This window comes from Ambystoma mexicanum, chromosome 5p, assembly GCF_040938575.1.
Source record: "Ambystoma mexicanum isolate Mex_15411 chromosome 5p, UKY_AmexF1_1, whole genome shotgun sequence".
Lineage (NCBI taxonomy): Eukaryota > Metazoa > Chordata > Amphibia > Caudata > Ambystomatidae > Ambystoma > Ambystoma mexicanum.
The window spans coordinates 794,100,104-794,676,819 of record NC_090930.1 but is presented as its reverse complement, the minus strand read 5'-3'; the positions used below and the strand labels follow the sequence as shown (position 1 = coordinate 794,676,819).

The following is a 576,716-nucleotide window of genomic DNA, read 5'->3' as shown; positions in this document are numbered from 1 at the left end:
CTAAATGGTGGGGTGTTCCGAGGATGGAGTATGTGTCTGTTTTGTTTGTAAGTAAGCTAAAATTGAGCTAAGAACACTCGCGGTGTCCTTAAATGTTGGTACATAAACAAAATGGGGGTGTCCTAAGGACGCTGTCCGTATTGTATTCTGGCAAGTTGAATGTGTTCTAAGAACACTTGCGGTGCTGAAATGTTTGCAATTAAACAAAATGGGGGTGTTCTGAGAACGCTGTTCGTATTGTTCGTTGTCAGGTTGAAAGTGTTCTAAGAACCCTCTTTATGTCCGCTGACATTACAATTTCCTATGGGCCTTACCAGACTTTTTGTCCACTAAACAAACGATAAATCAGGCTGCTGTGCGCCGACATTATGTGATAATCCTATCACTTGCCCCATCGACCTGGCTGACCTGTTTTTGCGACACTAAATCATATCTCACGCCCCTAAGCCTGACATTATCAAAGCATTCATATTCCCCGTCTCTCTCCGTGACGATACAGGGTGCGTAGTCAAATGTGCCCAGTCGTCTCCAGTCCTACGCGACTTTACACAGAACCCGGAAAACAACACACATCATCTCACAACACAGCGTGCCACAATTCTGAATATGAAACTGTGATTTAAAAGCAAACAGCAAGATTGTACATTTCGTAAAGTACATTTATTTAACATCAAATGTTTAGAGAATATTCAGCGATTTGCATTTGTCTTTGCTGTCGATCCGCAAAAGTTAATCTTGACTCACGCGCTGTTCCTTTGCGCTACACAGGGTGTTGGTTTATGATAAAAGAAGCACTATGGTCACACTGATAATCGGAAGGCTGTTCCAACAAAGAGGCATTATGGATTATAAAATACTAGCATATTAAAAATGGCAGTACACGTTTAAGAAGTGACAACAGAACAACCTAATCATTGTGAAGTTTATTTAAATACTAGTGCATTTGCATGTGAATGTATGCATATGGATGTAATGAGTTTGCATCTGTGCATTCGTGACTTTCATTACAAAAAAGTGGTGAGCTCAGTGAGAGGCTATAACAACCATGCCCTCGGCAATCACCTATCATGCACCTGGTGAATTATGCAAATTAGGTTATGATGTCATTTAGCTACTTCTAGCTACTTTTATGACGGCCAATAGCTACTTTTCTTACTAAGGAGTTGCCAACACTGCTCCTACGCGACTTCATACAGAATCCGGAAAACAACACAGATCATCTCACAACACAGCGCGCCACAATTCGGAATATGAAACTGTCATTTAAAAGCAATCAGCAAGATTGTACATTTCGTAAAGTACATTTATTTGACATCAAATGTTTAGAGAATATTCAGCGATTTGCATTTGTCTTTGCTGTCGATCTGCAAAAGTTCATCTTGAGTCACGCGCTGTTCCTTTGCGTTACACAATGTGTTGGTTTATGATAAAAGAAGGACTGTGGTCGCACTGATAATCGGAAGGCTGTTCCAACAACGAGGCATTAGACCACCATAACGGTTGGTATGTTGCTTCTAGCCGCTAGTACCGCGTAAGGGCATATTGGTTCCTGGCAATTGTCCCATAAAATGGTGAGGGTTATGAAGTTGTTTACTCGGAGCTGCACCTTGCAGTTAAAGAATGCGTCGGCCGGGTTCTGAAAATCATGGCATTGACAGTAGGGATGGATGTATCTGTATTAAAAACATAAATTAGTCTCACGAGCCGATCTTCATTAAAAATATTAATTTTATTTATTAGGGCGTGAAACTATTTGCTAGCGAGGATAGTGCAACGGAGTATGTTAACTTATTCCCACTAACCCACCCTCTCTCCTCTGCGATTTTCAGTGCCGTCTGAGCGCCAGCAGACCACTTCGGCGGTGATAGTGCGCGGTACAAAACAATATGGCACATTGAACGAACAAGTACAACTTAACCAGGCTTTAACGCCACGCTATTGTTATTATATTCCGGTATAAAATAATTTAAAGGTTACTTACATTATATTGGCATTTTCCATTGTCTACGCGTAATGCAGTCCCTAAATACGACTCCGTCTGTGCCAACGATCTTTCTCATAGTGATATAATATATAAAACCGGTTTTGTTTCAGAAATTTCATCCTTATCGTCTCTTACATTTTTGCACCCCTCCTTCAAAAGAAGTCTTTTGGCACGATCCCTGTCTGTCAAGGTCAAATAACAATAGAACCTTATAGTGCGAGTTGTGGGCCACTCCGGCCCGTGATGGAAGCAGCTGACCTTCACTGTGAACAAGCATAAATTCTTACTTTGCAACATTCTGTGTAAAGCCATCCCTGAGAAATTGCATTTTACACTCCATCTTTGTATATTGTCTGCGTGCTAATGAAAAAAGTTTGTTAAAGGGAGTTTATGATTAACTAGCGCTACTAAAAACCTATGAAATTCAATGAAAAACCTTTGTTAAAAGGGACGTTATGGTTAAATTGCGCTACTAAAAACCTATCAAATTCAGTACAAAAACTTTGTTAAAGGGATGTTATGGTTCAAAGTAAAACCGAAAAATCCCTGAAATTCGGCAATTATGGTAAAATAAGCAACCATAACTTGTGCCACCGTGCACTGCTAACACTAACACCCAGGACATCAAAGATGACATCACAAATGTCATTGATGACATCACTGATGACATCACATGTGCATTTACTTTTCATGAAAACTCTGTAGGAGGATTCTTATAATGTTGACCAAAAAGTGTCAAGGATCAGTTGAATAAATATAATGAGCTAATTAGTGCATTAAGCAATGCATTGATATAAATAGCATTCTATTATGAAGTTCTATCCAGTATACTAAGAAACTCATGCAGAAACGTAGGCAGTGTGTGCAGTGTACATGATGAAGGTGCAATATTCATAATCTAACATGTAATAAGTAGCTAATAAAACCCACTTAATACATAATTACACTTAATACAGACAAAACACAAAGAGACAACAACACATACAGATATGAGTATATACAGGGACAGAGAAGTAAGCAAAAAAGCAAAGGTAGTAGCAGAAAGAGTTCATAACCTAACTGATTATCTTTATGCAGAGAAACTCTGTTTCAAAGCTGCTACTTACTGTATGTATGTGTATCAAATGATGTCAGTGAACCCTAAGGAAAGGAGTGTGAGTACAATGTATACAAATATGAGCATATACAGGGAAGGTATAGTAATAAAAATAAAACTATGAGAAAGTGCTGATAACTCTAATGATTATCTTCATGCAAAGAAAGGATTGCTCTCTTTCAAGCCTGTGTCTTCCGCTATATATATGTTTCATATGATATGACTTGACCCTAAGTCTACAAATATAGTACCTTTTCAATTGTTACTTCCTGACTGTTACTGAAGAAAACTATGTGGCTTAGATATGTCAGTAAAGGAAAAAAAGGGAGAGCCAGCCATGTGATGTCATCAGTGATGTCATCAATGACATTTGTGATGTCATCTTTGATGTCCTGGGTGTGAGTGTTAGCAGTGCACGGTGGCGCGAGTTATGGTTGCTTATCTTACCATAACTGCCGAATGTCAGGGGTTTTTCGGTTTTACTTTGAACCATAATGTCCCTTTTAACAAAGTTTTTTTATTGAATATTTATATAGAGATATATATATATATCAACATGTTCTATTGATGTGCTTTTGTGAAAGCGTTATATACATATCAAACTATTAATTTTGATTCATGTTGATCCAACAGAGGTTGAAACAGAGAATGGGGAATGAGTAGTGTGGGCTTTCCTCTGTGATAGTTTTGTACTAATAGAAGTAGTGTGTGGTTATGTGATGGACTAGAGGTCAGTCAAGCACTCCCTTGACGCGCAGGGGCTCTTTTGTTTGGCTTGCTGTAACTGACAAAAAACAATGCCCTGAAAATGTAATTCAGGCACTTCACCACATGGCTGCCAGGTGTATCGTTGCCAAGCGCATACTGTGTAAAAGATGAATGTGGGAAGAAAGATTAAGGATAAGACGGGATAGCATAAGATCCTTTCCATTTGCGTGCCATGAGTGCGCTGCAATATATTGTACGAGCAAGTGATCTGTAAAGGCGCAGAAGTTTCCAACCCAGAGCTACTGAATTACAATGTTTAGGGAGCAGAAAATGGCCAAAAAGTAAATGTACTGGGCTAGCTGACAACATGCCGAAATGCTTTCATGAAGCCTGAATTTCAATACATGTAGGCTTCTACTAGTATATTTACCCATATTAGTATTCAATCTGAACTATTCCTTAATTACTAGATAATAATAAGATAAATGAGTAAAGATGTTTTTCAGGAACAAAAATGAATCCGAAAGTTGCAAATCAAAGAAGAAATCAAACATGAGCAGAAATTGTGTTGAGTGAATGCTGCGAGCAAAAACACAGTAAATAAAGCGTTAAACGACCCGGCAGTAGACCCAGCATGGCACAACCTAAAGGGCAAGACCTCAATGGTCTCCCGACAGTAGCAAGGTTACAGTGTGCACAATACAGGAGCAAGACCCCACAGGGGCCCAGACACGAGACAAGATCATAGCGGTGTGAGAATGCAGAAGGGCGAGCATAGGATTGTGGTTACCGCAGATCATGACCCAAGAGCACATGCTATGCTGCGTTATGTCAACAAAAATGACCTAAGCACGCATGTGAAACAGGTGAGCAAGAGTTAAATGCTCGTTAAACCAAACAGAGGTCTTAAGGAGCTTTCTGAAGGAAGTGAGAAGTGGCACGGATATGGGGTGGCAGGAGATTCCATTCAGTGGAGCCAGAACTAGGGTTGTTCTGCACCCCTTGTGGAACTCATAGAATTGGCCATCCTTCAGTAAGAACTAGTTTGAGGATGAAAGGATACGGTTTGAGTGATATCTGACAAGCGGATTTCAGGTTAATCAGCGGCCAATGGAGTCAAAGTCATGGTAGGTAATGTGGAGCCCTTTAAAAAGATTCCTGTGACAGACTGATAACCTGAGGAGGACTAACAAGACTCGGTTGTGTGATATCATTTTTAGTTTGGGCTACTAGGTGTCGCTTGCGATTCCTATACACTGAAACTATTGCATTTAAGTACAGATAGGGAGGAATAGCATATGAGGAGGGACACAAAGCTTGCAGGAGCTTTTTGGTTATTTGCTCACCCATTGATGGTCATGTCCATGCTATTCCCTATGGCCATGGCCACCCAGTTCCTGCCCCTCCCACCCAAACCACATGCAAAGTTTTTGAGCACGCTTTCATCAAGACTTACCAAAAGTTGTAAACCCGCTACTAGTGTAATAACATTGTCTTAATGAGGTCTTCCTTCAGCCACTCAATTTATAAGCACTCTGCTTGTCCTTCAATGAAGTTCTGAAAAAACAAGCATTGGCAAAGCTAACAGTTTGGCTTGTTTATAAGTATTAAGCATTTGCCAGGCCCTGCTATTAGATGCCCAGCTACTTTCACCATTTTGCACCTGCTACCATCCATGGCCAGTTAATTCCACTACGGGTGCACCTGGTAAGTACCTTTCCCATGCCTACACAATAGCCCAAACTGTTGGTATTGCCAATCATTGATGGTGCCTATAATAAGCCTGACTACCGAATTGTGTATGAGTTGAAAGCAATAGAGTTGTGATTTGGTTAACAAGAAGTAGACAGTATTGTAGTAGTGAAGGCAAGATGAACTAGAATGGTGATAGCAGACATGATAGCAAGCATGTAAAGACACAGAACCATTTTTCTTAATAGAGATGAAAACAGCAGGAAGAAGAGCTCCCATTGAAAACTGAAGGCCTTTGTGCGGGCATTAAGAAAGGAAAGGGGACCAAAGGGCAAAGGACCAGCTATTGAGAAGGATTTGCCAATTGCCATAACCTCTGTTTTATCAAAATTAAGTTTAGGAGAATTTAGGTTCAGGACACTTGCAATGTCATCATTGATGTCCTGATTGTTAGTCGTAGCAAAGCATGGTGGTGGTGCAAGTTATGGTTGCTTATTTTACCATAACTGGTGAATTTATGGGGGTATTCGTTTTACTTGTAACTATAACGTCCCTTTAACAACTTTTTTTACTGAATTTCATGGGTTTTTACTAGTGCAACTTAACAATAACGCCCCTTTAACAAAGTTTGTTTGAACTGAATTGCATAGGTGTTTGTTAGTGCAACTTAACCATAACGTCCCTTTAACAACGTTTCTTCTGTGATTTTGATAGGTTTTTGAGTGAAAATGTTTCATGATGTTATATCACTGTATATGAGTTATTAATAGTTCCTCTTTTAACATATATGAAACAACTGTAAACCTCCTTTAACAAATATATTTTTAGCAATGCATACTGATGTATGTTGTTATCAGCAGCACATTATGAGGATGCAAGTCATGGTTAAATTGCCTAGGGCATGAGACTCGACTATGACACCGGGAGTACCAAACCACCCCCGCTATCCACTGTACTTACCCTGCATCCTAGTTCAGTGTCAAGTCTACCCTCCTAATGTGACCAATGGCCAGTGCACATGGCTTACAGCCATGGCCAGTCTCCACAATCCATGGGGAAAGGGCTTCAGCCATGCCACATTCCCCAATAGGCAAATCAAAGTAGACATTTGTCCTTGCCAAGGGCAAAGTAAAACACAGTACAGATTTGCAAAAGCATGCTTTCAGGTCCTAGCTGATGCTCCTCACGCAAGTTTGCTGCAATGCCGTTCAGCGCTGCATGCTGCAGCCGCAAGCAGAATTTGTTTTCCCATTTAAACCGAGGGCTTCAGCGATGCCCCATGCCCCAATAAGTATATCAGACATCGGAACAGGCATTTGTCCTTGCCGAGAGCCAGGCCCACTGTCCATGCACCAAAGTTAAATCACTAATTTTTGTACTTACATTTTGACACGTTGGTGAAAAAAAAAACAACACAGATTTGAAAAAGCATGCTTTCAGGTCTTTGCTGGTGCTTCTCGTACAGGTTTGTTGTAATCTAGTCCAACACTTCAGGTTGTAGCGGCATGCAGAATATTTTTTCCAATTTCATCCTAGGGCTTCGGCCATGCCACATGCCCCAATAAGCAAATCAGAGTACACATTTGTCCTTGCTCAGGACCAAGCCCATTGTTGAGGCACCAAAGTTATATCACTTTTTTTGTACTTACATTTTGACACAAAAATAAAACACAAGAAAATTAGCAAACCATGCTTTGAGGTACTTGCTGATGCTCGTCGTGAAGGTTTGCTGCACTCCTGTCCAGCACTTTGGGCCATATCCACCAGCAGAATTCTTTTTCCCATTCAAATCTATCCGGATTTTGAAAAATATTACCTCATAGCCAGTCCCTGGTGGCCATGCCCACTTTAACCCTTTGCCCGTCCCTCGTGGTCATGGCCAGTAGCCAGATTGTCTGGCCACTGCCCATGGCCACAGGCTATACCTCAGTCACCAAAGGTGTATCACTATTTTTTGTACCTACATTATGACTTTTTTCAAAAAATATAACACAGACAAATTTGCAAAACCATGCTTTCGGGTCCATGCCAGAGCTCCTTGCATGAGTTTGGTGCAAATCCATCCATGTTTTATTTCAAAATGTATATACAAATAATAGTCATTTAACTTAGTCCCCATTTAACTAAATCCATTCAGACTTTGCACAAACATGGGTTAGGTCTATAATCTTTCTGAAAACATTTGTGCAGATTTGTCCAACAGCAAAAAAGTTATAATCCATCTAAACATGTTCAGACCTCCCATAATGGTGTCCCTTTTGAGAAAATTACACCAACTTTTGCAAAAACATTCAACTCTCGGTCTAAAGTTTTTTTGCAAACTTTTGTTCAGATTCGTCAAATGGCACTAAACGTATAAGCCTTTCAAATATTTGGGACCCCCAACTCTAATTTTGCCCCCTCTTTGTGAAACAGCACCAAACATTGCAGAACCATTCAGGGTCAGGTCTAAAATGATATTGCAAAATAATTTCATGCAGTATCATTGAGTGGCGCCAAAGTTATAAGTCTTCCAAAAACAGTTTTTCACCAACCCTGTAATGCTGACATAAGCATGGATGTCCCCGAACATTTGAGATGTTCATGGACTTCATAGAAGAAAAACACACAATTTTTTGCTTTTTATGGCCATATCCCATCCCATCATCATCTCCCCTCACCTCCCCACAGATAATTTCATTTGTTTGACTAGTGCAATTTTATGTTTTTTAATATGTGTTTACCACTATGTCAACGGGCTACGGGCACTGTTCGCGAATCCAACATGTCGTCCGTTTCAAGTTTTGACGCACCTCACATTTTTAATTGACCAAATCAGCGAGCACGTAAAATGTCCACAAATATCACGCTGCTCTCTAATTAGTCCAGAGGAGTCTGTGGACTCTGAATCAGGAAATGAGTACATGGATCGGAACCAGACCCAGATATCACTAATTGTTTTGTACCTACTTTTTGGGCATTTTCTTTTAAATAACTGCATGGCTTTACACCAAATGTATATGGAGTTATAAGCCATTCTTTAAATTGCTCTGTGAGTTGAGATACTTAACATTGACTACACGGCTGTCACCGCAGGCCCTGTAATGTGATATATACATTACAGGGTCTGTTGTAGCAGCCCTGTAGTCATGATTAAGTTGCTCAACCCATAGGAAGAGCACTGTTTGGATGACTTATAACGTCGCCCTCCCTGGACGAATTATCACAAAACTTTGCAGGAAAAAGAATATGTCCCCGTCAAATTGATCATGCACAGTTTGGTAAGGTTTTGTGAACGTGGGTCCCAAAATGTGAGTATTTTCCCATAGACGTAATCGGAACAAATATTGCTCACGCATACAGTCCAAACCGATAGACCGAATTTCATGAAATATGCAGCAGGAACAACAGCTTGGTCCTGAAATTGTGCTTTTGTAAATTTGGTGTAAATCAGTCCAGTAGTTTTATTTAAAACGCCCAAAAAGCAGGTCAAGCATAATTTGTGATATCTAGGTTCGGTCTGTGGACTCACTTCCCTATTTGGTCCATAAACAGGCATCCGATTGGCCGAGAGGTTGGAGTTATGTCCGCAGACATTGGACACTCCCGCTGATTGGATAGTGAAGAGCGTGAGGTGCGTTGTATTTTTGGAAACGCCTACCATGTTGGATCTGCAGAAACCAGCGGCTGTCCGCACACAGAGCACTGGGGGAAAAAGCCTGAAAAAAAACATTTTGGGGCATTTGGTGAGGGAAAGAGGGGCTGGGAAGGGTGGGGGAGTGGAAAAAAATTATATGGGGCTGTTTTTGTAGGTTGAAAAAGGCTGGGCAGTTGTCATAGCTGTTCACACACTGTGGGGCTGATTTTATAAGTGCAAAAAGGATTTGGAAATGCTGCTGAGTCTACAGCCAATTTTGATTTCCGCTGACATCATTTTGATTGCAGGGGGTCAGGGTGAGTTTTATTAGTTGCTGGTGTATGGTACATATTTCTTATATAGATACATGCATTGTGCTGGTTGAGGTCAGTGGCCAGATTCTGTGGGACATGGCCACAGGCCATGGCCCCAATAATATGTGCAGTGGGCACAACCACGACAGCAATAATATGTGTATAGTAATTTTAGGCAATGTAGTAGGAGTATGGTCAGAATGATATTAGTTGCAATATGTGTATAGTAATTGTAGGTAATGTAGAGGGAGTAGAAAGAATTTGTAATATGGAGGAATGATGTATTTGAACTATATATTGTACTTATAATTGTAGTACAATTGAGGATAGTGCTTATAGAATATGTATTTGATTATAATTGCTGTGGTTACTTATTGTTGTAACATTATGAAGTTGCAATCTCTGGTTTATTTGATGTGGCAAGAAAACATTACATTTGGTTAAGCAGGAAAAAAAAACCTGATTATAGTTACGTGAGTGTAAGGTTGATAGTATGTTTGTTTGAAGTATGTTGTGATTTAGGGAATGCCTGAAGTAGTTTGATACCTGTTGGCGTATTCTAACTACATTAGAGGTTAGAAGATGTTTTGTTTTGCAGTATAAGAATTGAGATGGCGTATTGCAACTGCTTTGCAATGAGGGGTGTTTTTCAAGTAGTTACATACCTGCTGGCATATTCTAACTATTAATTGTGCTATAGTTTAGTGATGTGCTGGTAACTTATATTTTGGACATATGCAGTGTAATGCCCTGTAGTGGTTGTGGCACCAGTGTGGTATACTATACCTACTGTTGTGAAGGTTTTCTTTCCAAGAGATACTTGGCCGTGTGTGAAGCTTATAAGCTTACAGTTATTTTTGGTACCGTCTGAATTGTACCTTAGAAGCATTAATATGACATATTGGCTATGTGAGTTTATTTGTATGGTGGAACGATTGTCTGAATTGCAATAAAGGGCATACTATGCTATGTTTTGCATTCTGCAGGAGCTGGTGAAATGGAATGGATTCAGAATTTGGTATGGATACATATACAAATACATATACAAATCATTCATTAAGAATGCAGTCTTGAGAAACATGGTTCCAGAGAGTGCACGTATGTTTCCACGTGTATGAAATCTGGAACATTTCATTTATAGGGATATTTTTGGTTTCTAGTACTTGTAGTAAATACATTAGGAATTCTTGTGGTTCTTCCTGTGTGTTTATGGTAAATTTTACCATTACTGCACAGTCGTCCAATTCTTGCCTTATACCTGAGACACTTTGAGGCCGATTCATGGAACAAATGTGCGGCGAAAAATGTAGCGCAAGCTGGCGCAACCGTGAAAAAGCAAGCGCACGCGCACACGTGCGATTCATGGTAGGCCCTGCGCATATTTACCCAGGGATGTGTGCCAAATCTGCGAGTGGCGCACATGGGCGCATACGTCATTGCAACATCCCGAACACCGTGCATGGACGCGCACAGCTAAAGCACACAAATTGTAGCGTATACACCAAAATGGGGTGGAACACGGGGCAGAACACACGGAATGCGGAACAACGCATGAAAATGAGGACGTAACTAGGGAAGTACTGCTATGAAATACACGGAATGCCCACACGCAAGCAAACAACACGCATTCATGGAATCGAAAACAGGAAACCCACGCACGCCGAAAGACACGCACAGGGGTCAACATGTCCGCCACAGGAAGGCAGGCAGAAGCGTCCCCGCACAGTATAAAAGTCCGCACAAACAACAAAGACGTATATACAGCTACGATGAATGCCCGATTTGTCGCAGCACTGATCGTGGGACACCGCAGGAGGAGGAGAATAGCCAGGCCCTGCATTTTTTTGCAAAGGACCAGCCTTTTTGGGATGCCTGTCGATCAGGTCTATGGCAGGTATAGGTTTCCACCTTGTATCATCCTAGACCTGGTCAGGGAGTGGGAAGATGACCTTGCATCACCCACCCTGTGCTCCCAGGCTTTGAGCCCCTTGGAGAAGGTGCTCAATGGTCCTGCATTTTTTGGCCACTGGGTCATTTCAGTGGACAACTGCCATAGTTGGGGGTGTCTCACAGGCCACATAGTCACGGTGCCTACACCAGGTGTTGGCAATCATGATTGCGCGCCCCTCAGTCCGCAGGCACATATACATGCCCAGAACACCTGCAGAAAGGCAGGCCGTGGTCCAGGACTTTTACAGGGTGGCACACCTCCCCAAAGTGCTCAGTGCCATAGATTGCACCCATGTAGCCCTATGTCCACCTAGGGCCACTGAGCACATCTATCAAAACCGCAAGCACTGGCATTCCATCAACGTGCAGGTTGTATGCAATGCCAAGGGAATCGTCTCCTCTGTCTATGCAAACTACCCTGGGTCTACCCATGACAGTTTGATATACAGAATGTCTGCCCTGAGCCGGGCCCTGGAAGCTGGGAAGCATGGCAACACATGGCTCCTAGGTGAGTACAAATGCCTGTGCACATGCATGCATGTCACACACAGGCAAATACACAAACCCAACTAATCACAACCATTATCACCTCCTCAGGGGACAGTGCCTGCCCTCTGAGCAATCGCATGATGACGCCAATACGGAACCCCACCACACCACCCCAGGTAAGATGTAACGCTGCCCATATTGCAACCAGGGGCATAGTGGAGCGCACATTCGGAGTGCTCAGGTCACGCTTCCGCTCTCTTGACCGCTCTGGCGGCCAGCTACTATATGCACCCCCAGAAGTGTGCAGGATCATTGTGGTAGCATGTGTCCTAGACAGTGTTGCAACACGTACGGTGGACATGGTGGTGCCCCCACATCCCCAACCACAGGCACAGGTGCTGCCCATGGGAGGGGAAAAGGCACGTGGCGAGGCAGCCCAGACCCAGCTTGTGGCCACATTTTTCACCTAAACTCCCACCCCTGCGGAGTGCACACAGGCCTGGCACATACCACGTGACAATCGATGATGAGAAAGAGACAGACAACTGTCACAACCTTACCACCCTTAGAATGTTCCCACGGAAGTGCTACATTGTGTGCATCTCTAGCTACTTAAACATAACCAATCCTGTATGACCAAAAGTATCACATGCAAGGTGTGTATCACACCACCCCCCTGCAAAACATGCCATGACAATCACTGGTATGTCACTCAAACCCTCCCAACCCACATCACCCTTGTCAGCCACACCATGACATGGCATGCAACAGCCAAAGCCCAACACATGACCAATTAGATACAATTTGACATGTGATAAATGGAAAGAGGCCCGAGACAATCACACCTAACATGGAATCAGATGAAATGACTGACCAACAACCCCCCACACATACAAAGTCATACACAAATTCATGCCACCAGTGGTACCATCAACAAAAAAACTGAATGCCTGTTCTCATGCACATTGGCCAAGCCAAATTTGCTAATCCCTAACCCGTGTGCTGTGTGTGTCTCCTGCAACACACTGCTCACCACACAGCACAGTTAGCAGCCATTGTGTTGGAGATACACCTTGAGCATCATATAAAAAGGACAAGCAAAAAAATAACCTACTGACGCATGTACACGATCCCCAAACGGTAAGTGATCATGCGCTGGAGGGACACAGCATGCCAGAGAAGGCAATCTGTGTGCACATGTGGGCATGGAAGGGTGGTTATAAGTGTGGTGGAGCATTGTGTAAGTGTGTGTGTCAGTAGGGACATGGACTCAATACATGCATGTGAAATCAAGTGACCCTCAGTGTCCTATTCACATCACATGTGAACATTGCCCATGTATACACCCCAGCATCTCAAACCACAACAATCCCCTGACACCTGAAATGTAAACACAACACAGGAAAAGCCATTGACCAGCAGAACACATCATGCACATAGCACCCCACAAATTGAATGTCAGAGAGTGCCCAAACAATGTAGCCCAAGCGTACTGTCCCGCAACAAAAGGCCCTCCATCATTGACAAATCACCATAACCTTCTGAAGAACTGTGTCTGGGGTCCATTGCCTTCTTCCTTCTAGTCTTACCTGGCCTTATGATCCCCCTACCCCTTGGTTTCCATGTTCTATCTTGCTTGTAAATAGGGTCCAGCCCCCTCAGAGGCCACCTTGACTGGTAAAAATACCAAATCGCAGAGAACTCCAAGGAGCCAAACCCCCAAACCAGGGAAGAAGCCTGTAGCCACAAAGAAAACCCTGGAAGAGTCTCCAGTAGATAAATAGAAGTCGCTGAAAATTGCCAAGTACAAGTCCAAGCAGAATGATAGAAGTACAACCCAGGTAGCACAGTTCAACAATGGTTCAACAGGATGGGTAGCATTTTCAGTACACAATAATCAATGAGGATGCAACAACTGATGGGTAGTGTCACAGCTCCGTTCTCTAGGCGCAGGAGTGGCACGAACCAACCATCCCCACCGCAGTCTGGGCGCTTGCAAGGTATAACTTGCACAGGCCTCTGAGACCCTGGCAGGGAAAGAGGGTTAGGGATCCGTTGTTTGGATTGTCATCGGTATTCAGGATAAACTGAAAGAGGGTCAGGAGAGGGGAGGTAGATGGGCAAGGGAAAGTAGGCCAAAGACAAAATACAACTATTGGCAATAACACATACTCAATCAGTGAAACCATGTCCTTCATGCACATTGTACAAAATGGGTCAAATGCAAGTCAAAGAGAGACTTATCTCTGGGGTGAGTGCTGGCCTCCTGCCTGCGCACTCTCAGGTCCGGTAACAGGAGCAATTCAATGCTCCAAAGAGAGTGTGAGTTACTATTCTGTGTGTGTTTTCACCACACACACAACACCATTCAAGCCTCAAACTTAGTGAATCCTCCCCAAAGAAACACTCTTGTCTGCTGCTTTGTACTTTTACTTTTGCTTGCCCCCATGATGGGTCATACACTGTCAATGCGGTAAGGCAGCCGCATGTGGCCCCGCGATAAATTGAAGAGCAATGTGTCAAGAATCACACATGATACAATGGTCCTTGGGTGAGCTGCTAGACGCATTTGGCGAGGTGCGACTTCAGTACAAGTCGTGTTCTGGCAGCCGAGAATTTCCATAGGTAGTGCATGTGGCAATTTGCATATGCAAATGATATGCACTGCACTCGAGTCTGTGCGTTGCTCGGTGCCCCCCATGCGCTGCATTAGTTTTTGGCTAGGAACAGTACTGCACTAATAACTTAACTCATATGGAGCAGGGGGGACTCAAGGATATGTGCGACGCCCCCTGTGTGTGCCCCTGACAACTTTGAAAGCTACTTGACATCTGGTCCTCAATGCAGCTTAGCTGTACTGTGCACATCTTCCCCAATGCCTGGCCAAGCCTCCCAGCACTGCCGCTACTTAGCATGCATGTGTGAGGGGCCTGGAGGAAGGTCGTCTGGGGTGTGGCCCCTCATGCTGCTCACCTTGCTTGGAGCTCCTGGAAACATGTCTGCTTCTGTCAGACATCTGAGCACAAGTCCCGTGCTTCTGCATGCATGCGCACGTGTGCATCACCCAACGTGCCCAGGGTTTTGTAGTTCATGGCCTCGTGTCTGCTGGGAAAGGCAGTCAGGAGGCTCAAATTCCTGCAGAAAGGGTATAAAAGCTTTTAATAAGGCTGGAAATGTTCCTGTGTGTGTGTTAATGCTGGTTGTCACTGGGCCATGTCTGAGACCTACATCCGACCTTCTCCCACCATCAGTGTGACTTTGACAGCCAAAGGGTGCAGGCTACTGTCAACAGCATGAAGTGCATCAAGCACATATACAGGCAACAAAAGAACATACATCAACATCAATAAATGGACATATCAATAATCTACTCAACAAAATTGATTGCATACATGCTGTGGAGAAAGTATACACAATCCCCACTAGGGGTGTTAACACAAGTAGTACAGCAGCAGACAGCCCACAGATATGACGAAAGTCCAATGCTCTTGTGTAAATGGTTGTAACACCGAATCATCCTTGCTAGCCCATTGATAGGGGAAGCATGAGTTGCATATGTGAGTCAGGACCCCAAGCTGCAAACACATAAATGAGACGAGCTTGAAGGGCCCAGCTGCAACAGACAGTGGATGCTTTCAAAAGCCACAAAGCACCACACTGTCACATGAATGAACAATAGACAAGCAATGTTAAACTATATTAACTCATTAAGCTAACTATAAAAATCAAAAATGACCATATACGACCCGGGGGGCACCCCAGGAGAGGGGAGGTACAGGGTGCACCTCAACACCCACATGCGATGATGTTGAGATCAAAAAAACAACCTCCATGGGCTCAACGCCTGCACGGCCCAACCTGTGTGGGAGATAAGTCGTCGTCCTCCTCTGACTCAAAAGGTGGATGTAACACAGTACCCTGATCACGCCTATGTTCAGCTTGGCCCTCGTCGACAGCAAGTCTGTGGGACTGGTGAGCCTGGTTCTGTGCCTCAATGACATGTAGGTCAGCATGCAGAACCTTGCGTGATACGCGTGCTTCCTCTTGCAAGGTAGTACGTGTAACATGGAGTTCTTCCTGCATGGCCTGGCATGACATCTGGAACACCTCCCAGCAAGCACGTAGCTCAGCCGAGATGGTATTCTCAAACTGTTCCAACCTCTCCTATGTCCGCTGCCTCTGGGACATCAAGAGCACACCCAGAGTAGATTGGAGGGATTTATGGTCATCCCTCCCTCAGGGCCTCCCTGGGTGCCTATGCCTGAGCAGCAATTGCTTGACGCAGAGACACCATTTTAACCCAGCGTGCCCTGTCTGAGGCCGCCATGCCCAGCTTGAGCGAGCGGGCCGTGACTGTGCCACCCGCTGCTGGAGATCCACCTGTCTGGCAGGGGGGAGCACAGATTGGGCCACACGTTCCAGGCTCTGAGCGATATTATCAATAGCTGCCCCCTGGTGTTCGGAATTGGCAACCATGGCTTACCCGCACTCAGAATACCTCGGTGGCGCACGGCCACAGCATTGCTCGGTTTGACACCCGCTGGGCCCAAGGAGCCGCAGTCCTTGTTGGGTTGGCACCACCTGCAGCTGCAGGACTACATTCCTCCGTTGATGTGATGCCCTTGGCACATCAGCAACTGGTGTGGAGTGTGACCATGCGTCCCGATCCACCACAGGCGGAGATCCCACCACTGTCTGGCCCCTCAGTGCAGGTGTCACGGACAGAGGATCGTCCACATCAGAATCACTCACCACTGACGAATGGACATGACGGGGCATCCAAATCGACATTGTTGTCAGAATGATCATCTGGGCTAGACTCATTGCCAGCCCTAGACACGATGGTCTGGAGCACAAGTGGGTTCGTGTGGCCTACCACCCAACCCCCGACTTGTGCTGGGTTGCTGGTGTGATAGCAACCCTGTGTTTGGTATGACATCACCATCCTCTGCCTCCATTGCGTCATCATCTGAAAAGTGGCAAAAACAAAAAACAAACATGAGTACATGTCAGAAGCACATAACCCACAAACATATAGACATAACATTGACAGCCAACACATGAAGCAGACATGACACATACAAATGAGAACCTGGCATGCATCCAGTGGCCTTGATATGCAAACACATCCAAAAAGCAGAAATCGATGTGTCTAAATAGCAAAGCCTACACAAGTACAAAATGTAGTATATCACCTCCATCAGACACCACCTCGGTCTGACACATGTCACAGGCAGAAAAGACAGATGGCAACAAAGAGATGGGACATACCATAAGCATGTCTGAACTGCAAATCGACCACAGCTGCAAGTGGATCCAAACACACAATGACACACGTAATATGCATGTACACATGCATCACTAAACCATCATCACTAATATAGCTTCATCCATCTTCAGCTCAGCCCGTACCGGGTGTCATGGGCCATGTAGATATAGTGAATGTCCTGAGCAAAGGAAGGGCCTGCAACCAGGCATGAGGGACCATAACGGCCAGTACGGTCCGAGTTGCAGGCCATGAAGCCTCCTGAACACCCCTCACGGCCTGATTAAGCACATTGTGCCATGAAAGTGCCCTATTGCATTATTCTGTGTGTAAATTCTGCACGGCCAGGCCCCACCATATCAGCTAAGTGGGCCTGGGCATACACATACTGCACAACAGTGCACCTTAAGGATTATACCAGTTGAAGATAATGTGCGCAATGCTGAAATCTCACCAGCATTAAGGTCAATCAACTACATAACTACATATCAGTCAGTCAACCAAAAAGCAGCGGAAGACACATGTGTAAATGAACACTTTTACACACACATAAGTGAGTAGCCGCAATGTTGCACTACACAACATTGAAGCTGCTCTCATATGTACATGTGAAAGTCTTCCAAAACATCCCTTTCCCTGTACACCTGTATTGTGAACATGAACAGCATCCAATACAGCAAAGCAAGCAGCAACAACGCTGCTTGCTTTGATTTATATGAAAGTGTACACATACACACGTGAAGGCAGCTCCACAGTCATTACAAACCGATTTGCAGGCTACATTCAATCTGCGCCCCATACCAGTTGGTATAAACTGCACATTGACCCATCAACTTAGCTAAACCCCCACTAGGGAGTTCCAATACTGAGTACATGTGTCACAGGATGCACCTGTGCCCGTGGCATACATGACAGAGAAGGGATGAAAATCTGACCATACCTGCCAGGTCACTTTGACATTGCAGCAGTGAGTAGGCAAGTAGAACGGTATAACACAGCTCAGAAGTGGGTTGATGCAGTGCAGAACATGTGTACCTTACCCACTATCTACATGAACAAGTACATTATGATGTCAATAAATAAACATGAAGGCAGTGTAAGGGCAAGTTCAGGTATCACGTGCAATGTGCATGCAATGAGTTGCATGCCTACAAGCAACCCCCCCCCCGCCCCAAGTGAAAATGCAGGGAGTCATTGCATGGCAGTGAAAGTGTGATCAGAGAACTGTGTATTGGCAGACAGTGTTGACTAGCGTCAATTGCATCATCTGAGTCAACTGACAACACAGGAGATGAGAATGGGACAGTAAGCAGGACACATGATGAAACCTCAGTAGTACACCCATGTGTGCAGACGCACTACACCAGTTGAACAGAGTCAGGTGGCCTGAAACAGGGGGAGGCCTGTGCCCCACAGAGACTGTGACACCCTAAACATGTGCGTGATGCAGGACTGAGCCAGAGTGGGCATGGAATGGATGATCAAATGCCATTCAATGTATGTCATCCTGGACACGTAATACAATGATCATCCGGGCAAGGACACATAGGGGCATGCATGGAATGCACATGGAGCATGAATGGGCACTCATGTCCCAGCGGAGAATCTGCCATCTGCACAGTCTCAGTGAGACACCCTGCATCAAGGACAAAGTATGTAGGCCTCTGTATGCGTCTGTCAGGTTGGCAGGGAGAAGTGTGCATGTACACAGGAGCGTTGAACAGGCCATAGCAGTACTCCAACATGACACCCACCAGTGCCATGGTGAAATTGGGCTGCAGTGGGGTGGAGGGGCAAGGGAGCATGCCTACGTGGAGTACCCGCATGCAGGCAGAAAACACATGCACATCAGTCATGCGATGACATAGTCCCAGTGCTGAGTGGAAAGATACCCCAGGCTACATGCAGAAGGGCCAGTGAGCTGGAACATGGACTGGAGGGGTAGCTGGGTGACTAGCATATGAGCAGTGTGCCGGTGTAGTGATGAGGACAGCCCCTGTCTGCTCTACATGTCCAGCATCCTGCACAACAGGAATGCATCAGTGAAGCATTGCATGACTTGCACATGAGAACCATGTACACATTGCATGTAGGGGCAGTCAAGCACAACACTCACACAAGCAAACCACACATGGTATTGACAAACATGCAACAGCACTCACTGGACAGGGCATCAAAGTCCAGCTTCTCTCCCACTCCTTCGTACAATTCTGTCGGCATGAACTGCGCAGGGACTGACTCGTGCAAAGTGAGCTCTTCCTCCTCAGGTGGTGGCCCACTGCCAGTCACCAGAGTCATGTTGTAATTAGAAGCACGTTTTTGCTTAGCAGAGCGTCGGAGGTCATCCCAATGCTTTTTGCACTCCTGAGCAGTGCGCACCTCATGTCCAATTGCACTGACACCCTCTGCAACATGCTTCCAGTGGGTCAAACGCTGGGCAGCCGTAGTGTGACAATTCGGGCCCACTAGCATATCATGGTCGTGTCCCGACACGTAGTCCTCAAGGAAGTCCAGTTCCTGCTTGCAGAAAGGCTTCTTCCTTGATGTGCCGGGGGCCAGAGCCGTGTATGGGGTCCCAGCCTCTGCTGCAGATGCAACCTTCCTCCTCTTGAGCAGTGCCCCAGACCTTGGCTGGCAAATGCCGCCCTGATCAGTATGGGCAGTGGCGCTGGTGTATTGAACAGAAGGAGTGGCAGGTGGAACAAGGAAGGAAGCCCTGACTTGCATCAGTGGCTGCTGGGTGCCCTGGAAGGGACCCTGTCAAACTAGAAATTATATTGTGCCTCCTATTGCTATGAATATATGTATATTGGCCTACGCCAAGCTGCTAACAAGCTGCTTATAAACTACATGTGAATAAACTCGCATTGCAAGGTCCTGACCTTAGAAACCATGCAAACTGTCATTTTGGGTCAAGCTGCCATTTTAGGTTTTCTTGCTCTATAAAGTCACCATGTCAGCTAAAATGGTAGCCTATGTTATTCAGAACAGAACTCGATTGTCATGACCTCTGTACAGCTAATGTATAACTTGCCTGCAGGCCACTTGTTAGGGTCATGAGCTGAAACCTTGTCCTTCTGCTGACCTGTGTGCAATGGATTACCTGTATCACCGAAACTGATCTATAATTGAATGAGAACACCTGCTTAACTACATTGTATAAACTAAGTCCCGCATTGTAATGTTAGGCCTAGAGCATACATTATTACCATTTCTTCTTGTTAATGTATAAACCTAAGATGAACTAGATTTGACCTGGCAAGGGACCCTAGAGCAGTAACTTATTTATGGAATGGTTAACCTGCAGAAAAGCTGGACAACAGGCTGGAGAAATGTATAAAAGCCTGACTGTTTCAATGAATATTTGTACTCACTGAGCACACCGAACCACGCCGGAGTTTGCTGTGTTGTACTGAGGGTCGATAGCTATCTGAATTTTGTTCTGTTCTTTTGTAACTAGATTCAGTATAAAATAAAGTACTTTGTATGTTCCTTTGTAACCTGTGTTTGGTGTGTTTCCTTTTTGGTTACCCTGCCTCATATTATTTCCGTGTTTTCACAGTTGGCGCCCTGAATAGGGACCCTCAAGATTGTACCGGGATCGGACGGTGTGACATAACGGGCCCGACTGAACGAGACGCAACACCTCAACAGCGCTGCACAATCCGTTCCCTGGACGATAGCCGTGTGGTCTGAGACGGTATCTTGACGAGGGTCCATTTTTTGAGGCGGGCAGATTTGCCGAAATCACCATACACAAGGTAAAATTCGTTAGGTAAGTCCTTTGTAAACCGATCGGTCTTCCTTAGGTTTGGTCAGGTGAGTCGTTACCCGACTCTTAATTCAACCCTGACAATTTGAATTTGGCGCATTGTATCTGCACAATTATTGACCAGGTAACACCCAGTATTTGAGAAATGCCTGGGAAATTGTCTAGCTGCTTTAGGGCATTATTCCGCAGCGATAGATAATCTTTGGAATTTAGCCATCCGGCACCACAGGAGGGGTCACCGGCATGTACTATGTACTGTAAGCATGGCATTGGAAGTGTAGTATTTAATAAAATTTGGCACAGACAAACCAGACATGCCTCCGAACTTCAGTCGCCAGTCAATGGTAGTTTTGAGATCCCTCGTATTGAATATTTAGAGTCAGTCTTGTTAAAAAAGAAGGCCAGACCTGCAGCATTTGATGTTTTGCAAAATTGGAAAAGAGAAGCGTTGCAGCAGCTTAAAAATAGGGAAAAACATGTGCGCCGTCATAAAACAAATGCTGAAAAGGCGTTGTTATATGATCAGGACAAACAGTCTGAGTCGGTTAGGAATATGGACAGGGCTTTCTCACTCGGTATTCAGAAAATCTATCCTTCTAAAGATCTTCATGTTTCTGATGAGTTCATCGACAAAGTGTTGGTGCCTCTGCACCACCTCCGTATGTTCCTCTTCCTCCTGCTGTACCTCTTCCTGCTGTTATTCCTGCTCTTCCTGCTCAACCTGTTGCTCCTATTCCTCCGGTTGTTGTTCCTCCACCTGCTCCTCTGCCTCTTCCCATTGCACCAGTAATAGTACTTCCATTGAATTTGCCTGCACCCTCACTCCCAAGTAGTTCTGTACCGCTTGTAGTTGATCAGGGTGCGAGGTCGAGGATTGTTACTCGTAATACTGTTCCTACAGAAAAGAAACAGGATTTGTTTGCATGGGCTCAGCATTGTATGGAGAGAGATGATCGAGCTAATGTTCTTGCCACACTTTCTAATATGGATAATTTTCCTGAGAAAAATGTTTTCATTGAAGGTTTAGGGATTCATTTATGTGTAATTTGGGGTAAATTAAATAATGCAGACCTCCCACAAGGGTTGAGGGACCTGAATACTTTAGCGTTTTCAAGAGACACTGTGGAGAAGGTACATGAGCATGTTGAGAGGATATTTGAGTATAGAAAGGAGTTGGAAAGGTTACGGAATGAGGATGACGAAGAAGAAAGTATGTATGTACAGAAACGATTTCTTCCGTGTCGTAAATCGACATCTGAGGAGGCGCAAATTTGTACAAAAGATGCGATTAGATGGATTTCAGACATATCGATAACTCCAGTTGAGGTATATGACACATACAATCAATATACGCTAGAAATGCAGAGGAAAGTGATACAGGTAATGGTAGAGTACCTGCAGGATGAATGTTTAAAGAGAATGGTTAGTTGTCCCACAGAGTTATTGAGCATTTATAAGAGAGCTTTTTCACTTGACACTTCTTCAACTGCTTTAGCGCTCGACTTAGCTCTGTTGCTTAGTAAGCGTTCGGAGTTGCCTACATCTCAGTTGCCTATGAGAGAGGTTCCTCCGACATTTGTCCCAAAGGTTGAGATTCCTGCTAATGCTGCAGCAGGTACACCTGCTGTGGACATTCCTGCACATTATGTAACGCAGTTTGTTCACGTCCCGTTTTCACGACAGGAAGTGAATACTATTAGACAAACTATTCCTGACATTAGGAAAAATCCGACAGGGTTCTATAAAGAGATAGAGTAAGTTTTGCAGTCCTCAGTGTTTACCCTAGGCGACATTGATTTGTTATTCCCTGTACTCCTGCCTGTAGATTTGTGGAAACAAGTTAGAACTATAGACGATGTACCAGGGTTGGGAGATACATGGGCTAACATAGTTAGGCTTGATGGGGAAAGGCCATCTGGTGAGAGACCACCTCAGGTGATACTAACTTTGCCTGACAGAATCATTGCAAAACTGAAAACTATAATCCCCGAAAAGAGAATTATTTGGGACAAGCTTACGGCCTGTGTCCAAGGAAAATCTGAGGGTGCTACCGAGTTCTTTAATCTGTTCGAACAGGTATTCTCGGATTTCAGTGGACAAGACTTAGGCACAGAGTCTGGGAAAAGATTATTTGTGGACAAATTTGTACGTGGATTGCTGCCTGACATCCAGTCACAAATTATGTCTTTTGAGAGCGCTTGGCAGGCGAAATCCCAATCAGAAGTACTGCACATGGCTCAGTACTACGAGAACCGTGTCAATAATGAAAAAGATAGAGTCGAGAAGAGAAAAGGTGATTTGAAGACTAAAGTATTGTTACAGCAAATTGTTAGCGGCCCCAGAGGGGGTAGTTCTCAAATTAGAGGTCAGTATGTTCCACAAGGGAATGTGCCCTTGGGTCCTGTGAATATTAACCAGTGTGCCTATTGTCGCCAGGAGGGTCATTGGCGTGCACAATGCCCCGTCCTTCGTCAGAGGTCGAATAACACATTTGGAAATATGGGTAGACGATCCAGAGGTCGCCCGGGTGTAGGGGGCCCTGGTAGAGGCCAGTTTTCGCAGGATCCCCAACAACCTTTTTCACAGGATACTCAGACTTCGAGTGTGGATACTAGAAACATATTTGATCCTCCTTCTGCTGCATATCTATCTGAAGAGCTTCCTTTTGATGATATTTTGTTTCATTAGGATTGCCCGAAGCAGGGTTTGGAACCTACACCTATTCCCGTTAAACAGAAAGGTCCCTACGTTGAAATGGTAGTGGGAAATAGGAAACATCAATTTTTGATAGACACTCATTCTCGGGTTCCAAACATTCCACTGTCAGGGCAAACCAATGTTTCTGTAGGGTTTTCTGGCACACCAGTTGTTTGTCCGGTTTCTTCACCGGTACCTATTTCTTTGGGTCCCTTTACGGACCACTGTCCATGTTGACTTCGAATTGTGGAGAGAATTTGCTGGGGTTGAATCTGTTGAAGGAATTAAATGCGGTAATTCATTGTTCTTCTGATGGAGTGCGTTTGACGATTTCACCACAGCAATGTTCTGTTTCGCAATTCTTGACTAGACCTTTGCCGCCAGAATTCAGTAATGTACCAGAGTGTTTGTGGGCAGTTGATGACAATGATGTCGGTGTTTTGCAGATTGAGCCTGTTAAAATAGTTTTGAAACATGGAATTAAGCTGCCCCGTATTCCACAGTATAAGATCTCAGTTGAAGGCGAGCGAGCTTTGAAGAGCATTGTTTCCGATTTTGTGCATCGTGGGGTGATTGAGGAGATTGCAGGAAGTTTGTGCAATAGTCCGATTTTACCCGTGTACAAAAAAGTGATAATGCAATTCCATTTCGTTTTATAATTGATTTACGTGCCATTAATAAAGTCGTCGCTCCGCAATTTCCAATTGTGCCTGATGTGATGACAATATTAACCATGATTCCAGCTACGGCTACTCACTTCAGTGTTGTGGACCTAAAGAACGCTTTCTTCAGTATTCCTATACATGAGGATAGTAGATACTTGTTCGCGTTCACCTTAGGGAGACGCTCATTCACATTTACTCGTGCACCTCAAGGTTATACTGAGAGTCCTAGTATTTATAGTAGGGCTTTGAAAGAGCAGCTTGATACCCTTGGATTGTCCTCTACTTGTACGTTGCTTCAATATGTTGATGATTTGCTTTTAGCCGCTGACTCTGAGAGCTCTTGTAAAGAGGGCACTGTGTTGTTGCTCATCCATGTAGCTAAGCATGGTCACAAAGCTTCGCTCAAAAAGTTTCAATATTGTTGCCAGGAGGTCGCCTATTTAGGCTATCTCCTGTCAAAGAAGGGAAGAAGATTGACACCTGAAAGAATAAAACACATTTCTGGCAAGTCTGTCCCAAATACACAAAAGGAAGTTAGAGCCTTGATAGGTATGGCTTCTTACTGTAGGTTATGGATCCCAAACTTCTCACTATTGATACAACCAATGTTGGCCTTGACGAAGAAGGGTATTTCTTCGCCATTGCCATGGAATACAGAGCATCAACATTCATTCGAGTTGCTCAAGACTGCATCATGTTTGGCGCCAGTTTTGGGCACACCGAACTATGAGAAGGCCTTTGTGTTGTTTGTGCATGAATGTGATGGATGTGCTTTGGCTGTATTAACGCAGGAACATGGAGGGAAGAATAGGCCATGCGGTTACTACTCTTCCGCCCTTGATCCTGTTGCATGCTCTTTGCCAAGATGTTTGCGCGCTGTCGCTGCTGCTGCTGCGTCTGTAAAAGCGGTGACGAAGAGTCACATGACTGCCTGTACACTACTGAACAAGATACAAAAGGCAGAGTTGATTTGAGGGACACTCCTTTGGATAACCCACAAGGGGAGCTGTTTTGTGATGGCTCCTGCTTCAAACTACTGGATGGTACATCCACAGCTGCTTATGCAGTCACTACTTTAAGCACGGTTGTGGAGACCAAGAGAATTACGCATAACTCTGCGCAGGCCGCAGAGATTATAGCATTGACTGGAGCTTGTGAGCTTTCCGAAGGGCTAACAGTAAACATATATACTGATAGCCAGTATGCCTTTGGGGTGGCTCACAACTTTGGGAGACTTTGGTCATAGAGAGGGTTTTTAACTTCGCATGGCACCAAGATCCAACATGGCTCCCTGATAGTACATTTGCTTTAAGCGCATGCGCTCCCTAGTCAGTTAGCAATCATTAAGTGCGCAGCACATCGCAAGATTATAGATGATGTAGGGAAAGGGAATGCTTTCGCTGATCAAATAGCTAGACAAACTGCCTCTGATCTCTTCACGGAGATGTATGTTTCAAGGGAGACTGTAGATGCCTATGCAATGGATGAGGGTGATGGGTCTGTACGGGATATCCAAGCCGATGCCACATTAGAAGAATCCAAGAGGTGGGCTGAGGGCTTGGGGAAACTCGATGACGATGGGTTTCGGGTGGACATGGTTGAACGGAAATGGTTTCTTCCTAATGCCTATATAGTAATGATGGTTACCATGGCACACAGTCCCACACATGTGTGTGCTCAACAGATCACGAGAATGTTAGAGAAAGTCTGGGTAAATGATAAGATTTCAAAAATTGCCCAGCATTATGTCCAAAATTGCATGATTTGCCTACAACACAATGTGGGAAAGGGGACAGCAACTCCAAGAGGTAGCTTTGGGCCTCCTTCTGTCCTGTTTGAAGTGATCCACTTTGACTTTATTGAAATGGAGCGATGTAACAATCTAAAATATGTCCTTGTGGTCATTTGCGCCTTTAGTAAGTGGGTCGAGGCTTTTTCTGTTAAAGACGCTACAGCAATGACCACTGCAAAGACCATGTTAAAGGAATTCTTCCCACGGTTCAGTTTGCCGAGAGTTATCTGGTCGGATAATGGTCTGCATTTTATCGCTGCTGTAATTCTGCAGATTTGTACGGCATTGCAAATTGACAAACGATTCCATTCGGCCAGACATGCTCAGAACGCCAGATTAGTGGAAAGACACAATGGTATCATAGAAAAACAAGCTCGCTAAGACGTGTGCCGGCACCAAACTAAAATGGCCGGACGACTTACCGATCGTGTTACTTTCAATGCGGACAACCCCTCAAACTAAGACTGGACTCTCTCCCTTTGGGGTGGTAATGGGGAGACCTGCTAATATTTGGGGTTTGCCTAAAAGCTGCGCATTGCGCAATGTAGAAAATGTACTTCTCTCCGACTACTGTAACCGGTTACCTAAAAACCTGTATTTCATTTATCACCAGGTGTTTTCAGCTTTACCTGTACGGTTCACGGGCCCAGGACACGATATACAGCCTGGAAGTTGGGTCCTAGTGAAGGCCTATGAAAGGTCTTCCTGTCTCGCTCCTCGTTGGAAGGGACCCTACCAGGTGCTGTTGGTCCTTCGGACAGCAGTGCGGGTGGCTGGAAAGAAACACTGGATCCACGCAACGCATGTCAAGAAACGTCCTCACCCGACGCCACACATTACAGAAGAAGCAGAACCCCTTGCTGATGCTACAGTCCATGATCTTGGAGTAGCAAACAGCGATGTGAGTGCGTCAGAGAATTTCTCTGAGCCCGTGGAGCTTGGGGAACAGTCCATTTCGTCTCCGCACTCTTTTTAAAAATCACTTCCGGAAAATACTGTTTCAAGCTCTGCGATTTACGTCGCCTCTGATACGTCGCTTCCCTCAGGAAGTGGCGACACCTTATTTTCGGACCAAACAATCTTGGGTACCACCAGGTACAACCTTCGACGAAGAAAATAGAACTACAGCACAGGTTTTTCCGTGCATTTGAGAAAGAGAAGTGATCGAAAGTTTTCCTTTGTATAAGAAAGTTTCTGGTGAACAAAAGGGAAAAAAGGGATTCTGCTGGCTTGGGTTGGGAAGGACTAAGAAATCGCGTGACCGTAGCGTCGCCAGCAACGAACATTGGGGTCGTCGATTGAGGAACTACAATGCCTGCCACCTCCACTGCTGCTCCCCGCACTGGACTTGTGAATAAGGGGGTGACCAACTTGGACAATGAACAATGTGCCTGGGCCCCGAAAACGTACTGCTGTGTTTTGATAACGATAATTGTTATTTTTACAATTACTGCTGTAGGACTTTGGTACTTTGAAGAAATCTATCCTCTAAAACCTTTACTACCGACCAAGATTGTACCGACTGCTTTGACTCCCTCTGTACACCTTCACACTCTCTCCCCTAGAGACTCCCAACATAGACAAAAGTATCATAATAACACTCTAATGATAGTAATGAATGCAACGCATGCCATTTTTAATAAGAGTAATTGTTGGATTTGCACTCATTTACCGCAACATGGGAACAAGGGACTGGGATGGTATATTCACCCTTTACCTTTAACGACTGCTTGCTATGCCTCTCTTAGAGCACTATTCTTTGGCCGTTGGAATGATAGCATCTCAGGGAACTTTGAATGAACTAATTTGAATGATTTCGAGAAACGTGAATTAACTCCCCTGGGATGCTCGCTTTTTGCAAATAGAAGTAAACCTAATGTCGCTTCTATTAGGCCGTCTGATAAACTGTCTCTTCCTTTTCAAACTTTAATTTCCATTAAAATGGCTCCGATAGGCAATAAGGACGCCGTGCCTCCTTCTTACTCTATAAATCATAGCCCTGACTCGGTCCCCTTTTGTGTACAAAGAAATGGCACTCAGCCAATGGGAGATTTTGAAGGTTGTATGAACATTGTAAATTTGACTGGAGAAAACAGGCCTCTGTATGTAGGGGGGCCTGTTTATTTTGTTTGTGGTAGTTTAGCATTTCCCTGGTTGCCCAAGGATTGGCAGGGAACCTGTTATTTAGGAATCCTGTTACCCGGGGTATTTGTAGCTAGTACATTGGAGGTTTCTAAGGCTCGCCCACGGCGGGACAAGAATGGAGATACCCCTGGGCAAGTATTGGGAGACATAGCAAAATCAGTTGTGCCCTTTTGGGGACAAATAACAAACTCTGAGAACATTAGGGGATTAGCAAGGGTACTGGAGAGAACGATCAACCGGACCACGGACATACTCTACAATATGACACTAGAACAAAAAGCAATAAGATTGGTAGCACTCCAAAATCGGATGGCATTAGATGTCATTCTGGCAGAACGAGGTGGAGTATGCAAATTAGTGGGGTCCGCTTGCTGTGTTTTCGTACCAGATTCCTCGCCAACTATTTTTAAGGCAATACAGAATCTGCACATTCTTAGTTCAGAAGTGCATGTTCCCGAGGGAAATTGGGATCTTAGCGCTTGGTTCTGGGACTTTTTGCGGTCTTGGGGTTGGAAAGTGCTTTCAGTCTTGCTGATTATTTTGGGAATTCTGCTATTTCTTTGTTGTTGTATCCAATGTCTACCAAGTATATGTTCAATGCTATGTTGCGCTCAGGCGATAGGTACAATAGGACATAAAGTGTATGCCCCGGATAAAACCTCTAAGGAGTATGTACTGAAAGAGATCTTAGTAAAAGATCTAATGGCGATAGATATTTCTGACAGCTATTCAGGGTGTATGGACGATGACACATGGAGTTATTTGCAGGGAGATCAGAAGTAGTTTAGCACTTGGCATAGGCCAAAAGGAGGGTTTGTCAAACTAGAAATTATTTTGTGCCTCCTATTGCTATGAATATATGTATATTGGCCTACGCCAAGCTGCTAACAAGCTGCTTATAAACTACATGTGAATAAACTCGCATTGCAAGGTCCTGACCTTAGAAACCATGTAAACTGTCATTTTGGGTCAAGCCGCCATTTTAGGTTTTCTTGCTCTATAAAGTCACCATGTGAGCTAAAATGGTAGCCTATGTTATTCAGAACAGAACTCGATTGTCATGATCTCTGTACAGCTAATGTATAACTTGCCTGCAGGCCACTTGTTAGGGTCATGAGCTGAGAGCTTGTCCTTCTGCTGACCTGTGTGCAATGGATTACCTGTATCACCGAAACTGATCTATAATTGAATGAGAACACCTGCTTAACTACATTGTATAAACTAAGTCCCGCATTGTAATGTTAGGCCTAGAGCATACATTATTACCATTTCTTCTTGTTAATGTATAAACCTAAGATGAACTAGATTTGACCTGGCAAGGGACCCTAGAGCAGTAACTTATTTATGGAATGGTTAACCTGCAGAAAGGCTGGACAACAGGCTGGAGAAATGTATAAAAGCCTGACTGTTTCAATGAATATTTGCACTCACTGAGCACACCGAACCACGCCAGAGTTCGCTGTGTTGTACTGAGGGTCGATAGCTATCTGAATTTTGTTCTGTTCTTTTGTTACTGGATTCAGTATAAAATAAAGTACTTTGTATGTTCCTTTGTAACCTGTGTTTGGTGTGTTTCCTTTTTGGTTACCCTGCCTCATATTATTTCCTTGTTTTCACAACCCTGCACAGCTACATCCGCTGTGCCCGGGTCATTGACCGGACTGTCCTGGATGGTAGACTCACTTCCGGGGTGGTGTCGGCAGCATCTGCCCATGTACTTGCCAACACCCAGCTGCTCGGGGCAGCAGATGACAATACTGCCCCAGGGACACGTGCCTCGGTCAGGGCAGCCCTGCGTGTGCTTACGGTGTGCCTCCTGACCTACTGGAAATCAACCTGGGATGCTTCAGGTGCCTACGCAGCATGCCCTGGCTGACCCTGAGCCTGGGTGGTGGTGTCCACAGCTACACCTACAGCTACCACTACCCTTGGGCCCGTTGCAGTCGATGAAATGGACTGCCGGGTCACATGGGTGCCACAGCCAGTGCCAGATGCAAGAGCTGCATCTCCCGAAGCCACAGGGAGTGGTGGCATGACTGCACCAACACGTGGCACAACATTGTGCCGAAGCGGCGCACCCCTGCTTCTTCCCCCTCTGCAGCCACCCTGGACACTCTGGAGTCCTCCTACTCCCTGACCGCGCCCCTCACCTTTCGTGGCCTCCGAACCATGGCACAGATGTAGTAGTGCCGGCACAGATGTAGTATTGCCAATGGGAGGTGTACACGACAATTGTTCTGGGCAATTAGGGTGAAGAGGGTGGGATACTAGATGTTAACAGCACCCCTGCACCTGCAAGGGTGTATGTGACCCCGGTGATAAAGTGACGGGTCGTGAAACGCTCAGGCACCCCAAAACTGCAGTAAAACCGTGCACGCAACCCCTGGTAGCCTACGTGTGTGGAATTAAACTTCCGCAATACGCGGTGGAACCCAGGGACACAAAAAACACATATGCGTGGGACACGCAGGCTACTAAGAGCTTGAAAACAGGTACGCAATACACAGGAGCACCCGCAAAGGGAAAAATAGCATGTGCGACTCACCATTTGACTAGCATGATAATGAAAAACACGCACAGCCAATACCCCCGCCAAAAGAAGAGATATGTCCTTGATCCACTGTGAAGTTGTGATGGCGCGCGAAACAACCAGAAGTAGCAACACAAATGCCGGTCTCCACGAAAGGCACGTACAGTAAACTGCTGGCCCCACTCACCTTTAACCCGTGCTGAGGGAAACGCCTGCATGCATCACGTCACTCACACGCTTAGGCCCTTTCCTCGAATTACACGCATTAACACACGGACGTGCTGTTTTTTCATGTGCTGAATCACCATGCACCCGTGATGAGGGGAACGCCCGTGCGTGTTATGTCACAGACGCGCTTACGCCCTAAGGGCCTTTCCTCCAATTACACGCTGACGTGCTGTTTTTTCACGTGCCAAATCACTCCATATCAAGCTAGCCACACGACAACACTCGGAAGACCACCCGATTGTCAGATATGACATAGTTGCCGATGATTGCACTTTGACGGGTGGTGGAGATGTACAGATATGCATGTATGTCTGGTGACGTGTGTGCGTGTGTTCGGCACTCACCATGTTGCATGTGACGTCAGGCTAACCTTCGGATTTTCATGCTGTTGTATGTGTATGGATGCTGCTGCCTGCTGCAACTTTCCTGTGAATATGCACATGTGTGCGGGTTCATATGATATGTGTGTTACAGAGTGTGATGCCAACTGTGAAGTTTGAGACTGCCCTCATGTGCAACTGTCATGTGTGTATCAGACCATTGTAGAGTGCCCTGATGCCTGTGTTCTGTCTCTCCCTGACTGCAGTGTCAACTGATGAAGAGGGCGAAGACGGTGCTGTGGGGCACAGCGGCACGGATCCCACTGCCAGCCAGAGATGCAAGGCCCAGCTCCCCTCCCAGGTTTACATCACTTCGGGGAGTGAGGAGTCTGGTGCCACATCTGCGGCCGCAGCTGCTGAGGGAAGGTCCAAGAGTCGAAGGTTGGAGGTGGACTCCTCAGCAGCAGAAGGGGCAGCTGAGCCGCACAGGGGCAAATGGAGGAAGATGGCACAGAGTCATCCAGGTTGGTGGGGGGTTCGGTTGAGGAAGTGTCCGTGGAAGGCCCACGCACATGGCCTGGATAGGGGGATTCCACTGGTGCTAGTGGTGCAGTCCAGGGGCAGGGACAGGAGGCAGCACAGGCCACCGCAGCGATGCCTCCGTCCAGACCCATTTTCAGGGAGGTGATGCTTACACAACAACTGACCTTCCTCTCCCTGCGGACATGGCAATCCGGGACCGTATTGAGCCTGTACTAGCTGGGGTGGTGTTGGGTCAACGTGGTTTTCGGGATGAAGTGCAGGGTTCTCGTGAGGACAATACACTTCATTTTGAATACCTCATTGATCATGTCGACCTACTAGGACAGGTCAACTAGGCTGGGTTCCTCCGTGTGCTGGATCTTCTAGCGACCCCCTCCTCAACTGAACCCCCTATGCGCCAGTCATCCTCCGTGCCATCTTCCTGCCCAAAAATCACCTGGCCACCCTGTAGAGCTGCCACTGACCCAGTGGCCAGGGTAGTGGAGGACAAATCCCTGCCACAGTCGGGAGTCGGAGGTCCAGCAGGGGTGGCCACCCGAACAACTGGACCCCAGCAGGAAGAGGACGTGCAGGCATTGACAGGCAGGGCACATGAATGGCAGCAGCAGGCTCAAGGTGGGAGCGAAGATGGCTCTGGGCCATCTACACCAAAGGGGCAGGCATCGGCCGGAGGGCAAGAGGACCCTGGATTGGGAGTGTCTTCCGTGTGGCAGCAGATGGGCCAGAGGATAGATGCGGAGCAGCGGCGGGCGGAGGATGCACGGGTCACCATGGTCAGGGCGGAGAACTCCAACCGCAGGGCATTGAGGTGGGCTGAGTGCCTCGAGGCAACTCACAGGGAGTTTGAGGACACCATGGCTGTAATGTAATTCTACAGATATGTACGGCATTGCAAATTGACAAACGATTGCATTCGGCCAGACATGCTCAGAGCGCCGGATTAGTGGAAAGACACAATGGTATCATAAAAAAACAAGCTCGCTAAGACGTGTGCCGGCACCAAACTAAAATGGCCGGACGCCTTACCGATCGTGTTACTTTCAATGCGGACAACCCCTCAAACTAAGACTGGGCTCTCTCCCTTTGAGGTGGTAATGGGGAGACCTGCTAATATTTGGGGTTTGCCTAAAAGCTGCGCATTGCGTGATGTAGAAAATATACTTCTCTCCGACTACTGTAACCAGTTAACTAAAAACCTGTATTTCATTTATCACCAGGTGTTTTCACTTTACCTGTACGGTTCATGGGCCCAGGACATGATATACAGCTTGGAAGTTGGGTCCTAGTGAAGGCCTACGAAAGGTCTTCCTGTCTCACTCCTCGTTGGAAGGGACCCTACCAGGGGTTGTTGGTCCTTCGGACAGCAGTGCGGGTGGCTGGAAAGAAACACTGGATCCACGCGACGTTTGTCAAGAAACTTCCTCACCCGATGCCACACGTTACAGAAGAAGCAGAACCCCTCGCTGATGCTACAGTCCCTGATCTTGGAGTAGCAAACAGCGCTGTGAGTGCGTCGGAGAATTTCTCTGAGCCCGTGGAGCTTGGGGAGCAGTCCATTTCGTCTCCGCACTCTTTTGAAAAATCACTTCCGGAAAATACTGTTTCAAGCTCTGCGACTTCCGTCGCCTCCGATACGTCGCTTCCCTCAGGAAGTGGTGACACCTTATTTTCGGACCAAACAATATTGGGTACCACCAGGTACAAACTTCGACAAAGAAAATAGAACTACGGCAAGGGTTTTTCCGTGCATTTGAGAAAGAGAAGTGATCGAAAGTTTTCCTTTGTATAAGAAAGTTTCTGTTGAACAAAAGGGAAAAAAGGGATTCTGCTGGCTAGGGTTGGAAAGGACTAAGAAATCGCGCGACCATAGCATCGCCATCATCGAACATTGGGGTCGTCGATTGAGGAACTACAATGCCTGCCACCTCCACTGCTGCTCCCCGCACTGGACTTGTGAATAAGGGGGTGACCAACTTGGACAATGAACAATGTGCCTGGGCCCCGAAAACGTACTGCTGTGTTTTGATAACGATAATTGTTATTTTTGCAATTACTGCTGTAGGACTTTGGTACTTTGAAGAAATCTATCCTCTAAAACCTTTACTACCGACCGAGATTGTACCGACTGCTTTGACTCTCTCTGTACACCTTCACACTCTGTCCCCTAGAGACTCCCAACATAGACAAAAGTATCATAATAACACTCTAATGATAGTAATGAATGCAACGCATGCCATTTTTAATAAGTGTAATTGTTGGATTTGCACTCATTTACCGCAACATGGGAACAAGGGACTGGGATGGTATATACACCCTTTACCTTTAACGACTGCTTGCTATGCCTCTCTTAGAGCACTATTCTTTGGCCGTTGGAATGATAGCATCTCAGGGAACTTTGATGGAACTAATTTGAATGATTTCGAGAAACGTGAATTAACTCCCCTGGGATGCTCGCTTTTTGCAAATAGAAGTAAACCTAATGTCGCGTCTATTAGGCCATCTGATAAACTGTCTCTTCCTTTTCAAACTTTAATTTCCTTTAAAATGGCTCCGATAGGCAATAAGGACGCTGTGCCTCCTTCTTACTCTATAAATCACAGCCCTGACTCGGTCCCCTTTTGTGTACAAAGAAATGGCACTCGGTCAATGGGAGATTTGGAAGGTTGTATGAACATTGTAAATTTGACTGGAGAAAACAGGCCTCTGTATGTAGGGGGGCCTGTTTACTTTGTTTGTGGTAGTTTAGCATTTCCCTGGTTGCCCAAGGATTGGCAGGGAACCTGTTATTTAGGAATCCTGTTACCCGGGGTATTTGTAGCTTGTACATTGGAGGGTTCTAAGGCTCGCCCACGGCGGGACAAGAATGGAGATACCCCTGGGCAAGTATTGGGAGATATAGCAAAATCAGTTGTGCCCTTTTGGGGACAAATAACAAACTCTGAGAACATTAGGGGATTAGCAAGGGTACTGGAGAGAACGATCAACCAGACCACGGACATACTCTATAATATGACACTAGAACAAAAAGCAATAAGATTGGTAGCACTCCAAAATCGGTTGGCATTAGATGTCATTCTGGCAGAACGAGGTGGAGTATGCAAATTAGTGGGGTCCGCTTGCTGTGTTTTCGCACCAGATTCCTCGCCAACTATTTTTAAGGCAATACAGAATCTGCACATTCTTAGTTCAGAAGTGCATGTTCCCGAGGGAAATTGGGATCTTAGCGCTTGGTTCTGGGACTTCTTGCGGTCTTGGGGTTGGAAAGTGCTTTCAGTCTTGCTGATTATTTTGGGAATTCTGCTATTTCTTTGTTGTTGTATCCAATGTCTACCAAGTATATGTTCAATGCTATGTTGCGCTCAGGCGATAGGTACAATAGGACATAAAGTGTATGCCCCGGATAAAACCTCTAAGGAGTATGTACTGAAAGAGATCTTAGTAAAAGATCTAATGGCGATAGATATTTCTTACAGCTATTCAGGGTGTATGGACGATGACACATGGAGTTATTTGCAGGGAGATCAGAAGTAGTTTAGCACTTGGCATAGGCCAAAAGGAGGATTTGTCAAACTAGAAATGATATCGTGCCTCCTATTGCTATGAATATATGTATATTGGCCTACGCCAAGCTGCTAACAAGCTGCTTATAAACTACATGTGAATAAACTCGCATTGCAAGGTCCTGACCTTAGAAACCATGTAAACTGTCATTTTGGGTCAAGCCGCCATTTTAGGTTTTCTTGCTCTATAAAGTCACCATGTGAGCTAAAATGGTAGCCTATGTTATTCAGAACAGAACTCATTTGTCATGAAATTTGTACAGCTAATGTATAACTTGCCTGCAGGCCACTTGTTAGGGTCATGAGCTGAGACCTTGTCATTCTGCTGACCTGTGTGCAATGGATTACCTGTATCACCGAAACTGATCTATAATTGAATGAGAACACCTGCTTAACTACATTGTATAAACTAAGTCCCGAATTGTAATGTTAGGCCTAGAGCATACATTATTACCATTTCTTCTTGTTAATGTATAAACCTAAGATGAACTAGATTTGACCCGGCAAGGGACCCTAGAGCAGTAACTTATTTATGGAATGGTTAACCTGCAGAAAGGCTGGACAACAGGCTGGAGAAATGTATAAAAGCCTGACTGTTTCATTGACTATTTGTACTCACTGAGCACACCGAACCACGCCGGAGTTCGCTGTGTTGTACTGAGGGTAGATAGCTATCTGAATTTTGTTCTGTTCTTTTGTAACTGGATTCAGTATAAAATAAAGTACTTTGTATGTTCCTTTGTAACCTGTGTTTGGTGTGTTTCCTTTTTGGTTACCCTGCCTCATATTATTTCCTTGTTTTCACAACCATGCACAGCTACATCCGCTGTGCCAGGGTCATTGACCGGGACTGTCCTGGATGGTAGACTCACATCCGGGGTGGTGTCGGCTGCATCTGCCCATGTACTTTCCAACACCCAGCTGCTCGGGGCAGCAGATGACAATACTGCCCGAGGGACACGTGCCTCGGTCAGGGCAGCCCTGCGTGTGCTTACGGTGTGCCTCCTGACCTACTGGAAATCAACCTGGGACGCTTCAGGTGCCAACGCAGCATGCACTGGCTGACCCTGAGCCTGGGTGGTGGTGTCCACAACTGCACCTGCAGCTATCACTACCCTTGGGCCTGTGGCAGTCGATGAAATGGACTGCCGGGTCACATGGGTGCCAGAGCCAGTGCCAGATGCAAGAGCTGCATCTCCCGAAGCCACAGGGAGTGGTGGCATGACCGCACCAACACATGGCACAACATTGTGCCGAAGTGGCGCACCCCTGCCTCTTCCCCCTCTGCAGCCACCCTGGACACTCTGGAGTCCTCCTACTCCCTGACCACACCCCTCACCTTTCGTGGCCTCCCAACCATGGCACAGATGTAGTAGTGCCTGCACAGATGTAGTATTGCCAATGGGAGGTGTACACGACAATTGTTCTGGGCAATTGGGGTGAACAGGGTGGGGTACTAGATGTTAACAGCACCCCTGCACCTGCAAGGCTGTATGTGACCCCGGTGATAAAGTGACGGGTCGCGAAACGCTCAGGCACCGCAAAACTGCAGTAAAACCGTGCACGCAACCCCTGGTAGCCTACGTGTGTGGAATTAAACTTCCGCAGTACGCGGTGGCCCCCAGGGACACAAAAAACACATATGCGTGGGACACGCAGGCTACTAAGAGCTTGAAAACAGGTACGCAATACACAGGGGCACCCGCAGTGGGAAAATAGCATGTGCGACTCACCGTTTGACTAGCATGATAATGAAAAACACGCACAGCCAATACCCCCGCCAAAAGAAGAGATATGTCCTTGATCCACTGTGAAGTTGTGATGGCGCGCGAAACAACCAGAAGTAGCAACTTCTGTCGGTCTCCACGAAAGGCACGTACAGTAAACTGCTGGCCCCACTCACCTTTAACCCGTGCTGAGGGAAACGCCTGCATGCATCATGTCACTAACACGCTTAGGCCCTTTCCTCGAATTACACACATTAACACACGGATGTGCTGTTTTTTCATGTGCTGAATCACCATGCACCCGTGATGAGGGGAAAGGCCGTGCGTGTTATGTCACAGACGCACTTAAGCGCTAAGGGCTTTTCCTCCAATTACACGCTGACGTGCTGTTTTTTCACATGCCAAATCACTCCATATCAAGCTGGCCACACGACAACACTCGGAAGACCACCCGATTGTCAGATGTGACATAGTTGCCGATGATTGCACTGTGACGGGTGGTGGAGATGTACAGATATGCATGTATGTCTGGTGACGTGTGTGCGTGTGTTCGGCACTCCCCATGTTGCATGTGACGTCAGGCTAACCTTCGGATTTTCATGCTGTTGTATGTGTATGGATGCTGCTGCCTGCTGCAACTTTCCTGTGAATATGCACATGTGTGTGGGTTCATATGATATGTGTGTTACAGAGTGTGATGCCAACTGTGAAGTTTGAGACTGCTACTCATGTGCAACTGTCATGTGTGTATCAGACCATTGTAGAGTGCCCTGATGCCTGTGTTCTGTTTCTCCCTGACTGCAGTGTCAACTGATGAAGAGGGCGGAGACGGTGCTGTGGGGCACAGCGGCACGGATCCGACAGCCAGCCAGAGATGAAGGCCCAGCTCCCCTCCCAGGTTTACATCTCTTCGAGGAGTGAGGAGTCTGGTGCCACATCTGCGGCCGCAGCTGCTGAGGGAATGTCCAAGAGGCGAAGGTTGGAGGTGGACTCCTCAGCAGCAGAAGGGGCAGCTGAGCCGCACAGGGGCCAATGGAGGAAGATGGCACAGAGTCATCCAGGTTGGTGGGGGGTTCGGTTGAGGAAGTGGCCGTGGAAGGCCCACGCACATGGCCTGGATGGGGGGATTCCACTGGTGCTAGTGGTGCAGTCCAGGGGCAGGGACAGGAGGCAGCACAGGCCACCGCAGAGGTGCCTCCGTCCAGACCCATTTTCAGGGAGGGGATGCTTACACAACAACTGACCTTCCCCTCCCTGCGGACATGGCAATCCGGGACCGTGTTGAGCCTGTCCTAGCTGGGGTAGTGTTGGGTCAACGTGGTTTTCGGGATGACGTGCAGGGTTCTCGTGAGGACAATACACTTCATTTTGAATATCACATTGACCGCGTGGACCTACTAGGACAGGTCAACTAGGCTGGGTTCCTCCGTGTGCTGGATCTTCTAGCGACCCCCTCCTCAACTGAACCCCCTATGCGCCAGTCATCCTCCGTGCCATCTTCCTGCCCAAAAATCACCTGGCCACCCTGTAGAGCTGCCCCTGACCCAGTGGCCAGGGTAGTGGAGGACAAATCCCTGCCACAGTCGGGAGTCGGAGGTCCAGCAGGGGTGGCCACCCGAACAACTGGACCCCAGCAGGAAGAGGACGTGCAGGCATTGACAGGCAGGGCACATGAATGGCAGCAGCAGGCTCAAGGTGGGAGCGAAGATGGCTCTGGGCCATCTACACCAAAGGGGCAGGCATCGGCCGGAGGGCAAGAGGACCATGGATTGGGAGTGTCTTCCCGTGTGGCAGCAGATGGGCCAGCGGATAGATGCGGAGCAGTGGCGGGCGGAGGATGCACGGCTCACCATGGTCAGGGTGGAGAACTCCAACCGCAGGGCATTGAGGTGGGCTGAGTGCCTCGAGGCAACTCACAGGGAGTTTGAGGACACCATGGCTGTAATGTAATTCTACAGATATGTACGGCATTGCAAATTGACAAACGATTACATTCGGCCAGACATTCTCAGAGCGCCGGATTAGTGGAAAGACACAATGGTATCATAAAAAAACAAGCTCGCTAAGACGTGTGCCGGCACCAAACTAAAATGGCCGGATGCCTTACCGATCGTGTTACTTTCAATGCGGACAACCCCTCAAACTAAGACTGGGCTCTCTCCCTTTGAGGTGGTAATGGGGAGACCTGCTAATATTTGAGGTTTGCCTAAAAGCTGCGCATTGCGCGATGTAGAAAATATACTTCTCTCCGACTACTGTAACCAGTTAACTAAAAACCTGTATTTCATTTATCACCAGATGTTTTCAGCTTTACCTGTACGGTTCACGGGCCCAGACACGATATACAGCTTGGAAGTTCGGTCCTAGTGAAGGCCTACGAAAGGTCTTCCTGTCTCACTCCTCGTTGGAAGGGACCCTACCAGGTGTTGTTGGTCACTCGGACAGCAGTGCGGGTGGCTGGAAAGAAACACTGGATCCACGCAACGTATGTCAAGAAACTTCCTCACCAGACGCCACACATTACAGAAGAAGCAGAACCCCTCGCTGATGTTACAGTCCCTGATCTTGGAGTAGCAAACAGCGCTGTGAGTGCGTCGGAGAATTTCTCTGAGCCCGTGGAGCTTGGGGAACAGTCCATTTCGTCTCTGCACTCTTTTGAAAAATCACTTCCGGGAAATACTGTTTCAAGCTCTGCGACTTCCGTCGCCTCCGATACGTCGCTTCCCTCAGGAAGAGGCGACACCTTATTTTCGGACCAAACAATCTTGGGTACCACCAGGTACAACCTTCGACGAAGAAAATAGAACTACGGCACAGGTTTTTCCGTGCATTTGAGAAAGAGAAGTGATCGAAAGTTTTCCTTTGTATAAGAAAGTTTCTGTTGAAGAAAAGGGAAAAAAGGGATTCTGCTGGCTAGGGTTGGGAAGGACTAAGAAATTGCGCGACCGTAGCGTCGCCAGCAACGAACATTGAGGTCATCGATTGAGGAACTTCAATGCCTGCCACCTCCACTGCTGCTCCCCGCACTGGACTTGTGAATAAGGGGGTGACCAACTTGGACAATGAACAATGTGCCTGGGCCCCGAAAATGTACCGCTGTGTTTTGATAATGATAATTGTTATTTTTGCAATTACTGCTGTAGGACTTTGGTACTTTGAAGAAATCCATCCTCTAAAACCTTTACTACCGACCGAGATTGTACCGACTGCTTTGACTCCCTCTGTACACCTTCACACTCTGTCCCCTAGAGACTCCCAACATAGACAAAAGTATCATAATAACACTCTAATGATAGTAATGAATGCAACGCATGCCATTTTTAATAAGAGTAATTGTTGGATTTGCACTCATTTACCGCAACATGGGAACAAGGGACTGGGATGGTATATTCACCCTTTACCTTTAACGACTGCTTGCTATGCCTCTGTTAGAGCACTATTCTTTTTCCGTTGGAATGATAGCATCTCAGGGAACTTTGATGGAACTAATTTGAATGATTTCGAGAAACGTGAATTAACTCCCCTGGGATGCTCGCTTTTTGCAAATAGAAGTAAACCTAATGTCGCTTCCATTAGGCCATCTGATAAACTGTCTCTTCCTTTTCAAATTTTAATTTCCTTTAAAATGGCTCAGATAGGCAATAAGGACGCCGTGCCTCCTTCTTACTCTATAAATCATAGCCCTGACTCGGTCCCCTTTTGTGTACAAAGAAATGGCACTCGGCCAATGGGAGATTTTGAAGGTTGTATGATCATTGTAAATTTGACTGGAGAAAACAGGCCTCTGTATGTATGAGGGCCTGTTTATTTTGTTTGTGGTAGTTTAGCATTTCCCTGGTTGCCCAAGGATTGGCAGGGAACCTGTTATTTAGGAATCCTGTTACCCGGGGTATTTGTAGCTAGTACATTGGAGGTTTCTAAGGCTCGCCCACGGCGGGACAAGAATGGAGATACCCCTGGGCAAGTATTGGGAGATATAGCAAAATCTGTTGTGCCCTTTTGGGGACAAATAACAAACTCTGAGAACATTAGGGGATTAGCAAGGGTACTGGAGAGAACGATCAGCCGGATCACGGACATACTCTACAATATGACACTAGAAAAAAAAACAATAACATTGGTAGCACTCCAAAATCGGATGGCATTAGATGTCATTCTGGCAGAACAAGGTGGAGTATGCAAATTAGTGGGGTCCGCTTGCTGTTTTTTCGTACCAGATTCCTCGCCAACTATTTTTAAGGCAATACAGAATCTGCACATTCTTAGTTCAGAAGTGCATGTTCCCGAGGGAAATTGGGATCTTAGCGCTTGGTTCTGGGACTTCTTGCGGTCTTGGGATTGGAAAGTGCTTTCAGTCTTGCTGATTATTTTGGGAATTCTGCTATTTCTTTGTTTTTGTATCCAATGTCTACTAAGTATATGTTCAATGCTATGTTGCGCTCAGGTGATAGGTACAATAGGACATAAAGTGTATGCCCCGGATAAAACCTCTAAAGAGTATGTACTGAAAGAGATCTTAGTAAAAGATCTAATGGCGATAGAAATTTCTGACAGCTATTCAGGGTGTATGGACGATGACACATGGAGTTATTTGCAGGGAGATCAGACGTAGTTTAGCACTTGGCATAGGCCAAAAGGAGGGTTTGTCAAACTAGAAATTATATCGTGCCTCCTATTGCTATGAATATATGTATATTGGCCTACGCCAAGCTGCTAACAAGCTGCTTATAAACTACATGTGAATAAACTCGCATTGCAAGGTCCTGACCTTAGAAACCATGTAAACTGTCATTTTGGGTCAAGCCGCCATTTTAGGTTTTCTTGCTCTATAAAGTCACCATGTGAGCTAAAATGGTAGCCTATGTTATTCAGAACAGAACTCATTTGTCATGACCTTTGTACAGCTAATGTATAACTTGCCTGCAGGCCACTTGTTAGGGTCATGAGCTGAGACCTTGTCCTTCTGCTGACCTGTGTGCAATGGATTACCTGTATCACCGAAACTGATCTATAATTGAATGAGAACACCTGCTTAACTACATTGTATAAACTAAGTCCCGCATTGTAATGTTAGGCCTAGAGCATACATTATTACCATTTCTTCTTGTTAATGTATAAACCTAAGATGAACTAGATTTGACCTGGCAAGGGACCCTAGAGCAGTAACTTATTTATGGAATGGTTAACCTGCAGAAAGGCTGGACAGCAGGCTGGAGAAATGTATAAAAGCCTGACTGTTTCAATGAATATTTGCACTCACTGAGCACATCGAACCACGCGGGAGTTCGCTGTGTTGTACTGAGGGTCGATAGCTATCTGAATTTTGTTCTGTTCTTTTGTTACTTGATTCAGTATAAAATAACGTACTTTGTATGTTCCTTTATAACCTGTGTTTGGTGTGTTTCCTTTTTGGTTACCCTGCCTCATATTATTTCCTTGTTTTCACAACCCTGCACAGCTACATCCGTTGTGCAAGGGTCATTGACCGGGACTGTCCTGGATGGTAGACTCACATCCGGGGTGGTGTCGGCTGCATCTGCCCATGTACTTGCCAACACCCAGCTGCTCGGGGCAGCAGATGACAATACTGCCCCAGGGACACGTGCCTCGGTCAGGGCAGCCCTGCGTGTGCTTAGGTGTGCCTCCTGACCTACTGGCAATAAACCTGGGGCACTTCAGGTGCCAACGCAGCATGCACTGGCTGACCCTGAGCCTGGGTGGTGGTGTCCACAGCTGCACCTGCAGCTACCACTACCCTTGGGCCCGTGGCAGTCGATGAAATGGACTGCCGGGTCACATGGGTGCCAGAGCCAGTGCCAGATGCAAGAGCTGCATCTCCCGAAGCCACAGGGAGTGGTGGCATGACTGCACCAACACGTGGCACAACATTGTGCCAAAGTGGCGCACCCCTGCCTCTTCCCCCTCTGCAGCCACCCTGGACACTCTGGAGTCCCCCTACTCCCTGACCATGCCCCTCACTTTTCGTGGCCTCCCAACCATGGCACAGATGTAGTAGTGCCGGCACAGATGTAGTATTGCCATTGGGAGGTGTACATGACAATTGTTCTGGGCAATTGGGGTGAAGAGGGTGGGGTACTAGATGTTAACAGCACCCCTGCACCTGCAAGGCTGTATGTGACACCGGTGATAAAGTGACGGGTCGCGAAACGCTCAGGCACCCCAAAACTGCATTAAAACCATGCACGCAACCCCTGGTAGCCTACGTGTGTGGAATTAAACTTCCGCAGTACGCGGTGGCCCCCAGGGACACAAAAAACACATATGCGTGGGACACGCAGGCTACTAAGAGCTTGAAAACAGGTACGCAATACACAGGGGCACCCGAAGTGGGAAAAATAGCATGTGCGACTCACCGTTTGACTAGCATGATAATGAAAAACACGCACAGCCAATACCCCCGCCAAAAGAAGAGATATGTCCTTGATCCACTGTGAAGTTGTGATGGCGCGCGAAACAACCAGAAGTAGCAACACACGTCGGTCTCTACGAAAGGCACGTACAGTAAACTGCTGGCCCCACTCACCTTTAACCCGTGCTGAGGGAAACGCCTGCATGCATCAAGTCACTCACACGCTTAGGCCCTTTCCTCGAATTACACGCATTAACACACGGACGTGCTGTTTTTTCATGTGCTGAATCACCATGCACCCGTGATGAGGGGAACGCCCGTGCGTGTTATGTCACAGACGCGCTTACGCCCTAAGGGCCTTTCCTCCAATTACACGCTGACGTGCTGTTTTTTCACGTGCCAAATCACTCCATATCAAGCTGGCCACACGACAACACTCGGAAGACCACCCGATTGTCAGATGTGACATAGTTGCCGATGATTGCACTGTGACGGGTGGTGGGGATGTACAGATATGCATGTATGTCTGGTGACATGTGTGCGTGTGTTCGGCACTCCCCATGTTGCATGTGACGTCAGGCTAACCTTCGGATTTTCATGCTGTTGTATGTGTATGGATGCTGCTGCCTGCTGCAACTTTCCTGTGAATATGCACATGTGTGCGGGTTCATATGATATGTGTGTTACGGAGTGTGATGCCAACTGTGAAGTTTGAGACTGCCACTCATGTGCAACTGTCATGTGTGTATCAGACCATTGTAGAGTGCCTTGATGCCTGTGTTCTGTCTCTCCCTGACTGCAGTGTCAACTGATGAAGAGGGCGGAGACGGTGCTGTGGGGCACAGCGGCACGGATCCCACTGCCAGCCAGAGATGCAAGGCCCAGCTCCCCTCCCAGGTTTACATTTCTTTGGGGAGTGAGGAGTCTGGTGCCACATCTGCGGCCGCAGCTGCTGAGGGAAGGTCCAAGAGGCGAAGGTTGGAGGTGGACTCCTCAGCAGCAGAAGGGGCAGCTGAGCCGCACTGGGGCCAATGGAGGAAGATGGCACAGAGTCATCCAGGTTGGTGGGGGGTTCGGTTGAGGAAGTGGCCGTGGAAGGCCCACACACATGGCCTGGATGGGGGGATTCCACTGGTGCTAGTGGTGCAGTCCAGGGGCAGGGACAGGAGGCAGCACAGGCCACCGCAGAGGTGCCTCCGTACGGACCCATTTTCAGGGAGGGGATGCTTACACAACAACTGACCTTCCTCTCCCTGCAGACATGGCAATCCGGGACCGTGTTGAGCCTGTCCTAGCTGGGGTGGTGTTGGGTCAATGTGGTTTTCGGGATGACGTGCAGGGTTCTCGTGAGGACAATACACTTCATTTTGAATAACTCATTGACCGCGTCGACCTACTAGGACAGGTCAACTAGGCTGGGTTCCTCCGTGTGCTGGATCTTCTAGCGACCCCCTCCTCAACTGAACCCCCTATGCGCCAGTCATCCTCCGTGCCATTTTCCTGCCCAAGAATCACCTGGCCACCCTGTAGAGCTGCCCCTGACCCATTGGCCAGGGTAGTGGAAGACAAATCCCTGCCACAGTCGGGAGTTGGAGGTCCAGCAAGGGTGGCCACCCGAACAACTGGACCCCAGCAGGAAGAGGACGTGCAGGCATTGACAGGCAGGGCACATGAATGGCAGCAGCAGGCTCAAGGTGGGAGCGAAGATGGCTCTGGGCCATCTACACCAAAGGGGCAGGCATCGGCCAGAGGGCAAGAGGACCCTGGATTGGGAGTGTCTTCCGTGTGGCAGCAGATGGGCCAGCGGATAGATGTGGAGCAGCGGCGGGCAGAGGATGCACGGCTCACCATGGTCAGGGCGGAGAACTCCAACCGCAGGGCATTGAGGTGGGCTGAGTGCCTCGAGGCAACTCACAGGGAGTTTGAGGACACCATGGCTGTAATGTAATTCTACAGATATGTACGGCATTGCAAACTGACAAACGATTACATTCGGTCAGACATGCTCAGAGCGCCGGATTAATGGAAAGACACAATGGTATCATAAAAAAACAAGCTTGCTAAGACGTGTGCCGGCACCAAACTAAAATGGCCAGACGCCTTACCGATCGTGTTACTTTCAATGCGGACAACCCCTCAAACTATGACTGGGCTCTCTCCCTTTGAGGTGGTAATGGGGAGACCTGCTAATATTTGGGGTTTGCCTAAAAGCTGCGCATTGCGTGATGTAGAAAATATACTTCTCTCCGACTACTGTAACCAGTTAACTAAAAACCTGTATTTCATTTATCACCAGGTGTTTTCAGCTTTACCTGTACGGTTCACGGGCCAAGGAAACGATATACAGCTTGGAAGTTGGGTCCTAGTGAAGGCCTACGAAAGGTCTTCCTGTCTCACTCTTCGTTGGAAGGGACCCTACCAGGTGTTGTTGGTCACTCGGACAGCAGTGCGGGTGGCTGGAAAGAAACACTGGATCCACGCGACGCATGTCAAGAAACTTCCTCACCAGACGCCACACGTTACAGAAGAAGCAGAACCCCTCGCTGATGCTACAGTCCCTGATCTTGGAGTAGCAAACAGCGCTGTGAGTGCGTCGGAGAATTTCTCTGAGCCCGTGGAGCTTGGGGAACAGTCCATTTCGTCTCCAAACACTTTTGAAAAATCACTTCTGGGAAATACTGTTTCAAGCTCTGCGACTTCCGTCGCCTCCGATACGTCGCTTCCCTCAGGAAGTGGCGACATCTTATTTTCGGACCAAACAATCTTGAGTACCACCAGGTACAACCTTCGACGAAGAAAATAGAACTACGGCACAGGTTTTTCCGTGCATTTGATAAAGAGAAGTGATCGAAAGTTTTGCTTTGTATAAGAAAGTTTCTGTTGAACAAAAGGGAAAAAAGGGATTCTGCTGGCTAGGGTTGGGAAGGACTAAGAAATCGCGCGACCGTAGCGTCGCCAGCAACGAACATTGGGTTTGTCGATTGAGGAACTACAATGCCTGCCACCTCCACTGCTGCTCCCCGCACTGGACTTGTGAATAAGGGGGTGACCAACTTGGACAATGAACAATGTGCCTGGGCCCCGAAAACGTACTGCTGTGTTTTGATAACGATAATTGTTATTTTTGCAATTACTGCTGTAGGACTTTGGTACTTTGAAGAAATCTATCCTCTAAAACCTAAACTACCGACCGAGATTGTACCGACTGCTTTGACTCCCTCTGTACACCTTCACACTCTGTCCCCTAGAGACTCCCAACATAGACAAAAGTATCATAATAACACTCTAATGATAGTAATGAATGCAACGCATGCCATTTTTAATAAGAGTAATTGTTGGATTTGCACTCATTTACCGCAACATGGGAACAAGGGACTGGGATGGTATATTCACCCTTTACCTTTAACGACTGCTTGCTATGCCTCTCTTAGAGCACTATTCTTTGGCCGTTGGAATGATAGCATCTCAGGGAACTTTGATGGAACTAATTTGAATGATTTCGAGAAACGTGAATTAACTCCCCTGGGATGCTCGCTTTTTGCAAATAGAAGTAAACCTAATGTCGCTTCTATTAGGCCATCTGATAAACTGTCTCTTCCTTTTCAAACTTTAATTTCCTTTAAAATGGCTCCGATAGGCAATAAGGACGCTGTGCCTCCTTCTTACTCTATAAATCATAGCCCTGACTCGGTCCCCTTTTGTGTACAAAGAAATGGCACTCGGCCAATGGGAGATTTTGAAGGTTGTATGAACATTGTAAATTTGACTGGAGAAAACAGGCATCTGTATGTAGGGGGGTCTGTTTATTTTGTTTGTGGTAGTTTAGCATTTCCCTGGTTGCCCAAGGATTGGCAGGGAACCTGTTATTTAGGAATCCTGTTACCGGGGGTATTTGTAGCTAGTACATTGGAGGTTTCTAAGGCTCGCCCACGGCGGGACAAGAATGGAGATACCCCTGGGCAAGTATTGGGAGATATAGCAAAATCAGTTGTGCCCTTTTGGGGACAAATAACAAACTCTGAGAACATTAGGGGATTAGCAAGGGTACTGGAGAGAACGATCAACCGGACCACGGACATACTCTACAATATGACACTAGAACAAAAAGCAATAAGATTGGTAGCACTCCAAAATCGGATGGCATTAGACGTCATTCTGGCAGAATGAGGTGGAGAATGCAAATTAGTGGGGTCCGCTTGCTGTGTTTTCGTACCAGATTCCTCACCAACTATTTTTAAGGCAATACAGAATCTGCACATTCTTAGTTCAGAAGTGAATGTTCCCGAGGGAAATTGGGATCTTAGCGCTTGGTTCTGGGACTTCTTGCGGTCTTGGGGTTGGAAAGTGCTTTCAGTCTTGCTGATTATTTTGGGAATTCTGCTATTTCTTTTTTGTTGTATCCAATGTCTACCAAGTATATGTTCAATGCTATGTTGCGCTCAGGCGATAGGTACAATAGGACATAAAGTGTATGCCCCGGATAAAACCTCTAAGGAGTATGTACTGAAAGAGATCTTAGTAAAAGATCTAATGGCGATAGATATTTCTGACAGCTATTCAGGGTGTATGGACGATGACACCTGGAGTTATTTGCAGGGAGATCAGAAGTAGTTTAGCACTTGGCATAGGCCAAAAGGAGGGTTTGTCAAACTAGAAATTATATTGTGCCTCCTATTGCTATGAATATATGTATATTGGCCTACGCCAAGCTGCTAACAAGCTGCTTATAAACTACATGTGAATAAACTCGCATTGCAAGGTCCTGACCTTAGAAACCATGTAAACTGTCATTTTGGGTCAAGCCGCCATTTTAGGTTTTCTTGCTCTATAAAGTCACCATGTGAGCTAAAATGGTAGCCTATGTTATTCAGAACATAACTCGATTGTCATGACCTCTGTACAGCTAATGTATAACTTGCCTGCAGGCCACTTGTTAGGGTCATGAGCTGAGACCTTGTCCTTCTGCTGACCTGTGTGCAATGGATTACCTGTATCACCGAAACTGATCTATAATTGAATGAGAACACCTGCTTAACTACATTGTATAAACTAAGTCCTGCATTGTAATGTTAGGCCTAGAGCATACATTATTACCATTTCTTCTTGTTAATGTATAAACCTAAGATGAACTAGATTTGACCTGGCAAGGGGCCCTATAGCAGTAACTTATTTATGGAATGGTTAACCTGCAAAAAGGCTGGACAACAGGCTGGAGAAATGTATAAAAGCCTGACTGTTTCAATGAATATTTGCACTCACTGAGCACACCGAACCACGCCGGAGTTCGCTGTGTTGTACTGAGGGTCGATAGCTATCTGAATTTTGTTCTGTTCTTTTGTAACTGGATTCAGTATAAAATAAAGTACTTTGTATGTTCCTTTGTAACCTGTGTTTGGTGTGTTTCCTTTTTGGTTACCCTGCCTCATATTATTGCCTTGTTTTCACAACCCTGCACAGCTACATCCGCTGTGCCGGGGTCATTGACCGGGACTGTCCTGGATGGTAGACTCACATCCGGGGTGGTGTCGGCTGCATCTGCCCATGTACTTGCCAACACCCAGCTGCTCGGGGCAGCAGATGACAATACTGCCCCAGGGACACGTGCCTCGGTCAGGGCAGCCCTACGTGTGCTTACGGTGTGCCTCCTGACCTACTGGAAATCAACCTGGGACGCTTCAGGTGCCAACGCAGTATGCACTGGCTGACTCTGAGCCTGGCTGGTGGTGTCCACAGGTGCACCTGCAGCTACCACTACCCTTGGGCCCGTGGCAGTCGATGAAATGGACTGCCGGGTCACATGGGTGCCAGAGCCAGTGCTAGATGCAAAAGCTGCATCTCCCGAAGCCACAGGGAGTGGTGGCATGACTGCACCAACACGTGGCACAACATTGTGCCGAAGTGGCGCACCCCTGCCTCTTCCCCCTCTGCAGCCACCCTGGACACTCTGGAGTCCCCCTACTCCCTGACCACGCCCCTCACCTTTCGTGGCCTCCCAACCATGGCACAGATGTAGTCGTGCCGGCACAGATGTAGTATTGCCAATGGGAGGTGTACACGACAATTGTTCTGGGCAATTGGGGTGAAGAGGGTGGGGTACTAGATGTTAACAGCACCCCTGCACCTGCAAGGCTGTATGTGACCCCGGTGATAAAGTGATGGGTCGCGAAACGCTCAGGCACCCCAAAACTGCAGCAAAACCGTGCACGCAACCCCTGGTAGCCTACGTGTGTGGAATTAAACTTCCGCAGTACGCGGTGGCCCCCAGGGACAAAAAAAACACATATGCGTGGGACACGCAGGCTACTAAGAGCTTGAAAACAGGTACGCAATACACAGGGGCACCCGCAGTGGGAAAAATAGCATGTGCGACTCACCGTTTGACTAGCATGATAATGAAAAACACGCACAGCCAATACCCCCGCCAAAAGAAGAGATATGTCCTTGATCCACTGTGAAGTTGTGATGGCGCGCGAAACAACCAGAAGTAGCAACACACGTCGGTCTCCACGAAAGGCACCTACAGTAAACTGCTGGCCCCACTCACCTTTAACCCGTGCTGAGGGAAACGCCTGCATGCATCACGTCACTCACACGCTTAGGCCCTTTCCTCGAATTACACGCATTAACACACGGACGTGCTGTTTTTTCAGGTGCTGAATCACCATGCACCCGTGATGAGGGGAATGCCCGTGCGTGTTATGTCACAGACGCGCTTACGCGCTAAGGACCTTTCCTCCAATTACACGCTGACGTGATGTTTTTTCACGTGCCAAATCACTCCATATCAAGCTGGCCACACAACAACACTCAGAAGACCACCCGATTGTCAGATGTGAAATAATTGCCGATGATTGCACTGTGATGGGTGGTGGAGATGTACAGATATGCATGTATGTCTGGTGACGTGTGTGCGTGTGTTCGGCACTCGCCATGTTGCATGTGACATCCGGCTAACCTTCGGATTTTCATGCTGTTGTATGTGTATTTTTGCTGCTGCCTGCTGCAACTTTCCTGTGAATATGCACATGTGTGCGGGTTCATATGATATGTGTGTTACGGAGTGTGATGCCAACTGTGAAGTTTGAGACTGCCACTCATGTGCAACTGTCATGTGTGTATCAGACCATTGTAGAGTGCCCTGATGCCTGTGTTCTGTCTCTCCCTGACTGCAGTGTCAACTGATGAAGAGGGCGGAGATGGTGCTGTGGGGCACAGCGGCACGGATCCCACTGCCAGCCAGAGATGCAAGGCCCAGCTCCTCTCCCAGGTTTACATCTCTTCAGGGAGTGAGGAGTCTGGTGCCACATCTGCGGCCGCAGCTGCTGAGGGAAGGTCCAAGAGGCGAAGGTTGGAGGTGGACTCCTCAGCAGCAGAAGGGGCAGCTGAGCCGCACGGGGGCCAATGGAGGAAGATGGCACAGAGTCATCCAGGTTGGTGGGGGGTTCGGTTGAGGAAGTGGCCGAGGAAGGCCCACACACATGGCCTGGATGGGGGGATTCCACTGGTGCTAGTGGTGCAGTCCAGGGGCAAGGACAGGAGGCAGCACAGGCCACCGCAGAGGTGCCTCCGTCCAGACCCATTTTCAGGGAGGGGATGCTTACACAACAACTGACCTTCCTCTCCCTGCGGACATGGCAATCCGGGACCGTGTTGAGCCTGTCCTAGCTGGGGTGGTGTTGGGTCAACGTGGTTTTCGGGATGACCTGCAGGGTTCTCGTGAGGACAATACACTTCATTTTGAATACCTCATTGACCGCGTCGACCTAGTAGGACAGGTCAACTAGGCTGGGTTCCTCCGTGTGCTGGATCTTCTAGCGACCCCCTCCTCAACTGAACCCCCTATGTGCCAGTCATCCTCCGTGCCATCTTCCTGCCCAAGAATCACCTGGCCACCCTGTAGAGCTGCCCCTGACCCAGTGGCCAGGGTAGTGGAAGACAAATCCCTGCCACAGTCGGGAGTCGGAGGTCCAGCAGGGGTGGCCACCCGAACAACTGGACCCCAGCAGGAAGAGGACGTGCAGGCATTGACAGGCAGGGCACATGAAGATGGCTCTGGGCCATCTACACCAAAGGGGCAGGCATCGGCCGGAGGGCAAGAGGACCCTGGATTGGGAGTGTCTTCCGTGTGGCAGCAGATGGGCCAGCGGATAGATGCGGAGCAGCGGCGGGCGGAGGATGCACGGCTCACCATGGTCAGGGCGGAGAACTCCAACCGCAGGGCATTGAGGTGGGCTGAGTGCCTCGAGGCAACTCATAGGGAGTTTGAGGACAACATGGCTGCATCCCTGCAAGACCTCAAGGCCAGGGAAGAGGCCCGCCTCTGTGACTTTGAACAGGAGTTCGATGATGCCCTGGACCGGAACATCAAAGAGTGAGCGGTAAGACTTGCCCGCCGCCATTGTACATAGTTCATTAGTGTTAGGTTTCCTTTCTTTGCCGTTGCCATTGCCAATGCCAATGCCAATGTTGGACAAAGAAATTCCATTGTCATGGAAGAAAACCAAATTTTTAGAACCAATGATGTCATTGTTGCAGAACAACATTCCAGAACTGCACAAAGAGTTGCCATTTTTCCATTGATGATACACATTTTGCCCTGGTGGTGTGAAGAAAATGCCTTAGAACAGTCCCATTTTCTTCTTTGCGGTATAGATGAGAATAGAATTTTCTCAGTGGAAAAAACTGCTCCACTGCTTTCACCAATCTCTTGAGTTGATGCAACACATATGAACAAGGGGTGTAACCCAAATGCTGAGCTCCATACTGCACCACGACAACATGAAAAGGCGCAAAAGTGACCACTTATTTGCAAAGGTCAATGACAACGCCGAAATTGCAGACATCGACAGCGCACCACAATGCCTCCACTCCATCCAACCCAAAGTTGTCATGCAAGTCCCTTTCCTGGGCATACCTGTGCAAATGTACCACAAATGCATCACCCATTACCAACACTCTCCGTCTCTCCATTTCTACCAGTCTGAGTACACGAAGTACAGTAAGAATTTGTTACCGCCCATTCCTGTGAGGCAGAACCTAAGCAGTTAATTGGATAATCCAAACAGGCACATTCCCATTGGCCAGCATGCTTAGAAGGGCAGAATGTGGCACGTGCGCTTTATGAACTAGCACAAGGTCGGTGCCCCAGTGAAGCAGGAGGAGTACTTCTTCCTATTGGTGCGCTTTCCTGTGACGCACACCTTGAGTACCTGATAGGACAATCCCTACAGTCCCATTTCCATAGGCCAGCCTGGCGAGAAGCGCAAAATGTGGCACGTGTGGTTCCCAAGTATAGCGAGGGCCGGGTCGAGTGAAGAAGGGGTACTTATTCCTATTGCCGCACACCCTATTCACCTGATTGGACAATCCCCACAGTCCCATGTCAATTGGGCAACATGGTAGGAAGGGAAGATTCTAGCATGTTCGCCCTCCCGAAGTTCTGCGAAGGCTGCACCCTTGTAAAACTGGAACAGTCCTTCTTCCCTTTCCACTATATTCTATAGAGCACTTCCTCATCGGGTTCCGCGTAAATAGGGACACACGCATCCACCAATCGCATTGAAGACGTCATCATGCAACACTGTCACTCCTGTACAACACTTCAAATGTACCGTTACACAATTACAGTACAAGTGTCATGCCATTCCAAAGCACGTCCTCTACAAACTTCAGTAAAAGTATGCACGATTTCTCCAGCCGCATACATCCACATGGCCACCCAGGATGTGGCATGTATAATCATCAAAGTACCGTGGAATCTGCTACATTTTTGTGATACTGAAGGGGGTGGGGGTGGCGGGGGAAGCAATGTTAAGCTGGGTAGGGGATTGAGCCTTCGTCCGTAGATTTTATTTTTACATGCAAGCAACTTTTTTTTTATTTTTCTCTTTGTATGCATTTCTGTTTGCCTCTCCTCACATTTTTATCACATTCTGGTCAATGCTTCTGGCACAGTGTAAAAGAAAACAGCATTGCCAATGGCGCTCAAATAAATGCCATTTCTACGGAACCACTGCATATTTTGCCACCTCACAATCTCTTAATGGATGGAGAACATGCCATCTGCATAAATTCCCACATGCTCCTGTTTATAACACCTCTCCCGACCTCTGGCTGGGGACAAATTGCACCGGCATGGGCACACACTCCTCTTGGTGTTATGTATGAGAAAACAACCTTGGCAGTAGGAGAAATCAACAGCACTGTGTTCAGCAACCTCTTCAGGTGATCAATTAAACGTCCACACAACATGTAACCCAAATGTAGACTTCCATAGTGCACCACGTCATGATGGAGGCCACATATCTGCAAAGCCAAACCATCCCGCCAAAACACCAGTCACCCTGATAGCCTCAGAAAGCATCCACTCCTTCCAACCTGAAATAACCAGCAACGCCTCTTTGCACACAACACCTGTGCAGATGGCGCACAAAGTTACCACCGATGATAAGCACTGTGCATGTCTCCACCTCCACCAACCTCATGACATACCTAATGACCTATTTCCCACAATTCCATTTCCATGGCCAGCATGCTCATAGTGGCAGAATGTGCCACGTGTGCTTTCCCATCTGCTGTGAGGTCCATGGCCCAGTAAAGCAGACACATTACTTCTTCCCTTTGCATTGGCATTTTAGCAGCATTCCCTCATTGAATGCTATCAAAGTATCAAACACAAATGCAGCTATCACATACAAAACCTCTGCATTGCACACTATCATTTCTGTACACCACTCCATATTTACCGTTGCGGACTGTCAGTGCACATTCTGTTTCATTCCAAAATCCCTCCACCAGAAACTTCTGCTAAAGAATGCACAGTTGCAGCATCCACAAAGATCCTGAGGTGCACCCAGCACACCTTTTATCATGCACACAACAGTGCAGCCCTTGCCCAAACCCACTACAACACTATGGATACATCCATACGACCATGTGGACAGCTAACAATATGCACAAATGTAACATACGTACTGCCACTTCTGCCCAACTCCCCCATACCATAGAACATCCATTCACTAAACTGTGTCACAATTAGCAGAATCCACAAACATACAACAGCCTGCACCACCCCTACCCACTGCCATTCACAAAGACATGTGTCACTGGCAACCTGACCACAACAGCTTTACAACATTGCCCCTACTCCAAGCAATTTCCACACAGCACACTATCCTAGCACATACAAGCTACACTTCAACCATACCCTCTTCCATAATGACAGTATACAAATACTGCACCCAGTACCCACACTGTGTGACTTTACACTGCACCACCTCCAACCACACATGAAAAACTTTACCATGTTCTAACAGTGACCTCACCTGCGAAACCAAACGCACACGCATGCCAGCTCACTTCTGCTGCTCCATTGCATCTGAAATGTGCACCACACACATTCTGTGCAAGTCACCACCCTCTACCTCATGCAGAGTAGTATTGTGTCACTGGCAACCTAACCACAACAGCTTCACAACAGTGGGGCAACTACAATAAATCTGCATGCAGCACATTACCCAAGCACATATTAGCTGCACTTCAACCATACCTTCTTCCATACTCTCTTTACATAAACACTGCGCCCTGTGTCCACACTGCACAACTTCTCACTGCACCATCTCCTGCCACACACCAACTACTGTAGCATGTTGCAACGATCACCACAACCATGGAACGCACAATAAACGGTTTTCAACTCACTTGCACTGCTGCAGCATGTCTGCAATGTGCTCCACACCCATTCTCCAAAGCTCACTATCCTGTGCCTAATGCAGCGTTAAATGCAACAGTTACCATAATCTACAAATATTACACTGTCTACGGCACACCTGCACCCTTTCATTCACATAGTATGGTCTTATGCACTTCCGCTCACAAAGTATTGTGTCACTGCCACCCACCTCCCTCAAGCCACCGGAGCCCGTTGCCTACACATGGCAAGATTCGCTTTTATTTGAATTGCCCGCAGCACACTGCTGTGCCTTAACCATCTTAATGCCCTGATGCTGATGAGGATCGACCACTCCAAGATGGCCGACCTCTAGGGCCTCCTACCTCGCTCCACCAAGCAAACGCCTGATTGGCTGTAAATCATTCTATCCCTAACACTGACACACCGGCAGGCACAAGCCGGCATCCACACTAAGGCGGAGAATGAAGGCTCCTGTCTTGAGCCTGTCCTGCAAACTGCCTGAGGCCGAGACCATGACCCCTGCTCGACTCTCCATCTGCTAATCTACAGACCTAACCTGAACAATTATGCCTTTGCTCATATATGCATGTTCACGGACTGCTGGTAAGCCCTACTGAAACACTTACCCCTTTCTGTCTCCACACTGCTTATATGCGAGTCGTTTACGCCCCAGTGCAAGTCTTTGCATACCAAAACCTAGCATCACTATTGTTAGCCATGTCTAAGAAGCCTGCCCCATCTGATTACAATGTGTGCGCATTCCCACATTTCACATGCCCTCATACCTGTTCTTTTGCTCACTGATTGCCATGCTGTGAGCCTCCTCTCCTCATGCTACATGTCCTCGCCTCGCTTGTGCTAACGTCACTAGTTACCTAAGTGTCCCACATGCATTGCCTATTGTTGTTGCATTAACTCTGACTACGCCCAGGTGCCCCCATGCATTGCCTATTGCTGCTGCATTAACTGTGATCTATGCCCAGGTGCCCCCTATGCATTGCCTATTGTTGTTGCATTAACTCTGGCTACGCCCAGGTGCCCCCAGGCATTGCCTATTGCTGCTGCATTAACTGTGATCTATGCCCAGGTTCCCCCTATGCATTGCCTATTGTTGTTGCATTAACTCTCTCTACGCCCAGGTGCCGACATGCATTGCCTATTGCTGCTGCATTAACTGTGATCTATGCCCAGGTGCCCCATATGCATTGCCTATTGTTGTTGCATTAACTCTGACTACGCTCAGGTGCCCCCATGCATTGCCTATTGCTGCTGCATTAACTGTGATCTATGCCGAGGTGCCTCCTATGTATTGCCTATTGTTGTTGCATTAACTCTGACTACGCCCAGGTACCCCAATTCATTGCCTATTGCTGCTGCATTAACTGTGATCTATGCCCAGGTGCCCCCTATGCATTGCCTAATGTTGTTGCATTAACTCTCTCTACACCCAGGTGCCCCATGCATTGCCTATTACTGCTGCATTAACTGTGATATATGCACAGGTGCCCCCTATGAACTGCCTATTGCTGCGCATTAACTGTGATTTATGCCAGGGCCACCCCATGCATTGCCTATTGTTGTTGCATTAACTCTGAATACGCCCAGGTGCCTCCTATGCATTGCCTATTGCTGCCGTTTTAACTGTGATTTATGCCAGGGCCTCCACTTGCATTGCCTATTGTTGCTGCATTAACTCTAGATACTAGACATAGCCACGACATCTCCTACTGCCAGGCGCACCCATCAACAGTGCCTGGCACACGTTCATGCCCCATTTGCTTATAGAATCACTGGCTTAGCTGCTTAGTTGCAACCCAACTGGCCCGTACCCCGACCTATCGTCACAGTGATTTTCCTTAGCCCTACTCAAACCTAGGTACCTACTGTATGACATTCTTACCTGTTCTAGTGCTGACTTGGTCTCACGCACCTACGTGCCCATATCTTGAATTGTTAGAAGATGCCAAATTTATTGTTATACTACAGCATCAGGAATGCCACACTGAGCCTTCCGTTTCTGTGTCAAACCCTATCTCACACACCTTGCCTAACATAGTGTTCAATAATCCCACCACCTCTCAATCCAAACACTTTGGTGCCACAGGTACTGAAATCACCTCAATCCCATGTACCTTATCAGATAGAAATCTTAAACTTCGTGCTGGACTCACCAAATTATACGATCCACTGAGAAGAACCATACCGCCAACTAACCTGAAAAATAACTACCCACACAATCGAAACAGATTGATATTACAAACTCAACACAAACTAAAAGATACAAGTACAAGTCTACGGACACTAACTTATCCAGTCATGGCCAGGGCATCACGCCAACTGAGGCCCCGCCACTTAAAGGAGCGCTTCTCAACGTGAAATCTCTTGTTGCCCATGCCCTTGACATAGCCGACTTAATCACAGAAAATAACCTAGATTTCCTGGTGGTAACCGAGACTTGGTTACATAACGCAGCAGGCCCATCACTCATGCTAGCCATCCCAGAAGGGTACACCATAGCAAGACAAGACTGAGATGGCTCTTGAGGTGGCGGAATTGCCATCATCTCAAAATTGAGCATTTCCCTCAGAACAGCCCCCTCTCAAACCTTGCAATCCTGTGAAAACCTCTCTGCTAAATTCCAGATAAATAACACACAATCCCTCACCATCCCTTTGATATACACACCCCCAGGTCCTCTTGGAACCTTCGAGGAGGATCTACACATTATAAATACTAACAACCTCAAACCAACCTCTCAGCTTCTCTTACTAGGAGATTTCAATTTATGCTTTAATGATCCCATGGATAAACAAGCTCTAGACAGGCCTGTCTCAGAAAGTCAATAAACCCACTCACTCAAAAGGGAGAACACTGGGCTGGATAGCGGACTAAAACTGCACAGTCTCCATTTCCTCCATCTCTCCTCAACCATGGACAGATCCCTCACTTATAGCCTTTAACTTATCAACACTCAGACCCTCTCCTCTGGTCTCACTGCCAGCGCCACCCTGCCTAACCAGAAATAAAATAAGTATCACAGTGGATAAAGTTATCCCTGCCATCCTACCCACTCTTAACGCCCTGCCGGACAATCTAGACCCCAGCACTTTAGTCCAGGAATATAATAACATCATGCTCAACACATTGGACAAAATTGCCCCTCCCAAGCTTAGAAAAAGTAAACCCAAGGCTCACCTTAAGAAATGGTTTACGCCTCAATTAAGAGACCTAAGACTTTTAAAAAGAAAAAGTAAAAACTCCTGGAGACTATGCCCTTCAGCTGAAAAAAAGCAAACTAACCTCCATTTCCTCACACTTTAAAAACAAAGTATTCCAACTCTAGTATGAGGGAACTCTTCTCCATACTGAAAGAATTAGAGTCGCCAATAGCCACACCCGATTTAGTTACTAAGGACAAGTCTTGGGGCGCAGATATCCAACATGCGCTGGCAAACAAAATGAATATGCTCCAGGGGGCGTGGCTTGAGCAGCCATGGAGTAGGACGTGCTTCCGATGTAGCTCCGGAGGATCGACAGATGATCCGAAAAAACTACCTTTGAAAATGCGCCATTGGTTCCAGAATTGATCATACACGCACGGGAATTTATGCTCTGCTCATTGTCTAAAGATCGAGAGATTCGTAAGCGGGAGTCTGGAGGAATTGCTCAACGAACGATGGCGGCAGTTCGGTCCATTGTCACACAAGATGGCCGGCAACAAAGGAAATGACACTGGGGTACCTGAAGAGGACGACTAGAGGCGGTGGCCATGGGGAAAGAACGGCAATGGTAAGGTGAAGACGGAACAAAACCCCTGGGGGCTGTGGGTCTTGGGTCGTTGAGGCTTGGGGGCTGGCCCAGACGGCAGGGGCCCGAGGGCAACAGAGGTGTGAAAATGTAGGCCGCACCACGACAAGCACGAGCGGCGCTCGCTCGGCATTGATCAGCAACTAGCAGCGGCGAGAGGATGTCGCGACTGCCTGGAGATCACCACGACAGTCGGTAAAGAGCGGAAATTACGGTTGGGAAGACACTCGGATGCTAGGGAGACCCAACGGAGACCGGAATATGGCGGCGCTAGGGGCCGTGGGTAAGAATAAGAACAAACAACCCACAATGGATATTTTTGCAAAAACACAGCAGTCTCCTGCGACCAGCGCAACCAAAGGCCCGGTGGCACAGGATGAGGGCACTACAGCGGCTGATAATCATCAGATTTTAGAAGCCATCACGGAGCTGAAGGAATCTTGGGGGGTTGCTATGATGGACCTACGCACTTCCCTGGAAGCTAAAATCAAATCAGTGGGCATCGAAGTCTCCCTGCTTAGACAAGATGTCAGGTGACTGGTGGAACGCACAAGCTGCCTGGAGGGTGCAGTGAAATCTAACACGGACAACAGCACCAATAATGCAAAGAAGATCCATGTCCTTAAACAACAAGTGGCCAACTTGGAGTCTCGAGCAGAAGAAGCAGAAGGGAGAGCGAGGAGAAACAATATTTGCGCGGTGGGCTTGCCGGAAGGTGAAGAAGGCCAGGACCCGACTGATTACATTGCGAACGTACTCCTACAAGCAATCAGGGCCGGTACACTCTCGCAGGGTTTTACGGTGGAGCGAGCACATAGGGCCCTTATGAGGAAGCCGAGACCAGGGGCCCCTGCACGAGCGATATTTGCTAAAATACTGAACTATAAAGACCGCGAGAAAATATTGGAATATTTTCAGAAAGGCGGAACAATTGAGAGGGCCTCGAGCACTATCACGGCATACCCGGAATATATTATGCTGGTCCAAAGGCAGCGGTACAGCTATGTAACTATCAAAAGGAGGCTGCGGGCAGCTGGGATAAAATATATGCTGCTGTACCCTGCGAAACTGAAGGTCGTGCATAAGAGCAAATTGCATTTTTTTAACACTCCGGAAGAAGCAACAACATGGCTGGATCTGCAGGGCTGCCAGGATCAAGACATGGAAGAGACACAAAGTGGATGCGAAAAGTGACTCAGATACGGTATGCATATTGCTATGGCGGCGAGCAAACATCCCGAGGGCGCCTAGGCGAAGGCTGAGAACGATGGGCCTGGCTGTAGGAGGCTGATGTTCGATTACATATTGCTGATTGTGAGAGACTTGATGGACTGGAATATAGTGGCAGTTACATATATTTAAATTGTTTGGCAATGTGTAGTTAATTGATGTGCTATTGGAGCGCAGGGCGGAAATACCCTACCCCCCGAATTATAGTTGTAGTTGTAGTAGGTTGGCCACTAGGGCGGCCTCACCCTGCGGAGCTTCGAGTACAGGCAAAAGCCGGAAAGAGCTAGATGCGGGGGAGCCTGAGAGCCAGGGATGGAGCTTGGCAACAGTTGGCGGGGAGAGTGTTGGGGAAGGGATGGGAAGCTGGGGGGAGAGGGAACGGGAAGTTTGGTGTGTTTGTGGTTAAAGGGGTTTTAGAGTGGGATGCAAGCCTATATGGATTGGATTGGAACTTGAAGCTAAACGACACCTGGGGGGAGGGAACGGGACCATACCAGGCCATGGGGAACTTAAAATACTCACATGGAATGTGCGGGGGCTTAATAGATATTTAAAAAGGAACAAGGTTATGCTGTATCTGCGCAGGCAGAAAATAGATATTGCATTGCTACAGGAAACCCACCTCACACGTGAGAGGATGGACATGATTGCGGGAAAATGGAAAGGGGTGTTGGTGGGCACATCTTACTCAGCCTACGCAAGAGGAGTACTTATATCGGTAGCGCCACATGGCCCGTTTCAGCGGTTGCAATTGGTGGCTGAGACAGACGGGAGGATGGTTATACTGAGGGGATTGGTAGAGAACAGGGAGATAAGTATTGTTAACACGTACACCCCGAACCAGAACACAGCGGCGTACATTAGGACACTGAGTGCGAATCTGAGCATGTGTGTGGGTAGCGCGGTGATCTGGGGAGGGGACTTCAACTGCGTATTGAACCCGAGGGTGGATAGATCGGATGGTAAATTAGATAGACAGGCCCCTGCAGCCAGGGCGCTACAGACACTGCTGGATGACTTTGGGCTGGAAGATGCATGGAGAGTTTGGCACCCTGGGGAAAGGCAATATTCGCATTACTCGGCCCCACAGCAGTTATCAACAAGGCTGGACTATGTCTTTGCATCACCTGAAATGATAGCAGAGATGGCACACATAGAGTACAGGGCCAGGGTCCTCTCGGACCACTCACCCCTGATTCTTGCATGGCAATACTGCCCCCCGAGGGTGAGGATCCCGACATGGCGCCTATGAGCGGAGGTATTGAGAGACCCCTTCTTTAGGGAGGACTTGCGAGAGGAGATAGTAAATTATTTTGAAACCAACACTGGGAGTGTGGACTCGACGGGGACATTATGGGAGGCCTTTAAAGTTGTCATGAGGGGGGCGGCCATGGCGAAATCCAAGGGCCTAAAGGGGGGGGTTTCGGCTGAACTGAGGGAGACGGAAGTAAAATTGGAAGAGGCCTTAAAAGCCGGTGACGATACAGCGGAGAAACTGGATTTGATACTTAAGCTACAGCAAAAATGTGCGGAATACTGGAGAGGTTGTGTAACCTTTATTATAAAAGGTACATAGAGAGACAGCATGCGGGAGGCGATAAACCGGGGAGACTTTTGGCGTGGTTATATAAGAGCGAGACCCCCAGAGCCACAATTAGAACTATAGAGAGGGAAGATGGTAGCGTTGAGGATACTCAGGAGGGAGTTAATCAAGCGTTTGTGGATTATTATAAAGGGTAATACGGGGAAGATGGGGAAAGCAGCCATGTAATGATAGAGGAAACGCTGGAGGATATGGGGCTGCCCAAGATAAGCGAGGAGGAAAGAGAGGAACTGGACTCCCCGATTACCCTGGAAGAGCTGGGGGAGGTGGTGAGGCAGTTGCCTACTAGTAAGACCCCAGGGACAGATGGGCTCCCGAGCGAATTTTATAAGGTATATATAGATGAATGCTACTAGAAATGATAAATGAAGCATTCGAGATGGGCCGCTTACCGGAGTCACTGAGAGAGTCTGTCATAGTACCTCTCCCTAAGCCAAATAAACCTGGGCGTAGCTGTGGTTCCTTTAGACCTGTGTCAATGCTGAACCAAGACAGCAAGATACTAACTGCAGTCTTGGCGAATAGACTGAAGAAGGTCATTAGAAAGTTAATACATCCGGATCAAACGGGCTATGTCCCCCATAGAAACATCACCAATAATCATAGGTGACTCCAGAGGATCATTGAGTTTGGCAGTGGAAGTGATGAGGAAATGGCAATCGTGTCCTTGGATGCGATCAAGGCCTTTGACTCCGTCAAGTGGCCGTGGCTGCTGGCGGCCCTGAAACACTATGGGTTAGGGCCTGGCTATGTGAGGTGGGTGAAGATTTTGTAAAGTGAACTGCTGGCTAGAGTTAAGACAGGATCTTTGGTATCAGAGAGGTGGCAGCTTAGCAGGGGTACTAGACAGGGATGCCCGTGATCTCCTATGCTCTACATACTGGCCCTGGAACCTCTTGCGATCTATCTGAGGCAACAATATGACACTATAGGCATTGAGGTGAAAGGGGAGCGGCACCTGATTTCCCTATACGCAGATGACATGCTACTGTACCTATGATTCCCAGAAAAAAATCTCCAGTACATCCTAGAAGTGATGGAGAGATACGCTGTGTTGTCTGGTATAGCAGTGAATCCCCAGAAGTCAAGCATGTTCTCATTGGGGGGGTACAAGGGGATTCCATCGGAGCGATTACCTGTATTGCAAGTACCATGGGCGGTTCGCACGTTTCGGTACTTGGGGATAAATATATACCATACTGTAGAAGAGGAGCAAAAGTGTAACACAGAAGTAGCCATTAGGAACATTGAGAAGTGCATGCGGTTTTGGGCGAAGCTGCCTCTGGGGGTGATGGGGCGGGGAGCGATGCTAAAGATGGTGGTCCTGCCGAGGCTCCTACATTACTTCGGGAATATACCGTACTTGAGTCCTAGTTTTTTTTTTACCAAACTAAATAGCATGTGTAGGGACTTTCTGTGGCACGGTACGCGAAACAGAGTGGCGTTATGGAAGCTTCAGAACTTCCATGACAAGGGGGGAATTAAGCTGCCCAAGTACGAGGCATACTATGTGGCGAGCCAGTTGCAGTATGACGCCAAATGGCTATCTGATGAAGAGACCTCCGAACACAGGTTGTTTGGGCGGGATTGTGCACCTTTTTTATTTGAAAGAAGTCATGTGGGCACCCAGAGGGGAAATGGTGGGTCGCCCTAAAATGATGCTACTAGGGTGGAAGGTGTGGCACAGGACATGCCAAATGATTGGGGACCAGTCCCCATGCTCACCGCAGATGCCATTGGTAGCATTGACAGGGGCGGATGCTCAGGTGCGACTGATACTCCGGACCCACTGGGAACCAGCTGGGGTGGCAACTATGGGGGACATCTGGCAGGAGGGTTCTAGTGTTACTTTTGAGGGGCTGCGGGAAATAGCTGAGTTGCATGAAGGCCAGTACATTACGTACCACAGAATGGTACAGAGGATTAAGAGAACATGGCCTGAAACTGTGCTGAAGGAAGAATTGGATGCCACCATAGACGTGATATATGATATAGCTGAGGGGGGTCATGAGACTTCCAGACTGTATGAGATGTTGATGTCTAAAGTGGGGAAGGAGGTCACGCAGCTGAGAATGGACTGGGAAACGGAGGTTGGGGCCCAAATGGGAGATGGGATGTGGGAAAGGGCGCAGGGGTATCATAAGAAGGTGTCTAGAAACGCGAGGCTGAAACAGATACAGTTGTACATAACACACAGGGCTTACATGACGCCTTGGAGGATATCGAGGTTTGAGAATGCAGGTCGGCAAGCATGCCCCAAGTGTGACGAAGAGAACGCGGGCATGGTGCATATGTTCTGGTCATGCCCGATCATAGAGAGGTTCTGGAGGGGTGTAAAAGAGAAACTAGAAGGAAGAGGGGTCAAGATAGTAGTGGATACGGTGAGGGCCTGTCTGCTGGGGGGGTTCCCGAGACCATGGAAACTCAGGCACGTAAGCAAACTAAGGGACCTGGCTTATGTGCTAGCAAAAAGGAGGATTGCCATGAGATGGAAGTCATGCCATGTGCCGAGGATAGAGTTGTGGTGGAAAGACTTGCAAAAATGGGCAGAAGCCGAAACCACGGCATGGCAAGAAGCGTGTAGCAATGGGGGGGAGGAGGAGAATGAGTCCCTGATGGCCTGGAAATCACTGATAGCCGGACTGTTTGGGTCAGTAGACGACCCAACTGAGCCTGTGGAGGAAGTGACCGAACCACAGGGTGTGGAAACTGAAGATGCAATGCAAAAGACTCGCAAGGGGGGTGGGGTAGTGGGAGTAGTGGTTAGGAAGTTAAAAAAGTGTATTGAAACTGTTGGAACATGCACTGTTTGTTTGGTTTATTGTTTGTTTGTTTGTAAAATTTAATACAAACCTTTTTAAAAAAAAAAGAAAAATGAATATCCTCCAAAACAAAATACCGCAAAAAAAGATATGCTGAACCTACAGCACATCCCCAATATCTCGTCACCTAGTGACTCTTTCGAGGCGCACAATAACAAGTTTCATTTTTCCAAAACTTCTCCTTTAGAAGTAGAAAAAATCATACTCTCGGTCAAACTGTCTAATTGTAAAGGCAACATCTGCCCAGCACAGTTAATAAAGGATGCGGCCAAAGACCTCTCACCATACATTTCAAAATTGATGAATGCCTCCTTTGCATCAGGCACTATCCCAGCTAACCTAAAACACTGCTGGGTGCTCCAACACCTCAAAAAACAGACCTTAGATCCACTCATCCCGACCAACTACCGCCCTATTACCACTCCTCCTCAAAATATTGGACAAAGCCGTCTACATCCAGATACAAAAACACCTTGATCTGTATAACCTCCTAGGAGCTAGACAATCTGGCTCCGCCCACTAAACGGAACGGAAACCACCCTAATCAATTTAAAGACCCAAATTGATGAGCTGAGAGATAGTGGAAGCACAGCACTCTTGCTTTTACTTGACCTCTCAGCTGCATTTGACTTGGTCGACCACAAGGTCCTCTGCAGACACCTGGACTCTGCTGCTCACTTCTCTCCTGAGGCCATCAGATGGTGGAATCATTCCTGAGTGAGATAACAATGAGAGTATTCTCCCCATCGGCTGCAGCTGACCCCACCCCCATCCTGTGTGGTGTTCCCCACGGCTCTTGCGTCTCGCCAACTTTATACAACATCTTCACCAAACCTTTGTTCGACGATCTGGACCTTCTGGGTATCACCCATACTAACTATGCAGATGATACACAGATTCTCCTCCCACTTTCTGGGGATCATACTAAGGAAACAGAGTTGGTGAATAGAGTATATCTTATAGTTCAAGCATGGATGGACACCCATGGCTTGTGCTTGAACGACGACAAGACAGAGCTAATAATCTTGGGATCACATGTAAATATTAACAAATTAGGCCAGGAATTCTCCTCCTTCAACATTGATGGAAACATTATCAGGGTCTCCAAGGTAGTAAAAACCCTTGGCTTCTACTTAGACTTCACTCTGTCATTTGACAAGCAGGTAATATCTCTGACCTCCACCACTGCCTATACTTGCAAACTGATAATAGCTGGTAAACCATTCCTTTCCAACGACAGTTGCATGATCCTGGCCAGAGCATTAATTCTCTCCAATGCCTTCTACAGTGGTGCTAATAAAACTACCATCCAGAAACTACAAACACTACAAAACAATGCCTTGCGAGCAGCGCTTGACATGAATAAAAGAGTACACATCTCCGCCATCAGACGCCAACATAAATGGCTTTCTACAGAGAACAAAATGCAGTTCACAATTATCTCCTTGACACACAAAACTGTAAACAATGCCACCCCTAGCTACCTCATGAACAAACTACACAAAAAAAACTATATCAGACCAACCAGAACTGCCAACGCCAACCGCTTAGTAGTACCCAGATTCAAGTTAACCACTATTGTTGGCAATAGCTTCCCAGTGAAGGCTGCTAAAACTTGGAACTCACTACCAAACAACCTGCGAGCAGATCAACCATACCCACTATTCAGAAGGAACGCCACCCAACACATCATTTCCAATAACCACTAGTCACCCGATTTCCCTAGCTGCACTTGCCCACCTTATCTCCAGGTCCTGACACCTGATACTGCTCCTATTCTGCTTGTTGAACTATGACATGTTATCTATACCATTTATGTGTAATTTAACTTGTTATTCTGTGATTCCTGTATATTACTGTAACTTGTATATTGCTGACTGTTACTGAAGAAAACCATGTGGCCTAGATATGTCAGTAAAGGAAAAAAGAGGGAGCCAGACATGTGATGTCATCAGTGATGTCATCAATGACATTTGTGATGTCATATTTGATGTCCTGGGTGTTAGTCTTAGCAGTGTACGGTGGTGGTGCGAGTTATGGTTGCTTAGCTTACCAAAACTGGCGAATTTCAGGGGTTTTTTGGTTTTACTTGGAACCATAACATCCCTTTTACAAAGATTTTTTTACTGAATTTCATAGGTTTTTAGTAGCGGAACTTAACCATAACGTCCCTTTAACAAAGTTTTTTTACTGAATTTCATAGGTTTTAGTAGCGCAACTTAACCATAATGTCCCTGACTTTATATACATGTAACATAGAACATACTGAACCCCAGATAGTGACTTTGATGTCCGCGGACTGCGCGAATGTCCGCAGACGGACGCGGACAACAGCAATACTACCCAAAAACTCAGGGGGTATCTTAAATTGTTATGTCATGCCATATCAACACTTCATAAGTTCAAAACCCAGCACACAAACACATTATATGTACTGATTAATAAGAAGTGGAACCTATATTTATATAACACATCAACCATTCAGTTAAATGCTATATGTTCTAAGATGGAATATACCAAAAGAAGAAAAATAGCCTTCCAACATGATTACCTCACAGAAACTCCACAACTAAGAGCAACAGCAGATGTACAGACCAGTAAGAACACACATTTATTTCTAAAATGTCTGTATTAGATACAAAAATGTGATATTTTTTTTTTCTCAGAGAAATGTCTAGTACTCTGGAGTGGCTAGAGGAGCATTTCCCTCTTGAGGAAATGTCTGAAGATAGTGAACCTAATGGTAGACGCTTTTCTGTATAAACCAATTAATAAATATTATTTTATATATATTTAACATATACATTGTTTTTTGTACAGACCATACAAACATTGAAATTAGTAAATGAAAAGAATTATTAGATAAGACTCTCCAGCACATGGAAGAAAGAATGGACATACTCATGGAAAATTTCAACAATTTAAAAAACTTTGTGGAGGATCACTTGAAAGAAAAAACTGGATACCATTGTCCCACGTGTACGTGTCCCCCCTCACCATATACCACTCAATTATCCCCAAATACTCTCCATGAACAAAAACGTTTTGATGAGATTTCCATTCCTTCTTCACCTCATATGAATCCTCTTGAAACCCCAAATTCTCCTGTTTTTGTTTCAGTTTCTGCCTCACCTTCTCTGTCATAAATTTAACATCCATATAAAATAAAGTAAAATTATTATATCGTGTCCTAATTCATTTCTTGCCTTTTGTTAAAAAGCAGTTTAGGTGTCCGCAGACAGCGCAAGTGTCCGGAATGTCCGTAAAGAAACGAAAATGGGGCGTCCTAAGGACACTATATCTCTCCGTACTGTTCGCATGCAAGTTGAAACTGTTCTAATAACACACCTGGTGTTCGGGATGTCCGCAATCAAACTACCCCATGCGGTGTCCTGAAATGTTCGTAAATAAACAAAATGGGGGTGTCCTGAGGACGCTAGACCTGTCCGTATTGTTCAGAGGCAAACTGAAACTGACCTAAGAACAAACTCTGTGTCCTGAAATGTTCGTAAATAAACGAAATGGGGGTGTCCTGAGGACGCTAGACCTGTCCGTATTCTTCGCAGGTGAGTTGAAACTGTTCTAAGAACACAGGCAGTATCCTGAAATGTTTGTAAATAAACAAAATGGGGGTGTTATGAGGACGCTATATCTGACCATATTGTTCGGAGGAAAGCAGAAACTGTCCTAAGAACACAGGGATGTTCGCAAATAAACAAAATGGGGGTGTCCTGAGGATTCTATGCCTGTCCGTATTGTTCGCAAGCGAGTTGAAACTGTTCTAAGAACAAACGCCTGTTCGTAACTATTCGTTTCACTTGTGACGCACTTTTAATTAGTTTCAGGACTCACCAACAGGCATGCGCAAAACAGTTTCAGTGCATTTGATGTCCGGCAGACACCAGCTCCCTTCGCGGACATGTTCGCGAAGCTATCATATGACAGCGCCCAGCCTGAGCGTTTGCTCTGACTGCGAACACTGTTCGTGTCCCTGAACAATTTAAAACTACCTTTTCAAGCAATCCACAATATTTTTCAATAATACATCACCATAGCATAAGTCCCAGACAGTAATCCTGAGTTTCTACATACTTTTTGGGACTTTTTTAACCTTTTTTTGGTGTTCGATCTGTCTGCGGACAGCGCGTGTGTCCGCGAACCGCGCACAAGCACCCCTATAAAAGGCCACACCCTAGAGCTCATTCTCATTGTGTTTCTGGCTATCTTACAGAACACAGTGCATTTTGCTGCCAACTTTCCAGATTTTCATCTGAAACCTGATGGCATCCATGGCTGCAGTACTGCCACCTGGTGCTACATCTGCCTCAGCACCACCCCCACCCCCTCCAACACCACCACCTCCCCAAGGGCCTGAAGAGGGGAACAGGAGTGAGGATGCAGAGGAGGATGAAGAGGATGATGAGAATGACGTAGTGGAAGTCACTACTACCAGCACTCGGCGTGAGTCTTGGATGTGGCAGTTATTTACCATTCATGGTAATGTACCTAAGGCGCTTGTGAACCAAGTCACCAGCAACGAGTGCAAAATGGTACTCAGTCGTGGGAGGCTTGGTTCATACAGCTTTGGGACAACTACTATGAAGCGACACCTAAGGTCAATCCACACTGGGGCCATTCGCAAGGTTGTACCTTGCGAGGAGCATAGTAGGTTGACTTCCTCTACTACATCCTCCGTTTCCGATCCTGTCAGCACAAGGAACACTCCTGTGGGACAGCATATTCCTCAAGCTGCCTCACAGGCCATATGCAATGCTGATGACCCTTACCTTTTGAGGGTCACAGTTGTGTGTATATACGGCGACGTAGTACTCTGCAGGGGGGAGAGACTTCGAAGTGCTTTTGAGACTCTGGTCTCAGAGCATGAGAAGATCTGCTTACTACCCAAGTAAGACCCACCCTACATCTTCCTCTCTCAACCTGCCCCTACTGGTGTGTCGTGTGTAAAAAAAATAAAGAAAATAAAACAACACAAATAAAAAAAGGCTCTTTTCAGAGCCGCCTTTCACAGTTTAAAAATAGAAGTGTAAAATAAATGGAGCAGGGCCTTGTGTATTTTTTAGAAGTCCGCGGACAGTCCGCGAACATCTAAAATTTTGGGGTGCTGCCCTATCATAACCATTGCACTTTTGTCTGGGAGGAAGTGGTGTCTCTGAAAAGAGCCTTTTGGTGGTGTTTGTGTTTGTAAAACCTGAAATGGTCAACACCTACTACAAAATGGATGCTGTAATTCCAAAAAAGGTTGCAATGCATTTTGTACATTTCTCAGAAAAATCTGATTGCCGGCATAAGTAAGATGGACTCCATCTCTGCGAAAAATGTATGTGCTACGAAACATAATATTTTCATTGTGAAAAGAGGACATGCCAACATCTCTTAGAAAGGCACAAACAGCCTTATTGACATTGCGCCTTGCTTTCTCCATTTGTGGACCAAACGAACAAGAACGCAGCCACATTTGTCTCTGCGCAATCCGAGAAAAAATTACTTGAGAATTTGGAAACATGTCCATGACCTTCCCAAGTCCATCTTTCATTGCAAATTGCAAGGAAATTCCAGACACATGTCCTAAACTGTTCCCTCCACAATGAATTACAATTATCTCTAGATGATGCTCTGTCTTCAAAGTAGCGCAGACAGGTAGCAGGTCCAACCACTTCATTCCACGTACTCCATGCCAGTGCACTTCCACTTGTGGGAATCCAAGATCTGCAGCTACTTCACAGCTTTCTGCATGCACCTTCAACCAATGTATCCACGAGTCTCCCAAAATCCAAACAATCTGTTTTCTGAAATACACAGCCATAGCTATCTGTCCTTCTCTCACGAAAAAGAGTATCTGACAAACTCTCTCCTTGCAGTTTAGAATGCAATAGACTTCATTCACTATACACCCCCATCTAAAAACATTTCCTGTTCCACAAAAAGTAAAATGTTGAAAAAGAAAACTAAACCAAACCAAACAGAAATGCAACAGGATGTCACTGCAAATCCTCCAAAGAGAGAAAAAGAAACTAATACTTCATCAAGTACCATAAGCAAAAAAGAGCCAATTAGGGAAAGTAAACCAGGTACTTCGTCGAAGAAGGAAGACAAACTAAAAAAAAAACACTCAGATACAGAACTACCTGGTCCATTTAAACTCTGAAATATAATTGGTGTAAGTTGCTACGCAAATGTAGCAATGAATATTCTATTTCAATTACCAACAATTGTTGACAACATTTACTTACACAGTTCAGACCAATTGTGTTTGCAAATGTTAGTACTTCATAGAAATGCAACAAACAATCCGGACAACACGTATAGTGTTTATGAAATACGACAAGAATTGGACTACTGTGCTGGAATGATGAAATTCACTATAAACTCACAGGAAGATCCACAAGAATTTCTAATGTACTTACTACAAGTACTGGAAAACAAAAACATACCTATAAATGAAATCTTCCAGATTTCATACATGTGGAAACATACATGCACTCTCTGCAACAATGTGACACAAGAACAAATCCCCAATGAACGCTTTGTATATATATCAATACCTAATTGTGAATCCGTGCCATTTCAGCAACTTGTACAAAATGCAAGAAATGGTAGATTTTGTTCTACCTGCAATTCGGATAATCGCTCCACCTTACTAATACAAACACATAGTAAATACGTAATAACAATGCTTCTACGTTACAATGCAGATGGTACCAAAAACAACTGCAAGCTGACTGGATTCACACATGGTCAAGTATCACTTGGTAAGAAAACCTTCAAAACAATAGGTATAATCTACCACGCAGGAGCCACAACCAATTCAGGTCACCACACTGCATATATAAAAAAGAAATGTGGATGGTTCGAATGTAATGATAGTATCATAACTCTAAAGCAGAGATTACCAGCAAATCTTACAAACGCTTATTTAATCTTCTCAAAACAAAAATTTATTAACTAAACTGTACTTAAACATTAACTAAACTTCTATTAAAAAACTATAAACTGTTACAATATGCCAACAGCTATATAACTGCCGAAGATTCTACAACAACTAAACAGATAAATGAATACTACTAAATTTTATCAAAAAATAGATAGTTAGAATACACCAACTGGTATCTAACTACCCCAAGATTTTACAATAACCAAACAGATAAATCAATACCACTTCATTATAAAAAATTATAAACAGATAGAATATGCCAACAAGTATCCAACTGCCCCAAGATTCTACAACAACTAAACAGATAAATGAATACCACTAAATTATATAAAAAAAATAGACAGTTAGAATACGCCAGCTGGTATCTAACTGCCCCAAAACTTTACAATATCCAAGCAGATAAATCAATACCACTTCATTATAACAAAAAATAGACAGTTACAATATGTAAACAGGTATCTAATTGCTCCAAAAATCTGCAACAAGCCAATATACAGAGCATTAGCCAGAAACAACAAGTGAACACTGAAAACAAACAAACAAATAGACTGTAGCATAACAAAAAAAGGGTTTTTTTTTAATCCAACATGGATTTTTTTTTCTCCCACAGACCCAATGATTTTAGCAACAAACACAGAAACTGACCAAATTGCACAGTAAACTGGTTTGTAATCTACTAAATATGAGGGTAAAAGAAAAAATGTTGATTATTCAATGTTATAAGTCGTTACAAAATACCAATACTAACATGATCTTTTCTTTTATCACAGAAATGAACAAGAAATACATGTACTCCAGTTACTAAACCAAACAGTAAGTATATTATAAGTACTACCATCGCAGCAAATCACACCCATAATGATTTATAACTTCGGTGCTTATAAATTTGGTCTTGTCCATGCACCCAAGACTATAGGCCCTGCCCACAACCACCACAGCATATCACACTCATAGTGGATAATAACTTTGTTGCTTATAAATTTGTTCTTGGATCCCAATGTTATAAGCCACTATGGGTGTGATATGCTGCAGTGGTTGTGGCCAGGGCATAGAGTCTTGGGTGCATGGCCATCAATGCCATCAATGACATTTGTGATGTCATCTTTGGTGTCCTGGGTGTTAGTCTTAGCAGTGCACGGTGGTGGCGTGAGTTATGGTTGCTTAGCTTACCATAACTGGCGAATTTCAAGGATTTGTTGGTTTTACTTGGAACCATAACGTCCCTTTAACAATGTTTTTTCACTGAATTTCATAGGTTTTTAGTAGCGCAACTTAACCATAACGTCCCTTTAACAACGTTTTTTTCACTGAATTTCATAGGTTTTTAGTAGCGCAACTTAACCATAACGTCCCCTTAACAAAGTTTTTTCACTGAATTTCATAGTTTTTTTAGTAGCCCAACTTAACAATAATGACTTTGACTTTATATACATGTCATATGGAACTGACTAGATCTCTTCTTATGAACTTGATGTCCGCGAACTTATTTAATGTTCGCGGACATGTTCGGAGAACAGTACCACTACCTAAAAACTGTGGGGGGGGGGGTGGTGGGGTATGTTTGATTGTTATATCATAATATAGGAACATTTAACAAATTCAAAAAGCAGCACACAAACACATTATATATAGTAATACATAAGAAATGTAACCCATATATGTAACACACTAACCATTCATTTAAATACAATATGTTCTGAAATGGAATATACCACAAGAAGATAAATTGGCTTCCAACATAATTACCTCACAAACACATAGTAAATACGCAATATTAATGCTTCTACGTTACAATGCAGATGGTACCAAAAACAACTGCAAGCTGACTGGATTCACACATAGTCAAATATCACTTGGTAAGAAAACCTTCAGAACAATAGGTATAATCTACCACGCAGGATCCACAACCAATTCAGGGCACTACACGGCATATATAAAAAAGAAATGTGGATGGTTTGAATGTAATGATAGTACCATTACTCTAAAGCAGAGATTAACAGCAAATCTTACAAACGCTTATTTGATGTTCTTAAAACCAAAATTTGATAAATAAACTGTATTTAAACCTTTAAGTAAATTTGTGTTAAAAAAATATAAACTGTTAGAATACTCCAAAAGCTATCTAACTGCTCAAAGATTCTACAACAACTAATCAGATAAATGAATACCACTAAATTAGACCAAAAAATACACGGTTAGAATACGCCAATCGGTATCTAACTGTCCCAAAATTATAAATTGGTGTTAAAATAATATAAACTGTTAGAACACCCCAAAAGCTATCTAACAGCTCAAAGATTCTACAACAACTAATCAGATAAATGAATACCACTAAATTAGGCCAAAAAATACACAGTTGAATACGCCAATTGGTATCTAACTGTCCCAAAATTTAACAATATCCAAATAGATAAATCAAAACCACTAAAATATATTAAAAAAATAGACAGTTAGAATACGCCAATGGGTATCTAACTGCTCCAAAATTTTATAATATCAAAACAAATGAAGAATCTGTTACTGCTCCAAAAAAAATACAACAAAGCAAAGTATAAAGCATTAGCCAGAAACAACAAGTGAACACTGAAAACAAACAAACAAATAAACTGTAGCATAACAGAAAAAGGGTTTTTTTTTATCCAACATGGATTTTTTTTTCTCCCACAGACCCAATGATTTTAGCAACAAATACAGAAACTGAGCAAATTGCACAGTACTCTGATTTGTACTCTACTAAATATGAGGGTCGAAAAAAAATAAAAGTATATTGCTTATACAATGTAATAAGTCATTACAAAATACTAATACTAACATGCTATTTTCTTTTATCACAGAAATGAAGAAGAAAAACATGGACTCCCATTACTAAACCAAACAGTAAGTATACAATAATAAGGACAACCATAGCAGCATATGACATCCATTGTATCTAATACCTTTGTTCCTTATACATTTGTTTTTCACCCAAAGTTATAAGCAAATATGAATGTGATATGCTGCGGTGGTTGTTGCCAGGGCATAGAGTCTTGGGTGCATGGCCAAGTGGCCATGCACCCAAGACTCTATGCCCTGGCAACAACCACCGCAGCATATCACATCCATAGAGTCAAACATTTCAACTATGATCTATGGGAAACTTTTAATGTCCGCGAACAATGTGAGTGTTCTTAGAACACTTTGAACTTGCCAGCGAACAATATGGACACCGTTTTCAGGACACCCCCTACGAACATTTCAGAACAACGCGATAGTTCTTAGAACAGTTTCAACTTAACAACGAACAATACGGACAGCGTCCTAAGGACACCCCCTACGAACATTCTAGGACACCGGGAGTGTTCTCAAAAACGTCTTCAGAACACCCCCATTTTGTTTATTTGTGAACATTTCCGGCACCGCGGGTGTTCTCAGGACACCGCGGGTGTTCTTAGAACACATTCAACTTGACAGAGAACAATACGGACAGCATCCTCAGGACACCCCCAACGAACACTCCCCGGACACCGCGAGTTTTCTTAGAAGCGTCTTCAGAACACCACCATCTTGTTTATTTGCAAACATTTCAGGACACCGCGAGTGTTCTTAGGACACATTCAACTTGACAGAGAACAATACGGACAGCGTCCTCAGGACACCCCCTACGAACATTCCAGGACACCGGGAGTGTTCTTAGAAGCGTCTTCAGAACACCACCATCTTGTTTATTTGCGAACATTTCAGGACACCGTGGGTGTTCGTAGAACACATTCAATTTCACATAGAACAATACGGACAGCGTCCTCAGGACACCCCCTACGAACATTCCAGGACACCGGGAGTGTTCTTAGAAGCGTCTTCAGAACACCACCATCTTGTTTATTTGCGAACATTTCAGGACACCGCGAGTGTTCTTAGGACACATTCAACTTGACAGAGAACAATACGGACAGCATCCTCAGGACACCCCCTACGAACACTCCCCGGACACCGCAAGTGTTCTTAGAAGCGTCTTCAGAACACCCCCATTTTGTTTATTTGCGAACATTTCAGGACACCGCGGGTGTTCTTAGAACACATTCAACTTGACAGAGAACAATACAGACAGCGTCCTCAGGACACCCCCTACGAACATTTCAGGACACCGGGAGTGTTCTCAAAAACGTCTTAAGAACACCCCCATTTTGTTTATTTGCGAACATTTCAGGACACCGCGGGTGTTCTTAGAACACATTCAACTTGACAGAGAACAATACGGACAGCGTCCTCAGGATACCCCCCTACAAACACTCCCCGGACACCGCGAGTGTTCTTAGAACAGTTTCACTTTGCTTGCGAACAAAACGGACACATATTGAGTCCATAGAACACCCCCCAGTCAGTTTATTTAGAACATTTCAGAACACCCGTGATGTCCGCAAATAAATTGAACACAATAAGAACGTCTAACACATAAAAAACACAACTTTCATCCTATCTCATACACTCCCACCCTCCCCAAACACTCCTACACACCAACACACTCTATTAAATACACATTTTGAACAAAGTTTCACCGCGCTGTCCGTGGACGTCCGCGAATCCAAAATGGCGGGCGCTACCGAAAAATCTGACGCGCTTCACGTACCACGCCGCCCAATCAGCGAACACGTAGCATGTCCGCGAACATCACGCAAGACGATTGGCCAATCAGGACACTGTCCGCGGAGCAAACAGGGAAGTGTGTCCGCGAACCGAACACAGATATCACAATTTTTTTTTTACCTACTTTTTGGTCATTTTAAAAAAAACTACTGGATGGATTTTCACCAAATTTGCAAAAGCACGCTTTTGGGACCAAGCCGCTGCTCCTGGTCCAAATTTGGTGGAAATCCGTCCAGCGGTTTGGGCTGTAGGCGCGAGCAAATTTTTTTTCCCATTCAGTCTATGGGAAAAAAAAAGTTTTGGGACTCCCCCTATAACTTTGCCCCCCCTTGACGAATCCTCACCAAACTTTGGAAAAAAAATTCAGAGTGTCCCAAATACTATTTTTGCAAAGTTTGGTGAGGATCCGTCCAGGGAGAGCGAAATTATAAGCCACCCAAAAAGTGCTCTTCCTATGGAAACAGCAACTTAAGTTGCTGTTTCCATAGGAAGAGCACTTTTTGGGTGGCTTATAACTTCGCTCCCCCTAGACGAATCCTCACCAAACTTTGCAAATAAATTCAGAGTGGGCCATATACTTTTTTTTGCAAAGTTTGGTGAGGATTCGTCAAGGGGGGGCAAAGTTATAGGGGGTCCCAAAACTTTTTTTTCTCCTTAGACTGAATGGGGAAAGGACTTTGCTCGCGCCTACAGCCCAAACTGCTGGACGGATTTTCACCAAATTTGCACCAGGAATAGCGGCTTTGTCCTGAAAGCATGCTTTTGCAGATTTGGTGAAAATCCGTCCAGTAGTTTTTTTTTTAAATGACCAAAAAGTAGGTAATAAAAAATTAGTGATATCTGTGTTTGCAAGGCTCTAACGTGGAGGGAGAAGCTCTAAGGGGGGGGGGGGGACCCGGCCTGAGCTCCGGGGCGGCCGGGGCTGCTTAACCCTCCCACCCCCCTTCCCCCTGTCTCGAAGGTCCCCGGGCCCAGCACTGGTCGCGGAGAGCCCCGGCGGCGTCCCCGTCCCTCGCCGGAGGGAGAAGCTCTAATGCGGAGTGGGGGAGGCTCCAAGGCGGCCCGGGCCGGGGCCCCAGGCTGCTGCAACCACCCCTGCCCTGGGTGCCGCATCGGTCCCGTCCCCCCGGGCCCGGCGGCAGTTCCCGGGGAGCCCCGGTGGCGTCCCCGGAGGGAGAAGCCCTAATGCGGAGTGGGGGGAGGCTCTAAGGCGGCCCGGGCCTGGGCCCCAGGCTGCTGCAACCACCCCGGCCTTGGGCGCCACGTCGGTCCCGTCCCCCCGGGCCCGGCGGCAGTTCCCGGGGAGCCCCGGCGGCGTCCCCGGAGGGAGAAGCTCTAATGCGGAGTGGGGGGAGGCTTTAAGGCGGCCCGGGCTGGGTCCCCAGGCTGCTGCAACCACCCCGGCCCTGGGCGCCGCGTCGGTCCCGTCCCCCGGGCCCGGTGGCGGTTCCCGGGGAGCCCCGGCGGCGTCCCCGGAGGGAGAAGCTCTAATGCGGAGTGGGGGAGGCTCTAAGGCGGCCCGGGCCAGGGCCGCAGGCTGCTGCGACCACCCCGGCCCTGGGCGCCGCGTCGGTCCCATCCCCCAGGCCCGGCGGCGGTTCCCGGGGAGCCCCGGCGGCCTCCCCGGAGGGAGAAGCTCTAATGCGGAGTGGGGAGTGGGGGAGGCTCTAAGGCGGCCCGGGCCGGGGCCCCAGGCTGCTGCGACCACCCCGGCCCTGGGCGTCGCGTCGGTCCCGTCCCCCCGGGCCCGGCGGCGGTTCCCGGGGAGCCCCGGCGGCGTCCCCGTCCCTCCCCGGAGGGAGAAGCTCTAATGCGGAGTGGGGGGAGGCTCTAAGGCGGCCCGGGCCGGGGCCCCAGGCTGCTGCAACCACCCCGGCCCTGGGCACCGTGTCGGTCCCGCCCCCCCCCGGGCCCGGCGGCGGTTCCCGGGGAGCCCCGGCGGCCTCCCCGGAGGGAGAAGCTCTAATGCGGAGTGGGGGAGGCTCTGAGGCGGCCTAACACTATCTAACTATTTACAAGGGCAGCGGGCTAGTCCAACGGCTCACTTTGGATGTCCGGGCCAGGGCATCATCGAACTCCTGCTCAATGTCCCGGAGGTGGTCCTATTCCATGGCCCGAGGGTTCGCAGGGATTGTCCCGGGAGGATAGCGGATAGCTCAGCGGCAGCGTGCATGTCTTGGAAGCAAGACGACATGAAGCAACAACAGGTTCGATCCCCGGGTCCGCGCTTAGAAACCTCTGGGTGGTTAAGCGCGTTATAAATACGTAACTAAGACAAAAAAAAAAAAAGAACACAATAACGCAACTAAGAAAAACAAACAATTCCTGTAACAGCGCCTCGATGCCTGCGGGCTGTGTGAGCGCTTTATAAATGTAAAAATGAATAAATAATATAAAATAAATGTTCTCCTCCAACTCCCTGCGAATTGCCTTGAGGCACTCGGCCCGCCTCAGGGCCCTCCGCATGGAGTTCTCCGCCCTGACCATCGTGAGCCGTGCCTCTTCTGCCCGCTGCCACTCCGCATCTATGGCATGGCCTAACCGCTGCCACACAGAAGACACTTCCCATCCTGGGTCCTCCTGCCCTCTGGCCGATGCCTGCCCCTCCGATGACGAAGGCCCCGAGCCATCATGGCTCCCACCTTGTTGCTGCTGCTGCTGTGCCTCTGCCCATGCCCTGGCTCTTGCTGCTTGCACATCCACCTCTGGCTGGGGTGCAGTTGTTGAGGTGGCCACCCCTGCTGGACGTCCGACTCCCGACTGTGGCAGGGATGTGTCCTCCACCAGCCTGGCCGCAGGGTCAGAGGCAGCTCCACAGGGCACCCAGATGACACATGGGTGGGAAGATGTCCCGTTGCACCCCCACCCCCCAGCAGTGCAGGGCACCTGCCAGCAGGCCCCCAGCCCCAGCACTGAGGGCACCTGCCAGCAGGCCCCCACTCATGTCCCCCAGCATCCCCACACCCCAGCACTGAATGGCACCTGCCAGCAGGCCCCCACTCATGTCCCCCAGCACCTCCACCCCCCAGCAGTGCAGGGCACCTGCCAGCAGGCCCCCACTCATGTCCCACAAATGACCCCCAGCACTCCCACCCCCCAAGAGTGCAGGGTACCTGCCAGCAGGCCCCCACTCATGTCCCCTTGCACCCCCACCCCCCAGCAGTGCAGGGCACCTGCCAGCAGACCCCCACTCATGGCCCACTCATGTACCCCAGCACCCCACCCCCCAGCACTGAGGGGCACCTGCCAGCAGGCCCCCACTCATGTCCCCCAGCACCCCCACCCCCCCAGCAGTGCAGTGCACCTGCCAGCAGGCCCCCACTCATGTCCCCTAGCACCCCCACCCCCCAGCACTCAGGAACACCTGCCAGCAGGCCCCCACGCATGTCCCCCAGCACCCCCACCCCCCAGCAGTCAGGGGCTCCTGCCAGCAGGCCCCCACTCATGTCCCACTCATGTCACATTACACCCCCACCCCCCAGCAGTGCAGGGCACCTGCCAGCAGGCCCCCAATCATGTCCCCCAGCACCCCCACACCCAGCAGTCAGGGGCACCTGCCAGCAGGCCCCCACACATGTCCCCCAGCACCCCCACCCCCAGCAGTCAGGGGCACCTGCCAGCAGGCCCCCACTCATGTCCCACACATGTCCCCTTGCACCCCCACCCCCCAGCAGTACAGGGCACCTGCCAGCAGGCCCCCACTCATGTCCCCCAGCACCCCCACCCCCAGCAGTGCAGGGCACCTGCCAGCAGGGCCCCACTCATGTCCCCCAGCACCCCCAGCACTGAGGGGCACCTGCTAGCAGGCCCCCACCCATGTCCCACTCATGTCCCCTTGCACCCCCACCCCCCAGCAGTGCAGGGCACCTGCCAGCAGGCCCCTACTCATGTCCCCCAGCACCCCCACCCCCAGCAGTGCAGGGCACCTGCCAGCAGGCCCCCACTCATGTCCCCCAGCACCCCCACCCCCAGCACTGAGGGGCACCTGCCAGCAGACCCCCACTCATGTCCCACTCATGTCCCCTTGCACCCCCACCCCCCAGCAGTGCAGGGCACCTGCCAGCAGGCCCGCACTCATGTCCCCCAGCACCCCCACCCCCCAGCAGTGCAGGGCACCTGCCAGCAGGCCCCTACTCATGTCCCCCAGCACCCCCAGCCCCAGCACTGAGGGCACCTGCCAGCAGGCCCCCACTCATGTCCCCCAGCATCCCCACACCGCAGCACTGAATGGCACCTGCCAGCAGGCCCCCACTCATGTCCCACTCAGGTCCCCTTGCACCCCCACCCCCACCCCACAGTAGTGCAGGGCACCTGCCAGCAGGCCCCCACTCATGTCCCCCAGCACCTCCACCCCCCAGCAGTGCAGGGCACCTGCCAGCAGGCCCCCACTCATGTCCCACAAATGTCCCCCAGCACTCCCACCCCCCAAGAGTGCAGGGTACCTGCCAGCAGGCCCCCACTCATGTCCCACTCATGTCCCCTTGCACCCCCACCCCCCAGCAGTGCAGGGCAGCTGCCAGCAGACCCCCACTCATGGCCCACTCATGTACTCCAGCACCCCACCCCCAGCACTGAGGGCCACCTGCCAGCAGGCCCCCACTCATGTCCCCCAGCACCCCCACCCCCAGCAGTGCAGTGCACCTGCCAGCAGGCCCCCACTCATGTCCCCTAGCACCCCCACCCCCAGCACTCAGGGGCACCTGCCAGTAGGCCCCCACGCATGTCCCCCAGCACCCCCACCCCCCAGCAGTCAGGGGCTCCTGCCAGCAGGCTCCCACTCATGTCCCACTCATGTCACATTACACCCCCACCCCCAGCAGTGCAGGGCACCTGCCAGCAGGCCCCCAGTCATGTCCCCCAGCACCCCCACACCCCAGCAGTCAGGGGCACCTGCCAGCAGGCCCCCACACATGTCCCCCAGCACCCCCACCCCCAGCAGTCAGGGGCACCTGCCAGCAGGCCCCCACTCATGTCCCACACATGTCCCCTTGCACCCCCACCCCCCAGCAGTACAGGGCACCTGCCGGCAGGCCCCCACTCATGTCCCCCAGCACCCCCACCCCAAGCAGGGCCCCACTCATGTCCCCCAGCACCCCCACCCCCCAGCAGTGAGGGGCACCTGCTAGCAGGCCCCCACCCATGTCCCACTCATATCCCCTTGCACCCCCACCCCCCAGCAGTGCAGGGCACCTGCCAGCAGGCCCCCACTCATGTCCCCCAGAACCCCCACCCCCAGCAGTGCAGGGCACCAGCCAGCAGACCCCCACTCATGTCCCCCAGCACCCCCACCCCCAGCACTGAGGGTCACCTGCCAGCAGGCCCCCACTCATGTCCCACTCATGTCCCCTTGCACCCCCACCCCCCAGCAGTGCAGGGCACCTGCCAGCAGGCCCCCACTCATGTCCCCCAGCACCCCCACCCCCCAGCAGTGCAGGGCACCTGCCAGCAGGCCCCTACTCATGTCCCCCAGCACCCCCAGCCACAGCACTGAGGGCACCTGCCAGCAGGCCCCCACTCATGTCCCCCAGCATCCCCACACCCCAGCACTGAATGGCACCTGCCAGCAGGCCCCCACTCATGTCCCACTCATGTCCCCTTGCACCCCCACCCCCCAGTAGTGCAGGGCACCTGCCAGCAGGCCCCCACTCATGTCCCCCAGCACCTCCACCCCCCAACAGTGCAGGGCACCTGCCAGCAGGCCCCCACTCATATCCCACACATGTCCCCCAGCACTCCCACCCCCCAAGAGTGCAGGGTACCTGCCAGCAGGCCCCCACTCATGTCCCACTCATGTCCCCTTGCACCCCCACCCCCCAGCAGTGCAGGGCACCTGCCAGCAGACCCCCACTCATGGCCCACTCTTGTACCCCAGCACCCCACCCCCCAGCACTGAGGGGCACCTGCCAGCAGGCCCCCACTCATGTCCCCCAGCACCCCCACCCCCCAGCAGTGCAGTGCACCTGCCAGCAGGCCCCCACTCATGTCCCCTAGCACCCCACCACCCAGCACTGAGGGGCACCTGCCAGCAGGCCCCCACGCATGTCCCACTCATGTCCCTTTGCACCCCCACCCCCACCCCCCAGTAGTGCAGGGCACCTGCCAGCAGGCCCCCACTCATGTCCCCCAGCACCCCCACCACCCCCAGCAGTGCAGGGTACCTGCCAGCAGGCCCCCACTCATGTCCCCTTATACCCCCACCCCCCAGCAGTGCGGCCCCCACTCATGTCCCACTCATGTCCCCTTGCACCCCCACCCCCAGCAGTGCAGGGCACCTGCCAGCAGCCCCCCACTCATGTCCTACTCATGTCCCCTTGCACCCCGACCCCCCAGCAGTGCAGGGCACCTGCCAGCAGGCCCCCACTCATGTCCCACTCATGTACCCTTGCACCCCCACCCCCCAGCAGTGCAGGACACCTGCCAGCAGGCCCCCACTCATGTCCCACACATGTCCCCCAGTACCCCCACCCCCCAGCAGTGCAGGGCACCTGCCAGCAGGCCCCCACTCATGTCCCACTCATGTACCCTTGCACCGCATCCCCCAGCAGTGCAGGGCACCTGCCAGCAGGCCCCCACTCATGTCCCCCAGCACCCCCACCCCCCAGCAGTCAGGGGCACCTGCCAGCACGCCCCACTCATGTCCCACTCATGTCCCCTTGCACCCACACCCCCCAGCAGTTCAGGGCACCTGCCAGCAGGCCCCCACTCATGTCCCCCAGCACACCCACCCCCCAACAGTGCAGAGCACCTGCCAGCAGGCCCCCACTCATGTCCCCCAGCACCCCCACCCCCAGCACTGAGGGGCACCTGCCAGCAGGCCCCCACTCATGTCCCACTCATGTCCCCTTGCACCCCCACCCCCCAGCAGTGCAGGGCACCTGCCAGCAGGCCCCCACTCATGTCCCCCAGCACCCCCACCCCCCAGCAGTGCAGGGCACCTGCCAGCAGGCCCCTACTCATGTCCCCCAGCACCCCCAGCCCCAGCACTGAGGGCACATGCCAGCAGGCCCCCACTCATGTCCCCCAGCATCCCCACACCCCAGCACTGAATGGCACCTGCCAGCAGGCCCCCACTCATGTCCCCTTGCACCCCCACCCCCACCCCCCAGTAGTGCAGGGCACCTGCCAGCAGGCCCCCACTCATGTCCCCCAGCACCTCCACCCCCCAGCAGTGCAGGCCGACCAGCTGGCCTCGCCCTCCCCCCGGCGTGGCGGGGGAAGAGAGAGAGAGAGAGAGAGAGAGAAAGAGAGAGAGAGAGAGGCTGCAAGCCGGCCCCAGGGCGCGCGGAGCGGGGGCCTTGGAACCTTCCTTAAGCCCCGTTCCCCCGGACGGTGGGCTGGGGCCGGGGCAGGCGTGGCCGGCCGGGCCGCCGGGCCAAACGTCCCGGGCAGCGGGACCAGATGGCCCGAGTCGCGGCCGGCCCGGCTGGCTCCTGCACTTGCCCCCTCCGGTCGGGTTCCGTAACACTGCGTGGGGGCTTAATAGCCGGCGTGGAAGTGTCTCCTGGGCCCGAGCGTGCAGGAGGCCGGTGCCTTAAGCCCCCGGACAGGGCGGGGAAGAGAGGCGACGGATTAAGCCCCCCCACCCCGGAGCGCAGCCTGGGTGGCGGGGGGGTGGACCCTTAAGCCCGTGCCCCACGGACGGTGGGGTCGGGGCAGGCGCGTCCGGCTGGCCGGCGGGCCATCTGGCCACGGGGGTAGGACCAGATGGCCCGAGTGGCGGCCGGCGGACCAGATGGCCCACGTCGCGGCCGGGGCGGCTGGCTCCTACATTTGTCTCCGGTCGGGTTCCGTAAGCCCCCACTGCGTGGGGGCTTAATAGTCGGCGTGGAAGTGCCACCCTGCGGCCCCCGGGGCAGCCGTTGCGCACCAGCGGAGAACACTGACTCACTTAACTTTACGCCCAGGTATGAACATGCAGACTTTGGGTCCCTGGATTATATGATTCCAAGGAGATGACACTACAGGATGTTTTGACTGCAGAAACAAGGATTTCAGCAGTGGCTTAGAATGTGAGAAGCATACGTAGTAAGGGGAAGACATCTGCAGTTGATATAGCTATGGTCTGATTCAAGGATTGAAGACTTGACAGACCAACTACGTTAGGAGTTTGGAAGCGAACTAGTGGCTGAGATGGCTTGTGTAATTGTAACATATATCTTGTACAAAACATTTTATCCCCTGATGAATTTCCTATGATTGACACATAGAAACCGTTAGGAAAGAAACATGTTGGGCCTTTTTTGTTCATATAGATTTGTATGTATTGAGTATGTATATTGGAAGATGAGAATGATAATGGTATGATTGGGATGCAAGTGGAAGAGTGTTGAATGAGGTATGTCCAGTGCGATTTTGTACAGCACAAGTCACTTAAGGAGCAAGATACTGTTGGAAATTGAGTTAGAATTGAATGTGTTTTGTACAAATCCACCTTGCACCTAGCACGTTAACCGGCTTGATGAGATGCCGGATGAAACAGCATTATATGTCTTTTTTATTGTAACTGTGAAGAGTAACTATTAAAATATGTATTTTTGTATCATGTTGACTTACTCACTGTTTATTGATGTCTAAAATAAGACTGGATTTGTGAATGTCTTCCTTTTAAAACCGAACAGCTTAAATCACAAGCTTGTTTTGTTTGATGTTTAAAGGGTATCCCTCTTTTTCTCGAGGGTTTGCTTGTTGGTTTGAAATCACCCTCCACCTCTTAGTGTGGTTGTTATGCTCTGTAGCCAGAACATGCAAGGAGGACAATCAGAAACAGAGGAAATATAAAAACGGTAAGGCAACTCCTTCTTCTGGTGTGTGTTATATTGAAAAGTAATAAAGCAAATAAAATAGGAGGAGAATAACACTCATTAGTGGCAATGAAAAAATGCAATGTGCATAGTCATTGTGCTGCATAGGTGAGTGTATTCTCTAAAGAGTGAAGCTGCATCACAACAGTGAGCATAAGCACAGTCAAGCACAACCATGAAGTGAAACACACAGGGTCACTGCACAGGAGCTAGACCACGATGGAGCAAACCTTAAGAGCAAAGCCTCAGCTGAATAACACAGGAGCAAAGGCCCAGGGAGTATAGCAAATATGATGTTAGTAGTCATTCCACATGTGCAAACTGAGCCCACCATCGTGGGCCGAGTCCGGTATTAAGGGCCTGCGTAGTCAAGGCCCTGTCTCTTCATCAACAACCTGCCCAGTAGAAGGATGTGCCCCTCACCATCGTGGGCTCAGTCTGCAGCTTTTACTTTACTCAGCAGACTCTGTGACCTCTCTTAACAATAGCTGCCACCTTTATGCAGCTGACTTCTCTCCCGTGATGCCCGGGAAGAAGAGGCATGTCACCCCAGGAAGCCGCCTGATTGGGTGAGCTAAACATCAAATACTGTGACCCGGCTGAGCCGTGAGGCAAAGCCGGGCCCGGTATTAAAGGCCCTGTCTCTTCTCTGTCTACTCCATGGCTACTTGGCACACTACTATTGTCTTCCCCATGCAAGATAGGAGTGTTCCAGATATCTACTCTCCTGTCCGAATGTGTGAACTCTCAAGGTAAGAGAAACACCTTGCCACACATGTGTCGCTCCTTGCACCCAAGCTCTACACACCCTTCGTCTAGCCCCTTTCTCTTTCACCTTGCCTATCACTACTGTTGCTGCCTCGAGCCTAATCCTGCTACTTATTGTAACAATCTCACTACACTAAGCTCTGTCCGGACTTCTACTCAACATATATCTTCGCCAACACTCTATAGCTCTGACCAGAGCTCATGCGCCACGCAAGACTTTCTTAACATTGACTAGCTACAAACTCTTGTGCTGACCCATAGTGTATTCCGGAATGCCGTATTCTTCAGCAGTTCATCATTATAAGGTTTACAGCATTATCTTGTGGTAAATGCCACAAAGTAGTCTAAATGGACTGATCAACTAATCTGCTTCTATCTTCAATGTCGTGACCGAAATTTGATTCTGTAGCCGTTCTCCTATGTTCCATTAAGTGTGCCTGCCTCAGCCCAGTACTTTATCCTTTTGTTTCTGCTCGCCTGCCACCTATTATAGCACTATTTTACAACCATAGTCACCTGCCACCACCCATTCTGCTCTAGCTATGCATTCCAGATGCAACACCCTGCGACTAGTGTCGAACTTCCCCATGTTGTATATGCCTTCATTTATCAGGATTTATGTATACATTATAGATTTAGCTCCCTGTAACAAGAGGCAAGCTTTTCCTACTGTGTATATGCTCTTTTCATTCATGACTTATCTATGCATTATAGGTGTAGCTCCTGTAACAAGAGGCAAGCTTTTCCTACTGTGTATATGCTCTTTTCATTCATGACTTATGTATGCATTATAGGTGTAGCTCCTGTAACAAGAGGCAAGCTTTTCCTACTGTGTATATGCCTGCTTCATTTATGGCTTACCTATGCATTCTCGATGTAGCTCCCCGTAACAAGAGACAAGCCTTTCCTACTGTGTATATGCCCTCTTCACTCACGACTTCTGTATACATTCTAGATGTAGCTCCCCGCGACAAGAGGCAAGCTTTTCCTACTACTGTGTACATGCCCTCTTAACTAATGACTTATCTATGCATTCTAGATGTAGCTCCCTGTAACAAGAGGTGAGCTTTTCCCACTGTGTATATGCTTTATTCATTCATAACTTATCTATGCATTCTAGATGTAGCTACCCATAACAAGAGGCAAGCTTTTCCTACTGTGAATATGCCCTCTTCACTCATGACTTACATATGCATTCTAAATGTAGCTCCCCGCAACAAAAGGCAAGCTTTTCCTACTACTGTGTACATGCCCTCTTCACACATGACTTATCTATGCATTCTAGATGTAGCTCCACGCAACAAGAGGCAGGTTTTTCCTACTCTGCATATGTCTCAACCTATCATGTTTTATGTATGATTCTAGAAGTATCTCCCCACAACAAGAGGCGAGGAGTGTTTCCTATATTGTATATTTTTCCATTTTCAAATGTCCTTTGCTTACCAATCAGGTGTAGTTCACATAAGGTTAGCTTCTTCTAGCTGTATGCACTTTGCAAGTATGCCAGACCGGTAATTTCTGTAAATTCTTCTATCAAGCACTTACCTGTAACCGAATTCTTACGCACCTTGATATCTCTGGGTTGTGTCCACTATATAAATGTTAAATAAAGAAATAAAATAAAGAAAAATATGTGAAAATCAGACATGACATAAGAGAGGTAAGTGAGCAAGTCTAAACTTTTATGCTCAATAAATGAAAGTTCCCCATTGCTGGGTCTTACAGGAAGATGAGGGCAGAGGCAGTAGTGTGCCAGTTGTGTCAACAAAGGTCAACCTGACATGGAGGGCATCAGGTAGGGAAATCGAGCATGCACTTAGCTCCAATGAAACACCTTCTTTCTCCAACTGGTGGCCCTCTCATACTTGAGAAAGCTATCCCAGACTCTAAACTTTGAGAAACTGATAGGTAACAACTGCAGCTCTGCATATATAGATGGGCACTGTATTTTTCTGGGGGTGGCGCTTGTGAATTGTGCGCTCCCAGAAAAAAATGACAAATCTTTCCTTTAGTGTATTACGACTCCAGTTTGTTGTATACTGGTGTACTAATTTTATTTTCCATACAGTCTGAGCATATTACATTCAGTAGATTACTCATCTCTCTTTTATCATTTGATGTATTCATTTCATGCAATCTTTGCTCATGGATGTACCCCTGGATGAGTTATTTGTCTCTCATTGTCTCCCATGTATTCATTTCATACAGACAAAGTTGATAGGTGTATCATTCGATGCATTCATTGTCTCTCATTGTCTCCCAACACGTTTTTCCCCAGTGTTGTCTGTGGTCCATCAGGAGAGATACCTATATTCCAAGTAATCCTCTTTTTAGCTATGGAGGATATTTATCCTAATATTTCTCAATCATAGTTTTGTGATGATTCAAAGTAGGGTTTCCTATTGCGGCAAATCTCTTTCAATCTGTCCAACTGCATCTGTCCAACTGCTGCAAGGTACGATTGCCTTGTAATCCACGGCACGATACAAGGCAATTGTCTTTTTTTTCTGGGAGCGCACAATTCACAAGCACCACCCCAAGAAAAATACAGTGGTTCAGTATTGTTACAGTCGCAATACAAGTACTCGTGGTGCAGATCTCAGTGCAAATTGAATACATTGGCACAAAGTAATCGCCTAAGGTGAGGAGGAACTATAAGCCGGCAAGGACTGGAACTTTGTAAACAAAATATATAGATGGGCAACCTGCCAGCTGCATTATTTGGGTTTATGATTGCATTTAAGCTTGGGACCCGGGCCAGCCCAATGAGTCCTAATGGGAAAGGACAGCAGCATATTGCCATGTAAAAAAAATCTCCTTAACTCTCAGAAGAGCACGAGTACCTTTAATTCTTGTACCTTATTCAGTTTTGGTGGTGGAGGAAAGAATGACCTCCCAGCTGATGCACCCAATAACCACTTAAGGGACTGATAATGAGTTTGGCAGCAGTGGTAAATCATCTGGTAATTACCACTATCGGATGTTTTACCAATTGTTGTCACATTACGGGGCAAAAACCACATGTGGACCTAACCGATGGACAAGGCCAAAGTAAACATGTGGTATCGGCGCACGTCTAGATTCAACAAATACTGGATGTGGAGACATGTCGTTAGTGGATGCAGAAAACACTGCATGATTACTACTACCAAGACCACATGAAATAACAAATGTGAAAGGCCCTGGAAAGCAGGCATAAATCAGCACCAGGTGAACGAAAATCTGTCCTAGGTCCCTGCAATCACTTCACATGACACAATTCCCACTGCCCAAATACTCCCAACACACACACATCACACACAGGCTGGAATAGAACTACCAATGCACCTGTGTGAGCTGTACACACTGATTGAGGTTAAGAGAAATGCGGGCATCGTGTGGTAGAGGGCACACAATTGTGAGGATAATCCACCGGATGCCAATACACAGGCCCAGGCTGTTAGGGGATAATGGATTTGAAGATCATGCAAACATATTGCCTTGACAGAACCACCATCATACCCCTCGTGCAACTCATTCGGGCTGAAATTTAGAGCAACATTAACATGAGCACATCCATTCTGGTAGCTGAATCCCATTTCTTGCCACTGGCTGCTTCCAAAACACAATACGCATTTAGAATGGCACAGCACACATTTTGGGAAAAGTCCACAAACAGGCCTGACAATCTTATTATGCCAAGCTTTAGTGTATATAGCCCTGCCAACAAGCCTCCTAGATATCAATGTCATTAAAGGGTGTTTCGATGACCTTGCTCAATTCCACAAAATCATTGCCACACATCTCCTAAAAACAATTGTCCTGTAACAATAAACAGCAGCACACACTGAACGTGCAACTGGTCCGTGATTCGGACATGGCCGTCTCACGGTTTCCAGTACTGACACATGACTCAATTCCCTTGTGCAACAGTACCCTACTAGCCGGCATGGACAAGCACAGGTGTGAATGACCTCTCTGTTAGGTAAGAAAACAGCTGGGAGCTGTGGGGAGAAAGGGATGATACATGAGGTATGGTGAACAGAGAGATTACCAGCAAACATGTCTAGGCATGATGCAGGAATCACCTGCCATATCACAACCCTGCATCTGCATGGCAACAATGGCATTTCACCCCATTCCAACAATACAGGTGATGCAGGCTACCCACTCCTGCCATGGTTTTATGATTCAATGCCATCACCTCTGGAGGAGATACAATGCTGCACACGTATGTGCATGGGGCGTCATTGAGAGGGCCTTGGGAATGTTGAGAGCCAGGTTCAGAGCCCTACAGAGGGGCCCTGGTGTTAGTTGGACATATCATCATTGCCCGATGCATGCTGCACAACGTGTGCATACACTGCAATGTACCCCTGTCCTAAAATGTAGTCATGCTACCTGTCAACTTTGTGTGCTCCCCAAATCGCCATCTCTTTCTTCCCAATTCGCCCATTCCCTCTTACCCCTGTAACCCACCAACTCACTTGCACATTCTTCCCCCACCCCTTCCCTGTTCTCCAACACACCCTCTACCATCTTCCCTAACTACCATTCAACCCCACAGAATTTGTGTCACATGACAGAGTGCGATATTAGCATATGTACCTCTTGCCATTGCCTGGAGGATTGGCAGGTTGACACAGTGACCGTCTTCATGAGTGCAGTGGTGGGCTTCCCAGAGGGACTTGTTGGGACAGAGGTTGATCGAATCATATGGTCAGGGGCTAATGTGTGCAAGGGTAAAAGGCACCTCTCCATCCTTTCCTGGATTCCTTACGGAAGGGTGGATACCTGTGTGGATACCTACGTGTTCGCTCGCATTCATTGTCTCTATATGGTGATCACATCCATTAGACTCTCTATCCTACATCCCAACCGGTGAGGCGCTTGTCTGTTTTCTTTTGGCTTTGTGCTGCAATAGCCATACAGATCTCCCTGAAAACCGGTAGGTGCTCTGTGAGCAAGTCCTTCTTTCACTGGAAGTGTGGTTCTATGACCGATAAGCAGAGAAGGAGGATGGGGGTGGAGGGGACAGAGGAGAAAATAACAACCATAAATGGTCCTTCTAGACCTTGTAACCATTGGTTCATGCAAGAGCACAGCCAACAAGTGCAGGGGGAGGGAGCAGGTCAGGGGGGAAGGACTGTGTTAAAGGGAAGGGGAGGGGAGAAGTGCAGGAAGGCTGGAGCCCCAGGGGCTGGGCAAGAGCTGAGGGGAGCCCACGAGAGACGAGTGCCAGTGGAAGCAGGGGTAAGGGTCAGCTAGTGCAAGGATGGGGTGGACTAGATCCAGACTCGTCAGGGAAGTAGTTATGGGGTGCTGGGGTAGACTGGACGTGGAAGGCCTGGCCCCTGTAAGGCACATAAGGGATCAGGCACCAGTCGCATCGGTAAGGGGACCTTAGCAAGGGAAAGGGGAGCGGGAAGGAGGCGGAGAAAAGGAAGGTCTTGAGAGGTTTTCTGAACTTGAGGAGATCCAGATCAAGTCTGAGAGGAGCAGGAAGGCCGTTCCAGAGTGAGGCTCCTGCCAAAGAAAGAGATCTAACCCCCACTTTCTGCTTGGAGAAATGTTGATCTGCAGATAGTTGGAGCTAGAGGACCGAAGGACTCTAGCAGGGAGGTATTTAGGAAGAATGAGTTGAGATGCGGTTCCTGGGCTTGAGGCCAAGGATAGGTCTTGGAGGACTATTTTTTTTTCATTTTTTTATTTATTGTGTTTCAGCCACATTTTATGACTTTTCACAAAAAAAGACAATAAATGACAATGTTACAAAACATAGGTAATAAATAAAACATTACTTCAGTACAATAAAACCTAATATTTCAAGAGTCTTCAATACTGCAGTGGTTAAACATCTCTCATAACCAGCTATTAACGTTTCCCAGAAGGAATTCGTAGGGATTCAATTCTTATCATGAACAAAACCACCCACATTTTAAAAATATGTTATGTTATAGTATTGAAATTTGTACAGTGCATGGTCACCCAAAGGTATCTTGGTGCTAGAGAGGGAGGAAACAGAACCCACCATTCAGCAGCCGCTAGCAACTAGTACAGAAAGGTTTTTAGAGTCTATCTGAATGCCAAATGATTTTGCAGAGTTTTTACTCTCAGTGGCAAGTCATTCCAGAGTTGAACAACGGCAACTGAAAAAGCCCGACCACCGATGCATGAATGGTGGAAAGTAGGCACACACAGCAAACTAGCTGAAGCTGAACGCAGAGAGCAGGCAGGAAGGTACTGGGTGAATTTAGTCTGGATATATTCTGTCCCCAGTCCATGCAGCGCCCGATGAACAATGCAAAGTACCTTAAACTTAATACGCTGTGACACTGGAACCCAGTGCAGTGAGCACAGCACTGGGGAGATGTGAGCCCCATAAGGTGACCCTGTTGTTACCCGGGCGGCCGGATTTGGAAGACTCTGAAGCCGTTGGACCATACCCTTGGGTTGAGCAAGGTATAAGGAGTTACAATAATCCAATTGGCTAAGCACCATGGCCGCAACCACTGGACGACGAAGGGTGGCTGGAAGCATGCTGTACACTTTTTTTTGTGTTTTAAGATGGAAATGACATGCTTTGCACAGTGCAGATACTTGATTATTCATGAATTGAGAAGCCAAAAGGATCACTCCCAAGTTCTTCACCTTAGTGACCGGAACAGGAAGAGAACCGAGAGAAGAAGGCCAGAAAGAAGACACCCAAAGTGCAGGATCAGGGGGCTGTCAACCACCATCACCTCTGTCTTGTCTCCATTTAACTTCAGCCAATTCTCGCTCATCCACTCACCCATGGCCATCAGGCACTGATGAAGGCACAACGACATCTCAGCCCGATCGAGATCTAAACGGATCAGGATCTGAGTGTCGTATGTCGAGTGAATGATTTTCCCGGAAATCCCTTGTACCCTCACAAATTGTAAATAGATGGTGCAGGGTCTGTACAACTATTTCCTTACAAAGGGAACAGATTGCTGGTTTAGATATGGCATTTTTGTAAATCGACTGGATCTCCCCTGTTCCAACCAAATTCAATCTTACTCTTAGGAATTCAGTTCTTAGTTTGGCATTGGTAAATATCCATTTTGTATATCAAAACGTGACAGTGAGGAGAATGTCATTTGATCTCGCATCTGCCCAATAGTGTGGATCCAATCCATTCATAACAGAGCTCACTTAAGACCAATAGGATTTTCAACAAGATCTACGATGGAGTGGTCACACTTCTCCATAGTGGTTCTTGCATAGCTGAATAAGTCAAGTAGAAACTGATTATTTCCCCTTTAAAGCTCAGCTTCTATATCTGTGTAGGGATAGTCTTCACCTGGTGTCCATATTGATCTGCAAAGTGTTCATATCTTCCAATCAAAGTATACTTTCAGGGAATGCAGCCCTAGTTTGTACCTCAAGGATGCCATGGGATAACTAGATGGAAGGTGGAAGATTTGTTTCCCAATTCTACCCTCAATATGCATCCAACTAAGTTTATGAGAGAAGGCTACTGTATCTAAAACCATACAACAAGGATGTAATAACCTTTGCTTTATAGAATTTAATCAGTGGGCATATGGAGAATTTGTAGAAAATGCCATAGATCTTTTTAATTTGTGCTAAAAGCGGGATTACCTTAAGATCTAAGCCTTTTTCTAATAGCTTTTTCTTTTATGCTTTTATGGATGGGGCGTACTTTGATGCCCAAATAAGTGAGTTACTTAACCAAAGGCACAATCTGGTCTTGGGGGGACCACTTGCAGCCCTATTCTGGATTAGTTGAAGAGGGAGAAGGGAGGAAAGAGGAAGATTGAAGAAAAGGCTGTTGCAGTAGTCCAGGAGAGAACCAGAGCTCTGGAGACATTGAGCTTTTCTGGAAATGTGAGGAAAGGGAGAATGCTTCTGAGGAGGCGGAGCTGAAAATGTGATTTCTTGGCAAGTTCTGTGATGTGATGGGAGAAGGAGAGAGGGAAGTCAAGGATGACCCAAAGGCTTTTTGCCCCAAAGGAGGATGAGGGGAGGGGACCCCAGGAGGGCCGCCAGAGAGTGGGAGGGAAGCAGGGAGCAGGTGTTCCAATGACAGGGATCTCATTCTTACTGGCATTAAGTCACAGATCATTAGCAGAGCACCATGCCTGGATAGCAGTCAGGCAGTCAGGAATGAGAGAGGAAGAAGAGGAGGTAAAGGAGGGAAGCTTAAAGGATAGCTGTGTGTCATTAGCATAACACTGGAAGTGAGGAGAGAAGGTGGAGATGAAGGGGGCCAGAAGGGCAAGGTAGATATTGAAAAGCCACGGTGATAGAATACATCCCGGAGGGACGCTGCAGGCAGAGAGTTATATGGCGGAAAGGAAAGGGCCCAGTTGCACTTGGGAAGGTTAGTTAGAAAGGAAGGTCGTCGGCCAGGCCAATGTCCATTCTGAGATGCCAAGGGTATCACAGAGCTGATTTATGAGGATGGAATGATTGGCTGTGTCAAAGGCAGAGGAAAGATTGAAAAGGATCAGAATCAGAGGGAGAGTTGGATTCAGGATTTGAGAGCAGGTCTTCACAGTTGTTCGCGAGAGCAGCTTTGTGCCTCTGCATGCTCTGAAGCCAGACTGGTGGTCATGGAGACAGCCAGCTGATTCAGTCTGGTGGGTCAGTTGAGAGATGACCAAATTCTCCAGGAGTTTGCCCAGGAAAAGGATGATGCAGATAGTGTGATAGTTAGCTGGTGCAGGAGGGGTCAGCAGATGGCTTATTTAGGAGAGGGTGCACAAGGGGTTGTGGAAAAGAGCCAGTGGTAAAGGAATGGTTACTGAAGTCAGCCAAGGCAGGGGCAAGAGAGGAGACATCCTTGATAGTTCAGGAAGAGCAGGGAAACACCTGTTTGGAGGAGACTTTCATAGAGTGTACTACTCTAGAGACCTTATCCATTGCAATGGGAGAGAAGGAGGAGAGTACGGTGGAGGGCGAGAGGGGGCCAAGCGAAGCAAGTGCGGAAGGGGGTAGGGAGGGGAGTAGAAGAGAGTGAGGACAGGATGTCCTGATTTTTGATGGAGAAGTGGGAGGCCAGTGTAGTTCAGAGGGCCTGGAAGTGAAGAATAGGAGAGGAGACTGCAGTAAGATTGGCAAGTTCCTTTCAGATTTTGAAACGTTCAGCCATGTTATTGGTGGCTCCAGAAACGCTGGCTTGGACATGAGCACTCTTCTTAGAGAGGATGGAGAGTCTATATTGCGAATGGAACAGGCGGCAGGTGGTCTGTCATAAGATGTGCTTGAGGCCTGCCACTTCTGCTCAGCAACTCTGCACTTCTGTTTCAAAGCGAACAAGTCGGAGTCATACCAAGAGTTGCACTTGGAGGCAGGTTTCATGCAGATCCTCAAGACAGGGGCAAGAATGTCCAGAGTGTTGGAGATGGAGAGATGGAGGTTAGCAAGTGTTGAGTCGTAAGAGAGCAGGTGTGGGAGGAGAATTGAAGGTGGTGGCAAATGCAGCAACTGACATACGCTTCATCGGTCGAATGATGGATAAGTAGACCAGCCTTGCTGGGAGTGGCATCGCCAGGGAGCTCCAGACGGGAGTATAGGAGAGAGTGGTCAGAGGGATGGGGAGAGTGATGTCTGTTGAGATGAGCGCATTCAAGGTGTGTCCTGCAGAGTGGGTCAGGCCAGAGGGAAGAATTGTGACGTAAAGAGAGTCACAGAGGTCATGGAAAAGTACAGTGGCTGCATCCGGAGCATCTAGATTAATGTTAAAAGCACCAAGGAAGGTATGTTTGTGGGAGGAGGTGAGGAGAGAGGAGGAGAGGTCAGCCCATTCAGAGAGGAAGAGGGGAAGGTCCAGGGAGGCTATAGATAGTGGCAAGAGTGAGGGAGAGGGTAGGAGAGACACCCAGCCAACAGGTGAGGCATTCAAAGGAAGAATAGGATTGAGTGGGAATTATAGTTGCAGGGACCCATTCAGCGAGGACACGGGACACTCCACCTCCAGACCTGTTAGCCCTGGGCTTGAAGAGGATCTTATAGCCCTCAAGAAGGAGAGTGTCAAAAGCATTGACAGATTTGGAATTTAACCATTTCTCAGTGAGAGCGAGGACTTGGAGTTCAAAGTCTTCAAGGAGGTGACAGATGTTAGAGGAGTGTTTAACATCAGAGCAAGAATTGAGGGTAGCTAAGTGAAATAATGTAGGATCCTCAGGCTCACAGGTAGGTTCCAGTAAAGTTCCTTATTATGCTTCAGTCAGTTTCCTCAAGATGAAACAAAGATAACCACTGGCTTCCATCACCCACGCAGGGGCTCTCCAACTGCCTGTCTCCAGAACCTTATCAGCACACATTCTCTCAGTCACAGATAAACATTCTCTCAGTCACAGCCAACCTTCTCCCTTACATCACCAGGCTTCTACATTCATCCCAAGCATGTACAACACATCTCCCTTCCTTTCAGAACTCACCACATCACAGTGAAGCACATCACAACAGATCTCCCTTCTTCACACAAAGCAAACATCCATCAAACACACACATCACACCTTCACCACTAATGATATCAGCTGCACACTGAGTGCACAAAGAACTCGTCAAAAGAGATGGTGGAGCACCAATTTCTATGCAAGACAACAAAGGCAAGAAGGAGCCATATGTCTTTATCCTAATACAAAGCAAGAAAGTAGCTTCCACCAACTGACACTCTTCCCTAGAGAAATACAACATGTATAGCCCGACTTTAAGATCCTCAAAATCCACACCGCCGCACACCTCTCATCTTTCACCTTTTTTACAAGAGGTGCAACTCTTAACAATGCTGAGGACGCACCCGCTTTCTCTACTTGGGTTAAGAAAGAATACTTCAACCTATCTTCTGTGTCTACCTCAACTGCTACTGAGCAGGCGGAGGATGCACCCCCTTTCTCAACTTCATCTGCACACACACAGCACTTCTCATCACGGATCCGCACTAACGTTGGGGTCTAAACACACTGCCACACCCAGATCCCTGGTGCAGACATATCCCCTCACTTCCCAAAACATGTCAATACTAGAACACCTTTGAATATCAACAAACAAAACATCACTTTCCAGAACTCTCAGCTCCACAGTAGGTTAAACTATAGCATATGCAACTCTAAACATTTCAAAACATTTTGCTAAGAGTCCATGGCTGGCTCGAAGTCCTACACCTGAAATTCCTCAATTGGGTTATGCTAGCTGCATTCTCTCTTTGTTCAACCATACCACATTCTATCCTCTGCATGCCAGCTCATAACACCATTCTAGCCAAATGGCAAATTCCTCCCACATGACACTAGAAGCTCTGCGTATTCTAGCTTCTGAGACCATACGATACCTTTAGAATGATGGATTTCTACCATACTCTAAAAGTCCAACGCAATCTTGATCTATCATCAAACACATTTTAACTTAACCACTCAAAATCCATTGCTCTCACTAGCATTAAACCTAAAGTCCATAGCTTTTCACTGCTCTGACGTGACAAGTATAAGGCCACTACTAATGCTTTGCCTTCCTGCCATGCACTATAACCATACCATGGCACGACGGTACTATTTACACACCTAGTCACGCAATGTTATTTGATATAATGATATAAACAATGTATTCAACCTGCCAAGTTGAAAGATCATAATTAACAAGCAATGGATGGCTCTTCTAAAAAGCGTTGGCGTTTCACCATCACATCAATTCATGTTACACAGGAACAAACAAAATAAAACTCCTTTATTCCTGTGCTGCCATTAGTATACTGCAATAGTCCAATTCATCCTGCGCTGCTGTTAGCCCAAAGTCACATTACCTTGAACTTCCACGACGTTGCCCTTCTGGCAAGGTCGGCATGTCGCATACTAATTCACATAAACTCCTCTTTCATAATGTACATTTCACACACATGGAACACTGCAGTTCTAGCACACTAGAAGTGTGCGTCCACCTTTATTCAGCAGGTCAGAGCAGGGTCATGGAGCATAACACTATCCAAAACTACTCTTCAGCCTTTCCATACTTACACACGGCATGAACTCGTCATACTCCATAAGGTGCCTTACTTTCACACTGTCTGCTTCCCAAGAAACACCTCTGCAGGCCGACGCTCACCTAAAAGACACGCATGGAAATATCCTCAGCATTCTATTTGTTCGCCGTCCCTCAGCGCAGTACTTTTGGTATCATCATTGCTATCGTGACTACAGAGCCCAGCGGAGTTCATTCTCTCCAACAGCCACTCTCGCAGATCGCACCTATGCTCTGCTACACTCATTGCCCTTGCCATTCGCATCCATGGAGCGCAATGCACAGCGTGTTCAGAAGGATCACCATCGCCCTATGCGAGTAACATGATGTTAACAGTTCTTCGATGGCAGCTCTGGCTGCCCAGCTGTCACTGCAATCACCACTCGCATGGCACAGTGTGCGGCGCTTGTGTCTACATGGCATAATTCAGTTCCTGTCTTCTGGGCTTAACTCCTTGGATCTGATGTCTGCCCCCTCCTTCTCCAGTCCAGCTAACTAGGTCTTATGCAGTCCTTACTTTGCATTTCTCGTCCTGGCACCAGATGGGATGTAACTCCTTCTCCTTTATGGCCCTGGGTCATCTACTGGGACACAGCACCTCTTCCTTCTTGGGCACAACTTCCCCTCTTCTTCTGGTGCTTCGCTCACCTGGGGTACAGCTCCCCCTCTTCTACTGGGTCTCTGCTCCCCTATCTTTCACCCTGGCTCTTTTCCTGGGCACTGCACCCGCTTACTTCGCCCTGGGTATTATGCTTTTACCCTTTGAACCTCCTCCAACCCCTCCTCTTTCTTTGCCCTTGGTGATGGGACTTACTTGTGGGGGCAGTGGTTTCTCTCTCCTATTCTCTGCATCCCCTGCAGCCGCCTGGTCACCTTAAGCTTCTCTTCTTTGCACATGGGTCAGTTTCCAATCTTCCAGGAAGGCCAACTCATCACCAGTGAAATAATGTAAGATCCTCAGGCTCACATATAGGTTCCAGCAAAGTTCCTTTATTACAGCTTCAGTCAGATAACCACTGGATCCCATCACCCAGTCTCCAACTGCCTGTCTCCAGAACCTTATCAGCACACATTCTCTCACTCACACATAAACATCCTCTCAGTCACAGCCAGCATTCTCTCCTACATCACCAGGCTTCTACATCCATCCCAAGTACTATACAACACATCTCCCTTCCTTCCAGATCTCAGCACATCACAGCGAAGCACATCGCAACACTAAGTGAAACTGGTAGCCACCTTTCAAGGTCCTCCGAGGTGGGCTACAGAGACGTGGTACCCATCAGTGGGGGCGGAGAGGCCAGAGGGTTGGCAGTCGGAGGACTTGCAGCAGAGATTATGAAGTTGAGTGTTAAGTGATGTGGTGACCAACTTCCAGTATTATCAAAGGCATTATCATAACACATTTGGTACATACCATTATCGTAAGCTTAGTGGCAATGGAATAATTATTGATACGATCCACTTTTCCCACATATGGCAATGGCACTTTTTGGAATCAAGTTTACTAGGTGACATGCCAGAAAGCTCATAGTGAAGTCCAGAGTGTCCAGGTATAAATGAATATGTTCATGATTCGGACAGCTTAAATCTACCACTCACAATACCACACAGAGCACCTAGGCCAGTCTCATCGGAGATTAGAGGTGTGGGAGTCAACGCAGGGGAGCGGTGATGCACCAGATGTGTCAAGGCGGACGTGAATTGAAAAGTTGCTGATGTATATGTAGGAGTGAGCGGGAAAGTGAGCAGGGCGTAGTAGGGAAGCAAATAACACTGATTCTGAAAAATAAAGCACACAGCCTGAAGATCTCTGAGACCCATCCCCATTCTCCCATGTCTAGCAATAATCCTGGACATCATGGTCACAACAGAAATGTCTACCTGCATTGATTACAAGATAGTGCCTAACCACTGACAATCTGGCATGCAGCCACATTGTGGCACACAGACCACGACGATAAACATCAGGGATGAATAGACCACAACAACCGAGACAAAAACGTGTGCCTGCGCTCTCATGCTCACCAAAGATTCTGCAGCCTTTGACACGAGGAACCATAATAGACAGCTGAATACAGATCGTGTTCCACCCCAAACCGAACCCACGCCTGTGCAAAGAGAACGTGATTGTTGCGCTGCTGGATCCCTCACTGCACACCTCAAATAACCAGAAGCATAATGTCATCCTCGAAAAACAGATGTGCATGTCTCCCTGACAAAGAAACCAGTTTTTCGGAAGAAGAAGAATGCCTAAAGCACCAGGCTCAACATTTTACAATGGCCTGCCTCTCCCTGTTGAGAATTACAGCATAACGCTCTGCAAATGACCAAACCTCGTCTTCCTTAAGGTGAATAGCCTCTGTCAACATAAGCCCTTTCTGGGTTGCCCTCTCTGGATTGCCTTCCTCTCGCCTTCTTCCCTCTCTTTCTCTTTCCTATTCTACAAAGCACACCGACGAAGCCACACGATGCCTGTGCAGGAAAAAACCTACATAAAATACAATACATTCAATAAAATGTCACTTTGCACAAGGGAAACAAAAGTGCCTGAACTATCCCTGACTACCCTTTATACTAAGGACCTGAGCAAGATTCGAAAGTGCAGTTTAAATTGTACATGAATTAAAGATAAATCATTACTTAAAGGTCTACAATCTCGCCGTGATTAGTATATGGTTGTGTATTCCCCTGCTATTCGTCACCTGCTCACTCCTCACTGACAGGAACCGCATGGCTATAGACAAGAATTACAAATAAATCAATTAGAACTCCTGAATGTTACATGTCAATAGAAGACTTCTATGCCAATAGCGTCCCCAATATCCTTAATTTCAAGACAATGTGCCCAGTATTAGCCCGGTGTCACCTGGGAACTGAAACCGCAGTATACAAACAAGGAACATCTCCATAGCTTTGTGCATGATAGCTGTGTAAACCAAGAGGGCATTACAACTACTTTGTATGAAGAGCAAACACACACACACACACACACATCTTAGTATTGCGGGATTTGGGAATGAATCTGCAATGCATTTCAGTCTATTTACCCAGAGCTGGAACCGAATAACTCCTTCACAAATTTCACCAGGAGCTTGGGGATTTTTGATGTAATGAGGTTTACAGTTTCAAAGGAGAATGCTTTACTAATAATTATGTAACAGTAATTAAAACTGAAAAAGACTGTACTCTAACCACGCTGATTTATCGCAGCTCCAACCGAGTGCTGCTCGTGCCTGCTTTTCAGAGTCCGCAGCTCCCTCCATTTTCCTGCAAATTCTCACCGAGTGCTGGGTCACAGATGGCCTGAGATGTGATATTTTCCCTATTAAATTCCTAATAATCCTTTCCGAGGCTGAGCCCCGCCAGCCTGGGGATTTGGCATTTTAATTAGAAGCTTTGAGGAGCTAGCTGTGTTTGAAATGTCTTCCTCGGAGGGATGGGTGCAGGTGATTCCATTCACAGGAATGACACAATATCGGGGCCAGCACCTCATTTGCATATTAGATTGGAGTTCTTTTGGCACCGCTCCCGCGTCTAATGATGATGCTGCGCCGGAGCTGTAGGCATAAACTTTTGCCATCTGAAAACAAGATTATGTTAGAATTACATTCCGAGGCGTGCCTGGCATTATGTTTGTACTGACTTCTACCTCCCTAGCATGGGGTGTGCGTTCTTACTTCCAAATGGCCGAATGAAACCCTGGAGAGGCAATAACCTGCACGCGGCGTGTCAGCGGCGCTCGTGAGGTGCGTGCGTGCCCGCTGGAATCTGCTCTAAAAATACGTTTTAATCGAATCCGTGCATCGCAAACACGCTGTTAGGCGCATCGGACGTTCAAGGCCCGCATCCAGCCAAGAAACAGGTGCAGCAAAGACAGCCCAGTCTGGACAGTGTGTCTTATTCAACATTGCAGCCGAGGGCAAGGGATACGGTGGGCAATAGTGTGAGGGAATAATGGGAAGGAGAAGAGGTTAGTGGGAAGGGGAGTATCCAGCATTGCAAGAGCCAGGGAAAAAAGTCCTGCTACTGCAGTGCCGGCGATTCCTTACGTCTCATTGGCACCCCCAACCCGTGGCCCCCACTTGACTTTTTAGGTAACAGAGGGCATTACACATACGCGTAACAAAAAAATCTTCAGGACCATTACAGATGCAGGAAACTCATCTATTAGAGTTCTGTCCAGGCTCAGTGGGACAAAATGCATGCACACCTCTAAATTTGCAAATGATTTACTCTACATATATCACAATGGATATATGTTGAGCAATAAGAGTATGGCTTTTGTTTTACTCTCCCCACCCTGCATGCAAAGTCACAATAACATCACGCAGATTAATGTGGGACTAACAAACCCCCTTGTGTTTTTAAGTCGTAGTCGTTATTTCCTAAAGCATGCAGCATTTTACACCCTTCTCATTTCTGATCACCCCCATTCACATTTCTTAAGGGACAAAAGCCCCTGCTAATAGTGTCCTCTCCCTGCCATCAGTGGCTAATGGCTCACATTGTACTGCTCTGTTGACACAGAGCAACGTCTTAGGCTCTCAGGAGAGCCGCGCTGCTGTCCAGAGCTCCATGGGATATTTTCCTGGCAGAGGGACACCACTCCCGTTCGGCACCCTAATTGACAATGAAGGTGCTGAACGGGAAAAGTGTCCTGCTGCCATGACAATGAGAGTGCTGAGCAGAAACACTGTGCTGCGCGGCACCCTCATCGTCCTGCCAGCGGGACACCTTTCCCATTTGGCACCCTGAGGATGTTGAACAGGAGAGGTGTCCCACTGCCAAATGTACCGGTCTGGTTATTGAAAGAGCCATTGGCAAGCTGCTCCCCTTGCCCCCCTGCTGGGTACGCCACTGGAGTGGTGGAAGAATGAAGTGCAGACAGGGAGGGTGTGGCATGAAGGGCAGCAGTGTGTTAATGGATAGGATAGAAGTATAGAAGGAGGGGGACCATCATGCAATCAGTGGCATAGAGATGTGTACAGTCAGTAGATGAACACGAACATTTTCAAAGTGGAACATCCCGAAGCCACTGTTCCTGGTACCTAGACATACAGCACGTGTTTACTGAGGAAAGATATTAGTGGAACACGTCACAGTAGAAAAGGTGTATCCTATTGAAGGCAGCATTGGACCCCCCCAGTAAGCTGCCAGTGGTCCACCCATGAAACATGTTGCATGAAAATACTCCTATCACTTCACCCAGACTGAGATGGAATGTTCAATCCCAAGCTTGAACACCAGAAAGAATAAGACTGCAGACATGTGTCCACTTTAAATAGATATGTTTTCATTCAAATACAGTAAAACTCCCAGTCATATTAGCCGTAATACAGAAACTGAGACCCCTGTGCAAACCGTATTTCATGCCATTTTGCAGTGAAAAAGGGTCCTTCACTCATTTGAAGGCGGTTGTGCCCATATTCAAATGCAGGGATGTCAATTAGCCCTTCTCATGCTCCATATTAGCAAAGCAAATGAACATACATTAAGGCCCACTGGGGCACACTCTGCATGTTCCCTATGCAGGAGGTTGTGAACTTAGACGCTGACAGGGCAGCAGGAGAATACTATCAGTATAAGTATGGCAACACCAGAAACAGAATTTGACTTGTCATGCTCTGATGTTCTTGAGCACATCGGTTGGTCTCAGACACAGCTATTTATCTGTAATGAGGGCATCACCCCGGTGAGCACCTGAAAGCATCTGTGTGCACTGTGCCTGCAGAATACAGGATCCTAGAGTGATCTGGCTCCCAGTAGATTGACCCAGAGTGATTCTAAAACTTCACAAGAGCTGATGAGATAAGCAAGGTACAGAGTAATGTCATATTGCACAACTGAAGCGAACATAATGCTTTTCCTGCAAAATATATTCATTAAAAAACTCTGTTTATTAATCAAACTCCACCACTAACTTACACATGGTCAGGAATAGGCAACCAGGCAACCAGGATAGAACTTCTAAAGGCATTGATTCAAGGAAGTAACAAACAATTAGGGCACGCCTTGAAATACACAAAGCGGAATAAAACTCACATGATCAATTCATCTAAAAAGGTCCCAGATAGTTTGAGAGTTCTTAGTTGATTGTCACTGTTGGGATTCATGTACAACATCCCAGCCAGGCACGGCAGAAGGCACATGTATCACTTGTAGTTCGTTTTGACACATAATGGATACACCGTATAGCAACACAGAATGTATTCATGTTTTGCTTGCAGATGCTATAGCTAGGGCAGTGTGGTATAGGCCTTCTTTTTAAAACAAAGTACACAAAGTTACGTTTTAAGTGAGGTGCGAGAAGGGAGCTAAAGTAGGTGGAAGATGGAGTCAGAAAAGGTATTGTGGAAAAAGTGAGGTCAGCGGGCCGGCATTGGCAAGAGTTCCGCCATATGAAGACCCTGATGTGGAGATGCGGCTGTGTTTAGCTCAGTCTCAAGACAAATCGGCTTACCATTCCCCAAGAGAGAAGCCGAGGTCAGAGACACCTGCGCTGAGTCACTTAATTCTAATTGCAACCAGCTGCAGAGCTTGCAGGTAGTGGCAATGGAATTTTAGATGCAGGGCAGGTAGGCAGGGATGCGTCCTTTGAAGGACAAATTCATTAGAACAGGGTACAAAGTTTTGAAATGCCAACAGGCAAGGTGAAGATTTAGAGCCTTACTGCCTAACCCAAGAAGCAGTCATCCCGTTTGAACTACAAGCAGATGCATAACCAAAGCAAATAAATCCCTGAAATTGAAGCCCAAGAGTGGTGCCCTGGTCACATCATTACTAGGCACCTCGGGTTTGACGTAGATAATGGGGGAACTGTTTCTGGAACGTGCCATGATTTGTAATAGGATGAATAGAGATGAGGCCAGTAATTATAGTCCAAGGACAGAGGTGCAACTTGTGTGTGTGTTTCAGCATTGGGTATAATGAGAAGGCCTATTGTTTTATCAAAGCAGAGTTGTCCTTGTTAGTTTTACTTTTATTTTGTCTGGGCCGGAGGGATGCACAGAATGTGATGGTTGAGATTTATATTTGTGTTAATATAATTCTTAGCCAATCATGTTCTAAAATCCAATAGTGACAATGTAGTTGGCCACGTGCATAGGGGAATGGGATTAGAGAAGAATAGGGGATATTAGCATGTCAAATAGGTGGTAACCAATGAGTGTGGTGGGATGACTTTGTAACCTATGTATGATAATATACGGTTTCCCGCTATATAACCTGTAACATCTTGGGGCGTGATGAGTTCGCTTCTATGGGACCATCTAAGAATTGTGCATGTAATTAATCTTGTCCTTTACAAAGCGGTGCAGTGGTTATTTGGCCTTCTTAGATTATTTATATAGTATGGATTTTGGGCCATGTCTCTCTACAAAATTGGTGACCCCGACGTGATTCCAGACTCTCCATGAAGTCGAGGGTGCCAAGCTGCATATCCTGGGTTGCTGCACACGTCTACAGTGACCAAACACCAGTGGGGGTTAATGATAGCCGAGCACACGAAAGGATGATACAATGAACAGTGTATCCTGAAAAGATGTGTCTTGCTGAAGATTACACAAGGAACGGTGTATTAAGGAAAGTGTGTGTCTTTCTGCAGCTGAAACTAGCAGTATCTTGAAAAGTATAATCAGAATGCGTATTGTAAAGGCACATTGATGGCTCAGGGATAAAGCTGCTTTTTCATTGAAACTATCACACATCAGACCCACCTTTCGGTACAAAAACTGACATCATAAAAATAAAAATGCATTTGCGAGTGATCAAAATTAACAGAGGCCTTTACTTTCAGTTCGCCACATCAATGAAAAGGCTGCAAGAAAGAACAAATGAACATATAACCAAAACGGAATTGAACCATAACAGAAAGATGCAAACTGCTTAAATAAGCAAAATGCGGCACCAAGAACACAACAAAATAATTGAAAAGTGTATTTTGTTTCAGATGCAACATGTGAATCTCCTTAAACACAGACAATTGCTTCTTCTTGTTAGGCAGATTCTCAAGTACCCTCCCTCAGGGGGGAAAGGCCTGCCTGGCTCCTTATGTGGAAGGCAGATCTCTGTAAAGCTGAGGCACACCAAGTATTTACAATGGACCAGCTCAACACAGACACAGCCCTGGGTGGGTGAAAATGCTTAAAAACACAAAGTATTAGATCAAAATTGTGGTCAACTTAAGCTTACAAGGACAAATTGCCAGAGGCTAGCGGGACCTCATGATGGCAGAGGGCCCAGGTGGACTGGCTGCTGCAAGACAAGAATTTCCTTTGCCCATCCACTCTCAAGAAACAAAAGGTTAATGTACCCAGCCTTAAACCAACGTTCATCCCAAGAGACTCCAGCTGTTCTGAACCATGTGTTTTCAAAGAAATGAAATCTATAGGGAGAAATGAGAGTGTGGATTTGCATATATGTTTGAACATTTCCATTGGTTTAAATGGGCTATCAATTGTGCATTTTCTCAGCAACAATATGTCACACCAAGTGCATTACAGTGTCGTTTTAAAGCTAATTTCAAGGCGATTGTGGTGCCCCAAATGCCATTCACATGTGATATTTGGGACTAAAGTTATAATCGAAAAAAAAGTGTTTCCAGCTTCCCTGATAATGTTATGAATTTGAAATTTGGGGAGCTTAAGAATTAGAGATCTGATTAGGAAGTTTCATATTCTAAACTATGTTAGTTTTTGAATAAAGGGAGAAAAACCATAGCCCCTCCCCGTGCTTTAGCGTGCCGAAATAAAAATAACCTTTGCAGATCAGTCATGAGCATGGGAATATTAATATATATATATATTATGGCAATTAACAGTAGGTTACTAAAATGTGCCATGTAGGGACTTTTTGAGGAAAAGCTGTCATGTATAAAAAAAATGCAATTTCACCTCACTTCAATCAAAGACCTCCCCTAGCCTATCCACAGACAGTGGTTGGCTCTTGGGAGGAGGAAGAGAGAATCATCCTCCAATGGAAAAGTTAGCACCAATAAACTGGCACCTTCTAATTTAATAATTGGAGGAGTGGCTTATACATTGAAAATCACTTGCTGTATACAGATCAGGAGAAATGTGCCCAAAACATCATCTTTGAGGGAGCTGCCAAACATCTTCCAGGGCTTGCCCTTAATCCACCTAGGGTATCCTGATACAGATTTATGACATCATTGGTGGAGAAGCCTGAACACTGAGAAGCCTGAAACTTTACCTGGGAGAGAGAGAAATTGGGGGATGGTTAGCCTCCTGTCTGAGTGGAACTTTTGCCACTCACTCATGAGTTTTTCTCTTACTGGGTGTTCTTACTGTTTAATGAAGTCTGGTAAGCTCCATAGGCATATGCTTTTTGCACAGTGACAGACAGCTTGCTGCGATTTTCCTGGGCTGCAGAATCCCAATGCCTGGGGAGCCCTAACCATCATCAACCATACATCCCTCTGGGAGAAACTACCTATTGAACCAGTTGCTACAGTGTGTTCTACTTTGACTCTACCCCGTTTCCCTCCCCATCTCATTGTAAGGGTGAACAAAAATAAGTTCTCATACTGACCTTTCTTGACATCACTCAGTGTGCTGGAAAATGTTTAGCATAGAAATAAACTACTCACCTGCACTATTGGTTCTTGTATACATTAATTCTATCTTCCATTAAAGTTACTACTAGTTGCTACCTTTTTAAAGTTTGCTTAATTTGCCTTGTGTATATATAAATACATAATTTAATATAACTCTAACTGTGTAAGGGTTTACTTGGAGCCTTGTGTTTACTGATTGTATTGTGGTACTCTACAGCTCACATTACCCCTCCTAAAATAAGCCTGGCTGCTCAGCCACTCTACCGACTTGTGTAGTGCAGGCCTATATTAAGAGTTGGGTCCCTAATACCAAGAGATAAGTCTTGTGAAGTTCTATACCAGTTGGACTTTGCAAAATCTTAGCTAACACTGACGAGGACCTGTTCCTCAAGGAGAGCCCGATCAGGGAAGAAAGCTGGGGACGATCTCTGACTGAAGGGACCAGACCCTGAGCTCTCCAAAGAGGAGCCTGGCTGAGTTCCCGAACACCCCAAAACAGAGGTCCCATGTAAGTAGAACTGATCCATTTGAAACCAAGTGTGTGGGGAATCTGCCTGCCTTGATATCTTCCCTTCATAGTGGGTGTGGGTGCAAATTGTGTAGATCCTTAGCATATTTGACTGCATATTAATTTAATTAACTCCCAAATAGATTGATGCGGGGGGAGGTTGGAAGAGTTTGAAACTTCCACCCTCTCTCCTAGCGGGAATAATGTTATGGTTGCATAATCTAATTGAGGTATCCTGGCCACAAAAGTACATTTGTAATGGTCACCATTTCCAAACCTAGACTTTAAAACAAAATAAAGGGTATACGTATCCAAAAATGAAAATCCCAATTGTCACCAATCCTTAAACATTGTATTTCAACAAAAGGGGTGCCTTTCGCCCAAAACTAAATTCCTAAACTGTCCCCATTCCCTAGACCTGACCTTTCAACAGAGGGGTGCTGCATGTCACTGATGTCTGGATTTTTGGTGTTGGGGGAAGAGGTGCTTTGCAAAGTGTAACTAGTGTAATTTCCATTGAACAATATACACTCTCTCCTGAGAGTGAGTAAGTGACCCTGTTAGCATAACGATTTTAGATTGTTTTTTATCTGTGAACAGTACCCAGGGTGTGATTTGCCACATGCATTTGTCCAAATATATGTTTCCAAAACTGCAAACGTTTTCAAGCGTGCAGGGAAAGTAACCTAAGAAATGCTGTTGTAAGATTGCCAGGAAAATCGAAATGTTTATGTGAGTGAATGTAAACCCTTATCAAGAAGTGCTGATGTTTATGCTCTAGTCAGGTTACAAAGTATGGTGTTGAACAAGTTATCGAGACAAAAGTAAAATAAAAAAACAGTGCGTTTAAAAGTAACATCCTAAAAAAAGTGTGTTTTATAATTGAAGCTTTGTTTTCTGCCACACAGAAGGTGGTGTGTGTAATCAGTTAAAATCATTATTTATTCAAATAAATGTATATTCTTTCTATACCCGGCCTGGTTCTTGGCTCACTGTTGGCATTGGGGGAGAGTTATGTGGCTCTATATGAGTCATCAATAGGGCTAGCACTAAAAACGTAAAGTATTGTGGGGCACCTTCATTGGGGGAAAAGAACTCCCCAAGTTAAGAGTGGTCTCTTTATGTATCATTACACCCTGGTGCAACACTTGAAGAGGTTTGCAGGTTCCATGCTGCCAGAAGACCTGCCTGCTCCTTGGAGTGGGGCACCGCACCCAGTTGTGAAGTCAAATTTACATGGACCCTGTATCGGAGGTGCTCTTCAGAACGTACAGAGGTAAGGGCTCCTTTGCGGGAGAAAACAACAAAGGGAGAGTGCATGTAGAGTGAGTTGGTTTTGAGCATGTGGATTGTAAAAGATCATGTGGCAATATATATTTTTTTATCATATACTGGTGATCAGAGGGATCTCCTCTGTCAGGAGGAAAGGTGACGTCATGAAAGTATAGTATGAGTAAAAGAGAAGAGAGAGGAAACAGGATCTCCTCCACTACTGGGTAAAGGCATTGCTGCAATTAGGGTAAAGGTCCATTATATGGCAGACCTTGTATTCCTTTGCCCGGCTCAAGGGGGCATACAGAGCTAAATTCCCTAGGCCTGAGGCAAGGGGACAGGGGAAGGATACTAACCATGGTGTAAATCATTGTGATTTTATTGTGTAGGTCCATTTTATGGAGGACCTGCTATCCCTTCACCCGGCACAAGGGGGCGTGATGAGGTAAATTCCCTTGTATCAAAGAGGAGGCTGAGGAAGGGTCTAAACCATTATGTGTATAATTGTGTTTTTGTGAATTGTGGTTTAAGGTATTTATGGAATTGTTTTAGTGTGGAGTGGTGGTTGTTGAGTTGTATAAAGAGAGGTGTCGTGTGAGGTGTGTGTGGTGAGAATAAAGGGGAGGGTCAATGGAGAGCATGTGTAGTGGGGAGGGTAGGATAGAACAGCTGAACCAATGTTTGGGGGAACAAAAAGTTGTAACACACGGATAACCAGAGGGAAATATGAGTATATCAATACTCCACTCAAATATATTTGTTCCACAATTTCATGGTACTGGGGAAAGATAGTTAAATACCATTGTAAGAGAGGAGAGATGTATAAACTTTGGCCTGTAGAAAGAACAGAAAATAAGGACGTGTTAGATCATATGTACACATATTTAGCTTTGAAGTATAAAGGGGAGAGTTGAAGAATAGGCAAGGCATCCTCAAGCTTTGGAGAACGTTTGAGGATTTAAAAGATATCCCTGATCACCTTAAGGGACCTTAAGGGATGAGAGACAGTAACCCCAGCCCCAGTGTTATCCCTGTCATAACAGCCTGTTACCCTACGTAGCAGTTGCAGGTTACACTAATCCTTAGTATGTGCCACCTGCAGCCCCACGGCAGATAATCCCCACCACCTAAGAAAATGTCCCACTGCCCTCAGCAGCATATGGAATGCACAACCCATTAATTATGGAGACAGAGAACAGGGCACGGAGAGAGTTACAAAAAGAGCTTCGATGGGCAGAGGCAGAGTTTGCACGAGTAACACTTTAACAGGGAGAAGGGCCGAAAGTGCCAATAGGTACAGATGAATGGAGAGCATGTGAAATTTTATTTTGAACTGATAGTACAGCAATTAGGGGCATACACATCAAAACAAAGGACGATGGCCCAACAATTAGAGGTATTGAGCAAGGCTTCATCGTGCTGCCAGTTTAGATTATGAATTAATTTGAGTGGATGCAGGCATAGCAGAGGAGAAGGAATGGACAACAGGGGAGCAGGGGGAGGAGATTCCATCCAGGGTGACACCAAGAGTGGAAACTTTATGGGGTCCTAGACTCAGAGCACGACCAGGCTGCATGACAGTGGCAAAAGGGAAACATGGGGGGAGAGCATTATCAGCCAATCAGATGGAAAACCCAGCTTGCATTGCTACACAAAGATCCTAGAAGGGCACAATATGTTCTCTGGTCACGCATGGACAGAAACAATTTGATGAAAGCACTACCATCACTCACAGCAGTAGCAGGTAAGTGGATAAATGCACTTGAAAAACAGATGGCAGGCATTACACTAGCGGTAGAGGATATTAAAAGTGTGTTCACTGCATGATAAGGAGACCAAGCAGATGATATTTGGAGGAAAGCAGGATACACAGGGGTACAAATAGGAGATGCTATTCATGACAGAGCACATTCCAATGATTGTCGGAAAAAGTATAGGCTTCCTTAAAGGTAGTGTATCTCTACACACTGGATGTAACTTTTATTATGGCGTGTACTATGAAACCAGATTACAATCCACCATAATATATAAACTAAATGCAGGCAATGTGGAGGGCAGAGACAGGGGAGGTATCAGACAAAACCATAGCAATATGTTATCACATGTTAAAGAAAGAATTCCCAAAGGATTTAGAGAAAGGTTTGGAAAAAGTGGTGGGGATTGAGGCTAGGGGGTGCCCAGAGATTCATGAAATTATAGTACACCATTGTAGGTGAAGGCAAAAGAAGGAGAAGGAAGATGAAGTTAATGCACTGAAGGCTGAAGCTAAGTTAGTACAGAATAATTTGGCAAAGTTGTGTTTAGAAGGAGCACTGATGGCACCAGAGTGGACATGAGGGTATCAAGGTTATCCAGACTACAGAGGTAATCAGGAAGGTTATCAGCAAGGGAGAGGGAGGTTTCAAGGAGGACAAGGAGGTAGAGGAAGAGGATATGGAGAGACAGCAGTGACCAGGCCCTGCCACTCAGTTGCTCCACCCACCTCCAGTTTTTGCACCTTCCAAGCCTCTACTTAAGGACTGTAGGCCAGCTGCAGGCAGGCAGCATTGAGTAGACTGCTGATCACGTGACCAGGCCCTCCCACTGCGTTGCTCTGCCCACCACCTATTTAATCAGTCCTCCTTAGGCGTCCTCAACAAAGGACGTGCAAAGACAAGGCCCTCACCTGTTTGCTCCTGTTTGGGCCTGATAGGGCCAAGGGCCTGACCTGCTATCCTGCATTTCAACTACAAACTAATTGCTAATACTGCTACTCACCAAAAGACAACATCATGTGGCTCTTCCCTCCACATCCCATCCCCACTCTCACTGGGGTTTGAATGGCCAAGTACCTTGGGCAGCCCTGACAAGCTACCCTAGCGAACCTCATCAATATTGCCCTCGCCTCCATTCAATACCCACGGACCACATGCACACGCCCTCTCAGGTTGATCAATGCACGCTCAGCAGTCATTCCCACTGCAGAGATTGCTGACCTCATCTCATACAACAACCTTGATGCCCTGTTCATCACCATAACATGATTTACCCCATCCTTCCGACATGTTTTTGATGTCCTCCTAACCCAATGCTACTGCATCCAACGTGCTGACCGACCAGGAAGGGCAGGTGGTGTAGTGGCAATCATCCACAGGATTGACTGGCCATGCTCCATCATCCCCTCTCCAAGAACAAGCTCATTTGACTCTATTACCTGCCGGTTCCCTCTATCACACAAGTAATTCATCACCCTCCACCTAATCTACAGACTACGTCAGGGGAGCGGCTCTTTCATTGCAACAGAATCAACACAGTTTTACTGAAAAAATGGACAAAATCAGAGAGACCCTCGAATCAACCTCTCACAGCATTTACATCGCCTGCACCTCCACACGCACACTGCCCCTGTGGACCGAATTCTCTCCATTTCCACCAGATCTCCTAAAAATGATTGAATCCCTCAAACCTACTTCTTACTCTGTTGATTCCGGCCTCCATCATTAAACAATTGATGGGCCTGACTCTCATCGCACTCCTTAGCATCATCAATGCATACCTCACAGAAGGATCATTCCCAGACACCCTCAAGACCGGACTCATGCAACCTCTTTTGAAAAAAACAACCCTAGTTCCAGACGAACTTGCCACTACTGGCCTATTACGGTCCACACGTTTATTGCAAAATCTTGGAAAAAGTAGTTGCTAATCAAGTACTCACCAGAATCTAACAACTCCAGCTCATAAGTGACTATCAGTCAGGGTTCTGCCCAAAGTGTAGCATGAAGATAGCCACCATCCAGGTGGTGGATGATGCTCTCCAAATCCTGGATAAGGGCGACACATGCTTCCTTGTCTTCCTTGACCTCTCGGCTGATTTCAACACCATCGACCACTGCATCCTTCTTTCGCTCCTTGCTGACAGGGTGGGATTCTCTGGCACTGTCCAGAATTGATTTAACTCCTACCTCTCTGGCCTCTTAGGAAGACACCAGGCTATCCAGATGAACTTGTTGTGTTCTAATCGATGCTAGGTCTCCTGCAGAGTCCTCCAAGGCTCCATCCTCTCACCAATCTCTGGGCACTCTCCTTAAAGATCCGAATACAGCCATGCACCATTACGCAGGCAATACTCAGTTGTACATTAGCGCAAATAGCGCGCAAGACATCATTTGTCTCAATGATTACCAAGACATCATCCAGTCCTAGATGCTGACTGCCTACCTCAAACTAAACTCATCCAAGACGGAATTCGTCCTCATCGATCCGGCCGCTAAAAAACAACTTGTCCAAAAAATGGCTCAATGATATGCACTTAGAAGGATGTGATCCACAACTCTCAGATTCAGCAAAAATCTTTGTTTCACAATTCACAGCAATCTGTCCTTCTAGAAACACATAGCCAAGAAAGCCCAAATAGCCTGACTCAGAATCTCTACCCTTTGAAAAATCAAACCCTTCATCCTACCGCCGGACTTCCAGACCATAGTGCAGGCCCTTGTGGTTTCACACATCAATGGGGAAAATGCTCTGTTGACAGGGCTCCCAGCTGCTCAATTGTTTGCCCTAAAGTAGTTCACCACGCTGCAGCACGTCTTATTATGGAAGCATGAACATTTGGCTGAATTACCCCCATCCTATGCCAACTACAGTGGCTTCGAATCCGAGTCAGGATACTGTTGAAGACTGCATATATCATCTACAAAGCAAACACGCGTAGCACACCAGCGTACCTGGTGGCTAAGCTCCACATATCTGGCGGCACACACTCCTCACACAGATATTCTACCAATCAGCTTGAATCACAACTCATCTGCAAAGAAAGGACAATATTTCTCTTGTCATGCACCCACCCTCTGGAACTCGATCATGTTGTCAGCTCTGAATTCCCCTACAATTCTCCCATTTCACAAATCTCTCAAAACATGGCTCTTTTAACAACATCTGACCAAGTACTAATTGCACTGCTTGCACATACCGCCAAACAGGCCTCACAGTACTGTGCTAGTGTTAACATATTTTGTCTATTCCGCTGCTCTGGAGCTAGGTCCCCACTTTGAACAATAACATTTAAAATATTTAAATAATAACCAAAGCAAATAAATCCCTGAATTTGAAGCCCAAGAATGTTACCCTGGTCACATCATTACTGGGCATCTTGGAGATAAGCGAGGAGCCGTGTCTGGAATGTGCCATGATTTGGGATAGGAGGAGCAGAGTTGATTCCAGTAAATTGAGTCAAATGTAGGAGGTGCTGCTTGTGTGTGTCGCTGTGTCTAATATAATGAGAAGACCTATTGCTTTATCAAAGCAAAGTTGGCCTCGCTAGTCTAACTTTGATTGTGTCTGGGCTGAATGGGTGCACAGCATGTGACGGTTGAGATTTATTAATGTATCAATATACATGTTGACCAATTATGTAGTAGGATCCAATAGTGATGATGTACTGGACCATGTGCATAGGAGAATGGATTTCGATAAAGTGTGGACAATCGGTCAAGGGAGTATAGAGAGATATTAGCATGTCATACAGGTGGTAGTCATTGAGGGTGGTAGGATGACTTTGTAAATTATTTATGACAATGTGCGGTTTTCTGCTTTATAACCTGCAACTTCTTGGCACGTGACAAACTCAGTGTCAGTTCAGTTCTACAGGACCATCTGAGATGTTTGCATGTAATGAACCTTGTTTTCGCTTGCAGAGTGGTGCAGTGGTTATTTGGCCTTCTTGCATAATTTTACTGTGACGTCTCTCTACATCACTCAGAATGGGAGCATGTGAGTCTGCAGGTACCTTTAAACAGCATGAGGTGTGGCAGGTGCAATGCGTATGTTTGCAGATGAAATTCTTTGTTCACTTAATAGTCAATTGCTGTTTTTGTCTGATGGTCCATGTCACTAGGTCATTGCGCCACATTGTTTTCTAACACTTGAGTATACAATGGTATGTGCATCTCAAAAACACTACATGTGATGAGTGGGAATGAGTAGATATAGGATTGCCTACAAAACACATGATGACTTTTGTTCAGCTGTAGAAGTGTTGATTCAAGGTAGAATCACCTTCATGTATGACTTCTAGCCCTCTAGGGAGCCACATTAACCCATAGACATCTTAACATTCACTCCAATGTTACATCCAATAGTGCTTTCCTTGCCCATTGCTCTGTTGCTTACCCATTGGGATCAGCCTCTGTGGTGTATGATGTAAAGAGCCTGTTAAGGTGATTTGGTTTTGTGAGGGGCAGAGATAGTCATGGTCCGGGAGGAGGGGAATTTGCTATGATGAATTTAGTTTTTATGATGGATGTTGTGTGGTGATTAGTCTGCTATGTCTGTGGTTGATGGGCTACTTTTACCCAGCAGGGCTTCACTCAGAGGATAGGTGAAAAGAAGAACGTTCTGGATTGTTGGCATTAATTAGAGTGTCTCGAGTGTTAGGGAATCTGTGGGTTTTAATCTGGGCCTCCATTGGCATTTATCAGGGAATCCTCTATCCGTGATTGTTGCCCTGGACCAACCAGCTAAGGCTTTAGTCTATGGACAGGTGAAAAGGGGCATGTCCTGGATTGGTGGTATTGATCAGGGCATCTGTTGCTGTTGCTCAGTACGCCTATTAGTGTTAGAATTGATGGCATAGGCAGACCCAGTGGGATGTTGCTAAGCACGTGTGAAAAGGGTGATAGGGCCATGGAGAAGTAGGCGTCACTTCCTGTGTCTGATGAGGAGTGCATAGCGCTGAGAATGAGCCGTTGCAGTGTTGTCTGTGGTTAGCGTCTTCTTGGGACATAGTGCACATGGGGGTGTAGATGGCCCTCATTCCGAGCTAGGAGGTAAGTAGCGGTACTTTCCGGCATGGCGGAAAGTACGACACTGCCCTGGCGTTAGACCGCTAATTGCGGCCCATTCCGACCTCGCAGACACGCGCTTTTCGCCATGCCGGAAAAGTACCAAGTGGCATGCCGCTAAACGACCCGCAAAACCCCCTACCGGCATGCTGCGACACGTACATAACAACACCGCCTTGGAAGCAGCAGCATCTGTAAATCAAGGTGACTGTAATTTACGGATCCCGTAAATTACGGTCACCGCAAAACAACGGAACCAGAAATTTCGTCATCGCACAGGAACGGGAAGGAGCGTGGCGGCCATCTTTAAAAACACAATCCATTGCCATCCTCATCAGCCTGCACCCTTGGGAGCAAACAGAAGTCGAGGAAAGGACCACACAACAAGGAACTATGCCAAAAGCCCCAAAGAAGACTGTGGACCGACTCTGCAAGAAGAAATTCAGCCCTGAAGAACTGCAGGCCATGGTGGACTACCTGGCAGAGCATGCTGACATTGTGTTCAGCCCCGACATGCGGAGAGAGTCCATCATCTGCAAAAAAAACCTCTGGGCACAAATCGGCCAGAGGGTGAGCACTGTAGGCACCACCCCCGCACCACCAGGGACTGCCGCAAGTGGTGGGATGACTTGCGGGTGCGGGGCCTCCTCTCCGCCAACCGGAGTCAGGCAATGCAGACCGGAGGGGGCCCAAGATCCCCTGTGAGACTTCAGCCATGGGAGGAGACATGTGCCGCATTGATTGGTATGGAATCAATTGAGGGTGTCGGCAAGATGGAGTGTGGGGCAACGTCATCTGCCGAAGGAGGTGAGTGTCCAAAGTCTACACTGCCAATGGCCATTGCATGATTTAAACTCCCCCAAGGGCCATCAAAGGCACATTCTCATGTTGCCTTCCCCCCATCCAACTAATTCAGAGCCAACTGCCATGCAATCAAGGGCCAAGTGCAAGTACATAACACACATCAACCATAGTGCATTAACTTGCACATCCCATCATGCACACTGTGCAGCCGGTTCGGCAGTGTGCCAGCCAGACTGCACATTACCAGGCCAGGATGAGTCAGTCCAAAACCTGCGTACATGGCATACTCATGCATATGTACCACTGCTGTTGCTACACCCAAAAGGCCACAAACCCCAATTGACTGAAATGTGAATGCAGCCATTATGCTATTAGGACATCATACAATCACTCATGTTGGCCCTCTCTTCTACCCCCACAGGCACTGATCATGACAGCGGTGAGCCACAGCCAATCCGGCCAACCACCTCCATGGGCAGTGGCAGGGTCCGGCGCATTCCAGCACCGAAAAGAACACCCACCCCGGCTCCTGAAAGGTCAGTGGAGGCTGCCCCACCCCAATCCCTCCCAGCATCGGTGTCTGCCACAATGCCCACCCCAATGTGGGCACAGTCCAGCATTTCTGGGGAGGTTGCAGCTACAGGCCCCCAGGGGAATATGGACAGCCCTTCATCCATCTGTGGGGCGTCCGAGGAGGAGTTCCATCGCACAGTCCACACCCCGGAGCCCAGCAATGTCCCCCTGGCCTCATGCAGTGACTCTGGAAATCCACAAACACCTGGGGGAGGAGGTGGAGGGTGAGGGTTTGTTGTGGAGTTGGGGGGGAGGGAGGTGGGGAGTGAGGGTTTGTTGTGGAGTTGGGGGGTGGGTGGAGGGAATGTTCACACTCATCCCTTTTTTTCAATACACTATTGGTGTTGCAAAGTTAACCGTTGTGGACATTCATCATTGAGCATGTGTATTATGACGTCTTACAGTGCATGGTCTACAAGTATACACACACCCAGTGCCCTGTGTGCCCATGTAATGCCACCCTCTGCTGACTTGTGTTCTGGTTATTATGTCCAATCATTGTTTGGCACACGACATGTCCCTCAAGTGCACCGCCTCCATGATGCTTTCTTGCCACTTCCTCCTCCTCCTTCACTCCATCTTCATGTGCTGCTAGCAGTCCCATGTCAGGGGACAGAGACGCAATCCAAGGGATGCACATTTTGTTCAGCTTTACACATGACATGGGGATCTTGGACACCACATAGCAGTAGATGGGTCCCCCACCAGTCCAGCTTCGCCAACTCATATGTGCCTTACGCAAGCCAGGTGACTGCTTCATCTCCACGCATGCACGGGTATGGCCAGTGTTTTAGTGCTCCCTGGGCCTGTTCTGTGGGCTACTGACAGGGGTCATGTACCATGGTGTCAAGGGACAGCCATCAACACCTGCATGTCTAGCCAATTAAGGTAAGTGTTTGAACTGTCACGGTGGAGAACTGAACTTGGCTGACATGGCAGCGTGTTACTGATGGCCATACGCACATGTCCATGGATGCATTTCACCCATTCATGGCCACAATATGTGTCCACTTCAATAGAATGCTGTAGGGGGGTGCGTCTACAAGATGGTCCATGAACAATGGCACGGACATCTCGTGGTACATGCTTCATTGATGCATGCAGCAGTCCTGATGTTATATCTATGTAGTGCTGTGTACTGTGTAAATCCGTAGTTGGGTGGGTTGGATGTAGTCAGTGGCTCATAATCATCATACTGCTGTGATCCATACTATGGTGAATTCCAACACTCCTATGGGTTTGCCAAACCGGTGACGTGGTGTGGTATCCCTGCTGCCCTCAGTTCAATCCACTCCCAGGGATGAGTCTCCGTTGTGGTGCCATGCTGGGGGCAGCCACATTGTGCATATGCAGTGTGTCTTCCTATATGCCCTTACGGTTGTAGTGGCCGCCAATGAGTGGTGCATGTGTTGTGGGATTTGGACTTGTCAGATGTTGGGAATGTTGTGTTTTGTGTGTGCCTTACTCCATCGATGTGGGAATCTGTACTCATGTGCCGTTGCACTGGTTCAGTGGCAGGGTGGTTGGTGGGATGAACATCGTGCACTGGGTTCATCATTTCGACCCAGTTTGTTCATGCAAGCACCCACCTCATGGCACCAATGCACTGGCATGACACAGTCGGACGACTCACCAGGCAGCCAGGCACGTCATCCTTCATGTCGCCCCATGCGGCACAGTAGCGTGGAGATCAGCTGGCCCATTGAGTCATGAGTTGTTCCTTGATGCCGGGCCCACCCATGTGTGATGTTCTTGGTTGCGTTGCATTCCATCTGCACGTAGGGGGAGTGGAATTGCTTGCAGTTGCTATCCGCCACCTGCATGCCATGCTGGTCCACGTAGGACACGTGGGTGCTGTCAGGGGCACCCATGTCATTTGGCATGCCTGCCAATGCATGGGGGCCAAATTTAATCTTGTATATCTCCTGGGTAGTCCATGTTAGGGATTTGTAAGCCCTTGTGTGCTTGGGGAGATGAACCAGCACTTGTTTATGTGTCCGTGTAATGGACGGTTGTGACATGCCATGCATGGGCCCCACTGTGTGCTGGTAGGTGCCTGTGGCATGGGTGTGGGGACCAGGCAACCCCTTCAGTTGTGCCAGGATAGCAGTGTGTATTTGTATGCTGCTCGCTTGTCTCGTTATTTCTTGGGCCAAATATGGTGGTGATGGTGTCACAGTCACGCTGGTAGGGGGTGTGTATCTGCTCAGGGGTTTCCTTGAGGGACCGGACATGCTGCGTGGGAATGGGGGCTGATGGGGTGGTGACTGAGGCTGCACTGGTGCTGCATGCTGGGCCTGTCTCCCCCTCCTTCTCCCCCTGTGTCTCCTCAATGGGGGGGGGGGGCTGGTGTTGTTGGTGTAGTTATTGTGGTTGTGCCCTTGCTGGCACTATTGCTCTCATCTTGGTTTGGGAGGGGGTGTGGTGTATGGGTGTGTTCCTTTTCTGCTGTGGCAGACTCCATTGCCTCCACCTGTGCTGATTGTGTGCACCTGTGGCTCTGGGAACCACTGCTCAGGGTTCTTTACTCCTTCTCTGAGATGCCTGTATGTACTCCATGCCGGTAAGGTACTTTATGGCCTTAAGGAGGCAGTTATTTACGTGTGCTCCTTACTTGTGATCAGCTCCGGTTTACGCCATGCCGCTAATTTCGGCATGGTGGGGTGCGAGCGCAACCCAAGACCGGTATTTACAGCATCGTAGATTAAGTTGCCGTAAATAGCGGTCTGACCGGTCGGAATGGCCCGTAGCGGTAAGCAATGCCGGTAATCCTTTACCGCCATCGTTTTTCCCTTTACTCCAACCTCAGAATGACCCCCATTGTGTCTGTGTTCTGATCTTGATGGTCGTGAAGATTAATGATGACCTCCGTCCCCAAGTCCCACACAGGCAGATAGCCAATAACTGCCTGTGCAATCTTTGAGGCCACAGGATTTGTGAGCCGTCAATCAGGAACCAGGAACACCGGAAGGACCCCCTGACCACTGTACAGCAATGAGTGGTTATTGACAAGGTGTAATAAAGACAACGTGCAATGTAACAAGGAATAGGAGTAAGGCTTACCCGAATGCCGTAACACTAGCCTTAGTGTGGTGAGAACAAAGGGAGGGTAGCAAGGCAGATGTCCTGTGTGGCTTGGGGAATGGAACAACACCTGGGTCGGAAGAGCACCAACAGCAATGTACTGTAGTCCAGAAGACGAAATGTGATCAAGAACGGTGGATTCAGAGTTCAAAGATTCAACGTTCCAAAGCAAAGTTCCTGAGCAAAGGATTATCCAATGTGCAGTCCAGCAAAACAGTTCCAGGGGCAAGAGCCGATGATAAGCGTGTGCAAAGTCCAAGGTAAACCAGCAAATGAAGGGAATCAGCAGAATCAATCCATTAAGCAATCCGTGGTCGTCGTAGTATTCAATAATTCGAAAGAAAACACAAAATGCCAAACAGTCCTCGCGAGGTCAGCTGTGAAGCACCTCTTCCGTATCGTTTGTTGCATTTAACTGCTTGAGGCAGTCACGTGATTCGGATCACGGAAGCATGAGGCGAGAGGAATGTCACGTGATGATGGATGACAGAGGCCGGCGTGACAGCCTCCTTACGTGACGCGTGGATGTCCTTGGATACCGAAGGCAGCGCCTGCCACGCGGGAGTTTCCATGGCAATTGCCATCGAATGGAAGGTCGGAACACTCCCGGACTGCCAGCCGGTACTTTCCATTGTTTGGTAGGATGTTGCCGCCTCTGTGTGTGGGCGATGGCTGCTCTGCCAGGTGAGTGTAGGTTAGACAGCGTGAAAGTAGGACGCCCAGGAGGGTGTGTATGTGGAGACGTGACAGTCTTGTTATGAAGATGATGCGGAAGCAGGTAAGTCATACATGTAGATTTATTAGGTTAATAAGTCAGAAAAGAAGACCCCACATCTCAAGGGCTCCCTTCCCTTCAGCTCTCTCCTCCAACTGTCCAATTTAGAACCAAGCAAGAAACCTGCATCAACATTCCATTACATCATAATGTATTCTCTCCTCACTAGAGAGATCTCCTCTCCAAAGAAGATCCACTACAACACATCTCCCTTCATTATTTTATTATTTTTTTTTTTAATATATCTCTGAACCCCTTTTTGTTTCCGGCATGTTACACTAACTACATCTCATTTCATACAATAGATTTAACTCAAACAAGTCACACTAACTAATTCACAATAAAAACGATTTAGAACAAAACGCCATGAGCGGCTCAGTTGCCATTTCCTTCCTCCTTTTCCTGGGCACATCCCCGCTTATGCTTTCACATATTTCCTCTCCTCACAGAGGCAACCCTATTTTTATTCCATACTTGCCCTCCAGCAACTCGCACAGCCCCTTTCATGACTGCCACCACTCTGACAGGATCCGAATAAAGAGACTCCCCCTTCCTCCTTATCACTGCTCTCTTTATCCTAATCCAGTCACATTCCACACGCAACTCCTTCTTTCCTCTCTTCAAGTTTTCACGCTTGACCCAATTTGATTTTTGTTCCACTAACGATCTTCTCACTTCATCCACAACAAGATCGGTCTCCCTACATCTTCCCAGCCATGGCGGACAAGCCATGGAATATGGCTTCCTTCCCCTCATGAGCTCAAATGGGCACAGACCGGTCGTAGAATGCAGCGCCATCCTCAGGGCCCACATTCTATTTTGTATTAGAGCTAGCTTGTCTAAACCACACTCCTCTCCCATACGTACACTTTCCATCACACACCTATTCATTCTCTCAACCACACCATTTGACTCGGGATGGTACAATGAAGTTCTTTTGTGATCAACCCCACACTTCCTCAAATAGTTAGCAAATTTTTCTCCAATAAACTGGGGACCATTGTCGGTCAATACGGTCTCAGGTAAACCTTCACTTGCAAAGATTTCCTGCAGAACCTTTATCATACTTTCACTCGTGATCTCCCTCACGACCTTACAATCCACCCATCTGGAAAACAAATCCACCACCAAAACAATATACTTTCCCCGGGCATAACCCAGTTCCACGGGACCCAGTATGTCCATGGCTATATCACTCCATATTCTGAACGGAAGACCGACATCCACTAAAGGTTGCTTTCTGGCCGCTATTCCCTTTCCACTCTTAACACAAAACTGACAATTTGCCAAACGATCTTCCACCTCCTTATCAAAACCCGGCCACCAATAATCTTCTCTTAATACTCCTTTGGTCTTGGTAACCCCAATATGACCGCTATGTGCTAAATCTACCACTTTCTTCCTTAAACCTATCGGGACCACTGCTCTACCCCATCTGAACAAAATATTGTCATTTACGGACAACTCATCTTTCACCTCCCAAAACGGCTTCATTTCTCCCGCCAATTCTACCTTATTTGGCCATACCGTAGATTCTACATATGTGATTACCCTTCTTATGATGTTATCTCTTTCCATTTCGTCCAACCACTCCTGCTTGGATACAATGCCTTCAGTGTTGACAAACACTAATTCCATTTCTTCACTTCCCATACTCTCAGGTGCTGCCACCTTTATCCTTGATAGACTGTCGGCTAAAACATTTTCCTTCCCGGGAATGACCTCCATCCTAAAACAATGTGTCTGCATCCTGGTAACCCACCCTGCCACTCTCCGAGATACTTTGTCAAGGCCCTTATTCTCAAAAATGGCTTTTAAGGGTTTATGATCCGTTCGCAACACAAACTCTACTCCCCACACAAAATTTCTGAAACGTTCCACAGCCCAAAAACATGCCAATGCCTCCTTCTCAAGTACCGAATATCTTAACTCTGCTCCCTTGAGACCCCTCGAAGCATGGGCGATTACCTCTTCAGAACCATCTTCCTGCTTTTGAGATAGCACAGCTCCCAGTCCACTCTCACTAGCGTCAACTGTGATCATGGTTAGCTTCCTCGTGTCAAAACACCCTAATGGACCAGCCATATTTATTTCTTCCTTTATCCTGTTAAACTCCCTGTCACACTGGCTATTCCACACAAAATCGGCACCCTTCCTAAGAATCTTTCTCATCTCCTGTACTTTATCAGCATAACTTATTACAAATTTGTGATAAAATTCTGTCATTCCTAGAAAAGAGCGCAGCTCATTCTTGCTTTTAGGTTTCTCAACACTCTTAATGGTATTAATCATATCTTCCTTGGGTTTAACTCCATCCCCTGACACTTTGTGTCCTAGGTAGTCCACTTTCGTCACTGCAAACCTACATTTCTCACCTCTCAAGGTAATACCTCTTTCCTCAAATATCCTCAAAACCTTGCGTAAATTCCTGTCATGTTCTTCCATCGTTAAACCACTCACCAACACATCATCCTGAAAACAGAACACCCCCTTAAGTCCCTTCAACAACCGATCCATAATCTTCTGAAATACTGACAAAGCGGACGCCAGCCCAAATGGCATTCTCCTAAATTGAAAAACACCTTCATGCGTTACAAAAGCCGTAACTTTCCTACACGCCTCCACCAATTCGACCTGATGATAAGCTGATGTCATATCTAACTTAGAGAAAAATCTTCCCCCACCCACCATGGTCAACAGTTCACCCATGTTGGGCAGGGGATGTCTGTCCACCAAACCGCACTTATTTAACTCTTGCATGTCAACACATAGCCTTATGTCACCTGAACTTTTCTTCACGATCACCACTGGGGATACCCATTCAACCCCCCCAGCTCTCTCAATCACACCTGACTCCAACAGCTTCTGTAATTCCCTTTGCACTTTTTCCCTCAAAGCTAGAGGCACCGGCCTGAGTTTCGCCACCGTAGGCATACTATTCTTTTTCAATGTTATCTGGTGCTGAAACCCTCTCACCTTTCCCAACTTCTCACTGAACACTTTCCTAAACTCCGACACGTACCTATCATGACTTGCGGATACTTCGGAAATTTGCAGCACTTGTTCTGGGTGATTGGGATCAAGTCTGATCCCCAAATTCTTTTGTTCTATCCACCCTAATAAAGATTGTCCCTTCTTGGTGACATACACTTTGCCATCACAACTGCGTCCCTTGAATTCGAATCTCCTCCATACATAACCCAGTAAATCAATACGATCTTGGTTGTATCCTCCTGGACTTATGTCAGGCTCTGATAACTCAGATACTACCCCTTTCATCTCGCACTCAAAGGCATCCCTGGATATTAAAGTTATTTTCGACCCAGAGTCAGCCATCATTGACACCTTACGCCCATTTACCGTTACCACAGCATAAGGTCTTTCACAATCCTCAAGATCCCCACCATTTGCAACAACATTTACTGTATTCACGATAACATTTTGTAATGGCACCACAACTTCGTCCTCTGATGACCTTCCATCTTCTTCTTCATTTACATACAAGACTCTCAGTTGGCCTGTCTGACCAAATTGGTAGTTTTTGCAGCACGATGCTAAATGTCCTCTCCTTTTGCATTTTGAGCACGTACTTTTCCGCCCTGGGCACACCACGGAGGATGCAAAGTGTGTGGCACTAGCACACCGATAACACAACCTTTCGTCCTTCCTATCCTCTTTCTTCTCACATCTCTGCATATAATCTTGACCCTTCCTTTCTTCCGGATTGTTCCTCCCTGACTGTCTGTTTCTTCCTTTCCTTTTGTTCTTTCCCTCGGCCACGACTAACAACTCTGGTTTATTTTCTTTGAGCTCCCCTCCTTCAGTTTTGGAAAGTTTGGCAACACATGCCAGGGAATGCTCCACACGTTTCGCCAAGTCCAATACCTCGTCTAAACTTGGCTCATCCTTTAGCCACAACTCCTCTTGTATCTTGTTCGATCGACAATGTGTCATGAATTGATCACGAATATGTTCGTCGAAACTTCCTTGAAATTTGCATGCAAGAGCCAGATGTCGCAATGCAGTCACATAATCCTCAACAGATTCATTTTGGGCTTGTGTGCGCATCCGGAAATTGTACCTTTCCAAAATTGTACTCCTTTTTGGGTTAAAATGTTTATCTAGCTTCACTAATGCGGATTCGAATTCATTTAATTCATCCCCGCTTCCGTCACTCACCAGTTGAGGTAGAGTTTCAAAGATTCTTTGGCCCTCAAAACCCAAAAAATGTAACAATAATGCCAACTTCCTCTCGCTGGAATAAGCTGTTCCGCCGGCTGCTTTCATGTAATACAGAAAGCCCTTGCGCCATTGGGGCCACGCAATTCTTGCCGCACCCGGTGCAGGCATAAAAATGGGAGGACAAGATATTCCTGGCAAAGCTGCCATCTCGCCTGAATGCAAAATGTCACTTGGAGAGCACCTTTTACGTTCTTCCTGCGCTGGGAATTACTATATCTCAGTTGCTTTTCTGCGCTTTAGGTGTTTTTTTTTTTTTCAACTAGTCCCGGCAATCAGGACCAACACTGCAAAACCACACTGTACATCTTGATCCTGGTTAGTGTCTACCTGCCTGAAGATTATGCAAGTGTGTCCCGTCTTTTCTCCGAAATGTTACTTAATATGCTTTTCCCAGACACCTTCAGTTATTTACTAGCTGCCTCGAATCCTCAAATGGCTTATGGGGAATCAAACGCCACACTTGAATAAGGAATGCCCCTCTATTCTATTGTCCTCGGCAGTTCACTCTCACATGTCTCTCCGTTAGGAGGAATACGGTATTCTGGTTCGGAGTCCGTTCCCCACGCCTTCCATCATCCGTCATACGCCCGGCAGCACGGGGGCGCTGCGCCGGGTTGTAAACCCTTAAACACATACTTTTACGTTGGGGAGGTGCGATGGGGAGGCACGGACACGCAGGCCGGCGCGCGATGGCCACTCGACGCTACCGGGAAGTGGAGCAGCCAACACGCAGACCTCCACACATTGGCCGCTCAACGCTACGGATAGCGGAGCGGCCCTCCCAGAAATGTTCCTCTGGTGCCGAGCGAATGACGAGCCTCTTTTCAGCGACAGCCCCTTGTCCGGCTGAATCGCTCGCGTAGACAGCTGATCTCCGCAGCCTTTCCACGTCGGCCGGTCACACGGGACAGAGCGGGCAGCCACGGATAACACGTGCAGTCCTATCAGCGACCGTCGTGTGGGCAGCGTTCCACGTCAGGGGGCCGCATACGGGAGACAGAACGGGTTGGCCTTCTCGCACACAGGAGCAGGGACCTTCACCGGATGTCTCTCTCAACACGGGGCTCGTCGAAGCGGCGTATCACAGCTGGGATCTTCTTCTCCTCCTGCGTTCCATCTAATCTCATCCCATCCTCGTCGCCATTGTTATGAAGATGATGCGGAAGCAGGTAAGTCATACATGTAGATTTATTATGTTAATAAGTCAGAAAAGACGACCCCACATCTCAAGGGCTCCCTTCCCTTCAGCTCTCTCCTCCAACTGTCCAATTTAGAACCAAGCAAGAAACCTGCATCAACATTCCATTACATCATAATGTATTCTCTCCTCACTAGAGAGATCTCCTCTCCAAAGAAGATCCACTACAACAGTGACAGTCTGTCAGGAAGAATGCGTTGGGGAGACAGACCGATCGTGCCTCAGTAGTGCTCTTGTTTGCAAGGTTGAGCTGTTCTGGTTCTTGGATGCCTGGATGCGCCTGGAGTGCCTATATAGCAGAACCCCCATCAGTCCCAGGGTGGAAAGAAGCATTATAAATTATATAAGCTGGTCGGATAGCACAGCGAGTAGAACACTTGCTTTGACATCTGTGCAGAACCTACTGAGCAGTTTCAAATCCGTGAAGTGCCAAACTCAGCCTTTCATCCTTCCAAGGTCGACAAATGACACACCGTGGGTAATAATAAGCAGCGCTCAGATACCTGAGGGTTTGTAGCACTATATAAATGCTAAATTATTATTATAATCTGAACATGCCTTTTTCTTTTTGGGAATTGCAAGTTATGAAACTGTCCCTCCACAAAGAAGAAGAGAATCGAGCCAAAGATCTCTCTGGGCTACAGAAAACCTCTGCTAGCCAAAGGCAGTGGTGCACAAGCCCTTGATTTGAACGTGCAGGACGGCGCTTGCTTTTCATGACTGCACGTGAATTACTTTTATGTAAATGTCCGCTGATGACCAGCCCAACAGGCCCGTGTCGAGAAACATCCCTTCCTGGCGCCCTCTAGTGGACACTCAAAAGTGTCCAGACTCTTTAATGAACAATTCTGTTACTGGTTTTCCTTTCATCCTATTAAGCACACTCGTTTTAATGACCCCAGATATTTATTTAAAAAATCGTTCTTTTCCTTTTTCTCCGTGTTTTGCTTTAATGAAGTATCGTAGTTGTGTTTCTATCTCCGCCGAAGACCCGCATAAGCTGTTCTCGTTATTTTGGCCCCAAGGCAGATCAAACAAAGTTTTAGCCAGCCTACAGTGGCATAATGGTAAATTAGTGGAGAGGGCTACTGAGCTCTTCTAGAGATCTTTTCTATGAGCTACAGGAAATGATGTAACCATGACCTGGATTGGTCAAAGTCTCTATTTCTCTCGTAGGAGTCTGCAGCCTTCTTCTCACTGCCTCGAGGTCAAACACCTTCGGGGAATAGTCTCAGATTCATATCACTTAAAGAACAGAGGTGGGTATCAAGCTAATGGAAAGACTCTGTTGTCAGGCACTGTTCTTGATTGACACAGCAATGAACACTGTTTTAGGATGACAGCCCGCCTGACCGCCATCCTGAGTCTGAAAGGCCCAGGCAGTGTGAGGGGTTCGCGAGAGCTCTGAGCCATTACAGTCCCTGTTCGCCCCATAATGCTGTGTTGAGCACTATCAACAACATTCCATTTGGGGTTCTCAAAAGATGTTTTCTTAAGGTAATCTGGTCACTTGCAAGCCCATTTTCCTTTAAAAATAACTTTCAAACTAAAATGGCTGGAATTAGGAATAATAAAGTATCCTAATATGGCGATGCTATTGGTCACTTCTTTGAAGTCCAAGGGTCATCTGCAGAATGTTAAGGTCAGGGTAAGGATGGCTGCTGCACATGCTTATTTTCCAAATGACAAACATCTTAACATAATTAGATATGTATAATGCTCATAGTCATCATTGTATTTAAAAGAGGACTATGTCAGAATAAGCATGTCAGCAAACAACACCCTGAGGCATGAATCAACTTTCAACATCAACATCAACATTTCGACAGATTGTCGAAATTGTAATAAGCTTGACTTGGATCAACATTAATAATAATAATAATAATAATTAGGCTTTTATATAGCGCTACAAAACCTCAGGTATCTGAGCGCTGCTTATTATTACCCACGGTGTGTGGTGCTCATTTATCGACCTCGGAAGGATGAAAGGCTGAGTTTGGCCCTGCCGGGATTCGAACCTGCGTTAACAGGCTCTGCACGGGTGTCAAAGCGGGCGCTCTACTCGCTGTGCCACTTGACCGGCTTAAGTCGAAGTAATCTACCTTAGAGTATATTGTTTTAAGTCTTATCCCTGATACTTGGGACTTGGGTATGTAGTGGCTTCATGTCCTGTCTGTTCAGCTTAATAGGTCATTTGACTTCCCAGAAGCACCAGAAGAGAAAGTGCACGTAGTTTGCTCACCGAGTAGCCTCTCCATGGATGAACCCGTATTATACAAGGAGAATCTTGGGGTGCACATTTGATACCAAAGAACAATGTGTACCACACTCTTGACCGCACTTCGCAAGAAGAGCGAAACACTAAACCCATTTGAACAGCAGAATGAAGAGCCAAGTATGAGACTGTCAAGTCAACACGTTCTCCTACTGTTTGTTAACCTGCAGAGCCAGGCAGTGCAGCCACCAAGGATAGACATATGGTGAGAAAGCTGCACATGCCGCGTGTCAGACATTCCGACGGGGCACTGGCCTGTAACCAAATAATCACACTCTATCGCCTCCACTGTGACACCATTGCCCATCTGCTGACCCTGATTCAGGCCAGTCTCCAAAGCCGGATGAGCATCACTTCAGCAACCCCACCACTGCTGAAGGTCCTGGTGGTCCTGCACTTCTGTGACAGAGGCACAGTGTGGCAGACTGTTGGTAGGCTACATTGCGTGTCCTCTACGACCCTCCCAAAGGTGCTGAATGCTTTCATGAGACATGCACCAAAATACATTTACCTGCCGCCAGCCAGAGTAAGGGCCATGCCACAAATACACGTTTTTATGTAACAGCCCACTTTCGCAACATGATTGCACAGTGGGACTGTATGCATGAGGGATTGCTGTCCACCATATAGCGTGGAATAGGTCTACCCAAAAAGAAAATAGCACTGTTCCATAAAGATATACATGACATGTGATGCCAATCGGACTATGAACAATTCCATTTCCCGAATCCTAGGTTCTTCTGCCCATGAAACCATGCTGCTTTGAACCATCACTCTGGCATTATGCGTGAACACCCAGTACTGCCACTCATACCCGGTTCAAGAGGGGATAAGAGCAGGAGGAAGGCGTGGCGTCGCTGCCCCGTGCATTTTGCACATACCCAAAACCATACCACTTCACATGGTCTACACTTTGCTACAATCCCAATTGTTGCCATGTAGGGTGTGCCATTTAGGGTCATCCACACATGTAGCAAGAATGAACTGCAGGTTGCAGGATACCTAGAGCAAGATGTTGTAAATAACTCATAGCCTATGGGGTCGATTCATGGAATTAATGTGCGCCGAAAATTCCCGCGCAGAGGTGCCAAAACGTGCGATTCGCAGTAAAAGTGCGAAAATCGCAGTGCAAGTGCAAAAATCGCAGGGTAACCAGCGCACAGCGATTCATGGAAGTCCGTGCGCGAGAAAAACATTGGATGTGCCACAGGTGATTGGCCTGGGTACGTATACTTCGGGATGCACGGGAAGTTCCACACGCGATTGGCCTGGGTACGTGTACTTCGGGGTGCGCGGAAAGTCCCACACAAGATTAGCCTGGGTACGTGTACTACGGGGTGCGCAGGAAGTTCCACACGCGATTAGCCTGGGTACGTGTGTTTCGGGGTGCACGGTAAGTTCCACACGCGATTGGCCTGGGTACGTGTACTTCGGGATGCGCAGGAAGTACCACATGCAATTGGCCTGGGTACGTGTACTTCGGGTGCGCTGGAAGTTCCACACGTGATTGGCCTGGGTACGTGTATTCCGAGGTGCGCGGGAAGATTCACACGCGATTTCAGCAGGGTACGTGTATTTCGGTGGTGCCGGGGAATGCTACACGTGATTTGGCCGTGTGGGTCCTCCCAGGTGTTCCCTCTACACCCTCCACGGCCCCTGCAGGCAGCCCACACCACAGGGGACTACCCTGCACCCCTGCTCATGTCCCACAGGCAACCCATCCACCATGGCCATGCCCCCCAGCCAACCCACATGTCACCTTGCACTACTGATCACAAACACATGTCTCCCAGCACCCCCACCCCCCAGCATCCAGGGGCACCCTCCACCAGGCCCCCACTCATGTCTCCCACCACCCCCACCCCCCAGCATCCAGGGGCACCCTCCACCAGGCCCCCACTCATGTCTCCCACCACCCCCACCCCCTAGCATCCAGGGGCACCCTCCACCAGGCCCCCACTCATGTCTCCCACCACCCCCAGCCCCCAGCATCCAGGGGCACCCTCCACCAGGCCCCCACTCATGTCTACCATCACCCCCACCCCCCAGCAGTGCAGGGGCACCCTCCACCAGGCCCCCACTCATGTCTCCCACCACCGCCACCCCCCAGCGTCCAGGGGCACCCTCCACCAGGCCCCCACTCATGTCGCCCACCACCCCCACCCCCCAGCATCCAAGGGCACCCTGCACCAGGCCCCCCACTCATGTCTACCATCACCCCCACCCCCCAGCAGTGCAGGGGCAGCCTCCACCAGGCCCCCACTCATGTCTACCATCACCCCCACCCCCCAGCAGTGCAGGGGCAGCCTCCACCAGGCCCCCACTCATGTCTACCACCACCCCCACCCCCCAGCATCCAGGGGCACCCTCCACCAGGCCCCCACTCAGGTCCCCTATCACCCCCACCCCCCAGCATCCAGGGGCAGCCTCCACTAGGCCCCCACTCATGTCTACCATCACCCCCACCCCCCAGCAGTGCAGGGGCAGCCTCCACCAGGCCCCCCACTCATGTCTACTACCACCCCCACCCCCCAGCAGTGCAGGGGCAGCCTCCACCAGGCCCCCACTCATGTCTACCACCCCCTCCACCCCCCAGCATCCAGGGGCACCCTCCACCAGGCCCCCATTCATGTCCCCTATACCCCCACCCCCTAGCATCCAGGGGCACCCTCCACCAGGCCCCCACTCATGTCTCCCAACACCCCCACCCCCAGCATCCAGAGGCACCCTCCACCAGGCCCCCACTCATGTCTCCCACCACCCCCAGCCCCCAGCATCCAGGGGTACCCTCCACCAGGCCCCCACTCATGTTTACCATCACCCCCACCCTGGTGGCTGGGGGTGGGGGTGCAGGGAGACATGAGTTGGACATGAGTGGGGGCCTGGTGGAGGCTGCCCCTGCACTGCTGGGGTGGTGGGGGTGATGGTAGACATGAGTGCAGGCCTGGTGGAGGCTGCCCCTGCACTGCTGGGGGGTGGGGGTGATGGTAGACATGAGTGGGGGCCTGGTGGAGGCTGCCCCTGCACTGCTGGGGGGTGGGGGTGATGGTATACATGAGTGGGGGCCTGGTGGAGGGTGCCCCTGGATGCTGGGGGGGTGTGGGTGGTGGGAGACATGAGTGGGGGCCTGGTGGAGGGTGCCCCTGGACGCTGGGGGGTGAGGGTGGTGGGAGACATGAGTGGGGGCCTGGTGGAGGCTGCCCCTGCACTGCTGGGGGGTGGGGGTGATAGGGGACATGAGTGGGGGCCTGGTGGAGGCAACCCCTGCACTGCTGGGGGGTGGGGGTGATAGGGGACATGAGTGGGGGCCTGGTGGAGGCTGCCCCTGCACTGCTGTGGGGTGCGGGTGCCGGGAGACATGAGTTGGACATGATTGGGGGCCTGGTGGAGGGTGCCCCTGCACTGCTGGGGGGTGGGGGTGATAGGGGACATGAGCGGGGGCCTGGTGGAGGCTGCCCCTGGTGGCTGGGGGGTGGGGGTGGTGGGAGACATGAGTGGGAGCCTGGTGGAGGCTTTCCCTGGTGGCTGGGGGCGCAGGGGGACATGCATTGGTGGGCAGTAGTGCAAGGTGACATGTGGGTTGGCTGGGGGGCATGGCCATGGTGGATGAGGTGCCTGCGGGACATGTTCAGGGTAGGCCCCTGTGGTGTGGGCCACCTGCAGGGGCCATGCAGGGTGTAGAGGGAACACCTGGGAGGACCCACACGTGCAATACATGTACCCTGATGGAATCGCGTGTGATACTTCCCGCGCACCCCTGAAATACACGTACCCTGCTGCTTTTGCGTGTGATACTTCCCGCGCACCCCTGAAATACACATACCCTGCTGCTTTTGCGTGTGATACTTCCCGCGCACCCCTGGAATACATGTACCCTGCTGTTTTTGCGTGTGATACTTCCCGCGCACCCCTGGAATACACGTGCCCTGATGGAATCGCGTGTGTTACTTCCCACGCACCCCTGATGTACACGTACCCAGGACAATCGCGTGTGGGACTTCACGCGAACCACTTAAATACACGTTCCCCACTTGGCGTTTGCTGTTTGCCAGCCCTGTGAACTGGTCCAGGGTTAGCGCAGCCCTTTGCGATGATTTGGGGATTTTGAAGGCTTTTCCTTGCGCAAGGGCGTTCTTGGGGGCGTAACTGGCACTGCTGCAGGGTCGCTGCGCCACTCTGCGCCACGGCTGGTTTCGGAGGCTAAAATCCATGAATACGCTGTGCGATGAAAAGGATTTTTTCGCACGCGGCTGGCGCAGTGTATCGCACGGGGACACTGTGCACCAGCCGCGTGCGCCATTTTTGTGCGAATTTCTATGAATTACCCTGTATATCTCCCCCAATGATGGACACATGTTGAAATAAATCAACACGCCATATTTTGCCTCACAGGTATACAGTGAAATGTTCACCCTATTTCATTTAGCAAAGTGCATGTTACATCCTGAAAGGCTTTCCACTACAAGGCAACAAAATAATGCAGGCCACACATAGCTTAGAATGCATGGAACAGGGAAGGAAATGCTCTATGAACGCTGGCAGATCCCAAGGTGGGTCTGTGATGTGAAGAATGGGTGCTAACACTTGCATGGAGCAGGAGCTGTACCCCTCTCCTTCTTCAATCTTTATTAAGGGAATTGTTTTATTAATGTGTAATACAAAGGCACTTAACAATTTACATTCCATGTCATAAAATGCAACAATAATAAACATGTGTACTTAAAATTCAATAGTATAACCTTTTAGACCGAGGGAAGGGTCATTATCGTCGGATAACTCCTTGCATGTCATAAGTTGGGCAAGGGATATTACCTCAATCGAGCAGTGTCTACTTCCTTGGCTGCTTGCCACATCCCAGCACCTGAGTTTCCCCGTCTGTGAGTTGTACTGTTACCCATCATGGCCTCAACCTGATCGATATGTATGCAACAGTCACAGGGTAGGTTGCTGATGCCTGGTGGCACCCGCTCTGTGCGTGTTTGAGAGACAGAGGTCTTGCTTGGGGTGATGACATGTGTGCAGCATATGGCTATTTGGGCTATGGCATTCTCTGACGGGTTGTTCAGGGTACATATGACAGCATGTACCTAACAGGAAAGCTTTTTCTTATGTTGTATTGTGATTTATTAAGCAATATGCCCCAAGCCACGGTGGCATTACCGAGTCAGGTAATGCCCAGGGCATTACCTGCTTCTGTAATGCCCCCGATGCGAGGGCCATATTGTTATTAGTATCCCGGCCCGCAAGACCGTGGTACTAATAGCAAAAAGAAAAAAAAAATATCCAAGGAAATGGCCGCCGGGAAAGGGAAATTGGAGTCTGTTTTCCCTTTCCAAGGCGGCCATCGGGAGCGGACACGCTTGGAACAGAAGTGTTCCCAGTGCGTTTGCTCTCGAAAAAAGGAGAAATCAGAAGGTAAGTGGGGTTCGGAGGGGGGGAAGAAATAAAAGACATACCTGAATCCCCGGTGGGGGATATGGCGGCCTCCAGCCGTGTGGAGGCTCGGAATGGGGATGGCTCCACTTCCAGCCTCCTCATTGGCTGAGGGGCTGCCACGCCCCCCAGCCGGGGACAAAGGAGTGGTATCCCGGCCAAGGTATTCCCGGCCGGGTAATGCCCCGGCGAGAGCCAATGAGAATGTGTTTTACATTTTGGTTGACCCTCGCCGGGGTACTAAGTTTAAATAAAACTTTACACAAAAAAACTTTAAAAGAGGAAAGAAAGAAGTTTTAGTTCATCCAAATGAAAAAAGAACCAAGTAAAAACACAGTATAATACAATGATGCAAAATCAAAATGGGTTACTACCTCTTGAATACTAAGTATTTCTGTAAATGTATGTACAATTACTAGCAGTTAAAAATTGAACAAGTGCCAGAATTAGAGACAGATTCTCTTCCCACGTAAATCTTGACCACAGCATCTCCTTTGAGCTGTCCATGGAGAAAAAATAGCTTTCTTTGGAGAAAGATAACATTCTGATCGGTGATAGAAAATGGCAGTCCAGAGCCCAGTGCTTATGCGATTCCGTACTACCACTCAAGTTGCAGAAACGACAGGACATTGATTGCTGTTCATTGCCCCAGTGTTTGGTCCATTCATTGGTTTTGAATTGATTTATCCTGAATCGCATGTATATCGTACAGACCTTAGCACATGGAAAGCGTTTGAGGTATAAACAAAGATTGCCCAGCCTGCGCAGAAACCTTGCATATTCCTGGTAAGATGAGTAAGAACCCAAAGCCTCCAAGGTCAGTCACCAATCATCCCTAAGCATTTGTTTCTACATGGCTTCTGGATTTTCAATCAATTCCAACTCAGAAGATCCAATACGGTCCAAAAGTACATCCATTGAGCCTCTGAAATGATTAACAGATTTAACAGAGGATGTAGTGAGGATTTTTTGGAAGTCCTCAAAGATGGAATTGTGAGGGGAGAGAGAGAAATGTATGAAAAATCAACACCTGTTTCCATTGGAATTGGGCGTTCACGGAGATCAGATTTAGCTTGTGTCTCAAAATTGCCCCGAGAATGGCGCTCGAAAGTCCCAGCACATTTTTCCATATCATGGCCTGCAGGAAATCTAAGGTGGGTCCCAGATTTACTGATACACTATCTAGGCCATATAATAGGATGGGCTCAATGTTGCCTCAATGGTACTTTAAGACAGGGAGACAAGAATATCTGCATAGGTTCCTGTAAACGATCTTCATGTGGAACAACAAGGGTACAATTTCTTCTTTTAGCATAGTCGTCCACATGTTAATAGATGATACATTGGTTAAGTAGTAGCCTAGATAGCGCAAAGAAGCCACCTGTTTAACCCTTTCTGTACCCAAGGACCACCATATTGTTTTAGGCTTCTTCTTGTTCGAAAACGCCACCACCTTGGATTTGTGTCCATTAACCTTTAAGTTGTTTATGAGTGTGTACTGGAAACGGATGTGCAGCTTCTTTTGGAGGCCCTGCAGAGTCCAATCAAAAATGATAATGTCATCCACGAAGGCCAATCAATGTTTATGTTTATGTTTGTATGCTTGTATCACGCCAGAAGCCCGTGGGCATCAGGGCTTGGAAACACAAAGAAAAGAAAAGAAACAAAGCAACAGACTAACGGACGACACACAATTAATGAAGGTACTAGTGGACTGTTTTATCGGGTAAGTAACTCATTGGAACAAGTGAGTTTTCAGTAGTTTCCTGAAAGTCTGGTAATTTTCCTCTAGCCAATGGGTGGAGGGCAGCTTGTTCCAGTATTGTGCTGCCTGCACGGCCAGCAGCATTGTTAAAACACAGCTCATTAATCTGGCCCTGACCTGCTGACCTTAGTAACTGCTGGGGGGGTGTATCTTGAAAATTGGTTCCTAAAGTAAATGGGTGCATCACCAAATAGACACCTGTGGACTATTGTCATTGACTTAAATTTAATTCTATCCTCTATTCTCAGCCAATGTAAGGATATCCTCCCTCCCGTCATATGCTCTCTGATCTTAATCCCCTTAACAATACGAACCGCGTCATTCTCCATTACTTGGCATCTCTCAATTTCTTTCTTTGTAGCTCCGAGCAGCAGGGCATTATCCAGTCATGACAGGATAATAGCTCTGGTGATGGTAGCTGTATTTTCCTCATTCAAGAATGGTCTGATAGGTCTCAGTAGGCGCAGGTAATAGGCTTTGTTCTTGTGAAGATTCTTAACCTGTACCTCTGACCCCACTCAGGCTTCAACCATCATCCCGAGCGTTTTGACTTGGGTCTATACTGGGATGTTTGCATCTTTAATGACAAATACTTTGTATTCATCGCCTAGCTTGGCTCTAGCGTGGCGTGTTCCGAAAAAATCATTAGCTCCATTTTAGTATCGTTCATACACATCCAGTGTTGTTTCATCCAGTGGTCGATAATGTTGTAGACTTCTGCTATGTTTGCACTATCCATGATATAGTCAACTTCTAGTTCAAAGACTAGCTGTGTATCGTCGGCGTAATTCATAAAGAATACGCCAACGCTTTCCAATCGATCGCAGAGACTTCTCATGTAAAGGTTGAATAGCAGTGGGGTAAGCTCGCTCCCTGAGGGACTCCAAAAATAATGGATGCAGCCTCTGAGAATGTGTCCCCCCAGTGTACTCTGGCTCTCCGATCCTTGAGGAATGATGAAAGCCATGCCAAGGCGGCCTTGAGAACAGCCTGCTATTTTATCCAGAGCATTTTGCAGTAGCTGGTGATTCACCAAGTCGAACGCTGCACTGAGATTGAGTAACATCAAGATCCCTGCTTTGCCTCTATCCACTATTTCGAGCATATGATTCTGTAAATCTAACATAGCGGTTTCAGTGCTATGAGCCACCTGGAAAAGTAATTGCTGTTCCCTGGGCTTCAATATGCTTCTGAAATTGATTGGTTGCTATCTTGTCGAGAATTTTCAAAATGAAGTTAGAATTTGTGATTGGGAGTAGATTACCTGGGTCTTTTGGATCCAGGCCGGCCTTTTTGACCAAAGGTGTAATGGTCACCTCTTTAATTTCCCTAGGCGCTATGCCCTCTTTAAATGAGGTGTCTACTATCCTGGTGAGAACTGGAGAGAACAGCTCCTTATTGTCTAGGATGACTTTTGTCAGCAAGATGTTCTCTGCGCACGATGTTGGTTTCATTTTGGCCAGTACTGAGGACATCTCTTCCTCTGAAACTGGTGAAAAACTGAAACAGGCTATGTCTCCTAATTTGGGAGGATCCACTGGTAGCACTACCTTCCCTGGATCCTCTCTAGAGGCAATAATGTTGTCTCTAGCCTTCTGTATCTTGGTGGCAAATGCCTCTTGTACTACCTTGCAATCTTCCTTAGTGGGAGCAAAAGGAGGTGTGAGCGCCTTGGTTTTTTCTATACCCTTAAGGATCTGAAAAATGTTGCTTGTGTCATTAGGCGCTGCTGCTATTTCCTTATTGTAATAGTTCGCCTTCGCTTCTCTTATGCCTTTCCTATATTTATAATTTGAGCATTTCCAGTTGTCTTTATTTTCAGATGTGGGATTTTGTCGCCATTTCCTTTGCATCGCTCGTTTGTCCAATTTTAATTTATTAATCTCTTCGTTATCCCATTTATGATGGTTATTGATTTTACTCACCAATTTGGGCAACCTGTTCCACCAGATCATGCATGTGTGTGGTGTATTTAAGTAACATGTTTTCACAGAGAACTTTGTCTTGAAATGTATCTATATTCCTTGATAAGCAAGGTTTTAATTGATCTGGGCCCAGTTTTTTGAAATTTCTGCTTAACACCTTAATGTGGGGGTTGTTTGTTTGTTTAGCTGGATTATTTAACAGTACCTCAAAGGTGACCGAAAAATGGTCTGTCCAAAAACAGGGCTCAGTAATTAATTACCTTCTGGGTCTTCAGATTCTGTGTTATGACCCCATCTAGCTGTTTACCTTGTGGAGTTGTGGGTTCGTTATTTATCACTGTGAAGTCGAGATGTTTCATAATTTTCTCCAGCCGGATGGCTTCCTTATCTGCTGAGTTCCGTCTTCATCTGTTGAAATCTCCCACCAGCAAAGTGGCTGTGTTTGTGGATTTGAGATTGTTTAACTGGGGGGTTAACTCATTACAAAACTCCGATACAAGAGATGGAGGTCTGTAAATGACTATAATGTTAAGGCAGTCGTTGGGTGTGTGTGTGAATTTCAGATGTAAAGTTTCACAACCACTGCATGGTAGGTTGACTTTGAGTAGCTTAATAGATTCTCTTGCTATAACAGCCACTCCTCCACCTTCACCGCACTCTCTGTTTTTATTATATAATGTATATCCCTCTGGTACTGCATTATTGCAAACAGGGCCAATGGGGTCTTTTAGCCATGTTTCGGTAATACACATCAGATCCAATTTTTTCTCTAGGATCAAATCATGAATACTGTGGGCATGTTTACTCATGTAACCCGTGTTCAACAGGCATACTTTAATGGTTTTTGGTGGTGTGATGGGGATGAAGCTGTAAATGGCCCAATTTAATCAGAACTACTTGTTGGGAAGCCCACAGTTCTTCAATGTCTCTCAGATATAGATTAGAAAGGGTTGGTACCAGGGTATACCCCTGTCTGAGGCATAGGTTAGTGAAAATAGGCCTAGATGCCGACCCTTCCTTAGTGAGGCAACCCCTCAGCCTGGAGTTGTTGTGCAATAGTGCAATTAGCTACACCAGTTTCCTCGTCACCCTGATTTCCAGTAACTTGTCCCAGAGCAACTGCTGGTAAGGAAAGCTATGTTGATGGTATTTACCTTTCGCTGCATGGCCTAATTTCAGGGTATCACCTGCTTTAGGCAATCCTTGCTTATCTCACTGTGTTGCATGTGTGCATTGTGCATATGCATTTCCTGCCCCAGGTTATACAGAGCGACAGACACTGTATTCCTTGGTACCTGAATCAATGTTTGACATGGCAAGAAGACATTCTTCTACTCACTGGAGTCTCCTTGGCGGCTAACTCCGGCCTCTACCATTCAAACACCCTTCATGCACACCATGTCAAGGATGCTACTGGCTACTCCCTCCCATGGTTTCAGTTTCACAAACTTCTTAAACAAGGATTATATCTCCTTGCTGAGGCTCCTGACCCTGAACCTGAGGTGGAATACCTTTTATATCATCTATGCGAGCAACAAACAAGAAATAGAAACAAACAATAACAACATTTGCTTACAAATGAAGGAGAGACAAGATGTTCAGAAAAAATAATATTTAAAGCAATATGTGGTTTCTATGCCAACAACAATCAAAGATGATGAAGACAAGATACCCAGAGATTCAAGGACCTGTCAATCACTGATCAGCATCCACCAACCGGCAGCAGGTGACTGAACACTAAACCAGAACAATCAAGGTACCATAACAATTGAATGAAGAAAGGGGTGCACAGATGATAACAGAAAGTTGCAACAAGAAGAGTACTGTAAAACTCTTGATGAGGAAAACCATGTCACCCTCCTGAGCCAAAACCGGACACAACCTCAAGAGGAGGCAAGGAACAGAAAGCGTGAATCATAAAATGGGCACTCAGGGGATAGAATGCAGAGGAAAACACAGCAGAGCACTACTTTCCTCACCTGTAGAGAAATGTATGTATAGAGCAAGATTTTCAATTATAGAACAAGTAATCAAGTACCTGGTTGTTTTTCTCAAATTTGCTCTCTCCTGGATGAACTCCTCTCCTGGAACTGGCAAGCCTCTTACCCCACGCCTCGTCCTGTCGGTGCCCTCCAAGGATCAGTAATTGGACCTTCACCCTCTATACCTCTGCCCTAGGAAGATTTATCACGTCTTTTTGGTTTCACTGTCACCTTTTTTATGACAATAAAATGCTGCTCTCCTTTCCATTCTTCACTCCAGCCACCTCAGTATGGATTACAAACTGTCTCACTGCAGTTCGTCACTGGATGGCTCTCTACTGCCTCATGCTGAAATCTTCAAATACAGAATGCATCCTTCTCCCGACTTGCAATGCCGTCCCTACTCTCCCCTATCCTTTCTCCTTCACCTGACCTTCTTGCTCCCTTGACGAAGGCCTGCAATCTTGGGGTCCTCTTTGATAGCGACCTCAGACTGCAACAATTCATCATTACCAATGCCTCTGTTGGATGTATTAACCTCCTCAGCATTCTGACCATTTCTCCTTTTCTTACAAACTACTCGATGAAAAATCTAATCACCCGCATGCTTGGCAATTGTGACTACTGCTCAAGCCTACTCTCTGGCCTACCTTTCTACTCCTTACTCCCCCTAGACAAAGTCCTCAACTTTGATACCCACATTCTCTACAACCTACCCATATCCTACTCCACTTCTTCTTAACATGCTGATTGCCTTTCCATGCACAACCACTGCCTTTTCAAGTTCCTTCTCCTAGTCTAAGAAACTATAAATGGTCCTGCCACTCATTGGCTACCTGATTGTATACGTATCTCTGTTTATGCACCATCTCATTCCCTCCAATCATCCTCTGTATTCAACCTCAATGTCCCATGCCCTCCTTATGCATCCTCTCACTTCTGTTCTTTCTCGCTACTCACTGTGTTGCACTGGAACCCGAGTAGCATTACAAGCAAAGCAAGCCCAACGTTGGATCTCTTCAAAACTCAGCTGAAACTCCATTTACTTGCTAAAGAGGTAGTTCTCCCTCCCCCTCTCCCTTCCTCACTATCTGATCCCACCATTCCCTCCTTTTAGCCTCATCACGAGTTGGGCGGTAGCCCTTAAATGCAGTTGTAACGGGGTTATCGCCGCATTTAAGGGTCCGCCCAATCATGACTATCCTGCTCATAGCTGGGGGTAAACATGCCGGAAAAATGCAGATTTACGGCGCAATTACTGCCGGCGATAATTGCTCTGTAAATTCACCATTGGGTCCAATGGACCAATGGGGAATGGGGAATAACGTTTACTGCCCAACCCGTGATCCAATGGTAATACTGCCGGACGGATGGTAACGCAAATCCTGCCCAACTTGTGATGAGGCCCATTGACACTTAATAATATAATTTTCTGTATGTATACAGTACTCCTCCCTAGTTTTAAACTTTTGTCCCTTTAGGTTAATGTTGCCTTTGTAAGTCACCTGCTTTCGGATAACCCTTTTTTTTCTTTTGTTGGTGTTGTCTCTGGTATATGTCCCACTTTTTTACACCTTCATACATTGGCTCTCCACTCGTTCTCACCTTTGTGCTGTTGTAAAGGCACCCTTTTTGGGACTGTCTCTGCCATCTGGGAATATGTTATTGTAGGTCAATTGAAATCGAAATTGCCTTCCAAGTTCTGCAAAAAAAATACAAATTCACAAATTCAAATACAGTGGTTCTGTGCCTTGGTGAAACTTCACAAACTGTCTACAGTGAAAGATTACATTGAATCCGTAAATTATTGTAAGAAATAATTTAAATGTTTAACCTCAAAACCTGCATTTTGTAAGCTCACATTGGGCCCTTAGCTCCACCAGGACCGCCTGCAAGCTTTTTCAGGCAGCCTACGGGTCAGGTGAAGTTACAGATTAGGGAACTTCCAACTTACTGTCTGCTGCCACATTTTAGGACACATTTATCTCAAGTTTGGTCAGCAACATGTGTAAAAATATGAAACGGTAACATACATGTTGATGCTCTTTCTACATGTCATAGATTATTAGTGAGGCTTACAGCAGAGCATAGCTCTCAACTCACACGCTTTTGGCGGGTGTCACCCACCTTGTAAACAGCTGTATCACCCGCCAAGCCTCCTGCACACCCATTCGTTTCAATGGGCTTCTCACCCGCCAAAAATAAAATCGGGTGTTTTCACCCGCCTTTGCAACACACATGGTTGAGAGCTATGGCAGAGGATTATAACTGGTAAGGGGATATGTGATTTTACTTTGTCCAGGGTCTCCTAGAGCCTGAGGAAAGCAGAAGTAGTAGGCAGGGCAAACCGTGGCTCCCCTGTCATAATTGGAGACGAGCTGCTGACAGCCAAATGCTTCCATGCTGACATGGGGTGCTCTTACGCTGTCAATGCGGGAGCCACAATTCTGACAAACTGCCAGACTCATGGCTCCCACTATCATGGGGATCACTGGTGTGAGAGACAGGGGTGGTAGACGGTGTGGGAGGCGGGGTGGCTGGTAGGACACCATGTTTTTTTTATTTATTTATTTATTTATTTTTTATTTACAAGTATATACAAAAACAACATCAAAGTACAGAAGAATAATAAGCAAAAACCGGATCAAACAAAGTCATTGAACATATTCCAAATCTTTTCATATGAAGACAATTTACATTTCAATTTGTAGATCAATTTTTCTGTTCTAGACAGACCATGCATTTCCAGAACCCATTCCTCAAATGACGGAGGAATCCGACTTTTCCATCCTCGAAGGATCAACCTTTTCGCAACAATGGTTGCTCTAAAAAGCCATTACTTGAGGGCAGAGCTGACATCAGCCAGCCCAGAATCATCCCCCAGGATCATTGTCTTAAAGCCCAGGACACACCCTTCACCCAAAATTCTGACACACACATCACAAATGTCAATCCAGAAATCCCTGACCCGCACACAGCTCCATAGCATGTGTTCCAATGATCCAACTTCCTGAGCACAACCCCAACAATCAGCATTGTCAGCCATGCCCCTATTATGTGATGTTTCCAGACACCAATACACACGGTTCAGAATCTTAATTTGTCTAGACCTTTCGCACAGATTCAGTGAACATAAGGAGACATTTCCGCATATATTCAGCCAGGCCTCAAGATCAATATCAGACCCAATTCTCTCGCTCCACACTTCCCTCAAATTGTCATTGCTCTGAAAATACGATACAAAAGTTTGTATAACCTACTGGCTAAACCACCTCCCTGTCCATTAGAATCCGTCAGAAAAATATTTATGTCAAAAGAGTCAGACCAGTCCACCTCACCGACAGACCTCTTGAGTCGTCTATAAGCCGAGTCCGACAAATCCTCAAAACTCCATCTCTCTCTCAGCTCAGCAGCAGTCAGCCCCCGAACATCATTCCCTAAATCAGAAACCTTTTTAACATTCATTAGGAACCATTCGGGCCAAAAAAACGTCCTGGAATTATCTCTAATCCTAGGATTCAGCCAGATAGAGGCATTCTTACACTTAAACGCGTCCCTACCTAGCAATGTCAAGACCCCAATCCAAGAGTTGCGCAAAAAGGACGTGGTTAACAAACTACCTCCCGGAATCTTTGTGTTAGTGGTCAACAGTGCTTCCGGGCCCAGTGGCCCATATGCATTCGACTCCGCTACAGCCCATCTGTCCAGTTTACCATGTAATCTATGGGTTTTGTAAATGTGAGCCGGGTTGGCCTCTTACACAATGAAGGAGAGGTGCGCAAGTGGCAGACGGCTACTATTTCTTGGGTGGCAAGTGACCATTTTTCGTTTTGGCCTGAAACAGGGCCAAGGTCATACCGGGACATTGAATCTGCCCAGGCACCAATGAAACAGTGGCCCACATTCACACATTGCAATTCATTACTATCCAGAATAGACTGAGTTCTATCCAAGGGTCAAAATATGTTGCAAAAAATGCATCTGAAACATATCTGCTTAGTAACATGTGTTACAACTAGTGAAGTGACTTATGAAACTGACACACTCTGGCCAATAAAGAGGTCCATTCTGTCAACAAATGGGCCCATCCCAGAATCACTGGCTGACGCTTTGGCATTGTCCTATTGCCCTATATGCCAGTCCAAGCCTGGAGGGAGCTGGAGGAGGGTAGCAGGACAGTAGTCATGTCTTGTTCTTGTTTGGTGCTTGGGGTGAGGAGGGGTGCAGACAAGGGAGGTAGGATTGAGGGCAGGGTGCCAGATGTATTGTCTTAATTGGAGTGTGAAGGGGAATTTCTTACGTTGTACATTGTTGTCTTCTGGTTCCTCTCCACACTCTCGGAAAGGCAGTAGTTAGAACATCAATGAGGGTGGTAGTCTATCTCTGTAGTTCATAGCTACTATCTGTAATTCTATGAAGGTACACATGCCATAGTGGGCTTGCATTTCATAATGGGCCCATTATTGTCAGTGCGAAAAAGCGTCCACCTTTCTGTTTCTAGGAAGTATTATGTCCTCAAGAGAAGAATTATAATTTGGTTTATTTGCAACAATGGAAAGAGGGGCCCTGTTGACAAAGACTATATGTGCATTTCAGAATAAAGTGAGCCATTTCCCCCATCATCTTATTCTAAAAACTGAGATCTTAACTTTCTTTCAGTTCCTAGACTTGCCAGAGAGCAGGCCTGTCACACGCGGCGTATCTCATTTCACAGGTGCGTTGAGAAAACCACATATCATGCACACGAGTTTGGGCGCAATGGACATTGCGAACGATTGAAACAATTTCAAATGCGTATGTTAATGTGGGTAGATATGCCGTGTGTATGAAGCACACGTGTCTGCCCATCAGAACTACATCAATGTCGATTCGCACTAAAACGAAATCTAACATAACTCAAAATGTTTTTGAGAGATTTATGCAAATGCTTATTTTGTACTGTCCTAGAATAGGAGCTTTCAGAGTTCATTAGTGTAAAGTCTTTTTATTTTCACGTATTGCATTTAGTTTAGGTGCATACCATATGTCCCACTTTGCTTAACAGCCTCGGGCATATTTCTCATTCTGGCTTCCTAAAAATAAGACCAACATGAGTGATCTCTCAGAGCCTTGGGCCGGAGCACTCTCGAGGACTCCTTCCCCGTTCCATCTTCCCCTGGGGTCTGCAACTGGCGTGGTGTCACTTTTACTGTGACTAGACTAAAGGAAACATAAAGAAGCGTGCAGGAAGTACTGTGCACAGGAGTCTCAGCAGATGCACATTTTTGGAGGAATGTCAAAACAAAGTACTACAATGTTAAAAAAGAGAGCTTTGGAAAGTGGATGAGTTGTCAGCAAATACCAAGTTTGTTCTTGGCACTAATACATACAATGTAAGATTGGCTAACTCCTCACGTCCATACTAGGAAGTCCTTGATTAGAAAAAAAACTTTAGTTGCAGCGATGTTAAGGTGAGAACTTAATGCAACAAAACCCTGGAAATTCAGCTAAAGCCACCTTAGCTTCGCGACCCCTATTGCGCAGACTATGACCACAATGATGACATCACAGTTCACATCACTGATGGCATCACTGGTGACAACAGTAATTGCATTGTATATAACTGATTAAATCAATGATAGAATTAGACATAACATCATTTATCAGTTAGCTCATGAAAACTTTGATTACTGTAGTAACAATTTAGGCCGTGGACTTGGCCATGACAAAGGCTGGGGTCACTGACCAGCACCAAAGGCCATAACTAGTGGTCGGTTAGTGTTAAAAAATACCAATGTGCATTGTTAACTGCATTGCCTAGTATCCTGTCACTGTTTTAAAATATACAGTGGGCAACGCTGAAAGCTGCAGTCAGTGGCCATGGCTAAAGGCCATAGCTAGCACCCATTAAATCTCAAAATAGGCAGTCAGCACAGCCAAAGGCCGTGGCCACTGTCTAGTATTGTGTTGAAGACCATGGTTAGTGTATATAATATACAGGGGGCACGGTCAAAGGCCATAGCTATTGGCTGGTTAATGTGATGTAATAGACAGTGTGCACGTCCGAAGTCCATCACCTATGCCATGTTGGTATTTTAAAATATACAGTAGACATGGCCAAAAGATGCACAAACTGCTCATGGTCAAACACCATGGCTAATGGCTCATTTATATGTTAGAATATATAGTGGACGTAGGCAAACAATGTGGCCACTGGCCACTATTGTGCTAAAGTCCATGGCTAGTGCCTGTTCAGTGTAAATAATATCCAGTGGACACTGTTGAAAGCTGCATCCACTGGTAAAGGCAAACATCTATCAGTTATTGTTGTAATCTAATTAGTGATATCACCAGTGATGTGATCTGTGATGTCATCATTGTGGTCATAGTCTGCATAACAGGGGGTGCGAAGTTAAGGTGGTTTTAGCTGAATTTCCAACAGTTTTGTTGCATTAAGTTCTCACCTTGAGGTTACTGCAACTAAAGTTGTTTGCTTGAATTTCAAATGTTTTGTTACAATGTATTGCTCACCTTAACATCCCTGCAACTAAAGTTTTTTTCCTTGAATTTCAAGGGTTTTGTTATTCCAAACATAATTGACATTAAAAATACAGACAACTCAGCTAATCAAAACACTATATTATGTCTAGAAATTAAAATAAAAAGCAAAAATTGTACAATCACATTCCTCCAAATAAACCTGTTGTTATAAAACATCAGTTTGCACATGTGCTTAACTTTTTAAAGTATTTACATGCAGATGTACTTTTCATGAATAGTTAGTACAGTGTTACAATAACTGTCAATATATTTTAAAACAGAGGTCAAGTCCTACAAGAAAAAGTGAGGGGACTCATTAACATACCAATTGAATCTGGTGTCACCAGAAGTAGGTATAACCAGGAGACCTCTGAAAAAGACAGGGGGGGGCTCCGTCCACCTGCGTGTACCCTCGACTTGAGCCCTGTTTTAAATTAGGTGTGTTTTCTCCGGTGCTTAAACTGCATTATGAATGTATTTGAATTGCATTGTGAAAGTATTTAAATTGCATTGTGAAAGTATTTAAACTGCATTGTGAAACTTCAAACTTTCGCCCACTTTACAGGACTCTCAGACCTAGGTGTGTTTTTTACCGTATCAAAACTGCATTGTGAAAGTAGTGCTGTCTTCGGTTCAACCTTCTTAGCAAAGCGTTCATTTAGCATACTATTCTACTATTGTCTGACCTCTTGTCATTTTGTCCAATTGTTTACTATTGTCTTGTCTCTCTCTGTCTCGTCTGCTTGCACTCCTCCCTGTATCCTTCCCTAATGTTCCCCTCTTAGACCCCCTTTTCCTCCTCCCCCCCACCACCTTTTCCTCCTCTCTCCCCACCTATTTTATGGTGCTCTCTTATCTCCTTACTAAATCTGGTGGCAAGAAGTTTAACAAGGACATCCTGGTCTCCAACCCAGGCCTCACTATCGCTGACACCTATACCAGTGCTTCCTCCAGGTAAACCCTCACCAACATCCTCTTTGTCGTTCCCTTGCCAGAGCTATGGATTCTCCATATGGTCTCTGTGCTTTCTCCATTCTCTTCTTCTCCCATTAATGGTGGCACCCGGTGGAAGGCTCTCCTGGCCTCCTTCCAATCCTCTAAGGTCATCATTAATGTTTAACTGAATGGCACTGTCTTGGTCCAAGGCCCTCTGGCCAACCTTATCCTCTTTGATAGACGCTTCCTGTGCCTCATCAATTTCCTTTCTTCTCCTACTGTCCCCTGTCTTCCCTCCACAGCTTCTTGCCACCCCCTGCTGTCTCCTCCTTGGCCACCTTGCCCTGTCCCCCTTCTTCTTCTGCCCCCCTCGGGCTTCTACACCTCTGCAGGGCATATCTCTGATCTGTACCCCTCCCCGGAAGTCTTTCAAGGATGGCAACCTTTTCCATATTCCCACTCTCAACTCTCGCTCAGCTTTCAAATGCTACTCTGCCATCTGCCGCCTCCTTGAAGAACTTGACCTTGATGTCCTCTGTCTCACCGAGACATGGTTCACTGCCAGCTCTGTCACAAGCTTTGACACTCTCCTCCCTGATGGCTACAAGATCCTCTCCGCGCCCAGGTACAGTCGTTCAGGAGGGGGTGTAGCCCTTATCGTCCCACAGTGGATTCCTGCCTCTGTCATTCCTAAGCAGGCCTACTCCTCTTTCGAATGCCTCATATAAGGCTCTCTCTCACTCTCTCTCTACAAGCCACTCCCTTAGTGTGGCTACCATCTATTGGCCACCTGGTCAGATCTCCTCCTTCCTCTCTGAGTGGGCGGACCTCTCCTCTTCCTTCCTGATCTTGACCAATCAACTCCTCCTTCTTGGTGACTTTAACATCCACCTAGATGCTTCCTATCCTTCCTCTGGACTCTTTTGCGACCTCTGCAACTCTCTCTCACTCTCTATCCTCCCATCTGCCCCGACACACTCTGCAGGGCACACTCTTGATGCCCTGATCTCTACAGACCTTCCCCTTTCTATCCCTCTCACCACTCCTCTCTCCTGGAGTGATCACTTTCTCCTTTCCTCCCAGCTCTCTCTCTCCACCCCTCAGGCCAAGCCAACTCCAGCACAACCACCTTCCTTCTCGGTCATCCGACCCATGAAGCGCATGTCAGTTGAGGCTTTTGCCACCATTTTCTCACCCACCTCCCCCTTCGGCTGATTCACACCTTGACACAGCCCTTTCCATGCTCAACTCTACTGTATCTGATACTCATGATGTTCTTGCCCCTGTCATAAGGATCCGCTTGAATACCCAAAGCCAAGTGCAACTCCTGGTATGACTCAGACCTCGTCACCCTTCAACGCAAGTTCTGGGTGGTTGAGAGGAAATGGCGTACTTCCTGTACATCCTCAGACAAACTGGCCTGCCGCCTGCACCAAAGGCAATACTGTCTCTCTGTTCGCTCCAAGAAGAGAGCCCCCATCCATTCCCATGTCTCTGCAGTATCCAACAACTCGGCCAAACTCTTTAAAATCTGCCAGGAGCTGGCCAATACTGCTGCAGTCTCTACCTCTCCTGTCCCCTCCCAGGCCCACTGCATGGCCCTGGCTTCTCATTTCATCTCAAAAACTCAGGACAGCCTGTCCTCTCTCTCTCTTCCTCTACTCCTCTTCTCTCTACTCCCGCTCTTCTTCTGGCCCTTCCGTTGGCACCCCTCCTCCCTCCTTCTCTGCCTTTCCCCTGTTCTCCCCAGACAAGTTTACTAGACAAGTCTGATCTATGAAAGTCTTGTCAAAACAGGTTCTCACCTGTTCCTCTGAAACCATCAAGGACCACATTGGCACCCTGCTTCCTGCTCCGGCTGACTTTTGCAAACACGCCTTTGCCACTGGAATCTTCCCTTCCCACTTGAAGCACTCCCTTGTGCACCCTCTTCTTAAGAAACCCTCAGCTAAACCCTCATACCTGGCTAACTATCGCCCAATCTCCATAACTCCTTTCCTGGGCAAACTCCTGAAAAAGCTAACTATCTCCCAGCTTAATCTTCACACTGAATCTGTTGGTTGGCTCCATGAGCATCAGTCTCGCTTCAGAGCTGCCAGAAGCACAGAAACTGCTCTCCTGAACATCCGTGAAGACCTGCTCCCAACCTTGATTCCAATACCCCCTGTGTCCTCTTCTTACTTGATCTCTCTTCTGCCTTTGACACGGTCAACCATGCCATCCTGCTCAACTGTCTCTGTCATAACCTGGGTATTACCAATCAGGCCCTGGCCTGGCTGCCCTATTTCCTCTCTGATTGACCTGCCCAGGTCCAACTTGGGTCCTTCCTCTCCTCTCTATCTATCTCTACCTGTTGTGTTCCCCAGGGGTCTAACCTCTCTCCCTGGATGTTCAACCAATACCTGGCACTCCTTGCCAACCACATTGCAGCTCTCCGCCCCAAATTTCAGTGCTATGCGTATGACACTCAGCTCGTTTCCAGGCTCCCTTCTGCCACCTCATTTCCTTCTCTCATCTCTGACCGTCTGTCCGCTATCTAGGAGTGATGTGCCGCCAATGATCTCTGCCTTAATGCCTGTAAAACTGAAATTCTCCTAATTTGCACACCTGCTCCCTTCTTTCCTGTTGCTATGTCGCCAGCCTCTCTTGGCTCCCACCTGTGAGGCTAGAAATCTCAGGGTCATCTTCAACTCCACACTCTCCTTCTCTCCTCACATCTCTGAGGCCTCTAAGAAGTCACACTATCAGCTGCACCTCCTCTTAGGTATTCTTCCTTTCCTCTCCTTCCCCCAGAAGCTCACTGTATCAAGAGCTCTTGTTCTCTCTAGGCTAGACTACTGCAACAGCCTCTTTCTAAGTCTACCTGCTTCTACTATCTGCCCTCTGCAACTCATCCAGAACATGACTGTGAGACGTGTCCTTGGTCTCAAGCCCAGGGAACATATCTCTCCAGGACTGAAATCTCTGCACTGGCTCCCAGTGGCTAGGAGGATTAAGTTAAAAACCCTCTGCATTGTCCACAAGACCTTCTGGCCCTGAGGCCGCAATACCTTCAACTCTCACTTCCTAAATATCTTCCATCTCAAGCTCTTCATTCATCTGCCTCCAAATCCCTCCGGGTCAGTCACTTCACAAAGCAATGAGTTGGTGGTAGATCTCTATCTTTGGCTGGGGCCTCCCTCTGGAACACCCTCCATGCCTCCCTGAAACTTTAGGAGCACCTCAAGACCTTCCTCTTTGCTTCTACTTTCTCTCCTCCTCTCCCCTGCTGAAACCCTGACGTAAACTGCACTAGTCACCAGGCTACCCTCCCCCACCAGTTGCACACCTGCACTGTCTCCCGGGCAACCCCTGCACTTGGGGGCTGTTTCTGTATCCCTACAGTCCCCTACCAGCTCTTGACACTTGATGTCTGCACTTATCCCTGCACCTGCCACCAGCTGTTCGCACTTTTTTACCTATTGTTTTATTTATATTATTTATATTTTTTATTCTCGATCCTATGTATTGCACTGCCCCCTCTCCGCTACCCCCTCACACGTTTCCCTTCCCCCCACCCCTGCACTTGCTTGATCTCAATGTCACCTGGCGTAGTAAGATCGTTGTCTTTGTCTTCCCTCTGTTCCCCCTCCATTGCCTAGTCACGCTTGAAACACTTGTGTATTGACACATTATAAATGACATATCATATCATATATATGTAGATAAATACATATATATAGTGAAAAAACTTTGTTAAAGGGACGTTATAGTTAAGTTGCGCTACTAAAAACCTTTGAAATTCAGTGAAAAAACTTTGTCAAAGGAATGTTATGGTTCCAAGTAAAACCGAAAAACCCTTGAAATTCGCCAGTTATGGTAAGCTAAGCAACCATAACTCGCGCCACCACCAAGACTAACACCCAGGACATCAAAGATGACATCACAAATGTCATTGATGACATCACTGATGACATCACATGTCTGGCTCACTCTTTTTTCTTTTGCTGACATATCTAGGCCACATGGTTTTCTTCAGTAACAGTCAGAAACTAAACATTTTATTTTATTTGTAGACGTATCCTTCAAGTATCCTTCAAGTAGGTAATTAGTAGTAATCCTTTTAGAGTCCAGTCACATCATATGAAACATATACATATGGGAAAACACAAGCTTGAAAGACAGCAATCCTTGTTGTGCATAAAGATAATCAATAGACTTATGAGCACTTTCTGATAGTTCTGTTGTTTTTTTTTATGGCTGTACTTTCCCTGTGGGTCCAATCACATCAAGTGATACATATACATAGGGTGAATAGCACCTTTGAAACAGAGCAATCATTTATTTGCATGAAAATAATCAGTTAAGTTATGAATTGTTTCTGCTACTACTTGTGCTTTTTTGCTAACTTCACTTTCCCTGTATATACCCATATTGGTATGTGTTCTTGTGTCTTTGTGTTTTGTCTATAGTAATGTTTTATTAGCTACGTATTACATATTTCACAGTACACAAAAATCTATTAAGAAAATAATTATCATTTAATTATTCAACATATTAACATTACGAATATTATACCTTCATCTTGTACACTGCACACCATGTTATGTTTCTGTATCAGTAGCTTAGTATACTAGATAGAACCCCATAATAGAATGCTATTTATATCAATGCATCGTTCAATGCACTAATTAGGGTATTATATTTGTTGCAATGATCCTTGACACTTGTTTCGCAACATAATAATATAATTGTACACATATTTCATGAAAAGTACATACACATGTGATGTCATCAGTGATGTCATCAATTACATTTGTGATGTCATCTTTGATGTCCTGGGTGTTAGTCTTAGCAGTGCACGGTGGTGGCGCGAGTTATGGTTGCTTAGCTTACCATAACTGGCGAATTTCAAGGGTTTTTCGGTTTTACTTGGAACCATAACGTTCCTTTGACAAAGTTTTTTCACTGAATTTCATAGGTTTTTAGTAGCGCAACTTAACCATAACGTCCCTTTAACTAAGTTTTTCACTGAATTTCATAGGTTTTTAGTAGCACAACTTAACCATAATATCCCTGACTTCATATACATGTAACATAGAACATACTAACCCCCTCGTAGTGATTTTCATGTCCGCGGACTACCGCCATGTCCACGGACACATCGAAAATCTGAGCGTGGTGAATGTAAATTTAAATAGTGTGCCCCATTTCCCCTTTGAAGTTGGCTGTGAAAAGAGCCGTTTTTTTTTTTTTACAGATGCTTGACAGACACCTGTTATTTTGTATTTTTTTTCTTGTTTTTTTTTCTTACTTTACTCTTAAAATCTTCACATAACCTTCTCCAAACCCTTACATTCCAAAATAGAAAGGCATTTCCCGTAAAAGATAAAGAAATGCCATCTTCTTTAAAATTAACAGCATTACTGGGATCAATATTCTCATTGTTACAGAAGAACATACCATCTCTAAGCATGAAGGCACACATGCCTCGGTTGATGACACACCTAGCAATATTTTGCTGAGGACAAAAAACTGAACTATTGTCCCATATTGCCCTAGGTAGTAATCCAGAAAAAAATACTTTTGCATTTGGAAGGATCTTCATTACTGCTTGAACCAAGCGTTCCAAATCAGCCAACAAAGTAGGGGCACTGACGTTGCCCAAATGGAAAGCACCATAGTGCAAAACTACCACATGCGGACTGTTCACCGTGGCCATATCCTCACAAACTTGTATAATTCCCTGTACATTGCAATCAGACACACTGCTCCACACCACCTCCACTCCTTTCACATCAAAGTTCTTTGCAACATGCCTGCATTCAGCGTACTGCTGTAAACCATGCACAAACATATCTCCGAGCACCAACACCCTGACTTTCTCCACTTCTGCCATCTTCACCACACACAGTCTCTTTCAACACAAATCCACAACCTCGACATCTGATTGGCTGATCCGTACAGTCTTCTTTCCATGTTGGATTTCCTGGAAAAACCCGCATGTAGCACGCCCTGTCCACGAACAGCCGCGGTGTCCGCGGACGGCGTCCACTTTACTCTCTGTGCCATTCCCTCATTGCATACAGCTAAGCAATCACACAATACGAATAACGTCCTCAGAACAACCCCATTTTGTGAATTTTCGAACATTTCAGGACGATTATTATTTCATTATTCAACATATTAACATTACAAATATTATACTTTCATCTTGTACTCTGCACACAATGCTATGTTTCTCCATTAGTAGCTCAGTATACTAGATAGAATCCCATAATACAATGCTATTTATATCAATGCATCGTTCAAAGCACTAATAACGGTATGATATTTATTGCAATATCCTTGACACTTTTTTGCAACATTATAATAAAATCCCTAGTACACTAATTCCATGAAAAGTGCATACACACGTGATGTCATCAGTGATTTCATCAATGACATTTGCAATGTCATCTTTGATGTCCTGGGTGTTAGTCTTAGCAGTGCACGGTGGTGGCGCCAGTTATTTTTCAAAGCCTACCATAACTTGCGATTTTCAGGGGTCTTTCGGCTGTACTTAGAACCATAACGTCCTTTAAACAAACTTTTTTTAATATCACGCAAACAATATACAAACATGGCGTGCAAAAACCAACTTCTACAGATGGCTTTACACAGAATATTGCAAAGTAAGAATGTATGCTTGTTCACAGTGAAGGTCAGCTGCTTCCACAACTTCTACAGATGGCTTTACACAGAATGTTGCAAAGTAAGAATTTATGCTCGTTCACAGTGAAGGTCAGTTTGCTTCCATTTTTTTCTCGGGCCCCGGAGAGGGTCACTAGGCGGACTATAAAGTTGTATTGTGTTTTGACCTTGACAGACAGAGATTGTGATGAAAGACTTCTCTTGAAGGAGTGTTGCTAAAACGTAAGAGAAGATAAAGATGACATTTCTGAAACGAAACCACTTTTATATATTATATCACTATGCGAAAGATCGTTGGCATACGCAGAGTCGTATTTTGGGACTACACCACTCGTAGACAATGGAAATTGCAATTGTACTGTAAGTAACCCTTTAGATTATTGTATACCAAATATAATTACAATAGCGTAGCATTAAAGACCGCTCAAGTTGAACTTGTTAGTTGAAAGTGGCATAATGTTTTCTACCGCGCACTATCACCGCCAAATTGATCCCCTGTCGTTTAGAGGGCTCTGAAAAAGGCAGACGTCACAGGGTGGGTTAATAGAAATAATTTAACTGGTCTATAGGCGGTCAAGCATTCTACTCGCTGTGACACTTCACTGTAGCCTGTCAAGTGGCACAGCGAGTACAGCGCTCGCATTGACATCCGTGCATAGCTTGCTAACACAAGTTTGAATCCCGGCAAGGCCAAACTCAGACTTTCATCATTCCGTGGTCGATAAATGAGCACCACACACGGTGGTTAATAATAAGCACCGCTTAGATACCTCACGGTTCTTAGCGCTATATGAATGGGAAAATATTATTATTTTATTATTAACATACTCTGTTGCACTATCTTTGATAGCAAATAGTTTCACGCCCTAATAAATAAAATGATGATTTTTAATGAAGATCGGCTGGTGAGACTAATTTATGTTTTTTAAAACAGGTATGTGGCTCCATTTTGCCTATGTCACGATTTACAGACTCCAGCGGATGGGGTCTTCAACTGCCAGGTGCAGGTCCAAATATGCAACTTCATGACCCTCACCATTTTATGGGACAATCGCCAAGGACCAATATGCCCTTACGCAGTACTAGCGGCTACAAACAACATACCAACCAATAGGGTGGTCTAATGGCTCTTTGTTGGAGCAACCTTCCGATTATCAGAGCGACCATTTACTGCTTTTATCATAAACCAACAGCCTATCTACCGCAAAGGAACAACGCGTGGCTCCAAATAAACTTTTGCTGATCGACAGCAGAGACAATAGCAAATCGCTGAATATTCACTAAACATTTCATGTGAAATAAATGTACTTTACCAAATGTACAATCCTGCTGTTTACTTTTAAACCACAGTTTCATATTCCGAATTGTGGCGCACTGAGTTGTAAGCTGATCTAACACCCTCTGTACCGCACAGGAACATTGCGTGCCTCAACATGAACTTTTGCAGATCGACAACAAAGACAAATGCAAATTGCTGAATATTCTCTAAACATTTGATGTCAAATAAATGTAATTTACAACATTTACAATCTTGCTGTTTGCTTTTAAATCACTGTTTCATATTCTGAATTGTGGCGCGCTGTGTTGTGACATAATGTGTGTTGTCTTCCGGGTTCTGTGTAAAGTCGCGTAGGACTGGAGACTACTGGGTGCGTTTGATTACGCACCCTGTAACGTCACGGAGAGAGGCGGGGAATATGAATGCTTTGATAATATCAGGCTAAGGGGCGGGAGATATGATTTAGTGTCGCAAAAGCAAGTCAGCCAGGTCAATAGCGCCAGTCATAGGATTATCACATAATGTCGGTGCACACCAGCCGGATTTATTGTTTCTTTAGTGGACAAAAAGTCGGTTGACGCCCCTAGGAAATTGTACTATTAGCGGACAAAAGGAGTGGTCTTAAAACACTTTCACCCTAACAACGAACAATACAAACAACATTCTCAGAACACCCCCATTTTGTGTAATTGCAACCATTTCGGGACACTGCGAGTGTTCTTAGAACACATTCAACTAGACAGATTACAATACGGACAGCGTCCTGAGGACACCCCCAGTTTGTGTATTTACGAACAATTAAGTACACCGCGAGTGTTCATAGCTCATTTTTACCTTCCTTGCGAACAAAAATGACACATACTCCGTCCTCTAAACACCCCACCATTTAGTTTATTTACAAAATGTCAGAAGAGCCGTGTTCTCCGCGGACAAATCGAACGCAACAAAAACGTCTAGCACATAAAAAAAAAAAACATTGAACCTATCTCATACTCCCCCACCCTCCCCAAACACTCTTACACACCAACACACGGCACTAAATACAATTTTTTATCCACGTTTCACTGTGCTGTACGCGGTCGACTGCGAATACAAGATGGCGGGCGCCACAGAAAATCTGACGCGCTCCACGCCCCTCGCTGTCCAATCAGCGAACACGTCGCATGTCCGCGGACATGACGCAAAGCCATGGGCCAATCGGGGTGCTGTCCGCGGAGCGAACAGGGAAGTCAGTCCGCGAAGCGAACACAGATATCACTAATTTTTTTGCCTTACATTTTGGTCATTTTTAAAAAAACTACTGGACAGATTTACACCAAATTTACAAAAACACGCTTTTGGGACCAGGCCGCCACTCCTGCCGCAAATTTGGTGTAAATCCGTCCAGCGGTTCGGGCTGTAGCCGTGCGCAAAGTTTTTTCCCATTCAGTCTGTGGGAAAAAAAAAAGTTTTGGGACCTCCCTATAACTTTTCCCCCCCTGGACGAATCCTCACCAAACTTTGCAAAAAAAAATTCAGAGTGACCCGACTACTTTTTTTGCAAAGTTTGGTGAGGATCCGTCCAGGGAGAGCGAAGTTATAAGCTGCCCAAAAAGTGCTCTTCCTATGGAAACAGCAACTTAACCATAACTACATGGCCACTACCGTGGCCATGTAATATATGTATATATATTTTTTTAAAAGGTTTTATAGCCGCGTCTACCAAGGATACATGCACGGCTACATACAGCAGCGACTGGGGGAGGGAGTACACCCTGTGTGCAGAATGAGCCAATAGAACATCGACATCTTTCAACGCGGCTACGCATCTTCACGTCTAACAGGCCAGCCAATGGTATTTCGTGCTGCAGTTCCGCTCTCCCATACATTATACGCATCAACAAACGATCCAATCACACATTGTGAAGTATTGACATGAGTACACCCATGTCATTTGACATAACACGTGCGTGCGAAATAAGCCAATGGGACGTCCAACTCCTATAACGCGGCTACGTCTCTTCACGCATAATGCATCAGGCAACCATAACACGCACTGCGGATCCGCGCATACACGTGACTTTTACACACATCATCGAACTATCTAATCACAGCTTGCGCTGCATCAATGCGTCTACTGCATGAGACTGTTCAGTCAGATGGCGTGGCGGTCTGTATCCACAAATAATCAGCACACCCACAAACAATAACTTTAAATTGATCATTGCTTTCTGTACTTGCCAGTGAAAGGGTTACTGAGTAACTGCAAGCACTTTGCCACTTTACCCCTTAAACTCTTCATCCATTTTACCCAGTTTTCCCAAAATTCAATTTTCCTTTGTCTTGTGATTTGTTTAGTTAATGTGTTTTTTGTTCAACCTTTATTTTTTTTTTTAAACGTGTTCATTTTTTGCAGCATTGTCTTTTTCGTGTTGTCATTTTTATTCTTTTATATTTTCCTCCCCAGTTGGACATTCCAACATGTCAGACCACGAAGGTAGGAGCAGTAAGGATGATGTCATCATTTGGGTCGACAATCCTTCACCACCCAGGAAGAATCACACAGGAATGGAAAAAACTGCAGACATTTGGCACTTCTTTAAAGTGAAGGAACACTGCTCTAGAAAAGAGGCAGAGGAGGTACTCTGGGCCTTCTGATATCCCATTTCAAAGTCTAGGAACATTGATAATAATCAACCATCTGGTGTCCACTGGGAAGATGTCGATGATGAATATCGTAAAGTCCATGAACATCACAAAAGAAAAATGCATGGCTCCTGTTGCTTACATAGACGAAGATCAGCACCACCTGCAGAACCTCCATCCACCAGTGTATCAACAACGCTGACTGGAAATTAAGCCTCTACATCAGCAGTGGTATCCACTATACTGACTCCTGTGTTACCGACACCCGACCTTTCCAGGATGCAAATCATGTGTAAAGGATGCTGCGAAAGGGTAGTCAAGGGAGATGCCACAATTGAGCAATTACTGAAGTAAATCGCTGAACATCAGATTACCTGTCATGCTTAGTATGTTTTTATAAGTGGCAATTTCCCCCCCATTTTTTTTCAAAACAAAAACAAAAAAATAAAAAAATATATGTTGGATTTTATTTTAATTCCCTTTGTTACATGTTTCATCCTTATGTATTTTCCTCCCCTATTCCACCCCCCTCTTTCCATCCCCCAAAACCGCCCTTTTAATGTGGCAGCACCACAACTTCGGAAAACCTTACCACCCAATCTGAGGGGTTGTGGCTCACTGGCTTTGTTCAAGCAATCCCTGAAAACCCACTTATTTGCTTGAGCAACCTTAGCATGTCCTTAACTGCCAATACCGCTTCACGATTAAACTGGTGTTTGTTATCTTTGTGAGCAACCTGATGCCTCTGGGCTTGCAGTGTGTGGTGCTATATAAGTAAGAGACTGTGACACTTACAGGCTAAATCCTGTTAAATCAAAGATTAATCATACCACAATTTCATCAGTTAGAAAAACATATTCATTTATTTATATGCATTTTATGCAAAATGTAAAAAAGGGCTATGACAGAGTCCTGTACATGACAAACTAAAACTACCAAATCTGTGCTAACCACTTGCAATCTAAATGGTGTGGTAACACCAAACCCTTCATAATGAATTGGAACAAAAACAGGGTGAACAGAAAATAATTCATAAAAACGGGAAAGAAGTAAAAGACTAATAACAAAAGTATGGCTGTTAGGCTGCTGTGGCTCTGGCGTGTGTTCGGGAGCCTTTTGCTACAAGCTGCACTCAGCATACTGCATTTTGGACAACAAGCTACATTGAGAGCCTAGTCTGCTCTTTGGACTGTCGGATTAGCATTCAGACGAACACCCTGCAATACCCTGCAATATGCTGATCAAATCAGCTGTGTGTTCCATCAATGCTCTCGAAGAGCGAATCCACGCCCCCGGAGCAACCAGGAAGTACAAACCACGACACCCAGCCCTTGTGGCGTGAAGCCCGGCTCCGGTGTCAAGGGTGGTGCGTTGGTGAAAACAGAGCTGTTAGGCTGCTGTTTGGCTCTGGTGGCAAAGCCTTTGGTGTGCGTTCCTGCTGGTCTGAAAAGGTGCAGATAATCCATCATTATACTAATCACTGTGGAGGAAGCTGGATGAGTACGAGGTTGTGCTCTGGTGTGGCAGTCAGGGCGATTTCCAGGAGTGCGAATCCGGACTAAAATAGAAGGTGAGATGTACCTGGCCAGTTCGCCCCATCAAATTACTCGGCAAATTCCATTTTGCTTTTAGTGCAATAATACAGTAAATCTACAAGGGCTCCAGTAGCCCCAATTTGTGATTTGCGCGACTGGTTTGATTGGCTTGACTGTGACTGCGGGGTTTTCCTCTTTGAGCAGTTGAGCCAATTGGTGTGCCTTGGTAACTTAAGACGGCATATCTGTGGGTTCTTTGCCAGAGCCTTCATTGACTTCATTGACTTCAAAACCTTTCAAAAACTTTGAAAAATTTGCCGATTTTGTTATTCACCTGCAATCGATTGTTAACCTTCGTATGCATATCTTGGAGAAGGTCATTTGGTGAACTTTTAGAAGAAACGAAGCCCAAAGAACCATAGTGGATTGGCCCAGGAACCTGATTTGTCCTTTGACTTTGTGAAGTGAGTGCATTATGGCATATAAACTAACGACAAGTATGCCGTTGAATATATCGCATTTAGCATCAGTCAGAAAACCATTAAATACAGGTGATTCGGAAGCCATTCAGTAGAACTTTTACTCTGCCACTTCAATCACACCAACGCGAGCATCGTCCATTTCAAAACCAAAATTTACTTTGGAAAATCAAATGAATGAATCTATTCTTTCCATTTCTACTATGTCAACTTCTCATTTAGTCGGTAATAACAAATCTGGTGGGCATGAGACAAATAGTTTGCCATTTCCTGTGAGCACACCATGCGTGAAGGCTAACCCCCAACCACTTTCTGATCATACAATGCTAGTGTCCACGAAACACATTCCGAGACACTCTTCCTCCCGAATTGTCACCTCACCCATAAAGTTTCCCTCCTTGTGTAACGATCACACTTGCTTGTACATTCATGCAAGTCAATGTGAAGCTCCAGTATTATGGAGTGATAAGAATTGCTATGGTGAGGTTGTCCATACGGGAGAGGAGGATTCCATTCAAGTAGACTCACGAGAGCAGACTCGTAACCCGATGTTACAATCTTTTGCCTTTCCCACACCTAGAGCAACCAAAATAGTTCCAGCTGATTTATTCCTTCAGCATGCAACCATGATTCAACCAGCTCTCATTTCCATTAATACTACCATCATGAGTCTATGTAAATTATTTTAGTCATTGGATACAAAAGTCTCTCATCAGTCGAAACAATTTGATGATTTAACAAAGTGGCTATCGACATATTTCTCTACTGTTCAGTCCAAGAGTATGCTTGCGCACAATGATCTATGTGCAGTGAACAAATCAATAGAATGTGTTGATGTTAATGTTGATGGTATTGAGCACAATCAGATCAAGAATAGTGAACAGATACATATTGCTCATCAAGAGGTGGCGACTGAGGTTTGTGCTTTGCCCCTAATCCCTGGCATAATACGTTCTAATATAAGCTCATGTTCTGGTCCAAGTAAGGAGACAAAGTCTACACTTATGGTTCATATACCTCAAAAATGTGCCACTGGCGAAAACCAGGCAAATATGGTGTTACCACCTGAACGGCCAGTAGGCCAAGGTTTAAGCCACTTAGATGCTCTAAAAGTGAGAAATCCCAAAGTTGTTCAAAAGAAACCGCTCTCTGTGCTAAAAAGAAACCAAAGAATATGGGAAATGTTAAACATACCAAAAAAAACACTTAACTCCTTTTTCAAAGCCTTGAACAAAACATCTGTTCCTCAAAAAAAGGTACAAGTACTAAGTGAAACAGCTCCTATTGTAACATCAGTACCAGTCGTGCCTCCGCTCTCATCTTTGGTGCCTTTAATTACAAAGGGACTAGGCAATAAAGATGAGTGGAGTGGCCCTTTGTCTCCTCTCTCACAACTTGTACTATCCATAGCCCGTAATAATGAGGCTGACAAACAACTCGCTGCATTAAAAAAACACAATAACGAGTTGTTTGGTCTAACCCAGGTTAAGTCCACTGAAGTGTTGTCAAAGCACATAGCATGTGACCTACCAACCATGCCAACTAAACTTTTGGGTGAACAAGTATGTGAACCAACTGCTTTGCCTATTGTAACCAATGCTAATGCTTCTCTTTCCAAAATGCATGTACCGATAACAGATGTTTTGGTTACCCAACATGTGTTTGAAAATTTTAAACAGAAGGTAGATGAATACTTGGCCACGCATATTGCTAGGATGCAAAACACCATCCCTGCGGTGGTGACGACTGCAAGTGGACATAGTCCACAAATTTCCTGTCGCAAAGAACAACATATGCAGGATGAAATGTATAGTGATCATCGTAATACAAACACTGACAATTCAAAACTAACATGGAAACCATCAAATTCCAACCTGCAATCAGTTTCAAGCCATGTACATCCACACAGGGCACATTTGCAAACTTTCATTTTAAAATGTAGAGATGGAAATTTCCCATCATATGACTTGAATCGTCAAAAAGTGCTGAACATCTTTGGAGATATCCCTGATTTATGTAATGTATCAACACAGGATATTGATCAAATCAAATTTATTTCGGACGTGTCACAAACAATTGTGAGGTTATGGCTCCCTTCTGGAGTAGTGCGGGGCTCCATTTGGAGGTGTAGGATGCAATTGTTCGACATGGGTTTCCTCCTAGCTGAAGATCCTTAAGATGTACGCCCTAAAATCCAAAATGTCTATGTGAAACCAAATATCTATCGTGGAGTAAATCAAGATAATGTAGTTGTTCAAAGTGGTGCGACTCAAAATTGTTAACCATCAATAAGTGCTGCCCCTTTTAAAATAGCATGTTGGAACACAAGGGGCAATTCTCATTTACAGTCCTCCATTACTAAATTGGCCAATCGTTGCCCGGTGTTAGCTCTACAGGAAACTTGGCTCATCGACTTCCCATTGTGGAATGGGTATGAGATCGCCCTTCTTCCTGCCCTTCCAAATGGGGGTAGACCGTCTTCAGGTCTCCTTATCACAGTGCACATTGCGAGTGGGCAGCATGTCAAGCCCTGGTCTTCTGTTGGGGCGCAAATACAACGAGTGCAAGTTGTTAGTCACACGCAGATGATAGCATTTGTTAATATCTATAGGAACATTGCCTGTCATGTCTGATGACATCTTCTATGATGGCCTATCCGGAATATTAGATATAATATAATAACAATGAGCAATATAATTTCCAAAACTATCATTGCGGGTGATCTCAACTTGGGCTGTTTGAAAACCACAGGCAGCACCCAGAATGCCCAAAGATGGAATAACTTCATGCAAGACCGTAACTTTTATATGCTCAATGGCGCTGTAGAAGGAGATATAGCCTCTCAACATATGTGGCAGCGTCGGTCTAGCAGAAGCACCATTGATTATATTTACATGAGTGTTCGCTTATTTAAAAATGTAATCAAACTTGACATCTGTGACCATGCACATAGTCATCACAGACTGTTGATTGTGCATTCCACCTGGAATGCGGTGCCAATCAGAGACAAGCAAACCTTATATGCAGAGGTAACAATTAATTCCGCCAGAAATCGTCTTCGGTGGAACCCTGATACTCTATCTAGTTTTCAAAATAGTGTGGAACAAAATGCATTGCAAGCTGACACCAAGGAATACTCTGACCTGCTAAACCCATTTAGGAAGACCATCACAATCCCTCGGTCCAACCAAATACGACACCGACATATTTTTAATGCAGAGATACACTGCATTAAAGCAGACTATAAAAATCTCAAAAGAAAATTAGCAGCATCTCTATATCCATTACGGTGGCAGTACCTAAAAACAGCCAAATGCCGCTACAAAAATTGGTTGAAAGGTAGAAAGTCAGCTCAATTCCAACAGGAAAGTGAGACCATGCTAAATGCCATGTCTAATAAAAATTCTGCCAATATGTGGCAGTTACTGAATGACCGCAGATGTCATCTACAAGGAGACACACACATTAATGGACTGGATTTCCCACTTTTCTGCGTTATATGCTGACTCTGCTTTTTCACAAATGTTCTATTCACTTTGCTTTGCTTCTATGTGGCAGTTACAGATTTCCATAGAAAGAATATGTGCCATCATTATGCAGGCAAGTTCCTCTAGGGTGATGGGTCCTGATGGACTTTCGAACTTTATGTTCAAAACCCATCCTGACGAATGGGCGAATATTCTCTATTCCATCTTTAAGGAAATTTTGACCTCTCGGGCCATCCCCCTTTCTTGGAAAACATCTATTATTGTTCCTATTTTCAAAAAAGGGGATCGAAATGTTCCTGCCAACTATCGGCCGATCGCTTTATTAGATGCCCCAGGAAAAATATTTACTAAATTGATTATCTGCAAATTTAATGCCTGGACTCTACAATGCCAGCTACGAGACCCACATCAAACAGGTTTCGTTGTGGGCTTGGGAACCACTATAAACCTGTTTGCCCTTAATTCAATTAAATCACAATGCCAGATGCTTAAACAACAAGTTTGTTTTGCTTTTGTGGATCTCAATGCCACTTTTGACTCAGTGAGCCGGGTTCTTCTGCTTACTAAATTGTGTAGAGACAATTATCCGGTGACATTATATGATGTCATACATTCATTGCATTCTCAAACCTCCAGAGTCCGGCTAACTTTAGACGGTTTATTATCTGAACAGATTAGTACCTTTCGGGGTTTGAAGCAAGGATGTCTCCTGGCATCAGCAATATTCAACTGTTTTATTCATGACGTTCGATCTGTCTTGATAAATGTAATGTCAGATTCTCCAAAGCTTAATAACCAACCCATTCAATCACTTATGTATGCAGATGCCCTAGTTCTCATATCAAAAACTCAACTAGGTCTGCAGCGCCTACTGGAAGCGTTTTACATCTATACTCAAGTAATGAGCTGAAAATCAACTTAAGTAAAACTCAAATTGTTGCTTATTCACCTAAGCGTCAAGGCCCACTATCTTATGTTTGGACATTTGATCAATCTCCCATACAAATGGTACACCAGTATACTTATCTGGGAATAGTTTTTGAGGGCCAGTACAATGCAAAAGCCCACATAGCACAATTAGAGGCAAAACTTACATCATTTATCTCACAAGCTAAAATAATAATGTTTAAATATGGTAAATTTTCCATAAAGCCCGCATTGTTGCTATGGAATATGAACAAAATTCCAGCTCTTTTGTACGGCCTCGAAACACTAAATACCAACTTAAACTTTCCGTTTGACAAATGGGAGGCAAAATATTGGCAGCGTATTCTACATCTACCAAATTGCGTACCAGCCGCCGGATAAGATATGAACTGGGCTTGATATCTATCCATGTCATATATCAGTGGCGTTTGTGTGCATTTTTTAGAAAATGCTTGATTTCAACTACCTTAAATGTTCTACTGAAAACCCTGACAAATTATATATTTACCAGCAACCAACCACTTATTAAACAATGGCTTACAAAGGTCTTTCATATACTAAATGCGGCAGATGTGTCATTAGACCTACTAATTCAGAATCCCGACAAAGCTAAATCAAAATTGTTTGACCTTGACTGGATAACTAAGAGAACTCTATGTCTCTCATATCGTAATATAGAAATATCCCAATTTCCACACAAAAAATCATGAACCCTGCAAACCTATCTGATTCGGTGTCCCCCTCATAGAATTCGAAATGGTATTCTAAGATTACGTTTTAATTTATGGAACACCAGGGATGTGCAAGCGAAGCGGAAACAAATAGCCACAAATGAGAACTACTGCCGCTTTTGTTTGATGAGAGACGCTTGTGAAACTTTAGAACACATCATATCAGAATGTTGAGCTCTACGAGCTTTGCATGAAATGCATTATACAAGGCATTGTAAATATTTGTGCCTTACAGGACAGGATCTGGGGTGGTCATTAATCTTGGGTGCTTATAATCTACCTTTACAAATTGCAACTGTCAACTTTTTAACTTGTTTAAAGTTGGAGACTACCGAAAACTAAAATTGACAGTGCACAGGGAACAAAAAGAAAAATATGATTACTTACGTGATTCCTTATGTGGTGAATTAACTTTGGTGTTTTTTAAGCAATAATAGTCCTCTATGTGGATTTTATTATACATTGGTTGTATGATTATGTACTCCTTTGTCCTTCTATGGTTTTAGTGGTTTTGCAGAATGTAAGATAATTGTAATGTAAAGGGTAATAATATGTGTATGGTTCTGCAATTACTATGTATAAATGTATTCTTTTGTATCTGGTATGTGAAAGGTTGATTTAATTCAGCTGACACAAATAAAAAATAAAAAAAAAATCTAAATTCAGCCCTACCATAAGGAACTTAAGCAATATGGATGCCTACCACAGGAGTGCAGAATCTGATCTGAAACATGGGAAATAAATCCAGAAAAATCACTCATAATCCTACTCCAGCCCAGATTCAGGCTATAACGTTTCTCATGTCATATGGCACAATTGAATGATAGCAGACAGTTAACGCAGGTGGGTACTGATTCATTTTGTATTTCACTATGAGCAGGAAGTAAAGCAAGAACTTGGATGAGAGAGTAGTTGTTTGACATGACCCCTCTGCGCAAGGACAACTACAAAGAAGAGGCCTTGGTTTAGGGCATGACCGTTGGGAGATGGGTAGTAGTCTGACGTAGCTCTCTGCACCTGTGTTTTGTTTTGCTTACGTGCTGCTAACAAGACGAAAGTCCAATTTTGGGAGAGAATGCTAACTAATCATATGCAGCAGTGTGATATACATTGTTGCAGAAAATAATCTGCTGCTGTTATTCTGCTATTAGTCTGTATCATACATATTTAGAGGTAGTTAAAGGTGTGCCTACTAGATAAGGGGCATCCAATAATGATTCTAACACTTATAAGTGCTATAGGTGCATATGTTCCTGTAGCTAATCCCTCCCGTGGATTGGTTTTTGAAATTTACCATGCAGGATGACATCATAGCTGATGTATATTGAGATATACGCCTATTTTTATAATACTATTTTTATAGTCAGTTTGTGAACTATGATTTGTTATTTTGTTTGGCAGGTTGCCCCTATTTTATTTAGTTGATAGAAAAGTACTTGTTTGCCATATTCTTTGAGTCTGTCTGGTTATTTGGGTCTGAGATCATTATTGGTAATTCCATCTGGCACTTTGAATGCTCCAGGTGCTACTGCACAAACATCCATCCACATAAACTGTGAATATCCCCTGACAGGTGTCTTCTTCATAGACCCTGTGCGGGGAAGTTACGTACACCTCCTAATTGTTATTGGTCATTAGGCTTTTGTCCTTGAGACAGTTTTCTTGAGCACAATCATGCAAATCTGCCAAACCTTGCACTAGGACACTCTTTATGTTTTAGCCATATCTGACCCCCACAAGAAAGCCTTGCATGGACAGAATCCAGGAAGTAATTCTGGAATTGCTGACATTCCGCACAATAATTTTGTCACTTTGTAAATATTGCAAGTTTTGGGGAGAAATCTCGACAATGATTTGCTCCCCATGGAAGAATGGGCAGGAATTTTTCAACACCCACACCGTTATCAGGAGTGCCTTCTCTCAGTCATTGAATTTTTCTTCCATAGAGGACAAGATTTTGCTTGTGTACAAGTTTACTTTGTTGACCTTTTCGTGCTTTGGTACAACACTGATGTTAGGCAAGTCTCTGAAAACCACGTCTCCAAGAAGAACTCCTTGTTCTTTATGTGGTAAGCCAAACAAGGAGCCTGGGAAAGGCTTCTTTTCAGTTGTTTAACCGCCTCAGGTTGTTCCGCACACCACTCCCAATTGACTCCAGCCTTTCATAAATGGACCAAAGGTCGAGTGACCTCTGCGTAGTCTTCAATGAACTTCTGACTATAATTAGCAAATCCAAGAAGGATTCTTAATTCTCAGAGAGTAGTCAGCTCTGTTAATTTCTAAAAGGCTTCCACCGTCTTCGTCTGGGGATTAAGACCCTCAGGGGTGATCTTGTGCCCTAAGAAGTTCACTCGGGTCTTACACCACTGTGCCTTCTGAAAGGAAAGTTTTGCTCTGGCTTTCTGCAACTAGGTTAGAACATAGTGGATTTCTACTATATGTTCCTCCTCAGTTGAGCTTTTGATCGGAACATCATCTACATAGGCCAGGTTTCCTCTTTCGCCCAATTTGGCATGGCCTTATGTAGAAAGATGTTGAACTCATTGCCAGAGTTTATGTATCCAAAGGGTTTTCAGGTCCATGTATATTGCTGTCCCCTGAAGGTAAAGGCATGTTTGTATGGGTCTTCCCTACTCACGGGTACTTTCCAGTAGCCATTGGCCAGGTCAATGGCGGTGTCCACCTTTGAACCCTGGATCTGTGTCAGCCCCTGATCGATGTCGGGAAGTTGCAATCTTGACATGCGGACCCATTTATTCAACTCCCTCAGGTCTGCACATAGTCTCCATTTGCCGTTTGGCTTAAGTATCCCCAGTACCGGGTTGTTGAAGGTACTGTGGATCGGACCAATTATCCACTGGATTCTAAGTTTTTATGAATCTCTATGAGTGACTCCATGGAAGTGAGAGGATAACCGGTATTGCTTCACAAATACTGGTGCCATCTTGGGGTCCATGGGTATGGTGGTTGAATGAATAGAGGTTCATCCACAGTCGCATGAGTCCGCTTAAAGGATATCTTGGAATTCCAAGAAGACCTGTTTCAGATTTTGTATTTGCTCCACAGTCTCAAGGGCATCAGCAAGATTGATCCTTTCCTCGACCATCTGCTTGAATCCTGGAAAGACCTCGGGCTTGGAAATTTCAGCGGTATCCTCCAGTTGGGTGGAGAGATCTCTTTTGATGGTGTTGACCTGAACAGGAGGTTCCAGGGATTTGAGGTGCTGGTCCTTATCTCTGAACAATACCTCCTCCCTTCTGATGTCACAGGTCACCTCTTCCACCCCATAGGTGCAGGAAGAATACACCAAGAAATCCCCCCCCATGCCTAGTAAAAAATCTTTTCTGGGGGAATACTGTCGCTGATGTCAAAACAGTCATTTGGGATTGGTCCCAGGATTTCATTACCTAAATCAGTAAAATAATGTCAGGCATCAACCGCCATTCCAATTAGGGTATCTGCGCCCAAAGTGATACTTCGAGGGTCGCTGTTATCCACCAATATTTGAATGGTGTCATGTTCTAGGTGTACTAGAGGTGTCCGATTTAAATACAAACTGTGTTGTTAGAGGTCGGAATTTAAATGAATATAGACGTCCTGATGTTTGAGGTTCTGTCCTTGCTTAGTTTTGAGAGGAATAGTGAATTGTCACACTTACCTGGGATGGTAACCTCTTCCCGCACTTGAACTTCAACCGCATAAGGCAGCGATTGAGCTAACCGGAATGTTTTTTAGTGTTGTCAAAGCCCATGGGGTTGCCACCCAGTTGCGACCAGGCTTGATTATTAATTAGGTCCAAATTGATTGCGAATCGGTTGAGAATGTCACTGCTTAAATAAAAGGCGGAAGTGGCATTTCTCATGAACCAACAATTATGCTCTATGCTTTTGTTTGCGAGTGGACATTTTTAACATACACCTGCTAGGCAGGAGATGTTTGGAGTTTGGAGTTTCCAGGCTTACTTCCCGTTTGTTAATCAATTTAAACGTGGGTCTGATTGTTTCGGGTTTCCTTAATAATCCTTCGCTGATGAAGCTCATTCCATTATTCAGGCATATGCTAGTGAGCAAAGGCTCCTCCCCCTCATTTATCTCAATGGGGAAAAACAACTGTTTGCTTTTTTTTAAGTCCATCAGACTTTGAGCAGGTTCTTCATCGTCTGGTTTCACAGGACTCAATGTTTATTCTGATTTTGAACTTGTGTTACATTTTAATGTGTCCCCTTCCAGTGTGGAATGCCACTTAAAAATGGGTGGAAGATTTATTTTCAAGAATGGAGAAGGGTTCTGAATACCAGTTTGTTCTCCTACAGAGATGACAGTGATGTCTGGAACTTGGTTATTCTTTCTCGGACTGTCAATCAATTAAATGGCAGGTGCCATTCATGCTTACATAATTAGTACTCATTTTCAATTTTATAGGAAAGTTAGTCTGGGTCCAGAGGACCTTTTTTTAGACAGTCGTTCAGAGATGATAACCTCCTCAGGAGATCGTTCCCCAGTAAACAAGGTGTGCCCTCTGGAGTCACGACTATCACCGGATGTTTTAATCGATGTTGCCCATTTTTATTTTCAGATCCGCAGTCACTTTGATGGAACTTTCATTTCCATCCAAAATTTTGGAATTGCCTGGGAAGTGGTGTGAGGGGAATTTGGTGGCCCTGCCCCCATCCTGAGTTAAGTTGGTCAAGGGCCTTTTTGGAGAGGAGGATTGCTTGGGATCCAGTAAGAGCTGATAATTCACACTTATCCTGCACCCTGACTGGTGCATAGAATCAGCCCTCTTTCTCCTCCAGGGTGCAAAGAAAATGTGAGTTATTTGCCAGACCTGTGGTAATTGTCTTAATATTTAACTCTGGCACTGTGTGATCTTGGGCAATTTTTTGTGTTAGAGTTTGGGAATCTGTAAGGAAAATGTTACAACTAAGAATGGGTGGATTTGGGGAATCCTCTTTCCCTCTTATTCTTTGCTGTCCCCCTTTAACTGGAGGCAGTTCCCCAAACCTGTTTGGGGGACGGACACCTCTGTTTCTATTCTGTCTGGCTCACATTTTTGGGTTTGAAGAATTTCTTGATCTAGGACGGTCTCTATACTTACCTTGTCCCACTCAGGGTCTTTTGGGACCCATTTTTCTGTGGGAGGGGTCCCCCGTTTCTGGAAGAGAAAGTCTGCTTAGCTGAATCCCCCAGGGACTCCTCTCTCAAAGGGGATAGTCCTGAGTTCCTCCACAGCGTGGCTTCTTCTTTGGCATCTCCTACATACCCGTTGCTCTTTGGGTTCTAACTTCCCAGGGGTTGAAGACTCACTTTCAGACTAAGAGGTTTCTTGGGGATTTGTCTGGGTGAGAAAGGAAGCTTCCTCTAGGGGTTGGCATCTCCCGTCCTCAGGAACCTGTGGCTTATTGGATGCTTCTTCCCAATCATTTCCCCCTAGATGCATCAGCCCTGGATGTTGGGGAATTCTGGGAAGCAGGGTTAGGTTGAGGGTTGGACTGAGCCCTTACCGTGTGTCCCAGGTCACTGGTCAGTTGCTAGTCCTGTCACTCCAGCTGCAAGACCTTTTCTGGTTTGGAGGCAGAGTAGTACCTCTGCTGCTCCCAAAAAGGGTAACTGTCCCTTCTCCCAGAGTAGCATGGGTAATGGACATTTCTCCAATAGTTTTCCACCCTGAATTTCCCTTATCCCAGGTTCAGGGATCTATTGTCCTGGAATCAGGGAGAGAGAGGAGGATTATTTTGGAAGTTCTGGTTCTGGGGAGATCTGGGGAAAAGTTCAGATTCGGAGGTGGAGTGATAAGTCTCTCCTGAGGGAAGTTCATAGGGAAGTTTCCTGGGGCAGTACGTACCTGATTGGTCCCCTGCTTGAGTGTATACACATCCCAGAATTGGCTTGGTACCCTTGTATCTAGAGCTTACATATGAGGCAGGGTCAGAGGGATAATTGCTCTGGGCCCCTGCCTTACTACCATTAGATTGGGCTGGGTTGGGGGGTCCCTTCTGCCTTCCATTTTGCTTGTTAGCAGGAGGCTTACTTTTAGGCCCCCTGTCACCAGGTACAGAGTTGGGGTAGTTCTCACCTCTGCCACCATAGCAGCAGCAGGTGTGTTAGATGGCTTAGGGTGGGGGTCATTCTCAGTGGGCTTCTTTACCACATAGATCCAAGTGGCTTGTTCAGTTCCCCAATCCAGGGTCCTGTGCTCATGAAAAACATGCTCCAACTGAGTTATTATGTATTTGGGGAGAGCATGGAAATAGGTGGTCACAAACTCCCTACTATGTGCTTTCACTCTCCAGGAGGTCTGACCAAATGTGCACTTTAGCTCTTGCAAAAACTCCATATTCACCTGATTCTCCCCACATTGCAAATTATAAGTAGCACTATGGGCATCCTGTGCGTTGCTGTGTAAGGAGAAATGTTTTTGGGTGCCTTATAGGTGGACCATTTATAATGATCCTGGTCCTCAAGTCCTGCAAAGAAACTGGAGTACTCAGGGGAGAAAGTCAATTTAGCAAATGCACATAATTTATGATCTGGAATGATGTCATCATCTGCTGATAGAGATCCAGGCGCTCCCATACTGAATACTTGGCATTCTTGTGGTATGGGCGCAGGAAGCTCTTTCTGGCCTTGATTTGTCTTATGGGGTCTTTCACAAAAGCCTTGCTCTGTTTCACAGTTTTTGTCATCCTCTGTACCTGAGTCCATGCAATTTCTGACTCAGAGCTACTCTGTGTACTCCATTACCTGTCCTCTAGTACTCCACATCTGTGTGAGATTGGGAATATCTCCAAGAGTCATAATTACTTTTAGGCCCAGGATTACACTCAATCTCTTCTTCCCTCCTTTCAGGTAGGCTGGGGAATTCCCCCCATTTCCCTGAATGTATGGAGGTTTTTTAATAAGCTATTCCTGGGTTGAGTCTCTGGTTTTTCTCTTCCAGTGATGTAGGCCAGGTTGTCTCCTTGTAGCCCCATCTTCTGCAAGCTATCTTCCTGACCTTTTCATCATTGGAGTTTCCATGGTCAGAGGTACTCCACAGATTCCTTGTGGCTGCACAGGACAAACAGGTCCAGCCACCTTCCCTTCTCAGTGATAGAGTTGAATACTCATCAATATCAGACAGGGGCTGTCCTTCTGGAACAGTTGGGCTAGACCTGGGTAAGTCTAAGTGCCTAATGTCACCCTGTTCTTGATAGGTGTCATGCATTAAGTTGTTTCCCATTCGGACATGAGAGGTTGTAAATGACTGCCCCTGCTGGGAGGGGCATCTTACCTTGATCAGTGAGCCTTGTCCCATATTTTGATTCATCTGGGTGCCTCAGGGCCTGATTATAATTTTCAATTTCCTTTGTAAGACTCTCACACCTGTACCTCTGTGTTGTTATTTCCTGTTGGTAGTCAGAGAGCTGGCTTTTTAATTCTGACACTAAGGTCTGATTAGTGTCATGCACCCTGCTTAGAGTTACCAACCAATCTTTTGTTTGCTGCACCTCCTGCTGAAGTGATTCATTCTCCCTCTGTGAGACTTGTATGCTGCATGCATATTCAAGGTGTTTTTCCTTCAGTTGACTAATATCTTTCTTTTGCTCATCCCTACAATTTGCTGCCTCTAATAGTTCACCTTCTGTTTGGCTCACACAATCTACCAGCTCATTCCTTTCTCCTCTAACTCTGATCAGTTCCTGAGGAACTAACTGTTCCTTTTCTGCATCCACTTTCAACCTGAATGTATCTTAAGCCCTCATTCCGAGGTTGGTGCTAGTCATGGCGTTGTTAGCGCCATGACTAGCACCAATACCGGTACGGCCACCAACATGGTGGTATGGGGAGTTACCGGTCCATTCCGCCCTTTTTGGGACCGGTAACTCCCCATTTGAAATGCCATTCCCCATTCCCATTTGAGCCCTCATAGGGCTCAATGGGAAGGGGGAAGGCGGCAATAACGGTACCGCAAATTGCGGTACCGTTATTGACCCCGGTATCCCTTTGCGGGTCCTGTCCTTAACGCCTGCTAAAACCAGGCGTTATGGAAGGACCCGCAAAGGGACCTTGGAATAGGGCGCCAAGGGATTACCGGCCCCGGTGTCATTACCGGTGCCCGGTATCCCTTTGCGGCTGGGTCGTAATGACCCCCTTAGTCATTGACCAGTTGTACATTCTGTCATTTCAGAATATTTACATTCTGCCACATTTGTTATTGTTATATTTATTGTTATCTGGCATTTATGTAGGGCTCTATATATCATTGGTATGACTTCAAAGCGCTTGTGGGTTGAATACCGATGGGGACCGTAGTCCAGGTCAGTTGAGAGATTAGGGTAGTATAGAGTGCTTGGGTGCACTCAGTATGTGTGCAGCTATTGTGAATTGTCTGATGGAAGCTGCATCCTAACATTAGTTGCAGTGGTAGTGAGAGATCAGTTGAATGCGTGCAGTCAGGTGATTGGTTTCCAAGACAGCATTCTGGCGGCTTTAGGCCTGTGTAGGACATGTATGTGTGCAGCTAGGCTGATTTTTTCATGGGTATAGCTGCATTCTAGCAGCATGCTGAGGTATTTATGGAGTAATGTTCATATGTAAGCAACTAGGCCGAAAATGATCAAGGGTTATAGTTGCGCTCCATTGTGTGCTGGTGAAAAGTAGAGAGTGAGCATAGTGGTAGGAGAGGTGAGTTTCTGGAGAGGTGGTATATTCTTACGAGCCCGCTTGGTTGCCATTTCATCAAACTCCTTTTGTGAGTCCATCTCTTTAATAATGGACTGACTATTTTCCCTTTCCAATTTCCTAATGTGTTGTTTGAGGGCCATAGTGTCATCTAACAACCTTCTGTTAAGACCAATGCGGTCATTCAATTGGGAATGCAGTTGATATACAGGGTCTGCACCCTCAGGACATACATTATGCAGCACAGTGAACTCTATCTCCCTCTCTGCACTGGCTTGCTGTTGTGTTTTCAGCTCGTCCTGTAGTTACTCAATGAGCCTTTCTTGTTCTAACTTAAAACATTTGCTCTGCTGTCCTTCTTCTCCAAGCTGTGTGAGTTCTTTCTGAGACTGTTTCCAGGCCTCAGTCTCCTTTATCGCATCAGTCTCACTCTTTTGCACTCACTTTTCCACTGACTTCTGGTGGAAGTATAAATAAGCTGTGAGCTGGGCCATTTGACTCAGTTCTTCACAAGCATTTTGTGTCATATAAAATCCCTATAATCCTTTGTGCAATATCCCACCTTCACACCAAATGCACCATTCTAGTTCGTCAGCTCCTGGCTTCACCCTCACCCCATTCTCCTCAAATTAACAGCTTGGCCAGGAGATGCTTCCTGGCATCACATACCTTTATGGTAGTCATTTTAAAATGGATTATATGCCACTTTTTTAAACTTTCTTTGAGCAGGGGCAAAAATCACCCTGTTCCTGCTTGATTTCCACACACAATGCCAATTCAAAAATCAATTCTTACTCAATCTCCTTTTTGCCTTAGCACACTACACAGTCTTATCTTTCTACACCTATACATCTCCCTGGAACTCAGGGGTCAAATGTTACAGTGGTCTTTTAACAATGCACAGCAACCATATGTCTACCTCAATGCAGTTACACCAAAATGAATATTCTGTCACCAATGCACTTGTCATTAATCAACAATAAAAGATCATATCCCGGCACACGAGCCCCCAATTTGTAGTGTTATATTGAGACCATCCTTAACCTGGGGATTTCCTTCCCACCCTCAATCAAGGAGCCCTGCAGTACTCACTTAGATTTTTTAGCGCTGGCCTTACTGAAGACTAGGGCTGCCTAAATCTCCCACCTTTGCCCACAGTGAGCCAAGAGCCAGGCCGGGGTATATAAAGAATATATATTTATGTTTTATTATAAATTCAATGAATAATAACATTGTTCAATCATAGCCACCACCTTCTTTGTGGCAAAAATCATCATTTACTTGTGTCTCACAAACATGGAACACAGGCTAAAATCAAAACAAGACATATATCACATGTTCCAAAGCACTTCTCCCCCAGTCCCCCAACTCTCAAAACCCAAGCATTAATGACATGCAATATCCTATTTTTCAGTGACCATGTATAGGGAGTGGGAAAAATATAGGAATTGTGTTTTGCAGACCCCCCGCCTTCACTTAAAAGCCTGTGATGGGAAAGTAGGACAGTAAAATGGGCATGATTATGAATGTTGGTGTTTCAGGCCCCCCACTGCTTAAAGGCCTGTGTTGGGGAAGTTGAGCAGTTTAGAATTTTGCTTTTTGGGAGGGTCCAAGGGCAACCCTTGGTTAAATACAATGTTGAAAGAGTGGTGACAATTGAGAATTTTGTTTTTAAAATAAGAATACCTTTTATTTAAAAGTGAGTTTGGGGAATGGGTTTCAGTGGGGAATTTTCATTTTAGGAACAAGGATCTTTAGGTTTGGGAGGCAAGGTTTAGGGATGGTGACATGTGTCAATTTCATCTTGGTACACGCATATCTTTTGTTTAAAAACATTTTTTTCGGCAGTGGTTTAGTTGGGAATTTTTGTTTTAGGAAGGGACCCCCCTTCTCATTAGAGAAGTCAGGGGTGAACAGGAAAATCAAGGCACCCCAATTACTTCAAATGACTATCTGCATGTTCCCGTTAGGAGGGAGGGCTGAAGTTTGGAATTTGCCAAGCTTCCCCATGTCAATCTATTTGGGAGTTAATTAGATTAATATACAGTTAAATATACTAAGGGTCTACACAATTTTCATCCCACCCACTAATGGAAGCGAACCCACTATGAAAGGGAATGTGTGGATTAAATAAACCTCCACGCTGATATTGTGTTGGACTATCTATTTACTTTTGGAAATCGCTGGGCTGGCACTCATGGACTAAGCAAGGCTTTGCTCTAAGGAAAAAACAGGGTTCTGGCCAGCACTTCAGTCTTTGGTCCATAGCAATCCTCCCTCTATGGTTCCATGGAAGTCTCACAGCCTCTGTTTTCTAGTCTCCCTAGCAATATTTCCACCCAGATGAAATGTTAGCAGATCCCCTTTGGACATTTTTGGCAGCTCTCCCCTGGTAATATTTTTGCAGCACTTTCCGTTCAGAATATTTAGCAGTTCTTTCCCTTTATCCTGGTGCAAGACCTTTTTACCATCTACGCCCCTCCCAACACCAAGAGATTCTAACTTATTATTTTGCAATCAGGATTAGACATTCACATTTCTCTCCAACCCCCAAGCCCAGCCCCTGTCTAAGGAATGGTTCAAAAGTCTAGAACAGAAATATTGCAACTCCCATTTAGAATTCTAATTTTTGTTCAATGTTCATTTTAGCCAGAAAGTAGCTACGTGGCAAAACCTGGCCATCTAATAATAACTGCCATGATATACACATATTAATATTCCTCTCCTCATGGCAGATCTGTGAAGCTTACTTTCATTTCGGCACCTTATTGCATGGGCACTCTATAAATATTTGCCCCTTTCACAAAAAGTACAATAGTTATTAACATGCAATTTAATCTCCATATCTAAAGTTATGATCCATCAGCCTGCCAATTCTTAAATTCAGCACATTTTCGGGGTAGCCAGAAACAGAATTCAGGTGATAATATGATTTCCAAAAGTCTCATGTAGATCAAATTTACATCACAATAGCAAGCTCATTACTAAATTTCTGATGACATATGAATGGACTCTGTGCGGCCTTAGGTTTGGGATTATGGAGGAAAATGATGTACCCAATATAACACTATAGGCACTTCATTAATATATATGATTTTTAGTTTAATTTATTCAAAAGCAGTTCAGCTCAGCCCTACTGGTTTCTATTTCCTTGAAGCCATGTGACAGAGTATTTTAGGCAGTGAAGGCATGCCCCTGAACGCTCAGACCAGAGAGAATACAACCTGCTAGGGAACAAAGGCCCAAGTTGATCTTGTAAAGATAAAAAGTTTTAATCTCACACGCAGTTGACAGCAACAGCAAATAACTCTACAGCTAAAAACTTTCTGGCAAAAAGTAGTGCAAGCAGAATCTTGTAAAGGAAAACATTGTTATAGATGATGCAATAGATACATAAAAACCTGCACAGCTGGTTGGTGTGTGCCTATACATTATCCGCCTGCTCCATAAAATATGCCAGGTCATTGGTTACAGCCCAGTCAGTCCATCTTTCATCACGCAGTGATCATCTTCTTTTCACGTCAAAGGTCAAAGAAGAAATTAGCTGCACTTCTGACATACTGCTACTTTATCACTATACTGTGCACCTGGCAGGCCTTAAGACAGGCACAAAGGAGGTTCTGGGACGGTCTAACCTTCACACACACATTTCACTCACTCCCTTTCACGCCATCCAGCTCCAAGGTCTCCACCCTTGTTTTGAACTGTAATTTATCCCTCCCAGCACCGCGCAATACAAATCATACGAATGGTGCTCAACGATGTGCCCTGTCCATCCTCTTTGAACATTTCAGTACTTGTTACTTTGGGGTTGGTGGTCAAAGGGCACCTGGTGCCATGAAATTCAGGGATCTTAAGGTTTACCGGCTCATCGCAAGTTTGGCGGTAACCCTTAAATTCGACACTAACACTATTACTGCTGCATTTAAGGGTTCTCTAAATCATGGGAGTGGCGGATTTACTGCCACAATTTTGCTGATTTTCAGTGCTATTACCACCGGCAGTACTACCGCCGGCGGTAATAGCATTGAACATTCCCCATTGAGCCCCATGGGGAATGGGAAATTCCTGAATGGGCGCAATGGGGAATGGGGATTTACCGTTCCACCAGACCCGTGATCCAGCGCTAATAGCACCAGGGGGTTTGGCAGTAGGGCTAATAGCCCCAGCAGTAATACCGCAGGGGTTAGTGCCCAACTCGTGATGATGGCCTTAGTCAGTTATATGGGCTATAACTCGTGGTCGCCTGGGGATGGATTGGGCATTGCAACTTAGCCTTGTCAACCTTGTACCCATTTTAGGCCAGCACTTGTAAGAGTGCAATAGAATCCCTTCGGCAGCGCTGTTCACTATCACTGCACACTAACAGGCCATCTACGTACTGAATAATCATGCTAGGCATCTGAATATTCCCTAAATTTGCTGGCAGTATTCTGTTGAATATGCTCGGGCTCTAAAAGTACCCCTGAGGTAACCTAGTATGTTCAAACCACATCTGGCCCTATGTAAATGGTGTGAGGTACTTCGACTCAGGATGGAGTGGAATCGAGAAGAATGCATTTTTCAAGTTCACTACAGTGAAGCATGTGGCTTCTTTGGGGATGCGGCATAACATTTTTGCAGGGTTCTGGTCGACTGAAAACTCTTTCTGTACCACATCATTGATGGGGCATAAGTCATGGATCATTCTCCAATTGCCCTTGTTGATTTCTTGACAGGGTATATCGCCATTTTAAACAGAGACGTTGATGGCACAATGATCCCCTGGTCCAGAAGAGCCTGTATTATCTTTCTAATATCCTCCTCTGCCTCCCTCGAAAATGGATATTGTCTTATCCAGGGCAGCACCGCACCTGGCTTCAATGTTATACACACAGGAGTCATGTCTTTGAGTAATCCTACATCATGTGGATTTGTAGTCCACAACTGTGAAGGCACGTGTTATAAGTCTTCGTCAAGAAATAGGGATGGGGTTAATGCTGCCATCAGGGGGGCACGGCACCCTTTGGTACTGTATCATTGTATCACAGGGGATACACATCTCTAATATTATCTCCCCGTCTTTGTCATTGTTCTCAAACAACTCATCATCCGTCATTTCCTGTAGCTGTACTGTTGGATCTATACACAGCATGGCGCACCACTCACACCCCTCCCTGTCAATTCCTAAAATGATAACCCTCTTGTCAGAGACCAACAATCCTTGAAAATCCAGCAACAATATCCTTCCCGCCACCACCTCAGGTGACACAGCTGGAGCGATAGATGAAATCTGTAGGCACTCCCCAACACTGTTTAGCAATCTGCACCACCACCTCCAAGAGCACAGTAATACCATAAATGAACATGTCAGGGTCCATGGGACTCCCCCGGACTACCACCTCCCTTGTCATTATGTGCATTATCTACATCACTCTTATAGCGCACATCCCAGTCGTGGAGCAAACTATACCACGATCTGTAAATGAAATTGCCATGTTTATTTTCCTAAGCAGGTTCCTGCCGAGTAAATTAACAGGGGAACTTTTGTAATATAGTAAGGGTGCCCATACTACCTTCCCTCCCACCTTTACATCCAGCACCTCAGTGTATGGAACTTTGGAAATAGCCCCAGAGAATCCCTGCACGTCTTGATATGTTCCTGATAAGGAAAAATCTCCCTCCATGATACATGAATTAGTTGCACCTGAGTCTACCATAAATATGAACTTTTTGCTTCCTTTTTCCACCCCACCAAAGGTTCCTCTTCAGGGTGGATGGTCATTGACAAGACCGGATACACAAGTGCTCGCTGTGGGCTGTACTAATAAGGATATGTGTTTGTTCCAGGGAACGAGAAGGGGTTAACCCCCATAACTGCTGCTCCTTCAAAGGGATCAGTAGCCCCACTTGGTACCCTGTTCACTAGGGCAGCACCACCCTGCTGTTGCTGTGGCGGATGCTGTACTTGCATGTCAGCTGCTTGAGGCTGCTGATTATATGTTTGATGTTGCCCCTGAGGATACCCTTGGTTCTGATATACTTGACCCTGTTGTGGATACCGCAGTCCTTGGGGCCCTTGGAGGTCTTTGCCATGCATATGTAACCCGTAATTATACCTCATTGCAGACCTGCTCCTGCATTCCATTGCAAAATGCCCCCACCTTAAACAATTCCAACATTGGGATGGTCCAGACCTACCATGTGTGGGTCCAAAACCTCCCCCTCTCGCTCTTCGAAAGGTCGAAAACCTCCCCCTCTCGCTCCTCGAAATCCCCCTCTTCCTTGCTGCGATCCTCCTTGTTGCCACTGTGGCCGGGATATTGTTGTGCCCCGCCCCATTGTCCTTGTCCTCCGTTAGCCCAGAGCGCAGCAATAGTGGCACTCACAAATTGTTGAGTACTCTCTGTCCCCTGAACAACAACCTTTGCCTATTTCCTTTCAACCAATTTTGCTTTCTACGGCACTCACCGGTTAGCTGTTTCCCTCTCCCATTCCTTAATCTTTTTGTAATGATGCACTATTATTCTCTGTATCTCCGGCCACCCCTTTTCCTCAATATCCACAAACATATCTAAAGCCATCTGCACTTCCTTTGGCAATCCTCTCTTTACAATAAAATAGAAAAATGATATTGAATGATCCCACTGTCCTCCCGTTTCAGCTCTCCACATCGATTGAAATTTAAGAAAAAATGTAGCTGGATTCTCATCATCACCCATTGTACACTGTATCAGGAACTGTAAATCGGGGGTATCTGGGAAATCCCTTTTGTAGGGCATCCCATACCTGTGTTCTAATTCTATTAAATGATGTGCCATCATGTGCATCGTCCACCATGGTTATTCCCGGACGTGCAGCTCTAACCCACATATCCCCAGCCTGGTCCCCAATTATAGCAACCATCAAACTCTTGATGTCCCCTATTGCCAGGGGCACCCCTGCTGTTTGCTTTTCAAACTCATATATTCAATTGCTCATCCCTGCTGTGAGCTGTGGGAGGGCCTTAATTAAATTATTCTTATCCCTCTGGGGCCAGGGAACATACTGTGTTCTCCACACCCCCTTTTGATCAGGGGCATCTGCATCTTAACCCCACTTCCCATATTCTTCTTCACACTTCCCCTTTTTCTCACTAACACAATCTGGCCGGTCCTACTCCTCAACCTGCCCCTCCCCCACATACCTACCTTCAACCCTTTCTTATTCTTCACCCCGGCTCCAAGGTCTCCACCCTCATTTTGAACTATAATGTATCCCTCCCAGCACCTTGCAATACAAATCATACACATGTCACTCAACAATGTGCCCTGTCTGTCCTTTTTGAACATTTCAAGACTTGTTACTCATGGTCGGTGGTCAAAGGGCACCTGGTGTTATGGATTTCAGGGATCTTAAAGTTTAGTCAGATATATGGATTATAACTTGTGGTTGCCTGGGGATGGGCTGGGTCAAGCTTTGGCCAGTGTGTGATAAAATGCACACCAGACACCAGTCTGTGATAATGGCATTGTAGGCCACGTTCCTCTTGAATAAAAACACATCTTTGCAACACTGTTAGAACAGTGAATAGGCGTTGTGGTGGTTGGTGGTGGGGGCTAGTCTCATGGGAACTCGAGAATGGCTGGAGATTTCCCACATCTCGCAAATTTGGGCCTAGCGCATACAATGCCACATTCGCCACAAATGTCTTCCCTTCTAACCTATGTTTAATAATATCAACGCAAAATAGCAATGCTGATGGCCCCCTGCACTACACTCTGTGCGATGACTATATTTGATTATATTAAAGTGGTGAGGGGTGCATTTAAGGCCCTAAACAGAAATGTCCTCCACTTGAAACATCACATATAAACCCTGCATCCACAAAAGGCCCTGGGTCGTTTTATTTCATCTGAATGATACAAAGTATGAACTGCATCCAAAAACAGCCCTGCATTTCTTGTGTTTGACCTGAATGGCATGAAGTTATGCGCTGCATTCAAAAATAGCCCTATGTTGTTTTGTTTGACATAAATGACATGAAGTTACGCACTGCATCCCAAAAACAGCCCTGCGTTGATTGTGTTTCATCTGAATGACTAGAAGTATGCACTATATCCAAAAATGCCCATTGTTTTACTTTTAATTCACATGAGAGGCAAGGATTTCAACATTACAACCTGACATGGCTTTAGCTTTCCATTTTATTTGAACAGCAGCCCTTGAAATACAGCAAACGGAAAAAATGGCTTAAACACATGTAAAAAGAAAAAATGACTTTTAAAAAGCCACTAAGAAAGGATAGCTCTGCTTGCACAGAAATAGCAGGAAAAAAATGTGGTGATGAGGGGGTTGACTAAGCAATGTACATTATGTTTTCACCCACAAGACTTCTATCACCTTGGAAGAGGCTCAGAACACCGGAAAAAAACTGTTTTTGGGCTCAGACAGTAAACTTCTCAATGAAAATCCCCGCTCTCCTCTGAAAGTAACACCTACTAGGGAATCAGCCTGAAATGACATGGGAGGTACTGAGGGCGTTATCATTTCATGCTCTACCAGACTTGAAGGCAGGGGCTCGGAGGTTCAAGGAAAGCAAGTGTGGCTAAAAACTTGACTGGGAGGTGTGTGTTCCTCCTGCACCGACTCCCAAGGACAAACTGACAACTTCAATTCTGGCTGCTCGAAAGATGCTCGAAAGATGTGACGATTATGAAATTTGGTGGAAAGATGTAAGGTGTAATTAAGAATATGCTTGATCATTTGCAAAGTCATATCTGTTATAAATCTTAAGAAAATGACCAAAATGTGCCAAAGGACCATGCTACCCCGTACAGAGTTGGCTATCGGCTTATTTAATTCCCTATGACCCCCTCAAACTGCACATATAATGTATTTGTCAAAAAGTGGCAAAGAGAACAAATAATAGTAATAAAATACCAATAGACAGATGGTGCTCTCTTACATTGGACCAATCATGCCAGGGGGCGGCAAGAGGAATGGTAAACTGTCCTATCTGAGGGGTAGGCATCCTTATAGAGTACTCACCCTAGATTGTAAAGTGAGTGATGTCATTTGGGCTATATAAGGGGGACTGTACTAAGTCAGGGGACACACAACAAAATCTAGGGAGACTTGAGAGAAGGGAAAGAGGCCACTAATCCATACCATCCTTGAGGGTGCAGTGACCAGACCCCGGCCTAGCTGTCCAGAGTGTCCTGAGATCCATCAGGCTTTCCAGAATCCCAATCTGATTCTGCCGTTTTGCCCCAAAAATGGGTTTTCACTTTCTTTGCTAACTTCCCATATTGGGGTGGTGGGCTTTACTCAAAATCCGATTTTGTTTTTCTATCATTACTCTTTGCCACTGCCTTCCATTCAAACAATCACTTTAGCTAATGTTTGGAGGGGAGTGTTGCAGGGGAGAGTGCTAAACCATTGATGTTATCTATTTCTAAAATTGCTTTTTCTTTTTCTGTGTTGCCATTAAAGATTGTGAGAATTGTAACAGTATTTCTACATTGAATAGTTTTGTAGAGATTAGTGCAATTGTTTACCACAACAGTAGTGGCTTTAAAATTGTTTTGATTTTACTTTTTCAGGAAATAATAAATTAATAAATATCTTATTGATGCACACCGGCCTGATTCCTGGTCCATTGTGACATAGGGTGTTTGTGGAGGTCAGGTGAGAGATGGGTGGAGGCCTACTCAAACAGAAAAGAACCTGTGGTTTATTAAAAATAAAATATGCTTTATTGTACGCCACAGAGTGTGCCGTGTAATAAAACATGACAAAGTGGGGGCTCATGCCGGGATTGAGATAACAGCTTTCACCTGTGTCAGTAAAGCACAGCAGACTAGTCCATTGAAGTAGTGTTATATTTGGTTGATGGTAAGCTGTGCTACACTGTGAAGGTGCCAGCGAAACTTGTACCCTAGGTATCAGAGCTGTGTAGCCAAATAAAATATTGTAAACATAAACTAGGCAAGAGCAGGGTTGTGATTTTGTCCTTCCATAGAAGCCCATCAGCAGTAGTACACTCTTCATAATGTAAATTGTGTAAATTAAAATTGATAGACAGCACCTTCTGTCCAAATTATTCATTAGAGGGGAATGGGTAGAACAAGAACATGAGGCCTGGCTACCTAGTATGATGCAACAGGTGACCTCTATAAGTATGGATATGTGGCAGGACAGTGGCCTGTTAAATCAAGCCCTGACTAACTTCTGTATGACGCATAACATTAAAGATTAGCAAAACTAAAATGGTCCTACTCACTGCAAACATGTACTTCCACATAATAATCATTAAAGAAGGGTACCAAGGGAGTGTAACTTCTGGGCACAATCAATCTGAGCTATTGGAGCAAGTAAAAAGGGAGTTAAAGCAGATAGAGGAGAAAATGCGAGAGAGCCAAAACTCAGAGTTAGAATTAGGAACTACCATTCAGCAGCTAAAGGATGAGTTGTCAATACAGCAACAAACCAATTCAGAGCGAGATCCCAACTCTCTGCAATGAAAGAGGAGTGTCAAGAAGGGGTTCAGAACCTGAAAGAGAGTCAACTAAAATTGGACCAAAAAGTGACGTACAATAGAGACTGCTTAGAGGACATGTGTACATATCGAAAGCAGATTAAGCAATTGGAGGAGGAGAATAATCAGTGGGTTATAAAGGAAGTTTATTTCCAAGTGGATTTTGACCAAGAGCTCCAGAAGTTAAGTGCTATGAAACAGAAGAGAGATGACCTGACTGAACAGATTGGGACACCGTATCAGAAAAAATTCATGTGTTATATAAGACGAATAGAATCCAGACCATAAATGCACAGTGAGGAGCTGTATCTCTTGCAACAGAAATGGTATGAGTACTCCCAGACAATACAAGAAGCACAGAAAGAAAATGAGGCCCTTTGAGATGAGAACAGGGGACTCCAGAGCCAAGTAGTAGCACAAAGAAAGGTCATAGAAATCAGGCAAGCCCTGAATTCAGAGCACAAGGCTTAGGCCTTTGCATACTATCAAGAAATAGGGGCTGAGCAAGAGAAATTTGAGAGGTTAGAAAAATAGTGTGCTAGATTTAATAAGGACTTGATGAACCCTGTACAGTTAGAAAGTGGCGGTGCAACCACTAATCACAATGTGATGCCCTCTGTACCAAGGGTCTCAAGCCAACTCACCACCCTATATGCACAAGGCACTGCTAAATTCATGTGCACCGATTCACAAGAACCGGGATCTATGAGGCAGCCGGACACAATTAGGCCCAGCATGATTGAGCCAGCAGGCCAACGTCTGTCAGAGATTGATGGGCATGCTTCCCTGTTTAGGTTCAGAAATATTGTGGCCAATGTATCTGACCAGGAGAACTCCTATAAAGATAAAATCAGGGAGTTAGAATGGCAGAAACATCACCTACAAAAGAACCACCTGGTCCACTTTGCAGATAAAAAGGAGTCTGGGTTTAGGCCCCAAAAGAGCATCTTGAAAACCTCCACCCAATCAGGGAGGTGGGAGGAGTTCTCCACCAACCCTGGAAGAAGAGAGGAGTCAGATCAGTACCCCACTGTGCGAAAGAGGGAGTCCAAGGGAAGTGACCCAGAGATCCCACAATACAACTGGGGGGTAGAGACTAGGCCCCGCCATTCTGGGAGAGACTCCCAGGCTCAAAGTCTTAGAGCACCTGGAGCAGTATCACCAGATGATGATGTCATTTGGCATTAAAAATTATCAGAATTCGATGGGGTTTGCCAAATGGGCATTCTCTCCAGAATACGCCAGCCAAAATAAAGAGATTAACTGCCCAGCTGGCCCAAATTGCCTGTTCCCTTTGCCCCCTGGAGGAGAAAGAAGGTAGGTTTTATGCCCCCATCCGGGTGCAGGAGCAGTGTGCATTTTCAGCACTGGTGTATACAGGGTCCCAAGCCAACCTCCTGTCTAAAAAGGGATTTGAACAGCTCAATTTAGGAAGGGGGAGAGTCACCAAATTCCCCTCACACCTCTTCCTGGACAACTCCACAACTTCGACGGGAATGACATCACTGTAATTTCTGTTGGACAACAAAGTGGTAATGGGAATCCTTCTCCATTCCTGAAAATCAACCTTCTTCCAGTTCCAGGTGGCATTCCACACTGGAAGGAAATACCCTGAAATGTTATATTGATCCACAATTTGTGAACCCACATCCCATGATAAAAAGTGATGAAAAACCAGCTAAAAGCTTGGCTGAAATGCAGAAAAAGGGTGAACAACTGTTTCATCCCATTCAGGTAAAAGAGGGAGGGGCGTTCTCGCCACAGTATGCCTGAATAATGAAAAGAGGTGAGTCAGCGAAACATTATTCAGGAGACTCCCAAAAGATCAGACCATTCCCAAATTGAAATTGATTGATAAGTGAGAAATGGGGGTGGAAACTTCCAATTCCAGACATCTGTTGCCTATCAGGTGCATGCTAAAAATGTCCATTGATGATAAAAGTATAGAGTATAATTGTTGGGTTGTGCGAGATATATCCTCTGCCTTCTCCTTAGGCAGTGACATTCTCAATCGGTTGCCAATTAATTTGGACCTCATCAATTACAAAGCCTGGTCCCAACTGGGGGGTAACCCCATGGACTTTGACAATCCTGAAAAGGCATTTCGGTCAGCTCAATTGCTACCGTATGCAGTTGAAATTCAAAGCGGAGAGGAAGTCACCATCCCAGGATGGACCCGACACTTCCCGAAATCCCTAAAAATTAAGAGAGGACATAAACTCCAAAACCCGGACACTTACATACATTTAAATCATCATCTCCAACAGCAGGGGCTGGGTTTGAACCTGACACCATTAGTTGACTTAGAACACAACACCATTCCAATATGGGTGGATAACAGCAACCCTAGGAGTATCACTCTGGGCACAGACACCGCGATTGGAATGGCGGTTGAGGACCAACATTTCGCCATTGACTTAGGGAATGAAATCATGGGACCAATCCCAAATGACTGCTACGAATGGGACGGTGACATACCGTGAGAAAAAATCTTTACCCGGCAAGAGGGGAATTTATTGGTGTACTCTTCCTGTCCTTACTGGGGGAAGAGGTGATCTGTGACATTAAGAAGGATGAGGTGATATTCCAGGTCCACAGTGACTGCCTCTCCTACCTGAAACCTCCTAGCCAGGTCAACACCATGACCAGAGATATCTCCACGCAGCTGGAGGATACCACAGAGATTGCAAAACCTGAGGTCTTCCCAGACTTCAGACAGATGGTTGAGGAACGGGTCAACCTCGTTGATGCCTGTGAGACAGAGGAGCAAAAGCAAAAGCTGAAGCAGGTGTTTTTAGATTTTCAAGAAATCTTTGCTGAGGACTCGTACGACTGTGGTCGCACTGAAATACATGCTACATCCATTGTAACAGACCCTGGGATGACTCCCGTATTAGTGAAGCAATATCGGTTCCCTCTTGCATCAATGGAGTCACTCACGGAAATCATAAAGAACCTAGAGTCCCGTGGGATAATTTGTCTAGTCCACACTGCCTTTAACAATCCAGTACTGGGATACTAAAACCTAATGGCCAATGGAGACTATGCACATACCTTAGGGAGTTGAACAAATGGGTCCACGTGTCCCAATGGCCTTTTCCCTACATTGACCAGGGACTGGCCCAGATCCAGGGGTCGAATGTGTACACTGCCATTGACCTGACCAATAGACACTGGAGAGTCCCCGTAAGTAGAGAAGACCAGTACAAGCTGGCCTTTACCTTTGGGGGACAGCAATACACATGGACTTGAACTCCCTTTGGATATATCAACACCGGCAATGAATTTAACATCTTTCTGCACAAGGCCATGCCGACTTGGGTGAAAGGGGTAACCTGGCCTATGTGGATGATGTCCTAATTAAAAGCTCAACTGTGGAGGAACACACAGCAGAAACCCACTATGTCCTGACCCAGTTGAAGAAAGCCGGAGTGAAACTGTCCTTCCAGAAGGCGCAGTGGTGTAGAACCCGCATGAACTTCTTAGGGCATGAAATCCCTACTAAAACTGAAAGACCCCACCACTCTGTGTGAACTAAGGAGCCTTCTTGGACTAACTAATTACAGTAGAAGGTTCATAGAGGATTACACAGAGGTCATGAGCCCCTTGCTTCTTTTATTAAAGCCTGGGGTCAAGTGGGAGTGGGGTCCAGAGAAAGCCGAGGCAGTGATACAACTGAAGAGAAGGCTCTCACAAGCGCCTTGCCTAGCTTACCCCATCAAAAACAAGGAGTTCTTCTTGGAGACAGGGTTCTGAAATATGTGTTTAATAGCAGTATTATACCAGAAGCATGACAAAGTCAATAAAGTAATCTCCTATGCGAGTAAGATTTTATCCTCTGTGGAGCAAAAATTCTACGATTGTGAGGAGGCACTCATGGCAATCGTGTGAGCATTGAAAAATGACCGGCCGTTCATCCAGGGGGAGCACATCATCGTTGAGACTCCTCATTGGCCTTTGCAATACCTCCAGAGTGACAGAATCCCGGCATGGAATGTGAGTAATTCCAGAATTACTTCTCAGATTCTGTCCATGCAAGGCTTTCCTGTGGAGGTCAGATATGGCCAAAATAAGAAGAGTCCCTCGCGCAAGGTGTGACTGACTTGCATGATTGTCTTGAAGACGAAAGTGTCAAAACACAAGACAACATGGAGGAGTACCTGAATTCCTGTCATGATGCCTACCTCCAAGGAGCCAGGTCCGACCCAGCAACCCCAGAGGCAGGCATCCTTTCCCCCAGGGGAGTGCCAGCGGGCCAAACCTGGGGCTCTTTGGACGCAGTCCTGGCGCCTTAGGCGCCAGGCTCATGTTGGACCTCTGTCCTGGCGCCTTAGGCGCCAGGCTCATAAAGCTAGACATGTGTTCAAGTGTTTTAATGTGCACTTACCTGATGCAGACCATGCTGCCACATCCAGGCCCTCTTGAGGCCTGAATAGGAACTACTTACCCTGTGGGACTACTTTCCACCCGGGTGTGGTCGGGGAAGGATACATACCTGATCGGAGGAAGGATACACACTTGGAACTTCTTCCAAAGCTATTTAAACCACACCCGATCAGCAACTCACGCTTCGCGTTGTTCTGCTCCTCGCAGCTGGACGCTCACCGTGTCAGCTCCTGCATCTGGACTTCAGCCACCCCTGTCAGCATCCTGGGTCACCTGCAAAGGGAGACAAGAGACCTACCAGCTAATCTGCACCACGGAGACATCACCGACGATCCTGAAAGGGAAGACATCATTTTTAAAAGCATTTCGTTACGATCGCTGCAGCGCTGCATTTCACTCATTTTTCCTGGGTTCCTCCATCTTCAGCAGCGATCATCCGGATACACAGCCACTTCCCAGAGCCTAGAGAAAAAGACAAGAATAAGATGTGAGAGAAGGAAGGGAATAGGAAAAGCTCAGTTTCCTTCTAAGACTTACCTGTTGGGTCATTCCCATTTCATTTCAGGTCTTGCTGCTTCCAAGCAGGACCCCGGCCCCTATGGGGAAAAAAGTCAAAGACATTAGATGAGCGAATGCAAAAACATTACCTGAGCGCTAGGACTTACCAGATCTTTACTGGAACTGCACATTTCACTTCGGGTCGGCGCCATATCTCCGGCATTCCGAACCCCGGCACCTATGGGGAAAAGACATCAACGTCAGCGCTTTGTTGTAAGAAGTCTCCAAAATAATCTTCATTCATCACCTGAAAAAAGACAATGAACATTATTATTTAAAGCTTGAACTTTTGAACTTGCAACAAAACTTTTACAGCGCCTTACCAGTATAATCAAGCTTACCTGAACTCCCATCCAACCTCAATCCAGTGAAGTAACTGGGTTCAACGCGCCCCTGCGTCAGAAGCAGGATGGAGAGCTCGTCCTTTCAGACCCTAAGGTGAGACTTCACAGAGAATCGTGGAAGGGTATCCTGGAGGGTTGGAAGAGAGTGGGAAGCTTGAGAATAACTCAGTCAGTAGGTAATGCTCCCTTTTCACGCACAGGGGAATATTCCTGTGAGCCGGAGAAGCCAGAGTAGAGGGCCCTTCCTATCCAACTTCAGAGTCCTGCGCTTCACCATTGAAGAAGCATCAGCACTCGAAGCCAGACCTGCGCCTCCGTGAGAATCAGGTGAGCGTTACAATTCCCTGCACAAAGTCTATGAAGAAGACAGGTGCCAGGGGATGCCCACAGTTTATGTGGATGGGTGCTCGTACCATGTTGATAACAACGGGGAAAACAAACTGGTGCCGGTGTTGGGAATGCCTGGGTGAATGATGCCCCAGAACCCTCCACCGGGTACAAAATCGGTCCCCAAAGTATTCAGGTGGCAGAGTTGATGGCGGTTCATCAGGCCATCCTCACTGCCATGCAACACCGACTCCATAAACTGGTCAAAATCACTGGTTCAGATTATGTCCGCAACGGGTACGTGGAGCATCAGATAAATTGGAAAACCAGAGGCATGCTGTGTACAAACAATAAACCACTCAAGCATGGCAAACTAATAAAATCCATTGATGATCTGGTCACCTCTAATGAGATGACCATCTACTGGAAGAAGATCAAGGGTCATTCCAGAATAGAGGGACCAGACAAAACTGGGAATAACCTGGCTGACCTGTTGGTTAAAACCAGAGCCATCCATGGGGATCTCCTTGAGATCGAGTGCCTGATGCGGGAAATACAGGTCGCTGCTGTCAACAGGTCCCAAACACCCAAAATGAACTCTCAACTGCCTAGTGGAGTAAGGAGACCCCTGATGCTGATCGGATTAATGCACAAAAAGGGGATCCTATTATTGGGAAATTTTATCAACACATTGAAGACCCTGCGAATTTTCCTCTGATGGAAACCGATTACATCGGGAAAGATTATCTCAGGGTGTTGATGAAGTTTCCCAAAATGTTCCAAATCCAAGACGGTTTGTTGGTATGGAGATACATCTCTGAATGTTACCAGTGGGTAGTTCCTACCTCATTCCGGAGCCTGATGCTAAGTCAAACCCATGACACGGCCACAGCCGGTCACCAGGGGTTTCATACTACTTTGGAAATCTTGCGAGAAGTTGCATACTGGCGACACATGGGTCAGGACCTCAACCAATATTTGAAGGGGTGTCTTGTGTGTGCGCAATTTCAGCCAAGTTCACTCATACATCGAGCTCCCCTCCAGAAAAGGGAATGACATTGCCTTGGTCAGATTTACAACTAGATTTCATCAGGCCTGTGATTCGCTCCTTTAGAGGAAACAAGTACATGTTAAAAGCACATGCTTGGCAGAAACAGCAGCTGCCCTGATGATCAAACACATCAACCACATCTTCTCGCATTTCAGTCTTCCCCAAAGGATTGAGTCAGACCGAGGAAGTCACTTCACCAGCGAAGTGATGACAAAGATGGAGGAGATACTTGGGGTAAAGAGAAAACTCCATATTGCCTAGAGTCAGCTTCGAGAGGGGGAGTTGAGAGGTACAATGAAACAATTGTGAGCATCCTGAAGAAATTTGTGGCAGGCTCAGGGCTGGTTCGAACATCCGAATACCTGGGTAGGCCATCAAGTCTACCCCATCTTCTGCAACCAAAATGTCTCAATTCGAGATAATGACTGGACGAAAAATGGTGCTTCGCCAGGATCTGCTCTACAAAACACAAGAGCAACTGATTAATGTGTCCATGACACATGACTATAATGAGAATCTGAGAAAACGCCTAGAACATGCTTTTGCGTACGGTCAGCGGAATCTGGAAAAATCGGCAGACGGAATGAAAACCCACTATGATTTAAAGACTACTAAAAAGGAATATCAAGTAGGAGACAGGGTCTACTTGTTCAATTTTCAAAGGAACCAGACCAAGGAGCGGAAATTCCTCCCTTCCTGGTGCAGACCCTTTGGAATTGTAAACAAAATCTCACCTGTCGCCTATAAGATCCGCATGGAGAACAGACAGAAAAAAAATGGGTAATGGGTCCACATCAATCAGTTCAGTGGTCATCCCAGAAATGCTTTCCGACTGATTGATGAGCCAGTTGAAAGGCGAGCAGAGGAACCATCCGAGGAATGAAAAGCAAAGGAAGAAAGATTTGCTCCCCCTGGACGAATCCTCACCAAACTTTGCAAAAAAAGTATATGGCCCACTCTGAATATATTTGCAAAGTTTGGTGAGGTTTGGTCCAGGGGGGCAAAGTTATAGGGCGGGTTAATATTTCTTTTTTTCCCATAGACATAATGGGAAAAAACTTTGCTCAATCCTACAGCTCAAACCACTGGATGGATTTCCACCAAATTTGCAGCAGGAGCGGCGGCTTAGTCCCAAAAGAGTGCTTTTGTTAATTTGGTGGAAATCTGTCCAGTAGTTTTTTTTTAAATGACCAAAACCTAAGGCAACAAAATTAGTGATATCTGTGTCCGCTCCGCGGACACACTTCCCAGTTCGCTCCGCAGACAGGACACTGATTGGCTAGCCAACTTGCGTCATGTCCGCAGACATGCAACGTGTTTGCTGATTGGCTGGAGTGCGGCGTGAGGTGCATCACATTATTTCGATGCGCCCGCCCTCTCAGGCAGTGCGGCGGTGAACAAAGGCAAAATGCAATTTTGGGGAGTGTGTTGGTGTGCAGGAGTGCTTGGGGAGGGTTGGGGAGTAAGAGATGGGTCAAATACTGTATTTGTTTAGGTGGCAGGTGCCCCTGATGTGTTCGCCATGTTTGCAGTCTTCGCGGCTGTCCATGGACATAATAAATACACTACGAGCTATTTTACATTAGTATGATGTTGGTTTTGGGTTGTTAGTAGAGCATTGATTGTAATTAATATTCCCTATAAGCAGCCCACATACCACAGTCAAAATGTTTGGTTGCATAGGTGTGTTATGCTGCAGTGGTTGTGGCCAGGGCATAGAATCTTGGGTGCATGGTCAAAGGCCATCCTTTGGCCATGCACCCAAGACTTTAGGCACCGGCCACAACCACAGCAGCATAACACACCCATAGAATCAAACACCCATCAAATATCCACAACCCAAACGTTTGTGTACTGTTTCATGTGTAGAGTTTGAATGTGAACTTTTGGCTAGGCGATGCAGTTAAGATTGTAGAGTTTGTAATAAGGACTGCGTCATAAACTACCCATGGAAGTAAACATTTTGGATTGTGGTGTATGGTTAGATGTTTGCTTGAATGGGTGTGTTATGCAGCATTGTTTGTGAGTCCATTTATTTTATACCTACTGGTTGAGTTTTTTGTGGTTGTATGCTGTTTTTTCATGACATGGGTAATTGGACCAGACATACTTTTTCGATTTCTGTGATAAAAGAAAAGATCATATGTTAGAGTAGGTAGTTCATAATGAGTTATTGCATTACGTAATAGACATGCCTGTATTTTTTCCCTCATATTTAGTACTCTACAAGTACTATCGTTCAAACCAGTGTACAGTGCAATTTGCTCAGTTTCTGTGTCTGTTTTCTAAATCATTGGGTCCATCGGAAAAAAAATCCATGCTGGATTAAAAAAAAAAAAACTTCTATGTTGTGGTACAATATATTTCTTTCATTGTTTTACTGTTTATTTCTTGTTTCCTGCAAATTTTCTATCTGTTGGCTTGTTGCAGATATTTGGGGCAATTAGATACCTGTTGGCGTATTCTAACTGTATATTTCATGTTTGATTTTATTTCTCATTTTTTTTTTAACCTTTTATTTATACAGCTTGACAACACCAAAAGAAGCAAGCGACATTAACGGGCAGTACTATCAGATACAGCGAATACAGTACAGGTATAAAGCATGGTCCTACTTCATGTTCATAGACTTGGAGTCAAACAGTCCTGCAGGTGGGAGATGGGGGGGGCACGGACCATGAGGTGGTTACTGGGGGGGGGGGATTGGGAGATTCAGTGTCAGAGTCGGTATATGTGGAACACATGTAGGTGCGGAACCTCAGCCAGATGTCTCTGGGTCTCGAGTGTGCTGGTTGCAGAGTAGCCCAGGATTCCTCAGTCTCCGAAGCCCATGTGGCCGCTTTGAGCCACTGTGCATATGTGGGTGCTCTGGGCTGGAGCCAGAGCATTAAGATGCAGTGCACAGCGAGAAGCATGCAGAGGCCAGCTAGTTTTTTGGAGTCGCGACCCAGTTCAGGGAAGTCGTGGAAGAGGCATCGTGTTGGAGACGGGTCGATGGTATGATCCATTATAGTAGACAAAGTAGAGCAGATTTCGGCCCAAAATAGTGACAAATGAGGGCAGGACCAGATCATATGAATATATGTAGCCCTATCGGAGCCACATCTAGGGCATCTAGGGGAGAGTTCCTGAACATCTGGTGCAGCCTGCTTGGAGTGTGGTGGTATATGTGCAATACTTTGAACTGTATCAACTTGAATCTGGAGTTGAAGGATACGTTATGGATGCAGGTCTTCTTCCCATTTGTGTTTCAATGTGGGAAACAAGGGGGCTTCTTGTTTGATTTTTTTGCTTGCTGCAGAATCTTGGGGCAGTTAGATACCTGTTGGCATATTCTAACTGTGTATTTCCTGTTACATTTTAGTGGTATTTAATTATCTGTTTGCTTGTTGCAGAATATTGGGGCAGTTAGATGCATGTTGGCGTATTCTAATTGTGCACACTTTTGAAGTTGAAGTTTTGCTTATGTTCATACACAGATCACGTATTAAATTTTGGTTTTAAGAATATTAAGTAAGTGTTTTCAAGATTTGCTGGTAATCTCTGCTTTAGAGTAATGGCACTATCATTACACTCAAACCATCCACAATTCTTTTTTATATATGCAGTGTAGTGACCTGCATTGGTTGTGGCTCCTGCGTGGTAGATTATACCTATTGTTTTTTAAGGTTTTCTTACCAAGTGATATTTGTGTGTGAATCCAGTCAGCTTACAGTTGTTTTTTGTACCATCTGCATTGTAACATAAAAGCATTACAATTACGTATTTACTATGTGTCTGTATTTGTAAGGTGGAGCGATTATCTGAATTGCAGGTAGTACATAATCTGCCATGGTTTGCATTTGTACAAGTTGCTGACATGGAATGGATTCACAGTTAGGTATGGATTCTTACATGAAGCGTTCATTAGGGACTTGTTCCTGTGCCACATGGCTGCAGAGAGTGCATGTATGTTTCCACATGTATGAAATCTGGAAGATTTCATTTATAGGTATGTTTTTGTTTTCCAGTACTTGTAGTAAGTACATTAGAAATTCTTGTGGATCTTCTTGTGAGTTTATAGCGAATTTGACCATTCCAGCACAGTAGTCCAATTCTTGTCTTATTCCATGAACACTATAAAGGTTGCCAGGATTGTTGGTTGCATTTCTATGAAGGACTTACAATTGCAAACACGATTGGTCTGTACTGTGTAAGTAAGGGGTCGATTCATGGAAATAAAGTGCGCCGAAAATTCCCGCGCAGAGGTGCCAAAACGTGCGAATCGCAGTAAAAGTGCGAAAATCGCAGTGCAAGTGCGAAAATCGCAGGGAAACCAGCGCACAGCGATTCATGGAAGTCCGTGCGCGAGAAAAACATTGGATGTGCGCTAAAAATGTGTGCCGCGCACGCCGGCGCACAGGTCATCCAACAGCGTGCGCCACGGCCACTGCGAAATCGCACATAGCGCGGCGCACATCACAAAAGTAGGCGTAACATGGGGCGTAAAACTCGGAATGGGGAACAACGCATGAAAATATGGGCGTCACGGGGGAAGTGCAGGAGGCAAGTGCGCGGAACGCCCACACGCTCACCTACAACCCGTATTCATGGAATCGAATAAGGCAAACCAGCGCACGGTCAAAGACGCGCACAGGGACAAACAAGTACGCCACAAGAAAGCAGGCGGTAGCCACCCTGCGACTTAAAAAATGTGCGCCAAAATATGCGCTAACAAAAAGCACCCATATACAGCCATGATGAATGGGCCATACAGTGGCCCTCTAGGACAAATGAGGTTCAAAGGGGCACCGACAAACAAGGACACCTGCTGTGTGAAAAATAGCGAGTGCGCGTGTTCTTGGGTGCGCGGGAAGTTCCACACGCGATTGGCCTGGGTACGTGTACTTCGGGGTGCGCGGGAAGTTCCACACGCGATTAGCCTGGGTACGTGTACTACGGGGTGCGCGGGAAGTTCCACACGCGATTGGCCTGGGTAGGTGTACTTCAGGGTACGCGGGAAGTTCCACACGCGATTGGCCTGGGTAGGTGGGGGTGCGCGGGAAGTCCCACACGCGATTGGCCTGGGTATGTGTACTTCGGGGTGCGTGGGAAGTTCCACACGCGATTGGCCTGGGTAGGTGGGGGTGCGCGGGAAGTTCCACACGCGATTGGCCTGGGTACGTGTATTCCGAGGTGCGCGGGAAGATACACACGCGATTTCAACAGGGTACGTGTATTTCGGTGGTGCCGGGGAATGCTGCACATGATTTGGCCATGTGGGTCATCCCAGGTGTTCCCTCTACACCCTCCACGGCCCCTGCAGGCAGCCCACACCACAGAGTACCACCCTGCACCCCTGCTCATGTCCCACAGGCAACCCATCCACCATGGCCATGCCCACCAGCCAACCCACATGTCACCTTGCACTACTGATCAACTTCCCATGTTTCAAGGGTTTGTTGTTAGCACATAGCATGCCTCTGGTTTTCCAATTAACCAGGTGCTCCACGAACCCGTTCCGTACATAATCCGAATCTGTGATTATGACCAGTACGTGGAGTTGATGCTGGACAGCAGTGAGGATGGCCTGATGCACAGCCATCAATTCTGCCACCTGACTACTTCGGGGACCAATTTTGTATCCAGCGGAGGGTTCTGGGGACTCATTCACCCATGCATTCCCTACGCCAGCCACCAGTTCTTTCTCCCCGTTGTTGTCAACATGGTAAGAGCATCCATCCACATAGACAGTGGGCATTCCCTCACACTTGTCCTCTTCAAAGACTTTGTGTGGGGAATTAAGGTATGCCTCCGTGTTGTCCTTGATTTTTAGACTTTCGTTCCTCGAGACAGTTTTCTCTGGCACAATCATGCAAGTCAGCCAGACCTTGCGCGAGGGGACTCTTCTTGTTTTGGCCATATCTGACCTCCACAGGAAAGCGTTGCATTGACAGAATCCAGGAAGTAATTCGGGAATTACTCACATTTCCGGCCCGGATTCTGTCACTTTGGAGATATTGCAGAGGCTGGTGTGGAGTCTCCACTATGATGTGTTCCCCCTGGATAAACGGGCGGTAATTCTTCAATGCCCACACCGTTGCCAGGAGTGCCTTCTCACAATCGTTGAATTTTTCCTCCACAGAGGATAAAGTTTTGCTCGCATAGGAGATTACTTTATTGACCTTGTCATGCTTTTGGTATAATACTGCCGTCAAGCACGTATTAGAGAACCCCGTCTCCAGGAAGAACTCCTTGTTTCATACAGGGTAAGCTAGGCAAGGCGCTTGTGAGAGGCTTCTTTTGAGTTGTCTTACTGCCTCGGATTGTTCTGGACCCCATTCCCACTTGACCCCCCCCTTCAGGAGATGAATCAGGGGTCTGGTAATCTCTGCGTAGCCCTCAATGAACTTTCTGCTGTAATTGGTCAGCCCAAGGAGGCTCCTTAGACTCGCAGAGTTGTGGGGTCTTTCAGTTTCTGAAGTGCTTCCACTTTCTTTTCCTGGGGACAGAGACCCTGAGGAGTAATCTCATGCCCCAAGAAATTAACACGGGTTCTACACCACTGTGCTTTCTGAAAGGAAAGTTTTGCTCCGGCGGCTCTCAACTGGGTCAGAACATAACGGATCTCCGCTATGTGTTCCTCCACAGATGAACTTTTGATGAGGACATCATCTACATAAGCCAGGTTACCCCTTGCACCCAGGTCGGGCATGGCCTTATGTAGGAAAATATTGAACTCATTACCGGAGTTAAGGTATCCAAAGGGCGTCCGGGTCCATGTATACTGTTGGCCCCCAAAGGTAAAAGCCAGTTTGTATTGGTCCTCCCTACTGACAGGCACGGTCCAGTATCCATTGGTCAGGTCTATTGCAGTGAATACCTGTGACCCCTGGATCTGGGCCAGCCCTTGGTCAATTTAGGGCAGAGGCCATCGGGAAGTATGGACCCGTTTGTTGAGTTCCCTGAGGTCGGCGCAGAGTCTCCACTGGCCGTTTGGCTTTAATATTCCCAGCACCGGATTATTGAAGGTGCTGTGGACTGGACGGATTATTCCCCTGGACTCAAGGTTCTTAATTATTTCAGTAAGGGACTCCATTGATGCGAGAGGCAAGCGATATTGCTTCACAAACACAGGAGTCATGCCAGGGTCCGTGGGGATTGTGGTTGTGTGGATGTCGGTGCGACCACAGTCATATGAGTCTACCGCAAAGAGATCTTGGAAATCCAAGAAAACTTGTTTCAACTTTTGATTTTGTTCCAGAGTCACACAGGCATCAGCTAGGTTGACTCTCTCTTCCACCATCTGCCTGAAGCCTGGAAAGACTTCTGGTTTGGCTATTTCAGCGGCCTCCTCCAGCTGGGTGGAGAAGTCCCTGGTCAGAGTGCTGATTTGGACTGGAGGCTTCAGGTGGGAAAGGCAGCCCTCATGGACCTGGAAAATCACCTCATCCCTCCTGAAGTCACAAGTCACATCTTCCTTACCATAGGGGCAGGAAGTGTACACCAGGAAGTTCCCCCCATGCCGGGTAAAAATCCTGTCTGGTGTTGTATTGTCCTCACTGTCACTGTCAAAACAGTCCTTGGGGATTGGTCCTAACAGTTCATTTAATAAGTCGATGGAAAAATGTCGGTCATCAACCGCCATTCCAATAATGGTGCCTGCGGCTAGAGTAATACTCTTTAAGTCGCTGTTATCCACCTCTATTGGAATGGTGTCATGTTCTATGTTGACTAATGGAGTTGGGTTTACCCCCAACCCTTGCTGTTGGAGAGAAGCATTTAGATGTATGTAAGCATCAGGGTTTTTCAACTCTTGTCCCCTTTTGACTTTCACTTCCAGGGAGAATTGTCGGGTCCTTTCTGGGATGGTGACTTCCTCTTTAACCTGAATTTCAACTGCATAAGGTAGCAATTGGGCTGACCTAAATGCTTTTTCTGGATCATCAAAGCCCATGGGATTATCCGCTAATCGGGACCAAGCTTTGAAGTTTATTAGGTCCAAACTAATGGCAAAGCGATTGAGAATGTCACTGCCTAAGTAAAAGTCGGCAGGGACGTCTCGCACGACCCAACAATTGTGGACTATGCTCTTGTTGCCAATGGAGATTTTGAGCATACACCTGCTTGGCAGGAGATGTTTGGAATTAGGTGCTTCCAGGTCCATTTCCCATTTGTCTATCAGTTTGAAGGTGGGAATGGCTGGATCTTTTGGGAGTTGGCGGAACATGGCTTCGCTGATGAAGCTCTTACCGTTGTTTACACACACTCGAGCGAGAACAGAGTCCTTCCCATCATTTAACTGAACAGGGATGAACAACTGCTCCCCAATTTGCTGAATATCAGCCAGGCTTTGAGCTGATTTCACATCTTTCTGGACTATAGGAGTGGGAGTTTCTGATTGTGGATTAGTATAGAATTTCAGAGTGTTTCCTTCCAGCGTGGAATACCACCTTAAACTGGAAGGAAGGTTGATTTTCAGAAATAGAGAGGACCCCCCATCACCAGTCTGTTGTCCTACTGCTATTACTGTCACGTCTGGAATTTGGCTATTCTGGAAGTGAAATTCTACTTGGTCAGATTTTTGTTCAACCATGTGGCAGGTGCCGTTTAAACTAACATGGTTGACACTCTGTTTTAATTTTATTGGTCGGCTAGTCTGGGTCCAGAGGACCTTGTTTACGCAATCTATTAGGGGTGACAACCTTCTCAGGAGGTCATTCCCTAGTAAACAAGGGGTGCCCTCTGGGGTCACTACTATGACCGGGTGTTTCAACTTATGTCGCCCAATTTTTATGTCCAAATCTGCCGTCCCCTCAACGGGAATTTCCTTCCCGTCGAAGTTCTGGAGTTGTCCAGGAAGAGAGGTGAGAGGAATTCGGTAATTCTCTCCCCTTCCTGCATTCAGTTCGTCAAAGGCCCTTCTGGACAGAAGGGTAGCTTGAGATCCAGTGTCCACCAGTGCCAAAATTGTACCCTGCCCCTGTACTTGTACTGGGGCATAATATCTTCCCTCCTTCTCCTCAAGGGGGCACAGATAATGTACATTTTTGGACAACTGGTGGGCTAATTTTCTGGTTGTGGACATCGCTAGCGAAGAGATTTGGGCAGAATTCTGTGGAGAGCCTTGGGAATCTGAAAGAAAAATTTGGCAACTGGAGATCTGGGCCGCCCCCCCCTTTTTGGAGGCAGTCACCAGGATGGGTTTGAACCAGGGGATTTTCTTGCTGTTGGTTCTGGGATGAGATGGTGGGCGGCGGTAGCTCAGTCTCCACATCTCCCCAGTCTGGATTTGCATCCCTAGGGACCCATTTTTCTTTGGGAGGAGTTCCCCCCTCTCTGAAGGAGAAGATCCTTTTCCCAGGATCCTCTGAGGATCCCTCTCCCTCAAATTGGAAGATATGTACCTCCTCCTCAAACTGAGTCTGTTTGGGTCTTTTGTTTCTCCTACCCCCCCTCTGCTCCTTAGGAGGCAGACTTTCAGGGGCAAGAGATTTTGTTTCCGGTTCCTGGGTTTCCAGGGGCTGTTTACAAGTGAGGAAGGAAGCTTCCTCCAAGGCTTTACACCCCCCTTCCCCTTGTGCCTCCTCCCTGGGAACCGGTGAGTTATCGGGGTGCTGCCCCCGTCATTGTTCTGGGGCACCAGGTCCAGAGTTGGGTGCGTTCTGCGCCGGCATGCCGATCTGAGGGTTCTGCTGAGCCCTCAGTATGTGACCCAGATCCCGCGCCATGTTTTGAACCTGGCGCTCTAACTGGGAAACCCGCTCAGGCTGATACGGGGCCCTGTTTTCTCCCCTGGGCTGATCCCGGGAAGGGTAGCTGTCCCTCCTCTGGTAATACCCCGGGTTGGGAAGATTTGGGTACCCCTCCACCCTTGGCCTCCCCTCTCCCGGATTAGGTTGTCTGGGCTCAGGGAATTGGGGAAAGAAGGGTGGAGGATTTTGGGGTTGGAAATTGGGTGGATACCTGGGGAAAAAGTTCTGCCCAGGATTTGGAGAATTTCTGCCCTCCTGTGGGAAGTTGGGAGGGAAGTTCCCTGGGTTAGGTGCTTGGCTGGATCCCCCCCCATGGGCTTGAGGAGTCCACACATAACCCAGGATGGGTCGATTTCCCTTGTAACGGGGACTTACATAATCAGGAGAGCGAGGGACCCCATTTGTGGGGCTGCCTCCCTGGCTCCCTGTCTGTGACTGGCCCGAGGACCTTCTGGGCCTAGCATTATTAGGTGCAGGTAGGTTTTTAGGCCCCCCCATCTCCAACTCTAAAACGGGGGTGACCTTTACCTCTGCCACCTTGGCAGCAGCAGGGGTGCTGTTGGCTTTGGGGTTTTTCTGAGCATTATTTTTGCTATCTACCGGTTTCTGCACCTCATAGATCCGGGTAGCCTGTTCAAGGACCCAGTCTAAAGATCTTTTCTCGTGAAAATCCCTCACGAGCTGGGTCATGATATATTTGGGCAAGGCATGGAAAAACGTATTAATAAATTCTCTGCTATCCGTGCGCACCCTTCTTGTGGTCTGTGCAAAAGCACGCTTTAACTCCTGCACAAATTCTTGTAGGGCCTGATCCTCCCCACATTGCAAATTGTAGGCTGCCTTGCGAGCCTCTTGAGGATTTCTGTGAACAGAAAAATGTTTCAAGATGGCCGCCTTATAGGTGGACCATCTTAAATGATTTTGGTCCTCCAGCCCCGCAAAGAAACTGGAGTATTCCGGGGAGAAGGTCCACTTTACATATTGAATACAGCTTTGGCTGTCCTTCAAATGGAAAGTCTCCATCATTTGCTCAAACAGCTCTAAGTGCTCCCAAACAGAATACTTAGCGTTCTTATGGTAAGGCGTGATGACGCTCCTGATTGCCTTAATCTGTTTTAAGGGGTCCTTAAGCAAGGCCCTTTTTGCCTTATTGGCCTTTTTGGTTCGGGTAACCCTTGTCCATTCGTCCTCGGACTCAGAGGCACTGCTCCCTGAGGTTCCTGTCTGATCTTCCAGGTTTTCCCAGATTCTGCGAGCCTGGGAATGGCTGGCAGAATGTGGGGACCTGGTCTCCTGTGTCCTGCGCAGTTCAGAGGAGTCTTCAGATTCCTCCTTGCTGCCAGGATTTGCTGGGTACCCCCCCCACTGACCTAACTGGGCAGAGGTTTTCAGGATGCCCTTCATGGGCCTATTCTCCCGGGGTTCCCCACTGAATTGCACCATGCTTGGGTGCCCATGCCCAGATGCCCGCCCATCCATTCCTGGGAGGTACTGGCCTATGAGCCCCATGCTTCTGGCTGGATAGTAATCTGCCATCCCTGTGGCCCTGTGCTCATGTGTGCCAGGGGACATGGGGGTGGCAGAGTCCAGGGACTGAGAGGTATGAGGGCCTCTGGTACTAGGGCTCCTGAGGTTATGCTCCGGAGTTTCCATTTCCCAGCGAACCTCATCTCTATCCGCCCCTGCTCCCTGTTGCAATGCAAGAGCCTGCATTTGTGCCTTCAGTTCCTCAGTCAAGGCCTTACTAGACTCTATCAGTCTCTCCTGCATCGCTACCTGTTGTTGGAGCCTATCATTGTGTTGACAGAGGGCCTCATTTTCCCTCTGTGCTTCCTGGTTGGTCCTGGAGAACTGGGCCAGTCTTTGCTGCAGGAGGTTTACCTCCTGAGTCCCATCCCTACTGGCCTGCTCCTTTCTTGCCAGAGCATCTTCCACCCTTCTGGTGTGCTCTACCAAGTTCTGGTTTTCTTTTTGGAAGTCACCCAGCCCCTGGAGGGCTAGGTGATTTTCTTCAATTTCCTTTTTTAAGTGGCAGACTTTCTGGCCTAAAGTGTCTCTTTCCTGACTGAGAGCCTGCATCTGTGCTGCCAGGTCGTCCCTCTGCCTTTGAAGGGCACCAGCTTTCCGGCGCTCTTCATCAAACTCTGCCTGGGTATCCAGGTCTTTCAGAATCAGTTTATTGCTTTCTGCCTTTTCCCTATCTAGGTGGCCTTGCAGGGTGACTACCTGCTCAGCACATACCCTGTTGAAGTCCAGTTGTTGCTCCAGCTTTTTCTGGCTTTGCAGTAGGGAGTCCAAACCTTCTTGGTGTTCCTTCTGCAAGGCCCGAAATCTGGTATCCTGTTCTGACTTTTCCTTTTGCAGCACATCCATATCCTCCTTTATTTTAGTGATGTACTGTCTGGTCTCATTTTCTGACTCCTGGCTTCTGTGCAGCCTTTGCTCAGAAGAGTCCAGATCAGATTGGGCCTTCTCTAACGCCATCTGTTGCCTTTTTGCCAGATCATGGCCTTCAGCACATTTATTCTGTATGGCTCCCATATATAAATATAAATATGCCGCTATCCTAACAATCTTGTTGTGTTCATCTTTGGCCTTATGAGCCATATATAGTTCACTCAGGGCCACATGTAATGGACCCTGATCTCTCCATAGGTCTGACCCTGTTTCAGTGACCTGTCGCGTGATGGCCTGCAACCAGGCATCCTGGCCCTGTTCAGTCCATTCACCTCTCACAAATAGTTTATGTAAGAGGTGCTCTCTGGCTATTTTCATGTCTACTAAGGTCGTCATTCTAGAGATTGGTCTCTGTCCTGACTTACAGAAGTTTGTATTTTATTTTTGCAGAACATAACTTTTCTTGGAGTGTCCCTTTTGAGGAATGCTTCACAGCGTAATGCAGCGTGGTGATCCGACTGGATATGTGTATCTGGTCAGCTGGCACGCTGTATTAAGCTGCACAAGTGGTATTCTAACCCAAACGTCCGGCCCAAGCCCCCAATTTGTAAGAGGATTCAATTCAGCACTACAGCCAAGTCAACGTCTAGTCTAGAATACTGAATGAAAACCCTTATTGATATATCTTTATGTCCAGTTCATGCGTTCTGGATGACTACCCCTATATAACACCCCTCTCTTGGAATCCTCCTGACCCCACTGAGCCAAGAAGTAGTTCTGTTTTGCAAATTAAAAGGTTTATTTGAGAAGTAAAGCAATATATATCTATCACACTTTATAATAAATTAATAATTGAATATCACACTTAATCTGATATGATAAAGATTAACAACGGAGAATCTGGCACTAGCACACTTCTTTATAATCACTAAGGAGTTGACATGAAATGGATAAGATAGCACACTGGTAAATAGGGACAGAAGAATAATGTGGAAGAGAATGTTTTATAGGGTTCAAGGAAATGCAAGGTTGAATGAATGAAATGCTGTATAGAAAATACTCAATATGATTTCAACAAAACAATGTAATCACTTTTCTCTGGCAATTCACCCCCCCTTTTATGCAATGCAAGGAAATGGAAGGAAGCACACAGTTCTCAGAAATGCAATTCAAATGTAATTCAGTTCACCCAGCAACTTAGACTACAGAAGTTTAAAACACAGGCAAAATGCTTCGATATGTGCTGGCAATTAAGTGAAAAATATGCTAAATTGCTTTTAATTCCCTCTAGGAGGTTCAGGGTGAGTGAAATCAAGTTAATATTAGTCCAGGCTCACTTTAGCAAGGATCTAGGGTGTAACTAGCAGGTTAAACGAATTTTTAGCAACTGAAAGCAAGAAGCTTCTGTTTTCACACGTGGAGAAATTTGCAAATCGCGGCAAAATTCGCGAGTGCGTTTTTCATGATTACGGCAAAACTATAGGGGGTAGGAATGCGGTTCTAGGTTCGTAGGAAAGCCACGATTCTCAGCTTTCAGGGGAAAGTTACTGCAACGGTTGCGGAGATATGAGCGATTAAATAAAGGTCGTTTTTCAGATTTGAAATTTTAAAGTTCAAAAAGACAAGTGCAGCTTGCAACTAGAAAATGACAAGTGACAGCTTTACAAATGACAGGTGACAGTTAGGAGATTGGTTCTGCACAGTTTTCTAGGTACTCACAATATATTAGAAATATGCCTTGCCACGGATCTGGTCAGGTTTAGGACTGGACTCTGGTCTCTGCACTTCACAGTGATCTGGGTCAGCTCTCTCTGGTTCTCTGGATTCTGGAGATTTGATAGATTTGAAGTCTCTATGTCTGCTCTCTGAAGGTTGATGGAGGTAAATATGGATTTTTCCGGCAGAGCTTCCAGCGGCAGATGGAAATGAAGGTCCCTATCTGTCCTGACTGTCTGCTTTTATGTGTTTAGAATGTGGGTGTGTTCTAGCATCACTGACCCTACCTCTCTCTCAGCTTCTAATTGGTCAAACTTCCATTTCTCATTTGATTGGGGGAGCTAAGTTGTGTCAGAGTGATGTCATTTTACAGCCTGCAGAGAGTCCACTCCTCCTGTCAACTTGCACACATTCTATATTTAATAACAAAAGACATATTTGCACAGGTAAACATTGGTTTAAAATTACATGCACACATCACATATCACAGGAGACATACCCTGTCCCAAATCTGCTGTTTCTAAGAGCTTGCATTGAGAAATGGCACATATTTCACTTTTTAACGGATTTTGCAATTTCTGACATTGACCCAAATTTACACACATGTGCGCAAGGAGTATGGACATTAGTTGATGAAGTGTCAGATTTTTCACATGCACACATTTTGAGTAATATCCTCTTTTCCGCTAAAACCCCCCTGAACATGCCACCGGTTCTAAAAACCTCTTAAAATGTGGGCAGAAAAATCACAAGAATGATGGTGTCATGTATACAATTTTCACATGTCCGCTCTATGAGTTATTCATCTTTTTCTAAAACCATATTCTGGCTATAGAGGTGTGTCTTTTCATGTCACATGGTACAGAAACCAGTCTTTCCAGTTTCTGGCAAGCTCAGAGACCCTGCCCCTCCCAGCTTCTGCCAAGAGGAAGCTCCATTTACGACTCCCGCCAATAAAACATTTGCCTGAGTCAGGACAGGGCTTTCAATTTCCTGCAGAGCCCAGGTAATTCAATCAGGGAAGTGTCATATCCCTTTTGGTGTGAGCAGCAAAAGGGCAGCTAGGCCTGGGAACACAGCTGTGACTCAAGTTTCACTCCTGATGGGGGTAGTTGCCAGGCAGAATTCAGTTCCTTAAGCCAGGTTTCAGATAAAATGTCACTTTTTGTTTCCCAGTTTAAGTCAAGACAATTTTTTTACATATGCAGCTAGAATGCTGATTCTAAGTTTAAAACTATGACATTTAAACAATTTCAACCTATGTGACACTCAAAAGTAGGTCACTCAGTCATTTTGAACATTTAGATTTGTAGTGTCTTTCAGTCCAAATTTACTTAAACTGCTGAAATCCACAGGTCAGCCAGTCTTGTTATAAACCTTCAAGTCACTTCAGAATATAACTTTAAATTGTATCCACCTCTCAGTAAGTCTTTCTTTGGCCTGTTTTGGGTTCATCTATTCAGTTTTGCAAAAAGTAAAATCTGGTGTTGTTTTAAAATGCCGGCTTTTGGATAGTGGTGAGTACTGGTACTGCACCCCTTTTTGGGATTTAAGAAAATGAATTCTCCACAGTTATGGGTTTGCTTTTGGCAATCAGCATTGCCATTCCCAATGGTTTCAGACTACTGTGTGGGTAGTCCAATGGTGGTTTTAGGCAGTGTCCTTCTGTGCCCATAACATCGGCAAAAATGAGTGGCAGCCTATTCTTCATGCATTTCCCTGTGCATTTTCTGGGAAGCTCTGGCCATCATGATGTTTTCCATGTCAGTACTGCACAGTTTTGAGGTATGGCTCGGATGCATGGGTAAATACATCCCACAGCACACAGCATTGGATTTTAAATCTGACAGCTGAAAGTACAGGGCTGTTCATTTTAGTCATTCATACAATATATTTTTAATTATCTGCTGTCTGTTTTTATGCTGAAAAGTGGGCCTTAGTTGTCATAGTGCAGTGCCTTTTGATGGGTGGCAGTTTCACTGAAAAATGCTGCTTTTCAGTTCAACCTTTTGTAATGAAAGATAATCCTTTTGATTTCCAATGCTTGCCCATTCACATAACTCTTCCTTGTGTTACATGCAAAAACCCACACGGTCTGCCTTAATAGGCCCATTCTCATTGTGAAGGTTTTTTGAAGGCTGGCAGGTCATTCTTCCAGTAGTCCTTTCAGCTATGTTTGTTTGGGCCTTTGATTACACCCCAGAGAGTTAAAGTGGAGGATAAAACTCCAGCATCATGCTGGAGCTAAATGCTCCACCTCAAGGCCAAACTTGTAGTTTGGCGGTGTGGTTAAAACTGTGGTCATTCTGTTACCACCACACAAAGTGGTGGTAAAGGAAATACCACCACTTTTTACCACACCACAAACCTTGTAATGATGCCCACAGCTAGGTGCTAACACAAATTATTTGTATACCAATATATCTCTTGGTATCATAATGGAAGTTGGTATCAGTTGCTCCTAGATTGATCTCTCTTGCAGATCTATGCCTCCAGCATATGGGTTCAAAACAAACATCAAAAGCGTTTTTTTTTTTAAATCCAATGATGATACCATAAGCAGATAATGCTACAACAAAGGGCAATGATAGAAGCAAGTACATAGTCGCATTATCAGCCTGGCAGATGTGGTAAATATGCAGGTGTGGACCCCGGGTGGCATGGCTTTTTCAAGACATTTAAGGTGGCCATGCATGCTACCATTGTGAAGTGCTCTGAGACTGCATTCATGCCAGGGCATGCCCCGATGCTACACATTCTGACATGCAAAGGAATGTGCCAAATTAATTACAAAGTGCCTACTTTTGCCATGTCTGCAGAAATCAGCTGCCAACCTTAAACGTGCATGGAAGAAGTGCTGTCAGAGCAGTTGCAATAGCACTTAACTAGACAAAGGGTGTCCACCATGTCAGCACACCACTGTGCGCACTTGCATGTGGTGAAGGCCCAGTTAGCCAGGATGAAGTCACATTAAGAGCCCGAACATATTTCTGAGGATGCACTTTGCCCTCCGTAACGTTTTACATGTGGTTTTGTTTCCAAACTTGCATTGCATAATTTGTCCAACAACAGGTGTCTTTTTGGGCACAAGGTGACTTTCATTGCAAATCGAGTTGATTTGTTTGATAGCATCATGCCACCTTTGAGTTATCGGGATTTCATTGCACATTAGACACCAGCGTGAAATTGTAATGTTTAATTTTCGTCTTAACAATATGCGGCTATGCGGAGTCTTACAATGACAGTCCTGCCAGCATCTGAGTCTAACACGAGCCTCACGATTCAGGGGTGAACTGCTGCGTAAACCTCGTATCGAGTCATAACGACTTAATTTAGGGACCAACGGCCCACTATCAATTTCCGGGCACCTTGACAAGGAACTAAAGGCATCCAGGGTTGCACATTTACTGTATGCAAACCTTCAAATAGTAATACTTCTCTGTTTACTTACCCAAAAGTCTACACATCCTACCATTTTGCTTTCAGATTTTCTTAAAAATCTGTTTCGTCAGTAATGTTTTGATTGTCTTTTTGCTACAATGTATCTTAAAAGTGTATGCTCGGCATTTTATGATGTACCATTTTCAGCTCCCCCCCCCTTTTATTGGCCTTCTCCCTCTGCTTCTCACCCGTCGCCCTTTCTCGTGTCCCTTATCTAGCTCGCGTGCCCTCTCTTTCTCTATTTGCATTTCTGTTTTTCGCTGTCATTATGTATTTTTCTTACAATACCATCCCTCCTCTCTTTTTCTCTTTCATATCTCTCTCGCTCTCTCTCGCTGACTAGTCTTCCACCTTCTCTTTTGCTCTGTCACCCGCTCTCTTTAAAGATACAGAAAGACAGGGCTCTCCTTTTCTCTGTCTCTGTGTATCTCTCTCTTACTCGTTCACTTTCTTTCTGACTACCGCAATCTCTCTCTCAAACACATTCCCTGTCTCTTCTTTCTCCTCCCTCACACTCTTTCTCTATGCACATGTCTCTCTCATGTTTCCCTGGGCATGCCTTTCTCTTACTCTCTCCCCCTTGCTCTCTCACGCTCTTCCTCTGATGTTTGCTTTCTATACCTGTCAGTCCATTGGGCAGCCAGCCAGATTTCTGCATGGTGACAAGAGTGCTCCTAATGACTGCTGTTGGGTGTTTTTTTTATTGGTGGGCGTGTTGGTTGTTAGGGTGCCTGTGCTCGGCAGCTAGACACATGGTTGATTGTCCCGATCCATCTGCTTACACTGTGGAGTTTATCAAAATATGGGAGCACCTTATTCACTGTGCCATTCACTGGTTTGAACGCATCTCTGGACCATCTGTCTCTCCGATCTGTCCTTAGTTCCTAGCTTGCACGACTGTCAATCCTTCCTCTCAGTTGTCGGGGATGCCATATTCACAGCTGCCTTGTCATTATTTGACTGTGTACACATTTAATGCATTCTGTGATAAGGCCCTAGTCAAGATCTACACGTGCTACTGTTATTTCCTCTCACTGATGCAATCAAAGGTTGACGTGTAATGTAAATCATTGGTACCACCAGTTCATTTTTTAGTTTGGGCTGTTAGGTGGTGCTTGCGCCAACTATAAGCAAAACTATTGCATTGCAGAACAGATAGGGAGAAATGGCATATGAGGAGGGACACACAGCTTGTAGGTGTTATTTGGTTATTTGCTCACCCATTAACTGCCCACAGCTGTGCTAATCCCTGTCGCCATTCCCACCCAGTTCATGCCACATCCCGCCCAAAACACCTCCTCATGAGGGCTCTTTGAGTTTCTTGAAACAAGCCGTACCATCAAACTTTGCACTCAAAGTGCCTGCCAGTGTTTTTTAAAAGTAGAAATATAAGAGTTAATTACTTAGTTGGAGATGTAAGCCTGCACTGAAGTAATACACATTTCTTAAACATGCCTACATTCAGCCACTCGATTTATAAGCACTCTCTGTGTCCTTCACTGAACTCCTGTTAACAAAAAAGCATTGGCAAAGCCAACAGTTTTATAGAGTGTTTAAGGCATTTGCCAGGCACTGCTGTTAGATGCGCAGTTGCTTGCATCATTGTGCACCTGTTACAAGCAATGGGCAGTTGATATCACAATGGCTGTGCCTGGCACGCGCCTTTCTCATGCCAACACAAAATCCCAAACTGTTTGCATTGCCAAAGTGCATTTGATGGCATACAGAAAGTGTACTACATACAGCATCTGCTAGACTTGAATGATAAATGCGATGCCCAATTTAGAGCGTCTCGGGTTGTGTAGCCAGCACCTTTACACCTCACAAACACATTTCTTTTCTTGTCAGCAGAGACTTTCTTATGTGTGATGGGAGACGCACAATTCCAATTGCATTACACATCTGTGTCACCTTCAAACACAGATATTGGGCCTCGTTACGAGTTCGGCGGTAGCCATGGCGGAAAAAACGGCAGACTGCCGCCAGACTCGGAATGAATTACCGCCTCCGTGATTGCCGGAATCACCGGGCCATTACAACCCTGGTGACCCGGTAATTCCGGAGGCGTAATTCTGTTAATCCCCATTCCTATGGAGTCCCATGGGACTCAATGGGGATGGGGACAATGGTGTTTCCATTTCGTCTGCAGGCAGGTGGCGTTACTCCTGCCAGATCAGACTTGGCAGGAGTGACACCACCCGCCTGCAGAACTCGTAGTCTGCCTGTCCGGAGACAACGGCGGCAGCGGTTTTACTGCCACCATTGTTTTCGGACCGGCAGGTTTGTAATGAGGCCCATTGGGAGTAATACAATATAGATTCTTTTAAAGGGCTCGTTTCTATCCATGACGTCTGCCAGCTTGACATGAAAAGAAACGTTTGCTTTCATGTCGACAGTCATTTGTTCTCAACATTATGCAAAACAATGAGCTAGAAGTTTGAGACAAAAATATCTATATCCAAGTGACGCTTTATACCCAAATAAATATATTGCACAACTTGTTTCAGTGTGTGTGTTTAAATGCTGAAATACAGTGGTGTTAACCATTCCATTTTCCAGGCTCGCATAATTTTTCTTTCTGGGACTTCTATAATGATGTACATTATGTCAGATTGATCTACTCTGCAATGTGTGTATTCTGCAGGTAAACTACAAGACAGTATTATTGTAGGACTTGAAATCCAAAACCAAAATATTTGTACCCCGAAAAGCTTGGAAGGTATGTTGTCAAGTGCCTACATTGAAGGATGGGTTAAATGCTCTGTTTCATGGTTACCCAACATTTCTAGGCAAATAATCTAATCTCACTGTGATTTAACTGTAAAAACTGAAATCCTTAGAAGTGATTGAGTTCATAATAGTTGAAAAAAGTTTGGAGTACTATGGCACAGGTTTAAAGAAGTTAGGGACTAAATTGTGTCCCGCAGGTGTCTCTGTTAATGGTCCAGAGACTGCCACCTGGAATTGGATCACAGTTTCACTTTGCCGCCCTCAGGCCATTATCACTTGATTTGATAGGCAAACATGTTGTTTCACCGTAGAGAACTGACTCTGGCAGAACCAAAATTAATTTCCTCCCCTCTTGCTGCCATTCATTAAAGCTGCTTGGACCATGCAGGGTACTGTCCCACGGTAGAATAAGTGAAACACATTACCATGCCCTTTAATGCTATGTGATTGAGCTGTGTATAGCACCCAGTGGCGGCTGGTGAATTATTAAACTGGAGGGGCGTACATATATCTATCACATATGCCGTAGCAACCCAACATAGGTATGAGCCCGAACCACTCAAGGGGGGTTTGGGGCGGAGCTCCCCCCAAGAAAAGTTTGAAAAAAAGGATTAAAATGATGCATTTACAGTGCCGTTTTCAAACAAAAAGACTAAAAATATATTTTTTTTGCAGCCAGTTCTTAAGAAAAATACTTAAGTATTCTAATACCTTAAGTTCTGGTACAATTCACCCAATTTTCACATCCCAACAGAATCTTATCACCTTGTTGCCTTTTCACACTGTTTCCTCCACAGTAGTCACTTGTTGACATGGAAGGCTTTATAGCTTTTCGGTGGGTATTTCCTGTTTCATCTCCCTGCTGCCTGGCCATCTCGTGATAATCTGCCGCTATTAACCCCCAGATGTATTTCTTTGTGATTTCATTGGGTAAAGTCGATGTTTCGGAATTTCCCGTGATGCCATTATTATGCTACTCACCATTTTTGAAATGTTAATATTCCTATGGAGTTTTGGTCACAGAATGTTGGCATTTATATAGTCACATGTAGTCAGACACATAATGAAACATTTCCAACTCAAAGCACCAGTTACCTTGCAAAGCTGTGATAGTTAAAGTGAGCAACACAAAGCACCCATTTAAAGATGTGTTTGTATCCGTGATGCCTAATATCTTGATCTGCAAAAAAATAAAGTTGCTTTAAGTCACTAATCAAATGTTTTAAACATCGTGAGTAACAATGAGCTGGAAGATTATGACAAAGAATCTGCATGTCTATCTTTGTTTATTACAAAACATTATTTAATACATGTCTTATCACTTAATCTAAGGTCTAAATTACTGGCATTTTCAATGCTCATTTACATATTAACTAACCCTTTCAGAAAGACATTTTAATCTGCAACTGACAAAAAAAGACAAAACCTTTGCGAATCCTGCTTTTACCTTTGATACGGGGTCCACTCCCCACACCTCTAACATCATTTAAAATAGCCACAACACTTTGCAACATCCACATTAAATAGTGTCTGGAACTTCTGTAATAGCCCACCGCTTCACCAAGTCATGACATCATGCCGGTTATGTAATATTTGGCATCCCATAATACACAATATATTATTACATAACACCAACAATGGAACCATTTCACAGCTCCACTACTGCCCCATCAGCAAATCTGCATAGGTTCATTACGAAAGTCAAACATTTCATTAATCGCAATAGCACCCCCAAACCAGCTTTGAACTCCTCACTTACCCCACCACACAAATCCTGCATTCTTTGAAAAATTGTATTTTGTGGACCGTTTCAATGTCTGTCATTTAACAAAATACCACAACATTCACAATACTGCCCCCCCTCCAAATCTGCATCACAACATTCACAATACTGTCCCCCCTCCAAATCTGCATCATGCGCTCTCTACCACAACCATCCCGAGAGGCCCCCAAATCACTGAAAGTACAGTGGGGTTCACTAGATTTTCCAGATTGGCATTATCTTGCATTCTTGGACTTAAAGTTTACCATTCAGGATGTGAGAATTAAAGCCACAATGATATTCTTTTGGTTCTACATGTTGCCATGTGACTTTATTATGCAATTTGGATTTTTTGAAAGTAAACTCTATAAAACATTATTACTGCAAGATGTAGTCTGTGGCCAATGGCGTGTCCTAAACAAAACTTATGCTGACTGTGATGGCAAGTCCGGTTCCAGTGGGACCACAGTGGGAGAACAGCCTGAAACTTAAAACGAAAATCAGGGCAATTATGAATATTCTGCAATGGAGTATCCATAATTGGCATGATTCTGGTTTTTAGTTTCGTGGACAAATGACAATCATGGCAATTATTATGAATACTCCACAGCGCAGAGTATTCATAATTGGCATGATGCTATTTTTTTTAAAGTTTCCTGTGCCCCCCCCAAGTCTTAGGGCAAATGTTCAGGTTAGTCTTTAGGCAAGGGTGACTGACAGCTAGGCTGGAATGAATGGGAGAAACCTGCATAAAAGGAGAGGCTTTTTGGCTTGCAAGGCAGAGTCGACCACTGGACAAAGGAATCCGAAGAAGAACTTGAAGAGGATGCCTGCTGAATCTCCGGGACCTTTGGTTTGCCCGGTGAAGCCCTGCTGCTGTTCTGAAACTCCAATTTCGTTTTGACTAGAAAAGCCCTGCAAGGACGTCTTCTCCTCTTGAGTTGGTGGGACCAATCAACTCCAAATTAAGCCACCTGCACATCCTCTCGGAGCTGGTTGAAATTCCAGTGCAGTTGCTGCTCGAACCGAATAGCCAGGGAGAGGAACACCAGATCGTGTGCGTTTCTTTTAAGCTGGCCAAGAGCTCGAGGAAGATCCTCTGGACTCCCAGGAAGCAGGACTGACCGAGCCTGAGTCACCTCAACAGAGTGCTGAACCCCAGCTGCAAGGAAAGCCCATCCCGACAGCCAGGAACCGCAGTGTTGCTATTTGTGGTAGACGCGAGGAGCTGAAACACCGAAGTGCCACTTGTTTGAAGATTGCCGGTTGCGGTCGGTGACCGTCCCATTCCAGTGCAGGAGTCCCCAGAAGTTCTCCCCCTTGTCCCCATGACTGAGGCCCAGGAACAACAGGATCTGCAGAGCTGCACAGGAGGAGAACTATCTGCTGCACATTTCTTCAACCTAAAGGTACTGTACAGTCTAAGAGAACTTACCTCTGGTTGTGTAACTACACTTGTTCTCTGTTGGTGAGACTTGCTGTGGTTGTTCTGTAGAGTTGCTGCCAGCTTCTTTTCTTCACAATCCTAAACACATTGTGGCCCTGCTTTGATTTCTTCTCTTCTACAAAGACTTCTAAAACATGTCGCAAGACCTTTTACTTACCTGCTAGAAGTGTTTCAGCTCACGTAGACTTTTGCCCAATTGGCTTTGGCCTGGCCTGGCTTTCGTGAATGACTCTTCTTCCCTCTGACATTGTGTTTTGTCTTCCTTCAAGGAAGGGGTTATCTAACTTTGCATTGGGGGTTACCAAAAGTACTTACCTGCTTCAAAATATTTGTGTGATCTCTTGTTCTGTTCTAATAACCTTTTCCTTCGACAAACTCTTAAGTCTGATTCTAAATGCAAACAGTGGTATATTAATGTTCACAGTGTCCTAGTTACTAAAGTCACCTGAGGGTGTAGGAAATGTCTGGGTGCTATCCCAAAAGGGTATTTACTGATTTAGAAATATTAAGAGTGTGCATTGTGGAGTGTATTTGTGTGTTGCTATTATATTGCCCCCTTCTGACGAAGGCTTACTCTAACTGACTCTTAAATAAATTAATAATTGTTTAATCAACACATCTTGTGTTTAAGAGTTTATTTGAATACTTGTCACGGTGAATCTCTGTGTAACTCCCCTACAGCTCACATTGACCCCTCTTGAGATAAGCCTGGCTGCTCAACACACTACCAACCTGTGTAGTACAGACTTATACCAAAGGTTGGGTTCCTATTGCCAGGAGGTCAAGGTTGTTGTAGTGCACCCAAAGGGTACTGCATATACGATCTTGCCTAACTCCCAGCCTGAATTTAAAATGAAAATCAATCATGCCAAATATGAATACTCCGCAATGGAGTATTCATAATTGCGGTGATTTTCGCTGTAAGTGCTTCCTGAGCTCAGGAGCCCATATTTGAGATAGATGGAGAGGAGGACAGGGACATACTTACCTCAGCAGCACCTATCAGTCTGCCAGGGCCCGTGTGCAACTTTGCAGCCACTGCCTTGCAGGTTAATGAACAAAGACACACCTCTGTTCATTAGCCTGCAAGGCTGAGTGTGCCTGATAAAGTTATTAAAAAACTAGAGGCATTAGTAAACAAAAACAAATATATATATATATATATATATATATATATATATATATATATATTAAAAAAAACAAGAACTAACTTACCGTGTCTGGTCCAGCAGTGGCTGCTCCTTGGTTCAGCCTGCAGGTGCTCTTCATGTCTTCTCGTCCGTCTGGTAGTAGTGTGTTGTTTTCAACAGACACAGTGATGTTACTGGAGTCCCACACATGTTCAGGAACTTGTGAAAGAGAAACAAAACCGTTTCTCTTTTCCAAGTTCCTGGATGTGGGTGGGACAGTGACATCCCTCTGTCGTCCTCCTCCCAGTCCCTAGCCTCTGAGCATTGACTCAATGCTCAGAGGCTGTTAGAAACTAACACCTGGCCCTTCCTAAGCTCCCACCCCTGTCCTATCTCTTGCAAAGACTGACCCCACCCTAGACTGTTTGAGGGACAGGACAGAAGGCTGGGTGTTAACAAAAGGATGACTGAGGGCATTTCTTTCTTAACACCTCCAGGCATCCTTTTCAGTTGGGTTCATCGGCTTTTAAGTGCTGGCCGGGGATGGCCTGCATTGTGCACGTGCAACAGGGATGGCTCGTCAGAGCGCTTCCCGCTGCACATTCAGTGCACCCCACCATATCCATGAGTGAGCCGCGCCTGATAGCACACCTTCTGCCACTTTGACAGTTTCATGGAGCTTCAGGATCTGCAAGAGGTCGGGTAGAGGACTAATGTAATAGCAGGGCTAGAAGGGCAAGATTGCTTTTATAATATTGAGGTGATCTGATAAAAGGGATCTCTGTGGGGTACAAATGTTAAATATTTGTTTAGCTGTCTGAAACAGTTAATGTTCACACTAGGTTGCCAAGGGAATTGTTTCTGTAAATGTCTGTGGTGTCTGTCGGGGTGGTGCTTTAATATTGTGGGGCATTGTGATGGTGTATCTGTGATGTATTAGTGTGGTGTTTAGGTAAATTAAGTGCAGACACTTATGAGTTTTGTATGTTTCATTATGTAACCTGTATGGTTGGTTCTATGTGATATTTCTGCGTTATAAAGGCAGCACATATAAAACAGACCGATTTAGTTCTTCCATTGTGTGTGCATGCTTTAAAAGCAGAAATAGCACACTAGTGGTCGGGGGTGGCTCACCCCTCCAAAATGCCCTCAGGAATCCATACCCCTGGCAACCCCCACCCCGACACACTGACCCGTACACACAAATATGCATGCACACTTACGTGTACCTGCTCCCCCTCCACACACCACAAGCATTCTCCCATCCCTCACAGAGACACACAGGGCCTCATTACACGGTATGTGGTAACCATGGCGCTATTAGCGCCATGGTTGCCGCCGGTATTTTACTGTGTCCGCCTTGGTGGATGGCGGAATTACCGCCCTACTCCAAGGTGAGCGGGGGCGGTAATTCCCCATTTACCAAGACACTTCCACATTCCCATTTTTGCCCCATAGGGCTCAATGGGAATGGGGAAGGAGCAAGTTACGGTACCGCAAATTGCGGTACCGTAATTAGCACCAAGGTCCCTTTGCGGGCCCGTTCCTTAACGGCTGTTAAAACCAGCCATTGAGGTTGGGTCCGGCAAAGGGACCTCGTAGTAGGGCGGTAAGGGTTTGCTGATTACGTGCTCATACGGCACTCACTAAATAAATGTTATTTGGTATTATTTATTGTTGTATGACTGACTGAAAAGATAACATTGGGAGTGTCTAGAGGTTTTATATTATCTGAACCTTTTATGCCCTTTTTACTATATACCCTAAAAACATACATGCCTAATGACTCAAGCCTCCCTGGAGGCACTCTATCATGCGGACCCCCATTAAAAAATACTGAAAAACAAAACGTGTTACTCGTACATCTCGAAAAACTATAATACTGATGCCAGTCAGTCAAACTCCTTCTGTTAATAGAGATATACGCATGTTTTGTGAAAAAAAGGATACTCGAATGGAGCCAGTCACAACACATTGCCGGTGAATGTTGCTGATTCTGTCGACCTTTCGCAAGTTAATATTGATTCGGTACCGGGCAGTATTAAGAAGCAGGCAATCATAAAAAGTGGGGTTCCATGTGAAGGAATCACAGATCAGACAATCTTGACCATACCGCAAACCCCAATGAAAGGCATTCAGTGTAAAAGGACCTTTTCTAAAATTCAAGAAGAGGCTGTATCTGGCGCAGAGGAAATAGACGAAATGGTGAATGATATTGCATATACTGACATATCACTGCATGCTAGTATTGAGGACCCCAAAAGTTCTAGGCTAACAAGCATTTCAGAGTATAATGCACTGTGTTCAATGGACTCCATTAGACAGAGCTTTGATGACTCATATATTCAGCCTACTCTGCGGCAGTGCTTAGCAATCGATAAGGCTGGTAACTCCCCTGATAATCTGGTTCTCATTGAGATTACACTAGGCGCAGTGAATTCAACCATAGCCAGTCTTTTATTTGAAAGCCTAGATAGGAAGATCACGCAACAATCAATGAAAATTGATCAGATTCGCAATGGATGGGTAATGTCACGCGTGACCCTGGAAAGGTCGAGACGACTGGGAATATACCAGAGAGCAATAAATATGTTCTAGAGAGACTGACAGTCATTGAACAAAAAATAGAGTGACTTCATACTCGCTCTGTATTACCTCTGACATCGGCTCTACCAATGTTTACCAAGGTAATATAGCCGGTAGAAATAGAAGATTCTATCGATTCTGTCACAGCAGAAATGGACAAATTAACAGGCTCTCGTCTTGGTGAGGCAGGGGTACAATATTCTATACAGAATGGTGCTTCAACTAATGAGGGAAGTACAGGACCGGGAAAACAAATAAATATGGCAGTTACCCAAAATCGAACGGTACAACCTGTACCCATTATGTATGCACCGTTAAATGATCTAGTGGCACTGGTAGAAAATAAAACAAATAGCCCCATACAGGTTGCAAAAGCTTCATCTACCGGTTCTAACCTGGACAATCATGTTCCAACATCTACTATGAACAGAGGCAAAAACAACTCCCTCACTGCGAAACAAGACCCTGGAAGTGAGGAACGTATGGCAACAATAAGATCTGCTGTTGATGCGTACCTACTTCAACGTATAACGGAAGTTACACCATGCGTGAAAGTATCTGACATACGAAAAGACTCATGTTTACTGCAGACAGACAAGAATCGCACATCCTGTATATTAAACACAAGTAAAGGGGAACCAGCTTCATTCTAAAGGCTATGTGAGAAAATTCAGAACACTAATGATTCTTTACGTCCAAACCATAAGGGGCATGTGATGAAAAAGGCAGAGGATGACTCGAACACAAAAGGAAGGAATAGGGGATCTAAAAATAAAAATAGAAATAATATGCAATCTTTTAATACATTAATTATGAAGTGTCGAGATGCTCCTTTCGGGAGATACGACCTATGTCGCTCAAGTATTTTAAACATCTTCGGAGATGTGACTGCTCTACAGGATATAAGTTTGAGTGATCTTGATCAATTTGAATTTTTATGTGACAAAAATCTGTCCATAGTACGGTTGTGGATTAAATCAGGTTTGGTGCTTAACACGATATGGAAAGCAAAGATGGAACTCTTTCATATGGGTTTTCTTATAGCCCAAGATCCGGATCAAATAGCTCAGGATACAGAAGGGTTAATGGCAGCTAATCATGAATCCTCCATAGAACCAGAATGCCAATGTCCATATTGTGTTACGGTGACTACATCTCAGAAAACATACACACAAGCAAGGCAAACATAACCACCAGTTGAAGAAAATAGAAAGGGGCTTTCCTTAGCAAGCTGGAAAACGAGAGGTTTTATGCATCTGCGGAGGGCGAAAGATGACATCTTAAATAATTTTGATATAGTCGCCCTGCAGGAGACTTGGATGCGGAGTGCTCCAGTATGGGATGATCATAGCCTCGTGTTGTTACCAGCAGTTTTGACGGGCAAAGTTAGGCCAACTTCTGGATTATTGACAGCTGTTATATCAAGTAAGGGGTTGCAAATCTTTCTGTGGGCTTTACCGAATAACTTTGCATAGTTGGAAAGAATTACTTATGCTAAACAATCCTTTGCATTAATTAATTTATATCGAAACCCAGTGGGATTGCCAGATGATGTATTTTATAATGATCTATCTAAATTACTAGAAGAAATAGCCAAAGACAAAAATATCTCTGCTACATTAATGGTGGGCGACCTAAACCTTAATTGCATTGAAGGGAAAAAAATCAAATTAACCCAAAACATCCAGAGATGGATTGATTTTATTGAGGATACAAATCTAAGGATGTCGAATGGTTCCATTTTAGGAGATATTCCATCATGCCATACCTGCGAGAGAGGAGGGTCGACATCAACCATTGATTATATCTTGGCCCTCCTCCTACCCCCACCTGCGAGGCTAAGAACCTCGGGGTCATCTTTGACTCCACCCTTTCCTTCTCCGCCCACATCTCTGAGGTCTCTAAAAAGTCAAATTTCCGACTGCACTTCCTCAGAGGTACTCTGCCTTTCCTCTCCTTCCCCAAGAAGCTCATGGTATCTCAGGCTCTGGTTCTCTCTAGCTTGGACTATTGTAACAGCCTCATTCTAAATCTACCTGCCTCTACTCTCCGCCCTCTGCAACTATGTCAGAACAGGTCTGCGAGACTTGTCCTTGGCCTCAAGCCCTGGGATCGTATCTCTCCAGCTCTGAAATCTCTCCACTGGCTCCCAGTGGATGCAAGGATTAAATTCAAAACCCTCTGCATTGTCCACAAGGCTTTCTGGGGCCTGCGTCCAAAATACCTTCAGCTATCCCTCCGCAAATACCTCACCTCTCGAGCTCTTCGCTCCTCTACCTCCAACTCACTCAGGGTCAGTCGTTTTTCTAAGAAACAAGCTGGGGGTAGATCTCTGTCTTTGGGTGGGGCCTCCCTCTGGAACAGCCTCCCTGCCACTCTAAAACTTGAGGAGAACCATCTCCGGTTTCGGAAGCACCACAAGCCCTTCCTCTTTTCTTCTGCCTTCGCTCCCCCTCTCCCCTGCTGATCTGTTCTCTCTTGGCACTGTGCACCTGGCCACCCTCTGTCCTTTGGGCCCAGGTACCTGCTCATCCTGCCACCCTCCCGCACTGCCTCCGGGCCACCCCTTGCTCTGGGGTCTGTATCTGTACCCATAGAGCCCCCCCTTTTTTCTTCCTGCACTTATCAGACCTACTCTGTCTGCTGCCTTAAACCTAGCACTTGCAAATTGCTGGCTGCATTACCACTGTTTGTTGCCTTTATTATTTATTTATTGTTATTTATCTTTCTCTTCTGCTTCGCACTTTCCACCTCTCCCCCCTTCCATGCACTTTTCCCCTCCCCCCTCTCCCATGCACTTGCGCGTTCTCAATGTCACTGGGCCTAGTAATATCGCTGTTTTGTTCTGCCCTGTTCCCCTCCCTTGCCTTGTCGCACTCTGAAACACTTGTGTACGAGCGTGATAGAAATAAAATATCAATCAATCAATCAATATCTATACGAGTGAGAATATATTTCTGAGTGCCACCAAATTCTAAGTTGTTAGGCAATCCGATGATGATCACCATATATTAGCTCTTTACTGGACAGTATTAGACCAACAGAATATTAAACAACAAGAGTGGTCTAGACCAAGCCTAATTGTTAATAATGCCAGGACACGTTTAAGATGGTCTATGGATGACCTAATCACTATGAATGATCAACTCTTGAAACATCAATTATCGCATGATTTTGATTCATATGTAGATATTTTGGACACTTTTAAGAACCTACATCCTCACAATAGTAACCAGAATATTAAGCATATCCATGGGTTTAATCCTCTTTTGCAGCAGAGAAAAGTAGCTTTTGGAAGAGAAATCAGAAGAACACGCAAATGACCGTTTGAAAAACGCGACCAAGCCATCAAGTCTGCTAAGTGCAGTTATCTCAACTGGACGCAAGCTAGAAAAGCTAAACTGTTCCAACTCGACAGTGAATTGTTTATGTCTGCCTGTCTCAATAGAAATTCTGCACAGGTTTGGGAACTATTAAACAAATGCATGTCAATGGATCAAGTTGATTATCAAATTAATTGTGTCACCGAAGCTCAATGGCTTGCCCATTTTACAAAGCTTTACGCAAATGAGCGATTTCCCCAATTTAAATATATAAATAAGTCCTATGGACGGTGGGATCTAGAGAGTTCAGATGAAACTGTTAAGGAATTTATACACAAATCTTCATCTTCCCGAGCAGCAGGTCTGGATGGGTTAAATAACTTTATGTTTAATCAAAATCCTAGCCAATGGGCAACCATCTTGAACAATACCTTCCAACACATTTTACTAACAAGAAATATTCCAAGATTGTGGCGCACCTCACTGATCGTTCCTATTTTTAAAAAGGGCGATCGTAGAGAACCCACAAGCTATCGTCCACTTAATGCACTTAAAGCTCAGGCCCAGGCAACAAAACAGCCGATGTATTTTGCCTTTGTAGACCTGCACTCTGCCTTTGATTCTGTGTCTAGGATCAAACTTACAACCAAAGTACTAGAGGCGGAGTCTCTGGCAGCATTGTGTGATATTATTAATGCCCTACATTCAGACACCGCTGTACAAATAAGGCTAACATCCATGGGTTTATTATCATCTACCATTACTACCGCAAGAGGGCTGAAGCCGGGGTGTACCCTAGCTTCAGCCCTCTTCAATTTTTTCATCAATGATGTCAAAACGGTGTTTGCTGATGTGAGGGCTGATTCTCCAAAAATGAATGGTATTGACATCAAAGCATTGTGGTATGCAGACGATTTAGTGTTGATTTCTACAATGCCCATTGGCCTGCGGAATGTGTTAAATGTATTGAGTACCTATTTTGGTTTAAATGAATTGGTTGTTAATTTGAAAAAAAATAAAAAAATAGTGCTGTATGCATCAAGAATGACACAAAGGAATAAGATGGAGTGGAAAATTGTGAGTACTAGTGTGGAGGTGGTGCCAAATTTCATTTATATATAGGTTTAATCATTGATGGATGTCCCTCCAATAACTCTCAGTTGCGCAAAATAGAACATAAGTTAATCTCAGCCATATCGCAGGCAAGACTCATTTTATTTAAATTTGGTAAATTCTCGATCAAATCTGTGTTAATGTTCTGGATTCAAAATGTAATACCAACGCTTCTTTATGGTCTGGAAATGAAAAGAAATATCCAAAGTAGTTTTCTGAATAAATTGGAGGCACAATTTTGGCATGCAATATTGCAGTTACCACAAGGTATACTGAGTCCATGGCTTCGATATGAGCTGAGAAACATCTTTAATGGCCATGTATAATTGGCGCATGTGTGCCCTGTTTCGGAAATGTTTACTCGCTGTGATGAATGGGACTACTTTAGCAATATTATCTCAATAAATGTTGACCTCTAATCATATGTTTGCTCAGAATTGTATTAAACATATTATGTCTGTCATGGCCAATGCTGATATTACAATTGAGGTTCTAGTCTCAAACCCAGATCGGGCCAAGGTAAAATTGTACATGATGGATTGGATAGATACAATAGCCTCATGTCTTAAATATAGAGACTTTACCAACCATTGATTTGACCCGAAAAGGTATAGAGCAATGGAACCTTATTTGTGTAGAGCTCCATCTCCACATTTAAGAAGTGCAACATTACGTATGCGTCTCAACTTATGGCCTACACGAGAAGTACAAACACGAAGAAAAAGTAAAAATAATTTCTGTCGTTTCTGTGGCGATCATACAATTAAAAAAAACACTAGAACATTTAATAGTAGAATGTCAGTCACTTGTGGAGTTAAGCCAAATACATTTTTGTAAAAACATGGGTTATTTCACTAACATGAAGGCAGAGAACAGGTGGTTAGCGATTGTTGCAACCAGGATTATGAGTATTCGAATAGCAGCGGCACATTTTCTGAATGCCTTGAGACTGACTGAATAGCTCTCAATGATAATTGATGAGAATAAGAACATATATACACAATTGACTATCTATGTGCATGAAATGGTAATAGCCCAAATTTCAACTTTAGATGAAATTTTGATATTATTTCATGCGTGAGAATATTTTGTGTAAAATGAGTTGAGGTGTTTTTTGATTGGTTATGGTCTTCTCATGGACAAATAGGCATCATAGAGATTATGTTTAGATGTGTTTATTCTCCAAAAGATCTTATTTATTTGTGTATGTAATTGGAAATGCAAAGATGCCGGTTTGAAGCTATTTTAATTTTATTTTGGCTTAATGAATTTTAATAGGACCTGTTCTAAAGTATGTTAACATGTGTTAAAGTGTGTCAATATGTTTATATTGCTGGTTCTAATGATTGAATTGCTGTTTTAATTTCTTTCTTTGTTTTGATATTTGTTTGTTGTAAATATAATGATTGAAAAAGTTGATTAATTTCAGCTAACTCAATTTAAAAAAATGGTGATTTTTACTCTGCGTGTCTGTGCACTAAAGAGATCAGAAATGGCGAACACATTGTGATCATCATTGGCCAGTGGATTACTATGGTCTGCTTTTACTTTTCCTTGACACAGCCAGCGCAATCACAGTCTGAAGGAATGAAATGCTGTAGTGGGATCAGAAAACTATTCCCCACCTTTTGGATTCCCCAAATTGTGTGTGAAACAGATGCAGAGCTTGGGTTTTGAGATTCCACATGGGGACCTGCAACATACAGGCAAACAGAGGAGAAAGCTCCAGAAGTTCAATCATTTCGATCTTTGACACAAGTGTTACCCTGTACGGACCGTTCTGCAATTATTTTATGATTACCCAGTTGAAGACCACTTTCCTCTGTATTACTTGTACTTAAGCCAATCTAAAACATGTTTCTATACAGTGGTTAGGAAAGGGTGATGGTTCATATTTGAGCAATATGACCCGAGTGGCGGGGCATTACCGACTCAGGTAATGCCCCGGGGCCCATAGTTATTCTAACAAAGGCCCTGGGGCATTACCTGAGTTGGTAATGCCTCTGCCGCGAGGGTCATATTGCTTTTAGTACCCCAGCCTGCAAAATCTGCGTGACCGGGGCATTAAAAGCATTTTTTTCTGTCCCAAAACGGGACAGAAAAAAAAAACGACCAAGAAAATGCCCACCGGGAAAGGGAAAACAGTCTGTTTTCCCTTTCCATGGCGGCCATCGGGAGTGGACGGACTGGGAACACTTCTGGTCCCTGCGCGTCCGCTCCCGAAAAATAAAGACAAGAAGGTAAGTGGGGTTGGGGTTGGGAGGGCGGGGAGGGCGGAAGGAGGGGAAAAAAAACATACCTGGGTCCCCGGCGGGGGACGATGGAAGCCTCCAGCCGTGTGGGGGCTCGGAGCGTGGATGGCCCCACTCTGGAGTCTCCACATGGGTGGAGGCTGCCATCGTCACCCACCAGTGACAAAGAAGGCTAAAGGTAAGTGGGCTGGGAGGTGGGAGGCGAGAGGGGAGAGGAGAAACAAAAAAAAACATACCCAAGTCCCCGGCGGGGTGCGAAGGCAGCTTCTCAGCCATGGAGGCTCGAAGCGGGGATGGCCCCGCTTTGAGCCTCCTCATTGGCTGAGGGGCTGCCATGCCCCCCGCCGGGAACAATGGTCATGGAATCCCAGCCAGGAGATTCCCGGCCGGGTAATGCCTCGGCGAGGGCCAATCAGAATGGTTCTCTTATTCTGATTGCGCCCTCGCCGGGTACTAACATTGTATCCTTCATACAATTTTTCTGGCCAACCTTAACTAATGATTTCAGATTTCAATTACCAGAAAGATATGTAAATTTAAGGAAGGTTTGCAGTTTTGAAGAGGACACCAAAGTTACAAACTATTGGACTGGAGGAGTAACTCCCAACAAATACGAACATTTTATGAGGTTAGCAAGGCACTTGCAACAAGCATCTTTATTCCACCCATATTGTGTACCTTCTAGCCTTGTACAGCGTTGCTCATTCTGAATGTATACAATGTTTAACAATGTGCACCAATAATTGTGTGACATCAGCATATTCAGCATATTTTATTCCAGTTTGACAATACCTGACAACAGCATCCAAAGGTCAAATGTAGATGCCGAGCAGGAAAAGGACCAAGGTGATAACCTGGAAGACCTTCGACTTATAGACTATCCTTGAGAAGCAGTCTCTGTTGACATGTGAGTTATGGGGCAGGAGCCAGTGAAGGTGTTGGGATGACCCAGAAACGTCTAGGTATAAGTGGCCTCTGCACTGCAGAGAAAATCAGAATTTACTAAGACCTGATCTCTTCCTCATTAAAACCCTAAGTGCAGAAGCCAGACAGCTGCAATTAAATACTGACACATGCACTCCCCGTCCACCAAAGATTTCTGAAGACTAGATATATAATTTTAATCCGTCCTTTTATAGACACACGCTCTACAATACTTGAAGTAATAGACCTCCTGTTAGATTTTAGATATTTAAAAATATAATAATATATAAATATGAATCCAAAATTACAAATCATAGTACCTATATGTATAAAACCAGTCTATTAGTAAATATATTCAATAATTCTGAAAAATGGTATGCATAATTATATATGCTACACTAATGTGTACTCTATTTGAATATGCACAATAGCATAACATGGCACATACCAGTCATACAAAGGTCTAGGCCGCCACCCCCATTGTGATTTCTGATAAGCCAAGAAACACTTTACAGTCTGTTTAATGAAAGGTGCCAGACATTTCCAGGTGGAATCCTGCTACATTTTAACAGGATGTTCTCCGAGGTGTTAACTATTCATTTGCATTCTTATTTGTGGTGTTTTATTATTCACCATACAAATAAACATTAATTTATTGGTGTGATTTGTACAACTTTGCACCGCCTCTAGACAGTCTCAGAGTGCTGAGGGTTTCATACACAGGGTCGAGGTGGAACAAAGTTCATGTAGACCATGGGATTGTCATTTGCCAGACAAAAGTTGCATTCTATTGGTGAAAAGAAAAGCCGGCATACAAAGTTTGAGCAAAATGATGATGGAGCCTTAAAAAGCAAGTTCCCAGGATTTCCTGTACAGCTTCAACACATACTTTGAGTTAGCATGATAGAGCTTGGCTTAGGTGTATGACAATTTATAAGTAATGGCCAATTGGGGAATGGCAAGTTGGCAGTTTTCTACATAGGCCAGTGATATTACCACCAACTATGTGTTAAGGAAATCAACCCGAGGAAATCTGTTTGCAGAAACCAAGTGCAAGAAGTGAGTCTTAAGGCCTTTTCTGAATTGAAAGAGGTTCACTGCGGAGAATTGATCTGGTGGGCTAGAATTCCAGAGTGTGGAGCCTTAGACATGGAGAGACCTGCCGCCAAACCTCGTGGGTCACCGAGGGGATGCATAAACTAATGTGAACACCCCGACCTTTCTCAGGAATCCAGCCTTCCTCTAACCACCATCCCTAATTACTTTATTTTCTTCTCCCGTGGTGGGCGGCAACTGCCTGGCCTCAATGGTTTGCTATGTCTAACATTGAATGGCATGCCCACCCCAGCAAAAAATGAAAACGAATAAACATTTGTGAGTGGGTGAGCTTGCCTACGACAAGAATGCAAAACTATGTTTTGGTTACTTCCAGCGAGGGCAAGCAAGTGGGCATGTTAAAGGGCACTTCAGGAAATTGCCCTGCCTCCCTCTGCTCAGCCATTGCCAGGTTAATACATCAAGATGTTTTGGTCAAATCATGTTTGATGGAGTGAGGGACCACGAAACACGCGAATTTCAGATGGTTCGCGTTTCCTTCATCTGCTGCTACCTAGTTACTATTTTAAGACATCACTTTGTTAGAATATATGCCAAACAATCAGCTACACATACGCTGGCTATACTTGTGATGTTCAAAAACCACACAATTTGCCTTCACAATGTATAGAGCACAACAAATTAATGAAACATATTTTGTTTTCATGACAGACCAATGAAGGAGAATGTTATACAATTGTGTAAACATACTCTAGAATGGTATCCGTCAAAGAAAGTATTAACAATTGACAATATTATTTTTCAGTTGCTATTGGTCGGCGCAGTGTCTGATAAATTGAGCATTCCACAATTGAGCTTGGAACAATTTATTAGATATCTTTTATTTTCGAAATGATTAGGAAAATGCATCTGGCATCCTGCTGTTCATGGCATTTCATCTGGCTTCACTGAGAAAGCGGAATTCACAATGCATTACTTATGTTTTGATGATCAATAATATTATGTTTTATTATTGCTATTAATAATCCACATAATACACCAATAATACTAATATCACTGATATGAATGGTGATAATAATAATCATATTGTTATTATTTATGTAATGCCTTCGTTCGACTTATAGTCAAAAGACAAGCACAAATACATTAAACATACAATACAATATTATTAACAACACCAAAGAATAAAAACAGTCTTAATATTGTAATACAGTGTTAAGGAATCTGAAACTCCACTCCTAAGTACTATAATTAGTCATATGCCTCTGAGATCAATATTTAAAGTATTGTTACACATTTGATCTGCAGCATCAATTGTCTGGAAGCTCTAACACCATAAACCAACCAAAAGCACTCAAACAAATATCAGACTTGAGAATCGCAAAGTGTAAGATTATGTAATAATTCTTATTTTATTGTTCCGTTTTCTGGTAAGCACTAAGTCACATGTCCCAAAAAACAAGAAATCATGTACCAGCATAAACTCCTTAGAGCAGGTGTTAATGTTTCACCCAAAGGGCTTTGTCTAGGTAAATTGGATTATTAGGTTTCACCATAGAGTTCGCGAAAGTAATACATTTGCATATATTTGCATCCTTCTGATCCTACATTCACCAAAGACATATATCCATATAGTACATTTAAATGTTGTAGTCAAACATAAACCATAATCCTTGTATTGGTAAGATATCTGAAGAGAGAGAGAAAACGTTACACAGTTGTCAAAGAAAGACAAGGATCTAGACACAGAGGAAGAGAAATTCACTGCAAGTACGCTAATTGCAAATGTGCGGCATCAACTGAAGTAGATTACCAAACAATTTGAGGATTTTAAAACCACAACCCTCAATAAGAAATCAAAGAAACTACAGAAAGATATTCGGGAATTCAAGTTAGAAGTTGTATAGTCATGACTTTCTACAAACATTGAATAAACTGGGATCTCGGGCAACACAAAGACCTGGGGGTAGAAGAAGGAGGGTCCCCTTTTCAGGCTCCAGTAGTGACTCTGCCTCGGACGACAATACAAGGTACAATCAAAGACACTTTTTGCAAAATTACCCACCCCCATCCCGCCCCTTTTTTAGGCAGAGGAGGACAAGGAGGAGATATTTGGGGACCAAAGCCATGGGCAATGCAATACGGGACAGGCAGGAGATGCACGAGATACCGCAGGAGGACATTTAAAAAATAAAAGATTCTCAGAACTTGCCAATATTTAATCTGGCTCAAACAGAGGTGTCAGCAGGCCAGATTCCATAACTCTCCAAGGGCCTCTCCTTTGTACCATCAGCATAAACAGACCTGTTTAATACAGAGATGGAGATTCACCATTTTCTACTTTCAGTTAGACTACAACATTTCCTCAAATATAACATGGAACAAGAAAGGGAACTGGACTCAGGACTTAATATACAATCGACCTTCACTCCTCTGAATATCAAATCCCGTGAGATATACTGATGTTTGCAACATATATACTGAAAAATCTAGACACATACAAGAAGGAAAAAAAGAACACTGAAACACAATGGGCCTTATTCCAAGCTGGGCGGTAAGGGATACCGGGCACCGGTAAGGAGACCGGTGCTGGTAATCCCTTACCGCCCAATTCCAAGGTCCCTTAGCGGGAACCGAAAATGATGTGTGTTCTGACCGCACATTCCTTACGGGACCCATTAAGCGACCTTGGAGCTAATAACGGACCTGCAATTAGCGGGCCCTTTATTAGCGCCTTCCCATTGAGCCCTATGGGGGCTCAAATGGGAATGGGGAATGGCATTTGGAATGGGGACTTACTGGGTCCGCCTAGGTCGGTATGTCCCGGTAAGTCCCCATTCCACCAGACCGGACCCGGACCCGGACCCGGACCCGGTATGGGAGGCAGCCATGGTGCTAACAGTGCCATGGCTACCGCCCAACTCGGAATGAGGCCCAATATATCCAAAGAAGAAAGGGAAGCTTGAAGCACCCTCTCACCGAATCACAACCTAGTGATAAAACTGGCAGATAAAGGGGGAGAAATAGTCCTTTCGTCCATTTCCCAATATGAACACATGGTGATGACCTTACTTGATGACAGAGACAGTTTTAACATACTGCGGAAAGACCATACAAAAAAACTCTGACAATAAATCTCAGAAACATTAGCATACGGCTTACAACAAGATTGAATCACAGAAAATAGGCAGAATTTTTTAATAGCACACAGGGATACACCCCCTTTTTCTATGCGCTACCCAAAGCACATAAGGATCCAGTAAATCCTCCAGGACAGCCCATAGTATCGGGATGCGGCTCTATATTGGAACCCATTTGTAAATTCGTGGACACTTTTTTGAAACCTCTGAGTGCACTCACTGATATGTACCTACGGGACACTACACACAGTATACAAATATTTGAAAGGAACAATTTAGACCAGAGACCCAACTATTGGTCACAATGGATATGAAATCACTGTAAACGAGCATCCCACACCAATAAAATGCATTCAAGAATGTCTGCGCAGCAACAGCCTACTAATCAGAGTGCCTATTAATTTCATCATTGAACTCATGACTATAGCACTGTGTATAAATATCTTTGTTTTCAATAAACAATTCTATCTTCATAACAAAGGAATAGCGATGGGGGCAGCTTTCAACCCGAGCCTGGCAATCCTGTTCATGACCAAATATGAGAACAACCATGTTCTTGCAAATCAGAATCCATGTTGGGAACATTTAAAATGCTGACGAAGATACATAGACAATGTTATTTCTATCTGGGAAGGATCTGAAGAAGAATTGACACTTTTCCTTACCTGAATCAACACACGTGACAATAATATCCAATTCACCATGGAGTTTAGCAATCTAGAAATGTGCTTTCTAGATTTGGTCATCAGGCACCAGCAAGGCAAGTTGGAATGCAGTCTTTATTAAACACCCAGTGAATGCACCATACTACTACATTTTGCATTTTGCAAGGTACCACCCCACACAAACTAAGGGGAATTTACCATATGGTCAATACTTATGGATACAGAGGAACTGTACATTTCTAGATGAGATCTACAGACTTGCAGAACAACTGTAAGAAAGACTCAGGGCACGTGGCTTAACCAAACAACCTCTTAATAGTTCCAAGAAACAGGCCAGATGTATGACCAGGGATGCTCTACTAACATCCAAGAATCAAATACAAGAAGATAATGAATGGCGTACATGCGTGGTCACACATGGTCCTCACATCTTTCAGGTGAAGAAAATAATACATAAATACTGGCCTTTAGCATGTCTGAACTTACCAGATCAACCTCAACTGTGCTTCACATTTAAACGGGCCAAGAACATCCAGGAATATTTGGTCTGCTCTCAATTTGTGAAAGAAGCACCTAGAAGAGGTCTGGTGAATCTTCATAAAGTCACAGGACATTTCCAATGTGAGAATTGCATGGCCTGCAAATGTAATAAAAAGATGCAAACCTTTCCAATAGGAACCAGAAAATGGAGTATGACCAACTGCAAAACCCGTCAAGTTGTGTATTGCATACAGTGCCCTTGCAGACTGAGATATGCGGGACAAACTATGTGATCAGTCAATATAAGGTTCTAAGAACAAAGATCTCAAATCTGCTGAATAAATGCAACAGCACCACTTTTGGATCACTACATCGAGGTCCGACACTCTCCGGATGACCTGTTCTAGAGGTACTAGAAACAGTGAGAGGGGGATCCAATGTGCAAAGAAGCCTTTTGGAGCAAGAAATGTGCTAGATTCACAGACTGGATGCATACAATTAAGGACTCAATTAACAATTCTTACCCTTACATAGAAGTGCAAGCATATATACCCTGTATCAGTGTGCCACCAATTATGTCTAAACAACTATCTGGCTCCTTGTCATGCCCGCGCCGCTGGCGCACGCATTGGCAACCATCATGGACTACTTGGTACTCATTTATCCTCCTAATACTCCTTGAACAACTCCTTTTCACGTCTTGGTCTTTTATTTTCCATTTGCTCAACTTTGGTTCTTTCTTATTTTTTCAATTAACTACATTTACCATAATGCACCTGGCTGCAGTCCTCAATTCCTGGCTATTCTCATTCATCGTTATTGGGACCACAATCCCCAGAAGCCCTTGCAGCCAGTGCTGCTTCCACCTGCTCAGGACCAGAGAGGGAGGAGGCAGATTGTCTTCAGGTGTGCTGCTACAGGTGCTGTCAATTAGCCTGCCTCAGAACAGGGCAGGGCCGTATATAAGCAGCTGCCTGCAGGAGCACAGTGTCTTGCATCTTGAGATCTCCCCGCTCCTGTTTGCCTAGACCCGCTACTTTGTATGCTGTTCCTGTTGCTGCATCTTCCTGTTTTGATCACTGCCCTTTCTGGGCTCCCTGCCCTGCAGCCTGCCTCATTCCGGCTGTCTACGGTCCTTGTCCTCTGGGCTCCCTGCCCTGCAGCCTGCCTCACTCCGGCTGCCTACAGCCCTTGTCCTCTGGGCTCCCTACCTTGCAGCTTGCAACCCTCTGCTGTCTCCAAGCCCTTATCCTCTGGGTTCCTACCTTGCAGCCTGCACCTCTTCACTGCCTACAGCCCTTGTCCTCTGGGCTCCTTTCTTGCAGCCTGCTCCCTCTGCTGCCTACAGCCCGTGCCCTCTGGGCTCCTTCCTTGCAGCCTGTCTCCCTCCGCTACCTACAGCCCTTGTCCTCTGGGCTCCCTGCCTTGTGGCTTGCTACACTCCTCTGCCTTACAGCCTGTATTACACTTAGCTAGTAACGGCCCTGCTCCTCTGGGCTCCCTACCTCGCGGCCCTATTCTTTTGGGCTCTCTGTCTGTCGCCTACTAATCTCTCTCTGTCCTGTTCTTCTGGACTCCCTGCCTTGCAGCCTACTACAGTCCTCTGCAGTCCACTACAGTTTGCCTGCACCTAGTGCCACTCTTGACTGCAGACCTGCTTCCTACTTTGCAGCCCTTCTGTTTTCCTGACTGCTGCTCCCTTGTTCTCTTCCTTGAGTCCTTTGTACTCCACCTTAGGTTATCTACTTCAGTCTAACTGCCTTTCCTTCATTTCCTTCTGCTAGATTGCTCATTGACTTCCTTTTCGCTGGATATATCTGTTCTTGTCTTCTCATGTGTCTTATGTAATCCCTTTGTACAGAGCTTGCCTGTTGGTTTCCGGCAGGCAACCTCTGCCCCTTCCCTTGTCCCGTTTTCAGTGTTACAGACACCCACTGCTGTTGTTCCCAGCCATGAGCATACAGTGTGGGCCTCTGTTATAGCAATCTGTGCAGAAGGCTGGAGTTTCCTAAGGTTCATGGAACGCTCTTTCCCATTTCAGCATACACCCCAAGAGGGAATCCAGTTTGTTTGCACCTTTGTATCTTTTGCCCCTTTTGGCTCACAGCTACAGTTTCCTACTCTTCTTTCTTGTTGAACTTCCTGCTGTGTGTGCTTATCTGCTACCTTACTTCAGCACAGCCACCCAAAACCTACCTGGGTACCCTGTGCCACTCTTGACAGAGTGCCATTCTTGACACTCCTACACAGAATGTGTTAAGGAAGTGAGACACATTTTCATTATTGTTTGAGCGTTGAACGAAGGTAGTAATCCATACAACCACAGGCCATGTGAGCAGCACAAGCGCCTTTACAATTCATGTGCGACATCCAGTGGGATGTGTCTGGATACACTGTGAAGAGGACATGAAGTTTTCCTACCTGGCACCTCACGCAGAAGAAGCACTAAGGGGACATACACATACTTTTGTCATGCACAGTATTAAGACTGCACATTTGTGATCATCCTTGATAGATTGTGCCACCTCTGTGCACTTTAGGATTTACATCAGGAGCGACACGCTGCCACTCCCACACAAAATCAAGTGTTTATGTTTGGTTTCCATGACTATGAAGCTCGGATGCCTTGATGCCGGAGTCCTCTGACACTCTGTTACGCTCACCTGGTCTCTGCGGGGACGTCTGACACTGCTGGTCCTTTTCGGATGGTGGGCGATCTTCCCCTGGTCCACTGGCAGGAATAACTCGAAAACAGCCTTCGTGAGGTTTGCTCCTGGTAGTTTGGAATGCTGGACTCTCCTTCGTGCTGTTATTGCAGGGGTGCAGTTCTTGTTATTTGTCTCTGCCCTCTCAATGCTCTCCTTATCTTTCTCCTTATTGTTCGTCTGTATTTTCCGTGTTGTTTGTCTTATTCCGTGTTGTTTTTTCTGTGTGATCAGTGTTGTGCGTTCTGTAGGATCTGTGTCGTTTGTCTATTATTCCATGTTGTTCGTTCCCATATTCATGGTTCTTGTCTAACGTTGTTTCTTTCTCTTCTCAGGTGTTGATGCGGCTCGGATTCAATGGAAGGCAAGCAGGAGTGGCCCGCGGTAGCAGAGGCGGAGCTGCTAGTTCCAGAAATGAAGCTGCGGTGCACTGGATGGAGCCGCGGTAAGCAGAGTGGATCAAGACGCAGGTATGCAGAGTCTGAAACGCGCCCGCGAGCAACTGAACTGCAGCGTGTGATTTCAAGTTGCTAACCTTTCTCTCTTATTCTCTTACAGTAATCGCGGTGAGGCGTTGGATTTGAGGTTTAAGTTCTGCGCGGTTCCTGGTTTCGCCGCTGGTGCAGGTGTGGTCAGCTGCAGGTCGTGAAGGTGAGTGTAGCTGGAGACAAGATCGCGGTGAGCGTCACATTGCCGCAGCAAAGTAATGCAAAATATGGATCAGCATAAGGGCAGGGCTTATATAGCCCTTGGCTGTATAGCCACTCCCCCAAGCAGTCTGGCTGGGCATGCCCTGCCACACCTAGTGCCAGATGCATGTGCAGAGTGGGCCTGGAACATTCCCCATGGTTTAGTCTTTCTCATGAGCCTGGCGCCCCAGAGGCAGCAGGACAACACCCATCTGGCTCCATGTTGTATGCCACAAGGAATTCGGGAGTGCCCCAAGGAACACCCCATACGGGGGCAGATGGGCAACTGTGCCCCTGACTTAGTGGCCATGACACTCACCGAACCTTTACAGGATGTTTCCATGACTACAGAGTCTAACACGACACCCACACTGCTAGTGGTTAGACGCCGACTCTGCCTGGAACTCAGACATCCGTGATATGGAGGTTTTCCCAGGTAAGCCTGAACCCCACGGATGAAGGGGGTAGTATCCCTTCGGGTTATTACGATATTAAAAACGCCCCTTTCTAGTCTGTTTTGGGTGACACAGAACAGATGTTAACCATAGTGTTGGCCTCCCCCTCCCCTAGCGAGCACCCCATTACAGGTAAACAAGAACACATCGGAGACACAGCAGTCATACCCCATGCACAAGACCTCTTCCAACTTGGACTGGTCCACTCGGATCCTGCAAAACTCTGCACACGTAGGAGGTTTTATTTCACCATGCAATAATTTGTTTTTTTGGGACAGGTGTCGCTATAGAGCAGGTCAGGCTTCAACTCTTTGTAGCATCCTGCATGGTCACCCCCTCTAATACTGGAGCACCTGGGACTACAGTTAACAGAGGGACTTTACTGCACACAAAGTGAGTACAGCACATGGTTCAACACCTAATTTTCTTTCCAGTGCACCCAAAACACAAGCTCCAGCACAATGCCCTTCCCAGTGCACTATGTAAGAGGGATACCACCATCCCAGAGGGTATCCCACTTTCTGTCCCAGGGCCCGCAAACTTCACACGAGGAGTTCCTGTTCCCAACACGCAAGTTGACTTGCTCACCCAGACTCACAGATGTCTGTGTCGGTTGCTTTATACAGTTGCCCCTGTAAGGGATGAGATATGTGGGCTGATTCATGGAATTATTTGCACCAGAAAACAGAGATTTGTGCGCCATTCTGCCTGCAAATCACTGTTTAACAAATGGGGATTTGCGTCCAGAATGGCGCACAAATCCCCGTTTTACGGCGCAAAAATTCCATGAATCTGTCAGGATTAGTCCTGCGAATACTAAGGCAGCGAATATGGCTAGGGAAATGTGCACATAGGAACAACGACTCATGTATGCTAGAAGCCAGGAGTGCAAACAGAGTGTGATATTAAACCCAATATGTGAAAAGGGATGTGGGGTAAGCACCTGACCGCGAGGAAAGTCGGCAAGTGCCTTACCCCCAATTGCTGTTACAGGTACTGACAGCGCTAAACCCACGTAGAGGGCAAGCAATGACAGGATCTGTGAACTAACACTCTGATGGTATAAAATAAGGGAACTAAAGAACTGTACTCACAAGGACGAGAATAAACCTCTTGAACGTCAGCTAGCCCATGAATCCTGTTGATGAACTGGGACCCCGAGAGGCTAGAACAGCAATGGGAGAAGTAGGAAGGTCCAGAGGGCATGGGCTGTAGGTTACCAGGGAAAGGTAGACTGTAGAACAGGGTGCCCAAGAGGACAAGGGCTGAAGGCAGCCGGAGCGAGGCAGGCTGCAGGGCAGGGAGCCCAGAGGACAAGGGCGGAGGCTGGAATGCAGCAGAGCGTGATCCGCTGTTATGTGGGGAGCCCGACAGGGCAAGGGTGAAGGCTGGAAGGTAGCCGAGAGTGATCCGCTGCAGAAAACTAAATACCTAAGTTGAAATAGTGATAACAAATAGTGAGGAAAACATAGCATTCACACAGGAGCTAGCTAACAACCGCACACCACACCTAAAATCAAATGGGAAAATAAATGCAGAAGTGCTAAGGAAAACCTGGAATGGATCCCAAAAGAAGTAAGGATCAGGAGCAGGGAAAAAGCTAAATAACCAATGCAAACTTCTCCCTATCCTTCCAAGGAAAAGACAGGAAGCTAAAGAGGAAGGCTAAGGCATACGGGTTAACAGCAGCAAAGGACAGAGTCAAAGAAATACCAACTGGGCTGCATGTGAAAAGGGAAAGCACTGAGAAATGCTGCCTGTAAACAGAGGAAGGAAAAAAGGGAAACAAGGGAGCAGAAATCAATTAGAGCATGAAACAGAGATTCAGGGCGGAGGGAACAAGAAAACAGGAACCAGGACCTAGGTAAAAGGGCAAGGAACAGTGAACAAGGGACTAGTCAAAAACAGGAACACTGCAAACGATGACCAGCGCTGGACTGAAGTGAGACTGTGGCTTTTAAAGCTGCTAAACGAGCACACGCCTCAGGTGTGCTGACTGCTGCACCTGCAGCCACAGGTGTTGCTTATCCTCCACCCAACCTAGTCCTGCAAGGGTGGAGGTGGAGCAGGGGGCCAGGCATTCTGGGAAACACAGTCATTTGGTTAAAGAAGCATGCTGGCTGCCAAAGACCTGGAATGGATCCGGAAGGGAAGTAGTTTGGAAAATAGGGATTTTGCGCTCCCAATACATTACAGCACTGTGGCATTAGGTTCGGAGGAAATGTCCAGCAAGGAATAAGCCCCAAAACATGCCCCCAAGTGGCGGGAACGGGAGCGAAGGGAGCGAGTCGTGACAGAATCAGCCCCATGGAGTCATAACCTAAGTTTCTCTTTGGTTTTACAGAGGTGTCCCAGTTTTAATTTTACCACCGCCTTTCCCGATACTCATAATACCCTTATATGTCTTTTCAAGCTCTTCAATTCATGCCTTGAGGAAGTCAGCTTGACCACCAGTACCGCCTAAATGTGGATAAAATGGCAAAAACTACACCCACACGCGAACCTTCCAGTCACCATCATTAAGCCACATTTCAGGTTTACAGGCCCTATAAAGTGACTTACAACCTTGTAAACAATTAAGGCACCCCAGGTGGTGCCAAGAGAAAAAAGAACTATGGCCCTCATTAGGACCCTGGCGCTAAGAGTTTAACTGCGCCGTAAAAGGCTGTGGTGCCGTTAAACACTTAACGCCTTACTACGAGGTCCCTTTGCGGGACCCGACCTGAACAGCTGGTCTAGACCAGCCGTTAAAGTAGGGACCCGCAAAGGGACCTTGGTGCTAAGTATGCGACCGCAATTTGCGGTACCGTACTTAGCGCCTTCCCCAGACCTATTGAGCCCTATGTGGCAAAAATGGGAATGGGGAAGGGCCAATGTTGAATGGGAATTACCGCCCCGCCAACCTTGGAATGGGGTGGTAATTCGACATTGAACATTGGCGGACTCGTTACGATACCGGCACCAACCATGGTGCTATTAGCACCATGGTTTAGCGCCAGTATCGTAATGAGGGCCTATAAGTAGATCAACAAATAATTAGACAAATGATGAGTTGCTTAAACTAGTGGTTCCGAGTGCATCCTAAGGGATGCTAACAAAGAGTTGAAACTAGGGGTGAAAGTGTTCTACCAGACCAAAGGTAGATTCAGTGCCCCACCAAATGTGATTTTGTTTTATTTTATTCACGATTCTTTGCTTACATGGCTTTCCCTCAACTACAATAAAAGTTGGGATTCTATGGATTAATGCCAGAAAAAGGCGAAACACAGACTTTTTGGGTCTCTTACCTTGTCTAACCTTTTTATTTCCAGCTTAATCTATATATATCCAAGGTCCAGTCCCTTGGCTTGGATTCAGTCTTGGAGTGTTTGCCCGTTTTTCCACTAATCATTTGCACATCTTCATCTAATACTGTTTAATTTTTGTATGTGGATCGAATCAAATGACGCAATGTGAATAAATGTTATTTTAAACATGTTTTCGGAAAGTTTCATGACAAGGGTCCTCATAATGTTGAAGGGTACGGTGTGAACGGTGCCGGTTAGGCACTGGCACCGTTCATACCGTACCGCCGAATTACGAGTTCTGCTTGTGGGTAACTGATTGCTCAGCAGGTCTGACCTGGCGGGCTGTGCGGCACCCGCGAGCATAACTCGTAATTGCACCAGCACCCCATTCTGCCCCTACGGGATGGGGAGCATGGCAATACATTCAACTCGTAATGGGCCGGTAATTGCCCATTCGCGGGTGTCAATGCTGGTAGCGAGTTTGGCAGTAGCCATTCCTGTAAAATAGGCACGGCTACCTCCAAGCTCGTAATGAGGCCCAATTTGGTGGTAAGTGGGATAATTGATTTAAATTTTCCCCTATAGAAAATCAGATCCCTATTAGGATCGTAGAAATAGCCCAGTGGTTGTATATTTTGTTTTTCTAAGAAAGATATGGTCACAAAAGAAATGTCCTAATGTAAATTTAACAACAAAATAATATATATATAAACATATACCAGTGTTAAACTTCAGATGTAACTGATTAGATATCTGGTCAGCGGAAATCATTACTGGAAAATTACAGGTTCCTATGGGTGACCCAAACCCACATCGCTCCCACTACATAGACACTTGATAAATAAATCTATTTTGAGCAGAAATGTCAACCACTGTATTAAACTGGCACTAAATAACAAGCACTACGTGCTTAATAAACAGAATCCTCCATGGTCATCACATACAATTGTTACCTACTTACAGTTTTCTGTTATCAATCACTGGTTAAATGATTGCTGGCTGAGTTTAATAAGACTTACTCAATAATTGTTCCCAAGTATGAGGTGTCAATACCCCAGCCTATAAATGAACCACCCTTGTTAGAGTAAATATTATTAGCTACATAGATTATATCAGCCAATGTTTGATACAAGTCCCTAACTGTCATGACCTTATCGTATCGCTAGATTGTGTTTGGCTTTCATTTGGATGTAATTCCTTCTTCAGTATGCATCAGCCATCAGGTTATCCTATTACTGGTGATGTCTGGTGATCTAATGGAAATATATGTGCCATCACTACACAGTGAATGAAAATCCAAAGAGCTGGATTATCCGTGCACAAAATATCTGTGATATTAAGTACCTTGAATACTTGCTTCTATTGATCTCCTTAGTCATTAAGTGATGCTTATCCGAAAAATATATTCTGGATCATCCAGTTCTATTCTGAAAAAAGGAAGGAGAAATCCATATATGTAGATCTCCTTCCAAATCATAATTTCCAATAGTTGGCAGTATTAGCTTCATTCAAAACACTCACCCATTCTGAAAGAATCGTTATTTCACAAGATGCGGCAGCGTCCCACGTGTAGGATTGCAGCCGCCATCTTATGAAACATTCAATTAGCATCACGTAAGTGACATGATGCAACGTGATGACATCATTCATTTCATGACGTCACTGTGTTTGTTTACAGTTGCGGCCATCGTAAGCACAAGCGGTCGTCGGGCTTACTGAGAGATGTAATGTGGGTGAAAGCTTTGTGTATTAAATGGGCCCATGTTATTGGAAGTCTTTTAAGACATATCCTTGACATCCTTGACATATCCTTGATCTCGATCTTCGAGTTACTGACTGAATGTATACACGCTAATGGACAAATCCTGAATTAGTAATTGTATGTCTAAAATACATTGCTTATCAAACTATAGCAATATCTATTGGTTCACAATCCTTATGGGGGAAGCCCACTTGCAAGTGTATGCCTAAGCTATACCTTAATATGTATTGGCCATACTATCTATATCTCAAGAAGTAACCATATAGTGGGGAACACGTAAGGATGAGCCACCCCAAGTCATTAATCATAATGAAAGTCATTGAAGTCCCAAAGCTACCAAATATACAATGATGACGTGATTGTGCATAAACTTTATGCAATGGCACTAAGGCAGAGTCCCTAATTCAATTTGGATCCATGTGTCAAAAGGGCAAATGCTCCTCCATCGTGACCAATTATGTCATCATATCATTTGTAATTTGTTACATTATATGTATTGTCATAAAAAACAGAAACATTTTTGGTAAGAAAGATAAACACGTAGGGGGGGCGTGGCTTGGGCAGCCATGGAGTAGGACGTGCTTCCTGAGCAGCTCTGGAGGATCTGACAGATGATCCGTGAAAACTACCTTTAAAAACGTGCCACTGGTTCCAGAATTGACCACACATGCATGGGAATGTGTGTTCTGCTCACTGTATAATGACTGGGAGAATCGTAAGTGGGATTCTGGAGGAATTACTCGGCGAACGACAGCGGCTGCTCGGTCCATTGTCACACAAGATGGCTGACAACAAAGGAAATTAAACTAGAGCGCCTGAAGAGGACGAATTGAGGCGGCGGCCGCGGGGAAGAATGATGATGGCGAAGTGGAGACAGAGCGAAACCCCTGTGGCGGTGAGCCTTGGGTCGCGATGGCTTGGGTACTGACCCTGAAGGCAGGAGCCCGAGGGCAGCAGAGGTTCGAAAAGATAGGCCACACCACGATAGGCACGAGAAGCGTTCGCTCGGCATTGATGAGCAGCAAGCTGCGGAGAGAGGAGGCGGATGGTGCGACTGCTTGAAGATCACTACAACAGCCGATAAGGGTGGAAAAGATGGTCGGGGAGGCACGCAGATGCTGAATCGCGATAGAGATGCCTAACGAAGGCCGGAAAATGTCAGCACGAGGGGCCGTGGGCAAGAATAAGAATAAACAACCCACAATGGATATTTTTGCCAAAACACAACATTCTCCTGCGGCCATCGCACCCAAAGGCCCGATGGCACCAGCTGAGGGCACCACAGCGGCTGATAATCATCAGATCTTAGAGGCCATTACAAAGCTGAAAGACTCTTGAGGGGTTGCAATGTTGGATCTGTGCACTTCCCTGGAGGATAAAATTGAAGCAGTGGGCATTGAAGTCTCCCTGCTGAGACAAGATGTTAGGTTAGGGGGCTGGCGGAATGTACAAGCAGCCTGAAGGTGCGGTGAAAACTAACATGGACATGAGCACTAACAATGCAAAGGAGATCCATGTCCTTAAACAACAGGTGGCTAACTTGGAGTCTCGAGCAGAAGAAGCGGAAGGGAGAGCGAGGAGAAACAATATCCGCGTGGTGGGTTTGCCAGAGGGTGAAGAGGGCCAGGACCCGACAGACTACATCGAGAACTTCCTCCTGCAAGGAATTGGGGCTGGTACACTCTTGCAGGGATTTGCAGTGGAGCATGCACACAGAGCCCTTATGAGGAAGCCGAGACCAGGGGCCCCTCCGCGGGTGATAATCGCCAAAATATTGAACTACAAAGACCGCGAGAAAATACTGGAGTACTTCCGAAAAGGTCGAACAATCGAAAGGGCCTCGAGCACCATCACGGCATACCCGGATTATACTATGTTGGTCCAGAGGCAACGGTACAGCTATGTGACCATCAAAAGGAGGCTGCGGGCGGCTGGGATAAAATATATGTTTCTGGACCCTGCGAAATTGAAGGTGGTGCACAAGAGCAAAATGTATTTTTTTGACACTCCGGAAGAAGCAACGACATGGCTGGATCTGCAGGGCTGCCCGGAACAAGACACAGAAGAGACCCAAGATGGATGCGATAAGTGACTGGGATACGGTATGCATACTGTTAAGGCGGCGTGTGAACATCCCAGGGGCGCCTAGGCGAAGGCTAAGAACAATGAGCGCTGCTGTAGGAGGCTGATATTTTGATAAAATACCACTGATTGTAACGGACTTGATGGACTGGAATATAGTGGCGGGCACATATATTTAAATTGTATAGCAATGTGTAGTTATCTGATGTGCTATAGGAGTGGCAGGGCGAACGCACTCTACCCCCCGAATTATAGTTGTAGTTTATAGTAGGTTGACCACTAGGGCGGCCTCACCCTGCGGAGCCTCGAGTACAGGCGAGAGCCAGAAAGAGCTAGATGCGGGGGAGCCTGAGATCCAGGGATGGAGCTGGGGAACAGTTGGGGGGTGTGACATTGGGGAAGGGACGGGAGGCGGGAGGGAGGGGGAGCGGGAAGTTTGGTGTGTTTTTGGTTCAAGGGAATTTAGAATGGGATGCGAGCCTATACTCTTAGACCTTAGTGCGGCGTTTGATATGTTAGACCACCATCTCTTACAAAAAGCACTAGCCAAAACTGCAAACTGTTCTAAAGAAGCAATAAGCTGGCTCACTTCCTTCCTGGAGAATAGAATTTCACGAGTTCATTGGGGAGATAAATTCTCATCGAACATAACATCTCGTGTGGAGTTCCTCAGGGAGCCAGCTTGTCTCCTTTGCTCTTTAATATATACATACGCCTCGTGTGTGAATTACTAGAACAACTTCAAGTATTTTTCACTAACTATGCTGACGATACTCAGCTAGTCATGGAATTGAGCGGTGACTATGCTAAAGACAGTATTAAATTGAACACCCTCTACAAGAATATCGAAGAGTGGATGAATAATAACTGGATGTGCCTGAATAGCAACAAGACCGAGTTAATGGTTTTTGGATCTACCCAGGCTCACGCTAAACTGACTTCTGACTACAAGGCATTTCAAATCAAGGAATCTTGCATTGAAGTAGTTGGTAAAGTGAAAACACTTGGCATGACACTGGAAGCCACTCTCAATGCAGATGCTCAAGCCATGTATGTCAGCAAAAACTGTAATTAACACATTTGTCTCCTCAAAACAATGAGACCCCTTCTCAATGGAAAAAATTGCGCCACCATTGCTAGAGCCACCATTCTTTCACAATTGGACTATGGCAATGCTCTCCTTGCTGGTGCCAGCAAGCAAAGCTTACATAAGCACCAACTGATTCAAAATCTGGCGATAAGAGTCATCAAACTTAAATCAAGGAGAGATCACATCAGCGTAGCCAGACGCGACCTACATTGGTTAAAAATGGAAGACCGCGTACAATTCAAGTCATTGTGCCTAACCCATAAATGCCTTTATGGAAAAGCACCTGCCTACCTTAAGACCAAACTTACACCCTACAACCCTACCAGAACATTAGGATCTGAAGCCAAGGGACTGATAACAACTCCTAAATTCAAAAAAGAACTAGGGCTAAGAAGAGCTTTCCCCACTCGTGCGGCAGCATTCTGGAACAAACTTCCGACTAGCCTTAGACTGGAATCAAATCTATTTTCCTTTCGTAAAAAACTTAAAACCTTGCTTTTTAAGTAATTCGAGATAAAGCTTTACGACCTCTGATGGACAACCCTTATATGTAATTAATCGTCCTGTATACTGTTCGTCTTCACTATTTGTCTATGTCTTCATGTAAGCGCCTCGATGCTTGCGAGCAGTTCGGCGCTATATAAATAAACAAATAAATAAATAAAATAAAATACAGAAATACAGATTGGATTGGAATTCAAAGTCAAACTGCACCTAGGGGAGAGGGAATGGGACTATAACAGGCCATGGGGCTACTTAAAAAGGAACAAGGTCATGCTGTACCTGCGCAGGCAGAAAATAGATATTGCATTGCTGCGGGAAACCCACCTTACACGAGAGAGGATGGACACGATCGCAGGGAAGTGGAAAGGGGTGCTGGTTGGCTCATCGTACTCTGCCTATGCAAGAGGAGTGCTTATATGGGTGGCGCCACATGTCCCGTTTCAGCGATTGCAACTGGTGGCTGAGACAGACGGGAGGATGGATATGCTGAGGGGACTGGTGCAGAATAGGGAGATAAGCATTGTTAACATGTATGCCCCGAACCAGAACACAGCGGCGTACATTAGGACATTGAGTGTGAACCTGAGCGCATGTGTAGGAAGCGCAGTGATCTGGCGAGGGGACTTCAACTGCGTATTGAACCCGAGGGTGGACAGATCGGATGAGAAGTTGGATAGACCGGCCTGCAGCCAGGGCGCTACAGACATTGCTGGATGACTTTGGGTACAGACATTTCTGGATGACTTTGGGTTGGAAGATGCATGGAGAGTGTGGCACCCCCAGGAAAGGCAATATTCACATTATTCTGCCACACAGCAGTTATCAACGAGGCTGGATTATGTCTTCGCATCACCTGAAATGATAGCGCAGATTGTACACATAGAGTAGAGGGCCAGGGTCCTCTCGGACCACTCGCCCCTGATTCTTGCATGGCAATACTGCCCCTCGAGAGCGAGGATCCTGACATGGCGCCTACGAGCTGAGGCGTTGCGGGACCCCTTCTTTAGAGAGGACTTGAGGGAGGAGATTGTAAATTATTTTGAAACAAATACTGGGAGCGTGGACTCTGCGGGAACACTATGGGAGGCCTTCAAAGTTGTCATGAGGGGTGCGGCCATTGCGAAATCCAAGGGCCTACAAGGTGGAGTTTTGGCTGAACTGCAGGAGATGGAAGAAAAATTAGAAGAGGCCTTAAAGTCCGGAGACGATACAACAGAGAAGCTAGAATTGATACTTAGGCTACAGCAAAAATGTCCGGAATATTGGGAGAGATTGTGTAACCTCAATTGTAAAAAAATACATAGATAGACAGCATGCGGGAGGTGATAAACCGGGCAGACTTTTGGCGTGGTTATATAAGACTGAGACCCCCAGAGCCACAATCAGAACTATAGAGAGAGAAGACGGTATCATAGAGGACACCCAGGAGGGAGTTAATCAAGGGTGAGGCAGCTGCCTACTAGTAAAACCCCAGGGACAGATGGGCTCCCAAGTGAATTTTATAAAGTATACATAGAAGAGGTCCTCCCCCCGCTGCTAGAGGTGATAAACGAAGTGTTCGAGATGGGACGCTTACCGGAGTCACTGAGAGAGGCTTTCATAATACCTCTCCCAAAACCTAATAAACCTGGGCACAGCTGTGGTACCTTTAGACCCTTGTCAATGCTGAATCAAGACGGCAAGATACTAACTGCTGTCCTAGCGAATAGACTGAAGAGGGTAATTAGAAAATTAATACATCCGGATCAAACGGGCTATGTCCCCCATAGAAACATTACCAATAATCATAGGCGACTCCAGAGAATCATTGAGTTTAGCAGAGAAATTGATGAGGAAATGGCAATCATGTCCTTGGATGCGATCAAGGCCTTCGACTCCGTCAAGTGGCCATGGCTGCTGGCGGCCCTGAAGCACTACGGGTTAGGGCCTGGATATGTAAGGTGGGCGAAAATTTTATATAGCGAACCGCTGGCTAGAGTTAAGACAGGATCTGTGATATCAGAGAGGTGGCAGCTCAGCAGGGTTATCCCAGACAGGGATACATCCTATGCTCTACTTACTGGCCCTGGAACCTCTGGCAATATATCTGAGGCAGCAATATGACACCATAGGCATCGAGGTGAAAGGGGAGCGTCATTTGATCTCCCTATATGCAGATGACATACTGCTGTATGTGCGATTCCCAGAAGAAAACCTCCAGTATATACTGGAAGTGCTCGGGAGATACGCTGTGCTGTCCGACATAGCGGTGAACCCCCAGAAGTCTAGCTTGTTCCCATTAGGGGGGTACATGGGGATTCCAGCAGTGCGGTTACCTGTATTGCAGGTACTGTGGGCGGCTAGCACATTTCGTTACCTGGGGATAGACAAATATCACACTGTGGAGGAAGAGCATAGGTGTAATACAGAAGTAGCCATCAAGAAAATTGAGAAGTGCATGCAGTTTTGTGCAAAGTTGCCTTTGGCGATGATGGGGCGGGGAGCAATGCTAAAGATGGTGGTCCTGCCGAGGCTCCTACATTATTTCGGGAACACACCGTACCAGATTCCTAAGAAGTTCTTCACCAAAATGAATAGCATGTGTAGGGACTTTTTGTGGCATGGCACGCGAAACAGAGTGGCATTATGGAAGCTTCAGAACTTCCATGACAAAGGAGGAATAAAGCTGCCCAACTATGAGGCGTACTATGTGGCAAGCCAGTTGCAGTATGTTGCCAAATGGCTCTCTGATGAAGAGACCTCTGAACTTAGGCTGTTTGGGCGTGATTGTGCACCTTTTTATTTGAAAGAGATGATGTGGGTACCCAGGGCGGAAATGGTGGGGCGCCCTAAAATGATGCTACTGGGGTGGAAGGTGTGGCGCAGGGCATGCCAAATGATGGTGGACCCGTCCCCATGATCACCGCAGATACCATTGGTTGTATTGATGGGGGCAGACGCTCAGCTACGAATGATACTCCGGACCCACTGGGAACCAGCTGGGGTGGCAATGGGTGATATTTGGCAGGAGGGCTCAAGTATTACTTTCGAGGGGCTGCGGGAAGAAACTGGGTTGCACGAAGGCCAGTACATCACGTATCATAGAGTGGTACAGAGGATTAAGAGAACATGGCCTGAAACTGTAGAGGAAGAATTAGACGCCACCATAGACATGATATATGACATAGCTGAGGAGGGCCACGAGATTTCCAGACTGTATGAAATGTTGATGTCTAAAGTGGGGAAGGAGGTCACACAGTTGAGACTTGACTGGGAAATGGAGGTCGGGGCCCCAATGGGAGACGGGATATGGGAACGGGTGCAAGGGTATCATAAGAGGGTGTCTTGAAACACGAGGCTGAAACAGATTCAGCTGTACATAACACACAGGGCCTATATGACGCCTTGGAGGATATCGAGGTTTGAAAATGCAGGGCGGCAAGCATGCCCCAAGTGTGATGAGGAGAATGCGGGCATGGTGCACATGTTCTGGTCATGCCCGATCATAGAGCGATTCTGGAGGGGAGTGAAAGAGAAACTGGAAGAAAAAGGGGTCAAATAGTAGTGGATACAGCGTGGGCCTGTCTGCTGGGGGGTTCCCCAGACCACAGAAGCTCAGGCATGTAAGTAAGCTGAGGGATCTGGCTTATGTGCTCGCAAAAAGAAGGATTGCCATGGGATGGAAGTCATGCCATGTGCCGAAGATAGAGGTGTGGTGGAAAGACTTGCACAAATGGGCGGAGGCCGAAACCATGGCATGGCAAGAAGCGAGTAGCACAGGGGAGGAGGAGAATGAGTCCCCGATGTCCTGGAAATCACTGATAGCCGAACTGTTTGGGTCATTAGCTGACCCGGCTGAGCCTGTAGAGGAGGGGACCGAACCACAGGATGCAGAAACAGAAGGTTTAAGGCAATAGACTCGCAAAGGGGGGAGGGTTAGATGGAGTAGTGGTTAGAAGTTAAGAAAAGTGTAATGAAACTGTTGGAACATGCACTGTTTGTTTGGTTTATATTGTTTGATTGTTTGTAAAATTTAATAAAATCCTTTAAAAAAAAAAAGATAAACATGTATTTTTTAACCACAATTAGTATTTAACTAAAGCCATGCAGTTAGTATATTGCACAAAATAAAACTCAATCGATGATTGCAATATCAGTCCATAATGATCCATCCTTCAGTGAAATTGAAGTAATACCTGCAGTTCATTGTCATTTTTAAGGTAGAGCGTAGTGCTCCTTAATCTGCTTGCAAGTTTCGCCTCCTCCTATTGCAGAATGAGTTCTCAATCTCCCCACCTGTCACTCATGCGGATATGTTTCACTTCTATGAACTTGATTTGATTCTTATTTTCCATCTGATGTTCCAAAGCCCATTGTTCTTGTAAGGGCAGTCTTTTATCAGGTATTATTGACATATTGGGCCTCATTACGACCCAGGCGGTAAGTTACCGCCTGGGTCGTACCTTTACCACCATGGCGTAAACTACGTTTACGCCATGGTGGTTGGCGGACTTACCGCCCCATTCCGAGGTTGGCGGGGCGGTAAGTCCCCAATCCCCATTTACCCTTCCCCATTCCCATTTTTGCCCCATAGGGCATAATGGGAGTGGGGAAGGCGTTAATTACGCCACCGTAAATTACGGTGGCGTAATTAACATCAAGGTCCCTTAGCGCCATGGATTTTAACACCTGTTTACGCCGCCGTAAACCCCTTACCGCCTGAGTTGTAATGAGGCCCATTGAGATGTTCTCTGATGTGAAATCTTAATTCACTTATAGTAGATCCAACATACAGTTTGTCACATACGCAAATCACAATGTAGACCACGTATTTAGTTCTGCAATTAATCAGATTGCATATTGGTATATTATGATTATCTCTTTTCCAAATGTGTACACATTATTTAACGCATGTTTGCACAAAGTGCAGTTCAAACATTTATAAAAGCCCATTAATAGGCAGACCACTTACTGCACTATTTTTTAATGGATGTGTTTTAGAATTCATTAAACTGGGACTCAAATGCACAATTGAAAACAGATTCTTGGAGAGAGGATATTCCAGCCAAATCAGGAACGATGCTAAAATAAGAGCTGACAATGTTGATAGAAACGTATTGTTAACTCCATGTCGGTCCATCCAGTTAACAAGGCAATATGCCCCAATGTGGCGGGCCCACCCTGTGGGTAAAGGCCCACCACCCAAGATAAGGGCCCGCGCGAAGTAAGTATCCCTTAACAAGGGTGGTGGGCCATTGCCCGCAGGGTGGGCCCAGCCACCCAGGGGCATATCGCCATTTTCACCCATGTAGCATGCTACCCGGGTGCTAATGTATTTTTTTTTTTTTTTTAAATGTAAAGTATTGTGTGCCGTTTTCCCTTTCTCTCTTCAGATATCTTACCAATAGGAGGATTATGGTTTAAGTTGAACTACGAAATTTAAATGTTTTGTATGTATATATGTTTTTGGTGAATTTCGGATCAGAAGGATGCAAATATATGCACATTTATTATTTGTGTGACCTCTACGGTGAAAACGAATAATCCGATATACCTAGACAAAGCCCTTTGGGTGAAACATTAGCATGTGCTCTAAGAAGTTGATGTTGGTACGTGACTTATTTTTTTTTTTGGGACAAGTGACTTAGCGCTTGTGATGCTGAAAATGCATTGGAGGTACATGGCCTCCATGGCCTTGTCCTGTCGTCCTTTTATCATTTGTGGTCTGTGTTATCTTCTGCACAGGAGTCTTGTGAGACTCCTGGTAGTGCAGCTCTTCCTCTTGCAGGTGGCCCACAGAGCAAGGTATGGGCTGGTGGCAGCTCCATGCTGAATTTGACAGGTGCAATTTGGGATGCCCAGGCCCTGCCATTGGAATCAGTTGATCAGTTGATTCCAGATAGAAGACAAGATGGCCCCTGCAGCCTCTTGCTTTCTATTGCCTGTTACCTCGTTTTCCCAAAGTCCTGGGAAGCCCTGACTTCTTCCCTTCCCTTGACTGACTGTTGGGTGGAAGTTCCATATATGGTATTGTAGGGAAGTCCAGGCTAGACTGGCTGGAGACTTCTCAGTGACTGTATGTTGTGGGACCTGGGTGAACGGAGTGTGTGACCAATATGCACTTCATATTATGGGTGTCTGGTTTTTGGTATGTGACACAAAGACTGAGACAGCCCTGCCCAAAACTGGTATGAATGCAGTGTGGAGTGCTGAATGGCTGAGTACTTGTCCCAATACACATTCCTTGTTGTGAGTGTCTGGAGGGAGGAGAATGACCTGAATGCACTGTGAGCCTGATTAGCTGCCTGCATGAATGCCCTTCTGGATGATTGTTGCCTGAGTGTGACCCAGCAGAATGAATGAGAGACCAAACAGTATATCTGGGGACCTGTCACTGATGGAAATTGTTCAGAAGCTGAAGCTGAAACTTAATGCTTTCTATCGAAGCCAAGCTGGAAGAAGAAGGTGAACCGCTGTTCCCTTTGATGCAATCTGAAAGCTGCTGTGAAACTGATCCAAGAGAGGACCTGGCTAGGAGACCTCTTCCTGAGGTATGAGGGACCATCATGGACCTGCTAACCTTTGCCAAAGCACCCAGGACATCATCCTTCGAAAGACTGTCGACCGGAGACGGGAACCGCCAAGGAATCCAAAGAGAAGCGCCCAGACATCCGTCCACCGTCGTTGACCCAGGGTCTCGAAGACCGCCATAACCGCTGTAGGCCCATCAAAGCTGTGTTGCCCAGAATTGTATTCACTCTCCCCTCTTGCTTCTCCACTCTTTTGACTGCTAACTCCCTTCTCCCTTTTCCTATATCCTCCCCTTACATTCTTCTATGCACTTACTCTATCAGAATTGTCCCTGGACCTAGCATGATAGCAACCTCATCTGTCTCCTCCCTCCGCCCCTTACTGTTTTCTTCCTCCCCACCACTCCTCCAGCACTATCTGAAATGTCATCAGGCCTTGTATGATAGTCGCATGTTTTGTTCCTCCCCTACCTTTCTGCACCCCTCTCCCTCACCTCTTGTTTTTCTCCAGCTCTACCAGAAATGTCAGGCCTAGTATGGTAGTCGCCTGTCTGTTTCCATTTCCTTCCCACTCTCCCCCTCCCTTCCTTATCTATGTCTTAGCTCTTGCACTAACTGAAATGTCGTCAGGCTGAGTATGATAGTTAATTTCACATCTTTACTGTTCATGGCCTGTAGAATGTCATTGTATTTTCCCTTGTTCCCTCCCTTGCCTTGAAGAACTTTGAAACACATTGTGTATAGGTGCTATATAAATAAACTATCATATCATATCAAACTATCATATCAGAAGTGGGGACAGCTTGACAGCATGCCGCTGATGACCGAAGTCGCAACACTCCATTGCCTAAGAACACTTTGAATCAAGGACTCCCTTGCTCATCACCGTCGACCGCTTTGTCCTGCCAGGGAAAGTCAAGTTCTTCATTGACTCTTTGCGGCAATTAACTATCGTCGTCGAGGTACACTGCACGCCTCATCTTTGCAGGACGTCCACGACCGATCGTCGATGAGCACTGCCAGGACTGAAGCTGCTGCCTCAACGCCTTTGTTCACCTTTTCTTCAATGGATCGCGATGATCACTGGCTCCTGCCTTAAAAGGAGTCACTCAAGAAGGAGCCGTCGATGACCCAACGTCAAACTCTGCTAAACCAGGTACATTGGGGGTAGTAGAACCTTTGTAAAAAGAGATAAGACTCTATTAGACAATATATGGACTGGGCTTGTCAATATACTTTATTTTACAGGTTGCCCAGGTGGGGGGATCCTCTTACAGAACTGTGCCTAGTGGTAGGTGCCAATTGTTTAACCAACTTGTTTTCCTCCTAACTCTATTGTTGGTTAATTTTATTGATTGATTTGTATGCCATTTGAAACTGTCTACAGCTGATGCATTATAATGAACTCTAAGAAGTAATTGTGGTACCACATTGAGACTGTATATATTTACCATTTTAGAATTGCCTAAGCAAAAAGTGTATTATTGTGATTGTGTATATAATTGAAACCTTATTTATATATATATATCTGTGTTAACACTAACATAGTATGTGGACATTCCTTTGTGGGTGCTTGGGCATTACACTGTATTTAAGAACCAGCCTGCATCACCTCCGGAGAGCCTAAGCCTTGATTGCTCGTCCATGTTTACCAAATAGAGAATCTTGGCTGCGGTGTTCTGTGCTTCTATCCTGCCATATAGAGGGCAGTAGTACAGATACCCCCTTCGGTCTTTACAGTGCTTACCAAAAAATGTAACAATAAAATTAAGGATTATTACATAACCTTACACTTTGCAAATCTCAAATCTGGTATTTGTTTTAAGAATAAAAACATATTAACATCATTATAATCAAATTTAAAAGGCTGTTTACAAAAAGATAAAATAAACAAAGAAAGGTCATCTATTAAAACATCCAATTGCAGATAGCATATTACTCAGTGTTGGTTAACAACACTTTTTTTTACCAGTGCTGTTTTTGTACGCCTCATCAAAAAACACCTCCTTAACCAGGCCTGATAGATATATCTGGCCACAAAATGTACTGTGTTGTAATCGTAAACTGATGTGCACATTAGCATTTCATTCTCGAGCCTGCAAATGTTATGCATGTTATGGATGTTAGAGAGTGACTTAAGATGCAAAACCCTCAGATCTCTGTATTGCAACTGTCAGTTTAAGTGCACTTGCAAGTGGAGGTGAAACAAAGCCCAAGTACTCTCCATACCTAAAGTCCGATTTGCTTGACAGATAGGACATATATGAGAGCCCAGTAGAGAGGCTTAAGCAAGAAGCGTCCATCTTTCTTCGTGAACGGATCACAGCCCATGTTTGACAATAAAAACCCTTAGATTATATATCCATTAGTGAGGGATTATACAAGTAAATGCCTAGGCCATGTGCCACAAAGTAGTTGTAATATGCCAAAGGCCAGGCAGTTCTCGCCCTCCTTCCAAAGTCTTTACATGTTGGAGCAATTCCTTGTACTTACAGAGGTTAGTAGATACCCAGAGTCAAATCCAATATATTACAGGCCTAATTCCTATCTCATTCGCAATGGATCTTAAATCAGTTTCCAAATGAATAAGATCATTTGGACTGCTCTGGCGAACCAGAGTAACTTAAAAAAAACATTTTTAGTTGTGACTAAATCCTGGACTTTAGTATTGCCCCAGTTTTCTGCCCCAGACATAGCTGATGAGTTGCCCTGCATTGTATATGTCTCAATAGCTCGAAGTGCAGCTTTGCACCATGTCTATATGCAAATCTTAGCACCGCCCTGCTCTTTCTCTCCAGTGTGGTATTTGCTTGAGCAATCTGGGCGGTCCTTTGGCAGTTTTCAGAAAATCTAATGCCCACGTAATACGTTACAATTTGCTCCAGTCTCCTCCCATTAATGCTAACATTCAACCTATGACTCCTAGTATGCTTGGGATGGAATATCATTGCCTCAGTTTTACCGACATTTATTTCCAACCCCATAGTTTTACACTTTTCATTAAAGCCAGCTAATGTTTCCCTGGGCCTGACTCGTGGTGTCGCCAGGGGAACAGCACCATCAGCAAAAAAAAGAGAAGGGATCCTAGCTTGGCCCAATTTCAGAGGGCCATTGCGGTTTACTAGTAGTTCTTCAATTGCCTCATTAAAATAAAATTATTATTATTATTATTATTATTATCATATTGTAATGTCTTGAGCTCAGGGACAACGCCTTGTCGTGCAAGCAAGACAATGCAGTGCAACACAGGTTCGAATACCAATCCCGTGCTTAGAAACCAACCTCTGTTATTACGTGCTTTATAAAAAAACAATTATAACTATAACTTATAACTATATAGCAGTTCCTCCAACTGCTTGTAATAATTGGTATTTTGTAATTAACGAACTCAATCATACTAATACTCCTGAAATTCAAACAATGAACATTTTCAAGCAGACCATTATTATTCCCGATGTCCGTCCATTTCCTAATTCTGCTTCTTAAAACAAATGGATTCTGACTCAGCCGGCACACAAAACATAGTTTAGTATTGGGAAACGTGCCATTGGGCTAGAAACAGAAATAACATTGAATTCTCTCAAGTGATGTACATGCCCTCGAAATTGTTTTGGCACATTTGATCAGGCAAAGTTTCTCTGTGCTTTCCTCCTTTCGCGCAATGAATATACGCTTTCTTATTAGAGTTTTTGTAAGATCACACTAGTTTACATGCGAAAAGCGAGGTCTAATGAATACGTAAACTGAACAAAAATGTCTTCTGCTTTCACCGTATTTGCTCATTTTCTATCAGTCAAACATAATTACGCGCAATATGAACTGTATGTAGTGTGCCCTCTGCTTGCTCACTGGGGGCCTCTGTGCGGCTTAACTCCCCAGTCGCGCCATGCTTTTTGTTCAAAAGGCACCTTTTCTGAAGTCTCCTCTGGGATTTTTAGGAATGACCTCTAATCCGATTGTAATGCCTTTACTCTGGAGCTTGTGATGACATCGCCTGAGCACAAGGAGAGTAAACTCTTAATTCTTTGATTCTCGGAATTCACTAGAAAAATATGTCCCATCCCAGCAAATGCACAAATGTGCGAGATTGTGCATCAGGGAGAGTGGTTTTGTCAGATTTACAATTAGTTATTGTTTTCAAGAATCAATTCATGTTTAACACAAATCAATGAATTCCCTAGAAACGGCTTGAGCAATATTAATCCACCTTCTCGGACGTCTTTCCTTGATTGACTGATAAAAGGAGACCCGAATTGTAATATTTGTTGCTCTGCTGAAGCATCTGAGAGATGTAAGATGTCCATTCGAAGACGGAATTTTCAGAAACTTAATATTAACATCATTGCTTCCTTTATGGGTAGTTTTTTTAAAGCCAAATCAAATGCAAACAGAAGTCGCTCTTCAGCAACATTGGTGCACTAATGCTCAAAGTGCACGGATTCCCAGGGCACTAGTCAGTGCTCATTGTAAAGACTGGAGGGGGGGTCTGTACTTCTGCTCTCTATTTGGTAGAGGAGAGGCACAGAGGACCCCTGCCAAGATTCTCTATTACGGTAGCAATGGACGAGCAATCAAGGCCTAGCTTCTCAGGAGGTGATGCAGGCTGGTTCTTAAGTACAGTGTAGTCCCCAAGCACCCACAAAAGAATGTCCACACACTGTATTGATTTAAAACACAGTCTTTCTATAATTAATATTCAAGGTCACGTACACTATCACGAAAACTCACTTTGTACTCAGAAATCAACAATGGTAAATATATACAGTTCTAAAGTAGTACCACTGACGTTATCCGATCTCATTAAAGTGCATACTACGGTCAGAATGACAAACAGATTAAAATAAAGAGGAAACCAGCAGTAGAGAGAGGAAGGAAAGCAAGATGATTGAGCAATTGGCAGAATACTGACCCTGTTTACCTAGACACAGTTCTGTGTGGAGATCCCCCCACCTGGGCAACCTGTAAAAGAAAATAAAAGCCCAGTCCATATATTGTTCACACTAGACTTTCCAATAGCTCTGCAACCCCAAAGTACCTGGCGTTGTAGCGTTCCTCGTCAGGGAATCGACGGCCCTTCTTGAGTGTCCTCCCTTTCAGGCAGGAGTCACGGGTCGTCGAATGTCCGACGGAGAACAGGTCGAGCTACGACGGTGAAGTGGCTGCGTCGTTCCTAGAGGTGCTTGTTGACGGGGAAGCGTCAACGTCCTGCAAGGAAGAGGCGTGCGGTGCACCTCGGTGTCGATAGTTCTGGACCGCAAAGAGTTGGAAGAACTGGGGTCCAGCAAGGGTGTTGAATCGTCGGCGTCTCTGTGGTCTTTGGGTGGCGGTAAACCCACCGGTGGATGCTCCTCGGCGCGTCGACGGTCAGGCTTTCTCCAGCAGGATACAGCGGCGACGATGCAGACAAGAGCGTCCTTGAAGTTCTTAGGCAAACACGGGAGCACGGTGGCTCCAGTTGGCGATGGCGGTCATCGACAGTGGCGGACAACAGTCCGGGTGCTTCTCTTTGGAGTTCCGCAGCAGTCCCCGTCTCGGGTCGGCAGCCTGTCGAAGGTCTGTCTACCAGGGAGCTTAGGCAAAGATCAGCTGGGCACGATGGTCCCTCCTAGCTCGGGAAGAGGGCGCCTTACCAGGTCCTCTCTGGGTCAGTCCTTGAGGCACAGCAGCTTTCAGATTGCGAAGGAGAGCAACAGGAATTCTTCTCGTCCGGCAGGGCTTCAAGATCAAGCTTCAGTTACTCCAGTTACTCGTCGTAGTGGACTTCAGCTTCTGAACACGATTCCTAGCAGTGAGAGGTCCCCAGCTGTTGATCTCCCATAAATTCCGCTGGGTCACACTCAAGCATCCAATCACGACTAAGGGCATTCATGCAGGCAGGCAGCCAATCAGGCACGCGGTGCATTCAGGCCATTCACTTCTCTCCAGACACTCACAACAAGTTATGTGTATTGGGACAAGTGCTGAGCCATTCAATACTCCATACTGCATTCATACCGGTTTCGGGCAGGGCTGTCTCAGGCATTGTGTCAAACACCAGATACTAGACACCCACAACATAGAATGCGTATTCGTCACACACTCTATTCAACCAGGTCCCACCCACAGGCGTACCCACAACATACGGTCATTGAGAAGGCTCCAGCCAGTCTGATCGGCACTTCCCCACAGTACCATATATGGAAATTCCACCCAACAGCCATTCAGGGCGAAGGGACAGAGTCAGGGCTTCCCGGGACTTTGGGAAGATCAAGGTAACAGACGATGGAAGGCAAGAGGCCATGGGGGCCATTTTATCTCCATCAGGAATCTACCGATTCCAAAGACAGGGCCTGGGCATCCCAAAATGGAGGACGCTCAGGGCACCAGTCAATTCAGCACGGAGCTGCCACCAGCCCATACCCTGCTCTGTGGTTCACACACAGGTGCCCAAAAACATACACTAGAGGCACAGGGTCATACCCCTACCCATGGGTGCCCTAGGGGTATCCCATGGGTCTGTTCACCAACCCAAAAGAGGGAGCTGCACCGCCAGGAGCCCCCACATGAACTCCTGAGTGGAAAACACAACAGAACACACGATAAAAACCAGTAAAGGACAAGGATACGGAGGCCCTGTCCCTCAGATGCATTTCCAGCATCACACTCATCCAAGCATGGGCTTGAAAGAGTGTGGACTTTCTTTTATAAGCTGCACTAGAACTGTCAGAGTTTGCAAACACTGCTTGATTTACTCAGGGGGAATGTATACAAAGGCAGTTTTCATCTGCACATATGTCATCTGATTTTGATAAAATCTTAAATTGCCCGGAAGGGAGTGCTTACATTTTCACTTACCTGCGTGCAGGTCCCCTTCGGGCAATTTTCATCATTTGCACTGAGGAGTGCAAAGGGGAAGTCTAAACGTCTGTCAGAAACCTCTTTACGCTTCGCTATTTGCACTGCGCTGTGCATATAGAGTAAACACTGTCTGCCATGTAAGCATGGCCGGTGGCGTTTGCAATTATTTCCTATGGAAACCGACAGCTTTTTGCTGGTGCAAAAAGCTAGCGTATTTCAAAGGATATCATTGGTTTTATGCCAGCATGAAAATATCATGCTGGCGTAAAACCAATTTAATTATGAAGGCAGAGGGCAAACAGGAGGCGGAAACCTAACTCCTGTTCTCCCGCCACTCTTCGCTTGGCAAACAAAAACAATGCCTAGGAGCGTGAACTGAGGTGATAAGAAAGGCTTAACGGTGTTACGCCTGTCTTTAGCCCCTCCATTTATGCAGCGTAGGACTCCAATATGAGCTCCATAATAGCCTTGGGCAGCTTTAGTGGTTGCTGTGCAGTACACAGAGATGATCTCCTCTCTCTGTGTGGTTTTGATTCTCTGTGCATACCTTGTGTTGAGAGGTTTTCTCTTGTTTGGTTGAAAGGCAGCAACGCCATTTCTAAAATTACTCTAGGTGAGGATCTTACCATTATTTGAGGATATAGGGCTTTCACTTTTTGTGTTCCACCTGTTGAGCATTCATCCAATCAGGTGTTGCATGCCTCTGACATGTCAGCATTACACACACTGAATGAATGATAGGTCCTGCCACTCTCTTTCTAACACCATTCTATGGTTCATGTGATATTTCCACATTTTAAAGGTGGAACACAAAAAAGACAGACTTTTTTGTGACCGTTTTTGTGTGGCACTTAAAATACCGAAACATTCCCTCTTCCCCCTCTGCCCCTAGAAACCGATCCCCTCCTCAGCCCCACCCTCTCACACTGGATTTTTATTAAATCAGGGGGGGTTAACCCCGCTCCCAAACCCCCTCCATATCTTACCATTACACCCCTGACTCTGCCCAATACACACTCACTCCCAAAACACACACACAGATACACACGCACATGTAAACAACATTAAACACCTGATGCAACGCTCCTTTGCACTCTTGCTCGCGCCTGTCACCCACTTCACACACTCGTATGTGGTAGTGGCTTGACAGTTTGATTTAGAAAGGTCACAGAGATATCTTCCTAAACCAATCTTTTTTTCTGACTAAATTAAACCTATGTTTTACTTAATACCCATTTTATCACCCTGCTTTCATCTCAGCCCAGCTGACTTTTCATCCTGTTGTTTTCCTGCCCACCTTGTCTACCTCTCCTCCTGTACTAGTGTGCCCCATTGCCCTCTGCACATCCATGCCTGCTTCTCGTTCCCATGCTTCTTCCCAGTACTTCCTTCCCCCTCTTTTCTCTCCTATTTGTTTTCTTCCTTCTTTGCTGCTTGATTTCACTCATAGCTTTTTTTCTCTAAAGAATATAAAATACATTAAAAGAAATAAAATGAAACAATGTAAACAATTTAATTAAATATTATGTGTACCCTGGTATAGTTAGTCTAAACATTAATTAAATGTAACTCCAAGTGCAAGTTTTATACCACGTACCACACAATCAAAGGTATGTTTTATTTGAAAAACAGATTCTATAAATACCCATTTCTCTTCAAAGAAAAAACCTCACATATTCAGAAAACTGTGAGAAACGATGCTGATGTTCAAAGTAAAGAGATCTTTTAAAGCTCATGTGCTGTCAACAGATCTGCGTTACATAGAGGTCAACATAGAATCGGAAAGCTGCTTGCCTAAGGCAAAAGCAGATGCTATTATAAATAATTTGAGCAAGGTCCCATGCTTATAAATACACAATCTAGCTTGAAACTATGAAGTGCTCCTAGATTATCATCTGTATGCTTGCCAGTTTCACTTTATATTACATAATGTACGATGAGTAGGAAAACTGGCCCGACAGAATCTGTTATCTTCAATTAAATTTCAAGTCACCAAGTATAGTAAGGCCAATTATAATAGAATTATATGTTGCAAATGGCTATTTCAAGCAAGATCTAATGGAGCATATCGCTTTGTTATCCTATGTCACACGAGGGGCTGGATAGAGCGAAGGGTTAAGGTAAAAGCAACTGAATCTTAACTCGTTGTGTTGTCAATAACGTTTAAAGTGGGATTAATTCTGTTTGAAATGCAGATTTCATACCTCATTCTTACAATGTTTGAAAACAAAAATGAATTATTGTGATCTTGCACTTCATCCATGCATATTAAGATTATGTGATTTAAGTGAAGTTTTGCACCTAACATATTATAAATATAAGTTTGCAATGGTACCTTCCGGAGGGATGGGAAAAACTGTGAAAATGTGATTTTGGAAAACTGAGAGATACACAGAACCTGCATTTATAGGATTGTGGAATTATTTTGTCCAGTGTCAGTGTGTTTGGTGGGAGAGAACCCCCTGGTAGAGTAGGGCTACTGGGAGTCCATGGATCCAGAACTCATGGAATAACAAATCTAACAATGTGAATACATGGTTTTCCAGTGACATTCTAGAGGCCAGAAGAGCCAAGCGCAAAGTTGAGCGTCTCTGGAGGAAAAATTATTCTGCGTCATTATTAACTTCCTTTAAGTTAGCCGCAAAAGTTTATTGACTATTTTTCAAACTAAGGCAGAACACTTTAATAAGAGAATCCAACAAGCTAAATCCCAATATAAAGAAATATTCTCAATTCTTAAAGAATTTGAAAGACCCCCGGCTACTAACCTTGCCCAAGAGAGTGACAAGTGGTGTCAGGTAATTCATGAATGTTTTCTGGAAAAAACTTGTAAACACCAACAGGCTATTGAAGCCCAAAAAAACTGTTTTCTGATCCCAAGAATACTGTCTAACATACCGTGTCATACACGATTAAGAGCGACCCGTTTGTCAGCCCTCCAGATTTTTTCTCTTTTGAAAGGGTCTCTGTTTCAGAGGTTTTGGAGGTTATCCATAAATTAAGGCTATCTTCTTGTCAAGGGGATATCTTCCCCGCTAAACTATTTAAGGACTACGCAGATACTTTAGCTCCTTGGGTGGTGCAATGTGTTAACCAGTCATTTGAAGAGGCCTATGTTCCAGCAGACTTAAAAGAAGAATGGATTACGCCCCTTCTAAAAAAGGAAAACCTTGACCCCTCAATTCCTGGTAACTTTAGTCCCATAACAAATGTGCCTTTTTTGCTTGAGATTATTGATAGGATTGCTTACTTACAATGTCAAAAATGTATAGAAACAAATGATCTATTGGCTAATGATCAGTCCGGATTTAGGGCTAAGCATGGAACCGAAACTGCTCTTCTGGATCTCCAGGCAAATATCGCCAGCATTATTGAACAAGGAAATACTGCCCTGCTTATGCTGCTTTATCTCTCCTCGGCGTTTGATCTTATTGACCATGATCTCCTGGCCAAGAGACTGGGAATAACTAGTAGATGTTCCCCCTCAGCTACCAACTGGTTTAAATTGTTTTTGGGACCAAGAATGGCTGCAGTTGTAAGGGTAATTCTCTTGTGCTTAATGAAGCAAAAACTGAACTTCTAATACTTGGCATTCCTGAGAAAATAGGTAAATTAGATCTACAATATAAGAAACTTAAGATTAATAATAGTTTCATTGAAGTCTCGGAGCATGTTAAGATCTTGGGTATTTTCATGGACTCGCATCTTTCGTACAAGAAACATGTCTACTACTTAAATCCACATGTGCTTTCTACACTAATCTTATATGGCAAATCCAACCATATTTAACTGAACAAACCCTGGCTCTAATTGAAGGAGCCATAATTAATGCGAAACTCGATTACTGCAATAGCCTTCTGATGGGTACTTCTAAAGGGCAACATCACTAAACTACAGACCATACAGAATGGTGCGGTTAGGGCTGTTTTTGGATTGAATCGTCGGGGAAAAAAATCTCAGCAGCCAGAAGAAAACTTCACTGGTTACCAGTCCAACTGCGGATTAAGTTTAATTGCTCCATTATGATCTTTAAGTGTCTAGCCGGCAGCGCCCCTAGCTATCTAGCATAAAAAATGTATCAAGGCCCCTGTTCGAAGAAATTAGCGATCTAATGACAAACAGAATTTACGACAACCACGTAAAATCCGGGAAAGAGTAGGTGGCACAAACTTTGTTCATTGGGCTCCTATGATCTCGAATTCTATGCCCCTCCTGATTAAAAACAGTGTTTTGCTTGCCATTTTCAAGAAACTTCTTAAGACACATCTGTTTGATGTTGGAGAAACCTAACAGTCCTCTCCTCTTTCTAACACCTGAGCTTCAGTTTTCTGCTGTCTGTTTTTGTGAGCGCTTTGAGGCCTATGGGCGATAGGGCTCTATATAAAAAATATAATAGATAGAGATAGATAGATAGATAGATAGATAGATAGATAGATAGATAGATAGATAGATAGATAGATAGATAGATAGATAGATAGATAGATAGACACCTTCCCTTTGCCAAAAAGGAATGCAGAGTACCAAACAAACAGCAAGTTCAAACTGTGGTTTATTTTGGCCAAAAACACACCTGGATCTGTGCATGGAAGAAAGGTCCAGGCACACTCACAGAGAGCCTGGCTGTAGGCTCTTTTCTAAGACAACAGTGTCCTGCTGACATCACAGCTAGGGCCAGTTCCCAGAACCTATCTCACCTGTGATTGGTTGCTGAGTGATAGGCTACATATAGCTCACTTCTACAGGTTACTTTCATTGATCCTACAGTGTCAGAGGCTGGTCTGGCTGTTCCCCAATTATCTAGTTTCTACAATGTTGCAGTGTGAATGTTTTCCCATCGGTTTAGTGTGCAGAGCTCCACACCTCTGGGGTCTTGAACAGTGATTAGCTAGAGCTGAGGTCTCCAGGCCTGAGACAACATTTGCTCCCAGCTCGAAAGGTGTCTTCCCAAAGCGAAAAGTAACTGTCTCTCCTGCATCATAATTATGTGTGAACCACCACTGCGTTTGAGTACACCCGCTTTCAAATGCAACATGCAAACCTTCTGTTACAATGTGTGTCAAATCATGCCTGGGTTTTGCGAAAATGGCTTTTGTTCCCAAAGACGGTCTTGGCTTGCTGTCAGTTCTGCTGAACCACATGTGCTGCTTCACACCCTGGACTTTTTCAGCTCTGAATTACTTGTATTTTATTGAAGAATTGATAATGGTTGTTTACCAGAGTGTACTGCCGGTTAACGTGGGGAATGTTATCTCAGCACAAGACATTAGCTGAGAGCCTGGATTTGTGAGGTGCATTCCGTTGTTTCTGCAGTCCCAGTGCCACTTCACTGAGACAAGTGTACTTGGCTGTTGTAATTTCCTGAAAGCAGGCATGGCTTCCACTATGCCATTTTATAATGCATGAATTAATTAGTTATAGCGCTGTTAGCTGGTCCAAATACTTTTTGCTTTTCCAAAGGGTTGATTACATGTAAGCATCTGCAAGCTTTTCAAAAGGAACTCTTGCATTTTGCAGTTTCTGCATGGCGGTATTGTTGCATTTAGACTAGTGACAAAATAATAAAAGGAATGACAGTATGTACATGTTTCTGTCCTCTAACTACAGAACTGCGCATCCGTGTTCTTAATGTAATCACGTGTTTTAGTGGTTCAGTGTGCGGATGGCACATGTTTTTCATGTCTAACGTGGTTATGTCATGAGGTCCCTAATGGCACTGAGCATGTCTTCTTAGCGCTTTAGTCAAGACTGTCAATTGAAGTATCTCTGACAGCATCCAGAAACTCTTCATTCACTCTGGGCAAAGTTTGTGTTGTTTTTGTGCTGAAAGACTGATGGAGTGGGTATCTCTCAACATACCTGTCACCCATTGATGAATGTATGATTGTTGCAGAGTGGCGAGTGTGTTCCCTATCCTTTCTGCTCTTCTTCCTGTTCATGCATCTGAGGGATGGGGGAGCAGGAGTAGATTTTAACCTCCCCTTTTCAAATTATACAGTGGCATTCGATGATGAGAGGAGAGTGTATTATTAAATGAAACCAGATATTAAAACAGACACTCCTAAACAAGCCTTCTTATGTGAAAGAGGCAATAGGAGATAAGTGGATGTGCAATGTATCATTTTCCCATATGGGGTCTAGAGACTAATCAAATACTCAGAGCAATATCAGATTCAGTTATCTTCCCTGTTAGGTGTGGTATTTTCAGGTTATTTAAACACAAAGACATAGGAAGAAAAGAGAGGTTTGGGAAAACAAAGAAGCAAAAGAGCCCATCAGATAAGGTTCTACAAGGAGAGAAGCAGATTGGAGTCCAACTGAATGTAGCTGTGGGGAAATATCTCTAAAGGGTCTGACTCTGCTTGCTCTAAATGCAGAGTCTTTTCCCACAGTTGGACCAGATTACCCGAGAGGGATTTTGGAGTAGGGACACATGCATTTTATGTATTTTTTAATTAAAATTGAAACCCTAAGTAATATTACCACATTAGGACATTATCCTGCAATTTGGGATCTCAGGAAGCTATAGACATCTTACATTGAACATGGGTTAACATGTCCCATGACTGGTGTCTGCCATAGTCAATAAAGTAATTGAAATCTATTCCATAGGGACCACATTTAATTGGGGTGTTTTGAGGGTGAACCCAATTCCTTGAAAACTGAGAGTGAGTTAGGGTCTAGTGTCCCATATCCTGAAGCACCAGAAATCACAATAAACCCAAGCCTTTACAAGTGTTTGCAACAACTGTACCCTCGTAGAAGATGCAACCAAGTAGTGACATCAAGTACCAGTTGGAAAAAAGAGCGATGAAAACAAAATGGAATATGTGAAATGGGCATTCTTCACAGAATCTCCTTTGCAAGGCTGGAAGACCAACAGCCTTAAAAATTCTCCACATGTAAAGCATCAAATATGTTTCCACTAACAGAAATCTGAAACAAGAATGCAAGGTTGCATATTGCAGTGTATCCGTCTCCTGCAGACTTTGCCCAGGAACCTAAGCATGCATTTGTTTTAGGTTTCACAGCAGGTAGATGACAATAATCAAGATTTCAAGACCACATCTAACCATTTCCTCCTGTAATACATGGTGACTCATGCTCGGATTCTGGCACTGTAGATCGTTGGAGTGGATTATCACTCAGGCTACACTGAACTATGAGGCACAAAACCCTACGCCTCTGAAAAACAAAGAAAGCAACCAGAAAACAGAGGCCTACACCAACATTAAGGTAACTGAGTTGAAAGGCACTCCTCCCTTGGAATTGGAGATGCAGTAAACAATTCTCCCCTTCTGCTATATTAAATAGCAGACAGCAGAGACTCTTTGCAAAGACCCAAAGCAGCTGTCTTCTACCTTGCCTTCAAAATACTGACCTAACTCAGAATGGACCATGCGTTAGTCCACAGGCCCTTTGTTCTAAGCCTATTGTGGATAGCATATACATCACGCTTGCACAGTGAGAGAATTAAATGCAAGAGCTGGTTCCCAGGGAAATACTAATCAAAATTAACACAGCAATGCCCTCCTTCCTCCTATTTTCTAGACAGATAAATCCCAGTACCAGGGCGAGTGAAGACCTAGAAATTACTTCTACAATTGAAATTTTCAAAACTACCCAAGTTCCTTTCCTAGGGGGGAAGAGTTATCTATTTAGGTAGGAACAGAGGCATGAACAAAGACATCCCCAGAGCCGGAAAGTAGAGAAACATTACACTAAACTCAAAGAACAGGTCAAGCAATATACCAAGAATATTGGACAAGTGATGAGGACCTAACCTGTGCCTCATACTTCCAGTTCACCACAAAACAACCCGCAGGGTGGGCCAACCACTCTCAAAGGTTATGAACAAAGGAACTGTGATCCAACAAAAATGTATAAAGGAAGGGAAAAATGTTGAGGTTCTGTTATTCTGCATACACCTACCCCTACATTGAATAAATAAACAGAAGAATCCACTAGCAATGCCTACCTACCCCTGAAACAACTGGAAGCACAACAAAATGGTGAATATCAACAAGCAGAAAATTGTGAAAGTTACCATAGAGAGAGAGAGAGAGAGAGAGAAGAGAGAGAGAGAGAGAGAGAGAGAGAGAGAGAGAGAGAGAGAGAGAGAGAGGAGAGAGATCAGAGTTCAGTGAAGATAAGACTAGTTTTGTCTCTTTCCAAGATGGGCATATGCTTCCTAAAGTCAAGTGGGTCCAAGACATCAAAACAATTTCAGACAACATAAAAAAGGGCAATTCAACAGTGAACCCCTAGACATGAGATCTGACATAATAACATATTCAAGATAAATGAGAGTTCAAAAAGCACAAATGTTCCTTCTCTTCCAAAATATTCTAAGGGCCGCTCACTGAAAAGAGTTAGTACCAAGGAATCTGGGGACAAGGGAGACACCTACTCCATATTTCATCATTAAGTTTGTTTTTAAACCAACAAGTCCCAATGCCAACTCACATAAACCTGACAACAGCGGGAGAAAAATCCTAAATGGTGGCAACCCAAGTTCAAGTCCATATAATCTCTGACTTCAAAATAATGCATTACAAGTCATCGAGTAACTCACATGTTCTGTGTAACCTAGAAGCTATGGAAGATAAAATGCATGCTTCTATTTTGATTCAGGGGCATTGTGACTTGCAGGATCTCATAGGCACAGGGCAACAAGTGACCTTCATACCAAGAGATATAGTTGACCACTTAAACGGAGAGAGGGGTAAGAATCATACAATTACTGTTCAATTTCTTCTTGGTAGACTCCATAATTTTTAAAGAAAGGAATCAAATCACAGTAGATGGGATTACTGAATTGGAGCTAAAAAAACAGACACACCTTTTTAGTGTTTGCTAACTACCCAATCAAATTATAGAAAAGTGCCACCTGTCATACTTGTGACAGGCTTATGTGTCTGACCCTGTCAAAAGGAGCCATGGACACGAGAGTGGTTGCGGGGGATTCAATGGTATCTCCGTCTCCCCTGGTATGTTTGGAGTAGAGGATGCTCATTGGTGCCCCTTCTAAGAGGATACCTATCAGCATCCTATCTGGCCAGGTCTCTGTCTTTGAAGAATGGAGTTTTAATCACCCTGATATATCAACACAAGACTCACAGACCACGGTAACCAGCATGCTCCACACTCCTCAGAAACCTTGGATGGATTGTGTATCCTTGGAAGCAGCATAACATAAGGAAGAATTGCGACAACAGACCACAATGCACTTTGGCTCAACAGACAAGTCCCAGATCCAGAACAGAATGAATACACTGGTTATTCAAATGGAAATAGACCAGACTTCCTCCTTCAGGAACCAAAGAAAAAAACATCTCCACGCAGGGTCCCCGGAGCCACTGCAGTGGAAGGAGGGAGTAGCAGCAGCAAAACTGGAACATGTGGGAAAATGTACAGTAGTTGGAGAGACCATGTAAAAACCCCCAAAATCCCATCTGGAGAGTAAAGTACAGGATCCTTAAGTTAACCAGAGAACAAAGGATGCAGGAGACCTCACCTCAAGGTTGGAAAGAAGTGGAGAATGAAAAGGGGGTGGGGATGAAGCCTGTTAAGAAGAGCTCATTAGCAAATTCCAGCCCACAAGGGGCAGTGGGGTGAGAAGTTGGGGGTAGCTTTGAGAGATTTGCCTTGGGACTCTGGAAGCCAATGGGAGTGGATAGAGGGTTCATGTCATTTCATTGTGGGATGTTTTTTCGTGGGGTTTTTCACTGTGAATTTGTTAACGAATAAACCCATTTAATTTTTTTCAAATTATTTTTGGGGTGGTTCCCCCATTCCCTTTCAATTTTTATCAATTCCCAAACTCCCACATCCCATATATATAATTTTCTAACCCCCCAAAAAATCTGATGGGTTTTTTTCATTGAAAAGTTTGTGGTAAAAAGCCCTGCAACTTAACATCCTGCAATGAAAGGACGCTGTACCAATAGAAGCTTCCAGACAGGAATGGAAAGGCTATAATAAGCCAGCAGGGTCAGTATGTGGGTGAGTACAGAAGAGAAGAAAGGAAAACCAAAGGACCAGAGAGGAGTGTGAGGAGTGTGAGGCAAATGGAGGAGGATTTGGATAAGAGTGTTTTGAAGTGTTCTGTAGAGAGTGAAAGGAAAGTGCTGCTAGGATTTTGAGAGTGGTATACATTTTGGCTGTTTGCATGCATGTGGGTGAGTGTGTGAGTAAAACAGAAAACAGACATGCGTTAGGATGGATAGATGCAATGGGATTAGGCGTGTATTGAGTAGGACACTATATACCAGAGTATTGTTTAGTGAGCAGAGCACTATATCTCTGGAAGGTGAGCAAGGTACTATATCCCTAGAGGTGGTAGTTTAACAGGATTAGGAGAGAGTTTACGAGTCAAGTGTTCATAAGGGAGATCATAATAAGGGCTGGAGACAGAGTGTAGGAAGGCAGAGATTGAGAGAGAGAGAGAGACAGGATTGGGATGGTGGAGACATGGGCAGTGAGAGAAGATTAAGGTTAGAGGTTGAAAGACAGTCATCTAGAGAAAAGGCACATTAGGGTTATCAAACTACCGACCTTGGTGACGTATATGTTCCCCAAGTGAGTTAGAGTGATAAGGCTTATGTAATTTAGGCCCTCCCTAGGTCAAGAACAGACTGGACAGTAAAGGTCACCTGGGCATACGGAATCTGCATTGAGATAATACCTGCTAGGAGTAGGGAGCCTGGGCCTTCAAGGGCGATGGAATGAAATAAATCACTTGAGCAAAGTCACACATGCTAGAGCACCACCCATTAGCCATCACCGTATAGTCATCTCTATTTCAGAGCCACATGAACAAATAATTTTGGGTATGAAAATTAGATCAAGAGCAAGCCTTTTGCTCTAGAAAATAGTTTTTCTCCTGCAGGGCAGTGCTTTTTTCTGCACATTTCATTCAACCTAGAGCATACAGTACTCAAAGCTGCAGACAACTGCATATCTAGTTTCACCCTTGTTATGGTGCCATAATTTTTTTTTCAATAAACTTTATAGGGGAGGTCAGAATCTGTAAGGTCCAGTAATAACATAAAACACCTTCCCAGTCCCAGACAGCCTCATTTGTACAGGGTAGGAATGTGCATCCTTCAGGTCCCAATCACTGGCACAATCACAGGGATGTAGTGCCTCTTGCCCCAGTGATCGTGCCAATTATGATACCAGGACATGTAAGCATGGCTGGTGGTCGGTGATGGACTCCCAGTGGCTGTGAGGATTAAGTTCAAGACCCTGTGCATTGTCCACAAGGCCTACTGGGGCCTGGGGACACAATACCTTCAACTCTATCTTCCTAAAATCTTCCTTTTCAAGCTCTTCACTCATCCACCTCCAACTCCCTCAGGGTCAGTCACTTCTTCAAGCAACGAGTTGGTGGTAGATCTCTGTGTTAGGCCGGGGCCTCCCTCTGGAACAGTCTCCTTGCCGTCCAGAAACTTGAAGAGAACCCTCTTTGGTTCCGGAAGCACTTCGAAACATTCCTCTTTTCTTCTGCTTTCGCTCCTCATCTCCCCTGCTGAACTCCTGGCTGAAACTGAAACTACTCACAGACCCCATCTCACCTGCCCATTGGGGTACTCACCTTCACCCTCTTTGAGTCATAGACATCTGGTTCAGCATCAAAGCCAGCTGAGTCTGAAGTGTCCAAAGAGTCTGCAGCATGACTGAGGCAGTGGTCTTGAGCACCAGTGGGTTCTCATGGCATACTACACAACGTCCTCCCTTTGTGGTCTGTTGCACCACTATCTCTTCATCCTCATCGGCCCCTTCCTCTACATCTGGTGCATCCTCACCTACACATGGAGAGAGAAAGACATATTGAGCCATGTGCACTGAGACACAAATGCACATGTGCATCAAAGTGTATTCAAACAACAAATGGCGGTACACGGAGGAATCAGACATTGTGCATTCCGACACTATGAGCCGTAAGCAACGGATGCATGGCATTTGCTGACTAGTGTCGCTCCCCCTTCCGGTTCTATCCATATCATTAGTTGACACATTGACATACAAAAGTGGCATAAATATCCAATGATGGTCCATGCAACTGTCATGTCACCACACATACCAGTGAAAGATATTGCACATGTGACATTGTAATGCTGAAGGATATCACATGGCAACAGTCAGCCACCCATGTACACAGGCACCACCATGGTCAACACATGACACACAAATCAGGATTGGAACAGAGAATTGGACACATTGTGGTCCTGGGGGAAAGTGAGCAAAGGAATAATGTCTCTGAGGAGGTGCAGCTGAAAGTGGGCCTTCTATGCAAGATATGTGATGCAAAGAGAAACGGAGAGAGGATTCAAAGATGGCAACAAGGTCCATTGACCCACAAGAGGGTGAGGGGAATGGATCCATGGAAAGCAGCCAGAGTGCGGGAGGAAAAGAGGAGCAGTGGTCTTAATGAGTAGGCTCCCTGTGAAACTGAGGCAGAGATTGGTAGCAGTACACCATGCTTGTATAGCAGAAGGGCAGTAATGTACGATGGAGGATGAGAGGAAGGCAGGGGGTGACGCTTGGTTGGGAGCTGCATGTCATCCGCATTTCAGTGGCATGGCCCTGCCCTGTTCCTCACACTCCAACCATGCAGGTGGGGAGGGTGTGTATGTTCAAATGTGCAGCGCCTAGAACATATCCTGAGACACAGTATTTGGACATAGTGATCAAGGTCATCCAAGAACCATGAGTGGCTTGTATGTGCAACAATCAGTCCCTACAGCAATGCCTCAGGTTCAGATTTTTTTGTTTGCAATGCAGCCCTGTATATGAACATCATCCCTCAATGCTGGTTCAATAGTTCATGGTCATGTATGTTCGAACTGTGAACCAGCACTGCATCAAATACCCATCACATTGCACATGTAGCAACAGAGCCATCAAGCAGCATCTGGGTGTGCATTGCAGCTGCCATGTGTGACCTTATTAGACACATGACACGTGTGTGGGGAAGTGTGCACGTATCCAGTTCACAGAAAGGTCATTGTCTGTGCAACAGCACAGCACAATGATGGAATTGACAAGGTCTGTGCCTGTCAAATATCAACTGAATGACACATGAAGGCCTCAGGCACAAGACATGTGCCTTAAAATGTAAGTCGGTGGAAATGTTTGAACAACTATAATGGACATACTTTGAATGGAATACAGCCAGGCACACTCATTGACATTCATGCTGCCCATGACCTTCACATCTAGGGCCATGGGATTGTCATATTGCATGGATGGCAACCTCTGCATGACATCCCACCATCAGCTTTTGTTCACCATGTAGTGAATGGTGTAACCCCTTACTACTTTCATTTGTCGTATCACCAACATCATGCCTTCAACTCGGGGTTGTGGTATGTGGGCAATTATGCACCTTCACTCGGGGCACACCACAAGGCGTGGTGAAAGACAGCTCAACTACGCATCATGACAAGGCATCCCATAGGGGCAGTTGAAAAATGGAACATGCAACTCCCCTGAGATTATTGATCATCATCTATCGCGTGTACCTGTCTAGCAGTGCAGAGTGACACGCCACAAGAATTTAGAATACAACAGTACATGCAGGTGTCACATTTCCTACCCATGCAACAGGAGAATACCCTGTGGGTGATCTGTACTGTCACACCAACATGTGCCACGGTACATGCCCACCACACAGGATGCAGTAATGAAAAAAATTGACCTCGGCAATGAGGTTGGATAGATATTACTAACCACACATTATCATACAAAAAAGATTCAACAAGTTAAATTTATTATCAATTTTTTAAATCAAATTAATCCACACTGTTTGCTCATAGAGCACATAAATCCAAATACAATAGACATCATTAAATGAATTCCACCATACATGCTCAATCTTACACATACGCATCCAATGTTAAATTTAACCAGAAAAAAATGTTTCTAAGGCCCTTCATAAAAACACATCAGTGTATCATTTCACTACACCTATATAAACTAACAGTATGTATTTCTGTTCAATAGCTCCTCAGCTTTTTAACACAATCTACATATGTTTTGGTCGTTCCAAAAAGGCCTTTCCAATGTTAGCCTTGCATTTCTCGACCTTCTTCAGGATATGGGTAGGTCTTCAATATTGCCTAGCCTGAATAACATTGTTCAATGGAAGATGTCTTCCAGTAAAAATCTAAAAAAAACAGTGCACAACATATTACTACCCAACCTCTTAATTTCCTAGAGACAGATCAGTTGTGTATGTAAATATTTAGGAATTATACTAGTTCACACTCACCTCCAAACTCAATTTATGGGGATAGTTTCAACTGTAGAGCTAATCCTTAATCCTCCAGAGGTATACATTCAGAGAAGCCTGAAAACGAGAATAGGCACAAGCACGCCATGAGCAAAGAGCTCCCTCTCTCTCTGAGCCAAATTCCTACTATGGACAGTAAGATCTGTTCCATCTTCAACAGTCCCACTACTTACTATTAATGCAGCAGAGTAGGATTTTCAAATTCCATCAGTCGATCGGCATCACAGATAACCAAACCACTGATTTCACGCAGATGCATCAGATGCTGCTAAAGATAATCCAGTTAACTATAATAAAACCATATGGTGGGAACTGTTTAGAAACACATTCCCATGTTGCTCCATTGAGACTAAAAACATTATCCCCCTGGATTCGGCCAATTAAGTGGCCTAACAAATTTCATGTTGATAAAAGTGGTTTACTCATAGACATAGTCGCCAAGGTCCCAAATTCCAGTGTGTCTTGCTGTCTCACTGGAGTTTCAGCCACTTTATGTTGAATATTGATTTCTACAAACCCATGTGTTCAACTCTGCTGAAATCAAACACAGCTTGAACACCACTTAGATGATGAGTCCTGATATTCGTCTCACCATATTCATCTCATCGTATGCCTGGATTGGGGCATTCTTACTACGTGCTGTTCCATGATTCAATCAGAATGTGCGAGTAATGGATCTATCTCGGTCTTCATGCATGATAACTCTCTTGGTGCTTTATACCTGGGGAATGTTCAAATATGGTAGCCCAGCTTCATTCGATCGACACTAAAATTCTTATTGCCTTGCCTAGATGGTGCACTGTGCACTATGGAGGGAGCTGCCCAACCCCCTGTCCCTATTCCATCTGATGCATTAATGACCACCATCGTGGATGCCTACACATAGACCGTGCCCCCCCCCCCTTGGGGCCACAGGGATCACGCCTAAGATGACGCATGCCCTGCAGGGTGGGATTGCACGGCAGACTGCCTTGATTCGTGATGATGTGTGAGCTTTGCGTTCCAAGAACTCACAGCATCACATATTGGTGGCCCTCTACCTGGGCCAGCTCGCATGTGCGCTGCTCTTGGGTGGTCACTGTGTGCGGTGGCATATTCAGGTGCCTCCTGCTTGACTGCCTGCTATGTGCCACAATCATCTTCTGGGAGGGCCTTCCTTGCCAGTTTCCAACACGGCCCCCTCTACTCCAATGGCCAACCCACACCGCCCAGTCTGGTGGTCAGCACGTCCCTGCCTCAGGTGGAATTCCCAGCAAGTACAGGGGTGGTGGTCGCTGTGCCTGACCTGCCACCTGCACAGGAACAAGTATTAGCAGGACAGCTGGCACATTAGGACAATACTGGCACTGTACCCCTGTGGTACAACCTACAAACAGTGGCAGTATTTGCGCAGTGTACGCGTGGCCAGGCTGCAGCAATATAGAGAGGCGTCGGGCAATCCTTGCAGGGCCCATCAATATCGAGGAGGCATGCAGGGCAGCAACATTCGGTCACCTGGCAGGAGGAGCGCAGGCACTCGCAAATTGTGGTGCATATGGATGTACTTAAAGAGGCAGCTGATGGCGGAGAGGCAGTGGCCGAGGATGGCACGTGTTGCTAGGGCAAGGGCAGAGGTGATGGAGGGAAGGATACTGAGACGGGTTGCCATACTATATTGGAGGAGGTGTGCAGGGGTATGGAGGAGGTGTGGAGGTTGAAGAAGAGTCTGCAAGCTGTCCAGGACCAGACAGCAGCCTGCCTCCAAGTGAAGGATGATGAATGGAGTCTGCCCTGGAGGATGTCTTGTGAGAATATCGAGCCTGCTGCCTATTTATACAGTTCACAGTGTTAATGTCTGTTTGTTCATGTGCTGGATTTTGTTTAGTTTCATTTCCTGATGCATTTGTTCTGTGACTGTCACATGGGTTGGGGACCTTACTGTGGATGTGTGTCATACACTCATCAATTGTGCAGTTGTGGTGGGGGGTTGCCTCCCAATGCATGGCCACCCACCAACACACATCAGGTACCAGCCAGGGGGTGGACTCATGTCATATTACACATCTGCCACTGGAATGCTTCATCATCACATGTGAGTTAGTTTATATCTGGCTGTTCACATCATCCATCTGCTTGGCTCACACACTGTCAGACTCCCTTCACATCACGCCGACACATGGTTGTTCAACTTGTGTTTGATGCAGGACCTTGGAATGCTATGCTTTACTACCTGAATCCCTTAATTCATTGATTGTTACTTGCTACTCTGCACTCACATTGCATGGGATTCTGTCCTATCAGTGATGTCTTGGAATTGTGTCCTCCTCGGTCATTAACCAATGGGACTTTGGGCCATTGCAATGGCACATGGGCACAATGATACATCACATTGAATTCCATAGCTTCACTGTGTCACATGTACATGGTGCTTTCACTGTGTCACTGGTGCTGCATTATGCTGTCCTGTTGCTGTGCCACTGGGAGTCCTGTAATGAGCTACAGACATGGATTCTACATCAGTGCCCCCAGTTGGTATGTCCGTGGGTGGGTATGTGGCCAGTGTGTTTCATGTTGGTGGCAGTACAGTGGAGTTAAAGTAAGTTGTTGTTCAACATTGGACTGTTGGGGGGGGGGGTTATGTGGCAGGGCGAGGCTGGGGTGTCATCAAAGGTGAGGGGGCTGGTGGGTGGAGTGAGGACCTCTGGGACTGCCTGGGGGTGGTGTTGGAATTGAGATGGGCTGGTGGGTGGTGGTGGTGTGTGGACCTGTGGGGCTGCCCAGTTGTGGTGTAGGAGGTGAGGGAGGCTGGTGGATGGTGTGAGTTCCTCTGGGGCTGCCTGGGGGTGGGGTCAGAGGTAAGGGGGGCTGGTGGGTGGTGTGTGGACCTGTGGGGCTGACTGAGGGTGGTGTTGGAGGTGAGGGGGGCTGGTGGGTATTGTGTGGACCTTTGGGGATGGCTGAGGGTGATGTCGCAGGTGAGGGGGTCTGGTGGGTGGTTTGAGGACCTCTTGGGCTACCTGGGGGTGGTGTCAGAGGTGAGGAGGGATAGTGGGTGGTGTGAGGACCTGTGGGGCTACCTGGGGGTGGTGTCACAGTTGAGAGGGGCTGATGGGTGTTCTGAGGACCTATGGGGCTGCCTGGGGCTTGGTGTCAGAGATAAGGGGGGCTCAGTGCAGCTGTTACTTACTTGGGGCGTCGCACAGATTGTTTGGGGTGCTGACATTACTTATGGAGGAGCATGCCTAGGTTCTCAGGGGTGCAGCCATTACTTGCGTGGGGCAATGGGAAGTTCGGTGGTGTGCTGCTGTTACTTACGGGGGACCTCGCACAGGTTCACAGAGGTGCAGCTGTTACTTATATGGGGTGTTGTGCAGATTGGCTGGGGTGCTGATGTTACTTATGGGGGAGCTTGTGCAGGTTCTCAGGGGTGCAGCCGTTACTTGCGTGGGGCCTCATGCAGATTGGGTGGGGTTCTGTTGTTACTTACGGGGGACCTCACGTAGGTTCTCAGGGGTGCAGCCGTTACTTGCGTGGGGTATTGCATAGATTGGCAGGGGTGAAGCTGTTACTTACGGGGAAGCTCACGCAGGTTTGCAGGGGTGCTGCTATTACTTGCATGAGGCCTCGAGCAGATTGGCTGGGGTACTCCCGTTACTTACGGGGGACCTTGCACGGGTTTGCAGGGGTGCTTGGTGTTGAGTCAATGGTGGAGGCAGAGGTTTGCGGAATGGTTAGTCTGTGGCTCTGTTTTTGGTTTGCATGGGGACGTGTCGTGGGCGTTCCTCGCACAGCTCAGTTTTTTTTGCAGTTCAGCTTGGAATGCACATTTCAATCCATGAATAAACAAAGTGCGCATTGGAAACTTTGCGCGTAGGGCCACGCTGAGCCGTTCGTGCGCAGGCTTTGTGGGAGCAATTCACACTTATCGCCTGCTTCTTTTCTCTGCATTTTACAGTCAAAATAAACAAAATTAAAACCAAGCTGTTCGGCTCTTACAATAATTTCCACATTTAAATGAAGAGTGCAATATTAGGCAGAGGCTGTTAATAAAACATTTGGTTAATTTTATATGTAAAAGACAGGCGCTTGCAAACTGCGATCATAGTCACTCTCCTGACTGCCTCTGGGCCAAGACGTTGTTTTCCGTCGTTGCTGGATTTGGCCATATGCTCCCTTATTCCTTTTGTTAAATCGAGGGAAGAGGTGACTGGAGGTGTTCTGCTCTGCCAAACTGCCACTGCGCGAGCAGACTTTCGGGCCTGATGTATGTTTATAATCGCCTTTCTCATAAAAGAAAGAGGAGAACTGCACCCAGCTCTGTAGTTCCGCGAATAATCTAATTGTGCTAATTTCCTCCAAAAATATGACAAGAGGGAAAGAGGACAACTTTCCGGTGCCATTCACGTGCCACAGTGTTTGTAAAAGGAGGTTTAGAACAGAACATATCATCCAGTATTGCAGCGATTATTTTGCATAATGGTACATTCATTGCTTCGAAGAGCATCTCCACCAATACCACAGCTCCCAATGAAAAGGTAGGTAAAGCAAAACAACCCTGCATTGCAGCGCATCAGCCATGGGGATCTTCTAAGGAAGGAAATTGTTTTTAATGCTGAGGCCATTTTGTCTGTGCATATCGTATGATTCCATTCATCACGTTTATCGTATAGTGCCTCAAAGAGACAGCTTTCTTGTTTGTGGAAGTCGATTGGGAGAGGAAGGAAAAGATTGCCAGGAGGGCCAGCGTGGGTGGGTGTGTTTGAAAAAGAACACACAATATATAAAGAGAGAGATTAAGCGGGAGAACTAGAGGTCTAGGGTGAATTAAAGGGGGGACATAAAAAAGCTAATGGAGAGGGAGACTGGAAGAGTAAAAGGAAGACAGTGAGAGCGGTTAGTTTGCGTTTTTGAATAAAAAAGAGAGGCATTGCAATGCAGGTGTCCATGTTACAGAGAAATTGTGTCTATGCTATGCGTGCCAGAATGACAGAGGGTTAGGGGGATAGAAATACTGTGAGATAGACAAAGAGAGCAGCAGGTGCAGAGAGAAAAAGAGACGGCGATGGAGTGTAATATCGTCTGCACCATGTGATTTCACCAATGAAATTAAATGCCCCCCACTAACACTGCATCAAGAGGAACAAGAAGTGTTCTGATCATCTTGAAAGTTCTGAAAGCTGCTTAACATTTTTGACCAGGGCATTTTCTAGACAATATTGTGACCAGAATATGGCTCCCTCTCCCTCATTGCTCCTCTGCGGCTACCCAGCAATGCACTCCGTTTCCACTGTAATTAAGTAATTGCATTAAATACCATTTTATTGACTTCTAATTCAAACTACCAATTAGGCAACCTACACAACAATATTACAAACAGGAATTGATTTTCATTATCCCATCTTTATGTTCATTGTCTGTCTAAATGAAGGGCACTCTCCTTGATGTTGCTGCAGGAAAAGTGGCTATTGCTCTAACCTAATCGATTTTTCCAACAATTGTACTTTAAATTAAAAGTGTAGTGAGAAACAATAGCTTTGTTCAGTTGGTAAACACAGAACTCAGAGGCTGTTCGAAATGCTCTGGGCAAGAATGGAAGTTGGGTTTGAAAAAAGGGAAAGGTTTAGGCGGGAAGTAAATAGGAAGCAGTTCCCAGCTATGTTAAGAATAGTTAGGTTACAAAGTGTGCCTTGAAACTATTTCAAAGCGCCAAAGGGGCTCCCCCGGGCGCCTTTCTGGTATCGCCTTTCCCCCTCCCTTCTACCTTTTTTGTCTTCTGCCTGCAATTTCGTGGTCATTTTTGACTCATCACTATCCTTTGCCTCACATAAACCTCTGATTGTCTGCACTTGCCACGTTCTTCTATTTAATGTACATACAATTCACTTCCACCTTTCCATTCATGCTGCTAAACCTAATATTACTTCCTCTATGTTTTCCTCACTTGACTTGTGTTCTGCTTTACTCTTTGGTCTTCCCTCCTCACATCTCACTCCTCTTCATTTTGTATTTAAGTGGGATCCCAGGATCCCTGCTGTCCTCTACATACGGCCTGAACTAGGCTGTTAGCCCCTAACACTTACGCTATTTACCCTGTGAACTGCTGCTGCTGATATGGATAACACCAAAAGTGTTTCTCCTGCCATGCAGACTGGGCGTTCACTCTCACCGGTTCTCTGTTGCCCTCTAGATAGGGCACTGTACTGGGCTGTTAGCCCCTCTTCTACCCTCACTAACATCTGGGTGGTTAATATGGCTGACACAGAAGATACTTCACCTGCCGTGTAGGAAAGGTGAACGCTCTTCCCACTTCCCTGTTGCCCTCGAAATCAGGCCTTGAAATGGGCTGTTAGCCCCTCCCACATGCCCTCCTCACCATCTGGGCTGCTGCAGCTAATACAACTCGCATGGTAGGTGCTTCCCCTGCCGTGCAGGTTGGGTGCTCACTCTCCCAGGTTCACTGCTGCCCTCAACATTAGACTGTGAACTGACCTGTTAGCCCCTCTCACCAGCCCTCCTTGCCTTACGGACTGCTGCTGATACAGCTCACACCACAGTTCCTTGGCACCGGGAAGGGGTCAAATTGGAGGTGGTAAATGTTTACCAATACCTTGGAATCCACTTGATAAGGGCCTCCACAGCGACTTCCATCTCACCCAAGTTAAACTTAGGTGATCCCAGCTTATCGGATCTCTGGGGAGAAAAGGTTCACACTGGTGGCAGCTACTCCTTTGGCACTTTGTTACAGCTATGCCTGGCTAAGGCAAGCTCCATCATCATGTATGGTGCCATTGGATGGCACCTCGGTAATGAGAAGGGGATGGTAAGAATCAAATCCCTCCTTTTAAAGAGGCTGTTTCGATTACCCCTGCACGCACCTGTTGAATCCATCTTTCTGGAACTCAGCACCTTCTGCTGTAGGGCAAGACTAAAGCTTTCCCTTTTAGGCTTATTTTGGCGACAAGTTAATGCCGAGGCTGGCATCCTGAAATGTATGATCCTTAAAGCTGCCCGGTCTAAGGTTGCGTGTATGCCTCATAGTGCTTTTCAATCCATTCTTTCAACGGCAAGCAGGTGGCTGAACTTGTTTCCAGCCACATGCGAGTGCTGGTCTTAACCCAGGTTCAAAGCCCCTACGCGCTCCGTGGTATATGCCAGCTACTGTGAGCAGTATGTAACATTCCTGGCCATCAAGGCAAAAAGCAGTCTCTTCACCGATCATATCACCAGGGTGAACGGCCCCCAGAATTATGTTGCACAATTTGTGGGCAATACCTTGGTCTGGGAGTACCTTAATGTTAAAAATAACTCTGTCAAAACCTTGGAGGGGTGGGCACCTATACCAACATCCCTAGACCTATGGACAAGTGCCGCCTCTGTGGCTCCACTTCCATTGAATCTGCCAAACAATTGTTAGTCCATTGTAGGATGTTGGATACACTGTGACACTCTGCTCTGATGGCAGCAGGCCTGGAGCCTTCACTCCCTTCTCCATTAATATGGGAGTTGTATATGGAGGCAATCACAAACATCGGATTGTGTCTTTTACTATTTTTGGAAAAAGGTTGTATGTATGCTGGAGACCTTGTTCACTGCCGCCAGTTGTTAATTGATTTATCTGTGATATTGTTGGTCTTTTTGGATCATCATTTTACTGACTGTTTTAATGAGTTGGTTGTGTTTTTCATTGTGGTAGAAAGCTGTTTTTTGCTGCTGCATAACACTAGTAAAAAAAAAAAAACATTAACAAAAATAAAGCGGATTACCTGCCGTGCAGGTTTTGCACTCGCTCTCCCCAGAACCCTGAAGCCCTCAACATCAGGCCCTTAACTGGGCTGTTAGCATCTCCCAACCGACCTTACCACTTTAGTTCCACTTCCTCTTCCGACATATTTGCACTTTTCTGGCCGTCCTCGCCCTGGGTGTCCATTCCTTAGGTTGGCAATTCCCAAAAGTGCTGATTCCTCTGCCCATTTTTTCCCAGTTTGGACATGTTGGACTTCTATGTTCTTCTCTCTATCTTTCTTTCAATTCCCACTATGCATTCCTTTTCTCCTTCCTACCACTCTACCCCCTTTCATCCTACCCATGGGTGTTTTCTGCACTACTCCTTACCATATTTTTCTTTTCCTTCTCAATGCTTTCGCTACCTTCTCCTTATATTCATGCCTATAGCTTTATTCTGCGATGACTTGGACACTCCTCTTTCTTCTACTCTCCTTTCACCCTCCCCCTTTTTTCTTCTGGCGATTTTAACCTTCCCATCTTACATCTACTTATTCTTCCTGTCCTCTTCTTCCCTTGCTTCTTTCCTTTGATCTTTTTCCGCTATCATCTCCTCTGTACCATATTTGTGGTTCTGCTTGCAATCTAGCCTTTTCCTGCGCTTCCACCGCCACTATCTTTGCTACACCGTTCCATCTCTCTGATCAAGTGTTATTCTCCTTTTCTTTCTCCCATCCATCCCCCACATCAATTCCAAACCTGTCCCCATGAATCAATCTTCATTTTCCAAGCATAAGGTCCAAAATGTTGTACCTTTATCTTTTCTACCTTTGTTCACTTCTTTGCTGCCACCTTTGTCTACCTTCTCGTCTTATGTATCAGCCAAAGCTGTAGAACGGCCAAAGCTGTAGCCCTTCATTCTTCTTATCTCTTATCCACCTTAGACTTCCTCCATCCTCTTCATAGCTTTATCCCTTCCAAGAAACCACTTCCACCTTGGCACTCTACCAAACTTTTCTCCCTCTGGACTTCCCTGCAGCAGGCAGAACGTTGCATGAGTAAAACCCAATCCCTCTCTGATCTATTCTCACTCTCCCATCTTCACTCCTCCTATGACTCTTCTTCAGTCTAAAAAACATAATTTCATATAGTCTTACTAAAGTTTACCTTTCTCAACCTCATCTTCTCTTTTGGTTAGTTGCCCGTCTGCTCTCTCCCCCTTCTCAATACCCTATTCTTCTTTCCTCCTTTTCTGCCCTAGACTTCTCTTCCCTAACCCCCTCTTCTACTTCCCCTCTTTCCTCTTCTCCTTCTCTTCTCCAATCTTCATCCTCTTTTATTCCTATTTCTGATTCTGACAATGCTAAATTTTGCTCCAGAGCTCACCCTATGGCTTTTCAAAATGATCATCTTCCCTTATCTCTAAGGTTTTCCCAACCCCTATCCTGTATCTCTCTTCCTTCATTAACACTTTTATTTTGTTATTTGTATTTTTCTTTTAGTTTCAAACATACTATCATACTACCCATCTTGAAGAAAGTCTCTTTGGATCCCTCTCTCCCTCTCTCTCTTATAACTATCAACCCATTTCTCTTTTTTCTTTTCTTTCTAAACCTATTGAGCATGTTGTCCACTCACACATTTCTGACTACATTCATTCCAAATCTCTGCTTTCCCTGCACCAATCTGGCATTCATCAATGCATTCGACAGAGACAGCTTTACTCCATGTGCCAAAAGCTCTACTCACTACCGGACACTTCAAAAACTCCTGTACACTAATTCTACTCAATTTATTTGCTTATTTTGGCATGATTGATCATGCTACCGTTCTTTCTTCTCTCTCTTCCATGTTTTTCTGACTCTCTTCGTCCCTGCTTCTCTTCCTATCTCTCTAAACAAACTTTTAAAGTTTCACAGGTCCTCATTACGAGTTTGAGGATAACCCATTGGTGCTACCAGTGGGTTGTCCCCAAACTCGTGACACCATTTCTGATATCCAGGTGCGACCGGGACATTACAAAGCTCGGCTCCCGGGACGTCAGGCGGCGAAAAGTGTAAGTCCCCATTGGGAGATGGGGCTTCCGTGAAAACCATGCCTGCAGGGGCCAGTGCCCCTGGCAGGTCAGACTTGACGGGAGCAACGGCACCTGCAGGCATAGTTGAAGAGTGGCGGTCTGGAAAGGGTGCCGGTACGATGCTACCGGCACCCTTATTTCCAGACTGCCAGACTTGTTCCCCTTCCCTCCCATTTCAATTTGTTGTCCCCCAAGGCTCTGTCCTTGACCCCCTCATTTTCTTCCTTTACACCTTCCTTTCTTTGAGATTATGTCCAAATGTGGGTTTTAATTCGCTTTTATGCCAATGACACTCACATCTCCTTTCCTTCTCAAACTTCTGACTCCCTCAACACTTCCCATTCCTCTTGTCTGCTTGTCATCCAACTAGCTCTCTCTGACTCTGCATGGAATCTCAATGTACTCTTTAACTATATTCTCTCTTTTTCCAAGTGTATTAATGCTACAGCCCATAAGTGTCGGGTCCATTTGCATAACATCTGCAAGAGTCATCAACTTTTGTTTGCTCAGTTTGTCATCCCTCCATTCACACTCTTCTTTCTCTTCCTGTTCGCTCTTCTATGTCCTCCCCTCTTTACTCTCTCCTGGCTTTCGTTTGAAGCTCGTCTTCTTTTCAATTTCTTATGCATTGTATCCAAGCGACTTTCCCGTCTTTCTCAACCTTATCTCTCATCTTGGGTTTATTTCTACTCCTCCCCTTTTTCTCTCCACTCCCAATCTGCCTTTCGCCTCACTGTGCCTAATCCCCAATGTGCCCCATTCTGAGTTTGATCCTTCTCCCTCCTTGCCCCTAGGTATTGGAACTCTATGATCCTTTTAGTTTGGCCTTCTTCTACTTTGCCTGTTCTCAACCCTAGACTGAAAACTGTCCTTCTTTCTTCTAATTCTTAAATGCCATTGGTAATTTATTATCCATCATGCATTTGCTTTTGTACCATTCATTTTTGATTTGTTCAGCGTATAGGTGTAAACACACTATAAATAAATATACAAATAGTAAATGAATACTTTTATTTACTTCTCCTGCTCCGCCATGCATTACAACTTTAAGAGGGACCAGTCGGCCGGTGTGCTTCCCGGTATTTGTGTATGGGCATTCACTTTACAGAGATTGGCTAACATGATTGTGTTGCACATGTGTGAATGGATCCTTACCTCATCTCCATACCTTTCTCCAGTCCCTGAGGTCAGTGATGATGAGGTTCTTATTCCACAGCCTCAGATCAAGTCAAGGTACTGAGCAGCCTGCTGGTTAAACTGTTCCAGGTGATGTTCCGACACTTTGCTGCAGACAACTCTCTTCTGTTTTTTCTATCACTTATAATACATGCCGCCGAGTTACACAGTAACTGTAGAGATGTGGCTGTAAGTGGCTTCTTGCAGTTTGGTTAGGATAGCAGTGGGGTATTGCTCCTATGTAACACAGAGACAGACATGTTTGAAGATGCTATCTACCTGCACATTCAATTCCTCATCTGTAAACGTTGACTTGCTACATCTGCCTGTTATGGCAATGGTGGATTCCTGATCATACAATATGACGATGTGGCATAGGATGTCCCAAAGTAAACCATTGACAGGGGCCAGTACTGATTGGATGACCAGAGTGCAGGGCTGGCTGCAGTTCTCACAGCATAAATGAGAGGACAAAGCAAGGAGCTGTTCATGTGGGGGAAGTAGCAATACTGAGCTGGGTGGATTTGCTTCAGAACAAAATCTAGCAGTGGCAGCTTGTGATAAAAACAGCTGAGGGAGTGCTCGTATTTCATTGGGTTGGCTCCTCCATAATGGGTGAGAAGGGGCCAAGACCCAGTGGTTCAACGCCCCTGGCCAATTATGGACGATCCGCCCCTGAATTCTAGGCAGAGTCAGGAGCAATAGCAATGGGTTTAACACAGTGGGATAGAGTGGACGTGTTCAGAGTGAGTGGGGCAAAGGAATGTGTCTACAGCACAGATTTCCTCGCGACACAGCATATCCACAATACCTGAACACTTCATGGGGTTCTGCATGGTGTGGCAAAATGACCAGAGCTGAAGTTTGAATGTGTGCAGTGCTTGGGCTTCTCATGTGCTGTTTGCTCTGTGGTAAATGTTCTAGCAGGCAGATTTATAGCAGAACATTGCTGCAGTGCATGCATACAGTGAAGCCATCCATCTTTGTGTGCTACGTGCAATCAGACGACACAGATTAGACTCGCATGGAAATAACCAAACCATTAATTGGGCAACTGGTACAGCCATTTTTTGGCTACTCACTCGTACGTAGTAGTGAAGCTGTATATAGGAAGCTAGCTCATCTTGAATCATGAACCTATTGTTCTCTAAAAAAAGTACTGAAGAAACAGAAATGTGTACCCAAAAATACATGATGGGCAGAGCTAGGGAGGCACATATGACTCTGCAAGGTGGCGAAGACAAGATTCTGCACATTTCAACATAGTCACAATTGAAAGCTCCCACATACCTTCAAGGAAGAACAATGAACACATTAAACATGCTACCTAAATACAGAAAAGAGATGAACAGAGCCCCACAACACAGTGGGCTACTAAAATAAAGATAGCAAGCGAAATAAAATGATGTATTCTACTGTACAGGAGGAGCAACCTTGGGTCTGGTCTATCTGGCGATTGTCAATTCTGGGAAATGGGCTTTGTGCTAAACACAATCCACAGCCTTAGAAACCCAAAAATGACTAAAAAAGCAACAGAATAAGTACCAACGTGGGATATTTTCGGAGACTATAGAGAGAGAGAGAGAAAGAGAGAGACAGAAAACAGAGAGAGAGAGACGTGGGGTATATGTTTAAACTTTGTGTATGAATACAGCAATTTTTGGACGAATCCGGAAATATCACTTTTAAAAAATTCCAGAAAGATTACCAGAATTGTCTCTATAGCATGCTTAATTGATTCATTAATGGCCTGATTCATTTAATTATTTGTGGGGAAAATTGGGACTTTGCGGACCATTCTGCATTCAAAACCCTGTTTGTCGATTCATGGAATCGACTTTGCCAGACTTTTCCAAGACTTTCGGGGAGTTTGCGCCGTCTTGGCATGTCTTTGGGAGCAGTCAAGTTCTTGCATGAGACTGCTTCCAGAGTGTGGGCCGAGCCTATGCAGAGACCCAAATAGGGGTCAGAACATGCAGAATCAGGAAAAACAAGGGAAAATGTGGGTGTGTTGAGGGACGGTCCACGCTAAGCCATCGCACGCCCATTCCACCTCAAACCCAAGCAAATTCATGGATTTCAGCGCGCAAACATGCATCGGGAAAAGGCATACGCAAACCCTGTGATCCATCTGCCACATGATAGCAGGCATAAAGTTCAAAGCGCATAGGATCTAATGCATATAAAGCAAGCAACAGCTACGATGAACCCAGCAATAACAAGAGCTATCGTACACAGACACCAAAGGAGGACGAGAATGCCCAGGGCCCGATGATCAGATATATGCTTGGTAGTGGTCCCCCCCATGTAATCCTGGACCTTGTCAGGATGTGGAAACATGACCTAGTATCACCCACCATCTGCTCCCAGGCCTTTAGCCCCCTTGAAAAACTGCTGACTGTACTACATTTCATGGCTTCTGGCTACTTCCAGTATACCACTGCCATAGTTGGTGGGGTATCGCAGGCCACACAAACCCGCTGTCTCCACCAGGCATTGGCTTGCATACCAGCACGTGCATGTGTGCGCAGGCACATACACATGCCTAGAACACTGGAGGAAAAGCAGAGAGTGTGCCAGAAATTCTACAGAGTAGCACACTTTCCATGTGTACTTGGTACACTTGGCTGTACACATGTTGTGCTACGCCCCCCCCGATTGATGGAGTACATATACCACAATTAGAAGCACTGGCATTCCATTTACATGCAGGTAGTCTGCAATGCTAATGGGCTGATCATGGAAGTGTATGCCAATTTCCCTGGAAGCATGCATGGTAGCTACATCTACCGCCAGTCACTACTCCAGCAGGCCCTGGCATCTGGAAAATATGGCAACACCTGGCTCATCCGTGAGTATGAACCGTCATGCACATGCATGCACGTGACAAACTGAACAAATGACCATGACAATAAATGGCAATAACAACCATGTACAAATTGCAGGGGACTGTGTCTACCAGTGATCACTGTTCATTACGCCATACCAGAAAACACCAGCTGAGGTAAGATGCAATTCTGCACATGTAGCTACTAGGGCCAGAGTGGAACGCCCATTTGGGATGCTCAAGTCACGTTTCTGCTCTCTTGACGACTCTGGTGGGGTTTTGTTATATGAACCCACCAGTAGTCTGTAAATTCATAGTGGCAGCATGTCTACTGCACAATGTCGCCATGCGGTGTGGCGTAACAGTGGAAATGCAGGTGGGACCGCACTCAGACACAGGATCCACTCTTGCCCTTGGTTGGCCAAAGGGCACGTTAAGAGGCTGCATGCAAACATACTTCAGCTAAAAATCTGCCCCTGTGGAGCACACACAGTGAGCCACATCCCAGGTGCCATTCAATGATGAATTGGGGTCCATCATCGGTGCCCATAACAACACCCTGAGAATGTGTGCCTAACAGAGGCAAATTGTGTGCATCCATTAAACAAATAGTGCTCCCAACAAGAAATTTTAAGTGGGAGTACTTCATTCACTATACATGAAAGATGGGAGCATAATGATATGTTTTAGGGAGTAAAAATGTAAGCCCAATTCCCAATGAGAGTAATTCATAAGCAAATAAAAATATGTTTCAACATAAACACATTTTTTGGGTCATATATATTCCTTTGCACCCAGTCATATCAAAAGATACATGTCTACTTCTTCCAATCAGGCAGTTAAAATAGTATTGTCGACATGTGGTACTATGTGCACTATTGAGCAAAACATATCCATGTTGCTGTGAGGGTGAAAGCAGGAGTGCCAGATAACACGTTTCTTTCTCATATTTTTTACTGGGAATTTTTGGACACCCTATTTCTATTTATTTGTGAGGATTTACCAATTTTCACAGCGTAAAACTGGCTCATACACCCCTAATCTGTAGGGCTGTGCAGAAATCACCAACACAGTCATAGCAACTGTAACCAACAATGTCCATGTAGTTCACCCAAAAGCACACAACACAAGCAACAACGTCCCTGACCACCGTCACACGGACACCAACCACTATTCTGCATGTTGCCCCCAAATTACACACACAAGAACACAAGTAGGAAGGCAGAGTACAAAATGGAAATGTGCAACCTACACATGTGAGGAGTACCCTGGAACCCACAAAAATATACAAGTTGAGTGGCCAACCCATTGCCTGACAACAAGTCTGCTCACAATACATATTCACATTACAATAGTCATGCAGACTTTGAGAAATGCAAGTGCAGTGCAATAAAGATGCACATCTCACCTCACACCTTGTGAGCCTGCACCAGCTGTACCCTAGAATTCATGGATGTCCCCCTCTGTAGGCCTGCAAACCACCCAACTCTGATGATGAGTTCTGCACACGCATACAACAGCAACATCCCATTCAAATGCAGCAACCATCTACCCCCAGCAGAATGCCTCTGTAGAGAAAAACAGCCCAAGGTCAGGGCAGGCAGCACATCCAGGCATCCAATTACACAGCAATATGTGCCCTCCTGAGTGCCATGAAACAAATGCAAACAAGTACTCACCAGCCACCCATCACCATCTGTCCCTGCACCCATGCAGCCAGATCTGCCCACCTCACGCCAATGCAATGAAAACACCCCACACTGTGACAACTTACCCGCCCACAACACTGCCACTGGCTGCCCCCCAGAGAGCTAAGCAGTGAATGACCAGGTACCACTTATCCCTTGTCATGGTGATGGGACATTGTGAACATTCTGATCGGGCCACAGTCTGCATGACACTGAGATGACTCCCAAAAAGAGATTACTGAGAGGATGGAAACTAGGATATCATTGGAAATACTCATAATGTCACGATATGGCATCCCCTGATGAACATGGCAGAAGGACAGTGCAGTAAACACTGGCAGGAGAGCTGATGGTGTAAAGACCAAGACGATGGGATGCAAACCTACTAGCAATTGCATTGAAGACAGGATCTGGCAGTAGGCAGCTGTTCACAGAGGCAGCAATCATACAGGAAGGCAGGGAACAGAGGCAAATGGCATGAAAGAGACAATCAGATAGGAAAATGGAATGAGAAACAGAGGCAAATGACTCTGTCACACAAAAGGGAGCAGGCAACAGGTAAGAAGGGAACACAGACTGCACAGAGACTGGATTAAATGGGGACCAATGTGCTTGGAACTTAAGAGAGCATTGAGATGCATTGAGCAGCTGCCAACAGGCTGCAAAATATCTGCTGGTGTCCTGTGCATGGTATATGTTCACCATGGCAAACAACACCTGGCTGATGGTGTGTGCCTGCTGTCTGTGGTGAACATGGCGTCCTCCAAATGGCTATCAATGCTGTGCTGGTCTTGGGACAGCACCCACAGTAGGGGCAGAAGGATCAAGAGTGGACTGCCTGCATGGGTAGACATGACTAGAACAGCTCAGTGAATGGGATGCCAACTGGCAGGCAAGACTCATGCAAACACTGCAAGAAAACACTCCCCATCACTCCCATCACCATGTGTCCCAACCCACTTACTGCTGGATATGCTACCCCCATGGCTACTCACCAATAAACGCACTACAGTGACAGCCTCATTCACAACAATCACCCCGCAACCAGTGCTACCCTGATTGTCTTGATAAAACAGAATGCATAGACACACCAGCCTACCAACACCATGTGTCACATGTACCCATCAAGCTGGACCCACTCACCTCAGTATAAGGAAAAGAATAATAACCCCACACAGTGCAGGACTCCCTGCCAGCCACCAATGACACCACAGGTGCCACCCTGTGTCCCCTCAACTTACCTGCGCAAGGTACCCACCTGGCCCGCATCCACTGCATCCTACCTGAAACATTTTGAACTCACAAAGGCATGCACTGCATCAATGTAAAGATACTGGAGAGCCATGTCAACTCCCGTGTGGAACAAGGAAATAGGCATGCACTACCCAGTGTCAACATCTAGAAGTACAAACAACCAAGCATGAGCACCCAACAACATCACACCAGCAAAACTGATCAACAGTGAAATCACTGGCAGAAAATCAAACAGAATTCAGGCACAGCACAACATGCACCCTGGAAACAGGTGACACTCAGCCCTGGGATGCAGGCCCCAGTGGGGACATTGATTGCAGGCATACACGTCCTGCACACCCACTGTCAGGTCTCATGTGACTTTGGGTCAACCATAGATGCAGATCAGGAAGGACGACCAAGTGAGGAGATGATGTCCCAGGAGTGGTAGCTGATGACAAGGATTACAGAGGGCAAGGGGGAGACAGGACACACATAGATTAATGCATAGCAGTGGAGTGGAGAGAGAGAGAGGGAGAGGAGAAAAGCAGTGCAAGGAGGAGATTGGATTATGGGGAGATGAGGATGGATGTGTCGGACATCAAAGTGGGTGAGGGCAGAAAGAAGGTGGACAAGAGAAGAAGACATAGACTTGAATATTTGTAAAAGAGGTAGCCTGGTCAGAGAGCTTGGAAGGCACATACATGGAAAAGTAGCACATGTAGTGGGTGAGTTAGGACAAAAATAGGTGACAGAAAAGAGCAGACAGGCAAAGAAAGCCCACCTGTGAAAGGTCAATCAGCAGCTCACATAAAAGAAACAACATGGCAAGCAAAGAAGAAAGGGAGCCATGTCTGCAACATACCCGAAAAGAATTGCCCACAACCAAACACCCATACCCTGCACCATTCACCAACTGCCTCTGTTGAACACCACTGTAAATGGACCTCTGGACAACATTCAGCCGTTCACTCACCCTTCAACAGACCACGCACCTTGTGCGAGACAGTCCCAGTAACTGTGCAAGGATAACTGTGCAAGAATAACAGAAACACCTACAGAAACAACAGGTGAAGACAAACTGGGGAAGTGGCCGATATACCACATGCATGGGCCCGCATTTGGACACACATTGTGCAGTCACTTATAGTGCTGGATTAGATCAACAAGTATTGTTAAAATAAATCATGCAAAACACCCAGATGTAGAGAACATACAGAAATTAACAATAGTGACCTGATTGGGAAACACAGGAGCAGTCCAGCAGGGGTACACATGTGCATATCTGTACAACCCAAGATGCCAAAATCATGATAAACCTGTCCTGTTGAGTCACTGTACACAAATGCCCATAACTGTGTTACCAGGGGCAACACCATTAAGTGGAGCAGCCGAGGATGTGTAGACCTGACAGTGGACTTTTGGTTACATGTGGAATGGTAGCAGGGCAGGTCATGTGAGCTGATACGGGAGTGGAGTGGGCAGTGGCACAGGTCAACGAGTAGTGTGGACAGGGAGTATGCCTGCACGGCCCTCTAGGAAATATGGGGCAGGGGAATAGAAGGGTGTCAGTAATGAGATATCATCATGGTGAGTGAGGCAAGTGTTTGAGAACCAAAATACACAAAGTACACATCCAGAGAGACTGCAGGTCGTCAATTGGCATTTACATCCAGAATGTGGGATATACTGGCATTGTATGAAGTGTGTCAAGTGCTGCACAATCCCTTCCATTTTTGTTATCAATTGTGTAAGTGCATCATCCAAAACAATGAACACACATTGAAGTGGAAGTGCACAAACACACACTTGCATGTGAACAGACACACATCTGCAGTAACATTTAACATGACTCTATAATTACACCCACAGCTAGCAAATATGTGGAATGCATGCAAAGACTGGTGACCAATAATACAGACATAACACAAGAGACAGTGTACATCCTTACCTTCTGACACAGCAAACTACTTTTAACTGTGTGATCCTCTGCAAATACTTTGGTCCATTGACTTTGGCACTGGCCTCTTGATTTGATTTCCTCACCGTAGTTGCCTTTTCTAGATTGCCCTGCTTACTTACTTGTTGGTGCTGCTCAACCTTGGTCTAACTTTTTCTTTCCCTCCCTTTTAAATTGCTGGAGTACCATTTTGCTTACACTTCATTTTGAGCTTAACTTGTCCAGAATCCATTGGGTAGTGTGTAGTGTATTAAGATTGTGATTTTTCAACTGCTTGATAATAGTGAAATGTTTTATAACTGACGTGTAAATAAATGTATATTCATTTACTCAGAAACCTTGAGTCAGTGTTTGTTTGAACCATAGTAATTGCTGTCCTTTGTGTAACTATTGATACTGCTCACTTTACTCTTGAGATAAGTCTGGCTGCTCAGCCATCACTACCACTTTACAGTGTAGAACAGGATTGTACCAAAGGTGAATTTGTACTGTCACTTGTAGGTTTAATTGTGTGTGGTGTTCCCAAAGGGTACTGCATATGATTCTGCCTAACAGAGTGCAGTAACCAGATGAATTAGTACCACTGCAACAACATCTGACAATGTATTTCACCAGCCATATTCACTAATTATGTATAGAGCACATATGTCTCTATTTTCCATCAACCCATTTTTACCTGCACATGCCATCTGTAGTCTTTAAGGTAACCATGGCAATTGACACCCCTGTGCATCGCTGCATGTCCACTACTGCACTCATCATTCCTTTGAGAGGGCAACATCACATCTCTCAAGGAAAGAACAAATAAACGAAAATGAGTCCATCTTGGATTGGGCTAAAAAATAACACATGCATTCATACTGGACAGGGGTATTGAAAAATAAGAAAAATGATTCCATACCCATCAAGGGGTAAAACAAAATCAGACACACCTGTCACTTAAAATGAAAAATTAAAATGTCCATCCAGGAGGCTCAGCTTCATTTCACTGAGGAGGCCCAACATGGCCAAAACACTTGTCTTGGGTTGCTGATGGCACTCTTGTTCAGAGGAGAATTGCATAGCCTTTTTCGGTGCTGGACTGCCCTTGTGGGTGGGTCAAAGACTGATATGCAAATGGATATTTTCCTCTGTGAAGGATGCAGTGAGCTAAACCGTGGTTGTAGACCCTCCCCTGTTGATGAAATTCCATAGAGCAGGGTATTTGGCCCATGTCTGTTCTCAGTAGAGGGGATCCCACACTCTTTTGTAATTTTATAGAACTTGGGGTTCACCCTAAGTAACCAAGGGCAATCCAGACGTGGACCCCTTGCTCTCTGTGCATTAGAGAGGCTCAGCTTCACCTCACTGAGGAGGCCCTGCAAAGCTGAAACACGTGTCTGGGGTTGCTGATGGTACTCTTGTTCAGAGGAGAATTACCTAGTATTTCGGTGCTGGACTGCCCTTGTGGGTGATCCAAAGACTGATATGAAAATGGGAATTTCTCCTCTGAAGTGAAGTGAGCTAAAAAGTGGTATAGACCCTCCTGAATGGGTGAAGTTCCATATAAACTCCAACTTCAGGTGGTGCTCGGTGGGAACAGAGGAAGCCCAGAGCCTCGACTCCTTTCCTCGAAATACCAATGAGTTTAGCAAGTGCAGATGGCTTTTTGGAGTACAAGGGGGTTTATTAACTTAAGTTCTGACCCCTTGATCCTTTCGGGGTTTTATGATGTCATCTGTTTGCAGGAGACGTGGCTTTCGACACTTCCGATTTTGGATGGATATGCAGCTTTTCTTAACCATGCGTATAAAGGCATGAGAGGGCGTCCTGCAGCGGGTTTATTAACCTTTGTGAAGCTGGGGGTTGGGATTAGTATTATGGACGTATCAAGCCCTTCCCCTTTTCTACAACTTGTATCCCTCCCGATACAGAAAACATAATCTGATGACTAAGAAGAGTTCTTAATCATTAACGTCTACTGGAACCCTGCAAAACTGACAAAAGGTTCTTTCTTGGCTTATTGATGGACTCCATGGATAACCTGCCAGTGACTGAGATTCCCCACTTTACCATTGTGGGAGGAGACTTCAACTGTCATGGCCTGTGTTCTAGGGAATCCAATAATCAGGTAAATAAGGTGTTCTTTGGGTTGGGTAAAAGGAAGCCCGAAAGATTAATGGAATTCCTGGAGGAAAAAGATCTGCTAAACCTGCATGGTCAGGTTTATGTAAAACTATTACACTGGATTATGTCTTTGTCTCGAGGGCCTTGGTACAGAGAATCACTGAGTTTGAGGTTAGGGGTAGAGAAACTAGTGATCACGCTCTTTTACCCCTGACTTGGAAACAACATCGCCAAACTGTGAGAGAAAAGGTGCTTCGGAACATTGAGACTTGTCACGATGGGTCTCGCCTAAGATTGAAAAATCAACATATTCTGTCTGTAATGCTTGGTTTGTCGAGCACTTGAAAGAGGGGGCTGATGTGAATTACACCCCTTTTCTTCATGAATTCATGCATATACCAAGAAAGCGTGGCACGTTGGCTGGTCCTTTCAGACATTCCTTTGACGCAGCAGTGAAGGAGCAGAAAATTCTGCTGCGTAAAGATCTTAGAAGATTCTCACATTTCGTCCCTGAACAACGACAAGGTCTGCTTAAGAAGAGAAGGCAGACTTACAAGGACTGGATAAAAGGGCAAAAGGCGTCCTTATTACAGTCAAACGCAGAGGCTATGATGTCATCGATTTTGAAGAAAGATACTAAAATGACGCAGCAACTGCTTAATGAGACAAGTTACCTGAGCTCGATGTCGCTGGCTGGAGTGGTACCGGAAGAGAGCTGGAACAAGATCTTTGTCAAGCTTTTTGTATCTAACAGCAACATTTTGCCGCAAGATCCTGAAAAGGAGGACCCTATATGGCCTTTTTCTCTGGACTACCACAATGTGGAGCTCCTAATTAAGAAAGAAAATTCCTCAAGAGCGCCCGCCCCTGATCTCCAGACCCCTGGATCCCATTAATTCCAGAGGTCTTTCATAAAATCTTCAAAACTAGGCAAATCCCGGAATCCTGGAAGAAGGCAATCATCGTCCCAATTTATGAAAATGGTGGCAGGTCTGACCAGTCCAACTACCATCCTATTGCCTTATTGGACACTATGAGCAAATGATTCTCTACTTTCCTCCTTAAACGCCTGCAAAGTTGGATTGTTTAAGCTAATAGAGCGGACCCTAGACAAACGGGCTTCATGAAGGAAACTGGGATTGGACTAAACCTGTTTTTGCTTAACATCTTAAAGGGAAAGGCTCACAACAGAAAATCAAAAATATATCTAGCCTTCATAGATTTGTCCAAAGCTTTTGACAGTGTGGACCGTCGGCTTCTCTGGAGAATGATGAAGGGGTGGAACTGTCCCCCGCCCTTGTTGGAGGCTATCAAGCCTCTCTATGACTCCACGTACATTCAAGTCCATTTGAGCACAGAAGGATACCTGACTTTACCTGTTCTGACATTTAGGGGCTTAAAGCAGGGCTGTCCTCTAGCCCCAACCTTATTTGGCCTCTTCTTATCGGACATGTGTGATGAGTTAAAAAAGCAAACGCTTTTCGCCCATTGATCGGGGGAGTGAAATTATCAAGGACCCCTAAACAGACGACATTGTGCTGATGGATACAACACTGATTGGCATTCAGAGACTGCTAGTAGCACTTAACAATTTCTTACACCAAAATGGCCTGTCCATGAATCTTTCAAAGACTAGTATTATGATGCTGGGGCCACAGAGAAGTAACACTCTGTTGTAATTTTGGAGAACTTGGGGTTTCACCCTAAGTAACCAAGGGCAATCCAGACATGGACCCCTTGCTCACTGTGCCTTAGAGAGGCTCAGCTTCACATCACTGACGATGCCCAACAAGGTCGAAACACATGTCTGCAGTTGCTGCCGGTACTCTTGCTCAGAGGAGAATTGCCCAGCATTTCGGTGCTGGACTGCCCATGTGGGTGGAACTAAGACTGATATGCAAATGGATATTTCTCCTCTTTGAAGGGTGCAGTGAGCTAAAACGTGGTTGTAGACCCTGCTGAGTTGAAGAAATTCCACAGAGCAGGTTATTTGACCAATGTTCATTCTCAGTAGAGGGGCTCCCACACTCTTTTGTAATTTTGTAGAACATGGAGTTTCAAAGTAATCAAGGGCAGTAACTTAGCTAAAGCCAGTGTTGGCTAAGGGTGTTGTGCGATGCAGGATCGCAGGAGATGCTGGCCGATCGAAGGTAGCACGTTATGCTATGCTTACACAGCGTATCCTTAAAGAAGCAACAGCCTGACCCTCTCTGGCAAAGCCCACGTTGGCTAAGGGCACAGTGTTGTGCGATGCAGGAACGCAGGAGATGCTGGCCGATTGAATGTAGCATGTTATGCTATGCCCACGCAGTGTATCCTTTAAATGTGAGAACTGGACCCTACATGGCTTATCCCGCATTGGCTAAGGGCACGGTGTTGTGAGATGCAGTACCGGAGGAGACACTGGGCAATCGAACGTAGCATGTTACGCTACACCCACGCAGCATATACTTTAAGAAGCGAGGACCCCTTGAGGCAAAACCTGCGTTGGTTAAGGAAACAGTATTGTGCGACACAGGACTACAGGAGATGCTGGCCGATCGAACGTAGCACGTTATGCTACGCCCCTGCAGCATATCCTTTAAGAAGTGAGTACCGGACCCTCTGTTGCAAAGACTGCGTTGGCTAAGGGCGCAGTGTTGTGTAACACAGGACTGCAGGAGACGCTGCCCTACTGAATGTAGCATGTTATGCTACGCCCAGGCAGCGTATCCTTTAAGAAGCGAGGACCAGACCCTATGTGGCAAAGCCTGCCCTGGCTAGGGGCACTGTGTTGTGTGATGCAGGGCTGCAGGAGATGCTGGCTGATCGAACATAGCATGTTACACTATGCCCAAGCAGTGTATCCTTTAAGAAGTGAGGACCTGACCCTCTGTTGCAAAGGCTGGGTTGGCTAAAGACACCCTGTTGTGTGACGCAGGACTGCAGAGATGCTGGGCGATCGAACCTAGCACATTACGCTACATCCACTCAGCATATCCTTTAAGAAGCAAGGACCGGACCGTCTTGGCAAAGCTTGCATTGGCTAAGGGTGCAGTGCAATGTTGCGCGACACAGGTCTGCAGCAGATGCTAGCTGGTCAAACATAGCATGTTACGCTACGCCCACGCAGCATATCCTTTAAGAAGCGAGGACCGGACCCTCTGTGACAAAGTATGCATTGGCTAAGGGCACAGTGTTGTGCAACACAGGTGCTTGGTGACGAAAGGGTGTGGTGCAGAGTGTGAGTACGTGGCAGAGTAGCCGACCAGAAGCAGTCAAAATAATGAAAAAGGTTCGGTAGGAGCAGCCACTACTGCTCTCTACTAAACTTCCCGACCTTCGTGTATACTTCCACCTTACAGTTCCACTTAGTGTACTCAGTGTCTGTGCAACCCTTAGCTGCCCTCTAGCATGCATCCATTATTCAGTTGTGTCCCTTCCCCTGCTCCCCTTCCTATGTTGTTACTATTGTATTGTGAACTGTTCCCCATTAGGCTCTCTCCCACTCTCTAGGTGCTCTACAACTGTGGTTATTGTGTGCTGTGAACTGTTTCCAATTAGGCTCTCTCCTATTCTCTAGGTCCCCTTCAACTGTGGTTATTGTGTACTGTGAACTCCATTAGGCTCTCTCCCACTATCAAGGTGCCCTCGACCTATGGTTATTGTGTACTGTGAACTCCCATTAGCCTCTCTTCCGCTCTCTAGGTCCCCTTCAACTGTGGTTATTGTGTACTGTGAAGTGTGAACTCCCATTAGGCTCTCACCGACTCTCTGGTTACCCCCATCTGTGGTTATTGTGTACTGTTAACTCTGATTAGGCTCTCTCCCACTTCCCTAAGTCCCCACTGCATGTACTGTTTGTGTCACCTGTCTGCTCCTCTTGTGTGCTCCCTACTGTTGTGGCCCCCCTGCTTATCCTGCATTATGTGGCACTGGGCTGTGCATCTCTGTTTCTCTCTCACGCTCCCTCCTCCTCCTACTTTCCTCCTCACACCCCTATGCTCTCCATTTCTCCCATCTTATCTAACTACTACTCTATCTCATATCATATCCCCCTCACCAAGTCTGGAAGGAAGAAGTTCAAGAGGGACATCCTGGTCTCCAATCCATGCCTCCCCATTGCTGATAGCTACATCAGTGCTTCCCCCAGTTAGACTCCCACTGACATTCTCTTTGTCATTCCTTCACCAGGCCTATGGATCCCTCACATGCTCTCGGCTCTCTCTCCTATTTCTTCCTCTGCCATTAAGGGTGGCACTCGGTGGGAAGCCCTCCTGGCCGGCTTACTCTCCACCAAGGCCATCATTGATGTCTATCTGAATGGCACCGTCTTGGTCCAGGGCCCTCAGCCCAATCTCCTAATTTTGATAGGTGTCGCCCATGTCTTATTAAATTCCTTCCTTCTATTGCTACTCCTTCTAGCACCTATCAAACTCCTCTGACACCTCCTTCTGCTGCCTGTCTGGCACCTTCCTCCTCCCCTCTATGCCACTTCTTGCTACCACCTCTACCCACTCTTGGGCCCTCCTTGTCCTCTGCTGGGTGTGCCTAAAGCCTGTACCCACCCCGGAAGTCTTTCAATTGTGGCAGCCTGCTCCTCAACGCTACTCTTAACTCTCGCTCTGCTGTCAAACAGTCGTCTGACATCAGCCACCTCCTTTAACTGGATGTCCTCGCTTTCACCAAGACATGGTTCAAGGCCAGCTCTGTCATGAGTTTTGACACTGTCCTCCCTGATGGATGCAATATCCTGTCCTTACAGAGAACCAACTGACCAAGAGGTGGAGTAGCCCTGATCTTTCCTGAGTGGGTCCCTGCTCCTGTCATTCCTACAGAGGCGTACTCCTACTTTGAATGCCTGGTTTGTAGGCTCTATATCTCTCCTGGTCTCTCTCTGGCTGTGGCTACCACCTAAAAGCCACCTGCCCAGGTTGTCCTCTTCCTCTCGGAGTGTGCTGACCTCTGCTCTTCCCTCCTTGCCTCTACCTTTCAACTCCTCCTCCTTGGAGACCTCAACAGCCACCTGGATGCTTCTAATCCCTCCTCTGGGCTCTTCCCCAACCTCTGCAACATTCTCTCTCTTTCCATTCTCCCGTCTGGCTTGACACACTCTGCCAGACATACCTTCCATGTTCTCATCTCCTCAGACATATCCCTCTCTAACCCTCTTACCACTCCTCTCTCTTGGACTGCCCGGTTTCTGCTCTCCTCTCACCTGAAACTCTCTGCCCCTCTCACGAAGCCTACCCCAGCACTGCCACCTACCTTCATGGTCATTAATCCCATGAAACGTGTTTCAGTGGAGGCTTTTGAAACTACTTTTTCTGCTCCTCTTATGCCTGCAGATGAATCACACTCTGACACAGCTCTTTCTAACCTGCATCTTTCTATCACCAAGACCAAGGACATCCTTGCCTCTGTCATGAGAATGCGTCTGAAGCCTACCCCCAAGTGCAACTCTTGGTATGACTCCGACTTTGCCACCCTGAAACACAAGTACAGGGTGGCTCAGAGGAAGTGGAGTGCTTTGGTAGCATCCTCTGACACCCTGGACTGCTGCCTGCTCCAAATGCATTACAGACTCTCTGTCCTGTCCAAGAAGAGAGTCCACACCGAAGCATGCATCTCTACGATATCTAACAACGCAACCAAACTCTTTAAAATCTGCAAGGACCTGGCCAATTCTTCCGCAGTCTCCACCTCTCCTGTTCCCTCCCAGGCAGTCTGTCCTCTCTCCCCTCTACCTCTACCTCTCCCTCTACCGCTCTCGGCCCCACTCTGGCTGCCCCTCACTCTCCTCCACCTTTCTCCTCTTTCTCACTGACAACACCTGACGAAATTTCTAGACAAGTCTGATCTATAAAAGTGTCATCCAAACAGGTGCTCCCCTGCTCCTCCAGAACCATCAAGGACCACATTAACACACTCGCTCCAGCCTTGGCTGATTGCTGCAATCACTCTTTTGCAACTGGATCTTTCCGCTCTCTCCTTAAGCACTCCCTTGTGTACCCCCTCCATAAAAACCTTCTGCCGATCCTGCCCGTCTGGCAAACTATCACCCAATCACTATCACTGCTTTCCTGGGCAAACTCTTGGAAAAGTTGGCAATCGATTACCAGCTTACTCTCCACACTGAATCTGTTGGTTGTCTCCATTTATTTATGTATTTATTTATTACATTTATATAGCGCGCAGGCAGCCCAAGGGCATTGTGGCGCTGTTACTTGTAAGGCAACTTAGTTACAGGTACAGGTAAAGGTTGTGCCTTGGGTTACAGTGAGGCAGGATCCTGTGTCAAGCGATAAGGAGAATCATACAACAGGGTACATCATACATCATAGTACATCATATATGTTAGTCATTAAAGTTTAAACATGAGAGGTTGGTTAGGTGAACAAGGTAGTTTTCATGGCTTTGCTGAAAGCAGTCAGTGAGGGTTCAGCTCGCAGAAAGGTGGGGAGGGGGTTCCAATGTAGTGCGGCAAGGTAGGGGAAGCTGGCGCCACCTGCTCTAGCTCTTTTTACCCTGGGCACGGAGAGCATATTGGCATAGGGTGTCCTGGTGGGTCTTGTGGACGCAACTGGGTGGATTCTCTGGGATAGGTACGCTGACGACACTCAGATCCTCCTCACACTAACAGGTAACTATGACACTGACTGTGCAACTCTTAACAACATATACAACACAATCCAAATGTGGATGGCTATCAACGGCCTTTTCCTTAACTCCGACAAAACTGAGCTCCTTCTCGTAGGATCCCCCGACACCCTCAAGAAACTTGACTCCCAGTTTAGCCACTTTACCATTAACTCAATCAGAATTCCAGTACTTGACACGGTAAAAACGCTAGGCGTCTATCTAGATTCCAACCTATCTATGACCAGACAAGTAAACGCAATCGCTTCCTCTGCGGCTTACCATGCAAAACTCTGCATGACCATCAGTCTAGCTTCAGAGCAGTCAAAGGCATGGAAACCGCTCTCCTGAACACCCGTGAAGATCTGCTCACCAATCTAGATTCTTGCCTTCCCTCTGTCCTCATGCTCCTTGAACTTTCCTTTGCTTTTCACACGGTCAATCATGACATCTTGATCAACCAACTCCGTGAGAACCTAGGCATCACCCGATCAGGCCCTGAAGTGGTTGTCCTCCTGCCTCCTAAACTGACCCTCCCAGGTCCAACTGGAGTACTTCCCCTCCATCACTTCTCGTTCCACATGTGGTGTTCCCCAGGGCTCTAACATTTCACCCTGGCTTTTCAATGTCAACTTAGCCCCTTTGGCCCACCTCATCTCTACTTTCTTCTTTAACTTTCAGTGTTATGCGGATGACACTCAGCTCTCTTTCAAACTCCCCTCAGACTCTTCTCCCCTCTCGCTCATTCCTGACTATCTATCCATGATTCAGGCGTGGTGCACCTCTAATGATCTCTGCCTTAATGCCAGTAAGACTGAGATCCCTCTTATTGAGACTCCTGCTCCTGCTTTCCCTCTCTCACTCTGACTGCCCGCCTTGGGCCTTCTTGTGAGGCAAAAAAACTTGGTGTCATCTTTGACATAACTCTCGCCTTCTCTCTGCACATCACAGACCTTGCCAAGAAGGTCCACTACCAGCTACACTTCCTCAGGGGTATTCTTCCTCTTCTCATTTTATCCCAGAAGCTCAGTGTCTCCATATCCCTGGTGCTCTCTGGACTGGACTGGACTACTACAACAGCCTCTTAATCTGTTATGCTCTACTCTCTGCCCTCTGCAACTAATCCAGAACAGGAATGCAAGACTTTTCCTTGGCCTCAAGCCTAGGGATCGTATCTCTTCAGCTCTGAAATCTCTCCACTGGCTTCCGGTGGCTGCAAGGATCAAGTACAAGGCCCACTTCATCATCCACAAGGCCTTCTGGGGCCGGGAGCCTGCACTACATCCAACTCTCTCTTTCTAAACACTGTCCTTCTTGAGCCCTTCGCTCAGCCACCTCCAACTCTTGAGAGTCAGACGTTTCGCCAGGCAGAGAGCTGAGGGTAGATCTCTCTCCTTTGCAGGTGCTTATCTCTGGAATGGCCTCCTTGCCCCTCTCAAAATTGAGCCTGATCACCTGAAGTTCCGGAAGCACCTCAAGACCTTCCTTTTAGCCTTTGATTTCTCTCTCCCTTGATGACCTACCTATCCGCTGCGCTAACTGGTGGCCTGGCTACCTTCAGAGTCTCATTGGGTACTAGGCCCCTCCACGACCAGTCACCCCTACACTGCCTCCAGGCCTTCTGCATGCTAAGGGACTGTAACTGTAAACCAGCAGTCCCCCGCCTCCTTTCACTTACCCAGAGCCGCGCTGCCCATGCTGCATTTGCTCAGAGCAATGCTGTCCTGATTGCACTTCCCCTCTTCCCTCTCCCCTCTACTTCCCTGCTGCACCTTGCGTAATTGCACTTGTGCGATCTGAATTACACAAGGCTGAGTAAGATCGTCTGTTTTGTCCTCCCTCTATTTTCCCTCCCTCGTCTTGTCATGCCTAGAAACACTTGGGTACAAACTGGGCAAACTCTTGGAAAAGCTGGTCATCTGCCAGCTTACTTTCCTCACTGAATCTGATGGTTGTGTCCATGACCATCAGTCTGGCTTCAGAGCTACCAGAGGCACGGGAACTTCTCTCCTGAATACCTGTGAAGATCTTGTGAGGATAACTCAGTGGCAACATGCTCGCCTTGGAAGCAAGACGACACAGAGGAACACAGGTTCAATCCCCGGGTCTGCGCTTGGAAACCTCTCGGTATTAAGCGCATTATAAATAACCTATCATTTAATATATCTGCTCTCTAACCTTGATTTCAGCATTCCTTCTGTCATGATCCTCTTTGATCTTTCCTTTGCTTTCGACATGGTCAACCACGCAAACCTGATCAATCGACTCTGGAATGGGCTCCCTGCCCCAATCAAACTTGAGCCAGACTACCTGAAGTTCTGGAAGTAGCTCAAATCCTTCCTTTTCTCCTCTGCTTTCTCTCTATCCCTCCCTTGCTGACCTACCTGACCTACCTGTCTGCTGTATCGATGGGTTGAATTGTCTACACTCAGAGTCTCACTGGGTACCAGGCTCTATCTTTATCAGTCACCCTTGGACTACCTCTGGGCTTTCTACGCACCTAGGGGCTGTAACTGTATCCCTACAGTCCTTTGTTCTCCTTGCACTACACATAGCCGCGCAGACCTGGCTGCAGTTACTCAGAGCATTGCTGCCCTGTTTTCCCCTCCCCTCTCCCTTTCGTTCCCTGACTCCCTTTCCCCTTGCACTTCTCGTTCTCGCACTTGCACGATCTGAATGACACAAGACCTAGTAAGATTGTTTGTCTTGTCCTGCCTCTGTCTTACGTCCCTTGTCTCGTCGCGCCCAGAAACACTTGTGTACAGGTGTGTTATTAATGACTTATCATATAATTTCATACAGGCGCGTTATAGATGATTTATCACATCATATCATAATCCAGACGTGGACCCCATGCTCACTGTGCCTTACAGAGGCTCAGCTTCACCTCACTGAGGAAGCCCAACAAGGCAGAAACATGTGTCTAGGGTTGCTGATTGTACTCTTGTTCGGAGAATTACCTAGCATTTCGGTGCTGGACTGCCCGTGTGGGTTGGGACAAAGACTGATATGCAAATGCATATTTATCTTCTGTGAAGGGTGCAGTGAGCTAAAACGTGTTAGTACACCCTCCTGAGTAGACGCAATTCTATAGAGCAGAATATTTCACCTATGTTCGTTCTCAGCAGAGGGGCTGCCACCCTCCTTTGTACTTCTAATTTAATATTGGTGGTTTCTAATATCAATAATTAAGATTGTATAGTGCCTGTTATTTGTTCTGAGCCGTATTGAACTTATTGGTTCCTAATAACATTATATAACACTATTGTGGCAGCACCAGCACACACAGTGGATGGTAAACAGCAATTTCCATAATTTGAAGTACTTGAAAGATAGTGTATTTGTGCGTGCGTGATTACATACTCTTGTGTAGGTTGATATAAGACTTCTAACACAGTGGTAAATATGGTTTGGGTGTAGTGCCCAATCCTGTTTGGGTCAATTACCAAAGGTCTCGTGATGCATTCAACTACTGAATTAGCAACACATCTGGGAATTTACATTTTCTGTCACAACTTTGATATAAGAATTGCCTTCGCAAGAACCTTGTAGGTGAAAACAGGTGTCGGCAAGGCAGATACCAACTATATGCAAACTATATTTGACAAAAAACTATAAAAAGAAACTGTATTGACCACTGTGTTATGAGTCTAGTATGAATCTACACAAGTATATGTAATCAAGCACACTAATAATATATTTTAAGGGTCTGTAATATCAGTTGTCCAGGACAATAAATTTGAGAGTATCTCTGTTGTGACTTATCGTTCTCAGTCCATTTAACATGTGTGTCCAGGGGAATCTGATTAAAAACACGGTTCTGTCCATGAAGCTTTTGAGGTAGATGAGACATGATTCTGTCTTGTCTCCTTGAGCCTTTCACAGTGGTCTTTATCATTCTGAATTATGTGCAACATGCCCTACCCATGTTGAATAAAATGAAGCTCTTACGTGTCAGAAATTGCCAGATTCATTCATTATTTTTTATGTTGTACACAACTGTGATGCTTATGTCATTAACCATTGTTCTATTTATTGTAAATTGCATACGTCACACTTGGAGTTTGACTGACTCTGCAAAAGATTGTCAAAGCTCATTTGCATGGCCGTCATGGAAGGTGCTTATATTACCAGCAGATCTGATGAGCCTGAACTCGGCCTTTCTAATGTATCCAAGTAGACGTCAGATTGTAAACACTTCAGAAATAATTATTATTGCTTCATAAATTGCTTCATAAATAACTGTTATTGCTTTTGATCAACTCAAAAACCGGAGAGACTTTGGGCCAATGTGTTGATCTTGGATGTGTACAGAGTAGATCCATAGTATTCACTCAAAGAGGGCATACGGAAAGATGGTTCCTGCCACTCCCTTTAGTGGGTGAAAGTAGAGAGGGGAAAACACAGTCGCCTGTGCATTGATATCCTCTGTGTCCAGGGCATGGGCAGTCTTGGAAAAGAAGCAATGCTGAAACTCATTGCAGATAGGACAATGGTTGTGGCCGGTGATGGCTATAAATGACCACTCTTCTCCTGAGTCAAGAGGTTGCAGACATGTTTCTTCTCCACACATATGTACCTCGTTGTTCCAGCTGGTGTACAACTTCAGTGTAAGGACGGAAGTCTACCAAATCTGCAAAACCTTACAGAACAACTATCACACTCCTTTCACAACACAAATGAATGCATTCAGCACCAGAGTTAAACAGTATCCGGTAATAATGTCCCTATATATATGGTCGCCGTACATAATGTCGCCGGGAAAAGTTTGTGGCGACATTATATAGGTGACCTTATATATATAGGGAGAGGGGGAGCAGGGTTTGGGGAGGTGTCCCCCACTCCCCTTGAAAAAAAAAGTTTTTGGGGTTGCAGGGTTGTCCCCCGCATGTTCCATGTAATAATGTATCTGCAAAAAAACAGCAATTTTTTGCCAAATTTTTTGCTTGCTGACATTTTGCGGTGACATTATCACATGGAACCAGTCTGGATGTTGGCTAATCCCTCTGTCTCGCCTAACACGCAGGTTGTTACATATTCACATATTTCATAATGAATCAGATGTAACCTTACCCTACCCCTCTATAATAATAACACACAATAGACATAAAAAACACATAGGGCCTCATTACGAGGCTGGCGGTAGCCGTGTAGTACAGGCACGGCTGCCGCCAGTATCCATTTTTTTCCAGCACCCGTGAATGGGCAATTACCGGATCATGCCGAGTTTGGCGGACCCAGTAATTGCCCATTCGCGGGTGCCGGTAATGAGGGACTCCCCATCCCCATTCGGCCCCATAGGGCTTAATGGGAATGGGACGTCAGATGCACCGGCACCATTCAGTGGTGCCGGTGCATCCGACGTGCTGTGCTCGCGAGTGCCACTCGGACTGCCAGGTCAGACCTGACGGGCTGACAGGCGGCCGCGAGCACAGCCCGTAGTATGGCAGTCCAGAAAGTAGGGTACCGGCATGCTTACCCGTACTGTAGTTCCCGGACCGCCATGCTTGTAATGAGGCCCATATACTAAATATTCATCTGCAGAAACTTCTAACAAAGAACTTGTAGGTGGGAGGGCAGTCAAAGCCGATAGGAGAGCAATGGAAATGCAGACGTGGACAGAAAAGGAGCAAGTGGAGCCAGGCTGCCGAAGAAAGCAACCAAACGGCTACCTCATAAATGGGCTCTTCTGCAATTGCAGCCACTTCCAGCTCGACATTCATATCAACATGGAAGGGGAAGAATGAGTACACAACCATTAGCCATATCATATGGCCAGATGAGGCGTCATTCAGAGTCGTAATATACATATGTAATAAGGTCATGAATATCTACCAATTCCAAACACGGATTGCCCCCACGAGAGTCCCTGCAAACTAAGGGCCTGATTTACAAAAACACGTTTGAAAAGGGGAAACCCCATTGAAAAAAGCTTTGTAATCAAGCCCGAAATGGCTTTGCAGCAAGATGATGCCCTATATCCGAACGAAATCACGCCATGAAAAACAATTGCTCTTAAATTATCCAGCATTATCACACACAAAAATCAGAGTGATCAGTTTATAATATGATAATTTTATTCGCAAAACACCAGCTTGCACTTTTCAAAAAATACACACGTTTTGTCCCAAAGTATTATTTTTGCTTTTCAGTAAAGGCTCACATTTGCTTCAGCCCTAAATGCCCACATATAATGATCCTCTGCAGAGAACATCTTGATATGCCTTCATGTACGAACCATCACATGCAGGAACCACGTGCACTCCTATCAGGTGCATGTAAGGGCTTCGGCTATCCACTCCAGACTTTATCCTTGCGTGCCGTGTATTGCAGTCAAACGCCAGTAGCAGCTTTTACGTAGAGGTTCAATCTTAAGTGGCTATGCCTTGCTTGCAAATGCTGCTAATATTTTGCGAACGAATATTGGGAATAGTATTAAATACCACCTTACATGCGCACGTGTGATTATCAATGCAGGCAGCCGCTTCATGCAGTCATGTTGTGTTTCGCATGCCCGTGCGTGGCCATCAAAGCATGGAACAGATTCATACACTTAAGTTCCTTCTTTGGGCGGGGATGGGTGTTTTGTTTCCATTATATGTTGAAAACAGATTCATTTACTTAAGTTCTTCCCTGTGTGCCTATGCTGTAGCAGAACATGCTGAGAAAAGCTTCTGATACAAGGGTGTGCTGCATGCACATGTTGTCTACTGAATCCCAGAAACAGCTTTTTATAACCAGTTTCTGCCTTGCATTGCCATCTAGTGTAACCAAGTTCCTAGAGCAGTGTCACATGTCCATGTTTGAGGCTACTTCCCTTCCTATCCTTCCCTTACCAACTCCTCCTCTCCTCTTGTGGAGTGCCATTTGGCAAGGGGAAGTCCTGGCCTTTTTTTTAAATTGAAATAATAAAATTATATGAGAAATTCCATCTCTGTTAATCAGATTCCCTTTTCATATGCTCCTTGCCAGAAGCATAGTGTATACCTGTGCACTGCTGAATCAGTAGCCTGATGTGCATCACCTACTCTCTAGTGGCACAGAGCAGGTACAGAGGTCACAGATGCCCATTCAATAGCTGCAGTGATAGCCAAGTCTCTGCAGCACAGTGGCTGCATTTAAGATATGCACCTCTGTTGCAATACTTCATAATTATGAGCCTACTGTCCTGTTGGCATGTGAAACTTTAAATGCAAGGCATATCTGAGTTAAGGTTTGGAGGATGCTATTTCTCATAATTATTACAGCCGTATCACACAGGTGTCAGTCCTGTGAGCACAGTTAAGCAGTGGAAGAATTATGCATATTCCCCCCATCCAGGTTATGTGTCTCCCAGCAATACTGGGAGACACAGAGAGGGTTGCTTCTCTTTGATTCATTGTGAGGGCAGGAAACATCTTCTCTGGTGAGACATCCAATCCACAGGAAGCTGTCCTCAGAACAGTAATCAAAGGGGGCACTTGTCACAAAAGAACTAGCCCCACAACAGGGTACTGCATATAAAAAGGGTGTTTGATGCTATTGAAAAGGGAAGGGGCCTTGGGTTAGTGCAGGCAGCTCAGCAGGGAGCTCAAACCAGCTGTAGGAAGGTTCTGCCATCTTGTTTCTCTTTATCTCTTGCCTTCCTTTTTGTCACCTCCACTTCCTTTAGCACAAAGCACTTTGAGAGTGATGTCAGAAGGCAAAGTCTGCTTGTGCCAAGAACAGGGATTGGACCTCTCAAGCAGGATTGCTTTTGTCCAGTCACCTGTAGACATTGGCCTTAAAAAAAGGGGTCTCCCACTCCTCAGATTCACACTGGATCAAACTCCTAAGGAAGAAACCATTTGACCTCTGTTGGAAGAATTGGCTTTCCAGAGCTCTCCTCCAGTGAGATGGAGACTAAGGGCCCAATTTTTGGAATTCTTTGCAGTACAAAATGACTTTGCACTGGCATTGCACTGCAAAAATACACTTCGCACAGTTCCATGGATCAGGGTTTGTGTCGACAGTGCAAAGTCACTTTGAACCGTGCAAACAATTCACTGAATCGAGCCCTTAGTATCCAAGGCAGAGATAAGCTCGTACCCTACCCAGTCCAGGGGCACATTGGGAGTGATCCTTGCGGTTGACACAAAACATCATGTCTGTAAGCCCCACTGCTTCCCAGGATATCATTGTAGTGAAAGACAGGGAGGACAAGAACAATGACTGAAATTGTCCCTGAGACCCAGGAGTGGGACTCACAGCATCCTGAGAGCCAACAAAGACAGAATCCCTAATTGTTATTGCATCAAACAGGCCGATCTGCTGTCAAACTGGCATTACCGCATCTCGAACCTCAGGACCCACGTGTGCGGATTTGAATTAGATTGAAACTTTTAACAACCACGTTTTCAACTTCAAACCAGCTCAACGCTGTTCTGTGTCCTCACAGAGCCTGTCAGCTGCTCGGCTTGAATCAGCTGCTCATTGCAGCAACCGACACAAATTTCTGGAGTGTCCTCATTGACTTGAACCAGCGGTTACCGACCAACTCAACCCGGCTTGACCTCAAACTGCTGCTTCGAAAAAGTGCACACCAAAGCAGCAGGATCACTGTTTTGAACCATTGCCAACACTCTAACCGAATCACTGGAGCATCACTCATCGACCCTTCCTAGTGGTTACCACGTCTCAATGCCAAACAGATGCTGGTGAGCACATGGCTGAGCGCCATCCTTGAACCACTCTGAGTGACTGCATTTGTACCGGTTTGATGCCCACTTGATGCTTTGGCAAACACAATCCACAGTACCCAAACTGAGCTCGATCTGCTCATACTACTTGGGATCCTGGTTCGATGCTGTTGAACATCCAAAAGGTACTATTGAGCCATAAACACAACTGCCCCCCCATGTCCATTTTGGGTCATTGGGCCCTAGAGATTGGTTAGGACAAGTGTGCATCCTTTCCATCAAATACATATACATTTAAAAGAACATTGTAGTCATTGAATTGCCTTTCACCTGTGTATTATTGCCCAGAGTACTGCATTCTCTCTTTCCTTGCATGTTCTCTCTTCTTTCCACAGGGGGTGGGTTTTAAGCAGTTTTTCTTTTAAGTTTTCTTGGTGTGTTTAATTAAAATATATATTTTTAGAGAAACTTGATTGTAAATTCCCCTTGGACTGTTATTCTTTGCTTCGGGAGCTCTGTTGGTTTGTTGAAATGCCAGGGCTGAGTAGGTGGTTTAGACAATAATCATCCCTATACTCCTGCAGCGTTGAAGTCACTTTGTCACACCTCTGCCTTCAGGTTTTCTCTCTGATCCTTTGGAGAGTGATCTAGATTAACTTTGAATACCCAGTTTTTGCCTAGCATGTGCAAGTATTGCCTCGAAATACCAGGAAGAGCATCATATACCCAGGTACGATATTTCAAGCCCATGTCTCTGTGCCAACATTCTACTAACAACTTCACAGAGCATGGTTACTGTACTGCATTTCCATGTGAGGCCCCATAATACTGGCAACAACTTAATTTGGCCAGGTTCTGCCTTGTAACCTCATGCATTTTCACTAAATGGCTGGGACATCTTCACATACCTAGGGTTTGCCTAGCATGCCCAAGCATTGCCCCCAAAATAGCAGCAAAAGCTTCATCTTTCATGCCCATGTTTTGCTTCTCTATTCCAAGAATAACCTTCTATCTCCAGGTTCTGCCTTTCATATCCTCCAAATGCATTTAAGGGCTTCATATGCTCACCATCTGCCTTTATGCCCATGATCTGTTTTATGTGTCTACTTTTAAGTATTCCATCCCTTTTGGCCATTGTCTGACCACTCCTGCTCTCGTACCTACCTTTTGGGTATTTTAAGGGAGGCATGGTATCACAAGTAGGACACTGACACAAGAGCTATCATTTCAAGAAATGAATTCAATTCTTGAGGTTTGGAAAAACTCCTACTCTGTCATAGAGCTATGATGGGAGTCATTTCTACCAACACATAATAAAGAAAACACAGTCCTAGTCAGTATTTGGCAAATCAAAATGGCCTAAACTAACACAACCTAATGCCTGCCCTATCTCTTAGGCAAAAAGTGTGTAAAGGGAAATATGTTTGCAAAGGAAAATCAGTGTTATAACAATATGGATCAAAATGGCCGAGTCAGCTCTCCTCCCCACGTTGGACTGCACGGAGTAAGGAGGCCCCCGTAGACAGGATGACACACTATGGATCAGGTTCACAAAAAGAAAGGCATTTCAAAACGTGGATTGAGGCCCATCTGGCCTTCCACGTTAAAGTCACTTATTCCAGTGCTCCAGAAGTTCTTTTACAGTTCAACCAAAAAGTTCACAGTTCAATAAAATATTTCATGTAGGTCTCCCTTCATCGGGCTCAGTCCTCTAAAAGCTTTAACAGTTCACATAGGTCTCCCTCAGCTGGGCTCAAACCTTTCAATCACCTGACTTGCACGGGATTCCCTTCCCCAATCTTAATTCATATTCATTAAGGGCACTCTTCCCCTAATTTATCCCACTTTCGGTCTCCCTCTGTCGGGCTCAGACCTTCTTACTAATGTCAAAGACTTTTGAATGTGTGAAACTTTTACTTTAGACCTCCCCAGGACCACTTTGACTTTCACTTCACTGACACGCTTATGTTATTCACCCCAGTGTCTCTTGGTCTTGGTAGTTCAGCACTATAAACACAAAGAAATCTTTGTCTTGAAGCGTTCACCTCTTAATTCCCCTTTTGCGGGGTTAATCTTGACCATTAAGCATTTCAGGGTTTGTTCATTTTGCCGCTTTGTAAAAAAACATTTCAAATTTCGCTGTGCCTTTTGGGTGGGCAACTTTCTTTCGCTGGACCACTCTGCTACTCTGTATCATTGGCTTTACAGTCTACAGCCACTTAAATGTTCATCACTGGTTAGCTTTCTTTCGCATCTCTTCAGCACAGGCGCAGCTTTAAATTGTGAGATAACCTGTAGCAACTTCAATCTTTCCTTTCACACACCGGCCGTTCATGTCGTTCACTAACTCACTGGCTGTATGCATTCCTCTCTCGTCTTTCCCAGCTTTAATTCATGAGTCAAGGTTACTATCATGGGCTTGGCCTCGTCTCCCCAACTCTGTCGTTCACCCGGGAGGGTCACTGGCATCCTTGAAACACAATGCAGTCTTCTTGTCTGGGATTTGGCCTTCTCTGCATATCTTTCACGGCTCTTCTGAGGCACTGACCTCCTGCAGGGATCTTCTGGGTTTCTCTACACTTTATTCTCATCCCTCAATGGATCGTTCTGCTCCAGTAGGTTCGCCTTCACCGCAGAAGTTCTGCTCCTTCTTGTATTCCAACTTGCTCAGAGTGTGTCTCTATGTTCCGCCTTTTATCCATGTGGGGAAAGCTAATGGGTATCACATGTATGTGATTAAAGTCAAGTGCCTCAAGTTCCCTGACCCAATTAGTGGACATGTCCAATAAGATATGCAAGGGTTAGTCTCTTTCCTCTCAGTCGCCCTCATCCTAGGCCCAGTGTTTGTGCAGAATGGGGAGGGGGTGGGATGTCAGAGAAACCTATAAAATAGATTTAGCTATGGGAATGGTAAGGGGGGAATACTGCATCTCACCATTGGTTGCCTAACCCCCACTTCCCGAAGTCCCCTTACCCAGGTGATCCTCTCACACATCGCCCTTGGATCCAGGGTCTGGATCCAAGGGCGATGGCCATGCCCTGGCCACCTGAGAGAGAAATCCCTGGTAACTAGTAGGTGAGACACCCTTTGATTTCTCACAATATCCCTGCTGCTCTTTTGGTGAGTGTGCAGGACCAGGAGCTAAATCCATGGTACATAGCCAGAACCCCATTGGATTGATTTGTTGCTTATCCCTGTGCCTGCGCATTGATTGCTAGGCAGACAGAGAATATGGTTATTTTACATAGATCCCAGCTCACCTGTTTCCACTCTCCCACCTGCAACACAAACTAACGAAACTTGAGAAGGGCACACCAAAAGTACATTCTATTGATTTACAGTTGTTTTCCCATTGAAACAAATATTATGATAGTAAGCTGCATTGTTTGTTTTCCTCTATGTGCCACTGTCAGGAATTCATATTTACTGCATGCTCACTACTTGAAATTTGCCAACAATTCAAAGCACCAACAGTAGGTTCTCTAAGTCTGATTCACGAATCACGAAATTACCAGATGAAAAAAGTTGGACAACTGCTTCTTGTGAACTGACACCTGCAGCCATCTTTTGTAGTTGTTTGTTACAAATGATTGTCCTTTAAGGAAAATATTGTATGTCTTTGAAGACTGGCCATAGCTGCAAGTCATGAGCACTGACCACTGGTCACATTATTAGGGTATAGTGGATACTGAGCTAGGATGCACGGTAGGTGCAGTGAATAATAGGCGTGGTTTGGTAGTGCTGGGGTCATGGTTGAGCCAGATACTGTAGGTAATGCTGTAGGTAATTCAATGATCATTTGCATCTGCAGCATGGGCTGCTGATAATGATTGGCAGAAATATGAGTTGCAAAAATTATGCTTGCTAAGGGAGGTTTATAGTTCTTTCATATATATTAAAAGATTAATTATTAATAACTTAAATACAGTGATGTAACATCCCATTAAATTGACAGAATAAACTTTGTTAAAAGGATGTTATGGTTAAGATGCACCCCACCCTTGGGACTCCTCCACCCCAGCAGTTAGCCAGTAGCCCTCCACCTTGGAATCCCTTGGCACTTCCTTCCTGGGCACCTATGTGCACTTGCCTATCCGTACTGCCACTTCTATTTATGCACTTCTCTCACTGTACAATGCATATGTGCATTTCTTAGGTGGCAGTTGGTGTATGGAAGTTTAATATGTGGATAGGGTTGTATGTAGAGTTTTTGGAAGTGATTGTGTGACGGATCGAAAGTAGGCAATGAGGGAGTGTTACAAATATAAAAGTAAAAAGGTTAAAAGGGCTGTCCTTTGCGATGGTGTGCACATGCCATCCGGGTCTTTTAATAATGAATGTCCTGGAGAGAAGACTGCGGATACTGCGGATAGTTATAAGGGTCCATGGATTATGGTTTTTATTGTATGCTAAAGAAAAGTATATGGGACAGAAAAAATGTTCTGTCCTTTTGTATTTTTCTCTAGTATACAATTGTCCATTATTTCCATTAGCATAATCGAACATGCTAATAGAAATGTTGGAGAATCTTATTGAGTCTAACTACTTTACTGAAAACTGGAAAGTAGATGGAGTTTATAAGATTATTTGTTTTTGTTCTATTTTTAACTGTGAAAGGTGTTTCCTAAAGGAACTTTTTGTGGTGTTTTTTGATGTTGTATTTTCTGTTTCTTTTTTTACAGTAGAGGCCAGGAAGTAAGGTGGGGGGGGGGGGGGGGATTTGAGAAGGGGAACCAGTGAAAGATACGGAAGGGAAGGTGGACATGGAAAGATGTTGTGTGTGTCTTAATTCTAAGGTAAGGGGCAGTGTTTCTCATGTTCATTGATTGCAGCCTTGAAAGCACTTCAAAACTGCTCCCCCTGCAAAGTGATGCTTTGCAGTATATACAGAGTACTGTTGTCCTGGAAATGTATGAACCATCAGCCTCTTTTATGGCTTGCAAGGTAGCTGGCGGGATCTTCTGCCCTACAGGTGTGATCTGTGTAGTGGCAGTTGCGGTTGAGTAGGATGACATAGAGGAAGAGCGTCTACTACTTCCTGAGAAAGGAACAGCCTTTCTGAGAGCATCCCAGTGGTTAGATTTGGTGTGGCATCACATGGAGCTGCTCCCGTAAAAGTACTGCCCAGGTTGTCCGTGACTGAGTAGATGGTTGCACTCAGTGCATTTTTCCTTTGCAGCCTTATCCTTTGGTACATCCCCAATTGTGGTAAAAAAAACAGCAACACAAATGATACTCTCTGGGTGCTGGAGGTAGGCATTTCCTCTATGTCATCTTCCTGGTCCTCTTGGATTGTTTTGTGTATGATTGTGCTTTTTCCATTGTGGCAGCTCTCCAGGCAGTGGTGGTGGCTCCAGGGGAAGAGGGATGGCCATGCAATATTTGAAATTAAATAACAGTTGTGCTAGTATTGTTCCAAGCATGTGCTTTCTCCTGGATTGCAGATGAAAATAGGTATTGGAGCGGTGCAAGGGTACATTTTCAACTTGAAACTTCCTAGATCAGCTGAAAATTTATTTTTGGACTGTTCCTGAAGCACGGACCTGTTTGCGAAGTTCAGATGCATTCGCGAACACGTCATCACATTACGTGACACTGTCCAAACAGTCCGCAGTGAAATCAGACATCCGAGAATGTCGGCAAACAGGAAACGGTGCTAAAAAGTTGCAGAAAACTCATCAGTGTTAAACACGTTGCTAGGACATGTGGAATGGCACAGTTTCTGCTTGAAACTTAATAGATTGGCCCGATAATGCTGATATATTGGGGGTAAGTATGATATTAGTAAGTTGTAGCACATTAGGTTGCACTGGTAAAAAACAATGAAATTAATTGAAAAAACTTTGTTAAAGGAACGATATGCTTACGTTGCACTAATAAAAACCTATGAAATTAACTGAAAACACTTTGTGAAAGGGACATTATGGTTAAGTTGCATGAATTAAAACCTATGGGATTCAGTGAAAAAATGTTCTTGAAGGCACGTTATGGTTACAAGTAACATTGAAAAACCCAGAATTTGCCAGTTGTGGTAAGCTAAGCAACTGTGCACTGCTAAGACTAACACCCAGGACTTCAAAGATGACATCACACGTCATAGATGACATCACATATAAAAATAATTTTGAGGAAAAGTCCGTACCAGGGGTTGTATTTACAATGGTGGTTGCAAGATGTCAGGGGTTATCAGGAGACCTATAATGAACTACTTAATGTATTACAGAATGTACTTATCTAAACAAAACATTACATTGGATTGCTGTTCTTAATAGAGGAACCTAATTATACATACACATAGGCAATGGCTACAGCATGCACCATAGAAGTACAATATTTTCAATCTGGTCATTTTGTATAGTAAAATAATAAATGCTACCTTATCTGAGTTTTGATTAATGTTAAACATGGAATAAATAGCTAACAATTCAAGAGTTACTACACAGATGTGTTAGTACAATCAATACATATGAAGACCCACAATGCATATGAATCAAAGGCACATACAGGGAAACTAAAGCAAGGAAGAAAGAAACAACATCACCAGAAAATGTCAATAACTTTAAAGGTCATCTTCATATATACAAATTAATTGTGTGTTTAAGTCCTGTTCATTGCCCCATGTATGTACACCCTGAGCTGAGACCAAACCCTAAGGAAATTACTTTAAGAGCATACAACATGGTTAACGTCTAGATATATAGCACCTTTTGACTTTTCATATTCTGACTGTCAGTGAAAAAATTCTCCTGGCCTAGATGTCAGTGAACAAAAACAATTGGCCTGGATATGTGATGTCATTAGTAATGTCATGTCATCAATGACATTTGTGATGCCATCTTTGATATCCTGGGTGTTAGTCTTAGCAGTGCACAGTGGTGGTGTGAGTTATAGTTGCTTAGCTTACCATAACTGGCAAATTTCTGGGGTTTTCTGGCTTTACTTGTAACCGTAACATTTGTTTAATAACGTTTTTTCACTGAATATATATATTACACAGCCACAGTAGTGGCTGTGTAGTTATGGTTAAGTTGCTGTTTCCATAGGAAGAGCCCTTTTTGGGTGGCTTATAACTTCGCTCCTCCTGAACAAATCCTCACCAAACTCTGCAAAAAAAAAGTATATGGGTCACTCTGAATTGTTCTGCGAAGTTTGGTGAGGTTTGGTCCACGGGGGGCAAAGTTATAGGGGGGGTCGCAAAACTTATTTTTTTCCCATTGACTGAATGGGGAAAAAAACTTTGCTCACGCCTACAGCCCAAACCGCTGGACGGATTTTCACCAAATTTGGACCAGGCACAGCGGCTTGGTCCCGAAAGCGTGCTTTTGCAAATTTGGTGAAAATCTGTCCAGTAGTTTATTTTTAAAATGACCAATAAGTAGGTCACAAAAAATGAGTGATATCTATGTTCGGTCCGCGGACACACTTCCCTGTTCGCTCCGTGGACAGTGTCCTGATTGGCCAACCGGCTTGCGTCATGTCCGCGGACATGCAACGTGTTCACTGATTGGACGGTGAAGAGCGTGAAGTGCATCAGATTTTTGGGAACGCCCGCCATCTTGGATTCGCAGACATCCGCGGACGGCGCGGTGAAACTTTGTTGAAAAATACTATTTAGTACAGTGTGTTGTTGTGTGAAAGTGTTTGGGGGAGTAAGAAATGGGTTAAATGTTTTATTTATTTAGGTGGTAGACCCCCCTGTTGTGTTCGCTTTGTCCGCGGACAACACGGATGTTCTAAAATGTTCTAAATAAATGAAATGCAGGTGTTCTGAGGACACTACTCCTGTCCGTATTGTTCGCAAGCAAGCTGAAAGTGTTCTAAGAACACATCATGTGTCCTGGGATGTTCATCAATAAATAAAATGTGGGTGTCCTGAGGACGGTATGCCTGTCCGTTCCGTACGCAAGCAATTTCAAATTGTTCTAAGAACACATGTTCGCAAGCATGTTCAAAGTGTTCTTAGAACACATTATGTGTCCTGGGATGTTCGTAAATAAACTAAATGAAGGTGTCCTGAGGACGCTATGTCAGTCCGTACTGTTCATAGGCAAGTTGAAACTGTTCTAATGACACTCATGATGTACGCGGACATTAAAAGTGTCCATATGGCATAGTTGAAATGTTTGATTCTATGGGTGTGATATGCTGCGATGGTGCATAGCTATATGGCCATGCACCACAACTACTGTAGAATATCATACCCATAGTGGTTTATAACTTTGGGATCGAAGAACAAATTTATAAGCAATGAAGTTATAAGCCACTATGGGTGTGATATGCTGTGGTGGTTGTGGGCAGGGCCTGTAGTCTTGGGTGCATGGACAAGATCAAATTTATAGGCAGCAAAGTTGAAACTGTTCTAAGAACACTCATGATGTCCACGGACATTAAAAGTGTCCATATGGTATAGTTAAAATGTTTGACTATATGGTTGTGATATGCTGCGGTGGTTGTGGCCAGGGCATAGAGTCTTGGGAGCATGGCCATATGGAAATGGGCATGCACCCAAGACTCTATGCCCTGGCCACAACCACTGCAGCATATCACACCCATAGTGGCTTATAACTTTTGGATCCAAGAACAAATTTATAAGCAGTAAAGTTATAAGCCACTATGGGTGTGATATGCTGTGGTGGTTGTGGGCAGGGTCTATAGTCTTGGGTGCATGGACAAGATCAAATTTATAGGCAGCAAAGTTATAAGTCACTATGGGTGTGATTTGCTGTGATGGTTGTACTTAATATAATATACTTACTGTTTGGTTTAGTAACTGTAGTACATGTATTTCTTGTTTATTTCTGTGACAAAAGAAAAGATCATGTTAGTATTGGTATTTTGTAACAACTTATAACATTGAATAATCAACATTTTTTTTTACCCTGATATTTAGTAGATTACAAACCAGTGTACTGTGCAATTCGCTCAGTTTCTGTGTTTGTTGCTAAAATAATTGGTCTGTGGGAGAAAATAAATCCATGTTGGATAAAAAAAACCTTTTTTTGTTATGCTACAGTCTATTTGTTTGTTTGTTTTCAGTGTTCACTTGTTGTTTCTGTCTAATGCTTTATATATTTGCCTGTTGCAGATTTTTGGAGCAGTTAGATACCTGTTGACATATTCTAACAGTCTATTTTCTGTTATAATGAAGTGGTATTGATTTATCTATTTGGAAATTGTAATATTTTGGGTTAGTTAGATACCATTTGGCGTATTCTAACTGTCTATTTTTTGTTATAATGTAGTGGTATTGATTTATCTGTTTGGTTATTGAAAATCTTGGGGTAGTTAGATACCAGTTGGCGTATTGTAACTGTTTATTGTTTAATATCATTTAGTGGTATTCATTTATCTGTTTAGTTGTTGTAGAATCTTGGGGCAGTTATATAGCTGTTGGCATATTGTAACAGTTTATAGTTTTTTAATAGAAGTTTAGTTAATGTTTAAGTACAGTTTAGTTAATACATTTTGGTTTTAAGAACATTAAATAAGCGTTTGTAAGATTTGCAGGTAATATCTGCTTTAGAGTAATGGTACTATCATTACATTCGAACGATCCAATTTTTTTTTTTTATAATGCAGTATAGTGACCTGCATTGGTTGTGGCTCCTGTGTGGTAGATTATACCTATTGTTGTGAAGGTTTTCCTACCAAGTGATACTTGACCATGTGTGAATTCAGTCAGCTTGCAGTTGTTTTTGGTACCATCTGCATTGTAAAGTAGAAGCATTAGTATTACGTATTTACTATGCGTTTGTATTAGTAAGTTGGAGCGATTATCTGAATTGCAGAGGTACATAATCTACCATGGTTTGCATTTTGTACAAGTTGCTGAAATGGAACGGATTCACAATTAGGTATTGATATATATACAAAGCGCTCATGGGGGATTTGTTCTTGTGTCACATTGTTGCACAGAGTGCATGTATGTTTCCACATGTATGAAATCTAGAAGATTTCATTTATAGGTATGTTTTTGTTTTCCAGTACTTGTAGTAAGTACATTAGACATTCTTGTGGAACTTCCTGTGAGTTTATAGTGAATTTCACCATTCCAGCATAGTAGTCCAATTGTTGTCTTATTCCATAAAGACTATACGTGTTGTCAGGATTGTTTGTTGCGTTTCTATGAAGTACTAACATTTGCAAACACAATTGGTCTGTACTGTGTAAGTAAATGTTGTCAACAATTGGTGGTAATTGAAATGGAATATTCATTGCTACATATGCGTAGCAACTTACACCATTTACATTTGAAAGTTTAAATGGACCAGGTAGTTCTGTATCTGAGTTCTTTTTTTGGAGTTTGTCTTCCTTTTTAGAAGAAGTACCTGGTTTACTTGCCCTAGTAGGTTCTTTTTTGATTGTGGTACTTGATGAACTATTAGTTTCTTTTAATCTCTTTGGAGGATTTGCAGTGACATCCTGTTGCATTTCTGTTTGATTTAGTTTTCTTTTCGAACATTTTACTTTTTGTGGAACAGGATATGTTTTTAGATGGGGGTGCATAGTGAACGCAGTCTATTGTATTCTAAAATGCAAGGAATATCAGCGTTTACTTTACTTGCATCAAAGTTGATTAGAAATAGACCGTCAAGTGTACATAAGCGTGATAGTGCTACGTAGCTCATGCCTTCTTTAAAGACTGTGTTACCAATGTCTATCAATCCTTTGTCTAGGGTAAGACCTTGTGATTTATGAATGGTGACTGCGTATGCAAGAGTTAGAGAAAATTGTTCTCTTCGTACATACATGTCTTTGAAGAGAAGGAATCGAGCTGTTGAGCGTCCTTTCCTTTTCACTTCTGAAAGTTTGTCAAAGAGAATATTGACAAACTGAATTTTTTTTGTCACGTGGGTATGTTTGAAAGCCAACAACTGTACCCATTGCTCCATTAACTAGTCTTTGATCCACGTCAAGGTTACGTTTAAGCATTACTCTGCAATTTAAGGATAATTTTAATATTTATTCCAATCCAGCTGTGTTGGAGATTGAATTTTCTAAACTAATTAGTCTCGTTGTGAATTGTTCACACATGGGTAGTGTCATACCATGTATGTCTAGTTTGTCTGTGGTGCTAATTTTTTGGTTGCATTTCTTTTTTTAAAATTGTTTCATTGAATTTGAAACAGCTTGCAAGAGTTGGTATTAAGGCCATACAATTTACATTTTTGTGGGATAATTGTTCCATAACATCCGTAGCACATGCATTATGGCCATAAAGTGCATGAATGTGCCGGGTTTTCAACATTGTTTGTGCTTCTTGAGATAATATACCAACTCTAATACTTTTTAAGATGTTGGCATAAGGGAGATGTGCAGATTGCCGCATATTTTGTGTTAATTCTCTGTATTGGAAATGTTGCCAAAGGTTGACATTTCCAATGCTGCAACAGATTTACGGCAGAGTTTGTTTCCTAAGGTTTTAAAAATAGGCTCACCTTTCATGTTGTTAATTGAAGAAGATCTCGGAAAACAATAATGTGTTTTCCTCCAAAGAGCTCTTCGTAGTTTGTTTTGAATACTTCTTGTAATCTGAGGTGAATAAAGGCCAACATTAGGTTGGAGACCATGCTCACTTCATCTATTAGTAGCATTTTCATTTGTTTTAATACTCTGCACGTAGTTCCATTGCAGCTTCTGTAGAAAGTTTGTAATAGTCTAATTTGTTTTTGGTGTTCTACTGGCAGGAGTAGTAATCGGTGTAAATCGGTGTAAAGTGACACTGCCTATGTTGTAGGCAGCTAAACCTGTGGGGGCAGTGACAACAGCCGAGGGTTTGTTGTTTGTCAATTGTTGAATGAATTTACTGATGATTTTGATTAAGAATGTTTTGCCAGAACCAGCTTCACCACTGACGTATAGTAGTATAGGTTTGTAATTTTGGCAGGTGCATTCTTTGTTTTCATGTTGTACACCATGTGCATTTTCTTTTGTTACTTCTTCAAAAATGCTACGTTGGTCATTGTTTAGTTTTGATTGTAGTATAGTTAAGTCTTCTTTATCTTCATACTAACACATGGTGTTTTCTACTTCTGTCATAGCTAATTCTGCCTCATTTGGTATTAGTGGCTCTCCCAGGGGTTCTTGGTTTCCTGTTACAGAAGGTTGACTACTGTCAGGAGTGTCCTTATCTAGTTGGGCATGCAGTTCTTCTTCATTTTGCTGTTCATTGTGCAACATTGTTTTGTACTGTGTAAAGTTTACATCAGTTATAGTGCTTTCAGTTGCTTTGAAAGCGTCTTCATAGGAGTCATAGTTATCTAGTATGTCTTCTTCTTTTTTCCATGGTTTAAAGAGTTGTAGCAGGGACATGTAATATAGTTCTTTATGTTGAGGAGTCTTTAATGACAATTTGATATGATTAATTAAATTTGGTTTGGTGAGTTTTACTAAGCTGCCTTCACAATTTGACACTCTGTATTTACCTTTTTTTCATCAGGTTTTATATTATTTTTGTATGTGAAGTTTTGGGCTATGTGGTATAGACACATGGTTTCCAAAGTGGTACTTCTGTTTGGGTAGTATGTGTCCAGCAAATTATTTTTTTTAAATGTCTTGGCTGTTGGGATCATGTTTGGCTATTGTTTCTATATCTTCGTATGATTTTAGAACTCTTTTTCTAGATTTAGCAGGACCAAGACTTAGCCATACTATATTTTCAGATTTTCCATACAAAGCAGTACCAGTTAAACAATCTGCTGCTTCATAGGAGCCACATTCTCCATGGGAGAGCATTTTTATGCCCAAGCTATATAATGTTTGAGACAGTGTTTTGTCTGATGACAGGTCATTCCAGAGGTCTTGGAGCTCTGTTTTTTCTGCTTTGGTTAAGTATAGTGTAACATATCGTGCAACTTCAGTGGAATTGTCTGCAATGTACTGCACATCTATGTTTGCATTCCATAAGTGGGCAATTATTGCATTGTAATCATTGATATATTTTTCTTCTTATGTTCCTTTTATGTAATATGTGTTTTTAGGTGATTTGCCTTTAACACTATGTCTAACTGAAGACATGAAGCTGTTCACTTGACCTGTTCTTCTAACCGTTCTAGGGAAACCAAAGCGGCATTTGGTGTAGTATTTCCCTTTGTTTTTGTATTTGCGACGACAATATTTGCCACATTTGTGTCTTTGAAATTGTAAAATGTGTGCTTGGAGATCACTATTTGTTGCTTCTGATGGAATTTGACAAGTGACATATTTTTCAATAAACTGTAAAACAGTGGCATCACTGTCTTGAACAAACTTAGGAGCATCTTTAATCCATAAAAGCATGTGGATATGTGGTGCTCCTCTGGCTTGGTATTCTATTCTCCAAAAGAAGTATTGCACTTCTCCAAGGGGAGAAGCAGTTACAAATAAAGTGTAGCATAGCAATGAAGTGATGTTGAAAATATCTTGAAACATTAACAGGATCTAGAGAACAAAGTTCTCCAGGTGTTAGTATATCTATGTTTGTTCAGTTTTTGTTTGATATGAGTAGGAAATAATGTAAATCTTCCCATGCATATTCTGCACAACTTAATGTAACAAACCAAGTGGGTGGGCCAAGGTTTCTTATCATACAACGTACATCTCCGTGACATCGAAACCAGTATTCTTTAGTACCACGCATATTTGCTAATAGATTTGTAATATTTGATTGTAAAACCTCATCTTTTTGTTGCACTTTTTGTAATAATTGTGTATCTGACATATTTTGAAAGTGGGATCCTGATTTTAATGTGTGTGTGACTCCGTAACATAAAGTTGCTAGTTCACTTTCAAAGAGTAGGTGGAATATGTATTCCACATTTTGTCTACATCTGGGATCTTCAGAATACATCTGTAATGAGCGATATTCTGATGCTGCTATTTGAATAGGTCTATCAGCGTACCTTCCTCCTTTGCCAGTAGGAAAAAGTAGAGGAAAAGCACATGCTTCTATACTTTTTTCCCATATGCTGATTGGTGATCATTTTGTTTGACGCATTTAGTACATTTCTAGTGCATCTTCTACAGTGTCATTAGAATGCAATAGGTGAATTGTATAATGGTCTAAAGTATTGGATATTGTAGCAGGATCTAGGAGCTCAAATTGACCAGCTTCTTGTGTCTCTTGAATTATTTCAGTGGTATTCTTCAAGTTTTCTTCAATATTAATTTCTTTGTAGTAATCATTATTGTCTTTTAGATATTGCAAAGCTTGTCTAACTTTATGTAAATCTACCAGTTGTTGCCACTTGTTTTGTCTTTTGTAGGTACACCATTTACTAAGATAATTAAAGATTTCTCCATTGGACGTTACACTCCTAGAGTGTGCACATTTTCTTTTAGATCTAATGGTAAATACACTACTTTTCCACGAATACCTTTCACTAATTCAGAGGGAGGTAATTTTTCTGTTTTTGGTTGAAGGCGTATTATTGCTTGAAAGGGGTGCACTGTTTGAATTATGATGCTCTCATATAAATTGAGTTGTTGTAGGGGTTTTGGTAGTGGATATAATTCCAAATTATTTGTGATAGCACGTGAAGGAGTTTGGTTGTTGTTTAGTTTTGTTGTGCAGTAACTGCAAAGTATCAAGGGGTAAGTTATTTCATATTTGTTTTCTGCTATAAGGTAGAGAGCTAATTCAAACCATTTAGAATCTTCATTGTTTTCTATTTTATATGTTAGGTCTACAGTTTTTGTGTTACTTTTATAGAAAGTTCTACGGCAACATACACACACATGGTTTGGTATTTCAACAGATGTACTTTTAAATTTCAGTATTTCATTTTTGTATATGTGTAGTAGAAGGTTGCCATGCATAGAATTGTTGCTAATTTTCTTTAAAGCTATTTCATTCTGTACGTGGCTTTCACTTGCAAAATATTTTTTCTGGATATAGTCGATTTCTTCAAGTAGGTCTTTTGCTCTACCATGTAGAAGAATGTTATTTAAATTGGCTAGTGTTAAAGCAGGACTTTTAGCATAGTACAGTTTATAGATTAGATTTCTTATAGTTGAATGATGTGTTGATGTCATTTTGATATAATGGAAGGTGGTTTTGTAAGTAGGTCCTGAAATGCAGGCCAATGAATGTCCTTGTAGTCCTGTGTACTTGCGCACTGGACAGGTATCCATATTTTGCACTAGTTTCATTTTCATTTTGTCTTTGCCTTTCACATATTGATTGAGGAATTGGCGTAAAGACTTGAAAGATTCTTTGGGAATGTTACACATTGACGTGCATGGCCATTTGTATACTAGACGTTCTGATTCAGTTGAATGGAGAGGTAATTATAAGTTTTCTGGGGATATTTTTGTAAGTAGTATTTCTTGTTCCATTATGGTATTATTAACTTTTTCATAACCTTGTCCACTGCTATGTATGGCCATTGTATTTCTTTGCTTTTGTTTGTATGCTTCTTCATTAAAGTATGGTTCTGTGCTCGTAGTGTGACTCCATTCACCTCCACAGATACTGAAGAATTTATTCCTGTTGACATTTCGTTTATTGAGAAGTATTTTTGTAATTTAGTCATTAGTTTTCTTAGTGGTTTCATTTTGTTTAACACTAAAATAAATACGTTTCTTTTGAGAAGGATTGCACTGTCTATCAACGCTTCTCAGATTAATTTCCTACGATAGGTTTTAAGGGTTGAGTTTGATTTCTCACCTGTTTTTATAAGATTTTGCAGGACTCTGTGATGGAACATGTTTACTAAAATACATTTTTTGGTATGCTTAGTTTGCACTATATCAAGATTTATAGGAGCAGTTTCATCTGTATAGGTAGCTGATTTTTTGTTAATTGTTTTGTGGTTTGTTTTACATTTTGATAGAGGAGGCAAAGTTTCTGTACTTGAAGCTTGTTTTGTTTTGCTGATTGACTGTATCAGCTGTTTTGTTTTAACTTTTTTTACAAATTCGGCTAGAGATGGATGCTTGTTTTGGACACTTCTATTTTCATTTTCTCTGTTTCTGCGTTGTTTTCTACGGACTTGATTTTTGGTAGGCATTCTTTAGGGTCTGTTGAAAAAAATAAAGAAGGCATGCCTTGCGGTGTTCTTAATGTATGTGTGCTGTTTGCATGAGTGTGTGAGTAAGATAATAAAGATGTATGTAATGGTGTGTGATTGTGCATTGGGCAACTACAACTAGTTGGGATGGCTATTCTTGAATTTATGTGCTACTAAACTGGGGTTCAGATGATAGTAGAAAGTAAGCTGGTGGTGTGGAGAAGTAGAAATAGTAAATCTAATGGTATTCAATTACAACAGTTGTTTGTTCTATAATATGAAAATTCTAGGGGTTGAGTTGGGTTATTTGTGTGTCGAAAACTAAGAAATTGTGTGTCATTCTGCCTGTAAATCTCTGTTTAAGAAATGGGGATTGTAGACAGAATGGTGCCCAATCTCTATTTATAGACACAGAAATAGCATGAATTAACATTACAGTGTGTTTGAATAATAGTACAAATAATATGGTGGTATTCAACTTACTTTTTTTTAAATGAGCAGGTTTCTTCTTTGTTGTTCTTTGTACTTCAAATTCGGCTGCTTTTTTTAGGAGAATGGTCTTCACTGCAATTGTAAAGAAAACAAATAAGGAATTTTGTTTGTATATAGCATTGTTTTTAATTTAGACATTGATTTTTTTAATTGACATTGACCCTTTGCACCTTCCTCAAAATCATGAAAACTATCTTATTCACATAAGATGCGCCACACCAGTTGAATACATATCATATCTTCTTAATGCATAAACTGTATTGTAATGACTAACTGTACCAACCAAAATATCATTTGTATGCCTTGTGGAATTCATAATGTACCACTGAATACCACTATTTCTATAACTAAGCTTTTCTAAGTAACAGTGCCTCAATGCCTTGGGCTACTTGTGCAGTATATAAATATAAGTAAATAAATGTTTACATTTCTGTACAAGTATTGTTGTTTGATTTTTGAACATATGTTGTGCATGCAATTTTGTTTGAGTATGTTAACTCTTCATATTGTACTTTAAATATGTTAGTTCAACATGCTTTGAAAACGTGTGTGTAAAAAGAAATTAAATAGCAGATAGGTTTGGAAGTGAGAGTTGATTTTAGGAGATAGAAAAATGCCAGTAAATTCATTTTATAGATTATACAAGCTAAAAGTCAGTTAATCTGTTTATATGAATCTATAAAAAATGTACATGTATTATATAGAAAATGTGCATCCCTGTAGTTTGTGTTCATGCATATGGATATGCATGCAGCTGCAAGTAGAAATCTTGGAGACTTGTACAGTATTTCTTGTAGAAGGTGCTTTCCAATGATATGACACTTGTACTCAGAGAGATTAACAGTACATTTAAAGTGGTGATCTATGATGATGCAGTTAGATGTAGAGGTCTTGGATGTGATTGGTGGATGTTCATGTGACTTCTTAGCTATATCCAATGAGGGAATGGCACAGAAAGTGAAAAGGAAATGGTATAAGGACTGTTCATGTTACGATATGTCCGTGGACATGGCGGTAGTTCGCGGACATCGCGTGTTACATCCGTGGATTTTTGGGTTGGGAAGCCATGCAAATGAGAATGAGCAGAGAAAGGGATTGGTCAGGAAAGTTTAGTGGGTGTGTTGTGCCAGGAGAGAGTTTCTCAGATACTCTTTTTGCTGAGAGAAGAAGAGATAGCTATGGCTGTGTGTTTCAAAAAACAGATTGTTTGGATTTTGGGAGATTTGTGGATACATTGGTTGAAGGTGCATGAAGAAAGCTGTGGAGTAGCTGTAGATCTTGGATTCCCACATGTGGAAGTGCACTGGCATGGGGTAGTTGGAATGAAGTGGTTGGACGTGCTACCTCTCTGTGCTACTTTGGAGACAGAGCAACATCCAGACATAGTTGTAATTCATTGTGGAGGGAACAGTCTAGGACATGTGACTGGAATTTCTTTGCACTTTGCTATGAAAGAAGGACTTGGGAAGGTCATGGACATGTTTCCATATTCTCAAGTAATAATTTCACGGATTGCGCAGAGACAAATGTGGCTTCGTTCTTCTTCATTTGGTCCACAAATGGAGAAAGCAAGGCGCAATGTCAATAAGGCTGTTTGTGCCTTTCTAAGAGATTTTGGCATGTCCTCTTTTCATAATGAAAATATTATGTTTCGTAGTACATACATTTTTCGCAGAGATGGAGTCCATCTTGCTTATGCTGGCAATCAGAATTTTTTGAGAAATGTACAAAATGCATTGCAAACTTTTTTTGGAATTACAGCATCCATTTTATAGTAGGTGTTGAGCATTTACAATTTTTCAAGCACAAATAAACACCACCAAAAGGCTCTTTTCAGAGCAACCACTTTCTTCCAGATAAAACTGCAATGGTTATGATAGGGTAGCACCCCATAATTTTAGATGTCTGCGCACTGTCCGCGGACTTCTAAAAAATACACAGAGTCCTGCTTCATTTATTTTCACTTCTATTTTTTAACTGTAAAAGGCTGCTCTGAAAAGAGCCTAATTTCTTTTTGATTTTTGTTGTTTTAAATTTTTTTTGGTTTTTTATACAAGACACACTAGGAGAGGAGGGGAAAGGAGGGTAAGGGGGGGACACCAACCACGGGGATAAGAAAGGGCGAGCTGAGAGAGAAAGATGTAGAGTGGGTTTCACTTGGGTAGTGAGCAGACTTTTTCGTGCTCTGAAACGATAGCCTCAAAAGCACTACGAAGTCTCTCCCCCCTGCACAGTACTGCGTCGCAGTACATACACACAACTGTGACCCTCGAAAGGTAAGGGTCATCAGCATTGCGTATGGCCTGTGAGGCAGCTTGAGGAAAACGCTGTCCCACAGGAGTGTTCCTTGACAGGATCGGAAACAGAGGATGAAGTAGAAGAAGTCAACCTGCTATGCTCGTCGCAAGGTACAACTTTGCGAACGGCCCCGAGTGGAATGACTTTAGGTGTCGCTTCATGGTATTTGTCCCAAAGCTGTATGAACCATGCCTCCCGCGACTGAGTACCATTTTGCACTCATTGCAGGTGACTTGGTTCGCACGCGCCTTAGGACCATTACCACGAATGGTAAATAACCGCCACACCCAAGACTGGTAGTGCTGGTAGTAGGGACTTCCACTACCTCATTCTCATCATTCTCTTCTTCCTCCTCTGCATCCTCACTCCTGTTCCCTTCTTCAGGCTCTTGGGGAGGTGGTGGTGGTGGAGGTGGTGCTGACGCAGATGCAGCACCAGGTGGCAGTAGTGGAGCCACGGAAGCCATCAGCTGGGCTTTGAAAATCTGCAAATTAGCAGGAAAATTTGCTGTGCTCTGTAGGATAGCCAGAAACACAATGAGAATGAGCTCTAGGGCGTGGTCTTTTATAGGGGTGCTTGTGCGCGGTTCGTGGACATGCACGCTGTTCGCGGACAGATCGAACACAAAAAAGGTTTCAAAAAGTCACAAAAAGTATGTAGAAACTCAGGATTACTATGTGGGACTTGTTCTATGGTGAGTTTGTGTTGGAAAATATTATAGATTACTTGAAAATGTAGTTTTAAATTGTTCGGGGACACGAACAGTGTTCGCAATCAGAACATACGCTGATCATGGGTGCGGTCACATGATAGCTTCGCGAACATGTCCGTGAAGGGAGCGGGTGTCCGCAGGACACCAAATGCATTGAAACTATTTTGCGCATGTGCGTTGGTGTTCTACGGACACTGTTCGGGTCCTGGAGTGATTAAAAGTGCGTCCCAAGTGAAACGAACTGTTACGGACAAGTGTTTGTTCTTAGAACAGTTTCAACTTGTCTGCGAACAGTACAGACAGGCATAGCGTTCTCAGGACACCCCCATTTTGTTTATTTACGAACACCCCAAGACACATAATATGTTCTAAGAACACTTTCATCTTGCTAGCGAACAATACGGACAGCGTCCTCAGGACACCCACATTTCGTCCATTGACGAACATTTCAGGACACCGCGTGTGTTCTACGAACAGTTTCAACTTGCCTGCGAACATTATGGACAGGCACAGCGTCCTAAGGGCACTTCCATTTTGTTTCTTTATGAACATTTTAGGACACAGCCTTTGTTCTTAGAACAGTTTCAACTTGTCTGGGAACAATACGGACAGGCATTGCGTCCTCAGGACACTCCCATTTTGTTTCTTTACGAACATTTGAGGACACAGCCTGTGTTCTTAGAACAGTTTCAACTTGCCTGCGAACAATATGGACAGGCATTGCGTCCTCAGGACACTCCCATTTTGTTTCTTTTCGAACATTTTAGGACACAGCCTTTGTTCTTAGAACAGTTTCAACTTGTCTGGGAACAATACGGACAGGCATTGCGTCCTCAGGACACTCCCATTTTGTTTCTTTACGAACATTTTAGGAAACAGCCTGTGTTCTTAGAACAGTTTCAACTTGCCTGCGAACAATACGGACAGGCAGAGCGTCCTCAGGACACTTCCATTTTTTTTCTTTACGAACATTTTAGGACACAGCCTTTGTTCTTAGAACAGTTTCAACTTGTCTGCGAACAATACGGACAGGCATTGCGTCCTCAGGGCACTCCCATTTTGTTTCTTTACGAACATTTTAGGGCACAGCCTATGTTCTTAGAATAGTTTCAACTTGCCTGCGAACAATACGGACAGGGATAGCGTCCTCAGGATACACCCATTGTGTTTATTTACGAGCACCCCAGGACACATAATATGTTCTAAGAACACTTTCATCTTGCCAGCGAACAATACGGACAGCGTTGTCAGGACACCCACATTTTGTCCATTGACGAACATTTCAGGACACCGTGTGTGTTCTTAGAACACTTTTAACTTGGTAGCGAACAGTATGAACAGATAGTGTTCTTAGGACACCTCCATTTTCATTTCTTTTTTACAGACATCCGGACACCTGCGCTGTCCGCGGACACCTGAATTGCTTTTTTTTTTTAAAAAACAAGAAATGAATTAGGACACAATATAATAATTTTACTTTATTATACATATATGTTAAATTTATGACAGAGAAGGTGAGGCAGAAACTGAAACAAAAGCAGGAGAATTAGGGGTTTCAATAGGATTTATAGGAGGTGAAGAAGGGATGAAGTCTCATCAAAACATTTTGGTTCATGGAGAGGGTTTGGTGATAATTGACTGGGATATGGTGAGGGGGGACAGGTAAATGTGGGACAATGGTATGTAGTTGTTTGTTCGAAGTGATCCTCCACAAAGTTTTTCAAATTATTAAAATTTGCCAAGAGTAGGTCCATTATGTGCGGAGGAGTCTTATCCAATACAGCTTTTTCATTAGTATTTTCAATTTTTGTATGGTCTATAGAAAAATATATATATATATATATGTTAAATGTATATAAAATAATATTAATTAATTGGTTTATTTAGTAAAGTGTCTACCATTAGATTCACTATCTTCTGACATTTCCTCACATGGGAAATGCTCCTCTAGCCACTCCAGAGTACTAGACATTTCTGTGAGAAAATAAAGATAATCATTCTTTTTTGTATCTAATACAGAATGTTTATAAATATATGAATAAAATGCAGTACACTTACTATTTCAGGTAAGGTGTGTTCTGAGTGGTCTGTAGATCTGCTGTTGTTCTTAGTTGTGGAGTTTCTGTGAGGTAATCATGTTGGAAGCCTATCTTTCTTCTTTTGGTTTATTCCATTCGAGAAAATATTGTATTTAAATGAATGGTTAGTGTGTTATATATATGGGTTACACTTCTTATTTATTACTAAATATAATGTGTATCTGTGCTGGTTTGTGAATTTGTAAAGAGTTCGCGGACATCAAATTCAGTAGAGGGAGTTCAGTATGTTCCATATTACATGTACATAAAGTCAGGGTTATTATTGTTAAGTTGCGCTACTAAACACCTATGAAATTCAGTGAAAAAACTTTGTTAAAGGGACATTATGGTTAAGTTGCGCTACTAAAAACGTATGAAATTCAGTGAAAAAACGTTGTTAAAGGGACGTTATGGTTCCAAGTAAAACCGAAAAACCCCTGAAATTCGCCAATTATGGTAAGCTAAGCAACCATAACTTGCGGCACCACTGTGCACTTTTAAGACTAACACCCACGACATCAAAGATGACATCACATGTCTGTCTCCCTCTTTTTTCCTGTACTGACATATGTAGGCCACATGGTTTTCTTCAGAACAGTCATGAACTAAAAATTGTAAATGTACTATATTTGTAGACTTATCCATAACCATAATGTCCCTTTAACAAAGTTTTTTCACTGAATTTCATAGGTTTTTAGTAGCGCAACTTAACCATAATGTCCCTTTAACAAAGTTTTTTCACTGAATTTCATAGGTTTTTAGTAGCGCAACTTAACCATAATGTCCCTTTAACAAAGTTTTTTCACTGAATTTCATAGGTTTTTAGTAGCGCAACTTAACCATAACGTTCCTTTAACAAAGTTTTTTCACTGAACTTCATAGGTTTTTAGTAGCGCAACTTAACAATAATAACTTTGACTTTATGTACATGTAATATGGAACATACTGAACCTCTTCTACTGAACTTGATGTCCGCGAACTATTTTAATGCCCGCGGACATGTTCGGAGAACAGTACCACTACCTAAAAACTCTGGGGGGGTATGTTTGATTGTTATATCATAACATAGGAACATTTAACAAATTCAAAAAGCAACACACATACACATTATATGTAGTAATACATACGAAATGTAACCCATATATGTAACACACTAACCATTCATTTAAATACAATATGTATTAAAATGAAATATACCGGAAGAAGATAAATTGGCTTCCAACATAATTACCTCACAGACACAACAGAACTAAGAACAAAACCAGACCTACACAGTACTTAGAACATATTTTACCTGAAATAGTAAGTGTATTTTACTAATATATTTATAAACTTTCTGTATTAGATAAAAAAAAAATATAATATCTTTTTTTTCTCACAGAAATGTCTAGTACTCTGGAATGGCTAAAGCAGCATTTCCCACATGAGGAAATGTCACAAGATAGTGAAACTAATGGTAAACACTTTACAATATAAACCATTTAATTATTATTATTTTATATACATTTAACATATATATATATTTTTTGTACACAGCATACCAAAATAGAAAATACCTCTGAAGAAGCTTTTATGGAAAACACGCTTGACAGCATAAAATCAAAAATGGATTTATTGTTGACCAATTTTAATAATTTGAAAACTTTTGTTGAAGATCATTTTAAAACAAAAACGTCATACCATTGCCCCACATGTACTTGTCCCCCTTCACCATATCCCAGTCAATTATCCCCAAACCCTCTCCATAACCCAAAACTTTTTGATGAGACTTCCATCCCTTCCCCTAATTCTCCTGTTTTTGTTTCTGTTTCTGCCTCACCTTCTCAGTCATAAATTATTAATATATGTTAAATAAAGTTAAATTTTTATATTGAGTTGTAATTAGTTTCTGTTTTTTAAAAAAAAACAATGTAGGTGTCCGCGGACAGCGCGGGCGTTCTGAAATGTTCGTAAATAAACAAAATGGAGGTGTCCTGAAGAACACTATACCTGTCCGTACTGTTCGTTAGCAAGTTGAAACTGTCTAAGAACACACGCAGTGTCCTGAAATGTTCGCAAAGAAACAAAAATGGAGGTGTTCTGAGGACGCTATTTCTGTCTGTATTGTTCGCAAGCAAGTTGACACTGTTCTAAGAACAAACACCTGTCCGTAACTGTTCGTTTGACGTCTGACGCACTTTTAATAACTTCAGGACCCGAACAGTGTCTGTAGAACACAAACGCGCATGCGCAAACCAATGCCCGCGCATTTGGTGTCCTGCGGACAGCCGCTTCCTTCGCGAACATTTTCGCAAAGCGACCATGTGACAGCGCCCACGCTGATCGCGTGTTCTGAATGCGGACACTGTTCTTGTCCCTGAACAATTTAAAAGTACATTTTCAAGTAATCCACAATATTTTCCAATAAAAACTCACCATAGCACAAGTCCCACATACTAATTATAAGTTTATACATACTTTTTGAAACCTTTAGAACCTTTTTTTGTGTTCGATCTGTCTAATGACAGCACGCATGTCCGTGGACCGCGCACAAGCAACCCTATAAAAGACCACGCCCTAGATCTTATTCTCATTGTGTTTCTGGCTATTCTACAGAGCACAGAGATTTTTGCTGCAACATGCAGATTTCCATCTTCAACCTGATGGCTTCTGTGGCTCCACTGCTGCCACCTAGTGCTGTGTCTGCCTCATCACCACCCCTACACCCTCCACCACTACCACCTTCCCAAGGACCTGAAGAGGGAAACAGGAGTGAGGATGCAGAGGAGGAAGAAGTGGATGACGAGAATGAGGTAGAGGAAATCCCTACTACCCGCACTAGGCGTGAGTCTTGGGTGTGGCGGTTGTTTACCATTTATGGGAATGGCCCTAAGGCTCGTGCAAACCGTATTATCTGCAATGAGTGCAAAATGATACTCAGTCGCGGAAAGCACGGTTCGTACAGCTTTGGGACCACGACCATGTAGCGACACCTGAGGTCATTTCACTCTGGGGCTATTCGCAACGTTGTACCTTGCGAAGAACGTAGTAGGTTGATTTCCTCTAATTCATCCTCCGTTTCTGATCCTGTCACCACAAGGACCACCTCTGTGGGACAGCGTCTTCCTCAAGCTGCCTCATAGGCCATACAGAATTCTGATGACCCTTACCTTTCGAGGGTCACAGTTGTATGTATGTACTGTGACACAGTATTCTGCAGGGGGGAGCGATTTAGGAGTGCTTTTGAGACTATCGTCTCAGAGCACGAGAAGGCCTGCTCACTACCCAAATAAAACCCACTCTACATCTTCCTCTCTCAGCTCGCCCTTTCTTATCCCTGTGGTTGCCCCCCCCTTTACCCTCCTTTCCCCTTATCTCCTAGTGTGTCATGTATAAAAAAACAAAAAAAATACAAAATAACAAAAATAAAAAAAAATAAGGCTCTTTCAGAGCTGCCTTTCACAGTTAAAAAATAGAAGTGAAGATAAATGAAGCAGGACCCTTTCTATTTCTTAGAAGTCCGCGGACAGTTCGGGAACATTCAAAAAATTGTGGTTCTACTCTATAACAGTTGCATTTTTCTCTGGAAGGAAGTGGTGGCTCTGAAAAGAGCCTTTGGGAGGTGTTTGTATGTCAAAAATTATAAATACTTAAAACCTACTTCAAAATGGATGCTGTATTTCTAAAAAAGGTTGCAATGCATTTTGTACATTTCTCAGAAAAATCTGATTGCCAGCATAAGTAAGATGGACTCCACCTCTGCGAAAAATGTATGTACTACGAAACATAATATTTTCGTTGTGAAAAGAGGACATGCCAAAATCTTTTAGAAAGGCACAAACAGCCTTATTAACATTGCGCCTTGCTTTTTCCATTTGTAGACCTAATGAAGAAGAACAAAGCCACATTTGTCTCTGCGCAATCAGTGAAAATATCACTTGAGAATTAGGAAACATGTCCATGACCTTCCCAAGTCCTTCTTTCATAGCAAAGTGCAAAGAAATTACAGTCACATGTCCTAAACTGTTCCCTCCACAATGAATTACAATTATGTCTGGATGTTGCTCTGTCTCCAAAGTAGCACAGAGAGGTAGCAAGTCCAACCACTCATTCCATGTACTCCATGCCAGTGTACTTCCACGTGTGGAAATCCAAGATCTACAGCTACTCCACAGCTTTCTGCATGCACCTTCAACCAATGTATCCACAAATCTCCCAAAATCCAGACAATCTGTTTTCTGAAACACACAGCCATAGCTATCTGTTGTTCTCTCAGCAAAAAGAATATCTGAGAAACTCTCTCCTGGCACAACACACCCACTAAACTTTCCTGACGAATACCTTTCAGTGCTCATTCTCATTTGCATGACTTCTGAACCCAAAAATCCCCAGATGTAACTCCCGATGTCTGCGAATTACCGCCATGTCCGCGGACATATCGTAACATGAACAGCCCTTCTACCATTTCTACTTCACTCTCTGTGCCATTACCTCATTGGATGTAGCTAAGAAATCACATGACCATGCACCAATCACATTCAAGACCTCTACATCTAACTGCATCATCATAGATCAGCACTGCAAATGTCCTGTGAATTTCTCTGAGTACAAGTGTCATATCATTGGCAAGCACCATCTACAAGAAATCCTGTACAAGTCTCCAAGATTTCCACTTGCAACTCCATGCATATCCATATGCATGAAGACAAACTACAGGTATGCATATTTTCTGTACAGTACATGAACACATTTTCAAACTGAATTTTAGCTTGTGTAATCTGGAAAATGAATCTACTGTATTTTTCCCAATTTCCTAAAATCAACTGTCACTTATAAACCTTTATACTATTTACTTTCTTTATACACACACACTCAAATCATGGTAAACTAACATTTTTTAAATTAAATGTATAGACTACATATATTCAGACAAAATTGCATGCATGCACACTCTATGTTCAAATCTCAAAAAATAATACTTATACAATTACATATTTTTATTTATTTATTTATTTTTTAAATTACTTTTATTGAAGCATGACATTGAGGCACTATTACCTAGAACAGCTTAGTTACAGAAATAGTGGTATTCAGTGGTACATTATGAATTTCACAAGACATAGTAAAGATATTCTGTTTATTACAGTTAGTCATTGCAATACAATTTGTTCATTAAGAACATATCATATGTATTGAACTGGTCCGACGTATCTTATGTAAATAAGATAGTTTTAATGGTTTTTAGGAAGGCGCTGAGGATTTCAATTAAAAAAATCAATATCTAAATTAAAAACAGTGCTATATACAAACAAAATTACTAATTTGTTTCTTTTACAATTGCAGTGGAGACTATTCTCCTGAAAAGAAGCAGCCGAATTTGAAGAACAAAGAAGAACTAAGAATTAACCTGTTCATTTTAGAAAAAAGTAAGTAGAATATCACCATAATATTTATATTACTACTCAATAATACTGTAAAGTTAATTCATGCTATTTCTGTGCCTAAAAATAGAGATTGTGCACCATTCTGTCCAAAAATCCCCATGTCTTTAAACAGCGATTTACAGCCAGAATGGCGCACAAATTCCTATTTTTAGACACACAAATTACCCAACTCAACCGCTAGAATTTTCATATTATAGAACAAACAACTGTTTTAATTGTATACATTCGATTTACTATTTATACTTCTGCACACCACTAGCTTATTTTTTTCTGTCATCTGAACCTGAGTTTAGGAACATGTTAATTGATGAATACCCATCCCTACTAGTGGAAGTTCCCAATGCACAATCACACACCATTACATACATCATCTTACTCAAACACTCATGCACACATCACACATACATTGTAGAACACCCCAACACATACCATCTTTATTTTTTTCAACAGACCCTAAAGAATGCCTACCAAAAGTCAGGTCTGTAGAAAGCAACGCAGAAGTAGAGCAAATGAAAATAAAAGTGTGCAACATAAGCATCCATCTCTAGCAGAATTTGTAAAATAAAGTTGAAACAATACAGCTAATACAGTCATTTAATGAAACACAAGCAGTTTCAAGTACAAACACTTTGCCTCCTCTATCAAAATGTAAAACAAAACAAAAAACAATTAACAGAAAATCAGCTGTCACTACAGATAAAACTGCTTCTTTAAATTTTAATATAGTGCAAAGTAAGCATACCAAGAAAAGCATTCTAGCCAAAATGTTCCGTCACAAAGTCCTTCAAAATCTTATAAAAACAGGAGAGAAATCAGGTTCAATGCTTAAAACCTATCGTAGGAAATTAATCTTAGAAGCGTTGATAGACAGTGCAATTATTCTCAAAAGAAAGTTATTTATTTTATTGTTAAACAAAATGAAACAACTAACACAACTAATAACTAAATTACAAAAAAGACTTTGCAATAAACGAGATGTCAACAGAAAGAACTTCTTAAGTATCTGCAGAGGTGAATGGAATCACACTACGAGCACAAAACCATACTTCAATGAAGAAGCGTACAAACAAAACCAAATACAATAGCCATACATAGCAGTGGTCGAGGTTATGCAAAAGTTAATAATACCATAATGGAACAAGAAGTACTCCTTACAAAAATATGCCCTAAAAACTTAGAATTACCCTTGCATTCAACTGAATCAGAACGTCTAGTGTACAAAGGGCCATGCACGTCAATATGTAACATTCCCAAACAATTTTTCAAGTCTTTATGCCAATTCCTCAATCAATATGTAAAAAGCAAAGACAAAATGAAAATTAAACTACTGCAAAATATGGATACTTGTCCAGTGCGCAAATACACAGGACAACAAGGACATTCATTGGCCTGCATTACAGGACCTACTTGTAAAACCACCTTCCATGATATCAAAAGAATATCAACACATCATTCAACTATAAGAAATCTAGTCTATAAACTGTACTATGCTAAAAGTCCTGCTTTAGCACCAGCAAATTTAAATAACATTCTTCTACATGTTACAGCGAAAGACCTACTTCAAGAAATTGACTATATCCAGAAAAAATATTTTGGAAGTGAAAGCCATTTACAAAATGAAATAGCTTTAAACCAAATTAGCAACAATTCTACACATGGCAACCTTTTGCTAAACACATACAAAAAATAAATACTAACATTTGAAAGTACATCAAACCATGTATGTGTATGTTGCCCCAGAAATTTTTATGAAAGTAACACAAAAACTGTAGACCTATCATATAAAATAGAAGAAAATGAAGATTCAAAATGGTTTGAATTAGCTCTCTACCTTGTAGCAGAAAACAAATACGAAACAACTGACCCATTAATACTTTGCAGTTACTGCACTACAAAACTTGACAACAACCAAACTGTCATGACCACTGCTTCCAAAGAGTCAGGACCTACCCAACATCCTTGGAAGCAGGCTCATAACATATACTATCGGCACCAGCAAGTCCCAATAGGGACCTTTTGGACCTTGTCCTGGCACCGGTGGTGCCAGGCTCATAGCATGGACCCGTCCCGGCACAGGAAGCGCCGGGCTCATAACAAGTGTGAAAATGCTTGGGTGGACCTACCTGCAGCAGACCATGCTGCTTACTTACCAGCAAGATGATGTTTCACTCTCTTCTGGCAGGGACTACTTTTCCTTCTGGGTGGGGCAGGCACCACTCCCTGGATCATTGATGCTGGACCCCTTCTGGAAGCAGGAACTCTTTTGCCTGGGCGAGGCTGTGGAAGAAGACACCTAAGCACTCCTATGGACTATTTAAACCACACCGATTGGTGCAACGTGCTTCGCGTTATTCTGCATCTGCAGCATGACGCTCACCGTGTCAGCTCCAGCGAATCTTCAGTTCCGGATCCTGTGGATACGAAAATTACCTGCTGGGAACCAATCTTCAGTCTTCAGCAGCTCCTGCAAAACAAAAGGCACAGGTTAGGCAAAGGCAAAGTTAGCGCTTCAACTTACCCGATCCATCGGCAGCATTCAAGGCGTTTTTTCTGCATTTCTCGTCCGGCATCGGGCCTGCAAAGACAAAGAACATTGGTTAGTAACGCTTAGTTACAAAGCTGCTTACCTGTGTTACGCTCGCTCCAACTCTGCTTGCGCTGCATTCCGGCACCTGTAAAGACAAAAGAGACATTAAGGTGCATTCTACAGCCCTAGAGCAGCCTTTCTACTTACGTGCCTTCGTATTCACCATCTTCTTGTTATGCTCTCTGCCACGAACCTGGGGGAGCATCTTCTTCGGCACCGACAGCATCTGAAAAGGAAAAGAAATAGACATTAAGGAGATAAGACATTTGAAGAGAGCAATCTAAAGGGAACTTTAATACTTACAAGTCACGCTCGTGCAGCACACGGCGGCATCGCTCTCAACTTACCCTCTGCAATGAAGAGGCTGAACGCATATCCAGTGAAGTAACTGGACCCAGCGCCCCTGCACAAGACGCAGGATGGAGAGCCCAGCATTCACCTATTTAAGGTGAGCACAACAATCAACCAAGTACCACGGGGAGAGAGGGAGAGAGGGGCTTGGAACTTCTCCCAACCTTCCAGCCACTAATACCTTGATTTTCCACTTGCAGACACCTCACCCTTCAGGTCAAACTTTCGGTGAGAAAGGGGCCAAATCCGGGAGACAAACGAGTCCTACGCCTAACGTTGAAGACGGTTTCACTGCCCAGTCAAGACCCGCGCCTCCGAGGGAACCAGGTGAGCGTTACAGAACGCAAAGCCTTACCACATATTTCCCGCGCAGGCGCAATGGAAACTTCAGACACAGACCAATTGGCCCAGTTGCTCGGGGAGTTGAGAGCAGAAGTACACGCAGCGCGCCAGGAAACAAATGCCCTAAGGAGGGAGTTAGTGGTTTCTAAGGAGCGAACAGATGATTTGGCTAGACATTTGTTGCAAGCCCAAGCGGGACAAACTCCTCTGCCTACCCCTGGGGGGAGCCATGCTCCAACGACTTCCTCTAATCCGGTGCAAATTAATCTACCAGGAAATGTACCTTTGGCCCCGCCCGAACGCTTTTCAGGTGATCCGAAAAGATATGCTGTGTTCATCAATCAGTGTCGTTTGCACTTTTTGTGTCGACCTGCCGCTTTTCCAACGGACCAGGCTAAGGTGGCCTTCGTGCTCTCATATCTTAGTGGCAGTGCCGCAGATTGGTCTATTCCTTTAGTGACTCAGGATAACCCTATTCTTCATAATTTCCAGGACTTCCAAGCTAGTATGGAAAGATTGTTCGCAAGACATTCTCAGGGACAGGCCCTGGACAATGAACTTCTTTCACTACGACAGGGCAATCAAGATCTTCTGGCCTACACTGCATCATTTAACAGACTAGTGGTTGAAACCGGATGGCCTGAGGATAAGAGGATAACCCTTTTCTACAGAGGCCTGCGTGGAAAAGTTAAAAACGTTCTGGCTCAGGTGGTGAATCCTCCACAAGACTGTTCCGAATACATCGATCTGGTGGTTCAATTGGATCATAGAATACAAAATCGAAAAGCCGATCGTTCCAGAATTGAGACTCAAGCTTTTTCAAGACCACAGAGTTCCGCTAAAGGAAATGATACCGTGGAACCCATGCAGATTGGGGTGGTGAAAGGACCTCTAACCCAAAAGGAAAGGGAAAGGAGAAGACAACTGCAATTGTGCCTCTATTGCGGAAACTCAGGGCACTTCCTTCAAGATTGCCCAGTGAAACCAAGGAAAAAGACAGTAGGAGCTTCCGATAAAGGTGCCAAAGGTTCAGAGTCGGAAAACGACCTCGCCCGACAAGTGTAGAGGTCCGCTTGCCGAGCATTAAAACCAGTTCTTTGACCTCGCATTTCATCATGCCCATGGTCCTCGTGAGTCCAGAACAACCCAATTGTATGCATGCCATTAAAGCATACATTGATAGTGGCGCAATCGGCAATTACGTGGACTGTGAATTGGCCGCCAGGATGAATCTATCTCTTTGTCCTAAGACGGTGAAAGACGTCATCACCACGGTGGATGGTACGGAAATAGCTTCTGGACCAGTAACTCACACCACCATGGAAGTGACGTTGGTATGCCAAGATGGACATCAAGAGAAGATCGTGTTTGATGTGATCAAGGCTCCGCAGTTTCAAGTTATCCTGGGAATCCCTTGGTTGGAGAAACATAATCCTCAAATCGATTGGCGAGCAAAGACAATCCGGTTTCCAGAATGCGCTCCTACCTGTTATCCTCAGCCTCCCACTAAGCTAGCAGCAACTACTTCTGAGAGTCCTCACCTGCCTCCTGAATACCGGGAATTTCAAGATGTCTTTCGGAAAGATCAAGCTAATTCGTTGATTCCTCACAGATCATACGACTGCCAGATAGACTTGATTCCGGGATCCACTCCTCCGTGCAGTCAAATTTATGCCCTCACAGAACCTGAAAATCTTCACCTGAGGCAGTATTTGGACCAGTACCTGGCTAACGGATTTATCCGTCCTTCGAAGTCCCCAGCCTCTTCAGCTTTGTTCTTCGTTCCAAAAAAAGAGGGAGACCTAAGAACATGTATAGATTACCGTGCCCTAAACGAGATTACGATTAAGAACAGATATCCGTTACCATTGATCCCTGAACTTCTTGACCAAGTTAAAAGTGCCTGTATCTACACAAAGCTGGACCTCAGAGGAGCTTACCATTTAGTACGAATAAAAGAGGGCGACGAATGGAAGACGGCCTTTCGTACTAAATATGGACTGTTCGAGTATCAAGTAATGCCCTTTGGATAATGCAACGCACCGGCTGCCTTTCAGTATTTTATGAATGACGTCCTTAGAGAGCTTATTGACGTATGTGTAGTTGTCTATATTGATGACATTCTCGTCTACTCGTCCTCTGAGGCGGATCATCGAAAACACGTCACAGCAGTACTGGAGAGGCTCCGAAAACACAGACTTTTTGCAAAGCTGGAGAAATGCGTTTTTCATGTCACTGAGGTCGAATTTTTGGGATTTATTTTGTCACCTAATGGAGTCCACATGGACTTAAGAAAAGTGGACGCTATCATTAAGTGGCCCTCACCAACGTCTGTGAAAGGAGTTCAAAGCATGTTGGGCTTCGCCAACTTTTATCGTAGATTTATTCCTGATTTTTCTCGAGTAGTCCAACCCATTACAGCCCTTCTCAGAAAGAATAAACGTTTTGAGTGGTCTACGGAGGCTGAACAAGCTTTTCAGGAACTAAAAACAAAATTCACCTCGGCTCCAGTTTTAAAACATCCTCGCCCGGAACTTCCCTATATCGTGGAGGCTGATGCTTCCAGTCTCGCAATGGGACCAGTGCTTTCACAAAGAGACCCAGAAACAAACCAGTTACACCCAGTGGCATTTTGGTCCCGCAAGTTTTCGGCTCCCGAAATCAACTATACCATTACAGATAAGGGACTTTTGGCTATTAAGTCCGCCTTTAAAGCCTGGCGGCATTATCTCCTGGGAGCCCGACACACAGTCACCGTCATCACGGATCATCGTAATTTACAGTACCTTAAATCAGCCAAAGCTCAATCCTCTAGACAACTTCGCTGGGCATTATTTTTTGCCGAATTCGACTTTGTGATAACTTACCGACCAGGCAACAAGAATGGTAAAGCAGATGCTCTCTCCCGAATTGGAGTAGATGAGCTCACGACCAATCCTGAACCTGTACCCATAATTCCGGAACAGAGAATCCTGGGTTTGATAAATGCACAATCCATTGAAGACATTGAAGCTAAAGTTAAAGAACTTCTGACTCCAGCAGAAGTGCAAGACTGGCAACTCAAGGGAAAAGATTTCACAATGGATAAGAACTTACTATACTTTTGAGGAAGATTATATCTACCATGTACCGATTTAAAAAGACAGGTGATCTCTTGTTACCATGACTCCTTAATGGAAGGACATCCCGGCATTGCCAAAACGTCGGAAAAGATAAAAAGACATTTCTGGTGGCCGTCTTGGAGAAAGGACATTAAGGATTTCATAAATTCCTGTGGTGTGTGCGCTCAAAGCAAAAGCCAGAAGGAGAAACCAGCAGGCCTCTTACATCCAATAGACATTCCTCCACACCCGTGGCATACTCTCTCCATGGACTTCATCACAGATTTACCACCATGCTCCGGATTTAATACAATCTTAGTGATTGTGGACCTATTCTCGAAGATGGCTCATTTTATCCCATTGAAAGGGTTACCTACAGCTTCAATTCTGGCCCGAGAGTTCCTCGAAAACATTGTTCGGTTGCACGGCTTTCCTTCAGTTTTAATCTCAGATAGAGGAAGTCAATTTATTTCCCACTTCTGGCGGAGTTGTTGTCGCCTAGCCCAAATTGACGTAAGGCTTTCAACCAGCCATCATCCCCAGACCGACGGGCAGACCGAGAGGACCAACCAAACCCTGGAACAGTATCTGCGCTGCATGTTACAACAGTCGGAGGGCACTTGGAAAGACATTCTCTGGATTGCGGAGTATGCTTATAATAATTCAGTCCATGCCGGAACCGGAAAAACTCCTTTTTTTCTTTTATATGGAATCCACCCTCGCACCTCAAATCTTGATCCACCTCAGACTCTTGGGACACCCGCTGTAGATCATCTGCATTCTACAATCACTCAAGCCTTTAAAGAGGCCACGTCTCACCTTAAGCGGGCCAAGGAACAATACAAGAAGTGTGCGGACATACATCGATATCTTGTGGGAGATCAAGTCTGGCTATCCACCAAACATTTACCTCTAAAAGGACCACATACTTTCAATCCACGATACCTGCGACCTTACCCAATCACTGCCATAATTAATCCAGTGGCAGTTAAATTGGGCCTACCTGCCCATATGAAAATACATCCAGTTTTCCACGTTTCTCTACTGAAACCCATGCAACCTGGAACCCGTTTGACGGAATCTCCAGACCCTATTCTTGTGGACGGAGAACTGGAATTCGAAATACAAGACATCTTAGACTCCAAGATTTCCAAATCAAAATTATACTATCTGATTGACTGGAAAGGTTATGGCCCCCAGGAACGATCTTGGGAACCGTCGGAACATGTTCATGCACCCCTTCTGGTTAAGAAGTTTCATCGAACTTTTCCTGATAAACCGAAATCCCCGGAGAAGACAAATTTGGGAGGGGCCTTGAGGGGGGGTGCTGTCATGACCACTGCTTCCAAAGAGTCAGGACCTTCCCAACATCCTTGGAAGCAGGCTCATAACATATACTATCGGCACCAGCAAGTCCCAATAGGGACCTTTTGGACCTTGTCCTGGCACCGGTGGTGCCAGGCTCATAGCATGGACCCGTCCCGGCACAGGAAGCGCCGGGCTCATAACAAGTGTGAAAATGCTTGGGTGGACCTACCTGCAGCAGACCATGCTGCTTACTTACCAGCAAGATGATGTTTCACTCTCTTCTGGCAGGGACTACTTTCCCTTCTGGGTGGGGCAGGCACCACTCCCTGGATCATTGATGCTGGACCCCTTCTGGAAGCAGGAACTCTTTTGCCTGGGCGAGGCTGTGGAAGAAGACACCTAAGCACTCCTATGGACTATTTAAACCACACCCGATTGGTGCAACGTGCTTCACGTTATTCTGCATCTGCAGCAGGACGCTCACCATGTCAGCTCCAGCGAATCTTCAGTTCCGGATCCTGTGGATACGAAAATTACCTGCTGGGAACCAATCTTCAGTCTTCAGCAGCTCCTGCAAAACAAAAGGCACAGGTTAGGCAAAGGCAAAGTTAGCGCTTCAACTTACCCGATCCATCGGCAGCATTCAAGGCGTTTTTTCTGCATTTCTCGTCCGGCATCGGGCCTGCAAAGACAAAGAACATTGGTTAGTAACGCTTAGTTACAAAACTGCTTACCTGTGTTACGCTCGCTCCAAATCTGCTCGCGCTGCATTCCGGCACCTGTAAAGACAAAAGAGACATTAAGTGCATTCTACAGCCCTAGAGCAGCCTTTCTACTTACGTGCCTTCGTATTCACCATCTTCGTGTTACGCTCTCTGCCACGAACCTGGGGAAGCATCTTCTTCGGCACCGACAGCATCTGAAAAGGAAAAGACATAGACATTAAGGAGATAAGACATTTGAAGAGAGCAATCTAAAGGGAACTTTAATACTTACAAGTCACGCTCGTGCAGCACACAGCGGCATCGCTCTCAACTTACCCTCTGCAATCAAGAGGCTGAACTCATATCCAGTGAAGTAACTGGACCCAGCGCCCCTGCACAAGACGCAGGATGGAGAGCCCAGCATTCACCTATTTAAGGTGAGCACAACAATCGACCAAGTACCACGGGGAGAGAGAGAGAGAGGGGCTTGGAACTTCTCCCAACCTTCCAGCCACTAATAACTTGATTTTCCACTTGCATACACCTCACCCTTCAGGTCAAACTTTCGGTGAGAAAGGGGCCAAATCCGGGAGCCAAACGAATCCTACGCCTAACGTTGAAGACGGTTTCACCGCCCAGTCAAGACCCGCGCCTCCGAGGGAACCAGGTGAGCGTTACACAAACTCCTTCACGTGCTATCACAAATAATTTGGAATTATACCCACTACCAAAACCCCTACAACAACTTAATTTATATGAGAGAATCATAATTCAAACAGTGTACCCATTTCAAGCAATAATACGCCTTCAACCAAAAACAGCAAAATTACCTCCATCTGAATTGGTAAAAGGCATTTGTGGAAAAGTAGTTTATTTACCATTAGATCTAAAAGAAAATGTGCATACGTTAGGAGTGCAACGTCCAATGCAGCAATCTTTAATTATCTTAGTAAATGGAGTACCTACAAAAGACAAAAAAATATAGCAACAGCTGGAAGATTTATATAAAGTTAGACAAGCCTTGCAATATCTTAAAGAGAATAATGAATATTACAAAGAAATTAATATTGAAGAAAACGTGAAGGATAGAACTGAAATAATTCAAGAAACACAAGAAACTGGTCAATTTGAGCTCCTAGATCCTGCTACAATATCAAATACTTTAGACCATTATACAATTCATCCTTTGCACTCTAATGACACCATAGAAGATGCACTGGAAACGTACCAAATGTGTCAAACAAAAGGATCCCCAATCAGCATATGGGAACAAAGTATAGAAGCACATGCTTTTCCTCTTCTCTTTCCTACTGGCAAAGGAGGAAGGTGCGATGATAGACCTATTCAAATATCAGCATCAGAATACTGCTCATTACGGATGTATTCTGAAGATCCCAGATTTAGACAAAATGTGGAATACATATTCTATGTACTCTTTGAAAGTGAACTAGCAACTTTATGTTACGGAGTTGCACACATATTAAAATCAGGATCACACTTTCAAAATATGACAGCTACATAATTATTAGAAAAAGTGCAACAAAAGGATGAGGTTTTACAATCAAATATTACAAATCTATTAGCAAATATGCGTGGTACTAAAGAGTACTGGTTTCGACGTCACGGAGATGTACGTTGTATGATCAGAAACCTTGGCCCACCCACTTGGTTTGTTACATTAAGTTGTGCAGAATATGCATGGGAAGATTTACATGATTTCCTACGCATATCAAACAAAAACCAAAACAAACATAGATATACTAACACCAGGAGAACTTTGTTCTTTGGATCCTGTTAATGTTTCAAGATATTTTCACCATCGCATCATTGCTATGGTACATTTTATTTGTAATAAAACTGTTCCTCCCCTTGGAGAAGTGCAACACTTCTTTTGGAGAAAAGAATACCAAGCCAGAGGAGCACCACATATCCACATGCTTTGATGGATTAAAGATGCTCCTAAATTTGGTCAAGACAGTGATGCCACTGTTTTACAGTTTATTGAAAAATATGTCACTTGTGAAATTTCATCAGAATCCACAAATAGTGATCTACATGCACAAATTTTACAATTTCAAAAGACACAAATGTGGCAAATATTGTCGTCGCAAATAAAAAAAACAAAGGGAAATACTACACCAAATGCTGATTTGGTTTCCCTAGACCAGTTACAAATACAGGTCAAGTGAACAACCTCATGTCTTCAGTTAGACATAGTGTTAAAGGTAACTCACCTATAAATACATATTACATAAAAAGAAAAGAATAAGAAAAATATATCAATGATTATAATGCAATCATTGCCCACTTATGGAATGCAAACATAGATGTGCAGTACATTGTAGACAATTCTACTGCAGTTGCACGATATGTCACAGCATACTTAACCAAAGCAGAAAAGACAGAGCTCCAAGACCTCTGGAATGGCCTGTCATCAGATAAAACAGTGTCTCAGAAATTGGGCATAAAAATGTTCTCCCATAGAGAATGCGGATCATATGAAGAAGCTGATCGTTTAACTGGTACTGCATTGTATGGTAAATCTGAAAATATAGTATGGCTAAGTCTTGGTCCAGCTAAATCTACAAAAAGAGTTCTAAAATCATACGAAGATATAGAAACAATAGCCAAACATGATCCCAACAGCTAAGACATTTTAAAAAAACAATGTATTGAACACATACTACCCAAAAAGAAGTAATACTTTGGAAACCATGTGTCTATACCACATAGCCCAAAACTACACATACAAAAATAATATAAAACCTGATGAAAAAAAAAGGTAAATACAGAGTGGCAAACTGGGAAGGCAGCTTAGTTAAACTCACTAAACCAAATTTAATTAATCATATCAAATTGTCATTGAAGACTCCTCAACATAAAGAAGTATATTACATGTCCCTGATACAACTCTTTAAACCATGGAGAAAAGAAGAAGAAATACTAGATAACTATGACTCATATGAAGATGCTTTCAAAGCAAATGAAAGCATTATAACTGATGTAAACTTTACACAATACAAAACAATGTTGCACAATGAACAGCAACATGAAGATGAACTCCAGGCCCAGCTAGATAAAGAAACTCCTGACAGTAGTCAACCTTCTGTAACAGGAAGCCAAGAACCACTGGGAGAACCACTAATAATAAATGAGGCAGAATTAGCTATGATAGAAGTAGAAAACACCATGTGTCAGTATGAAGATAAAGAAGACTTAACTATACTACAATCAAAACTAAACAACGAACAACGTAGCATTTTTGAAGAAGTAACAAAACAAATTGCACATGGTGTACAACATGAAAATAAATAATGTTCCTGCCATAATTATAAACCTATACTACTGTACATCAGTCATGAAGCTGGTTCTGGCAAATCATTCCTAATCAAAATCATCAGTAAATTCCTTCAACAATTGACAAACAACAAACTGTCAGCTGTTGTCACTGCCCCCACAGGTTTAGCTGCCTACAACATAGGTCGTGTCACTTTACACCGATTACTACTATTGCCAGTAGAACACCAGAACAAATTAGACTATTACAAACTTTCTGCAGAAGCTGCAATGGAACGACGCAGAGTATTGAAACAAATGAAAATGCTACTAATAGACGAAGTGAGCATGTTCTCTTCTTCAATTGACACCAGTAAAAGGAGACCCTATTTTTAAAACATTAGGACACAAACTCTGCCATACAACTGTTGGCAGCATTGGAAATGTCAACCTTTGGCAACATTTCCAATGCAGAGAATTAACAGAAAACATGCAGCAACCTGCAGATCTCACTAATGCCAACATCTTAAAAAGTATCAGAGTTGTACTTTCTAAAGAAGCAGAAGCAATATGGAAAACCCGGTAAATTAATGCACTTTATGGCGATAATGCATGTGCTACAGATGTTATGGAACAATTAGCCCACAAAAATGTCAACTGTATGGCCTTAATGCCAACTCTTGCAAGCTGTTTCAAATTCAATGAAATAATGTTAAGTAAAGAAATGCAACCAATAATGGAAATTAGCACCACAGACAAACTAGATGTACATGGTATGACACTACCTATGTGTGACCAAGCCACAACAAGACTAAATAGTTTAGAAAAATCAATCTCAAACACAGCAGGCTTAGAAAAGATATTAAAATTATCCTTTAATTGCAGAGTAATGCTTAAACGTAACCTTGACGTGGACCAAGGACTAGTTAATGGAGCACTGAGTACAGTTGTTGGCTTTCAAACATACCCACATGACAACAGAATTCAGTTTGTCAATATACTCTTTGACAAACTTTCAGAAGTAAAAAGGATAGGACGCTCAACAGCTCGATTCCTTCTCTTCAAAGAAATGTATGTACGCAGAGAACAATTTTCTCTAACTCTTGCATGCGCAGTCACGATTCATAAATTACAAGGTCCTACCCTAGACAAAGCAATGATAGATATTGGTAACACAGTCTTTAAAGAAGGCATGAGCTACGTAGCACTATCACGCTTACGTTCACTTGACGGTCTATTTCTAATCAACTTTGATGCAAGTAAAATAAATGCTGATATTCCTTGCATTTTAGAATACAATAGACTTCGCTCACTATACACCCCCCATCTAAACACATATTCTGTTCCACAAAAAGTAAAACGTTATAAAAGAAAAATAAATCAAACAGAAATGCAACAGGATGTCACTGCAAATCCTCCAAAGAGAGTAAAAGAAAGTAATACTTCATCAAGTACCACAAGCAAAAAATAATCAATTAGGGAACGTAAACCAGGTACTTCTTCAAAGAAGGAAGACAAACTCTAAAAAAAGCAGTCAGATACAGAACTACCTGGTCCATTTAAACTCTCAAATATAGTTGGTGTAAATTGCTACGCAAATGTAGCAATGAATATTCTATTTCAATTACCACCAATTGTTGCCAACATTTACTTACACAGTACAGACCCATTGTGTATGCAAATGTTAGTACTTCACAGAAATGCAGCAAACAATCCTGATAACACATATACAGGGTAATTCATAGAATTTCGCACCAAAGTGGCGCACGCGGCTGCCGCACAGTGTCCCCATGCGATACACTGCGCCAGCCGCGTGCGATAAAATCCATTTCATCGCACAGCGTATTCATGGATTTTAGCCTCCAAAACCAGCCATGGCGTAGAGTGGCGCAGCGACCCTGCAGCAGCGCCAGTTACGCCCCCAAGAACGCCCTCGCGCCAGGAAAATCCATCAAAATCCCCAATTCATTGCAAATGTATGCGCTAACCCTGGACCAGTTTACAGGGCTGCCATACAGCAAAAGCCAAGCGGGGAACGGGTATTTCAGGGGTTTGCGGGAAGTTTCACATGCGATCCCAACAGGGTACGTGTATTTCAGGGGTGTGCGTGAAGCTTCACACGCGATTCCATCAGGGCACGTGTATTTCGCGGGTGCGCGGGAAGTTCCACACGCGATTGCCCTGGGTACGTGTATTTCGGGGTGCGCGGGAAGTCTCACACGCGATTTCAGCAGGGTACGTGTATTTCAGGGGTTCCGGAGAGTACTACACGTGAATTGGCCATGTGGGTCCTCCCAGGTGTTCCCTCTACACCCTCCACGGCCCCTCCAGGCAGCCCACACCACAGGGGACTACCCTGCACCCCTGCTCATGTCCCGCAGGCAGCCCATCCACCTTGCACTACTGATCAACAACGCATGTCTCCCAGCACCCCCACCCCCCCAGCACTGTGGGGCACCTGCCAGCAGGCCCCCACTCCTGTCCGACTCATGTCCCCCTGCACCACCACCTCCCAGTAGTCATGGGCACCCTCCACCAGGCCCCCCACACATGTCTCCCAGCACCCCCACCCCCCGGCAGTCAGGGGCACCCTCCACCAGGCCCCCACTCATGTCCCCCTGCACCCCCACCCCCCAACAGTGCAGGGCACCTGCCAGCAGGCCCCCACTCATGTCTCCCAGCACCCCCACCTCCCAGCAGTGCAGGGCACCCTCCACCAGGCCCCCACTCATGTCTCCCAGCATCCCCACCCCCCAGCAGTGCACGGCACCCTCCACCAGGCCCCCGCACATGTATCCCAGCACCCCCACCCCCCAGCAGGCAGGGGCACCCTCCACCAGGCCCCCACTCATGTCCAACTCATGTCTCCCTCCACCCCCACCCCCAAGCAGTCAGGGGCACCCTCCACCAGGCCCCCACACATGTCTCCCAGCACCCCCACCCCCCAGCAGTCAGTGGCTACCTCCACCAGGCCCCCACTCATGTCCCCCTGCACCCCCAGCACCCAGCAGTGCAGGGCACCTGCCAGCAGGCCCCCACTCATGTCTCCCAGCACCCCCACCCCCCGGCAGTGCAGGGCACCCTCCACCAGGCCCCCACTCATGTCTCCCAGCACCCCCACCCCCCAGTAGTGCAGGGCACCCTCCACCAGGCCCCCACACATGTCTCCCAGCACCTCCACGCCCCAGCAGTCAGGGGCACCCTCCACCAGGCATCAACTCATGTCCAACTCATGTCCCCCTGCACCCCCACCCCCCAGCAGTCAGGGGCAACCTCCATCAGGCCCCCACACATATCTCCCAGCACCCCCACCCACCAGCAGTCAGGGGCACCCTCCACCAGGCCCCCACTCATGTCCCCCTGCACCCCCACCCCCCAGCAGTTCAGGGCACCTGCCAGCAGGCCCGCACTCATGTCTCCCAGCACCCCCAACCCCCAGAAGTGCAGGGCACCCTCCACCAGGCCCCCACTCATGTCCAACTCATGTCCCCCAGCACCCCCACCCCCCAGCAGTCAGGGGCACCCTCCACCAGGCCCCCACTCATGTCCCCCTGCACCCCCACCCCCCAGCAGTGCAGGGCACCTGCCAGCAGGCCCCCACTCATGTCTCCCAGCACCCCTACCCCCCAGCAATGCAGGGCACCCTCCACCAGGCCCCCACTCATGTCTCCCAGCACCCCCACCCCCCAGCAGTGCAGGGCACCCTCCACCAGGCCCCCACACATGTCTCCCAGCACCCTCACCCCCAGCAGTCAGGGGCACCGTCCACCAGGCCCCCACTCATGTCCAACTCATGTCCCCCTGCACCCCCACCCCCCAGCAGTCAGGGGCACCCTCCACCAGGCCCCCACACATGTCTCCCAGCACCCCCACCCTCCAGCAGTCAGGGGCACCCTTCACCAGGCCCCCACTCATGTCCCCCTGCACCCCCACCCCCCAGCAGAGTAGGGCACCTGCCAGCAGGCCCCCACTCATGTCTCCCAGCACCCCCACCCCCCAGCAGTGCAGGACACCCTCCACCAGGCCCCTACTCATGTCTCCCAGCACCCCCACCCCCCAGCAGTGCAGGGCACCCTCCACCAGGCCCCCACTCATGTCCAACTCATGTCCCCCTGCACCCCCACCCCCCAGCAGTCAGGGGCACCCTCCACCAGGCCCCCACACATGTCTCCCAGCACCCCCACCCCCCAGCAGTCACGGGCACCCTCCACCAGGACCCCACTCATGTCCCCCTGCACCCCCACCCCCCAGCAGTGCAGACCACCTGCCAGAAGGCCCCCACTCATGTCTCCCAGCACCACCACCCCCCAGCAGTGCAGGGCACCCTCCACCAGGCCCCCACTCATGTCCAACTCATGTCCCCCTGCACCCCCACCACCCAGTGGTCAGGGGCACCTTCCACCAGGCCCCCACACATGTATCCCACCACCCCCACCCCCCAGCAGTCAGGGGCACCCTCCACCAGGCCCCCACTCATGTCCCCCTGCACCCCCACCCCCCAGCAGTGCAGGGCACCTGCCACCAGGCCCCCACTCATGTCTCCCAGCACCCCCACCCCCCAGCAGTGCAGGGCACCCTCCACCAGGCCCCCACTCATGTCTCCCAGCACCCCCGCCCCCCAGCAGTGCAGGGCACCCTCCACTAGGCCCCCACACATGTCTCCCAGCACACCCACCCACCAGCAGTCAGGGGCACCCTCCACCAGGCCCCCACACGTCTCCCAGCACCCCCACCCCCCAGCAGTCAGGGGCACCCTCCACCAGGCCCCCACTCATTTCCCGCTGCACCCCCACCCCCCAGCAGTGCAGGGCACCTGCCAGCAGGCCCCACTCATGTCTCCCAGCACCCCCACCCCCAGCAGTGCACGGCACCCTCCACCAGGCCCCAACACATGTCTCCCAGCACCCCCACCCCCCAGCAGTCAGGTGCACCCTCCAGCAGGACCCCACTCATGTCCAACTCATGTCCCACTGCACCCCCACCCCCCAGCAGTCAGGGGCAACCTCCACCAGTACCCCACACATGTCTCCCAGCACCCCCACCCCCCAGGAATCAGGGGCACCCTCCACCAGGCCCCCACTCATGTCCCCCTGCAGCCCCACCCCCCAGCAGTCAGGTGCACCCTCCACCAGGCCCCCACTCATGTCCAACTCATGTCCCACTGCACCCCCACACCCCAGCAGTCAGGGGCAACCTCCACCAGTACCCCACACATGTCTCCCAGCACCCCCACCCCTCAGCAGTGCAGGGCACCTGCCAGCAGGCCCCCACTCATGTCCCCCAGCACCCCCACCTCCCAGCAGTGCAGGGCACCCTCAACCAGGCCCCCACTCATGTCTCCCAGCAACACCACCCCCCAGCAGTCAGGGGCACCCTCCACCAAGCCCCCACTCATGTCCAACTCATGTCCCCCTGCACCCCCCAGCAGTCAGGGGCACCCTCCACCAGGCCCCCACTCATGTCCCCCTGCACCCCCACCCCCCAGCAGTGCAGGGCACCTGCCAGCAGGCCCCCACTCATGTCTCCAAACACCCCCACCCCCCAGCAGTGAGGGCACCCTCCACCAGGCCCCCACTCATGTCTCCCAGCACCCCCACCCCCAGCAGTGCAGGGCACCCTCCACCAGGCCCCCACACATGTCTCCCAGCACCCCCACCCCCAGCAGTCAGGGGCACCCTCCTCCAGCCCCCCACTCATGTCCAACTCATGTCCCTCTACACCCCCACCCCCCAGCAGTCAGGGGCACCCTCTGCCAGGCCCCCACACATGTCTCCCAGCACCCCCACCCCCCAGCAGTCAGGCGCACCCTCCACCAGGCCCCCACTCATGTCCCCCTGCACCCCCACCCCCCAGCAGTGCAGGGCAACTGCCAGCAGGCCCCCACTCATGTCTCCCAGCACCCCACCCCCAGCAGTGCAGGGTACCCTCCACCAGGCCCCTACTCATGTCTCCCAGCACCCCCATCCCCAGCAGTGCAGGGCACCCTCCAACAGGCTCCCACACATGTCTCCCAGCACCCCCACACCCCAGCAGTGCAGGGCACCCTCCACCAGGCCCCCACTCATGTCCAACTCATGTCCCCCTGCACCCCCACCCCCCAGCAGTCAGGGGCACCCTCCACCAGGTCCCCACACATGTCTCCCAGCGCCCCCACCCCCCAGCAGTCATGGGCACCCTCCACCAGGACCCCACTCATGTCCCCCTGCACCCCCACCCCCCAGCAGTGCAGACCACCTGCCAGCAGGCCCCCACTCATGTCTCCCAGCACCACCACCCCCCCAGCAGTGCAGGGCACCCTCCACCAGGCCCCCACTCATGTCCAACTCATATCCCCCTGCACCCCCACCGCCCAGCCGTCAGGGGCACCCTCCACCAGGCCCCCACACATGTATCCCAGCACCCCCACCCCCCAGCAGTCAGGGGCACCCTCCACCAGGCCCCCACTCATGTCCCCCTGCACCCCCAGCAGTGCAGGGCACCTGCCAGCAGGCCCCCACTCATGTCTCCCAGCACCCTTACCCCCCAGCAGTGCAGGGCACCCTCCACCAGGCCCCCACTCATGCCTCCCAGCACCTCCGCCCCCCAGCAGTGCAGGGCAACCTCCACTAGGCCCCCACACATGTCTCCCAGCACCCCCACCCCCCAGCAGTCAGGGGCACCCTCCACCGGCCCCCACTCATGTCCCTCTGCACCCCCACCCCCCAGCAGTGCAGGGCACCTGCCAGCAGGCCCCACTCATGTCTCCCAGCACCCCCACCCCCCAGCAGTGCACGGCACCCTCCACCAGGCCCCCACACATGTCTCCCAGCACCCCCACCCCCCAGCAGTCAGGTGCACCCTCCAGCAGGACCCCACTCATGTCCAACTCATGTCCCACTGCACCCCCACCCCCCCAGCAGTCAGGGGCAACCTCCACCAGTACCCCACACATGTCTCCCAGCACCCCCACCCCCCAGCAGTGCAGGGCACCTGCCAGCAGGCCCCCACTCATGTCCCCCAGCACCCCCACCTCCCAGCAGTGCAGGGCACCCTCCACCAGGCCCCCACTCATGTCTCCCAGCACCACCACCCCCCAGCAGTCAGGGGCACCCTCCACCAGGCCCCCACTCATGTCCAACTCATGTCCACCTGCACCCCCCAGGAATCAGGGGCACCCTCCACCAGGCCCCCACTCATGTCCCCCTGCACCCCCACCCCCCAGCAGTCAGGTGCACCCTCCACCAGGCCCCCACTCATGTCCAACTCATGTCCCACTGCCCCCCCACACCCCAGCAGTCAGGGGCAACCTCCAGCAGTACCCCACACATGTCTCCCAGCACCCCCACCCCCCAGCAGTGCAGGGCACCTGCCAGCAGGCCCCCACTCATGTCCCCCAGCACCCCCACCTCCCAGCAGTGCAGGGCACCCTCCACCAGGCCCCCACTCATGTCTCCCAGCACCACCACCCCCCAGCAGTCAGGGGCACCCTCCACCAGGCCCCCACTCATGTCCAACTCATGTCCCCCTGCACCTCCCAGCAGTCAGGGGCACCCTCCACCAGGCCCCCACTCATGTCCCCTGCACCCCCACCCCCCAGCAGTGCAGGGCACCTGCCAGCAGGCCCCCACTCATGTCTCCAAACACCCCCACCCCCCAGCAGTGAGGGCACCCTCCACCAGGCCCCCACTCATGTCTCCCAGCACCCCCACCCCCCAGCAGTGCAGGGCACCCTCCACCAGGCCCCCACACATGTCTCCCAGCACCCCCACCCCCCAGCAGTCAGGGGCACCCTCCTCCAGCCCCCCACTCATGTCCAACTCATGTCCCTCTACACCCCCACCCCCCAGCAGTCAGGGGCACCCTCCACCAGGCCCCCGCACATGTCTCCCAGCACCCCCACCCCCCAGCAGTCAGGCGCACCCTCCACTAGGCCCCCACTCATGTCCCCCTGCACCCCCACCCCCCAGCAGTGCAGGGCACCTGCCAGCAGGCCCCCACTCATGTCTCCCAGCACCCCCACCTCCAGCAGTGCAGGGCACCCTCCACCAGGCCCCTACTCATGTCTCCCAGCACCCCCACCCCCCAGCAGTGCAGGGCACCCTCCATCAGGCTCCCACACATGTCTCCCGGCACCCCCACCGCCCAGCAGTCAGGGGAACCCTCCACCAGGCCCCCACTAATGTCCAACTCATGTCCCCCTGCACCCCCACCCCCCAGCAGTCAGGGGCATCCTCCACCAGGCCCCCACACATGTCTCCCAGCACCCTCACCCCCCAGCAGTGCAGGACACCCTCCACCAGGCCCCCACTCATGTCCCCCTGCACCCCCACCCCCCAGCAGTGCAGACCACCTGCCAGCAGGCCCCCACTCATGTCTCCCAGCACCACCACCCCCCCAGCAGTGCAGGGCACCCGCCACCAAGCCCCCACTCATGTCCTCCTGCACCCCCACCGCCCAGCCGTAGGGGCACCCTCCACCAGGCCCCCACACATGTCTCCCAGCACCCCCAGCCCCCAGCAGTCAGGGGCACCCTCCACCAGGCCCCCACTCATGTCTCCCAGCACCCCCGCCCCCCAGCAGTACAGGGCACCTGCCAGCAGGCCCCCCACTCATGTCTCCCAGCGCCCCCACCCCCCAGCAGTGCAGGGCACCCTCCACCAGGCCCCCACTCATGTCTCCCAGCACCCCCGCCCCCCAGCAGTGCAGGGCACCCTCCACCAGGCCCCCACACATGTCTCCCAGCACCCCCACCCACCAGCAGTCAGGGGCACCCTCCACCAGGCCCCCACTCATGTCTCCCAGCACCCCCACCCCCCAGCAGTGCAGGGCACCCTCCAACAGGACCCCACACATGTCTCCCAGCACCCCCACCCCCCAGCAGTCAGGTGCACCCTCCACCAGGTCACCACTCATGTCCAACTCATGTCCCACTGCACCCCCACCCCCCAGCAGTCAGGGGCAACCTCCACCAGTACCCCACACGTCTCCCAGCACCCCCACCCCCTGGAATCAGGGGCACCCTCCACCAGGCCCCCACTCATGTCCCCCTGCACCCCCACCCCCCAGCAATGCAGGGAACCTGCCAGCAGGCCCCCACTCATGTCCCCCAGCACCCCCACCCCCCAGCAGTGCAGGGCACCCTCCACCAGGCCCCCACTCATGTCTCCCAGCACCACCACCCCCCAGCAGTGCAGGGCACCCTCCACCAGGCCCCCACACATGTCTCCCAGCACCCCCACCCCTCAGCAGTCAGGGGCACCCTCCACCAGGCCCCCACTCATGTCCAACTCATGTCCCCCTGCGCCCCCCAGCAGTCAGGGGCACCCTCCACCAGGCCCCCACTCATGTCCCCCTGCACCCCCACCCCCCAGCAGTGCAGGGCACCTGCCAGCAGGGCCCCACTCATGTTTCCAAACACCCCCAACCCCCAGCAGTGAGGGCACCCTCCACCAGGCCCCCACTCATGTCTCCCAGCACCCCCACACCCCAGCAGTGCAGGGCACCCTCCACCAGGCCCCCACACATGTCTCCCAGCACCCCCACTCCCCAGCAGTCAGGGGCACCCTCCTCCAGCCCCCCACTCATGTCCAACTCATGTCCCCCTACACCCCCACCCCCCAGCAGTCAGGGGCACCCTCCACCAGGCCCCCACACATGTCTCCCAGCACCCCCACCCCCCAGCAGTTAGGCGTACCCTCCACCAGGCCACCACTCCTGTCTCCCAGCACCCCCACCCCCAGCAGTCAGGGGCACCCTCCTCCAGCCCCCCACTCATGTCCAACTCATGTCCCTCTACACCCCCACCCCCCAGCAGTCAGGGGCACCCTCCGCCAGGCCCCCACACATGTCTCCTTGCACCCCCACCCCCCAGCAGTGCAGGGCACCTGCCAGCAGGCCCCCACTCATGTCTCCCAGCACCCCCACCCCCAGCAGTGCAGGGCACCCTCCACCAGGCCCCTACTCTTGTCTCCCAGCACCCCCACCCCCAGCAGTGCAGGTCACCCTCCACCAGGCCCCCACACATGTCTCCCAGTACCCCCACCCCCCAGCAGTCAGGGGCACCCTCCACCAGGCCCCCACTCATGTCCAACTCATGTCCCCCTGCACCCCCACCCCCCAGCAGTCAGGGGCACCCACCAGCAGTCCCCCACACATGTCTACCAGCACCCCCACCCCCCAGCAGTCAAGGGCACCCTCCACAAGGCCCCCACTCATGTCCCCCTGCACCCCCACCCCCCAGCAGTGCAGGGCACCTGCCAGCAGGCCCCCACTCATGTCTCCCAGCACCCCCACCCCCCAGCAGTGCAGGGCACCCTCCACCAGGCCCCTACTCATGTCTCCCAGCACCCCCGCCCCCCAGCAGTCAGGGGCACCCTCCACCAGGCCCCCACTCATGTCCAACTCATGTCCCCCTGCACCCCCACCCCCCCAGCAGTCAGAGGCAGCCTACACCAGGCCCTCACACATGTCTCCCAGCACCCCCATCCCCCAGCAGTCAGGGGCATCCTCCACCAGGTCCCCACTCATGTCCCCCAGTACCCCCACTCCCCAGCAGTGCAGGGCACCTGCCTGCAGGCCCCCACTCATGTCTCCCAGCACCCCCACCCCCTAGCAGTGCAGGGCACCCTCCACCAGGCCCCCACTCATGTCTCCCAGCACCCCCACCCCCCAGCAGTGCAGGGCACCCTCCACCAGGACCCCACACATGTCTCCCAGCACCCCCACCCCCAACAGTGCAGGGCACCTGCCAGCAGGCCCCCACTCATGTCCAACTCATGTCCCCCTGCACCCCCACCCCCCAGCAGTCAGGGGCACCCTCCACCAGGCCCCCACTCATGTCTCCCAGCACCCCCACCCCCCAGCAGTGCAGGGCACCTGCCAGCAGGCCCCCACTCATGTCCCCCTGCACCACCACCCCCCAGCAGTGCAGGGCACCTGCCAGCAGGCCCCCATACATGTCCCCCCAACACCTCATGACGATCCATAATCATGGCCCCCATGTCCCCTCAATACACTGCCTATGCCACCTCAGTCCGAACATACCACCAGGTATGACATCCACCCCACAAAGAAATCACCAGCACATGATGCATCCCAAATGGCTAGTCTGCACATCAACATTATCCATCAAACCCACACAATGACAGCATGTGAATGATAAAACACACATTGTGACATGCATGAAACCAAAGAGAGAATACCACACATTGAAGTACAAAATGATAATGTATTAAACAGAAAAGCAAGGCAATGAAATGGAACAGAAGAAAATGGCAATAATAAATGAAATCCAGCATGTCCAATAAATTAAATCCAAATGAAAAGCAATCCAAAAGCAAGTCTCCAAAGTGTCAGTCTGAGAAAAAAATCCAAGGTGCAAAAATAATAGAAAACCATTGATCCATGGAAAAAAATAATCAACAATCCAAATCCATTGTCAAACTATGTACAAAGTGAACATCCAGGGTCCATGTGCCCAATCCTTTAAGTGAAACCTATAAAATAAAATCCTACCTAATTAAGAACTATATACAAGAAGTTGGGGCATTGTCCAAGCGCCCCAAAACAAAACAAAACCGAAAGGAAACTTAACACTAAAGAACTATTTACAAGGGCAGCGGGCTAGTCCGACGGCTCACTTCTGGATGTTCCGGGCCAGGGCATCATCGAACTCCTGCTCAATGTCCCGGAGGCGGTCCTCTTCCATGGCCCCGAGGGTCCGCAGGGATGACATGTTCTCCTCCAACGCCTCAAGACCTCTGCATGGAGTTCTCCGCCCTGACCATCGTGAGCCGTGCCTCTTCCGCCCGCTGCCGCTCCGCATCTGTGGCGTGGCCCAACCTCTGCCACACGGAAGACACTTCCCGTCCTGGGTCCTCGTGCCCTCTGGCCGATGCCTGCCCCTCCAATGTCGAAGATCCCGAGCCATCATGGCTCCCACCCCGTTGCTGCTGCTGCTGTGCCTGTGCCCGTGCCCTGGCACCTGCTGCCTGCACATCCTCCACCGGCCGGGGTGCAGTCGTTGATGTGGCCACCCCTGCTGGAGGTCCGACTCCCGACAGTGGCAGGGATGTGTCCTCCACCAGCCTGGCCGCACCATCAGAGGCAGCTTCACAGGGCACCCAGGTGACAAATGGGTGGAAAGATGGCACGGAGGACGACTGGCGCATAGGGTGTTCAGTTGAGGAGGGGGTCGGAACAAGCTCCAGCAAACAGAGGAATCTGGCCTGGGTGACCTGTCCCAGTAGGCCGACGCGGTCAACGAGCCATTCGAGATGACGTGCAGTCTCCTCATGAAAAGACTGCAGGTCACCTTGCATGGCCCATTGACGCAACGCCACACCAGTCAGGACATGCTCAACCCGTACCTGGATAGCCACGTCCGCAGGCAGAGGAAGGCCAGTTGTTGTAAAGTCATAACCTGCCTGAAAACGGGTCTGGACGTAGGCATCCCTGCTGGTGCAAGATGATGCAGTGACAGGACCAGGGACAGGATTGCACACAGGCTCCTCCGCAGCGGCCTGTGCTGGCTCCTGTCCCTGGTCCTGCACTGCACCACTAGCACCAGTGGAATCCCCACCTCCAGACCCCATCTCTGTCGCTTGCACGGCCTCCTCCTCCACCAAAACCCCCACCAACCTGGATGACTCCGTGCCATCTTCCCCCGTTGGGCCCTGTGGGGTCCCAGCTGCCCCTTCTGCTGCCGAGGAGTCCAACTCCGACCTCTGCCTCTTGGACCTCCCCCCGGCAGCTGCGGTCTGGGACGCGGCACTGGACTCCTCACTCCCCGACGAGATGACAACCTGGGAGGGGAGCCGGACCTTGCGTCTCCGGCTGGCGGTGCGATCCCTGCCGCGTGCTCCACAGCACCTTCTCCGCCCTCTTCATCAGTTGACGCTGCAGACAGGGAGAAATAAAACACAGGCATCAAGGCACTGTACAATGGACAAATACACAGATGACAGTTGTACATGAGTGGCATTGGCAAACCTCAGACACGGCATCACAATCGCCAACACACATGTCATTTCAACTCGCACACATGAGCCATACCACAGCCATATCGCAATAGCCAGCACCATCCATACACATACAACAGCATGAGCAGGCAAAGGTGAGCCAGACATCACATGCAACACAGGGAGTGCACTACACATGCACACATACCACCACACTTGCATGCATGTGTACACCTCTGCCAACTGACGCAGTGTTGAGATTGGCATCCATGTTACATCTGCCAATCAGTCTTCCACATCCCGGTGTCACATGCATCCATGTTGCATCACTGTTGCACCCTTGTCAAATACACACACATGCACATGTACACAGTGCAGATACATGCAGCTGAAACCAACATCCATGTGTGACATCCATGTGTGACATCACGAACATGCCTACTTACATACACATTCATCCAAACATGTGTGCCCACACATCTGCACTTGGCATGCAAGCCTACACACACAAGCACCATCCATGTCTCACACATGAGAGCCCTCGCATGTGTTAGCCTCACAGCCTTGTACACCCCCCTCCATACTTGGCCCCATAAAAACACATGTGCAGCCTGCACACTACTGGCACACCACCACATGCACAGCTTACAATCAGGATGCATGTACACTTACCTCTCGACTCCAGACGGGTCTGGCTCTCAAGGACCTGGACGTGGAGCGCTTGGGATATGCATTCCAGGACCCTCATCTGATCTTCTGACAAGTGGCCCCGGCGCCCCTTGGCATTGGCTGCCTTCAAGAGACGCCGGGCCTTGTTGAGGGTCCTGGACCTGAAGTCCTCCCAGCGCTTCTTGACATGATGGAGGGGGTGGCAGTCCGACTATTCCGCGTTGATGGCAGTCACAATGTCCGTCCAGATCCGAGTCCTACCTTCCTTGTCAGCGCGCAAACTTCCGAAGAGGGCATCATACTGCCCCAGGACTTGCTCCACCACGACACCAACTTCGGTGGCAGTGAAGCTGGTGACCCTCTGCCTCTCTGGCCGGGGGTTGCCAGTGGTGCCAGATGTTGCAGTGCCCGACATGACAACCCCAGAGGCAGGAGTGGGTGGGCAACTGGGTCCTGGGGCTGGTCTGTGGAGCGATGGAGTCCCAGTCGGGAGTCTTCGGTTCCAGCAGGGGTGGTCACAGCAACAGCACCCCTGGCTGATGTGCAGGCAGCAAATGGCAGTGCACGTGGGCAGCAGGCAGTCAGGCAGCAGCAGATGGCTGGTGGGAGTGTGCATGGGGCTCTGGGGGGCAGTAATTCGGCCTTCTGGGCAGGAGCTTGGTCTTCCGTGTGCTTACGCGTGGACAGCTTGATACGGAGTGATTTGGCACGTGAAAATCCAGCACGTCTACGTGTAATTCGAGGAAAGGGCCTTAGCGCGTAAGCGCCTCAGCACACGTACGCAAATTCATTGGCCCAAATGCCCCCAGCGTGTAGGCGCGTCTATGCCGTTACGCGCACGTGCGTTTTCCATGGCGCGTAGAAAAAGTAGGCACGTCAGAGTGTCATAGCGTGTAATTGGTGGAAAGGGCCTCAGCGCGTATGCGCGTCTGTGACGTGCGTGCGCGGGCGTTTCCCTGTACATGGTGCATATTACACGTTCAATGACTGCACATCAGAGTGTCAGCCCGTGTAATTGGAGGATAGGGCCTTAGCGCATACACGCGGAAGTGACACTGGACGTGTGGGCATGTTTAAAAGGTATGTGTAGAACGCCATTTCCTTGTACATGCTTTTCGTGGAGAGCGAGTGGGTGAAATCTGTACTTCTTGTCGGTTCACACGCAATTTACTTCACGGCGTTCCAAGTTCGTACTGCTTGTTACCTCTGGCAGCTTTTTCTCTTTTTGTCTTTTTCCTGGGCCTGTTTCCTCAAACAGCGTACAATTCTTCTTTTGGCGGGGGTGTTGCCAACGCGCACACGCGCGTCTTTTTCACGCTATTTTTCCAGGCAGACGGTGAGTCGCGCACGTATTTAACATCTGTGCTTGCCCCATGTGTCGCGTACCCCTTCAGAGGTCATTCTAGGCTGCGTCTGACACGCATAAGTTCATTTTTGTGTTTCTGGGTGCTACAGCGTAGTGCAGGTTTATTTTTCCACGCACGTGGTCTAGGAGGGGTTGCGTGCACATTATCTCCCTTTTTTGGGGTGCCTGTGCATTGCGTGACCCGTCATCTTCCCCCAGGGGTCACATACAACCTTGCTAGAGCACTAGAGTACGAATTCCATCTAGTACCCTACCCCTTTGACCCCCAATTGCCCAGGACAATAGTTTACTGCAACTCCCATACGCACAACAACATCAGTGCCATGGTTGGGAGGCGAGCACGCGGTAAAGGTGGCAAAGGTGGCCGAGCCTCAAGATGTGGGCGTGGTGGATACGGTAGGGGACGTGGCCGGGACTTGCAGGGTGCCCCTAGTCCCCCATGTGTGGATGACCAGTCAGGGACACCCATGCCCCCCCTGGTTGAGGGTAATGTGGCTGACACCGTCCCTGCTCAGCCCTTGTTGGACCAGCCCATTGTGGCACCAGACCTGGCACAGGGTACTCTATGGCTGACTTCAAGGTCAGCAGGTCTAGGCCACGTGTGGCGGTGCACGTTGGTGTCACCAGGCCACGTGGATCAGGGGCAGTTATTATGTCATCTGCTGCCCCGAGTAGGCAGGGTGGGGAGGCTGCAGGGGCAGCTGCGGCTCCATCCACCCCAGCTCTGAGTCTCCCAGCCAGGACAGTGTCGGTCCCAGTCCATCCTGCTGACGTTCCCCCTGACTACATCACACTTCACCTAATGCCTGCACCAAGTCCCATGGTGAGTGTTCATTCCCACACTCCTAGTCCACAGTCCACCGGGGCTCCTGCCCCTAGTGTCCAGAGCGGCGTAGGACACTCAGGATCCCCACCACCTTCCAAGCGGAAGAGGAAGAGTGCTCGTCCAGTACAGGCTGATGCCCCAGACACGGCTACACAGTCTGGCCCGCCAAGGAAGCCAAGCTTCAATCAGGCCGAACCTGATGCACTTGTGGAGTATGTGTCCGCACATGACAGCGAAATGGTGATTACTGCAGGTTGCAAGACCACACCTGCACAACGTATGGCACACTGGCAGACCATCGTGGACATCATAAGTGCCCTTGGATTCGTGAGGCGCACAGCTAATGATTGCTACAAGCACTGGAATGACCTGAAGCGCAGGGCAAAGAAAAAGCTGGCCTCAAGTCATGCCGCTACTCTAGTGACTGGAGGTGGGTCTCCAGCAGAGGACATTGAACTCACTCCACATGAGTATGTTGCTGGGACCTACGTCACGGAGGGACAGACCCAAGGCGTGGGAGACCTGGCAGACTACGAGGCATTGTCCGGTGAGTGCACATGCATGTGTGTGCCATCCATGTGCATGGTGTGTGTGTGAGGGCTTCTGATTGAGTGCCAGGTGAGGGTGTGTGTGCCTGAGTGGTTTGGGTCACCCATGCGCTTCATCCAATACATTCAGCGTACCGGGATCTGGGTATTGCAGTATCCCTTCTGGCAACAGTAGACATTTAGCCCAACCTCACGCCAGTTGCCCTTGAAGTGTCATCTTGCCACAACATTGTTGCGTATTATTCTGTGTTCATTCAGGCTGATTGTTTGCATTCCACCACTTTCACTAGGCATTTCTCAGTCCTATTGTCACATGTGTGACATGGCTATGGTACATGCCATCTGTGTGATGGCATGTGTCATGTATGTGTATTAGACATGCCAAGCACAGGCCAATGTGTGATGGCACTGCTAGCCAGCATGCAGCAAATGTGTTGGTCTTCCATCTTGGTGTCATCAATGTGTGTCATTTGCCTCCCCTTCATACGCAGTGATGGTGCATGCATGGGAGGGTTATAGTCATGTGGGACATGTGTCAATGAAGTACTGGTTCTGTTGCTTCTCAGCCCTAATTGTTTGCCATGGTGCTAATGCCTGTTCCCATTTCTTTTCTTTCATGTCTTTGCAGGGGATGATGCACTTGATACTTCTGGGGGTGTGGAGATGGTGCAGACCCAGGAGGGGTCTCAGGCCCTACCGGGCACCAGTGAGGGACATGGTGTGGTGGTGGGTGAGAACCCACACTTGCTGCAGACCATTCTCTCGAGGGGTGTCTCTGGGTGCACCTCCCCCAAGCTCTATTCAGGTGTCGATTCGGATGATGAGACCTATGTGCCGTCGCAGGTAAGTGTTTCTGGGAGGGATTCTGTACTGTCCAACCCACCTGCACCAGGGGTAGAACACTCAATGGGGATGTCAGTGTTGGTAGGTCCGCCTTTGGTGGTTACGGATGCAGGGTCACACTCTGCAACATCTGATCCTGTTCCTGGGCCAGCAGATCAGAGGGGGAATGCAGTCCTGCAGCCTCAGGCAGTGCCGGCACAGCAAGGCGCAGTTCACCTTGCCTCAGACAGGTGTGGTGCCCGCCGACGCGGTGGCCATACGCCACCTGGCAATACATGGGAGCAATCCATATACGGTATGGCAAACCAACAGGCAGCATCATCTGAGATGATGGCTCAGGCCATGGATAGGGTGGCCACTTCCATTGTCCCCCAAGAAAGGCTGATGGAGCAAATACAGCAGGCAACAGACTCCATTTGCCAGTCACACAAGGAGGACATGTTGGCATCCAACAGGGACAGACGGGCGGCACTGGAGACTCTGCGGGAAGCCATTTCTATTGAGTCCCAGGGCCACAGGGAAGCCCTGAGGGTGGAACTTCGTCAGCTCAGGTTGACTCTTGTTGAGCTTGAGGCTTCAACTGACATGAGGACAGAACAGCAGCTGGAGCGGCTCACACGTACGCTCTCAGCTGTGATACAGGCAACTAGGGAGGAGGTCCGGGCATCCCGTGAGTTGTTGCATGGGGACCTCCGCACGATTATCCTCCAGAACCAGACTTTCCACACCCGCATGCTTGCTGCCATGGAGGACCAGACTAGGGCTTTGCATGGGCTGCCTCCCATAGTACCACCACCTCCTGATGCAGCTGCAGAGGGTGAGGAGAGCGACAGCAGCGATTCTCTCACAATAGGGTAGCCGTGCAGGCCATGAGCCCATGGAGGTGTTTTTTTTCCCCAAAATCCACACAGGAGGGGTTTTGGTGTGCACCCTGTCCTCGGACCTCCTGGGTGGCCTCCCCCACCCCCCCTGGCCCATACATGGCCATTTTTGATTTTTTATGTTTTTTACAGTGTGTTGCCTTGTGTGGCTCCCGTGGGCATATCCTGTATTGTGGCTGGGCACATGCAGGCTTGTCCTGAATTTGGGTTAGATGCTTGGGTTTGTGTGACACACACCCCTCCTGCTTGCCGTTTCCATGGGCTTGCAAAGGGTGTGCCCAAGTGACATTGACTTACACAGTGACGTTGGACTCCCATTTGCTGTGTGGGCAGTCTGTAGTCAATATTGTGTATACATTCCTAGTGCATATTGTTGTTGTATTGTACACTGCATGGTGTATTGATATGTGCCTCTGCATTCATCTCATCCACCTAATTTGCAGGTCCATTCCTCATGTCTTCACAAGGCGGTCTACTTTGGAAATGTAGTCCATGTTGTAAGCAGTGCACCTACACTTTTGCGTGGCGCTAACACTGTACAGTTGGAAGTGGTCGAAGTGCTGGCATTATCAGGTAGTGAGACTACCAATTTTTTAATCCGTACTGTCATGTTTATGGTAGGTTTGAGGTTGTGTAGGTGATTTGTATTATTGCTAAATATTTGGTAATGTGTGTTGTTGGTCCTGCATTAATGTGAGCATTTCATGTGTGGCCAGTTTCCATTAGGGACAATGTACTTTGTGACACTTGTGTCATGTTGTGGGGATTACTTTGTTTGCTCTCACATAGCATGACATGCCATGGTGTGTTGTGTGGCGGTGCCGGGGAGGGGTTGGGTGACATGGCACTGTTCTCATTTTATATTTTGCAAGTGGGTATTCATTTTTGCTGCATAGAAGTGTGTCTTTTGATGACACTGCATTGGTGGTGTTTGTGTAGGTAGGGATGCACACATTGTGACACTTCCAGGTGAACAATCTCAGGCTGCTATGGTTGTGACAGTTGACTCTCCCTTCATTCATCATAATTGTCAGATTGAGTCATCATTGATTGTCAGATGGTATGTGCCAGGTCTGTGTGCACTCCACAGGGGTGTGATTTCTATGTGAAGGAATTAGCCACCAGCTGCCTCACCCCGTGCCCTTTGCCCTCCCATGGGCAGCGGGCGTGCATGTGGTTGGGGATGTGGGGGCACCACCATGTCCACTGCCAGGCCCCGGCGTGTTGCAACATTGTGCAGGACACATGCTGCCACTATGATCCTGCACACTACTGGGGGAGCGTATAACAGCTGCCCGCCAGAACGGTCAAGGGAGCGAAAGCGTAACTTGAGCACTCCGAATGTGCGCTCCACTATGCCCCAGGTTGCAATATGGGCTGTGTTGTATCTTACCTCGGGAGGCCTGATGGGGTTCCGAATTGGCGTCATCATGTGGGTGCTCAGAGGGTAGGCACTGTCCCCTGGGGAGGTGGTGATGGGTATCATTAGTGGGGTAGTGACATTACTCTGTATCTGACATGCATGCATGTGCTGTGGCATTTATACTCACCAACCAGCCGTGCATCGCCATGCCGCCCAGCTTCCATGTCCCGTTTTAAGGTTGACATCCTGTAAATGAAGCTGTCGTGGGTGGATCCTGGATAGTTGGCATATACTGAGGTGATGATTCCCTTGGCATCACATACTACCTGGATGTTGATGGAATGCCAGTGCTTGCGGTTTCTATAGATGTGCTCAGATGCCCTGGGGGGACGTAGAGCCACATGGGTGCAATCAATGGCACCTAGCACTTTGGGGAATTGTGCCACCCCGTAGAAATCCTGGATGACAGCCTGCCTTTCTGCAGGTGTTCTGAGCAGGGATATGTGCCTGCGGACTGATGGGCGTGCAGTGATGATGGCCAACACCTGGTGTAGGCACCGTGACTGCGTGGCCTGTGACACCCCCCCTCACTATGGCACTTGTCCGCTGAAATGATCCGGTAGCCAAGAAGTGCAGTACATTGAGGACCTTCTCCAGGGGGCTGAGTGCTTGGGAGCACAGGGTGGGTGATGTGAGGTCATCCTCCCACTCACTGACCAGGTCGAGTATTATGTGAGGTGGAAACCTGTACCTCCCATACACCTGGTCATCAGGCATACCAAAAAGGCTGGTTCTGGGTGTAAAGATTCTGGCCCTGACTATCCTCCTCCTCCTCCTGCGGTATCCCACGGCCACTGCTGCTAGGAACGGTATATTCATCCTGGCGTCTGAGCTTGTTTGTTGTTTGCGCACACTTTTATGCTGCGCGGGTCGACATACGCCTGCTTCCTGCGAGTCGACGTGCACCTGCTTCATGCTGGCATACGTGTTTCCGGATTGAACCGTCTTTTTTGGCGCGTTGTAGGCGACCGTGTAAATCTTCCCGCCCACCCCAGGAATACACGTAACACGCTCTCCCAGGCCCCGTCGCGTGTAAATCTTCCCGCCCACCCCAGGAATACACGTACCCCACTCTCCCAGGCCCAGTCGTGTGTGGAAGTTCACACGAACCCCGTAATACACATACCCTGCTGATGTCGCGTGTGGAAGTTCACGCGAACATCGTAATACACGTACCCTGCTGATATCGCGTGTGGAAGTTCACGCAAACTCGTAATACACGTACTGTGCTGAAATCGTGTGTAAAACTACCCGCTCACCCCTGAAATACACGTACCCAGGCCAATCGCACTGCTGGGGGTTGGGGGTGCTGGGAGACATGTGTGGGGGCCTGGTGGAGGGTGCCCCTGGATGCTGGGGGTGCAGGGAGACATGAGTTGGACATGAGTGGGTGCCTGGTGGAGGGTGCCCCTGACTGCTGGGGGGTGGGAGTGCAGGGGCACATGAGTTGGACATGAGTGGGGGCCTGCTGGCAGGTGCCCCTGGATGCTGGGGGGTGGTGGTGCAGGGGGACATGAGTTGGGGCCTGGTGGAGGGTGCCCCTGGATGTTGGGGGGTGGGGGTGCTGGGAGACATGAGTGGGGGCCTGGTGGAGGGTGCCCCTGGATGCTGGGGGGTGGGGATGCTGGGAGACATGAGTGGGGGCCTGGTGGAGGGTGCCCCTGACTGCTGGTGGGTGGGGGTGCAGGGGGACATGAGTGGGGGCCTGGTGGAGGGTGCCCCTGGATGCTGGGGGGTGGGGGTGCTGGGAGACATGAGTGGGGGCCTGGTGGAGGGTGCCCCTGACTGCTGGGGGGTGGGGGTGCAGGGGGACATGAGTTGGACATGTGTGGGAGCCTGCTGGCAGGTGCCCCTGGATGCTGAGGGGTGGGGGCGCAGGGGGACATGAGTGGGGGCCTGGTGGAGGGTGCTCCAGGATGCTGTGGGGTGGGGGTGCAGGGGAACATGAGTGGGGGCCTGGTGGAGGGTTCCCCTGGATGCTGGGGCGTGGGGGTGCTGGGAGACATGAGTGGGGGCCTGGTGGAGGGTGCCCCTGGATGCTGGGGGGTGGGGGTGCTGGGAGACATGAGTGGGGGCCTGGTGGAGGGTGCCCCTGACTGCTGGGGGGTGGGCGTGCAGGGGGACATGAGTGGGGGCCTGGTGGAGGGTGCCCCTGGATGCTGGGGGGTGGGGGTGCTGGGAGACATGAGTGGGGGCCTGGTGGAGGGTGCCCCTGACTGCTGGGGGGTGGGGGTGCAGGGGGACATGAGTGGGGGCCTGGTGGAGGGTGCCCCTGGATGCTGGGGTGTGGGGGTGCTGGTAGACATGAGTGGGGGCCTGGTGGAGGGTGCCCCTGACTGCTGGGGGGTGGGGGTGCTGGGAGACATGAGTGGGGGCCTGGTGGAGGGTGCCCCTGACTGCTGGGGGGTGGAGGTGCTGGGAGACATGTGTGGGGGCCTGGTGGAGGGTGCCCCTGGATGCTGGGGGGTGGGGGTGCAGGGAGACATGAGTTGGACATGAGTGGGGGACTGGTGGAGGGTGCCCCTGACTGCTGGGGGGTGGGGGTGCAGGGGGACATGAGTGGGGGCCTGGCGGAGGGTGCCCCTGGATGCTGGGGGGTGGGGGTGCTCGGAGACATGAGTGGGGGCCTGGTGGAGGGTGCCCCTGACTGCTGGGGGGTGGTGGTGCAGGGGGACATGAGTGGGGGCCTGGTGGAGGGTGCCCCTGGATGCTGGGGTGTGGGGGTGCTGGGAGACATGAGTGGGGGCCTGGTGGAGGGTGCCCCTGACTGCTGGGGGGTGGGGGTGCTGGGAGACATGAGTGGGGGCCTGGTGGAGGGCGCCCCTGACTGCTGGGGGGTGGAGGTGCTGGGAGACATGTGTGGGGGCCTGGTGGAGGGTGCACCTGGATGCTGGTGGGTGGGGGTGCAGGGAGACATGAGTTGGACATGAGTGGGGGACTGGTGGAGGGTGCCACTGGATGCTGGGGGGTGGGGGTGCAGGGAGACATGAGTTGGACATGAGTGGGGGACTGGTGGAGGGTGCCACTGGATGCTGGGGGGTGGGGTGCAGGGGGACATGAGTTGGACATGAGTGGGGGCCTGGTGGAGGGTGCCCCTGGATGCTGGGGGGGTGGGCGTGCTGGGAGACATGAGTGGCGGCCTGGTGGAGGGTGCCCCTGACTGCTGGGGGTGGGGGTGCAGGGGGACATGAGCTGGACATGAGTGGGGGCCTGCTGGCAGGTGCCCCTGACTGCTGGGGGGTGGGGGTGCTGGGAGACATGCGTTGGTGGGCAGTAGTGCAAGGTGACATGTGGGTTGGCTGGGGGGCATGGCCATGGTGGATGACCTGCTCGCGGGACATGTGCAGGGGTGCAGGGTAGTCCCCTGTGGTGTGGGCTGCCTGCAGGGGCCGTGGAGGGTGTAGAGGGAACACCTGGGAGGACCCACACGGCCAATTCACTTGTAGTACTCCCCGGCACCCCCGAAATACACATAGGGTGCTGGATTCATGGGTCGAACTTCCCGTGCACCAGAAGATGCACTTACCCTGCTGAAATCGCGTGTGGAACTTCACGCGCACCCCGAAATATACGTACCCTGCAAATTTGCGTGTGAAACTTCCCGCGCACCTTGGAATACACGTACCCTGCTGAAATCGCTTGTGAAACTTCACAGGCACCCCAGAATACACGTACCTAGGACAATCGCATGTGGAACTTCCCGCGCACCCCGAAATACACGCACACGCTATTTTTCACACAGCGGGTGTCCGTGTTTGTCGCATACCCCTTTGCACCTCATTTGTCATAGAGGGCCACAGTATGGATCATTCATCATAGCTGTATATAGGTGCTTTTTGTTAGCGCACATTTTGGCGCACATTTATTTCAGGCGCAGGGATGCTACCGCCTGCTTTCTTGTGGCGGACTTGTTTGGCCCTGTGCGCGTCTTTGCCCATGCGCTGGTTTGCCCTATTCGATTCCATGAATACGAGTTGTAGGCAAGCGTGTGGGTGTTCCGCGCACTTGCCTCCTGTACTTCCCCCGTGACGCCCATATTTTTCACACGTTGTTCCCCATTCTGAGTGTTATGCCCGTTTTCCGCCTACTTTTGTTATGTGCGCCGCGCTATGTGCGATTTCGCTGAGGCCGTGGCGCATGCCGTTGGATGACCTGTGTGCAGGCGTGCGCCACGCACTTTTTCAGCGCACATCCAATATTTTTCTTGCGCACAGACTTCCATGATCGATGTGCACTGCGATTTTCGCACTTGCACTGCGATTCGCACGTTTTGGCACCTCTGCGCCGGAATTTTCGGCGCACATTAATTCCATGAATCGGCCAGATAGTGTTTATGGAATAAGACAACAATTGGACTACTGTGCTGGAATGGTGAAATTCACTATAAATGCACAGGAAGATCCACACAAATTTCTAATGTACTTACTATAGGTACTGGAAAACAAAAACATACCTATAAATGAAATCTTCCAGATTTCATACATGTGGAAACATACATGCACTCTCTGCAACAATGTGACACAAGAAGAAATCCCCAATGAAAGCTTCGTATATATATCAATACCTAATTTTGAATCCATTCCATTTCAGCAACTTGTACAAAATGCAAACCATGGTAGATTAACCCTACCTGCAATTCAGATAATTGCTCCACATTAGTAATACAAACACATAGTAAATACGTAATACTAATGTTTCTACGTTACAATGCAGATGGTACCAAAAACAACTGCAAGCTGACTGGATTCACACATGGTCAAATATCACTTGGCAAGAAAACCTTCACAACAATGGGTATAATCTACCACGCAGGAGCCACAACCAATGCAGGTCACTACACTGCATATATAAAAAAGAAATGTGGATGGTTTGAATGTAATGATAGTACCATTACTCTAAAGAAGAGATTACCAGCAAATCTTACAAAGCTTATTTAATGTTCTTAAAACCAAAATTTGATAAATATATTGTTCTTAAACCTTAACTAAACTTGTAGTAAAAAAATATAAACTGTTAGAATATTCCAAAAGCTATATAACTGCCCAAAGATTCTACAACAACTAATCAGATAAATGAATACCACTAAATTAGAGCAAAAAATAGACAGTTAGAATACGCCAATTGGTATATAACTGTCCCAAAATTTAACAATATCCAAACAGATAAATCAATACCACTAAAATATATCAAAAAATAGACAGTTAGAATACGCCAATTGGTATCTAACTGTCCCAAAATTTAACAATATCCAAACAGATAAATCAATACCACTAAAATATATAAAAACATAGACAGTTAGAATACGCCAATTGGTATCTAACTGTCCAAAAATTTAACAATATCCAAACAAATAAATCAATACCACTAAAATATATAAATAAATAGACAGTTGGAATACGCCTACTGGTATCTAACTGCTCCAAAATGTTATAATATCCACACAAATAAATAATATGTTACTGCTCCAAAAAAATGCAACAACCCAATGTATAAACCATTAGCCAGAATCAACAAGTGAACACTGAAAACAAACAAACAAATAAACTGTAGAATAACAGAAAAAGTTTCTTTTTTTAATCCAACATGGATTTTTTTTCTCCCACAGACCCAATCATTTTAACAACGAACACAGAAACTGAGCAAATTGCACAGTACTCTGGCTTGTAATCTACTAAATATGAGGGTCCAAAAAAAAGAAATGTTGATTATACAATGTAATAAGTCATTACAAAATACTAATACTAACATGCTATTTTATTTTATCACAGAAATTAACAAGAAATACATGTACTCCAGTTACTAAACCAAATAGTAAGTATATTATACACTCTATGCCATAGCCACAACCATTGCAGCATACCACACCCATAATATCTTATAACTTTGTTCCTTATACATTTGTTTTTGACCCAAAGTTATAAGCAACTATAACTGTGATATGCTGCGGTGGTAGTGGCCAGGGCATAGAGTGTTGGGTGCATGACCAAATGGTCATGCACCCAACACTCTATGCCCTGGCCACTACCACCGCAGCATATCACACCCATACAGTCAAACATTTCAACTATGGCCTATGGAAACTTTTAATGTCCGCGGACATTACCAGTGTTCTTAGAACACTTTCAATTTACCAGCGAACAATACGGACAGCGTCTTCAGGACACCCCCTACGAACATTTCAGGACACCGCGAGAGTTCTTAGAACACATTCAACTTTCCATCGAACAATATGGACAGCGTCTTCAGGACACCCCCTACGAACATTTCAGAACACCGCAAGAGTTCTTAGAACACTTTCAACTTGACAACAAACAATACGGACAGCGTCCTCAGAACACCCCCATTTTGTTTATTTGCGAACATTTCAGGACACCGCGAGAGTTCTTAGAACACTTTCAACTTGCCAGAGAACAATATGGACAGCGTCTTCAGGACACCCCCTATGAATATTTCAGGACACCGCGAGAGTTCTTAGAACACTTTCAACTCGACAACGAACAATACGGACAGCGTTCTCAGAACACCCCCATTTTCTTTATTTGCGAACATTTCAGGACACTGCGAGAGTTCTTAGAACACTTTCAACTTGACAGTGAACAATACGGACAGCGTCCTCAGAAACCCCCATTTTGTTTATTTGCGAACATTTCAGGACACTGCGACAGTTCTTAGAAAACATTCAACTTGCCATCAAACAATACGGACAGCGTCTTCAGAACACTCCCTAAGAACATTTCAGAACACCGCGAGAGTTCTTAGAACACTTTCAACTTGACAACGAACAATAGGGACAGCGTCCTCAGAACACGCCCATTTTGTTTTTGTAAACATTTCAGGACACCGCGAGTGTTCTTAGAACACATTCATCTTGCCACAGAACAATACGGACAGCGTCTTCAGGACACCCCCTACGAACATTTGAGGACACCGCGTGAGTTCTTAGAACACATCCCCATTTTGTTTATTTGCGAACATTTCAGGACACAGCGAGAGTTCTTAGAACACATTCAGCTTGCCACAGAACAATACAGACAGCGTCTTCAGGACACCCTCTACGAACATTTCAGGACACCGCGTGAGTTCTTAGAACACACCCCCATTTTGTTTATTTGCGAACATTTCAGGACACCGCGAGAGTTCTTAGAACACTTTCAACTTGCCAGAGAACAATACGGACAGCGTCTTCAGGACACCCCTTTTGAACATTTCAGGACACCGCGAGAGTTCTTAGAACACTTTCAACTTGACAACAAACAATACGGACACCGTCCTCAGAACACTCCCATTTTGTGTGGCCAATCAGGACACTGCCCACGGAGAGAACAGGGAAGTGTGTCCGCAGACCGAACACAGATGATCACTAATTTTTTTTACCTTCTTTTTGGTCATTTTCAAAAAAACGACTGGACGGATTTTCACTAAATTTGCAAAAGCACGCTTTCAGGACCAGGCTGCTGCTCCTGGTCCAAATTTGGTGAAAATCTGTCCAGCGGTTTGGGCTGTAGGCGCGAGCAAACATTTTTTCCCATTCAGTCTATGGGAAAAAAAAAGTTTTGGGACCCCTCCTATAACTTTGCCCCCCCTGGACGAATCCTCACCAAACTTTGCAAAGAAATTCAGAGTGGGCCATATACTTTTTTTTTGCAAAGTTTGGTGAGGATTCGTCCAGGGGGAGCGAAGTTATAAGCCGCCCAAAAAGTGCTCTTCCTATGGAAACACCAACTTAACCATAACTAAATGGCCACTAACGTGGCCATGTAATTACACAGCCACAGTAGTGGCTGTGTAGTTATGGTGAAGTTGCTGTCTCCATAGGCAGAGCCCTTTTCGGGTGGCTTATAACTTCGCTGTCCCTGGATGAATCCTCACCAAACTTTGGGTCACTCTGAATTTTTTTGCAAAGTTTGGTGAGGTTTGGTCCGGGGGGGCAAAGTTATAGGGGGGTCCTAAAACTTCTTTTTTCCCATAGACTGAATGGTCCCGAAAGCGTGCTTTTGCAAATTTCGTGAAAATCTGTCCAGTATTTCTTTTTAAAATGACCAATAAGTAGGTCACAAAAAATTAGTGATATCTATGTTCGGTCCACGGACACACTTCCCTGTTCGCTCCGTGGACAGTGTCCTGATTGGCCAACCGGCTTGAGTCATGTCTGCGGACATGCAACGTGCTCACTGATTGGACGGTGAAGAGCGTGAAGTGCGTCAGATTTGTGGGAACGCCCGCCATCTTGGATTTGCAGAAATCCGCGGACAGTGCGGTGACACTTGGTGGAAAAATTCTATTTAGTAGAGTGTGTTGGTGTGTAAAACTGTTTGGGGAGGCTGGGGGAGTAAGAGATGGGTTAAATGTTGTATTTATTTAGGTGGTAGACCCCCCTGTTGTGTTCGCTTTGTCCGCGGACAACGCAGATGTTCTGAAATGTTCTAAATAAACGAAATGGGGGTGTTCTGAGGACACTACGCCTGTCCGTTTTGTTCGCAGGCAAGTTGAATCTGTCCTAAGAACACATCATCTGTCCTGGGATGTTCGTCAATAAACAAAATGGGATTGTCCTGAGGACGGTATGCCTGTCCGTGCTGTTCGCAAGCAAGTTCACATTCTTCTAAGAACACATGAAGTGTCCTGGGTTGTTTGTAAATAAACGAAATGGGGGTGTTCTGAGGACACTACACTTATACGTATTGTTTGCAAGCAAGTTGAAACTATTCTAAGAACACTCGCGGTGTCCTGAAATGTTCGAAAATAAATTAAATGGGTGTGTCCTGAGGACCGTATGCCTGTCCATTTTGTTCGCAGGCAAGTTGAAACTGTTCTAAGAACACTCATCATGTCCGCAGACATTAAAAGTGCCAATATGGCATAGTTAAAATGTTTGACTCCATGGGTATGATATTCTGCAGGGGTTGTGGCCAGGGCAGTGTCTTGGAAGTATGGCCATATGGCCATGGACCCAAGACTCTATGCCCTGGCCACAACCACAGCTGCATATCACACCCATAGTGGCTTATAACTTTGGGATCCAAGAACACATTTATAAGCAACAAAGTTATAAGCCACTATGGGTGTGATATGCTGTGGTTGATGTGGGCAGGGCCTATAGTCTTGGGTGCCTGGACAAGACCAGATTTATAAGCACCAAAGTTATAAGTCACTATGGTTGTGATTGGCTGTGATGGTTGTACTTATTATAATATACTTGATGTTTGGTTTAGCAACTGGAGTACATGTATTTCTTGTTTATTTCTGTGATAAAAGAAAAGATCATGTTAGTATTGGTATTTTGTAACGACTTATAACATTGAATAATCAACATTTTTTTTTACCCTCATTTTTAGTAGATTACAAACCAGTGTACTGTGCAATTTGCTCAGCTTCCGTGTTTGTTGCTAAAATCATTGGGTCTGTGGGAGAAAAAAAATCCATGTTGGATAAAAAAAAACCTTTTTGTAATGCTACAGTCTATTTGTTTGTTTGTTTTCAGTGTTCACTTGTTGTCTCTGGCTAATGCACTATATATTGGCTTGTTGCAGATTTTTGGAGCAGTTAGATACCTGTTGACATATTCTAACAGTCTATTTTTTGTTATAATGACGTGGTATTGATTTATCTGTTTGGATATTGTAAAACTTTGGGGTAGTTAGATACCAGTTGGCGTATTCTAACTGTCTATTTTTTGTTATAATGTAGTGGTATTGATTTATCTGTTTGGTTATTAAAAATCTTAGGGTAGTTAGATACCAGATGGCATATTCTAACTGTTTATAGTTTGATATAATTGAGTGGTATTCATGTATCTGTTTAGTAGTTGTAGAATCTTGGGGGCAGTTAGATACCTGTTGGCATATTCTAACTATCTATTTTTAGATATAATTTAATAGTATTCATTTATCTGTTTAGTTGTTATAGAATCTTGGGGCAGTTATATAGCTGTTGGCATATTGTAACAGTTTATAATTTTTTAATAGAAGTTTAGTTAATGTTTAAGTACAGTTTAGTTAATACATTTTGGTTTTCAGAACATTAAATAAGCATTTGTAAGATTTCCAGGTAATCTCTGCTTTAGAGTAATGGTACTATCATTATATACGAACCATCCACATTTTTTGTATGTATGCAGTATAGTGTCCTGCATTGGTTGTGACTCCTGTGTGGTAGATTATACCTATTGTTGTGAAGGTTTTCTTACCAAGTGATACTTGACCATTTGTGAATCCACTCAGCTTGAAGTTGTTTTTGGTACCATCTGCATTGTAACGTAGAAGCATCAGTATTACGTATTTACTATTTTTTTAAAACGTATTTTATTGATTTTAGTGGAAAAAAAACGTGCAATACAACAAGAAATCAAACAGTGTTTCAAACAAAGGAGGGGACGGTGCAAGGGGGGCAGGGGAGGGGGAGGGAACAAACAAATCAACAACAGTCTTCATGTCACAGCAAACTCACAGTGAATGGATGGGTCAGGGCCTGCGACACGAAATTTCAGGATGCAGGGGGGGTCGCACATGAAGGCTGTCCCTCCAGTGCTGGCTTCAGGGGATAGTGTCAGTGTGATATTGCGAGATTTCAGGGGGGTTTTTCTTGTGTCGCATTGTTGCAGAGAGTGTATGTATGTTGCCACATGTATGAAATCTGGAAGATTTCATTTATAGGTATGTTTTTGTTTTCCAGTACTTGTAGTAAGTGCATTAGAAATTCTTGTGGATCTTCCTGTGAGTTTATAGTGAATTTCATCATTCCAGCACAGTAGTCCAATTGTTGTCTTATTCCATAAACACTATACGTGTTGTCAGGATTGTTTGTTGCATTTCTATGAAGTACTAACATTTGCAAACACAATTGGTCTGTACTGTGTACGTAAATGTTGTCAACAATTGGTGGTAATTGAAATAGAATATTCATTGCTACATTTGCGTACCATCTTACACCAATTACATTTGAAAGTTTAAATGGACAAGGTAGTTCTGTATCTGAGTGCTTTTTTTGGAGTTTGTCTTCCTTCTTTGAAGAAGTACCTGGTTTACTTTCCCTAATAGGTTCTTTTTTGATTGTGGTACTTGATGAAGTATTAGTTTCTTTTAATCTCTTTGCAGGATTTGCAGTGACATCATGTTGCATTTCTGTTTGATTTAGTTTTCTTTTAGAACATTTCACTTTTTGTGGAATAGGATATGTTTTTAGATGGGGGTGTATAGTGAGCGAAGTCTATTGTATTCTGAAATGCAAGGAATATCAGCGTTTACTTTACTTGCATCAAAGTTGATTAGAACTAGACCGTCAAGTGTACGTAAGCGTGATAGTGCTACATAGCTCATGCCTTCTTTAAAGACTGTGGTACCAATGTCTATCAATGCTTTGTCTAGGGTAAGACCTTGTGATTTATGAATGGTGACTACGTATGCAAGAGTTAGAGAAAATTGTTCTCTGCGTACATACATGTCTTTGAAGAGAAGGAATCGAGCTGTTGAGCGTCCTATCCTTTTCACTTCCGAAAGTTTGTCAAAGAGAATATTGACAAACTGAATGTTGTTGTCATGTGGGTATGTTTGAAAGCCAAAAACTGTACCCAGTGCTCCATTATCTAGTCCTTGATCCACGTCAAGGTTACGTTTAAGCATTACTCTGCAATTTAAGGATAATTTTAATATTTTTTTCCAATCCAGCTGCGTTGGAGATTGAATTTTCTAAACTATTTAGTCTTGTTGTGGCTTGTTCACACATGGGTAGTGTCATATCATGTATGTTTCATTTGTCTGTGGCGCTAATTTCAATTATTGATTGCATTTCTTTTTTTAACATTGTTTCATTGAATTTGAAACAGCTTGCAAGAGTTTGCATTAAGGCCATATAATTAACATTTTTGTGGGCTAATTGTTCCATAACATCCGTAGCTCATGCATTATCGCCATAAAGTGCATGAATGTGCCGGGTTTTCAAAATTGCTTTGGCTTCTTGAGATAATATACCAACTCTGATACTTTTTAAGATGTTGGCATAAGTGAGATCTGCAGATTGCCGCATGTTTTCTGTTAATTCTCTGTATTGGAAATGTTGCCAAAGGTTGACATTTCCAATGCTGCCAACAGTTTTACGGCAGAGTTTGTGTCAATTGAAGAAGATCTCCAAAAACAATAATGTGTTTTCCTCCAAAGAGCTCTTCGTAGTTTGTTTTGAGTACTTCTTGTAATCTGAGTTGAATCAAAGCCAACATTAGGTTGGAGACCATGCTCACTTCATCTATTAGTAGCATTTTCATTTGTTTTAATATTCTGCGTAGTTCCATTGCAGCTTCTGTAGAAAGTTTGTAACAGTCTAATTTGTTTTGGTGTTCTACTGGCAGGAGTAGTAATCGGTGTAAAGTGATACCGCCTATGTTGTAGGCAGCTAAACCTGTGGGGGCAGTGACAACGGCTGACAGTTTGTTGTTTGTCAATTGTTTTTGGAATTTACTGATGATTTTGATTAAGAATGTTTTGCCAGAACCAGCTTCACCACTGACGTACAGTAGTATAGGTTTGTAATTTTGGCAGGTGCATTCTTTGTTTTCATGTTGTACACCATGTGCAATTTCTTTTGTTACTTCTTCAAAAATGCTACATTGCTCATTGTTTAGTTTTGATTGTAGTATATTTAAGTCTTCTTTATCTTCATACTGACATATGGTGTTTTCTACTTCTGCCATAGCTAATTCTGCCTCATTTGTTATTAGTGGCTCTCCCAGTGGTTCTTGGCTTCCTGTTACAGAAGGTTGACTACTGTCAGGAGTCTCCTTATCTAGTTGGGCGTGGAGTTCTTTTTCGTGTTGATGTTCATTGTGCAACATTGTTTTGTACTGTGTAAAGCTTACATCAGTTATAGTGCGTTCATTTGCTTTAAAAGCGTCTTCATAGGAGTCATAGATATATAGTATTTCTTCTTCTTTTCTCCATGGTTTAAAGAGTTGTAGCAGGGACATGTAATATAGTTCTTTATGTTGAGGAGTCTTTAATGACAATTTGATATGATTAATTAAATTTGGTTTGGTGAGTTTTACTAAGCTGCCTTCACAATTTGTCACTCTGTATTTACCTTTTTTTATCGGGTTTTATATTATTTTTGTATGTGAAGTTTTGGGCTATGTGGTATAGGCACATGGTTTCCAAATTGGTACTTCTGTTGGGGTAGTATGTGTCCAGTAACTTGTTTTTTAAAATGGATTGGCTGTTGGGATCATGTTTGGCTATTGTTTCTATATCTCCGTATGATTTTAGAACTCTTTTTCTAGATATACTTAGCAGGACCAAGACTTAGGCATACTATATTTTCAGATTTTCTATACAAAGCAGTACCACTTAAACGATCTGCTGCTTCATGGGAGCCACATTCTCTATGGGAGAGCATTTTTATGCCCAAGCTGTATAATTTCTGAGACAGTCTTTTGTCTGATGACAGGTCATTCCAGAGGTCTTGGAGCTCTGTTTTTTATGCTTTGGTTAAGTATGCTGTAGCATATCATGCAACTGCAGTGGAATTGTCTGCAATGTACTGCACATCTATGTTTGCATTGTAATCATTGATATATTTTTCTTCTTCTGTTCTTTTTTATGTAATATGTATTTTTAGGTGATTTACCTTTAACAGTATGTCTAACTGAAGATATGAAGTTGTTCACTTGACCTGTTTTTGTAACCGGTCTAGGGAAACCAAAGCAGCATTTGGTGTAGTATTTCCCTTTGTTTTTGTATTTGCAACGACAATATTTGCCACATTTCTGTCTTTGAAATTGTAAAATGTGTGCATGAAGATCATTATTTGTTGCTTCTGATGGAATTTCACAAGTGCATATTTTTCAATAAACTGTAACACAGTGGCGCCATTGTCTTGACCAAATTTAGGAGCATCTTTAATCCATAAAAGCATGTGGATATGTGGTGCTCCTCTGGCTTGGTATTATTTTCTCCAAAAAATGTGTTGCACTTCTCTGAGGGGAGGAACAGTTTTATTACAAATAAAGTGTAGCATAGCAATGAAGGGATGGTGAAAATATCTTGAAACATTAACAGGATCTAGAGAACAAAGTTCTCCAGGTGTTAGTATATCTATGTTTGTTTTGTTTTTGTTTGATATGCGTAGGAAATCATGTAAATCTTCCCATGCATATTCTGCACAACTTAATGTAACAAACCAAGTGGGTGGGCCAAGGTTTCTTATCATACAATGTACATCTCCATGACATCAAAACCAGTACTCTTTTGTACCACGCATGTTTGCTAATAGGTTTGTAATATTTTATTGTAAGACCTCATCGTTTTGTTACAATTTTTGTGATAATTGTGTAGCTGACATATTTTGAAAGTGGGATCCTGATTTTAATGTGTGTGCAACCCCGTAACATAAAGTTGCTAGTTCACTTTCAAAGAGTAGGTGGAATATGTATTCCACATTTTGTCTAAATCTGGGATCTTCAGAATACATCCGTAACGAGCAGTATTCTGATGCTGTTATTTGAATAGGTCTATCATCGTACCTTCCTCCTTTGCCAGTAGGAAAGAGTAGAGGAAAAGCACGTGCTTCTATACTTTTTTCCCATATGCTGATTGGTGATCCTTTTGTTTAACGCATTTGGTACATTTCTAGTGCATCTTCTATGGTGTCATTAGAGTGCAATATATGAATTGTATAATGGTCTAAAGTATTGGATATTGTAGCAGGATCTAGGAGCTCAAATTGACCAGCTTCTTGTGTCTCTTGAATTAATTCAGTGGTATACTTCAAGTTTTCTTCAATATTAATAGTTTTCTTCAATATTAATTTCTATGTAGTATTCATTATTATATTTTAGATATTGCAAGGCTCGTTTAACTTTATGTAAATCTACCAGTTGTTGCCAAATTTGTCTTTTGTAGGTACACCATTTACTAAGATAATTAAAGATTGCTCCATGGGACGTTGCACTCCTAGAGGGTGCACATTTTGTTTTAGATCTAATGGTAAATACACTACTTTTCCACAAATACCTTTCACTAATTCAGAGGGAGGTAATTTTGCTGTTTTTGGTTTAAAGCTTATTATTGCTTGAAAAGGGTTCACTGTTTGAATTATGATGCTCTCATATAAATTGAGTTGTTGTAGGGGTTTTGGTAGTGGAAATAATTCCAAATTATTTGTGATAGCAAGTGAAGAAGTTTGGTTGTTGTCAAGTTTTGTAGTGCAGTAACTGCAAAGTATTAAGGGGTCAGTTATTTTATTTGTTTTCTGCTATAAGGTAGAGAGCTAATTCAAACCATTTAGAATCTTCATTGTCTTCTATTTTGTATGTTAGGTCTACAGTTTTTGTGTTACTTTAATAAAAGTTATATGGCAACAAACACACACACACGGTTTGGTACTTCAGCAGAAGTACTTTTAAATTTCAGTATTTCTTTTTTGTATGTGTGTAGTAGATGGTTGCCATGCATAGAATTGTTGCTAATTTGATTTAAAGCTATTTCATTCTGGAAGTGGGTTTAATTTCCAAAATATTTTTTATGGATATAGTCGATTTCTTCAAGTAGGTCTTTTGCTGTACCATGTAGAAGAATGCTATTTAAATTGGCTAGTGCTAAAGCAGGACTTTTAGCATAATACAGTTTATAGACTAGATTTCTTATAGTTGAATGATGTGTTGATATCATTTTGATATAATGGAAGGTGGTTTTGCAAGTAGGTCCTGAAATGCAGGCCAATGAATGTCCTTGCAGTCCTGTGTACTTGCGCACTGGACAGGTATCCATATTTTGCAGTAGTTTAATTGTGATTTTGTCTTTGCCTTTCACATATTGATTGAGGAATTGGCGTAAAGACTTGAAAGATTTTTTTCGAATGTTACACACACATTGACGTCATGGCCATTTGTATACTAAATGTTCTGATTTAGTTGAATGGAGAGGTAATTCTAAGTTTTCTGGGGATATTTTTGTAAGCAATATTTCTTGTTCCATTATGGCATTATTAACTTTTTCATAACCTCGTCCAATGCTATGTATGGCAATTGTATTTGTTTGCTTTTGTTTGTATGCTTCTTCATTAAAATATGGTTCTGTGCTAGTAGTGTGACTCCACTCACCTCCACAGATACTTAAGAAGGTATTTCTGTTGACAGTTTGTTTATTGAGAAGTCTTTTTTGTAATTTAGTCATTAGTTTTGTTAGTGGTTTCATTTTGTTTAACACTAAAATAAATAACTTTCTTTTTAGAAGGATTGTACTGTTTATCAAAACTTCTAAGATTAATTTCCTACGATAGGTTTTAAGGCTTGTGCCTGATTTCTTTCCTGTTTTTATAAGATTTTGAAGGACTCTGTGACAGAACATTTTTACTAAAATACTTTTCTTGGTATGCTTATTTTGCACTATATCAAGATTTATAGGAGCAGTTTTATCTGTAGTGGTAGCTACATTTTTATTAATTGTTTTCTGGTTCGTTTTACATTTTGATAGAGCAGGCACATTTTCTGTACTTGAAGCTTGTTTTGTTTCGCTAAATGACTGTATTAGCTGTTTTGTTTGAACTTTGTTTTACAAATTGTGCTAGAGATGGATGCTTATTTTGGACACTTCTATTTTCATTTGCTCTGCTTCTGTGTTGCTTTGTACGGACTTAATTTTTGGTAGGCATTCTTTAGGGTCTGTTGAAAAAAATAAAGAAGGTATGGTTTGGGGTGTTCTGCAATGTATGTGTGCTGTGTGCATGAGTGTCTGAGTAAGATGATAAAGATGTATGTGATGGTGTGTGATTGTGCATTGGGCAACTACAACTCGTTGGGATGGGTATTCTTGAATTCATGTGCTACTGAACTGGGGTTAAGATGACAGTAGAAAGTAAGCTAGTGGTGTGGAGAAGTACAAATAGTAAATCTAATGATATACAATTAAAACAGTTGTTTATCCTATAATATCAAAATTCTAGGGGCTGAGTTCGGTCATTTGTGTGCCGAAAAATAGGAATTTGTGCACCATTCTGCTTGTAAATCTATGTTTAAGAAATGGGGATTTGTGGACAGAATGGTGCACAATCTCTATTTTTAGGGGCATAAATACCATGAATTAACCTTACAGTGTGTTTGAGTAATAGTACAAATATGGTGGTATTCAACTTACTTTTTTTCTGGAATGAGCAGGTTTCTTCTTAGTTGTTCTTTGTACTTCAAATTCGGCAGCTTCTTTTCAGGAGAATGGTCATCACTGCAATTGTAAAGGAAACAAATGAGTAATTTGTTTATATATAGCACTGTTTTTAATTTAGACATTGATTTTTTTAATTGACATTGACCCTCAGTGCCTTCCGCAAAACAATGAATACTATCTTACTCACATAAGATGCGTCGCACCAGTTGAATACATATGATATGTTCTTAATGCATAAGCTGTATTGTAATGACTAACCATATCAACCAAAATATCAGTTCTATGCCTTGTGGAATTCATAATGTAACACTGAATGCCACTGTTCCTGTAACTAAGCTCTTGCAAGTAACAGCGCCTCAATGCCCATGGGCTGCTTGCGCGCTATATAAATATAAATAAATAAATGTTCATGTTTTTGTACAAGTATTATTGTTTGATATTTGAACATACTGTGTGCATGCAATTTTGTTAGAGTATGTTAACTCTTTATATTATACTTTAAATATGTTAGTTCAACATGCTTTGCAAATGTGTGTGTAAAAAGAAATTAAATAGCAGATAGGTTTGGACATGACAGTTGATTATAGGAGATGGAAAAAATGACAGTAAGTTCATTTTATAGATTATACAAGCTAAAAGTCAGTTAATCTGTTTATATGAATCTATAAGAATTGTACATGTACTATACAGAAAATATGCATACCTGTTGTTTGTGTTCATGCATATGGATATGCATGCAGCTGCAAGTAGAAATCTTGGAGACTTGTACAGTATTTCTTGTAGATGGTGCTTTCCAATGATATGACACTTGTACTCAGAGAGATTAACAGTACATTTGAAGTGCTGATCTATGATGATGCAGTTAGATGTAGAGGTCTTGGATGTGATTGGTGGATGGTCGTGTGACATCCTAGCTATATCCAATGAGGTAATGGCACAGAAAGTGAAATGAAAATGGTAGGACTGTCCCTGTTACGATATGTCCTCGGACATGGCGGTAGTCTGCGGACATCGCGTGTTACATCCGGGGATTTTGGGGTGGGGAGGTATGCAAATGAGAATGAGCACAGCAAGGGATTGGTCAGTAAAGTTTAGTGGGTGTGCTGTGCCAGGAGAGAGTTTCTCAGATAGTCTTTTTGCTGAGAGAAGAACAGATAGCTATGGCTGTATGTTTCAGAAAACAGATTGTTTGGATTTTGGGAGACTGGTGGATACATTGGTTGAAGGTTCATGCAGAAAGCTGTGGAGTAGCTGTAGATCTGGGATTCCCACATGTGGAAGTGCACTGGCATAGGTTACGTGGAATGAAGTGGTTGGACTTGCTACCTCTCTGTGCTACTTTGGAGACAGAGCAACATCCAGACATAATTGTAATTCATTGTGGAGGGAACAGTTTAGGACATGTGTCTGGAATTTCTTTGAAATTTGCAATGAAAGAAGGACTTGGGAAGATCATGGACATGTTTCCGAATTCTCAAGTAATTTTTTCACGGATTGTGCAGAGACAAATGTGGCTTCGTTCTTCTTCATTTGGTCCACAAATGGAGAAAGCAAGGCTTGTCAATAAGGCTGTTTGTGCCGTTATAAGAGATTTTGGCATGACCTCTTTTCACAATGAAAATATTATGTTTCGTAGCACATACATTTTACGCAGAGATGGAGACCATTTTACTTATGCTGGCAATCAGATTTTTCTGAGAAATGTACAAAATGCATTGCAACCTTTTTTGGAATTACAGCATCCATTTTGTAGTAGGTGTTAAGCATTTAAAATTTTTCAAACACAAACAAAAACCACCAAAATGCTCTTTTCAGATCCACCACTTCCTCTCAGACAAAACTGCAATGGTTATGATAGGGCAGCACCCCAAAATTTTAGATGTTTGCGGACTGTCCGTGGACTTCTAAAAAATACACAGGGCCCTGCTTCATTTATTTTCACTTCTATTTTTAAACTGTGAAAGGCGGCTCTGAAAAGAGGCTTTTTTATTTTTGTTGTTTTATATTTTTTTTGGTTTTTTATACACGACACACTAGGAGAGGAGGGAAAAGGAGGGTAAGGGGGGACACCAACCACAGAGATAAGAAAGGGCAGGTGGAGAGAGGAAGATGTAGATTGGGTTTTACTTGGGTAGTGAGCAGATCTTCTCGTGCTCTGAGACCAGAGCCTCAAAAGCACTTCTAAGTCTCTCCCCCTGCAGAGTACTGCGTCGCAGTACATACACACAACTGTGCACTCGAAAGCTAAGTGTCATCAGTATTGCGTATGGCCTGTGAGGCAGTTTGAGGAATATGCTGTCCCACAGGAGTGTTCCTTGTGGTGACAGGATCAGAAACGGAGGATAAAGTAGTGGAAGTCAACCTACTACACTCCTCGCAAGGTACAACCTTGTGAATGGCCCCTGTGTGGAATGACTTTAGGTGTCGCTCCATGGTAGTTGTCTTAAAGCTGTATGAACCAGGCCTCCCACGACTGAGTACCATTTTGCACTTTTTGCAGGTGACTCAGTTCGCACGCGCCTTAGGAACATTACCATGAATGGTAAATAACCGCCACACCCAAGACTCACGCCGAGTGCTGGTAGTAGGGAGTTCCACTACCTCATTCTTGTCATCCTCTTCATCCTCCTCTGCATCCTCGCTCCTGTTCCCCTCTTCAGGCCTTTGGGGAGGTGGTGGTGGTGGAGGGGATGGGGTGGTGCTGAGGCAGATGTAGCACCAGGTGGCAGTACTGCAGCCATGGATGCCATCAGGTTTCAGATGAAAATCTGGAAAGTTGGCAGGAAAATGCACTGTGTTCTGTAAAATAGCAAGAAACACAATGAGAATTAGCTCTAGGGTGTGGCCTTTTATAGGGGTGCTTGTGCGTGGTTCGCGGACTTGCGCGCTGTCCGCGGACAGATTGAACACCAAAAAAAGGTTTAAAAAGTCCCAAAAAGTATGTAGAAACTCAGGATTACTATGTGGGGCTTGTGCTATGGTGAGTTATTATTGAAAAATATTGTGGATTGCTTGAAAAGGTAGTTTTAAATTGTTCGGGGACATTAACAGTGTTCGCAGTCAGAACACACGCTCAGCGTGGGTGCGGTCCTATGATAGCTTCGCGAACATGTCCGCGAAGGGAGCGGGTGTCCGCAGGACATCAAATCCACTGAAACTGTTTTGCGCATGCACGTTGGTGTTCTACGGACACTGTTCAGGTCCTGAAACTAATTAAAAGTGCGTTACAAGTGAAACAAACAGTTACAGACAGGCGTTTGTTCTTAGAACAGTTTCAACTCGCTTGCGAACAATACAGACAGGCATAGAATCCTCAGGACACCCCATTTTGTTTGTTTGTGAACATCCCGGGACACTTAATGTGTTCTTAGAACAGTTTGAACATGCTTACGAACAGCACAAACAGGTCTAGCGTCCTCAGGACACCCCGATTTTGTTTATTTAGGAATATTTTAGGACACTGTGTGTGTTCTTAGGACAGTTTCAGCTTGCCTCCGAACAATACGGACAGGTATAGCATCCTTAGGACACCCCCATTTTGTTTATTTACGAACATTTCAGGATACTGCCTGTGTTCTTAGAACAGTTTCAACTCACCTCCGAAGAATACGGACAGATCTAGCGTCCTCAGGACACCCCCATTTTGTTTATTTACGAACATTTCAGGACACAGGGTTTGTTCTTAGGACAGTTTCAGTTTTCCTCTGAACAATACGGACAGGCATAGCGTCCTCAGGACACACCCATTTTGGTTATTTACGAACATTTCAGGACACCGTGTGTGTTCTTAGGACAGTTTCAGCTTGCCTCCGAACAATGCGGACAAGTATACCGTCCTTAGGACACCCCCATTTAGTTTATTTCCGAACATTTCAGGATACTGCCTGTGTTCTTAGAACAGTTTCAACTTGCCTGCGATCAATACGGACAGGTTTAGCGTCCTCAGGACACCTCCATTTTGTTTATTGATGAACATTTCAGGACACCGCATGTGGTAGTTTGTTTGCAGACATTCCAAACACCAGCTCTGTTCTTAGAACAGTTTCAACTTGCATGCCAACATTACGGACAGATATAGTGTCCTTAGGACAATCCCATTTTCATTTCTTTACGGACATTCCGGACACCCATGCTGTCCGCGGACACCTGAACTGTTTTTTTAAAAAAAGACAAGAAATGAATTAGGACACAATATAATAATTTTACCTTATTTTATATGGATGTTAAATTTATGACAGAGAAGGTGAGGCGGAAACAAACAGAAACAGGAGAATTGGGCGTTTCAATAGGATTTATATGAGGTGAAGAAGGGATGGAAGTCTCATCAAAACGTTTTGGTTCATGGAGAGGGTTTGGGGATAATTGACTTGGGATATGGTGAGGGGGACAGGTACATGTGGGACAATGGTATGTAGTTGTTTGTTTCAAGTGAACCTCCACAAAGTGTTTTAAATTGTTAAAATTTGCCATGAGTAGGTCCATTTTTTCTTCTATGTGCTGAAGAGTCTTATCCAATACTTCTTTTTCTTTACTATTTTCAATTTTTGTATGGTCTGTACAAAAAAAAATGTGTATGTTAAATGTATATAAAATAATATTTATTAATTGGTTTATATAGTAAAGTGTCTACCATTAGGTTCACTATCTTCAGACATTTCCTCACGTGGGAAATGCTCCTCTAGCCACTCCAGAGAACTAGACATTTCTGTGAGAAAAAATACATATCATCACTTTTTTGTATATAATAGAGAAAGTTTACAAATATATGAGTAAAATGCAGTACACTTACTAGTTTCTGGTAAGGTGTGTTCTTACAAGTCTGTAGATCTGCTGTTGCTCTTAGTTGTGGAGATTCTGTGAGGTAATCATGTTGGAAGACTATCTTTCTTCTTTTGGTATATTCCATTTTAGAACATATTGTATTTAAATGAATGGTTAATGTGTTATATATATGGGTTACAATTCTTATTTATTACTACATATTATGTGTATGTGTGCTGGTTTGTGAATTTGTAAAATGTTCATATGTTATGATATAACAGTTAAACATACCCCCCAGACTTTTTGGGTAGTGGTGCTGTTGTCCGCATATGTCTGCGGACATTAGAAGAGTTTGCGGACATAAAATTCAGTAGAGGGGGTTCAGTATGTTCTATGTCACTTGTACATAAAGTCAGAGATATTAATGTTAAGTTGCGCTACTAAAAACCTATGAAATTCAGTGAAAAAACTTTGTTAAAGGGACGTTGTGGTTCCAAGTAAAACCGAAAAACCCCTGAAATTTGCCAGTTATGGTAAACTAAGCAACCATAACTCACGCCACCACCGTGCACTGCTAAGACTAACACCCACAACATCAAAGATGACATCACAAATGTCATTGATGACATCACTGATGACATCACATGTCTGTCTCCCTCTTTTTTCCTTTACTGACATATCTAGGCCACATGGTTTTCTTCAGTAACAGTCAGGAACTAAAAATTGTAAACATACTATATTTGTAGACTTATCCTTCAAGTATGTTCTTATAGTAATTCCCTTAGAGTCCAGTCATATCATATGAAACATACACATAGGGGAAGACACAAGCTTGAAAGACAGCAATCCTCTCTGTGCATGCATATAATCAGTAGAGTTATCAGCACTTTCTGATAGTTCTGTTGTGTTTTTATTACTGTACTTTCCCTGTATATGCTCATATTTGTATACATTGTACTCACACTACTTTCCTTAGGGTCCAGTCACATCATGTGATACATATACATAGGGTAATTAGCAGCTTTCAAACAGAGCAATCATTTATTTGCATAAAGATAATCAGTTAGGTTATGAATTGTTTCTGCTACTACTTCCGCTTTTTTGCTTACTTCACTTTCCCTGTATATACCCATATTTGTATGTGTTCTTGTCTCTTTGTGTTTTGTTTGTAATAATGCAATTATGTAATACGTGGTTTTTCTTAGCTACTTATTACATATTATACAGTACGCAAAACTCTAATAAAAAAACAGCAACTTAACCATAACGTCCCTTTAACAAAGTTTTTTCACTGAATATATATATATATATATATATATATATATATATATATATATATATATATATATTCGTTTTATTTCAGTGCACAAAACCCAGAGGCATCTAGGAGCTAGTTTCAGAAAGTGCATAGTGCATTAGATAAGTGCTGGAATATGCATAAGGGCAGAGTAGGTAAGTATATACAGACCAAGCCTCACCTCATGGTGCGGCAGGCTACCTCAAGAATGTAGGTACAATTGGTAAAAATGCAACATTGGAATGGGTGCACAGATTGGGAAAGCTTCACCTCATGGCGCAGGGGCTACATCAAGATTGCAGGTTTCACGTAGGTAAAATGCAACATTGGAATGGGTGCACAGTCCATCAGAGCCTCACCACGTGGTGTGGGGGCGGGGGGGGGGGTTGCGTTGGTAAAGCAAAACTTGTGTGAAAAATTTTGTGAGAATATTCCATTGTATGAGGACACTGCTAGGAGTGGGTAAATGGAGCTATCAGCCAGGTGGATGAAAAAACAGGCAGTATAGAGCAAGTAGCCAGGGTGAACAGGTTTGTGCATCGTGCAGGCAGATGCTTGTGAATAAGATTGGTAAAGGTGATGTTGACACAGCATTCACCACAAGCATGCTTGGACAGACATAAGACTTACGAGGGGACCTGGGCATAGGTGAAGCAAAATGCAGGGAGAGCTGATTGAGTGCAAATTACAGGCAGCTGCACCTACCTTTAGTACTCGTTTTGGGGAGAGCAGCAATCATCAGTTGGAGGCAGGGCTGGGTGTTTTGCAGTGGCGGCGACCAAAGGTGCAATGCAGTGAGGTATTAGGATAGTTGAAAGGGTTGGGCAGCACTTGGCTGGACTGGCCAGATAGGATGCAAAGGCCTTAAAAGTGGGTCTTAGGAGGGGCCAGCTTCGCCTGGTGGCTCACCATGGATAGGATGATAAGTCATTGAAAAAGACCAATCACTTGCTTGCAGGGCAGGCCAAAGGGACAAGCCTCCCGATGCAGCAAATGAAGGTGAAATCCGGTGGCCATTTTAAAAAGGAGCTGAAGCTACTAAAGTGAACAAGGAACCCCAGCAGGGCTTACGTTAAGTGCACTGTGGTCGCTCAGTGCTGGTATGGAAAGTGAAATATACAAATGTATTTCACCTGACCTTCCCCTTAGAAGAAAGTGTGCGAGATAAAATAGCATTTTTGCTTTTTTTTTTAAAAAAAGTAATGAACACTAGAACAATGACTTGAGAGAGGAAATTTTCCCATGAATATGCTGGCAAAGTATAAAAGGTGCTCACTTTTTAAACCCAGCAATCTGTTGTGAAATATTCCCTGGAAAACAAAATCCCAATAGCAGACAACTGCTTGTGATCTTGTGGGTAAGCATCTCCACTGGGAACACAACAACCTGAGTAAAATCCTGGAAGCCAAATACTTGAGCAAGGTTGCCGACCTCAAAAAAACCAAGTGGTTGCATCCGCCTCCTGAAAATGGTTACGCTGTCCACCCACATGTGTCGTTTACTTGCACCCTGAAAAGCAGCCACAATCTTGGGAAAATAACTGCACCTGTGTCCAGGATTGCAACCTCTCTTGCCACATCCTGGACAAATACTCATGACTTAATTTCCCTCTCATCATTTCCTCTCCTCAACACCATGTCTGGCTTTCAACAATACCCTACTTTATAAAGATAACTTGAAATTTACACATTCCATAGTGTCACTCAAATATATAAATCCTTATTGAACTATGTTTGGCAAAAAGTGTACGATTGGGGCATTATTCCACCCATCTTGACTGAGAGACTGCAAATACCAGAATGCAATTCATGAAAAGGCAAAAAAATTGTCTGAGTGCAATACTTTCAAGCACTGACAGTGGCATGGTTTACAAAACAATAATTGAGATGCCATGTGTTTTCTTAGTGTATTATGAAATATTTAAAACAAAGAAAACACATGGCACTGCACTGTGGACTGTTTTCCATCCATCCAGTAATTAGGACCAACCCTGCTTAGCTTCAAAGTGAGGCTGGGGCAAAAAATTACCTGAGAGAAGAAATGTTCCAATAAATATGATGGCAAAGTATAAAAGGTGCTCATCTTTCAAACCCAGCAATCTGTCGTGAACTATTCTCTGGTAAACAAAATCCCAATATGAAACAAGTGCGTGCAGTCTTGTGGGTAAGCGTCTGCACTCGAGACATGACAACCTGAGTAAAATCCTGGTAGCCACATATTTGAGGAAGCTGGCCAACCTCAAAAAAATCACAAGGAGTTGCGTCTGCCCTCTAAAAAAAAGTTACGCTCTTCACCCAGATGTGCCCTTTACTTGTGGCCTAAAAAGCAGTAACAATCGGGGGAGAAAAACTGCACAAGTGAACAGGATTGCAAACTATCTTAGAGAGGCACAGCTTCACCACACTGATGATGCCCAACTAGGCTGAAACACGTGTATGGGGTTGCTGTGGTACTCTTGTTCAGAGGAGAATTGCCTTGCATTTCAGTGCTGGACTGCCCCTGGGAAGGACAAAGACTGATATGCAGGGAGATGTCTTCTCTGTGAAAAGAACAGTGAGCTAAAGACTTGGTTGAGACTCTCCCAGGGGCCATCCACCCAAGAACAACTCAATGGGCTGTGTTTGTGCTGGTAGAGAGTTTCCCGGACCCCCCTCTGTTTTGCATACCAAGTAACTTTGGGTCTCACCCTAAGTTACCAGGGAAATCCAGACGTGGACCGCTTGCTCACTGCTCTTAAAGAGGCACAGCTTCACCTCACTGATGATGCCCAACTAGGCTGAAACATGTGTATGGCGTTGCTGTGGTACTCTTGTTCAGAGGAGAATTGCCTAGCATTTCGGTGCTGGACTGCCCCTGGGCAGGACAAATACTGATATGCAGGGGAATGTCTTCTCTGTGAAAAGAACAGTGAGCTAAGAACTTGGTTGAGACTCTCCCAAGGGCCATCCACCCAAGAACAAGTCAATGGGCTGTGTTTATGCTGGTAGAGAGTTTCCCAGACCCCCCTCGGGTTTAAAATACTCCGGACTTACTTGCCCTCTAATCATTTCCCCTACTCACTCCCTTGTCTGGCTTTCAACAATACTCTGCTTTATAAAGATAACTTGAAAAGTACACATTCCATAGTGTCACTCAAATATAAAAATCCTCATTGAACTATGTTTGGCAAAAAGTGTACAATTGTGGCATTATTCCCCCCATATTGACTGGGAGACTACAGATAGCAGAATGCAATTCGGAAAAAGGCAAAAAAATGGTCTCTAGGTGCAATCAAGAACTGACTTTAGCGCGTTTTTAAAAATGAAATAATATGTATGTGGTGTGTTTTCATAGTGTGTTATGAGATATTTAAAACTAAGAAAACACACAGCATCCGGAACTGTGAACTGTCTCCCATCCATGCAGTAACCAGGAATGACCTTGCTTAGCTTCAAAGCGAGGACAATGCCTGCCCACTCAGGCTTTAAGTGGCCTTTTAACTTGTGCTCATTTATTAGACAACGTGGCCTGAGGGTGACAGCCGCAACCTTGCTTTGAAGCTAAACAGGGTCAGTCCTTGTTACTGCCTGGATGGGAGTCCCAGAGGCCTAGTGTTTGCCATGCCCACTGACCATGGGCGAAGATCATGCTAGTGGTTTTGAAGCATTCTAAAAATCTCTGGAATAACAAAACCCTTGAATTTCAAGGAAAAAACGTTAGTAACAGGGACATTAAGGTGAGCAATACATTGTAACAAAACTTTTGAATTTCAAGGAAAAAACTTTATTTGCAGGGACGTTAAGGTGAGAACTTAACGCAACAAAACCCCTGAAATTCAAATAAAGCCACCTTAACTTCACGCCCCCTGTTGCGCAGCCTATGACCACTCCCAACCTCTATTCCCAAAGGTTGCAGTCTGTGGGGCCCGGGCATTCCTAGTTATCTTCAGAATGTCACCCAAATCCATCACGTGAGTCAAATGTCATTAGCAATACATTTTTTCGGGTTTCCTATGTGAGTCCGACTCATCTTAAATATAGGGCATTGACCACCGCCCTATAATATATGTATTCAGTCTAAAAAACATTGGTTAAGAGAGAGTTAAAGTGATCAGATTTAATGCAGCAAAACCCGTGAAATTCAGCAATCATATTTTGAGCAAGTCCACCTTGACTATGCGTCCCTGTTGTACAGCATTTGACCACAATGATGACATCACAGATGACACCACTGATGGGTCACTTGTGACATCACTAATTACATCAAATTTCATTTCACAGCTTGTGTTAAATCTGATCACCTTAACTCTCCCCTAACTAAGTTTTTTGCACTGAATTTCAAAGGTTTTGTTATACTATAGTTTCTTTCAGGTCCACTATCCATGCCCTTTGGCTATGGCCATTGTACATGTTGCACCAATAGATTTCTTTGGGGCCCACTAGCCATGGCCTTCAGCCATGGCCAGTGGCCTCGGCTTTCAGCTATGGCCCCTGTACATGTTGCACCAATAGGTTTCTGTGGGGCCCACTAGCCATGGCCTTCGTCCATGGACACGGTACATTTAATGCCAATAGGTTTCTTCTGAGCCAATTAGCAATTGCCTTCAACTGTGCTGTGGACTCTGTACATCGCTCAAAATCCAAAACTCATCCCTGCCCTCCCAGGCACTAAACAAATACCCCCCTTCTCGTTCCACGCTCTCCTCAGACCCCTCAAGTTCTTTTCTCTCTCTAGCCCTCTACCATTCCCCCACAACACTCATCCTTTCGTCTGCCACACTTTCATTTCTGTAGAAATATCACTGTGACCACCCATCTTGCTCCAGTGGCCGCCATGGCAAATAGCCTTGAAAAGAACCCCTGTTGGGTTGAAACATGTGTCAGCATAAGCGACTAATAAAATAACCTACAATTTAACCTCTAGGGAAGACTCAGCTCTAACTTCAGATATGAGCCTGGATTTAGCAAAGTGTCAGCGCATGGTTTGAGTTTAATTCCCTCGCCCAACCCAATCTGAATTCCAACTAAGACGTCAAGGCCGCATCTTTCCTGGAACTACTCACCTGCTCCAGGATGCATTAGTGAACACTGTGTAAAAGCACAGTGATCTACAATTTTCAGAGCCCCCCACTTCCCTTCTTACACTTGCATTTCCGATAGAGTTTTCTATCATAACCGCGGTTATGAACCTGCCGGATAACCCCGGTTACGCAAACATTTTTGAGCTCTGAACGTGGTCCCCAGCACCCCCAACTCACCAAATTTCACATGGTATCCTCTTTTGCCCTACTAGCCTGATGCTATTTCATTCTTTTTCCTCCTCCAAATGGAATTTTTCCCACTTTTCATTTCCGGCTTACCCCAGTTATACCCATTATAACTGCAGTTATCTCTTACATTGAGAAAAACAATAAAATGGTTAAGCTTTTTCATTTCTGAAAAGCCTCACTGATGTATTGTGGGACACATACATAGCTATAAAACTACTGGATGGAATAACCCCAGACGCTCCCGGAAATGGTATTAGCCTCTCTCATTCTCTCTTCTGCAAAGCACCAAGACCGTTATACAGGTTTTAAAGCTCAGGGGGCATCCTGATCTCTGTGAAATATTTTTGAAACTTAAAACTACTGGATGGATTTACCCCAAACTAGTCAAGGAAATTAAGTCAATGCTTTGTCCTCAAATTGTTTCTCATTTGGTCCAAATATGCCAAGCGGTTTATAACCTGCAGCTGTTCAAAAACTGCACTTTTTCTCTATGTAAAAGTGAATGGGAGTATGCTGAAAACTGTGTTTGTATCTTTCCATGATAACATTTTCATTCTTTCATGAATTGTCCCCAAAATATCCAGTTTGGAGGGGCTGTTGACACACTCTTGGTTTAGAATATAGCATATACAGCCATCAAGCTAGTCAAAAGTTATTACCTTCTCCCAGCCTCTCTGTTGCAATGCACCAAGACGAATATAAAGGTGTTAGGGCAAATGGGCACCGTGTTCATTTAAAACAATACTGGATGGATTCACCTCAAACCAGTCAAGGAAATCAAGTCAACTCTTTGTGCGCAAATGTTTTGTGTTCCAAATCTGACAAGTGGTTTTTTACTCTACTGTTGTTTAAAAACTACACTTTTTCTCTATGGCAAAATGTATGGGAGCAGGCTGAAAGCAGCATTTGTATATTTTCTTAATAACTTTTCATTTTCTAATGAATTGTTTCCAAGATTTCCAGATTAGTGGGGCTCTTGCCAAACTATTTGTTTGGTAAATTTCACCCAAATCCATCTAGCAAGTCAAAGATTATTGGCCTTGTTTCGCCTCTCTGCTGTAAAAAGCACCAAGGCCCATATAAAGGTTTTAAGGCACCGGGGGAACCCCCTTCTCTGTCAAATGTTTTAAAAACTACTGGATGGGTATATCCCAAACAAGACAAGAAATTTAAGTCAACAGCTTGTGCCTATGTTGTTTCTTATTTGGTTAAAATCTGACTAGCGGTTATCGCGAGACAGCTGTTCAGAAACTGCACTTTTTCTCTATGGGAAAATAAATGGACAGCAAACTGTGAAACTGTTTTTTTTTTCTTAATAACTGTAGTATTTTATAATGTATTGTTACCAAAATGTGCATTTGGGGGAGGGGCTTGACAAACATTTTCGTTTAGGGAATTCATCCAAATCCATCCAGCAAGTCAAAGGTTATTAGCAATAGACTTTGGGGAAATAATGGCTGTTTTTTCATTTATGAAAAACCTGTCAGCCTCTCTCCTGCAAGGCACTATGGGAGAAAACGTTATCCTTTTAGGAGAAGGGGCACCCTAATCTCCATCACATATTTTAACAACTACTGGATGGAATAACCCCAGAGCCCCCCCCGTACCCTGGAAATCGAGTCAACACTTCGTGCCCGAGTTGTTTTTCATTTGTGTGTGCACAATTACATCCAAATCCGTCATGCAGCCCTACAGATAACTGATGTGTCGGCCACTTTTCCACCCTAAAAATAGGCAAAACTCCCAACAAAAAACAACAAACAGGTACATAGAACCTTGCACCCCTGCTTTCAACCACACAGCTCAACGGCTTTGTTTGGCCCAGTAGAGCACATAGTACCAAAGGAAGAAACTATTATAAAGGCTGCCCAATCCGAAGAAGTAAACCTGTAACTTTTAATGTGCATAAATAACTAGATGCAAATAATAATGTTTACAAAATCAGGCTTCCCGTAAAAAAACATAATTTTACAAGATTATCAAATCCTCTCATTGGCAATTGGGCATGTTTACTGCCTAAAAAATAATTGTACTCCCAACTTTAAAAAAATAGGGAGTAAAATAGTTCCACTTCCCATTCCTATCTGGAGCAGTGCTGTCATGCAAGTCAAAGGTTATTAGCGATTCATTTTTTGGGTTTCGTATGTATCTCGATACTCAACTTAACTATATTGCGGGGACCGCTGCACTATAATATATATTTAGTATAAACTAAGCATCAAAGCACTGTACTATGCAAACATGCGCAAAAAGAATAAAAGTAATACTTCAACAAAGAAGAAACCACAAAAGGGACAACAAATAACATACTTAGTGGGAGCATAAATCAAAACCTTTAATCAAACACATAAAAGGCCTGGACCGAGAACCAGATTTTTATGGATTTGCTGAAACACTAGAGGTCTCCACCCTGGTATCAAGTAACACCTGCCCTGTGAAGGATATTTTCAGGGATTAGGACCACTAAAGCCTGCCAGGAGTGACTCGTTCTTAATGGGCGAATGGGCTGTACCCTGCACCCACTCACCCATTAGGAAGGAAACAGCGCTAAAAAACGATCCGGTAGAGAGACGCACAGCAGGGCTACTTCTCAATGCAGACATTTCTGAGATGAATTGCCTCCCCATTGGGCCATGCTTGGTGGGGGAGTACTGCTGTCCCAGTCAGGCAGAACTATTAGGGCATGCTTGCTAGATCCTAGAAGGGAGAGGGGTGTTCCTGTTCTGGAACATCACGCCATGATTGAATGGATAAGTCATGGCATTAAAGCTTCAGAGATCCGGACATACACAATGACTGAATACCTGTGACTCTGAAACTTGATCCTGTGATCCTATTGATGGTTTCAGGTTTGATCCTCAGTGGGATCTAATGGAAGTGCAGTAGAATCCAGCTGGACTAGGCTGAGCAAGTCGATCAGTAAAAAAAATAATGTGTGTGTATGTGTGTCAGGTGCAGCTGTCTGCAAGAGAACATGTACGTGTGTGTGTGTGTTGTATGTGTGCTTGTGTATATGTGCATTTGAGTGAGTGTGTACGTGTGCGTGTGTGTGCTCACGTATGCATTTTGATGTGTGCATGGAGCAAGGCTGGCAGATTGTAGAGCTTTATTTGGGGTTTTATTAGCATATAGTGTTTATTGCAGGAAAAAAGCATTGCACAAATGGAATGGTGATATATACTGAGGGCACCATCACCCTAAAACCTTTTGACTGTAGCAACGATGACATATTTACTGGCCGCAAGCATTATGAATGTTTTATTTAAAGTGGTAATGATGACATATATTGTAGGCACCAGCATCATTCAACTGTTCACAGTGTCAACAATGCCACAAACTGTGGGCACATGCATCATGGAAGTGCTTTACAGATGCAATAGTGACACAGATTGTGGGCACGTGCCTCATGAAACTATTTTACAAGAACAATTTTCAGATATGAGTTCCAGCATCGCTAGGGTGTTTTAGAATGGAAATGCTGCTAGAATCTGTGAGCAACAGCATCATGAATGTTTAAGGTGACGATAATGACGATATGTACATATATTTGGGTGCAAGATTCATTAAAAAGTATTCATCTGTGACAATGTATTCAATTTACAGTGGCAATGCTGGCATATTTTGGGAGCACAAGCATCATGAAAGTGTTTTCCAGTGGTAATGCTGAAATATATTTTAGCCACCAGCATCAGAAAAGCAGTTTACAGTGTATTGTCTGCTTTGCAGTGACAGTGCTGGACATATATTGTGAAAGAGGTATCTTGAAAATGTAGGGCACAATGCTATTGTCTACTGTTGGTGACCTGGCGTATATTGGATTTTTTCATGCCTCACCCTATTTTTACCCATGCTAACTCATTGTTTTAAAACCTTTTGTGAATGGACAGTTCTCCACCAACAAACCCCTTAGATTGGCTGCAGCTTCAAGGCGTTGCTCAGTCACTCACAGCAATTCTGGGGAAAAATGTATGCCACCGGATAGAAGAAAATACCAGCATCCTCTGGAATATGGTACCTCCAATAAATAAATAAGGTCCTGGCTTATAATGGGCCTTGACCCCACTCATATGGCTAGCTTAAGCTCTGGCCACTTACTGCCTTATTAGTCAAACAAGCAATATTAAAGAATATTTTCCTACAGAGGAAGCTGGTGGCAGTGCTTACTTAATGTGGTCAAACCTTGATTTGGTGAAACCATAAACTTGCTTTTCAAAAACGCTGCCCTCAAAAGTTGTTTTCAATTTCTTTTTATGGTTTGTGCACCAATACGTGCAATTATCAACTAATCATACATCTCAGAACTTTAATTTGAAATGTCATTTAAAATGTGACTTAAAATGTGTGTGTGTAGTAATTAAAAGTTACCCATGAGATGCCTGGTAATCAGCCTGCTGCTTTCGCTGTAAACTCCTCTTCACTTGCTGATATTGGTTTGAGTATAGATTTAGCAGAGAGACCTTTAGCTAATTTGAATTTAGCTTAAGTCACAGATGAGTGCCTTTGCATAAAAATAAGACAGGGGATATTGAGAAATTGATATCAAAGATACCCAACCACTGGTCTTCTCTTCTGAGACTGAAATGGCTAAAAAGGTCCCAAGCGTGGGAGACATTTATGCATTGCTATGCAATGTGGCAAAATATGTTGGCAAAATGAGAATCAGCCTGGCAGATAACTGAGAGAAAAAGACAAATGTTGAGGGAAGGGTGGTACTGGTTGAGAGGAGGTCTGGCAGCTGGGGGATGGGGTATAGCTGGCATCCTCAGCACATACAAAGAAAGCAAACTGAGGTGGACTACTGCAGGTTCAGAATATGGAGCTTGACATTAAGAACTGATGTAATTCATGCATACTTGGAGTCACTGAAAAGGATGAAGTGAATATGTCAGTGTCTGCCCAGGTACTCACGCTGCTCAATGAGTGCTTACATCCTAGAATTTCATATTAGATACACAGTGTCTAAGCCTATCGGGTAAGTGACAGAAGTGGTAAACATTCCAGACAATATGGTATTTACAAAAATGTCCACTAAAGAAGAGGTTCTGAGAGAGACCGGAGAAAGAGGAATTGTCTCTTGGACTAGGATGCGTACACCCTTCAACCAAGATTTTCCCAAGATGGTAGTGGAAAAAAAGAAAATAATATGAAGTGTGGGAGCAGGCACCACCTTTCAATGGAATTTCACTGTGGTGTTCAGTACCTAAAAGGATATTTGGTGTGCACCAGTTAATCACACATGCACAATGTGGACACTGAGGGGGTAATTCATAAAATTCAGCGCACAAGTGTCGCACGCGGCTGGCGCACAGTGTGCGCATGCATATCCCTGCACCAGCCGCGTGCGCTAAAATCCATTTCCGCGCACAGCGTATTCATGGATTCCAGCCACCAAAACCAGCCGTGGCGCACAGTGGCGCAGAGACCCTGCAGCAGCGCCAGTTACGCCCCCAAGAACGCCTCTCGCGCAGGGAAAAGCCATCAATATACCCAATCCAGCGCAAAGGGCTGCGCTAACCCTGTACCAGCACGGCAAGCGGGCTACGTGTATCACTGGGGTGCGTGGGAAGTACCTCACGCGATTGGCCCCGTGCGAGCAGGGTACGCGTATTTCAGGGGTGCGCGGGAAGCTCCACACGCGATTTCCCCAGGGTACACGTATCTCAGGGGTGCGCGGGAAGTTCCACACGCGATTGGGCCCGTGCGAGCAGGGTACGCGCATTTCAGGGGTGCGCGGGAAGTTCCACACGCGATTCCATCAGGGTACGTGTATTACAGGGGTGCGCGGGGAGCACCACACGTGAATTGCACGTGTGGGTCCTCCCAGGTGTTCCCTCTACACCCTCCACGGCCCCTGCAGGTGGCTCACACCACAGGGGCCTACCCTGCACATGTCCTGCAGGCACCCCATCCACCATGGCCATGACCCCCAGCCAACCCACATGTCAACTTGCACTACTGCCCACCAACGCATGTCCCCCTGCACCCCCAGCCACCAGGGGCACCCTCCACCAGGCCCCCACCCATGTCTCCCACCCCCCCACCCCCCAGCCACCAGGGCAGCCTCCACCAGGCCCCCACCCATGTCTCCCAGCACCCCCACCCCCCAGCACTGTGGGGCACCTGCCAGCAGGCCCCCAACCATGTCTCCCACCACCCCCAACCCCCAGCAGTGCAGGGGCACCCTCCACCAGGCCCCAACCCATGTCTCCCACCACCCCCACCCCCCAGCAGTGCAGGGGCACCCTCCACCAGGCCCCCACCCATGTCTCCCACCACCCCCCAGCAGTGCAGGGGCACCCACCACCAGGCCCCCACCCATGTCTCCCACCACCCCCACCCCCCAGCACTGTGGGGCACCTGCCAGCAGGCCCCCACCCATGTCTCCCACCACCCCCACCCCCCAGCACTGTGGGGCACCTGCCAGCAGGCCCCCACCCATGTCCAACTCATGTCTCCCACCACCCCTACCCCCCCAGCACTGTGGGGCACCTACCAGCAGGCCCCCACCCATGTCCAACTCATGTCTCCCACCACCCCCACCCCCCAGCACTGTGGGGCACCCTCCACCAGGCCCCCACCCATGTCTCCCACCACCCCCACCCCCCAGCACTGTGGGGCACCTGCCAGCAGGCCCCCACCAATGTCCAACTCATGTCTCCCACCACCCCCACCCCCCAGCACTGTGGGGCACCCTCCACCAGGCCCCCACCCATTTCTCCCACCCCCAGCACTGTGGGGCACCTGCCAGCAGACCCCCACCCATGTCCAACTCATGTCTCCCACCACCCCCACCCCCAGCACTGTGGGGCACCCTCCACCAGGCCCCCACCCATGTCTCCCACCACCCCCACCCCCCAGCACTGTGGGGCACCTGCCAGCAGGCCCCCACCCATGTCCAACTCATGTCTCCCACCACCCCCACCCCCCAGCACTGTGGGGCACTCTCCACCAGGCCCCCACCCATGTCTCCCGCCCCTCTACCCCCCAGCACTGTGGGGCACCTGCCAGCAGGCCCCCATCCATGTCCAACTCATGTTCCCCAGCCAACATGTCATCACAATCTAGATCCCTGGTCCCCATGGTCAGCCTCCAAATGCCAAACACCCACCCGAGTATTGCATCCACCCACTCATAATTGGCAATTACATCACAGAACACCAATTGCAAGTTCCGAAACAAACACATTTCCCTCACATACACCCAATGGGTGTCAGTGAATCTCAAAACCCGTATCATGAAATGCATGAAACCAATGAGATGATACTACACATTGAAGTATGATAAAAAAATATGTATTAAAGCAAACATAAATAGAATCAAAAATAAAGAAACAAAAATGTGAATGTACAAAAATCAAAAGAAGCATGTCCGTGAAAAAAAGCAAAACCAAAAATCATATCCCAAAGCAATGGTGTCCAAAGTCACTGTCCACAAAAAAAAATTCAATGGGAAATAAAAAAGAAAGCCATTGCTCCATGGTTAAAACGTGAAAGAAAAATACAATCCAACAGTGAACTATGTACATGGGAACAAGCCAGGGTCCATTATCCCAACAAAAGAAAGGAAACCTATCTAACTACACTAACTAATAAAATAAACTATATACAAAAATGTGGCCAATGTCCGAAAGGTCCAAATGAAATCAAAACAAAAATGAAACCTAACACTACCTACATAACTATGTACAAGGGCAGCGGGCGAGTTTGACGGCTCACTTGTGGATGTCCCGGGCCAGGGCATCATCGAACTCCTGCTCAATGTCCCGGAGGCGGTCCTCCTCCATGGCCCCGAGGGTCCGCAGGGCCGTCGCCGTGTCCACCTCCAAACCCCTGCAGATTGCCTCGAGGCACTCGGCCCGTCCCCAGGTCCCTCCGCATGGAGTTCTCCGCCCTGACCATTGTGAGCCGTGCCTCTTCCGCCCGCTGCCGCTCCGCATCTATGGCGTGGCCCAACCGCTGCCACACGGAAGACACTCTCTGTCCTGGGTCCTCCTGCCCTCCGGCCGATGCCTGCCCCTCTGATGTTGAAGGCCCCGAGCCTTCATGGCTCCCACCACGTTGCTGCTGCTGCTGTGCCTCTGCCCGTGCACTGCCTCCTGCTGCCTGCACATCCTCCGCCGGCTGGGGTGCAGTCGTTGATGTGGCCACCCCTGCTGGACGTCCGACTCCTGACTGTGGCAGGGATGCCTCCTCCACCAGCCTGGCCGCACCGTCAGAGGCAGCTCCACAGGGTACCCAGGTGACTGATGGATGGGAAGATGGCACGGAGGACGACTGGCGCGTAGGGGGTCCAGTTGAGGAGGGGGTCATAGCAAGCCCCATCATACGGAGGAATCCGGCCTGGGTGACCTGTCCCAGCAGGCTGACGTGGTCAACGAGCCATTCAAGATGACGTGCAGTCTCCTCATGAAAAGACTGCAGGTCACCTCGCATGGCCCGTTGATGCAACGCCACACCAGTCAGGACAGGCTCAACCCGGACCCGGATAGACACGTCCGCAGGCAGAGGAAGGCCAGTTGACGTGAGCTCATCCCCTGCCTGAAAACGGGTCTGGACGTAGGCATCCCTGCTGGTGCAAGATGATGCAGGGACAGGATCAGGGACAGGATTGCACACAGGCACCTCCGCGGCGGCCTGTGCTGCCTCCTGTCCCTGGTCCTGCACTGCACCACTAGCACCAGTGGGATCCCCACCTCCAGACCCCGTCTCTGGTGCTTGCACAGCCTCCTCCACCAAACCCCCCACCAACCTGGATGACTCTGTGCCATCTTCTCCTGTTGGGCCCTGTGGGGTCCCAGCTGCCCCTTCTGCTGCCGAGGAGTCCAACTCCAACCTCTGCCTCTTGGACCTCCCCCCGGCAGCTGCGGCCTGGGACGCGGCACCGGACTCCTCACTCCCCGACGAGATCACAACATGGGAGGGGAGCTGGGCCTTGCGTCTCCGGCTGGCGGTGGGATCCCCGCCGCTGTGCTCCACAGCACCTTCTCTGCCCTCTTCATCAGTTGACGCTGCAGACAGGGAGAAACAAAACACAGGCATCAGGGCACTGTACAATGGACACATACACACATGACAGTTGTACATGAGTGGCATTGGCAAATCTCAGACATGTCATCACAATCCCCAACACACATGTCATTTCAACTCGCACACGAGCCATACCACAGCCATATCGCAATTGCCAGCACCATCCATACACATACAACAGCATGAGCAGGCAAAGGTGAGCCAGACATCACATGCAACACAGGAAGTGCACCACACATGTACACACACCACCACACTTGCATGCATGTGTACACCTCTGCCAAGTGTCGCAGTGTTCAGACGGGCATCCATGTCACATCTGCCAATCAGGCTTCCACATACTGCTGTCACATGCATCCATGTTGCATCACTGTTGCACCCATGTCAAATACACACACATGCACATGTACACAGTGCTGATACATGCAGCCGAAAACAACATACATGCGTGACATCAAGGACATGTCTACTTACATACACATTCATCCAAACATGTGTGCCCACACAACTGCATTTGGCATGCAAGCCTACACACACAAGCACCATCCATGTCTCACACATTCCAGCCCTCACATGTGTTAGCCCCACGGCCCTGTACACCCCCACCCATACTCGACCCCATACAAACAGATGTGCAACCTGCACACTACAGAAAAATCACCACACGCACTGCTCACAATCAGGATGCATGTACACTTACCGCTCGACTCCAGACGGGTCTGCCTCTCAAGGACCTGGACGTGGAGCGCTGGGGATATGCGTTCCAGGACCCTCATCTGTTCTTCCGACAAGTGGCCCCGGCGCCCCTTGCCATTCGCTGTCTTCAAGAGGCGCCGGGCCTTGTTCAGGGTCCTGGACCTGAAGTCCTCCCAGCGCTTCTTGACATGTTGGAAGTCGCGGACTGCCACCCCCTCCGCGTTGATGGCAGTCACGATGTCAGTCCAGATCCGAGTCCGTCCTTCCTTGTCGGCACGGGAACTTCCGAAGAGGGCATCATACTGCCCCAGGACTTGCTCCACCAGGACACCAACTTCGGTGGCACTGAAGCTGGTGCCCCTCTGCCTCTCTGGCCGGGGGTTGTCAGTGGTCTCAGATGGTGTTTGCCCCGACATGACAACCCCAGAGGCAGGAGTGGGTGGGCAACTGGGTCCTGGGGCTGGGCTGTGGAGCGATGGAATCCCAGTTGGGAGTCTTCGGTTCCAGCAGGGGTGGTCACAGCAACAGCACCCCTGGCTGATGTGCAGGCAGCAAATGGCAGGGCATGTGGGCAGCAGGCAGTCAGGCAGCAGCAGATGGCAGGTGGGACCGTGCTCAGGGCTCTGGGGGGCAGTAGTTCGGCCTTCTGGGCAGGAGCGTGGTCTTCCGTGTGCTTACGCGTGGCCAGCTTGATACAGAGTGATTTGGCACGTAAAAAATCTGCACGTCAGCGTGTAATTCGAGGAAAGGCCCTTAGCGCGTAAGCGTGTCTGCACGCATACGCATTTTCATTGAACAGAAGGCCCCTCAAGCGCAAGCGCCCCTGTGACGTGATGCGTACAGACGTGCATGGGCATTTCAGCGCGCGTGAAAAACTGCACGTCCGCGTATCATACGAGGAAAGGGCCCATGCGCGTAAGCGCACGTGAAAAACTGCACCTCCGCGTGCAATACGAGGAAAGGGCAAATGCACGTAAGCGTGCGTGGAAAACTGCACGTCCGCGTGTAATACGAGGAAACAGCCCATGCGCGTAAGTGACGTGACGCGCGCGTTTCCCTCCGCATGGGTTAAAGGTGAGCGGGCCCAGCAGTTCGCTGTACGTGCCTTTCGTGGAGACCGACGTGTGTTGCTGCTTCCTGTTGTTTCGCGCGCCATCACAACTTCACAGCTATCAAGGACGTATCTCTTCTTTTGGCGGGGGTATTGGCTATGTGTGTTTTTCTGCATCGCGCTAGTCAGACGGTGAGTCGCACACGCTCTTTTTCCCACTGCGGGTGCCCCTGTGTATCGCACCCATTTTCGATGTCATAGTAGCCTGCGTGTCCCACGCGTACGCGTTATTCGTGTTACTGGGTGCCACCGCGTACTGCGGGAGGTTGAATCCACGCACGTAAGCTGCAGGGTTGCGTGCACGGTTTTACTGCAGTTTTGGGGTGCCTGAGCGTTACGTGACCCGTCACCACATCACCGGGGTCAGATACAGCCTTACAGGTGCAGGGGGGCTGTTAACATCTTGCATCCCACCCCCTTCACCCCAATTGCCCAGGTCAATTGTGGTGTACACCTCCCATTGGCACCACTCCATCTGTGCCAGCACTACTACATCTGTGCCAAGGTTGGGAGGGCACCAAAGGTGAGGGGCGCCTCAGCTGGGCGTCCTCCTCGTGGCGGGCGTGGTCGGGGACGTGGCCGTGGTGACCAGGGAGTAGGGGGACTCCAGGGTGCCCAGGGCAGCCACAGAGGGGGAAGAGGCAGGGGTGCGCCACTTGAGCACAATGTTGTGCCATGTGTCGGTGCAGCCATGCCACCACCCCCTGTGGTTCCCGGGGGATGCAGCTCCTGCATCTGGCACTGGCACCCGTACGACCCGGCAGTCCGTTCCATCGACTGCCACGGGCCCAAGGGTAGTGGTAGCTGCAGGTGCAGCTGTGGACACCGCCACCCAGGCTCAGGGTCTGCCAGCGCAGGCTGCGTTGGCACTTGAAGAGCCCTTGGTAGATCTCCAACAAGCCAGGGGGGAAACCATAGGGGCACGCCGGGCTGCTCAGACCAAGACACATGTCCCTGGGGCAGTCATGTCATCTGCTGCCCCGAACAGCCGGGTGTTGGCAAGTGCAGAGGCAGATGCACCCAACAGCACCCCGGTTGTGAGTCTGCCAACCAGGACCGTTGCGGTCAATGACCCTGCCACAGCTGATGTTGCTGCGCAGGGTCCATTAGTGGGCACCCAGCTGCCACTGACACAAGTCAGGCCTTTGGTCATCCCTCCACCTGCCACTCCCTTGGCTCAATCCACCGAACCCACTGGCCATACTGGTCAGGGCGGCATTTGCCAGCCAGGGTCTGCGCCACAGTCCAAGAGGAGGAAGATTGCACCTGCAGCACAGGCTGGGACCCCACACACAGCCACGACCTCCTGCACGTCGAGGAAGAAGCCTTTCTGTAAGCAGGAACTGGACTTCCTCGTGGACTACGTGCGGGGCCACAGCCGTGACATACTAGTGGGTGCCAACAGTCAGACTACGGCTGCCCAACGTGACACCCACTGGAAGCATGTTGCGGAACATGTCAGTTCATTCGGCCATGAGGTGCGCACGGCGCAGGGGTGCAAAAAGCGTTGGAATGACATCAAGCGCAGCACTAAGGCTAAGCGTGCCTCTAATTACAACTTGACTCTGGTTACTGGCGGTGGGCCTGCACCAGAGAAGGAAGAACTCACTCCGCATGAGGCTCTCGTTGCGGAGTTCATACCACCTGAATTGGTCGAAGGAGTGGGAGAGATGCTGGACTTTGATGCCCAGTCCAGTGAGTGTTGTTGCGTGTTTGTTGAGGACGTGTGTGTTTCACTTGTGGGATGTGTTGTGCAAGATTGCTGCTACATGTGACGTGTACATGGTTCTGATGTGTAAGTAATGCAATGCTTCCGTCATGCATGTCTCCTCTGCCTGCATGCGGGACTCCATGTGGGCATGCTCCCTTGCCCCTCCTCAGCCACTCTGCACCCCAGTTCCACCTTTGCACTGGTCTGCTTCAATCTTGCCAATGTGTAGTTTCTTGTTCATGTGTTGTGTGTAGATGCTAACTTCCAGCATAGAAACTGCCAGACATATGCCGTGTGGTACAGCCTTAGTACTCGATGCAGGGTATCTCACTTGTACTGTGCATGGGTCAGATGTCCCGCAGGGACATGAGTGCCCGTTCATGCTCCATGTGCATTGCACGCATGCCCTATGTGTCCTTGGCTGGATGATCACTGTAATATGAGTCCTTGGTTACATACATTGCCTGCCATCTCATCAGCCTCCCCATGTCAACTGTGGCTCAGTCCTGCGTTGCACACATGTTTAGGCTCTGACAATCTGTGTGGCTCACAGGCCTCAGCCTGTTCAATGGCCAATGACTCTGTCCAACTCTTGTTGTGTCTTCTTCACAGGTGGGCGGCCTCTGGAGTTTTCATCATGTGTCCTGCCTACTGTCCCAGCATCATTTGCAGTGTTGTAATTTGAATCACATTAAGCTGTTGATGCCAGTCAACACTGCCTGTCAATACACAGGTGTATGGTCAGCCTTTTGATACCATGCTAGGCATCCCTGCTTTGGTACTGGGGTGGAGGGGTGCTTGGCTTCTAGACATGGTACACATTGAATGCACAATGCACGTGATGTGTGAATTTGACATTGCACTGCCTTCACATTTCCTGGCTCACACCATGGAGTGCTTGTACATGTAGTTAGTGAGTGGCGTACACATTTTCTGCACTGCATAGACCCACTTCCATGGAAACTGCCACCTTTCAACAGGTCTGATCACAGAAGCTGTTCAAAGTAGACCCAGCATGCATGCCAGGTCATATGTTGTGTGTCACATGTCTGCCGGATGCCTTTGATGTCGGTGTGTGTGTGTGTCGTGTGCTTCTGACATGTGTAGTGACCTTTTTTCTCTCTATTTTTCAGGTGATGACGCAATGGAGGCGGAGGATGGTGTTGTCATGCCAGACACAGGGTTGGTAACACCACATCAACCCGGCACTAGTGGGGGTCGTGGGGTGGTAGGCCACGAAAACCCCCAAGTGCTGCAGTCCATCTTTTCTCTGGCTGCCTATGAGTCCAGCCTTGATGACGACTCTGACGTCCATGTTGAGTTGGATGAGCATCAAGTCCATGTGTCAGGGGTGAGTGATTCTGATGTGGACACTCCTCTGTCTGCGACACCTGCACTGAGGGATCAGACAGTCTTGGTTCCTCCGCCCGTGGTGGATCGGGACGCAGGGTCACCCTCCACACCAGTCACTGATGTGCCTGGGACATCACGTCGACGGGGGCATGTAGTCTTGCAGCCGCAGGCGGTGCCAACACAGCGAGGACCCCTGGTCCTTGGGTCCCGCAGGGGTGAAGCCCGGCAACGCGGTCGCCGCGCGCAACCGCTGTATACTGAGTGGGATCAAGACATGACTGCCAATTCCGAACGGCAGGGGGCAGCAATGGAGAACATCGCTGAGAGCATGGAGCATGTGGCCCGATCTGTGCTCCCCCCTGCTAGGCAGGTGCTTCTCCAGCAGCAGACGGCACGGTCCACGGCCCGCTCGATCAGGCTGGGATGGCGGCCTCAGACAGGGCACGCCAGGCTGAAATGTCGTCTCTGTGTCAAGCAATTGCTGCTCACGCAGAGGCGCACATGGATGCCCAGAGGGAGGAGTATGCTTCCCTCAGATCCACTCTGGGTGTCCTTATGATGTCCCAGAGGCAGCAGGCAGAGGAGAGGTTTGCACAGCTTGAGCGTACCATCTCGGCTGAGCTACAGGCTTGCCGGGAGGTGCAGCAGTTGTCCAGCCAGGCCTTGCAGGAGGAACTCCGTGTTACACGTGCTACCTTGCAAGAGGAAGCACGTGTATCACGTGAGGTTCTGCATGCAGACCTATGCCACATCGCCACACAGAACCAGGCTCACCCGTCCGGCAGACTTGCTGCCGATGAGGGGCAAGCTGCGGCTAGGCGTGGCCAGGCTACTGTGCCCCGTCCTCTTTTACAGGATGAGCCAGACTCGGACGACCATCTATCTCCCACATAGGTCGGGCTGTGCAGGCATTGAGCCCATGGAGGTTTTTTATTTGGCTCAGCATCATCGCATGTGGATGTTGAGCAGCACCCTGTACCTCCCCCCTCCTGGGTGCCTCCCCTCCCCCCCGGGTCGTATGTGGCCATTTTTGATTTTTATTTTAGTTTAGTTAGTTAAGTTTCTGTTTGATAGTTAGTTTAAATAGGTAATGTAGGTTTTCCATTGTTAGTGCAATTAGTTAATAGTTGATTTAGTTTAAAATTGCTAGTCTATTGTGCTTTCATGTGACGGTGCGGTGCTTTGTGGCTTTTGAAGGCATCCACTGTCTGTTCTCCAGCTGGGCCCTTCATGGTTGTCTTGTGTATGTGTTTGCTGCTTGGGGTCCTTGACTCACATATGCCACTCCTGCCTCCCTTATCCATGGGCTCGTAAGGATGGTTCGGTGTTACAGAATTTTACACAAGGGCTTTGGACTGTCATATCTGTGGCATGTCTGGTGCTGTGTGACTTGTGTTGACACCCCTAGTGGGGATGATTTTGGTGTCATTGTCCACTGTTCGGCTTTTGCTAGATGGGGTGTGTCATGAATAATGTGTACATTGCTTGCTGTGCATGTGCAGTATGTTTCATATCTTTCCTGTACACGTGCTTGTTGCAATTCTTGCTGTAGATAGTGTACCACACTTTGGATGTGAAAGACGGACTGATGGTGTGATTTGTGATGTGACTCTCTGACATGGTCAAGTAATGAGATGCCTGATGAGACACACACAGATGACTTTGAAGCATTAATCATGTGTTTCATGCCCTTTCTGCAGGGGGATGAGCCTCCAGAGCACCTTTGCCAGCAGACATGGCCCATTGGACGACGGAAATCTGGACCCGTTTGTTGGTGCCCACATGCACATGTGTGCACAAGCAGAGGCACAGTGATTGCAGACCCACATCCTACAACTGCTGACAAGTTCCAAGGAACTCCAGGCAAGGTGAGCATCACAGGGGGGCCACGACACAGCAAAGCTTGCACCAGGCGAGTTGCACATGCAGGCTTAGTCACAGCACTGAGGGTAAGCTTAGACGAATATTGGTGTTGAATCACACAATGCAGCTCAGATGTGTTTGTGAACTGATGGCTGTTGATAGTAGGGTTGTCTGGGACACATGCAGGGGCAGTGGCACATACCCTCTGGTACACCAAGGTCCATTGAGCCACTTGTATCAACCATGTAGCCTTCCGAGACATGGAAAGGGGCAGCTCACAGGAACATACAGCAAGGGACATACTTGGGTGCAGTGCATTTCATTTCCATGTACTTTATGATAAATGCACTGCCAACTTTGTTTCGGTCATGGTGGTACGCAACTTGCTCTGAAGTCTGGCTTGTTATACGGGTCTGTCTGCTTACCCAGGGAACATTGCATGTTGTGTGAATTGTGACACATTGGTGTTCCATTTGCCACGCACCCACCGGCGGCTGACTTACTGCATTGACTGTGTATGACCCGTCACAGGGGTACTGATATATATGGGTACGAAGCATCTACACCAGATTGTCTGTTTGTAGAGTAGTTTGTTGCTATGGGGCATGTTTGGTGGTGTGTTTTTGTGTAATTGGCACGTACAGGTTGTTGACTGTGGCCCTCTTTGCAGCATTGCAGTGCTCCTGTAACCGGACTTGAGAGTGCACAGGCAGGAGGCCAGCACTCAAAACCAGAGCTAAGTGTCTTGTTGTTTTTGTTTCAAACACCTCTGCATAGGCTTGCTGGGGGGGTGCACTAATGCATGGATGTATGTGTGATTCAATTTGGTATGTTTTTTTCCCCCTAATCACCCGGAATTCTATGCAATTTTGAACCCTGTACCCTCTACCCGGTGTTCCTGCTTCCCGTACCTATCCAAGCAACGTTCCCTAACCCTCTTTCCCCGCTGGGGTTGTGGATGCCTGTGTAAGCCCCGAACTTGCAGGCGCCACAACCCTAGAGGGGGCGGTTGGTTCGTACCACTCCTAAGCCTGGACGACAGAAGGCCATGACAATGATGTCCAAGTTTGTTTGGATTGTGTATGTTTTCATGCAGGTAGTACATTTTCGTTCATTCCCTGCTTTCATGTGTCATTCCTCCTCCCCTCTCCTGCCACTCATTCCAGTTATCCAGTGTGCCAACACCTGTCCCGACTGCATATCCCTGAACCTCCTTCCCCACCAGGGTCTCAGGGGCCTGTGTGAGTTTGACCTTGCAGGCACCCGGGACACGGTGGGGGTGGTTGTTTCGTGACACTCCCGCGCCTGTACACGGGACCTGTGACATACACATCCGTTCAAGATGCATCATCCTATCTTATGTACCACACATGGTTCACATCCTGTTGTGACATTGTTTTACTGTGCTACCTCGGTTGTTGCATCATTGTGGTAGTACTTGGCCTTTGTGAGGTACTGCTACGTCAAGTCATCTACTGAAGGGTGTTCGGGTTCGTTTTTATGCCTTGGATTTTGTGATTTTGGAAATGAGTGTGGATTCTGAGGGTTCAGGCATCTTTTTACAGACAAGGTGGGAGATGGTGACGAAGGGTAAAGGTGATCCTGTGGCCAGGTGGAATTGAGGGTTGGAGGCTCCATGACCCAGGTGCAGTTGTTCAGTGGGTCATGGTCATTTGTGAGGGAGGGGGGTTGTTGTTGATAGTTGCCTTGCCCTGCAGTGTGATGGGAACTCTGACATTGTAATGGTGGTATCCTATGTACATGTTATGTTCTGCTGATCAATGCCTGTTCATGTGTTGTGTTTTCCTTTCAGGTGCAAGGGGATAGTTGTGGTTTGACATGCTAGGGTGTACACATGGTGAATGTTCACAGGTGATGTGTAGGGAACACTGATGAACACTTGAGTGCACATGCATATGTGGAGTGCATGTCCTTGCAGAACCACACACTTGCACTCTGATGCACTACATGTACTCCCACCCTTGCATATCCACGTGTACACTGTTTGCCTTCAGGTGCCCAGTGTCCCTGCAGCACATGTTCTGTGACCGATTATGGATCCAGTACATGCCTAATTTGATGCTTGATGTGGTCTGTCACTTAGATGTGATGCTCAGGGTGTGCATCACACACAATGGCTGTTCACTGTGCTGTGCGCTGAGCAGTGTGTTGCAGGAGCAGGACACGGCACACATGAGCTGCAGTGTTGATTTTGCAATGCATAATGTGCATGTAGACAGGCATTCATTGTTATGTTACGTCTACGACTGTTGTAATGCATTTGGAAATGACTTATTTTGGGTGGGAGATTTTGTTGGTCTGTCATTTCATCTGATTCCGGGTCAGGCATCATTGGCTGATGCCACTGTACATTTAGGACATGGCAATGTGTACCTTATTGTTACTGTGTTGGTGTATGGGTATTGCTTGCCATGTCATGTTGATGTTTTGGAGGGTTTGAGTGACATGACAGTGATGGCCATGGGCTGTTTTGCAGGTGTGTGTGATGCACACCTTGCATGTCAGGGTCATCCGCTTCTCAGAGCAACTAGCTGGGGGTAGATTTCTCTCCGCGGCAGGGCCCTCCCCCTGGAACAGACTTCCTGCCTGACTTGAACTTGAGGGGAACCATTTCCAGTTCTGGAAGCACCTCAAGACCTTCCTCTTTGCTTCTGCTTACTCTCTGCCTCTCCCTTGCAGAATTCTTCACTGGAACTGCACAGGAGCTGCAACTGGGCCACTCTCACCGACCTCGGTCCCTGGCCCAGCCACTCTCCACTTGCACTGCCTGGCAACCCCTGCACTGCAGTACTGTCTCTCTATCCCTACAGCCCTCCCTTCCCAGCACTTGTCTGCACTTACCTTTGCAGTTGCCACCAGCCGACCTATGTATTATTTTTTTGGGCTACTTCCCCTGTACCGGACTCCCCCCCACCCTTCCCCTTGCACTATTCCCTTCCCCTGCACGATCTCAATGACACCTGGCCTAGTAGTACCGTTGTCTGTCTTCCCTTGTTCCCCCCTCCCTGCCTCATTACACCTTGAAATACTTGTGTATGGGCCATATCATGTCATATGTCATAGGTGTGCCTTTTGGTCACACAGGATAGCTTGTGTTTAAGTAGCTAGGGATGCAGACGATGTGGCACTTCCATGGCAACTATCTCAGGGTGGTAGGGTTGTGACAGTTGACTGTCTCTTTGTCATCATCGACTGTCACCTGGTATGTGCCAGGCCTGTGTGCACTCCGCAGGGGTGGGAGTTTAGGTGAAAAATGTGGCCACAAGCTGGGTCCGGGCTTCCTCGCCACGTGCCCTGTCCCCTCCTATGGGCAGCGCCTGTGGTTGGGGATGTGGGGGCACCACCATGTCCACCGGGACGCCCTGCCGTGTTGCAACATTGTGCAGGACACATGCTGCCACAATGATCCTGCACACTATGGTGGTGCATAGAGTAGTTGCCCACCAGAGCGGTCAAGGGAGCGGAAACGTGACTTGAGCACTCCAAATGTGCGCTCCACTATGCCCCTGGTTGCAATATGGGCGGCGTTGTATCTTACCTGGGGTGGTGTGGTGGGGTTCCGGATTGGCGTCATCATGTGGTTGCTCAGAGGGTAGGCACTGTCCCCTGGGGAGGTGATAATAGTTGAGATTATTAGGGTTTGGATATTTGTCTGTGTGTGACTTGCATGCATGTGCAAAGGCATTTGTACTGACCTAGGAGCCATGTGTCACCATGCTGCCCAGCTTCCAGGGCCCGGCTCAGGGCAGACATTCTGTATATGAAACTGTCATGGGTGGAGCCAGGGTAGTTTGCATAGACAGAGGTGATGATTCCCTTTGCATCACATACCACCTGTACATTGATGGAATGCCAGTGCTTGCGGTTTCGGTAGATGTGCTCAGTGGCCCTAGGTGGACGTAGGGCCACATGGGTGCAATCTATGGCACCGAGCACTTTGGGGAAGTGTGCCACCCTGAAAAAATCCAGGGCAACGGCCTGCCTTTCTGCGGGTGTTCTGGGAATGTATATGTGCCTGCGGACTGAGGGGCGCGCTGTCATGATTGCCAGTACCTGGTGTAGGCAGCGTGACTGCATGGCCTGTGAGACCCCCCCCCACTATGGCAGTGGTCCGCTGAAATGACCCAGTGGCCAAAAAATGCAGGACATTGAGCAGCTTCTCCAAGGGGCTCAATGCTTGGGAGCAAAGGGTGGGGGATGTAAGGTCATCTTCCCGCTCCCTGACCAGGTCTAGGATGATATGGGGTGGAAACCTATACCTGCCATAGACCTGGTCGTCAGGCATCCCAAAAAGGCTTGTCCGTGGTGCGAAAATGCGTGCCCTGGCTATTCTCCTCCTCCTGCGGTGTCCCACGATCAGTGCAGCTACAAATGGGGCATTCATCGCAGCTGTATATACGTGTTTGTTGTTTGCGTGCACTTTTATGCTGTGCGCGGGGACGCCTCCGCCTGCCTTCGTGTGGGCGGACGCGTTGATGGCTGTGCACGTCTTTTGCTGTGCGCGGGTTTCCCGTATTCGGATACGTGGTAAGACTGTACGTCCGAGTGTCATCGCGTGTGATCGGAGGGGAGTGAGCGTACACGCGATTGGCCTGGGTACGTGTGTTTCGGGGTGCGCGGGAAGCTCCACACGCGATTAGCCTGGGTACGTGTGTTCCGGGGTGCGCGGGAACTTTCACACGCGATTGGTGGAAATCCACGTGTTCTGTCATCACGTGCAATGAGGGAAACACCCGCGCGCATCACGTCACAGACGCGCTCACGCGCTAAGGGCCTTTGGTCCAATGAAATCGCATATGCGTGCTGCCATGCATACGCGCTAAGGGCCTTTCCTCAAATTACACGCTGACGTGCAGATTTTTCACATGCCAAATCACTCCGTATCAAGCTGGCCACGCGTAAGCACACGGAAGACCACGCTCCTGCCCAGAAGGCCGAACTACTGCCCACAGAGCCCCGAGCATGCTCCCACCTGCCATCTGCTGCTGCCTGACTGCCTGCTGCCCACGTGCCCTGCCATTTGCTGCCTGCACATCAGCCAGGGGTGCTGTTGCTGTGACCACCCCTGCTGGAACCGAAGACTCCCGACTGGGATTCCATCGCTCCACAGCCCAGCCCCAGGACCCAGTTGCCCACCCACTCCTGCCTCTGGGGTTGTCATGTCGGGGCAAACACCATCTGAGACCACTGACAACCCCCGGCCAGAGAGGCAGAGAGGCACCAGCTTCAGTGCCACCGAAGTTGGTGTCCTGGTGGAGCAAGTCCTGGGGCAGTATGATGCCCTCTTCGGAAGTTCCCGCGCCGACAAGGAAGGACGGACTCGGATCTGGACTGACATCATGACTGCCATCAACGCGGAAGGGGTGGCAGTCCACATGTCAAGAAGCGCTGGGAGGACTTCAGGTCCAGGACCCTGAACAAGGCCCGGCGCCTCTTGAAGGCAGCGGATGCCAAGGGGCGCCGGGGCCACTTGTCGGAAGAACAGATGAGGGTCCTGGAACGCATATCCCCAGCGCTCCACGTCCAGGTCCATGAGAGGCAGACCCGTCTGGAGTCGAGCGGTAAGTGTACATGCATCCTGATTGTGAGCAGTGCGTGTGGTGATTTTTCTGTAGTGTGCAGGTTGCACATCTGTTTGTATGGGGTCGAGTTTGGGTGGGTGTGTACAGGGCCGTGGGGCTAACACATGCGAGGGCTGGAATGTGTGAGACATGGATGGTGCTTGTGTGTGTAGGCTTGCATGCCAAATGCAGTTGTGTGGGCACACATGTTTGGATAAATGTGTATCTAAGTAGACATGTCCGTGATGTCACGCATGTATGTTGTTTTCGGCTGCATGTATCAGCACTGTGTACATGTGCATGTGTGTGTATTTGACAAGGCTGCAACAGTGATGCAACATGGATGCATGTGACAGCGGTATGTGGAAGCCTGATTGGCAGATGTGACATGGATGCCCGTCTGAACACTGCAACACTTGGCAGAGGTGTACACATGCATGCAAGTGTGGTGGTGTGTGTACATGTGTGGTGAACTTCCTGTGTTGCATGTGATGTCTGGCTCACCTTTGCCTGCTCATGCTGTTGTATGTGTATGGATGGTGCTGGCAGTTGCGATATGGCTGTGGTATGGCTCATGTGTGCGAGTTGAAATGACGTGTGTTGGGGATTGTGATGACATGTCTGAGGTTTGCCAATGCTACTCATGTATAACTGTCATGTGTGTATGTGTCCATTGTACAGTGCCCTGATGCCTGTGTTTTGTTTCTCCCTGTCTGCAGCATCAACTGATGAAGAGGGCGGAGAAGGTGCTGTGGAGCACAGTGGCGGGGATCCCACCGCCAGCCGGAGACGCAAGGCCCGGCTCCCCTCCCATGTTGTGATCTCGTCGGGGAGTGAGGAGTCCGGTGCCGCGTCCCAGGCCGCAGCTGACGGGGGGGAGGTCCAAGAGGCGGAGGTTGGAGTTGGACTCCTCAGCAGCAGAAGGGGCAGCTGGGACCCCGCAGGGCCCAACAGGGGAAGATGGTACGGAGTCATCCAGGTTGGTGGGGGGTTTGGTGGAGGAGGAGGCCGTGCAAGCACCAGAGACGGGGTCTGGAGGTGGGGATCCCACTGGTGCTAGTGGTGCAGTGCAGGACCAGGGACAGGAGGCAGCACAGGCCCCCGCGGAGGTGCCTGTGTGCAATCCTGTCCCTGAGCCTGTCCCTGCATCATCTTGCACCAGCAGGGATGCCTACGTCCAGACCCGTTTTCAGGCAGGGGATGAGCTCACGTCAACTGGCCTTCCTCTGCCTGCGGACGTGGCTATCCGGGTCCGGGTTGAGCCTGTCCTGACTGGTGTGGTGTTGCGTCAATGGGCCATGCGAGGTGACCTGCAGTCTTTTCATGAGGAGACTGCACGTCATCTTGAATGGCTCGTTGACCACGTCAGCCTGCTGGGACAGGTCACCCAGGCCGGATTCCTCCGTATGATGGGGCTTGCTACGACCCCCTCCTCAACTGGACCCCCTACGCGCCAGTCGTCCTCCGTGCCATCTTCCCACCCATCAGTCACCTGGGTGCCCTGTGGAGCTGCCTCTGACGGTGCGGCCAGGCTGGTGGAGGAGGCATCCCTGCCACAGTCGGGAGTCGGACGTCCAGCAGGGGTGGCCACATCAACGACTGCACCCCAGCCGGCAGAGGATGTGCAGGCAGCAGGAGGCAGTGCACGGGCAGAGGCACAGCAGCAGCAGCAATGTGGTGAGAGCCATGAAGGCTCGGGCCTTCAACATCGGAGGGGCAGGCATCAGCCGGAGGACCCAGGACAGAGAGTGTCTTCCGTGTGGCAGCGGTTGGGCCACGCCATAGATGCAGAGCGGCAGCGGGCGGAAGAGGCATGTCTCACAATGGTCAGGGCGGAGAACTCCATGCGGAGGGCCCTGGGGCGGGCCGAGTGCCTCGAGCCAATCCGCAGGGGTTTGGAGGTGGACACGGCGACGGCCCTGCGGATCCTCGGGGCCATGGAGGAGGACCGCCTCCGGGACATTGAGCAGGAGTTCGATGATGCCCTGGCCCGGGACATCCACAAGTGAGCCGTCAAACTAGCCCGCTGCCCTTGTACATAGTTATGTAGGTAGTGTTAGGTTTCATTTTTGTTTTGATTTCATTTGGACCTTTCGGACATTGGCCACATTTTTGTATATAGTTTATTTTATTAGTTAGTGTAGTTAGATAGGTTTCCTTTCTTTTGTTGGGATAATGGACCCTGGCTTGTTCCCATGTACATAGTTCACTGTTGGATTGTATTTTTCTTTCACATTTTAACCATGGAGCAATGGCTTTCTTTTTTATTTCCCATTGGATTTGTTTTGTGGACAGTGACTTTGGACACCATTGCTTTGGGATATGATTTTTGGTTTTGCTTTTTTTCACGGACATGCTTCTTTTGATTTTTGTACATTCACATTTTTGTTTCTTTATTTTTGATTCTATTTATGTTTGCTTTAATACATTTTTTATCATACTTCAATGTGTAGTATCATCTCATTGGTTTCATGCATTTCAGTGCTGGGGGGTGGGGGGATGGGAGACATGGGTGGGGGCCTGGTGGACGGTGCCCCACAGTGCTGGGGGGTGGGGATGGTGGGAGACATGAGTTGGACATGGGTGGGGGCCTGCTGGCAGGTGCCCCACAGTGCTGGGGGGTGGGGGTGGTGGGAGACATGGGTGGGGGCCTGGTGGAGGGTGCCCCTGCACTGCTGGGGGGTGGGGGTGGTGGGAGACATGGGTGGGGGCCTGGTGGAGGGTGCCCCTGCACTGCTGGGGGGTGGGGGGGTGGGAGACATGGGTGGGGGCCTGGTGGAGGGTGCCCCTGCACTGCTGGGGGTGGGAGACATGGGTGGGGGCCTGGTGGAGGCTGGCCCTGCACTGCTGGGGGGTGGGGGTGCTGGGAGACATGGGTGGGGGCCTGGTGGAGGCTGGCCCTGCACTGCTGGGGGATGGGGGTGCTGGGTGACATGGGTGGGGGCCTGGCAGAGGCTGCCCCTGCACTACTGGGGGGTGGGGGTGGTGGGAGACATGGGTGGGGGCCTGGTGGAGGGTGCCCCTGGTGGCTGGGGGGTGGGGGTGCTGGGAGACATGGGTGGGGGCCTGGTGGAGGCTGCCCCTGGTGGCTGGGGGTGCTGGGAGACATGGGTGGGGGCCTGGTGGAGGGTGCCCCTGCACTGCTGGGGGGCGGGGGGGCCTGGTGGAGGGTGCCCCTGCACTGCTGGGTGGTGGGGGTGGTGGGAGACATGGGTGGGGGCCTGGTGGAGGGTGCCCCTGCACTGCTGGGGGGGGTGGGAGACATGGGTGGGGGCCAGGTGGAGGGTCCCCCTGGTGGCTGGGGGTGCAGGGGGACATGCGTTGGTGGGCAGTAGTGCAAGTTGACAAGTGGGTTGGCTGGGGGGCATGGCCATGGTGGATGGGGTGCCTGCAGGACATGTGCAGGGTAGGCCCCTGTGGTGTGAGCCACCTGCAGGGGCCGTGGAGGGTGTAGAGGGAACACCTGGGAGGACCCACACGTGCAATTCACGTGTGGTGCTCCCCGCGCACCCCTGTAATACACGTACCCTGATGAGGTTGCGTGTGTAACTTCCCGCGCACCCCCAAAATACACGTACCCCGATGTGATCGCGTGTGTAACTTCCCGCGCACCCCCGAAATACACGTACCCCGCTCAAGCGCGTGTGTAACTTCCCGCGCACCCCCGAAATACACGTACCCCGCTCAATCGCGTGTGTAACTTCCCGTGCGCCCCGAAATACACGTACCCCTCTCAATCGCGCATGTTACTTCCCGCGCACCCCCGCAATACACGTGCCCCGCTCGCACAGGCCCAATTGCTGTATGTTGCCACTTTTGTGATGCACTGGGACTCTACCGCCTGCCTTCGTGTAGCAGACGTGTTTCAGCTTGTGCGTGTCTTTGGCTGTGCGTGGCTTTGCCCTATTCGATTCCATGAATACGTGTGGTTCGAGTGCGTGTGGGCGTTCTGCTTCCCTGCAGTACATCCCCAGTTACGCCCTTATTTTAGCGCGTTGTTCCCCATTCCGCGCGTTACGCCCCGTGTCCCGCCCACTTTCTGGTGTATGCGCCGAGGTTGTGTGCTTTCACTGTGCGCGTCGCGCAAGCCTTTCGGGATGTTGCAGTGACTTGTGTGCCATGCACGGGTTTGGCGCACATCCCGAGGTAAACACGCGCAGGGACTTCCATGAATCGCACGCGTGCGCGTGCACCTGTTTTTTTGTGCTTGCGCCTGCTTGCGCCTGCTTGCACAAAGATTTTCGGCGCACGTTTGTTCCATGAATCGGCCCCCGAGAGTCAAACCAAGACTGAGGATAACATCGCTCAGTTCTGAATAGACCGAGGTAGTGAATATTATTTAATTGGTATGCATAAATGTTGAAAACATGTGTCTCATTCTTGATAAATAATTCACAGCAAAATGTAATAGGACAGATTCTTCTTTATCAGTGCTGAAAGGGAACACATTGTTTGCCAATACATTTCAGACCACGGGGATGAAGGCCTTCATCGGGTGATGCCTGAAAATATTGTAAAAAAGTGTGACAATGATCAATTTGGACAAAAAAAACTCTTGTCTGGATTAAAACGAATCTAAAGAAAGTGGGAGAAATCAAGGTATATCAACCAACAGTCTTGAGCAGGCTGATATAGGTTCAGGAATGTAATAAGATAACAAGCACTTAATGATTAGCTAAAAACTGCAGACACGGGCACATGCAAAGCACTATTGAAAAAGCTGAATCACAAAGAAAAAGTTTAAAAAAAAAACACTAGCCAAAGCACAGTGTACCTGCTAATGTTTGATGACGTCATCACAGCAAGCCGTATTCCGCCACTGCAATTATGATTTCAAAGCATGCATCACAACAATTATAAACACACAAAAAAATAAGATGCATATTGTGTCGGCTGACCTAATAAATATATTTATTACAACACCCGTACTCCGTACTACTATAGTTGCCTGCAAGAGAATATATAAGAATTACAGTCTTACCATGCTCACAAATTCTTTCAAAATACAACTAGAAATGCTAATTGCCATTGTGGTTGAATTAAGGCACAATGTCTGTGTCCTTAGGGTGCAGAGTACAGTTGTTAGATGGAATGTTAGGAAGATAACTTTTGATATGTTTAGTCTGTTTGATATTAAGCTTGAATCTTGGGCATCTCATGGGGGAGAGTGTCCATTGTGGTATGAGGATCTGGGTGGTACTTTAGAGCAGAGGGTGATTGCTATGAATTGGGGGGAGTCACACTGCAGCTCCTTGTAATGTATTTGTTCCACCTTAACTCTCCATGTTGCTGGGGTCATCATTTTCAATGTTAACCTTTTGGGTGGTTCTGTTGTGCTGCCCTGCTGTCCAAATTTTCCTATGTTTCCTGGTGGGTCGTGGGGATCCTACAGTATTTTTTTAAATGTGTCTAGCTTTATTTCTGCAGCTTCTCTTCTGGTGCAGGCTTCATACTGCTGGTGTGCCCCATTGGGGATGTGTAGGGTACTCCTTACATTGGGAGTTACCCCTCTGTGTACTATGAGGTGGTGAAAAATTCACAGAGCTAAGATTTCCGATTGTTATTTGGACATGATTTACTGACTATAGTTCAGTTTAGGTTATGATCTAAATTCTGTATGTTTTTCTGATCGGGATTGTTTTCTTGGTAGTTGATGGTAAAAGCGATGGTATGATCCAGCAACAGGACAAATGGCATGGGATGGGGCACCACAGGTGTCTGTTAAGAATGATGTGGAATATGTTATGCGGAACAGTAAGAGTCACAACTGTGTACAAAAAAGTGTATGGAGCTGTTAAGGTGTCTCCATAACTATAGCTACGTGATGTATCCTTAATGCAGGAGACACGTCTGCAGGGAGAGGAGGCTGACAAATTAGCCCATGGGTGAGTCAGCAAGGAATATATATTTTTTGTATGACTCCAAGGAACGAGGGTGGTGACTTTAATCAGTACAAATGAACCCGCAACCAGGTCCTCCTCTGCCCATGACAATAAGGGTAGATTGGTTTTGATGAAGGTCCAAACTCAAAACCGCAGGATCCTTTGTTGCAATGTTGATCCCTGACTAGCAATGACATCCCGTTTATCCGCAAGTTTTAGGAAAATATGCAGAAGCACTGAAACATCTTCTGGTGATGGGAGAATACTTTAAAATGATTATTGACGCGATTGACTGAAGCAGTCATTTATTGTCAGAAGGTCTGGTCAAAACATCTGAGCCCTGAATCTCAAATAGATCCCTCAAGCAGATTCAATTAGAGCTAAAACAAAATGATGTTTTCCTGCGTGGCTTATTCTCTATTTTGTACAAACTCTTTATAACGGAGTACGGTTTGGAAACTACTTTCTCACTGGCTGCCGTTTATGAAGCATCAAAGAATGAGATCAGCAATCCGGGTGCCATCAAAATGGTAAGGGGGCAGCTCAGTGAATAATATAGTGGGGGTGCGGTTCTGCAATGTCCCATTAAATAATGCAATGTGTTCCCAATCAAAAAGTTGGGGTCCGAACCTAGCACTCTTCCTTATGTGCTTTCAAAAAGAATAATATTGGAATGTAACACACAGTTGGGTGATGACAGCAGTTAGGACTGTATACTTTTGTTTATATATTCGAGTATTTTTCATATGAATTTGCATCAAAACCTATGAACTTGTATGTTGTTTCACTGGTCACCTCGGGTTCTACCGACTGCCTGGGGTGGGTACCCTTTTAAATGGATACCGGTCTGTCATTCCAAATGCTCCATTATCCAAGTTCAGTTAATCTGTGTAAGCCTTATCACACATAGTAAGCATCAGCTGATTTAATCATGTATCCCTCATTCTATATCTAAGGTAATTCTTAACCAGTTTGAGCCTGCTAAACCATCACTCATTGCTGTCAACAGAGAGCGCGACAAAACATGCCAATTTGGAGGACATGACAAGATGGAGGCCAATGCTGGCTTTGCCAGTGAGGAGCTGCACTGCTTAAGACAAGTATTTTTCCCTGCTTTTCTAACGTCTGAACCCATCTGTTTTGCTTCTATTACCAAAATATCAAAGCTAGATTGCTACAGATAATCATTGAAAAGATGACACATATCCTTGAAAGTATTGGACGTTGTATTTTGAGTATTCTCATAAAGACTTATTCAAATAGCAGATGATGTATCTTTGCTTTCACTTTTCATTCCACGTGTCAAATACTAGTAGCATCTAATATATTTAAAAGGACTGGAAAGTTTAACTCACAGAGGAGTCAGGATTTGCATTGCATCGTCTAGGAATTCTGCTTGGACAGATGTTCTCTGTGAATTTGTGATTCACCAACTACACCTATCACAAATCTTTCGCAAATCTCGGACGCAGCTTGTATTAGGCCATTTCATTCGTTCTTGTGGTGAGGAATCCGCTTCAAGACCTCTAATTATTGATGCTAAACATAATTTGCTTACAAGTTGTCAAGCGCTTTCAAAAGCATCATTTTTTTCATTGACAACATATACACATTACAACGAGGTAATCTAGTACAATAAATTACCTGTTGTTAACTTTGAATCATTGGGGGTCATTACGACCCTGGCGTTAAGGGTCTAACGACGCCGTAAAAGGTGTTGACGCCGTTAAACCCTTAACGCCTGATTACGAGGTCCCTTTGCAGGAGCTGACCTTAACGGCTGGTTTTACCAGCCGTTAAAGTAGGGTGCCGCAAAGGGACCTCGGTGCTAATTACGGTACCGTACTTAGCGCCTTCCCCAGTCCCATTGAGCCCTATGGGGCGAAAATGGGAATGGGGAAGGGCCATGGTGAAATGGGGAAATACCACCCCGCCAACCTTGGAATGGGGCGGTATTTCCCCATTCCACCATGGCAGACTCCTTACAACACCTGCACCAACCATGGTGCTAATAGCGCCATGGTTTAGCGCCGGGGTTGTTATGAGGGCCATTGTCAAATTTCTTAGTAATGATCATAGTTTATGTAATATAGAACAACAATTAAACTATAGAAAGCAACCAAAATTGCCTTATCAGATTCACATGCTATCACCCAATGTGTTATTGAGCAGGGTTATTGCTAGCCATTTTTAGAGCTTCTTTTAAGCATCAAACCGCTTCCGGCTGAACATTAAACAAATGTGAAAATCTTGCAAAATGCCAGGGCATGTTTTTGCCATCAAAACTTTTTTGGCCATTTCTACAGACGGCTGGATTTGTGTGCAAGGCGTGGGATATCAAGCAGTGACTTTTGTGCCTTTTGTGTTCATATATCTCAGCAACCTTCAATTGCATGTGACATTGACAAGATTGTATCATCGGATTGAACCATACAGTTGTGATGGCCAGCCTACAAGCAGACACCACTTGTGCAATAATAGATGCTACACCGTCTTGTCGTGGATTCTACCATTGTGAACAAGGCCATCCTTCACTTTGAAAAGAGGTGTAAGACAACTAATAACCGACCCTGGGGAGATATAAAGTGTTGCATCAACCATTACTGCAAATGCGCCAATGCGAGGAACCCTATTTACAATTTCCTCTTGAATGCATTTTCCCAAAATATGTATTAATTATTTTTGAGCAGTGTGACTCATTTGAGTGTGCTCAAAGACCTGCATTGCCTAGCCAGATCTGTAACAATAGAACCCATTAACTAATTAGCTGCACCAATTACTAATAATTTCCATCTGTGTCCTCTTTCTTTACTCAGAGGGCCTACCAAGGAAACCTGTTAAATGTAATAATATTAGTACTGTCTCACAATTTTGGAGGCAAATTCGCTTCTAGATGGCAATTGCATGTCTCCTTTGGGCACTTAACTGAAAATGTATTTGTTTATTTTCACTCATAAATGCATAAAGGTTTTGAACAGCGACTATATGACTGTCACTGTGGAAATCTGAATCCACACAGTATTCGTTTTTCCGTAGCCAATGAAACATGGCATAGTGATTGAGCAAAACAAAATTCGGAATCAGCTTTCTGCTTTTTTGGTTCAATGGGCCTCATTACGACCTCGGCGGTAGCCATGCCGCTATTGGCGATATGGCTGCTGCCGAAATCGCGTCCGGGTCCTCAGAATGAGGAATTACCGGGCCATTCCGAGTTTGGAAGGCCCGGTAATTCCTCCCTCCAAGGACCCGGACCCGGTCCTTCCCCATTCACATTTCAGCCCACATAGGGCTGAATGAGAATGGCAGAGGGAGCAAAAAGCGGGCCATTACAAATTGGTCCCGTTGTTTGCTCCCTCTTCCCCTCGCGGGACCCGGTAAGCACGCCTGGTTTGACCAAGCGTTACTTCCTGGGTCCCGCGAGGGGACCTCGTAATGAGGCGGTACGGGGTAAACGGTGCCGGCACCTTTTACGGCGCCATTTACCCCATACCGCCAGGGTCGTAATGAGGCCCAATGTCTGGATTCTTGGGATATTGCTGTCTTTATGGGCTGCTGAGGCCCATTTGCAATCAAGCACACACATTGCCATTCCACCAGTCTTTGGTGTATGGAATCTGCTGCATCATGGCCTACAATGGACCCCATCTGCCTCATCATGTTTCAAAATGGCATCATCTTGTGGTTTGTCCGATATAGCGGCTGCACCCAAACTCAAGCTATTGCATGAATTGACATTATTCTCTCCCTTTTCCTGCATCTTTGGAACACATATCTTTATCTATGTCTGCACACTGGTTTTCAGCAGAGAATCTGGCTTTTTTTTACCCTGGCTCTTAAGTCAGTCTCCTGTTCCATGACTGTGAGCAGGTCAAGAGGCTGGTCTCCTATCTCACGAGGCACGCACAGGGACACGATCGTCCTGAGCTTCTTTTTGCCCACATGTATTACACACGGTGTAGCTTTTAGACCAACTCCCAGTTACAGGTGGCAGTTCTACACAAGCACTGGGGGCCGCACTTCTTGGAGGTTTCTGATACTGGGATCAGCTGTGATGTTGTAGCTTTGGGATCCTCTGATGTTCAGGGATCCCCGAAGCCATTGCATTAGGTTTGTGTGCTGTACTATGATAATTCTTCTTTGCTAAAACATGTGATGTCCCCTCAGTACATATTGCCACAGAAATGGGCATGGTTGACATATCTGCGATGTCTGAAATCCTTCAGGAAATGTTGATGTCAATCCTTTTGTAGAGGCTTTGGCTGTACACCTACAGGCGAGGGTTGTTGTTACAGCCTTCAAATAAAGTATATTGTTTTTAATAAATTGTTCCTTCCATAGTTTCAGTACTCTATAATAAATACGGTAATACATGCAGTACGTTTACATGAAAATCGTATTGTTCTTGTGCATAAATGATAAAGGTTCAGATGATCCAATCTAATACATTATTACTAAACTTAATAGAAGCAAGGTCAGAAATGCTAATTATAACACCACAAACTGAATCCAACCTTTCTGTTAACAATTGTTCGGTGCACCACTTTTTCTCAAAAGCAAGGGTATTTCTTTTGAAATAACTCTGTAAAGCAGGATTCATTATTGTGTGTGTGTGTGTGCATATGGCAGAACTCAAATGGATGTGTTGGTCTCCTGGCAGTCTGTACATTATACGGGGATGCTATTGTAGCATTTCAGAGCAACACCTTTCATTGTGACAATGGGCCTCATTACGACCCGGGCGCTAAACCATGGTGCTATTAGCACCATGGTCCATGCCGGGGTCCGCCATGGTGAATGGCGGAATTACCGCCCCATTCCAAGGTTGGCGGGGCGGTAATTTCCCATTCACCAAGGGCCCTTCCCCATTCCCATTTTTGCCCCATAGGGCTCAATGGGAATGGGGAAGGCGCTAAGTACGGTGCCGCAAATTGCGTCACTGTACTTAGCACCAAGGTCCCTTTGCGGGTCCCTACTATAACGGCTGGTAAAACCAGCCGTTTAGGTCGGGTCCCACAAAGGGACCTTGTAATTAGGCGCTAATAGGTTAACGGCGCCGCAGTCTTTTACGGCGCCGTTAACGCATTAGCGCCTGGGTCGTAATGAGGCCCAATGTATGTATTATTTGTTATCAATGCAATTGACATGCAAATGCTCAATTTAATTATTTCGGCCTTGAGCCTCTGTCTTGAATTGTATTTGTGTTTATTAGAGTGAGGAACCTCTGTAAAGTCTGCCCAGGACTGCATGTAAACATCCAAAAACATCTTTAAAAGTGACGTCAATAGTTTCCATTATCTTGCCCTGCATTTAAGCTGTATACCATACAGCTCACAAGAACATTACGCAATGCCTGCGTGTCCAGAATTCAACATAGCACTCTTTTTTGTGAGTTTGAATATTTATGTATTATTTGTCATTTGAGTTGTATACACCATTGAAATATGTCACCTACCATCATGCTTGTTTACCTAACATTGTCAATACAGATTACTTGTATAAAGTCAACTTAAATTATATGGGATTTGTGTACTCTGCCCATCTTCTTTATCGAACACATGAACACAGAGAACAAACACATTTTGTAGAAGACAATTATGCACAAACATGAACAAAGCATCATATTTATGGGCAAACATAGCGACTGTGGTACCAAGAGACATGGACTCACATCCCAGGTTTGGCTTGTGACCAAATTGTGTGGGCAAATTATGCTACCACTCTGTGGTCTGTTTCCTCTGAATACTGAAACTGGGAGTGCCAGCAAGCAATTCAGCTGATAATGTGTGGCTTGCAAAACAAGACTCATGCACAAATGGTGCTGATTCATACATAATAAGAATAGTGCACGAATCCAGCAATAAACACAATGAGACTCTAGGAATTAGTCTGAAACTGAACATATAAAAGAACATGAAATGCTAAACAGGATGTAAATAGCCAATCGAGGTTGGGAGCCAAGAACAATCAAATATTGAACCATGATCTCGGTTCTTTTTTTCTTATTTCATGTTCACCCTTTCCAAACGTAAATAAGCCTTAATACAGGAAGAGCCAGGTGAATCGCCTGCATAAAACAAAGAGTGTCCACGGTTTCTCAAAGGCCAGCTACACACTTGTTATTGGAATGGACCTTAATAGTCATCGAGGTTCAGACCCAGGCCAACCAAATGCGTAGTTAATGCATATGAGGAACATTTAGCAGTAATACGTGAAATGAAAATGCACTGCATTGATATCAACTTCAAACCGGGCTATTTTTACCTAGATGGATGAATGTTAAGATTCTAAAAAGTATGATTATAATATCACCAAAAAACGCATATCCAGAGTCCACAAGGTACTGCTAGGGCATTTCTATTTGACCTATTGGTCAGGAAATAATGAAATATGCGTTATTCTTTAGTACCACATATCGGTTTCTCTCGCTTCTAAGCATTTTAATAACAGGTGTTCATATTATCCAAAGTAATGGCACTTACCTTACAAATTTCTGAATAAAGGTAGGGTTGATAACTTGCAAAGTGCTGGCTCTTAGCATGACAGAGGAAAGCACTTAACTCTTGAGCTATCCAGCCGAACTGAAACAGGAAAAATGCATTGTTTCTGTACCACCCTTAAAGATACTCGGCCTGATTCATGGAATTGTTTACATTGTTCAAGTGACTTTGCACTGCTGAAAAGTGACTTTGCGCTGCTGACACAAACCCTGATTCATGGAACTGTGCAAAGTGCATTTTTGCAGTGCATTTTTGCAGTGCATGGTCAGTGCAAAGTCATTTTGTTTTGTGGCATCCCAACTTTTTGCTTAAATACAATGTTCAAGGAGTGGTGACAATTGGGATTTTAGTTTTAGGATAAGGATACCTTATGTTTAAAAGCTAATTTTGAGAATATGTATCAGTTGGGAATTTCGTTTTAGGGGCAAGGACCTTTTGTTTTAAAGGCAAGGTCTGGGAATGGTGAAAATTATACATTTTGTTTTTGTGGTCCGGGACACCCCAATTATTTTATTTGACTATAACATTATTCCATATAGTAGAGATGGTGGAAGTATCAAACTCTTCCAACCTCCCATGTATCAATCTATTTGTGAGTTAATTAAATTCATATATAGTCAAATATGCTAACGGTCTATACCATTTTGCCCCACCCACATTTAAGGGGAAAATATTGAGCCTGGCAGATCCCCCCACACATTAATTTCAAATGGATCAATTCTACTTACATTGGCCATCTGTTCTGGGGTGCTCAGGAAGGGCAGCCAGGCTTTTCTGTGAGCCCACAGGGTCTGGTTACTTCAGACAGCTATTGGTTTTCTCAGTTTCTCTCTCCCATGCAAAGATTAAGGCCTCTCAATGTTAAGGCATCTCCACCCAAATTGGTTTTGGGCAGCTGTCGCAGGATACCCCCAGGGGCAGTTCTCTTTCAAGATCTTTTGCAGCACCCCTTCCAAGATGGGTTTTAGGGAGGATCTCCCCATTTCTGCCCAGTTCTTCCCAGTTTCTCTAGTGCAAGCTCGTTTTACTCTCCAAGCCCCTCCCATGGAAACTTAATATTAGTAGTTCCAAACTTATGATCGCAACCAGGATTGGATAGTTACATTTCTCTCCACCCCCAAAGTCCAACCCCTCTCCAAGGTTTAGTTCAGGAGTCCAGAACAGAAATATTGCAACTCCCCTTTGAGATTCACATTTTTTCATGCCCAGTTTTACCCTCCAAAATGTCCAACAATGCAAAACTTTACATTTTACAATAAACTGTCATGATGTATAAATATTCATATTCCCCTCCTCATGACAGATCAGTAGAAGTTATTTTTATTTTGGCACCTTATTGCATGGGCACGCTGTCATTTTATGTCCTTCACACAAAACTATAATAGTTATGAATATGGCATTTTATATCCAGATACCTAATTTACCAACTCATCAGCTCACCATCTTTCAATTTTCCAATATTCTCGGGGCAGCTAGGAACACAATTTAGATTGGTATAGAGTTTCCACACGTCAATTATTTATTAAATGAGTGGTCTTGCAATGGGCTCGGCATCAGCTTTCAAATGACACATGAATGGACTCAGTGCAACTTATCGCTGGTGACAAAATGAACAATTATGTCCATTTAAACTAAAGGAAAAGTTCAAACAGGTTATGCAAATCCCAACCCCCATTTCTCCATGTAGGTTTAATTTCTCTGGTGACAAGAGGTTGGGAGTCTGCAATAAACCCATCATTCTTTCTTCTCTCAAGGGTTGATTGGCTGAGGAGATTATTATCAGGCACCAGAAGTCTCTAACATCAGGAGGCCTTGCTGACATCTGCCATGTTGTCCTGTGATCTGAAGTTGACCATAATTTTGATCCAAGACTTTGTATTTTCAAGTCTTTTCAGCCACCCCGCCGGGTCTGTGTTTAGTTGGTCCATCGTAAATACTTGGTGTGCCCCAGTTTCACAGAGATTTCCTTTCCAGATAAGAAGGTAGACAAGCACTTGGGAATCTACCCAACAACAAGAAGCATGTGTCTGTGTTTAAGGAGACTCACATGTTATATCTGAAACAAAATAGCCTTTTCAATTTGTGGTCTTCTTTTCTCAGTGCTGCATCTCACTTAGTTAAGCAGTTTGCATCTTTCTGTTATGGTGAAATACATTTTTGATCAAGGTATTTTGTTTGTGTTGCACTTCCAGTATGTTTCTTACTGTGGCAAAACTAAAAGTGAAGGACTCCTGTCAGCTTGGTCACTCACTGACAAAGGTCTTTTTCATTGACATAATGTTTGTTATGAAAAATGCTGCTGTTTGATGCTCCTTTTTCATGTTATAGTGTTCATTGTGCCAACTACAGAACTACCTGTATTGATGATCTCTAGGCACATTTAGGAGTATTGAAGTTTTAAGGTAGGCTTTTCATTCACCACTGGGCCTTTCAGTTATATATGTTGGGGCAGTGATTAAACCCCATATTTCACAGACTCTCTCTCTCTCTCCCTCTCTCTCTACACACATAAATTGTCACTGCAGAGTGAGGCCCTGGATAGAATGGGCACAGTCTGAAGCTCCCCTCACTCCTACAGCCAGTGCACAAAATGAGCTAAGCTCAGACTGAGCGTGTGAATTAGAAAGTGACGCTTGACTGAGCTCCTCACAGTGAAACCTATTCAAGTGATTCATTTTTATTTTAATATAATGCCGCCACATTCAGTAACATATTACCACCTTGCAATTAAAAGCTGTTGGTTCTGTAGGTGGCCCCCTGAAGAGTGATGCAAATAATCATGTTTTATCACAATCAGGAAGGTGAAAGAACCCTCCAACCCCACATACGAGGAGTGGCTGAACCAAGTCTACTAAATGCCATCTTCCTATGTTGCAGCAGGATCGATAAATAAGAAAACAATAGAATGATCCCAGTGCCCCAAGACAGAATGTATTCAGAATACAAAGGACTGCAACAAGACTACAATGGTCAGGTGTGCATGCTACACATCCAAATTAATAAAGATTTGTGAAGGGTTTACAGATGTGAGTTCTGGACTAACCTGGAAACATGCAAGCATGGCTGAGTTTGACTGGCTAGACTGTTCACCAGTAGTGATGTGCGCCTTGGTTGGACACATTCCCCAATCAATGCTGTGTCTGCAGCCAAATAATAAATACAAGTAACCGCTTGCCTTTTCACTCGCTGTGGCTACTGATGCTGACACACCAATCACTGGAGACACTACATTCAGAAGCTGCATTACAGACCTCACTGTGAGGCATCAGCAGCAGCACAAAAACACAGGAACCTTTTAGACAGCTAGAAAAACAACACTTTAATACGTTTTGCGGGTTCTGCACTTCCCCTACTAAAACACACAAACACACGAACATCGCAGAAGGCAGGGAAGTCTGATATCATAACTGAGTACTGGTGGTTCCCTGATGATGATTTTCCCAGATTTAGGGTAGCAGACTAGGCCAAAGCATGGCAACAGAATGATAAGCACACCAGCAATTACACAGACAGGAACATGTACCTTTTCCTTCTTCCACCCTCGTGTGGGATGTTGCATGGCTCCCAGACCTCATGTACATGATACATTAGAGAAAGGTCGAAGTGCTCAGTCAGTCATGTAATGGGGCATGTGAATCCCTGCATCTTTTTTGTGACATGCCACATGACTGAGACTAGCGTGATCCAGTTGAGCTGATCAAAACATAACAAACACCCTTGTCATGGCCCATCAGAGGCTCCTGAACCAACGAGGCTCCACACTGCGGGGGTGTCAGGCAACATGCACTCCACCACTTTGTAGTTAAGCACCTAAAAAAGAATTGAAGATTGTTCCATACAAAATAAATACAGGAGCTTGTACAACAAGTTTACAGCTCTGAAATCAGCTTTGAAGAATTCTGGCTTGAGGGAGTTTGTAGAAGATCTGTGTCTTCCACATCGGAATGAAGACAAGCTTGCCATGGTAGATGTGCCTGTTATCTGTCAAGAGGTTTAGTCAGTCACCAGAAGACAATCATTGGAAGCCTTATTTTCTTAATGACCTAGCTGCAATGCTCTATAACATGATAGGGAACTAAAGGGTTGGCATCTTGCACACAGTGACTAATGATGGACTCAACCTCTTATAAAACAATGCTGGGAACACTTTGTCAAGCTAATATTACTCTCTTTCTGAAGAAGGCCACATTTCCTACTGCATGAGGGCATTGTGGAGCAAGCAGCCTGTCAAAAACTGTTAGAGAAGACAGTCACCAAACGATTGATTTCTATGCTCTTTTCCTGGCATCCAGTTTTGCTCGATCCCCATTTCCCAGGACGCTTTTCACAAGTTGCACCATAGCTGCTTTCCTAAAAGTGCTGCTTCCTTGTTGCTGTTCCCATTTTTCTGCCCTCCCCCATTAGACTGTGGATCTTGTAGCGTGAGGGGACTTCGTCAGCTCCCTTCCTTATCCCCATCTGCTCTTCCCTGCCTGTCTCTGTCTCTGTCTGTGTATGTGTGGGAGACCCATGCCAATGCCCTTCATTCTTCCTGCCTGTTCTGGCGCAAAGGTATTTCGCCCATTCTGAGAACAGCTTTGTCTCTCCTCCTCAAACTCCCACAGTCCTCGCCTCTGCCAACTCTTCCTGCCTCCTTCTCTCTCTCTCATGTGCCTGGGGGAGAAACCGGCAAAACGTTATTATTCCCTACACCCGTCTTTGAAAACAGTCCTAACAGTTGCTCTCCTCTCCTTTGTATGACTGTGTTCCCTGTGCTTCCCCCTCCTCACCTTGTGGGCACCCTACACCATCGATAGCTTTTCCCACATTGCCACTGACTGCTGGCAACCCGGACCTCTTCAGGTACACAGCAGACCATGTTGGCTCACAGAGGTGGAATGCAAAAAATCTGACACTGCTGCCTTTGAATAGTGGAGGGGAATATGGAAACAGTGTCCCTTTTCACTGTTGTTGTTTATTCTGTCGATGCAAACAGTGGCTGCAAAAGAACATAACAAAGTCGTGGTGGGGTGTGTGCAAATGATCTGTGTCAAAGCCGTCAAACTTCTGTTATTCCTGAAGACCATACCATCATCACTGAAGGCCGCCCTGAAGATAATGGGAGACTTCAGAAACTTTTTGACTGAGTTGTCAGGCCACTCAAAGACTTTTCAGTGTGCACTTGACATTGTAGAGTTCATGGAGGGTGTGGTTGACTGTGACACTTCCTGAACCTGCAAGCACCCAACAGGAACACTGTAAAACATGTTATGTTGCTGCTGGAGGGTCATAACCTTTTGGGAAACGTTCAGAGCAGAGATCAATGTAATTCTGGTTACCCAAGTCCTTAATGATTGTGAAGTGGTCATTTTGTGGGCAGATGGGATCTTTTGGATTGTAACTCACTTAGGTTGTGGTTTAGGAGTGTGGCGTGTTGGTTCATAAACGGATACTGTGACATTGGTCACCCAATTACCCCTCCTCAGAATATTTGTGCCCTGATTTGCAACATACATGGCACGTCATCAGACTCCCTTATATCCACTACCTGATTGTCAGTTACCTCCCATGGTTTGTAAAAAAAGATATACTGATTCGTATGATTTTTTTTTAAAAAAAAATTGAAATTCTGCAGGCCTTTAAAACAATTTTAAATGAACAAACATACATGTGTATGTGTCCATTTATATAGTTTTTCCTAAAGTGAAAACCTATCTGGAAAACTATGGGCCACACATCACAGACCAGGAATTTCACCTTGTCGTGTTAACTTTTAGCACAGTGCCAGAGAACTGACAACTGGGATATGATATGTATCATTACATTGTTTTGTGGCCAGATTTCTTTAAAAAGCCAATGAAAAGAGTGGTATTGTTGTGTCTATGTCATCAAGCATCGTGCATGTGTTCAGAATATACATCCACTATTACTGCTGCCTTCCGCCTTTTTCGATAGGATGTGCCAGGGATCTGAGGTTTACAGAAGATGTTTGTTGGCAATTTTAACACCTGGGCATCTGGTTCAGAGTTGGTGGCATTCCATTGGTCTGGTCATCTGTGGGAGACATGACTTTTCTCTTATATGACTGCATTTGAAATGTGTATTCAAAATCTCTTGCACAGGAAATGACAGACTAGCCAGAATTCCCTAGAGAGCCCAGCTCTCATTTCATGATGAAGAATTATAAACAAATAATAGCAATCGTCATAATCATTGGGACTTGTCACTGATCAACTGTTGAAAAGTGAACGTCCCAGTAGGCCCAATAAAGTGTGCACTATATTATGAAGGATTCTCTGTCGTCCTTCCATTTGAAATACTAATGACAAGAAATAAGTAGGAGATGCCATTCACAAACAATCAAGGTTAATGAAATAGGCCACCGCCTCATGCACAACAACATCTGTGTTTCATGAATGTTTCATCTGCTTATTACAGATAAATGCTGTATGCCTATCAGTTTCCTTGACAAAGTTTTGTCACTGAATTTCATAGGTTTTTACGAGTAAAAATGTTCCATGAGGTTACATCACTGTATATAAGTTATTAATAATTCCTCTTTTAACATGTATGAAAAAACTATAAACCTTCTTTAACAAACATATTTTTTGCACCACATACTGATGTGTGTCATTATCAGCAGCGCATGATGGGGATGCAAGTCATGATTGAATTGCCTAGGGCACCAGGCTCGAAAATGACACCAGCCCCACCAAACCACCCTAGTTATCCACTGCATCTACCCTGCATCCTAGTTCAGTGTCCACTATAACCTCATAATGTGTCCAATGGCCAGTGTGCATGGCTTGCAGTCATGACCAGTCTCCACAACCCATGGGGCATGAGCTTCGTCCATGCCCGCGTTCCCCAATAAGCAAATCACAGTAGATATGTGTCCTTGCTGTGTGCCAGGCCCACTGCACAGGCAGCAAGGTTATATCACTATTTTATGTACTTCAGGTTTGCTGCAATCTCGTCTAGCACTTCGGGCTGCAGCCACAAGCCGAATTTCTTTCCCATTTAAACCTAGGGCTTCACCCAGACTGCACGCCTCAATAAGTAAATCGGAGTAGGCATTCATCCTTGCCAAGGGCCAGGCCCACTGTCCAGGAACCAAGTTATATCACTGTTTTTTGTGCTTACATTTTGACACTTTGGCAAAAATAAAATACAGGACAGATTTGCAAAGCTATGCTTTGAGGTCCTTGCTGATGTTCCTTGCGCTTTTTTTGATACAATCCCATCAGGCACTTTGTGATGTAGCTATGAGCAGATTTTTATTTCCATTCAAACCTATCCCGATTTTGAAAAATGTTACCAGATAGCCGGTCCTTGTTGGCCATGCCCACTTTAACCCCATTGACGGTCCTTCGTGGTCATGGCCAGTGGCCAGATTGTCAGGGTCACCATGACCCATGCAATTTGACACTGGCCATGGCCACAGGCTATACCTTTGTCACCAAAGGTATATAACTATATTGTGTACCTACATTTTGACACTTTGCAAAAAATAAAACACAGACACTTGCAAAACCATGCTTTTGGGCCCTTGCAAATGCTCCTATATGCAAAATCGACTATGTTTTATTTTTTGAAAAGTTTCAAAATGTACATACAAAAAATAGTCATATAATTTAGCCCCCACTTGAAACAATCTATTCAAACTTTGCACAAACATTCAACGGTGGGTCTACAATTTTTCTGCAAACATGTGTGCAGACTCGTCTAATGGTACCAAAGTTATAAGCCATCTAAAAACATTGAGACCCCCCCTCTAATGTTGGCCCCGCTTGACAAAATACCATCAGACTTTATAAAAGCATTCACCTTTGTTTCTAAAATCTGTTTGAAAACCTTTGTGCAGATTCGTCAAACGGTACCACATTTACTTTATGTCTACTGCGATACCCAATCTTGCTTTGTACCAAATATGGAGTTTTGAATGTTACTTCTCTGTAATAATGTGTACTAACACGATGAGTCTGTTTTTTAATACCATTTGTTGAAAAAATAAATAAACCTGGATGCATCCCCTTTAATGCTTTACACCCAGGTCTGAAATGATCAATGAAAAAGATGAGAAAAATATGTAATGAATTCTAAACTGTAGCTAATGTAACAAGACTAACTTCACTTTGCGACTGTTTCAGACTGCTTTATCTCCTTACTGTGACATTGCTCTGTTATATTCACCTTAGATAAAAGGATAGGGTTTTTTGGTAATTGTTTTCAATGCCGACATACCCCACTATGAATAGAACATCATACATCACTAATATTATGATTACATATATACTGGCGGCTACCACTTTTGTGTTTCCTTCCAAAATTAATAGGACATGATCAATCAGGGTTTATTGAACAGAGACGAAAACATGATAATACTCACAAAATGTGTCCCTTACTAGAGAAAACGTTCATGACTAAGAACTTGGTGCTACTGGTGTCAATAGATGCCGAAAAGGTGTTCAACAGAGTTGAATGGTCATTTTTATTCTGTACAATGAAGTGCATGGGGTTTCGCAAGGAGTACATCCAAATGGTTACGGCCAATTACAGCCCCAACAATTAGGTTAACAATAAATTGTTAACAATAAATGAGACTCTTTCGAATAAGGTGACTATTGGTCGGGATACTAAGCAAAGTTGTCCATTGTCTCCTTTATTGTACGCCATATATTTAGAACCAATGCTGGCCAGGGTTCCGGGAAGCTGATCAGGTAAAAGGAATAGCTATGGTGGGAGAAGAGCACAAAGTGATAGCATTTGCAGACGACATGCTTGTAGCACTATCAGACCCGGAAATGTATTTGCCGGCACTGATGAAGGAACTTTAGGGGTTTGGGACGAAGTCAGAAATGGTGAATTTGTCTGTCAACCCAGATATGTTGGTAGGGTTGAGTTCCCAAACACAATTGAGTATAGCATAATGGAATTTCATATTTAGGAATAACCCTTACTAGAACGTTGGGACAGATGTATGGGGCAAACTATCCTCAATTGCTTGCCAAGGTCAAAACCGATCTCATGAAATGGAGAGACTGACGTCGATAAAGATGGTAGTGCTTCCGAGGCTCATGTATTATTTCCAAGCCCTGCCTACTAGGGTCCCAAATAAATGTTTTCATTCCCTCACCAAAACCCTGTCTTTTTACATATGGCGGAACAAACCAGAGAGGGTAGAGATGTCTACTTTGACAGCTTAGAGGATTAGAGGGGGCGTGGGATTTCCTCATTTTTGTAGATATTTTCAGGCAGCACAGTACAGGGTTGCATGAAAGTGGTTTGCGTACTGTCCACAGAAAATGAGGGCCCTGCAGGGTAGGACAGTGGCGGGTAAATCCCTATAAGGGCTTTTGGGGTTAAATATAAAACACAGACATCCTAACGTTCTGGTTAGTAAAATAGTCAGTTTTGGTGTGGAGTTGTGGGACTCAGCAGTTCAGAGGGGGGCCCTCACTGAAAACATCTCTCCTTTTTTGCCAATGTTTGAGTATCCAGAATTTCCCCTCGGAATGGAAAAACTGGTGTTTAAAGTGGGGAAAGGAGCTAGATGCCCGAAAATTCAGGATATGCTCCAGGGACAAGCCATCTGGTCATTTGAGGAGTGCCTTTTTGATCTGGTTTTAAGGGAAAGGGACAGGTTTCAGTATAATCAATTGAAACAGTGGCTAAATGATCCAAAGATTAGAGTGGCAGCTACAAGACAGCGGACCCCTTTTGAGGCATATGTTTACAACCCACACGGGATCAAGGAAACTGGTGTCTTCTCTTTATAGTTATCTTAATTTTCAAAATGAAATTGTACAATGGAAATTAATGAAAAAATGGGAAAAACACTGGGGGGACCGTCCCCGAAGAGTATTGGCATTATCTGTGGGGAGCCATCCTGAAATTAACGTGCTCCATCCAGATGAGGGAGATGTGGATAAAAGTTTTATTACAATGGCACTACACGCCAGACAGATTGCATGCAATGTACCCTTTGGTATTAGGAGATTGTTGGAGGGGATGCAACAATGAGGGTGATTAGGGACATATCTGGTGGGACTGCCCGGTATTGCAACCATTTTAGGAGGAGGGGAAACAGCAGTTACAGGGGATGTTTTAAGGAGTGGAGCAATTCGATAAGAGGATTTAGATGTGCAATATGTGGGACCCAAAGTCGAGCGTGTATACCAGATCTCAGAAATGGGGCTTCATGACCCTTATAATAGCACCGTGGCTGGCAATAGCACACTATTGGAAACAGCAAAAGATCCCAACGACCCTGGATTAGCTTCAGAAAGTTTGGGAGTTAGAATGGATTACTTTTAGGTTAGATGGGAATGAAGAGGCCGTCAAGCAGGATTGAGGTACGGTCCTGATGTATTTACAAAGTGACTATATGCTGCAATGGTGTCAACATAGGATCAGAATTCTGGACTTTATATGAACCCACAGTGACTTTTTGCAATGTAAGAAAAGTAGACCTTTCTCTGACAATAAAGTGAGGGGGAGGAGGGTGTAAGAGGGGGAGAAAACAATGAATAGTCCGCGGACATCACGACTGTTCAGAGGGTCAGTTCACACAATGGGGAGTCTGCGGCCATCGCACCCTGTCTGAGCTTGGACAGGGCAACAGGTGTGATGATTTGGAGGAGAATGAGGACGAACAGGAAGATGAGGGAGAGGAAGTTCCTACCTCCAGCACCCAAACCGATTCCTGGGTGTGGCAGTTCTTTAAGACCGTTAAGGGTGTACCAAAAGCTCAGGCTGCCATAGTTCAATGCATTGAGTGCAGGGTCATACTCAGCCATGGACAACCTGGGCAGTACTCTTTTGGGACCACTCCCATGCAATGCCACACTTGCTCCAACCACCAAGGTGCTCAGAGAATGGCTGTTCCTTTCTCAGGGAAAAGTATGGTATCTTCCTCTCCCCCATCTTCCTGACCTACTCCTTCCATCAGACAGGCTACTCCTGTGGGGCAGAGGATCCCACCGGCTGCCTCGCAGGCCATACAGAATGCTGTTGATACCTTTTGAGGGTCACAATACACTGTTTGTACTGAGAAACACCACTCTGCAGGGGGGGAGCAGTTTCAGAGTGCCTTTCAAGGCCAGAGTCAAAGAGCACTAGAAACACTTCCACTGACCTTAGATTTAAGGCATGCCCAACCTCTTCCCCTGTCCACCTACCCTTCTGTATCTGCGGTCAGTGCCCCTTCCCTCTCACCCATTCCCCACTTCACCTCCTGGCCTCTCCTACAAACTAAAAAACAAAATTCATAAATTATATATAAGCCAGAAAGACAAAAGAAAGGTTCCTTTAGGACCCACATTTCACAATTAAAAATTAGAACTAAAAATAAAAATCGCAGGACCTTTTGCAGTGTGCATAGTCCACGGACAGTACGAAAGTCCACAGAGACCTGAATAATTCCAGGCCTGGGGTGGGGAAATTAAAATCAATTGACTTACTTTTTGTTAAAAAATGGTGGCTCTTAAAAGAATCTTTTAAAAAAATAAATGTTGGAGGTTTTATTTACTGAACTAACAAAACTTTTGTTCGTAACTTTCACAAAAACTGCTTCCAATTGTTTTTTCTGTTTTGTTTTTTACTTACCAAAACAGCTAAAACAATACTTCATGACATATTTCAAGAGTTCACAAAAATTGTTTCGGTGCAGTTTGGATATTCAAAAATAAATCTGATTTCCATCAGTCAAATTCACTTCATTGCCTCGAAAAATATTGACCCCATACAACTTGATATTTTTGTTGTCAAAAGATGCCCTTCCTAAAACATATTAAAAGAAGAACATAGACCTTTATTGACATGCTGTTTAGCTTCTTCCATTTGAGGACAAAAAAAGTGTGGGTGTCTCCATATTTGTCTTTGCGTGATTTCAGAAAAAAACTATCTTTGCAGCTGGAAACAGTTCATTATGTAAACAGAAAGGGGCGGCCCAGTATCGGGAAGTACTAAAAGGGCTATAAGAACACTGTGACGGGAGCTAGTCCTACCCAATGTAGTCGAATATTTGCAAAATCATTTACATGCAAACTTTATTGGAACCCTTGTAGGAACACATCTATATGGGACATAGAGCATTGAATCCCATAAGTAAGTAATTCGTGAAAAACACACATGTATATTCAAGTTATAGGTAACCAGCTTTTTATTATTTAGCTGTTACACTCACTGTTTTGGCTTTTCTTTAATAAAAGTTATCCATGCATTACAAAGTTGTGCAAAGGAACAACAATATGCTTCTTACAGAACAGAAACTCAGTTCACTTCAACATGTAGAAACCAGGTAATGAGGTGGTTAAAGCAACATGAGAACAAATTAAATGAACGCACATGTCCAAAGGAACAACTCATACGGTAATCAGAATGTTGTGAGATCAAATTAAGTGGACACAGAGTAGTCACTGATTTAGTGAATTGGAGACTTAGATCAAGGGTCTCCTGAGCCTGTCTAGAAAATTACCTCGTATTTGGTCTACGTCAAAATATGATGATAGAAATGTAGGTGCAGACATAGTTAACAGCGCAAGGAGGAGTGGGCTTAGATGACTCATTAAAAATACCCAAAAAAGAGCCCGCTTTACTCCCAGGGAAGCTCTCCTGATCACCAAACAAAAGAACTGCATAGCAGACAACATCATGGACTGCGTTTCGGCTTTTGGTCCAACCACTTCCAAACTCAAGTCTACCATTAGGAAGTTTTGGCCATTAGTCCAACTGAGATTGCCCTCTGAACCCAGACCCAGGATGGCACTCAAGAGGTCCAAAAACTTCAAAGATCTTTTGTCCAACGCAAGAACCAGCAAAACCAATGCACGCTCCACTTTATGGAACATGAGGGAGATCCGCGGACACCACCCTTGCGGACAGTGCACAGCGTGCAGACAAACACGTAAAATCAATTCCTTCCCCATTGATGGCAAAGAGTGGCAACTACAGCATTTCTCCAATTGCAAATCTGCGTATATCATCTGTGCGATCCAATGCCCATGCAGTCTACGATATGTGGGCCAAACCTCTAGACCCATACACAAACGGATCGGGGAGCACAGATCCAGGATAAGATGCAAAAACCTCACTGCCCCTTTAGTCAATCATTTTACTGAATTCCAACATGGCCCTGACTCCTTCTCCTGGTGGGTCGTCGACAAAGTCCAAGACAAAGCCAATACTGCGAATTCACAAAATTTTAAGGGGGCATGGTGGATGGTCAAAGTCCAATCCACCACCAAAGGCCTCAACGAGACGCAACCAGGACAATTCAGCATCTAATCGGGTACCTTAGTTTGTAGCTTCGGCTCTGTTCCCCCCATGGGGTGCCTTTCGTGTCTGGGGCACCCGTCCCCAAATACAGCCAACCGAGGGGCCCCATGCCCACTGGCCCTCTTACTTTGGGAGTCTTATCACCCTCCCCTGGCTCATCCGGCATACTTTGATGTCTTCCTCCTGGACCACCCTTCTGATCTTGTGTGGTTCTACTTCTGATGCCTACTTTCATCTCAATAGCATCTAGCTGTCTACTATTTTACTTAACACTATCTGTGTATATACCTCTCACAATGGTTATGATGTCCCAGCCATGATGTCTGGTTGCATTTGGGCTTTGGTCCCCATGTACACCCACTAGGTGCCTTCGACACACTCATGTGCGTGACCTTCCTGAACTCACCAGTTAGGATTTGGTGCAGAAGACTAGTATGTTCGATGATCCTGCCTCAGTTTTAAAAAATGCCATTAATCATGTCACAATGTTATGCTAGGATTGAGGGCTCATGATCAGCAGGTTGACTATTCTTGTTTCCGATTTCCATGATGCTTTTTAACTTAATGAAGTACCACATACTGATTCCATAGTGCATGGATACCTGACATACTAACTTGTACCTGGGGCTTATGTCCCTTATGATGTTACTGCTTGTTTGCTTACTAAGTCACCAGTCACTTTACATTGTGATGCAATTTGTCTAGTGCTTTTTTGCCATCATGTTTTACATTCTCTGTTTCTCTTGTTGTCCTATCTGTATAGTGCCACTGCTTATATTATCAGACTGCAGGGACTGGGAGACCCATCCACCAGGACCTACCCCCCTCTCCATCCCTCTCTCCTGATCCGCCCCTCCGCTCCAACTTTTTTTTGGATTTGAGCACTGCGCCTATACAGGCGCTGTGGCACTTTTGGGCTGCTCCAGCTCCGATCGACTTTGTAGGGAGCCTTTCTACAGGACTACTCAGGCATAACTGTGTGTGCATGTACCCAGGTCCTGTACTCTACTCTATGCGCGCGCAGCATGCCAGCCACTCTCCCCCCGCGCATGCGCCGCTCTAGGGGACACTACCCCCGAGCGCATGCGCTCCCACATTGTCTGCCAGCCTTAACAACCATAGACACAGCTCCTTTACAGAGCCAGCACGGGCTCTGGGAGAGGACGTCCGCCTCCAGCCACAGCACCACGATTTGCCAGGTAAAGCGGCCTGTTCCCCCTAGGCTCTCCTTGTGGATGACCAGTTACGCTGGCCCAACTCATATACATATTATGCTGCACCTCCCCACAGCATACTTATATTGTTCTCCCTCTTTTTAAACAGGGCTCCTGTATCCTTTCTTGCCTCCATTTCCTGGAAGGCACCTCCATGGAATGACCACCATTTTGGCCACACTTCCAGTTCTCATTTCCAACGCTCTAACTACTACATTTTGGCCTACAGGTTATGCCCTCTGCTTTCCCTCATAAGCTATACACTGATTTACTTTAAATGTTTTTAGACTGCACCACCCATCATATGGGCACTTTACAGCCTACACCCTTTCTCTCTTCTGTCTAGGTTACAAGCTCCCTACTTCTGCCTGTTACCTGTGAGCTATTACGGAGGATCCCTGCCCCTACCTACGGCTCCCCGCCACCACCAGGCACCTTCTACCCATTCACCCGGATTCCTCCCCTGGACCTTATATTCTCCCGCCACGCAGCTACTTCACACTTGCGAGCACTCCATAGTGCTCCCAGCATTAGGTGAGTGTGCTGGGGTTCTGGAACCTATTAGGATATGTCTTTTAGTATTTTTACTTATCCTCTACTCTTGCCAGCATCTTGGTACTTGTTTTAAACATCCTAGTTATTCTTTCCTTTTTCCTTTCCCCTTACACAGAGTGACCTGACTCTCATGGCCCTAGAAAAAGGCTCTCTTCTCAGTAGCCAAAACGTCTGCAGCATCTAAGCCCACTCCTCCTTGGGCTGTTAACTATGTCTGCACCTACATTTCTATCATCATATTTTGACGTAGAGCAAATACGAGGTCATTTTCTAGCCGGTCTTAGGAGACCCTTGATCTAAGTCTCCAATTCACTAAATCAGTGACTACTCTGTGTCCATTTAATTTGTTCTCACAACATTCTGATTACCGTACGAGTTGTTCCTTTTGACAAGTGCATCCATTTAATTTGTTCTCATGTTGCTTTAACCACCTCATTACTTGGTTTCTACATGTTGAAGTGAACTGAGTTGCTATTCTGTAAGAAGCATATTGCTGTTCCTTTGCATAACTTTGTACTGCATGGATTATTTTTATAGAAAAGTCAAAACAGTGAGTGTAACATTTAAATAATAAAAAGCTAGTTACCTATAACTTGAATATTCATGTGTGTTTTTCACGAGTTACTTACTTATGGGATTTGATGCTCTATGTACCAAATAGATGTGTTCCTACAAGGGTTCCAATAAAGTTTGCATGTAAATGATTTTGCAAATATTCACCTATATAGGGTAGGACTACCCCCCTGTCACAGGAAACAGTTCATTAGACTTCTGAGCATATCCTTCATGGCAAACTGCAAAAATCCTACACTCACATAGCCCAAACATTTGCTTCTGCAATGCACAATAATAATATTTGGCCACAATCTGCATATCATGAAACTTCCACTTCGCCCAATCCAATAGTAGCAGAGATGCTACAAGATTCAGTATAAACCTTTAATAAATGGATCCAAGAATCTCCCAACATCCACAAACTATGCTTCTTCATAGCCACAGCCATAGCCATCTGTACTACACACAACAAAGAAAGCACATTCTACTCTGTGCTCGTCTACACGCCATCTCCTTCTCCAGACCCACTCCACTTGATTGGCTAGTCCCCCAATGTCTTCTTTCCATGCCCGACATCCTCAAAAGACCTGGATGGCACATGCGGGTCAGCAGAATACCGCAGTGTCCTCAGACGCAGTGGCACCTGCAATGCTTTTATTCACCTGTAAAAACAGCTCCCTATCAACATTTTCCTCTCTCCCACCCTTTCCAGGCCCTCTTTTGGCAACAAAACCACCTCAAATGTATATTCCACACCCTTTCTCACTAAGCTGTCCGTGGTCAGCATTGATATCACCAGATCTAACATGCCGAGCGTTTCAGAAAATGTGATGCACATCACATTTTTCAACATCCAATCAGTGAGCCTCCTCTGATTAGTCCAGGGGTGTCCGCCAAATCAGGAAATGAGTCCATGTACCGGACCCAGATATCACAAATTTAGTGTTACCTACTGTTTGGCAATTTTCTTTAAAACTACTGGACGTATTGCACCAAATTTACAAAAGTACACTTTCGGGACCAAGCTGCTGCAGCTGGCTTAAATTTGGTGAGAATCCGTCCAGTGGTTTGGGCTGTAGCGTGAGCACATTTTTCTTTCTATTGCATCTATGGGTAAACCACACATTTTGGGAAATCTCCTATAACTTTGCCCCCCCGGCACAAAACTTTGCAAAATCAATCTGACGAGGGGGTATGTACGTTTTTTGCAAAGTTTGGTGAAGATTCATTCAGGGGGTGGGGGCCAAGTTATAAGCCACTCCGCAAAATCAATCTGACGAGGGGGGCATATACGTTTTTTGCAAAGTTTGGTGAAGATTCATCCCATCCAGAAGCTGGGGGCGAAGTTATAATCCACTCCAAAAGTGCTCTTCCTATAGGTTGAGCAGCTACATTTCTTGGCCACTCCTTTTAGTTCACTGACATATCTAGGGCACATGGTTTTGTTCACTGACAATCTTAAAAATCAAAAGGTGTTACATATGTAGACATTAACCTTGTTGTATGTTGTTAAGGCACTTTGCTTAGGATGTGGCCCCAGTTCATGGTACAAATACATGGGGAAATAACCAATCCTCAAACACAAACATAATTTCTGTACTTGATGATAATGTCTAATGTAACTGGCATTTCTTGGTGTTGTTGTTTCTTTCCTCCTTACTGAGGTTTCCTCTATGTGCCTCAGATTTGTATGCATGGTGGGTCTTCTTATGGATTGTTTGTTCTAACACAAGCATGAAGTAAGTCTTCAATTATTAGGTATTAGTTATTTATTCCATGTTCATCATTACTGAAATCTTTGATAAGGTACCATTCATTATTTTACTATCTAAAATTGCCTGATTATAAGTATTGTACTTCTATGGGGCATGCTGCAGCCATTGCCTATGTGTATGTATAATTAGGTTCCTGTATTAACAACAACACTCCAATATTATGTTTGGTTTAGATGGGTACATTCTTTAATACATTAAGTAGTGCAGGATAGACATTAAGTAGTGCAGGATAGATCTCCCGAACACCTGTGACATCTTGTTACTAACAACAGAACCCCTTTTAGAGACTTTTATCACAAAGCATTTCATATGTGATGTCATCAATTACATTTGTGATGTCATATTTGATGTCCAGGGTGTTAATCTCAGCAGTGCACAAAGGTGGTGCGAGTTATGGTTGCTTAGCGTACCATAACTGGCAAATTTCAAGGGTTTTTCTGTTTTACTTGTAACCATAATGTCCTTTTAACAACATGTTTTCATTGAATTTCATGGGTTTTTGTAAGTGCAACTTAACCAAAACGTCCCTTTAAAAAAAAGAAAATGTCAGTGAATTTCATAGGTTTTTACTAGTGCCCCTTTAGTCTGCTACATGTTCCTTATATTATGCGCCCCCTTCCCAATATGTCAGATATGGAGTCTGGACAGCACAGTAGACTGTGGATTTCGGGTGGCATTTACAAGGCTCAGAATCTTGGCGGAAACCCAAAAAAGATGTACCCATCATCCAACAAAAAGATGTACATAAAATCACAACTTATGTTTACAACATGCAAATATACCTTTTGTACAAACACTTACGTTAAAAAATACGATTTTATTTTATTTAGCACTCATTACAATAGAATGCACCAATCACAAACCATAACTGTACACTTCATACAATCTCCTCACTACAACTCTGCATACAGATTGAGAAACACCAGTTGCTTATTGGACAACAAATTCTCACTAAATAGTAAGACTTTTGTATTTTTTTCTCTATTATTAGCTTTCATCATATAAAAATGTGTTATAAAACAGAAGCCCTTTTTTACTCACAGAAATGTCAAGCACACTTGAATGATGAACTTGTCCAACAAATTAGATCAACTTAGAAATGATTTCAATAGAACTTTTACAGTATGTGAAAAATCATATGATTAAAATTGTTCCGTCTCACTGTCCTTCTAGCACCTGCCCCCCCTTGTCCCCAGTAATCATCCCCAGCAAATTCTGAGCATTTTAATGAAAGACGCTTTGATGAAAGCTCACTCCCGTCCTCCCCTCACAATTATTGTACAAAAGTTCTCGATTCTCTCATTTATAATTCCCATTCCGATACCCCATCCCGTTCTTGAATAAATATATTTTTGTACTATGAATGTTTTGTTTATTGTTATGTGATATTTCATATTTTTATTAAAAACTCCCATTATGAGTCCGCGCACAACATGACTGTCCGGGGTGCCCTGTGCAGCCTGCATAGTCCGCAGACAGCACAGTAGTCCACGGACATCTAAAATATTTAAGGTGTGGGAAAATTGAAATCATTTTAATTGTTTTGCGTTCAAAAAGGGTGGTTCTTAAAAGAACCTTTTTTATATTTGGTTTTACAAACAGAACTAAGAAAACATTTTATTGAATGTAATTATTTCTTCTCAATTACACAAAAACTTCATCAAGCCTATATTGAAAAAAAGACAAGCTCCAATTCCACTTTGCATCCCAAAAGTCACCATCCTCTAGCCTTAAAAAACGATATGGTGAATTTCTTAGAGCTAAACAGGTATGTAGTAAAAACACTGATTGCCAAATTGAAGCCAGACATATAAGTCAGAGGGCCTCATTACGGCCCTGGTGCACACGGAATGAAGGGGGCCGGTACGGGACCGGCCCCCTTCATTCCATGTGCGCGGATTACGAGGTTCCCTTTGCGGGACCTGGATCAGACACCTGGTAAAACCAGGTGTCTTTTCCGGGTCCCGCGAGGGGAAGAGAGAGGTAACAATGGGACACATGTAATGTGCCCGTTGTTACCTCCATCCCCATTCCCATTGAGCCCTATTGGGGTTCAAATGGGAATGGTGAATGGTTCCTGCAAGGAGGAATTACTGGGACCTCCTATGTCGGAATGACCCCGTTATTCCTCATTGCAGGAACCCGGCAATGGAGCCGGGTTTGGAGGCAGCCATGGAGCTAAAAACTCCATGGCTGCCTCCAAACTCATAATGAGGCCCAGAGATTCATCAGTAGAGGATATGCCAAAAGGACGGTGGCAGAGTGCTATGGCAAGGCGGAACTTCTGAATAGATCAGATCTCTTTAAACCTAAAGATAAAACAAAAGAAGACAACATTAGATTTATCACTGGCTTCAATCATCGAGCCAAAGAAATAAAATCAATAATACATAAACATTGGAAAGTACTTCTAACAGACCCAGATCTTAGTAAAGTCCTTGACTCCACACCTAATGTCACCTATCGCAAAGCGCAAACTTTAAAAACCATGCTTTCACCGAGCATGGTAGGTACAGAGAATGATACACCATGAAATTTCATGAGCACCTATTAGCTTGTTGGCTTTAGAAAATGTGCTAATTGTAAAATGTGTGACTTTGTTTATAAGGACCGTTTATAATCTCCAATGCACTGAAATTGACTTATAAACATTTGCAGGCCGATTCATGTAATTCCTCTCAAAAGTGTCGCACGCGGCTGGCGCACAGCGTGCCCGTGCGAATGACTGCGCCAGCCGCGTGCGATAAAACCAATTCCCGCGCACAGCGTATTCATGGATTCTCGCCTCCAAAAGCAGATGTGGCGCAGAGTGGCGCAGCGACCCTGCAGCAGCGCCAGTTACGCCCCCAAGAACGCCCTCGCGCAAGGAAAAGCCATCAAGATCGCAAAACCATCGCAAAGGGCTGCGCCAACACTGTACCAGTTTACCGGACTGGCAAAAGCGGGGAACGCGTATTACAGGTGTCGGGAACACGCGTGTGCGAGAAGATTCACACGCGATCGGGCCAGGGGGAGCGTGTGCGTGTATTTCAGGGGTGCACGAGAAGTCCTACACGCGAATGGCCTGGGTGCGTGTATTCCAGAGGTGCACGAGAAGTTCTACACGCGAATGTCCTGGGTGCGTGTATTCCAGGGGTGTGCGAGAAGTTCTACACGCGAATGGCCTGGGTGCGTGTATTTCAGGGGTGCGCGGGAAGTTCCACGCGCGATTGCCCTGGGCGCGTGTATTTCAGGGGTGCACGGGAAGTTCCACACGCGATTGGCCTGGGCGCGTGTATTTCAGGGGTGCGCGGGAAGTTCCACACGCGATTGGCCTGGGCGCGTGTATTTCAGGGGAGCGCGGGAAGTTCCAAATGCGATTGGGCTGCATGCGTGTATTTCAGGGGTGCGCGGGAAGTTCCACACGCGATTGGGCTGCATGCGTGTATTTCAGGGGTGCGCGGGAAGTCCTACACGCGATTGGCCTGGGCGCGTGTATTACAGGGGCTCGCGGGTGGTTTCACACGCGATCGGGCCTGGGGGAGCGTGTGCGTGTATTTCAGGGGTGCGCAAGAAGTTCCACACGCGATTGGCCTGGGCGCGTGTATTTCAGGGGTGCGCGGGAAGTATCACGCGCGAATGGCCTGGGTGCATGTATTTCAGGGGTGCGTGAGAAGTTCCACACGCGATTGGCCTGGGCGCGTGTATTTCAGAGGTGTGCGAGAAGTTCCACACGCAATTGCCCTGGGCGTGTGTATTTCAGGGGTGCGCGAGAAGTTCCACATGCGATTGGCCTGGGCGCGTGTGTTTCAGAGGTGCGCGAGAAGTTCCACACGCGATTGGCCTGGGCGCGTGTATTTCAGAGGTGCGCGAGAAGTTCCACACGCGATTGGCCTGGGCGCGTGTATTTCAGAGGTGCGCAAGAAGTTCCACACGCGATTGCCCTGGGCGCGTGTATTTCAGGGGTGCGCGAGAAGTTCCACATGCGATCTGGCCTGGGGGAGCGTGTGCGTGTATTTCAGAGGTGCGCGGGAAGTTTCACACGCAATCTGGCCTGGGGGAGCATGTGCGTGTATATCAGAGGTGCGCGGGAAGTTTCACACGCGATTGGGCTGCGTGCGGGTATTTCAGGGGTGCGCGGGAAGTTCCACACGCGATTGGCCTGGGCGCATGTATTTCAGAGGTGCGCGAGAAGTTCCACACGCGATCTGGCCTGGGGGAGCGTGTGCGTGTATACCAGGGGTGTGCGGAAAGTTTTACACGCGATTTCAGCAGGGTACGTGTATTTCAGGGGTGCCGGGGAGTCCTACATGTGATTTGCCAGTGTGGGTCCTCCCAGGTGTTCCCTGTACACCCTCCACGGCCCCTGCAGGCAGCCCACACCACAGGGGTCTACCCTGCATCCCTGGTCATGTCCCGCAGGCAGCCCACCCAACATGGGCATGCCCCCCAGCAAAGGCACATGTCTCCTTGCACTAATGATCACCAACTCATGTCCCCTTGCACCCCCACCCCCAGAATTGCGGGGCACCTGCCAGCAGGCCCCCACCCATGTCAAACTCATGTTCCCCACCACCCCCACCCCCCAGCAGTGCAGGGGCACCCTCCACCAGGCCCCCACCAATGTCTCCCACCACCCCCAGCATTGCGGGGCACCTGCCAGCAGGCCCCCACCCATGTCCAACTCATGTTCCCCACCACCCCCACCCCCCAGCATTGCGGGGCACCTGCCAGCAGGCCCCCACCCATGTCCAACTCATGTTCCCCACCACTCCCACCCCCCAGCACTGTGGGGCACCTGCCAGCAGGTCCCCACCCATGTCCAACTCATGTTCCCCACCACCCCCCAACCCCCAGCAGTGCAGGGGCACCCTCCACCAGGCCCCCACCCATGTCTCCCACCACCCCCACCCCCAGCATTGCGGGGCACCTGCCAGCAGGCCCCCACCCATGTCCAACTCATGTTCCCCACCACCCCCACCCCCCAGAAGTGCAGGGGCACCCTCCACCAGGCCCCCACCCATGTCTCTCACCACCCCCACCCCCAGCATTGCGGGGCACCTGCCAGCAGGCCCCCACCCATGTCCAACTCATGTTCCCCACCACCCCCACCCCCCAGCACTGTGGGGCACCTGCCAGCAGGCCCCCACCCATGTCCAACTCATGTTCCCCACCACCCCCACCCCCCAGCACTGTGGGGCACCTGCCAGCAGGCCCCCACCCATGTCCAACTCATGTTCCCCACCACCCCCCAGCACTGTGGGGCACCTGCCAGCAGGCCCCCACCCATGTCCAACTCATGTTCCCCACCACCCCCACCCCCCAGCACTGTGGGGCACCTGCCAGCAGGCCCCCACCCATGTCCAACTCATGTTCCCCACCACCCCCACCCCCCAGCACTGTGGGGCACCTGCCAGCAGGCCCCCACCCATGTCCAATTCATGTTCCCCACCACCCCCACCCCCCAGCACTGTGGGGCACCTGCCAGCAGGCCCCCACCCATGTCCAACTCATGTCCCCCCCCCTACCCCCCAGCAGTGCAGGGGCACCCTCCACCAGGCCCTCGCCCATGTCCCATCCATGCCCCCCTGCACCTGGGTCCCAACAATCCCCAATCATGTCCGTAATGGCCAAAAGGCCCAACCAACTATCACATCCACCCACATATCAAAGGCAATTACATGTTACACACCCAATGTAAATAATGCAAATGAACACATGTCTGTCACACACAATGGCTGCAAGTGAATGTTAAAACACCCAACATGACATGCATGAAAGCAATGAGATGATACGACACATTGAAGGATGAAAATAAAAATGTATTGAAAATCAACTTGAATGGAAATGAAATGAGAAAAACCACAAAGCAAAACAACCAAAAGAAGATGAATGTCCATGAAAAAAATCAAAAAAATAAAAAAATCCATTGAAGAACTATTTACGAGATAATCCCGGGTCCATGAGCCCAACAAAATGAAACCTAACTATGACAACTAACTAAAAACTGAACTATATACAAAAATGTGGTGCATTGTCCAATCGCAACCAAATAAAAAAAAAATTTAAAGGAAACCTAAAACTAACTATATAACTATATACAAAGGCAGCGGGCTAGTCGGACGGCGCACTGGTTGTTGTCATGGGCCAGGGCATCATCGAACTCCTGTTCAATGGCTTGGAGGCGGGCATGTTCCCTGGCCCCGAGGTCCCGCAGGGATAATGCAGTGTCCAGCTCCAACTCCCTGCTAAGACCCTCGAGGCACTCAGCCCGCCTCAGCGCCCTCCGCATGGAGTCCTCCGTCCTGACCATTGTGAGCCGTTCCTCCTCTGCCCGCTGCAGCTCCACACCTATCTGCTGGCACGACCGCTCCCGCACAGAAGCCACTCCCATTCCAGGGCTCTCCTGCCCTCCGGCCGATGCCTGCACCCCTGATGTTGATGGCCCCGAGCCATGATGCCTCCCACGTTGAGCCTGCTGATGCCTCCGACGCAACTGCCTGTGCCAGCACGACGGCATCCAGGCCGATAGAAATCACTGACGCCGTCGTGCACGTGCCCTGCCCGATGATGCCGTCACATCCTCCATCTGCTGGGGTCCAGTTGCTGTGGTGTCCACCCCTGCTGGACCTCTGACTCCCGACTGTGGCAGGGATGGGATCCCCACCAAGCTGGCTGCATTGGTCAGGGCAGGTCCACAGGGGGCCCTGGTGGCATCTGGACCGGAAGATGGCAAGGAGAACGACTGGCGTATAGTCTCCACAGAGGAGGAGAGGGCCGCCAGATTGGCCGACACATGCAGGAAACCCCCGAACATGGACGATCCCAATTGAGCCACGTCGGCACAGTGCTCTTCGTGATGACGTGCGTGCTCCTCCTGGGAAGCACGCACGGCATCACGAATCACAGTCGTGCGCATCGCGACCCCAATCAGGACCTTCTCCATACGGCCAGGGGTCCCCTCGTCCGCAGGTGGAGGGGCGTCAGATGACATGGACATCCCCTCTACCTGCGGACGGGCCTGGGACGGGGCATCCCTGCTGGTGCATGGTGGTGCACCCACAGGGTCAGGGACAGCGACATGCACAGGCCCCTCCACGGTGACCTGTCCTGCCTCCTGCCCCTGGATTGCACCACTTGCACCAGCAGGGATGCCCCCACCAGGCCCCATGTGCGCCTCAGTGGCGGCCTCCTCCTCCTCTGTGGAAACCACCAACCTGGATGGCTCCTCACCGTCTACCGCCATAGCAGGCCCCTGTGGGGGCTCACCCACCCCTTCCGCTGCAGCCGTGGGGGCATCCCCGACGCCTTGCTCCACAGCGCTGTCTCCGCCCTCTTCTTCATTAGCCGCTGCGTAGAGGGAGACATAGAACACAAGCATCAGGGTACTGTACAATGGTCCCCTAGACAGGAAGCAATAGCAGATGAGTGCCACTGTCAAAGTACACTTCCATCATGTCACTCCACAACACATGTGTCAGTCCAGGCAAAACACACACAGTGACAGCCATGGTGCATGCCATGGACATTTCCATACATGTCCAATGGACTCTCGAAACATACAATGTAATGGTACTCACATGCATCATGGGTCATGCCTATCACATGCACACACTTCACCTCAGTCACATCCATCTGGCCCCGTACACCCCAATCACAGTGCATACAAGGATGACTAGGCTGCATCAGTGAATCTGTAAATTGTCACAGACATGTATCATGCATCCATGGCATTCACAAGTCACAGACACGCAGGTCAGGCACACAGACATGGATACCATATATGTACCTGGCATCAGCACCCATCCCTCACCCCCACCCATGTCCAGGAACAGAGACTGCCATGCTCTCATGTGTGCAATCTGCATAGGGCTCCCCATGTCGCATTTAAACACATGCAACAACCGTGCGATTCACACATTACTGGTCGCACATGCATTACCATGATGTCCCTGCACACAAACATGCGTACATGGCCTATGTCACACATGCAGGCAAGTATCAGACAACCAGCACACTGCAACATGCCCTGTCTCACACAGCAATGCTTGGCCACTTACCGCTCAACTCCAGACGGGTCTCCCTCTCAAGGACCTGGGCATGGAGCGCTGGGTGTATGCATTCCAGGACCCTCATCTGGATGGAACTCATGCGGCCCCGGCCCCACTCCACGAGGCGCCGGGCCTTTATGAGGGTCCTGGACCTCAAGTCCTCCCAGCGCTTCTTGACCTTCTGGATGGTGCGGGTTGCCACCCCCTCTGCGTTGATAGCAACCACACAGTCGGCCCAGATCCTCTCCCGTCCTTCCTTGTTGGCGCGGGACGATCCGAAGAGGGCATCATACTGCCCCAGGACTTGCTCCACCAGGACATCAACTTCGGTGGCAGTGAAGCTGGCGCCCCTCTGCCCCTCTGGCCGGGGGTTGCCACTGGTGCTAGATGTTGATGTGCCCGACATGGCAACCCCAGGGGCAGGAGTGGGTGGGCAACTGGGTCCTGGGGCTGGTCTGTGGAGCGATGTTATCCGAGTCGGGAGTCTTCTGTTCCAGCAGGGGTGGACACAGCAACTGGACCCCTGCAGATGGCTGATGTGCAGGCACCAAATGGCAGGGCACGGTGGCAGCAGGCAGGCAGCAGCAGATGGCACGTGGGAGGCTGCTCGGGGCACTTGGGAGCAGTGATTCAGCCTTCTGGGCAGGAGCGTGGTCTTCCGTGTGTTTTCGCGTGGCCAGCTTGATACGGAGTGATTTGGCACGTGAAAATCCTGCACGTCAGCGTGAAATTCGAGGAAAGGGCCTTAGCGCGTAAGCGTGTCAGCACGCGTACGCGATTTCATTGGATCAAAGGCCCTTACATCGTAAGCACGTCTGTGGCGTTTCGCGCACGGGCGTTGCCCTGGCAGGGCTTGGAGATCCCGCGTGCCTTTCCACTGCTCTGTACGTGCTTTTCGTGCGGTGCGTGTGTTTTCCATCCGTTGGGGTTCACACGCTATTACTTCACAGCGGGTGTTGGCTATGCGTTCTTCTACACGCCAGGCAGACGGTGAGTGGTACCTCGCTCCCCCCCAGGCCCGATCGTGTGAAAAACTTCACGCGAACCCCTGGAATACACGCACACGCTCCCCCAGGCCCGATCGCGTGTGAAAACACCCGCGAGCCCCTGGAATACACGTACCCCGTTGCCCCATGCCCGATCGCGTGTGAAAACACCTGCGAGTCCCTGAAATACACGTACCCCGCTCCCCCAGGCCCGATCGCGTGTAAAAACACCCGCGAGCCCCTGGAATACATGTACCCCGCTCCCCCAGGCCCGATCGCATGTGTAAACACCCACGAGCCCCTGAAATACCCGCACGCAGCCCAATCGCGTGTGGAACTTCACGCGCACCCCTGAAATACACGTACCCCGCTCCCCCAGGCCCAATCGCATGTGAAAACACCTGCGAGCCCCTGAAATACACGCGCTCAGGCCAATCGCGTGTGAGAAGCTTCTCGAGCACCCCCGAAATACAGGCGCCCAGGCCATTCGCGTGTGGAACTTCACGCGCACCCCTGAAATACACGCACATGCTTCCCCAGGCCAGATCGCGTGTAAAACTTCGCGCGCACCCCTGAAATACACGCACACGCTCCCCCAGGCCTGATCGCATGTGTAAACACCCGCGAGACCCTGGAATACACGTACCCCGCTCCCCCAGGCCCGATCGCGTGTAAAAACACCCGCGAGCCCCTGAAATAGACACGCCCAGGCCAATCGCGAGTGAGAAGCTTCTCGCGCACCCCTGAAATGCACACGCCCAGGCCAATCGCGTGTGGAACGTCACGCGCACCCCTGAAATACACGCACACGCTCACCCAGGCCAGATAGCGTGTAAAACTTTGCGCGCACCCCTGAAATACACGCACACGCTCCCCCAGACCCGATCGCATGTGTAAACACCCGCGAGCCCCTGAAATACACGTACCCCACTCCCCCAGGCCGATCGCGTGTAAAAACACCCGCAAGCTCTTGGAATACACGTACCCCGCTCCCCCAGGACCGATCGCGTGTGTAAACACCGGAGAGCCCCTGGAATACACGTACCCCGCTCCCCCAGGCCCGATCGCGTGTAAAAACACCCGCGAGCACCTGGAATACACGTACCCCGCTCCCCCAGGCCCGATCGCGTGTAAAAACACCCGCGAGCCCCTGAAATACACGCGCCCAGGCCAATCGCGTGTGAGAAGCTTCTCACGCACCCCTGAAATACACGCGCCCAGGCCAATCACGTGTGGAACTTCACGCGCACCCCTGAAATTCACGCACACGCTCCCCCCAGGCCCGATCGCGTGTGAAAACACCCGCGAGCTCCTGAAATACACGCGCCCAGGCCAATCGCGTGTGAGAAGCTTCTCGCGCACCCCTGAAATACACGCACCCAGGCCAATCGCGTGTGGAACTTCACGCGCACCCCTGAAATACACGCACAAGCTCCCCCAGGCCCGATCGCGTGTGGGCCTTCTCGCGCGTGTAGGACTTTGGCGCACATTTTTTTCCTGCGCAGGGACGCTACCGCCTGCTTTCGTGTGGCGGACATGTATGGGCCTGTGCGCGTCTTTGGCCGTGCGCTGTTTTTCCCTATTCGATTCCATGACTATGGGTTGTAGGCGAGCGTGTGGGCGTTCTGCGCACTTGCCTCCTGTACTTCCCCCGTGACGCCCACATTTTCACGAGTTGTTCCCCATTCTGCGTGTGACGCCCCGTGTTACGCCTACTTTTGTTATGTGCACCGCGCTATGTGCGAATTCGCTGTGGCCTTATCGCATGGCGTTCGTTGACCTGTGCGCCAGCGTGCGTCCGCGTGCGTCGCGCACTTTCTCAGCGCACATTCCACATTTCGTGCGTGCACGGACTTCCATGAATTGATGTGCGATGTTTTCTGTGCGATAATCGCACTTGCACTGCGATTTTCGCTGTTTCTCTGCGAATCGCACGTTTTCGCACGCGTGCGCCGTTTTTTCGGCGCACGTTGATTCCATCAATCGGCCTGATAATTACCTGCCTAACGAAATACGTAGTATATGCTATTACCTGTAAATGTGGTCTACACTACATTGGTTCAACGATAGGGCCATTAAAGCTGAGCATATTGCAACACTACAGAGACATTAAAAACGGAGATCTAACTTACCCCTTAACGGCTCACTTCTTAGCCAAACATAAAGGAGACATTAAAGCGATGTTGCTTATGTATTTGGCCCAAATGCCACAACATAAAAGGTTGGGCAATAGAGAACTCAAACTGCATCAGCTAGAAGTAACTTTGATTTGTAAATTTGACACGTTAAGACCTCAGGGTCTCAATATAGACCTGGAGATGTTTCTATTTTTGCATTAATCATTTGATTTTGAAATCTCAGACTAAGATTGACAATGTATAGCACACACTGAATGGTACTAGAGGGCTCTTTGTCAGAGATGACTCTAAGACTAGCCATCTGCTAGTGTGATCTGCCACAATCTATGTGAATATTTCTGCAATTTAATAACTTTCATTGTCATCTATTGTTTCTCTCTGCTGTTCATATAACTGTATGTCTACATGGTACTATATTTGCACTTTATTAGAATGACATGACAGACAGTTAAGAAATGCAAGTTTGCAAGGTATTAGACAATCACTTTATTAAAAGTTCATGGCAGCTATTGAATGCTATTTTGCACAAATTATAAGGTCTTATGCACCTCTGCATTTTATGTGCTATGTGGACAAGATCTATTCATCTGTCCTATGATCTATATATCACATAGGTTTGGCTTATTTAAGCAAGTAGATTTCTATGTGAATTACACACATAGTTGTTATAGACCTTGGATACATATGCTTGTCTGTCTATATGGAGACGATAATACTGCATATTATATTATATTTGGTTTTAACTGTATGTCAATGTCATCTAGATAGCAATGACTCCATGATATAAGAAAAGCCAAGGTAAAATGAGTGGGGATATATCCCTAATTGTATAGATGAAAGTCAGCTGACATAGAATGTGGGTTTGCTTGTTCAGCAAGTTGACAATCTGAACCAATGCTCTCCTTTTTCCTCTCATGAAATAATTGATTGTTATGCCACAACATTACTGCCTTCTGGCTTGAAACAACCAGGCACTTGCCTTGACCAATAGGCCGGACAGTTATGTGGATGTCAATGTTATTTAACATATCAAGCTGAGAGACTTCCATTTGCATTAGATTGACTGGCCCTCTAGTGGCAGCAGTCGTGATTGCATTGATATGAACTCACATTTGACTATTTCAAAAGTGGCATAACAGTGGCAAAGAGAATAAGCTGTTGTCTGTCTCTCTGTTTTTAACATATCGCACTTCAGGGCGTATTGGTGTAATGCTGACATGTGTGGCACTGTGGCACCAATAAAAGAAATATTGTGCACTAGCGCATAGAAATAGCAAAATTAAAATGGCATGTTAACACTTTGGGGGAATAAGTGTGCACAGCCCTCATTATCCCGTATAGTAAGATAACTGGCAATTTTTGAAAATATTCACAACCATTTACATTTGTGTCTATAGTGATTTAGCACTTCTATAATGGAGGTATTATTAAACTGCATTAAAAGAGTGTCTTTAAGATTACGTGATCTTGCTACACACGGGACTCAGAGGGCGGAGAATGCCGTTTCTGCAAATGTTTCTTAAATTCTATGGTGGTATTCACATAGATGGATAATCAGCATGAGGAAGCTCATGAGAACGAGCAGAATGTGTGGCGTTTTCAACCCGGAAGGGTGAGTGTTTTTAATCCTGGTTTGTCATGTTGGTGAATTTGCACGTTATGTTCAACAATTGTTATGTGATGTACTGATGTTTTGAATATAGGAATTGAATTTTTTACCAAACGCAGCAGGTCTTGAGTGCTTGGGTCTCTCCACCTGGATCCCTTAGGTTTTTTTGTAGAACTACAACCCCAAGGGCTGTAGTTTTTTGTTTTTAATACACTGGAACTTGGCCGATCCACACCCAAAAGCACCAGCTACTTGTTAAGGCAGAACACTTTGTTAGGCTAAATTCACTTGTTGTGTGGATATATATATATATATATATATATATATATATATATATATTCACTAACAAAAAGTTTTAAAGGGACATTATGGTTACGTTGCGCTACTAAAAACCTATCACCTTTCACGTTTCTGCAAGAGTAGGTTCATGTAATAGAAAGAACTCTGTAATGCAATGGTCTTTATAGCAATGCATTGCTTAATGAACTATGTATGTAATGATAGTTCTCCCAATGAACTCTGATAGGGTTATGCCAACATTATAATGACATTCCTTGTGGAGGCTTTTAATGACAACTAACTGCACATCTGATGTCATCAGTGATGTCATCAATGACATTTGTGAAGTCATCTTTCATGTCAAAGGTGTTAGTGTTAGCAGTATACAGGGGTTGCACGAGTTATGGTTGCTTAGCTTACCATAGCTGGCGAATTTATGAGTTTTGTTTTGGTTTTACCTGTAACCATAACGTCCCTGTAAGAACGTTTGTCCATTGTATTGCATAGGTTTTTACTAGTGCAACTTAACCATAACGTCCCTTTAACAACGTTTTGTTGTCAGTGAATTGCATAGGTTTTTAGTAGGGCGCTCTAACCAGAACATTCCTTTAACATAGTTTTTTCAGTAAAGGTGATAGGTTTTAAGTCGCACAACTTAACCATTACGTCCGTTTAACAACGTTTTTGTTAGTGAATTTCCTAGGTTTTTATTAGGGCACCGTAAGCAGAATGTTGCTTTAGCATACTGTTTGCAGGAAAGGTGACTGTTTTTTAATAGCACAACGTAACCAAAACATCCCTTGAATAATGTTTTTGTCACTAAATTGCATAGGTTTTTAATAGGGTACTGTAAGCATAACGTTCCTTTATGATAGTTTTTTCAGTGAAGGTGATAGGATTGTAGTAGCGCAAGTTAACCATAACATCCCTTTAAGAATGTTTTTTTCACTCAATTTCATAGGTTTGTAAGAGGATAGTCTTGTTTTGTATAGATATACTGTAGAGCATACTAAAGCCGTTTCCTCCATACTAATAGCCACAGTGGTTGAGAACAGTGCGTCTGTTCGCGGACATCAAGTGGCGTCCAACCTGCCGATAAAGGGAGGGGTGGTCATACAAAGTGATACCCTGCAGAAAAACAAGAAACATATACAAACAGCAGCAAGTGTGGGAATGGTATGGGAAAATGAAGTAGGTGCAAAATGTCGGTACTTTCAAAACAAACCGCGCAAAGGCATAAGGTATGCAGAGTAATGGAATGCACCAACAAGAGAACTAACATCTGCCTTCAGCAATCTTACCGCTCATGTGCTTCACATTTCAACAAAGCACGAAGAGGCAGGCTTAGGGACGCCAGCTACGGAGAGCAGAATGTAAGTGCAACGTACTAAGTACACTAAAGTTTGTGTTGTAAGTTCACAGGTACTGTAGTGTACAATAGTAGGAATGCATTATGTTTTCTTTTTGTGTGCAGCAACCACCCTATAATGTGTGGAAGACAATTTTCCGCATGAAATAATGAATGAGGACGATAACCCCATTGATAGGCACTGCAGTGTCAAAAGGGAAAGAATTACTGCAAGTGGAAGCACTCTAGAATGGCTGGAGGAGATTTTGCTGCATGACGAAATGAGTGACCATAGTAACCCCATAGGTAGTGAACCCAGTCTGAAAAGTAACACAATTACAATATATCGCTTCATGTATACTAAAAACATTTGTTTTTCTTTAAAAGAACATACGGTAATACAAAGGAGTAGACCAAAAGCGGCACCTCTTCCACAGCAACATACGGCCACAGAAACCAAGGGAAATGCTGTAAATATGAAAGCAGACCGCCTGTATGCCAAAACAGATGAATTGCTGAACAAATTTGCTGCCTTTCATAATTTTCTACAAAATCATATTATGGAGAAAATCAAATACCACTGCCCCATCTGCACATGTCCCCCTTTGTCACTTGCCAGCCCCCCATTGCCGCAAAATGCATGTCCTGAGAGACGGTTTGATGAGACCTCAATCCCTTCCTTCACTCACCATCAACTTGTAGAAATGCCGAAATCTCCAGTATATGTATCCGTTTGTGCCCCCCCCTTCAATTTACAAATAGTGGCTATGAATTTGTGCAAATAAAGGGTAATATGTAAAGTGTTACTGAATTTATATTTCCCTTTTCCTTTGTTGTACTGCAAAGAAATGCAGTAGGTAATCCTGACAACATTTTACAGTGTCTAAGGAGTAAGTCAAGAATTGGACTACTGTGCTGGAATGGTGAAATGCACGTTAAACCGACAAGAAGATCCACAGGAATTTGTAATGTACTCACTACAAATACTGGCAAGCAAAAACATACTCATGAATGAAGTCTTTCAAATTTACTACATGTGGAAACATACATGCAGTCTCTGCAACCATCTCATTCAGGAGCAAGTCCCCAACAAATGTTCTGTGTATGTACCAATACCTAACTGTGACTCCATTCCATTTCAGCAACAAGTGCACAATGCAAACTATAGCATATTGTGTACATCGTGCAATTCTGATAATCGGTCGACGGTACATAATAAATATGTAATTGTAATGCTCTTATGATACAATGGCGATGGTGCCAAAAACAACAGCAAACGTACAGCCATCACACATGGCCAGGTATCACTTGGCAAGAAAACCTTCACAATAGTAGCCATAATGTACCACACAGGCACCAAAACCAGTGCAGGGCACTGTACCGCATACATTACAAATTAATGGTCATGGTGGGAATGCAATGATACTTCATCATTCCATAGCTGAGAGTACCTGGAAATCTTGCAAATGCCTACTTAATAGTCTTCAAGGCAAAATGTAGCCATTGATGCACAAAACTTCTATATCTTAACCCCCAACAGGAACCAATAACCTTGTGAAGGCACAAATAAAGAATTACCTTCCACACTGTCACCCTAAAGAAAATTACCATACAGCACGCATTCAAGAAATGCATTAAACTGTGGGTTGGATCATTTTATCCCCAGTGAACCTGATTAGTACACTCAGACAAACAATACGTGTACACAAATGACAGTAGAACTATTTTCCACATGATACTTTAAAGGAAAAGTATGAGGGTTCAAAACTATCCTCATTAACCTCTGAAACCACCAAGTATGCAAATGAGTCACCGCCTCTCTAAGAATATGCATACAAATGCTATACATATGGAAATATCACAACGTAAACCCATAGTGGTGTGGTACACGACCACTTCAGAATGAACACAGATGTGAAAGTAGAAACATGAATGCAAAAACTTGTAAACCTACCCTACAGGAATGGGACACTGTAAACAGTTAGAATATGACACCTGGTATGCACCTTACACCATAATAGTAAAAATCTGCAGCATTATAACAACCTAACTCAACCTTCACCAACTACTGTGCTACAAACATATCCTCAAACACTTCCACAGTATGAGCAGTTACAGTATGCCAACAGGTACGTAACTACCGTCACAATTCTGCAGAAGAACAGTATAATGGCACAATACTTGCAAAAATGTATGATTATGGTGGTAAAGGGCTATTAATGTTTTCTACTGGTTTCCAAGTCCAATCTAAAGTGCTGCACCCCTTCCAATCCACCAGCTAAAGTAATTTTTGGCTAATAATCTTGGAATCTAAGATGGCCCGTACCTGGTAGTATGTTTCCATATTTACAATTTCTGCTGGAGGAGGATTAGACATTGAGTTTCGTGTGGAGGGGCTGTACTGGTTTCAGTAACTATGCATGGAAGACAGGTTGGATCTTCAATGAGGGGGGTAGCCCCAGTTTAATTACAACAGGGTTAATGATGGCTGTTGTGGGGTAGGCACCAATGTATTTAGTGTGAAACCTTTGGGGTCCTTTAACCGAATATGTTTGGTGGAGAGCCAGACTTGGCTGCCGACTTCATAAACTGGTGCATTTCTTCTTTTGCTATCGGCAAAATGTTTCTGAGTAGATTTGGCATCGTGCAGAGTTCTGGTGGCTTTGTGTAAAGTTTCTCTGATACTAGTATGCAGAGATGTTGCAGCTGCCATTTCCAAAGTGGTAGTGGGATCAAGAGCTGTGGTATGTGGATCCCTTCCATGTAAAAAGTGGAAGATTGAAAAACCTGTGGCACTGAATACTGTTGTTGTATGCATATTCCACTGCCCACAGCAGATTAACCCAACTGTCCACCTGGGTAAACATGCAATGTAGGTATTGCTGAAGCGTTTGTTTAATTTTCTCTGTCTCACCATCGGTTTGTGGGTGATGGCTGGTGGATAGCCTGATTTCAATTTGAGCCTTATCACAACAACTCCTCCAACATTGACTCCCTGGGTTCAAGATGCTTACGGATGGAAACCCATGTAATCGTACAAAGTTTGTTAGGAAAACCTGAGCAACAGTCCTTCCATTAGGTAATCCTTTCAATGCGATGAAATGTGCCATCTTGGTTAGGAGGTCTACAACTACCAGGATGGTGTTGTACCCGTTTGAAGGAGGTGAATAAGTAATAAAGTCCAGTGATATTGTATGCCATGGAACAGGTGGTATGGACAATGGTCTAAGTAATCCTGATGGTTTTGTTTTAGAAGTCATGTTGCGGGCACACACATCATAAGTCTTTACATATTGTATGACGTTCTTTCGCCACTAAGGCTACCAAAAATGTTGCCGAATTGCACTAGAGTTTTGGTGATTCGAGGATGGGCAGAGGTTAAAGCATCGTGGTAGTTGTGTAAAACGTTTTCTTGCAGGTTCTGCTCCAGTATGTACAGGCGCCCTTGATTGTACGGTAGGCCATCTTCTATGGTTCGTTGAGGGTTTTGGGACACCCATACCTGTAACTGTTCTGGTGTTAGATATTGCCTAATTTCAATGCACAGCTGATCTAAAGGAGGCAGCGTTCAACTTGTCAATCCCAACAATTTACTTCCTGGGATAATAGCCACAGTGTCTAGAACTGCATAGACATCTCTTCCCTCCACATTCCATCCGATGCGGGAAAGGGCATTCGCCTTTCCGTTTTTGCCTGCCGGACGGAAGTTTATGACAAGGTCATATTCCGAAAAGAACTGGGCCCATCTAAGTTGACGGGGACTTTGCGCCTGTGCTGTTTGCAGATATTAGGCAGAATCATATGCAGTATCCTTTGTGAACACCACACACAATTAGGACTGCAAGTGCAAGTACAAATTCATCTTTGGAATAAGCCTGTACTACACAGTAAAGTGGTAACGATGGCTGAGCAGCCAGACTTATTTCAAGAGTAAAGTGAGCAGTATCAACAGTTACACAAAGGACAGCAATTACTATGGTTCAAACAAACACTGACTCAAGGTTTCTGAGTAAAAGAATATACATGTATTTACACATTCATTTGTAAAACAGTTCACTTAATAAAGCAGCAGAAAAATCCCAATCTTAATATACTACACAACACCCAATCAATTCTGGACAAGTTAGGCTCAAAATGAAGTGTGAGCAAAATGGCACTCCAGCAATTAAAAAGGGAGGGAAAGACAAGGTTATTCACAATCAAGCAGCACCAAGTAAGTAGGCAGGGCAATCTAGAAAAGGTTTACTACAATGAGGATTCAAATCAATAGGCCTGGCCCAATGTTAATGGTTCAGAGTATTTGCAGAGGATGACACAGTTCAGAGTAGTTCACGGTTAAGTCTTTGCCAAGAGTTCGAAATGAAGTTGGTTGAAGGAAAAGTTATTAAAAGAGTAGAGAAGGACAAGCCCTCGGATTGGCGAAAGATTTCAAACACTTTCACTGCAGTCAGACGGAACAAACAACCAGGTTAGAACAGTACATTTAATGAAGAAGAAGGCTGTAGCTGAGGCAGAAGTTCTTGGCAGATCCTGCAGGCTCACGGTTCCTGAAGCGACTGTCGGACTGACATGAAGAAGGAAGACTGGAGGGTCTTGCACTGCCCAGGGAAGAAACCAACAGCAGAGCAAATCAACGAATAAAATGTGCGCTCCTTAAAACCCAAACAGGGTCCGGTCCTCCTGGCTATTCGGTTCACTGCAGCGGTGTACAGCAAATCCGACCAGGGGAGGGAGGCCTCGCTTGGTGTTTGGCAAACTGGTTGGTCCCCTCAGCTCAAGGGAAGAAGATTCCTTGCAGATCTTCTCTGTCATCGAAGTTTGGAGATTCGTACCTGCAGCAGGGCTTCACTGGAAGGTTCAGTCATGGTAGTGGTCCTCTTCTTTCAGCTTCTCTTCGGTTCTCTTGATCTAGTGGCGACTCTGCCTTCCAAGTCCCAGAGACCTGCTTTTTATGCAGCTTCCCCCATTGACATAGCCTGGCTCTCAATCACACCGCAGGGTGGTTGTCCTGGCAGGACAGTCAGCTAGCCAATCAAACCAGAGTGCAACTTGGGTTTCCAAGGGAACCCTGTGCAAGGGGCGTAAAACCCCTCCCTCACAGCCTGTCCACCCAGACTCTCAGGCGCCTAAGGAGGGCTTTTGTGCAGAAGCCCATCAAAGGACGGCGCACAGAGGACCCAAACCTAGTTTGGCACGAAGAGTAAAACACGAGAAAGACCTTTACAAAAAGAAATGGTAAATAAACCCAGCCGGAACCAAATATTCAAGGCTACTAATTAGCCTAAAAAGTACCAAGGCTATTTTCATAGACTGCGGTAGGAAAAATATAGTAGATACCACTGCCACCAGCCAAATCTTAAAGAAAAGGGAACAAAATAATGTTCCATGAGAAACAGACAAAAAGGGATAACTATTAACACTTTCCAGTACTCTATGTAAGATAGTTTGTACTGGCTCTGTGGATTTAAAAAAACTAATAAAATCAATGGCAACTTTATGTTCTGTGAGACAGTAGTCAGTTCCAGAAAATGGAATTTAAAGTGGGAAGTCTGAAAAAGACAACCCTGTGTCACTGCACTAAAGGTGCTGTGTGACACACAGTAAAATGATGATGCCTATGGAGTAGGTGGAGCTCCACAGTCTACGAACACAACAATGTTAAACACACAGCAAAACAAATGTAAACGTGCGGAAAAAGGTTCACACTCTTACCAGGTGAAAAGAATACATCCTAGAAGCCCAGCAAAGCTGCTGATGGACTCAGTAGATAGATTGCAATGGTCGGTGTAGACAGTAACTGCATGTTTTGCGCCTAATGGATGATGATGTAATTCTTTGAAAGCAGCTTTAATGGCAAGCAAATCTTTGTCACTTATTGTGTAAGTCAGTTCCGTGGGGGAGAATTTATTGGACCAAAACGCCACAGGGTGTAATTGATTAGTGGTCGTATCTCGTTGGGACAATACAGCTCCCATCGCCATGCTGGACGCATCAGTTTCAACGATGAATGGAAGTTCAGGATCTGGGTGTTTCAAAATCGGTGCTGAGGTAAACTGTGCCTTGAGTTGTTTAAACGCTTGTTCAGCTTCACATGAAAGTTTCGGACCACATGAAGGTTTTGCGCCTTTTCAGTAACGCTGTGATGGGGTGTGCAATGTTCGAAAAGTGGGGTATGAATCGCCTGTAAAAGTTAGCAAAATCTAAGAAACTTTGCACGTTTTTTATAGACGTAAGCGAGGGCCACTTTAAGATTGCTTCCACCTTGCGATTGTCCGTTTGGATGCCGTGCCTTGTCAAGAAGATTTCTAAGTACTACACTGTGTTCACGTGAAAGTAACATTTCTCCAACTTTGCATACAGACAGTGTTTGCAGAGTTTAGCTAGGACAGCTTTAACGTGAAGCATATGTTCTTCTTTGGTGGCTGAGTAGATCAATATATCATCGATATAGACTAGGACACAAACATCCAGGAGTTCTCGTATAACATCTGTCATAAACACCTGGAATGCTGCAGGTGCATTGCACAGACAAAAGGCCATGACTGTATATTTGAATAACCCAAATTTGGTGCGAAAAGCAGTTTTCCACTCATCCACCTCCTTTATGCTGACTAAATGTTAAGCCCCACGCAAATTCAATTTGCTGTATATCTTCGCCTTTTTAACTTGGTCCAACAGTACCGCAATGAAAGGTAGCGGGTACCTATTCTTCACGGTTATCATATTGAGTCCCCTATAATCGATGCAAGTTCTGAGGTCCGCTTCCTTCTTTGGTGTGAAAAAGATAGCAGAAGATGTTGGGGACTTGGAGGGTCAAATAAATCAGTTTGCCAAGAACTGGTCCAAGTACTGTCACAAGTGCTGGTTTTCTTTTTGCGTAAGAGCAGAAATGCAGCTACATGGAACCTGCAAGCCTGGTATCAAATATATTTGGCGATCATATGGCCGGTGAGGAGGAAGGGTATTGGCTTGTTCTTTTTGAAACACGTCTTCAAATTCCTTGTGTATGGCAAATCGCTTTTTCTCTCCATTGGGCTGTATCACAGCCCCCAGATTTTGTGTTCTAGACGCTGGCTCCTTCGCCACAACCAGTACAAATGGTTAACAGGTGTGAAGGCACTCGGATGAAAAGATTACTGTATGCGTGTTCCAGTTAATAAAAGGATTGTTGTACTCCAACCAAGGCATGCCAAGTATAAGTTGGAATTGTGTGGCATTAATCAGGTCGAAGGTTATATACTCTCGGTGGCCGTCTCTGCACAATAGCTCGACCTCTTCCGTACACTGTGTTACTGGCCCAGATGACCATGGTAAACCATCTACAGATACTATGTTGTTCACCTACTTCCTTTGGTGCCCCGGTATGCTGATTCTCTGCGCCACTTTGAAATCTATGTAATTACTGATTGCACTGCAGTCGATATAGGCTTCTTTTGGGGTTGTTCTAGTCTGATAAGGATGCGAGACCGTGGTTTATTTCTGCTCCCTCAACAAACCGATCCCTACTCTTGTCGAGTCTTGGAGGTGCACGACAGTGGAGTAGGACCTTTTGGGGTTCACTGGGAGCACCTCAGTTGCTCCCAAGGTCTGTCTGCTTGGTTTCTTAGTACAGTCCTTCAGAAAGTAGCCTGTTTTGCCACAATGTAAGCACAACTGGTCCTGCCGACATCTCTCTCTTTCCTCTTTTGATAGTGGGCCCCACACACTACCCAACTGCATGAGCTCTGGGGCAATCTCCTGAGCACGGGGTTGCGTTTTGCTTGTGCAGATGTATAAGGGCCTATTCTCCGACCAGGCACGCTCTGCCTTTCTCTCCTTTAATCAGTTCTTTTAGCTGTACTACTAAATCTATGTATTCTAAACATTGTTCCAGCGTATTGACCACTTACGCCAACACATCTTTAAGTTCCCCACATAGACCCAGATAGAAAATGGTGCTTCTTTTTTGTTCAGGCCAATTGGTTTGAGCGATGAGTCACTTAAATGCAGTGTTGTATACTAGCAATTCCTGTGGTCCCTGCCGTAAGGCCAACAACTCCCCATGTAATGCTTGCCCCTGGCTTCTGCGAGAAAATACTTTGTCTAACTCCTGTTGGAAATCACCAAAAGTATGCAGCATGGGGTCATCTCGATGCAATAAATGCACTGATCAAACAGCAGCATGCCCACCCAAATATGACAACACTAAAGCCACCTTCATTTTCTCTGTAAGAAAGGCCCCTAGCCGACACACATAATGTAATCTACACTGGTTCATAAAAATAGCATACCTTTGTGGGTCCCCTAGAAATTGTTCAGGAGGGGCCAGGGAATGGTAGGTGGGGTGGTTAGATGGATATGGGGTGCCCCAGCTATGGTCCCATCAGATGAATGAGGTTGTGGCACATGGCCTGCCTCTGCTACCAATAGGTGTTTGTCCAAGTCAATGGTTCTTTCTCTATTAAGTACTGCTTCCCTTCGCACTGAGTTTGTTTCTGGACGTGCTGCAAGCACCTCTGTTCGCAAGTCCCCCAAAAGGGCTGCTTACTGGTTTGCCTCTGATTCCATGACACTCGGGCACGGCTGGTGATGTGGGCTTAGAGTTCTGTACGCATAGCTCTGGTGCCCTACAGGAGTACCTGGTCCGGGCTGTTCTGATGCATTGCCTCCTCACTGGGGTTACCACTGCACTCAAGAACACACCACCCACTCTCTTCCCCAGCGGTCTGCCGGAGACTTAACCTCCAGAGGAACGTGAGGCTGGGACCTGTATGAACTTGGTTCCTCTGGAAATGGTGTTCGGGGCGTCTGGATAACCTAAGGATACGTGTATGTAGGTAATGTTGGTTTCTATTGCTTTCTCTCCCATCTCCCGGCTGTCCACTTCCTTAATGCAAATGGATGGCTGGTGCGTCGCGGATTTAGCTCACCGTAATAAACTGAGTACTGAAGGGCAAGGTTAGCTGGTAGGCATCTGACTCTAGTTACTTCACTGTAGACTAGTTGGCCAGACCAGCTACGACGCACTGGATACGGATGATAAGCTGATCAATTCTGGTGAGGTGTTAGTCTAGATCTTGATAGCTTAGCAATGTAAAACATAACTTGTATGGGCAATGCCTTTCTAGATTAGTTGAATATTAATAGTCTCTTGATTTCTTCACTTCTAGGCTAAACACCAGCAAAATGTATGTACTCAGAGCAGAGTGAAGAAGCTGGAATTTGTGTGCAAGTGAGTCCAAGTTAAACCGGGTACGGGAACTGGCAGGTACTTGGTATTTCAGTCTCTTAGTATTGTCATTTTCTGATTTCTAGTTCCCATGAGCTGTGATCACTGTAGATGGCAGACGAAGGACCGGAGACACCGGGTTACCAGGATGGGATGCCACAAGTGTTCCGAGGTCAAGAAAAGAATAAAGCGGAACACAAAGCAGTAGGCCACCGGGGCAAGTAGTTCTTCAATTCCAGGTGAAAATGCTACAAACTTGCATAGGTGCTGATTGCACGTGCAAAAGAAACAGGAGCGGTAAGCGTAACACTGCTCTGTTAGAAAGCAGCAGAAACGCTAAGCACAGGGTGTGGTCCAGGGCGTGGTTTTATAGCTGCAGACCACGCCCTGTCAGCAGTACCCCACCAAGGATGTATCTATCCGGTGCAATCTTGAGTTCCACAGTGGGTTCCTCTTTGGCAGCCATGTTGGGATGGGTTGCCGCCTTGTTCCATATATATCTATGACAGCCAGCCATCCCACAAACCCATCGGCACCCTACACTGTTATGGGGGAGATCCTCCTGGCCCTGACCCATCTGGTTGGTACCCACACTGGAATCGTGACAAAAACACCAGCAGCAACCAAATACATAAAGGAACAGTGCTGCAAAAAGGAAGCTGGTAATCATTTACAAAACACCAACGCCACCCATCCTACGCACATGTATATGCCAGAAACAATTACATTTCCTCCTACTTCAAGAGCACAACCTAGAAAATTGCTGTTACCACTGCAAACGTTACTGTAAATCATTGTGCACCATAGCGACGATGTTTTATTTTTTTAATGCAGCATGGATTTTTTTTCCCCACAGACCCAATGATTATGCAAAGAAACACAGGCCCTGCGTACATTGCACGTACACTGGGTCAAAGTATAGTACCTATGAGGTACTAATTTTAAGGGTCCACAAACGAAACAAATATATGCAAGGCTGTCGACTACAAAGTAACGAAATACCTGCTCTAACATATTCTGGTCTCGTTCCCCACAGACAATGCAGCAAAGAGTACTACAACATTTCACATTCCATACATAAACATCAACACAGGTCCTCCCCAACATAAGCAGTATGAAGTTAGTGCTATCATACGTCTGTACAATGTGCACAGTGCAATGTGTGCCCTTACTTCTGCAATGCACATACCAATGCCACAATTTGCAATGTACACCTATAAAACACTGCACAGCTTGTGCCTGCGCCCTACACGCTTCACTACACCCAGCACAGTGTACGGGCTCCAGCCATGCACTCAATATTGTAGACCCTGCCCACAACTAACTACAGTCCCAAACATGTTCATGCTGCACAACAGCAAACTGCGTACGATGGCCCAGCCACCTGAGTACACTGATCCAGGGCACACACAGACTGCCTTCGTCCACCGTTGCCTCGTAACACACTGCACATATAATTGTTAATTAGGGACAGTAAATGCATATTTTATGTATTTTTCCGTCTGTGCATGCAGCGCAGCATGTTAGCGGCAGCAACATTTCTGCTTAAACGTCGTACTGCCTTCACCGTCATAACACTACCAACATTCGGAAATGCATGGTACAATGGAGACACGTTGCCACCTGATTCCTTTTTTTTCCCCCAGAATCATCTCCGGAAAGCGAAACCTAACATAACTCTCATTCAACAGGACAAAAAGCCTTCAATGGGAAACAGGATTTGCGCCTAGGGCAGATAATGTATGAATTTTTTTTTTTAAAAAGAAAGAAAACTTTCACTGGAGTTTCTCTGCCCATGTGCTGCAGAGGTCGTCAGCAACGATTGAATACTCTGTACACTTCAATTTGTGTTGCACTCAATACAAGCATAGAAATTGCAGAAATTATGTAAGTACAACTTTACCTTACAAGTGCATTACTGTTAAAATGTATGTGACTGCAGTTCTGTATGCATAATTATGAATTTACTATACCGCACACTTTCTCTGCGTGCATTGTATGGAGCTTTGTGACGGCAGTATTCATGCACCGCTACAGTTCCATGTCTCCACCATTCCCTGTGCATTGCAACTATAATTGCACTTTGTCTACTTGCCATTCTTCCCCAGCCTCTGCAAATGCAGACACAAAAGGCAAGACGAAAAGGGAATGCATTTCGTGCTGTGAAACAGCACCCCTTATGCTCACTCGTGCAATGATACATTTCCCTGTTTTGTCTTCACTATGCCCTTGTTCACAATCAGCAGTTCTACCCATCCTCACTGTAGTCAAAGTAATAACGGCCAGAGGTGCACGCAGCGGTCAACCGGCAGACAAATGTGAACAGATCTCAACATTGTTGCAATTTTCAGCAAAACAGCTCCTGAATTTTCGTGCAATCCAAGGGGACCCCCATGAGGGTTTCTTTTTTACTTTTTTCCTTTGGACACACACAGAGACATTGTGGCGTGGGTCTAACAACACTTGCTAGCACTGTCATTTTTTATAAAAAAGGAAACACGTGCCAGGAGCGTTTGGTGGGAATGTTTGAAAGACATTTTGCTTGTGTGGCGCCGTAAAAGGACAGTATCATGTACACAACAGAGAGAAAAGCAGTGGGTTCACACATGACGCTACTCAATAACACTGACTACATGTTCAATGAGGCAGCCACTTATGACAACATACTTCCCGCAAACACTTGTCCTATACGCTGACAGTAGTAATGCCTACTTACATCATTCCTGTTTCTTCTTAGATATCTGGCACCTTATTGCGCATGCCACACCTTCCACATTCCAACAGACGGGTGGTGGACCAAGCATATCAAGATTACCATAAGCAATGTGTTTTCCGTCGTTGTTATCTGGGCCGACCAATATGGCCACGTTTATCCATTTGCGGTTTCGGCAATTCGAACCAACCTGGACATGTTTTGGATATAAGGGATCACAGAGGCAACAACTGGTACCTTCTTCATCTTGCAAATAAAATGCCTTCTTCCCCACGGGCCACCATGACCCATACATTATTCCTTTTTCCACTTTGCTAGACACCAATGAAAGGACAGAAGTGCACAGACAGCACTGCACATTGGATTTATTTTGCAAAATAAAAGAGCGGTGATAGCAGCCACCTAACACTTTCCCATGATCATTCTGGAGTGAAATAAGGCTCTTGTATCAATTCACATTTTGGTAGTACAGTATGGGAATGTTCTGGAACCTTATGCTCTATGTGGACATGTGTGCTTTTGCTTTTGTTTATGTTGCTCCTTTCCGGAGCGAGGTGCTCACATGACAGAGTGTGCTAGGCTTGGCACGCACGTAATGAAAATACTTAAGAGTGCACACCGTGAGCAACCAATCTCCACAACTGAAAACAGCTATGCCATTGCCTGTTGTGATGGTGTATCATGCAAACACGTATAGGTAAAGGAATTGCTGCACACATATGAATTGCACGCAATAGGTACACCAACCGCATTTGTGTGTCATCTCAAGAAGTACGCAAAAGAAAGCTAACAGTCAGATGGCCTGCCGTCCTGTATGTAGCGGGACTTATTGGTGTACATGGTTTTGTTCAGTGCAAATGTATGTGAGTCAGTCTATACATCATCCATACTTAAAATATGTGCTGCCTAGTTACGCCTATCATGTCGCAATGTCTTTCTTCACTCGCAAAGCACAGAGTATTATCAGGGGCCCGCCATACCAAACAGAAATGGTGGCATGTCAGTCCGCGAATGGCAACAAGGCCAATGACGTACACCATATGCAAGTACAGGCACTGCACGCCACCTCTGGTGGTGTACGAACTGCAAAATGCCCTCCACACCCATTCTGTAATGGTGGCCACCCACAGTAAAAATTCATACTTCCAAGAGTGTTCACTAGAGTTACATATCAGTATAGGAACGACCCCAAAGAAGGCAACAATCTGAAACCTACTTACAACCTGTGGTCAGACTGTTAGTTCCAAGGGCCCTAGCCATGCACACAAGGCAGTAGGGCTTCCTACTCTCAACACGACACAGTACACCGAATGGAAATATCCCAATATCATCTGCAATACTCTCCCCATTCCTATTGGGCCCTGAAGGTAGTCGCCTGTGCAGGTACCTGACAATGATTTATGTGTGAGAAGCTGCGGAAATGGCCCATGTCAAAAGTGTGATGGTAAAATAATCCTTACATCTTCCAATGTCTTACTACACTCCCTGAAGAAAGGCTTTGTTGACGGCCATTCCAAAGGGAAATACTTGCATGTCTCACCACTGCTGCTGTCGGAAGTATAACATGTCCTCCACAATAATTCTACGAACATGGGCGCATACATATTTAAAAGTGTGTAGGATGTACAAATGTAGCTGTTTCCATTGTCCCCATCCCCATGGAGTCCTATAGGACTCCATGGGAATGGGGATTTATGGAATTCTGCCTCCGGAATTACCGGGTCACTGGGGTTGTAATGCCCCGGTGATTCAGGCAATCACGGAGGCAGAATGGTATTTCGGGTCCGGCGGCAGCCTGCCGGTTTTTCCGGCATGGCTACCGCCGGACTCGTAATGAGGTCGATTGACCTTGATATCCTGGCTGTTACCGAGAAGTGGTTCAATGCCAGCTCAGTCAGTGCTTTTGACTCCCTTCTCTGTGATGGCTATTTTATCATCTCCAAGCCTCATCCTAACTGTAGTGGCAGTGGGGTTGCTCTGATCTTCCGTGAGTGGGTCCTTTCTGCCCTCATGCCCACCCAGCCTTACTCTTCCTTCAAGAGCCTGGTTTGCAAGCTGGTCATCTATCCTACCCCCTGTCTGACTAATGCCACAATCTACAGACACACTCTTGATGCCTTCATCCACACTGATCTCTCACCCCCCCCCACTGATCACCCCACTCTCCTGGTCAGACCACTCTCTTCTCACCTACCACCTGGGTCCTCTCGGCCCTCTGACTGCTCCCCCTCCAGCCCATCAACCTTGTTCACGAACCTCCATCTGATTAAATGAGTGTCAGCCACTGCCTTCACATCTACCTTCATCACCCTCTTTCCCGTCTACAGACACTACCTCTGACTTTGCTTTGAGCAACTCCATCTTGCCATTAGAAACACCCATGGCATTCTTGCCTCAGTCATGAGGATCAGCCTGAAATATGTGTCCAAGCGTAACACGTGTTTCGACTCCGAACTTGCAGCCTGAAATGCAAGTGCAGAACTGCGGAATGGAAGTGGCAGACCACAGGCTCACCCTCTGACAAACTGGCATGTCGCCTGCTCCAAAGGCAATACAGACTGTCTATCCACACAAAGACAATACCCCACATCCAGGCTTGCATCTCTGTTGCCTCCAACAACACAGATGAACTCTTTTAAACCTGCAAGGAACTAGCCAACCCTTCTGCCGTCTCCTCCTCACCACTTCTTTCCCAGGCCCTCTGCAATGCACTGGCCACACACTTCACTGCAAAAACTCGGGAGATCTTCAGCACCTGTGCGTCCCTCTCCTCCTCCTGTTCGCCCACACTCCTGCCTCGTATGGCCTCCCATCCTCCATCTGCCTTTCTCTCCTCTTTCTTTCCTATCACACCTGATGAGGTCACCAGACTTCTCCGCTCCATGATGGTCTCCTCCAAACAGGTCCCCCCCTGCTCGCCCAGAACCATTAAGGACAATATTGGCTCTCTTGCCCCTGCACTTGCAGACTTCTGCAACCACTCTTTGGCTACTGGACCTTTCCCTTCCTCCCTCGAGCACTTCCTTGTTTACTCCTCCTGAAAAATCCTTCTGCAGACCTGTCTCGTCCAGGCCACTACGCCCTATATATATATATATATATCACCTCTTCCTTGGGAAACTCTTGGAGAAACTGGTCTTCACTCAAATGACTCAACACACTAACTGGTTGGTTGCCTTCAAGACCATCAATCTGTATTCCGAGCATCCAGAAGCATGGAAACTGCTCTTCTGAACACCTGTGAGGAACTGCTTGCATCTCTCGACTCCAACACTCCAGCTGTTCCCATTCTATTTGATCTATCCTCTGCATTTGACGCGATCAACCACTCCATCCTCATCGAACAGCTCCACGATACCCTAGGTATCTCGTTGCGAGCACTGGACTGGATGACCTCCTTCTTCAATGACCGTCCATCCCAGGTTATTCTGGGTTCTTACTCCTCCCCCTGTTTTAACTTCACCTGTAGCGTCCCCCAGGGCTCCAACCTTTCTCCCTGGATCTTTAACCCCTATCTTTCTCAGCTTGCACATTTTATTTCTACCTTCTCCCCCAACTTCCAGTGTTATGTGAACGACACACAACTCTTCTTCAAACTTCCCTCTGACCTTACTTACTTCCTCCATCTTTCCTGACTGCCTATCGGCCATCCAGACCTGGTGTACTTCCAACCATATCTGCCTCAATGCCAGCAAGACTGAGATCCTTCCTATTGGGACTTCTGCTCCCTCTTTCTTCCCCTCACTCTGGCCGTCTTCTATGGACTCTCCCCTTCCACTTCATCTGAGGCCAGAAAACTTGGACTCATTTTTGACTCCTCGCTTTCCTTCCTCCCTCGCATTCAGGACCTTGCCAAGAAGGTTCACTTTTAACTCCACCACCTCAAAGGAATTCTTCCTTTCCTCACTTTCCCCCAAAAGCTCAATGTCTCTAGAGGTCTGGTTCTCTCTAGGCTTGACTACTACAATAGCCTTTTCCTTAATCTACCCTCTTCTACTCTACCACTCCTCCAGCTAATCCAGAACAGGGCTGCAAGACTTATCTTTCACCTCAAGCCCAGGGACCTCATATCTCCAGACCTAAAAACTTTCCACTGGCTCCCAGTTGCTGCAAGGATCAAATTCAAATCCCTCTGCATCATCCATAAGCCGTATGGGGCCAGGGAACACAATATCTACAACTGCTCTCCCTTCAGATCTTTACATTCTTCTGGCACCAAATCTCTGTGTGTTCAAGTGCTTCGCCAAAAAGCATGCTGGTGGCCAATCTGTTTCCTCTGCAGGCTCCCTCCTATGGCACAGCCTCCCCCTTCCTCCATGTTCCCTCCCTGTTGCCCTGCGGGTGCTTTGAAACACAATTTACTTGATTTATGAGCGCCTTACAAATGCACTATAAATTAAAATTAAAATAAACCTGGTCTGTGCCACTGGGAAGCATGCACTGCAGCTCTGGATACTAATTCAGCAGAGCACAGGTATATACAAGGATTCTGGCATGGAGTCTGAGAAGAGTGGGGCCTGATCACCGGACCACCCTCTCTGAGAGAGAATTACCAGCATTATTATTAATGTAATAAAGCCAGGGCTTCTACTCAGCTAGAAGACAATCCTTCACACTCTTGCACTGTCATCATAGGTGATACTAAACAGCATACTTATGTGGTATAGCTGGGTGGAAGAAGAGCATTCATAAACATTTACTTAGGTTAATGTAGTTGATGAGAGCATTTTGTTTTTTATAAATGTATGATATCAGTGAAATCTGGGAGTACAAGAACTAGATGTGACAAGATAAAGTTTGAGGGTGCACAATGTGACATTCCTGAAACTAGAGGCCCTGTTCCTACGTATGCCAGTGGGACTAATACTGTAACATGTGCTAACTGGCCTTGTCTGTCTTTTTCCATCAAATATGCCTTGGTGCACACATTTTATTGGTTAGAATTGTAACAATTGCGTTACTTGGAAAGAAGGTCGTTTTTGACAAGAATCAAGTGCCATCCCTAATTTTGAGCTCCATTGATTCCAAAATGTTCATATTAAATCTGAAGCATTCTATTTTTTGGGATCCCTGCACTCCATCAGGTGGTCCATCCCCCATCACACCATAAGACTTAAAGGGCATGTGCCATGCAATCAGGGCAGCCTTGACAGTTTCTACAGGATGTCTACACTTTACCCTAGTCTTACTTTGTAAGGGGACACACAAAATAATCAAAGGGGTGGGGAATTGAGTCACTGCTCGACCTAGAGAGGTTGAAGTTCTTTTGATCCATTCTTACATCCAGAGACCATGCTAAAATGGAGGGAATGATGTAAACAATTTTCAGGATGGTCTAAATGTTTTCCTCCTAGTAATGCCTCCCCACCCCGTTGCATGTTCCATAATGGGAACAGTCACTGGGCATGCACATATGCACATCAGGTTATTCCGCTTCATGAATGTGCACATGCTGTTCTAACAGCATCCTCTGTGGCAGAAATACCAGTAGCTGTAGGTTGTGCAAGGGATGTTGTATTTGTAACCTGGCCTTTAATCCAATGCCTTGTAGAGCAGCAGGTAGACACATATACGCTAACTACCGCTCCCTCACCGCCGCCAATGCTGGAATAGCAGCAAAAGAGCTGCATGTAGGACCCCCTGTGTTGTCCCTCTACTGCATTGAGTGAATGAGAGACGTTATGCACTCAGAAAACCATACCGAATGTACCCTCATGTCGAGAGAGTGGATGAATGTCTGCAAGCTTCATTAGATATCATTGAGCGCTGAGTGATTTCTGACGAGGGCAGGGGATGTCATGAAGAAGATATACAAGAACATGCTGAAACGATATGAACATACTTAAGAATGGTGATGTAACTGAAGCTATAGGAGAAACATGTACGAAATTATAAAGTAATCATGTATGCAAAAAGAAGATGAAGTAACTTGTGGATCAGCAAGTGTAAATGCACAGCAAAGCAAGGTAGATGAGACATATAGAAGCTTGCACGGCTAGGTCGGCCATAATTGGTAAATGGACACCAGCTGGTGCAAAGATCCATTATAACTACCTCAGAAACAGACCAGAGTGAAGAGTCAGGAGATGCTGGAAAACAGCTTTGTGCGCAAAGAGGAGTCTAAGTTGGCCTGGGATCAAGGATGCTAATTCAAGAAATAGCTGCAAAGTAAAAAGTGAGGCAGACGGATAAAGCCATGAGCGTGAGACACATTTCTCTTAGATTAACGAAGATGAAAACATGTGTAAGAGCCAAGTATTGGACAATTAACAGTGAATAAGGCTCATACGAGATGGAGTGAGCAGGACTCTAGAGGTCAAAAGGTGCAATAACACCATGCCTAATTGAATCAATTAGCAGTAAATAGGAGGTTGAAATTGACAACTTTGCGGTCTCCTCACACGCGATGAGCAACTCAAAACAAGGTCTATTCATTAAGCTGCGGTTGAAGGTTAATGATGTGCTCATTCTCCCTCGAATGTGCTAGAACAGAGAGCAGCGGCAAGATCAACTACAGACAGGAAACTTTGGCTTAGGGTCAAATTGATGAGATGATGGACTAAATGGGAAAGTGGGTAGTAATCTGATGTGACTCATGCACCTGGGTTTCGATTTCCTTATGTGCTACTAGCGAGCCGAAAGTCCAAGGTTGGGTGGAATGCCAACCAACCAGTGGGTCTATGGGGAAACCTGCTATGCAATGTTGTATAGACCAATCCACTGAATTTTGTCCACTATAATCCGTATTATATGCATTTAGAGGTAGTTCAAGGTGTGTCTTACAGATAGAGACTGCCAATGAAGTACCAACCCGTATACTTAGCATAAATAGATGAGATGATGCATATTGGGGTATAAGACCTCAGTGCAATCAAGTTTGTTTGTGTGGGTGCAAACCTCAGTCCGATGTTTGTCAGTGTACCCTGCTTTATTAAAATGATAACAAAGTAGTACTTTGCCATATTCTTTGATTCTGTTTGGTTATTTGGTCTGAGAACTTTATTGGCAATTCCATCTAGCACAAGAGATGCTTCAAGGTGCAGAGCACAATTTGGTAGCAGAGGATGGTTCAGGGTTTAATCGACCTAGACCCAGACCCAGGCTCCCGGACTGTTGATTGCTCCCGCCTATTAGCCAGAAGCAGAGCTTGCTGTGGAGATCGGCATGCAGAAATCATATGAAAGAAGATTCGGGTGGCAGGCCCCCTTTGACAACATTCCTGTCCGATCCACGTAGCTGCCCCGTGGACAGAAGGTGAACTGGTGGGTTGAGGGAGAATCGATGCTGAGGGACTCGAGCTGAGCAACGGATGTATGTTGAACATCAAAGGTGGAAAAAATAGGGTGGAGGGAATGTGTTGTAAATAATATATATAAGTAACAGGATTTCAGGGGATTATAAAGAAGAGAATTAGATACCTCAATTCCCAGTCCAAGGGGGCGGAAGGGTTTGCTCTAAAAAGACTATATATAGGGGTGTTAAGGATACCTCAGGCAAAGCCAACAAGAAGAGTGCGCAGAAGACTCCAAGATGGAGTAAAAGTGAGATGAGATACCTTTACTAAAGATAGTAAAGGAAGACGTACGCAGGGAAAATATAAGTCCATATGTGTGGGTTATAAATATGTCAGTGTGAAGCTTATATTGTGTTTAAACTAATAGAAATAAAATGATAGTAAAAACTGAAGGTGATTTTTTAGATTTTTTGATGAAGAGATTGGCATCAATCAGAAGGATGAAAAGTTAAAAAGAAAATAATAAGAGGGGCGTGGCCAGCGCGCGGACGATGCGGACGTGAGCCGAGTGAGCTCCCGCAGGCACCAAAATAATCCTGCATTTTCATCCTGATTCCTGGGGATTTCGTGCAAAATAAACACTGCGACGAGCCCATAAAGCTGCGGGCCCGGATTGACGGAGGTGGTGGCACCTGCCTGCCTAGACGACGGAGATAAATCCACATTTTGCCGAGGCCCGGCAGCGGAGCTACACGACCAAGATGGCCGCCGGTGTCTGGGGACGGACTTCTTCTGCCTGATCGAGAGGCCCGAGATGACCTGACACGGCGGGGCACGGGACAGAACGTGAGGCGGACGCCAGGAACCTATCTTCCTCCACCGCCGAACCTGAGATTATTCACTGGCTGAGCCTCGCTGACACCCGGAGGACACCCGAACCGATTCGATCCGCGAGAGAAGTGCGGGGGAAAATGGCGGCCTCCTGAGGTCCCGGTGGGGTGCGGCTCCTGCCTCCTGACTGCAGCCGTGTTAGAAGTAGGTGACCGAGCCCTGCCCGGTGAGGACTGTACCGTACCGCCCGCTTGGGGGAACAGCTAGAAACGCCGGAGGTCCACGCGCATTGTGGAGGCCCACTAAAGGGCGCTGGGCCTTAGAGTACTCTCGTCACATAAGCCCCAGGCCCTGGTGGAGAAAGCTTTTGGAACTCATACCCCTTCACTTGATTCGCTGCTCGGCCACCATCCCATATACCGGGGGGTACGACCACTCCAACGGCGTTCATACAATAATTCCAGCCCCGTCGTAGCAGACACCCCACTACTCCCGAGAACATGGGGAAGGACAGGCAGAAGAAACCATCTATACAGAGCAGCATGTACCAGTTTGCCGTCGCTACCACCCCAGCCCCGGCGGACCCTGCATCACGACCAAACTCCCCCACGGGAGATGAATCCCTCTCCTTATGGGACGTAATGGCGGCCATCGCCAACTCTCGCTCCTCCATGGAGACCAAAATAGACAGTATGGCGGCGGATGTCTCCTTCCTACGCCACGATCTGCAGAAGCTGACTTCCAGAACAGGAGTCGTGGAACACCGCATCTCCGAAGCGGAGGACAGCATCGGCGGGATCAACCGTCAGCTGTCCCAAGCCTTAAACCGCCTGAAAGCCTTGGAGGCGAGAGTGGATGATGGAGAGGGAAGGTCCTGCCGCAACAACGTCCGCATCCTGGGCCTGCCGGAGGGGGAAGAGGGACAATGCACGGAATTGTTCCTGGAGCAGTGGCTCGTGGACATCTTCGAACCCCAATCCTTCTCAAAATTCTTTTCGGTGGAGAGGGCTCATAGAATACCTTCGGGCAAACCGCTCCCGGGCGCTCCGCCCCGGACTATCATCGCTCGCTTGCTCAACTACCGCGACAGGGATTCCCTTCTGCAATTGTCACGCTCGCAGGGGACGATCACCCATAACGGCTCCCGAATCGCCTTCTTCCCGGACTATACCCGAGAAGTGCAGAGGGCACGACAATCCTTTGAACCACTCAAGAAACAACTTGCTCAGATGAACGTGAAATACGGCCTGCTCTTCCCGGCCCAACTTAAGATCTATCATAAAGGCACTACTGTCCACTTCACCGACCCACAAGACGCCTGGAAGTGGGCAGAGGCTCACATAGAGGGCGATTGGACTGCAAGACCAAGGAGACCGAGAGGACGAACCCGGGCCGAGGCGGGCCTCCCCGAGGAGACACCCAGAACGGGGAGGACAGGAGATCCCGGAGCCACCGGCACAACAAGAAGAGGAATGAACTAACTATAGTCCCCTACGAGGACCTTAGAACACTGCTGGGACACACGAGGGTGTACCGACCGCGCCTCAGATACCGACATGCAATTTACCCACCATGGAAGAAGTCGACGATGGGCGCAAGGTGGGAACTCTGGGGAAAGGTCTGAACTCTCCCCTGGTTAGACCTCTTCCCCTCCCTCTCTTTTTCTTGTTGGTTTCGACCCTATCTAAGGGTCTGGTTTTTGAGCTGACACCTTAAGTTGAAGGATCAGCATGTTTGGGCGACAGGTACTTCGTGTTGGGGTGGAGTATGGGGTGGGGGTGTGTTGGGAAAGTTTTAAAATTGTTTGTTGGTTTCTTCAGGACTGCCACTTGCTCATGGGCCGAACTACTGACAGTCCCCTGTTAGGGGCGTCTCGCACTGTTCCACGAAGCAACCCTGCTTCCTTAGTACAGGCGAAGAATACACCGCCATCTCTTATGAATCGCTATACCCCGAATATCCCCATCATACGTAGTAAATATCCTCTACGCAAACTCACATATCCCTCATGCAGCACACTAAGTCCTTGAAACTCCTTACCTGGAATGTGAATGGGATGGGGTCAGGAATTAAACGGCGCCTTATAATGCAATTCCTAAATAGACATTCCCCTGATGTGGCCCTCCTTACGGAAACCCACTTGGCTGGGGTAAACTGTGCCTTCTTCAAAAGAACTAACTATCGCCTTGCCTTTCATGCGGGATACACAATGGGCTCCAGGGGCACCCTTATTCTGATACACAAACGTATACCATTTATTCAGCATACCGTAGAACAAGATCCCAGGGGCCGATACGTGTTCATCCTGGGAACGATCTGGGGCCAAAAGGTGGCAATTGTCTCGATCTATTCTCCACCGGGTCTGGGACAGGAATTACTGGATGACCTCACCACCCTTATAGGTAAACATCACCCTGACATATACATCCTAGGGGGGGATTTCAATGACACCATGAATAACAACACTGACTGCTCCCACCTCCGAAATCGTAACCCAGATACCCCTACCAAATTAGCCAACTTTACATCTGCCCTTGGGTTCCGGGATGTATGGAGGGAGCTACACCCCGATGTTAGGGAATATTCATTCCACTCTGGTGCCCACGGTTCTATGTCCAGACTGGATTATTTTCTTCTATCGCACACTGACCGCTATAGGGCAATGTCCGCAGAACTGCTCCCTCGGGGCATCTCGGACCATTCACCGCTTTCGATGGAAATATGTATGCAGGGCACCCTCCCCCCCAGAACGTGGAGACTTAATAGCTACTACCTGGGGTTCCCGGAGCTGATAGATCGCCTAGAGGAAATATCCGCCGAATACTTCGAAATTAATGAAGGATCATTAGATAACCCCGTGACTGTATGGGAGGCATATAAAGCAGTGCTTAGGGGCGAAATCCTCTCCTGGACGACACATAAAAGGACCACCCGGCTCCAAAAGATACTAGAGGCCGAGAAGGAAGTGAGCGACAGGGAGGCTAAACATATTTCCGACCCCACGCATGGCACCCATCGTTCCCTCCAACGTGCCCAAGAACGTCTTCGGAACAGAGCGATGGATGACGCTAAGCAGGCCCACTGGCAGGCTAAAGCGAGAATATACGAACTAGGGGACAAAGCGGGCAAAATGCTCGCCTGGCTGCAGAAGAGAGACGAAGGACAACGCCATGTCCGGGAAATAGTCACACCACAGGGCGACAGCTATCACTCTGACACTGAGATTGCTGAGGCCTTCTCGATGTTCTACGCAGACTTGTACCGAGCCCCAGCCTCTCCACTAGACCCATCCCTCTTAGCTGAGCTATCGTTGCCGACGCTCTCCGTGCAGCAGAGGGAGCATCTGGACTCCGCCGTATCAGAGGCCGAGACTTCAGAGGCACTATCTCAGCTCCAGTCGGGGAAAACACCGGGCCCGAACGGATTCCCCGTTGAAACCTGGCAAAAGCTAGGAGCAGACAAGATGGTGGCCCCCCTGCACAGAATGTTCCTTGCCGCCCAGGAACAAGGGACCCTCCCACCAGACCTATGTAAAGCGACCATCGTGGTCATACCCAAACCTGACAAACCTCCACACAGATGTGCTTCCTACAGACCTATCTCATTGATTAATGGAGAGGCCAAGGTCCTCGCAAAACTCCTGGCGAACCGGTTACAACTGGTTACATCCACCCTGATTCACCCGGACCAATGCGGATTTCTGCCCCACAAATCGACCCGGATGAATCTACGCCGTCTCCATTTGGCAATGGAGAGATCCCCGATCATAATCGGACCTTTGGCCCTGCTGGCAATCGATTTTGAAAAAGCGTTCAATTCAATTCGATGGGATAGCCTTTGGGAGATTATGCGCCGTATGGGATTCGGGAAAGTCTTTATAGGATGGGTACAATTACTTTATACTAACATCCAAGCGGAGGTAAAGGTAAATGGATGGTCCTCTCGATCCTTCCCCTTGAGCCGAGGTACGCGGCAAGGATGCCCGCTCCCCCCTTTTGTTTGCCCTTGCAATCGAACCACTCGCTATTTGGCTTCGCCAAAGCAAAGCCTGGACGGGGTTTAGTTGGCCAGAGGGCTATGAGGACCGTACATCTCTTTACGCAGACGACCTCCTTATATACCTGGGAGACCCGCCTCGATCCTGTCCCATCGTAACACAGCTGCTCATCCGCTTTGGTAGATTTTGCGGACTCAGAATCAATTGGGATAAATCAGTTTTCTTCCCTGTGAAGGGTGGAGAGCAGGCCATCCCCCAGGAATGCCCATACCGAGTTGAACGACAAGGCTTTCGATACCTGGGAATCTGGCTATCCGGGGACCTGACAAGCTATGAAGAACACAATCTCCGACCGATCACAGACCGGTTCATTATCAATGTCCAACACTGGAAACTTCTCCCCCTGACCCTTATGGGTAGAGCGGCACTCTTTAAAATGATGACCCTTCCCAGATACCTCTATGTCCTTCAAAATGCCCCACACAGAATTCCAGACTCAGAGTTTCACCTAGCAGAGACACTTCTTAGGGACCTTATATGGGGGGGAGGTCAACCACGAATAGCGTTAACCACCCTTCAGAGATCGATCTGGGAGGGGGGAGTGGGAGTCCCCCGTCTCCAAACCTACTACTGGGCATCACAATTGGCTGTGGTTAACGATCTGCTTCACGGGAATCGGGACCTACCTCACATACGAGCTGAGATGGCCACTATACAGAATGCAGACCCGCTGGCCATTCTTTATCAACCCCTCCGAGAACCCCCCCACCCACAACTACAACGCACCTCACTATGGTCTGGAGACAGGCACAGCGATTCGTTGGGTGGGATAATAAAGTCACCATCGCACAACCTCTCTGGCAAAATAATAATCTAGCTGCGTCCCGTGAACTAGAGCCATGGCCCAACTGGATGAAAGCAGGGGTCATGCGAGTGGGGGATATGCTCACAAATGGGAAACTGGCCTCATTAGAAGATCTACAGTCACACTTCCAGATCCCAAATACGGAACGGTATCACTACATACAACTAGCCCACGCTTTAAGAACCCACTTAACAGCTGACACAAGGCTACCGGACTACACCCCCATAGAGCGTAACATCCTACCAGCGTATATCCCCACCAAATGCACTTCCATCTTATATAACGCCATATCCTCCTTTGCTACCCCCGAACTGAATGAGCTCAAGGCGAAATGGGAAGCGGATGTGGGAGAGATAGATCCGGAGGACTGGATACAAGTCCTCATGCACCCTCGTGAAATTGCTATCTCCTCTAGGCTCCGACTGGTGCAGTTGAAGATACTGCACCGGGTATACTACCCTAGGACACGACTATACGGCTGGAAAAGGGCCCCAAACCCAAACTGTCTCCACTGCGGGGAGGAGGAGGGAACCTTCTTTCACATCTTGTGGGCATGTCCCCGGATACAAGCCTTTTGGAATGCATGCTGTAGGGAGCTCTCCAGGGTCCTGGGCCAGACCATACCACTGGACTCAAAAGCCCTACTCCTGGGAATACCTAATGAAATCGAAGCTAACAAGTGGGAGAGATTGCTCTTACACACGGCAGCAGGGCTGATCAAGCGTAATATAGCGCAGAAATGGGGAGTCCCTGACCCCCCCCCCGACAATGGATCAATGGAAACTGGATATGGACGTGTGCGCCATGATGGAGCATAGGATCTATTTGGCAAGGGGTTGTCCCAACAAAGCCTCGAAAATTTGGGATAGGTGGGAAGATGAAGCGATCTAAGACTCCCTCCTGCATGCCGGGGAGCGTGCAATGGGTATTATGTACTACACGCCGATATATGTACTAAGGAAGACTTTTGACCACAGCTGATATGTGCACTGCCTTTGTTGATTGAGACTGACCATGATAGTCCTTATGTTGATTTGTTTTTGATTTTTGTGATTTTTGTAATACTATGATAATAATAAAATACTTTATTAAAAAAAAAAAAGAAAATAATAAATAAATAAAGAAGAGGTTCTTAAAATATCAATGATAGAAGGACGATATACAAAAAATTGATAGAAAGTGTAAACAAAGGCACAAAAAGAACATTGTTGCAAGGAATTTTAAAAGCAGATACAATATTTTGACTTTTGGATAACTAAACAGCAATTGATGGTGCCTGCTCAAATTGATCACTGTGGTATATTTTACAAAATAAAGAAACAAATAAAAGGTCCAGTAACTATAGACAGTTGACATCAACACGTCATCATGGGGGCACTCCACTTCTAAACCTATGCAGGACATTGCCGAGATAGACAGTGAAGATAAGGCAGTGTCATTCGGAATGGGTCAGAGGCATGAATAACAAAACACTCATGCCATGGTCTCAGGAGGGTTTGTTTTCAAAAAAGAGTATTGCGACACATGACACCATATCTACATGCCACATATAAGGGGAAGAAGCTGCAGAAAAGGTTGGCTATTTTAGAGTTATGGAAAATGTATCAGAGTGAGAAAGAAGTTCCAGTAGAGAAGGAGTGGATGCTTAATCAGCATAAATGGGAGGATAAAACACCTTCGGCTCCCCTTTCCCCCTTAAAGACAAAAGCGCAGAAGCCCACAGCAGCCCAGGAGAAGGGATTTTATCCCTTAAAGGAATTGAAAGTAGTGGTGGAGTATGTTAATCCTACATATGTGTGTTATGCTCACCTGATATCCACGGGGGCGCCACACGATGGTGGATGGGCGGCTGTGCACTCAGGCTTTCTCTGCTTCGTTATGCGCCGGGCGGTGGGTATCACCTATGACAGGAGAATGAAGCATTTATGTCTGGGCCCATGGTGGGTGGACTCCCACCTACCTCTGATCCCAAATCCCCTTCCCCTGGGGTTATTTCTCACCTTGGGTTTTTATGCGTAGAGCTCTCTGTCCTGCTTCTGTGTGCAGGGACATGTTGTGAGTGTGGGCCTTCCATTGGACTTAGTTTCTTCACTGGTCCGTGGGCCCTTATATCAGGTCCAGACTGGCTGTGACTGACTCTTCTTGCTGTCTTCAGGTGAGTTATAATCTTTCAGTTTCTAATCTGTCTATCTCTCCCCCCTCCGTTCTGTCCTTCGTTTCGATGTTGCCTTTTTTCCACTATGCAACTCCTCTAATTAATGTCTTTTGTTCCTGCAGGGACGGTTGCGGTTAGAGTTTTTGACTATGCGCCAGATGAAATTGAGCTTGCAGTGCTGGACACCGAAGATTACAGTAAGTGTTGATACGCGGAAGCGCAGCGCTGTTATTGGATTTATTGCGAGTATGGCTAACTTGTGTTCTGTCGCCTCTTTCTCCGTGCAGGTTGCAGTGATGCTCCGGAGTGGTGAGTGGCGAAGTGGGGAATGATTCCAGCTAAGTGCTGTTAATAATGCTCTCCTTGTTTCTTCACCTTTGCAGGTTGCGGTGATGCTCCGGAGTGGCGGGCGAGGTGAATGAAGCGCGGTATGGATTCAGGATCTGTTGCTTTCTCAGGTAAGTGTTGTGAATAATGCTGTTCTTGTTCTTCCAGGTCGGGCATCCAGATCGATGGCTTCATGATCGGGCCGGTGGCAAGCAGGTAGGCAGGAGCTGGACACGGTGAGCATTATGCTGCAGGAGTGCAGAATAACGTGAAGCGTGTATTCCAGTTTGGGCGTGGCTTATATAGCCAGCCACTCCTGAAGGCCCGACCACACCCAAAACACTGGTCTGCATAGCTCAGTTCTAAGAATTGAGCTGTGTTAGAGGGCTCCATGTTGGATTGAGATCCACAACTGAGACTTGCCCTATTCCTGATAATGAGCCTGGCGCCAGAGGCGCCAGGACTGACTTCACATGTTCTTATGACAGTGTTTAAAGGCCCTTGGGGCTACTTTTAAGGGCTGTAGTTCCACTGTTGCTGGGGAGCTGTTATACTTGAGGGGGTCAGGGGCATGAATCGTAACAGCAAGCCCCTCACTTATAGTAGTGAGGACAATGTGGGAGAGAGCAAAAACAAAGAATGTAAGTATATATACATAAGTGATGAAACTAAACAGCACAAGGAGAGGAAGGACAGGCAAGATAGACAAAAGGAGATAGAGCAGTGGTCTTCAAACTTGTTTTGGCCTGGGCACCCCGGAGCAAAATCTGGGCAGGCCGGGCCCACCCAAAAATGACAAATGGACAGTATGTACAAATGGCTATGAACTATTGCGCACTGTCACCGCACCCTACTCCCAATATAGTCCCTGGGTTCCCCCACCTGGTCCCATCACAGTTGCTGGGCTCCCTCATCCCACTCCTACCCAGTCCTGGCCTCTGCCCACCCCATCAAAGACTCTGGGCTCTCCCCACCCTGCTCCCACCACTATCTCCTGGCTCCTGCCCATCCTGCTCCCACCACGGTCCCTGGACTCCCTCCACCCCGTTCCCAACACGGTCTGAGGCCCAGTGGTGGCTGGTGAATTTTTTAAGTGGAGGGGCATAAATATTTCCCCCAAAAATACCATAGCGACTGAGCGCAGCATGCCCGAACCAATGAAAGGGGGGGGGGGGTTGAATTTTTTTTAAGTAATGGGTTAAAATGCCAAACAGTTTGCAATTGGGGCAGGGAGGGCAGGCATGATATATTTTACTGGACAGCTATGATCGATATCCATTAAAAAGATACCATCCCTGTCCCCTGGGGCCACAGTGCCTAACACAATCAACATGCTTATGTGTGTATGCAAGGCGCTGGGGGGCAAGGGGGAAAGCATGGTATTTTTGACTGGACATCTATGATGGATATCCAGTGAAAAAATACCATCCCTGTCCCCTGGGCTCCACAGTGCCTCAGAAGGAGAGCTCAAGTTGTCAGGTGGGTAGGGCGATTGCGCACCAAAGGCATTTTTAAAATGCCGTTGTTGTAGAACCCTCCTTCACACCTCTACCCCCACTCACCAAAATCAGCTCAACAGACCAAAACAAACACACACACACACACACCCATTCACACAGCAATCACTATATCATTCACACGAGCACCCATCACCATACACTCACTCATAATACAAGCATACACGCATCCATACAAATTTAAATAAACATTAAAAGAACATAAACGTGCCTTCTGCAGGGACCAGGCGTGGGGGCTGAAATGCCCCACTCCAGCCTGCTCTGTCCGTATGGGTGAGACGGTGCAGGAGCTCTGCCTTGTACATACAGACATGCAGTGCCCCAGCCAGCATGTCCAAGGAACTATGCAAGGCTGGCAAAGCAAAACACCCCCACCCTTGCATGGCTCAGTGAGCATGTGCGGCTGGGGAACTGTCAAAGGGAAACAATGTTTCCCATTGACAGTTCAACAGGGCCAGGAGCACTCCCTCAGCTGGAAAAAGCAGCTGAGGAATTGCTAAGTGTTTCACTGGGCTGGCTCCTCGACTCCTCCATAATGGGTGAAGGGGGACTCTGGGTGGCTGACGCCCCACTCCCACCCATTATGGATGAGTCGCCAGGCTTAGACTGGTCTATAGGGCAATAGTTTAGTTTAGTTTATTTATTTGTATTGCGCAGCCTACCCGTGAGGTATCTGGGTGCATTCAACCTAGAGCATAAAACAGGTTACACATACAATATGAGAGGATAGTTACAATTGATGAGTATGAATACAATGTGAAGACCAGGTTACATAGTGGTATATAATAGGGCAATGCCCATACTGGAAATGCAACATGGTGGTGTGAGCCAATCAAAATGGGACACTTTTTTGGCCAATGTGGGCCAGTTTGATGAGTTACTTCACTATGCAGCTAGTAGTTTTGACCACTGAACCATTGATTCTGAAAAAATATTCTTTAAATATCACAATTTGCTTACATTTTAACAAAAAACACCCCCTTGGTTACTATTCAAACAGTCTGTGAGTAAAGGAATGAATATCCATTTGAAACCGTGGGCCACTTTTTCATTGGTGTCTGAGACAGTTTTATGCTCCAGTCTGACCACGTTAGGCGCCCAGCCCATTTCCTCCAATCTAAAAAAGAAAATATATATATATATATATATATATATATATATATATATATTGTTTTTAAATTTCATGCTGGGCTCTCGCCTCTCCCCTCCCCCTGGGAATGCGTCTGTGACCCCTTAGGGGTGGCGCCCCACAGTTTGAAGACCTCTGAGATAGAGGGAGTAGAAAGGAAACAGAAGGAAATAAAGGTCTAAGCTAAGAGAATAGCGATAGTACAGAATGAGTGGATGGGAGGAAAAATATTACTCAAGCTGGATGATAAGGACATTGATGGGTTTCGAGAAAGAGAAGAGAGAGAAGAGCAGGACAAGAAAGAAAAAAGGAGCAAGAGAGCATATAAAGAAGAAAAGGAAAGATATGGAAGCGAAGGGAAGAACAAAGAAGATACAAGGCTAGAAGAGAAGAGACAAAAGAAGAGGAGGAAAAGGGAAGAAGAAATGAAAAGAAGCAGGGAACTAAAAGATAAAGGGGGACATTATGAGTATGGCGGTAGGGGTTTAATGACACCGTTAAGGATGGCGGTGCCGTTAAGCCCCTACCGCCATATTCCGAGGTCCCTTAGCGGGTCCCAGCGGGAACGACCCGTTCAGGGACCTTGGAGCAAATAACGGCCCGCTATTAGCGGGTCCGTTATTTGCTCCTTCCCCATTCCCATTGAGCCCTATGGGGGCTCAAATGGGAATGGGGAATGGTTTACTAAATGGGGACTTACCAGGTCCTCCAAGGTTGGAATGACCCGGTAAGTTCCCATTCAGTGAGACCGGACCCGGACCCGGGTTTGGAGGCAGCCATGGTGCTGATAGCGCCATGGCTACATCCAAGCTCGTAATGACCCCCAATGAGATAGAATATCTATGTCATAAAAGCATACTGCCAATCGAAGCACAAGAACAACTTGAGGAAGAGAAAGGGTCACTGCACCCCGGCAGGGAGTTGTGAGGGATACAAAGAACACCAAAATGGGCTGATGAACAGGACACAGAAGATGCAACAGCAGCTGAAGAAACAAGTAGGAATGGAAGTGAAACCATGGCCTGAAATACAACTGACGATTGTGCATCATTGCCGATTAATGCAGGAGAAAAACAGGAAGAAAGCTACCATAGAGGGAGCGGTATGGACGAGTAATGAAAGTAGGGTGACACTGGAAATGCAACCAATACAGCAGGTAATGTAATGTATCCTCCAGATCAGAGTGGGTACAATTATTGGCCAAGAGGAATAAGGAATGGGCCTACAGGAGGAGGAAGAGGTGAATTTCAAAACCTTCAGGGAAGGGGAGGATTTAATGGTGGACAAATACGACAATGTTGGAATTGCGGGAGAACAGGACACGTTGCTAGAACATGTAAAAGCAGGGAGGCATGCAACAAAACTGCCAAGCTCCAAGGTGTGGGATCGACTGTGTTCCGCACTATAAAACAGAACCACAGGAGTATTATGCCCAAGATCACATGCAGGATCAGACATATGCACCACAACCACAACAAATGCTGCAAGCGCAATTACAAATGCAATCACCACAAGGGCAGTTACAGCAATTGCCCATGCAAACACAACAAATACAACCCCAGCAAGTACAGACACAACAGGTTATGGTACCACCAAGTGGCTAGGACACACCGACCGCTTTCAGATCCAGTTCATGGGGGTGGACCAGTATGAGAGGATCACCTGGATGAGAGGTCCTCGGGGAGTGGGACACCGGATGGTGAGGCACGGTATCCCCCTCCCTGTAACACATTTTCCCCATCCGAGCAGGTAGGATACTTAGGATGTCGACCCCCCCCCCCTTTCCCGACACAAATACTTTTTCACGGACAGCTCACTGTGAGAGAAAACAGACTAACACCCGAGCTGTCTACCTGACATGTCCCAACACAATGGTCAGGCAGAGTCAGGCAATTACTGATCATTACACACACCAGACTTACATTACACTTCCTGCCCCACATGGATAAAAGGTGGAGCACATATTCACACTCTGAGCAAGGCAAAGCACACAAGGAAGCAGCAGTTCCAAGATGGCAGTTTAATATGAGAAGATAAATGGCAAGACCAGCGAGGGAAGTGCCCTTGACCTTTTCTGAGAGAAACTGTTACTTTCACGAGTCTTTGAGAATAAGAAACATAAGACCTGGAATTAAATCTGAAGAAACCTACATTGTGGGTCAGAGGTTCCCGGGGCTCTCCCACGTCGATAGGAGCATTTGCCGCTATGGTATGATCGACATGATATGATCGTTTATTTATATAGCGCCTATACACAATGTGTTTCAAAGCGCTTCAAGGCAAGGGAGGGAACAAGGGAAAATACAACCACATTCTTACAGGCCATGAACAGTAAGGATGTGAAATTAACTATCATACTCGGCCTGATGACATTTCAGATAGTGAAAGAGCTAAGACATTGATAAGGAAGGGAGGAGGAGAGTGGGAAGGAAATGGAAACAGACAGGTGACTACTGTACTAGGCCTGACGACATTTCTGGTAGAGCCGGAGAAAAACAAAAGGTGAAGGAGAGGGGTGCAGAAAGGGAGAGGAGGAACAAAACAAGCGACGATCATACTAGGCCTGACTACATTTCAGATAGTGCTGGAGTGGTGGTGGGGAGGAAAAAAACAGTAATGGGAGGGTGGAGGAACAGACGAGGTTGCTATCATATTAGGTCCAGGGACAATTCTGATAGAGTAAGTGCATAGAAGAAAGTAAGAGGAGGAGATAGGAAAAGGGAGAAGGGAAAAGAGGAGAGAACAGAGAGTAAGCAGTCAAAAAGAGTGCAGAAGCAAGAGTGGAGAGCGAATACAATTGCAGAAGTCAGTAGTAACACATAATGTTGCAAGCCAGGATACAAGATGAAGATGGGAACAGCATGATTCAGGGCCCCCATGAGTACAAGATGCAAAGGAAGTCCAGCATGAGAGTTGAGAAAGAGTGACGCACCGTTAATGAATGAAGTCCATAAAAGTAAAATCCAGCATTGGCCACAAGACAGTTATAGGGAAGGAAGACACCAGGTGGGCGGGGCTTGCTAAGTGGTGAAAAAGAGCAGCAGGCAGGAAGGCACCAGGTGGGCGGGGCTTAGGCTAGGTGACCTAGATTCACTTGCACCTGCTCCCAATCTGCAAAGGAAAAGAAGCTGGAGGGCTCCTTAAGTAGGGAAACAGAGCGGCAAGCAGGAAGGCACCAGGTGGGCATGGCTTGCTAAGTGGTGAAAAAGAGCGGCAAACAGGAAGGCACCAGGTGGGCGGGGCTTGCTGAGTGGTGAAAAAGAGCGGCAAGCAGGAAGGCACCAGTTGGGCGGAGCTTGCTAAGTGGTGAAAAAGAGCAGCAGGCAAGAACGCACAAGGTGGGCGGGGCTTAGGCCAGGTAACCTAGATCCACTTGCACCTGCTCCCCATCTGCAAAGGAAAAGAGGCTGGAGGGCTCCTTAGGTAGGGAAACAGAGCAGCAAGCAGGAAGGCACCAGGTGGGCAAGGCTTGCTAAGTGGTGGAAAAGAGTGGCAAGCAGGAAGGCACCAGGTGGGCGGAGCTTGCTCAGTGGTAAAAAAAGAGCAGCAGGCAGGAAGGCACCAGGTGGGCGGGGCTTAGGCCAGGTGACCTAGATCCAATTGCACCTGCTCCCCATCTGCAAAGGAAAAGAAGCTGGAGGGCTCCTTAAGTAGGGAAACAGAACGGCAAGCAGGAAGGCACCAGGTGGGCGGGGCTCGTTAAGTGGCGAAAAAGAGCAACAGGCAGGAAGGCACCAGGTGGGCGGGGTTTAGGCCAGGTGACCTAGATTCACTTGCACCTGCTCCCCATCTGCAAAGGAAAAGAAGCTGGAGGGCTCCTTAAGTAGGGAAACAGAGCGGCAAGCAGGAAGGCACCAGGTGGGTGTGGCTTGCTAAGTGGTGAAAAAGAGCGGCAAACAGGAAGGCACCAGGTGGGCGGGGCTTGCTAAGTGGTGAAAAAGAGCGGCAAGCAGGAAGGCACCAGTTGGGCGGAGCTTGCTAAGTGGTGAAAAAGAGCAGCAGGCAAGAACGCACAAGGTGGGCGGGGTTTAGGCCAGGTAACCTAGATCCACTTGCACCTGCTCCCCATCTGCAAAGGAAAAGAGGCTGGAGGGCTCCTTAGGTAGGGAAACAGAGCAGCAAGCAGGAAGGCACCAGGTGGGCAAGGCTTGCTAAGTGGTGGAAAAGAGCGGCAAGCAGGAAGGCACCAGGTGGGCGGAGCTTGCTCAGTGGTAGAAAAAGAGCGGCAGGCAGGAAGGCACCAGGTGGGCGGGGCTTAGGCCAGGTGACCTAGATCCAATTGTACCTGCTCCCCATCTGCAAAGGAAAAGAAGCTGGAGGGCTCCTTAAGTAGGGAAACAGAACGGCAAGCAGGAAGGCACCAGGTGGGCGGGGCTCGTTAAGTGGCGAAAAAGAGCAACAGGCAGGAAGGCACCAAGTGGGCGGGGCTTGCTAAGTGGTGAAAAAGAGCAGCAGGCAGGAAGGCACCAGGTGGGCCGGGCTTAGGCCAGGTGACCTAGATCCACTTGCACCTGCTCCACATCTGCCTTGGTACTGTCCTTGGCTCCTACAACAAAGCAGCACCAGTAAAGTCAGCACAGCCGGTGAGTCAGGGAGACTGATAGCAGACCAGTGTGTGTTAGAACGAAGGTTGCAAGCAGCAACATTGTATAAAGAAATCTGAAGAGAACAGGCTGTGAAGAGTATGTGATGAGTGAAGTGAATATAATTGAACATTAAAGGAGTGACTGAACTTTTCAAGCCAAGATAGATACCGTATACAGAGTGGTGCAGCTCCATGTGGGTGCTCATTCGAAGGTCTCTGTTATGTATCCAACTGAGAGGTGGCAAATATAAAAAGGAATTGTGAAATTGAAGTGGTCCTGCAACAGGTCAAGCTAAACCCTGCGCCCATTCGAAAGTCTTCGATAGTTAATGCAAACTGGAATTGGTCCAAGCCCAGCTGAGGGAGACTAATTGTGTAAGAGGAAGGATCTGAGCTTGGCTGAGGGAGATCCGGGGTGAACCGTGAGTCACCCAAGAAAGAATATTCTCTGAACATAGGAGAAGGGGATCTGAGCCTAGAAGAGGGGTATCCAAAATAACAGTCATTATATAAAAGGATCTGAGCCCGGCTGAGGGGGATCGAGGGTGGAGAGTGAATGACCTGAATTAAGTACTTGTAAGAGGAAAGGAACTCTGTATTTGTTTTGGATCAGGCCCGCTGAATCAAGGGACTTTGATAAAGAAATAGACTTGGGCACAGAAAGCCCTGATGCTGGTTGCTTGTGCCGAAGAAGCCAAAGAGTGTGCTATGCTCGATTGAACCACCTTATCCCATGCTGAAAACTTGTAGAAAGGAGGCCAAATGCCTGAATATCCTGACATATAATTTTTGTGAAAACCTCTTTTTCATAAACACTACCCCACACTATTTGTATTTAGAGGTAAGGATGGCAATAGTTTTTTTTTTTTTTAGTATAGGCCCTTTTATTTTGACAAGATTCCACTAGGACTGCATTATTATTATTTGATGCTCCCATCTGTAGATTTAGGATTAGATAGGCGTTTATCACACCCTTGTTGAAGTTCAATAAACACCCTTGAACTGTGGGCACTTGTGTTTGTCTTACTGTTGATACCATGCCTTCCTTACATCCCACAATTTAATATGAACACAGGAGTTCAGCAAGCACCTGCACCCAAATTGGGGAGTGTGACTGTGGTAGGAGGAAATCCTTTCACAGGTACATGGATGAATTTATACCCACAATAGGACAGCCCACAGAGTGACCTAATGTGTTCAGTACTATCTGTGACACCAGACCTCCAAGAGGAACCAAGGTCAAGGTGACGATAGGATGCAAAACATTCTGATTTCTTGTTGGCACTGGAGCAACTCGTTCCTGTGTCCATGAGGGGAAATATCCAATGTCAGGTATTGCCATGAATGCACAGGGATTCTCTGTAGCGACAAATGTAGTTTTTTTTACAGATGAATTACCAATCTCTATAAGCATGTCGATGCCATTTTTGTATTGTAGGCAGATGACAGTTAACATATTAGGACGTGACTTGATGATGAAACTCAACATGATGATATCATTTACTGACAAAGGAATAGTGTGTTCCACCCCAGGGATACATACTGACTGTGAAAAACTTACATTAGCCTTTACAAGTCAGAAGGCATTGCAAGGAATTCCTTTAGTTCCAGCGGTATTTGTGTATGGCGTGGCTGTTGTATTATCATGGCTGACCAGACTAATAGAAAAGCTATTAAGAATACCTGACAAGTTTTGTTCCGACCAGAAATCCCTATGGATGATGAAGAAGGGCATATTATTCCCTTAGAGTTTGAAGCAGCAGTGGTCAGAGAGGAAAGAGTCATTCTTCATGGGAAGGATGATGAGGGAAGAGGATGGAGAACAGTGATAGCTCTCAGTGAAGGATATAGATTGATAGATTTGAGATGCATATTCAGATGTGTTAGTATTTTTCATAAGTCTTACTTATTGGGTTAAGGTAGAGAAATTAGAAATACTGCAGAGGTTGGTGATGGTAAAAAAGGTACCAACATTTTTCCAAGAAGATTTAGAGAAAGTACCACATACTTTATGGACCACAAGTCCATTTGATGTGGGTCTATTAAAAGGGGTAGGAGCAGTTAAAATCAAACATAAACCAGGAGCTCTTTTGTCACAAGTAAAGCAATACTCCATGTGTAGAGAAGCAGACAAAGGTATATTTGAGACATCTCTGCTTTAATGAAGAAGGGCATTTGGTGCCATTCGACTCCACATGTAACATGGCTGTATACCCACTGAGAAAATCGACAGGGGGGGTTTGTGGAGATTTATACAGGACCTTTGCCCTCTACACAACATAGTCAAAGCTGAGTTTCCTTTAGTTCCAAATCCCACAACAATATTGTGCAACATTTCATCCAAGGCCAAGTGTTTCACAATCATACATTTAAAAAATGTGTTCTTTTCAATTCCGCTTTACCAAGACTCACAAGATTTGACTTACTTTTTATATAGAAATATCTGTGTGAAACATACTCAGTTGCCCGAGGGGTACTGTGAGCACCCCTCGATCTTTAATAGAGTCCTTCAGATGGACCTGGGTAATGTACAGCTCAAAAGTCCAATAGTTCAATACATGGATGACATTTTGGTGTGCAGTGAGACAGAAGAAAGATGCAGAGAAGATTCAGTTAAGCTCATGACTATACTCTCAGAGAAGGGCTATAAGGTGTGCAAAGAGAAGTTACGATATTGCCAGAAAGAAGTCTTGTACATAGGACAATTGATCCCTCATGAGGGGAGGAAAGTGACACCTGAGAGAGCAGAAGTAATAATGAAGACTGTTGAACCTAAAACAGTGAGGGAAATACAATAGTTTCTATTCCTATGTAATTATTGTAGCGTATGAGTTTTTGATTTCCATACTTATATTCAACCACTTTTAAAAGGATTTAAAGAAGCACAGGTGGGCAAGAGTAAAATAATGAGGACATATAAGATGACTGAAGGGTTTGAAGAATTGAAAAAAGGTAATCAGTACAGCCCCTGTGTTGGAAATTCTACATTATCGTGAGGAGTTGTATCTATTTTCTCATTCAAATGGAGAAGTAATGAAAGCAGTCCTTACACAGAAAACTACATTAGGACACGGACAAAGCCATTGGCTGATTATAGTGGGATTTTATATCCAGTTATGAAAGGAAATTATCCCTGTGAAAAGTCTTTAGCCGCTGCTTCATTTGCGATCGTAAAAGCTTCAAATATATCAATGGGGTGTTCAGTAACATTATTTGTAAAGCATGCATTATTTGTGATTTTATAGAAGCCCAAAATACATTGACCACACAAAGACCATCAGGGTACAAGGTCATTATATTGAATCCTGTGATTAAAATTGTTAGACACAAGAGACTAAACACAGCAACGTTTAGAGCTGAACCAGTAGTGGAGGATGGTTATGTACATGATTGCACAACGTACATTGAAAATAACAGGGGGAAGGGGGAAGTTGTCTTTATTGATGGTTCTTTGAAAATTTACCAAATGACTGGCGAAAGGCATACTGGATCAGCAGTAGTAAAGCTGATTCAAGAGAGTGAATTTGAAGTAGTGACAAGCGCAGGATTGCCTTCACATTACTCCGCACAGGCTGCAGAATTAGTGGTGCTTATTGCCGTGCTTCAGAAATTCAAAGATGAGGAAGTGACAGTGTACTCTGACTCTGCCTATGTGATGTCAACGGTACATGCAGGGTTGTCACAATGGAAAAGGAGGGGCTTCCTCTATACAGACAGCACCCCAGTGCAACATGCAGCCCTATTGGATAAAGTTATTGAAATATTAGCACTCCCACTGACACAAGCAATCATAAAATGTGCAGCCCACACTAAAAGAGAATACATAATTTCCAGTGGAAACAAAGCCACAGATTTTGAAAAGTAGCCTATTGCTCAGAGCTTACTAATTTTGACATTTAAAGTATTAAACAGATGACAGGATGATGCATGTTGGTAAAGGCGAGCTTTAACAAGCAGTCTATTTTTCAGCTGATTGAGATACAATCATGAGCACCACAAGAACAAAGGGCGTTACGGAAGAAACAGGGGTGTTCTTTAACCCCCACTGAGCCAATCTGGAGACAGGATAGCACTGAAAAGCCAGTTATGCCTCTAGCATTATGTAGGATAGCATTGGAGCAACTCCACTATCCTGTGAATATGACTCAAGAGAGTCTAACAGCAACAATTGCAGAAAAGTGCTACTCGCCAAATCTGTTAGAACATGTGGGACAGTTTATAGTAAATTGTATTGTGTGCCAGGAATGTACTGCAGGGCACATTTTGTGAACAATGGTAGGAGCAATTCCTAGACCCAATGGACCATTTCAGCACCTAAAAATAGTTTTGTAGACATGCTGCAGACATGCAACAGTTACACATACATGCGGGTCATAGCATGTCCGTTTTCTAGATGGATCGAGGCAGGTCCATGCACATACCCTGACGTCAAGTGCGCTTCCAAGTTCCTTGTATGTGAAGTCAGGTTTTGCAATCTGACAATGGACCACATTTTGTAAGTGAGCTTTTTGAGCAAATAGTTCTCCTATAAGGTATTAAGCATGTTTTCCTCTGCGTACCACCCACAGGTGAATGGTGTTTGCGAACGATTAAACAGACTATTTAAGGAGAGGATAGCAAAAGTCAAAATTACTTTGAAGAAGGGATGGCTACATTGCCTACCCAGTGCCCTATGCACCATATGAAACCAGCATGGCTCAGATCAGCTTCTAACTTCTCATGAGTTGGTGACTGGATGCTGCATGAGAACTCCCCTTCCTCCTCCAACTAGGTTAAAAACTTATGCCCACAGTGTAGCGAGGGTATTAGGAGACGAGATGCATGATTAGCTAACAACAATGGCTGTAAGCATTTCTTTAATGTCTCAACAGGTCACAAACAGAAGGGAGGGGTCAAAGAGAAGCGACAAAGACAACCAATCCATTGAAGTAGAAGAGTTGTTGCAACAATCCAGCATACAGCCATGGGATCTGGTGTTGGTGCGAAAATGTGTACGCACTTGGAGCATGCCGTGCTTTGAATGTCCGTACTAGGTGGAAGAATTTCCCCACAGCTGCAAAATTAAAAGGAAGGCGAGCTTGGCTACATTTGCACAATATCAAGCCATATAAAGGAGAAACTCTGACCCTCCTGAAGATAGCGAAGGTGAAGCAAAACAAGATGTTCCATGAATATGAAGAGCACAACAGTATTTTGAACTAAGGACCAATATCTTTCAGCATTCGATAAAAGAATAAATAGACTTGCAGTTATCTTGGAACTTTCATTTTGTGTAGGCCCGAGGAACATTATATCGAACTATTAGAAGTGATAGAAGAAAAGCACACTTTATCTCTTTATATTACCGACTGCAACAACAATACACACATTCCCGTTTGCTGTTTTTACCTACATATTACAGTCGTATCCAGCTTTAGTGAGAAGATACATTTAGTGTCATTTTTGGGAAATCCTAAGAACAATTACATTATTTTCAGAATAATTGTAGCAATCATCTCACAGTTTTTGGTTTAAAAGTGTGCTTCATAAAGAATTACAGAGTAACAAACAGAATTAAAAGCAAAATGAGGTTTCAACATATAAGTGATTCATTACCATCAAGAAAATCGATGGGCTTTTATGGAATACGAATTGTGATATCATTTTATATTATGATTTGTATTTTCCTCCTGATTATTATGGCATTCAGACATGTTATTAAAAATAATCCAGACACGATGTGGAAAAATGAGACAGTTACTATTGCCCCTAATGGAATCACAAACAGCATTTTTTAAATAATATTACTAAGCATCTATTTTGATTTAAAAGGGATGTTGGGGAAAACAATGAGATATAAATACATATCTTGAGAATTCAGCTCATTTAAAAAATAACCTATGCTATCAGCACATGAAAAGGTTGGAAACATGGGCGTCAGATGAAAGTTGCCATGTGTGTTCCCCAATACCTTATGCTTTGGCAACCTCTAAAATATTCAAAGCCACGGAAGTATTAGTGAAGATAGCACATTGTCTGATGCACCTTGCACTTTGCCTGACAAGGGGACAGTTTTGATGCAGAAGAGCAGCCATTGTATAGATGAATATAGCAAAATCTCACAGAGAAGATAGCTATGTACAAGATTTAAAGACAAGAGAAAAGCCAGAAACAAAGCATCAAACAATAAAATATGAACAGTGTGGAATAAATGGAGCAGTAATAAAGATTGAAGAAAACAAGATGTTTCAATGCAAGGATAAGAATGGAAGGAAATATGAGAATGCTGGGAAAGAGGTCAACTCCAAATCAAAGGACTAGTGCTTACTCCTGAAGGATAAGCTGATGGACTGGGTGTGTGCAAAGCAGCAGCATTAACCGTGCAGTGGGAAGTAGTTGTGGCAAATGCAGGAAAGGAATGCAAAAATCAATGGCCAAAGATTGAAAGATTGTTGACATGGGTCGACGATGAGGGAGGACCATTGCAGATACTACCCTGGAAGAATGCGTCCCTATACTTGAGAAAAAATGGTACAGTGAAAGTTGGAGAGAATCGCCAGTGTGGTTGAGTTTTTGATGTACCATGCATGAAGGGAGGAGCAGCAATCCTGATGCTGGGTCGTTATTGGGCTTGTGGATCAAGAGCATACATAAAGTTACTACCAAAATGGGGAGGAGTTTGTTCATTGGTGATAATAAGCATACCAGTCTTGTTGGTGCAACAAAATGACCTGCAGATTACAGACTTTCCAAAGATGGACACACACCTGAGGGAGAAAAGATCCTTCCAGCGAAGTAGACAGAGTAAAGATAATTACTTCTCAGCAAAATCAATAGAAACCTGTTATGACATCCCAGAGGAACATAAGGTGTTCAGCAGAACAGCAGTGATATTCCCCTCCATATTCCTGCCAGGATTCAAACTGCAGTAAAGGCTAAATGGTTACAGATAACCAGATGGGAGCTGCTGCAAGTAATCAACACGAGAATAAAAGGATTTAATGCCATCTGAGAAGACTTGAGGGCAATCAGCCTCATGGCCCTCCAGAACAGGTATGTCCTGGACTTAATCACAGCATAGGAAGGAGGCGTGTGCGCAATAGTCTGGCCTTCTTGCTGCACATTTTATAGCTGCCTATGATAAAGACAATGGGACTTTGACAGAAGCAATAACGATGCTGTCAACCCTGCACACGAAAATGAAAGATGAAGTTGATGCGCCTGATAATGATGGCTGGTTTTTGTCTTTGTTTTCATGGATACCAACGTGGCTGATGAATGCCTTCAAATTACTTGGGGCAGTACTAATGTTTGTACTGCTAGGATTATGTCTCATAAAGATCATCTAGGAACAATGTAAGAAGACAGCTAAGAAAGCTATTGGGAAGATCATGAATGACATATATTCTGGAACTGGTGATAAGATGCAAGATGAAACAAGTACCCAGGAACATATAAAAAAAGCACCCTTGCACCTCCGGGGGCGTAGTTTTATTACTAACGGACCACACAAAAATATGTATTATGCTGGATATTCTGTCCACCATCAGGAGTTTGTTGCCACATGACCTGGAGTTTGGATGAACATATAAAGAATGCAGGTCAGCTGAGGGGGGGGGTGACAAAGATATGGATCTCAAAGAAACAACAGTATGAAGAGAAGATGAAAGAGATTGAAGGGGAGAATGTAGTTGAGGACTTGACCAGAGGGGGCAATGTAGAGGAGCAGGTAGATGCATATACCCTAACTCCCGTCCCCTCACCACCATCTTACTGGAACAGCAGAGGAAGAGCTGCATGTGGGACCCCCTGTGTTGTCCCTATATGCAACGATTGTATGAGAAATGTTATGCACTCATAGACAACCATACCAAATGTACCCTCATGTCGAGAGAGTGGATGGATGTCTACATGCACCATTGGACATAATGGAGTGCTGAGTGACATCTACGAGGGCACCGAGATGCATGAAATAGATATACAAGAACATGCTTAAACAATATAAAAATACTTAAGAATGATGATGTAACTGAAGCAATAAGAGAAACATGTAAGAAATGATAAAATAATCATGTATGCAAAAAGAAGATAAAGTAACTTGTGGATAAATAAGTGTAAATATGCAGAAACGCAAGGTAGATGAGACATATAGAAGCTCGCTATAGAGGAATATATAACGTGGCCAGGACGGCCATAATTGGAAAACGGAGGCCAGCTTGTGCAAAGATCCATTCTAACTTCCTCAGAAACAGGCCAGAGTAAAGAGTCAGGAGATGCTGGAAAACAGCTTTGTGCGCAAACTAAGAGGGGTCAATTTGGGCCTCAGATCAGGGATACTATTTAAAGAAATAGCTGCAAAGTAAAAAGGGAGACAGACAGATACAGCCACGAGTGCTAGACACATTTCTCTAAGATTAACGAAGATGAAAAAATGTGTAAGAGCCAGGTTTTGGATAATTAACGGTCAATAAGCCTCCTACAAGATGGAGTGAGCAAGTCTCTAGAGCATAAAGGAGCAATTACAACCAGCATAATTCAATCAAAAAGGAGTAAATTGGAGGTTGAAATTGACACATTTGCAGTCTCGTCACACGTGATGCAGAAGCCAAAAACAAGGGCTATTCATTAAGCCACAGTTGAAGATAAATGATGGGTTCATACTCCCTGAAAGGTCCTAGAACAAAGAGCAATGGCAAGCTCAACTACAGATGGGAAACTTTGGCTTATGGTGAAATTGATGAGAGATGATTGTGATGGAATAATTGGGAAACTGGGGAGTAATCTGAAGTGACTAAAGCACCTAGTTTGGATTTCCTTACGTGCTGCTAGCGAGCTGAAAGTCCAAGGTTGGATAGGATGCCAACCAATCAGTGGGTCTATGGGGCAACCTGCTATACAATGTTGCATAGATCAATTTACTGGCATTGTGTCCGCTATAATCAATATTACACATATTTAGAGGTAGTTTGAGGTGTGTCTTACAGATACAAGACCACAAATGAAGTACTAACCCATATACTTTCTATTACTTGATATGTTCCCCTAACCAATCCCTCCCACTAGTAGGTTTTTAAGTTTACCAAGTAGGATGATGTCATAGTTGACGCATATTGGGTTATAAGACCTCTGTGTAATCAAGTTTGTTTGTGTGTGTGCAAACCTCAGTCCGATGCTTGTCAGTGTACCCCGCTTTATTAAAATGAGAATAAAGTAGTACTTTGCCATATTCTTTGATTCTGTCTGGTTATTTGATCTAAGATCTTTATTGGTAATTCCATCTAGCACAAGAGACACTTGGAGGTGCAAGAGCAAAGCCTGTTGCATAATATTGGGTATAATGCTTTATGTGTGCATCACACACTCTCAAATAGCCTCTCCAAGTACAGCTACATGGCCTACACATAAATTGAAAAATGTGGCAATAATCCCCTGGGGGCAGGAGGGAAGAATATCAACACTAGCACACAGCTAGGGTGGAATTGGTTCAAATATATTGCTTATTTTTAGCAAGATCCTCGTATGAGAATCACAAACCTGCTTACGAAAAGACTTTTCGGCCTGATTTACAAAAATGTTTTCAATGGGCTTCTCTCCATGTTAAAACTTCTTTTGTAAATAAGGCCCAAGCATTCACATTGATGGTTGTGCTAAAATGAGCAAAGAGAACCAAAAAGAGTACCCCTTTCTCTTTCCATGATGGGGAAAATTCGAGGAATCATCCACGGCTCTGGGCAGTGAAGAAAGAGAAGCAGAAAGAGAGTGTGAGTTACTAAACTTAAATGAGACATCATATGCTTGTTTAGAATATGGGCGTGTATTGGCAAATACAGGCCACGATCCAAAGCAACTTGATTGGATGGTGCAACGGACGCAGGTGGTAATTCATGTTTCATCAAATGCGCACACACCTTTCTATGGCCTAAAGAAACTCCTACATCCATAATGAGCTGCATGTGAGTATCCCTTGATCAAGTTCCTTGTGCACAAACATGTAGCCTACCTGTCACAATGCCCTATAAGCAATGGTTGATTACATTACCACCACGTCCACTCTTCCTCGTCCCAGCACTTATCAATGAGGTGTCCCACCTCCACACAGGAACCCTCTTTCTACTTCTAATTTCCTCAGGCCTCACTCCCTACCCCTCCCGCCTTTGGGCATAACAGCCCGCCTTACCCAAGACCCAACAATTTGGTTTGTTTCTGGCTTTGGGCAGGGAGTCTGTTTCTTCTGTCCCCCCCCCGGGGGATTTGTTTTCATCCCACCATGAAGAAGGGACCATCTCGGTTTTGCGAACGTTCTCCGGGGGGGTGGGGGGGGAAGTACGGGTGGGGTGCCCAGTCCCTCCTACCGCAGCCGGCATAGCCAGGAGTGCCGGTTGAGGTTGACCACCCCTGTCTGGGGCGGGGTCAGTGGGGTAACACATAGTGGCTTGCCCTCCAGGTCTGCATGGCCCGGGGTGGTCCTCACCTCGGCGGAGGTAAACGGGAGCAGGGGGCGTGCTCTGTGTGGCTTAATTGTGTGCACCTGATCTCACGGACTAGGTTAGTGGTTGCTTAGTGACCTGTCTTTTTCCTGCTGTGGCTGATACAATTGTTTCAGGGGCCTCTGGTTTCTGTTGCCTTCCTTCTCTGTGGCTGCTCCTCTCCGCTTGCAGGCCTCAGCTTCTATTGTTGGTGCTGACGCCATGGGGAAGCACTATTCCAAGTCTTGCGATGTGGTGCCTCGCTCCCCTTTGCCTTCTTATTCCTCTTCTTCCTGTTCCTCCACCTCCTAAGAAGCAGAGGGGATGTAGAGTGCCAGAGAACCGTTTCCTGCATGTTTTTCGAAGATGGCAGGGGGTGTCCCCTTTCTCTTCCTCATGCTCGGACGCCTCTTCCTGCAGCCTGGGCGATTCCCTGAGGTCGACTGATTTCAAGGGCAAGTACCTGGACAAGGAGGCCACGGTGGATATTCTTCTTCAGATGTCCCATTACATGGTGTTTCCGGACTCTGTGCCCCGTCTTCTCTGGCTAGTGGGATTCGGCCCCCTCCACCCCAGTTTAAGCGCACTCTAAGGAAGGGGTTCCCGCTTCTATATGAAATGAAGATTTAGATTATGAGGGACTGGGTGGATCCGGAAAAGTCAGCAGTCCCCAGGTTCCTTGCCAAGCTGTATCCCTAACAGGGGGAGGAGATGGCCCTGCCACAGGTGGTTCTGGTTGATGACATAATTCCCAGTCTGGTGAGACGGTCATCTTTGGCCTCGGGCAATTCTCTTCAGGACCCAACGGATCGTAAAGTGAATGCCTCCTTGAGGAAGGCTTATGGTGGGGCTCATTTGGCTTTTAGGACAGCCACTTATGCTTCATACTCGGCGAAAGCTGACCTTGTGAGTCTGAAGTCTGCCCTGAATGGGAGGGCTTGGATCCTGTGCCCCTTCTACTGGCCGTCAAATCTCAGGTGGAGTTTCTGTCTGACTTGGCGTATGATGGTGTGAAGGCGGTCGCATGTCCATGGGGTCCATCATGGGGGTCATTCGCACATTCTACAAGGGATTGGAAGACGGAGGCCCGACAGAAGTCTGCTGTCATGAAAATTCCCTTTGAAGGACGGATGCTGTTTGGGGATTCCCTAGAGGACAAGGTCTATAAGGTCTTCAAGGCAGACAAACATGCTGGCAAGCTGCGTAGGAAGTCCAGCCCTGCTCGCAGGGGTTCTGCTGGTGCTCAGGTCCGGTCTGCCCACTCGCCAGCAGAAGTCCTGACACCGGGCCTGTCAGGGGCCACCTGACGTTCTTTTGGAAGCAGTGGTCCCGGCTCTTGGGGATGCCCGGGTAAATCATCTGGTGATATGGGGCTACAAGTTGGATGGAATTGGTCTCCCCTCCTGTTCTGTCTGGTCTGGTCTAGATGCCCCTGCCCAGGTGCCCTGTCAAGAGGCTGGCCATGCGGCGGGCACTCCGGGAACTTCGCTGCAAGAGGGTGCTTCGGCGGGTGCCTCATTCTGAGATGGGACTGGGGGGTTTACTCTATTGTCTTCCTCATGCCCAAACCTTCGGGGACCTTCCGTCTGATTATAGACCTCAAAGTCTTGAACCGGCACATTCTGACTCAGAGGTTCAAAATGGAGTGCCTTCAACGGGTCATTCCTCTGGTGAAGGACTCGGATTTCCTGGTTTCCCTGGATCTTCAAGACCCCTACATGCACGTTCCTATGTGGTCTGCACATCAGAGGTTTCTCAGGTTTGCGGTGGGCAAGGATCATTTCCAGTTCTGGACCTTGGCTTTCAGTCTGAAGTCATCTCCCCGGGTCTTAACCAAAGTTCTGGGGCCGGTTGTCACTGCTCTACACCTACTTGGATGCAGGTGTTCCCCTACCTCGAAGATTGGCTCCTGAAGACTCGGTCGAGAGTTCTTCTGCTGTGACATCTGGAGTCTACTTGTACTCTGCTGACCTCGCTGGGGTTTCTCATAAACTGGTCGAAGTCACATCTGCAGCCTTCGCAGGATCTTCAGTTCATTGGGGCCAGGTTTTGGACTGTTGGGGGGCGGGTTCTTCTTCCCCTTGTCAGAGCTCAGAGAATGCAGGACTGTCTGTTACATCTTCTCGCTCGGGAGTCGGCCCCGGCCAGGGACTTTCTTCAGGCTCAGGGGTACATGGTGGCGTGTGTCTTCCTTGTTCCCTGGGTGAGACTTCACCTACATCCCTTGTTGCTCCATAACCACAGGTTCTGGAAGGAGTCGTCTCTGGACTTCGAGGCTCCTATCCCTGTGGGTCCCTCCCTCAGGGACCAGCTTCATTGGTGGCTGCACACCTGTCCAATCTGTTGGTGGGGTTCACGCTTTGTCCGCCCACTCTGATCATTGTTACCATGAAGCCAGCCTGGTGAGGTGTGGTGGCCCTGGGTCAGGAGCTGCAGAAGTGGTCCTGGGGGGGCGCGGCCTGGTCCTCCAACTGGAGGGAGCTCTTAGCGGCCTTCAAGGCTCTGAGGTCCTTTTGCCTGGTCTTGGTGGGGTGGGCTGTTCTCCTCCGCTCAGACAATACTGCCACTTTGGCGTGTATCAACTGCCAGGAGAGCTCTCGGCCTTGGTCTTTGGGGACTCTTGCTCTTCTGGTCCGTACTTGGGCAGAGTCCCATCTTCTGTCGCTGTCTGCTTATCACCTCATGGGCCAGGACAATGTGGTGTCAGATTGCCTCAGCCGTGTGTTCCCTTCGGGGGAGTGGGAGCTGCTGGAGGTGGTCTTTCGGAAGGTCTGAAGGGTTCTGTGGAATCCTTGGGTGGATTTGTTTGCCTCACCCCTTTCTGCAAAGGTCCCCTGGTTTTTCTCCCATTTCCCCTCTCAGGGGTGATGGGGGGTGGATGCTCTGACCTCCCTGTGGCCGTCGGGCTATTGTATGCCTTTCTGCCCCTCCCTCTCAGGCAGTGATGATCTTTGTTGCTCTGCTTTGGCTTCACAGGTGCTGGTTTCCCCTTCTCCTGGACTTGGCTGTCACCCCCATGTTGCCTCTCGCTGGGGTTTGGATACGGTGGTGGACCACATTGGGATGGTGGGCCCCAAGAACTTTGTCTGGAGGGCTTGAAAACTGAAAGGGCGCACTTATTTTCTGGGGGTCTCTCTGATGTGGTAGTTTCTCACATTCAGGGGGACCCGCGTTCCTTCTACCTTGAGGGCCTATGAGAGGCACTGGGGGCACTTCATGTCCTGGTGTCTGAGTCATGGTGGTTCCTCCTCCTTGGGTTCTGGGGCTCCTGTGCTGAAGTTTCTTTCGGATTGGTTTAACTTGGGTCTCGCTGTCTCCACCCTGCAGGCTCAGTGGGCTGTGATTCGCGCCTTTGGGGATCCAGCTGTGGGTGGTCACTCCTTGGTTGGTCACCTTCTCCTGAGTTTTCTCTTGCTCGGCCTGTTCTTGTTTCTGTGTTGTCCTCGTGGGATCTCCTGCTGGTCCTTTGGGCCCTGCAGTCTTCTCCCTTTGAATATTTGTCTGAGGTTCCCTCTCGTGTCCTCATGTTAAAAGTGGTTTTCCTGGTGGCTATCACTTTGGCACAGCGGTTGGGGGAGCCACTCCTCCTCCTTGCCTAAGGCGGTTTCTAAGTTTAATCTTACCCAGGATACTGCTCTTCCTTTGTTTTTCCCCTCTCTCTCTCCTCCACGTAGGTGGTTCGTTGGGCCGCTCTTGATGTGCGCAGGTGGTTCTGCTCTATTTAGATCACACTAGGGCTTTTCGTTCTTCCCCTAGTCTCTTTGTTACCTTTGGCGGTTGGGGGATGGTGTCCGGACGGAAGGCGTCTGTGTCCACCATCAGCCATTGGCTCCGGGATGCGATTGCTTTGGCTTACTCATCTGTGGGGTCTCAACTTCCGTCTGGTGTGCAGGTCAGGTCCACAAGGAGGATGGTTGAATCCTGGGCTGAGTCCTGTGGTGTTCCTATCCAGGAAATGTGCTGCTCCACCACCTGGTCTGATCCACACACTTTCATTAACCACTATCATTTGAATCTGCACCACCGGGAAGTGGGGGCATTTGAGACGGGTGTGTTGAGTGTGATGCTCTTGTGAAATACCTTGTTGTTACTGTCTATATATGTGTATTTCAATAAATTGGTGTTGCTCCGGTTGCATTTTCCATTTGCCTTTTGGTGTTTTTCTTTGCGCTCGGCCTATTCGCTCTGGAGTTCCCATGCCTCCTTGAAACGTGCTGGGACAAGGAAGAGTGGACGTGCAGGTAATTCTCCGATTACTTACTGGTAATCTTCATTACTCCTAGTCCTTCTCTTCCTCATCCCAGCACGAGTTTCCCGCCTCACCCTTCCCCATGTTGAATGGGCCTGTTGGGCAGTGTTACCTACTGTTGCGTCTTGGGGAAGGCGGGCTGTTATGCCCGCAGGCAGGAGGTATATGGGGCAGGGGGCTGAGGAAATTATAAGTAGAAAGAGGGCTCCTGTTTGGAGGTCGGACACCTCATTGATAAGTGCTGGGACGAGGAAGAGAAGGACTCGAAGTAATGAAGATTACTGGTAAGTAATCTGAGCAGCACCAAGGATAGCTGTCTCTGAAGTGTTCAATCATTAATGGGTATCACCTTATGAACCCCGAACAGGTGTCATGGGTTCACCATGGGCCAATCAGGCCCGTCGCATTACAGTGCATGGTCTGTGCACTCATTTGAGAATAAGCAAATCAATCGGAGGCTTGCTCTACTTGATCGCCGGCGCCACGGCGTGCCATCTTTAACCAACATCATATGCATGTTTTTTTGTTTTTTTTTAAACATACCTGACAACAGCAGTATATTTCTATATACATTTTGAAAAATGTATATAGAAATATGAGTTATGAAACTGGGTTATGTTATTTAAAGCGAGGAAACACAATCTTGGTGCCATGTTTAATAATCAGCGATGTGCGGTCAACGTGGTGGTTCGGGCGGCCATTCGCTACTTTTTTTAAAAAAAAAATGTTTACACAAAATCAAGCTATTGATAAAGGAAGAAAACGGTTCGAATACCAATTGAGTTAAAAAAATGTTTATCCAGAAAGAGATCGAAATTGGATTTGTCAGAGACAACCCCCTCACGGTGCGTTGCTGAAAGCAGTGCAAGAATGCCGCAGATGATACACGGGCAGGTGGCGACCATGCAAATGAAATAGATGACAGATGGCGGGTGGGTAGCGCGATCACTCACCGTGTGTGTATAAAGGTAATCAAATCCCTGGGCGACGTGGCGACTTTCTACATTCTTCAACAAGAACTTTATCAAAGCGGCTCGCAAGTGATGTACGGCGGCGACCCCGCCGACTTCCAACAAAACCATTTCAGTGAAGGGGATTTGTTTAAAAATCGTAAAATCCCTGCGCCGGATATGCTTCAGACGCTTGAGAGTCGTGTGTTCTCGTTCAAATTAAAGCGGATATCTTTCAGCAGCTTCTCGCGATCAGAAGAGGACTGACTGCAAAGTCTTTAATTCTGGAAGGAATCCAATATCCTTTGACAAAATAAAGGAAACTTAAATGTGGGAAATAGACACGAATGCAGATTCAGCTTATTCCTGAAATATGTTATTTTTAAAACATAATTATTAATATAATTGCCTTTATTATTCTCGCTATTCTTGTTGTTACAATTAATTTCTTGGTTATACAACATATATTTGAATGTGCGTACAATTAAAAGAAAATGATATACTTATGATACATGGCAGCCTGAGATGCCTGTAAAATAATGTTCTTATTACAGGCTGGTTGCGACATCAATAATGACCTGTAATCAATAAATAGCATCACTATGGCACTGTAATCAGTTCTTACAGTTCTATAAAAACGCAATGCTGCTTGAGGCAGCACAGATCGAGATTCCAGATGCCATTGCAACACTTAAAGCCGTGACAAAATTTCAGATTTCTTCTAAAATAGCGTTCTGCTTCAAAGACGTTCGTCGATGAGAACTATGTATGTCAGTGCCAAAAAACGTTTTTGTAAATCAGGTCCGGTATGTTTATTTTATGTACGGTTGGCGTTGAACACTGGAGAGCAAGCATCTAGCTGTATGTTTTAATCAATTTCAAATCCAAAACGGTATTTAGATGTGTTTATTGAACTGTCTAAACTATTTCTTTCTGCACATATTTTGCCTATTCGTGTTGTTTGTATTTTTTTGTTTAAATCCAAACAGATTCTACGTGATCAAAAACGGGCAGATATTTTACATTGGGATAAGAGGCCTGGCATCAAAGAGGATGAGAGTATGTTTTCATATATTACAAGGAATTAAACACACCTCGCTACAAGTAAACAGGCTATTGCAAGTCACCTCAAGTTTTGTGACTGTATAAAGGAACGTACAGTTGTGCCTTATTCCTCCATTTGGTCCAGGGACTCCTCAGTGACTGGCAATATTCTTACTATATACACCAGGGGGTACCTTTTTCCTATAAAGAATGATCTAGTTGAGACATCCCAATGGTCTGATTATATTATAAACCCCTATTTGTCGTGTCACAATTGGCTGTCTGTATTATATTCCTGTAACCGTAACATCAACAGCATGTGCTCATTATGTTACAATCATGCACGTGTGATGCCAGAAAACACGTATTAATAGGAAGCAAAGCTCATGTCGTTGATTCATAGATGTGTTGTTTTTTTATGGCACAGTCCATTGGAAAACGCTCTGTGAATCATGCCATGTAGCTCTTGGCAGGGCCATCACCTAAAGTGAGGAAAAATAACAGCACTCGGCCTACAGCTAAAGCCTAATTTATCAGGTAATGATCATCTCAATTACTTTATAGAATCTTTATAATGAGTCTATTTTATTGTATCATTTGTTTTAAACAGTTTAGACAATCATGCAACCATAGTCATACAGTGAACAGTTTCACAATAAGCAACACACCTAACCTAAAAATTAGAATAGAATATTAAAAGAAACATAAATATCACACTAAAAGTATAACCTTTCACTGTATATTTGTCATAAAAGTTGCATGGCACACATTACTATGTATATCTTACACAAACAAGCAGATTCATGTAGGAAGTTGCTTATATTTTGTATGGCTTCCACTTGAAGCTATTAGCACCCAATCTACTCTCTAGTTGTTTACGTGATGCCCGAGCCTTCACAGCCCCTAGCCCGATTCCCGCTCTAGCATCCCCGCACATGCGTATCACTGTGTCCCTAACTTTGTGTAATCAGCGTCTACTACTACGTGAATACTATCTGTAGTCACAGCCCTGGCTAATGTTTGCATGTGCATAGTAGTTTGCTACAGTTATTACTGCCAGCCGCCACAAAGCCTGGGCACATTAATACCGCCTGCCATTGCATTGACTTGTGAATCTCTGTCATCGTGCATAAATCGTTATTGCACTACTCACGATATCTTGCTCTGCTATGCCTACCTGCGCCCGCCATTAACAGCCTTGTTTTAGCACCCGTGATGCGCTATTACGACTGTATGCACTTCTGCAAAAGCTCATAGCCTGCTCCTATTTTGGTTTGCACACCTACAAATACTCAAACCTCACATCTAATTAACCCTGTGCTTCAGGCCGTTGGCCAATGACTTCAACCTCACCCTGAATCTACCCAGCGGTACGCCGCACACTCAAACGCACTACCTGTCACTCACCCCACGTGCACTACATTGAGAGCTCACACCAATCTCAAGCACTTATTCCATAAGGTGCCACCCCCTCCCCATGCCTTTATTCAACTTGTTTTCATTGATCACTTGTGCACCCTACACCAACATGCTTACCATGCCCCCCAAACTCCCCAACTGAGCTGACATCCCACCTACTCGCTTTCTACCCACCATCACCAGTCCTTGCATTAATCCACATACGCAGCAACCTAACTTCAAGGTTCACCACTATGAATGCCTAGCCCACAGACTAACAATGCTGTGGTGCCGCAGAAAACCACTGCACCACCCAGTGTACCCAAGGCCCACTAATTACAGAAACTACGTACTCGGCTGGCGATCCACACAGACCACAGCCCCACCGAACACGAATAGCTCTGCCACCAAACACACCTCACACAACTCCTCAGATAGGGTCAGTCCTCGGTTGACAGCTCCGCCCATGTCTCCGACCCCTCCATCTCTGCACCATCCCAGTGCTCACTCACACCAGGCACCATGTCACTCATCCACACAAACCCAAGCACCACTACTCAAGGTATGAAGGATCATAGAACTACACCCACACTTCATATGCCCGATCAGCCATGCCAAAAGCCATCCATGCACACCAGCCCAAACTACAATATCGACACACCTCACGTGAAATCCACCTTCACTAAACTCTCACCGCCCTTAATGACAAATCATCCACATTCCACCCAGGCCCACATTGACAGCAAACAGGCCGACACTAAGTCACCCTCACCCCTTAGCCACAAAGTCTCTACCACACCAACTGCAGCCAATATAACCCAACCAGGTCACATCAAGACACACCCGTCACTAACACCATCCTTCCCCCATCCCTCTCCAATGTGCCCTTATCGCATGGTCCCTCCCAGCTCATGCCTCAGCGATCCGGGACCGTCTCAACAATCACAACTTAGACCTCTTAGCCATTACTGAAACCTGGCTTCATGAGGAAGTTGGCCCTGCCATCTCCATAACCCTCCCGCAAGGATACACCATCTACTGGCAGGACTGTTCACACATGAAAGGGGGTGTGTAGCTCTTATAGCCAAATAATCCCCGTCCCTCAGACAAGTAAACTCCTTGCTGCAAGGTAACACAGATTCCATCACCCTCAAATTCTCTTTGTCACCCAATTGCACCATTTCAATTCACTTCATTTACCAACCCCGAGGGCCATCCTCGGACTTCCTTGATAACATACTCCACCTACTCAGAGACAACCTAAAAACTACCACCAAAAGCATCGTACTTGGCGACCTAAACCTAGGCCTTAATGATGCAAAAGACAAACAGGCCAACTCGCTTGCTAAATTCCTAAATAACACGGGATTCCTACAACGAGTCACAAACCCGTCCCACTCAAAAGGACGCATCCTCGACTGGATTGCAGACCACAACTGTTCCGCCTCAGTCGTCGCCAACACCCATGTCCCTGGACAGACCACTATGTCATTCACTTCTCCATACCAACACCTACCAAACCCCAAAAGCCTACTATGCCTCTACCACCAGCCCTGGCCAGGAGCTCCCAGAAATTAACTAAGGATAATACCCTACCTAGAGTCACCTGCTTTTAGTACCCCATTTAATAACAACCCTATAGTACTAGCTGAAATCTACAATGTCACTCTCAAGAACACAGTTGACACCATAGCTCCACTAGCACAAAAGATAGCCAAAGCTAGTAGACATGCCAACTCATGGTTCACATCGGAACTTCTTGAACTATGCACCCTGAAGCGCACCACACTCACCAAATGGCAAACTAACCCCCAAGACTCCACCAAACAAGAATTCAGGAAATTAGCTACCCAATTCTAAAAAAACATTATCCTAGCCACATCCACATCCCTCAACACTAGAATCACTAATGCCAGATCAGAATCCAGGGAACTAGTGACTCTGGCACCCAGCACCCAAGACATTGTGAAAGATGAACTGTGGTGGTCAAGGATTCAAACAGCCATGCTTAACAAAATAAATCTCCTACAGGACAAAATGCGATCCAGCCAAAACACCCTGACCACTCAAGACCCCCCATCACCCCTACCCCTAACATTCCTACTCAAGACAGGCCACACTTCGCATTCAGAGATGTCTCAGAAATTGAAGTCCTGGCCCTCCTCAAACACAGCAAATACTCCAATTGTAAAGGTGATATCTGCCCAGCCAATATCATCAATGATTGCACTACCACCCTAGCCTCATTCCTCACTGCATTCATAAATGCCTCCTTCACCTCAGGTATCATTTCTGCATGACTTAAAGAGGCATGGTATACACTCTCCTGAAAAAAATAATGCTAGACCCCTCATCCCCTAACAACTACCGGCCCATTACTACAGTCCCATTTCATCTAAAATTTCTCGACAAAGCAGCCTACACCCAAGTTCAGCACTTCCTAGAAAGCAACTGCATCCTAGGCAAGCACCAATCGGTTTTCCGCCCCCTGGCGACGGAACCAAATCAGCTTTACTTGACCTTAAAACCAATTAGCGGAAATCATGGATGAAGGGAAACCAGCATTACTGCTCCTTCTCGATTATCTGCCGCGTTCGACCTAGTGGACCATAAGACCCTATGGAGACATCTCAACACCTCAGCTCAGTTAACTCTCGAAGCTACTACATGGATCACCTCTTCCTGGAAGATAGAGCAATGAGGGTATTCTCTGAGCAGGACAGCACAGCACCTACCATCATTCATTGCGGAGTGCCACAGGGTTCATGTACCTCGCCCACCCTCTACAATATATTTACTATACCTCTTTTTGACAAATTGGACGCAATCGGCATAGCATACACAAACTATGCACATGACACTAATGTCCTCCTCCCCCTCTAGGGCTCACATGAAAGGGATGCCAAACATTTCACAATACCTATGCACCATCCAAGCTTGGATGGCTGCCAACAGGCTTTGCCAAAAACGGGGATAAAACCGAAATCCTCTTAGTAGGCCCCAAGGAAATCCTCAACAATCTCAATAAGCAATACTGCTCCTTCATCATATACAACACACAGATCCCTGTCTCACCTTCTGTAAAGACACTGGGGGTGTACCTGGATGCCAAACTCTCCATCCAAAGTCCTAACACAATGCACTCCTATGGTGAAAGAAAAGGAATGTTGTGCAGTTAATATTGTTTAGATAGCTTTTAGAAAGTAGATATTGTTGTTTAAGGAGAAACGTCAACCATGGCCTATGGGTTGCATATAAAACACAGACAATTGGTTCCCTATTTGGGAACTCCCATCCCCTGCACACTATCTAGGGCTCAAATGGCCCCATCTAAAGAGGGCACATATTGTCTATTTATGACAATTATAGCATTTAGTCATGTTTGTTATGAAATTGTCAAAACAATAATGGCTCTCAATAGGAATTCAAATTGATTACAGATCACAATTAAATCAGTATTTGGGGGGGGCGCTGTTGCACGGCTTGCGAAATGGCCGTAGCCTGAGAGTGCTCCGGCAGAGGCTCGGAGAAATAATATAAAATTCTGTGTTTGGGCCGTGTTGCTGTTCGTGAGGAGCAGGGAAACTAGTGTCGGAATGCCTGCCACATACACTGTAGCTGATTTGGAGCGTGGGGAGTGAGTGGTGCTCGATATATTGAACCTTGTCGTGGCTGCTCGCCCGCTCCCTCCACAGCGGTTGCCATTACCGTCTGGGACGGAGCCCCGCGACCTCATCCTTGGTCGTACGAGGAGCCGGAGAGTTTCCTGGGCTCTATCTGCTCCTGGGTTCATGCGCTGCCTGCCTAGCTGCTTCCAGGATTGGCCGACCCGGGAGCTGTGACCGGCGGTGATCTTGCTGGGCACACATCAGCGTGCGAGGTACTGTCTTCCACACCGGGGTTCCAGGCCGGAAGGCCACACGGTGGGGGAAGAACTTCGGCTGCCTGGCGGGCTGGTTTATGCAGAGCCACACTCTTCTGGACAGTGGCAGCCCTAATCCAGCCTGGTCTCTCCTTGCGGCCGCAGAGAGCGGAGGTGGTACGTGGCAGTAATACAACTGTCTTAACATCCAGTGAGCGGTGAGTCAGGGGATGGGGGGGCGAGGTGACAGCGCACGCTGTCTCCCCAACCGGCTGAGGGTCCCCCACGGCATACCTGACGAGCCTTGGCCCCCTTATCCCCCCTGCATGGAGCAAGGTGGGGCATCACCCTGGTGGCCCTGTGGTGCGGGGGCTGCTCACGGCTCCTTCAGCCTTATCAAAGTACTTGCAGACCCGGGGCCCACGGGGTGCCATTGCAGGTGGGTGCTTGGGGCTCGGACTACCTTCTAACATCGGGCTCAAAGGCTGCATCTGGACAACAGGTTCAAGGCAGACAACATACCGGCAGCGTGAGCGGCGGGGCGCCCTATACCCCATACTGGTTGCTCATTAATGGCGCCAAATGACTCCCCTGTTCTGGACATCTTGTTTCTTCACCGCTTGACCGATGTCCTGTTGACCGAGGGCCCACGACACTCCATTGTGGGTGGGTGCTTGGGTCTGGTCCTTCTTCCTGTCCCCTGACCTACAGACTACGCCTGGGCAACGGTCTCAAGATGGTCAGCCTAGGGGTAATGTGAGGGGCGTGGTGCCCCTTTACTCCACATTGACTGTTCAATATCAGTGGCGAAATACTTTCATGGTTTGGGCATTTTATCTTCACACAACCTGACCAGTGTCCTATTGGTGCTGGCACCCCTCCTCTTGACCACCGCTCTGCTGTAAGCGCCACAGGACATGGCGGATGCCAACGTCTCAGCCAGACTACCCTCGGGAACTCGACTACGTCTGTGCTTAACGGTCATCTACGCTGAGCTCTGCAACCTCCTCTTTTTGGCCTTGAGTGCCTGTGGGGTCATCAATACTCAATATACAATTAACTTGTGGGGGCAACCGAGGTATGGGGAACCAGAAGAAACAGTCAAAGATGGATCAATATGGCCACTCCAACCCCCCACAACATGGCGACGACCCTGGCTCCTCTCAGCTTGACATTTCTACACTCAATCAAACACTGCTGGCGCTTAAAAGTAGCACAACAGCCTGGGTGCAAAGATAGATGCACTTACTTGTAAAGTGGATGCCTCCACAATTCAAATTGATAAACTGTGTGGCAGGATGTCTGAGGCAGAACAACGAATCGAGACTGGTGAGGACAAAATTGCGGAACTACAGCGAGAGGTAGCCTCTTTACAGCAAACGGTCAAAAAGGTGGTGGCCAAGAACGATGACCTGAATGGGAGGTCGAGAAGAAATAACAGTAGGATCACAGGGGTCACGGAATCCACTCCAATAGACAACATGGAGGTGTTTGTGGAAAAACTACTCAGGGAGATTCTGGATATTGTTGATGGTGGAGCGTGCCCACAGATCCTTGGCGGCTAGACCACCCCCTGGGGCCCACGAGAGGGCTATAATTGCCTGCATCTTTAATTATCGCGATTGGGATACACTGCTCCGAGCTGCATGAGATAAGGGGTCCCTGAGGTGGGGCTCGGCAACTATCAGATTCTTTCCAGATTTCAGTCAACAAGTGCAGGAGCTATGGAAACCTTTTCAAGCTCCAAAAAATACTCTGAGAAAGAAAAACGTACAGTATGCAATGATATACCCTGCTAAACTCAGGGTGGTGCATGAGGGGAAAACCATATTCTTCACGTCTCCTGAGGCAGCAGAGAGGTTTGCCCTGGAGATTCCAGCCCTGGGGGCTTTGCCTCGCCACTCTCCCTAACCAGACTTGAGGGGGCTTGTGCTCTCTTTACACTTGTGGCCCGGTCCCAGATCTCCTACTAGCGGAACTCCTTGAACTCAGATTGATAAGGTCCAGCTCCTCAATACGGACAGTTGCACCAAGCCATCAGTGTATATGGTATACAAGCCTATCGCCATTGGGAGGCACAGCGGCCGCCGGCTCCCCCATTGCCCAGCGGCGCTCAACTGGATTAAAGTGTTATGTTTGTAAATCGGAGGGTGGGGGTGGGTTACGGTGGCCGGTAGGTTCTTATTTCTGCCGTGGATGGTGGGTGGATGGTGTAAGTGATTTCAATCTGGCACACACCCAAGTCACACCCAGCATGTAGTGCGTAAATGAAACCCTTATTTTTTTATCTATATGTTCAATATTCTGAACGATATACCTCTCATATCACACCCTTATCCTGAGACCCACACAGTCAAACTGAACCAGGAATCAAGCTAGTTTGCAAAGGTAAATATTTATTTATGTATTCAGAATTTAATCACAATATATTTTAATAGGTAACAACAATCACCAATGTGGTGACAGAACACTGAATCATATCTTTAATGCACTAGAAATCAAGTGATGATCACAAAAAAAAACAATGCAGCAAAGAAAAGAATACTTTTGGACTGGTTTAGAACAGATAGCACTATGGTTAGAGGTTCCCCCTGCAACACCCCTCAACTCACCAATGGGCATTTTAACTAGATGTGAGGAGAGAGCAGGTGCTCAAGAATAACACAAATGAAACACCTTCCCCCTTTAACACAAGAGAAAAACGGAATTGACATTCCAACTGTCAGAATGGCTTTGGATTTGACTGAGCAAAAACACCAAATGTGGTCAAAAATACTTAAATTATTATAAATTCCTGTGGGAGCCGCATTGAACAGATGCAAACAATCACAAGCAATGATTTAGTCAGAAGAAAACATTTGACATCTCAAAGTCAAAGTAGGAAATAATTTAAAGCTAATTGACATGTGTAAAACTTTCAGAATGTCAAATCGCAGCAAACTTTTCCTTATGCGGTTTTCGCTATAACGGGTCAATCGCACTGTTTCGCACTGCGGTTTAGGGTTCTATGAATAGCTAAGGATGTTAGGTACAAGTAGGAGTTTCACTTCTATCATAAAAACTGAGGGAGTTATAGAGGTTTTAGTAAAAGTCGTTTTTGCAAAATAGGCGTGAGAATGGAAAATAGAAATTCGGGTTTAAAACTACAGATAGGTTTTCTTATACCATGTTAAAGACTACAAAAAAGGGAATGCCACACAGGAATCAGTTATTCACTGCCGCTCATAACTATTCATGTGTGAAACTCTAGTTTCCGTTTGGTTTGGAAATTACTTAATCAAATCAATAAGAACTTAGGGTTTAGTACACAGATGAGAGAAAAGTAATTGGGCCTCATTACGAGTCGGGCGGTACAGGGTTAACGGCAGCGGTAAAGTTGCCGGTGCCGTCAACCCCATACCGCCTGATTCCGAGTTCCCCTCGCGGGACCCGCTCTGCACGTCTGGTCTCACCAGACGTGCAGAGCGGGTCCCGCGAGGGGAAGAGGGAGCAAACAACGGGCCAACTCGTAATGGCCCGTTGTTTGCTCCCTCTCCCATTCCCATTCACCCCTATGGGGGTTGAAATGGGAATGGGGAAGGACCGGGTCCGGGTCCTCGGAGGGAGGAATTACCAGCCTTCCGACCTCGGAATGGCCCGGTAAATCCTCATTCCAAGGACCAGGACCCCGACGCGATTTCGGCGGCAGCCATGCCGCCAATAGCGGCATGGTTACCGCCAAACTCGTAATGAGGGCCAGTGCAAGGATAGTTCTAACAATACTATGGTTCTGAATTAAAGATGGGATGGGTTTGAGATTGGGATCATACAATGCAGATATATTATGGGTCACTTTTCTTCCTATTAATACTTACAGAATAAGTTATTAAATTGGACTGTCAGTTCTGCTCATGGATTGGGTTTGTCATGGAAGGACAGCACATCAGGCAAGGGACTGGATCAGCTAGGCCGGTCACCGGATTTGCACAGGATGTGCCCTTCTTGTTTGTGGGTATTTCAAATCAGCGGGATAGTGAGTTCCTCAGGAAAGCCTTGTGGTAGCAAGCCAGAGAGTTTCAGGATACTAGTTCAGAAGGCCTGCTCACACCATAGCACTCCACTGGGTTGCGTGAATACGTTTGAGGATTTAGGCCTTGCTGAAAGTCAATGGTTCTCTATTGCTTGGCAAGAGTCTTGGCATCTGGATCTGGAAGGATGTTAAAGCTGGATGTTGAATGCTGGAACAAAGTGCTTCGCCGGAATCAGGAAAGTGAGTGAATCAGTGAGTCCTTTTGTGTTGACAGCTGTCTCTATTTATCCTTTCAAACGACATCACAAAATGGGTGTATGGGCCGGCTTAGCTAAGCTGGCCCCTGTGAACTGGGATTGGATCAGGACCTCATCTCTGCCTTGCATCTGAGTGATTGGATCAAGGCTGGATGATGTCACATTTATGGTATAGCTTTACAGTCCTTAGAAGCCTCCCCTCAGCTACTAGTGTCAAAATTGGATTTTATCCTAAATACTTATTTCTACATTGGTCACCTCAACAGAAATCACACGCAAAGATTCCATATTTTATGTAGCATCTGTTCACCAAAATCCTGCAGCTGTGGGATCTTGTTTCACCTTTCTTCATAATTTTGTCCTTTTCGCACTGAACAAAATTTCCAAACTTTTTGCAAATGTTCACAAATGTGTGTGTTTAACATGGGGAGGTGTGTGTACATTTTCACAATTCTAGTATTAATACAGTTCACATAAAACCATATATATTGCAATTCCTGTACAGAATATGTTACACAGTTCTACTGCCTCTTAAAACATGCAGCCAAAAATTAGACTAACAGATCTGTCCTTTGTATATTTTTCACCACTTTGAATCACAAGTTATGAGTCTCTAAAAATTGTTCATTGTTCATTCTTAACAGCAAATGGTCCGCCCCTTTGTCTCTCCCTGGAGTCCAGGAGTAGCTCCCTCCTTTGGGGAATTCATTCGAGGAGCAGTTTACAACCCTTTCACACGTCCGTTTCCTGGGCTGAAGGATCTGCTATTGTTCATTCTCTTTCTGTAGACAAGAGTCTGGCCTAACCCACGATTATCATCTATCAGTGAGTTTCTGCTGAGAGGATTTCCCTCCACCATGGGAGAAACCTGTTTTTCCACTTCTTGCAGCTCAGCCAGGCTAATTTATTCTTAATTTCTTAAAGCCCAGCAGAAACCAAATTTGTTGCATCAAATAACATAAATACATTACTCTCTTGGCTTTAAACCTGTAGGATCAACAACTGAAATCTGTATTCTTTTTAGCAACAATCCTTTCATGTTTGCTAATCCGGCAGACTTTTAGTTTAGATACTTTGAAGTTTCATCAGGAGCTCATCTGACAGCTGTCATTCATAGGTAGCCCGGTGTACTGCACACAGATTTTGACAGGAGCTGTCCGTTTACAGACAATCCAGTTTGTCTGAGGAAAAGTTTTGTTCTTTACACTTTAGGACTTTGTATATTCGCCATGCTTAATTAGATTACATGAATTTTAGCGCCAAGCAAGATTTTGGATGTTGAGAAGTGTTGTGTATAGGCATTTTGGAGTTTTTAGCAACAAAGCAAATGTCATTTATAGGCACATTTTGGAGTTTAATGTGCTAAGCGCAGCTTCTCTCTCTGCACTCTCTCTGCACTCTGTTTGCTGGTCATGAAATCCACCGGAACATTTTCTGCATTGTGTGCTCTAACCTACCACATCTGCAAAATGGGTGCCAGATTGTGTACCCATGTTTTTGTGCGTTTAAGCATGCGGTTTTGGAGGTTTTTGGCATGCACCAGAGTTTTTCCGCCATTGTTGCTGTTTCTTGCACTTTAACTATCAGAGTGATGCCGCATAAGTGAGCGGAGTGGGTCAATACATCCCACAGACCCCCCCTCCCGAATTGGTTTTGAACTCCCGTAAAGGGGAAGTCGGGAGATTGGGATGTTCCTTTCTGTCTATGTGGAGAAATTCAGTTGCTTCTCCCGTCAGTGATTGAGGTGACCCGCTCTTCTTGCTGGTTCTGTTTGGGAGTATGGAGCGACACTCCGGGCTCCTTGGGTTTTTCCTCCCGGTCCCCGAGTGGTCCTCCTTGGTGATTTTTGGGATGATTCTTATGTCAACTGAGTCCTTATGCTAGAAAATAGAACATAGCATGGTTATGGAAATGTTCCCACTACTGTGTTCACACATCTTTGGGGGATGTCAGCATTGGGAAAGACACTTGCATTCCTTAACAATTGGCACTATTCCCCATCTATGCTTATTAGTGGTCCTTTGCTCATTTTCTGCTGCAAAGTATGCCTGGGGTGGCAACATTTTAGTTGCTTTATGTCGACCCACTTGTCTTCCCCTTCTGTCAAACTGCCCTTGGGGATGTGGATTCTCTAGGCGACTGGTGAGATTCTGTCCATAATTTCAAAAGGACCCAGCAAAGTTGGGAGAAATTTGTGCTCCTTGGCTTGGTTCCTTTGGAAATTGTACAAGTAGACCCAGTCCTCTACTTGATATTCCTTTTTAGCTGCCTTAAGGTCATAGTGGGTCTTCATACTGTCTGCAGATCGCTCTAGAGTCCGCTGAGCATAGGCAAAAGCATGTTGAAGGTGTTTTCTCAGATTCTCAACATACTCATGAGTTGTGGAGGCATTTATCAAGGTCTGCTCTTGAGTTCTGTAGAGCAGATGCTGGGGTAGTAGCACCACCCTTCGTCCAGTCATCAGCTCAAATGGAAACATTTTTGTTGCAGAAGAAGGGATAGATCTGACGCCCATCAGGACAACGGGTAATAGAATGTCAAAACTTGGCCCAGAATCTGCCACAAACTTTTTTAATATGCTCACAATAGTTTTATTGTACCTCCCAACTCTACCACTAGAGGGCGCCAGTAGGCAATGTGTAGTTTCCTTTTTACCCCAAGTATCTCCCACATCTTTGTCATCACTTCGCTAGTGAAGTGGCTACCTCGGTCTCAATCAATCCTTTGGGGTAGTCCAAAACGCGAGAAGATGTGATTGATCATCAGGGCAGCTGCAAGTTTCTGCAGCTGCCCTGCAATTTGGGCTGGGAGACATTCCACCTATTTAGTAAACAAGCATGTTACAGTTAACATGTACTTGTTCCCCGTAGAGGAGCGAATCACTGGCCCAAAAAAAAATCGAATTGAACATCTGACCAAGGCAGTGTAATCCCCCTCTTTTGGAGGGGAGCACGGTGTGTGAGTGATGTTGGCTGAAATTCACCCCTTCAAGTATTGGTCGAGGTCCTGCCCCATGTGTGGCCAGCATGCAACCTCTCTCAAGATTTCTAATGTCGGATGAAAACCCTGATGACCGGCTGCGTCATGCCGCATCATGGGCATGACGTAGCATCAGGCTTTGGAATGAGGTGGGGTCCACCCACTGGTCATGGCCGGATATGGATCTCACCAACAAACCGTCTTGCATTTGGAACATTTTTGGACATTTCATCAACACTCTGAGGTCCTCTTTCTCAATGTAATTGGTATCTGTCAGAGGAAAGTTCTCAGGGTCCTCAATGTGTTGATAAAACTTACCAGTTATTGGATCCCTTTTTTGAGCCGTAATCAAATCAGCATCTGGGGTCTTCTTACTCCATTGGGCAGTTGAGAGTTCATTGTGAGCATTTGTCTTGGACCTAGTGATAGCAGTGACCTGGATTTCCCCCAACAGGGGCTCAATCTCAAGTAGATCCCCTTGCATGGCTCCGGTTTTGGCCTGCTGATCAGCTAGGTCATTTCTAGGTTTGTCTGGTCTCTCTGCTTTAGAATGACCCTTAATCATTTTCCAGTAGATGGTCATCCCATTCGAGGTGACCAGATCATCAATATTTTATATTAATTTTCCATGTTTTAATGGTTTATTATTAGCACATAGCATGCCTCTGGTTTTGCAGTTAACCAGGTGCTCCAAGAACCCATTCCGTACATAATCTGAATTAGTGATTATGACCAGTTTGTGGAGTTAGTGTTGGACAGCAGTGAAGATGGCTTGATGCACAGCGGAGGGTTCTGGGGCATCATTCACCCATGCATTCCCTACACCGGCCACAAGTTCCTTTTCCCTGATGTTGTCAACATGGTAGGAGCACCCATCCACATAGACAGTGGGCATTCCCTCACACTGGTCTTCTTCATAGACCTTGTGTGGCGAATTAAGGTATACCTCCATGTTCTCCTTGATTTTAAGACTTTCGTCCTCGAGACAGTTTTCTCTGGCACAATCATGCAAGTCAGCCATACCTTGCACGAGGGGACTCTTCTTGTTTTGGCCATATCTGACCTCCACAGGAAAGCCTTGCATTGACAGAATCCAGGAAGTAATTCAGGAATTACTCACATTTCCCACCCGGATTCTGTCACTTTGAAGATATTGCAGAGGCTGGTGTGGAGACTCCACTATGATGTGTTCCACCTGGATAAACGGGCGATAATTCTTCAATGCCCACACCGTTGTCAGGAGTGCCTTCTCACAATCGTTAAATTTTTCCTCCACAGAGGATAAAGTCTTACTCGCATAGGAGATTACTTTATTGACCTTGTCATGGTTTTTATATAATACTGCAGTCAAGCATGTATTTGAGAACCCTGTCTCCAAGAAGAACTCCTTGTTTTTGACAGGGTAGGCTAGGCAAGGCGCTTGTGAGAAGCATCTTTTGAGTTGTCTTACTGCCTCGGCTTGTTCTGGACCCCACTCCCACTTGACCCCCCCCTTCAACAGATGGATCAGAGGTCTCGTGATCTCTGCATAGTCCTCAATGAACTTTCTGCTGTAATTAGTTAGTCCAAGGAGGCTCCTTAGTTCCCGTAGAGTTGTGAGGTCTTTTAGTTTCTGAAGTGCTTCTACTCTCTTTTCCTGGGGACAGAGACCCTCGGGAGTTATCTCATGCCCCAAGAAATTGACACGGGTCCTGCACCATTGTGCCTTTTGGAAAGAGAGTTTTTCTCCAGTAGTCCTCAACTGTGTCAGAGCATAACAGATCTCCACTATATGTTCCTCCATAGTTGAGCTTTTGATTAGAATATCATCTACATAGGCCAGGTTACCCCTTTCACCCAAGTCGGGCATGGCCTTCTGCAGAAAGATGTTAAATTCATTGCCGGAGTTGATGTATCCGAAGGGAGTCCGGGTCCAAGTGTACTGCTGCCCCCCGAAGGTAAAGGCCAGCTTGTATTGGTCCTCCCTACTGACAGGTACAGTCCAGTAGCCATTGGTCAGGTCAATGGCAGTGTATACCTTTGACCGCTGGATCTGGGCCAGCCCTTGGTCAATGTAGGGAAGAGGCCATCGGGAAGTATGGACCCATTTTTTGAGCTCCCTTAGGTCAGCAAAGAGTCTGCACTGGCCGTTTGGTTTCAAAATCCCCAGCACCGGATTATTGAAGGTGCTGTGGACTGGACGAATTATCCCACGGGACTCAAGGTTCTTAATTATTTCAGTAAGGGACTCCATTGATGCGAGAGGCAAGCGATATTGCTTCACAAACACTGGAGTCATGCCAGGGTCCGTGGGATTTGTTGTTGTGTGGATGTCAGTGCGACCACAGTCATATGAGTCCACCGCAAATAGATCTTGAAAATCTAAGAAAACTTGTTTCAATTTTTGCTTTTGCTCCAGAGTCTCACAGGCATCAGCTAGGTTGACTCTCTCTTCAACCATCTGCCGGAAGCCCGGAAAGACGTCTGGTTTGGCTATCTCAGCGGCCTCCTTCATCTGGGTGGAGAAGTCCCTGGTCAAAGTACTGTCTTGGACTGTTGGCTTCAGGTGGGGAAGGCAGCCCTGGTTGTTACGCTCACCTGGTATCCACAGGGACGCCACCCAGCCAGGTTACTCACTGGTATGCTTCTCAGCTTTGCCCTGATGTGGTCTGCGTGAAAGGTTCTGCCTGAAAATACAGGAGGACTGTGTTTAAGACTGACCGACTGGGGTAAGTATCCTCCCTCCGCCCCCGTATGATTTCAGTCCCTCTGACGCCCTTTCCTCACCTTGTGGTAGAATTAGGCGTGCTCTCCGTCCTGCCTTCTTTGCAGGGGCGTGTTGTCTTTCATGGGTGAGTGCGGTCCAGTTACTTCACTGACGCCGGCCCGTTTGATATTGTTCAGGTAGGTCTTATTGCTGTTCTTTAGTTTTGTTGCTATCCTGCATGCCTTTCTTTGTTTAAAATGTCTCTTTTTTCTCCCTTAGGTATGCAGAGCTTCAGCGCGGTGAACTGGCTTGGTTGAGCCCCGCTGGTAAATGATGGCGCATTAAGAGCGCTATGATGTGGTAATTAAGCCCTATGCGCAGAGCTGCGAAGTCTTGCCTTTGCTAACCTGTGTTTTCGTTCCTTGTAGGTTGCAGTGTTCTTCAGCGCGAGTGGAATGTCCGGAGTGGTGCCAGCCGAGAGGCAACCAGCCAGGTAAGTCTTTTGAGCAGTTCGTAATTTGTAAATGTCTCTACTGCTTTCTTTAATGTTGCCTCTATCTTACTCTTTCAGGTCGTTCTGTCCGGGAGGCGTGCAGATTCAAGGAAGCTGTTCTCAGTAGCTGCGAGTGTTTAAAGATGAAGACTGCAGGCGAGATGCTGCTGCTAATGATGTTCCTTTTGTCTCCTTGCAGGTTCTGCTTCTCCGAGGCTCGAGGGAATAGCTGGACACGGTGAGCGTCACGTTGCAATCTGCAAAGTAACACAAAGTGTGTTGTCTTGCTCGGGTGTGGTTTAAATAGCCCCAACAAAATAGTCCAGGTAAAGTAGTCCCTAGGCTATCACACCCAAAACACTAGACCGCATAGCTTGGTTCTTAGGAACCAAGCTATGTGGATGCCTCCATGTTCACAATAAAGTAGTTCCCAAGCACATTGTTTTTCATCGTCTATGAGTCTGGCGCCACAGGCGCCAGGGCTGGCCCCATGAGGGCTTTTGAAGAGGATGCCAGGCTCTGAGGCCCGAGTCCTGACTCCACCTGGCCAATGGGTTTGCCAGAAGGGGTTTTGGGCGAGGGTCGTGACACTGGTGGACTTGAAAGATCACCTCATCCCTCCTGAAGTCACAGGTCATTTCTTCCTTACCATGAGGGCAGGAAGAGTACACCAGGAAATTCCCCCCCATGCCGGGTGAAGATCCTGTCTGGTGTTGTGTCATTGTTGCTATCACTGTCAAAACAGTCACTGGGGATTGGTCCCACCTGTTCGTTACCTAAATCTATAGAAAAATGTTGGTCATCAAACGCCATTGCAATAATGGTGCCTGCGCCCCGAGTGATACTCCTAAGGTCGCTGTTATCCACCTCTATTGGAATGGTGTTGTGTTCTGTATTGACTAGTGGTGTTGGGTTTAACCCCAACCCTTGCTGTTGGAAATGGGCATTGAGGTGAACATAGGCGTCAGGATTTTTCAGTTTCTGTCCTCTTTTCATTTTTACTTCAAGTGAGAATTGTCGGGTCCGTTCTGGGATGGTGACTTCCTCTCCAATCTGAATTTCAACTGTATATGGCAGCAGTTGAGCTGACCGAAATACTTTCTCTGGGTCATCAAAGTCCATGGGATTACCCGCTAATCGGGACCAGGCTTTGAAGTTTATTAGGTCCAAACTAATGGCAAAGCGATTGAGGATGTCACTGCCTAAATAAAATGCAGAACGGACATCTCGCACAACCCAACAATTATGAACTATGCTCTTGTTACCTATGGACATTTTGAGCATACACCTGGATTTGGGTGTTTCCAAGTCCATTTCCCATTTGTCTAACAATGTAAGTGTGGGAATGGCTGGATCTTTTGGGAGTTTTCGGAACATGGCTTTGCTGATGAAGCTCTTACCGCTGTTCACACACACTCGGGCGAGAACAGAGTCCTTCCCCTCATTTAACTGAAAAGGGATGAACAACTGCTCTCCAATTTTCTGAATGTCAGCCAAGCTTTGAACTGGTTTCTCATCATTTTAGACTATAGAAGTGGGATTTTCTGATTGTGAATTTGTATAGAAATTCAGAGTGTTCCCTTCCAGTGTGGAATGCCACTTAAGACTTGAAGGAAGTTTGATTTTCAAAAATAGAGAGGACTTCCCTTCACCAGTTTGTTGTCCTACTGCAATTAAGGTCACGTCAGGGATTTGGTTATTTTGGAAATCGAATTCAATTTGGTCAGGTTTTTTTTCAACTATGTGTCATGTGCCATTTAAACTAACATGGTTGACACTATGTTTTAATTTTATTGGTCAGTTAGTCTGGGTCCAGAGGACCTTGTTTACACAATCTATGAGGGGAGACAATCTACGCAGGATGTCATTCCCTAGTAAACATGGTGTGCCCTCTGGAGTCACAACTATGACCGGGTGCTTCACCTTGTGTCGCCCAATTTTAATGTCTAAATCCGCAGTTCCCTTGACAGGAATCTCATTACCATCGAAGTTCTGAAGTTGTCAGGAAGAGGGGTGAGAGGGATTTTGTATTTCTGCCCCCTTCCCGAATTCAGCTGATCAAAGGCCCTTTTTGACAGAAGGGTGGCTTGGGATCCAGTGTCCACCAGTGCCAAAAATGTACATTGCCCCTGTATTTGGACCGAGGGATAACATCTTCCCTCCTTTTCCTCAAGGGGGCAAAGATAATGCGCATTTTTGGTCAATTGGTGGGTTAATTTCTCTGCTCTGGATTCTGACATAAGGGTGATTTGTGCAGGATTTTTTTTGGGACTTAGGAACCTGTAAGAAAAAGGTGACAGTTGGATATGGGGGGGTTTTTGGGCTCCCCTGGCTCGGATTCTGGGCCGCCCACCCAGCCCCCCTTTTAGGAGGTAGTGACCAGAATTGGTTTGAACAAGGTGATTTTCTTGCTTGTCATTCTGGGGCTCAAAAATGTGCAGTTTAAACTTGGTCCCCACATCTACCCAGTCTTGATCAGGATCTCCCGGGACCCATTTTTCTTTGGGAGGAGTTCCCCCATCCCTGAAGGAGAAGATCATTTTCCCAGAATCCTCTGAGGTCCCCTCTCCTTCAAATTGGTAGATTCTAACCTCCTCCACAAAATGGGTCTTTTTAGGCTCTTTATTTCTCCTACCCGCCCTCTGTTCATTAGGTTGCAGACTTTCAGGGGCAGGAGATACTGGTTCCGGTTCCTGGGTTTCCAGGGGCTTTTCACAAGTGGGGAAGGAAGCTTCCTCTAAGGCTTAACACCCTCCTCCCCCCTGTGCCTCCTCCCTGGGAACCGGTGGGTTGTCGGGGTTCCCTCCTCGTCATTGCTCTGGAGTATCAGACCCTTGATTTGAGGAGTTCTGGGCCGTCATGTTCATCTGAGGATTCTGCTATGCCCTCAACATGCAAACCAGATCCTGTGCCAGGTTCTGCACCTGGCACTCCAGTTGGGACACCCACTCTGGCTGGTACGGTGTCCTCTGGTCTACCCTGGGTTGATCATGGGAAGGGTAACTGTCCCTTCTCCCATAATACCCTTGGTTAGGATAGTTTTGGTATCCCCTCCACCCTTGGCCTCCCCTCTCGCCGATTGGGCTATCTGGGCTCAGGAAAGCGGGGAAAGAAAGAAGGGTTGTTTTGGGGGTTGATGTTTGGCACGTACCGGGGAAAGAAACTCAACCCAGCATTTGGGGGATTACTGCCCTCCTGGGGAAAGTTAGGAGGGAGGTTTACTGGGCTGGCAGCTGCCTGGTTGCCCCACCTTGGGCTGGGGGAGTCTACAGATAGCCCATGATGGGTCTGCTGTTCTTGTAACAGGGGCTGATGTAGTCGGGGGAGTTAGGAGTCCCATTTGTGGGGTTACCTCCCTGACTCCCTGTTTGGGATTGGCCCGAGGGCCTTCTGGGTCTTTAGTTAGTAGGATTTTGCACAAGAATGTTTTTTGCCCCCCATCTCCAGATCTAAAATGGGGGCAACCTTCACTTCCACCACATTAGCAGCAGCAGGCGTGTTGGTCAGTTTTGGGCTTTTATTGGCACTTTTATTTTCTACTGGTTTCTGCACTTCCTAAATGCGAGTTGCTTGTTCAATGACCCAGTCTAGTGATCTCTTCTCATGAAAGTCCCTCACCAGCTGGGTCATAATGTATTTAGGGAGTGCATGAAAGAAGGTATTGATGAACTCCCTACTGTCTGTGCACACCCTCCTGGTGGTCATATTTCAGCTCTTGGACAAATTCTTGTGGGGCCTGGCCTTCCCCACATTGTAGATTGTAGGCTGCCTTGCGGGCCTCTTCAGTGTTTCTGTGTATTGAAAAATGCTTTAAGATGGCCGCCCTATAGGTGGACCATCTTGAGTGGTTCTGTTCCTCCAGCCCCGCAAAGAAGCTGGAGTATTCAGGGGAAAATGTACACTTGACATACTGAATACAACTTTGGCGGTCCTTCAGGTGGAAAGTCTCCATCATTTGCTCAGACAATTCGAGGTGCACCCAAACTGAATATTTGGCATTTTTATGGTAGGGCATTATGACGCTCCTAATAGCCTTGATTTGCTTCAGGGGATCTTTTAGTAGGGCCATCTTCATTTTGTTGGCCTTTTTCGTCTTGGTCACCCTTGTCCACTAATCATCTGACTCAGAGGCACTGCTACCGGAGGTGGCTGTCTGATCCTCTAGGCTCTCCCTGATTCTGCGGGCTTGGGAATGGCTGGCAGAGTGTGGGGGCCTAGTCTCTTGAGACCTGTGGTGCTCAGAAGAGTCTTCTGACTCTCCCCTGCTCCCAGGATTGGCTGAGTACCCCCCACCCCCACTGCCCTAGCTGGGAAGAGGTTTTTAAGATGCTCTTCGTGGGCCTAGTTTCATGGAATTCCCCACCAAATTTGACTGACTGATCCCTTGGTAGGTGATATTTCTGAGGATCCAGTTCTCTGATTCTCCCCTCACTTGAGTCTCCCTGATCAGAGAGGCTGGCCCTAATATTTGGGAACCTGTACATAGATGCCCGCCCATCCATTTCCGGGAGGCGCTGGTCTGTCAGTCCCATATCTCCCATTGTGTTGAAGTCTACCATCCCTGTGACCCTTGGTTCATATGAGCCAGTGAACATGAGGGTGGCAGAGTCCATGGAACTGAAGGGATTAAGGTCCTTGATGCCAGGGGTCCTGAGGTTATGCTCAGGAGTTTCTCTTTCCCATCTTACCTCATCTCTTTCAGCCCCTATTCCCTGATGACATGCCAAAATCTGACCCTTTTGCTCCTCTATTAAGGCCTTACTGGTCTCTATGATTTGTTCTTGCATGGCTATCTGTTTGTGTAGCCTGTCATTCTTTTCACAGAGAGCCTCATTGTCTCTCTGTGCTTCCTGTCTGAATTGGGAATATTGGGCTAATTTTTGCTGCAGGAGACTCACCTCCTGAGTTTGGTCTTCATTGGTCTGATTGTTCTTTGCCAAAGCATCCTCCACCCGCCTGGTGTGCTCTAACAGCTTTTCATAATCAGTTTTGATTTCCTCAAACTCCTGAAGGGCCAGCTTTCTTTCCTCCAGCGTTGTTTTTAAATGGCTGACTTCCTGGCTTAAGGCGTCCCTCTCTTGACTTAGAGTGCCCTTCTGTGCAGCCAGGTCATCCCTCTGCTTTTTAAGTGCCCCAGCTTTCTGGCGCTCCTCATCAAACTCTGCTTGGGATTCTAGGTCTTTAATAATTAATTTATTATTTTCCTCTTTTAATTGGTCTATCTGGTCTTGTAAGATGACCACCTGCTCTGCACAGACTCTATTAAAAGTTAATTGTTGCACCAGCTTTTGTTGACTCTGCATTCTTTTGCAGTAAGAGAGCCAGATCTTCTTGGAGTTTGGTGTCATACTGCCTAGCCTCTGTTTCAGATTCTTTGCTATCCTGGAGCCTTTGCTCTGCAGATTCCAGATTGCTCTGGATTTTCTGCAGTTTCCCCTTGCCTCTTTGTCAAATCTACATGGTCTGCATGCTTTTCCTGTATGACTCCTATGTGGAGGTACAGGTAGGCCGCTATTTTGGCAATTTTACACTGCTCCTCTTTTATTTTAGGGGACATATACAATTTGCTAAGTGCTTGATATAATGGACCCTTGTCCTGCCAGTTATCAAGGTTCATTTCAGTGATTTACTGTTTTATTTCCTGCAGCTATACCTGTTCGTCCTGTTCTGGCCATTCACCCCTGACAAACAATTTGTGCAGGAAGTGTTCCCTAGCAATATTAATTTCGACTAGGGTCGCCATTCCTGAAATATTAATTTGCTTCTGACTTATCTCAGGGTTACTTTACTTTTGCAAACAGGCCCAATTCCTTTGAGTATTTTATTTTTTGAGGAGTGCTTGTACAGTGTAGCACAGTATAGTAACCCAACAAGGTGTATGTACCCCTTCGGCTAGCACGCTGTGTTAGACTGTCACGAGTGGTATGTCAAATTCAGGATCCCGGACGAGCCCCCAAGCTGTAAGTGATTTCAATCTGGCACACACCCAAGTCACACCCAGCATGTAGTGCGCAAATGAAACCCTTATTTATTTTTATCTATAATTTCAATATTCTGAACTATATACCACTCATATCACACCCTTCTCCTGAGACCCCCCCGGTCACACTGAACCTGGAATCAGGCTAGTTTGCAAAGGTAAATATTTATTTATGTATTCAGAATTTAATCACAATATATTTTAATAGGTAACAACAATCACCAATAGGGTGACAGAACACTGAATAATATCTTTAATGCACTAGGAATCAAGTGATGAGCACAAAAAAACAATGCAGGAAAGAAAAGAATATTTTCGGATTGGTTTAGAACAGATAGCACTATGGTTAGAGGTTCCCCCTGCAACACCCCTCAACCCAGCAATGGCAATTTAGCTAGATGTGAGGAGAGAGCAGGTGCTCAGGAATAACAACACAAATCAAACAGAACGTCACTCCCACCTTCCCTCTTTAACACAAGAGAAAAACGGAATTGACCTTCCAACTGTCAAGATCCGAGTCCACCTCCCCTTTCTCCTCACCTGTCTCCTCCGAGGTAAGTACACAAGGATCCGTCTCAACCTTGCCTGGCTTCTCCTTAGTCCTTGGAACCTTGCCTTTCTGTGTTCTGGTCTTCTTTTTGTGAAGGTAAGGTCTGGCCCCTCCGGAGGCCACCTTGACAGAAGAGTGGACCTGTCACCGGGGAACCCCAGGGGGCCAGTCTCAGCTCTAGGGAAAAAGCCCGAAGGCAGAAAAAACCCTAGTCCATAGATGGGTTCGGAAGACAGGTCCTTTCGATGGTACAGATCTTTAGTTTGCAGTTCCAAGATGCCAGGTATGATGATGTAGTCAGTGTAGCTGAAGGCAGGAATCCAAGAAGCTAATGCCAAGATACGGAGTGGAAGGGTAGCAGACCCTGGGAGAAGGGTAGGTAAAGGAAGGTATAGAAAAGAAAAGGTATACAGGAGTGAGAAGCAACAGGAAGGGACTACTGTACCAAATCAGGGAGAAGGCAACAGGAATGCCTCAAGTAGTCTGAAGCAGCGCTGAACCACCACGGCGGAACAGAAAGGAACAACTCGCCAGAAGGTAGTGCACCGAGAAGGCAGAAAGGTAGAATAAGCAACAGGGGCTCAAGAAACGCAGAAGCGGCAAAGCGCAGCGCTTCCGCGCCTGTTAAAGAAAGAAATTACCAGCCAGAAGGGCTGAGAGAACAGCCGATAGCAAGTCCAGCAGGGAAGATCCTGTTCACGGACGCGGAAAACAGTGCGAGAAGCACCCTCGTGGCCGGAGTTAGGATGGAGACCAGGTAGAAGTAAGGTAGATAGAAAGTTTAGAGCGAAGGAAGAAATAGGGAAGTGGAGAGGCACCGCAGCAGATATAACAGCGGCACCCGTGAACACAGAGTAGAACTGTAGCGAGCACGAAGACAATAGAAAGGTAGTGGACAAGGGATAAAGGGAAGGAACAAGGTGAAATAGGGACTAGGAGGGTAATACACAGGATGGCGATAATCCAAAGTCGGAGCGTTGAGAAAGTGAAACAACAGATACAACGCGCCGAGAAGTGGGCGGAGCCAGATTATATAAGCTCCAGCGCCATGTTGGGTGCCATGTTGGGTGAGGACTAGACCGCTCACCGTCGGAACCGCCAGCGATTCCAATGTTTCCAATCTTGGGTCCTGACACCAACTGTCAGAATGGCTTTGGAATTGACTGAGCAAAAACACCAAATGTGGTCAAAATACTTCAATTATTATAAATTCCTATGGGAGCCACTTTGAACAGATGCAAACAATCACAAGCAATGATTTAGTCAGAAGAAAAGATTTGAAATCTCAAAGTCAAAGTCGGAAATAATTTAAAGCTAATTCACACGTGTAAAATTTTTCAGAATGACAAATCGCGGCAAACTTTTCCTTATGCGATTTTTGCTATAACGGGTCAATCGCACTGCGGTCTAGTCTATATGTGGATAGTTAAGGATGTTAGGTACAATTAGGAGTTGAAATTTCACTTCTATCATAAAAACTGAGGGAGCTACAGAGGTTTAATAAAAGTCATTTTGGAAAATAGGCGCAAGAATGGAAAAGAAAAATTAGGGTTTAAAACTACAGATAGGTTTTCTTATACTATGTTAAAGACTGCGAAAAGAGAATGCCACTCAGGAATCAGTTATTCACGGCCGCTCATAACTATTTATGTGTGATACTCTAGTTTCCGTTTGGTTTGGAAATTACTTTTCTTAATCAAATCAATAAGAAGTTAGGGTTTAGTACACAGATGAGAGAAAAGTCAATGCAAGGATAGTTCTAAAAGTAATAGGGTTCTGAATTAAAGATGGGATGGGTTTGAGATTGGGATCATACAATGCAGATATATTATGGGTCACTGTCCTTCCTATTAACACTTACAGAATAAGTTACCGGATTTGCACAGGGTCTGCCCTTCTTGTTTGTGGGTATTTCAAATCAGAGAGCTAGCGAGTTCCTCAGGAAAGCCTTGCGGTAGCAAGCCAGTGAGTTTCAGGATACTAGTTCAGAAGGCCTTCCCACACCACAGCGTTCCACTGGGTTGTGAGAATAAGTTTGAGGATTTAGGCCTTGCTGAAAATCAATGGTTCCCTACTGCTTGGCAAGAGTCTTGGAATCTGGATCTGGAAGGATGTTAAAGCTGGATGTTGAATGCTGGAACAAAGTGCTTCGCCAGAATCAGGAAAGTGAGTGAATCAGTGAGTTCCATTGTGTTGTCAGCTATCTCTATTTATCCTTTCAAATGACATCACAAAATGGATGTATGGGCCGGCTTAGCTAAGCTTGCCCCTGTGAACTGGGATTGGATCAGGACCTCATCTCCGCCTTGCATCTGAGTGATTGGATCAAGGCCGGATGATGTCACATTTATGGTTTAGCTTTACAGTCCTTAGAAACCTCCCCTCAGCCACTAGTGTCAAAATCGGATTTGATCCTAAATACATATTTCTAAATTGGTCACCTCTACACAAATCACACACAAAGATTCCATATTCTATGTAGCATCTGTTCATCAATATCCCGCAGCTGTGGGATCTTGTTTCACCTTTCTACAGAATTTTGTCCTTTTCGCCATGAACCCAATTTCCAAACTTTCTGCAAATTTTCACAAATGTGTGTGTTTAACATAGGGATGTGTGTGTACATTTTCAAAATTCTAGTATTAATACAGTTCTCATAAAACCACATATATTGCCATTCCTGTCCAGAATATGTTATACAGTTCTACCACCTCTACGTGCAGCCAAAAATTAGACTAACAGATCTGTCCTATATTTTTCACCACTTTGAATCACAATTTATGAGTCTCTAGAAATTGTTCATTGTTCATTCTTAACAGCAAATGGTCTGCCTCCTTTGTCTCTCCCGGGAGTCCAGGAGTAGCCCCCTCCTTTGGGGAATTCCTTCCAGGAGCAGTTTACAACCCTTTCACACGTCCATTTCCTGGGCTGAAGGATCTGCCATTGCTCATTCTCTTTCTGTAGACAAGAGTCTGGCCTAACCCACATTTATCATCTATTAGTAAGTTTCTGCTGAGAGGATTTCCCTCCACCTTGGGAGAAACCTGTTTTTCCACTTCTTGCAGCTCAGCCAGGCTAATTTATTCTTAATTTCTTAAAGTACAGCAGAAAAGAAATTAGTTGCATCAAATAACATAAATACATTACTCTCTTAGCGTTAAACCTGTAGGATCAACAACAACTGAGATGTGTATTCTTTTTAGCAACAATCCTTTTATGTTTGCTAATCCGGCAGACTTTTAGTTTAGATACTTTAAAGTTTCATCAGGAGCTCATCTGACAGCTGTCATTCACAGGTAGCCCAGTGTACTGCACACATATTTTGACAGGATCTGTCAGTTTACAGATAATCCAGTTTGTCTGAGGAAATGTTTTGATCTTTACACTTTAGGACTTTGTATATACGCCATGTTTCATTAGATTACATGAATTTTAGCGCCAAGCTAGATTTTAAATGTTGAGAAGTGTTGTGTATAGGCATTTTGGAGGTTTTAACAACAAAGCAAATGTCATTTATATGCACATTTTGGAGTTTCATTTGCAAAGTGCTGCTTCTATCTCTGCACTCTGTTTGCTGGTCATGAAGCCCACTGGCACATTTTCTGCAGTGTGTGTTCTAACCCACCACATCTGCACCATGGGTGGCAGATTGTGCATCCTTCTTTTTGTGTGTTTGAACACGCGGTTTTGGAGGTTTTTGGCACACACCAGAGTTTTGCCGCTATTGTTGCTGTTTCTTGCACCATAACTATCAGAGTGATGTTGCATAAAAGAGCGGAGTGGGTCAATACATCCTACAATGTGGTTAGTTACGATTGTGTTGCTGTATTTAGTTCAAGGGGATGGGGTGGGTGGGTCTTTCCTTCTGGGTTTATAACGCTCTATGCACATCGTGATCTGGTAAAATGTCCCTGCAGCCTTACACCAAATGATACCTCTGTGGCATCAGACCATTCAATTACTGCCAGCCCAGCCATAATGTAACTGTCCCCCTGGGGCTTCATGCTCCCGCTAATTCTGACATTACTCTGCTTACATGGAACATTCGGGGCTTCACTAATGCAAAAAAAAGTCTCAATTGCAACTATGTAAGATACCACCATGTTAATGTCCTATGCATACAGGAGACACATTTAGGGAAGGATCACAAACTCCCTGCCCTGTCAGGTTGGGTTATCCACAGGTACGGGTCCTCCTACTCAACACACTCCGTTGAGTAGGAGGCAATATATATACATCGCTCTCTGGAATTTAAATTACACAGATAGGTGCCGGATAGTGGAGGCCGGCTCATCTTGGTGGCTGGGGGGATCGCGGCCTGGTCCGTTCTATTCATAAATGTTTATGGTCCTAATTCTGATTCTCCCAATTTCTTTCAAGCATGTTCGGAACACCTACAAACATTCCCGGGGTATGAGGTGGTTTGGATGGGAGATTTTAACTTGGCCCTTTCCTCAATGTTAGATAGATCTGCACCCGCCCAAAGGCCTCACTCCCGTGCTGCTCAAAAATGGCAATCCATTGCATCGGATTACTCCCTGTTTGATATTTAGCATTGGCATCACCCTAATGCTCGGGAATTCACCTTTCACTCTAGTGTACATGGGAGTTCCTCCAGGATTGATTATATCCATATGTCTCTAGAACTGTGACGCGTGGCGGATGTGGCGGTGATTCTCCCCGTACCCTATCAGATCACTCCCTGGTGCTAGTGAAATTTAAGGGCCCACCATCCCCTCCCAAGCAACTCCGATGGAGGTTTCGGGCTCAGGCTCTGGAAGACATAGCGTTTCGGGAGGATTTGCGCTCGGCCATTGCAGAATATTTCCAGCTGAATGCAGAATTCCTCCCTAGCCCAGGTGTTGTATGGGAAACTTTTAAGGTGTTTTTGCGGGACGGTGCTTGTCACAGGAGGAGGGGTCCTGAAAAGTATCTGCAAAGCAGTCGCTCTTAAAGAGAAAGAAAATAAAAATATGCAGCTCCTTCAGGAAAGGACAAACTCACCCTCGCTCCAGGCTGACTGTCGGCGAAAAGACGGGAAATCCACTCTCTAATGGATGGGGAGGAGAGCTTTTTGGGCGACCCCAATATGGCGGCGAGATATGGGGAGGGGGATTGTCCGAGTAGAACCCTTGCTTGGGCCATTAGATGGGAGAATTGCTTGGAACCTATACTAGAAGTGGAACCCCCTGTGGGAGAACCTACCAGGGACACAGTGGAGATAAATGGGGTATTTTGCCAATACTACGAGAAGTTGTATACTGCCCATAGTACTGAGGGGCATGATGATATCACCCAGTACTTTGATAGGATCGCCCTGGAATGGCTGGACTCAGAGATTGGGGTGCTCCTTAATGATCCCCCCACAGAGGATGAACTCCGTAAAGTGATAAAGTCACTCCCAAACGATAAGGCCCCGGCAACAGACAGGATTAAGGCTGAACTATATAATGGTTTCCCTCATCTGCTTATCCCTCATCTATGTAATATGTTTGAGGAGGTGGCTTCCTCTGGGGTACTTACGGAGTCCACTCGGACAGCTCTGGTCACGGTACTGCTCAAGCCTAATAAAAACCCTACAAAAAGGTTCATCATATCACCCCTTGTCACTGATAAATACTGACAATAAAATCTTTGCAAAGTTGCTTGTGGACTGGCTCCTTCCCCACATGCCCGCTCTGATACTCCCAGATCAGGCAGGATTCATTCCGGGACGATCTACCCTAAATAATCTGCGAATATTATTCACCCTGATGCATAATCTGAACCTGGACGTTCCTGTTGTGGTGGTGGCTTTGGACGCGGAGAAGGCGTTCGATTCTGTTGAATGTTTTTTTCTGTTCGAGGTCCTCCAACGCACAGGTGTATGTAGCACGTTTCTTCACTGGATCTGGCTTCTCTACTCAGTCCTGTGAGCTCTGGTGTATACAAGTGGAATTCAATCAGCTCCTATTTATCCAACTCGAGGGACCAGGCTGGGATGCCCCTTTTCCCCCCTCTTATTTGCCTTGGCCATTGAACCGGTGGCTTGCACTCTGAGAGAATTTCACTCCCATTGTGGAGTGACAATTTGTTCACATGTATCTATCGTCTCCCTCTACGCAGACAATATGTTATTATACATAAAACACCCTCAGTCCAATTTATGGCCTGTGATGGAGGAGATAAAGCACATTTGGTGCTTTATCCGGCTTACAAATAAATTGGTCTAAATCTGAGGTGCTTCCACTCACAACAGGGGTCGCCGCGCAAGATGTGGGGGAAGCCTTTGCTTGGTGTCCACAGAGAATCCACTATCTGGGTATAAGAGTGCCCACTTCCCCTACACACCTATATGAAGAGAACTATATCACTGCCCTGCAACACTTGGAACACAGAGTAGACACATGGATACGGCTCCCTATTTCCCAAGTGGGCCAGATCTCTTTATCCAAAATGGTTATTTTACCGAAATTACTATACAGCTTCAATAACATCCCAATTTTGCCCCCCATATCCTTTTGGAATCCCATAAAGTCACTGATGTCTAGGTCTTTTTGCACACTTTGTGCTGTCCGTATGCTGAAGGGGGTTTGGGGGTCCCCAATCTTTTCCTTTATTATCTGGTAGCTCAGATCCAATATTCAACCTGGTGGTCGTCCCCTACGAATACTTTTCCTCATTCATGCCTCGAGAAGTCGATCGCTCAGACTGATGACTTTAGAGGCTACTTGAGGGCAGTGGTCCAACCCCTGGAGATCACGCTCAAGGCTTGGGATCAATTAGCTAAATGGGCTGGGTTGGGACCATGATACCCCCTCATGATGACCATATATAGGGTCAGCGGGATTCCTCTTACATATGAAAACACCTTTATACAACACTTTCAGAACAAATCTACACATTAGGGGATGTGGTACCGCTAGGCAAATTTATAACATGGGAGGATCTTAAGGCCAGGGGCGACTGGTCCCTGGTCACTTTGCTGCTGTACTTCCGTCTCCGGGAGGTATTGAAATCAAGGTGGCCCGACTTCCCAAACGCTCCTGAGGTTTCCCCAATATTGGAGTTCGTTATAGCCCTGACATCCCTTAGAAAAGTGATCTCATCCCTGTATGGCTTGGCTCGATTGCTTGTGTCCCCTTCCTCATCTCAATACAGGGTCAAATGGGAAGACAGTATGGAATGTTCATTGTCAGAGGCCCAATGGGGTTCCATACTTGCTCAGACAAAATCGATCTCTGTCAATAATAGATTTAGCTTGATCCATTTTAAATTTCTACAGCAACTGTACTATTCTCCTCTTTCTCTAAACAAACTGTTCCCACTCAGGTCCGCAGACTGCAAGCAATGTCAACAAACCCCAGCTGATTTCACCCATGGGACCTGGTTCTGTTCTCATTTGCAATCCTTTTGGGTGGCCATTGCAGAAGTTATGGAAGGGATGGTGGATTCCATTCACTCCTGAAACCTGGTTGCTGGCGTTGGTGGAAATGCAATCATATAGTGATAAACGTCTGGTTGGCATGGCCTCTATTGTCGCTAGAACATAAGTGGCGCGCACATGGGGGGCGGGTACAGCTCCTACACGTCATCATTGGGTGAACTCTATGTCGATATGTGAACGGAGGGTGACGCAGTACAATCAAACACTTCCCCCTAACAGCAGACCCAGGGACTATTTGCTGGCCTTCAGCAGCTACATGTTTAGTGAACTGAACTGTGAGAGCGTCTCATTGTCGCAAGATAACATGGAGGATACTCCTGCAACACGTCAGGGGTCTTCGGCCCCAAAGACTGGCTAGAGACTTCATTTTGGTGTGGGTTTGTTTTGGGGCTTTATCCTTTATAGGGTTAGGGCACTATGGGTTATGAGACTTTTGTTACAGTAAGGGTACATTGACGCGTTATTGTTGTATGAATTTATAACCTGAAAGAGGTGGGGTGGGGGGGTTGTTAGCCTATGAGGTATTATTATGTGTTTTTTTCTAATTGTTTTTTCATCTTCCCTCTGGGTATTTTGTACAGGTTGAATTGAAAAAGATAAAAAAAATAGTTTAAATAAATAAATAAACATTTAAATCAGTATTTCCAAAAATGTTTGTATTCATATGGCCAAATGCGTTTCGAGAAATTCTCTTCATCAGGACGTAAAATCATTGTATTCTACAAAGAAAATTGAACAAAAACAGATCATTCAATTTTATGGGGTCCTGTTTTTAAATAATTCATACTAATTCGTACATTTTGTCAATTTTATCAATTAGAACTTCTAAATAGGAGTCAGAAGAAACTTTCTAATATTGTAAAGATTTCACAAGTATATTATTGAAGGCTTTTTACCTCAAATTGTCTATTTGGCTATGAAAATTGTCTACCATTTCCAATCATGAACATGTTAATACCTTGGACATATTCATATTTTTGATTCAATTTGGTGCATGAATTCATTGATTAGCCAACATATTTCCTAGTCATGAGTATTAATGATCTGGCAAATTTAGAATAGGTATTTCCTAAATAAAGAGTCATGTTCAAAAACAGTTGTGCTAACCTTAATCTTGGCCCAAAGGACTAAAGTAGTCTGTGATATTCCAAGTTGTCCTTATTGGGCCTCATTCTAAGTGTGCCGGTCCGGTAATAGCAGTGCCGGTAAGCCTACCAGCACCGTTGTTACCGGACCAGCACACTACGACTCAGCGGGCGGGTGCCGTCCTGCCTACAATGGTCTGACCTGGCAGGTGGAACGGCACCCGCCCGCGGAGTTTCACAGAAGCACTGAAGCATTGACGGTGCCGGTGCTTCCGTGGTCCCCATTCCCATTGAGTCCTATTGGACTCAATGGGAATGGGGACTTACATTTACCGGCGCCTAACTTATCGGAACACCAGGGTCTTAATAGCCTGTTGTTACCTGGAAGTCAGGCGCCTGTAAATATTGCACGACCAGCGGCAACCTGCCGTTTTTACCGGTTACTGCCAGACTTGTAATGAGGCCCAATTGTCTCGATGTATCGGTATTGAGAATGTTTAGAATAGTCTACTATAAAAACAGTTTATTCAATTGTTGCATTCATGTAAAGTCAGTATGTTGCTCAAAAACGAGTCTGTTGCTCAAAAGACCTCCTACCCTAAAATGTGATCTGTAGCCGGTTTTCAGGAGGAAAGAGCTCAAATCCACGTGTAGCTGAGGTGCAGACAGTGCATCTATGGATATAAAAACTATATTAAAAGACCTCGCAGGCTAAGGGTCCCTCATAAACAGACAATATGTGCCCTCTTTAGATGGGACCATTTGTTTTCTAAACAGTTTGGCTTAAATTTGAGCCCTAAATAGTGTGCAGGGGACGGGAGTTCCCAAATAGGGAACCTATTTTCTGTGCCACACTCTCCATGTCACGCCAAGTTAGCGCCATTGCCTCCTCAGCCTCATAGACTATGAAGCTGATTAATGCAGTCAAACCATACTTATCTACCCAGAACTGTCTCTCAATAGCCAGAGCCACTATAGGGGCAAAGCTAGACTACTGCAACGTTCTCTTTGCAGGCACCTCTGCAAAAAATGGAAACAAACAATAATTCAAAATAACGCTCTCCGAGCAGCCCTCAACATACCTAAGAGGGAGCACATCTCCAATACTAGGCGCTCTGCACACTGTCTCCCTGTCAAAGAACACATCCTCTTCAAGACTCGAGCCATCACCCACAAATGGAGGGGGCCCTAAAAGCCCCCTCCTATCTCTCAGAGAAACTAGTTTGAGCAGGCTCCTCCAGGCCTACTAGAACACACTATTCCAACCAATTGACCATCCCCTCCGTCAAACGTGCCAAAGCTGGCGGCGCCAGGTTCCCATTGATAGCTCCAAGACAATGGAATGCCCTCCCAACTACCCTAAGGAATGGGACGTTGCACCTTTCCATTCCGCAAAGCCGTTAAAACGAGGCTCTTCAACTAGTCCACACATTGCCCCTAGGCTCTCCCCTTCGCTACCGTTGTTTCTCAAATGTAAAAGTGGTAGCCGGTTCACTTGTAACCCTTTGAACCATAGAGGCTCCCTCTTCTCTGTAATAGTTTACTTTGTACCACTATCTGTCTTATTAGGTTCTCTGAAACCCACACGAACCACAGACAGACTGTCATTCATGTGTAACTAAGCAAGCCTTTCATGTAACAGTGCCACAATGCCCAAGGGCTGCTTTGTGTACTTTATAAATGTAAAAATAGAAAATAAAAATAAACAGTGGAATATGCAAATCAAATTCAACTAGTGTGACATCATGAAAGGGGAAAACATTAATGTTTCTGCCTTCCCTTTGTATTCTTGCACATGATGGGAAGGGAGCTGTGAAGTCACGGAGCCCTGTCCTGATTGAATGAGTGCCTGTTTGTGACAGTGCAGGAGCTACAAGCCTGTTAGTTTTACAGAGCCACGGCTGCTGGGTTGCTGCCAGTGGTGCACTGGACATTAACTCTTTGTCAGCATTTGAGCTCTGTCTCAAAAAAACAAACTATCTCCCAGCTCCAGCACTGTTGAAGAGGCATGCCTTATGGTGGAGTGGGGTTTGGGGGAGAAAAAGGAGGTGGAGTTCAGGCAGGGTGCAAGGTACAGGCATGAGTCTGGGGATACAAACAGAAGGGAGGAGGGAGAGGTTTTTAGGATTCCTGGTATTCAGTGGTTTTTATTTGGTGGGAGTTCCAGCCCAAGGGAGGAGTTGGAAGGGGCAGGGAATCAGGTACTGATTTGGTTTTTGGGGGATGTCAGGGAAATACTAGGGAGGTAGGGAGAGTGGCAGGTTGGCAATATTGTTTCAAGTTTTTGATTAGTTGGAAAGCAAACACAAGGAAGGTGGTGGTAGGAGGTCAGATAGTTTGTGGTATGGAGGCATTGAGGGAGAAGTAGCATATTTGACATCTATGGTTTCCCTTAACTCCCCACTCCACCTCTTATGCATATTGGCCCCCATTACAAGGTTGCCGGTAATCTGCTGGTACTACCAGCGACCTACCGGCAGCCTCAGCATACTGTTTCCGCTGCCCGATATCTTAGTAATACTGTAATATTACAGGTGGTGGAAGAATAGTAAGTTCCCATTCCCATGGACTTCCATAGGACTCCACAGGAATGGGAACATTAAAGCACCAGCACCATCCGAACGGTGCTAGTGCTTCAGTGATTTATTTGCCAGTTGGGGCCTGAACTACTGGCAGGTCAGGCCTGCCAGTGGTTTACAGCCCCTATCAGCAGACTCAGAGTAACCCGATCCGGAAAAGGTGCCTGCATTTGTTGATACCAGCATTTTTTCTGGACCGGGTCACTCACTCATAATGAGGGCCATTGTTTCTGATCTAAGCACTCACATTTCTAATAATTGCAAATCCAAAAGCAAATAGGGCTAGCAGGGAGTAGAAAAGAGACAGAGAATAGTGTGATACACATCTGAATATCAACATTAGAGAGCATTTAATCTCAGAGTTCTTAGTGATGTCATAAAAAAATAAAACACTGTTCTCATTTTCTATTGGAATCTCAGTCCAGACCCCTAGGTGGAATACATTCCTACTTTTCTTAGTAACCCATCTACAGAATAAAAGAAATATGGTCATGAAGAAAATCATTCTTCAATAGACATTACCTTCTTTTGGCTTACAAATGATGAAGTAGTCTTAGTGGGAGAGAAAAGAAATTAATGAAGTGGAGCTCAGTAAGGCTTCATAGGAATAGAAGAATATCTTTTTTTATTAGCAGGGAAAAATATAAAAACAACCACCAGAAATATTTCAACTGTCAACATATCAATGTTCTGACATTTCACCTTCTGTAAGAATAATCCTGGAAATAAATGGATTGAAAAATAGCACAATTATGCAAAATGAAAATGTGAACTATTAATCCAGTTTTGTAATACAATTCCTTATCACAGGGATGTAATATTGCAATTTTGAAACACTATTTATTCTTAAAGATATAAGAATCCATTGTGGGGTTTTCAGCCAAAATATACAAATACACTGCAGCTGTCTAAGTTAGGCCCAAAGGTGAAGGAATATGGGAAGCACACTTTGGGCTGTCAGACAAAAAGGCCAGAAATTAACTTTTTTAACTGCCAAACATCCCAATATGGTCTACGGAGAAAAAGAAAAAAACAAAGTGTGCCCTGTGTTCAAGTGACAAGGCCAAGAGACTGAGGCGTACTTCCCACTACACGTGACAGATGCACTAAAGTGCAGATTTGTTAAAACAGAGAGCTGCCATGGAGAAATCTGGGCATTTTGCAGCATTTTATGGAAATGAACACATAGCCATTGCCAGAAGTAATTTAAAGGCACACTTAAGGAATGTTGTGAGTCTGTTAACCAGTGAAAAACACTGACCTAAACAACAAAAGGGAAACTTAACAGAAATGTGTTGTTTTTAATGCAAGATGTGAAAACAGACCTACATTTAACAGTATAACTTTTAAAAAGCACCATTTGTCGTTCATGAGAACCTGACTGAAAGCTGTGCCCACTCAAGGGACATCTTCCCAAAGCAAATCACAAAGATCAAATACTCCTTCACCTCTCTATTTGAAAACTCATTTGATGCTCAGCAGAGCCAGAAAGGGGATGGCGCTTGTGTCTGTGGCAGAGGTTTATATGGGAAGAATGATGACCACTGAATAAACAATAATACAGCCCATGGATTCTGAACTTTAAATAATACTCAACATTAAATTGAGTTTGTGGTAGAGTTCTGGGCTGACTGACAGTGACAGGCACCAGGGAATGTCACACGAGCCAAGGGGCAGAGTTATACCCCTCTGCTCAAGGAGATAATGAAACATATGCTCAAATTCTTATAAAGGCCACATTCAGGTTTTGGGAACTGAAAAGGTTTATTAAGTGATAGTTAAAAGGGTCTCAGAGGATTATATGGAGAATCATATTTTGCTCATAAACTGGGGAACCATAATAGATACAGAAATGGTTTAGCCCATTCTGGAAAGCAGAAAAAATCCCTATCTGTTGATAGGAATCCCCTTAAAAGTATTCGACCTTAGGAACCAGAATAAGCTAAAATGGTTTTTGTGGCTTCCTAGAAAATTTTACAGATCAGAGAGTCAGGACTATGGTAGCTTATTGAAACAGATATCTGTCTGTAAAGTGACAAGATTTTAACTGTAGTCTGTTTTGGGGAAATCGTAAAAATCTGCCATTCACACATGCAACCACTTGCCGACGCCACATATGGGTCATTGTGACCCTTATTTGTGAATTTGAAAAAAGTGCATGTTGAAGCTTTTTTAAATTTACATCTGAGTTGGTCAGAAATGCAATTTAAGATGGGTGGAGCAGAACTCCCAGAAATGGGGCCTGGAGACTGTGGACCCAATCCACAGAAAGGGACTGGGCCATGTTAGGGGGAAGAACAAGAGATGCCCAACCAGGAGTATCGACCAATGAGGTGGCCCCTCATAATTTAGACATTTTGCAGTGTGGTTAGGACATTTTAAAAGTAGACGGACTGTGGGAAAAGGAGACGACTGACTGATGGAGACAAGAAGGCAAGATGGAAATTGGTACAAAAATCTGGATAGAACCAAGAGAATGGCTGGTGCCGTCCAGAAAAAGAGGCAGACAGAAGGACTGAGGCTGGGGCCAACTTGTACATAGACCAGGATAAGCAGGAGAAGGGCTGCGCTTGGACTGCCATCCATAATTAGGCCATATTGCTTCCCATGAGAGGACCTAAGATGCATGATGACTTTTCCTGTGCACAAACACAGAGAGATTTAATGTAAGTACATACGTCCAACAGAAAAAACCCATTGATGGGGATCTGTTTTAATTAATATTTTCCTCTACTAATGGGGTGGGCATACAGAAGGAGATCCCTAGCATTTCATATTAATGAATAATTTAATGAATTCCCACATAGTCATTAGACACTGGAGAGATCTTGGGAAAATTCAAAATCTTCATCAGCCTTTGAGGTGTGAATAATTAGAGAGTCATTAAAGTCATTGTGGATCATCTATTACCCTTTTGCCAAACCCAAAAATCCCCTTAATGGGAGGGGGCATTTAAAAAACGAAATTCTGAATTGTTCAACACTCCCCCTGAACTCTGCAACTGGCCACTTTCTGAGAGTTGCTATATGGAGTAGAGGTGGACGACTTTAGATTCATGATGCTGCACGTGTGGTTAAATCAGGATTATAGTTTCATCACCATCCTCTCCCAAGACTTGCATTTTTGCATTTGCTCCTTCATAATCGAATGGATGGAGTACCTTGTGCCCTGAATTCTCTCAGTATTGAAAAAGTAAGCAATCTTCAAACAATGGTCTTGAAATTACAGGCCGGTGGACGTGTTCAAAGTAATTAAGGCTATCATAACTTATGCAAATTATGATGAATAAGCCCTCAGTTCAAGTGGAACACCCAACAAGATCATTTCTTTGAACTAAGGTCTGAATCTCAAGAAGTCCAAGGAATTCCTTTCTCAGTTAGGTGCCTTTTTGTCCTGATGAAGTCCCTCTTAAACAAGTTGGGAGACACAAGCGTAATTGCACTCCTGACTTCAGGGCAGAAACACTAAGTGTCGACACATGTTTAATGGGCATTGTTTGTTTGATGTTCTCCTGTTGGGTATTCTGTGGCGACTTTGAGTCATAGAAGGGGGAATTTCGGTTGCAGCACACGTGATTCAAAAGTGCTGACACTGAGATAGGTACAGAACGAAAGTGGCCTGTGATGTGTTCCTGTTTGACCACACAAGAATAGAAAACATCATTACTGGTTTATCATACAATAATCAGGTACCTAGTGTATCACCCCTACATGTCAATTGTGAAATTGTTGTAGTCTACACTTGGATGCACTTGCACTTTATTGTGTTTGTTATACCTCTGTCTGCACATTATTATATTTTATTTTACAAAAAAAATGTGTCTTTACATGTCCTGTTGAAGAATTGTGATGAATATATATGTATATGATTCAAGAATAAAATATTTATGGTTTTTTACTTATCTCAGATTTACCAGTCAATTTATTCAATATAAATGAAATAATTTATGAAAGGAACAGCGTGTGTTACTACATAGTTATCTAGGTGTTAATGAAATTAATAGACTATGGTGTCTACTTGAACAATAGGAGGGCAGGGCAGCCTACTCTATGTGCTTGTTTTGTACCCATACATATATATACTACGGAAATGTGGATAATGCCAGGATCTAGCTTTCTGATTTGATTCATGACAATTGCATTGTTAACAGGCTATTATTTTTAATGCAATGTCAGAGATTTTCATGGCACGTTGTTGATGTGGTTGTTAAAGTGCCACTTTTTGCTTGATCTCTGAGAATCAGGAAGGTGACCAGAAGAGTAGAATTGAGCAGAATTAATGCAAAGATAATTTGATTTAGTATTGTTGATTGTTTAAAGATAACAGGAATGAAGCGTATGGTGTTTGGTTCCTGTGCAGTGCATTTCTGAGATTGTGTGAAATGAGTGACATGGAGGTAGAAGATTCCAGGATACATCTCCTAGCCAAGCTCTTCATTCAGGGAGATTGGCCTGAGCAGTGGGCTGGATGTTGGCAAGTCAGAATGTTACAGGAAGTCACATTAGTAGGCACTGACATTTGTCATGATGGTGGAATTTTACATAAAGCCCTCGAGCAACTGTATATGACTCAACATGCCCCTGATGAACAATTTAAAATGGCCCAATTCACGGCTCAGTTGTATTTTCATTTTCAATTAGAAGAAGAGCGATTGCAAAATAAAGAGGCCAGTATGCTGAAACATACTGGAGACCTGAAACAGGTGTGAAAAACCAAAGGGTGTTTCAATGCCTAAACCCTGGGAATCGCTTACTCAGCTGCCTTTGGATCCAGACCATGGGGTTGGACAAGTGTGGCAGGATTACCTGGGTGAGGTAGGAACACCTGATGGCGAGACATGGTATCCCCCCTTTCCAAACACTTGTGTCCCATCCTATTTTATAGGATATTCCAACTTCCCAGATACCCCCCTTTCCTACACAAACACTAAGCCGATGAAGAAGGGATCTGAGGCTGAAAGGAGTACCACCCATGCAATACATTGGACATGTCCCACTAATAAGATCAGTCAGGCTCAGGCACTTGATCTTAATTAAAAACACCTGGTACCTGTTAGCTCTCCCCTAAAAAATGATTAAAAGGTGGAGCACTGAGAAACACTCTGAACAAGGCAATGCATGAGAAGGAGCAGTTCTTCCAGGGTGATAGCAAACCAGGCAGAGCAGAGCGACAGGCCGAGGGACAGAACCGAGGTACGGAGAAACCTTGGACACCCCGGCGCGAGATAGTAACCTCTGAAGGGCCTGGAAAGTTGTACGAGGAAGCCCAGCCATAGAGAAGAGACAAACCTCTTTTGTGTTTCAAAGATGCCAGCCACCCACCCGGGTGAACATCAGAGTTGGGGAGGTGTGGCAGCAGTTGTGGTATCAGCCTTGACTTTAGGATCAAATCCGCGAAAGACAAAAATGAATGAACACAGCTGGTGAGTTGATGAAAGCAATGAAAATCCGGTCTGTGTTAAACGAAACTTGACTCCAACAGTATCCGACAAATGAAGGTTGCATGTGTGCTGATAAGATGTGAGAGAAAGCAAAGCATTGTAATGAACTGTAAATTAAAGATACAAAATAACAGAGTGGTCCGGCAAAAGAAGATTGCCCAATCAAAAGTCTCTGTGAAATGTCTGATGCCGTAAAAGCGATGGGAAGAGAAAGAAACTGAGATGCAAGATTTGAACTGTTCTTAGGTTTAATCCCGGCAGAGGGAAACCTAAATGAGAGAGATATCTTTGAACTGTTAGGTTTGATCCTGGCAGAGGGAAACCTGGGTGTGAGATATATCTTTGAACTTTGAAATAAGTACTCTGCTCAAAATTACATTTACCAAGAGGCCTTAGCGTAGAAGAGGAAAAGTGACATTTGAGGGCAGAAGGTTGAAGTGGTCATGCCAAGGTAAGAGCAGTAGTCTTGCAGTTTCGAAAGTCTTTGACAGTGGAAGGAAATTTAAAGGAGGCTTGAGCTCGACGGAGGGAACCCTATGAAGGTGTGATTGAAGCTTGGGGAAGGGAACCCCACAAATTGTGATTGAAAGATTTGAGCCCGTCGGCGGGAAACCTGTAACTGAATTGTGGTAATCAGAAGGAAACAAACCTTTGTTTGAATCGTATTTCAAGCAAAAAGGTGACCTGGGCTGGAGTGAGAGAAAGCAGGTCCAGCGGATAAACAAGTGACTTTTCGTGGAAGGCCAAGTGGGCCCTGGTCCACGAAACAAACGGCATCCTTGTGTCCGAAGCCAGAGTGTGTTGCAAGGTCTAAGTGTGCCATCTTAACCAGTGCTACAAAACGTGGGGAAGGGGATTTACTCAGTCATACTGACATTTGTTTTGAACACTGATTTTGTTTTTTGCATTACACATTCCCTTTACATATTTATTGTGTTAGAAAGTGTGCAGGAATTAGGCTTAATAGTATAAGACATTTTATTTTGACTAAGGATGGATCAGACTGTATTTTCTTTTTGTTTGATGGTCGAGAATGCTCCCATCTTAGTGATAGGGCACAATAGGAGTTTTCCAAGCCATTTTAAACCATCAATAAAGGGTTTGAAACTTGCAGCTCTTTTGTCAGTGTCTACTTGTGATACCATGCCTCCCTCACACAGGCCAATCAGTTGGCTGATCAGGCCCAGAAATCAATCAGGCAGATAGAGGATAAACTAAAGCATAGTCAAATTCTTGAACATAAATATGAAAACCTCATTTAGCAACTCAGAACATTGGTAAAAACTCACCTACAAGACAGTGCACAGTGAGAAATGCAGTTCTCTCCACTGCAGGACACGCATAAAGAGAGTGTAGAAACTTTAAGCTAACTTCAACATAAATTGAATGGCCAGATTCTACAAAATAGTGCTTTTTTTGGACAAATGGTGGCTTTTAAGCAGCCAGTTTATGAGCTAAATTGTGAAAATAGTCAGTTAATCAAAAAAGAGGCTGACTCATAAAATGATTTTGATCAGATGCAACAGTATTTAAATATTCTGAAGCAACAGAAAATGCAGCTAATCAAAGAAAAATGTGCTTTAAAATTGAAAATGGATATATATAAGGGTCCGCCTGTTTCTCAGTAACTGGCCAGAATCAGGGACGTAAATATAGAGGTTATAGACAGTTTGCGGCAAGCAGAGACTGACCATTAAGAGGCAGTACAGAGAAGAGATGCTCAGAAGAGAGAACTTGGTATTTTGAATGTAAAATGCAGTGAAAAAGTGCACATAATGCAAGCCTCTCAGTGGGAATACGAAATCTTCCAAGAAGAGATACAGAAAATTAGGGACCGATGGGCTGCTCAGAGCAGTGTGCTTAAACCCTGCCAAGCAGTGTCAGATTTTAAAATTAAACTCTCTGAACGTATGCAGGAAATATTGGCAGGTTAAGCAAGTGTGAGAAATTAAATGAAGAAATGAAAAAATACAAACTGGCACTGAGACAGTCTGACAAACCAATGTGTGGGATAGGGTCCTGTGATGGAGGGGAGCACCCCCTCCCAACAAGGCCCTCATTCAATTTACTTACAAACCCCCATGTACAGACTGGTACTGACCTCATTCATGCCCACTACAGAGATCACAGAGCCATGAGGCAGGTGGGCTTGCCTATCCCTAACCAATCTGATCAGGAAGGCCAGTGCTAATCTGATATTGATGGCTATTCACCCTTGCCAAACAGAAGAGGAGGTGGCCAGACAAGTGTGTCAGGAGAGGTCAAATACAGTCCAGTGAGTACTTCTGAACCTGAAAATAAATATGTGAAGTTCAGAGAATTAGACTTATATAAAATGATGCTGCAGAGAGACCACCTAGCCCGCTTCGCTGAAAGGGAAAAGCAAAAACCTCAGCCTAGAAAGGGCATTTTAAATACCTGCGCACATTCAGCTGAATGGGTGGATTACCCCAGGCCACCTAAACTGAGGGATAGTACATATTTTCAACGGTCTGAAGAAGAGACTGTATTTTCCTGCGCCAAAAAGTGACTAAAGGAAAAGTGACCCTAAGAGCTCAAGGTGACAAAGGGCGAAAGGAGGAATCCAGATCCCATGCTTTTGGAAGGCCTTCCCGATATCACAGAGATATGGAGTGCCTGGAAAATAGGGACTGGAGTTCAAATAGCAGAACTGGCTCTGAAGGAGAATAAACTCAGGTTCAGAGGTGCAGAAGGAATACGAAAGTGAAAAAGGGTTTTGTTAAGAACTCCATCAGACAGATGAAAGCCATAAAGAGCTTTATGACCCCAAACCACAAGAACGCTAAGTATTCAGTGTGGGAACATTTGGAACTATATGAGCAAATAAAGTCATCATTTGAAAAAAAAATGATGTCAATTGTATTACATTTGTGAAATGGAAGTTTTCTTCGGAGTACTCCAGTTTCTTTGCTGGACTGGAAGACCAAGATCATTATAAATGGTCCACCTGACAGGGGCATGCCTGATCTGTACAGCTAATGATGCAGATGTTGTATATATCTCTCATGGAAGTGCAACCCTGTCACACAATTTTGTGATGATGTGTTTGAGACACTGAGCTATAATCAAGGAACAAGTGGCAATGAAACCCCTGATGGCCCTTTTGGTCTGACCACGTGACTATCTAAACAGGTCAGAAGGCTAGCGAGTTTACTACTGATTGTAGCTCGACAGAGAACAGCCCTGGTGTGGTGGAAGGGGCCGGCACCAAGTAGACCTCAATGGTTGGAGGCCATTGCTTATTGTCATGATTTTGATGTGGACTGTATCCCAACCCACCCATTTTATGCCCGTACCCCGGATATGTGAGGACCGTATTATCAATTTCTGTTGACTGAATCTATGCTGTCTGTCTTGCCGGACCGTTAATGTATGGAATTGGAGAGGATATTACAATGGATTGGGGGAGCACATGGATATTTCTATTATGTTTATCTTAACAGCACTCTGGATTGTTATGTTATGTACTGTTCCTTTATGTTGATAAATAAAATCAATAAATACATTTAAAAAAAAGGTCTGTCTATAAGGCGTCGATTTTGAAGCATTTCTCAACCCACAGGGACCACCAAGAGGCATGCAAGACTGCCTAAAACGTACAATTTGGGGAATATCAGGTGCCTAGGGAGGTTGCACAGGAATTGAAAAGTGTATTATGCAGACTTCAAGGCGAGTGAATACAAACAACAGAGAATTTGTTACCACATACTTCCACGCACTACGCAAATACATTATTACCCAATTCGTTTGAGATTTCCACCAATGTAGGACAATGGATTGAGTAATATAGCAAGCCACTAGTATTTATGATGTATATAAACCCACCAACAATAAAGGAAACCCTAAAACCTCAAAACCTACTACCACACCTACCGCTGTGAAAGTGGCAGAAGTGAAAACTACCCCTACTTTTGACCTGGAGAAGGGGGGGCCTAAATATAAACCCTCATCTGACAAGCAGAAAGAGAGGCAGAGGAGACCCTCGATCCACCAGGCCCAATCGAATGGTAGTCAATCAGGGTATCAAAGTAATGACCCTCTGACCTTACCATCTACATAAATCCTAGGTACAAAGGTACGAGGCCCATTCCAGGTTTTGTGTACATTCCCCCGGCACAAAGGGGGGAGGTGGCTCAAACCAGGTAAGTACTTCCCCTCAGAATTTCTGACATGGAAAGAAGTGCCATGCCACTTCGAAACATAAATTTTTCCAACATGTACCTTCCAAACCCTAATTTTCAAAACAATCCTCCTCCTTCTCCCCGGTTCCAGGACAATAGATCCCTGAACCAAGGGGAAGGGAGAACCAGGACTGAACATTATGGTGGAAATGTTCAATACCTGTGTTGCTTCGCTAGAAGGGATAATTACCCTTTTAGAGAGCAACATAGGTATGAGCAAGGACCTCCCTATAACTCTGAAGGAAGAGAACAAATTAATCTATTGGAGCAACAGGTCCAACAATCGGCCAAAGACATTGGGCTTATGATGAGGGCTCATTCAAACCTTCAGACCGACCATGTCCCTCAGAATGCCCTAACACCTGGGTTTGATGCCCCGGGGGGAAATGACTGGAGGAAAGTCCAGAAAACCAGACAACCAACAGGTTCCTTATGATGGGGCCCTGGTTGGAGTGAGAATGTCAAGCACTTAAAGAAGCTTCCTTTCTTACCCAAAAAGAACCCCTGTAAAAAATGTCTACCTTGTAGTGACACGTTTACCCCCTGGGAGCTAGAACCCAACGAATACGAAAAGAAACAAAGAAAGATCATACTCATTGAGAGAGAGAGGAATCCCCTTAGGATTCAGGTAAGGAACTCTTCTTTTTCAGGAATGGGGGGATGGGGGAATCCCTCCCAAAGAAAAATGGGTCGCAAAAGACCCTGATTTTGACAGTATAGATATGGAAACCAACCCAGATAGAGAAATTCCTAGACACCAACAATGCAAGCCAGATAATCTCAAAACCGTAGAGGAATCCTCCCTGCAAACAGCTTCTGAGGTCTGTCCTCAGATAAAAAGGGACAGTAAAGAGTCTTGAGAGAAAGAGGATTGCCCTTCTAGAAATGTAATTTCCAAGTGAAGGTTTATTCCCACAGATTCCCAATCTCAAACACTGGAACTCGAACCTAAACATTGTGAGGTCTCCACAGAAACCACCCAAGATCACACAACGATGAAATTCAACATCAGAAAGATAAATGCCAAGCTGGCCAACAACTCACACTTTTTTTCTGTAGACTTGAGGCAAGAGAGGGCAGATTGTATGCCCTGGTGAAGGTACAGGGTCAGTGTGAATTATTAGCTCTGGTGGATACTGGATCTCAAGCTACTCTGCTATCTGAAGAAACTTTTGACCAACTGAATCTAGGAAGGGGAGAGTCACCAGATTTCCTCATACCTCTTTCCAGACAACTCCAAAACTTTGATGGGAACAATATATTTCCGCCAAATGGACTGCGGATCATGAAATAAAAATTGGGCAACATTGTTTGAAACACCCAGTGATAGTCGGGACTCCAGAGTGTACTCCAGTTAACTGGGGAATGATTTCCTTCAGAGGTTATCACCTCTGATTGATTGCGTGAACCAGGCTCTATGGATTCAGAGTAACCGGCCTATCAAACTTAAGAGGAGTACACATTATGTTAGTCTGATTAAGCGGTGTACCGATCAATTGAAATTTCACTTCCAGAACAACCAAACTCCCAAAAATCACCATCATCTCTGTAGGAGAACAAACCTGCACTGGGAACTCTTCCCAACTAGTGAAGATCAACCTTGCTCCCAGCTACAAGTGGTACTCTACACTGGAAGGGAACACTTTGAGATTTTATACAAATCAACATTTTGAAGAAACATGAAGTCCTTTGAAAGAGGACAAAGAAAAACCAGCTGAACGTCTGACCGATATTCAGAAAAAGGGAGAATATTTGTTTTTCCCCATTCAGACAAATGCTGCCTTATGCAGTGAAAGTCCAAGTGGGAGAAGAAGTTACCATCCCAGGATAACACTATTCTATTAATCTAGGGAATTAAATGATAGGATCAAATCCCTACAATTGTGATGACACCCTCAACAGTATTCCTCCAGGAAAGATGTTTACTCATCATGAGGGGAATTTCTTGGTGTTGTCATGATACCTACCTCCAAGGAGCCAGGTCCGACCCAGCAACCCCAGAGGCAGGCATCATTCCCCCCAGGGAAGTTCCAGCGGGCCCAAGCTGGGGCCCTTTGGACGCAGTCCTGGCGCCTTAGGCGCCAGGCTCATGTTGGACCCCAGTCCTGGCGCCTTAGGCGCCAGGCTCATAAAGCTGGACATGTGTTCAAGTGTTTTAGTGTGCACTTACCTGATGCAGACCATGCTGCTACATCCAGACCCTCTTGAGGCCTGAATGGGACTACTTTACCTGTGGGGACTACTTTCCACCCGGGTGTGGTCAGGGAAGGATACATACCTGATCGGTGGAAGGATACATACCTGGAACTTCTTCCAAAGCTATTTAAACCCCACCTGAACAGCCATACGTGCTTCGCGTTGTTCTGCACCTGCACCTAGCAGCTGGACGCTCACCGTGTCTGCTCCTGCTTCTGGACTTCAGCCACGCCTGTCAGCATCCTGGGACACCTGCAAAGGGTGATAAGAAGAGAATTGGAGAGGAAGAAGGCCTTACCTGCTAAACCTGCATCACAGAGACATCTCACCAACGATCCTGAAAAGGAAGACATCATTTTTAAAAGCATTTCGCTCCGATCGCTGCAGCGCTGCATTTCACTCTCCTTTCTTGGGCGCCTCCATCTTCAGCAGCGATCATCCGGATCCGCAGCCAATTCCCAGAGCCTAGAGAGAAAAAGACAAGAACACAAGGTGAGAGAAAGAAGGGAATAGGAAAAGCTCAGTTTCCTTCTAAGACTTACCTGTTGGGTCATTCCCATTTCATTTCGGGTCTTGCTGTTTCCAGGCATTTTCCGGACCCCGGCCCCTATGGGGAAAAAAGACAAAGACATTAAATGAGCGAATGCAAAAACATTACCTGAGCGCTCATCTAGGATTTACCTGATCTTTACTGGAACTGCACGTTTCACTTCGGGTCGGCGCCATATCTCCGGCATTCCGAACCCCGGCCCCTATGGGCAAAAGACATCAACATTAGCGCTTTGTTGCAAGAAGTCTCCAAAGGAATCTTCATTCATCACCTGAAAAAGACAATGAACATTATTATTTAAAGCTTGAACTTTTGAACTTGCAACAGAACTTTTACAGCGCCTTACCAGTATAATCAAGCTTACCTGAACTACCATCCAACCTCAATCCAGTGAAGTAACTGGGTTCAACACGCCCCTGCGTCAGAAGCAGGATGGAGAGCTCGTCCTTTCAGACCCTAAGGTGAGACTTCACGGGGAATCGTGGAAGGGTATCGAGGAGGGTTGGAAGGAAGTGCGAGGCTCGAGCATTATTCCGCCAGATTGTAATACTCCCTTTTCACGTACAGGAGGATATTCCTGCGAGCCAGATAAGCCAGAGTTGAGGGGCCCGTCCTATCCATCTTCAGAGCCCTGCGCTTCACCATTGAAGAGGCATCAGAACTCGAAACCGGGCCAGCGCCTCCGTGGGAATCAGGTGAGCGTGACAGAACGCGAAGCCTACCCACAATTTCCCACCCGGGCGCTATGGAGAGTTCCGAGACTGACCAGCTGGCCCAGCTTTTGGGGGAATTACGGGCAGAGGTGCACTCAGCCCGCCAGGAGACTAACGCTCTCAAAAGAGAACTGATCCTATCCAAGGAAAGAACAGATGACCTGGCCAAAAGGTTATTGTAGGCCCAGGCAGGGCACACTCCTTTACCGAATTCCGGTGGTACTCCCACATCAATGGGTTTGAATAACCCGGTACAAATCAATCTACCTGGACACATGCCTTTGGCCCCACCTGAACGTTTTGCTGGGGACCCCAAGAAATATGCCGTCTTTATGAACCAATGTCGTTTACACTTTCTATGCAGACCCGGGGCCTTCCCTAACGACCAGACCAAGGTAGCCTTTATACTATCTTACCTCAGTGGCAGTGCTGCCGATTGGTCTATTCCATTGGTAAATCAGGATGATCCCATTCTCCAGGATTTTCAGAGCTTTCGGGGCCAACATGGAAAGATTGTTTGCTCGACACTCTCAAGGACAGGCCCTTGATAACGAACTGCTATCCTTACGACAAGGTAATCAGGATCTCCTGTCCTACATTGCCACCTTTAATAGACTGGTTGTGGAAACTGGATGGCCAGAAAATAAAAGGATCACATTGTTTCATCGAGGCCTGCGCGGAGAGCTTAAAGATGTTCTAGCTCAGATAGTAAATCCACCCCAGGTCTGCGCAGACTACATAGACTTTGTGGTTCAACTTGATCACAGACTTCAAAATAGAAAAGCAGATCGGTTCAAGTACGAAACCCGAGTACCGATCAAAACCCACGCTAACTCCAAGATTGCCGATGTATCCGAACCTATGCAAATCGGCGGTGTTAAAGGACCATTAACGCAGAAGGAACGGGAGAGAAGGCGGCAAATGCAACTTTGTCTGTATTGCGGGGGTTACGGTCACTTTCTTCGAAATTGTCCGGTTAAACCACCTAAGAAGGTGGTTGGAGCCACTGATAACGATTTATTGACACCTGATTCGGGAAACGACCTAGCCCGACAAGCGTAGGGGTCCGCTTGCCGAGCTTGAAAACAAACTCTTTGACCTCGTATTTTGTCATGCCAATGGTGCTCGTGGACCCAAAACAGCCTCAGCAGTTGCATGCTATAAAAGCATACATCGACAGTGGAGCTATTGGAAATTACGTAGACCGTGAATTGGCTTCCAGGATTAAGCTCCCTCTCCGCCCGAAAGTAACCCAAGATGTCATTACTACAGTAGATGGAACCGAAATAGCCTCAGGGCCTGTAACGCATTCCACTGTTGAATTGACACTGGTGGGTCAGGATGGACATTGGGAAGCAATCGTGTTTGATGCGATCAAGACCCCACAATTTCAAGTAATTCTTGGAATTCCTTGGTTAGAAACACATAATCCAAGAATAGACTGGCGAGCAAAGAAGATAAGTTTTCCTGATTGTGAACCAACTTGTTATCCAAGAAATTCAGCTATGGGGTTAGCCTCAGCAACTTCCACCTCTGTACAGCTACCGCCAGAATACCAAGAATTCCAAGACGTTTTTCAGAAAGAACAGGCTAACACGTTACCTCCCCATCGATCTTATGATTGCCAAATCGATCTGGTACCCAATGCTCAACTACCTTGTAGTAGGATTTATGCTCTTACGGAACCTGAGAACCTGCATTTGCGTCAGTATTTAGATCAGTACCTAGCCAATGGTTTTATTCGCCCGTCCAAGTCTCCTGTCTCTTCAGCTTTGTTCTTCATGCCGAAAAAAGAGGGCAACCTTAGAACATGTATAGACTATCGCGCCCTAAACCAAATAACGATTAAGAATCGTTATCCTCTGCCCCTGATCCCTGGGCTTATCGACCAGGTGAAAGACGCTAGTGTGTACACCAAGTTAGATCTCCGAGGAGCTTATCACCTGGTGCGTATAAAAGAAGGCGACGAATGGAAGACTGCATTCCGCACCAAATTTGGGCTCTTCGAATATCAGGTGATGCCCTTCGGTTTGTGCAATGAACCTGCTGCCTTTCAGTACTTTATGAATGATGTTTTTCGGGAACTTATTGATGTCTCTGTCATTGTTTATATTGACGACATCCTGGTGTACTCTTCTTCAGAATCCGATCACAGAAAACATGTTAGGGCAGTTCTTGAGAAATTGCGCCAGCACAAACTATTTGCCAAGCTCGAAAAATGCGTTTTTCATACCACAGAAGTTGAGTTTCTCAGATTCATCCTGACACCTCAAGGAGTCCGAATGGACTCGCGAAAGGTGGACGCCATTCTCAAATGGCCATCTCCTAGCTCGGTGAAGGGAGTTCAGAGCATGCTTGGCTTTGCCAATTTCTATCGAAGATTCATTCCGGAATTTTCCCGAACAGTCCAACCCATCACAGCTCTCCTAAAGAAAAATAAACACTTCGAATGGACTCTTGAGGCCGAACAAGCCTTTCAGGACCTGAAAACCAAATTCACCTCTGCACCTGTATTGAGGCACCCGCACCCAAATCACCCTTACATTGTGGAAACCGACGCATCCAGTTCGGCCATGGGAGCTGTCCTGTCGCAAAGAGACCCAGAAACTAACCAACTACACCCTGTGGCCTTTTGGTCCAGAAAATTCTCTCCTCCTGAAATCAACTACGCAATTACCGACAAAGAGTTACTGGCTATTAAATCTGCCTTCAAGGCTTGGCGTCACTACCTTCTCGGGGCCAGACACACCATCACCGTAATTACGGACCACAGAAATTTGCATTATTTAAAGACGGCCAGAGCTCAATCTTCACGACAACTGCGATGGGCTCTATTCTTTGCGGAATTTGATTTTGTAATTACCTATCCCCCTGGCTGCAAGAATGGTAAAGCAGACGCCTTATCCCGGATTGGCATGGAAGAACCCAATTCGAGTTTAGAACCTGTGCCAATCATACCTGAACAAAGAATCTTAGGCTTAACTTCATTGCAAACTATTGAGGATATCCAAACGCAAGTAAAACAACTTCTAGACTCTTCAGCCTTACTGGAATGGAGCCAAAAGGGTCCTCATTACACCGTTAAGGATGATTTACCCTACTTCCAGGAGCGGTTGTTTCTGCCAAGTAAAGAATTGCAGGAACTTGTTATTGCCCATCATCATGAATCATTAATGGAAGGACACCCTGGTATCGCTAAAACGGAGGAAAAAATCAAACGCCACTTCTGGTGGCCTTCTTAGAGAAAAGACATAAAGTCTTTTGTGTTGTCTTGCGGAATTTGCGCCCAAAACAAGGGTCAAAAGAAAAGGCCAGCCGGCCTACTTCAACCCTTGGATATTCCACCGGCACCATGGCACACCTTGTCAATGGGCTTTATAACTGACCTGCCTCCTTGTGGTGGTTACAACACTATCCTTGTAATTGTGGATCTATTCTCCAAAATGGCCCACTTTATCCCTTTAAAAGGGTTGTCTTCAGCTTCCACCTTGGCCAAGGAATTTCTGGAGAATATAGTTCGCATACATGGTTTCCCTTCCATATTAGTCTCGGATCGTGGAAGTCAATTTATCTCCCATTTTTGGAAGAAGTGTTGTCAACTAGCACAAATAGATGTGCGGTTATCCACCAGCCACCACCCCCAGACCGACGGACAAACCGAGAGAACCAATCAGACTCTCGAGCAATATCTTCGGTGCATGTTACACCAATCCGAGTTGAATTGGAAAGACATCCTTTGGATCGCAGAATATGCATACAACAATTCAGTGCATTCTGGAACCGGACAAACTCCTTTTTACACTTTGTATGGTCACCATCCTCGGACCTCTGACCTAGATCCACCTCTGACCCTGGAAATGCCCGCAGTAATTCATCTGCATTTACAATAACCCGAGTCTTCAAAGAAGCTGCAACTCATTTACAGCAAGCCAAGAAAAAGTATAAAGAAAACACTGATTTGCACCGAAATAAAACTCCTCCTTACCAAGTAGGAGACCAGGTATGGCTAGCAACTAAACATTTACCCCTCAAGGGCCCGCGAACCTTCAATCCCAGATTCATAGGACCTTATCCCATCAAAGCTATAATCAACCCAGTGGCCTTTAAACTGGATTTACCGTCCAACATGCGTATTCATCCAGTTTTTCATGCGTCACTTTTGAAGCCAGTACAACCAGGAACCCGACTGTCCAAGCCTCCAGACCCAGTTCAAATTGAAGGGGAATTAGAATTCGAAGTTAAAGACATTTTAGACTCCAAGGTGTTAAAGTCGAAACTCTTCTATCTTGTTGACTGGAAGGGATATGGACCTCAGGAGAGATCGTGGTAGCCTAGTAACCATGTTCACGCACCTCGATTAATACAAAGGTTCCACCGGAGATTTCCGAACAAGCCAAAACCCCCGGAGGGAACAACCTTGGGAGGGGCCTTGAGGGGGGGTACTGTCATGATGCCTACCTCCAAGGAGCCAGGTCCGACCCAGCAACCCCAGAGGCAGGCATCATTCCCCCCAGGGAAGTTCCAGCGGGCCCAAGCTGGGGCCCTTTGGACGCAGTCCTGGCGCCTTAGGCGCCAGGCTCATGTTGGACCCCAGTCCTGGCGCCTTAGGCGCCAGGCTCATAAAGCTGGACATGTGTTCAAGTGTTTTAGTGTGCACTTACCTGATGCAGACCATGCTGCTACATCCAGACCCTCTTGAGGCCTGAATGGGACTACTTTACCTGTGGGGACTACTTTCCACCTGGGTGTGGTCGGGGAAGGATACATACCTAATTGGTGGAAGGATACATACCTGGAACTGCTTCCAAAGCTATTTAAACCCCACCTGAACAGCCATATGTGCTTCGCGTTGTTCTGCACCTAGCAGCTGGACGCTCACCGTGTCTGCTCCTGCTTCTGGACTTCAGCCACACCTGTCAGCATCCTGGGACACCTGCAAAGGGTGATAAGAAGAGAATTGGGGAGGAGGAAGGCCTTACCTGCTAAACCTGCATCACAGAGACATCTCACCAACGATCCTGAAAAGGAAGACATCATTTTTAAAAGCATTTCGCTCCGATCGCTGCAGCGCTGCATTTCACTCTCCTTTCTTGGGCACCTCCATCTTCAGCAGCGACCATCCGGATCCGCAGCCACTTCCCAGAGCCTAGAGAGAAAAAGACAAGAACACAAGGTGAGAGAAAGAAGGGAATAGGAAAAGCTCAGTTTCCTTCGAAGACTTACCTGTTGGGTCATTCCCATTTAATTTCGGGTCTTGCTGTTTCCAGGCATTTTCCGGACCCCGGCCCCTATGGGGAAAAAAGACAAAGACATTAAATGAGCGAATGCAAAAACATTACCTGAGCGCTCATCTAGGACTTACCTGATCTTTACTGGAACTGCACGTTTCACTTTGGGTCGGCGCCATATCTCTGGCATTCCGAACCCCGGCCCCTATGGGTAAAAGACATCAACATTAGCGCTTTGTTGCAAGAAGTCTCCAAAGGAATCTTCATTCATCACCTGAAAAAGACAATGAACATTATTATTTAAAGCTTGAACTTTTGAACTTGCAACAGAACTTTTACAGCGCCTTACCAGTATAATCAAGCTTGCCTGAACTCCCATCCAACCTCAATCCAGTGAAGTAACTGGGTTCAACGCGCCCCTGCGTCAGAAGCAGGATGGAGAGCTCGTCCTTTCAGACCCTAAGGTGAGACTTCACGGGGAATCATGGAAGGGTATCGAGGAGGGTTGGAAGGAAGTGGGAGGCTCGTGCATTATTCCGCCAGATTGTAATACTCCCTTTTCACGTACAGGAGGATATTCCTGTGAGCCAGATTAGCCAGAGTTGAGGGGCCCGTCCTATCCATCTTCAGAGCCCTGCGCTTCACCATTGAAGAGGCATCAGAACTCGAAACCGGGCCAGCGCCTCCGTGGGAATCAGGTGAGCGTGACAGGTGTACTCTTCATGACATTATTGGGTGGAAGAGGTCATCAGTGACAGCAGGAAGGATGAGGTGGAATTTAGATTCAACAACCCAACCTCGAATCCACAAAACCTCATGCCCAGGTAAACACCATTAAAAGAGATCTATCCACACAACTGGAGGATACTGCTGAGCTTTCCAAGCCTGAGATTTTCCCAGGTTTCAGGCAGATGGTTGAGGATTGGATCAGTTTAGCTGATGCTTGTGAGACTGAGAAACAAAGACAGCAGCTGAAACATGTATTCCTGGACTTCCAGGATATCTATTCAGTGGATTCTTATTATTGTTGAGATACATTGATTCATTCAGCAACCATACACATGGATCCTGAGATGACTCCAGCATTTGACAAACAATACCTCCCACGTCCATGGAGTCCCTCACAGAGATTATCAAGAACTTGGAAACCTATGGGATCATTTGTCCGATCCGCATTACCTTTAACAATCCGGTACTGGGAATACTGAAACCCAATGGACAACAGAGTCTATGCTCAGACATACGGGAGTTGAACAAATGGGTCCAAATGTCAAGATGGCCACTTCCCTATGTCAATCAAGGGCTGGGGTAGATCCAGGGGTCAAAAGTGTTCTCAGCTATTGTTTTTACCAACGGTTACTGGATGGTACCTATGAGTAGGGAAGACCAGTAAAAACATGCTTTTACCTTTGGGTAAAGCAATAAACGTGGACCTGAACACCCTTTGGATATATAAACTTGGGAAATTAGTTAAATATATTCCCTCATAAGGCCATGCAGGACTGGGTGAAAGGGAAACATGGCCTATGTCGACGATATATTGATCAAGCCCAACTGTGGTAGAACTTATTGCAGAAATGTGCTATGTTCTGGCCTAGTTGCAGAAAGCTGGAGCAAAAACTGTGCTTTCAGGAGATTTTCTTAGAGACAGGGTTTTCAGATAACCTGCTGACAGTGGTATTGTATCAAAAGCACAACAAGATCAACAAAGTTATCTCTTGCACAAGCAAAATTATGTCCTCTGTGGAGGAGAAATTCAATGATTGTGAAAAGGTATTCCTGGCAACGGTATGGTCATTGAAAAACCAGCACTCATTTAACCAGGCAGAGCACATCATTGTAGAGACTCCTCAACAACCCTTGCAGTATTTACAAAGTGACAGAATACGGGCTGGAAATGTATTTCATTTGAGAATTACTTCCTGGATTTTGTCCATGCAAGGCTTTCCTGTGGATATCAGGTATGGCCCAAACAAGAAGAGTTCTCTAGTGCAAGGATTGCCAGACTTACATGATTGTGCGCAAGAAAACTGTCTTGAGGATGAGTGTTTATTAACAAAAGAAAATATTGAGGCGTACCTATCTTCCCCACAAAAGGTCTATGAAGAAGACACTTGTCAGGGGATACCGATAGTTTATGTGGATGTGTGCCCCTACCATGTTGTCAATAATGGGGAGAAGGGACTAGTGTCTGTCATTGGGAATGCATGGGTCCATGGTATCCCTGAACCCTCTGCTGGTTACAAAATAGGACCCCGAAGTTGTCAAGTGGCAAAATTGATGGCTATAGATCAAGCCATTCCCACTGCACTACACCACCAACTCAAAGAATTGGTGATATCCACTGACTCTGACTATGTCAGGAATGAGTTTGTTAAACACCTGACCAACTGGAAGAAAGAGGCAGGCTTTGTGCTAACAACAATCCATCAAAACATGGAAAATTGATCCAGTCCATTGATGATCTGGTGACCTCTAATGCGATGACCATCTATTGGAAAAGATTAGATGTCATTCCAAAATAGAGGGTCTGGATAAGATTGGGAATTACCGAGCTCACCAGCTTTCTAATCTTGGAGCCCTTCAAGGGGGAACTTCATAGATACGGAATCCCTGCTGGGAGAAATTCAAGATACAGGTGTAACCAGGTTCCAAGCTCATGCCAACAGTGATCTTTCAGCTGCTCAGTGGAGTACGGATGCCCCAGTTGAGATTTGAGCACTGCACAAAAAGAGGATCCTATTATTGAACAATTCTATCAACATATTGAAGACCCACTGAGCTTTTCTCTAACAGGACTGGACTGTACCGGGAAAGAGGATTTACGGGTGTTGATGAAATGTTCCTAGATGTTTTGAATCCATGACGGTTTGATGGTCAGGAGATCACTATCTGCATGTGACCAATGGAGGGTACATACCTCATTCCGGAGCCTGATGTTAAATCACACCCATGATGTGGCTAATGCCAGTCATAGGGATTTCCAAAGATATTATAAATCTTTGCAAGAAGTTGAATACTGGCCACATATGCACCAGGTCCTCAACACATATATAAAGGGGTGTCTCATGTGTGCTCAATTTCAGCCCAGTTCTCCCATACACCAAGTTCCCCTACAGAATGACACGGCCTTGGTCAGATTTGCAAGTCGATTTCATTGGGCCAGTGAGTTGCTCCTCTAGAGGAACCAAGTACACATTGATGGTAAAATGCTTGTTTACTAACAGTGTCTTCCTGCCAGAAATTGTAAGGCGGAGATAGCTGCTAATCTAATGATCAACCACATCTTCTCTCATTTCGGCCTTCCGCAAAGGATTGAGTCGGATAGTGGGAGTCATTTTATCAGTGAGGTGATGACCAAGATGTGGGAGATTCTAGGAGTAAAAAGAAAACTCCACATAGCTTACCAAGTGGCATCGAGCAGAGAGGTTGAGAGTATAATAAGACCATTGTGGGTATACTAAAGACGTTTGTGGCTGACTCTGGACCCAGTTGGAACATTTGAGTACCACTTGCCCTGATGGCTCTTAGATCTACACTGTCTTCTACAACCAAAATTTCTCCATTTGAATTGATGACCAGGCGAGAAAGGTCTTACTGCATCGTCTGTTCTATAGAACTCGGGAGCAGATACTGATTAATGCTTCCACCACTAATGAGCATATTGAGAACCTGAGAAAGCACCTCCAGTATGCTTTTCCTTATGCCCAATGCAATTTAGAGAAGTTAGCTGAATGGATTAAATCATACTATGACTTTAAGACTATGAAAAAGGCTTATGTGATGAATGGCAAGGTCTATCTCTATAATTGTCAGAATAATCAAACCAAAGAACGGAAATTCCTTCTATCTTATCACAGCAGTTTTAAGATTGTGGATAAAATATCACCTGTTGCATATAATATCTGCATCCCTAAAGGAGAACAGATGGAAGAGAAGTGGGTCCCTATGAATCGGTTAAAAAGCTGTCATCCAAGACTATCTCTAAGAGTGACTGAGGAGCACATGGAAGTTAGAGCTGAGGAACCATATGAGGAATCAAAGGTAAAGTCAAAACCCCAAGATGGAAACTAAAACATAGAACCAGGGAGTAATTAAATTAAAAGTTCATCTGAAATGTCTGAGGGAAATTGAATAGTGTCTTGTATTGCACATTTTAAAAGTGACAATGTGTCTCCAATTAGAGAAAAGAAGAGACCCAGGCTAATCAGACTTCAGTGTTGGCGCTGCACACCCTATTTCCCATGCTAGGGTTGTTTTAATGTAATTTAAAGGTTGAAATCCTTCTTGGGTTTTGTTTTGTATGAGAACAAATATATCTTTCGGTATTTGATGGTTTTCAAGTTCAAAATATTGTATTCAATCACGCTAAAGTGTAGATGTGAGAAATGGCCAATTCATTTCGGACTGGTCACGTCCTTCATCAGGGCCTGTGATTTGTGCCTGTCTTTTTTATCGATGTTCGAACAGCCAGCAGAGCGTATATAATAATTAGTGGTATTTTACGATCTGATGCACTCAGCCTGGCCTTGGTGTTCGAATGGAGTCACAGAACCAATTACTGTGTCCCCAATTACCTGCAATGTTACGAAGGGAAATAATGTGTAAACATAAATTCTTAACAATTCTTTTTACTCCTCTCTTTAGAAAATGAATGCAAATTTCTTCCAGCCTGGGGACCGGAAGAAGAGGAGTCCAGGGAGGATCCCAAACACCTGGAAAGGAGGAGGAAAATCCAGGAAGGAGGCCCCTTCCATATCTCAGAAACCCAAAAGGAGATGGAAACCTGATCAACCACTCCTGAACGATTAAGAGAGAACAGGCCATTCTCAACTTAGAGGAATGAAGAGGAGCTTGTGGCTGGAGTGAAAACACATTTTAAAAAATCATTCTCCCCTGCCTTTTCAACATAGTTCCAATGTGAGAAGAAGAACAGGGGGAGAACGCTTGTATTTCCAGCCACAGGATACAATGCACTGCAGCTGTCCAAGTTAGGCCCAAAGGTGCAGGAATGCGGGAAGTGCAATGTGGACTCTCAGGCAAAAAAGGCCAGCATTTAACTTTTTTAACTGCCAAACATCCAATTATGGTCTACGGAAAAAAAAAAGAAAAAGAAAAATACTAAGTGTCCCCTGTGTTCGAGTGACAAGGCCAAGAGACTTAGGTCTACTTCCCACTACGTGTGGCAGATGCACTAAACTGCAGATTTGCAAAAGCAGAGAGTTGCCATGGAGAAATCTGTGTATTTTGCAGCCTTGGATGGAAATGAACATTTAAATATGAAACTCCATTGCCAGAATTAATATAAAGGCACACTTAAGAAAGGTTGTGTTAACCTATGAAAAATACTGATTTAAGCAACGCAGGGAAAAATAACATAAATGTGTTGTATTTAACGTGAAAACAGGCCTAAATATAACAGTATGCACTTTAAAAAGAAACATTTTTGGTTCATGATAAATTGACTGAAAGCTGTGCCCAAAGTAGGAAAAATCTTCCCACAGCAGACCACAGAAGTCAAACACTCCTTCACCTCTCTATTTGGAAACTCCTTAGAAGATCAGCAGAGCCAGGAAGGGGGTGGTGCTTGTGCCCGCAGAGAAGATTATGGGGGTAGAATGATGACCACTGAATAAACAAAGATAAAGCGCATTGATTCTGAACTTTTATAAAAATACTTAGAATTAAATTCAGTTAGTACTGGGGTTCTGGGCTGACTTATAGTTGTCAGGCACCAGAGAATGTCACATGAGCCAGGTGGTGGAGGTATACCCCTCTGCTCAAGGAGATAAGAAAATATATGCCCACGTTCTTAGGATTGAAAGAATGTTAAGTGATTTTATTGCAGACTAAGTCAACAAAACCAAGTTTTGGGAACTGAAAGGTTCCCACCTACTCTCAACTCTCGCTCCGCGGTCAAACACTCCTGTGACATCTCCCGTCTCCCTGAAGAACATGTCCTGGATGTCCTCGCTCTCAACGAGTTCAACGAGTTCAACGAGTTCAACAATGATTGATAATAATGAGTCACTGCTCAATCACTGTCTAAATCTGAGGCAAAACTCACTTGCCCCTAATACCCCTAACAAAAATATTGGTGAAACTTTTTCGGCTAGCCCTGACCTAGAAAAGCTGATCTCACCAACACATACATGTTATTTATCGAAAATGAGGGAGAATATGAGAAGTCAGTACAGGGAGATCGAATTTTGCGGCCAGTGGAAGTGAATTAGCCTGAATCTCCTCTGCCCGAATACTATTACCTTGAAATTGGATGCACTATTTCTACTTTGTACAAAAGTGGCAGAAGAACAGGGTGGAACCAAATGCACCCTGGCACGTGTTGTGGATCTTATACTTGGTTCAGTTATGGACTCACAATGAACATTTAATCCTGATAGTGAAACTTATCCCTTGAACTCTGTGACGAATTTGGATATATGTTGACCCCTGTTTGTGGAAAGCGGGATGCCAGTATGCCTCCTGATGACGAATGGTCTTACAAACAGTCCAATCCTCAATTCTCTGCTTCTATATATGTGGTGCTACATAAAGACTTGCTAAAGGTTACTGCAACAATTAAGGAGCATGCCATAGAAGCCATAAATATGGAACAATCTCTGTCAGAAAGTCCTGTCATTAAATCTAGGACAAAGAGATGCCAATTGGCTCCAGTCATGCGTTTGTTGCGGCAACAAAAAGAGCACCCTCTAACAAAGTCTATTTCTGCTAACAGAAAAATGACTATCACTAAAGAAGGGAACTTAATTGCTGGAAAATATATTGTTACTAATGAGTATCCTGATGGATCCGCAAGACGAGTGGTACTGCATGGCCCCTTGGATAATTGGACACAGCCTATTCGCCCCGATACAGAGACAGTTTCTAACTGAAGCCAAGTGGGGGTGGTGGGTGCTTGTGAGCCTGCACTAGATGGCAGCCTGTTAGTGAAGCTCTCTGAGGCGAGTCTAGGCCCCAACCATAAGGAGCAATGCAGTAGTGAACAGAAGCAGTGTAACTTGCCCGGACGGGGCCTCGTTATGTAGCATCTGTGTCCTGAGAATTAAGCTGCTTGGTGACCCCCGACCCGAGGTGTCGGCCAAAACAGGAGCCGCCATAGCACCCGGCCGGTGCAGCCACAGGGGCTGCATGGGTGCACACTGGGTGCGTGCTGCAGGAGCAGAGTGAGGGAGCTGTGTTGGCATTGTGGCACTGCAACACGGGCTGGCTCTCTTCTGGAATCCTGGCGAGGGTTGTAGCCCTTGCCGCATGGCACTCCCATATCAGCCCCTGCCATGGAACTACTGGCTTGACTTGCGGCCTGGGCACTGATCCTGGAGAGATACGCTGACTGCTGGGAGCTCTGTATTCCGAGCTGATGGAAGGTTTGTCAATGTGTCCGATGGCGAGACGCTTCCCCAGCATGGAGTCTGGTGAGCAGCGGGCAGTCCTTTCATGTGCTCCGGTGCGATGCGACCTGGTGAGCTGAGGTGAAGGTGAACGTTTGCAATACTGATTGTGGCTGCCAAGCAGAGACCTTATGCCATACCCATGTGTTCTTTACTTGCAGTGAGGGTCACTGAAGGATTAGTGGGAAGGGAGCTTAAAGTGGAAATCAGCCATCAGACAGACAGAGGGAGATGGCATTGGGAAAGGGGAGGAAGAAACCCACTGTGGACTTTTTTGCGTCCCATAGAGGGCAACATACCCAGGAGAGGTATTTACCCCAAGAACTCATTATGGCCACGCTGGGGCACATAGAACAGTCAATGTTGCGGTTGGAGGTTAAGCTGGATAAACTGACGGAGAAAGTGGCCCATTCAGAGACAAGATCATCTATGCTGGAACTGAAGACTACTGAACTGGACCAGCAATGGGCGCAATCGCTCCTGCTGGTGCTGAAATTCAGCAGAGAAGTGGAGTCAGTGGAGAAAAGCAGCAGAGTAACAGATAACAGGCTTCAATTCTTGGAGAATGCTTTGCGTGCATCCCAACTGTGTATTATTGGCCTCCCCAGGGGTGTAGCGGGTGATGACCCAATTGGTTTTGTCTCAACATGCCTTCCTGAGCAGCTTTACCTTGACATGAAAGCTCACCCAATATGTGGACAAATGTTACCGGCTCAAGGTGGCTGGAGCCAAAGCAAACCTCCATTGAAGGTGGGCCCTACGCTCATGCTGGGCCTGGGTGATTCTTGTGATTGGTCAGGACCCTGAAAGCAGCGGTGGCCAAGAAAACAGTGGTATATCAAGATCACAGGATTCATTTCTTTGCCAACCTCTCTCCGGCCACCGATAAAAAAGGCGGGCCCTTAATACTGTGAAGAAAGCTTTTCTGGAGTGTGGGTTTAAGGCAGGCCTGCTCCATCCGGCCAAACTAAAAGTGACCTGGAATGGGAAAAAATACCTCTTTTGGGATGTGGAGAGGGCAGAGAAGCTCTTGGCAACAGTCCCTGCGTGGAAACCACCTGATGGTGACACTGGTTGAAGTCTGTAGGTTCGCTTGGAACCGATTTCTCAATTTTTGTTCCTATTGAAACCCACTCTACATTCTATATAATTTGTTTGGTAGCTGTTGTGTGTCCTTGGAAGGTGCATGCCTACCATCTTCCTAACCAGAGGTAGTTTCCCTTTTCCTTACCTGACCGGGACTTTCGAGCCCTCTGTCATGTATAGTTCTCTGGTGGAGCGGGTTCTGCTCAACCATACTGCCTTGGATATAATTGGGGCACTGCTCATTAAGGGCTTTGGTGGTAGGACTTAAGACATTTGTATCCCCCCCATGAACGTGCCCCCAAGACGGTTACTCACAATGTGGTTAGTGACTCATCTTGAATGTGGTTGTATGATGTTGGTGCTATCTACTCTCATGCCTTTGTATTGTGCTTTTTTACAAGGTTAAAATGAATAAATAAAACATGTTTTTCTTTTAAAGAAAGCAAGTGTGAATGCTGCGGAGGAGGCAATGAATAACGAACAGGCTCTTGTCTCCGTTCCCTCTGATGGCTGCCTACAATCCCTTTGTGGGCCTGTGGATCAAATTGTGTTATGCATGTCTGGCCCCTGTTGCTCAGCACCTTCGCGTGATTCGGAAAATAATGCCATGGGACAAAGGGCAGACTAAGCTACACGAAGGGTTAATATCTTGGCCTCTAAAAGCGATGAGTGCCCTGTTAAACATATACCCCCATTAAGTAAGGGAGACGGTAATGCTAGATCTAGTTTTAATCACACGACCTGGCACGCTCATGCTTTAAGTGCGAAAACATCAGCTAAGATAGAGTGGGCTAAGGATTGTCCTGGGGGCATAGGTTTTGAATACATAAAAATTGAAGAAAGTGCACCTAGTGAAGCCAGTCCCATTCTAAATCGCACTTGGTTACTCCATCTATTCCATCTTATTTCCGATCTACGTGGCATTACTTCTGAGGATATTGTGAGTCTAGAATTGCCTTCATACCATAGTAACACCTATTGGGTGCTGGCATCACTGATTTCTCCTTTGGTAGCTGAGCATATATGCAATAATGCAAAACCTCTATTTGATCTAGGGTTTGAAGTGTTCTCTTTCCGCCCTTCCTCTTCACATTTGGTGTTCCTAAGGTCAAGTCCTATGTACAACAGGATGGCCTTCATAGTTCTAGTGTATCAGAAATGGTGCCGAGGCAGTTGGGCTCAGAACATAAACAAAGGAGAGTTATTGGATGTTGGATAGGGGTAGCTGATCACACGGGTTGAATTGGGGGTTCACAGAACCATCGGTTTTCAGTCACTTCATGGAATATGCATGGTTATTGTTCTTCCCCTGTCAATCGGCTTGATTGTGGTGAGCCCATGCCTAGGAAACATGTGGCTCAATGGCTGAGTATCAAAGAGGCTATTTATAATGAAGGGTAGGCATTTAACTGCATGAAAGAGGCACAAGCCATTTGTGCACCGGTAGGGCAAACATTCGTTTTTTTTATTTGGAATATAGCCGGGTGAGATCCAAATTTAAGGACCCATAGACAGTAGCTTATTTGAAACGACATGACGTTGTGTTACTACAAGAAACATGGGCTGTAGAGGAATTGCTATTGGGTGGGGTTGTGTCATTTCAGGTAGAGGCGTCCAAGAAGAACAGGGGTCGTTGCTATGGGGGTTTGGCTATATTGATTAGGGCTTCATTGAACTATGGGATCAAGGGAATGGTAATTAACTCTGAATATTTACAATACCTGATTTTGGCTCCTGAGGATGGAGATAAAATGGCAATTGTTAATTTCTATAATAGCCCCCATGCAGCAGAGATTAACAAACTTGAGACACTGAAAAATCTAATAGAGGGTGTCATTTTGGAAAGTCTTGATCCCCATATGGTGTTGGTCCTCGGGGGTGACTTTAACATTAAGTTGGACCCCGGGGTGCCGGCAGATCCCTGCGGCATCTGGGAGGATTATGCTTATGCCATCATTGAACTGCAGTTGGTAGACAATAGGTCATGCGCCAAGGGCCTACAAATGGGTATGTTGCTACTGGGAGGATTTTATAATTACAGTGTCCTCTAGAAATTCAAAGCAGTTCTGGGAATATGTGTCAGGAGGACCTGGTTGCAGGGGAGTACAGACATCAAGGGAAAATCCTGTGGAGGCTAGGATGTGGGTTGACCATTTTTCATCCTTGTATCAGGGTCCTGAAACTGAGGGCAAGAGTGGAGGAAGGGATTCCCTCAACCTCCTGTCAATAGGTGAGGTGAAGGAGGCAATTTGTCAACAAGCATCAAACCAGTCATCAGGGCCGGATGCAGTGCTGGATAATCTTTACAAGGAAGAGGCTGACCTATGGGCACCACTGTTGATTATTTGCTTTAACTCATTTCTCCCCACAGGGATTTTTCCTGAATCTTGGAAAGGGCAATTATAGGCCAATATCTTTACTAAACGCCTTGTTTAAGAGCTTTGGCCATATTATACAATGTGTGGAGGAATGCATATCCACTGAGAACATTCTTACAGACATTCAGTATGGCATTAGGCCAGGTTTGGGGACATTAGATGAGGCACTTAATTTGTACTTGGTGGGGGGACACTCTGTCTTTATTAAGGGGGAACAGACTTATATGGTATTTATGGACTTAAGTACCGTTTTTGATAAAGTAAACAGAAATATGACAGGTGTTGGAGTCCATGAGCTGTCCTACTGTTTTAGTGAGCATCTTATTGATAATTCACGAGGGCAATAGGTCATGTGTGCGCATTGGGGAACGGGGTAATACTTAAAGATGGCATCGGGAGTGCACCAGCGGTGTGTTTTGGCCCTTGTCCTATTCACATTATATATTAATGGTCTATATAAGGAATTGGTTGAGTCAGGGGAAGACCTTTCGCGGATTGGTAATAAAGGATTTCCACTTTTGGTGTATGCTGATGAAATTGTCATTCTTGCCCACAAACCTAATGCCCTTCAGAAACTTATAAAGGTGTATATTTATTTATTTATGTATTTATGTGTTGGTCATTTGTTAGGCGCTTGTACAATTAGCAAAACTGTTTCAAAGCGCCCACAGGGCAACAGGGTGGGGAGAGGGGAAGATAGACAGTGAATTACAACAAAAATAAATAAATTGCATTAATAGTACAAACAATTAGGGAAAATAAAAGAGGGGGGAAGGGAGAGGTGCTCAGGTGCTCATGGAGAAGTACTCAGGGTGAAGTGCAAGAAAAAAAGAACATAAGTGCAACCTCCCGTGGAGAGGGTGAGCCTAAGTAAGTGCAGTAGATAGACAGCAGCTGGGATGAGAGATCTGGGGGGGGGGTCAGGGCCCCGAAGATATATAAGGGCTCTGCACATCAGTCACGCTACTGTATGATTAGCAGGGAAGAGAGGAGGAGAAGGAAGAGGTAAAGAGAAAGTTATTAAGGTTTTATTTCGGAATTTAAGGAGGTCCTGCTCAAGACACAGCGGGAGAGGGAGGCTATTCCACAGGAGGGAGCCCACCGAGGAAACTGATCGACCACCAGCTCTCTGTTTAGCAAACTGTGTCACACGCAGGGAGTTGGTGCCAAAGGAGCACAGGAATCTAGAAGGAGAGTATTTGGTCCGGAAGCATTGAAGAGTGGTCTTTGATCCTAGATAGCCTTGTGGATGATACAGAGGGATTTGAATTTAATCTGTGCTAAGACCGGGAGCCAGTGAAGGCTTTGTAGGGCTCGAGAGATGTGGTCCCTGGGCTTGAGGCCAAAGATAAGTCTTGCTGCCCTATTCTGGGTAAACTAGAGGGGTTGCAGGGTGGACAAAGGAAGATTAAGTAGGTGGCTATTGCAATACTCTAGCCTGGAGAGAACCAGGGCGCGGGTAACATTGAGTCTCTGGGTGAAGGTGAGGAAGGGTAAAGTTCCTTTGAGAAGGAAGAGCTGAAAGTGGGATTTCTTGACAATGGGCCTCATTACGAGCTTGCCGGTCCAGATACAAGGGTACCGGTAAGCTTGCCGGTACTGTTGTATCTGGACCGGCAAACTCCGAGTTGTGCTTGTGGGTGCCTTTCATTCCGCCAGGTCTGACCTGCCGGAATGAAAGGCACCCGCGAGCACAGCATGCCTGTAGCACAGGCACCGTTATGAACAGTGCCGGTGCTACAGGCTATCCCCATTCCCATTGAGGCGTATGGGGCTCAATCGGAATGGGGATCACACGATTGCAGCACCCACGAAAGGGCAATTAATGGGTCTGGCGGGGCCAGAATACCCCGGTAATTGCCCATTCGCGGGTGCCGGACTTTCTTGCAAGTTTGGAGGTAGCCTTGCCGGCAAGGCTACCTCCAACCTTGTAATGAGGCCCAATGTCCTGATTATGAGTGATGAAGGAAAGGGAGGAGTCCAAGATGACTCCCAGTTTCCTGGATTCAGAGGAGGGGGCAGGCGGGGAGCCCATGGAGTAAGGCCAGAGTGAAGGGAAGATGTAGGGTACAGGGGACCCAATAGGGAGAATCTCTTTGCACTTAAAAATAAATACAGGCGAGTCAGCAGTGATGGTATCCACACTGGGGAGCACAAAGAAATATAAAATGCGCAGTATACTTAGCAATGGTTCTGTTATTCCACAGGTAACAGAATTCAACTATTTGGGCATTCATATTTAAGAGAATTGAAAGGGGACAGCACATATATGCAAACCACACTCTAAAATGAGACGAACATTGTGGGTCGTAACACATTTTATAAGGATGTGTCAAGGGCAACCGCTACAAATGATTCTGGAAGTATATCGAGCATAGACCAAGGCTGCAACTAACTATGGTGCCTCACTATGGGGGTTGGAAAAGGTATCTGTGCTTGAGTCTAAAGAAAATAGCTTTTTAAAATCATTATTGGCTTTGGCCTGCTCTGCCCCAAATCATGCAGTGTATGTGGAGCTGTGGGTCCCCCATATTGGGGATGAGTGGTATGGGTCGCCGCTCATGCACTGGCTAAGCATTAAGGCAAACCCAAGAGGTTTTTTGACTCAAGAACTAATAAGAAACTTGATGCATGGCACCCTTTGGAGGAGGGTACCATGGTTGAAATGTGTACATGAAGGTTTAAATCAAGTACATTTTTGTAATTTACAGAGTCCAGTGAAACTACTGACTATGGGGGAGAGGAAGCCTTACAATATGTATATATTAAACTCCATTATTAAGTTTATACATGAGTTCAAGGGGGGGGGGGGTTGTAAGGCTCAAACAGCAAACATGCCTCTATTTAAAAAACGGATACCTTACAGCCCTACCTGATACACAGTAATAGACCAGTAAATAGTTGGACAATGACAAGAGCACGCTTTCACCTTTTGCTGCTACGGAATATCACAAAGAATTGGAAGGCGTATGCCCAGAATTCGGCTTGGCCCTGCTGTGAGGCAGTAATGGAGGATCTCCTGTACTTTGTTTTATTTTGTCCCTGCTACACTGAAATTAGGAAACAGACAATCTTACCACTGTTAAAACAAACAAGACTCACTCAATGTCACCCAGCCCTTAACTTTTTGTTCCAGTCTAATCCCGTCGTTGTCGCTTGGTGCTTTCTCACATACTTGCAGAGGGCTTGGAATCTGACGAAAGGCATTGTGGTTATTTCGGTGTAGTACTATTATTTTATTGGTTTTGAAGAATTTTAATGTTAGGGAGTTTTGTAGATTATCTTAATTTTGGCTGATTTTTTAAATATATAGACAGCTAGATGTATTATATGTATTTCAAAATATTGTTCAACACTGAAATCTGCATGTTATATGATTTGTACCAAGATTCAGTTTGCTTTTATATTTATATGCGCATTTTTGGTATTTTATTCTTACCGAAATAAGGTCTAAGAAAAAAAGTAAAAGATGCCATTTTCATAAATCTGCTTGAGCTCCTACTGCAGAGAGGGAAAATCTCAGATGCACAACGATAAAGACATCTATTGCAGGATAAATATGACACTGAGAAACATGCCTTACGGGCAGCATATGAAACTGCCAACATAAGCACTCCAAGTGATATTCCTTAAAAGGTTGCATGAGAAAATATAGTAGACCACAGATACATACAAGTTTCAGGTAAGGTAAGCAATAAACCCAGACGGGTGGGGGCATTACCTGGCCTGGT

General features: G+C 46.0%; 1 long non-coding RNA gene across 1 annotated transcript; it reads right to left on the bottom strand.

Annotated features, from left to right (window-relative positions):
• Nucleotides 1–141,586: 141,586 nt before the first annotated feature.
• LOC138481711 (uncharacterized) lies at nucleotides 141,587–509,647 on the bottom strand. The gene is made up of 3 exons (XR_011274349.1): nucleotides 509,439–509,647; nucleotides 268,415–268,625; nucleotides 141,587–141,686 (listed from the first exon to the last, which is right to left on the bottom strand). It is a non-coding gene; the product is annotated as an uncharacterized lncRNA (long non-coding RNA).
• Nucleotides 509,648–576,716: the final 67,069 nt, after the last annotated feature.